The 479988-nt window shown below is 42.6% G+C and overlaps 24 protein-coding genes and 3 long non-coding RNA genes across 51 annotated transcripts; 11 read left to right on the top strand and 16 right to left on the bottom strand.

Moving 5' to 3' along the window:
* Positions 1–201: 201 nt before the first annotated feature.
* Positions 202–15654, bottom strand: LOC127601090 (metalloreductase STEAP4-like). The gene is made up of 9 exons (XM_052066101.1): positions 14248–15654; positions 14046–14153; positions 12795–12865; positions 11661–11745; positions 7424–7702; positions 5661–5755; positions 5417–5570; positions 5140–5310; positions 202–2853 (listed from the first exon to the last, which is right to left on the bottom strand). The coding sequence occupies exons 1-9, from the start codon at positions 14491–14493 to the stop codon at positions 2593–2595; spliced, it is 1470 nt and encodes a 489-aa protein (XP_051922061.1). The 5' UTR covers positions 14494–15654; the 3' UTR covers positions 202–2592.
* Positions 15655–16550: 896 nt separating this feature from the next.
* On the bottom strand, positions 16551–26523 carry LOC127601128 (uncharacterized). Its single transcript, XR_007962494.1, has 4 exons — positions 26471–26523; positions 19151–19295; positions 16707–16792; positions 16551–16610 (listed from the first exon to the last, which is right to left on the bottom strand). It is a non-coding gene; the product is annotated as an uncharacterized LOC127601128 (long non-coding RNA).
* A 16723-nt stretch (positions 26524–43246) lies between these two features.
* On the top strand, positions 43247–83406 carry LOC127601071 (G patch domain-containing protein 8). Its single transcript, XM_052066061.1, has 4 exons — positions 43247–43498; positions 72971–73108; positions 78474–78604; positions 79593–83406. The coding sequence occupies exons 1-4, from the start codon at positions 43346–43348 to the stop codon at positions 83203–83205; spliced, it is 4035 nt and encodes a 1344-aa protein (XP_051922021.1). The 5' UTR covers positions 43247–43345; the 3' UTR covers positions 83206–83406.
* On the bottom strand, positions 50341–279999 carry gra (granulito). Of its 2 annotated transcripts, XM_052066133.1 has the most exons (8): positions 279816–279999; positions 278154–278248; positions 277992–278050; positions 277585–277642; positions 277392–277498; positions 277247–277311; positions 276474–276611; positions 50341–50352 (listed from the first exon to the last, which is right to left on the bottom strand). In XM_052066133.1, exons 1-7 carry the CDS (start codon positions 279881–279883, stop codon positions 276494–276496), a joined length of 570 nt encoding a protein of 189 aa, XP_051922093.1. In that variant the 5' UTR covers positions 279884–279999; the 3' UTR covers positions 50341–50352; positions 276474–276493. The 2 variants fall into 2 exon arrangements, with proteins under 2 accessions (XP_051922093.1, XP_051922092.1); XM_052066132.1 differs by lacking the exon at positions 50341–50352 and having other exon boundaries at positions 276282–276611.
* stmn2a (stathmin 2a) lies at positions 71525–269753 on the bottom strand. Of its 7 annotated transcripts, none has more exons than XM_052066141.1 (6): positions 269592–269753; positions 265886–265981; positions 265633–265808; positions 265377–265568; positions 264666–264768; positions 71525–71543 (listed from the first exon to the last, which is right to left on the bottom strand). In XM_052066141.1, the coding sequence occupies exons 1-5, from the start codon at positions 269608–269610 to the stop codon at positions 264709–264711; spliced, it is 543 nt and encodes a 180-aa protein (XP_051922101.1). In that variant the 5' UTR covers positions 269611–269753; the 3' UTR covers positions 71525–71543; positions 264666–264708. The 7 variants fall into 7 exon arrangements, with proteins under 7 accessions (XP_051922101.1, XP_051922100.1, XP_051922098.1 ...); XM_052066140.1 differs by having other exon boundaries at positions 71529–71547; XM_052066138.1 differs by having other exon boundaries at positions 71531–71551.
* Positions 96333–121496, bottom strand: si:dkey-12j5.1 (uncharacterized). Its single transcript, XM_052066114.1, has 11 exons — positions 121323–121496; positions 121119–121228; positions 120879–121025; positions 120653–120805; positions 119485–119594; positions 119265–119388; positions 117400–117492; positions 116798–116866; positions 108479–108532; positions 101586–101738; positions 96333–96664 (listed from the first exon to the last, which is right to left on the bottom strand). The coding sequence occupies exons 1-11, from the start codon at positions 121387–121389 to the stop codon at positions 96491–96493; spliced, it is 1254 nt and encodes a 417-aa protein (XP_051922074.1). The 5' UTR covers positions 121390–121496; the 3' UTR covers positions 96333–96490.
* On the top strand, positions 121765–142908 carry mindy3 (MINDY lysine 48 deubiquitinase 3). 2 transcript variants are annotated; one of them, XM_052066102.1, is made up of 16 exons: positions 121765–121931; positions 122360–122679; positions 122973–123052; positions 123182–123242; positions 123313–123519; positions 124699–124750; positions 125515–125629; positions 125716–125789; positions 125924–126003; positions 126256–126326; positions 127230–127310; positions 135389–135461; positions 137338–137410; positions 139867–139954; positions 140688–140759; positions 142183–142908. In XM_052066102.1, exons 2-16 carry the CDS (start codon positions 122586–122588, stop codon positions 142330–142332), a joined length of 1371 nt encoding a protein of 456 aa, XP_051922062.1. In that variant the 5' UTR covers positions 121765–121931; positions 122360–122585; the 3' UTR covers positions 142333–142908. The 2 variants fall into 2 exon arrangements, with proteins under 2 accessions (XP_051922062.1, XP_051922063.1); XM_052066103.1 differs by lacking the exon at positions 124699–124750 and having other exon boundaries at positions 125541–125629.
* itga8 (integrin, alpha 8) lies at positions 144751–215425 on the top strand. 2 transcript variants are annotated; one of them, XM_052066062.1, is made up of 31 exons: positions 144751–145148; positions 145968–146098; positions 149753–149853; positions 151236–151359; positions 153030–153091; positions 153501–153546; positions 156602–156727; positions 158927–158971; positions 160327–160370; positions 162408–162464; positions 163412–163464; positions 163539–163744; positions 168850–169047; positions 174017–174062; positions 174164–174271; positions 177732–177787; positions 178730–178887; positions 178972–179103; positions 179555–179622; positions 180289–180436; positions 181772–181864; positions 184175–184254; positions 184577–184657; positions 185813–185918; positions 204953–205111; positions 205986–206102; positions 206176–206289; positions 206490–206591; positions 207197–207319; positions 207396–208609; positions 215196–215425. In XM_052066062.1, the coding sequence occupies exons 1-30, from the start codon at positions 144967–144969 to the stop codon at positions 207483–207485; spliced, it is 3156 nt and encodes a 1051-aa protein (XP_051922022.1). In that variant the 5' UTR covers positions 144751–144966; the 3' UTR covers positions 207486–208609; positions 215196–215425. The 2 variants fall into 2 exon arrangements, with proteins under 2 accessions (XP_051922022.1, XP_051922023.1); XM_052066063.1 differs by lacking the exons at positions 144751–145148; positions 145968–146098; positions 149753–149853; ... (1 more) ...; positions 153030–153091; positions 153501–153546 and adding an exon at positions 154439–154640.
* LOC127601124 (uncharacterized) lies at positions 195411–200616 on the top strand. The gene is made up of 4 exons (XR_007962490.1): positions 195411–195537; positions 197310–197533; positions 200213–200263; positions 200375–200616. It is a non-coding gene; the product is annotated as an uncharacterized LOC127601124 (long non-coding RNA).
* On the bottom strand, positions 216234–228154 carry LOC127601078 (ataxin-1-like). Of its 2 annotated transcripts, none has more exons than XM_052066075.1 (3): positions 227812–228154; positions 222008–224034; positions 216234–221454 (listed from the first exon to the last, which is right to left on the bottom strand). In XM_052066075.1, the coding sequence occupies exons 2-3, from the start codon at positions 223796–223798 to the stop codon at positions 220783–220785; spliced, it is 2463 nt and encodes an 820-aa protein (XP_051922035.1). In that variant the 5' UTR covers positions 223799–224034; positions 227812–228154; the 3' UTR covers positions 216234–220782. The 2 variants fall into 2 exon arrangements, with proteins under 2 accessions (XP_051922035.1, XP_051922036.1); XM_052066076.1 differs by lacking the exon at positions 227812–228154 and adding an exon at positions 226944–227349.
* On the bottom strand, positions 234867–238515 carry LOC127601103 (protein FAM8A1-like). Its single transcript, XM_052066119.1, has 5 exons — positions 238064–238515; positions 237803–237923; positions 237606–237729; positions 236675–236814; positions 234867–236489 (listed from the first exon to the last, which is right to left on the bottom strand). Exons 1-5 carry the CDS (start codon positions 238497–238499, stop codon positions 236345–236347), a joined length of 966 nt encoding a protein of 321 aa, XP_051922079.1. The 5' UTR covers positions 238500–238515; the 3' UTR covers positions 234867–236344.
* Positions 238233–241320, top strand: LOC127601125 (uncharacterized). The gene is made up of 2 exons (XR_007962491.1): positions 238233–238378; positions 240773–241320. It is a non-coding gene; the product is annotated as an uncharacterized LOC127601125 (long non-coding RNA).
* On the bottom strand, positions 239960–240808 carry fabp4b (fatty acid binding protein 4b). Its single transcript, XM_052066144.1, has 4 exons — positions 240643–240808; positions 240380–240555; positions 240207–240308; positions 239960–240104 (listed from the first exon to the last, which is right to left on the bottom strand). Exons 1-4 carry the CDS (start codon positions 240713–240715, stop codon positions 240051–240053), a joined length of 405 nt encoding a protein of 134 aa, XP_051922104.1. The 5' UTR covers positions 240716–240808; the 3' UTR covers positions 239960–240050.
* LOC127601107 (hairy/enhancer-of-split related with YRPW motif protein 1-like) lies at positions 256452–259936 on the top strand. Its single transcript, XM_052066122.1, has 5 exons — positions 256452–256611; positions 256697–256772; positions 256862–256945; positions 257769–257850; positions 258931–259936. The coding sequence occupies exons 1-5, from the start codon at positions 256526–256528 to the stop codon at positions 259497–259499; spliced, it is 897 nt and encodes a 298-aa protein (XP_051922082.1). The 5' UTR covers positions 256452–256525; the 3' UTR covers positions 259500–259936.
* On the bottom strand, positions 270682–275141 carry upp1 (uridine phosphorylase 1). Its single transcript, XM_052066120.1, has 7 exons — positions 274816–275141; positions 273220–273331; positions 272979–273137; positions 272786–272900; positions 271432–271641; positions 270929–271075; positions 270682–270836 (listed from the first exon to the last, which is right to left on the bottom strand). The coding sequence occupies exons 1-7, from the start codon at positions 274842–274844 to the stop codon at positions 270682–270684; spliced, it is 927 nt and encodes a 308-aa protein (XP_051922080.1). The 5' UTR covers positions 274845–275141.
* A 143-nt stretch (positions 280000–280142) lies between the features above and the next one.
* On the bottom strand, positions 280143–285599 carry rbm12bb (RNA binding motif protein 12Bb). Of its 2 annotated transcripts, none has more exons than XM_052066088.1 (2): positions 285471–285599; positions 280143–282319 (listed from the first exon to the last, which is right to left on the bottom strand). In XM_052066088.1, the coding sequence occupies exon 2, from the start codon at positions 282295–282297 to the stop codon at positions 280480–280482; it is 1818 nt and encodes a 605-aa protein (XP_051922048.1). In that variant the 5' UTR covers positions 282298–282319; positions 285471–285599; the 3' UTR covers positions 280143–280479. The 2 variants fall into 2 exon arrangements, with proteins under 2 accessions (XP_051922048.1, XP_051922047.1); XM_052066087.1 differs by lacking the exon at positions 285471–285599 and adding an exon at positions 283476–283750 and having other exon boundaries at positions 280143–283389.
* A 1909-nt stretch (positions 285600–287508) lies between these two features.
* Positions 287509–307604, top strand: setd2 (SET domain containing 2, histone lysine methyltransferase). 3 transcript variants are annotated; one of them, XM_052066056.1, is made up of 22 exons: positions 287509–288207; positions 289423–289545; positions 292925–292946; positions 293635–297509; positions 297578–297709; positions 297785–297913; positions 298008–298131; positions 298236–298313; positions 298399–298496; positions 298589–298721; positions 298888–299022; positions 299112–299240; positions 299326–300360; positions 300704–300752; positions 300836–301109; positions 301194–301932; positions 302792–302917; positions 303351–303487; positions 303610–303718; positions 305066–305140; positions 305243–305344; positions 306515–307604. In XM_052066056.1, exons 2-22 carry the CDS (start codon positions 289517–289519, stop codon positions 306674–306676), a joined length of 7692 nt encoding a protein of 2563 aa, XP_051922016.1. In that variant the 5' UTR covers positions 287509–288207; positions 289423–289516; the 3' UTR covers positions 306677–307604. The 3 variants fall into 3 exon arrangements, with proteins under 3 accessions (XP_051922016.1, XP_051922018.1, XP_051922015.1); XM_052066058.1 differs by lacking the exon at positions 289423–289545 and having other exon boundaries at positions 301194–301476; positions 301612–301932; XM_052066055.1 differs by lacking the exon at positions 289423–289545.
* Positions 307605–308881: 1277 nt separating this feature from the next.
* Positions 308882–321396, bottom strand: nradd (neurotrophin receptor associated death domain). Its single transcript, XM_052066118.1, has 6 exons — positions 321017–321396; positions 313972–314104; positions 313499–313852; positions 310923–311130; positions 310683–310825; positions 308882–310128 (listed from the first exon to the last, which is right to left on the bottom strand). The coding sequence occupies exons 1-6, from the start codon at positions 321053–321055 to the stop codon at positions 309815–309817; spliced, it is 1191 nt and encodes a 396-aa protein (XP_051922078.1). The 5' UTR covers positions 321056–321396; the 3' UTR covers positions 308882–309814.
* Positions 321397–326173: 4777 nt separating this feature from the next.
* On the bottom strand, positions 326174–365461 carry nbeal2 (neurobeachin-like 2). 3 transcript variants are annotated; one of them, XM_052066053.1, is made up of 56 exons: positions 365035–365461; positions 354849–354937; positions 354553–354714; positions 353954–354035; positions 353576–353688; positions 353253–353335; positions 352316–352401; positions 351914–352217; positions 351727–351833; positions 351417–351497; positions 350062–350145; positions 348833–348931; positions 348050–348684; positions 347830–347962; positions 347079–347198; positions 346657–346987; positions 346496–346578; positions 346300–346392; positions 345995–346166; positions 345441–345574; positions 344973–345132; positions 344717–344819; positions 344491–344641; positions 343722–343877; positions 343448–343607; positions 342842–342930; positions 342069–342743; positions 341789–341970; positions 340819–340975; positions 340309–340452; positions 339122–339448; positions 338097–338246; positions 337852–338009; positions 337489–337613; positions 337290–337404; positions 337031–337188; positions 336260–336393; positions 336072–336179; positions 335886–335981; positions 335617–335741; positions 334587–334727; positions 334378–334508; positions 334196–334305; positions 333997–334114; positions 333824–333921; positions 333602–333715; positions 332449–332535; positions 332234–332343; positions 331619–331791; positions 331294–331388; positions 331086–331202; positions 330092–330247; positions 329864–330012; positions 328619–328754; positions 327130–328326; positions 326174–326883 (listed from the first exon to the last, which is right to left on the bottom strand). In XM_052066053.1, the coding sequence occupies exons 1-55, from the start codon at positions 365110–365112 to the stop codon at positions 328216–328218; spliced, it is 8388 nt and encodes a 2795-aa protein (XP_051922013.1). In that variant the 5' UTR covers positions 365113–365461; the 3' UTR covers positions 326174–326883; positions 327130–328215. The 3 variants fall into 3 exon arrangements, with proteins under 3 accessions (XP_051922013.1, XP_051922012.1, XP_051922014.1); XM_052066052.1 differs by having other exon boundaries at positions 341789–341973; XM_052066054.1 differs by lacking the exon at positions 351417–351497 and having other exon boundaries at positions 341789–341973.
* A 2544-nt stretch (positions 365462–368005) lies between these two features.
* Positions 368006–374019, top strand: ccdc12 (coiled-coil domain containing 12). Its single transcript, XM_052066143.1, has 7 exons — positions 368006–368172; positions 370317–370393; positions 373019–373098; positions 373267–373328; positions 373406–373440; positions 373521–373597; positions 373681–374019. Exons 1-7 carry the CDS (start codon positions 368089–368091, stop codon positions 373758–373760), a joined length of 495 nt encoding a protein of 164 aa, XP_051922103.1. The 5' UTR covers positions 368006–368088; the 3' UTR covers positions 373761–374019.
* si:ch211-257p13.3 (kinesin-like protein KIFC3) lies at positions 374005–386322 on the bottom strand. Its single transcript, XM_052066072.1, has 20 exons — positions 386143–386322; positions 385920–386039; positions 385610–385706; positions 385371–385528; positions 385049–385295; positions 382924–383096; positions 382774–382839; positions 380834–380971; positions 380566–380763; positions 380293–380466; positions 379635–379782; positions 379437–379567; positions 377348–377459; positions 377064–377245; positions 376878–376982; positions 376655–376785; positions 376461–376581; positions 376216–376345; positions 375838–376067; positions 374005–375047 (listed from the first exon to the last, which is right to left on the bottom strand). The coding sequence occupies exons 2-20, from the start codon at positions 386016–386018 to the stop codon at positions 374922–374924; spliced, it is 2766 nt and encodes a 921-aa protein (XP_051922032.1). The 5' UTR covers positions 386019–386039; positions 386143–386322; the 3' UTR covers positions 374005–374921.
* A 1640-nt stretch (positions 386323–387962) lies between these two features.
* On the top strand, positions 387963–392872 carry cep72 (centrosomal protein 72). Of its 2 annotated transcripts, XM_052066115.1 has the most exons (12): positions 387963–388346; positions 388539–388666; positions 388746–388938; positions 389008–389068; positions 389695–389849; positions 390597–390709; positions 390805–390898; positions 390985–391142; positions 391762–391888; positions 391969–392060; positions 392507–392572; positions 392681–392872. In XM_052066115.1, the coding sequence occupies exons 1-11, from the start codon at positions 388271–388273 to the stop codon at positions 392546–392548; spliced, it is 1239 nt and encodes a 412-aa protein (XP_051922075.1). In that variant the 5' UTR covers positions 387963–388270; the 3' UTR covers positions 392549–392572; positions 392681–392872. The 2 variants fall into 2 exon arrangements, with proteins under 2 accessions (XP_051922075.1, XP_051922076.1); XM_052066116.1 differs by lacking the exon at positions 390985–391142 and having other exon boundaries at positions 390805–390858.
* Positions 392726–408780, bottom strand: LOC127601110 (tubulin polymerization-promoting protein). 4 transcript variants are annotated; one of them, XM_052066126.1, is made up of 5 exons: positions 408629–408780; positions 401076–401156; positions 400252–400587; positions 394556–394709; positions 392726–394488 (listed from the first exon to the last, which is right to left on the bottom strand). In XM_052066126.1, exons 2-5 carry the CDS (start codon positions 401087–401089, stop codon positions 394279–394281), a joined length of 714 nt encoding a protein of 237 aa, XP_051922086.1. In that variant the 5' UTR covers positions 401090–401156; positions 408629–408780; the 3' UTR covers positions 392726–394278. The 4 variants fall into 4 exon arrangements, with proteins under 4 accessions (XP_051922086.1, XP_051922088.1, XP_051922085.1 ...); XM_052066128.1 differs by lacking the exon at positions 408629–408780 and adding an exon at positions 408523–408547; XM_052066125.1 differs by lacking the exon at positions 408629–408780 and adding an exon at positions 401937–402500.
* Positions 408781–409900: 1120 nt separating this feature from the next.
* zdhhc11 (zinc finger DHHC-type containing 11) lies at positions 409901–417236 on the bottom strand. Of its 3 annotated transcripts, XM_052066110.1 has the most exons (11): positions 417138–417183; positions 416918–417053; positions 415374–415592; positions 414977–415155; positions 413789–413890; positions 413578–413702; positions 413319–413474; positions 411913–412096; positions 411767–411830; positions 411414–411489; positions 409901–411173 (listed from the first exon to the last, which is right to left on the bottom strand). In XM_052066110.1, exons 2-11 carry the CDS (start codon positions 416933–416935, stop codon positions 411031–411033), a joined length of 1266 nt encoding a protein of 421 aa, XP_051922070.1. In that variant the 5' UTR covers positions 416936–417053; positions 417138–417183; the 3' UTR covers positions 409901–411030. The 3 variants fall into 3 exon arrangements, with proteins under 3 accessions (XP_051922070.1, XP_051922069.1, XP_051922068.1); XM_052066109.1 differs by lacking the exon at positions 416918–417053 and having other exon boundaries at positions 409901–411170; positions 417138–417236; XM_052066108.1 differs by lacking the exon at positions 416918–417053 and having other exon boundaries at positions 417138–417236.
* Positions 417237–418288: 1052 nt separating this feature from the next.
* Positions 418289–423971, bottom strand: brd9 (bromodomain containing 9). Of its 3 annotated transcripts, none has more exons than XM_052066084.1 (17): positions 423821–423971; positions 422717–422931; positions 422510–422635; positions 422281–422410; positions 422136–422193; positions 421856–422000; positions 421625–421735; positions 421226–421386; positions 420982–421114; positions 420818–420893; positions 420211–420303; positions 420013–420145; positions 419800–419911; positions 419675–419731; positions 419506–419611; positions 418658–418828; positions 418289–418569 (listed from the first exon to the last, which is right to left on the bottom strand). In XM_052066084.1, exons 1-17 carry the CDS (start codon positions 423867–423869, stop codon positions 418487–418489), a joined length of 1959 nt encoding a protein of 652 aa, XP_051922044.1. In that variant the 5' UTR covers positions 423870–423971; the 3' UTR covers positions 418289–418486. The 3 variants fall into 3 exon arrangements, with proteins under 3 accessions (XP_051922044.1, XP_051922043.1, XP_051922045.1); XM_052066083.1 differs by having other exon boundaries at positions 420211–420306; XM_052066085.1 differs by having other exon boundaries at positions 420211–420306; positions 421226–421343; positions 421624–421735.
* Positions 423960–429200, top strand: trip13 (thyroid hormone receptor interactor 13). The gene is made up of 14 exons (XM_052066111.1): positions 423960–424091; positions 424334–424406; positions 424773–424932; positions 424999–425125; positions 425765–425820; positions 425990–426080; positions 426147–426219; positions 426304–426367; positions 426440–426526; positions 427739–427845; positions 427934–428087; positions 428152–428264; positions 428342–428411; positions 428501–429200. Exons 2-14 carry the CDS (start codon positions 424336–424338, stop codon positions 428594–428596), a joined length of 1269 nt encoding a protein of 422 aa, XP_051922071.1. The 5' UTR covers positions 423960–424091; positions 424334–424335; the 3' UTR covers positions 428597–429200.
* Positions 429201–434257: 5057 nt separating this feature from the next.
* On the top strand, positions 434258–466992 carry nkd2b (NKD inhibitor of WNT signaling pathway 2b). 2 transcript variants are annotated; one of them, XM_052066106.1, is made up of 10 exons: positions 434258–434556; positions 434638–434664; positions 434748–434839; positions 462060–462120; positions 462624–462736; positions 463559–463654; positions 463928–464063; positions 464782–464839; positions 464930–465057; positions 465654–466992. In XM_052066106.1, the coding sequence occupies exons 1-10, from the start codon at positions 434532–434534 to the stop codon at positions 466256–466258; spliced, it is 1341 nt and encodes a 446-aa protein (XP_051922066.1). In that variant the 5' UTR covers positions 434258–434531; the 3' UTR covers positions 466259–466992. The 2 variants fall into 2 exon arrangements, with proteins under 2 accessions (XP_051922066.1, XP_051922067.1); XM_052066107.1 differs by having other exon boundaries at positions 434259–434556; positions 464933–465057.
* Positions 466993–479988: the final 12996 nt, after the last annotated feature.

The raw sequence follows: 479988 nt of genomic DNA on the forward strand, positions 1-479988 counted from the left end.
AGCCAAAAGTCATAACAACAACGATAACGCCAAAATAGGACTAAATGTTGATTCTGCTGCCTTAAGGCACAACATGCTGTCAGCAACGGCTTTCTCCTTTAATGTATTCTAATAAATTCACTCAGGCCTCTTGTGATTCGAAAAATAGGTTTTAGTAAATTGTTAAGGACAAGACGGAAGGTGTTAAAAAAAGAATCAAGGTTGTTGTATTTTCTGTCTTTAATTTAATTCTTATACATTTCACAGATGAGTCCTAGGTGAATTCCTTATTACAGTACATAACGTGTGTCTTTACCCACAATGCAGCAGTTTATTTACTTTTTCCTAGCGGGCCCTAATCACGTTATGCGTATCAGAGTTGTTGTCTAGGTGTGTGAAATTTCAACACGAGTGGAAATTACAATATGTAAGCCAGCTTGTTTCACAGTTTCTCTGGGCATTATTAGATTCATCGCTTCCCAGGGCAATATTTGAATCTCGTTTACATCTCGGCACACACCCACACTCACACAAACATGGAGTGTAAAAAAAGCTTAAAATCAAGATCAATTCTCTGGTGAAATGAGGATAATACAAGAGTGGGAGAGGGTGGATGAAAGATTACAGATTGTGCGAGGAGATAATGTTATTAGATACTGGATAACAAAGTTTTTTCTTGCATGAGTGTTCTGCTTGGGGGCAAGCGAGAATCTGATAATGACAGATGCTCCGTTTCCTCCCTTGCCACCTCTGCTTCTGTTATCGGATTAAACTTCCCTTTCTTGTCACTCCTCACCTGCCCGCCAGTTGTCGCTGCTGATCGAAGCGCACTCACCGGACGCTTGATCAAACCGCCCGCTGATCCCACTCATCTGCCCTTATCAGCCCTTAGCAGAGCTTAATATAACAGTTCCTTGAAAGTAGATTCGCCTTATCAGTCCACTTGGGATGACGCGCGCGACAGCTGTAGGAATGCGGAATGTTATGCAAGTTCAAAATTCACTGACAACAATCCTACGTTTTGACATGATGTCATGAAATGGCGAGATTATAGAGACCAAATGTGACATTTAACCGGAAAATACAATATTTCAAATGTCTTTCAACTGGGTCCTGTTAATTTACACAATCATCTAGAGCAGAGTTGGGATTAAAATAATAATAATAAAAAAAGGGAGGTCAAATCACATAAAAAAATGAAAGAGAAAAAGATGTAATCAAACTCCAAATTTGCAGGGGTTGCCTAGAGTTTTAAGTTGTAATATCACCAATAACCACCAGATGGCAGACATCTGTTACACTGATTCCTATACTGCACAATATGATTATGCCCATTTTTTTCATATTTGGAATGATATGCAGGGCAAATATAGGACTTCAATAAGATTGAAGTTGATTTATGTGCAAAAATAAGTTCTTGCACTTAATGGTGGTTTGCTATTCAGCAGTTTTTGGGCCATTCTTGAATGGTGATTTTTTTTTTAATGTAAGAGAGCTCTTGGCACTTTATTTTTGTGTTAGTATAGTGGATCTCTTATACATGCATTAAAAAAGTATGAAAAAAATATATTAAAGGCACATGTTTTGCACATATGCACGTATTATGTCCTATTAAAAAAAGGCTTCTGTAATACATCAAGTTTGGAAGTACATGGTCCGACGTAGCGCTGATGAAAAATTGTGACCCCCCCCCTCCCCCCCAGCATTTAGTTTGCCCATCTTTGATCTATACAAACATGTCACCAAGAAGAATGCAGTACAATCGTCTCACCATATCTTAAGATTGATTCATTTGGAGGAGTATGGCATTGGCAAAGAACAGATTTTTTGGAGGTTTTTTTTTTTAACAGCAAGATGTGTAAATGGTTTTGTGGAAGATGGAACACACATGACTATTTGGCTTCCATCACAGTATCACAGTGAATAATGATGTGTTGCGCAGACAGATTTATAACGCGATAGCGAGAAGACGACAGGGACAGCACTTCGAAAACACTTCACTACGACGCTGATTCGTTTAACCACACAGGGTAATGTTTTTACGCTCTGTTCGCTAAACCTGGTTCTCCTCATTGCACCAATTTATACTGGGTGAAGTGTGTTTAATCAAAGCAGCTGAGGGAGAGCATCACACTGGGGCGACCACTTTATTCTAATTTTGTGTGTGCAGTGCCCTTGAGAGCGAGGACGATTTGGGCAATGAGAACGATGCTGCTTCGAGGCGGCTCCATTTTGAGGGTGGGGAATGGAAATGATTGCCTCTGTTTATCAAAAGAATATGTGTCGTCCGGGGATATCTTTCTATTTTTTGACACATTTGGTGAAAGAGGAATAACAAGCACTTAGAACCCCTCAAAGCTAAGAAAAAGAAAACTTCATATCCTCGATGCCCTGTACATTCGGCTGAATTTTGCTTTTAGAAGAGCCAAAGTTAGACTCCAAATGCTCCAAATGATCGGGTCATGTGCTTTGCCTACCCTGTAGACGCGTTACAATACCAGGAGAATGCGTGAGCAAAACGAATCAACATTACTCCTGAAGAAATTTCACTCAAGTGTGCTCCAGTACTGATCGCGCTGAGTTGACCTCAGGTGAACCCTAGAGGTCAGATGGTCACAGGTTTGTGGCCTTGTTCTCGCCCGTCTCCATGCTCGAGGCCCTCTCCCAGCCCTGTCGAATGCGGGTGAGAGTTCGATCCACGCATGGCAGCAAGAGCAGCATTTTGAGAACCAGCACCACGGACGGCACGATCAGACACAGCATGTAGCCTGGAGGGGTGTACCACTTGTACGTTGAAGCGCGGAGGAATTTATTCCAGCCGTAAATGTAACCGTGTGCCGTGCATATGAACAGGGTCAGGTGGCCAAGTTTGGACTGTAAAAAACAAAAACAAAAAAAATCACAATCATTTGCATTTAATTAGACAAACCCCGCCCCAAAAAATCTAGCTACAGTGTTCAGAAAAAGAACATTGATTCGACTTTTCTGTTCACACTGGGACCTTTTTTTTTTGGTTTATTAAACCATTCTGACTCAAGAGGGTAAAAACACAGGCATACATTTGTGCAAATAACATACTCTAATACACGGTGCATGTGTGGCTCATCAGATGTGTTTTTGTCGATGTATAAAACTACTCCCCTGCTGACTTCATGAATAGAAATTGTCACATTAAATTTTATGGTGAAAACATTCTCTTAAGGAATCGGGGGTTTTTTTCTTGTTTTTTTTTTCCACAGCTGTTACAGAATAATTGTTGTTGGCGCTCGAGTGTCCTCCTGTTGTTTGGTTATTGTTAATCACTTGGTACTGTATAGTGCATCTTGAATATGCTCCTGCACAGAAGCACACTTACTATACGGTGGCATCCTCCAATGATAATAATAAAGGAATTTATTTTTAATCGCAACCGAGAGCCGCAAAGTCTTGTGCATCATGAATATTAAAATCCAATGCATTCCCTGGTTGACAACTGTGCTCACAACCGATAATCTAGGCAAATAGATCTCGGTTGTGTCGTCTCTGTCCTCCTTACTCAAAGGATCAATTATCTTGACCTCCATCGCTGAATATCTTATCCGATCGGTCCATCGGTGCGCGCGACCTTTTCACACACGTGCCCGTGACCTGTACCGGCACATCTGCTCACGTGGGATGACATCTTCCCTCATAATTCAGTTTAATGAATAACTTAACATTTAAAATGCAGAGCTAAAAGCTACCAGTCATCCATTGTGTGTGCGTTTGTGTTTGGAAGTGACTTAACTCGTCACTTGGGAAAAAAGTGCCCATGACGCATTGCTTTTACAGCACTTTAATAACTCAGATAAAAACTTAATAAAACTGACTTAATTATGCTGTATCAAAAAAAGAATCCTAAAAAGAGATTTTACTGATAGGAAGCACAAGATAAGGGCAATGGTACTGGGGTGTTTAAAAAAACTAACTTTATTTTCAGTCGACAGGACATTCATTGTCTTTTAGACTGGAAAAAAAAACGATTAAGACTATCTTTGTTATCTTTATGTCTTGGTGATGCTTGTCGCTGTCGAAGATTAGATGCCTCATTAAGTACGTCAGTAATTCTGACAATGCCCTTATATCCTATGAGCATACTGTATTTTATGTTTCAGATGTTTTGTTCTGGCGATCTTTGTAATTTGGTGTTCAATCAGCCTGCCATGCATGTTTTTGAAATGTGGGAGGAAACCGGAGTACCCGGAGAAAACCCACGCAGGCCGGGGAGAATATGCAAACACCACACAGGGAGCCCGGAGCCGGGATCGAACCCACGACCTCTGCACTGAGAGGTTAACACGCTAACCACCGGGCGCCACACTACTACTACTACTACGACTACAATAATAACAATAATTGCAATCGAAGTGAACACCACACAACTCATTATCGGTAAAATGGAATGTTAAGAATAAAAATAAACATATAACAATAATACAGCATACTGAAGTTGGAACTTTTTCCCAAATATTTCAATGAGGTCCAAATAAAGGCAACCCCCCTCCCACCCCCCATGTTTATGGCCCATACTCAATTATGACCAGCTTTCGTCATGCTACCAAGTCTGATCACAAAAGGGCGTGGCCACAAGATAAGCTTGGTTAAATGGAAAATTCTATACACCAAGGAACATATTGTGAAAGGTGTGTTGAAAATACCGCCAGAGTTCTTAAGTTTGACATTTTTGTAGCCCGTGCTGTACCGTATATTAACCCTTTCATGTCATCAAAATAACTCCGCCACATGGTGACCAAGGTAAAGGTTCCCAACATTTCTGTTCAAATGAGTTGTGTCTATTATGCACGTCATTATACTTTGATGATTCTTATGCCTCAAGCCCATGCTGTATTTTTATTTAATGACCAGGCAACGAACCAGCCTGTGATGTCTTAAAAACCGCTTCACCACATGTAAACCCACCTCTCGGTCGCCGCTGTTTCTGTGATCATGAGTTGCCTTTATTATCCATTTAATTATAACGATATCGTGATTAGGCATTATTATAAAATGTTCCTATTGTCCATGTCAAATAAAAACATGCACACACATCACCATTTTGTGAGTTTAAAAAACCACCAATGTGGCCCTCTCACCCCACCCTATCCCACTTTTACCATCAAAGATGTGCAAGTGTGCTCTGACCTGAATGAAGCTGAACTCCCTCCAGCTGAGCGAGCCTCCCACAGAGGGCAGCGACGTCAGGCCGAGTAAGACATAAAGAAAGAAGCCCAGGATGCCCAGAACGTAGAAGGAGTCCGTTCCCCATGCTTCTGTATAATTAAAGTCAAAGGGGGTGGTTTTGTTGTTCTTCATCTAAAGGGAGCGAGAGATGGCGGACAAGAGCGTTGAGGAACATTTTTCTTGTACCATAAATGTACAGATCAGCTTGTACTGTGGCTAAAAATCCACTGCGCTGTACCTCGTCCACCACACGGGAGATGAGTTTATGTCTGACGGAGTAGCGAATGGGAATAATGAATGTATAGATGGCGTGGAGAAAAGCAAAGCCCAAAGCAACCAGTCCCATTTGCTTCCGACACAGCATCCAGCGGTCCAGCCAGTTCGGGAAACGCCTACACAATAAGAGAGAAGTAACTTTAAGCAGTGCACTTTGGACATTAGCAAGTAGCTTTTTTTTTCTTTCAAATGACTTGATACTCTACTTGTACTTGGTTCCTCTATAGAGCTGAAAGAAGGCGGCGATGACACCAGGCAGGTAACACAGCGACAACATGACAAGCGATACGATGGGAAACACCTGAAAGAGGGCGAGAAACTTTAGAAGCACATCATAAGGAACTCTCTGCCTGTCCACACGTATACAGTGTAACTGAGTAAGAATAAGGATTGTTATTCCTGCCCGTGGTTAAGAAAGTTATTCTTCAATGACATGTCATTGCACCTCCACTTGTCTAAACAAGGCATTGTGATGAATATTTTGTTTTTCAAATGTGAATTAAGCATCACTAAATCTGTTTTATCCACCTCAGTTGTCGGCCATTTTGTCACTTGCTGTCAACTGAAAATGGCATCACAGTTGCTCAGGGCTCAGGTGACAAACGATCGTGGCTCACCTGTTTTTTTTTTTTTTAAACTGGTCAGGCTGAGCCGTGATTGGTAATGATCATAGAACATTAATGTAAAGATAATTTTTGGGCTGATTGCTCCTTTAAATGTGAGCTTCACTCTGAGACACGAACAAGAGTGGAGGTCGTATTCTTGGGCCCAGTCATCAACCTACATGTTTATCCCAACTGCTGAGAAAGCAACAATACGCTGTAGTCATTTGGATTCTGCCAATACAGCCCAAACAGTAAACTGTATCGCCTGAAGGCAAAATGAGGTTTTGTCTGAGGGGATGTCATAAACAACTAGGCAACCCGAGTTATTTTCATGACATGCGTAAATCCGTCCCAGCATTTGGCACATCTATGTGCACGTGTTAGGCGGGCAGGCTTGAGGAAGGGCTGCGCCGCTGTGGAGGTGGTCAGAAACAATTTCAATCATGGTCAATCAAAGCAGCTCCTTACATTACCTTTAAATGCAATACACAAGTCTACTTTCTTACATGGCAGAAACACATCTGCACCACGGAGTGGACATTTAATGGCCCCCATCGTGTGTGTGCCCTCCCTTTGGGCTTGATTACCATTGTTCACATATTGATGAATCACATCTGACGTCACAGCTGACGTCAACGGCACATGTCCACGAAGCTCAGAATCTGCCTGCCTGCGCCCCAGCAAATTCATGATAATCACATTTGACCACTTGCGCCAATATTTAGATGTGCTTTGGACCGACTTTTTGCTACCAAATTGTCGCTCCACCGGGGACATCACCCAAAACGCAAGAGGTCTGCCAAAGCTGCAAACGCAAGTAGCAAGCCCAGCGCTCATATGAAAATCAGTTTACACCGGCATTTGTGCCACAGCGCAAGTATGCTGTCTACAAAACGGAGCCCTTAGCGTGTCAAAAAAACAAAAAGCAAAAAAAAAACAGTCCTTATAAGAAGGGAAGGTTAATGGTCCAATACCTCAAAGGGCTTTAGACCAGAAATAAACAAAAGTAATGTTGCTATGGTTAGCTTTTCAGCAAATGGTTCTGTCAACAAAGGTTAGCTATGGGGGAGGGCAAATGTGTCAACAAAGTCAGCCTTCACCATTCCCAACCAGTCTTTGTTTCCAGGAATAACAGCGAATCTGATCAAATCCACAACATTAACTGTTCTAACTTAAGGGATAAATTGTGGGATTTCCACATCAACGCTCAGGTTAGTATTGTCCAACTGATCTCATGCTCGTCTTCTAAAACAACATGAGCAGGACAATTTCAGTCCATTCGATGGACTGATATTACAGCGACTCTGAAACCCCCCGCTCCCAGAAACTCTACATTTTGCAAGCTCATACAGACATTTGCTCACCTTGTTGGCCAGGGACACCATAATCCTGTAGGAAATGTCCTTCCCCTGCTCTATGTAAGCATAGATGACGTCTCTGATGAGCAGATAGAAATAGAAGAAGGCGACGAGGCCGACGGCAACTCGGAGAGGCAGCCTCCACTCGGGGAACAGCCTCAGGGGGAAGTCTTCCAGCTCCTGGGCAGCTGAAAGTGACCCCCTGTCCAAAACGGTTAGGCCCATCTTGGTGGCAACCTCTGCTACAGACTGCTTTGCCTCTGCACTGTTGCCACACAGGTAGACCTGGACAGAAATTTGATGTCATATTTAAGAAAAAAAAAGGAAATCTTAGCTTGCAATGAAAAGAACAAACGTCCCGCTTCAAGAGTTGTTGAAATTAATAAATAGAATTACTCAGTTCTGTTTTTAAAGGATTTCTAATTGCCCAGAGAGCAGTTAATTCAGCCAACCTTGTGTATTTGTTGAGGATTTGTTAAGAGGGGTATGTTAGACTGACTGGTGTTATTAGCGACAAGTACTAAGCCAATTACTTCAGTTTGACAAACATGCAAATGTTAGTTTGTGTTTTAACACATTTAGAAAACAACACCATCTGACGATCAAAGCTATCTTGTTGTATCCCCGGTCAGACCATATTCATTAGGACACAGTGATTTCACCCAAAATGTCTCTTTGTCCAAAATTATTTCTACATCAGTTCAATAGAACCCGCTAGAAGATGAAGTAAGTTCCCAGGATTCGAGTGAAAGATTTTATTTGACTGATTGTATTTTCTGGGATACGAATCATTTTCCAAATGCCAAATCCGTCATAATGGCAACTTATTTTCATGACTATCTTCAAACCAACGTCTTAGCATCTTGTATCGTCGCGGGATACAACGTCAGTTAATTCGGGCTAATAGAGAAATAGATCCAAAAACTCCAAATGTAACTGCGAGCAGCATCTCATCTTAAAACAACCACTGCTCAGTCAGTAGAAATAGAATTGTTTTCATGTTGCCGTGAACCCGCCTGTTGTTCTGCGCTGTTGCTGATAATTAAAAGATTTCACAGATGAGTCACAAGCTGTTGTCTGCACCGTGACACCGCGATGCACTCTGGCATCAAGGACTTGTGTGCAAAAAATATGGAAATAATTGTGTGATGTTGTATATCCTGAAGCTGAAGAAGAAAATCTTGCAGGGGGTTAAAGCACACGATACGTACATACAGTCACACGTACTGTATGTATGTATACGTATCGTGTGCCGCACATGTCCTCATCGTATTGCTACATCTTGCCATGCTGTCATTATTTTGTTGTATCAAACTTGCTGACCCAAGATAAGGCGATGTGTGTGTGTGTGTGTGCGTGTGTGTGTGTGTATGTGTGTGTGTGTGTGTGTACTGGGGTCCAGCAATTGTGTAGGTAGAGGACACAGAGAGAAAAAGTTTGACAGGCAAGTCAACTGAGCAGTTTTCCCCCAGGTGTGTGTAAGTGGACCGGGCAGCCAGCCATGTCTTCTTACATTACTGAACCATAAGAGCAGGGGACAGCCGACAGACTAAATCTTCATCTGAATTTAAATGTGACACACACACACACACACGTGACAGCATTTATTAAGTTGTATCAATTGTGTCAGCGTCAAAAATAATTTTCTGGACAGATAGAGCCATCTCTGATTAAAATTTGCTGTTGACCAGTGTAATGTATCTTTGTTCATTGATCAATCTATGCTAAAAACTTGTAGTGACAGAAATATCAATTAAGTGATCTTTCAGTACATGCTACAAATTGCAGTTAACTGGTATATCTACTTGCTACCATTCATAAAACAGAAATAAAGGGAACCCCTGAGTATATCCCGATAAGCGTTGTGTTCAATTCAAACTAAATAAATCTGTGAGTAAATGAATCCGAGCTCATGATCATTTTAGTATGTGTACATTTTGTGACTTTTTTTGTTTGTTTGTTTGGCGGTGTGCTCTCAAATCATATTAAATATGTGCCATGGGAAATACTGATAAAGAAACTGGCTTTGGAACAGGAGTTCAAAGCAGATTTTTTCCAACATAAAATTATAGTCCAGGGGCCTGTGTGTGCCTTCCCAACTAGTGATGGATGATCTCACCAATGTTCTTCCTGCTAGGATATCAAGTCAGCTGTGGTCAAGTGATATGAATCACCGCGTGCGCCTCCAAGACACAGCTTTATTGTGTCCTTGAGCAAGACACTGAAACACCGAGCTGCTCCCTGGCTGCCACCTAAGCTGTCCCCCTGCTCCTGTTTGATTCACAACAGTGTGTGTGTTTGCCACATTGACTGCTGTGACGGCTTAAATGCGAAGACAATAAAGGAATGAGTGAAAATGCACCTGTGGTCATCGCAATAAAAAGCCTTCCTCACTTGTCCGCGTACTGTATCTACGAAGAGATAGGCAAGCTTGTTTTTCAGACGTTGTGGTACACGATGTGTCAATGCTATCTCAGTGCCACGTTTGAATTTGATGAAAACTTCTGGAAGAAGATGCCTCTAAAATCAAACCAGATGTAACACAAGTGACGTGTGACAATATCCCACGAGACCTGAGCATATCTCCACCTTTGAGTATCGAGTGTGTTTGGCTGCTTCTTTATTGATTTGTGTTTGCTTGTGATGGAAAAGTGTGATTATAACAAGAGAAACAGAAATTGAATTTACTGTGACTTTCATGTTTCTGCCCAGGCTGCTTGGTACAATATGGCAAAAGACACATTGGGCTTGATAGAAAAATGCAGGTGCGCTCATCATGAAAATTAGTGCATTTTAATTTTTGTCTAGTTTAGCGTGTTTGGTAATTTGGCAAGGTTCATTGCCCCCGGAGCACCTAATGATTTGGTGACTGAAAGTAGACTAGACCTTAGGCCAGCTCAGTGCAGTTTTCTGAACGTGATTTACGTGGATTTGTTCGAGGTACAGGCAGACAGATTCTGAGTTCTGTGCGGTGGATGCCTTGGTGTGTTTATCCATACATATGACAACAGCGCGCATCGCCAAACGTACTTTGCGCATTTTGATCTTCTGCTTGGGCTCCAGTAAGTCTATTTCTGTCAAAGACTGCGTGCGCGCATCTCCTCTGGCGAGGAAAGCCGTTTAACATTGGCCAGGAAAAAAGTCAGCTGTGCTCACTCCCACAATGGCGCACGTGTCCTTTTCTACCTGCACTCGTCTACGAAAAAGACAAGAAAACTCCAACCATGTGCAGTTAGACCACACTTTGCACTAGACTTGTGCTAGGCACAAAAACATTTGTTTTTATGTGAGGAGACTCACCTCTGGGGCACTTATCACTCACTGTATATCACAAAAACAATGATGATATGAGTATATTGTTTTATTAGTTTATTAGTTTGACTTTATTTTGCCTTTGTTAAATGCTGATCTCACTTTTCCAAGTGTGTGGTCATTTGGAATTTTAAAATGCTGCTTAAAACATTGCCTGGTCAGTCAATGACGGTTTTAGAATGGCAACAATAGGAGTCTGGAAGAGATTATTTCTTTTGTCATCCCAAAAATGGAATTGGAAATTATTTTGCACATTCCAGAATTGACTCGTCCACCGCTCAGTATAATTCCACATGTACTGGTGGAGGGATACTGCTGTTCACATTTTTTGAAAGAAAATGGAGCACTGCAGGGGTACCAGCACGTGTAACGATATTCATGGATGTGTGTGTGTGTGTGTGAGTGCGCGCGCATGCGGCTTGTTTGTGTTGCAGAGGATTTGAGGCAGATTCAGGTTTGGTCTCCAGAGGTTCCCACATGTTTGTGTTTCCCTTTGTAGCTGCGAAGCGGAAGCTGCAATAAACACTGGTCTTTCAACTTTGTAACATCATAAAGTGTGTTGACTTGTGTGTTTTTACAAGTTTTGCCCTTGTTTTCTCTCGCATTGATACGGAAAAATGGGAAAAAAATCAATAACGTGCACCAGCATGGACGGAATCAATAAGGCATTGCATCCATCCAGCGTTTTCTTCCTACTGGCGGATTTTTGGGCATGATGAAAACAGATTGCACTGAAACGCACCGACCATTTATTGTCATGTTCTAATATGTTTCAAGGACTCGCTGCTAACGAATCGAATGGAATTGACCTTCCGCTCCCTCCCCTTTACAAGACCTACTGCGCCACTGTGTTGCAGCATGCCGCGTCTTGTTTTCCGGCATTCATCTCATTCCTTTGAAACAGTTTTTTTTTCCCTCTCTCCCAACTCACCTGTTTTCCTGTCAGAAGACCATTCTGCAGAGCCCAGGCAGACAGCGTGTTAAGGCCTTTCACCACAGTTGCTCCAGGGACGAGTCTGGAGAACACACAGCAAAGGCTATAGCTGACATTTTTCAACATCCTTCTCAAAAAAGAGAAAAGACAGGGGGAGTGTGTGGGGAGTGGGGGGGGGGGGGGCAAACTAGAGGGCTCTGAACGTCACAAATCAATCCCTCCACTTTGACTACCGTTAAATCGAAACTCGGTTGGTTTCCTGATGAAGAATGCACTTAGGTTTCTTCAGGATTGCCTTTTTGGTTATTTGACATTCTAAATTGGCTTTCAAGACACTTCCGCCCTCAAATGTTTTGAAATGTTTTATTTTTCCTTCAAATGTACGCATTTGACTGAAATATTCAACATATTAAAAAAATGTAATTACAGATGATAGATACAGCTAGACTTATAACAAAGGATGATGGCTGCCACATTGAAAAAAATATGAAGGGGGAAAAATATTTCTTTTTTTCAGGGAAAGGTCACAATGTCAACACTTAAATGATATTTATACTAATATTACATGCACTGAAATAACTTTTTGTTGGTTTTGTTGCATCATCAACCACCAAGTACCGGTATGTTTCATAGTCACTATATCACAGTTCATTTATTACAGTTTGGGTGCCTCATTTTTCATTTTGCAGTGCAGTAGAGTGTAATAGTTACTCAACCGCATGTCTCCGTCGATGTAAACATTGCTAATTGAATATAGCCTGCCGTGGCTTGTTAGAACAATGTTTTATCCATAAAAATTGGTATCGAAAGAGCAGGGGGGTCCAAATTCGCTCCTCAAAGCCCGATGTCCTGCCTGTTTCCAACTCGCCCTGCTACAACACACCTGATTCAACTGATCAGGACCGTTAATCTGGCTCCTTCAGAGCTTGGTGATGAGTCCTTCAAATCAAGAGTGTGAGAGAGCAAGAGAGACAGTGGCAAGCGCTTGAGTTGTTGACTTTTATTCATTAAAATTCTAATTTTGCTCTCCTCACATATCGGCTTCATTTTTGACATATACAAATATAAAAAACAAAAACTTTCATACGCTTTTCAAAAATATTCAAGTGAGAGTCCGCATGAGTCTGTTACCTCTGCAAGTAGGCAGCGTTGGCTTCTGCGTACATGTCTTTCTTCAAATTATTACTGAGATCCACTAACACCTGCGAAAGAGAACATATCTCACCGTTTACATGTTACCAAACCTCGAGACGACTATTCATGTTTATTTCTTAGTTAATTAGCATTCGTCAAGCATAGACGCATTTGTCAGCTACATCTTGGTTTAGACAAAAGTGAGAACAAGACAAAAAACTTGAAATAATTAGCTTGGATGCCAACCCCTATCTTAGCCTTTAGTGATGTCAGTCTTTGCCTGAGTCGACACAGAGAACTGCATCATTTTCAAGATTAAAAGTACAACACACAGTGCTCAATATAAAGTCCTGAATGATTTAAAATCATGACATTTTCACAGCAGTATTTTACACGGTACCGGGTTTTAACTTAATCAGTCTGAAAATTCAGATTGATCCAAAATAATGCCCCTTTGTCCATCCATTCATGGCAGTGATGTTAGTGACTCAGTGTTAAATTAGATGAGAGATGAGATCTGGTTTTATAGTCTTGCAGGTATTATAATCTTATACTTCAATATGAGTAGGCCTAATATTTTTGGGCATCTATAGTCTCAATAATATTAAACTTTTCCATAAACGGAGTTAAAAAAAAAAGTGGAAAATGCACACTTAATGTTGGTTTATTGTTGGGCAGTTTTTGGCATTCTTGAATGGTACATTTTTAATAGAGCCCTTTGCACGGAAAAAAAACCATTATATCGATATTATGTTGTCTGCTTCAAACCCTTTTTTATGGGGTTAGTAGAGTGGATCTTTTATACATGTATCATCAAAAATAAAATATATTGAGAGCACCTATGGTGCTTAAACTCATCCATGATTCATGCTTGTCATTTTTTTTCCATATCTCAAGCAACCTTTTTTTTTCATACATCTGGTAAGAAAGCGTGTGGTCCTATGTGGGCCACCAGTAGCACGGATGAAAAATTCTGACCCCCTTCAAAATGTATGTAGACCATACCTGATAACATTTATTGAACCATTTATCGTGAGCCAATTGAAAAATCTCAACACACATCCAACAAACAAAAATTCTAAAAAAAAGGATATGCTAGATATATACATAAATGATGGATAGCTTGACACATAGTAAGCTGGTTGTATCCTGAACACAGGAAAGGCACCACAAATTGCACCTGCTAAGTCAATGTTATCAATATTATGTGCGGGGCATTATCACATAACACATCGGCCATCAAGTCACCTTTCCTTCCAAATAAGGTGCCAGCGTCTCCATGAATGTGTAATGTTCTCTGTGAACACAAATGAAGATGAGTCGCGCTGCCTTCGCTGCCTCCTCATGGCTCATCACCTGCGCGGCACAAACATTCACCGTGGTAAATCGCAAATTACTTGCACAATCATCCATTCTTGCTGATCGTAGCGAACCGCCTCATGTGTTTCACCTGAGCTCCTTGAGGCAAGGGGCCACAGCTGTGAGGTCTGCGGCTGCCGTACACCACCCTGCAGCCAGTCTGCAGCAAGCGCAGGCCCAGGGAGCGTCCCAAATCTCCTGTCCCAAAGATGCATAGTGGCTCCTGTTCCTGCTTCTGCTCCTGGGGCAGGGCCATCGCTGCTCCTCTTCGCCCGAGCGGATGCAGGGATACACTCTCTAGCTTGGCGTCTTCTGTTACACCACTTGCCACAGTCATGTTGAAGCAGTTTTCTGAAACTCTGTGTTTCCCCCCTGCCTTGTTATATATTGCAGTTCTGCAGCACGTAGACTTGCCTCACCCTCTTTATCTTGAGGTCTACCACAACATGCGACAAGCCAGTTGTGTATTATGACTTGGAGATAAAGGTTGAGCAAGGCGAGGTTGTTTATGACACCAATAATCAACATCTTCCATCACATGTTTTGGCATGCGTGTAAGATCATCGAGTATCTCGTTTAGCGTGACTCAACACTCCACCCTAAAATCCATGTGTGTAAAATTTGTTTTAATTGACACTTGAGCGACAGGACAGGGGTGGTTTTATTTGGCCAGACTTTGCACAGCAATCAGATGCAATGGGAATGTGATCATCAACTTCAGATTTATACACTTATCGGTACGTCTTTGCTTTCTAATGAGATTCAGAGCAAGATTTGCATCAATAGTTCGGCCACCGTAAAGATAAGAATTCAGAGAGCACGAAACCTCTGCCAAGGTTTACATTCACTGGTCTGTAATCTGCAAAATCAATGCGAATCGAAGCATTCTGACATCAAGAACAATGTAGTTGCAGTATGTATTAAATGTTCTATTGCTATATAAACAACTCATCCTGTGTCACCCAAAGCAATGAGATTTCACAGAAATAACGTATTTATCGTGCTGTAGTAAAAATAGATCTTTTTAAAATAAATTAAGAGGACATCCATCCAGCCATCAATCCATGGCTGGTGGAAGTCTTGCATTTGATTTCATTAGCGTGTAAGGGTACACGTAATGTTGTGGCTGTAAATGCATTATGGGTCCTTTTTCTTTAATATTGTTACTTGTGCTTTATGAAAATATAGCTCAGATTGAAATCAATTTCCCATTTGGCAAAAAGGGATTCTTCCGCTTGCCTTCTTCTCTTCCCTCTCGCTTCCATTCTCGACACTGCACCATGCTTGATATCTGGGCTCGCAGATTCATTATCATTTCAAAACTCACTCTTCCAGCCAAGCGGCCGGGAAAAGAATTTGCGCAAATTTAGTGCTCGTGTCCCCACGGCGAGCGCATTTGCATATTTGTGACACGACACAGATGCAACGGAGCAGAAATGAAGTGTGGCACATATGTAACTGCTTCGTGTGTACACATCACTTTACTCTGTGTGCATGTGTGTGTCCTAAAGTGGGCCAGAAGATCGGAGCCCAATAGTGTTGCATCACATCACCTTTCTCTACAATGCGCTTCTTCCATTCAGATCACAAATTGCATTTGCATACTTAGCTACATTTATGGAACGCACGCAGCACATCACTTCAGGAGCTTTTACACTGAAGTCCATAACTACAGCGTTAATGTTCTACCTGAGGGGGGACCGCATCGAAATGGGAAATCATTTAATGTTTAACCTTTTAGGCATTAATTCACTTGTCGCACTGTTTCAATAGAACTGATAGATAGGAGAGGCACTTGACTCATTTATGGCTCTTCCTTAGGGCCAACTTCCTTTTCTTTACTGAATCTTTCCTAAAAATCTCACTTGTGGGTTATTTTTTTTTTCATGCCACACTTCCTGCAAATGAAAACGCTTTCAATTTGCTGAGCAAACGCAATTGAAGTTGAAACACATGGCTCACAGCAATTCTCGTCTTGTCTCAGGGGTCATATGTAATTCTGAAAATTGTGCCCAGCAGTGTAGTGACTCGATAATTGGGGCTACTGCACTAAACTGAATTGATGGATGAATGATGTACGGATAGATAGACAGATAGCTAGCAACACAGCTAGCTTGCTTGCTAGCTAGCTGGCTGGCTAGTGAAAGAGAGAGATGGATACTCTCATTCAATCAAGTTTGAAATTAACTGACCAAATTACTTTACTTTCCCTGTATTGAGAGACTTTGTTAGGAATTAAAAAATTAACAATATTTGAATGTTCCTGTATTGGGCTAAAGCCGTCTTTTTCGAGGTTTGATGTGCTTGCTCCTGTGTCTCGGGGCACTAAAAACATTAAGTGGCCCATACAGTGGATGTGAATGGCTGCTATATGTGTGATTGAATGGCAACCAGTAGGTGTACACACCTCTACTCGAAAGTCAGCTGGGATACACTCTCTGGTTCACCAGTGAACTGAACAGGATAAGCAGAAGAAAATTAATGTGGGGAGGGGGTTAAATATTTACATTCCCCAGCAGGTTCAGATTGTTATCATGAGTGTCTGACAACCTTCTGGAAAGAGTCCCTGCAGAGAAAGTCGTGTATGTCAAACGTAACCGTTGTCTTGCTCCATATATCTCACAGGACACGTCTCCCTGTGGGAGGATAACAGTGCAAACACGAGTGAAAGGAGGAGTGAGCACTTTGGGGAAGACTGGAGTGCAGAATTTGATGGAACAAAAGGAAGGTTGTGAGGTGGTGTGTGTGTGTGTGTGTGTGTTTGCCCTTTTCTGGTTTGTAGTGACAAAAATAATGTTTCATAAGCGATACACGGGCCGTCAAGCTATAGAATAAAATGTTTATTTTTTAGTCCGGCGGGATCTTGAGAATTTTAGGTGGGGGGGGGGGGGATTCAACTGCTGACACATTCTCACAGACACAGATCGGAAGAGACTTAACCGAATGGTTAATAAGAACGCGAGCTCTGTCCTGGGCTGCCAAATGGACTCGAGGAGGTGATTGACAGAAGGATGCTAGCCAAGTCGACATTCATCTTGGACAGTATGACCCGCCCTTCGAATTACACAATAGAATCACTGAGTGGCTCCTTCGGTGCCTGACTTTTAACCCCTCGCGCAAGATGTGCCACTCCTGCCCACAACAGTAAGACTGCTTGATTGCAGTCAATAAATATATTACATACACACACACACATATGCACACCAGACAGCAGAATTTAGATTAGTAGCAATTTTAGCCTTTGAGGACAAATGTTTATCAAAGGACGAATATTCATTGGCAAGGAAAGACTTAACTTCTTACAACATGGCTGACAGTGACCACATCTGTTCTGTGTAAATACATTGAAACAGGAAGTGTTATAGTAGACTGCACTGTCTAGTGTTTTATCCCAACGTTTTTATTAGCAGGTCTGCTGTTTGACAAATGTTCGCTCATAATGTGCGATCAACTTCTCTGTCACTCAACGGGATGTGGACAAACTGGCATCACTATTTTTCTTATAGGATGCACACTCACGCCCGTCAGAATTTGCTTCATCCTCAAACTCTTCTTTTTGCATTTGCTTCATTTTATTTTCCTCGCTTTATTTCCTACAAGTCTGCTGACATGGGAGGGGGGAGGTTGGGGGGGGGGCGTGAGTGAGCTCCCAACGGGTCATTGCAGTGTCTCTTTAGAATTGTGTTGTTGATGTTGATCAATTAAGATTAAGAAAACCTTTATTAGTCTCGCAATGGAGAAATTCCAGATTCACAGCAGCAAAGTTATGAAAGGAAGAAGTAGAACAACAAAAAAAAATGTCAGCCATCTTTCAGAGGTGGGGCCCACCACATTAGCCAGCAGCCGCAAGCGTACTGCTCTACAGCTTTTACTGACATCCAATCATTGTCATTGCAGTCTTAAATCAGTGCTTTGTTTTTGACATGGGATAAATTCGGCAGACCACCCCGGGGCTGCCATGAGATTGGTAAATTGCCCGCCCTTGCCTCTCGAGGGGCCTGTGCTCTAATTGCACCCTGGTTCGGCAATCACTGCCTTATTTTATGTTTACATTATAAACATAAATTTGCCTTTCAGAATGTGACATCGTATCAGAATACTTTGATCGAAACAATCCGCGGATATTTAAAGTCAATCATGACAACAACTCTGCCCACCAAAATTCATTAAAATATCATGATTGGACTGCCTCGGGAGAGGATAATGGTAAAAAAAATTCCCAAGGCTGTGACATAGTAATTGCTCGGATTCTTTTCTCTGTTGCCAGGCTGAGTTCATAAGGCCAATGAAAAAAAAAACAGAATTTTGCTTTTGGACAAGGTTGTTTGAAAGGCCAATGAGTGACTCATCCCACTACGCCAATGGACAAAGAGTCTGTCGGAACAGGAAGTTGCCCAGACACACATGGAGAGCCCTGTGAGGATTATTCGACTGCATTTGTAGTGCTTTTCAATTTCAACAACTACTCCGTGCTAATTACAAAAGGCATGCTTTCTGCTACATACCAATAGTGTTTTTGAGATTTTCCAGTCAAAGTCAGTGCAGACATTTGTAGGAAATGTTGAATGTTAAAGCAATAGAGACCATGAAGTAGAGCGCTGAGACAGACGACCACTTCTTATAGCTTTTTTTTTTTTTACGCCTGCTTGTTACGGTGATCGGATTGAGGTTGATGCTATTAAGTGTGACTTAATAGGCTTCTATACTGAGAAAATGGATAAACAATAACCAGAAGACAAGCGTCAAGGATACATAGACTAGACTCTTTCTCTTTCTGTCGCTCACGCGCACGCACACGCACACGCACTGCTCTTCAAGACATGAATTCTCTGAGCGGTTTCACAAGAAACCCAGGGAGAGTTTTTAAACCAACTGAGTATTGTGTGCTTACCCGCAGACATCTTGCGACATTTAAAAGGAGCTTGCAGTAGGAGTGAATCGCATCGAACACATGCTCGTGCACCCATTTTGGAAATGTCAAAATGTGTTTGCACCTTTGGAAAAGTTCCTCCGCTGCTATGTCGAATCATCCCGTCGTAACTGAAGAAGACACCTAAGCGCAGCTAAACAGACAAAAAGTCTCCTTTGTGACCTTTACGAGCAACACCGCGGCGCAGGCTGAGAATTCCACGAGGATCTCTGCAAACATTAGATGAATATCCCATTAGCAGATATTCAGGCAGACACACACGGCATGTTTATTATAAAGCGCACACAACGAAAGAGGAGGACTTGATGAAAAAGTTTTCCTTTCTGCGCGACTCACCTCAACGGCGGATGAGGTGAATAAAACATGAGAGTTCAAGTGTTTTAGATCTGTATGTAAAGCCACGACTGGGTGTTTCATTGCATGTCACTTTTTTTTTAAAGGAAATTGTGTGTATGTGGTTGTAGGGTGGTGGGAGAGGGGGCTTCTTACATAATTTAACTATGTCTATTAATCACATACACTTTTTGTCACTCAGGAAAGGGGAAGTGAGGAAAGTAAAGTTGAAGGAGAAAAAGCCGATTGTGCAAGCCGTAGGGCAAAAAAGAGCAATGGATTTGGTGATGGAGGAATGCCGGCTCTTGTCAGAAATATCGTAGGATTATCTCGGAAATGTAGCCCGCTTTAATTGGCAGGGACCTGACATATTTGCTGGTTTACATCATTTCTCTCACAGGGCTTATAATGCATTTAGCTAGCCAGCATAAATATTTTTATATACATAAATAGATATAGTCCTGCATGGCAACAAGTGATTATACACACACACAGAGAAAAATGTGACCAGAGAAAAATGAAACCTGTATAATCAATGAATCATTGTTGACTGGGAGTTGTCTTTTGTCATCGTGGAAACATTTGAAAAAGAAGTATGAATTGAATACCTAGAAGTGGTATCTTTTGAAATGAGATTATCCTAGCGTGTGCTTTCATTTTCTTTACAGACACCTATGCAGCGCATCACCGCATCTTTGTATCCCCGCAGCCTCGTTCACTACTTCAACGGGATAAAACATGACTGAACGTTTGGAGCGGTGGATATTAACTGCGAGAAGTGAGAGGCAGGGAGGAGTTGAAAAAAGAGTTACCTGAAATAAACCTTGAGATTTTCCCTTCCGTCACCCAACTCAAATTGCGGCGATAATACAATTATCTCAGCCTAAGCCCGTAGCAGATTGTGGCGGTTGTGAAAATGGTTGACACAGTAAAACCTTGCAATTTGAGCTCACCTGAGGCTGCGCAATGCAGAATTTGACTATTAGACAGCTCTAGGAGCCGAGCGTTCAAAGCCAACATGGTGCATCATCATGTATCTGTTATGCTGCACACAAATGGAAGAAGATGCCAAAACAATTGAAGTTCATCCCAAAAGTAAATGCTTTTAATTCCAGGTTAAAAATCCCCCCCCCCCCCCCCCATGCATGTGATCAATGTTTTTGATAGCATTTTTAAAATTGTACGTTCTTTTAGTAATTTTAGAATGCGACATAACATTTAAATGCCTTGTTCTTTTTTTGTAAATATCTTCCAATTCTTTTTTTCCTTTAAGTGTTGTATTTTTGCAATTAAATGTTGCCTTTTGATGTTGTTATGTAACTATGTGAAGCACACCTTGTATTATACTGACGAATCAATCAGATGGTGGGAAAATGAGTAACGGCTAGCCAACCTCGTGAAGACCAATTTGTAGTCTTATTCATGAAAGAAACAGTCCCGTAGCCAAGATATTTGAAGTCGCCTTGGCCAGCATGACTGATTCTGAAAGGTTTGAATCAGATTTGATTCACAACAAAACACAGAGCCTCAAATCTGATTGGATGAAAAAAATATGACGTATTTCTGGAACCAATATGCAGACAAGAGAAAGACCCTGAAAATTGAGACGATGGACAGTTGGCTAAAAAATCATGCAAATGGAAAAGTATTCAAATGTGGGTGATACATGTAGGTCAAATCTTCTGACTGTATTTTGGCCAGCAAAGAAAGTCTGACTGCTTACCGTTGATGTACAACATTGGCTGTATGGTTTTAAAAATAAAAAGGGCTTTATGATTGCCATAATTCTACCATAGAACTGATTATTCTTATTAATGCCTCTGGGAAGAAATATTTTCTGCCCCAAAAAATTTAAATTGTAATTGGACCAGCGTAATGTGTTGTTGTGTTTGACTTTGTAGCTTTCACTGTCACATATAGTGGCCATGTGCTCTCCTCCGGAAGGAGGCCTTGATTGTCTGCTGGCCTGCTCTCACTTCCTTTCGCTCCCAGCTCACGACGTTATTTTTACCTCCGAATGAATGCAAATGAACAAAGGCATTTTGGCTGCTGTGCTGACAGATTACAGATTAAAATCTCACATGTATCCGTGTCATTCCGTATCATCGTTTCCTTGACAAACAGCTGTGCTCGGCAAACGGCGCGCGGCCACAGGGCTCAACTCCCTCTGCGGGGGTAATCGTCACCCAATTACGAGGCTGAATGGGCCGACAGGATTTTTCGCTCCGTCTTCTCAGCCGTACCTTCGCCGGAGTGAAAGCGCCGACGCTGGGAGAAAGCGCTGACGCAGAAGTGCAAGGCGAAAAGAACGAGAACCTCAAACTCATCACGGGTACTATACCTTTCTGTTGGGGGAGTGCAAAAGAGGGTGCACCTATTGACGGCAATTCGTCAAATTGGAATCGTCCATCCACTTATTTTCCTTTCATTCGAAAGTGAACAAGGCACAGGGGTAAATCTGCTAATGAGGATGGCATTTGATCTCATTAAAAGGCCCCTGTGGGATACAATGTCCCGACGTGGACCACAGATTGGTGAAAAATAATGACGTGCCTGTTAGATCAGCCGCATAGCAACGGCGTTGAACTGAGGCATTGACAACGCTGCCTATTTGGTGACATTTCACAATCGCCATAATTGCGATGTTTAACAACCTTGCCACGATTCCCGAACAAAGACGGGAAAATGCTATTTCTCTACACTGGTGAAAGGACACTTTGATTCGCTCCGTTTTCATCTATAAATGCTTCAAACAACAAAGTGTATGAAGAAAAACTGGTTGACATTGCATGACTGTCTGTGTCTTATGTGTTGTGTTGTATTATTTTGTCATTTTATGTTAACTGTTCTTTTGATGGCGGTGCGGGCACCCGCAGCGGCTCCTCTCTCTCGTGTGGTTGAGAGGAATGAAATGTCATCTGTGCCGTGTGTTGCACCTGTAGCACATTTGACAATAAAGTCGACTTGAACTTGAATTTGAACTATTTTATTTGTTTGCAAGTGAGCATTCTGGTTTATTGGTTCGATTTATTTTGGTTTGACTTGAGCAATAAGTTACGGTACTTTTACTCTGTTACATTAAACGGCATTCCATTCGCAAGCTTCATTTTGGTTTTTCGGAGAGACTTTGTCGATCCAACGGAACTCTAATAGCCGTTTGACTCCATTTGACCAATCAAATGGAGCCAGGGAGTCACATGACCGGACAGAAAGTCTACGCGACTTTAACACAGAAGCAGTTTTCAAAACATTTTTTTTTTCACTTCAAATTGACTCAAGTAATTTTACTTTTACATGAGTCACAGTTTTTTAAAGTAACACTACTTTTACTTTGGTAGGGTTTGTGGATGCTCCGCCAATCCCTGTCCAATACCGTCCTGTGATTGGCATACGACCAGGCCATTATTCCCTCAATATACTTTTACCAGAGCAGTTAATGACCATGAAAAGTCCCGTTATTTCTCCATAATTAGAAAATCCCGCAACTTGGACCCATTCCACATTTCTTTGTCTTGTGTCCCTCTGAAGAGAACACAAGGATACATCCTGTCAGAGCTGATAAGACGTGTGTCTGTAGGTTTGCAATAGGAAAGAGAATTATTCATTGTCTCCTACGCTAATCTCTCATGTCTAAAAAAAAAAAAAAAGGAATACACCGCTGTTTGCTATTCGTGGGATTCTATTATGTATTATGCGGCTTTCATTTCCAAACGTGTATGTGTGTGAGTGCAAACGGCAGCCGACATCCTCGCAATAGTAAGGTACAAATATTTAGCAGGTAAATTCATCATTTGTACATTATCTCACATTCATACAAAAATTTAATTGGCATGAAAATAAAGAGCCCAGTGCTGCTATTTCTCTCTCAGTCACACACACAGCGATACACGAGGCACATCCGTTACACAAAAGAGGGGCTGAGGTGACTTAAGGCATTCGGCTCAAATACTTTTCACTTGCACCTCATCCATCACCTTGGTGAACGTTCACATTCGTTTTCAACTGCTCCGAATTCTGATTTCAAATGTGGGAGGAGGTTAAGAGCAAGTTTAAGTGCGGCGAGCCTCGCTTTGACGTTGATTTCCATTGGCTGTTTATGCGTGTGTGTGTGTGCCATGTGTGTGTGTCAGCATGTTTGAAAGACTGATGGAAAACAAGTTCAATTAAGCTGTGCAAGGTTGCTCTGGAAGGAAAATGTATTTTTGTGACAATGCAAATAATTGATAGCTGATATCACATATTAGAAATTCATTGTGTGTGTGTGTGTGTGTGTGTGTGTGTGTGTGTGTGTGTGTGTGTGTGTGTGTGTGTGTGTGTGCGTGCAACATGACATGATGTTCTTTGAAAAAAAAAAAGCGATGCATGCACACGTGCATAGCTGGAATGAGTATGAAAATCACGCAGTCAATGGTGACGTGTGAACTATTGTGAACTACAGCACATGAATGTGTCATAGGTGTTGCACGACTTTAGATTTTTTTTTAAGATGACATTAATGTGATGAAAGTCGAGTCGACTAGTTGCTGAACGTGTCATTGATATTTTTTCTATTCAGGGGCTAAAGTGAGACTCATTTTCAGCCCGAGAGTTTCAGGGCAAGACCTGCCCACCTAAATTCACAAATTAATTTGAATATAGATACACAAAAAAGGTTTTCCCATCATGCTTTGCTGCCATTCCAAGAAACACTCGTGACTTTGTCATGCTATTTTTGTACGGACAGGCCGTAATATAGTTTATACCGTTGTTCCAGTTAGGTATGAATGTTTTGCGATTTTCTGTATAAATTATTGTTTTTTGGAGACACCTTTAGTCACAAAGGTGGCCATTTATAATCTGATGACCATTGCCTGCAACAGTACTAGTACATTTGAACGTCGCTGAGTTGGATACATAAATTGTATATGAACTTTATTTATTGTTTTCAAAAGCGTTCCATGGGCAAAGAGTAACTAATGGCCAGGCTGGGAATGATCCAGATTGACCAGATTACCCGATCCGGGCCTGGTCGCAACAGTCAATATTCACTGCCAATGTAAATCCAATTTATTTGCACTGTATTTATTTTGATGCAACATACACATGAGAAAACAAGAGCAGCAAAGTAGGCTGAATGAAGACTCGTGTGCCGTCATGTGGTGGTTAAAAGAAAGGCTCTCACTCCGGGTGCTAGCCACTGGGACAGCTACGTAACGTTTGAACAATTTGGCCAAGCGGAAAAGCTGAAGGTTTTGCAGTGCATGAATTTGCTGTGTTTGCACATAATCAAGGACTTTGTCATGCATGGCCAAAAAGATGTTCAAAAAGTTGTTCAAAATATTACACAAGTATGATTTTTTTTTTCTCCATACTTGTTCTCACTCACTGACCAAAATTGCTCATTCAGAAGTACAAGACAATTGAAATTTGTGAAGGTGATGGACTTATTTCATTCAAACACTATCTGCTGTTCCTCAAGCTAAAAACATGTAAAGAGAGACAAGTCATCGTCATGCTCTAAACATTATTTTGCAGTAGTAAAGTCAACCCCTCGACTGGTGGACTAATCATCTAGTCTGTGCAAGCCCGAGTGTTTAAGCGTTGCAAATATTTATGTGCCACTTAGCTCTTTTTTTTAACATACTGTAGGTTGTATCGATTTTTTGGAATCATTTTATTTCCATGAGCAGGAGGAATAGTCAATTGAATGCAGCCGGCCTTGTGAAGGGCAGAGGAATTGAATATCATGTTCAAATGTGCATCAATTGCACTTTATGAATGTGAGTGTAGGAGATGTTTGAATGAGCGTGTGTATGCGTGTTTCTTCCAGCGTTGGAAGGTTAATTGCTATGTGACCATACTGAGAGCAGTGACTTCTGACCTGTCGATGGTCGAAAGTGGCCTTGCAGAAAAAGAAAATGCATAATGACTTTGCATATATCCTTGCTGATACCCTTCAACTTTAGCAGAGTGAAGGATCCTTTGCTGTAGAGCTGGCGTGTAGAACATTTGAGAAGACTGGGGGTGGGGGGGGGGGGGATAAAATAGTACTTGACGAGTGTTTTGTGCATAATACATTTTACAGTTGATTGTGGAGATGAAGGTTGAACAAAACGAATTCGAAGATTGCTTGATAGGTCCTCATTAAGGTCACTGGTGAGATGGGGCCTTGAAATACGTCTCAATGTGTCATGTAAGTGTTGGCCAGTCATGAGTGTACTGTGAACACAAATCCCTTTGGCATTTTCCTAGTCATGTATCCTGCCAGGTCGCTTAAGAGATTCCAATAAAGAGCTGGAAGAATGAACCAAGAGTGTAATTAATCGATGACTTACTCTGCCATTTATTGGTATTCAAGTGCAGCGATGATGTGTGTTTGTGCAGAAACGTGACATTTAACTTCATTGATTCTAAAACATGCAAGACAGGATAAAGGAACACTTTAAATTGTCCCTAGGTGTGATTGTGAGTGCAAATGGTTGTTTGTCTATGTGTACCCTGCGATTGACTGGTAAACCGGTTCAGGGTGTACCCAGCCTACTGCCTGAAGACGGCTGGGATAGGCTCCATCCAGCACACGCCGCGACCCTTGTGAAGTATAAGCAGATTGGGAAAATGGATGGATGGACGGACGGACGGACGCTATATGAAGACATGAATAGAAGGTATTGTAAGTCTGCTGCTGTCCTATTTATGTCTCAATGTATCCAAACACAGTCGTCATGTCCTAAGGACAACCAGTGATTGTTAATATTAGTCATCCAAAATACTCCTTTACGTAGGTATGTGGCTGTACTTACGCGCGCCTTTCACAATGTCAGTGCCACAGAGGATTTGTGTGAAAGCTGTCATAGAACACGAGGATCTGAAAATAGACATTTCCCAAAGGGGGGGCGGGGGGGAGAAAGGGGAAGCAAGGGAAAGATGGTTGAGTAGGTTCACGTTTGAGAGACAAAACACCGCGATTCTGGGGCAATGATAAAGATTAATTATAGTTTAGAGCTGATGGTACACATGCACACAAGTACACAGGCATTCAGGCAAAAACACCTACGCACATTTAATACAATACTTTGAGGAGATGGTGAAAAGCCTCTTGCCGTCGTGTTGTAAAGGGGGAACATTGACATTCTTGACAACAGACATTCTTCACGGAAAAAAAAACAAGTTCTTTGAACCAAAGTATTTATCTGTAATATAACAAGTGTCGCATAGGACCAACATAGTTTCATTGTGTACTGTACACAGCATCCTTTTATGGCATTTAGTTTTTCCACAATGTACAATAGTTTACTTTATAAACAGCAGAGTGAGTAAATAACTGACACAAAAAATCCGTTGCTTGGGGCACCCAAAAATTTTTATATACACACACACACACACACACACACACACACACACACACCCCGGGAACAACATCGGACATCTCAGTCCAGAAATGTGCAGTGCTGGGAACAGCAAGGAGACTGCGCACAACCCTCAAGCTTCCTGGCCTGTGGTAGAGGACCCGAGCTGAATGAGGGACGGACACCACCCGAGGGGTGAGACGAGCTTCCTATTTGGCACCGCAAATCAAATTCCATGTGCGTTTTGCCACCGTGCGCTCATTTTTCAGACCTCGCTCGATTGTTTCGGGCTTGGCAGAGCACTAGAAATTGCAATTCTCTTCCAAGTTTCCCGGCAGTGCTGCTGAGGGATGCTGTTGAAAGATCAATCGTGGGCTACAAGAGCTGTAAATATGTCAGCGTAAACCACAGCATATCCGAGCAATCCCTCGATACCACACAAGCGTACTCGAGGGCAATGACAAGCCAACTATATTCAATGACGGACATGTTTTTTGATTAGCGGTATTTTTATCATTTGTATTTTTTTTTTTTAAAGCAAAATGCTTCATTCATCACCTCTTACAAGTGAACATGTTTTTTCCTTGTTGGAATCCAAAATGGGCTATTATGTTTCCTCTGTCATTTCTTTCATTTGTGCCGAAAATTTGTGGGTCGAAATAGGAGGAATACAGGATTAGGTGACATACAACGGGATGAAATGGAATGTCATGATGGGGAAAGAAAATATCGATTCTTCAATACTTTTAGCCTTTACTGATTTTCTGCAGGTTACCCTCTTCATTGTAGATGAATTGGAACCCATCCCTTCTGAAGTTTGGGTGAGAGGCAAAGCACACCTTGGACTGATCACTCGTAGAGCACCCAATGGGAGGAGCTTCCATTATGCTAAATTACTTGATTTTCTTTCTTTGAAGCCGTATATCTCAGAAACTACAGGGTCAGTTTGAACAAAAAAAAGGTATTGTTGGAATGGTAATTTAACAAAGAATCCAATACACGAAGACGATCGGTGCAGATTTTAGTAACTTGACCTTTTGACCTAGAATTTAACCTTGAAATTGACCTTGCTGCTCACTTGACCAGAACAAAATGTTTCCATGAAAAGTTGTCGCTTAAGTTCTCTAAAACAAATAAAAGTTGCATGGGTTTTTTTTTTCTTTGTTGTTTTGCAGCAACAAGGAGTCAAAGTATCTGTACCATCATATTTGCAATGAATATTCATTTGAGATTCATCAGAAGCTGATTATTCATAAGTACCACTGCATCTCTTCTGTATGCACTGTATCTCTGAATGTTTTGTTTTTCCTTTTGTTTCACCGTTCAGCATGGCAATGACCCGAAGGGTACATTCAAATACACCAAAAATGAATTTAAAAAAAAAAGAAATGTTTTGGAATGGAATTCATTTTCCATCTATCCATTTGCTGTTGGCCTTCTTCTCATTCGGATCGCAGGTGAACTGCAATCTCTCCCAAATGACATGGTTCTGTGGTCAATTTGGGCAAAATCTTGTGAGAAACGCAGCCACTGAAGGTTCATGACCGAAGGATGCTAATGTTATTTTGTCAAGCGTGTATGTAACAGTCACTTGCTATTCATTTTTGCACAAATGGTTCTGCTTCCAGTATATTTGTTGAGGTGCGAGAACAGTTACATCAACTTTAACGAGGAAAGTACTCCTGAGCGACAGATGGATCAAATTCTTCTCAAATTCCCCGGCCCACGTCTCGCCTTCCTCTTCCTGGCCCTGTGTCACCATTCCTAACGGAGCCTTTTCTAATCCCTCGCCAATTCCCTTGCGCTCACTTCACTTCTTCTGAATTCTCCTCTCTCTCTGTCAGCGTACAGCGGCTGCAGGGTCTGTGTGCGCGTGTGAGTGTGTCTGTGCATGAGCGCAGAGAGAGAGAGAGAGAGAGAGAGAGAGAGAGAGAGAGAAAAAGTAAGAGCAAGAAGAGAGACCTACAAGAGCTTTCCTTAATCCCAGGTAAGTGCAAAGCTTTTCTGTGGGAGAATTTCATTTCATCACCTCTCATCCTACACGCGGAGAAGCCGGATAGGAGTTTCCTAGTTATGAATCCAATAACTAGTGTTGTATGTGTGTGCCTATGTGTGTGCCTATGTGTGCGCGTGTGGATGAGAAAGAGAGAAGGAGTTTGGTGGGCTGTCTATGGGAGTGAAGCTTACTTGAATAAATTCAAACTGAAGGTTAAACGCAAAGGGACACAGAAAGGTGGGAACAGGTGCGATGTGTGATGTGCGTCTGTGCGCATCTGTGAAAGACAAAGTCAAGGTGGCTTCAAGTAGCACAATCACAATTATCGTCTATATCTATGCATAACAGGAGTGAGTGTATGAGCACGCTTGCTCCTTGACATGCATTTATTTACTATGCGTACACACACACACACACACTGCACTCCCAGATGCTGCATCTGGGTAGTATATAGTACATTGAGCCGAGGTCAGCCCTACATCATTTAAGGTCACCATGGCAACCAGATTAAATTAAAGGCCTGCTTGATAGCCTTAGCCATCTGCATTAAAAACACACCCCGGCACACGTCCGGCACATTTAATTAAAAAAAGACCGAAGACGTAATGTGTATTAAAGCAGCCTGCTTGTCCAAACAGTAAAAGCCAAAGTAAACGTCGAATGAAAGCAAGAGGAGAGCAGACTGACCAGAAAGCAGCTGTGAGGATGCAGTTGAGACTGATGCAATTAAAGGGGAAGCTGGAACTGGTCATTGCGCTTGTCTTCTGGCTCCGCAGTCTGCCGCCACTCAGAAGACGGGCACTATTGGAGTCTGGCCGGTGTCTAATTTACAGCCAATGTGACCCTTTGTTGACATTAAAACATGTTTGTGTGTGTAGCAAAATGGAAGCAAGCACGGAAAGGACAGAGCAGCTGCTGCTTATCCGCACACCATACAGAGAACAAGACTTCCAATCTCAAGGTGATGATGATGGGGATGATGCAGAGGGGATGTTCTCTCTACTTCTTTCAAGTGGGAACCGTCTAAATGGTTTAAAATCCTAATAAAAATGTTGGGGTGTTTTTTTGTTTTGGTTTTTGTGGTTAGCGCATCCTGCTTCCGAGGTCTGGGGTTCAAATCCATATTAGTGTGAATGTGTACTCTGTGATTGATTGGCAAACATCTCCGGTGTCTCCGACCGCTCGTCCAAAGTCAGCTGTGATTGTCTCCAGCCTACCCACATCCCTTAGTGTCACAATTTTGTCCCACCAGTCACCTGTGTCCTCTCCCCGTATTTTTCCACTCACCACACCGATCAAGGCAATGTTATTTCTATTGTGGAGATACAGGAAATGCAGAGGCAAGGAGACAAAGACGAGTCATGTCACTCTACTCTCCAAAACTGACTGTTCTCATCGCAAGCAGCAAGCCACTCCCTTTCAACCCTTACATGTCTCTCCTCCCAGAAAAAATGACAACTCCCGCTCGTCCCTTAAAGCTACAGGTTCCTGGTGGATGTCTTTGCCTTGTGGGTCACCACAGTATTACGTTTCTTGATAACAGAAGTTATCTTAGGGCACTTTAAACTTTGAGCAGGTCAAGAACCGCACTCCTGAATGCACATGAATGCAGTTGGTTAGAAGAGAACTAACTGAAAACTGCATTGTGCAAACACTTGGCAACAGAGGCAAGGAAAAAACTCCATCGAAGAAACAAACATTGTAGTTACAGTTTCTCATGGCGGGCCGTTATGAATTTTAAGAAACCATATCACTGTTTAACCATCTCCACATATTACAAAAGCAGCGAACAACAAATAGATTGGATAACTAGTTTTGACATCAGAAGTTGAGAGTAATGGATTGTTCAAACATTGTATTTATTACATTATATACGACAATTTGACATTTTGGTTCAGACTTTCGGGAACATCATGAAAGTGGACATGGTTGAATTTCTTTCGTGGGCCGCGTAAAATGATGTGGCGGGCCAGATCAGGCCCCTGGGCCTTGGCTTTGACACATGTGCACCAGAGCAATCTGCTGAGCCAAAAGTCATTCAAGACTATTTGTTCTGAAGCTAACTCACCGTGTGTGCATAATTGAGTATTTCCCTGGGGGCCGCCATCTTGAAATCATATGAACGCAGGATGCCTTTTCATTGGCCATCCGATGTTCAGATTCCAGCATTCACACGGTAAAATTTTGCACCTCGCGAGGTGAAGAATATCCACCATCGTTTCCAGACGCAGACAACAAACAGAACCGTGAAGTCACACAGAATACCAGGAATAGGGGAGAGATAGAAAGACAAAGAGAATCGGGTTAGTAACAGTTCATAAAGATGAGGATAAGGTGAGAAGGACAGAGAGGAGAGGAAGGCAAGCAGGGTGCATCAATGGAGATCCCTGGCCTCTGGCAGGCGAACTAAGAGATGAGCCAGGACAAGCCTGTAATCCCTCACTAGAAGCTTCATCATAAACGAAGGGGAAAGTTGTCAGTTCACTCTTGAATAGAAGGTTTGGCAGTCATCTTGCACCAACTGGAGAGACTTTTCACCAACTTACTTGGGCAGACCATTAGGAAAGAAGTTGCAAGAATCGAATCGAGTTTTTGGGCTCCGCCGCTGAACTCTGCCAGTCAGCCACACAAACCTTATTCCAAACCGCAGGAGTTCCACAATAGCAATCAAATTGTTCTTCGTGTTCTCATGAGACTCTTCGACATTGTCGGCCATCCAAGTTGCACAAATCGCATGACGATACGCTTTCGACTTTCTGGAAACATGTCTCAATACAATTTTTATTTTATTTTATTTTTTAACTTGTGTGACCGTTATTCCAATTTCTGAAGTTTCAATGGAACACACAATGGAATCAAACGTGCTATCCTCCCATCAACTTCCATTATTCAACATGATCCATAAAGTAGCCTGTCAGGACGACGATCATTTGATTGCCAAAGAACACCAAGGGTTTTTTTTTTGTTTTTGTTTTTTTGCGGAGAGCAAATCCAAAAGTCTTGTTTGTCTTACATGTTACCTTCAAGGCTCTTTGGACCGTGGACTCCACTTCAAGATAATTTTTTTCCCCTCTTATGTGACATTTGTGACCTTCAGACATGTTTGGATTGCTAAACACAATTTCAACTGCATCCGTGAGCCTGCCAGGCATCAGCGTGAATCCTTGCTGAGCGCTGAGGGGCCCGCAGCTAGGCCGGATAAGGGCTTCCCCGAAATGAGCTATGAGCGCACTGATAGCTCCCCCATACTTTCATCTGCCAACCCGCTGCACGCTTGTTTAGCATGAGGGTGGGTGGGGGACACCCTCTGCTCCCCCTAAAACCACATTTAATCTCAGACATCGCCGCTTTGAAGTACAACAGCTAAAGTTGGGCGTACTCTGGGGTGTTCTTGCTTGTTTGACTCAAATTAGCTGAACAAAGTGCATTGTCTCGTGTCCAATGGGACGGACCAAAGCAGGGTTCATCTATTATTTACTCAGCTCCGCCGCTATTTCACTAAATAGTCAAAGTCGCCATATCAAACCACCTGTCTGTAGTCACAAACAAGAAAAAAAAATTGTCATGTGATTTCTACCACCTCATCACGGCAGTGCCTTTTGATCTCAGGCATCACATTTTTAATGATGCCTTTACAAAGGCAAATAACCACGTGAGTGGAACACATGCATGTGTACGCACACATGAAAACACACCCACACACCCACACGGTACACGCGCTGAAAGAAAACGTACATAGAGTAAGCTGCATAACCAATTCGAAACGTGTCTGTTAAATACTGTTTTAATTAGACCGTCTTCTGTGCAACCTGATAAGTGTGAAATGTAAAAAAAAAAAAAACAAAAAAACACACAATACTAATTTGCATTGTTTCGGTGATGACAAAGTTCTATTTTCAACATGTATAATTGGAATATACTGTATAATAGTGCAATAATAATAAGTGTAAAGATGACATTTTAATTATCACTTATTTTGTTTAGAATGAGCATTTAATATCAAATACCAACTCACGGAGCAATTTATTGAAAAAAGCAGAGATGGGCCCCCGGGACGAAATGATGCGTCCGTCCGTCCGGTTGGAAAATGTCGTTGTGTTTTGCTTAATTGTTCGATATGATTAATATGCTGTTTTGTTTTGTTATTTGCTGTTGTGTTTCGCACCACTCCAGGGCCACATCTCTCCAGTTCTTGTGACTCCTCATCGCCACAACATACAATTTGACATGAAAAGGCAACACTACAGGGGGACATTGGCATGGAGGGTCTGCGCATACGACCCCATGATGCCGACGCTGCCTCGGCATCAAAAGGTTGAGCGCACACTGGAACACCATGTGGCCCGTAGACCGACATGATACTCCTTTTTATCTATCTGTCTTTTTCACAAGATGACATTTCACACGGTAGCCAACACTATATTCTTTTTCCACACTCAGTCTGTACCGACGCCACCAACACGCACAACCAAAAAGGAGCATAAATCTTCTTCCCTCTATTGGATGCTCATATGTTCTCCATATTTCTTACTCTCTTAAAATTATTTCTTCCCTTACACAAACACACCTCCGAGAAATTATGGCAACGGCAATTACAAAGAACCCCACTGGTAAATGTAAATTCTATTTACATTTAGATGACGGAATATTTCATTTCTTTCAATCCGCTGAGTAAAAACTAATATGCACGTGGCTGTGGCCGCACAGCATGTGGACATACGCCGCTGTTTTGTGATGTTTTTATATTGACTAAATACAACGTGTTCCCTCTGAAACACGCGCACACCCACACATACACTCGGCAATAAATCTCAATGTTCACCCATGGACGAAAGCACAGATGAGAGTGGTAAATCCTAATACCACTTCCCACATTCTGTTCTGCGCGTACACAAGTGGCTCAATACCCAGCTGATGTTGTCTTAGCATCTGTAATATCTCCGATTCGATATGTTGTGCTCATCATTGAAATTATACCCATAGGAAATGTGCAAATGGAATCAATCCATTTCAAGTTCAAACCGTCACCCTCATTCAGCGTTTTTGTGTACACGATAATCACACGAACATTTAAATACAGTACTCTTGACTATCATCCATCCAGGGTACAGATGCCACCCTGTTAAAAAATTATATATATATATATATATATATATATATTATATACAGTATATATACAGAACTTGTATATTTTGGGCCTAAACAGTAATTTAAGATGGCAAAATGTTAAAATATAAATTACTGACACTTATGGAAACAAACCAAGCAAGTTGTTTTTATTTAAATATTGAGGTTGGGGTTCCATAAAGAGGCAATCATTTTGGAAACGTTTATTTCTTTGTGGTGAAATACAGGAAGGCCAATTTTCACAACAACAAAACTTAAAACAGTTGACTTGCACAACTTCAAATGTTATCAAAGTTTGTTGCCTTGAAATCTGAATTCATTCAATGTCTTTATTTTTCTTTTACAGTGCAGCCAATTGTAAGGCATATACCGTGTTGACCAGGGGTGTCCAAACTCTTAGCTTGGGTTCTAGTAGGTGGTGGGAGTAAAAGAGCAGCTGATGATCTGCCTGGGTAAGTGTTATGTAACTCCAGAAGCCAGTTGAAACCTCTTGCTCAAACAAAGGTCCAGTTGCCACACAGTTCCCCAAATAAGATCCTCAACTCAACTCAACTGTATTTATAGAGCACTTTAAAAACAACCACCGTTGCATACAAGGTGCTGTACATGGAGCAAATATCATACATACAACAATACACAAATAAAAATAAGGCAGTCGAAAGCACAAAAACAGTCTAGCTAAGATCAAGTCTGAGTCATGCCGAGTCAAAAGCCAAGTTTTGAGAGGAGTTTTGAAAATAGACACCCAGGGGGCTTGCCGAATGTTCAGTGGGAGGTCATTCCAAAGAGAGGGACCAGCAACGGAAAAGACTCAATCCACTCCGAGCCTCCGCTTAGTTCTTGGTATGTCTAATAATGTCTGGTCCGCAAACCTGAGGCATCGGGCAGGTGTGTAGGGGCGGAGGAGCTCAGAGAGGTAAGGTGGCGCCAGGCCATTTTAATAAATAATAGGATCTTAAAGAGAACTCTAAAATGTATCGGGAGCCAGTGAAGGGATGGCAGAGTAGGAGCAATGTGCTCCCTCTTACAAGCACCAGTCAAGAGGCGAGCAGCAGCATTCTGGACCAACTGGAGACGCTTAATGGAGGATTGGCCGACTCCAAAGTAAAGTGCGTTACAGTAATCCAGCCGGGATGTGGCGAAGGCATGAATTATTGTTTCAAAGTGCTCATACGAGGTTTTACTTTAGCCAACTGCTCAAAGTGTGCTCATAGCCGTCAATCTGTCCCTGAAGTTGAAGTTTACTGTGAAGCGAAATTCTATTTAAACAGAGATGTTGAAACAAAACCATGTCATAGCTTAAGAGCCAAAGATGAGCGACCATAAATTTGCATTGATGTATCTTTCTTTGTTGCAAAAGAAAGCCCTGGCTTGGCATGGTGCATCCTTTACTACATGGCTGGGCGGGAACATGGAGAGTTCTAATCTCGCTCGTGAGTTACTGTTCTTCTTTGAGGTATATTTTAGTCACCCAATAACACAATGAATGGGTCCATCAATGGCACGCTGCTAAGTGTGGCGTGAAAAGAATTTTATGCTGCGAGTTTGAATGATTATGACCCATTTGACTCTAATTTGACAAGCCACCGGTCTACGGTACAGTCCGTCTCCCGCCCGAAGTCTGCCGAGACGGTCTCCATAATCACCATAATCCTAAACAGAACAAGCGGTTTGGAAAATAAATGGATGGACTCACATAGCGCTGTGCAAAAAGAGTATCTCTTCCTACGAATCTGACATTTATGTATTGGAATGCACGAGCGAAGTCCAGAAGACGTCAAGTGGTTGTCTGCAGCCATGCATGGCGAGTTTCGACAATGTGGGATCCCACGGGGGCTCTTTGAAGGGGATCAGGGACAAACATGTATCATCGCTCACACACTCATCCCACCTTCTGGATCCTAATGGTGAATGTGACTCTTAAGCACAGTGCCTACGAAAGCAATATGCAGCCCGGCTGCAATATTTCTGCAGCTTATAAGCAGATACAAGAAGGGAAGAGAGCCAGAGGCAGCAACTGGGGAAAACAGATACCACCGTGATTTTTGCCTTCTCTCTTTTTCTCTCCGTGTACCCCCCCACCCGCCGAGCCCGACCCCCACACCCTGACTCTCCTTTTTCTACATGGACTGTATTGCCTCATTTTGAGCGGTAATGAGTGCGGCAGGAGCAGGCAAGAGAGCAGTGAAGAGAGGCGGTACTTAAGGGAATTGGAGTGTTTAAAATGTAATCTAAAGGTTTCCTCTTGTGGATCACATGTGCAAACATCCACAACCAGCCTCAACTCTTTTTCATGTGTCGTCAATGATACGCAAGCAGTGTGTATGAGTCACCTGATCGGTGTCTTCTAAGGAACGGGAACGAAAATTCAAGTGAGCAGTCTTTTCTTTTTCATCAATCTGCAGGTTTTTTTTGTTTTTTTGTTTGCTCATGTTATTTGCATTGTTTAGGTTGCACTCATTACTACTGGGATGTTCACAGTGGCTCTCAGGCCCACAGAAAATACATCGCCTAGAAAGGCTGAAGTATATGAGGCATGAATTAGACATTAACTAAAGCAGAAAGGAGTATGAAGGGATTTTTTTTCCCCCAGGAGGAGGGAGTGTTCTTTAAAAAAAAATAAAGACATAGTAGCACTATGTACGTTAAAAAAAATAATAAATCAATTTCCTTCAGTTTTTGTAAAAACAGTAACCATGACCTCAAGGTTGGCATTAGAAGAATATCAAAAGAATGTAAACGACTTTCGATTCCATGGTTAACATGAACGTCTTTTTCAGCATATATTTATGACAAACTGATTCTAAACACTTTCTGGCTGTATACAGAAAATGTCCTTCCACTAACTTTAAAGGAAGAACATGATGACATTGTTCCACAAATTAATTTAAATCTCAGTACAATGCTGGTGAAATGCTTTGGTCGAAATCAAGCAAAACAACTTATTTCATCTTCTGTACAAAGCCCAGTTTCGAGAAACTGGATGTGTTTGCAAATAAACCACTGCGGCACAACGACAATTGACTTTGACTATGTTTACATGCAGCGCAATACTTGGGTTAAGGTCAAAATCCCACTTTTTGAAACATTCGGGGTATGACCTTTACAAGTGTGAGCTGACAGTTACTCCCGCATACAAGGTCGTTGGATTATCCCGATCGAAACAGACGACGTACAGATAATGTCGTGACAGCAAACGGATATTACTTCCGCTTCTTACTTTCTGTCATCAAGCAAACACATTATATTCACGTCTCTCACCTCATTTCTCGCTGCGTCCAAAAGTGTGCCGCCTTGTTACGTGTGGCTACGCGTGAGGTTTGCCATGTTTGTGTACCTCTCTGTGTACTTCTGGAGAGCTGTGCATCAGATGCACAGGCCTTATATCCACATAAATGTGTGTCTGTATCCAAACTGTGTCATTTTCACAATAGAGACCCAAAAATACCGCCGCAGAGAAATCAATGTGTTCAAGATTGCCTTGCGGTGGCGTGTAAGCAGGATCGCCCGGCACACAGTTATACAGTGCACTCCGCTTAATAGAACACCATTGGGCCGAAGCGCTTCTGTTCTACTAAGCGGGGTTTCTATTAACCAGAGACACTTTATTAGGTACACCTTCAGACACGTCGACGACCAAGTTATGCACGCAGAAAACCCCCTGCTGACGAGTTAGAAGAGATATTTCGACTGTGGACGTCCATATCTTTAATCAAACAACAAAACAACAACTTTAATCAACTTCAGTCAAACATCTCAAATCACGAGAAAAAAATCGTTACTTTTGTCTGGAAACAGGAGTCCGTAATTTTGCGGTTGACTTCCCTCTCAATGCGCTGGATAAGAGGGAAGTCCTGGAAACCGCGGGCGTACCTTCTGAGAATCCGGCAATGCATCGTATCGTCGGAGTATGTCCTTCTTATCCGCAGGTGATAGCCCTCGTCTCTTGAATGAAGTTGAAGCCATTGTGACGTGCGTGTGTCTATGTGTGGAGTGACGCGTGCTACCTGTTACTGTATACGGCTAGAACTACCGCGTTTTCTCGTGATAGTGGTACAGTATCGCGATAGCTACACTTCGAAAACCACTAGTTTACAATGTTCATTGCTTACGGCCTGTTCTATTAAGCGGAGATCTGTTCTACTAAGCGGAGTATCTTTATAGGAAATTGCATTAGGCAAATCTGTTCCAGAGCCTTTTGCTCTATTAAGCGGATTACTCTATTAACCGGTGTTCTATTAAGCGGAGTGCACTGTACTTCCTGTACTCCTAAAACCAAGATTCCTTGCGGATTGAGGATGCACAGAATACAAATCAATCTTTCTATATGCGGGTTAGAAAAGGGGTAACCCAGGCTTCTTATTCGGGGTTTTCAAAACCCCGAATAAGAATATATTTGGGGTTTTACACATTGACATGGCCTTTCCAAATGTGAATATTGCTGATATTAAGAGTTTTGAAAGGGTTATTGACTGCATGTAAGTGTAGTCTTTGTGTTACCATGACAACTCTTGAATGGGCAACATGTCTGCTGGAGAAACTACAGCAGTCCAGAAATACATGTTTGAACTGAAGAGACCACCAAACGAGTTGTCGAGCCCTGGTCGAAACAGACTGTTACTGAATGTTTCTTCATGGACTTTGAGTCACTTTGCCATTCTTTTGAATGTTTTCTTTGGTGCTAAACCAATCGGACGTGAAGTGGTCGGCACAGACGATGAGAACTTTGCCATCGGAAGCTGGGCCTGTTCCAAATGCAGACAAAATAAATGCACTCTGCTGTGACGTAATCAAGAGTGACGATCTGTGCTTCTGACACCCTTGCAGCTCTGCTTATGTTTTGGTTTCTGTGTGGTCCAGGGGTGCCCATTACGTCCATCGCGATCGACCGGTAGATCACGGAATGATTCCAAGTCGGTCGCGAGGGGTGTAGGGGAGAAAATAAACAGCCATTTGTGTGTCTGTGTGCATGTTAGTAATATATATTTTTGTGTTCACGCACACTACGCTCTAATCATCCCATCAGTCTCATTTTCACAAAAAAGTATTTAAAAAATACAATAAAGCAGGTAAATCTTTAACCTACGGTGGCAAGTTACTTGGGTCACCGTAAGTGGTTAGTGCTCAGCCGTCTGCAGTTGCAAGCTTGTGATTACAGCTGTTGCGCTATATCTTTTATCGCCCTCATTATTCTCATTCAGACTTTGTTTCGTGTGCAATTCACCAAAGGCACGGGCAAAGAATAGTAATCTCGAGGGCCGAGGGAAGCACTTTAAAATGGTACGTGTGAGCGACGATGGTTAATAGGCTGCAAAAGTGCGTCGCAAGCCTCCGTGTCAGGCTTTTGCCCATCATGGCGTGCGTGTGTATGTGCGCGCGCGGTAACGGGTCGATCGCATTGATTGAAAAGTCGATCTTCGGTCCAAAATGTTTGGGCACCCCTGTAGTAGTCTGACTGTCAACTGGGGGAAGAGAAAATAGGAGCGCTCAGCTCAGAAAACTTGATGGAACAGTCTGGTTAAAATCTGAAGACTTCTATGAAGCCAGTCACTCCGATATAGTTCTAAAAACACAACAAAAACGAAAAAGCGATTTTAAAAAAGTCCATTTTATTATGGAGAAAAGTGGAACATGTGTTTTACTAAATAAGAATTCTAAAGCAAAGCAGATTTGAATGACTCAACCTTGAATATCAAACCGACGCTGACCTTGGCATCCTTAATAATTGCAACGTATGAATGAGCCACTATTATGTAGAGAATTACAGCTTTCGCCCTGGAAACTAGTCATGAAGATCAACAATACTTTCATGATTACTTCAGCCAAGAAAAAAAAATAAGTCCATAACTCCACAAAATGGTAAGAAGCCCTCGATTATTTGTGCGTTAAACGTTTATGAACATTTTACAGGCGTCACGAAAGGCTGAGTTATTAAGAAAGTAAAAGTTGGAATGTTTTACAAAAGAATGAAAGAAACTTTATGGTAATAAATTAACGCACCGGAAAGCAGATTATTCATCCATCCATGTTGTTTTTTTACAGCATGAGCCTATCACAGCTGACCTTGGGTGACAGTGATGGCGAGAATGATGTAAAGATCAGATGCCAATGTCCCGAATGATGATCATTTCTCAGTGTGTCTCAGTGGTCTCACATCACACAGTACAACTCACGCCGTTAATAACCATGACCGTCACTCGACATTTGAGTACAAATGTCGACTGTTCAGTATACTGCCGATTCGTCCTTCATCTTTTCTCGTGTGCAGCTCGAGCGGGTGAAGGAATCGCCAGATGCGTCGAAAGACAAAATTGAGAGCCATCCCACACTCGCTGGCTTGCAGCCTTGCTTTGAATCACACTGCGTCTAGCTGGGCGGCCGCTTGCTCGAGCTGTAATGTCAGCTTCAAAGAGCCGAGACTTTGGAAAGCTGGCGACTTGGACCTGACTTGCCCTGACCTTGAGCACATGAAAGTCTCGGCAGAGAAGTACAAGGACTACGAGGTTACTCGGTGTAGTAAGTGGAACTCTCGAATGTGTTTCCCCCTGGAGCAAACGTCCATCTAGCCGACTATTTTCGAAAGCATTTACGATCGTGAGGAACATGATTGAACTGAAGCCTATCCAGTTAACTTTTGGGGAGAGGCAAGGCACACCCAGAACTGATCGACAGCCAATCACAGTGCACGTGGGCACAAACAGCCGCTCAGGCTCAGTATCACAGCCACAGTATGAATAGTTGAGAGAAGAGATGGGCAGCTAGCGGCCCACCCTTGGAGTGGCCCTTGATCAATTTTTGGAAAGTGAAAATGTTTACGATAGGCGAGCAGTCTTATGTTTTCATCACGGTCTTCATTTCTCGATGACAGACATTGCTGACTAGCGCCTCCAACCCCCCAAGACTGCTGCATGCATCGGAGAAGAAAAGGTCAAGAAAATGGTCTCTTTCAGGTCACGTCGGAAGCAGATGAGATGTTCACCAAATTCAAACGCAAACCAATGTGTTAAGTTTGCTTTGCGACGCCATCCGACGTTATGAAAGATTTCAATTCAAATCACCATCACAACAACGATCGAAGTTGCATTGATGATAAATTGTACCCCCGCAGCCCTGCTCGCTCCCAAGCATTTAAATTGCCCATATCCGGTTTCTTAATGAACCGAGCATTTATATATGACTTTGGAATGTGGGAGGAAGCTTCGAGATTTAAAATCTACATCCTAATCATGAGGCAGACATAATCACTATTCCACCAGAAAACGACGATTCGTTTCTACTTTGTAACGTGTCCGTTTTCTGTCTTAGAAGACAAGTGTGGCTCTGGTTTTGCAATTTGGCTCTGCGCTTTGAGAAATGACAGTCTTTGTGGGCATCTCGAGTCACTAAAAGATACATTAGCAGTCACAAATAACCGCTCACTGTGGGGGAAGGAGCATTATTCATCCATTTATTTCGAGGCGTATTTCACAGAAAATGGCAATTATCTTATAAGGGGGTGAAAAAAAAACCTTTTAAGCGAAAAGTTGTTGCCTACTGTCAATCAAGTCCATAAAAATAAGCAATAAAAAAAAATCTAATTTTCAGTTCATGCAGTTCTATTAGACTGGCTTCCTGAATCTGTGTTTGCAAAGCCATTAAATATTATGTCTGCAAAACAGTGTCAGATGCCGTCCGCTAACAAGTCACCCGGTTCGGACGCATGCAATCAGGCTCCGGTGTGACGTGCAGTACACCAACGCAATCTAATGATATTCACAATAATAACTTCATGAAAGATTTATCCTGAACCAAAAATAATATGCCGCTCATTATTTTTTTGTATTTATGATCAAGGTTAAGCAAAATATGAACATCAATTCATTCACCTTCCGAACCGCTTGACCCTCACTAGGGTCGCGGGGGGTGCTGGAGCCTATCCCAGCTGTCTTTGGGCAGTAGGCGGGGGACACCCTGAATTGGTTGCCAGCCAATCACAGGGCACACAGAGACGAACAACCATCCACGCTCACACTCACACCTAGGGACAATTTGGAGTGTTCAATTAGCCTGCCACGCATGTTTTTGGAATGTGGGAGGAAACCGGAGCACCCGGAGAAAACCCACGCAGGGCCGGGGAGAACATGCAAACTCCACACAGGGAGGCCGGAGCTGGAATCAAACCCGGTACCTCTGCACTGTGAAGCCGACGTGCTAACCACTGGACTACCGGGCCGCCCCCGACACGTTTTAGCAGTAAACTTTTTTTTAAGGCCTCCTCAAAAAAGGCAAAAGTCGGCCACATCCTTAGTTCGACATAAGAGTCTACCTGCTGAAATGAAATTATTAATAAATAAAATACAATTATTATTTTGTTCAGCTTTTCCTGTTTTCTGCAAAAACCTACTTTGGCCATTATTTTCTGAATTGGTGTAATTTCAGCAAACTAGAAAGAGGTTGTATAAATTGTACTCAAATTCTTGATTCTTGTGGTACATTGGCAGAACTGTTGCAGGTTGTGTGTATGGGGTGGGGGGAGGGGTTGCTTAAAACGTGTCTTTTAATAGCTTTAGTTTCAGCACTACGTTTGTGAACAGCTCCTCGAAAAAGCGACTTCTCCGACGCTCGTCTTGAAACTCAGCGTTATTGAATTCATGTCAGATGAATCAAGCAAATCCTAAACAAACCTACACGCACTACACACGCGCGCGCATGCACGGAGACACACTTGAGTGGAAAGCAATGCATCCTCACCGAGTGGAATTTCATCCATACGCACGTGCTGACACGGAATAGATCGGGGAGAGCGTGAGGGAGGAACGAGAGAGAGAGTGCTAGGATGAGGACAAGAGAGAGTGTGTGTATATTTCTTCCGTGGGAAAGAATTTGATCCACATCAGCTTGCCTTGATCGGCTAGAGCCTCGACCATAACTCCTGTGGATGGATTTACGCCTCCGCCACCTCGCACACCTCTGGATTTAATTCAAGGCACGGGGACATCTTAAATCTGGTGCCAATCAATAGAGAGCATCAAGAAGCGGAGGGGAAGGGTCGGGGGGAGGGAGAGTGTCACACCTCCTCCTCCTCCAACATCTTTGCGAGCGCGGAGTAGGCGCCGCAAAAGTGCACCAACCCAAGAGGAAGAAGGGATGAGGGGCACAGAGGTGGGGGTGAGATACAAAAAAATGCATTCATGCATTTCGTGCATTCATTCATCTCAGCCTGACCGAGGACGGCATGCCAAGCGCGGCACACTCCAGCGACTCCGCTTGCTTCCAAATAGCCCCCCCCCCCCCCAGCTCCTTCTTTCTTTCTTTCGCACATGTGAGCATATAGTTCTCATCAGTACTCTCCACGTGCACACTTGCGAGTGAGTAGCGGTGGGCTGAAGGAGAAGTGGTGGTGGTGGGGGGCGCGTGAGGAGCGAGCCTTGGTCCTTACCTGCGCCTACTGTGACGCACTCCGGGACGCCGCAAGGAGGCGACGCAAAGGCGGCCGCGCATGGGCCCCAATTCCCGCGAGTCCCCCGGGATGGCGTGCGGCGCCTGTTACTACCTGGTGATCAGCTCCACGCATCTCAGCAACGGACACTTTCGGCGCGTCAAGGGAGTTTTCAGGGGGCCGCTATGCACCACAGCGGCGTGCGAGTCACCGGTAAGTGCCCTCTGCCTCCCCGTTAATGTTCATGCAACCGTATACACAGTTGTGCGGGGAGATTTTTTTTGCCAATCTTTTCTTGCAGTAAAGTCGTAGAAAACTCTCACAGCCACAGGCAAGTGTATTTCGTGACATTGTTCATGAGCGAGCTGAACTGTTTTTATTATTGCTTTTATTATTATGATGGGGTAATAGGAATGTGAATGCCATAATTGGGTATTCAGGCAGAAAGTCATTGTCAACGCGTGTTAGTTTCCCCATCCAGGGGAATGGGAATTAAACAAATGGAATTGCATTAGAGTGTTTTCAGGAAGAGATGAGCTGCCCCGTTTTAAATAGCACTAATTATATGAGGTGTGTTACTAATAGGATGAGTGTAGCTCTGTGTGTATGGGGGGCAGCTTACTAAACTAACTCCATGACATTTTCCAAGTGTGGCTGTTTCTTTTCAGCCACCACAATGGCATTTAGTGTCAAACAAGCGAGTGTGTTTGTGTGTGTGAGAGAGAGAGAGTCCCGTCATCACACTTTCCCATGAGTTCCTAATGCGAGACAAGACAGTATTGAAACTTGGGAGAAGTTTGCTGGTATATATCCTAGTGTGTATGCGTGTGTGTCACTGAAGTCATTACCATTCTGTCATGTTTGGCCCGCTCTCCCTGGGTGATGGGCAATCAGACACAGGGAGCCTGGCAGAGACGTTGCAAAAAGTTGTCTTCAACAACACCTGGAAACTTTTTCACAGATTGAAATACACCCAATGTTTCCACTAGTGGGGCCATGTAGAACATATTATTGTCAAGAAAATATTTGCGTTGACTTCCCCATTAAGCATTCTGTGTTGGCATGTCTGGATCAAGTGTGCCGGCAAAGTTCTCCAGTCGATATTTTTCCATCTCATTACACCTCTTGGAAGATAAATTGGCCTTTTTGAAAATTGTGAGTTGGGTACCGTTTTGTAGACGCCTCTGACTGCTCGATGTAGCTTGCTGCTCCCCCGTGCATAATTTCCTCCTCGTCTCTCCCTCAAGGTCGATCATCGTTAATAAAGCAATATCGTTTTGGAAATTGTTTTTGTTGTTCATCTGCACACGCGGTTAATAAAGAAAAGACTTCCACGCCATCTCAAAAGAGTGTTGAGAATGAAATTTTGTGGCCGTGAAACTTGTGAATGTTCAGGTTAAGGATTATTCTTGATCTCGGACCTTGTGGACTCGGACTTGACCTGCCTCAGACCTTTGTGACTCAAACTTGATAAAAGGTGGACTTGACTACAGTCCTAATAAAAAAACATAATGACATTCAAGACCAGAACTGAATCAAACATTCTGCATTGCCCCCCCCCAAACAAAAATAAATATAATTGTCTGTTTTGATTGGCACCGTTGGGGGTTTTACTGTAAATAGCAATATATTTACTATCATGGTTGACTGCAATTGGCTGGCAACCAGTTCAGGGTGTACCCCGTGCCCACATGCCAACACGCACCCATGACCCTCTTCAAGATAAGCGGCTTGGAAAACGGAATGGATATTTTATACTGAAATTGTGACTCAGATCACCAGAATATTAGACCCATCTCTCATTCCGACTAATTTGGCACATTTATAAACGCATACACGGCAATATGCAGACTACCATTATTTCCAGTGAACTTTATGGTGCTTGGAAGAGAGACTCGACGCACGTTTAATCCGTCACATTATGCAACATCTTTCTTGACAATCTTACATATGTCGAAATGTCGCGCCTCAAATATTGAAGCATGACACGTTGTATTAATGCCGCGTTTCATCTGTCTGCCTTCACCTCTCGAGTCGCTCTTTTGATGTCTCATCCGTCTGTTGCTGCGCTCCCTTATCTCCGCCTCCGCGTTCTTCTGTTCGGCGCGCGCAAACAATCGCGCGACAACCAATCAAATGTTCATCGTTACGTCAGGTCATAAAACTTTTGAACTGTTTGGAAGATGGAATCCGCATGTCCCTAGCGCACTGTGGCTTCTTCTCATCTTCCAAAAACACGCATCTTTGGTTCTGGTGGACTCTGAATTGTCCATGGTTGGCAAACGGTTGTTTATCTGCATGTGCCCTGTGATTGGCTGCTAACCACTGGAGGGATTTCATCCGCCTCTCACCTAGTGTTCGCCGAGATAGATCATCCAGCTCACCTGTGATCTTGATCAAGATGTGCTAAAGAAAATGGATGTGTCACAACACACCGTATGGCATGCGGTCCATGCCAAGTAAGTGCCTTGCTCTTATGGCAATGCTGGGACATCCGCCTTGCTTTTCTCCCCATGCATTTTAATGAAACTTTAGATAAGCTTGTGTGCAGGAGGGGATTTTTTTTTTTAATGTGTTGCTTAATCTAGCACAAATCCACCAAAGGGATAACAATGCAATGGCACAATATATGAATGTTAGGTGAAAAAACAAAAAGAAAACATATGTTTTAGGAAATGGCATTAACATAATTGGTCCAGGATGTTTAAAAATATATATACTAATAATAATTGTGATCAATAAATGGTGTGCTAAGGTGTGGCACTTTCTTTTAATTTCTCATTCTAATAGGTTGAACCCATAAAGTGAAATTGTGCTGGATTAAGAAAAACATTTTTGGGGGGGGGCTCTCATGTAAAATTGATTGAACGCATAAAACATCTTATGCGTCTTTATCACAAAGTGCTTGTTTCCCTGCGGCTCTTTGGAAGAAAAACTATTGACAGCGACTCTAAGTTAAAGGTTGTCTGTAAAAGTTTTAGCGGCAAACGCAAAAATGTAAGCTCAATTAGGTGACCTTTTCTTTTTGTACACCAAGCCTTTTTCTGCAAAATGTTCACTTTCACTCTCGACAGATTGCAGGCAAATGACACACCCTCGTAAATGTGTTTAGTCATTTCAGTCTTGAATGATACTGCAGCAAGGAGGCTTTTTCAGATTCATGTTCGAGTAAAAGGAGAGAGTGAGTGGATAATTATGCACGTAATGTGGATTGTGCCACCTCTGATTTGTCATCGAACAACGCGCTGTTCATAATTTCCTGGCATGAGGATGCTTTACTTAATTTAACAGGAAGCACAAACAGGATGGAGGATTATCACAGAGTAATGAGGCATCAAGCACCTATTTAGACCGAGGTATCACTTTAGTGTTATTAAGTTGTGAGGCGGGAGAGGCCTTTGCCACATTTTGAATTCTGTCCGTGATGTGGCTTGGGGGAGATAAGGCCGTGTCCGCGTTGATAAAGATGAATCTACATGTGCAAAGCTTTGAAAGTTAGATAACAGCTGACTGAGCGGGTTTCAGGAAGGTCAGACAAATATACACACTTCCATATTTATCCGCATCCGTGTGGACACGGCCCAATTTATGTGCCTGTCAGAAGGATAAACAGTGTCGTGGTCAAGCCGTTCGAATGGGATCCTTTGTGTGCGTTTGCTGAAATATTGCACCTTGGCCAGATTTTGCTTTCCACAAGGATGACGAAATACTTTGTACATCTTAACATCGTAATCAATTAATTAATCAAACAGAGGATGGGGCGAGACTCCTGAGTTGGCATTAAATACACATTCTGATCTGAGACCGAGACAAATGTAGCCACCATACAAAAATGGCGCAAAAACTATCACCATGCCTTATTCTTTTGCATGAATAGCAACAGGTTAATGACACCGGTCAAAAGATTTTTTGACATATGAAAATATTTCAAACATCTGATGGACTTTCCAATCGGTGTCAAAAATACACTTAGCGTCACATGAAGCTATCAATGAATCAATATTTGCCGTGAACAAGTCTTCTGCATCTAGTGGGAGAGCAGTGAATTCATTAGTCTGCCTGTCACAACTCATTGCTGACACTGATAGATGGACAGAGATATATCCACCAATCCATTTTCGGAACCGCTTTATCCTCACAAAGGCCGAGGGGGAGGTGGGGGGGGGGCTGGAGCCTATCCCAGCCGTCTTCGGGCACTAGGCAGGGGACACCCTGAACCGGTTGCCAATCGCAGGGCACACAGAGATGAACAACTGACCGCGCTCACGCTCACACCTTGGGACGATTTGGAGTGTTCAGTCAGCCTGTCATGCATGTTTTTGGAATGCGAGATGAAACCAGAGTACCCGGAGAAAACCCACGCAGGCCCGGGGAGAACATGCAAACTCCACAAAGGGAGGCCGGGATCAAAACCGCGGCCTCTGCACCGTGAGGTCGACTTGCTAAGCACTGACCACTGGGCAGTCCAGAGATAAATTTATTTACCTCAAACAATATATCAACCAATTTACAATACACAAAACTGTATAATGGTTCAGCGGTTGGGGAAATTACTGGGCCAGAACATCGGGACTGTCGGACCTCACTTATGTGGATGAAAGGCTGGCTCAAACACATTCCTGCTCGATAGGTGCAAAGGGCAAGTAGACAATCCATCCTTTTTCGACAATACTTGCCTTTGTTAGGCTCACAGGTGAGCTTGAGTTGATCCTGCCTGCGGCACAATCTATCGGCCATCTATTTGGACAACAACAACAACAACATTCACAAAGAGAGTAATTGCTGGATCCGTGCGAGTGTTCAGGGCTAGCAAGGCCTTCTGCGCTGGCCTAAAAACGATCAAAAGCATTGAATTACATTTATAATCTAAATTCCAATATAAATTCCATGAAATTATAATTCACCAATTCACAACTAGTCTATTCTGTTCATTTTTGCAGCCTTTCTCAGGTACTTGTATGTACTACATTTTGTTATTTTATTTTTTTAACCAAATCAGATTGCTCGATGTGTTGCCATGTCAATCTAATTAGTCCACCGCCTTCAGAATCAGCAACGCTGCAGGTGATTTAGCTTAAACAATATGCGCAACGCAGCAGTTTCTTGAACCGGTCGGACTTCCAAATTCGTCTCACAACAATGTCAAAAGGAACATTTGTCCGTCTTCCGATCGATTGGTGAAATTAAGCCAAGATCGTCTGTAGCGTTCTGTGCACGTGAATACATTCATTAATCAGCATCTCGGATGTGCGTAGTGCATTTTGACTTCCATGGTGCTTTGCCATTTCTTAAATGAATATTGATGCTGAATTGATTCTAATGATGTCTGCGGCAGAATAACGGGCTGTTATATCGCAGAGGATTATCGGGGGTTTCTTTCATTGCGACATGATAGTGGCGGTATGAGTAAAGAGGTGTATTAAGTCTGTTAAATCCCCCACGAAATTAAGGCCCAGGTGAACAAACGCACGGCTCACCACTGGTAATGATGCACTCAATACATTTTGACAGAGAACTGTTCTCATCACCAAGGCTCCCACAGCTCTGTGTTCTGTCGTTACTGCTTTGATTGGAATGCTCAAACAAAGCAAATGGAAAAAAAAATCTACCTGAGACCTGTTTTTGCATGTTTTTCTTTTGAAGTTCCAACAAAAGCTGTTGTCATAGACATGAATGCCCCCAGAGGACTTCATTTTGAAATCGGCTCCCTTCCCTGCAAAAAAATAAAAAAATAAGTATTTCAGAAACAAAAACCCTGCATTAGTGGAGCATTCCACAGCGGGGATTTATCAGAAAGCGCCTGTCAGCTCATCAAGGATGGAGTCAGAAAAGTGAGAGTCAACAACTGCCCCCGATGTGACTGCTACCTTCTGTGCGCCGTCTCTGCGAATATCCCTGCGAATGTCCCTGCGGGATGCCTCGGTATGTCTACGTTCGACATTGCTCCTCATCGCCAATTAGCCGCCATGACGGGTCTCTTGGATGTGCTTTAACTGCTGTCCTCCTCATTACATGTGTGCGTAACAGTTACCGATGAGACGGTTTTCCAAATCTCATTGCCGCTTTTAATGCTTTTTATTGAGGGCAGGCAGTGAGACCAAAAAAATAAATAAAAACACAAGAGGACAGAGTCCCATCTCTGAATGAATTCATGAACATGGGCCTTTTGGAGACCCTCCCCCCACCCCCACCCAGTAGAATATTTTATATCCTTGTACATGCATACTAAGCTGAACATCCGCTTTGATGTATATTTAACTGCCGTTGCAAAAAAAAGATGAATCTGTGCCTGCTGTCAGAATGAGTGCCAATGCCCCAGTATGCGTGTGTGCATATGCGTGTGTGCATTTGCCACCTATGCGACTCCAAGGGGTGGCAGCGGTGGTGCTGAACAGCGTTTATGTAAATGAGATCGCGTTTAAACATATGCCCTCAACAATTATATTGAAACAACAATTTAGCCGTGTGAAAAAATAAAAATAAACCTCAGCATGTTGGAAGGAGCATCGTGCGCAGCGAGATAGGGAAGAACCAATTGGTTCGATACTTAAAAGCTCGTGGCTGTAAGCGTGAATCTTTGTTACATTGCAGTGCGACAAAGAAGTCATTATTAGGCTTCGCGGGTGGTACGTGTGCCGAGCAAGACCTCAAAAGTCACCCGATGCAATGTCTTCACACTGAAATAATTAAAGGTGGGCATTCCGTCAGTACTGACGTAAGTTCCGTCAGTCTGTCCCTGACAGACGCTCATTTTGCTGAGGATTGACGAATGACGGGAAAATTCTGAAAAATGACTTAAAAAGCACTGTCGGAGCCGCTTTTTGTCCCCATCTGTCAGTGAAATCATCACTAACCGGGGTCAAGTAAAGGCAGATCGCACAGTTCGTCACAGGCCGACGCCCATTTTGTTGACAACTGACTGAAACGTTTTAGGAGTTAAAACAGTTGCAGGCAGCCACCAGTGTGCTCCCATGTTGCACAGAGGAGTAAAAAGTCAAAATTGCAGGTCAAAATGATGTCATTAAACAACCACGATTTGCGAACTAGCGATCTTATATTGAATTGAGCTAACCTTGCAGAGATATCTGGAGATATTGGTTTGTTCAGAGGTGGACAAATTCTTCTCAATTTGAGGCTCTCAACTTTTTTTCCTTTCCATTTCTTTCGACAGCTTCCTGTCAGTTTTCCATTACAAGGGAAAAAAAAAAGAGTCCTTAACTTCAGAACTCAGAATTGATGCTCAAGCACCCCATGCACCATACAGACCCATCTGCAAACAGATATAACGACAACATTCAATTGATATCCCAAAAGGACTTTATTTTCCTTTTTTGGGATGTTTGATTACCGATTGAAGCCGTCGGGCCGTTGTATGTCTCACTCGTGCACAAATCGTATTGAATCGTGGTCAAATCCCCTGAAAAAAATATGCTTTCTGTAGTCGACGTTTGTCGCATTCAAATATTACACACACAACACACATTAAGAATTCTTTCCACCACAGTAAGACATAAATATTATTGAAACAGTCAAGTGATATCCACTACCCAGCATAATATTAAATAACTATCAGGAGCGCAACATTTTTTTTTCTTCGGCTGTGTAGAACGAATGAAATGCGGTCGATGTACACTATAGGATAACTAACGTCTCGTCAGTCAGCGTTGTCTACTGCCCCTGAGTTGTATTTAGCAGAGTGGCTGAGAAGTAGATTCTATTTTGCGGTTCGATTGATAAAGGGTTTATGGAAGGTTGAAATGTAATAAAAGCAGCCATCGAGTTGTTTCTTGAGCACTGGAAAGGTTGTTATGGATTCAAGGCTTCCAATGCTGCGCTGAATCACGAACACAAAGACGCACGCCCGCGCTCACACGCACACGTCAAAGTAAACCCATTTTAAAGTGGGCAGTGAGTGTGGCTGAATACTTAAGTGGAGTATGACTGGCTCATTCCTGCTGACCACTGCAAAGTGCTCCTGCTGATCACCACTTATGTCCTCCATCACACTCTATGTGACCATTTGTGTGTGTGTGTGTGTGGGTGGGTGTGTGTTTAGGGGAGAAATGGTGGATAATTGGGACGGATGGGCGAGCCGGGACAAAGCGAAAGAGGAGAGGGAGCGAATGAGACGCTCTGCATTGATTTTAAGCTCTCTCAAGCTCTTTATTGACATTTCATTTAGCTAATGAATTCATTAGCGCTTCATAGCATAATAACCTCCACTTGATAGCCGGGATGGTTCCCCCGAGGAAATATGCTATGTTTACGCTACGGCTCTTCACCATTTTCTTTTCCAAACTCAATCTGCACTTTTCTTTGATTTGATTTTCTCCCCAGTGGGCCCCGTTTCTTATCTTTGACTTCACACGTTTAACTCATGTATGTTTTCAAACTGCAAATAGAACCACCAGCGCAGGCGTCGCAACATGCCATTCAGGACAAGTGCTCTCCAGTTTGTGTTCTGTTTGGTGTGACCCTTCTTTATCTACTGGATCGCGATGTTTTGTTTCTTTTTTTTTAGTGACTGAACTAAGGGATGACTCACACGCGCATATGTGTTTGACCTTTGACCTGCTGTTTTTATTGCTGTGCACACACACACACACACACACACACACACACACACACACACACACACACACACACAAAAAGCCTGAACTTACGGGACTTGAAAGACCATTTGAGCCTTTTGATAAATAATTTCTCCAGTCATCAGGAGGGCAGAGCATGATAAAAAAGAACAAAAGCGAGGTGGCAGCACACAATATGTCATCACATTGGATGCGTGATGCTTAACCACAACGGTGACATTGTTCCTATGACTATCCTAGTCATTTTATCCATAAATACACTTTAAAATGAATGCGGTGTGGTTATTTTCTACCACCGTAATTATACCTTAAAATAACACAGTGGCATCGTGCAGGAGAGAATATAGTTTATTGTCAGCCCCGGGGGAAAATAAGTTTGAGTTTATAAGAAAGAAAAAAAAAAAGAGATAAAAGTTTTATGGGCACTCAAAAGGCACCTTCGCTCCAGGCCGTTGATTTCGGTCCTCTCCTCGGTCATTCGACTTTAGCCTTCAAGGCCTGCTGTGGTGCACCGAGAGAACATACATTATTCTTTTATTGTTGTTATTTTATTTTAATTTTGCTTTATTTCTCTCATATATTCCCCCCGCTACATGAATTAATGCTGCAAGAACACTTAAACGTCCCCGCTGGGAAGCATGAAGTCTTCATCAGAAATTCCTTCGACTTGCGTGATCATACACAATATTCTATAATGCAATCATTGTCCAGCTTTACAACTGTGGCACTTTACGACGACAGCCATGCTTCTTCACATTTGGAGATTTTTTTGGGGGGGGGGAGAAAATGATCATTTTCATCCAAAACGGATATTTAGCCAAACATGCTCGTACAGCTAGCTAGCATAAGTAGAGAAAATGAGTACAAAGTGGATAATGTGAGAATATGTGTTGTGACAAAGCAAGATTGTATGTACGCTGTACTACCATTTGGTTTTGTTTTTAAATTGAGCCACGATTAACATGGAGCAATTGTCAAGGAAGATGCACTTGGTCTCAGCTAATAGGTATATTTATAGCAATGCAAAGAGAGGACACGTGTCATGATCCGTTTTGTTGATTTGGTTTGAATTAGATTGAGTTTTGTTTCGTGTTTTCCCACGTGTCCCTATTTTTTTCTCATGTCTTGTCTTGAGCCACTTGTTCTTGTCAGCCCGGTCCCATCGGGAGCCACCGGATAGGGAGACTTGCTACGCCATTAACGAACGACTAAATTACAATCACAACTAACTTCAAGTTTAAAATTGTGTGCGGCCAAGAATTTTGCACCCTTACGCCACACCACTGGAGGAAAGAGTGGAAACAAGCACACCTGTACATGCACAGCAGATGTCCTACCTCTCACTTTGAGACAGATGTTTGCCTGTGTGGTCATTAGTGATCACAGCATCAGATAATTACCTGGAGTCACACCAGCACATACAAACACACTCTCTCTTATGCAAATAATGTGTGTTTGATAATTACCCGACGTTTGGACAACCATCTGGAACAGCAGCTCAGGTTCAAAGTGAATGACACGCCGAAGAAGCAAATCAAACACACACCCCAAAACAACTCACATTTACAGATGTGGATTGAAGAGATGGAGGATGCTTTACCGGCATTGAAATGATTTGTGTCACCAACTGTCTAGAAACTGGGGGCTACTTCTCAGATTGTTTGATACACACTGCTGCACACATTCATTCATTTTCCGCTTCATCCTCACTAGGGTCGCGGGGGGTGCTGGAGACTATCCCAGCTGTCTTCGGGCAGTAGGCGGGGGACACCCTGAACCGGTTGCAAGACAATCGCAGGGCACACAGAGATGTACAACCATCCACGCTCACACTCACACCTAGGGACAATTTGGAGTGTTCAATTAGCCTGCCATGCATGTTTTTGGAATGTGGCAGAAACCCGGACTACCCGGAGAAAGCCCACACAGGCCCGGGGAGAACATGCAAACTCCACACAGGGAGGCTGGAGCTGGAATTGAACCCGGTACCTCTGCACTGTGAAGCCGAGGTGCTAACCACTGGACTACCGGGCCGCCCCTGCCATAAAATATTTGCTCAAATAACATTGAATTTTATATATATTATTACGAATAATAGTAATAATAATGAGACCTGATTTTTTTTCACAAAAATTACACTAGCCAAAACATTTTTACGAAATTATTTCAGAGACGCAAGCAAACTTTTCTAGATCAATTTCATGCACCGATTCCGAATGAACACTCCACACAGGAAGGCCCGAGCCGGAATCAAACCCTGCACTGTTGCAGTGTGAGCCCAACGTGCTAACCAGTCGATCACCGATATTTATTTTATTTTTCAAGAATAAGGCACTCTGTAGGGCGGCCCGATAGTCCAGTGGTTAGCACGTCGGCTTCACAGTGCAGAGGTACCGGGTTCGATTCCAGCTGCGGCCTCCCTGTGTGGAGTTTGGATGTTCTCCCTGGGCCTGCGTGGCTTTTCTCTGGATGCTCCGGTTTCCTCCCACATTCCAAAAATATGCATGGCACGCTGATTGAACACTCTAAATTGTCCCTAGGTGTGAGTGTGAGTGCGAATGGTTGTTCGTCTCTGTGTGCCCTGCGATTGGCTGGCAACCGATTCAGGGTGTCCCCCGCCTACTGCCCGGAGACAGCTGGGATAAGCTCCAGCACCCCCCGCGACCCTAGTGAGGATCAAGCGGTTAGGAAGATGAATGAATAAATGAAAAAAGGCACTCTGTTACTAATGTGGTCCTTGTCTGGGGCACCATGTTGGTGACCCTCATCTTCCTCAAGCCTTTGGACTCCTAATGTGTGTGTGTGTGCATACATTAGCCATATATATATATATATATATATATATATATACACACACGGTGTTTGTTTTTTCTTCTTTCTACCCACATTCTTGCTGTAAATTTCCCCAGTGTGGGACAAATAAAGGATATCTAATTCTTTTTTTTCTTTCTTCCGTTTTGAGCGATAGAAATGCAATAATATTGATGATGATTATAAATATTTAATATTTATTTATTTTTTTGGGGGGGGGGATTATTGGTTCCTTTTTCTGCTTCTGTATCTGGATTCATGCATAAATATGTGTAAACCGTCTAGAAATGGATTTGGGGATACATTGATGCATTAGCTTGTAGCTTCCATTCACTTGTTGTACGTCTTTGGACCTGCGTGTTAGAATGCCGGCGTAGTTTGCTTTTCTGCGGCTGACATACAGCCTGGGTTAAGAGCAGCTCAGACAAATTAATTATCTCTCCTCTGGAGGAGGGATGATTCACTGCGGGTGGGAGACGCTGCAAACCAGCACCCTCTGGTTGAGCGCAAGCCAACAAATTACGCCCAGTCCAAGAGAGACCAAGGGGCTCCCTCTGAATAAAGCAACCTGGAATTCATCCTCGGTTTGATCTTTCGAGCCGCCTTGCACACAGACACGCGCTTTATGAAAATAACTGACTAAAAAGAGGATGTGCAGGCATTTTATAATTCACAGATCAAAGAGGTTGAAGACCTTCAATGCGCCTGGGTACGTCTCGCCAAGCAAAAGACTGATGACATAAGATCAAGACTTTCATGTGTTGCATTGCTTTGCCATCCAGCGAATGGCTTTGCTACGGAGCTTTCGCACTGCTGGATGGAGCATGACACTTACGCAGGATGCCCAGCTAAAAAGAAAGTGGAATGATTATTCAAATTAGGGCATGCACGTTCCAGATTGGCTTAGAGACTTAAGATAGTCGTTCCCTGAACAAAAATGTGTCTGGAGGTGTGAGTTGAAGAAAAAAAATGAGACGCTTGCATTTATCATAGTGGTACCAAAAAAAAAAAAAAAAAGTTAATTCTGTCATTTTGCAATTTGATGGCGTTATTTTATTTGAGTTTGTCTTGGTGCCCTGCGATTTACTGGTGACCAGGTTGCAACACGCCTCTCACCCAATGATCAGTTGGGAGTCTGTATAAGCTCCGTCATGAGGAAAAGTAGAAGAGATCAATGAAAATGTTTTTAAATTTGGATTTTTTTTTTTTTTTTTACTGATTATCATAGTCAAGTTCACCTCTTAACCTTGAGGTTTCTCCTCTGCCCACCGTCAGATCTCCCTGAGGGGAACCACCGTGATGTGGTGACAGGGTCACTGTCGTCATTGTCATCAATGAATGCCATGACAGAATAACATGTTAAAGAATTAAACTGTCTTTGCCACATATCGGCATTTCAATACACATTGTGCTGCTCCTTCTAGAGTGTGCGCCTTGGCCACCTGGGGGCAGTATAGTACAGACCTACAGATCTAAAGGGAAGTGTTCATGTGTCCTCAGTAAACTGGAGTTATATGCCTTTTCTTTGCACAGGATAAAGAATATGGGCCTGTGTGTATTGTCATATCGTCTGCACCCTTTGTGTTCAATGTAAGCAGTATCCATCAGTTCAAAGGATAGAACATCGCCACAACGATGCGATACATTAGCTCGTCTTTTTACACGTTTATCATGAGGGGAAGCAAATAGCCAGCCTGACGCCTCTTTATTAAAAAAATTGTCCATTATCTGCCCAATTGCAGCTTGTCATCAAGTCGGGTGAGTCGAGTTTACTGTCCCCATCCAACGGTCTAATCTCAAATGGAAGTCGGAGCAAAAAATATCACCTGAACGTGTGCATCACAAGGCAGCACTGTGCTCTTCGTCTTCTTGGCGATACATTGTTCAGATGTGTGAATGTACTTCAGGTTTGTGTCAAATGAGTGCATGTGCATATAAAAATTTGCCTATTTTCCATAAATTCTGTGCACGTTTAGTAATGTTCTGTTTTGGTCTACTAAAATGTGTACATAAAAGAGGCCAATTTCAAAATCGGTATCGTTAAAACGAGTGCAGTGTTTACTGTGCCCATAGAGTCAAATCATATTAATTGGACATAAAAGGAAAGTTCCTTCATTATGGGTTGTTCTCATACATCTTTGTTTATAAAGCACTTTCATATATTATAGCTTCATGCTACAGCATTATATCAGTAACAATCTCTACGAGGAATCAAAACGCAGATCCTAATAACTCATTCCGTTTGTCCCGGCCAGTCTTAACATGAGCCACAATGGTGCCAACAATCCGCCGCAATTATTATGAGCCACAGCAGGATTTTTTTTTGGTCTTTGTCCAGATTGAAATGCCAGTCGCTCAGCTTAGCGCTGTGCGCAGAAAGCGTTTGCTGTTCACCACGGGGAAAGCAGCCTCACAGTGGTCCGCGTGTCGCCCCCAGCCAACAGCCACCAAGACTTGGCTTCCTCCTTCACACTGTTTGCGTGTGTCACTTTGGCATGATAGTTTTTGCAGTGTATCGATGCATGCTGAGAGGAGGACTCTGAGGATTTGTCAGAACACCAAAATGGGAAAGCAGGTGTCAAAAAGACTGACAAATTGAAAGGGAAACCCCACACTTGAGAGTAATTGTGTGTGTGTGTGTGTGTGTGTGTGTGTGTGTGAGATCATTTCATGGGTATTCATTACTTCCTCCACTTTTCCTCTACCGTTAAGCCCACAGGCAAGCAGTAAACACATACTCTGGATCTGCTTCCCTTTGCTACTTATTTTTCCTCTCTGACATTCCTGCTGCTTCGCTCTTTTTTTTGGGGGGGGGGGGGGGCTCATGTTCGTTTGTGTGTGTGGGGGGGGATTCTTGGGAATGCATATGCAAAATCCCCCTGTGATCTAGAAAAAGCCACACGTCGGCACAAATGAGGAGCACTTCTTGGTCTGAGCCAAATTCACTTAATCCTACCGAGGTGTGACAACAAGGTTAGCGTGTTGGAAAAGCTAAAAAGAGCAACTAATCTGAGCATTGACAAATCACAAAACAAGCCAAATTCTTGCATGTGTTGTCTTTCAACGTGGGCATGTTTGTGTGCTCTTCCAAAATGAATTAAAAAAAATGTCAGTGTGTTATTTATGTAAATGAGTGTCATTGGCGAAGGAGGAGGCTGAATTCCCAGGCCTGATGAGTGGCTTAATGATTCATCAGCCTGGCTGAAGCAGGCATCAATAATAGATAACAGAGTGGGACATGCACGATTGCTCGCCCCTTGATTACAGTGCTCCACAACCGAACGCCCCACTTTTTCCCCTCTTCTCACCTCAGAATAAATAATAAAATGCCATACAAAAGCACCCCCCACCCTCCCTGTTACACACCCACATGCACTTCCCTCTCAATTCATTTCTATGTATTTTAATGTCATCTCACCTCTCACATCCTTAAAAAGAAAAAATCTCATCGGATCCTCATCTCCCGCCTCTGTTTCTTTACTCTTAATCCAGTCAAATTAAAAAGAGGGATGGATGGAGAGTCAGAGCGACGTGACGACAAATCACACTGACAATGGAGGAGCAAGCCACAAATGAATGCAAGTTATCTATACTGTGCCTATGTGCTCAGCATAAATACTATCTGTACATTCACATGTACATTTAACATTAACATGTGTACTGTCCGGCGGCCCAGTGGTTAGCGCGTCGACCTCACAGTGCCGAGGTACCAGGTTCAATTCCAGCTCCGGCCTCCCTGTGTGGAGTTTGCAATTTCTCCCCGGGCCTGCCTCGGTTTCCTCCCACATTCCAAAAACATTCAAGGCAGGCTGATTAAACACTCCAAATTGTCCCCAAGTGTGAGTACGCGGATGGTTGGCAACCGGTTCAGGGTGTCCCCCGCCGACTGCCCGAAGACAGATGGGATAGGCTCCAGCACCCCCCGCCCCCTCGACCCTAAGCGGATCGGAAAATGAATGAATCTTGAATGTGTACTGTCTGGAGGAAGTCAATGACCAACTGTTAAGGGCTTGAACAAAGTTTTCAAAAGCTGCGCTAAAAAAAAAAAGTTATTGAATGCATGAAAAGATATCATAAAGTATGCCAAATTCCTCGATTCATGAACCTCAACTGTCCTCACACACCCCTTCTCAATTAAGCACCACCCGCTTCTATTCCAAAAGTTCCTGAGTTGTCCGGATTTAGCTGAGCGTTAAGAATGCTGCCATGTAATCTCTAAATCGCATTAATCTTGTTTCCCAAATCTCCTTTGCCTCCAACACTGATTACCTTCATCCTCTTAACTTGTCTTTCTTTTCATTTGTGTCGTCACTCTTCGATGTCAGATTAGAGCCCCAATTTGATCACGTCACAAGACATGGATGCAATCCTCTCGGAGGCCATCAATCAGCAAGTGATCAGAGTGTGTGCGTGGGCATAAATTTGCAGATTGAAAGTTTTCAAGAGGGCCTTTTGTGTAAATATCAAGAGGGTGCACTCCATTTTTCGCAGGAGGTACTTAATACTGGAGATGACATTTCTTCAGAGTTGAAAGAAGACTGATGGAAGGGCGGCTGAATCGACAAGTGCTGTCAAGGCTTAAAGAGCACAGCAAGGAAAGAGAGAGACACCGAGCATGAGAATAGACCATTGTTGAGGAAGAGCGGGGGGTGGGGGGGGGGGGAGACCCCCCCCAAAAAACAAAGAAAGGTGAAGTGTGGACGGGCAAAAAATCTCAACAACCTTACCATCGAAAGGTTGCCGTTTTCAATAGACTGTAGTTGCCTGTCTTTCTCCTGTCTCAGATTTACCGTGGCGGGATCACCAAGGGAAAACAAGAACAAAAACAGGCTCCATGCAGAGCATAATTACAGGATACATGTTTTGTCTGAGGAAGACCAAGAGACAAGCTCACGGCTACATCCGTTACGCTCGCCGTCCTTTGTCTTCCTGTAATTGCTTTTATAGTGTTCGCCGTAATGTGCGCGGAGAAGAGCAAGGAAAAGCAAAAATTGCCTTTCAGAGAAACAAATACAAGTCCCTAAGGAGTGCAGTGAGCGAGTACAGTAGAGGGAGAAAATGACAAATAGCCCATAAAAAAAAAATAGAGCCATAGTTTGGGATCGTTGGGGTAAATGGAATATTTGCATTGCAGCGGTGTTAGAATAATTTGGGATTGTTCGTGACAGTTCATTTCGATTTTTGCTTTGTTAGTTCAGTTAATTTTAGCGAGCTCAAAGTAAGTTTTTAGTTTGTATTGACCTTTACTGTATTTTAGTTTAGTTTTTAAGAAAGTGTTGGGGTTTTTTTGTTGTAGTTATTTGGTTCATTGTTTAAAACGACAATAACATCGGGGGGGGGGGGGGTAAAAGTGCAGCCATCATGTTTGTTCACCTTATCCTGCACACTATGAGAAGTGGATTTTGGCCCCCAACAGAGCTGATCAATGATAGCGCGCACTGCATCTCAAAGGCACCTGTAGAGAAGAGATAAAACTGGATGTTCAGATGGACAGAAAAAAAATGGGGGGAGGGGGGAAATTCTCACCACTCACAAGAAAGGTTTCTTTGGTCTCACATTTTGATGGACAGGGAATTAAATGTTGCTCGTGATCTTATTGGTCAGAGCCTTGGGACTTATCATGGATTTACAATTTGTGCTTCAACCCAGCACAACAAAATAAAAAAAGGCCCTTATTTTGCCCCTTCTCTCGCTTGTAATCAACAGCACTGGGTCTTGTCAAATCCAATTCAAGTTTTTATTGTGGTTGTCGTTTGCAGTAGTGTCCAAGTATGCGGAGCCGTTTGTTCAACATTTCCTTATTTTGCTACAAGAGAGCACAAATGTTGACAAAAAACACACAAAGGGCTCAATTTTGTGTATCCATCGCAAAGTGAAGTCTGTACTGTATGCATGATTTGAGTTTTATTTTGTTTCTTTCATAGATGGCAGATAGGAAGGGGTGTTTGCGCCGTTGTGGGAGGGAAGCGATACGAGTTGGTTGCCATCCAATGGAAGGGGCTCCCCTCATTTGCTTTAAATTCAGCACAGAGACACTTATGATGATAAACAGATTAGAAAATGGTTGGATGGATATTATTACTAATAATACATTTTTTTATAAGCACCTTTCAAGACACCCAAGGACACTTTACAATAACAAAACACAATACGGGTTGAGCAGCGGCAGCCAAAACGCGCCAGCATTCACTCAACCCGAAAGTCAGAAAGAAACCACAAGGGAGTGAGAGGGGGAGAAAATAAAACACGCTAAAAGTACCCTCATCTTGAGGATAATTTCAGTGATTATTGAAATAATGCAGGAAAATGTCTTACATGAGTTGATTGTGTTCTCACTGGAAGTCAGTAATATAAAATACAGCCAAACCTCCATTTTCGAACATCTGTTGTCGACCAAATTGGATTTCAGCCAGAAAATTTGAGATTTTTTCGCTTCAAATTATGACCGAAAACCAGTTTGACCGAACTGAGTAAACCCGGATGCGCCACTCGACTACTTTGGGCTTCCTTGCATGAGGAAGTGATGCTTCCTCGTAAAACATTCATTGTGATTTACACAAATCTGTTTTTTTTTGGTTGTTGTCATTTCTGCATCGTGTATTTGCCCCTAATCATGGGCTCATAAACTAGTTTGGGATTTCGAACAAATCGCTTTTTGAACAGCCTTCTGGAACGGATTATTAGTCGAAAACCGAGGTATGACTGTGTATACACAATTTGTTTCACAAACGCAACTGACTTCTTTTGCAACTCCAATATCCATTGTCACAATTCTGTTTTTGGTTTGGTTTCCACCTGTTCTTGTCAGCCGGGTCCCTTGTGTTTACCAGTCAGCTCCCTCAACCCTTTGTGACTTGTCCAGGCATTCCTTGTCGACTCGTCAGTTTGCTTGCATTTAGTTCACTCGTCAGTCTTTGTCTGATCATTTGTTACCGTCACGTTGTTTTTATTTTTCCTGTCATAGGTTTGTCTATTTGAGTTTTTTCAGGACTGCGTTATGGATTGTGCCCCTCTAAGGGTTTTTGCTCAGCACATCTTGCCTCCGTGCTTTTTGCAGCCAGTACCAACACGGACTCATGACATCCATGGAATAATGCAGTCCTGATAAATGGTGAATTGTGATGCTAAATCACTCCACACAATGGAAATGCTGCACAAAACCTTAGAAAGCAAGGGCATATCAGGATCGTAACATACTGGAGGCTACGTTCAAAAACAGAGGCCCTCGAATAGAATTACTAGTGTACAAAAATGAATTCTTAGTTGTAGCGAATTTCCACGCACACTGTGCAATGTCCATTGGGAACTGAATATCCTATAACATGAAATCCAATATTCTTTCCAAATAACTGTGATGCAAAGTTTGAGGATCAAATCGGAGGAGGCGCACCCGGCAACAAAGGGCACATTGTGCATTAGCAAATATAATCTGCTCATAATTTATTCATTCAGTTTGTTTCATGCATGCTGCTCAACCTCAAAGGTCAGCGAGACGAACAATGTTTTTCTTTGTCAGGCAAGAAACAACAAAACAGAGGAGGAACGTATGAGCAACCAGGCGTGTGCGGCTGTTCCTCACTTTGCCTTCCTCTTCCTGCTGATGCCGCGACGACTCGGGTTCACGGGCATCGAAGCCATTTTCAGAATTCGTGACAAATGGAGACGGATTGTTGAGCAATATTCAGACTACATTTGTTTATCTGTGTCATGAAAAATCATCACAGCTAGCTCGTTGCTTTTCTCTGAGTTTACGATTATTGAGCATACGGCACGAAGAAACGCTGCGGCTGAATTTATGCAAGTGGAGCATTTATCACACTCGCCGAGCGTCAAATTATCATCGACTTTGGCGCAGCTGCATCATTCACCTCAGCCACTGAGAGCTGTGAGATGCTGATGGAGGGGGAAATGTCTGGGATTCTCCCCTCCCCCCATCATCCTGTTACTTTTTCACTTGCAGTCCCAACATTTATTTTTCTTCACTTGTCACACGAGACTTGAAATGTTCTCAAAATATTTTGTGTGGAAATGCCCCTGCAGTACCAGCAAATGGCACTGTGCTACCACACACACTATTAAAAATAAATAGTTCTCCCAGGACCTTCATGACCAGGCTTGAGCATATATAGTCACCCTTGTGGTCCTCTGGCACCTGCTGTTTATAAAATTGCTCTCGTTGATAAAGAGCATTTTTTCATGATACAATAAGATTTTAAAAATGTAAAAAAAATTAATAAATTACATTCTCTTTTATCAAAGACCCCCCTTAAGTGTTGATATCTGACGGGCATTTGTTTGGACTCTCATGAGAATTGTGCGCCTGGCTGATCCACAGAGAACGTCAGTCTCACCGCTTTCACCTCCCTCTACATAGCGCTCATGGAGCAGCAACTCAAAACAGACACGGAATGAAGTGGAGTGTTTGTATAAACTCCTGATTGTTCGGTGCAAAATGCATAAAACTTAAAATGGCGGCAGTGAAAATATGACACGGCTTGCACTATAGAACCGACGTTTCCTAAATACTCACAATCTGTGTCCCACCTTTTGAAAATGCTCGCCTTGTCATTCGACGACCACTCATGCTACCATAGAGAAAGTTTTGTACAAATGAAATCATTTTAGCATTGGTGTAAATTTGATAATATGTATCAAAATACATATGGTATAGGTCAAAGGTTTGCATTGTGGCGTATGACTCGAGGAGGAGGATATTATTTACACCCAATTATTTGAGCTTTTTTTTTTTCTAAGAAGTTGTGTCTTATAGTAGTAGCCTTTGGCATTTATCTTGGGATGGGGTGGTCATCCGAAATTTTGTGAAAAAAATGAGTTAATTTTCCCAAATAGCCAACGGAATTCTGAGCCGGTCTTGGGCGTCGTGGCTGACCAATAATTATATTTTTGCATTCCAAATATTATTAAAGTTAAATAGCCTTGACATTCTAGTGTGAGGATCATACAAAAAAAAAATCATCATCCGCTGTTATTGTCACACCCCTGTGCCACGAGCGACGAGACAACAATGTCAGCAATATCCCATTTGTCTTTCTGTACGTGTGGACCGTACAGTTTTGGTAACTCCAATGGTGTTTTGCACAAACGTGTAAAATAGGAGCAGGCAGAAGCACGCAGGCGAGACAAAGACATTGCCTGGTGAGGGCATGCAGATACTCACGCATCCGTCAAATAAATAACCTGAGGGTAGTGGCCATGAAGGCATAATAAAGGCAGTCAAGGGAGATGCATTAAGGTTGTAAATATCAGCTCATTATCGCGCTGCTGTCTCGTTTGGCACCGTGTACGTGTGTGCGGGTGACTTTGTCAAACGGAGATCTTTAGGTCATGACAGTAGCAAACGTGTCATTAGCGCCATAAGGCAAAGCACAAAGAAAAAAAAACAGGCAATAAACTTTTGCATGCGGAAATAAATGTGTGTGACAGAGACAAATAAATTAAGAGAGCAAACATATTTGCCAGCGCAAATGGAATTGTCCAGGCTGGGATGCTAATTATGGATTAAGATAATTAAACGCCTAATTGGGCTTGATAAACACAAATTGCATCCTGAATACATACGACAAGGCTCAGATGCAATTAGTAATCATCAGAATTCAACAAACGTCATCTAGTCTTCAGTTTTTGACGCCATTTGGCAGCAGCACAGGAATATACATTTTTGGATAACATTTTCATTGCAATCGACATATTGACAACATTTAAAAAACACACACACACTTCAGAATGTGGCACAGGGAAATCCGAAGCAAATGTAACTATCACATTTAAAAAATAAATAAATAAAAACTCACCGCCTGTCATGAACATGGTGGTGGAGGACCCCAAAAGGTAGGCAGGAGGGAGGAGCAAGGTAGACTTGACAAAATGTAAAACACTGAGAAAACTAACTCAAAAAAAAAGTCCTGAAAAAAAAAAACACAACAAAACAAACAAACGAAACCCCATGGAGGTGGTGGCAGCAGGGCACAAATTCTGCACAGAAACAGTGACAAAAACAATGAGCCAACACAAAGTGGAGTCCTTTTAACAGAAACCCTAATGACATGATGCCTAACAGGTGTGCTTCTGTCGGAGGAGCCCTAGACCGCCACCTGTTGGTCAAAAACAGATCCACCCTTCCCACACAAAACTAGCATATTCAAAAATTGCACTTTAATGTTGCCGTCCATCGGAGGTGAAAATGTGCTTGTTACATTATTTTCATCTTGCATTGGTCACACTTTTATTGCAAAGATTTTTTTCTTTTTCTTAACCCTTTCATGCACCCTGTAACATGATATAACACGATAAGATGTCCACTCTAGTAAGTGTTGTCCCTGAAAGGGTTAATGTCTATGTGGTATTGGGCTGTTTTTACCTTATGAACTCTGAGGTCTTCCAGCTCTGGCCTTTTACTCATTCATAAAGTCAGGACACGCTCCCAGCGTGGCATCATTCCAATATTACAGACTATTTGTGACACAATCCACCTCTGGGCAACGGAGGATATATATTTTTTTGTTTTCGAGAGAAGGCTCAAAATCTTTTTTTATTGAGCTTTTAATCACAAATTATTCATTAGATTTTCTTATTTGAACTTGTATTTTTATTTCATTTTTTAATTATTTATTGCATTTAATCTACATGATGTTACGTTTGGTCAGCTTTAGTAATGATAGTTTATACTGAGTAAATACTGTCGTTTTATTTTTTTCTGAATGATTTTACTTTCTTCAGCGTTTTACTTGAGGTAAGACCTGTGCTCTTGGAGCGTTTCTAGGCCGTGGCCGGCATCGTGCCTCATTGCAGCCTGAGCGGCCCGTACGTGGCTCTTGCTGCTGCACTGAGAGTTCCAGTGTTCTGTGACTGCATTTTGTGATATGTTCCTGATGCAGATGCCTTAAATAAGAATATCCCAAACATACGGCCCGTGGGCCGAAACCGGCCCCCAAGGAGGTTCGATTCGACTCGCGGGATCATTTAAAAGTGAAAAAAAGTGCATTAAAGACACATAATTAATATTTTAAATAAAATGCAATTTGTGGATTATCGGCTTGGGCGCACACTGTTTTGATCACAGTAGAAGACAACATTATTTTGATCGGGGAAGAAAACAACAGTCTCAGTATATCACCGAGATAGACCCAACGCAGCAAATGATATGAAAGCCCCAATCAATGCTTCTTGAGACCAAAACAAAGGAAATAGATGATATTTTGGTGATTCGTAGCACAGTATGATATACTGTTAATGGTTCGGCCCACTTGACATCTACCGAGTCCGTATGTGGCCCACAATGTGAAATGAGTTTGACACCCCTGCCTTAAAGTGTTCTTTCCTCATTTGGATGCTTGCCTGAATGCTCTGTACCATGCCTTAGGTCATAATGTCATCATTTTTAACCTGTGAGTATGTGTGTCTGTGTGTGCGTGCTCTTTTGTATGTCTGTGTCAAATGCCGCATGAAGCACTTTCATCTGTTCTGTTCTCTGAAAAGTGCATTATACAATACAATACAATACAATGCAATGCATCCTAATTTATATAGCAATTTCACAACGGCTGCAGCTGTAACAATGTGTACAGTGAACATAAAGTAAAATAATAAACACAACACATAACATAACAACTTCATAAAGTTTTATTGGTTGATTTTATTAATGTGTTTATTTATTAATGATATTTAAATGAATATGATTCCAGCTTTGCCAACAACAGTACCATTAGCACACAGTCAAGCAGGCATTCCGAAAGACTGAAAATGTAATGGTGGTCTGGGAGTAATTCTTAGTTAGGTATTCTTATTTTTTTCCAAATGGAACATTCGTTACAGTCTAGAGATGTGCCAAGTTGCCAGCGAAACATACGAGGTAAGAACTGCCTCGCGCTCGAGCCACTCACAAATACGGCACAGCTCAGCCTCTGGCTAGCGAACGAGACGGCCAACTTGTTAACACGTTTGAAGCATCACGGTTAGATTAATATCAGTGCGGCATAACAGAAAACGAGGGCATTTGCAAACGCAGCTTCCACGGGCATTTAATCAACCGCCCTCTCCAGGGTTCTTCAGACTGAGTAAAAGTCATGACAAATACCATTGGGGGTTTTCGAACATAATAATTGAGACTGATCAAACCGGTGTACTAATTTGCATCCTCGACTTGCTCAATGAAGAACAAATGATTAACTTTACTGAAGAGGAGATTTTAAACTCATTCATTCATTCATCTTCCGAGCCGCTTGATCCTCACTAGGGTCGCGGGGGGTGCTGGAGCCTATCCCAGCTGTCTTCGGGCAGTAGGCGGGGGACACCCTGAATCGGTTGCCAGCCAATCGCAGGGCACACAGAGACGAACAACCATCCACGCTCACACTCACACCTAGGGACAATTTAGAGTGTTCAATCAGCCTGCCATGCATATTTTTGGAATGTGGGAGGAAACCGGAGCACCCGGAGAAAACCCACGCAGGCCCGGGGAGAACATGCAAACTCCACACAGGGAGGCCGGAGCTGGAATTGAACCCGGTACCTCTGCACTGTGAAGCCGACGTGCTAACCACTGGACTACCGGGCCGCCAGATTTTAAACTGTTCTGCTTTAATTATTCATTTTTGTGCATGCATTACTTTGTTAATTTAGACATTCATGTTTTATTACTGCTCGTATTACTAGCAGTTTGCTGATGTTTGTTGCATATAAAATGTTATTAAATGTGTCTGTTCTTTTTTTATTTCTTTATTCAGGGTTTTTTTGTTTTGTTTTGTTTTTGGGGGGTGGGGAGTTGCGTGTGCGCATGTGACGTAACTACATTGTCAACGGTGATTGGCTGTCGCCAACTACGATGGACTGGGCTGATTTCCAATCAATTAAACTATCTATTTTACACATCAGCTTGTACGTAACTTGTAGGTGAAAGTGATGTCGTTTAATTTTCACCAAGTTAAATGTTCATGTCCAACTGTAATGTGTTTCAGTCAGTGCTGTTCTCATACTTTTGCAATCATTTAAGCAATAGCCGCATGTACAGCAATTGTCAAAGAAAACCTCCCTTAATTTATGTGCTGTATGTATTCTGTCCTCTTTTTCTCAGTACACAGAACAGAGAGAATCTGATAACAGCACTTTTGTTGCCATTGGACTTTTTTTTTTCTTCCCCTCACCCCATTGCTTCCTGGATTGATTATAATCATAATAATGCATACAGAGATCTGTTTTGTCCTTTTTTTGTTGTTGTTGTCGTTGTTGTTTTTGTTTTTTGGGGCAAGTTTGGATCAGAGCATAATTCAGATGCAATCATAATTAGAAAAAAGTACAAATTTAGCCATTACAGCATTCTTGTCATTTGAGATTCACCACCGCTGCCAAACTCGTGTGGAGAGACAGAAATTGTCACTTAAAGTGTTATTCAGTCTGCCATTAACCTTTTTATCTGAGCTCACAATCACTCATCAAATTGCAGCAGCAGCAGAAAACAAAAACAAAGCCTTTTTTTGTAACTGGAAAAAGTTGCAATGCAAAAAAGTAATAATAATAATAATAATGCTGGTATTTTTTTAACAAAAGCGAATGCATACACAAAGGTAATGAAGACATATGAAGGTGGTGAAAAGGAGGATGCATTCTCCACGGCACACTTACTGTCTCTTGCGGCATCTTTTTCATGAATATATTGTATATCATTATTGTGCAATGTGCACAGAGTCGAAAAAGCAGACGGGCCATATGTAAAACACTTTAAGCGTGACTTTCTTGGCTGCAACAGATTAAATTACATCCTGCCAGTTCTGCTTGATCTGTCTTCCTATTTGTGGCATGGCTGATGCCATAAGCAAACAAAGCGATGACCAGCCTGAAAATGAATTGAGATCATTCAGGGCCGTGGACATTAGTTGTGTTTTTTCTTCCTCCGGTCGGGTTGACGGATGTGTGAGACTGCATGCTCTGAATGTTGCATATGGCTGCTGGTGCATGACAGTAAAGGAGAACTCATGTTTAGCGTGTAAATTCAGGGCATCGAGTCGCAGCATGGCAAGTTGTGACTTTCAGCGCTGCCTTTTCTCGTGAACAGCTGCTCTCAATCTCATCACGGAGGCAGCACTCAAGAGAAAGGCCGTTCTGGGTGATTGGATCATTTCCTGGTCATGGCTTTAGGTCTGCAAGAAAGATCGATAAAACACACACACACATATACACACACACACACACACACGGGATCAATGTATATTACTTACCTTTCTGCAGTGATTCCTGTCAGCCTGCCCGCCCACTCTGACTCCAAATCGAATATGGACAGAAGTATTGAGACACCTTTATCATCTTAAACTTGTAAAAATGCAACTACCCTTAACTGAGCATAAACCAGAAAAACCATGTGAGTTTTCTCAGCCAATCAACGACAAAGGCTAATTGGATGTTTTGCAATGCTTTTGTAGGGTGCAGATTTTGAATTTGCATTAAACGACAACCCTATGGAGGTTTTATTAGTTTGGTGATTCACAACCACTCTTCACACACATTACAATATCTGTCAGAAAAAAAGTGGTATTGAATGTCTCTCATTAGTTGTCTTTTAGGTTTTCCTTATATCAGTTTTTTTCTCCATTTGCATCGTTGGGTCACAATGAAAGCTTTCTATCTTCACTTTTCCTGTAGAACACGTGACAGTTGTAGTTGTTTTTGTGGTCTATAAACAAAGTTGAGGTGAGCCTCTCAAAGACGGCCCTTGATAAGTCGATGTAAACACGGACCCCCATGCACTGTGAAACTGCAAATGCCTCATGAAATCAAAATATGGATTCTGTGATCGCTTCGCCGATACTTGGGAAGCTGGAGTAATTCAAAAGGCAACACGTTATTGAAAGTAGAGTCAAAATACTTCCAGCAGAGAGCGAGTCGACTTTGAAAGGAGTCTTCTCAATATTTGGTTGCATTATTGCTTCTTCCTTTGAGGTCTTGTGTCCCAATACATTTGTCCATCTGGCGTACCTGCAGATTGAATGAAAGACAAGAAAGTCATTTTGTTCATCTTTTTTAATTAAAATCACCTTCATATGCACATCAGGGATCATTAGTCTCAATGGTAATAATACAGTCATGTGGAGCTGTGATATAGACTGTCAGACTGGATGACCCGGCCTCGCTTCACAGAGAAGGCGTTCGACACAAGGAGAAAAGGGCAAATGGGGGGCTATAAAAGAGGGTAACGAGTATGGCAAGAGGATGGAGTTGGAAAAAGAAGTATAGAACGAAGCGACAAGCTCAAATTAAATTCCCATCATGTCAGTGTAGGACAGAATTCAATAGTGTTTATTGGCAGACCCCAGCCTGGGGGAAATTACATTCTGAAGCGGAGCATGGAATGAATACACACACACACACACACACACACACACATATTCATCTACTGTGCACAATCCTGCATATCTTCAGACCAGGGGGGGGGGGGGGGGGGGCAATCCAGTGGCAGATGTGAGCATGCAGACTAGTGATGTATCCCCTGGAGTCCACGTGCCACGACTGTCCTTGTTCTGCACACACATCTGTTGTGAGTTTGTTTCTCTGATACTTTTCTTCACACAAAAACATCAACCGGGACACGCATGCATATTCACACACAAAGGTCCAAGTGGTGCATTATGGATGATCCATACTGCTGTTATTTTTTACCCCGCTCTACGAGTGTCATTTTGATGTAACTGAGGTTTTTCTTGCATGAAGAAAATAAACACAAGAAATTATTCGACACAAAAATACACTTTTGTAAGAAATTAAGTCAAAATAGCGGGAGGAAAAAATGTGGGATTATGTAATACGTGATATTATGAGAATAAAGCATTGACATGATAATTAATAATAATAATAATAATACATCCATCCATCTTCTACCGCTTATCCGGGGCAGGGTCGCGGGGGCAACAGCTTTAGCAGGGAAGCCCAGACTTCCCTCCCCCTAGCTACTTCTTCCTGCTCTCCCCGGGGGATGCCGAGGCGTTCAAGTGACAAAAGTGTCTCTCCAGCGTGTCCTGGGTCTTCCTCTGGGTCTCCTCCCGGTGGGACATGCCCGGAACACCTCACCGGGGAGGCGTTCAGGAGGTATCCGAATCAGATGCCCAAGCCACCTCATCTGGCTCCTCTCGATGTGGAGGAGAAGCGGCTCGACTCTGAGCTCCTCCCGGATGACTGAGCTTCTCACCTTATCTCTAAGGGAGAGCCCGGACACCCTGCGGAGAAAAATCATTTCGGTCGCTTGTATCCGAGATCTCGTTCTTTCTGTTACGACCCATAGCTCGTGACCATAGATGAGGGTTAGAACGTAGATGGACCGGTAAATTGAGACTAACTAATAATAATACATTTTATTTATAAGCGCCTTTCAAGACACCCAAGGACACTTTAATTAAGTGGTAATCTCGGTCAGTTTAGTTTAGATTTGTGTACCAAAAAATGTGTTTTTCCTTGTCCTTATAACTTTCTTGATAGTAGGCTTACTGGTAATTCTTCATTTAATTCTTCATAGTAATTTAGGACTTTATTCATGTAACTTTTTCCTCCATATTTTCCTCTCAATTCATTAAAGTCTGTCGTTTCGAAAAACAGATATAGTTTGTCATTTATAGCACCGGGCCGAAGAGAGACAGACCTGCGAGCTGTGAGCCAATTGACCCCATCAGACGTGGCGGAAATGTGTGAGAAATACGGCCTTCCTGTGCGGAGTTTGCATGTTCTCCCCGTGCCTGCGTGGGCTTTCTTCGAGTACTCCAGTTTCCTCCAAAATACATGCATGGCAGGTTAATAAAACACTTTAAATTGTCCCTCAGTGTGATTGGAAAATGGATGGATGGATGGATGGATGGATGGATGGATGGATGGATGGATGGATGTGTAAGTGTGTGCTGCACCTCCGCCTTTTCTTGTGCTCACCTTTCTCTCGATTGTGCCATCCTCATCTGTGCCTCAGTATCCCTGATCGCCTCGTGTATTTAACCTCATGTTTTATTCTGTCTTGCTGCCAGTTCGTTATACATTTTCTTCACGTTTTCAACGGTGCGTCTTCTTGCCACTGACTTTTTGTCATCTTCAACCCCGTTTGATTATTGACCTTGTCTTTTTTGCTTGATGCTTCCGGATACCGTTGCCTTTGCTGACGGCCTACTCAGCCGGTTAATTAAACCGTGTGTTTTTGGAACTCTTTTGCCTTTGAGTCTTGCATTTGGGTCCGACCTCGCGTCCTGTTCCTGATAGTGCTTATCCTCATTAGGGCTGCTATTTTACCTGACTTTGGACAAGAGTGTTATCTTTGTGTGTTATACCGTATTCCACTTGATTTAAACTTTGATGGTATATGTAGCCACATCCATGATGATTTCAATTATACTCCATCTTTCTATCTATCTAAGTCACCTCCATCGTATGATGAGAGCTGCGATACAACTGGACTGATTTGCTCATACAGACAAACCATTCATGCCTACAGGCAATTCAGAGGCTGCAGAGAGCCGAGTATGCATGTTCTTGTCAACTCAAAAAGGTGCAAGGATGAGAATTCTAACTCCAACAGGACGGCTTGATGCTGATAGTTGAGGGTGCCATGCTCAACACTCCCCCCACTAGGTTGCTCAACTGGACTCGGTTCGGCAAAATGAAACCATCGTTCAAGGTTGTCAACGCGTATTCTAAAAAAAAAAAAAAGTATTTTCCTCTATTCTGTCCAGAAAGTCATGATTTCACTTTTTGTACAAAACAAGACGAATGGGGTGAAAAATGGCATCTAAGTCACAGCATAGTTGCCCGTCATAAATCCTGTCGACATTGCTTATTTAGATGCACAGTGTGGACTCCATCAGTACATAGAGTAGAAAAACAGAACATGAAGAAGTCAAACTTGTCTACAAATGTGCCGCACCAGTGGCTGAATGGACATCAGACATTTTGACATTGTGCCGTGGGACTTACTATGCAATATTGTGCAATATTTTGTCCTTTCCCGCATTGGAGGGTGTCACCAACTACAAGTCAGCCTACAAATGTATCCAATGAATTTGGTAACCTCAAGCCAATGCTCCAGCAACCTACTTTAATAGAACGCAGTTTAATGGCCATAGGCAGAGCACATGTCTGAGTTCTTAACAAGAATGTCTCCGGGATGCAGATTAGCTGTAAATGGCTCGCAATCTAAGCCTTTATGTTTTGTCGCTTTTTTTTTTTTGCCTCAGTCGCCTTTCGTCATCGTTCTCCCTTGTTCTATCTGACGTAGTGCGTGTGTGTGTGTGTGTGTATCCCACAGGAGCGTGCCGAGCGAGCATTGGGCTGCTCAGCGGAGGATCTGAAGTCACTTTTCTACTGCGAGCTGTGTGACAAGCAGTACCTGCGCCACCAAGAGTTTGACAACCACATCAACTCCTACGATCACGCACACAAACAGGTACATGACGAGCGGCTGGAAAACACAAACGGGAATTTCTTATGATCCCCCCTGTTGCGGAATTATGCGTTGATGTAAGGCTGCTTTTCATGCCGACTTGAAGAATGCTGCAATATAACCGCCCTACCGAGCACGAATACACAAGCTCATCACATTTCAATTTCAATCAGGAGAAACTAATAAGAAAGCGAGAGAGATGAGAAATGACAAAGGGCAATTAATATTTGATGTGAAGAGGAGGAATAGGCTGGTACTTAGACCCCAGCAGGAAGCACATGGCCTTGGGATGACATCTTATGAGTTCTGACGCGAAGGAGCGATGACATCAGTGATGAAGAGTGAGCCTCCAGGCAGAAATGTATATTGATGTGCATTAGAAGAGATGGCCATTTGCATTGGTGGGGGCGGGTCAAAACCGTGCCAATAACGGGAAGACAGAGTGAGGAGCGTTTGAGTTTCATTTTCAAATTTGCAAGCTCCATTTTTTTAGTGCTGAAAGTATGTATGAAGTCTCCTTAGACAGATGCACAAGGGCGAGTGTGAAAGGGAAATGTTGAAGCAGGGGTATTTATACCTTGTTCAAGGACAACCGCAACAATACTGTACTGCGAAATAATACATCTATTGAAGTCAATTGTATGTAGTTCCACAAAGTAAAAAAATTAAAGTGTCATTTCTTTCACATGGAGCCATCATCATATTTTTCATGAGCCCAATTCACGGAACTAAGACCTGCCGCACACAGAAAGACAATCGGGCTCTACTGATATTGCCCCGTCTCGACCAAGGATGTCAAAAATCAGACTATCTATAGGCTCCAGCACCCCTTGTGACGATGAAGCGGATCAGAAAATGGATGAATGGATGATTTGACCAAGCGACCAACCTCTCATTATTGATGCATGCAGTACTACTATAATATGAAATGGTAACTCTTACTAATAATAATTTAGAGATATATTACTGGGCGGCCCGGTAGTCCAGTGGTTAGCACGTCGGCTTCACAGTGCAGAGGTACCGGGTTCGATTCCAGCTCCGGCCTCCCTGTGTGGAGTTTGCATGTTCTCCCCGGGCCTGCGTGGGTTTTCTCCGAGTGCTCCGGTTTCCTCCCACATTCCAAAAATATGCATGGCAGGCTGATTGAACACTCTAAATTGTCCCTAGGTGTGAGTGTGAGTGCGAGTGGTTGTTCGTTTCTGTGTGCCCTGCGATTGGCTGGCAACTGATTCAGGGTGTCCCCCGCCTACTGCCCGGAGTCAGCTGGGATAGGCTCCAGCACCCCCCGCGACCCTGGTGAGGATCAAGCGGTTCGGAAGATGAATGAATGAATGAAAGATATATTACTTTGTATAAGAGCATTTTTGTTTTAGTTTTCCATTCGTATTTCCTTCCAAATAACAACCAGTCCACACACACACACACACACACTAATAAAACAAAAGCAAAACTATTAGTCATGACTCACGTATGATTGTATTATTCCAGTTTGGACAAGATGAGGTCAATGGCGCGTTAAGAAAAGGCCCGGCAGCAGGTTCCCTCCTGTGCTCCGCTTTCATTCCCATTTCCATACGCAAGCTCTGCTTTAGACTAACAAGCTGAAAGTCCCGCTCTCAGAACACTCGCGTTGGGCTTTGTGTTGTCATGCCGAGTGGTACAATAAACGTACAGACGTCTTAGCCGCGCACAAGCAATCTCCTAACCGAGCCAGCCCGCCTCACGCTTCCAGACGCCCACACCGGGCCATGAAATGAACATTAAATAAAACGGTTCCCGCACGGTCATTGTTCTTTGGAAATGAATTGAAGCAACTGCAGGCCAATGTTAATGCTTTGCTTTAGCCAGCGGCGAGCACATGAAACAAGCTGCGTGAGGCACTGAGCTGACAGTAGCCACTGGCGCTGGGAGAACACACACATACACAGTAGCATGCACGCTGGCTGCGGAGCAAGCAGACAGCAGATGAAATTCCAGCTGAGGACGGCTTCCCCGCAGGAGTATTGGCTTTGGAAAATGGAAGCTGATTGCATTCGCGACATCTCCTCACCCTTACCATCGATTCGGGGTTAAACCTGTCTGCAAAGAACCCGTCTCAGCGTTTAGCACTCATGGCTGAAATTGCTTCGTTACAACATAAATGCGTTCGTTTAAATAAAGAGCAATCAAGACATTTGCATGGAGACATCCGCCAAAATGAAGTGAGGCAACAAACGGCCCGAAGCTGCGCACATCTGAAGGAGTATCGATTTGTGTTGATTGAACTTGACAGCCCATGGCGAGACGGACACGTCGGGGAAAGCGAGGGGACATGATGTCAGAGACATATGACATAAGAGTCCTCTTCAAAGGAGGAAAGTGAGCACCTGTGATGTTGTTGCCGACACTAAATATAGCAATGGCATTCATTCTTATGAGAGAACAATAATCCGGCGGTGTGATTCCAGCACCAGGGAGCATCTTCACATATTCTTTCTGGCTCTCATCATCATGTTCTACGCCCGTCTTCCTCCCTTCATTCGCTCTGGTTCATGATGTTTGGACCCATGTTTGAATGCTTAATATTACTCAGAGATCTGCCATTAAAGACCCTCCAAATATGCAACTGGCCGTCTAATCAAACACGCACACAAGATGACTTCAAGTCCATCCTCAGGACACAAGTAGGATTTAATTGAAGATCTGAATATATTATTTTGATTGACACTGTTTGAGAGATATCGATTAACTCCACCAAACATGGTTAGCTTGTTAGTTAGCAGGCCCTGTGCTTATCTCCACAATCAATTTCCATGAAATTTCTTTGAGGGGTGGCAAAACAAACCAGGGAATGTACATACAGATCAAGATAAATTTGCAAACTGATTCACCCTTAACAAGAGTTTTAAAAAAAGGAAATGAAATATGATACTAAAAAAATGTTTCAAAGTACTATATGTAGGCTACATTTAAATATTACTGGTATGCAGTTCGGTGCTGTAACCTCCGTCCATCTCATGGACAGAGTGGATATAATATTATAAATTATCTTAACTGTGATACCCTGTCATCATTAAAAAAAAAGTTTTTTTACATTGTGTTAGTTCAAAAAGGCAATAAGATTAGAATATACTTCTTTTATAGCAACAGGCATTAATATATCAGCGTAAAAATTATTTGTGGTGTCTTTGTTTCTTTCCCCCCTTTAGGATTCCGTAAAACCCACACAAGCAATTTCCTCACAATTTTGATTGGGCGGCACATTTTAAATTTTATGATACATGTCTGAAAACAAATTATTTGGGGAGTTTCAGCCCTTCTATTTTATATGCAATGCTAGAGTATGAAAATGGCCCCACCCACTTGTTCATACTTAATTGTCATAATCCAGGAAGTAGCTTCTTAACTCATTCAGTACCAACCAATTCTGGACCAAGTCTAAAAAGACGTTTAAAAACGTCTTTGGGAGTGAACGAGTTAACAAATACACAACTTGTTGTTGCGGTCTATAGGAATAATTTTTGTATACAGCACTTGTATTGGGTCTCATGAGCTGGATGCTAATCCTGGTGCATTGATTTAAAAAAAAAAAAAAGCTCCACAACAAAGTGCTTCTGCATTAGTGTCCTCAGCGAGCTGATAGTGGGATGTTAAGCATCAAATGATAATGTAAAAAGACAAGCGCTTGTGTAAGACTCAGCACAGATTAACCTGACGTCTGCGCTAGTTTGAGGTGTGAAAGAGAGTGAGTGTATAAATAGATCCAATGTCTGAGGGGCTAATCTGATGTGTGTGCATGCAAGTGCCTGTGATACATTCTGGATGATAGGTGGGAATGAGTAACACCATGTGGGGAGGGGGGTGGTGGGGTAACCCACCTGACAGCATAACAATCATATTGCGAGTTATGCTGCGGAAAAAAATGCAATCATATGTCACGTAAACACTAAATTGTGACGGTTAACGCCAAGATTTCCACGTGTTTGGTTAGAGAGGGTCGGGAGGGATGTCTGTAGACAATGCCGCAGCTATTCCCCAATTCCCAAGTCCCTCCTTCGCCTTCAGATGCAGACAAGCAGACAAAGACCGGCACATAAACATGCTCATGCACACATGCCAAGCGTGGATAAAGGAGGGATTACAGTGTGTCAGAAAAGGAAATCGGAAAATAGTGCAGTGAATCCTTGAGATAATCGGCACAAATTCGGTGACAGACACATTTCACCTACGTAGTAAGCACGCACGCACACAAAGCACAGCTGGTTGTGATTTTTCACAGCACTGTGACGCATTCATGGGGTTGGGCCTTGAACCCATCGCGGTTGCTGTAAATACACGCAATCTCCTTGGCTGTTTTAATGCTTTGTGTACAATTCACACATTGACTGTGTACTTAATATGTCAAAACGAATGTCAAACTCATTTTTGTGGTGAGCCTGACGGGGGCACAAAGCCCAAGACAACACTCGCCTCTAAGAACGGTGTGATACACAAAGCCCTCCACAAACATTGAATAGGGCATACGTCTTGGACATTAGGGCATAAAGTCCATCAGACAGCATAAGTATAACAACAAGCAATTAGCAAAATCTCCCTGACAGAGATGCCAAATTTTTTAATAGATCATTTTGATAATGTGCTACGGTCAAGAAATAATGGCTGTTTTAACCACAAGGACAAAACCACAAGGAAAAAAACAGCCATGAAATAAATGCTAGTAGATCAGAAGTTGAAACTGTTATCCCCTTAAACCGAGGGCAACTTTGCCGAAAACGCCTGTGGAAAAGTGCACCCAAAGTAAACTTTTAGCTATTCTTGAACCATTTGGGGTATCAGCATAGTCACTTTTTGAAATATTCAAAATGTCACATTATGAATATTTCTCCCATAGAGTAAGAATTTGTGTAAGTGCTCCCGTCACTGAACTATGGATGTTTCACAATATCTGCCTTGAAAATGGATTTAGAATGTTGATTAGGACTTGGAAACACTACAGGATCAAAGCTTAAGTCTCCCCAAGCTTCGGTTCAAATTTGATAATTGTAACATGGTACCCGATCCCAGTCAAATCTCCAGAAACTCAGCTTTTAAAATATGTATAACATGTTCACACATGACAACGTGCATCAGGGATTTGGTTTGACATATGATGGCCTCCTCGTCTTGAAAAATTCACTTTTGGTGTTGAAACGTCGCATCATCATTCGTCACGTTTTTAATTTTTGGTTTGTGCTCATGCTGGGCATTGATCGAAAGACGCTTTCATCTATTCTGAATGTGGTTCATGTCTTGAGGAGAAACATCCAAAACTGCTAGATGCAATTTGAAAATCAAATAAGAGGCTTGAGGGGAGTCACTCAACCATTTTCTTAATATGTGTTTACTGCAGAGACTGAAGGAACTCAAGCAGAGGGAGTTTGCTCGCAACGTGGCCTCTAAGTCATGGAAAGACCAACGCAAACAGGAGAAAGCTCTCCGACGCCTGCACCAGCGTGCACGGCTGCAGCAGGAACGCCAGCGGTGAGTGTGTGGACGTGTAAAATAAGATCAGGACTCCACAGAGGTTAGTGTGCGTCACATCAATTCAATGTTTCTTCAATTTGATGGTTGCATGCACAGATGTGGGAGCACTCAGTCAACCTCGATGGGCCACAGGTGAAGTAAATATAACATGAGCATACTGGCTTTCTTGGAAAGGTGTTTTCGGGCCACGCTGCAATGAAAAAAAAGAATGATGTGAATCAAATATTATTGGGAATACGTTTTTAAAAGGAAAAAAATTGCAGGAAAAAGCCATCGTTTCACAAAGTAAGAGTGGGTATCGCTGTCAAATGGTGCAGCGTCACCATAAAGACATAAGGACCCCTTCCCCAAAAGATGTTTCCTTTACCCCTCTAGAAAAAAAAAACGTGTGCTAATATGTACCATATAAAATATCCCAACAGGTATTTGATGAGCATTCCAGAACTTTCTCTACTAACTCTTTTTTTGCCACCTGTCCAAGCTTTTTGGGGAAATTGTTTGAGCCATAACATTTTAAGTATTTGGTAAAAACAATAACATTTGTCAATTTGAACGTTAAATATCATGTCTTTGTAGTATATTCAATTACATACAGGTAGAACACCATTTGCAAATAATTGCCATCTGCTTTAATTTATCTTTAATGACAACATTACAACTTCATTAAATTAAACAATTACAGCATAACTCTGCATTACCGTAACCAGAAAATATGATCAAAGAGAGGCAGATATGTCTATACTTATTTAATAAGTGCAATATTTTGAGGGGAAAAACGGAAACGATTGTCTTCTCTTTGTTTGGTACGTAAGCACAATTTTAAAATCATCCAATCAAAATGCCGCGATCATGTTTGAAGATGATCAAAACTGCTCGCAATCGTGAAATTATTTAAATATCGCTTGACAAAATTGACACTCAGTGTTTGTCCAAAGTGATTGAATGCAAACAAACTGAATATGTTGTGCATTAACTGTCATTACAGTGGCCAAGGGAGGACTTTTGAGCTCCAGACTGCTGTGAGGCTTGTCAGCCAGCAGCAAGACAAAAGCACCGCGCACAAAGCCTGCAGCCCTGTGGACAAATTTGAAGCTTTCAAACACACACACAGGCCCCCAGCCAAACACGGTGGTACGTCTCCACTGAGTCACCAGCGAGAAAATCCATGCCAGCCTCTCTCCCAAACACCACTGCTCACTCCGACCGAGTCCCTGCTAATCACTCGTTCAGAGTCCGATAAAGGTCGTCCTGCAGTGAATCAGCAACCGCATGCGGGCTGCCAGCTGCCTCTGGAGGGCCGGGGGAGAGTCGGAGGCAGGCGTGGGGTGTCCTTCTGTTTCTCGCGAAGGGGGCCGCGGCTGGAGCCCTCCGCCTCAGTTTTCTCTGACCAGGAGGAGGAGGAGAAAGAGAGGCGGCAGCAAATGAGAAAGCGGATTCAGGGCCTTTTGGAAGACATTGAAAGGGAAATTGAGGGTGTTAGTCAAAGTAAAATGGGAGGAAAACGCACAAAGGACGCCGAAATAAGGGAGACCTTGAAAGATAATCAAAGCAGTGATTTAGCTCACTCAACGTCACATGATGAGCGAAAGCAGGCACCAGGAGGAGGTGTCGGTGCGCACATATCTGTTCTGTGTAAAGATGGTTCCGCCTGTGTTCCATGGCCTGTCGGTTTACTGAAGTTTACCAAGTGTGAGCCATGCATCTCTTATAGCTGCAACCCAAACTGCACAAAGCAACCCCAAACGGCAGAACAACTTGCACAGGATCAGCTATGTGATCTCCTGGATGAATTGAAACCAAGTGAGTCAGCTATTCTTACACCAGACACTCGTGACTGTTTAGAAAAAGGGATGAGTTCCGCGCACGAACCGAGAAAAGCGGAGAACGTCGAGGCAGAAGCACACCAGTTTGTCGAGAACAAAAACCTTTCGTCGTCAGGGGGCGGATCAGAAGGGCCGTCACGCATGCTAAGTATAGAGCATCATGTGCGGGCGCCCTCCTTTCCATTTGACCCCTCTCACAGTGACAGCTCTGACACAAACCCCCCAACTCCTCCGGGAGACAGATTAGCAGGCACAGGGGGGATCGAGGAGAGAGCCATCTCAGCCCTAAGCTGTAAATTAGAATCTGTCACCAAGCTTGGCACACGCAGGACATGCATCGGCTCGGCAAGGTGTGAGAGAGAGAGCGGGACCGCGTGCAAGAGTGCCAGAGATCCTCATCCGCAAGGAGGTATCTCGTGCAGAAAGCGTAAACACAGCGCAAAGAAGCCCAAGCTGGCAAAGAGAAAGACGGGGAGAAAGCGAAAGTCCGCAAATGGGCGCAAATCAGTAAGATGCAAAGTGAGGAGTGTTGTCTCTGCAGTCTCCAATGTGATCGCCAAAGGACGAGAGACTGGAGACAGTTGGCGAGACAAAAAGGGACAACGGGAGATGGAGGCAAGAGGGACGGTTTGGAGAGCTGGGAGCAGCTGCCTTCCAGAGAGAGCTGAGACCAAGCCAGTCTATGTCTCTTTCAGGAAGATGAGGCCTCACAGGAGTCTCTGCTCAGCATCGCAGTTCTTACTCGGCAGGGAGCAAGGGGAACCCTGCCGCGCCTTTTCCCAGTTTACCGGATGCATGCCTGACACAGAAGGGGAGCCAGAACCCCGGAGATCTCGTTGCTCCTTACACTCTTTCTCAACAGGATCTAACACAAAGCTGTTTTGGGAATCGGGTCACCATAGCAACCCCAGGAGTTTCATTGACTGCAGTTACCCTGACAACAGCTGTAGTGGCAGCCCGGCGAGAAAGAGAAAACTCCTCCACGGGGACAAGAGATTCATTCACAGTAACAGAAGTAGTTTAGGACGTTATGGGGAGACAGACAAAGGAAGAGAAAGCGGGAGGCACTTTGGTTCCAAAGGCCGAGGTTTGGTCTCGGACCAGTGGGAATTGACCGAGGACAATGGCAGGCTGAATTCTGGATGGAGATGGAGAAAGAAGGCGCTAGGATGGGGGTGGGGAAATCGGTACAGCAAAAGTCCAAGCAGCGGGGAGAGGACAAGCAGGAGAGCAAGCATGGAAGATGTAGATTGGGACAAGTTGACATTGGGAAGTAGTGACAGTTGGGAAGAAAGGGGGACACGCAGGTCCAGCTCAGGGTCCAGGACCGGTACCGACAGCAGGAGGAGCCCTAGCTGTGCATGGGGATCTGCAGGCACGGGACGCTCGAACTTTATGTGCGTGCCTAGCCCTGAATGGTGGACAAGTCGGCGGGTATACAGTCCGCCAAGGGAGTTCAAACCATACGAGTCCAGCAGATGCCACGGGCCACGTTCCTGCAGCCCATGCAGCAGCAACAGCAGCATCAGCAGTGTGCTCAGCTGGGAGTGGAGCAAGAGCAGCGCCTCCTCAGGTATGATGCGCGGGAGGCTCCCATCTGAGCTAAACCCACAAAGTGAAGTCACATCTCTTTCAGCCGACCTCACCTTCAGCGCTGGAGATGCTTCATCAGACCCCGCCGCACATATCTGTGACAGCAAGACGTCTCAGCAGGAAAGGACCAAGTCACTGTCCGACTGTGACCATGGACCTCTTGTTTCTACGACCACAAACAAAAGCATCCCATGCCAAAGTGATTCCGTATCACAGAAACCAATGCGGACATTGCAGCTCCCCCTCATTGGGAAGCTCCCTGCAATCCAGACAAAAGCCAGGAGGAGAAAAAAAGAGTTGGAAAGAATTCAGAAGGAGGGTGGTGATGAGGAGGTGAGTCAGAAGTTGGACAGTGAACATCCTTTGGGCTTGGCTGAGTCAAACCAAAGCAATACACCAAATCTATGCGCCGTGGAGATGAGGGGTGATGACAAGAAGACAGGCGCAGGGCCAGCTCGGCCAATCAGCTTTAGTGCAGAGGAGCTGGACAAGTATCGGCTCCTGCAGGAACAGGCCAGAGAGCACATGCAGAAAGTTCTGGAACAAAGTGAAGAGAGCACAGATGCGCCCGTGGGGACAAACCTCACATGCGCCGCGCAGAAAGATGACTGTGGGACTCCAGAGGAGACGTACATGCCTCGACCCTCAATCAAGGCTACACAGAATCCTCCCACAATGCCAACAGGTCCCAATCCGCAAGAAAGACTCCTACGGATGAACACACAAGAAGATTTTGCGCCGCCTTTGGCTTTGGGTGTCCCCAGCCTTCCTCCCCTTGCATCGACCCCTCCTTTCGCCAACCTCCATCATTTAATTTTACAGCACCCAGCTTTCTCCACAGTTCATTCCGCCGCCTCACACCCCTCTCCTGATGTCCAGCCAAGTCAGCTCGCTCACTCACTGACCCACCCCCTCCCGAGCCTACCTCATTACCTTCACCCTTCTCCCGTCCCTCTCTCATCCCTCTTTCCCTCCATCCTCCTCGCTCACCACACCGTCCCTTTCCTCCCTCCTCCACTTCCCCCGCCAATGTCCTCCTTCCACGCAAACCCTCTCACTCCTCTTTCCACTCTAGCCCCACAGCCTTCCAACAATCTGCTGCCTTTCATGGACAGAGTATGGCGAGTTCGGTTCCAGCAGAAGGCCTTGGAACAGTCGCAGAGCTGCAGCCATGTTCATTAATTTTTCATGGCAAGAGAGAGCACGCTATTGGAAATGTGCTGGTCAGGGATCAATTTGAGGTCCTCTCCCCACATACAGTGTGTTATTGACTGTGTTTCTCCATTAATCCCCTGCCGCGTGGCAGCCGACAGTGGCTCAACCGACTTTGATCATTTGCTTTCGCGATCATTCACCCTTATAATAAAGGGAAAGGTGCACCTGCTATTCAAAGACAAGCTGGGCTTGTGTCATCTTTCTTCTTTGTATGTGGCCCGCTACCTTTGATGTGTAACTTGCATGCCCCTGATAAGGAGGCGAGAGGAAATCACGTTGCTTCTTCTGCCTTGGTTCCATTTCACACAAGTGGTAAAAAGTATGACTTTCAAACCATCAGAATTGAAGTTGTAGCGCAAGCACTCTTTTTACTTGGACACATTTGAATTTAGCAGGATTGTGTCTTAAATTCGGGAAAGGATTTGGGGTAGCTCCCTGAAAAAGCTTCTCTTTGTTTTCGAGAATTAACAAAGGTATTGAAAATGTAATCCCCTACCTCAAAACTCTTTACAAAGTCATGAATTTGAAACTTCAAGACAATAACCTACTAAATTGTTGTAAGAACATGTTGAGCTAGAGCCGTACTTATACGAGCAGCTGAATTTCAGTAGGTGTCACCTGTATAGCTGTGTTTTCTCGACATTATTTAGTATTCTGTAAATATTCTAACAGAGTTTAAGTTACAAGAAGATAAAAACAACAACATAAAAGCCCATCCATACTTCACTGTCTACTTCAAAACATCAAATGACTTTGACAATGACACATTTCCCTACCCACATGTATTTATGAAAGTTGTTGCGGCAGCAGTCTGATCTGTGCTGAATTAAAACACACCTTGAATAAATAAAAATGCTCCCATGTTTTGTGTGTGTGTATGATGATGATGATGATGATGATAATGATGACTGTTATAGTAAGTAAAGTAGTTGAAGTAATTGTACTTTTCAACACCACATTGTTGTAATGTGTCGGATACTTAAGGACATCAACTAAAGTGGGTATTATTTATTTTCGAATGCAAGTTAAAATATCTTACAAAATAGGGAGAATATAACAGATAATATGATAGGTATTGCGTAACCAGTGGATCACCGTGTCACCGCTGGGTAAATATATGTCACCAAGCACTCATAAAGATGTCATTTTCAGCCATCACTTGACAGTGGTGGATCGAAAGTGCTGCCTCATCTTTGGTGGTTTAACACCATGGTCGGGCAGTTACATGAACAGTCAATTTAGAAACAATTTCAGGAATGTGCTAATGAGAAAGGATTGCCTTCGTTATTAATTTCACACATGATGGGTGGGCAGGCATGTTCGAGACCAGAGAATTGTTTACAAACTATTAAAAAGTCAATTTTCTGTAATATGTCCCTGTGAGGTAATTTAGGCACTTTCTCCTCATTGTGGCTCTGACTATTCCTGTGTGTGTGTGTGTGTGTGTGTGTGTGTGTGTGTGTGTGCGCGCACGTGCGCGTGCGCTGTGTGTGCGTGTGCGCGTGTAAATTTAGGGAGCAAGACAGAATCTTTATCTTTTTCTCCAAGACAGGAGATCAAACAGACTGAGAATTATGGAGCAGCAATAATTAGCAGCTGTTACAGCATCAAACCTCCTCATCTCCACCAGTCTTCTCTGTCCTTAGCCCCGAGTTTAATTCTCAGAATTCTATAATTTTTTTTCTCAAACCTCTCCATCTTCTAAGAGCAACTCCTGTGAGATGACACAACAGCCATCAGACGTACGCCAGGATTGACCTCCATCCTTTTTTCTTTTCCGCATAAAAGCACTTAGAAGAGGTAAACACAATCAAGCGAAGACATGAGTTGAGCTTGTTAATAAAGCGAGTGTCATCCACGGCGGAGCAACTGTGCTTCATAACAAAGAGCACACAAGAGAGCAACACTCTGGAGCCACGTAGAAATTAATCACAGCGTTTTCTGTCATTGACTGATTAAATCATTTCCGAAGCCTTGAGATTTGCCTGCTGGCGTGTTTAAGTGTGAGTGTATATTTACGCGTGTGTGTCTATGCGAGTACAAAACTTGATTTATGATGGAGAGCGAATGGTTTTCTCTCTCAATCTCTCCTGTGAATTAATGAGGTATAAAAACTAAGGCTGGCGCTCAGTCAAATATTCCAACAGGCACTGTGAGGTTGCTGCAGGATAGCTATTGGCAACAGCAATGCGATTTTGTTATGGATACCAAAAAAAAAAAGGAGGACAAAAAAAAAACCCTCATGGCTACTGAGGCGACTCATCGACCTAAATTGTGCCGTTACAAAAACAAGTCTTTCACCCTCTATTTTTGTTTGTGTTCCACCAAGCCGCCTCTTTGATTCAAGCAGGTCAGCGGTGCTGCATTCAGATCCCCCAGCTGTACTCCGTGTGCAGGAGAAAAGACACAAAAGGCGCAATTATGCTTTGTATTCTCAGATTCTACAAAAAGAGAAGCCATTATCACGATGACAGCATTCTGACAATGCGGCTAAAATGCTCCAGAGCTTCATGGAACATTGCGCTTTTCTGGTACATTACTTTTCTGTGGGTATGTATGTGTATGTGTGTGTGTGTGTATGTGTCTATGTGTGAGACACTTGACATTTACCTCAGTACGTGGTAGGGAAAGGCATATAATAACCGGTTGCTGTACTTCAATCTGCTTCACATCTTTTTAATACAAGCCTGCCAGTGTGAGGTGGAGAAGTTCCTTCCAAAGTATAACATGAAAGTTTAGTAGCCGGGTCAATATCATTATAAAGTGCCTTTGGTGTCTTCATCAGAATCACTCAGTCATCATAAAAATGTAGCAGAATAATGAAACTCGCCGGTCTCATTTGAAGCGGCCAAATATTTGCACACTCAACAGTACAATGACAAATCTGTTAAAATTCCATATTTTTTGGGGTGGGGGGTTGTTTTTAGTGCCATTCGTTGTCAATGGATGTTCAGGGTTTTGCATGCCAAACTATATTGTGTGTGATCAAATGACAGCATTTTTTTATATGATTTTATCGTCAACAACAAACTATTTGACAAAATGCCTCATTTCAATCATTTATATTAAATTTTAATTTTCACATTTTGCAGGTATCATAAAATTTGTCCATTCTGTTAATATGGTTTAACCACCCCTCAAACGGTCAAGTGAAGTCAAAAACATTTTTATGCACCCCGCCAGGTGTAAACATGACATTCTGATTAATATTGTGTTTCTGGACTATGAGTTAAACAGAAAAATCCACCCGTTTTTCCTCAGCTCAATGACAGGCCATTTTGCCTTTGACCGCCACTTGCTGTTGACTGAAAATGACATCACAGTGCCTACAGTGTCACAACCAAACCCAAGAAAACAGGTGACCGGTAAAATGCACTGTAACCTCAAAATTAGTAAAGCCTTTCATTCCTGCATTATAGGAAAACGTTATCCTACCTTTCCCCCAGATCGTTGCAAAACTTGGTGGCTGAATCCCCATTCTCCCACTCACAAAGTGAATTGAAAAGCTGATCCTTTTCAGAGCGCACAAATAATGGTTAAGAGTTATATGCACGAAGTATGCTGTTTGATACTTTGTTCACATCACCGCGCTAACTTTTGTGAGCTTTTGAGCTGCAGCTCAAAGAGTAAAACACTCTTGGGTCAAGAAGCACCGCTGCTGCGGCAACACAACACAAGTGGCTCCGGGATGTTTAAAAGTTTGACATTAAAAAGTCATTATTCAGAATACAAGACAGAAAAAACAAAAAAATAGCCTTGATGCTAAAGTACACTCGCATAGTTCTGGTTTCTTGGTTGTCTTTATATTGGTTTCTGCTTGCATAAGACTCTTATTTTGCAAACGGCAAGTTATAATTTACAATGGATTTAAGGATTATAGGAGGCCGGGGGCTCAATGATATGCTTAAATATTAGCAGTTACCCAAGGACATGACACTGTCAGCCTACTCCTTACACTCATCTGCACGTGTACACACATATACACGTAGACACACGATGCTTACTGTATGGCAGATAGATGGAGGTGTGTCGGCGTTTAATAATAGTAAGATGCAATGCTTGTATAGAAAAGCATGGCTAATTCCCCGGTTATGTTATCTCAGAGAGACAGATGTCTCTACCAAAGATTACAATGTGGATTCCCGCACACACAAACACACCGAAACTGCATGCCCAATGTCGATGCAGAAATCCATAAACACATTCTATCCTCAGAAAATAGAGTGCGCATAGCGCAACAAAATCATGACTTTTCACCAGGGTCAATTTAGAGACACAATTAGGACCTGAAGAACCCAAAAGAAAGTTTGTGTCCCTCCCCCAAAATTTTCATTTGTAACACATAACTGACTTTGACTTTGTGACATATTGATTGGAGGGAAAAAAATTATATATATATATATATATATATATATATATATATATATATATATATATATATATATTAGAGCTGTCAGTTTAGCGCGTTTTTATTGACATTAATTTAAATGAATTTTAACGGGATTCAATTTTTTCTCGCGAGATTAACGCGGCACACGTCACAAGCGGATGTTACGTTGCTCTATAAATACACCAGAACAAAACAACAAGCGCGCTGCAGAAGTCCACGCCCATGTCTGTTTTGCCAGCCATGGCAGCGCGAGACACAGAAAACGGATACTTAAAGAGTTTATGAATGGAAAGTTTACTTTTAAAAAGTTGCCAGGTTGCTCCACTGACAAGATCAAAGTTACCTGTTCTTCTCTCTCTGTGTATCATACAGGTATACGATGTATGGCACTGACGCGATTGTTACTTGTTTGGAACTATTTTGTGTGGAAGGTTACAGCGTTCCGTGTCCATATAAATAGAGCGGGTGGAGCTTCTCTGTGTTCGTCTGACAGTGACGGTGCGCAGAGGCGGTGACATGACAACGAAAGTTCAGCGGTGCAGTGGTAGCGACCTAGCGAAAATAAAACGTCTCCAGTGTTGTCATCGAACCAAGTGTAGTCATCTGAAATGAGGTAGACACAAAAACCGTAGAGAGACTTCCGCGCAAGAAGTACCAACATAATCAACATAGCCTGACTTTGTTAGGGGGAGTGAAACCCCCTTTCAGAATGGTTTGCCCCAGCAGCACGGGGGAATTGCTTGCGCTTGTTTGTACGGCCGGCAGTTTTGAATACAGCAGCACATAACGAACACTGGTGTCCGGGGTCTCGTTATTCTCCAAAAAACATACATAAACAGACTGCTGTGTTCAAAGCAAACTTGAGAAAAACGAACTATGCAACCATGGTTTAAATCCACTATAGGCTGAGTACTAGTTTACCTTAGATGTGCACTTTATAATGTTATATTGCTCTGTTTTGATTTCATTAAAAAAGCTGTTAAAGCAGCTGTTGTGTGACAAAATATTTTTTTTCACTGTTGTTGATGGACCGTAATATTGTGTGAGAGATTATGTGTGAATAACTGCTCCAAGTGAAAAATGTTCATGTGAAATTGAAAATCGAAATTGTTATTTCAGTAAATATTTGCATTTGGCACATAGAAAACTGATTCATGATTCCATGTTGATGAGAGCATTAAAATGGGGGGAAAATAGGACAAAAAATGTAAAAGGAAATTCAGAAACGATAAAACATATGTGAGTAATCACGATTAATTTTTTAGTTCATTTGAGTTAATTATGACAGTTGCATTTTTAATTAGATTAAATATTTTAATCGTTTGAGCCCTTGGTATTTCTCGAGTTTCTCATGTTCCTTCTTCCTGATGTTTCCATCACTTGGGACCGCTACATCCACTACAACGGCTTTCCTCTGCCCTTTATCTATGATCACGATATCTGGTTGGTTCGCCATTACCATCTTGTCAGTCTGGATCTGGAAGTCCCACAGGATCTTCGCTCTGTCATTCTCCACCACCTTCGGAGGTGTTTCCCATTATGACCTTGGGGTTTCCAGTCCATACTCCGCACAGATGTTTCGGTAGACTATGCCAGCCACCTGGTTATGGCGTTCCATGTAGGCTTTCCCTGCCAGCATCTTACACCCTGCAGTTATGTGTTGGATCGTCTCAGGTGCCTCTTTGCACAACCTACACCTTGGGTCTTGTCTGGTGTGGTATATCTGGGCCTCGATGGCTCTGGTGCTCAAGGCCTGCTCCTGAGCAGCCAGGATGAGTGCCTCTGTGCTGCCACTTCAGTTATGGTCCGGTGGTACATCCCGTGTAGGGGCTTGTCCTCCCATGATGGTCCCTCTTTCAGCGCCTCATCTACTGTTCCCCATTGTCTGAGACATTCTCTGAGTACGTCATCCGTTGGAGCCTTCTCCTCGATGTATTCATGGAGCTTGGATGTTTCATCCTGGACAGTGGCTCTCACACTCACTAGTCCCCGGCCTCCTTCCTTTCGGCTTGCGTACAGTCTCAGGGGGCTGCATTTGGGATGGAACCCTCCATGCATGGTTAGGAGCTTTCGGGTCTTAACGTCCGTGGTCTGAATCTCTTCCTTTGGCCACCTTATTATTCCTGCAGGGTATCTGATCACTGGCAGGGCATAGCTGTTTATTGCCCGGGTCATATATATATCTCATCTCATCTCATCTTCCGTACCGCTTGATCCTCACTAGGGTCGCGGGGGGTGCTGGAGCCCATCCCAGCCGTCTCCGGGCAGTAGGCGGGGGACACCCTGAATCGGTTGCCAGCCAATCGCAGGGCACACATAGACGAACAACCATCAACACTCACACTCACACCTATGGACAATTTAGAGTGTTCAATCAGCCTGCCACGCATGTTTTTTTGGAATGTGGGAGGAAACCGGAGCACCCGGAGAAAACCCACGCAGGCCCGGGGAGAACATGCAAACTCCACACAGGGAGGCCGGAACTGGAATCGAACCCGGAACCTCTGCACTGTGAAGCCGACGTGCTAACCACTGGACTACCGGGCCGCCCTCTTATATATATATATATATATATATATATATTATATAGTGGTCCCCAATAGGACCACTTTGAGACAAATCCAAATGCAATTTACTGATCACCTTAAGCTCCACAGTGCTGAAAGTACGAACCCATCTCGTCACTTAGCTGCAAGGACTGCAAATCTTTTCCGAGGTCGAACGCGCTGCATCCATTCAGCCGGCTAATCCATCCAGTGCAGGAAATGGTTTCTCAGCACATGCGAAAGGTCGCTTGATTAATGGAGTCCCACGGTAGCTGTCAGAAAAAGAAAAAAAATCCTTAGGTCACTAACCCATGGGTTCAATTATGTCATTAATGCAGTTTGAATGCATGGTCACGGCCGGAATATCACACCGATGACTGACGTGCACTTCCTGCCTGTCACTGGTCAAGCTAAGGGAACGAATGACCTCTTTTGTGTCGCTTTTGAGAACGCTGCCACTCAGAAGCAACCCAGCAGCGTCTTAGAAAGGCCGATGCCCCCTGCAGGTTAGTAAAGCTTGGCATTGAAAGGAAACAGTTCAAACTGATGTGGCCATTCTCTTCAGCCTTGGAGGAGAAATATTGTGGTTTATTGAATTTAAGTCCAAAGTTACGTAAATTATATCCCCCCCACCCCACACACACACAGTGTAAAACAGACCCCATAAAGCCACCGACCGTGAACATCCATCCATCCATAATCTGAAACACTTTATCCTCGCGAGGGTCGCAGGCGTACTGGAGCTTATCCCTGCCGTCTTCGGGCCGGAGAAGGGGTAGACCCTTAACTCGATGCCAGCCAGCGCAGGGCACACATAGACGAACAACCATCCGTACTCACACTCACACCTCGTGAATATTTCGAGTGCTCCATTATCCTGCCGTGAATGTTTTTGGAATGTGGGAGGAAACCAGAGTACCCCGAGAAAACCCACTTCCAGATTGGGTGTTTTGATGAGATTCGAGCTGGGAGATTGGAAGATGAGGAGAACCTTCAATCTTTTGGACAATCCTTTGGGTATGTTCTGTTCGCTGGATGCGCGCAGGATAAAAGAGGTTTCGGAAGTGGATCCTTTCAGTTATGAATCTCATAGTTTTGTGCAGATGGGTGTTCATGTGATGTTTGTGTGTTGTGTGACCTGAACCCAAAGGGGCACATTATACTGTTGCAGCCTGCATGGTGGGTGCTGAGGTGCTTAGTGTGAAAGTTGGTGTGCCCCATTTTGAGCCAACAAACTTGAAGAGCAAGTCGTTTCTGAAGTTTACTTTGGCGGCTGCCACTTTTATGTTCATTGAAAGAAAGGTTTCAATCAAGGGTCACTCCAAGGTAGGCTGGATTTGGGGCATTTTAAATTTAAGCCCACCGAGAGAGAGACGTTAAGTTCCTTTGCAGCCTTGGCATTGCGGGGATGGAATACACTTGAGACAGTATGTGCTGGGCTTGGATTTAGGCTGATTTAAGTCATTTGTTTAGTTTTGTACTGAAAGAGTGGGCAGGCATTCCGGGGACTTTGCAAACAATAACAAATCCATTTTCAATCGTTCGTCACCTTTAAAAAATATGCTACCTCTGCATATGCCAAGCTTTTGTCATTAAGATGCATTATGTTCCGAGAATGATGAGAAGAATCTTGCAGCCAATACTAAAGTAAAATGAAATCCGGGCTCCTCACCAACATTTAATGGGTTCTTCTTTGGCCCACCTCCTCACTTTTGCATCATCAACAAATGTCAATGAAACAAACATATAAGATACTTATAAAATTTAATTTTAAAAAAGTAAATGCCTTTTTTTTCATTGGTTGACCTAATTTCATTTCCAATAATCCAGGATTTTTTTCCCCCTCTGCTTATATCATTATAGATTTTTTTTAAACACTCACTTTGAGATGATAAGGTACTTGCTAATTATATCATACGAGGATATGCGATACGTGATATTATTGTACAGTACTTTTTACTCGGTAAAAAAAAAATCTCGGACATTTCCACTATATTTTCATGAAATAAGGGGGGAACAGTAGAGTTCAGTGGAAGCCTCCAGCATCACCATACTATCATCCACCTAGCAATCCAAGCATCAATATTTTATACTGCTTGCCCACATTTGGGTCAAAGTAACATGAGCTGACTAAGGGTGACAAAGATTGATTGATATCGACTGATTGTGAGAGGAGAGATTTTGTTCAAAGTCTATAAGGCTGTAGTTTTTATCTACAGAAGTCATGTAGGATGAATGATTTCAAATGTATCTATATATGTGGGAAGAATGATCGTGATACAATTCATTCAACATGCCTCCCACACACACACGCACACGCACACACAAAGATTGAGTATCATGAATCATCCTTTTCTGTATTGGAGTAACTGCAGACTGAAGCGACACGACGGCAAAGAAAACGTTGCCATTCGTAACAGATTATTGTGACAACACGAGACGGACTAAGATGGAAAGCTTGGGAAAGATTTTTAACAACCACCTGAGTCAACGTAATGTTCAACATCTGAATGCTAACGAGAACTTTCCTCATCACAGAAGTTGTATCCGACGACGCAAATCAACACCAATGTCACTTGTGCAACATGCGATACGGCTGTACAATGGCATGCTATAAGCATATGGAAATATTTCCCCAAAAATGAGACCAGTGGCACGGTCAATTAGAAAATATGCAAGGCCAGACTCAAATACCAGATCATCACAAGAGAAATAGAAACCCTGAAATGAAGAAATGCTTTGACATTTGCTAAAAGAAAGTCAGTTTTATTTGAACCCTTTCATGCACCAATAAGGATTAACCAGTAACCTGATAACACGATAAACTGTCCACTGTAACCACAGTCCCTTGAAAGGGTTAATCATTTCTTAAAAATGTGTTTCTATACCGGTCTGTCGAAATACATCATAGCTCATCATAATTGAGGACCGTTTGTCCTTTGATAAAATCAATGACATAATCAATTAGTTGACTCAAATGCCATATTATCATTGACTAACAGAAAATTGTATGTTGTTCAGACCCCTCATACACACACACACACATGCACGCACACCCATCTAAAACAATCACCGCCCCGTGCCAATTACAAGAACACGTGTCAAAAATAGCTCCCCGAAGACCATTCCAGTTGTATATATTTATTACATTTCTTTATTTTCTATCATTATTGTCATTGTTGGAACTCGTGTAATTATGTTATCCCATATTTAGTCTCAGTGTAACTACAAAACCTTGGTTGCAGAATGCAACCTTGCAAATACCTCATTTACCACGGGGGAAGTTGATAACGGGAGACTTGTCGGACCAGGAGAGCTCATCTTTTTAACGGCTTCTGATCAAAGTGACTGCTGCTTGTGAGAAGATAACATCAACCCCAGGACACCATGTGAGGGACATCCCAAGCTGTGTTCGCGGACCACCGACCTCCAGCAGGAGCCGTCTGACATCTCAGGAATGAACTGTGTTCTCATTGAAAGTCTTCTCTACTGAAACCGTTGCGAAATGTGCAAATACTCCCCACACCCATTAGAAGATCGTGTATCAGGGACATCCTTCCAATAAATGCAAACAGACAAACGCGGTTTCTTCAAACTGGCCCCGGAAACTGTAACGGTTTACATGGCAGAGCCAGGTGGAGAGCTGCTCCGAGATTGTGAACCGAGATGTGTTTTAGCGCGCTGTCTCTTGCAAGAAAGACAACCATGCCTGCCTCCTGAGTCTTCCTGTTCCTGCATGACTGTCCGTGTTTTATGTTATGTGTTGCGTTTATTATTTTACTTTGTTAACCGTTTTGTTAAGCACTTTGTTACAGCTGCCGCTGTTGTGAAAGAGCTATATAAATCTGCATGTATTGTATTGTATAAACCTAACAGTCATTTACTCTGCCCTTGGTTCCAAGAATTCGATTCCAGCAAAGACAAGGATAGAGGCGAGCTATGCTGTGTAGTGAGTGTCCTTTCCCCGTGATTGAATGTGCGTCCTTGTGTGAAAAGCGCGTTTTGCCCTCTCAGGGAGTTAAAAATAAAAATAAATAAAAACTCCGGTGGTGCTGATGCACAGGTGTGAGAATGGCCAAGGATTTGGAGATTACCCGAGGCTTTGTGCGTCCACCATGGCCCACTCACAATAGGTCAGCTCAGAATAACTAGAAAGGGCTGACCGACCATGTTCAGTCACCCCTGGAGTCATTAATCACACAACTGTGCAGATGAGGCGGCACGAGCACTTACACTTGCACACACACACACACACAAACACACACACCAGAGCTTGTTGTAATTATGCAGCCAAATGCTGGATGACAGCCTCGCTGCAGGTAGTCAGTCCTTTAAGCCTGCACTCCTGCTACATTATCATACACTACAAGCCTCACACACACACACAAACACACTCGCACACACACACACACAAACAAAAACATGGCATGAAAAAGGCCTTGACACTCTTAACAACACATCACATCACGTTAGGCGGTGATAAAATGCAGCTTGTATCACATATCCAAGACTCCAGAGATTTACTTGACATCCCCGCCGTGACAAAGCAGCGCAACCTTCGTATTCTGAAACAGGTTGCTCAGCTTGCAGCCAGATCACAATCAGGAGAAAGATGTCAGATAAAGTTTCCATTTGGCGGCGACGGAATTCTTCAAAAAGGAGTGAGCATCTGTGTTGGTGTGTGTGTGATACGCATGGTGAAAGGCTGTTGTGAATCTGCATTTGGCTTGGTCTAACACTTGCATGATGTGTAATTAAGATGAAGGTTTTCATCCTATCATCGCTTGCACCACAAGTCATCTTTCCACTTTTACATGGCCGACACGTCACAGTGGAAAACACACAATTTTGCCACAAATGGCCCAAAATTCTTCAACCACTTACTAAATTAAAAAGATTCACATACTTTTCCACCCTGCACTGTGACGTTCGTCTATGCTTGTTTGTGTGCGTCTTGTCTCTGTCAGATGTAGCAAAGCAGCCCCAGAAAGTAAAATGTCAGTCTATTGTTGTCTCTTAAAATAAGATCACATCACATTTTATGACCAATTGGGGCGGAAAGCAATGTAATACCAACGGTTCCCATACGTTTTGGGAATGGTGTACATATAAATTGCACATTAAAAGCGAGTGGTATTCAACTTTCAGGATGAAGTGAAAATGCACAGAAACAAAAGTCACAGAAAGGACAAGCATTGAAGTGGACTTTGATAAGATATTGGTTGATTCATGGATCAAACAGAAGTTATTTTCTTGGTCAGCTCAGTAAGTTGAAGCTGAAAAAATTAAGGAGTTGGATATGTGCATTCAAAAGTTTACAGAAGGTTAAATTAAGTTCATCTTTGATGGCTTGAGTGCATTTTAGGTTCTGCTTGAAATTGCACCCACCATCCCGATATCCTCAACTTTTTTGAGTACCGTACTGTATATTTAATATATGGCAAGCACGTCCGTAACTTAGCATGTTAAACCACTGCTGATTGGCATTCTTGACGACAAACGGTGAATCATATAAATCCGCTTGTGACCTCAACCACTTATTTCCTCTTTCATGACACAACTGTCACTTTGACATTAAAGCAGCACTGTCAGTGGAAGTATAGCCTGCTGCTACATTCTCCGACATTGAAGATTGCGGTCTGATACTTAGTTCGCTCTAAAAGTGGGGAGAATCTCATCCAAGATTCTCAAAATGACAGTGATGCTGTCATTTTGCTGCTTCAATGGAAAATCTGATAATCTGTTAAAAAAAAAACAACGAACAAGCATAGCATGCCATGGAGGTGAGAGACCCCAACGGGTGACCTGCATAAGACAATCTGCAGTAGTTTGGGTTAGTCAATGATGTGCATCAGACCAAGTGCAGAGGACACGAGCTTGGACCCTCACGTGGGAAACAAGACTTGTTTTTGTTGTTTGGGTATGTTTGGTAGCCTGTTGTAACCAGCTTATCAATGCAATAGGTCAAATGTGTGTGTTGCAGGTAGAATGTAGTATTGAATCCCGGCGTATCGATTCAGAGCATAACTCGAGATACCACAGTTGTGTTTTTGTTTTTGCAGACCACTTTGACAATTGGTTAAATGCTTTAAAATCCATTAGAAAAAAGGCTTTATGTGATCGCTGAAGAGGAAAACATACCAAGAAAGCATTTAACATACTGCTAAATTGACTGAGTCAGCCACAGATTTTAATCTACCGGTATTTGAATTCGGTTCTCCGATCAACAAGTGTGATGTTTGACCAATGGAAAGGCACTTATTGAATTGAAAAGACAAATGTGACATTATAGAGAGATACAAAACAAGGGCTCTTGTCAGTGTTCCATAGGTGTATCCTCTTTTGTCTCCTCCTCATCACTAACAGGTTCATAGTCGTCATCAACCCCCACTTCAGAATCCTCGCCCTCCAATTCTCCTCCGAGCTCGCCCAGCAGCTGCTCCACATGCTCCAACATCGGTTGGTCATCACAGCGTAGCTTGCTGTGCAGCTGCCAAGCACAAAAAAGGATGACATGAGCGTTCAGACAAGAAAACAAGAAAGTATCTCACACAGAGAGAAAGAGGGTCGAGTCATATAATATAAACATATTTTTGCACATCAGATTTAAGTGGCCTTCCACTATTTATTAACAAATGTCAAAACATGTCAAGACCCGTAGAAGTAAAAGCGATGACATAGTGTACGTACATATAAATGCACGCGCACACACACACACACACACACACACACACACACACACGCGCGCACGCATGCTCACACACTACTAAATACTACTACTACTACTATGACTACTTCGACTAAATAGCAAGCAAATAGTTTGTAAAGTGTGTCAATTGTGAAATTGTAACACTGGTGGTTTGTTGTTAATACATTACATTGCCATAAAAAGCCCATTTTTATTGTTGTTGTTGGGCTCACTTGTGTTGCAAATTCAGTATGTCATCAGAGTTGAAGGCAGAGTACAAAATGTGTCATTAGGTTTTCCTGTACAAGGATCAATTTATTTCCTTTGCTCAGCCTATGTTATCATCAAAGAATAGATATTTTATTGTATGGCGTCTTAGTATTTTTGAATAAGAAGTCAACCAGCGCCATGAATGAGGTTATTTGGTCTAATTGACCCAATTAAAAAGCTACGGGTGAGAAAAACACAAAACCAAAAACGGAGTTTCTGGGTTCTATAATATACTACTGAAATTTGCATTAGTGCTATTTACATTTGCATGCATTACACATTTAAGGATTCCACAGCTTTCAAGGGAACACACTCAAAAATATCTCTGGAGTGAGGTCAAAATCTTTGACCTTCCAGTCCCAAGCCTAGCTTTGAGAGCATATTAGCATACTGTACATACTTGACTGACCTTGAGCTAAAAATCCTGTCAGGTCGAATCCTGGTGGTGTAGTCTTTTTCCTTCCTAGAATTGCCACGCTAACACACTGGGCCACTGAATTTAACAGAGCAACTTTAAGATGTCAGCAAACAGTCACTTGGAGCGGAGAGAAGTGCGTGACTCTGGCGTTTTAAGTCTCCAAGTGCCGGTTTAGGACAGCTGAATTATCCTAGAGCAGCTTGCATGCTGTCAGCGAGGCTCGCAAAATGCGGGTAAACAGATTTTTCCCTTCATTTGGTAAATTAGCTTCTTTGGTGGAACACTCCGCTACACAGAGATTGGGGGTGGCGGGGGGTTTACAATCTTACTATTTCTAATGCATGTGGCCTGCAATGTACTTTTTAGAAAACTTTCATGATCATTATGTCACGGGGCATATTGAACAAGATACTTGTACACATCCACAAATGTAACAATTTCACGTCATGATGCAATGTTGCAAGAATGAGTACATGTCAATGAAAGTCCACCAGTGCTACACGTTAGATTAAACAAGAATTCAACCACAGGTGAATCGAATCCTCCCCAAAATTATTCCTGTATTTACTGAGAAATGTATAAAATGATGGCCGGATCCTCTGTAAGGTACATATTTAAATTGAACACTGGAGCCTCCAAGCGCATATGGCTATGTAAGAAACGATCAAATTTGCTATCTCAGTGAAATATTGCAGGCAAGTGCCCCCCCACCCCCCGCCCTCCCGAAAAAGTTCCCGATGCAGCCAGCAGATTTATCTCTGTAAAATACTCCGCTTGTGTGTAATTACTGAACTCAAAGGGGGAGCGGGGTGATAAAACTGCTTCCCCTGCCACTGAGGACAGGAAGCAGAGCGCGGTAATTCTCAGCGTGAAAATGCAGAGTAAGCAGAGCGGCTGCGGAGATTTACGCTAACGACTTTTTTTTTCTCCCTAGCAAGAGAAACAAAACTAAAGAGAAGTTGTAATAGCCCATAGTAAAAAGAGTACTATCGAGTTTTCAAGTGCAGGGTCACAAGGCCAGAAGAGAGGAGACGAGTGCGTGCGACTGCCTTGCTAAAGCGGCAGGCTCCAAGCAACATCCTGACACGGACTGTCAAGGGAACTCATTTGGAGCGTAACAGTGTGCGCTTGCGGTGTGTGTGTGTGTGTGTGTGTGTGTGTGTGTGTGTGTGTGTGTGTGTGTGTGTGTGTATGCACTTGTATTTAAGGGGATGCTTTCTCTACAGGTTGCAGCTTCTGAGGGGCAGAAAAAGAAGTGGGGTTGGGAGGTGTAGGACCCAGCTACAAAGTTGGACGCACTCCCCCTTCTCAACCTCCCCAGCACCCCTCCACACACACACACCGGGGAGACGAATAAAAACACATGGATTGTCACTCTCATACGCCTGGAGATGTCTATTCCCTCTGAGTAAAAGTTTGTGCTGTGCTCACAGTATCTAAGGCCCAATACAGTGAATAATTGCATCTTGCAGCCTTGGCTCTTACTCATATCATATCACACGTTGCATAAGGGACATCTTGTCAGAAGAATTGCCAGTGACAATATTCGATCACCTGCATGGACTCAGTGAGGAACCTACTGGGCATCGCATTTCAGGCTGAAAAGGGTCACTGTACTGGAGCAACCTTCCTACTCACACTACCTTGCTCCATGTGACTTTTTCTTTTGTTCTCCTTTTTCATAAGCTCAAGGTGGCAATAGAGGTAGCCCGTTCTGAAGACGTGCAAGACATAAAGATGGCTGTGACACCCCGCTTGCAACCTTTCAGACACACTTCCTATTTTATCTTAAATAAAAAATCTTAGACCTTGTATCCCTGTGTCCACTAACTCCAAAAGGTATAGCTAAGTTCGCGATGCATCTACGCAACCATTAGACATTTCTGCACATGATGATACTGAGGTCAGATCTCATTTCTCGCTCTTTCAGGACTCAAAGAGCCGCCACGAGAAGCGTTGTGTGCAAGAGTGTGTCATCACATCACTTTTTCAAGGTCTACTTTGCTCTACGTTTCTGGAACCTGAAGCACTCTTTCCTGACACCGAACCCACACATCCCAGGGGCCCTGTTGCCGGCGACATAAACTGAATTGTACGCACATCGGGACGTTTCTTAGTCGAGTAACAACATCGAAGATCTGACCGGACTGTCCCCCTGGAGGCCTATCATAACCATGTGACATAAAAAACATATACATATACACAATTCAAGTCCTTGCTCATAAGGGAGCAAAAAAAGCAAACTAAGGAATCTTTTCTCTGAAGCAACTACCGACTCTGTGCGGACGAGAGGCTGTTGTGGCAATACTGCTCAGATACTAATTCCTGGGAAAGGTAAGGTAAGGTAAAGGTAAGTAGGAAAAAAAAGGAGATGAAGAGTGATGTGATAAGTCGGAAACGAGTCCGTTTTTGTGCAGCTTCGTCTCCACCTTGAGGAAAATTTATTTCACCCTCATTAGGACAACGGCAACGCAACAAAATTTGGTCACAGAATTTGATAGGTATTGCAGTTAATAAGCAAATAATCCATTTCAGGCGTGTCACAGTCACCTTGGCAATGGCCCGAGTTATTTTCACATCATTCTCCATTAGTGTGCAAAACTTCCTTTTTCATGACATCGATTTTATGTCGTTTGTTAATGACTTCTATGCTCACACTTACCTTGCTGGCTTGCGTTTCATTGGTGCGTGCGCTCCAAATGACCTTCCTGTCAAGATCCCTCTTTTTATATTCCTTCTCATACACACCCCGTACCTACATTGAACTATTGTGACAAACTATTGCAGAGCGTTTTCCTGCATATTCCAAATAATGCATTCTTTTATTGATTCAGTCAGTGCAAATGCATTTTTGGCATCTATGGCTACCTTTGGGAGTGAATTATTATTTTTTTTTTTTTAGAAAAAGCCTTGTTTGGCAAGGCTGAAATAACGGCTGAAGAACAGGGTGTGAGAGCACATGCACATGCACATGCACGCGCGCGCACGCACACACACACACACACACACACACACACACACACACACACACACACACACACACACACACACACAAACATCAATCCTCCTGTCACATTTTTGGTGGAGAAAGCCATCAAATTTTCATGACATACATTGTTGGCCCACCTTGGCCCACCCCTTCCACAATCCTTGCTCATGAGATCCTCTCTCAACCACATCAACTCGTAAAGCCTTTGACCTCCATTTGCCCCATCCGTAGTTATCGTGCATACACACATATCTGCACACACACAGAAGTATAAATTCATGTATTCCATTGTCCTCAGTGAATTCATACCAGATCATATCTGAATCTTGGCTTCCTGACTGAGACTAAAATTGCATTTCACGTCGGGTTTACAACGGATTCGACGTGCGCCACCATTCACAGTCCATACCTCGATTGCTGCTTTCCACCCACACGTGCACACCGGTGCATGCACCTCATATTCAATCTGTTTCTTTCGTTGCCTCCTACGTCATTCTCCCTGCTCCTGTCCGCTTGTTGGTGTTTCTATTACTGTCCTTGACGCCCACTCTCTCCACCGTCATGCCATTTTTGGGTGGTAGAACCCCATATCTGAAAAATCTGTCTTTGTGTGTCTATGCGTACTGTCAACACAACTTATGAAGACGCAGTGGTACCTCAGCCTGGGTAGCTACTGAACTGTTCTGACTTGTTTGTCAAAGTTGCTTGATTGATTTGGCGCGATATAGTGGTTAACTTTTGCGAAGGCCTATTACACACTGCACTTGGGTTGGATGGCGTGCAGCACAGTGAAGTGACAGGGCGTAAGCTCGCCCGTATTTGACACCGGTTGCTAAGCGACTGAACGTAAGTAGCGCCTTGTCCCGCTGGTTTGGACATAATGGAAACTGCAGCTTGGCAATACGGATTTTTTGCTCTCACAAAAGAAGGCCATGCTGTTACTTATGAAAAGGGGAAGAGGAAACAAATTATATATGCACAAGTTGATGAGTCAAGTACACTGAATCCACCAAAAGTAGTTATTTGACACATTTCATCAATGTTACCTTCTTAGCATTTGTCAAATGCAATCGGGCCGCCTCCTTGAGCGCTGACCGCTCCTCTTGCTCCACCTCTGTGAGTGTTCCCCCCTCGCTTTCCTGCTGCTCTTTGGCTCTCTCTAACTGCAGGTAGCAAACCCAACCGGAGAGATACCACACCTGGGAGACACAAGGACAAGTATAAATATGTATTATTTATTTCAGAAAACAAGTGGAGGGTTCTAAATAGCATTCTTTGATTAACTTCTCCCGCTCCTTTTTGCGTAGTGATGCAAAAACACAATCCGATTACAATTGGATTCGTTTCGAAATTGTGCAAGAATTCCAAAACACAAGTTTTTGCTGATGCAACTTTCTTAGAGCCATAAACAAAAAGCGCAACAGCGATGAGATATTGGAAGAAAAATGCATTACAATGCAAATTAATTTTCCTCAGGACAATAGCTTGATCTGAAATGAAAATCAGAGGTGTTATTGGAAACATTATACTGACTTTGCCTGAGGCTAAATATGTTTTTAATCTATACCTTCCGATAATTAGTAGCAGTTCCCAATGCAGATGAGAAACTTGGCGTATTGGTATTACAATTTTATTGAGAGGTGTCTCAAGGTCACAAGTGCGATAAAAACAGCTTTTTGTCTGGATCATTCTACTTTTGAAAAAAAGCATTCTTGAAAATCTTGTTTCTACGTGAACTGCAAACAACTCTGAACAGAACTGAGCACATTTTAGCACCAGGGCTTGTGCTAACACCTCAAGCGGTATCCTGGCTGGCCCACTGATAACGCAGGTGAAATAACAAAATGTGCACATTTCAAGATGGTGTACTGTCAATGTGAAAGTGAAGGTCAAAGTACCACGTGCTCTTATTATGAGCATTTTCTATAGGAGCATTACAGCTCCGCAACAAACCTGCTTAAGGATGCTTACAAGGCATGGAACATTCCAATTGGCTCAGGCACTAAATGTCTGGAAAATAGCACATTTTCCTGTCGCTGTCAACTGCAGAAATATACTGAAAGTGGCAAATAATGAGAGCGGCATTTACTGTAGGCTATTCATGGACACACAATGCCGACAAATTGTTTGCACAATGCAATGTTGCATTAAAATGATGATTACCATGTTCACGTCTGAGGCAAGATAAGCTTTCACCTGCAATTTCCTCCCACAATCCCGCTTTAGCGTCGACGCAGTACTTTTCAATTAAAATGCTTCGAGATGTGTTGAATTATTCTCGTTTCAAAAAAGATAACCTCATTACCACAATGAAACACTTTTATAGTTATTTGATGCCATGGCCAGCTGCTCCCTTTTATACAATTACACTGAAACTTATTTCCTTCTCCAATTCCAGTTTGCTCCCACACTTACATATTCCAGTCCGTGCAATACCAATTTATTGACGTGAGGATGTCAATAAATTGACATCCACTTACTTCTAGCGTGACAATCATTCAGAATGAATAATTGTAATTCTAATTACTGAATGTTCTATGATCCTATAATATCCTGCTGCGTACAAGGGGCAAATCAGAGGCATGTTGCCGCAAGTCAAATTTAGAAAACCGAAACACTTGAATTGATTGGGGTCATCTCAAAAGAAAAAAAAAAGGATGAATTCTAATACTGTGTTATTTGTGCATAGCACACCGTCGACTATGTTTAAAAAGCTTGTGCTGCAGGTCAAGGTGTCTCTCCGGCTTCACTATACTTAAATGGTTCCCAGCAATTGATGAGGAATAATTAGGTCGCATACAAGATGTTTTCCTAGGTCACTTTGACAAGCTCAGGATGAGCCTTGGTTCCAGCCTCCAAAGTTTCTCGACGTCTTCCTCATCTACAAACACCAATTCCGATAATGTTGGGGGTGCTGTGCCAAGCGCAAGTAAAAACAGAATACAATGAGGTGTAACTCATTCTCAACCTATATAGTGAATCGAATTCACTAGAGACAATATACTTGCACATCTCCTGCCAATTTTCATTAGCCATGCATTTAAGGACTGACCATATCTATATTGCACTTCATTGAAACGTGTACATTACTGAATGTACAAACTGTGTACAAACTGAAACATTTATTTTGTGAATGCAAACACTTTGTTTTTCTTCTTTCTACCCACAATTTTGCTGCTGTAGACTGTAAATTTCCCCAGTGTGGGACAAATAAAGGATATCTTATTATTGCTTATTGACAAGCTGCTTACTGCTTGTCGGATTATTGACCTTGTGCTGCTCTTGCTCAAGTGTTTGTTTTCTCAACCTCTCGCTCTCGTCGTCCTCGTTCCCTTAGTTCCACGTTTTGTAAGTATAGTCATTGTTTAGTCAATTGAATCTTGGCTTTTGGATTATCGTGTGAATTGGACTATTGTCATTTCATTTGTTTTCTTGGTGTTCCACAACTTTATATTTTGCAAGTGCCTTTTGTTGAGTCCTCTTTTTTTTCCTGGATCCTTGTGACCGTGTTTTTTTGTTTTGGACTTTGGGTTTTTGATAAAAAACATTTTTATTGTCGCACTTTGTCTGTGTCTGCATTTCTGGGATCCTAAACATTATTCAATTTGTTTTGAACCGGAAACCATCAGGCTACAATAAGGTCAAATGCAACAGTTTTCAAAACGGCCTCAAAATTTAAGAAACAAAGAATTTTTGACCCGCGCTGGGAGTGCTTGTGTAATCACATCTCCGCAAAATTTAAAAAAGCTTTTCAAACTGTGACCTGTGCTATGCTAACAAAAAATCTGCAAAAATCAATCTGATGTCTCCGCGTCCAAAATATATACACAAGGTTCTCCAAGTCGGAAGCAGTAAACCGCTTCTGCAATAACCACACTCTCATTTCCATTTGGACTAATCAGGCAGAAACCTCCACTGCCAAGAATCAGTGAGGAAGAAGACACATATTACATTTTGTATACTTCAGCAAAATATGGGAGGCTGACAAAATGGAGTGAATAATAACATGTATAGCCCTGCACTGTATCGTGACACTATATTTACTTTGGGGAAATAGGATTATATCTGGAGATATTCTGCGATTACCACTGGAGTCTCTATCAGCCACAGCAAGGCCTCTGGTGACAACGTGGCAGAGTAAATTGTGTGTGCGTGTGTGAGTGTGTGTGTACATACACACACACACACACTTGAATTGATTGGGGTGTACATACACACACACACACACACACACACACACACACACAGTTGTTTTTTTTCTGGCATATTCGGAGGAAGAAACCTAATCACACATACCACACCATGGCTCCTGCGCCCTCTGAACATAAGTTCAACTCTGTCAACCTGGAGGTGTGCATGTGACTCCTGTCAGGCCAAAGATCAACGCCCACCTCTTTTTGAGCATCACATCACAAACGTTACTCAGTGAAGGCAAAGAGCAGAGGTGCAGGCTCCCTCCACCGCTTGGCTATCAAACGCCTCACGATGTGCCGTGCCGAATTCGGAATTGATGTTATATATGCTGAGGGGGAAGCTAACACCCTGCAGCCGCACTCACCAGAAGATCAGCAGCGCTGGATAAAAAGAGTTCCACCCCTCATGTATCATCAGGATTTCATTTCCAATCAAAGAAACATGTCCTGAGAAGAAAGACCCCCGAAGAAGCAACACATGCATTGCACAAGGCGAATTTAAAGGTCAAACACAGTCTGTTCTAAAAACAACTGGACCTGATTTGTTCAAATTTTTCCCACTTGAGTTCAACTGAACAGGACGCTTTTACGGTCGGGAACAGTTTAAAAACAAGGTAAATACGGTATACTACTAATGAACTTAAAGTCTTAAGGATATATCTTTTTACTTACTGATGCCTATCAATAGTTTTATACTGAGGAGCCAAGACCACATGTGGTCATGGCATGATTATTGCTTCTATGGTCATCAACACGAATTTTCTCGTGGCCATCATTAGTTTTTAGAGGGGGGGGGGGGGGCAAACTTATGAATCGTTAAGACTCTCGCTGGGAGGATGTGTCCCAAGTTATACCAGAGTCTCGACATTAGCGGTTCAATCTCAATCAGCAAATTTCAGTCCCATCTTCAGGACTTTTTTTTTTTCAGAATCAGTTGTATAGGTACTTATCGTTAAAAAAAGCTAAATGTGAATAATTTGAAGGAATAATGTTTAGCCATGGTATGGAACTTGCATAAAAACTTTACAGAAGGCCCTCTGTGAAATGTTTGCATGAGTGAAGATTAAAAAAAAATCTCAACCAGAAAAGATGAAGCCAGCCAAGCAAGCTGTTAATTAAGAACTTCATAGGCTCTCCTTTACCCTTCAACAACCCAAGACAGTGCACACACATAATTCAATTAAATAAATGACGCTTTTGTCAATCAAACTGCTTGCCATTTCAAAGCGGAAGCCCATCTTAACTCCCATATGGCACTGCTAAGGAAAGAACAATAGATTCATCAACTTAGCACCTTTGAAACAAGGTTTGGGAGGAACTGGAACGGGTGTTTGTGCTCCAGCTTTCAGAGAAGTAAAAGGGAAGATGAGTCAGTAGAAACAAACTTAACTACTGTACTTTAAGAAAAAGACAGGACATATACGACACGATGCATTCATTACGAAGAGAAAATGTAATATGACCGGTACAAACTCTGACTGAATAATTTCGGTTAAAATTGTTTCGTTCGTGGAGACTGACGAGTGTGCATTTGCAATTGGCCAAATGCCCACTCACAGGCAGTATCACCGCTAAATCTTGACAGTAAATTTTAAAGTTCAGCCCGTGATGACTGCTCTCAACCTGACAGATGAGGCCGTGTGTGTGTGCGTGTGTGTCTGTGTGTGTGTGTGTGTGTGTTTGTGTCCGTGTGTGTGTTTGCGTGCGTGTGCGAGGCTGAGGAGGGGTGGGGAGGTGGGAGAGACACTGTTGTGCTCTTTGGCACTCAGTGGCGCACCTTGGCTTTCTGCACTGCTCACCGGGGGGATGTTCAAGCGCTGAGGGACTACAGAGTTCCTATCTGTGCACAGAAAAAGTCTGCCATTCATGCACCTCTCTAATGAACATGCAGTTTCTACCTCACGGCAGAAACAAGAAATAAAATGACACGAAGAGAAGACACACACCAACGACAGTAGAACCAAAGCAACTTAGTTGAAAGTGTCCTCTCAGTGTTTGCTTGCAGACTGTTTCGATAAAACATGGCCATTTTTTTCAAATCAATCGAAACACCCCAAATGTGTGTGCATGTATCATGATTTTTTTTAACCTTTTTTTAGGTAAGTTTGAAATGTTTTAAAGCATCATACAGCACTTTCATTTGCATTCTCATATATGAAAAGTGCAATATACAAATCAAGTTTTGATTGATTATTATTATTATTATTATTATTATTATGATAAACAATGCATACCTATGGACACAACATTACACTTATGGACAATTTAGATTCTTCAATTTAGATAACATGTCTGTTCTAGGGGAGTGGGTGAAAACTGGAATACGGTGGAGAAAGTTTAGTTCAGCACATGGAGCACGTGCAACCACACGAGAAGTCTGCAGAACTCTAAGGCAGGAGTGCAAATTGTTAACTCAAAGTGCTGCTACTGTGAAACTCTAATAATTTTTTTTAGATTATTAATTACACTTCAGCAAATGACGTTCTTTTTCCAGGGATCATACTTTTTTTTGGGGGGGGGGGGGGGGGGAGATGGATATTCCAGCAGGTAATTCTGTCTACAAAGCACTCTGCTCAACTGCTTGCACAAGTGAGGGAAACAGCAGTCAATCCCAACAGCTGACCTGTGAAGTGAACTGCAATTTAGAATGGGCTGCAAAACACAAGTGGAGTAACTCCGTACACCATTGCCGCCACCGCTGCCAAAAGAGGTAATGTTTGCTCTGTGGGTGGTTAATCTGTGTACTTGACAGCCGACTGTTGGCGGGACGACCCATAAAACAATAAACTGGTTGAGTGCAGCGTGGAACAAGCTGAAAGAACAACCTGGGCTATTCTGTATCGGTTGGGCATTTCAAAATACTGATTTTCTTTGTGTCTCCTAATGCAGACTGTACTTGAGAAGATGGAGTGCAGCAGATCAAACAAATGGTTAAATCTTGAGTATTGGACTTGTAAGGTGTATGAATAACTCAGAGTGTGGAAAAAGTATGAACATAGAAGACAACTTATTTTGCAACTTTGTTGTCATCACCATTTCAACAAACACAAATTGCTGTTGCGGGAAGACGAGAATATTTGGGGACCAAAAAAATAAGACTCACAAATGAGAATTGTTGCCATGATTACAAGAAGCTCTATGAACTGAAAAACCACACGTATTGTTCGCACCATAAGTCGCACCTAAAAGCATTCAATTTTCTCAAAAGCCAACAGTACACCTTATAATCCGATGCTCCTTAAATGTGGATCAGTATTCTGCTTTCATGGGCGTGGTATTTTAAATGTTCTGTCAAGCGCTTTGTTACAGCGGTTCTTCAAGCGCTATATAAGTAAAGCTGTATTGTATTGTATTCCCTTTAGCATAGCTCCATCTAGTGGATGCATAATGCAACCACAGCCATTATTGTGGCTTCTATTTAAAGCGCCTTATAATGCAGTGCGCCCTATATTTTAAAACAGTTTTAAAATAGACCATTCATTGGAGGTATGCCTTGTACTCCGAGGCGCCTTATAGTGAGGAAAATACGGTACTGTAATACATTATTCCTCGGTGAAAGGTTTTGTAGCGCCAACTTAATTTTGGAGTAGTAATAGTGGATAACTAGGCAAGTCGGGCTGAGGTCGATTTTTTTTTTCATCCTATACTACAAACTCTCTTTCGTTTGAACAAAATGAGGACCACTTCTTTAGTTAAATGAAATATTATTCTGCAGAGAATAACTGGGCCTTTGCCGTAGTGCTTACCTGAACAACCTCATCGTCCTCTTCCAGAAGCCCTTCAAGTACTTCCACTGCCAACTAGAAAGAAGCACAAAGAAAGACAGAAATTAGACACCATTATCATGAAAAGTTGGAAAACGCTTTGCAAAGACAGGAAAAAACCCAAAACGACAACAACAACAAAATCCAGCAGAAGCACACACAGACCACTCAATCTCCTAGACAGACAGCTCAATCAAAAGGATCCAAGGATCTGATAAGCATCTAGCCAGCCCTGCATCCAATATACACAAGGCTGGAGATACAAAGACAAGACAACAGGGACGGCCATCGACAGACACGCTCAAGCAGTGCTTATTGCGCAGTCAATAGGCACTTTAGCCGCTCTACCCGATAGCATTTTTAATCTATTTAATGACATTTGGAGTCAATCCACTGTTTGTTTCCGCCCAGCTCGCCACTCAGCACTCTGATAAACCGAAATAGCAGTGTGAGCCGTAGTCCAAATTTCTCCCCACTTAGGTGTATTTTTCTAAATTGTTCTCTCTGGCGCCCTGGGGGGACGCTTTTGAGCTCTGAAAAGAGTCAAATGTTGGTTGACCTTTTGCTGTAGAGCGTCATTGTTTGGGTCGGTTGCTGTGAGAAGGTTCTACTGCGGAACACAGACCTTGACCTAGGTAGGCTGCGTTTGCTTTGCTCTCACTCTCTTCCCGCGGATCCTGTGCTTGTGCAGCGTGTGTGCGCGCTTGAGAGGCCCCGGGTGATGATTTATTGATTTTTGTCAACTTGAGGTTGGAGGCGACTGTTAGCCAATCACCCGCGGTGAAGGGCAAGAATAAAAGGTACGCGCCACTGGAGAGTGGACGTGCGCACGCAAAAACACTGCAGTTCCACTAAAGAGTCGGTCGGTACAATAAGCAAGCTCTTGTTATGGCCGCATTATTTGCTGGAGAGCTTCCGAATTCCACGGCACTTCTTTGCTCTTTTGAGTTCCCTTTTCATTAAGCCTGTGCGGCTCCGGAGGCAATAAAGAAAGAGGTGTGCTGCCAGGATCCACAGAGGGAGAGACGGGTTAATTGAGAATATCTCGTTAAGAGTGTGTAAATGCCCATTGCAGTTGAGTGATTGTTGGACTAATTATCAGATGGAAACCTGCGGTCTTTAATTAATTGATGTCTAATTAAAAAGAGCCAAACAAAAACACTGAATCCCAGAAGATGATGGATGGTTTCATGCCCAGCCTCAGAAATAGCCGTTTGACTGTCACAACACTGTGACAAACAATAATTCGAGGCAGGAAGGATTGAGCGAATTGGTGTGAACAGGCTTTTTTTTTTTTTTTTAAGAGCAACAAAAATAGAACAAGAGATATCTGGGAGCTACGATAAGTGAGCAGCGATAACCGTCATCGCCAAGTGCCGAGCTTCCTAACTACATTGGTCAACCCTGGGGGCCCTGTGATTAAAGATTCAGATCTTCTGAAGCCGCTTCACACTAAACAACAACAAGCAAGGAGATTAATATATCTGCAACGCGATGGGAAGGAGAGCGTGGCCGCATGCTGAGAAGATGGGACAAAAGGCTGCATCATAAACAACACAAAAGTGGTCAGTGAACAAGCGGCGCCCCAAAGATAAATGCACACACCTCAAAGTCACTATGTACACAGTGACCTCTTTCTTTCAAAACGTCACGAGTCGGGAGGAAGTCATTTTTAATAGCCATTGCGTGCACTTTGAGCAATCTGTAGGCAATTTGCTTTAACACAACCATTTTAGCGGCGGGCAGCAGCAGAGAGACGTGAAAGACAAATTGCTCCACAAGCGAGGGCAACCAATATCTATAACACGCAAACACTCGTGCACACAAAGAGTATCACTGAAGTAAATAAATCCGACGCTGACAGGTCGGGCTCATTAGAAATTATAAGTGGCATGCCATTGTGAGCTACGTTTCACAACACAAACGTTCAATGACAAAAAAAGAGTAAACAAGAGTGACAAGAGCAGGGGAGGGAAACCAGCCATCGGCTAATAAATATGCTGAAAGACACCTTAATAGCTGTCATGGGACCACCTGTCTGTCTGATTGACTGTCTTTACGTCCGCTTCCTGAGGTGAACTAGTGCCAGCCCGTGACTTCAATATGAAAAAAAAGACAAACGGATACAAAGGACCAGAGTTGAAAATGATAAGGCAGGGTTAACTACATCATTTTATCAGGATTAACAATGATCATTTTCAATGAATTGCAATCTATTTTTTCTATGAATAATTACCTGATCTGGCTGTCAAATATTTCCACATTATGAACAATATTCTCGCTAATATACTTATTTACCGTAGATATGGTGTTTCTTTATTTGACTTTTTACATGACATGACATAACTTCTTTTTACACTTGTGTAACATCTGCTGTTATTTTCAAGCCCTCATCACTCCTTGAAGTATTTTGTGGTAGTAATACACGCTGAAAAATCTCCAATATGTGCTATCCATGACCCCCCTCCTCTCCAAAAAACAAAATATATATTTTTTAAAGATTCTAAAGTATTGAATTTTTTTTTTTTAACGGGTGCCAAAGCGCAAGTATGCGGGAGTCCGTCATAAAAGATTTTATTTTATTTTTTTAATGTAGAATGAAAAAATATAATGCAAAGTAGCCAAGTAAAAAGACAATTTTGATCAAGTAAAGCCTCCGAGTGTGAATGGTCATTTGTCTCTATATGTTCACTGCGACTGATTGGCGACCAGTTCAGGGAGTTAACTGCCTTAGCCCGAAGTCAGATGGGATCGGCTCCAGCAACTTCACGCAACCCTGTTCAGGACAAGCGGTTTTGAAAATGGATGGATGGATAGTTGGAGCCTCCTAAAACCCAGACAATCAGCTCAAATGTGTGCTCCATGCAGTTGATTATCACATACAAAAATAATAATGATAATAATTAAAAAAGACATTTTAAAAAAAAACATGCTGAAAAATCGCACTAAAAAGCAGCCAAAACTATTTCTCTTACATATGACAAAAGCAGCAATCATGCTGCGCTCTTTTTTTCCCATTTATTTGAGCTACTTCTCTAGTAGGGTCCCATTAGTCTACAGTCCCTTAGTCAATCAGAATACAGAACAGAATGCAAAAACAAAAAGTGGAACAAAGAAATTCTGAGAGACAGCAAAGCCGTGAAAAATGAACCGTGCCTGGGATTCTTCTTCTCCTTTCGGCTTGTCCCTTTTCAGGGGTTGCCACAGCGAGTCATTAATTTCCATCTTTCCCTGTTCTCTGCATCCTCTACTCTAACTCAAACTACCTGCGTGTCTTCCCTCACTGCATCAATGAATCTCCTCTTTGGCCGTCCTCTCTGTCTCCTACCTGGTAGCTCCATCTCTGTTCCATCTCCATCTTGGATTACTGTACTTAAAAGCTGAATGTTAGACACAATTGGTTGAGTTCAAGGCTTGCACGGTGTGAAGGGTTTTGAAATACTTCAAGTGTTACTTTCTCATCCAAACGGCTGCACTCAGTTGTTGCGGGGTTGCTTCAACCCACTCAACTTCGAAAAGGAAAGTGTTCACCACAATTCTGAAAAGGTAAAGCCATGACAGATATTTGATTGCGAGCAATACACTTCAGGTTCAATGGAGCAGACGTTGCACACCAGTGCTGTTAAAAGTCATCCTCACTTTAACTTCACTTTATTCATAAATGCCATCAAACCTCGTCAGGCTAATATTGGCAATTCGGATATTTTACTCAATATAAGAGGCAAATTAACAGCATAGTTTTGTGCAATTGAATCACTTACGATAACTACTATTTGGAGAAAACCAAAGCTTATTTGGCTGGGATTATCGTACTTGTGTTGGCAAACCCTTCGTTTCCTCCAATTCCAACCCATACGCGAGTGGAGGGAATGTGCAGGGCCAAACTGGACCCAGCAGACAAAGAGCTCAACACAAACAGGTGTTTTTCAGCTCACACTGTTGCTCTTCCAAAATTGCACAGTTTAGACGTGCAGTATGGTTCTTTGGCAAATGGATAACATGCGAAAATTTCAAAGCCTTGGCGCGGTTCCGCAAGACCAAACAAAACACACGATGGGAGGAAAATATGGGCAAATGGTCGGTTACTGGCAAGATGCCAACTAAAAAAACTTTACATAGCACAAAGCGCAAGCACAAAACTTTCGGAGTGTTGTGGATGGCTCTACAGCAGGGGTGTCAAACTCATTTTACATTGTGGGCCACATATGGACTCGGTAGATGTCAAGTGGGCCGGACCATTACAATTATACCGTAATAGCTATAAATAACAAGATATCTTTTATTTGTCCCACACTGGGGAAATTTACAAATAACCAAAATATCATGTCTTTCCTTTGTTTTCATCGAAAGAAGCACAAGAACATTCAGAAAATGTTGAAATTCAATGAACATAGCTTTTACAAAACATTTGACAAAATGACTTGACTCTCTGTTTCAGTTCGCTGTCCTAATCTGCTTATAGGTCTGAAATACTCTAGTATAGTGTCAGAGATTTTCTCGGACAAAGTTAAAGAAACGACTCGGCACACAGGAAAATTGTCTTCAATATCGGCGGAAGCGGATCTCTGAGAGCAAACGACGGTTAGTTGCTTCGCGATCACACTCGAGCTCCCTTCCCGCCAATTCAGTCTTTTATTGTAACATACAAGGAAAACACTGCCCCCGATATTTGCATAACCCACTCCCGGTCCGGCCCCTCGGTAGTAATTGGTTATCCGTTTTAAACATTGAACCACCAGTACGTTGGTGCCTTTTCTGTCTGGTATACATTGAATTAACATGTTGCAGACTTTGCGGATGGCCAATGTCACCTGGGCGCGACGGGTGTTTTCAACTCGTCTTTTGTTGTTCAACCGCGGTTCCCGAATTATTCATTCCCCTTTTGTGACCGAGTTTCACCCTCTCCCCCATGTTCGCCCACCTGTATTGACGTGCTAATTGTGGCTGTTGTACATTCCATCCTGTAGACTTGGGCCCCCTGTCTCCTTATCTTAAGTTAACAGTCTCAAACTTGGGCCTTAAACTGGACAGTGATTTCAAACTCGATCGGCAAATTGGTGCCGTTGTTAAATCCAGCTTCTTTCACCTTAGACAGCTGGCCAAAATAAAACCTCTCTTCTCACATGAACACTTTGAGAAAGTAATTCATGCCGATTACTGCAATACCCTTTACTTTGGAGTCAGCCAGTCCTCCATTAAGCGCCTTCAGCTGGTCCAGAATGCCGCTGCTCGCCTCTTGACTGGTACTAGTAGGAGGGAGCACATAACTCCTACTCTGGCATCCCTTCACTGGCTCCCCATTCATTTTAGAGTTATTTTCAAGATCCTCCTCTTTGTTTTCAAATCTCTGAATAATCTCGCGCCACCTTACCTCTCTGAGCTCATCCGCTCCTACACTCCTGCCCGGCGCCTCAGGTCTGTGGACCAATCTTTGTTAGAAGTACCAAGAACTAAACTGAGGCTCAGAGCGGATCGAGCCTTTTCTGTTGCTGGTCCCTCTCTCTGGAATGACCTCCCACTGAACATTCGGCAAGCCTCCTCGCTGCCCATCTCTAAAGCCCTCCTCAAAACTCACTTGTATTCTTTGCCATTCGACTCAGCATGACTTAGATTTGTTCTTGGTTTTACTGTTTGGTGCTTTCTACCGCCTTTATTACCGATTTGTCTTACTCTTTATTGTGCATGTTAAATTGCTCCATGTACAGCACTTTGTATGCAGCGATGGCTGTTTGAAAGCGCTCTATAAATACTGTTGACTTGACTTGACTTCAACAGCCCTCCGGCTTTGTGCACAGGAATTTGGGGGTGCTGGATACGCACCCAAACGTTTAGATGTGCCCAGATTAAATGAAACTTTAAACATGATACAATTTTGCTCATAGATTCCTCTAACAAATAGTATTCCTCATCAGGCTAATATCTGCAAAAGCTTGTCGCTTCTCAGGACATTCAAGTTCAGCCGCCTTCATCATGCATCGTTTAACAAAGTCACCGTTGGAATATGGCTTTGATGCTAATGCTATTTCGCTAGCAATTTAGGTAGCTGGCTTTGACTGCCGTGGTGGGTCCATCTAGTGACAGACTGTGAGACTGCTGTTGTCTTCTTCTCTGATCAAAACAGTAGTTGACCCACGAATTGCAGATTATTAAAATATTCATTCCGTGTCTTTGATGTATTTTTTCACTTTTAAAATATCCCGTGGGCCTGATTCAACCTCCTTGGGGGCCGGCTCCGGCCCGCAGGCCGTATGTTTGGCACCTCTGCTCTTCAGTCTCCTGGTTGAGTGTGTGTGCGTTCTTATTCAATCAGGATTAGTCTCAGACTGCAAGAAGACGGACAATAACATAAGATTGCCGACGCCTTTAAACTCGTTTTCTGTCACGAGTTTCCAAATTGCGGGATCGATGAATAGCAAACACTGTGTGCAGGAGGTGTAAATGAATACAAATGGAGAAATGCTCACACAGCAAAACACTTCTGCTGTTATTTATGAAGCAGTCACAAGTGTCTGCAGCTGGTGACACCGACAGCCGGATGAAGACAAATGACCATGTCAGAAACTGTGGACTGAGACGCTGTCATTTCACAGATTCACCTGACAGCCCGTTCTCCCCTCCCACCGATGAGTCCGGTAATAACGGCAAATCTCTCAACAAGAGCGAGCACAAATTAATCAGCGAATCGGAACAGAAAATAGCCGAACCGCTCGTAGCGTGGCAGAAATCACAGAAAATGATTTCAAACACTAATGAGCGTGAGGTTCTGCACTGAACCGACAAGAAGCATTTAGCCGCAAAAAAAAAAAATCATGGTAATTAACATGGGAAGTTGATGGGTGATTAAGAGGGCAAGTGTGCCATTGCAAAGAAATCAGGGCAGCAACTTCTCTCATTTATGAACTGCACCGAGCGGGAATCACTGGAGCAGGGATCATCAACATGGCGCCGCGGGCACCAGGGAGCCCGTTAGTTGTCTGCACGCCTATTTTACAATATAGCTCACCGGTGATGGGACATTGTGATTTCCTAAGATTTATCACATTTGAAACTATACACACTTGAAAAGAGTTTTTAAAAGTGTTGCAAATTGATGCTAGTTACCTACCTATGTAAATAATTGTCGATAATTATTGTGAGATATTATCAACATCAGTGTCTTGACATATTTGAATATCATTGTTTAGGAGGATATAATCAGTTATGTTTTTCAGCAAATGTGTTACTATACGATGTAACAAATGAAAAAATGTAATGTCAGAAGTGTAAGTCACACTGAGAGCCCTTTGCATTGATCGCTACCCAAAAGTAGCAGTTCTCAGTTTACATAAATAAATATTTTAAGCTGGGCAAAATGAGGGTCGATATTGACTTTCTTGAATTTCCAACATGAAATACAGATTTTTTTTCAATAGAAAAATAATGTAAGTACAGCGTCGAACTTTGCGATCAAATACATTTATTAAATCTAAAAACAATTTTTAACTGCATTATATAAGATTTTAACATTTTTAGCAGTGGCACAAGTACAGTGAAGATGGAGATGCACCCTTTTAGAATACTAATTGTTCAAAAAGTAAAAAAAAAAAATGTTCAGAGTAAATCAGAAATACATACACGTGATTCACACGTCACATCACGTACAATAACATTGGAGTCTTACTGTATTCTGCACCGAGGGCTTAGAACATACCTGATGGTTGACCGAAGGTGAGTTTGTGTCTTTGTTCATTTGTTATTTAGTTATTTATGGCAAAATTGCACATCGTACCACCTCAGTAGCATTTGACGACAGCTTCGATTGTCCCGATTTTCCAATATACTCTGCACAAGGGTGGCATAGTGAAAGCATGCCAGCTGTTACGACGTACTTACATTAGACCTAAGTGTGGCGGTGATTCACTTCCAATAGATGGAACTGGGCTGAATAAAAGCTTACAGCGTATGGCAGTTGGCACACAATTTGCACCGCTGCCGACTACGAGTATCTGCCAGCTTGATGTGATGTTTTAGTGCGACTGACATATTGTAATTGATTGTTCGACCTTGGCGGAGGTCTTTGCTCGACTGAGTGCCACTCTCGTTTATCTAAGTTCTTTCTCTCCTCGAGCATTGCCCCACACCCAAATACCAGTCTTCAATTATTGACACTGGACTCTGAAGGGGATAAAGACCAGCCATGACCTTGCCACATTCCAAGCTATTCACTGGAAAGCAAAAGTGCTTCGCCGCCCTCTTCCCATGAAACCCAAACAGCGAGACAACAAGAGCTGAAATGTTTGAGCTAAGCACATATCTTTTTACCTCGTACTCCTCGCCCTCGATGAGAAGCTTGGAGGTGGTGATGCGGGACTCATACAGTGGGATCTGGTTCTATGGGGGGAAAAAAAGGATAATATTGCAATGTCTAACGCTGAGTAATTACACAACCACGGTTCCCGAACCGTTCTGATAATGGCTAGATCCAATTTCAAGGTACGGGACGTTCTGCGGCCACGTGGTTATTAATCAGAGTGAACATGACAGCAGTCCGAGTATGGATCAAGCTGCTGTGAAAGATAAGGGACACAATGACGGTGCCACAGTGAGATTGTTGTATCATGTCATAAGCGCATTCATTGGCTCTATTTATGTATGCAAATGAAGGTCACATATAGAATTTGTTCTATTTTTCACGTCTTTCTTCCTCACACACACTCACACAAAAACACACTGTTTAACAGAATGGCAGGTCCACATTTAAAGGTTATTCTCCTTTTTTTTCATTATCTTCTGCTTTTTATCCGTCCTGGTGTTTTGTGCTAGTGGCAAAGCGCTCTATGAAAGTCCTTCTCTAGGCTGCAGTGTTTTACAAATAAAAGTAAACCATTAGCCACGCTAATGATGATAGAGATGCTCCAACTCACCTGCACCTCATCTTCTAGGCTGGAGGACGCTTCAGTCTGTTTCTGGGCAGGCAGCCACAGCCTGACACTCTTCAACAAGTACTCTTTGCCTTCCTAAGGACACCACAATGTTGTGCAAAGAAGTAATAAAATAAAATAACCATGACAGTAAGGGATGATATACAAAGCATGCTAATGAGTCATTATATTAATACTGTATATGATTTGTTTTATGTACTGAATGGGTCGACCGTCTTCACTAAAATGTGCGGGGTGGATTTCTGGAGTGGTTTCGGATCCAGCAATCAAATATCTGCAGATGGGATTCTGTCAGTGGAGCTAGACTGCCCCCTACAGTTTAGCAACTGATACTTCGGGTGCAATTTCACAAAACGTTTTAAAAAAATGTGTTGACTTTTTGGGGAAGGAGCTTTTGTATTCCAACATCAACATCTCCCAGCAAGGCCTTAACCCAAAGAAAAATGTATGACTTCTGCCCTTGCAAAATGTATCTTAAAATTCCCACAAACACCAACATCTTTGAGTTGAACCAAACCCATTCTGCTTTCCAAATTCACCTACAATATGCTTCAATGTTCAGACGTTCCAATACTTTTATGTTTTGAAGTTCTTCCAACATAAATTACTGTTGTAGGTCCAAAAAATACAAGTCGTGTAAGTAGCATTGTAATTCATTCAATTAATGCCATATATCATGGCAGTAGAACTGGCAATAATAAGAGACATGCCTGGCAGCCCATCATTTTGAAAATCATGCCATTGTCATACAGTCATTAAACCTAAGTAGTTCATTTTACTGTTAAGATCTGCCCGAAGACGGCTGGGATAGGCTCCAGCACGCCCCGCCCTTGTGAGGATGAAGCGGTTCAGAAAATGGATGGATGGATGGATTTGGATGGAGGCCAAGATAACAAATGTTTCAGGGCAATAACTTTTTTGAAATTTATGTTTTACAGTAAGCACATTTTTTGAGGTTCTACATAATTTTATACAATGGATTTGATATTAGGCCGTGGATTCAGTGAACCACCACCGATTCAGAATGAAGACTGAATGAAGACTAAATTACTTTGCTGCACTGTATAGGCGTGAATGAATTTGCAATAAAATGAGATATCCTGGTGTAATTAATTGCACATGCAAAATCATCACTAAAACCATTTCAAGGCCTGGGTTCCACTTTCTTTCTTATTACTTATAATATGTGAAATTAAAATGTCAAAAAGAGAAAGGTGTGTAGAAATGTACGGATGGGTTGTGAAAGGTTGAGCAGAAGAACTTCATTCGGATTTAATTAAATGGAAACCCAAAATAATTTTCTCACTTCTTACAATGAAAAGACATTTCTTTGAAAGGTCAGCCTATGCCCTTTCACTTGATATGTGGACTGTCCCCAACTCACTTCGCACAGAACTTCTTTTAATTATTTAAAATGAAGCGGAAGTGAATTTGAGAGTGTTTTGCTTAATCCCGCTCTTAGGCTACGGAATGCCTACGCTGACCGTGTGACATGCACACTCGAACTAGTAGTGAATGTCCTTGTACTGAAAAACTCATCTCGTCGTCATTTAAAAATCTCTTTAAATTAAAATGAACGTTCTTGGGATATTTTGTCTTCATCCAGTCCAATCGCCCGCCCTGATTATCTCTCTCATTCTTAGACAATTACATGACTTCAAAGATCTGCCTGTTAATAAGCATTTCTACCCAAATGGCCTGCTGTGTGCGCACGCAAGTGATAATTTTAGAGTCTATCTGCTGATTAATGGCAGACGATTCAATTTGCTGAGAACAATTAACTCACTATATTCCTGCTTTAATCTGGTGATCATTTATCCCATGGGCGTATGCGTGTATGACCTGACCTGATTTTTCTCTGTACTGAACAAGTAGCTGGCCTTGAGCTGGAGGGCTTCTGGGTTGCCGGGGTCATATTGCAATGCTCTCTCGATGAACTCACTGCACTTGTTAGCAGCTCCCTCCTCCATGCTGCATACACATTTACAAATCTCAAGTCATTCAACAAAATAGAGACATGAAGAAAGATTATACATGTCCAAAAAGTCTCGTTATGTTCTTGGTTACCAGAGATCTGTTAGGTAAAGCTCAGCAATGGAACAGTAGGCCATGCTAACATCCTTCACCGTTGGGAGTTCAGGATCCTCATCTACAGGTGTTGCACCTCTGGCCTGGGCCTGTTTAGAAGACAAAGCCACACTAATTAGACGTTCCTTTGGTAACACTATAATGACATCTACATAGGATGCCACTCAAATCGTGGAAATATACTTTAGTTTATCCTTTCCTTTAGATCCTTTCACTATTCAATCCAAGACTGAAAGTGCTCTTGCTAGGCCCGTGCACCAACCCTCCCTACACTTCTGTAGAAATCTGTATTAATTTACGTAGTGCTGCTTTGATTTGCTTTACTATGTAAAAACGACATGCCTTTGAGTAGGTGCTGTGAAATTCTCTTATTATTATTGTTATATTGTTATTGATGAAAACTGCCATTTATCATACCATACTGAATGAAATGTAAACACATTTTAAAACTGAGTATCACAACCAACACGTAATTCTTTTAAGTACATTTAAGTCTGACATGACAACTAAGCCCATGTCAGAAAAAAACAAAAAGTAAAGCAATCCTTTCACATAAGAACAGCGCCGCCTAGCGGCAAGAAAGGAGAATACATCAGGGATTCAACTCGAATGGATGAACGACAACCGAGATGAATGATTGATGCTGAATGTTTAAATTATTCGATGTATTATGTATGAGATATATTAACTATGTTTGAGAGGTAGATGGAAAGATAGATGTGGTCAACAAAAGCAAATTAAGTGTGTCTGTCTACTTCTTGCTAAATTGTTTTCTTCCTTTCATTTTGCCAGAAAATCTGTACAAAAGCTGCAACTTTTCTACAAAGATGCAATGAATTTTTATTACACAAAATCCCTGCTTAAAATAAAACACACAATAGTTGTTACACTTAAATATTTGTATGCCCAAATTTTCCATGACTTCAGATTTCAAATTCACTTTGTTTGCTAACAAAACCTAACACGCGCACTGTTGAGGCAATAATACATTACATGGTTTTGACAGAACATCCCTGAGGGAACCCATAACTATGCTAACGTGATGTTGGGGGAGTTCAGCCCATGAAAAATATTGGTTGGACACCGCCAGATTGAATAGATTAATTTAGATTTAATATGGGACTTATTTCAATCAATGTGCACTCACAGTGGTCTGTGCTTGTTTGTCCAACGCAGACAACATGACTTGTATTCCTTTGGTGTAGTAGTCAACAGCTTCCTGGCCTGCGTGGAGCTGTCCCAGGTACATGTACTTACTGTGGCCAACATCCGGGCTCAGCTCCACAGCACGCAGAAAAACGTTAAGTCAGTCAAGGAAGCTACAGTCTGCAGTAGAAGGTATGCTGAAAGATAAAACCCACAGTAAAGGATATTTCTTTAGCTTTCTTTGTGTCGCCAAGCTCAGAGGAGATGTGTCCTAGCATGTCAAGAGCTTGCAGGTTGGTGGACTCCACGTCCACGGCACGTTGACAGTAGAGTCCAGCCATCTCAAAGTCAAAACTGTCCATGCATTCTTCAGTCTGTGCAACACAGGACGGAATGATAAAGTTAACACGAAGAAAAAATGTCACATTTAACAGGATGAGCTGCTGTCGATTGTTATGTAGAGTAACCTTTTCTAGTAGTTGCTCAACAGAGTACTTGGCAGCTGTTTTCTTCTTCGCCTTTTCGTGCATTCGCACTTGCATTCTCTCCTGAGGTGTCAAGCCCACTAGGCCGGCATCTAGAGTGTTATAATACATTAACAAGTAGCCTAAGCATGATCACTCGTTGGTATGGCATTATCCGGACATTGATCATTTTAATCACAGCCTTACCGTTGTTTGGGCGGTTGTCTTTCCTCCTAGATTTGGTTTTCTTTTTACTCTTACCCTGCCCTCCCATGATGAGGAAAACCGCACAGTACGATTCAACAATTTAGACTTCTCATAAGCCCCCACAACACATGGTAAGGGGAGTCCAAGAAAGAACGTTTACATGGTGCGCATGCGCTGAGCGACAGCTTCCTGGTAGCTACGGGGAATCACAGTGGACATATTAGATAAGTGGTTTGTGTGAGATACGAAATAAGATGCTTGTCGTTTAAATAATAACTAGTGGCAACTGCACAAATTCACAATTAATCATAAATTAAAATGTAACCAAATAAAACATGTTTCGAATGGCCGACTATTGTTGTGGGATGCATTGTTGAGACTACAGCGAGGGAGAGATTCACATTAACGACAAGAGTCTGGACCAATAGCACAACGTGTTGAGAACGCACCCCTGACGCGACTGGGAGCTTTTGGATTTCAACCAATGAACAAGCACGTTACATTTACGAACAGGCTTTCCTTACTCCGTTGTAAATACGAATGACAGAGGCGTTCATATTAATGACATTGCACAATCAATAGGAAACCTGACTCGACTTTGCATTTCAGGTAAGTGAGCTTTTGAGTGATGAGACTATTGATGAACAGTATACAACGATATCCCCTTCTTACTTCCAATACATTTATTTTCTAAGCAATACTAATGTTAGCTGATACTCGTTATAATGCTAATGCTAACATGCGTTATCATTACCCATCAAACACATTTGGTCTTAAAAATGTATCATACGCGTAGTAAATGCACAAGCATGAAACAAGGTAGTCACGCAATCGTGTTTCCCCTGTCAGCTGTCGTCATTTTTTTTCGCTATTCACCCCTTGTAACGATTAGCTAGCTTTCCAGATGTTAATGGCTTGCATGTGTTGTAAGTACATTACTAGTTGTGTACACTCCTTGTGGTTTTGTTTATTACATTATGAAGTTACTGCCAAAATAGGCTCCGGCTGAACAAGTTTGTTTTTTATGCTACCTGCAGGCTGATGGTGTCACATTAATGTGTTTCCTCGTACCAACCAGCGTCCTGCCAGCGCAGAGAGGAATACTGCCTTGTTCCACAGGTAGCTTGTGGCCAATGCCACAGGCTCTACCTGCCCAGGGAAGTGGACTATCATTCAGACGAAAGATCTGGCTAATCGGCCCGGACAAAAATCGTTTGGCCTGCATAGTGAGTGGCTGTACGTCAGCCTGCAGAGAAATTGGTCATGTCAGACTTAAACAAAGAGCTGGTGGATTTAGTGTGGGGGAGACCAACAAGCGGGGCAGTTTCAGCCTCCATCTTCCGCAGATGGACACAAGGTATGATGTTGATTGTTGATGAAGTGCATTTTGTGTTCGTTTGTACCTCACCACCTTCTCAGAAACTGAAGTGTACACAACACAGTTTTAAGTGAAATTGTTTTACATTATATTGTAGTACATAAACTAATTGTCGTATGTTTGTTAAATATATCATGTGATCGTATAAAAACAGCATTTCTTCTGTCGTCATTTTTTTTACATGCACATTGTGGGTTTGTCCGACTCCAAAAACTATAATTACTTAGTAAGTAATACCACCGAACTACGCATTTGTTTTATCTCAATCACAGGGTTTGTGTTCAGTGAGAATGAGCACACAGCACTGGAGCAGTTTGAAGGGGGGCCATGTGCTGTAATTGTACCTGTACAGGTATGATCCTTTTTAAACCCTTTGACATAATGTGTGCACTTCCTAAAATATGAAGTCGGGTGACTATGAGGTCATAGAAAACAGTGCTCATCAAGCAAATTGCAGTTGACATTTGTGTTCTCCTTGCAGGCTTTCCTTTTAAAGACTATTCTCTTTAATCGAGAGACTTCAAACTGGAGACACATGACAGGTACATCAAACCAAGATCTATTGCTATTCATGCTGCTTATTAAATTATGCGTAAATATGTGTGCTTTTAGAGGAGGAGCAGAAAACTATCCTGTGCTCAGCGCTGAGTGAAATCCTGGAGTCGGCCTGTTCCAGCACCTCCACAGGGTTCTGCCTTGTGTCATGGGCCAAGGGACAGAGCCCACAAAGCCACGCACATACGAAAGCACAGACCCAGTCGCAAGCACAGGACATGCCAGTGCCAGAGAGCAGCCAACCCCTCGAGGGACAGCAACCCAGTAAGTCTTAACGGTTGTTGTCTTACAATGCTGTGATTTTGAATAGTGACACTCAAACAGTGATGCTCACTGTGTCAAAAGAATCTTACTTTGAATGGCTGTCATTGAATATCATCTGTTGCTGTTTAATGCTCTAAAACCATAGTACAGTGCATACAAAAAGTTTGCACACTCTTTTGTTCAAATGCCCAGTTTTTTTTTTTACAAAAAAGAACTGAGACAAAGATAAATCTTAAACTTTTCCCACAATGACTTGTGGGTTTCAATTAATTTTTTTAAGTAAATGTTTTGTCTTTGTCAAGAAGCGCAGTAAAAATAAGTGTGCACACATTACCTAATCACATCATAAAAATGATGTAAAATGTGAGTCCACACACACCTGGCAGTTTTCAAAGTGCCTCTGATTAACCCCAAATAAATTCTGGCTGTTGTAGTGGACTTTTCCTCCAAATTTATTTCCAAAAGACGCGTTTTTGTCCGCAGGACGTCGCTTCCGCCGCAACTTGGCCGCACGTGGTGTCCAAATTCACATTAAGGCTGTCCAAATTTGCCACGCTTTATGGAGTCCACGGATGAGGGAGGAGCCTTTGAAGGCGTCGAAGGACCCAGCCTACGAATCGTCTTTCTAGAATTTGGAAACCTCATGAGGTCGAGTTGCGCCGAAAGTGATGTCATGCGGCCTTCGGACGCCGCCTCCTGTGAATTGAGACACAGCCTTTGTATTCTGGCAGAAGACTGAAGATTGTGTTTGAACAGCCACATCACACTTACAAGAGTGTTGTGCAAACACATTTTCCTAATTAATTTTATTTTCTCTCTTTAACTCATTCAGTGCCAGCCAATTCTGGACCAAGTCAGCATGACTTAGATTTGCTCTTGATTTTACTGCTTGGTGCTTTCTACCGCCTTTATTACTGTTTATTGTGTATGTTAAATCGCTCCATGTACAGCACTTTGTATGCAGCGATGGCTGTTTGAAAGTGCTCTATAAATACTGTTGACTTGACTTGACTTGAAGTCTGAAAAGACGTTTAAAAACATCTTTGGGAGTGAATGAGTTAAAAGATTTTTTTTTCAGTTGAGCTTTACAGGGCATTTTATATTTCATAAAAACTTGGCATTCGAGCAGAGTTGTGTAGACTTTTTGTATCCACTGCATGTCTGTTTTCTTGTACTTAGCTGCTTTGGCTGCTGAGGACCTTGGCTTTGAGCGATTTCACAGTGTTCTTCAGTAAGTGAGACTTTGTCTTCCTCTCCCAAATAATTTTTGCATCTTAAAAGAGACTTATTTCTTTTCACAAATCGAAGCAGTTCTCATGTGTCTTCCTAAAAATTCAGTGATATTCTTTGGTCAGAATACCCCATGGATAATGAATGAAAGCAGAATGAAACATCTTTTACCGTACTTATATGAATCGGCTTCTTTTGCCTTACCATGATGACCAGGCGCTGAGTTATTTTACTTTTGTGAGAAAAGTAATTCGGGGGACCCCAGCAAAAAATTACTTTGCATCATTTCATGCATAAGCAATATGCACCATATGCACTTTTTTAATACATCCTCACTTGACACAGATGCACTTACTCATTTAGTAATAGGGAGTTTCTTGGAGGAATGAGTACACCCATTTGTATTGTAAAAGTAAATAAGAATATGTATCACATTGAAATAACCGCTTGCCTCACATTTTTCAGAAAAAGTGCTTCCATGGATTGACTGATTCATTGACGAGTACTTCCCTTTATCATTCTTGCACACCCACACACAAATGCACTTCAACCTCGATGATTGCAAAGCTGTTTGCCACAGCAGTATTGACCTTAAATCACAGGGCATGCTGCCTGCGCAGTCCACAGTCAACAACAGACACTGCATGCCAATGAAGAAGTTTTTTTTTTTTAATATGTATCATCTGTTTTAAAGTAGTTTCATGGAAGGAAACACAACATATTCTTGGCGTTTAATGGATTTCAATCATGTTCCCCCTCCTGCAGGAAACGGGTTGTCATGTCTGTGTCAGATCTCCAGGCCGAAGTGCTTTCCCTCTTCCACACCTGGAGGGGGTGCTGTGGCGTTTTGCTTTTCCTCTACTCCGTCATCCTCACCAAGGTATGTTTATGAAACCAAAAGAGGCAAGAATGTAGACACTTGATGGATAATATAAAGAATGGAAGTCAAACTAAATGTCTCCACAGGGCATTGAGAACATTAGAAATGAGATCCAGGACACGATGGAACCCCTTATAGACCCAGTGCATGGCCATGGAAGGTATGGGAACACATTTTTCACACTTTGGCATTAAAAGAAAAGAAAAAAAAGATGCGCGATCGCGTGGCCATATCTGTTTATATTTTTATCATAACCGTGATTCTTTATTCATATCGTCCTTGTCCATTTTGCAGTCAGAGTCTGGTGAACCTCCTTATAACGGGCCATGCGGTCTCCAATGTCTGGGATGGAGATCGAGAGTGTTCTGGAATGAGTAAGCAAATATTTGATGCAGTTTTAGAAAGCATTACAACAAATATACGATGCAATCATTATTAATTTTCCAAGACGCACAATCATGCAACACAATTCAAACACAACAAAATAGTATTACTCCCACATCCCCGTATTTTCTTTGGTAATCTTATCCACCAGAGGGCAATAGTTTCAAGCTGATGTTGACGCTCTGCAATTCAGTTTTTTTTGTAATCGCTCTTTTTCTCTCCTTCTGCTTCTTCATGTTCAGAGCTACATGGTATTCATAAGCAAGCGTCAGTCGGCTTCCTCACGCTCATGGAGTCACTACACTACTGTAAGGTACAGTTACTGTAAACACACTGCCAAAACAAAATACACACTTCTGAATTGAATTGAGTGAGCTTAAAACACTGTTGACATCACTATGAATACAAATAAACACAACGACTGTACATTGTTACATGTTTACAGTACAGTTTGCTGTAACTGTTTAGAAAACACTTGGACGGCTCCAGTGTGAAAATACGTTTGTAAACATCTGCGGAAAACCACTACATAAACAGATTGCGTAACATTGTTCAAGATATTTTGTTAGCTGTGACAGCAAACTAACTTAGGTTATTTGCTATTGCCAACATAATCACCAAAAAAGAAATGATAATAAGATAATAAGATGATAACACGGTGATCCCAGACTGAATCAAAATAAGTTTCAAGAGGCTATCGTGTCAAGTTATTCAGATGCTCTTTAAAAATAATTTTAAAAAAGAAGGAAGAAGAAAACAAAAAGCTTTGGTGAGTCACTGTTGTTGCAGAGTTACACTCACCTGACCTCTGTTCAGGCAGGTTGGGTTCAGTTCCCACTCAGTGATGGCGTTTGAGTGCAAAAAGTATGAACTACTGTATGTCTCTATACAGTGTTTGCCCTGTGACTACAAGTACTGTAGATGTAGTCTGCCTTTCTCCCAGAGTCACCTGGATTAGGCTCCGGCTCCCCGTGGCTCCAGACAGGATGAAGCGGTATGGAAAATGGATGGATGTAAAAAGGCTATATTAATGAAATAGGGCCAGCACCCATCCCACCCATAACCTTTGTTTGAAATTGACATTTTGTACATCGGGTCAGAGAAATAATCAATTCCTGTGGTGTCTCAGTTACCGCACCTCCAACTCGAAATATATGGAATAAGAATTCAAATCAATATTCATTCTAAACACGTACTCTCTTCTGGTTTATTTCAGGTGGGGGCTTTCTTGAAATCGCCCAAGTTCCCTATTTGGATCATTGGCAGTGAAACTCACCTTTCTGTGTTTTTCACAAAGGTAAGTTCAATACACTGGTCCATAATTGTCTAAACACGTGTGACGCAGTGTTTAATAAAAGCCAGATTCCTCGACAGGTTAATAAAACCAAAATGTGGAACCCACTTTCGAGATTTAATAAAGGGAGGTCAGATATCAGTGAGAGGGAGGAAAAAAATGTGTGTAAGAGACATAGTCATATATGGCCAGTGCTGTTTCTTGGCTTTCCACCTCTGTTTTTTTCCCTTCTGAAAAGAAGTGTGGACCTACCCCAACAGCTGTAACAATTGCCTTTGTATGTAGAAATACATTCTCAACACGGCGCAAACATGCAACCGTGGCAAACATGTGAATGTCTCATCCTCATGCCTGGCGCCCATAAAAGCGTGAGTGATTGATTTAATAATTACTTGTGGCCGTACTGACCACAAAAGCATTCTCCTCTGAAGTGATTTTAATTTCAGACATGCAGGGATAAATCCGCAGTCTTTAGCGAAGCTCATACAAGACTTCGGGAGGCACTGGTTGTCAATGGCAGTCAAATAAACTCTTGTCTTCCAAAATGACGGACAGGCGGCGTATCTTTGCTTAGCTGTGAGAGGAAGGATTGGAACAACAGAAAGGAAGGAATTTCATTTTAGTGATTCAAAACTTGGAAAGACACTCAGTTGAGTTTGTTTGAATGAGATGGACCAGCGCTCGTATTTGTTTGGAGTGAGGTTTGCAGTCCATTTGTGGGAAGGGGATCATGGTCAGTGGATGAGAAGAATTATTAATAACAGTGGGTGAAGACTTCAGAAAGGCCACACAAATACCTCTGAAGTAGCAACATTTGATTTTTGCAGGTTAATGAGCCACTTCATTTCATTCTTAAGACCGGCAAATCATTGTTAGTGTATCCAGTGGATGATGTTTCTCGAAAATAATCCGAATGGCCGGCTGTATGCCTTTTCCATGCACACATACAGTAAGTTTGTGATGACTGTCACACGACATCATCACACACATTCTCCTGACAGGCGACAAGACAAATACTCTGGTTTCTATGTTCCTACAAGTTTTGATCGGTCCCACATGTGACAAGGAATTGAGGAAGTCGAAGCAAAAATTGTAATCGTACACTCTATTCAATGGCCTGATTACAATTAATGTATCGTTTATGACTCCCAACTCCCATTGCACGCGTGCTGATTGACCGTGAGCCGTCACAAATGAAAGCGGATGTGCAGCCCACATGTCATCCGCTCCACCTGAAGTTCGAACACTTAATCCTTTGCCCCCCTCGTGGGTAGTGCGGCAAAGGGCTTCATGATTGATCCATCGGTACCGTAATGGTTCATCGAGATTACTTTTGCGCAGCTTGCAGTAGATCAGTTCCCGCTCAGTGTGCTCTTCACATTACCCTGTGATTGAAGGGCAGTGATCAGACCAAGATGTTGCGAGCCCGAGCTCAGTTGAGAGGCTCCAGCGCTTGCTGTCATCCTAAACACGACAAGCGGTATAGGAGCTGGATGGCTGAATAGATAGATCGATGTTCCTTGAATTCCTTAACGGGTTAGTTGTGAAATGATCCTTCCCCATAACTGACATGTAAATGCACACAGTGCTACCTCGCCTGGTATGGAATGCCCTCATCCATACTGAGGTCCCCCGTGTTGTTTCGACTTCAATGACAGGACCAGGTGGCCTCAGATTTCATCTTGTGCAAATTTACTGTTTGTGTGTGTGTGTGTGTGCGTGCATAAGGGCAATCCAGCATTCACACCTCTCTCATTCCCTGGGCATGTAACATAAGATATTGTCGTGTTTTGTGTATTTATTTACCTTGCTGAATGACTTGGACCAAATTCTCTTTGCTCTTGTGGGGAGGAAAAAAGTACCAGTCATACAAAACGATTCCAGGCGATCGTCTTCATAACAGCGCCAGTCCCGTAATCCGCTGCTGATTAAAAGCTCAGATACATGCGTCCAAGTCGCGCGAATCATGTGCGGGCTCACTGATGACCAGCCGTCATTATGCGTGTTTCCCGATTGCCTCAGCTCTCCGCTGGTGTTAGTGACATATTCACAAACATATACAGTCACACTCTTCACTGAGTGCAGGGAACCTAATCCTGATTAGCGTTTGTGTGTGCATGTGTGTGTGGATCAAGTGGATGGCTTCCCGTGAGCGAAAGTGATTCCAATAATTCCCATCTGGATCTATTTGTACTGAAGCTGAATATATGCACATGCATGTTTTCTGACGTCCTGTCGATGTTCTGCCACCATGAACGTACTCAACCTCCGTGTGCCTAAAACCGCTCTGCTTGACAGTAAATCTGCTTTCGGCCTTCATTTGAAGTGTACTGCGATTTCCCAGCCATTGTGATACAAAATCCGTACTACCTGCTAATGTAGCTTTTAGTCCCAATATCGAGACATCCTAACAAAAGCAGAACATCCGATCTCTGCTTCTGATGTGTCAGTCGCTCCTTCTGTCTGCCATTGGGGACCGGTGTGTATTCCCCGGAGTTGTCACCAGTGTGTGACTATGGCTTTTTAGACCATCAGCCTAATAGCATTCATGTTTTTTTGTTTTTTTTTTAAATCGAATCCACCACCACAAAGGCCATTCCACCATCTCTGTACCCATACCTACGGTTCGTGTGTGCGTGTGTGCTTGCGAGAAATGTTTGCTAGCTCGTAACCGGATCTGTTTTTGAGATGCCAGGAAAAAAGAAAGAAGCTGAAGAGGATGGATGAGACAGCTTTTACATTTGATATATTGTGTTTCTCTCTCAAAGGATTCACGTTGCCCTTAGTTTGATCACCTTCTCGCGAAAAATTACAAGTCGCTGTAGATGTCACTTGTCCGAGTTAAATACTTCCACAAACCTCTTCAATATATCGGTCTCGAATGGGAACTGAAGAGGAAGGAAGAGATTGGGTCAGGAGGATATTCTTCAAGGAACAGCGTAGTGGTCACTCAGGAAAAGCATGTGTCTCTTTCTCATCGACTTTTACCCTCTTCGATGAGTGATGAGTATCGCCGTCTTTCTTCCCGAGGGAGTTACTGGTGTATATGGCTATGTACAGTAGTCGTGTCCTGGGTCGTGATTTAGTAGCAGAGAGAGGAGCCTCACCAGCACTCTGCGTCCTGAGATTACTCTTGTGACTATCCATACACACTACAAATTTTCTTCAAGGATTGCCGCAAGACAGAGAAAACATATGTGCAGAGTGCAAACAGAGTTGATGTCAAGTTCTTTCCCCTGTGTTGGCAGGAACCGCAAAAGGTTATTAAAGCCATGTCATCAGAAACAGACCATGTGCATGTGAACTGACCGGGTAGAGCGCTCTGTGTTTCACCGCATTAAGTAACAATGCCTCATGAAGGGGCTGAATAGTTTGGTTTTGTTCTCACCATTGCACTAAAAAAAAAATTAAATAAATTGCATTCAAATCTAATGATGTAAATGTTCAATAATACAATAAATCTAACCAGACACTAATTGTCTGGATTTACAGGAGTTGATTTGACATTCATTTGGGATCTCGCTTTGACGGAAAACTCATCCGCGGAGGGTAACCTTTTCAGTGGATCAACCCTGCGGTTATACATGTGATTTTTTTTTGGTTTTCTTTTTCTTTGGAGGGAGAGTTTATGCCTATGAACTTGCACAAAACGGCCATCGTGCCTGACCGCACCAAACCTCAGCCTGCCTCATGAGAGCTCAGTTATGTAAAAGGAATATCTCTGCATGTCGTTTTTTTTTCAGTTTTTGTGGCATTTTATGACACCAATACCAAAACAATATTCTGAATTGAAACGGATCGGTTCCCTTGAAAGCCTTTTGCACAATATCAGGAGGAAACTGAAGCACATTATATAATTTATTTGTATATTTTAGAAAAATTAATAAATAACATCCCTTAACTTGCATCAAATAGTAGGTGGCCCAGCATCCCTGAATATATTGTTCGACTTTGAGGTCACACTAGTGCCTCATACAATCATATCACGGCATTAAAAAGTGAAGAAACAATAGTCTCCTCTCAATATCATGTTTCAAGGAGATGCGAGATGAGCGCATTGTAGAAGCACAAAGTAGCCAAGCGGTGTACATTAGCAGTCATTAATAATCTTTGGCAGGTTCGACCAAAGGCCATTGTAGGAGGCTGAAAGGCTGTGTGTGTGCAGGCATTAGTCGTCCTTTCCCTGGTGCATTGTTCGGTTACGGGATCCATCAACATGCTGCAGAACCATTCTGTGATGTCACTTCTATTTTCACCCGTACGTGTACCCAAAAATCAACTCCAGTGAGATACGATGTCCTGAATCAAGTTAGTTGAGATGCATTCAGAACCCATCAATGGAACAGTCTATCTTGTTGTGATTTCTTTTTTTAGGAGGTCATGGCAGTTCGACGAGATCTTAGCTTTGTTGTCCTGAAACGGATCCCTTCAGACTTTCTGCTCCCTGGGCACTCAATGCCTCAGCCCATACAAAAAGCTCTTTGGGCGGACCGGAGGGAAATTACTCGCGTAGTTTCCTGCATATAAAGATAAGAGTCAAACGAGGAAAAAGGAAGCATGAGGGGACAAAGAGGAAGTAGTCCCAAATTTTCAAGTACCTTTGTGGTGCAGGTGGACTGGACTCAAGTGCACTTCTCATTCAAAAGACAAACCCCAGGTAGAGCGAGGGAGAAAATAAAATGTATGGTCTCTCGCTTTGACTTTTTGGTGCCCGTGTACACTCACATGTACCGGTAATCGAATGCGGGGTCGAAAACTTTTTTTTTTTTTTTTTTTTTTGGGGGGGGGAACCGTTTGACGTCAGCCTTGGTTTCCTAGGACATGCTTGATTTTTAGCTTGTGTTTTCTTAACTTTGTTCCTGTGTTGAGAAGCTTATTGTTGCTCGGCAAAGTGGGTCAAGCATTTCAGCCGAAACATGGGACCCTGGGGAATGGAATGTGTTCCTCAAGGCCACACACGAGCACACGTGGCCCTGTTGAGATGATGTCTTCTTTTCAGTGTCATTTGTCGAATCTCTGCATTCGCAACTGGAATATAGTTCTTCCCTTTTCTAGCAAATAAACCTTTGTGAACAGAGAATTTACAGTGTCGCACTCACGGTAACGTAATGTAATGGCATCAAGAAGCAAGACAGAAACACACACACACTCCCCGTGGAGTATGTTTGCTTCATGTTTCCCAACTCAGCAGCATCTTCCTCAGGCCTCTAATAAAAAACAGATCAAAGGCAACCGAACAGACCTGTCATCACATACACACACACACACACACACACGTCATTTTGCCCGCCATTATTTTACCTCGGGAGAACGTTATGAGAACTCGTGAACCCTGTAATGTCACCTACGGTACAGCCATGATAGTACTTTTTTTTTTTCCCCCTGATGATGACCACGTGTTCGGTGTTTCTTTTTTGTGGTAGGCAATGTCCCGGAAGACACGACACCGTAGATGAACTTGGTTTTATGCTCATTGCACCTCTTGGGTCTTGCAAAGACGCAAATTGTCTTTACTGATGAGGTTTACAGTTTATCAACCCAGTGCGTGTGACAAGAGCTACATTCCAGTGTTCAACCGGTGACTTTTCGAACAATAAAAATGACTTTTCTTACGATGATCAGTCACCTTTTATATTCCTTGTGGGACAGACACTTTTAGGTAATGACAAATCTACCAGCAGATTTATGAAGCCGCTAATGTTAACAAATCAGGGCAGGCTATAGTATGTGTGACAGATCACCGTGTCGACTGGTCTGTTTTCTTTATAAGTGAAGCCAAAGCAGCTGGGAGTCATCTCTGCTCAGTCTTCCTCCCGAGTGAACACTGAGCACTACAATAAGTGGACAGGGAAACCTCAGCAGCTTGCCTGGATCAAGTTTTAATAAAGGCCAAGTATAAATGAGATGACCAGGCCTCATTTGCCCTGCAACAACGTTGTGTGTTTGTGTAGTGTTTGTCATTAGAAATACACGACTTGGCAATTACGGAGGCGCCAAGTAAATGTCTGCATTTCTAACTGAGACTATATGTGACTGTTCTTTTAATTAACATTCTTTAACTACACTTATCTGAATGATTATTCAAGCTACTTGATATTTTGATTTTCTTGCCCTGTTGCCTTGTTTCTCATGTCAACATTGGATCGTATTGTGGACATAAAAAAGTGATTACAGCTTTGTTAAAATACATTTTTTAGAAGGCAAGGCAGCTATATTTATGTAGCGCGTTTCATCCGCACAATGAGATTCAGACATTTCAAGGCAAAATGCACATTTTAAAGACAAACGAATTGAAGACATTTTTAAAACGAAATGATTTAAAACCTGTATTCCAAACTGATGGGAGAAAGTTTGCAAAGGTACCAAATGTAGATTTCTCATCAGGGTTCGTTTAAGGTTGCAAATGTTCGCCAGATGTTGGCTAACAGATTTAACGGTTTGGGGTTTTTTTCTTATTGCCTGAACATGTTAAAAATGTACTTGTGCCCCTCACCCCAACACACACACACAAAGTGTCAGTGACCATGAAAACTGTTGGTGAATGTCTTCTTGCAACTTTGAAACCACAAATGAAAAATCTATATCCGCTACCCTTGCAAACACTAGCCAATGTTCGCCTTTCAGTGGGATACAAGCTTAAGACAATTAAAAGCAAAGTCGAGAATGAGAAAAAAAATTGTTGACTGAAATGAATACATTGCCAACATTTAAACACATTAACAGAAGACTTTAAAAGCACTTAAAGGTACGTTGAAATAAAATAGGTTTGTAAAATTACGGAAAGACCATTCTGCGAAATTAATTTTTAAAATTATCAATTATCAAGTATCAGGGCGGCGAGAAGCAAAGTTGATGTTGTTGGGGGTTTTTTTGTGTGTTTTTTTTGTTGTTTTTTAACCGGATTTAAAGCATATACACTCAGGGCTGACGTCTGTTAGCAGCATATTCCATTTATGTACAGCATAACAGGTAAATGCTGCTTCACCTTGTTTGCTTTGAACTCTGGGCTCCACTAATTAACCTGCAGACCTCACAGCACTACTGGATTTACTCAATCAGCATAGCTTTAATGTATTCAGGACACAAACCATTCAGTGATATATATTAGTAGCAGAATTGTATCTATTCTAAAGCATAAGTGAATCCAAACTTTTCAGTAAAATATGAATTAATGTGTAATTTAAATTAGGTGTATTTAAAATATTAGGGGTTTATGCTTTACGGACGAAATTGTGTTTTTGTCTGTCAACGTGGTGCACCTTTGCCCATGCTTTGAAAACCTCATTGTCTTATGAATTTTATTGAGAGAGTTATTTTTTGGTTCAGTGTCATGTTGGAAACTAAACATTCTTAAGGCTTTCGGCCAAAACTGACCGGTATTTAAAACTATTCATTCCTTCCTCCCAAGTGATTTATTGTGTACTCATTTTTTCCGTCAGAAAAAAAACAACCAACAGTCATGTGTTCTTTCTCGACATCTGATATCCATGTTTGGAAACATCAGAAAGCAGGAGTTTAAGGCAGGATTTGAGCGCTCTGCATTGAATATCTCTAAAAGAAACCTATCAAAATGAATGACTTTCCAAAAATGACAGTTCGCTATTTGCTTCCTGCTAATCTTATCGGGGTGAAATTCACCAACAAACATAGTGCAGAGTTTCTCATGAATCATGTTTATGTGTAGGACTTGATTACCTGATTGTGTGTTTGCAGTAAAAACAAGTCGGCAGACTTTATCAGAAAATCACTTAATAGCCTGGCAGACTCCAGTGATTACGCTGGCCCCTTGCACAGCCGTAGACACACACACATGCTCATGCTGCGTGACCAGTGCGCTGCTCACACGCACATGTACACACAAACACACACGCACACACACACACACAGCTGTTGCTACAGGTTGCTGGTTCACCAGACACTCAACATCCATTTTATTTATCTGCTTGCTTGGCTTAAATCTGAGCCAGCTACACGTCAAACATTCTTCTTGTTATGTAGTCTTTCATTTCATTGTTGTTTTTTCCTCAATGTTGTTTTTCTCAATATCTAATATGACAGTATCTTTGTCTTCTTGCCTATAGGAGCTGACCCTGGTTGGTCCAGAGTGTCCCTCAGAGCAGGCAAGGAGGGTCTTCCAGTCATTTGATCCTGAAGGTAATCAATTCTTGCGACGTATTTATTACATGACATCGCTCTCGGTGTGAGGAGACACGGTATAATTGACGCGAGTCAAGTATAACCGCCCTCCCCTTTGCTTCTTCCGGCTTCGGCTTTTCCAATATTTTTCCTCAACCAACAACCAGAATGACTTTTCTCTCATCTCCACTGTTGTTGTTTACAGTATGTCGGTGAGCTCAGCTCCTCTTACAGCTGAGTCAACCATCTCGCTCTTTTCCTCCTTGTCGCTTCCAGGTTACTGGGGGAAAGTACAAATAGTGTGATGCAATAGTAATAACACACAGAATGGGTTTGGGAAGAGTGTTTCCTGTGTAAGACAGTAGTGCGCAACCACCGGTCTGCAGGCCTTTGGTAAAAGGTTGGGGTGATGTAAGACGCGTCTGGAACCCAAAAATATACAGTATGTGTGTTTATTAGCAGATTGGGGTGAGGGGGGGGGGGGCTGAAGTTTTGCTTTCTGCTTTAGAGATGAGGAAAACAGGGTGAGATACAATACCAATGAATGTCCACAAACCTCAGATTAATTGCCATAGTGTACATGACAATATGCACAACACTGCAAAATTCCCGGGCAGCCACATCTTTGTTCTAATAATCAATATCGTAAATTGGAGGACAGTCATAATTGACAGGATTGCACAAACAAAAAGAAGTATGCTTGAACTTTGTATCACGGTTGTATCAAGTCACATTTTCAGCCGCCAATTCTGTGTTGACGCTATATTCCTGCCAGTCACAGCAGCCCAGTTTGCCTGAAACGTAGTGCAGCATTTTGCCCTTTTTTCTATCTCTCTCTCTCTTTTGAAATCTTGCCAAGAGTGGGGGCAAGGGGCTGCTGAGTCCTGAAGGCTCAAAGGCGTGGTCTACTGCAGATGCCAGGACGTTTCCTTCAGCCCTGTCATGTTCTTATGGGGTCCCTCACATTTGCTATGATCTAAACAATGTCTGACATGTTTTTCACATTCTGTCAAGCCTTTCTACGATGAAAGCGTGCCCGACCATGATGTCATTTCCATCCCGTTTTCTCCTCGGTCATAATTTACTTGCCATGGCATAAGTATAAATTTGACAATATGCATCTTACAATATATTCAGTCAATGCTGTCTCCCCCCCCCCCCCCCCCCCGCCCCCATCTGCTTGAACACAGACTGTACAATTTTATGGTTACAGATACCGATCGCATCTTCTCACTCACCTCCACCTAGGATCTGTGTCAGATTTAGATGGTCACCAATTCCACACATGCAAGAGGATGTACTCTGCGTAATCGCATACATTATATATGCAGAGCCGCACATCCTTAGCCATGCTTCAGCACACTTGAGTGCTGCGTTAATGTGCTGTAAATCTGCCCAAGTCAGCGCGGCTCCCACATGTTGTGGTGGTGGGGGGGGATATTACCCCTCCAATAGATATGAGGACGCAGCCACCCACTGTCTGTGTCGGTTGCTTGACTAATACTCTTTGCGCCGACCCCTCTGGGTTGTTTGAGAGAAACAGTCGGAGCAAACGGGGCATGCATTTAAACAAGAGCCCACGTTGGCTCGCATGTTCGTGTTTGAGTGAGTCACATTCCAAATTCAGACCGGCGCGCCTTCAAAAGCACATGTTAGCGTTTAAAGCGTCTCCTCACAGGTAAAGTGATCATCATGTCGATGGAATGTAGGTCAGAGAGAAAGGGCAAGGTGTATATGTGCGTGCTTGTTTTGACTCGCATCACAAGTTAATTCTCATCTGGTGCGTATGTGTGCGGTATGGGTGAAGGTCTCCCCCCCCCCTTTTTTTTTTTAAGCGACAATTGTGTTCTGGTCTGACTTGTTCATCCATCTCTCTTTGCGTGTCTCCCTCCAGATAACGGCTTCATCCCAGATTCTCTACTACAGGAAGTGATGAAAGCCCTTGACCTTGTCTCAGAGCCAGAATAGTAAGTGCTTGCATGTCTTGAGGCTGCTCGTTGCGGCAGCTTGTCTGTGTGGCACCTGTAGCTCTTCTAAAGTTGCCACTCCAAAGTCACGGCCAGGCCGGGGTCACCGGCCCAGCTCACGTTTCACTACCAGGCTTCTATAAAGTACCGTTAGACTGGACTCACTGTGAAAGCGCAAGACTTAAAAAATAAAAATAAATTGTCCGAATCCGAGGCTAAGAGGGAGAACATTAATGACAGGAAGAAAGCCTGTTAGAGAGAGGAAACTCTTAATAGCATCGCTTCAAACAGGAGTACGTTTTCCATCGAGGAGTGTTAAGCCCTGCACTGGGAGGACGGGTATAGTCGAGTGCTTGGACAACTGATGTGCTCTGCAGAGCCCCAGATGGCCAACACATCACAACATAACAGAGCACACCATGGGGGGTACTCGTTTCTCTCCGCTTGCCACACACAACACAAGTGTAGCAGCCCCAAATCCACCATATTGAATAAAAGTCAGCGAGATGGTGGCGCCGGTCTAGAAACAAAACACTTGGTACTTTTATTGCCAGAAGAACGAGGACATGCAGTTGTTTTCATACGCCTCACAGTGTCTGTATTGGTTTATTATTTCCTGCGATGGTTACTTCCTGGCCACTTGTAGTCTGTGTTCATGTCTTTGTGTTTAATCGTGTCTCATCAGTCTCCAAAGCGCATGTGTTCCTGTTTTGGGGCTTGGCTTCATTTTGGTCAGTTTGTACAGCGTGTTCCTGAAAATGAAAATCAGCATGTATTGTATTGTATTGTAAAATCAACCTTTTAATGCGCTAGCTCATTTTGACTTGGTTTAAGATACCAAATATGGTTTCTTGCCTTACTAAGGGCTCTATTAAACTGAGGGTGAATTCAAATCATCATTATGGATTCCACCTTTTTTGCAGTTGCAAAGTGGAATTTATTCTTGAGTCTCTGTGGTAAATATGATTCTCCGGCTGTTATTTAGGCATTTCTTGTGCTAAATGCTAAAGCTAGGCGCATACTGCATATTAAGCCTGTTTCAAGCCCTCGCGTTTGTCGAATCAATTTTTGTACAATGGAAACTTGAAGTGTCATAAATTAGGCATGCACAACAGTGATATCAATACCGTCAACACTCGTCTATCACAGAAGAAGAATCAATATGTGAAATCTAAAAGCAAGCAAGCACACAAGTCAAAGGAATGAAATTTTGCATTTGTCTGTAGACCCGCTGTTTTAGTTCCAGTTGAATTTCTTGGCTCAATTAGACATACAAGTACTTTGCTGCTTTACATTCCCGATTCTAACTTTCGGCGTGGCACCAGACTGCGTGCCAGAGTCGAAGCTTGAGGCAGAACAGGTTTAAGACGCAACCATCTATCAACTCGAGTCGGTATTTCTGGAGGTCTTTTATCGTATTTGATTTGCAACCTCCTTTGCAGGAGATTGTTTTTTGACACACTTGGCACTGAGCAGAAGACTGGTCTTTATTTTATTTTCCACTTATGATTTGTGCCGATTTGAGTCCGCAACTTATGAGCCTGATCCTGTCTCGCATTTTCCGCCAGTTCCTCTTTATTGGGTATTGTTGCGCGCAGCAAGCATACATTTCTGATTAGTCCTTCTCCACTTGTGTGCGCCGACTTCCGCACGACAAATTAGACAGCAGAAATTAGCACTGAAATGTTAGTCTCGGGTCCACTCAATTCTCAACCCTAATTATATGTTGCAACAATGGGTCTTTTCTTTAAAATGAGGCCACAATGGTTTTATAACATAACTTTATACAAGTTTTGAATGGTCGCACTTTGCCTGTGATGTCTTTTTTTACAAGCTGCTGTACGGCAGAATGTTCTGTTTTCTCCTCTCTATTACTGACAGAAATCTGCTCATATCATCAAAACCGCGCTGGTCCTTTCAAACATGTTCTGTTGAAATGAGCGTGACTTCCTCAGACTGCCGCCAGATGAAGGCACCCAGTGTCTGCATCGAAAACCGATTGACGCATGACTCGAAGTCCTAGACCGCTTCCAGAGAAAACATCATCTGATTGTGTTCGCGCACCTTACTCAAGGCTGGATAAGACACAAAGAAAAACTGCAGCGTGCTCCACGCAGAGAATTCCATGCGTCATCGTATCACATCCAGTTCGCTTTGAAAACGAACGTGTCATGTATGTCGTTCACACTTGCATGTCGTCTACTCTCTCTTTCTGCTGCCTTAAAAGGGCAATCGAACAAAAGTCTTCTTTTTTTTTATTTGCACGGTAATAATAATAATAAGCCTGATCTAACACACAGGAATGTCGGGAAAGTGGTATTTTTAGTTGCACCACAGTCTTTGTAAAAACACGTAGGCGCTCACCAAAACATGGCTTCACTCCGAGCTGACGTGATGTTTCCCAGTATTCTTAACAAACGAGTTTTACCCCCCACCCTCTCCTTTTTACCCTCCAGTGTCAATCTGGTGAAGAATAAGCTGGACCCAGAGAACTTGGGCATTATTCTTCTGGGCCCGTTCCTCTTGGAATTCTTTCCTGATCAGGTATGTGTACAAAGGTGGACGCACAAATTCCTTCCGTCCTCATTTGTTTATGCTTAGCGCAGTTTAAAAAAAAGGAAAAAGCGATCAATTTGAGGTCACCTTCACATTAGCATCGTTATCCGTGGCCAAGTGCTGTTCTAGCTAATCAAAGGCTTTTGCGCCAAAACATTCTTGCGGTGTCTCGTGTGAACTCTATGCGTGTTCACAATCACATGACGCAGCTCACCGAAGAGTTTAGAGAGAGTGGTTAAGCCTTCTATTTTTTTATGAGGCAGAGATAGAGGGAACTGTGTTAAAGTGATCAGGGCTTTAGGGACCCACCAGAGGAGCAACGCAGAGCTGCAAAGAAATTATGCCGCCATTAGCCAAGTGGACACACACACATGCAGACACACGTGGGATTGGGTCAAGGGTTTGGATTTCATACGGAGACATACAAATATGAGAAACTGGACGCGCGCTCAGACAACACACCCTATTAGCATCCTGCACCTTTAAGCCAAAGTCAGCACAAGTGTCATGGTCTTCGTGGTTTTGGCTGTTGGGTGGTAATCGGAGTTGCACTTCGCTTTAACGCATTCAAAACACACTTGAATGTAACAGGCAGGACTGCCAGGATTTGTAGTCAAAAAATGTTCCACTTCTGCGTCTTAACCTCCAGTTCTACCATTACGTTTTGGCCAGAGAGTCTCGCCAGCATGTTCTTCACTCTGTTTCCTGACTTGTGTTCCAGGATTCAGGAATCCCGGACTCGTTTCCCGTTTACCACTACAATGGACTCAAACAGTCCAACCACAACGAGAGGGTAAGACGGTGATGTGGCCTTCTTATATGTCCGTCTCTACCTACGTTGCATCTCTGTATTCCCTGTCAATCATTCATGCGCACAGAGACACACACACAAACACCGTTGGTGGTATCCTGCCCCTTCCAGGATAAACAGTAGCCATTGTGATCCTACTAGCTTGTTCAGTCAGCCAAAAAAAACCTCCAAGGGTTTGCCTCCCGTTCCTCATAGTCATTAGGACAGAGAGGTGAGTGTCAACAGCACGGCTGTGACAAATGCTCACCGACAGACAAGTTGAGGATGACAGATGGCTGTCAGCATGTGTAGCGCTTGTCTGTGGCTGCAGACTAGCCTGGTAGGCAATAATATCACTTTCTGCAGCTGTCAGCTCAGATGGGCCTTTGTTTTTTTTTTTTGTTTTTGTTTTTTTTTACTCTCCCATACACCGACCTGAAGTTGTAGGACGTGCACCACAAGTAGACAGAAACATGTGCATATATGCAGGCCAAGGCGCCTCTAAGATTGCAGTGGCAATTACATTTCCATAGATTCAAACGATTATGACAACAAAGTATTTTTTTTTTAAAGTATTATTGCCACCCGTGCAGCTGGTACAATTGTGTGTGTCTGCACATGTGGGTGTGTCTACTCTAAAATAGCATCAACACTTCGCATTTCAACCCAAACCACTTTAGGTGAAGTGCCTAGATTGAGATTGATGGCGCCGCTGTCCGTCGCTGGGGTCAGGAAAAAAATTTAATCATGCGATATTGTTTCCCACTGGGACTAGAGTTGTGTTTTTGTGTGTGCTGCACCAAGGTCACAGTTTTATTTGGAACATATCATTTGTTTGCATTATGCAAGCGAGGTACATGTATCGATTTATAAAATGTGAGAGACAGTACACCATGAGGAAAAACTCGGCATGTGTGTGCTTATTCTGCTTGTGTGGTGGACTTGAGATTATTAAAACAGCACATCACTCACATACCCATATCACCACCGCCAATCAACGATGCCGGTATTAGTATAGTTGCCAACACTTTATGTCTATAGTCTCATTCTTAAAAAGGCCCTAATACTATGACACTGATACCACTTTACCAATTTGACAGATACCTTTGAGGTAGCGAGACGAGGAAAATTCCAGGCATGTATTGACGAAACAGCTTTGACAACACTGCAAATGCATCTTATAGTCTGCAACAAAAAAAAAGAAAAGCAGACACCTCGTAAGTTATGGCAGAAGGAGTTTCTCTAGCTCCAATTATCGCTTAACTCTCTGGTGGAGTCAGATGCGCTTATGTCATAGTTAAAAGTGAATTGAAATTAAATTTAGACTTGTCTAGGTACCATAAAAGCCCGTTAAAAAAACGTACTCACTGTCTCAGTCCATGTATTAGATTGCGTGAGTAAATCTGGACTGACATATGTGCTTCAGGTAGAGTACGTGGAAGGGACCGCATTGGTGCTCGGGTTTGAAGACCCCATGGTACGGACCGATGACACTCCAGTGAAGCGCTGCCTCCAGACCAAGTGGCCCTACATCGAGCTGCTGTGGACCACCGAGCGCTCGCCGTCACTCAACTAGTCTGGTTTGTATGTACAACGGACCACTACTGCCTCCATCTCTCTCACTCACACACACGCAGCTCTGCTTAAGGGAGTTTATAGAGACTGGGACCACAACCACATACACGCAAACATTATGAATGAGAACTTTACAAATGCACCCAAAAAACTCCTGCAACTGTGTACGCCTGAGATAAAAAAAATTTCAGTCAAGATTCAACGCACCTTTAAATGATGCTACTGTCTGTTCAGCACGGCTTGCCATTTGTCACACAAGATGTTTATCATGTTAAAGTGTAGTGTGTCACACAAAGTCACACGCCGGAGCGCATATTCTAAGAGTTGTTCCGACAACTCAACGACTGTTTGAAGGAACGACCAAAGCCTTCCCACGTGAGAACACGCAGATGTTCACTCTCACTGCTAAACGTTTACAATGTTAGGACCAACGGAGGCACTCAAGCAACTGTGGAGGCTTCTTCAATGGCTTCAAGAACATGTACGACAATGTACCTCATGCACCACATTGAAACGTTGTATTTATTAACACGCTCACAGTTCAGATTGTGGAATAAACACTTTATTTGGCATCTTCCGCTTGTTGTTTAAATGTGTAGTCATCCCCGACCCAACATCAGGAAACATCACGTTTCCAGGCCCATCTGCATCCCTTCACCGCTAACTCGCGGCACATGTTTGCACTCTGCAGAGGCTCACAAGTCATTTTTCACTACATCTGCAGGATGGTGAGTTAAATGTCTGATAAAAATGGCGGAAGATGATGTGTTCTCACTTCGTACACTAAAATGAATATTTGTCTTGTGCAAACCCACTTAGGTACTCAGGTTCACATAGATGTCTCTGTGATGGAGTGAAGTTGTGAGCCGGTGTCATTTTGAATTCATGCTCGGAATGATGTGTTCATGAGCAGCTCGGAAATATGGGTACTGACTTGTTCAAAAGAAATGTAATTGTTTGCTCTTAAAATGTGTGTACGACTATGTGAGGTAAGTTACATGGGGGAGGAGGGGTAAATTCAGAGTTGCAAGTGCCCGATTTGCTCGCCCCTTTACGGCGCTTCTGACCCGTTGCACAACCCAATCTGCTCTCCCCTCACACACTAAGTCAAACACCGATAACGTTAATGCCTCATTGTTGCTAGATCAGATCAGACACAGAATTATGCCTCACCCGACCTTTCGAGAACTTTCTCATGCATCTTTTTCATCCTGGATTTACATGAGGACATAGAGCAGACCATTCACATCCATACATCTTGCATAAAAGCTACTTGAAGACAAGGTGAACTGTGCAATTAAATGATGAGGGCAGGGGTCAGGAAGTGAGAGATGGCAGGTGTTGGAAGCGTCTCCGTTTGACGGCTCAAGGTTTTGTTTTATTTGGGGGGTGGGGGTTCTTGACAGACACTAATGCTGTTTCATTTGTCTTTGCACTGCACTGTCAGACTGCCACTGGAGCTCATTTTGTTTTTAATGCGCCTGTATAGCTCGGTTAAGTAAAACAAACTGTCCAAAGTGGGGTTTCTCAGTCCATTATCATCATCTTTCGCTAAATGTGTTTAATACAAGAGGCTTGTCAGTTTGTGTTACAGCCAAATCCTCCAATATGATGCAAACCTGCTGGGCACAGTGTTAGGTAACCTTGCCCAAGGCACATACCAGTAATCTTACAGTTGAAATTTCTTGCAACACCATAACGAAATAATGCAGATCTCGTCTCAATTTAATCGGCAATTGGTAAATTATTCAGTGTGAGATCCGTTTTATTGAACACACATCTGCTGCAGTTACAAGAGGCCATTACTTGTCTTGTATGAATGAAAATAAGTGACTATGCAGTTTAATTGTATTTTCTGCCACCTAGTGGCAGAGCATTGAACCGCTCTGCCTGTCACGATATGTTAGTGGCATAAATAGATGAACGAAAATGTATTCTTTTCCGTAAATAATTACAAATTGTCTGACCAAATAAATGATACTGGATAATCATTTCCTGCTGCACACTTGATGATCTCTCACCGCACCAGGAAGTACCGCATTAGTTTGTGTAAGTGTACCTAGTGCCTTGCAAAACTACTCTCAATGTATTTATTTAGATTATTATTATTATGCAAGGGATGATTAAAAATGCAAGGAAGTGTTGTGCTAAAGCAATGGGGACCTTGGATTGCATGCACATCCAAGTTTTTTTCTAATTTGCCCCTCATGTATACTTTACAAGTTTCCCTTTGATTTTGTTTATTTTTCAAGCATTTATTAAAGCGATGGATTAATTCCCCCCCAACCACCCACCCACCCCCATGCGGAAAACGCGCCGTAAAAGGAGTGATGACGCACGGTTTGCGCGCTCACTTGTGGTCTGTTCCTGCTTGAATGACCGCGCGTGTGTGAGAGTAGGGGTGGTAAAAGTTTCGAGCAAGGGGGCGGGGGTGGGACTGTGTCGCATTGTGGAGGTTCCCAAGCACTAGACCTGCCGCTGGCTTGAAGGGGGTCAGAAGAAGGAGAAGATCCGGGGCAGGAGCGCGGTGATCCAGACGGACTGCAGCCGGCATTTGAAGCGACCTCACCTGCAACACGGTGGGACCTCCATCCGCCTGCCTCACATCGTTGAACCGGGGATTGTAAACGGCGGGATGGAGCGTTTACGGCGCATGGGAGTGTTAACACTCCGGCTATTCTCCCTCCTCTGGTGCGCGCCAAGTGGAGTTTGGAGCTTCAACCTTTACGCACAGCATCCAACGGTGTACCGCGGACCCAGTGGGAGTTATTTCGGTTATTCCGTTGACTTCTACCAGGCCAGCACCGACAGCAACAAGTGAGTGGCAACTTTGTCGACAGCAACATTCCGTAGACTTACACAATTAGTAGAATCATAATATAGTACTCATTTCACACTAATCTAATAGAGTGGTTATAAAGCTGCATTGCATCATCTTGACAGTTATTTATGGCTGTGTTCACGTGGCTGAATGGGTAAACCATTTTTTGTAGATATCAGATTATGCAATGGACAGTTGATATATACTCTAATGGGAAAAATATAGTTATGTGATGTTTTTTTTTTTACTTGTAGGATTTGATACACAAGCATCAAATGTTGACAGAATTTTTCCCTTTTCAATATAAATGGCGTTGACTTCCGTTTACCATCAACACTGATCAACATTACTTAAAACGTCATCCATCCATCCATTTTTCTGATCTGTTTATCCTCACAAGGGCCGCAGGCGTGCTGGAGCCTATCCCAGCCGAACTTGGGCAGTAGGCGGGGTACACTCTGAACTGGTTACTAGCCCATCATAGACGTCTAGTCCATGCAAACTGAAATTTAAACATAACCACCTTTTTTTTGTATCTATACACACACACATATATTCATTCATAGATTTGGAGAATTTTAGGTATCTAACCGACCCATTGATGATCAAAAATACTTATCAATGAATGAGATTATTTATTAGATAATCAATGCACCTCTAGTACATAACAAGCAATTATCTCCAAATATGCTGTGTAGCAGACTAATGTGACAGATGCATGAGTCATGTCTTCTGTTATCACGGAAACAAATCTTTTGGCCCATGCATTGCCTTTTCTTACCCTGCATTTCTTGAAAGATGCATTTGTGTCCCAGGTTCAGCGTGTTGGTAGGCGCTCCCAAGGCCAACACCTCCCAGCCTGGCATTGTGGAGGCCGGGTCCGTCTATGACTGCCCTTGGCCGGGCCTGCCTGACAGCTGCAGACAAATACCCTTTGACAATGCCAGTGAGTTCCCTCCTTTATTTTGTTCTGAAGTGAGAGCTGTCTCAATATATTTCATTCAATGAATCGTACACGGAAAGGAGATTGTACACATATGTCTCTTTTAAAGCTAAAGGTGACCTCACTTGTTTCATTTGGAACCAACGAGTTAATTGTATGTGAGCCGGCGCGTTGTTGTTTGCGTGGAAAAACAAGAGCGATAAGACCATGTGGCTTTTATCAAAAAGATGGCTGGCAGGTTTGCTGGTGCAAGACCGAATAGTTTGATATGCTAAGTATCCAATCAGCCTCTGCTCCATCTCTAATGTTGTGTGCGGTGGATGGAGGTTAAACTCCAGAACAAGTGAGAACAGCAGAAAGGCGGGGAGTGCAGGGGAGGGTGGGGGGGTGGGGGTAGCTTTGTATGCACATGGGAATTTAGTTCCCTTACGGAAGAAAGAAGGGGGATTGGGTGAGGTCTGCTTTTCATTACATCTTGAAAATGTATCCCTGTCTCCTTTGCCCTCCTCTTGTCTCCCCTTCTCTTCCATCAATCCGCCCCTCTCTCTTTCTCTCTTTGAGATGACTCAACATCCCCAAAATGAGAGGGCAAAAATGACTTTTCATGCATACTTGGCTTGGAGGAAATGGCTTTAAATCAGCATCTGAGCAGCATCACATTTGAAGTCTTTGTAACGAAAAACTACGACCGTGCACGGGAAAACAAAAGTGTTACATACGGTGTACACGGTATCTGTGTCTCTGTTGGAGGCCATCATTTGCTTTGTTGTTGATCACTGAGCAACTGGGGATGTCATTTTTCGCTCGACAGCAAGTGGCAAAATGGCCGCCTTCTGAGATGGATAAAAATGGGTGGATTTTACTGCTCAAGTCCCATAGAATACCGTGTTTGGACTAGTGGAACTTTTTTTTTTACTTGACTTCCCCTTTAAGACATTCGTAGAGGTCAACCGTGCACTCTGGATGTGAATTTGACTTTCATGCTTATTGTATTAATTCAGTGATTGAGATTAACAATCAATTAATTCAAAATATATGTACCGGTATATTATTTTTCAAAGTATGCGAGAATGCTCTGAACTCTTGCTTCCATACTAGAGTTCTATTGAGCACTATATTGCTAAGCTTCGCCGTCCCTCCAGTTTTCAGAGCATGACGGAGTTTAGATGGCAAACTAGTTGACTCTGAATCACCACTGCTGGTTGTTTTGTCCTGCCTGACACCAGGGCAGGGCACTGTCATGGTTGGCACGTCTGCTTTAGCATTCTAAGGTTTGAGGGAAATTTCCACCATCAACACTATTCATAATAATGGATGGCGTAATTATTATTCCTACCTTCTGCACAAAACCGTGCACAGGCAATAGCATTAGAGAGCAAGTAAGTGGTCAGATGGTTCATGGAAATTCCCTGATTGCATTTTATCGATGCATGTATAAGGGATGGTTTTATTCCGCTAATTCTGGGTAATTCTTCACAAAAAGTTGAGCACTTAGAGTTAAGTGTTGCTGGCTTAATTCCATGTTCTGAAAGCACAAGAGGCAGCAAGTGTGTGCTTGGACGTGTGCAGTAATCTAAACACCAGCGTATGTATCTCTTTGTACACAACTCTGTGATTGATGATCGAGGCCAAGGCGGATTTTTCTCGAGTTACAGCAGACCCCTTATTACAGGTACAAACCGGACAAGGGAAGAAGCACACATGTACACAATAAGCAGGGCGAGTGTGGCAAACATCTGTGTGTGCGCGTGTGTGCCTTGCTGGTTATAATCCACGCATCAATTTCACATGCGCCTGGTTAAGCGTACGTACCTGCATGCATGTTTGTGCGGTAGCGGTGACAAAAGGCAGACTTGTAGTCTCATGTGAGCATTGTGACGGATGGAGGACTGAAACTGAGTAATGGGACATGTACTGTATACTGTATGGACATAAGAATTGAGTGTTCAATTAGCCTGCCAGGCATGTTTTTGGAATGTGGGAGGAAACCGGAGTACCCCGAGAAAACCCACGCTGGCACGGGGAGAACATGCAAACTCCACACAGGGAGGCCGGAGCCGGAATCGAACCCTGCACCTCTGCACTGTGAGATTGACGCGTAAACCACTGGATCACCGGGCTGCCCCAGATAAGATGTACACAACCAATATTTATTTTCCGAAAAAGTGGCTTGAAGCTGACAAAATACAAGTAAAGACGCTGGTAAAGACACCAAGATAAAATGAGAGAAACAAAAGGCGCTGGCTTGCAAAAGTGAGGAAAAATGAAATTAGCTTGTCTGTAAAGGGCTAGAGAAACAATTCACGACAAATACAAACCAAGAATAACTTCCCAAAACCAAAATGACTCCTCACCAGAATGCAAAGAGCAAAAAACAAGGAACGGGAAAAAAACGGAGCAAGATCAGGAACCTCTCAAAAATTGCATCTGAACAATGGCTTGAGCAAAGTGAATTATCCGACATTCAGTTGTCAGCAGGAGAGTCTTTAAATAGTGGCTTGATTGTGATGCAAGAATGGCGCGCAGCTGACGGGAAACGCCCACCACTCAGCTGAAAATCAAAACAAAACGAACAGAAAATGACAGAGCTCAGGTCTTCCAAATCCAAGCATGACTCTATGGACTTCGCTTCTTGGCAATTCTGATGCATGTACAAATGATGGATGGATGGATTTTAGAACTGGGGTTGGAGGCATTCTTTTCAATTTGAATGGATTGTGTTTTAAACTACAATACCCCAAATATGTTGTTTGGGATGAAAGGGGGCAGGGTACCTCCTGGACAACTCACCAGCCAAGGGCTGGATGTCTAAATCCTTAACAATTCTGTTAAAAGGACTTAGGCAACAAGAGGTGCTGTTGATTCATTCCTAACTGGTTTCTGGTCTAGAGAGGACCAACATGACATCTGCTCTGGGATTGGACCTCGGCGATGGCTTGATTGCTTTGGGCAAGCATCCATGCGTTCAGTGCGACACTAGCATTGGAACGGCATTTCAAAACATTCAGAGACAGACTGATGACTGTTTCCCTTTTTTATTCAGTCTATTGGTAACATAGCATCAATGTCTCATTTAAGCCTGGAAGCGTGGAGAAAAAAAAAATCAGTGACAAATGAGAATGTTATGTTGATATCTGAGGGCAAATCAATCAGTGGGTCACTGGATGATGGATGGAGCATGTTCACCGCGGTCAGTCATTGTTGTGAAGCGGTCCGCACAGCATGTGCACATGCAAAGTGCGAGTTTGAGTGAACATGTGTTCAAGAAAGGTGTTTAACAACGAAATGGAGGGGGGGGGGGGCAGCTGCAATAATGTTGGAAAATATCCACAAAGAAACACAGTTACACTAATCCTAACACAATGTAGTTAAGTCAGCAGGGAGATGGTTGTAATCTTGTGTCTCCGAGGTGTTGTTATATTTTATGAGACCAGCGTTAGCTAGCTTTAAAAAAGGAACAATAGCATCCGGACAAACGTCTATTTCTGTGAAGCCAATTTTGTTTTGGTGTTTATTTATTGGTCTTTTTAAGACTTTGTTTTATCCATGACAAATGCTTTTCATCCTCGAAGACTCCAAGAATGGAGTCAGTGCCAAAGTTCATTTTGCTGGCATCGCTAATGATTTTGCTACATTTTTGCTCATTCTTCTGTTCAGATAACCGCATGATAAAGGTAAATGGCAGCAGAGAACCTTTGGAGTTTAAGTCCCATCAGTGGTTTGGAGCATCTGTCAGGACACACAAAGGCAAAGTGGTGGTAAGTTGTCCTTGGGAAATTGTAATAGAATGTTGATTGTCATTGTTGCAGAAAATGCAAAGCATTTTAGCAGCTCCAGGTTGAGTGGCACGCCACACTATGGCAAACATTGTGCAACGAGGAATATAATAGATGTCAGAGCTCTGCTGCAGTAAAAAGGAATCAAGATCCATGTCCTGTAATATGAGCATCGGTTTATAATGTGAAAATAATAACGAAATATATGACTATACAATTTACAGGCGGGGGTTAAAAGTAGAAAAAAAATGTGCAGTGGATTGGAATTGGAATTGGAATAAACCACTTCTGGTGGAGTAAAACATTACATATTTTGGTTGTGGTATATTAAAATATTTATGTGTATTACTTAGGCCGATGATATTGGGCTCGTATTAGGCCTTTTCAAAATAATAATCGGCTGGACGTTTGCCGATTAAACAAAGATCTTACTTTCTTCAGAAAGAAAGAAGTTTTTCTTTGTGAATGACATCATTGTCTCTATTTCCACAGACAGGTGCATGGGCGCTCAGTGTAAAAATTGGTGCATCTTCATTTTCATGCCAGGGCATGTCTACTTTACCATGTTTAGGAATTTGGCAGACCACCTTACATCTCACTGGGCATTTTCTATTACACGCCCCCGCCACACCTCACAATTTGGTGATAAAAAAGGAGACTAGAATTTAGAACAGGTGAAACCAGGTCTAAGTTGTGGCGCATGTGTTGTGATACGATTTCGGTGGATTTGATCCAGGTCCAGGCAGACGTATTCTGCACTCTTCTGATATGTGTCATGGATGTCATTGTTTTTTAATTCATAAAGGCGTGAATCGAAACGTTTGAATCTTCTTGCGGTTCTTAATGAACGTAGTTTGCGCAAGCCGATTTCCTGCACGGGCTCCAGCGAGTGAGTCCATTCTGCTTCCGCCATGTAGATCACACCTCTCACCTGTGCTGAATTTAAAGGAAATTCGAGGTGCCGCTTTGTTTGGCTGGGAATCAAGTCAGCTCTGTTCACTCCCACAACAGCGCAAACACCCATTTCTAACCGCACCCATCAATGAAAATACCCAAAGAAAGAAAACTCGCGTAACATTTGGCTGCACTTTGAAAAAAAGTGAGGAGAAAAGCATTTAGAAACAATCAAATGTTTTTCTGGACTGAAAAGGAACATTTTAGACATTGTATGACCATGCCATTACATTTTTTTATTCACCATGTTTTCAAATATATTTTTTGTCTTTATTATTTATCATTTGTTTGAAAATAAGTGTATGACAAACTCAGTAGAAAATATCCTCAAATTAATTGGAGGGTTTTCTGCTCCTCTACCTGCTTTTAGGTTGTTTTTTTAGAACGTAAACTTATGATGTGTTATGCAGGCGTGCGCTCCTCTCTACCACTGGCGCACAGTGAAGCTGAGTGGGGAAATGGATCCCGTGGGTACCTGTTACGTGGCCGTCCAGAACTTCAGTGCCTACGCAGAATACTCGCCATGTCGGACCAGTGAGTCACTTTACGATTCCTCCTCCGCTTCCTATTCACCTCGCCTTTTCTTCTTTTTTTTTTTGTCGACCTTCGCAGCTGTCCGTATGAACGTATGAATCCAAATGTAGTACATGGACTTAATGGCCACAACATAAGGTACACATGCAAAGATCGATACAAGATGCCTTGAGATAAATAATTTTGCGAGCCATGAAGTTAACAATACATTTTATAATGCATCTTCAAACTTGACCTTCTAAACAGCTACCATAAATCTAATGTTACTCAAGTGGGCTATTCAGAACTATTGAACCAATAGTCAGTTCAATATACGGCAGCTATGGTCGCACGAAGTTTCAATTAACTTTGGTTGTCGCAGAGGTATCCATTTTTCAATTGGTTGTTCGAAGTCAGTCTTTTGCAAATAACAAATACTGCCTAAAAACACTAAAAACACCACCATCCTGAAATACAGTAGTTCATCAAAATGAAAACATCAAAAATCTATTGTCATCCCGGCCGAATTGTTTTCCATGCAAGAGATTCTGTACAAACATAGGTACTTAAACAAGTTATAATCTGAGTCATTAATTTATTGTGTGTTAGTTTGCGTTCCTGTACAACTGCACTGCCTCATCTTATTCATTTCATTTTGATGATTAGAAATAGCTGTTATTAGGACACCGGGACTGTAAACTACAACCACACAATCGTAAATGCTTAATTAACACTTTCAAAAAAAAAATACTTAGTGCACATTATGGCAAACAGAACAGTTACCTGATACAATTCATGATGCATCTGATTTGATTGAGCAAGGCTACCTGATGAGGTATCCAGACAAAGATCTGATCTTACTTTCTCACGATGTCCCTCCCGGTTGCAGCCGAGCTCACTGGAGCTGCTACTTCACGTCTCACTTTCACGTCTTTCCCCTGCTGATAGTTTATCTGTGTCTTTTTTCTGTCAACTTAATGGGCTTGTAGGGATTTTCCTGCCTTGCACCCTAACCCTTCCGCCCTCAAAACCAGGCTCATGCTGCACATACCCCCTCCCTGCAGGGTGATATGAGCATGATAAGGACAAAGGCACATCATCAACAAAAGATCAAATGTGGCCTTTATTGTCGGCCTCTCCACAAACAAATCCGCTCCTACATTTACGCGCACCCTCCAGCCATCACACAGATATGCATGATGTCGTGTGCGCCAGTGCAAACAAAGCCCCACTTAACACAGTGAACCATGTCGTTCTCCAGGGAGACATAAAGCTGCGCTATAGTTTCCTCTTATATGTCCAAATTCTGCGCCTCCACTGACGCTCGAACGTGCACCCTCCCTACATCCCATAAATCACGTTGTATTTACACATTGCGTTGTTACACATCATCAAACTTCACCTCAGGGTGCCTCCAACATGGGGAACAATCCGTCCTTCTGATTTACATGCGCAGTTAGGCGATGTTATTCTAATAAAAACACACCTTCGAGCGTATTGTTTTTCTTCTTTTTTTTCTTTTTTATTATTGATTAAACTGTTTCATCTGATATAATATTCTCTCTCGTGTCAGATGAGCATTTGGCTCCAGAAAACAAACCTTTCCACTGATTAAAACAAATGACATGCTGCCTCTTTACGCTCTATTGTGTATGTGTGTGTGTGCGCGTGCGTGCTTGTGTGATTTGCAGATGACCCGGACCCAGAGGGGCAGGGGTTCTGCCAGGCTGGCTTCAGTGTGGATTTCACAAAGGTATGAATGAATGCAACACAAGCACATCACCGGCAAAGTCTCCCTCAACGCATCGCAACGCACCCCTTCTTAAAGTTTCAAGCGGACACCTCCCTTTTGAGATTTATCGTGAAAGTTGGGAGCCTGTTTATCTCCTGGGGAGCCTCTCGTCCCAAACACAATAGTCTAAATAAACACATATGCAGGCTTACACTGTAAAGTCAGCGGGACCTTTAACCTCCATCTCACGATCCAAAGTAGCCCTCCTGTACAGGAAGCTCTCACTCTGCAAAAGTTGTCGCCACGTATGACAGCAGGGTATGCACAAACATATGCACTCAGGACCACGTTTGTTGCTCACGCAAATAGTCACATGCTCTCGCAAGTTCCTGTCACGTGACTGACCACAAGTTAATTGTATTTATTCCAGGAAGGAAGGCTGGTGGTAGGAGGCCCTGGAAGCTTTTACTGGCAAGGTAAATGCAGTAACACACGATGCATATGCTAAAGTGATGGAATGGAATCTTTGAAGTCAAATGAGTTTGAATTCAACCAAACATCCATCCATAAAGTTCCCAAAAGGTGACTGGAATGTCAAAGACATTTAATGAGGGCCTGAAATGGGCTTGAACTCAAATCCATGAATTATCCATTCATCCACTTTCTATACTGCCAATCGTCATCAGTGTCACGGGTGAGCTGGAGCCGATCCCAGCGGAAGGCACAAAAACAAAGCATTACCACACATATTCACACCTACAGACAAAGGACTCAATTTTCATAACTGTGCGGCGTAACTCTGCCCAGAGGCGGTTTAGACCGCCTGTTGGTACTTTAGCAGACGACTGCAAGCCAGCGGATCTGCAAGAGGGAGGACTGCGCCACTGTGGCAGTCGTCACAGACAACTTCAACAATTACAGTAAATACTATGGCAAAGGTTTGCTCCATGAGCAGGTTGTTTTCCTCAGGAAAAAAATAAGAGCTGGACCTGCAACCCTGCAATCAACCGTGATTTTAAGGAGCTCTCCTGGATATTGACAGAATGGTTTTCATACGTGTCAAGGTAGTGAGCTCAACAGCCATTACCGCCACCTCCCCCAACACACACACACACTTGCCAGATAAGCAGTGTCATCACGAGATGACAGCGATTCTGACTTTTACTTCATGATCTTTCCCTTTACTCCTTCTACTTCACATCTGTAACAGTGTGACAGGAAGTGAGTGTTTGGGCTCCATAATGAGCTGATCTTGGGGGGGTAATGGAGCGTGGAGGGCCGGCCCCTCTGCTCCATGATAAAGCTCGTAGGAGAAGGAGGCTCTAAGAAGGAAAGGTGGTGGGGGCGGGGGGGGGGGGTTGATAGTGGTTCATTAAGGAGATGACAGTAACGTGTTGCAGAAGGCTGCGAGAGGGATGCGAGGTGAGGGCCGGGGTTAAGGATTTAGACAGCGCAGATGCATTTCCTGCTCGATGGATTGCTTTCAGGATGTGGAGTCCGAGCAGAATGCCGAAAGGCCATAGAAGGGGAGATCACCCGTACGAGTGGGCCAGTACTCCCACTATTCCAGGTGTGCTCTCCAGGGTCGGCCCCTTTCCTCTTCCTTCATTCTAAATTAGGGAAAACACAGTTCCGCAAATACACATTAATTTCTCATTTCCTCTTGGTGTCATCGGGTGGCGTATCGTTTCTTCAAAATGGAACAAAGGCAAGCTTGACTGCAGCGTCAAAGTTTAACATATTGGCACAAGGGGAACGATTCCATTGTCGATCTATCTCTTTAGTTAGCTGGCTACCTTCTTACATAGGATGACAAGACGATGTGTATGGATGCGTTGTATGCCGGGGCAGGAGGAATATTCGCCCCGTGACTCAAATGGAGAGAAAAAGAAAAAAAAGAGTGTTGCAGAAGCAAAAAAATAATAATAATAATCATAGTACGCCGAGTTTGTTTGTCCCTTAGTTTGTTGATAATGACGGGGGTCATAACATTTTTGTTTCCGTTACGATTAATGGGAATTTTTCTATCCTGGCTCGCGAGAAGAAAAACAAATTCCTCTGAAAAAAAAACAACCCAATATGCGATGTCGTACACTTACATTCCTGGGCAGTGAGAATGTTCCTTCAAGACTTAAATGGCAAAAAAGAGGAACTAAATAATTGAAACTAAATTGGGAGGGGTGCTCCACATTTGACAGGCTGGTTTGCAGTGTATGGAAGGGGTCTGGGGGGGGGGGGGGATCTAGAGAAATAAGAAAGTGTTTTTTTCTGGAAATGAATCAGTAAGTAGTAGGTTTTCAATCATACACATCTTAGAAGTCGAAGAAAAGTTTTGCATCATGGCATTTGTTTACAACAACCGAGAAAAGTCCAGTAGCCTCGATTCAACTTTTACAGATTTTGCAATTTTTGCAACATCCTACTAACTGGTTAACACATCCAGAACGATCCACCTGAACAACTTTGGTACAGATTTAAGAAAAAGGGCAGGAAAAGCTTTCTCGAAACCATGATACCATACGTGTGTGATTCGGGCTTGTTGTTTGTTAGTGGTGCCGTTGTTACTTAACATATAAAAGCCACCACAGACTACACTAATGGACTGCTCCCTCTCCCGTGCCCTCGTCTCGGCAAGGCCGGCTGCCTCCAGTTAAAATACTTCCTCTTAATGTTTATAAAAGCACTTTGCCCGGAGTTTATAGACTATTATATGAAACAATCACCATCAGCAGTGGAGCCATGTATACTCCCCGGACACTTCTTTAGGTACACTCCCATGATAACCAATACAAGGCCTGTTCCAAAAATTCTGTTGAAAATACTAACAACTCCGTTTTGATTGACACTACTGGGGAGGCATTCATTTAACAATTTGTTTATTATCTCGGCTGTAGTTTCTAGTGGGGAAGAAATTCACTGTATCATCCTGAGAACGACGTATTATAAGCACATGTCAGTCTGATACCGTGCAGTTCGGAGGTTGTGCCAATGAGTGTATGGTCAATTTGTCAGTTGGCGTAAGAAGTGCTCCATGACAAAATAATGTGCCATATTTAACGGTGAGTTTGATGTGTTGATGTGTTATTTTTGGGAGATAAAAGTCAGTCCAAGGAGGCCATGTTGAGCTGACAGGAGGGTTAAGAGCGCGCCATTTCCTCTGCCTGAGCCGGACCGCGCGCATACGTGCACAATAAAGAGGATTTATGGAAGGTTGAGTACAGCCGTAGATAAAATGCTTTGTTTGTTTAACCTGCTGCTCAATGGCAGAGCAAAGGTGTTGTTTGTATCTCTGCGAGCGTAAATCATAAACCCCCACAGATGTTTTCTTGAAAGTTTAAGGAACGTAAGGAATATGTTTCCTGTTTTTGGACTCGACTAATGATGGGTTTTAACTTCCCTCGGGGGTGACGCCGACGTGTCGCGATAGCTCGACGTACACGGTGCCAACTCGATGCGACATTCTCACCCTGCTTGTTTTATTATTCCATGTGCAGAATCTCGTACGACGTACATCTTTCTGTGTGTGTGCAGGGCAGGTGATGACAGCAGGCGTAGCGGAGATACTGAATGGCTACTCTTTGAAAGCTGTGCTGAGACGAGTTCCCGGAGAGAAACACACCACCGCCGCTGAAGACACACACGATGACAGTTACCTCGGTAATGCACAAACTCAAAATCGTCCCTTAAGAAGCGATTCCTGACCCCTGTGCCGTGGCACATTAGAGCTGAGCGATATTATTTGTTTCATCATTATTATTTGCTCGATTGGTTTAAAAATTATTCTTTGTTCAGGAAAAAATGTGTCTTTGTTCATTTATCTTTGCCCACAGTCACCATTCATGACGTAGGAGTGACCTCAATCACAAGAGTCGTCACCCAGACAATTTTTTTGCTAACGCTGTATGGCGGCTGTTAGCTTAACTCAACTCACTTCCTAAGTAGCAGCAGTTTGGCATTTTTTCTCGTACACTAATCATTAAAAAGACAATCACATCTTCTGTATTTCAATCAATCACTAATGTTCCCTTAATGGCCCACCTGCTTAATTCTAACATAAAATGGTTTGCACCATGAACATGCCAATGGTTAGCATCAATAATAGCAGTTTTAGAACCATACAAGCAATAGATATATGAACACAAACAGTGGCTCAACACATATTTGAATATCACCACTCGATATTTATTCTCTATGAAAAGCATTAACTCATGATGGACAAATGATTTTATTCTTTACATTTTATTTACCGGGATTTATGATACTCATTTTCTTTTAAATAAATAAACACAAACATAATTTTGGGGTTGTTTTAGGGGAAGGCTGGATCATATAAATGGCATTTCCATTCATTTCAATGGGGAAAGATGATTTGAGATGTGAGTGTTTGAGTTACAAGCATGGTCACGGAACAAAGAACGCTATCTAAAGTCAAAGTACGGTACCTTTTTTGACATCTTGGTTGAAAAGTGTGCCATAAGATTATTCGATTGTAAAAGATCTGCTTTGGCGCAATAATGGTTGGGACAATAATGCTTCACAATGCTCTTCACCCCAATTTTTTTTTTTTTTTGACAAGACAGTGCATCTTTCCCCCGCGGGATCAATTTATAGTGATTGGTTATAGTTATAAACTGTGGCTATCATCTCATATGATGGGATAGTGAATAATACCTACTCGAACTATAATTTCCAAAGAATTAGAAGGATATTGTCGGTGGCCCCCAACTTTCACCGTGTGGAATCCTCAAATTCTGACGACCATCAAACACATTGTCCACCCCTTGTCCCAGTAATCTTTTGTGGAATTTAGCCCTTTTTTTCTCTTCTCTGCAGCTTCTTGCCAACCTCCTCTCGGGATTATTTTATTTCTCCCTGCGGACTACATGACAATGTCTGCTGTAGTTTCCTTCTGAGGTCTTCCTCCATTTCTCATCCCTTGGGCTGCAGGAGGTGGACAACATGACTTTGGCCCTCTTTCACAAAGGCAATGGTGTTTAACAGTGGCCTTGCTTAGGCTGGGTTTCTTTTACCTCATTTCTTGCTCCAGAATGTCTGTGAGTATCGCTACCACCTTGCCATAGTGCCACCTAAATCTCCGCTATGTCAGTACAGTCTTCCATCCTAAAAGCATGCGGTCCATTGTCCCTTTTCAGCCACAAAACCTTCACAGCGGGTCCTCCATCAAGGTCTCATACGCAGAAAACAATGTCCAATGTCTTTTGAGGAGATTCCACCTCCTCCAGGCACCTTGAGTTGCAAGCTTGATTTATTTTGATTGTCTTCTTTCTTCCTCAAAGTTTCAGACTTCCACCATACATGCCCCACGGAGTTCTGAATCTGTCTGCCCGAGCCTCCATCAAATACACCCAAATTGCATTACGCCACCTGTGCACAGAGCTAGGAATGATTCTAGGTCGTCGAAAATCTTGTCTACCTTTTATGACCAAATTTGCAGATGCGCCGGGGGGCGCGGCAAGAACCTTATACCAAATTTACAAACAATGAAGATGTACCCGTTTCTAAGACAAAGGCAGGGGTGACGGTCCAACTAAACTCTTCATTTGGCATTGCGATGGCGGACCACTCTGTGAGTTACATTTATAACGGTTCTCCACTAAGTACATTCACTACGCTACTCGTGCCACCGATGAAGACACATTACTTACACCTATCAATATTTTTAACTAAAATGTATGCAGACAAAGCGTATTGACAATATGCTTTTAAACGTGTTTCTTTGTTTCTCAAAAATGACGTCGCCATCATTGTTTTCTGTTCGATGTCACAATGTCATTTTTAAATGTTTCCCGAATGTAGCCGACGTGTCTTAACGAGCAAATGATCTTTCTCTCCTAGGTTACTCTGTAGCAGTGGGGGAGTTCACTGGTGATTCGGAACAAGGTGAGAAACCAAGAACACATGCAGCACCAACAACTACAACTTGTCTCTTTGGCACTTGAGACGCTAACATCACTGTGGCGTGTGAACGGGTGACCCAAAGGGAGCGAGCGCACAGCTGGGTGACGACGTGCAACTCTGAACTTCCAGGCAATAATGAGAACTGTCTCTGAATGTCTGGGTCGCGACCCCCCGAGGGGGACACGTCTTTGGGAATTACTGATAACGGGATTTCCTGAGTTCCACTTTGACTGATTAGAATGATTAGTGTCAGACTCCGCAGACCTCTGCAGGTTTAGTGTTTCTTCTGGACTTGAACAAAAGGACTAATGAGCCTATGCTGGACAGATTTAGTAGGATTTCATCCGAAAGGAAAATGGTCGTATCATCTGGGTTTCTTAAAAAATGAAAATTTTGGTAGAAAAAACAATGACACTTGAAATAAATACTTCGCAAAAGTAAATGAAATGATCTCAGTGTATATAGATGCTACATGCAGACATTGCATAGTAAATTTCGCCGATTTAACCTCTGTTACATACTCAATTGCTGACCAAAACAGCAGCACCCCGATGATTTCAAGTGTACACTCTTACCTTGTGATATAACACGCACAGTGCATCTGCATAGTATTAAATGTCATCTTATGTTTCTGTGGAGACATGGGATCGCTCCAGAAGCTCATTATCGATTAAACATTGACAAAATTGCGTCTCTTATTCAGTATTACACCCAGGGACCGTCAATAAAGACCAAAAGAAAGTTGGATCGTTGACAAAATGTTGTGTTTTTTAGTGCTTATTTTATGGACATTTCCACCAATGTCATTGCCATTTTATACGTCCTATCTATTGGCGCCTCTTTGCTAATCATGATTTAGTGGGATTTTTTTATTTTATTTTTTTTAACTGAATGAGCTGGCTTTTATGAACCCCCAATTCCCCACTCAAAGGCCCTCCAGCACAACAGATGTTAAACAGTTTTAAAAGTTACATTTCGATGCAAGTGCTTTGGTGAGAAGCTCACTGTGGTCTTGCGAGTCTTTTTCACAACAACGAATTGATCGTAACAAAGTTTTAACGGGGCTGGGAAGTTTATGGCCTTGTGGTTATAGGGAAGAGCAGGATGACAAGAAAGCTGTCTGTGATCTCCCCGAGCTGGTAATTGCAGCGCAGTCGTCAGTCACTAGGACTACAGCCGATCATTCAACGTATTGTCAACTCTTCTTTTGTCACAGTCGGTGCACTGTTTAGAGTTGACATCATTTGACAAACCCCTGTCAAGCCCCGTCTTTGATTGTAAGTCTTTTTTTCCAAATGTGCGTTAATTCAGGCCCTGTTTGGGATTTTTTTTTTCAGAGCTCCTCGCCGGAGTACCGAGAGGAGCACAAAACTTTGGATACGTGAGTATGGACACAGGAATGCAAAATATACTTGAGGTTGGTGTGTTTTTGCAAGGATTTGGGAGGAAATCACACAATAAGTTGTGAACCTTTACAATCAAAGTGGCCCTGGTGCCTTTAAATGACCCTTGAACTCATGTGCAAACCCCCTAAGGGGTTGGGGGGAGCAGTGGGGTGGGGCGCAGTCCCACTGAAATGCGCTCCACGGACATGAAGTGCTGAAACATTTTATTTTGTAATTATCTCAGTGCTGTGAGCTTTCGTGCATGAGATGAGTGCAGTTTATTATTTCTTATTATTATTTGTAAAATTTCTTATAACAAATTAGTGTCATCTATTTAATACAGTATTATTGTATGGACCCCTACTAAATTCTCAATGTTGTAAATTGATAGAAATGAATAGAGGGTGTGTGAGAACTGTGCAGTACAATCTGGGGAAAACAATTACTTACAAGAAATGATATTTTATATAATATTGACATTTACAAGATGTAGTCATTATAATGTACGCATTGGGGAAAAAATGCACCCTCAACAGACTACAATATCAATATAACAGAGGAGAGTAAAACTTATTCAGAGGTCACGGGTTCAACTCCGGCTTTCCTGCGGGGAGTTTGCATGTTCTCCCTGTGCCTATGTGGCTTTTCACCGGGTACTCCGGTTTCCTCCCACATTCCAAAAACATGCATGGCAGATTAATGGAACACTCTAAATTGTCTAAAGGTGTAACTGTGAGTGGGAATTGTTGTTCGTTTATGTTTGGCCCGCGATTGGCCTGCAACCAGTTCGGGGTGTACCCCAAGTATTGGCCAAAGTCGGCTGGGATAGAATCCAGCACGCCCACAACAATCATGAGGATAAAGCCGTATAGATGGATGGAGTGCACCAAGGGTTAAGGGGGCACAAATACTTGACTCACCCTGGCGCCTGCAGCCCGTGCTACGCCACTGGTTCGACTCTGTGACAAACGAATGAGGAAACCGTTTCCAGATTTGACCACAGTCATTTCAGCGTGTTACAAGGCACCCTGCTCCTCCACCGCCTCCAACACTATCTTCATGACAACAACAACATGAGGAGTCTGTCTTTTTGTCAAGGCTGGGGGACAATACATGGATGATTGCGACATTTTCGACAAGAAGCACATTTCGCCATTTCCAAAGTTGGCATGTCAAATCGGAAAGTAGCACGAGCCTGGTCGTGAAGAAACCCCAGTCTTCGAGTGCCATTCGTACGGCCGCATTGCTCGCTCTGACGCTTTAACTGGTGGGAACTTGTCCCCGGGGCTGACTGCGTCCGTCCTCCCTAATGACACACTGCTTCCGCCGTATGTGGAGGGCGCTGACCCCGCGTCACCCCACCAACCCGCCTTCACCACCACGACCCCCCTCGCATTAACCTGCAATCACAGTGCATTCAGAGTACACACACACACACACACACACACACACACACACACACACTGCAACACTGTGTGTGTGTGAGGGCTGGGACAAAATGTTACATTGGTTTATAATGAGCATAAACGGGGATGCAGGATGGTTGTTTTCATGTCCCAGACAACCATCCCGTTGGGAAAAGTTAGCATTTAACGTTAAGAATCTGATATTTGTGTGTATCTTAATCTGTCTTTCTATTTGTAAATCAATCCCGGGTTAGTGTGTCTTTGCAACATCTGCGAGTGGGTCGAGCAGTATCCTCCCATGTGTGTGTATGTGTGTGTTAAGCCCCCCCCGGCTGTCCCCATGTGGTTGTTATTTTAGGTCTTATGAAGGAATTCTCAGCCTCCCCCTCCATCTCTCCCCACAAGCGGGGTTACTTTTGGGGGAAGGAGGGGGTGAGACCGGGGGTAGAAGGGGAACACGAAGGACTGTCATGGGGGAGGGCAGCATAAAAAAGGCATTTAGGCTTTGTGGTGTGCGTTGTAGTCTTTTTTTTTTTGGTGTGTGTATTGTTTTGGTTGTTTGGTTTGCTGTGCAGAAAAGGACAAAATGTGCTGAGTCATCAGGAGTGGTCCGTCTGCTTCTTTTAGGTTGTGATGATCAACTCCACCAACCTGACCTTCATCCAGAATTTCACGGGAGAACAGGTAGGGACAGCAGCATGTTCCAGTCATGATGAAGGCATCATGCATTTCCCAATGCAAAGTCATCTGGCTTTAAATTGCGCCGCTGGGTTGTAGATGTAAATTCGCCGTGGTTTTTGAACTGATGCGTATGAATAAACTTCAAAACGTCTGTTAAATTTACCAAGAACTTCCCACAGGATGTTGAGCTGGAAGAACTCATGAAGTATTCAAAGTGAACACTTTTCTCGTGAATTTCTGAGAATTATTGGTGAATATATCAATTCAAGTTATGCGGTTGATCAACGGAAATCAAGATGACCCAGTTATTGACCAAACCTTTAGTTTTCCAGATTCATTGAGTGGTGCACTAGAAATAAATAGATGTAACCCAAAAATATTATGCATGATTGTTTTTACTCAAATAAATATCCGTCCATCATATTTCCGCTGAGCTTGTTCATGTCATGGTTAATTGGAGCCAATTCCAGCTGACTGTCGGTACTCCCTGGAATAGTTGCCAATCAGTCGCCGGGCACATGTGGACAATACAACAATGCACACTCGTATTCACAATTGTGGATAATTTAGTCTTCATTTAACCTAACGTGCTTGTTATTGAAATGTCGTACCCCAGCTAAAAGCTATGCAAGCACGGGGAAAGCAAACCCCACAAATCTTGTTTAATTTCACATCTAAAGTTTTCAACTTTGAAAATTCCCAACAAGAGGCTTATCACTGTTTGGCATGACCAGGACGAGTTCTGGATTAGGTTGGTTTTTTTTTTCTTTTTTATGCAATTTATAACCTTGTCGTTGGGGGGGATCAAATTTAAAAAGCTTATTAGAAAGTAGGACCTTCATCTGAGATGTAGCCTACTTACCTGCCCCATCCTTTTCCCCATATTAAGATACCTAGATGTGACATACAGTACGTTCATGACGTATATTCTTCAATGCTCTGTCCTTCAGATGGCCTCTTATTTTGGCTACTCAGTGGCTGTAATCGACCTGAACGGAGATGGGTAGGTTGACCATCATATTTGCATGTATCACATGTACGTATTGTATTTGTCTTAAATCCAACTTGCCCATTCAGAATGGATGATGTTCTGGTCGGAGCACCCCTCTACATGGAGAGGGAAATGGAGAGCAAACCCAAAGAAGTGGGGAGGGTCTACTTGTACCTGCAAAAGGCCCCGCTTACCTTCTATAAACCCGTCGCCCTCACTGGCACGTACACTTTTGGCCGCTTCGGCACAGCGATTGCACCGCTGGGAGACATCAACAACGACGGATACAATGGTAAGAAACGATAGATAGGATATTAACCCCCTTTGATGTACCAATAATGATAACCTGATAATATAAGATGTCCACTATAATGTCCCTGAAAGGGTTAAGATGGGTGAAATTTATCTGAGTAACGCAAACAAATGCAGGAGGGAAAAATAACAACTCCTCCTCGCATAGTAATGCAGTCTTTGCCATTTTTGGCTTGAGGCTGATACAAAAGTGGCAGATAATAACAAAACGTGACCCTATTATTGTTAGCATGATTACGTTGACAATACAAAGAATCTTTAATCGCCAATTTCCTTGTGAGGTTTAGCGTTCGTGTGGGCTTGTATATGGGAGTTCACTTCAAGAGAAAATACTGATGATGTATTTAGTCAAACATATCCAATGGTGCCGGTTCTCACCAGAATGTAGGAGGCGTTAGTCCAAAACTAATCTGATGGGATTAGACAAAAATGGAGGAATGTGGGCTTTTTGAACAGAGATTTGTTTTCCACTCACCTACATGTTATGCCTTTGTCATTGATGATAACGCTGATCGGAACATTCTTTGGCAAGGTACACAGAGAGCAAGGTCTAACAAGACGTAGTTCATTCGTTAGTATGTGTACATCGGGCATCAATCCCCTGGGAACATATGTATTATATATATTATTTTTTTTATCATTGCGCTGTACCACACTGCTCTAGATGGAGGCACACAACTTTTCAGGGGTGTGAGGTTAGTCTCCAAGTGCCCAGTTCATGGCGCGGCTGTGCATTTGCCTATGTCAAGTCTCTAGTGCAGGAGTAGTGCGCCGCATTTAAAGGGAATGAAAGGAGCCATTTTGATTGGCCATGATTGAAGACGGCTGGGACGACTCCCACAGTGGCGCAGCCCTCCCTTTCGCTGATCTGCAGAGCCTGTCCTTGACTGCGAATTTATCAACATTGGCAGCGCAATGCAGGATTTCCGCCAATCAGGAAAATACAGCCCTCAGCATGTATTTTTACACCTGGGTGACAGGTAAAAATGTTAAATTGTTACTCAAAGCATTGCACTGCGATGCTTTTAATTCTCAAGTCATTAAAAAAAATCTAATAAATACACTTTTAAAAAATCCTTTTAATTTTTTAAAACCTTTTTTCAACAAGTACTTTGGTATTGGTGGATTTGTGTTCATATGATGGGTGGGGTATTTTGTTTTTATATTTTTGTGTATATTTCTTGTTTTTTTTTCATTTCTGTAAAATACTCTGTGTTGCATTTTAGTGTATGAAACGTGCTAACTAAATACAATTTAATGGATTCATACAGTGAATCCTCTATAATTGGTCAATTTCTTGTCCGTTTATGTATGTTTTTATTATTTAAATTTTAAATACCAATTGATTATTTTGACACACATCAGTTTGGAGTAACATATCGAAAGAGGACAACAGTTAAAACGATGTGCTCATCACATTCGGACAAAGTTGGCCTCCCCCACTGATGCTCGCTCACCCGTAGTTCCTGCAGTAATTCTCGTATTATCCCCCTCACGCTTGAATTATATTCCTATTTAGGTCTTACTTTGTCTCGATTAAACTGAAAATCTGTACAGGGTTATATTTAGAATATCTGTCTTTGTTTGGAATTGCAACAATAAACATAAAGTCGCTCCCCTCATTTCACCCCGCAGCCATTGTTTCAGTTTGGAGAGTTCTCCTAAGCTGAATGAATGGCTGTTTACAGTTTCAGAGTGGTACGCAGATTTAAATAGGTGCGAAAGGGATTGTGACCCCCCTGCTCTCTGCCAATTTTGGACAGAGGTAAATCTGATGACTTTTATTTTTGTCCTGCATATCCTGTACATTCTGGACTGTTTGGTCTCTGACAGAGGAAATCCCATCAAAAGCTCAAACATGAGTGCTCTTCGTCCAGTCAGGAAGTCACGCGATGAAAGGTCATCTGCACGAACACGTTTCGCCCGTGATCTCCAAGGTTAAAGCCTGGTTGTCTGAGCAAGTTATTTTTAACTTGCCACATGTGCCTGGAGATTGAAATCATCTGGGAGTGAATTCCTCTCCTGGAGCTGTGAGTTCATTTGTCATCTGTGTGTTTGGTTTTATCCTCACATTGATTGGACTCGCACACATGCGCACCAGCCTGGAACTGCGATGGCCACGGAGCGGAGTCCATCAATCCGAGTGATTTATGTTTTACTTATTATTATTATTACTTAGTCTGTTTACGTGCATGTCGCCCCCTTAAACTATCCGATCAATAACCGGTGGATCAATAGCGAAGCTTCCACTGGTGGGCAACGTAAATCACATCAAGCTGTCTGTCAGGACGTGACAGGCTCCCACGGGGCTCTAGAGGAAGCTCTTAGTGGTATGTGTGGACCATTTTTAAAATCTAATGAGTGCATGCCCGTGTCTCTGTGATTTCGTTATTTGGCATGACATCACGATCGTCATGGAGACGTCGCAATCTGGGTTGTCACTGACTCATTTTTGCACACGTCAAACTGTTTTAGTGTACAAAAACATACCTGTACCCCCCATTTTTCCATCTGCGCGTAATCACTGGCAGATGTCATCGCAATAAAGGGAACCGGCCACGTTTGCGTTCATCTTCACGTTTTGTTTAGAATCAGCTGTTTAAATCGGTTGACTGCAGCTGAGTTGACGGTCTTACGGAGCCATGTGTTTTTATTTTTAATCATTTCGATTAACTTCCTGTCAACATCGCTCATACTGACCAAGGTGATGACTGTGACATCATTGTAGCCGTGTTCTCTGAAAGGAGACATAGCAGGGCACCAAAAGTAAAATACTGTCCTCCCTTCTTATAGCTTCGCCACAATTTACGGTCTGTATTTGATTACATCTGTCCAAATGTTACCAATGCCCGGTACCTACTTGGCTTGTTGTGGCTCGATTGGAGCGATGCAACGGAAAGCAGCTGATATTCAGTTTTTGTGAGGATCTTCTGTCTATCACATCACTGATTATACCTAAAATGATAGTTCACTTTTGTAATTAAAATAAGAACAATTTAGAGTGTTTCATTAACCTGCCATCCATGTTTTCGGAATGTGGGAGGAAATCGGAGCACCCGGAGAAAACCCACGCAGGCACGGGTAGACATGTGAACTCCACACAGGAAGGCCGGCACCGGAATCGAACGCTGCCCGACCCTGAAGTATTTTTGTTTTAATCCATGGTGTTAGTGTTGATAAGATTTTGGTGATCCCTGCGCCTACTTACTGTCCCTACTTACTGTGTAAAGTTGGTAATACTTTTAAGAGGAGCTCCTGGACGTAGAAAGTATTCTTTTTATATGCTCCTTTTCTTTCAGTTATCCTGTCCATGTCGCAAAATTCACAAAGAAAAATTATTTTTGCTCCAAAGGTATTTAGGAATAAAATGTTGGAGCAGTGAAATACAGGTCACTTCAGATTTTGTGAGTGATACAAAATTGGCTTCATGTTTTAGAAAATGCTTATTGTTGGACAGCGACTTGATGCTAGTTACATCCACGAGGTCTCTTCAAAGTTGAAGAAATCGTGGCTAAAACAACATTGCATAAATTGTGTGACTGGCACTCATATGACATTTCTGGACAGCAATATGATCGTATTTACAAAATTGAAAAGATAGATGCAGTATATAGCTGGCTAAAAGTTTTAGGGCTGTAGCTGAACCAAGATCACAATCTTAATTTTGAAGAAAAAAAAAGTTCCATTCAAATGAATCATCATTCTGGAACAAAATGACAAAAATCAGGTGGGCACTGCACTAAATTGTCACGTTAAAGCCTGAAGGAGTCCTTCACGGTATTTTGTAGTTTTTTTTTTTTTTTGTGTTTGTTTTTTTGCACATGCTGTAGTTTTTAGACAACTACAGGCCCACAGCAACTCAGACATACAATATATACTCTACATACAGTGTATGCGGTACACACACATGGACGCATTTATCCACTCTCTTCCAGTGCACTTCATGTGGAATTACTTGTTTAGACTGACTTAGGCTGAGGGGGGTCCAGAGACAAACAGGATGTCTCGAGGTGTTTATGCATGACAAGTTGGAGTCGTTCTCTTGTGTAGGATCATGCAAATATCCACCAAACCTGACTGCATATAATGATCAGAATTTTTTTGATGATGGCTGGCGCCCGTGTGTATTTTTTCAACGATATGCGTGCAATCCGTCTGAAGAAGTCTGAGGTAATAGTTTGACCTTTTATGGAAATCTGCTTACCTGCTGTCCTGCCGAGATTTAGATGAGAAGATCAGTGGGGCTCTTATGTTTATCCGGAAGATATGGAGCAAGCGCCACAAGACGGTTGGCTAATCTTGAAGACTGAAACGGTTAACTGGACTTCCTGCAAAATTGAAACAATTCATTTTTATCATTCCACCCAGAGCTTAGATTGATATTATTGAGCACGGCAGTGAAAAAGGGTTCGGGATGATGCGGGAATAAATTGGCGCCCAGGCGGTGGGAAGAAGAAAACATAAAGTGATGCGGAAACAACAGGAACTTCCTGGACCCCGAACCAGTTGCCAGCCAATCCTAGGGCACACGTAGACGAAGAACCTTTCATGCTCACAATTACACCTCGGGACAATTTTGAGTGTCCTGTCAACCTACCATGCATGTTTTTGGAATGTGAGTAGGGGATATATGCTCGTATCATTTTAGTCGTATTTTATGCCAGAGCCTTAAACGCCGAAGTGTTTGAAAGGTCAAATACAATGTTCTTCCTTGCTCTGAGCTGTATGTGCGACATGCTTGTGGGATTAGTAGAGGCCGGACGCCATTTTTAGTAGTACAGTGACATAGTTGCGTCGTGGAAAAGTACTCGGGTTTTTGATTCCTATTAAATTCTTCCGAGACAGTTGGGATGAGATTTCAACATCCAAACTGGCTCGAATACTGGAATACCTGCAAAGACCTAAATCCGTCAGAATAATAAATAACTAACATGGCAATGAATTGAAAGGATGCTGAAGAGCTTACTGATATTGTCATGGGGGCAGGTAGACAAGGGTCACTTGGAAAGTTTTCCCCTGCTTTGCTCTCAAAGGGACCAGAACCGCGCTGATGTCTATACCATGTGCATGTGTGTCATCTCTCAGACGTGGCGGTGGGTTGTCCGTTTGGTGGAGAGGATGGCGGAGGACGAGTATTGATCTTTAACGGACACAGAGATGCAACGACGCAGGGCCTGACCCCGAGCCAGGAGCTGAAAGCGGCCTCCGCCCCCGCCGGCGCCCTTCCCGGTTACGGCTTCACCCTGCGAGGAGGTCAGGACCTGGACCGCAACCAGTACCCTGGTAAAGACACGAGAAGCCAGTCTGGCTCTGTTCGCTGCCTGTGTTTGTATCATCAAAATTCCTCCTTGAAGTTCCAAATGCTTCCCTTTTGCCTCGGTTTCCAGCTGCTCTTATTACATCCTCCCTCCTCTTCATTCCTGACCTCCACATTTCATCCGTCCTCCTTTTGCCATGTTCTCCTCCGTTGCCTCCCTCGGCTCGCTCTGCTAAAGTCATCATTTCCAAGGAGGGCCGCCAAGGAGCTGTGCCAATGGACTGAAGACATTCTTTAGTCTGAGTTCATGTAACAATTTACATCGATGTATCCATCTAGCGACCTACTTACCCACCCATCTCTCTATCTGTCTATCCATCTCTGTTTAACATGCTGGCTCGCTATCCATCCTTCACTCCCTCCATTGCTCTCGATATTCAACTATTCCTACTTTCAACCACCTAGCATTCTCCCTTACATCCATCGATGTATATATTGACCTATCAAGTTCTTTGGTTATCCGTCCTACACTTTGTCCGTCCATCCACCCATATCAGCCACCCTCCATCCATCATCCCTCCATCCATCCGTACCTCCATCCACCCCACCTTCCTCACTCCAAGCCAGGCATCCCTCCTTCCTGAGGCTCCGCCTTCCTCACTCCAGCTGTCTCTCCATCATTCCTTCGATCACTCCCTCACTCAACCCCCTTCCTCGCTCCATCCATCCATCCATCCATCCATCCATCCATCCATCCATCCATCCACCCATCCAAGCCTCTCCATCATCTCTCTGCCTTCCTCCCTCCACCTAACCTTTTTCACTCCATCCAACTCAATCCACACTCTCCTTTATTCCCTTTCTTCATCCCTTCCGAACTCTATTCATCCATCCATCCATCTATCCATCCATCCCTCCCTCCCTCCACCCCTCATTTGTCACTCCATCATCACTGTTCGATACCTCCTTCCACTGTTTTGTACATCACGAGCTGGCCATTCAGTTTTTATCTATTCCCTTCCATGGTCTATTCATCCCTCCCTTACACGCACTTTGCCTCCCTCACTTCACATAATGCATTTCCCCAATAAGGTTTAGCCATTAAAGCAGTACCTAATTGAATTACCGTTTTCCCCTTAAGTACAAACCTCTGCCATACACTTGAAATGAGAATTAGATGTCTTTAAGTATAAGGCAGTTTGTATGCACACCTGTTGACATCATCTCAATATAAGTCTTTAGAAACAAAGTATGGGCTGTAAAAATCACTGTTTTACGAGCTCATTTTCCTCCTAATTTGGAGCTACCCTGCGCTAAAGGTAACGCCGGAATTAACTTTACCTCTTATTTTCTTTACTTGCACCGCACGTTGCCCCTTTTTGTGCACATACTGCCATAGTGATGGAGATTTCTTCATTCTGCAATGGAGGTACACGCCTAAATGCACACAAGTCTGACTTTTGATTTGTTTCATTAGCGGTCTAGGGAGTGCGTTCCGGCTCCTGGTCAAACTAAGGCCTTGTGTAACTGCTAATTAGAAATCTTCCACTCAGAAAAACTGTGCAGTAAATGCAAATAGGAGGGTAGCAGGTTGAAACTTTGATGCAGGAGGAAGTTGGTTTGAGTCGCTGGGTGGCAAAATAGTGGTGCGACACCAATGTGTGTGCCCTTTAAGAGCACAAATGTGTCGCTTAAAGCTGTGCCGCCTGTCATTAAGGAGTCGGTAGACACATGCTAAGTCATTTGCGGGCCAGTAAAGTCACAATGTTCAAAGGACACGAAGATGTTTGATCAGCGTTAGAAGGAAACTAACTGGGAAGCCTGTGAGTCGTCATTAACGTTCAGTGTAAGTTTGAGCTGCTTTTATCGTCAAATGAGCGTGGTGGTGGTGGTGTTGGATACATTTGGGTTTTTTTTTATCGCAAAACTCGGGGGAATGGGAAACGTGAGCATAAAGTTGGCAATCGCGGTGCCAAAACGACAAACAAACAAAACTTACTTCACTGTGACTACCAGTGTTGGGAAAGTTCATTTTCTATGCAAGATAGTTCAAAGTTCAGTTCACAATTTTTTTAATTAACTAGTTCAAGTTGATGATTCAAATGTTTTAAGTCCAGTTAGTTCACCGCCCCAACAAAGAAACAACTTCAGGGTTCTTTTTTCTTCTTCGCGATCTTGCTGTGAGCTATTTTCTTGAAAATCCTGAAATTTCCTCCTCGTTGACACATATTCAGTCCGCATGAATAGCCAGCTGCAAATTTCACTCTATAGTCTCGAAAACATGTGGAAAACTTGTTGCTTGAATCCCCTTTTTTTAACATGAGTAACACGACTGTAGCCTTTAATGTGGAAGCACAAATCCAATCTGAGGTAGGAAATGAGCTGTCCCTGCAGGTGTGTCCCTCGATGCAAACTCCCCTCCGTCATCTTCAAGCATAGCGTGAAACACATAATTGAGAGAATTGAAAGATCAGATAACTATAAAAGTACGCAAGTTCTGCGGATACTTGCTCACGAGGAAAACATAAATATGTTTCGTTGCAAAGGCACACCTAGGGTGTGTTTCACTGAAGAGACTGAGATGATATTTCATTAAATGTGCTGGAGGCCACACAGGAATGCAGGGTGGGGGTCGGCCACTGAATCACGCTCGCGTTCCCTGCGGACGCCTTTTCGCTTCATCTCAGGGGTGAAAGGTGAGAAATGGACAACATTTACCTGCCAGTCACACAGGCGTGCTGCTTTAGCATTCAGTATTCATCAACGTGTGTGGTGCTTAACGTTTGTCATCAAGTCCGAATTTATTGCAAACTTCCCCCTGACTTGCAAAAATAGTGCAGATTGGGGGAAATACTCCAGGAATAATATTTGTCAGCTATTCATACCGGTATTATGTTGCAGATCATATAGGAAAGTCATCTCCCAATGCACTTGCGCAAATAAGTCACGGAATAGGCAAAAATCCCACACAGGCACCCAAGAATGAAGAAATCTCCTCAGAAAGCATCTTCTTTTCCATCCAGTGCCATTGACTTTTGACCTTGCCTCATCGCCGGCTGTTGGCCCCCCGCAGTCTCGCCGGCAGTCAGCGTGTCCCGCCAACGACAGCTTGACAGTCTGTCTAAACTGTGCGCGAAGGTCGTGTTTTCTTAGCAGTAGGTGGACACCGTCAATTGGAGAGGCTGGGTTACCAAGAGAGAGCCCCGTTAAAAACAGCGTGCACAGGCAGAAAAGCTAAGCCAACGTAAACCATTATTTTAAGATGAGACTTCCACTTAACCCTCAAATCAGAGAGTGATTTGAAGGAAAGATACCTGCCAATTGCACGGATGGAGTTTCCCACTTCCAGAGCTCAAATACAGCCAGAGGGACCCAAAAACTTGGGAGCAAGGTGGTTTCCTTCCATCTCTCACCATCTGGTGAAAAAGCACACCTTGCTCCTGATGGCTTTCACAGATTGCAGTCTATTAAAGGCTAAGTGCATGTGCCCCCCCCCAGCCCTCCACCTTTCATTCTGCTCCCTTCTCACCCGCCCCTTCGTCGTACACCTCCAAGTTCCCCACAAAAGCCACATCTCAAAGTCCTTTCTTGTCACAACCGCACATAGCGGCAACCGGCACCCTGGGGGGGACAAAGGACTGGGCCTAAATGTTTAATGTCGCGGTTTCAGGCAAAGGCAGAAACAGATGTGACTCTTTCCAATTCAGTTAGTTTCTTTCTTAAATACATAGGAAGGGACTCACTCCACAAAGGACAGCGACATGGGTACAATTAAACTGTACGGGCAAATTTTCGTAAAAAGTCCTTTGGGCTTGGTTAATATGTAGCATCGCTATAAACATAAACATGTCGAGTTTTCACTCTGGGTTTATTTTCATGGAGTGTTTCTTTTCAAAGTGAAATCACCAGCTAGTTATGCGTGCCTTTCACATTTGATACCTGGGAATCAATTCTGGTACTCAAGGGTACCAATTTTTGGTACTTTTGTGTATGTTGATGGTAATAAATGTTTAACACGAAGGTCTAAGAAAATCTATCTCAGATGTCGTTTTTCATTATGTGGGGCTCTATTCATGTGCCAGTACAGGTCAAGCACAAAGAGGATCTAGTTGTCCACATGAGTGGAGTTTGCTTTCTATTTTCACAGATGAGCGCAGTTCGAAATGGGGGTTTGCGCCATTATGAGCGTGAACACAGCCGACGAGCTTCTCGGCCAATGGAAGCGGCTCCTCTCATTCCCTTTAAATTAAAAAAAAGGAAGCGTAAGCAAATCTGCACGGGTGGATGATGTAAATTTGGCCAGGGGTGTCACAAATCACGACCGCGAAATGAGCACTTGGAGAGCACCTTCCAGCTCGATCGTTCAGCCATTTGTTAAAACACAAGTGATGAATGCACTATAGACCTAGACTGTAATTAGTTACCTCAGTCCATGTGCATCATTGGGTTTTCTTTCTCAGGCTCAAGTTATCTCAGTTTAGCTCTGTCTGGTTTTGGTGGCTTGAATCAATTCAGTGCCTGTTTTTGCAGCTGACAGATTGTTTTAATAAGTTTGTGTACGTGGGTATTTTTCATCAACATGTGTCCCCATAACCACAAGCATTAAATACCAGCGTTCTTCGAAACTGCGAGAGCCAATGAAATTCAACCCAAAATCCATGAAAACAACAAATAAATGCTGACACCGATGTCATGTTGCTCTCTTCTGCAAGTTGTTTTGTCAACACGGTACAATGTAGCCAAAATATAAATACACACATGAACATTTTGGGCGGGTGTCTGAATTTAGTCTGAGGTGGGTCATGGGTCAAAAAGCCAAAGTGGAGTGACAACCGCAACTCACACTGTGCCCTTGTGTGTGTGCATTAAACACGAGGAGTGTGTGTTGATAAAGATTGTAGGAGGGCTTAAAATCAATCCCATCTGTGCCCCCCCCTTTTGTAACCCTCTTATTTCCCGTCTCCTCTCTCTCACTCTCTCTCCCCCTCCATGCAGACTTGATCGTGGGGTCATTCGGTGCCGGAGAAGTGTCTGTGTACAGGTAATGAATAGTTTTAGACCTTGCCCTTGATTCTTCAAAAGTCAAGGAATACCTCTCAAAAAAACGCCTCCATGTTGTGGCATGTGAATGTTTTTCCATAGGGCTCAAGCCGTTGTGACTGTGGAGGCGGCAATGATCCTGACCCCCAGGACCCTGAATCCTGATGACAGACAGTGTCATCTGCTGCTCACTGATGCCATGGTGACCTGGTAGGATCTCCATGCACGTTCACACCGATATGGACCATTTACAGTTTCTGATATATGAGAAGAAGTGCAATGTAAGAGTACCCTGAAAACCCCGCACTGGGGAGATCTTAGAAAATGGGCCTATGGTCAGATTTAATGCTTTCTTGCACCCTGTAACCTGATAAAATGATAAAACCTCCACCGTAGTAACCGCCCTGAAAGGGTTAAACTTGTGATCAGCTGTGTGGCAGATGTGCTATTATTTCACAGTGCTGCCTTAACCTTAACTAAACTCGTTTTATATAATGCCTTCAGTCATTGCATGGAAAATGGTGTTGGGCTACACAAGCAAAATATTACCTCATTGTGGTCGTCAGCCATGTTTATTTTTTGTTTGTTTGTTTTCATTTGACTGAAAATCTTTGAGGTCGGCCTTCGTGAGTTCCAAGTGTCAATTCAGACTTCCTAATGGTCATTAAGTGCCGCAATCGTCCTATACTAAGCTACTGGAATACTGGACAGTACTCTCACGCTGATGACAACATGTCTGGTCAGCATCCGATGAGACATGATAGTGATTTTATCATAACATGAGGGTATTGACATACATTTTGAAGTGACGGAGTGATCGCAATGAAAAAGCAACATATGCAATCTAAAATGTTCAGTCTGGGTCTGTGCCTAATATCCTCACATTCCTCCAATCCGTTTTCCTGGAAAAGTACATTGAACCCCCCCTGTGCTTGAAGAAAGGAAAAAATTTAAATATTTTTTATCATGATTATTTTTCCATATGTGCTGGTCATTTCAAATGAAAAGGATAAAAGTCTTATCCAAAAATCGGACTGATGAGATCTGCTGCTGCCGTAACGAATCCCTGAAATCTTGATGCTTATGGAGAACCATGCCACACAGTGAAACACAGACACACTCGCAGCACACACGAAATAATTCACCTGTTTTTTTTTTTTACGCATCTGCCATCAGCCAGTATCCAGTGCAATACCAAACTATATTTCATATAACCTTTAGGGATTTGAATCATTTGAAACCGTATAATCCTATTTTCAATATTTTATTTTTCCCATGGGTCAGTTTGAACAGTTGAAATGAGGCCCGAGTCGAAAATTCTCCCGCTGCTTCGCCGACGTCTCGCATTGGTCTGAACATATTAGGGCTGGAAGTGGGGCTGTTTAGACAAGAGAAGTGTGCTGGGCTCGCTGCCATCACGGTGCCGCGGCGTGTGAGTGTTGGCGGCGGCCGAGACGGGAACAGAGATTTGAGCCTGATTGACAAAAAGCACTAAACTATCGAGCTGTGTCATAATAATACTCAGCTAATTCAAATAAACAGGCTCAACGTTGGTTCGGAGGTATGCAACCAGATATGCCATGGTGCGCGCGTGCACACACACACACACCACACACACACACAAGATCAAACAGCAGCACACAGAATTAAGTGACGCCATAGGGGAGCCGCTTGCGAGTCAAATGTTGAACTGTGATAGCAGGCCCAGTTTTTGTCCGACGTTGATGTCACACTTGAATGATATACAACTTTTCTACTCAAAGAGTTTTTCAGCAAGTAGAACACATGATTTCGCCCAGCCAATCAGCAATGAGAAATTCAGTGCAACATTTAAGGATTCTTCAGATTGTAAATTTATTCTCACAATACGAAATAGAGATGACCCAAAACTTTTGCTAACTGTAAAAGTCATATTTTGAAGAAGCGGTTTAGCATTCATTCAAGTGCTAAAATACAGCAACACCTGTCTTGAGAATGTCATGACTTGAATTGTCATGGAACTCCACCAAGCCTTAAAGGAAGAAATAAGGTCCATTAACTCATCGGAAAATCCTCCTGGATCCCCCGCACCCTGCCCACCACCTTTTTCAGCCACTCCCCTCAGGCAGACGCTACAGATCCATGCGCACCAAATCCAGTAGACACTTAAACAGCTTCTTCCCTCTAGCCATTAACTCCTTAAAATGGTACTACAAAAACTACTGGTATACTCTAAAATGGTTCAATGATTTTGTTGTTTACGATGATACTAGTGCAGCGTGTTATACCGGAGACAAATTCCTTGTGTGTTCTACATACTTGGCCAATAAAGATGATTCTGATTCTGATTTTGATTCTGATCGTAAGCCTCAAAACACAAGCGTTCTCTTCTATGTTGCATTATATGATTATATTACTGTCTGTGATTCGTGCACATAACAAAAAAATGTCTTTGTAAAAAAAAAAAGAAAAAAGAGTTCAGACAACTAATACATACAACATTAACTATTTATATTTATTCAAAACACAATGCCATTGATTCTGTCAGTGATAAGCCCCACCCACTTCCTCCAAGTAGGTTGTGGTCTCGCCATTGAAAATGCACAAACCGATCCCCCTTCTTCTCATTCTTTTTCCAATAAGCAAACAATGCATTCCACTTATTATTTGTTTAATCAATTTTGTGTTGTTGTTTATACATTTGGCTTTTTATGCCTCTCAGCACTCATCCCGTGGTGACCATGAGTGGCTGTTACTCACTGTTCCTCTAAAGGCAAAACAGATTGAGGCGAGTCAATGAATATTGGTCACACTATCTGAAAAAAAAAATGGCTTGTCTGATGTTTAACAGGAGAAGATAGGCCACGAATGATGGATTGAGGATGAACCTGTGGTGTAAAATGTCTGAAAAATTCTCCTTCAATAAATGTAATGAGGGTGGGGGGTGGGGGGTTACAGTCAGCATGTCTAATAAGAACAGTGTGTTTGGTGGTAAAGCACACATGTATTTTTGGGAACGATTCCATACACTCTGGAGTCACGACTAAGACGGCGCTAAGGCTGTTTGCTGCATAACCATATATATTATATGCCACACACACATTGTGTATTACTAGCATCACAGTGGAGCACACCCACCCTGAAACAAATAATATAAAACACATGCAACACTCACAAAACCACCTGGAGAAGTCCAAGTAAATGTGGGGGGGTTCTTTCTTTTTTGATTTTCTAAGTTTTACGAGAGACACTAAAGCATCTGCATCATACACAATTATTAGATTCGGGAAACCCAAGTCAATTTTACTGATTTTGGTGCCACACCAGACGAGCTCAATTATGTACATTGAAGTCATTAGCGTTGTTGAAGTGGAACCAAACAAACTGTGCCTCATGTTGCGTAGTTTTAATTCAGGAGTGTCCCCATGCTTCCTTAGATTATGGGAAATTAGCCGCCCCTAATGTGGGGCTCAGTTTAGTGTTTACTAGATTTAAAGAGGCGATAGCACAAATGCACAACCACATAGACGTATATTGATGAAGATATAAATAGAGGAAATGCACAATGTTACTCTCCCATGTTACACTTCTTGAGGAATTCACTGCTCCAAGAAATAAAATAACTGAAGTCCATAAAGATGTCCACATTGAACGCCATACGCAACATTAACTCTGATAACTTGTCTTGCAGCCTGAAGGTGGATGTATGTGCGGAAGTGAGCGGAGTGGGCATCCCCAGCTCTGTGGGTAAGCACATTTTGAGGCATTCAGACCATTCAGATGCGTATGACACCATTTTTTCTTGTAAGTACTGTATGTACACTCACGTGTTGTATTCCATCATAAATAGATCAAATTGATTTTGCTGTGTCCCCATTAAGTCTGTTATTTTTCGGCTCATTGGACAAATAAAAGCAGGGGTGTCAAACTCATTTCACATTGTGGGCCGCATATGGCCTCGGAGGATGTCAAGTCGGACGGACCTTTAAAATTATACCATACTCTGCTCTAAATAACCAAAATATCATGTCTTTCCTTTGTTTTTGGTATAGCGAAGCACAAGAACATCAGGAAAATGTTGACATTTCATCAGCATATCATTTACCTAACATTTCATAAAACTTCTTAGATTTCCTTAGACAAATGTGCAATTTACTTTCATCATTCACAGATATGCATTGCAACTGATCCCACTGATTGTATAAATGCACAAAACTTTAACAAGTAATTGGAATTGGAAAAATATAGTCATGCATTTTAAGATTAAACGAAATTCATAAAGAAATGATTTTTAAAACCATTTACACATGTGAATATAAAATCTAAATGTGACCCCTGCTTACACTTTACAAACTAAAGAGAAACGTTGTGCCCCCTAGCGGATAATACATGAATTGTGTCTTATTGAAAATATTAATTCCGTGTCTTTTATGCATTTTGTTTTTCATTTTTAAATTAACCTCGCGGGCCTGATCGAACCTCATCTGGGGCCGGTTCCAGCCAGCGGGCCGTATGTTTGACACCACTGATTTAAAGTGTTGGAATTACAGTAACTTGTGAACAAATCTATGAACTCTCTTGGACACATGAACTGTCTGAAAAGGGTTGTAAATCTCACTCCTTTTCCTCACGATGCCGCAGCCGTGTCGTATCATTTCCTTCCACCTATCTCTATTCCATCCTCCTCAGACCTGAAAGCAGAGCTGCATTTGGATTGGTTGAAAGGTGTCCGAGGGGGTGTAAAGCGAGTCCTCTTCTTGGATAGCCAGGAGCCTCAGGTCACTGGACTCCTAACGCTGGGCCACAGCCATCCGCGGGCTTGCCTAAGTTACACCATTTACTTGAGAGTGAGCAGACCATGCTACACACGCATACGCCACCTGATCTGCTTACGCTCAGTTCTGACTGTATGCCGGTTTCTTTCTTCACAGGAGGAAGATGAGTTCCGTGATAAATTGAGTCCCATCTCATTGGCTCTGAACTACAGTTTGGCTCCTCCCTCTCACGGCCAGATGCTCCCGCCGGTCCTCAACTACTACAGTAGCACCTTCCTGCAAGAGCATGTAAGTTTGAACACCACAGCACCTGAACATAAATGGGCCTGTTTGTCAAAAGAAAACGTAATATTCATCCAATACCTCGGATCCTAGGTCACTGGTTAAAATCCGGCTCGAAGGACCAAGTAGGAGGACCTTAAAACACAAAAAGAGACGAGCAGTCAAACAGAGTAGTAACAGCCTGTGTACGGTTACAGTCTTGTGAAAGCTCTGACAACAGTGGGCTCATCTCCTCTCTTTTTATTGTCTTAGGGAGTTTCTGAACACAGAAGCTTCTAAATGAATGTAACTCGAAGCTTCTTTAATTCTCCTCCAACAAATGTAATTAGTATTTAGCAGTATGATTTTTGGCAAGCAGTCCAGGGTGTACCCCAAAAGTCAAATGAAATAGCTCTAGCTTACCTGTAGCTCGGCTGGCTTAATTATTTTCTCACAACAATCCTCTGCTTCTTCTCAGGCCTACATTCTCCTGGACTGCGGTGATGACAATATTTGCATTCCAGACCTTCAGCTCACCGCCAGCATGTAAGACATCAACTAAAACACGTGGAACTCATCAGAAAGCACACGCAGCCATGCCCAAAATAAAAAAAAATCAGTTAGTCCCCAAACAATAAGAAAGGTTTTGCACATTGTAGTTCAGTCGACCATGTGGAGCATCAATGTGTCTCTCAATCAGCCTTCCCTCTGGAGTGCTTCCAGATGCACGCCATCTCCATGGCAACATGATACAAACATCCTGTCACCCACTACCGACTGACACATACATGCACACAAGCGGAGGTCAAGGACATTTAATTTCATCAATGCAGACACTCTAGGTTCAATTTGGGTCAAAAAGGGATTTGACCGACTTTCCAACTTTTTTTTTTTAAACAAAAACAACTCGAATTTGTGGACTTATAGTATTCTTTTAGCCAATCAGAAGCTTGATTAGCAACTGTCTGACTGTGCATTCTGACATTCGGGTTCATACATACAATAGATATACAAAACCCTCTTAAAGTGTATTTAATATGAAATGCAAGAACTGAGTAAGGCTACAATTTTGAACAACTTTAGAGAACAGAGACCTTCGTTTCGCAAAAATTCCTTTCATTTGGTATTCCGATTATTTATATGGGCACGGCCTTATCAAGTTATTAGGTTCATACCTTACTTAAATATGAACCCTCTCCCACTACCTCACAGGGACCGCTCTGAACTGGTGATCGGAGATGACAATTTGGTTATGTTGACCATCACTGCGGAGAACCGAGGCGAGGGAGCCTACGAAACGGAGCTCCATGTACTGATCCCGTCCGAGGCTGACTACATTGGTGTGGAGAGAAGAGTCGAGGTGAAATAAATCACACAAAGTTACACACGTACACAAACACGCATCCTAAATCAAAGTTCTTGCTGCTACCGTGGCACACGAGTTCTGAAACTGGAAGCTTCACAATGAAGCAATTGTCCCGTCATGCTTAAAACGTGCGTGCATGCAGTTACAGTGTGACATAATTTCCTGTTGTGTCGTGACCTTGTTTGTTTGGGCCGATTAAAGCGGCACTATCAGCTGTTTGCGCTTTGCTGGCAACGGCCCAGAAAGTTTCCTTTTTTGATGCCCAAGCTGCATTTGAGCCCCCCCCCCCCCCCACTAGAAATCAGCAGGCTCAATTGCCATGTGTGTACGTGTGTTTACCTCTGAATGCGTGTGTGCGCGTGCGCGTGTATGTGTCCACACTAACAAGAGTGTAATGGAGCTGCATAATAGATGGTGTTGTTACTGTCAGAGCGTTCATCACTTTCCACCTCTTCGTCCCTCCTACCCCCTTTTTGATGCTGTTTTCCTCCCTTGTTTGTTCGCCCAAGATGTATCAATTGGCCCAAAATGTCATTGACCAAAGATGACAAATATGCACTCACATTCGGGGAAAAAAATTTGTCACATGGAGCAAAAAATCTCACGTTCACAAAAAAAAAAGCAACACACACACACCTCAAGTGAGTGACTGAGTGAGTCGGTGATTTTATTTGTATTTTTTTAATGGATAAGATAAGTATTTTTGTTTGCACATCTGTGAATGAGAGAGATAGAGAGGAAGAGGTTTTTTTTTGTTCGTCGGTATTTCTCCTTCTTGCAGCGCGGGTGTAACACACTCTGGCTGAAGGAGCTACCAAGTGCTGTCAGGGCGGGCTGGAGAGAGTGGGAGGGACTGGCCATCATAGCTTTTAGCTTAGTTAGCATCCTTCTAATGTGTTCTTATGTGCCCATTAAAGGATTTTAGGTTCATTTTAGAAATTTGTGGTGTGAGGAAATGTTTTTGTTAGTGTATGTGAGAAGCTTTTGGTGAATAAGAGTTTATTTTTATATGTTGGGAGGGAAGGTGGGGGGTTAGTGGATATGATTTTTTTGGCATGAGTGAAACGTTTTTTAGGGAAGTGAATGAGGATTTTGGGAGTGGGGCGGTAGTGTGAGAATATTTTGGTCTATTCGATGGGTTTTTTTGAGCCTGGTTTTTGGTGCATGTGAGAATGTTTGGGGTGCATGTGAGAGGGAAATACTCTTTGTGGCCTTTGCAACACTTTGTACCCTTTTGACCACTCAACTAAATCACTCAACTCCTTTTTATGTACCGTGGTTTTGTTTTTTTCTTTTTCCACATGTGTCCCCCACCCCGCCTTCCTCCAGTCTCTGGCTCAGCTGAACTGCGAATACAAGATGGTGAATGACTCCAGGCTGGTCGTGTGTGACCTGGGCAACCCCATGGTGGCCCAAACCGAGGTGAACAGATGCACACTCCAAATCCATCAAGCTCTTTCCCTCCAACATCTTTTGTCACCTACCTCCTTAAAAATCCGGCCCTGCATCTCCTCAGCTTTAGCGTATACTGATTGATTGTTTGCGATGGTTACCAATCATCTCATTGACACCATTTCGCTCGCCTTGACTCCCGCTCACACACCGACGAGGGTGCTGCATACCTGAGAGTTTCAGTGTATGCAATAAGGATATACTTACCTCCTGGATGACTGACACATGCAGGAAGCCGAAACTTTGTAAAGTAACAGGTCGTCATTTCCTGCGATGAATATATGGACCTCATGTCACACGTGTGCATGTCAGGGCAAAGGTTATTAGTGAAGGTGTCAAGGCGATGTGACGCCCGGCATTGTTATAAATCAATTACGTGGTCATGTTACACCGCATTGGGAAGAAAGAGAGTATAATGAGGTATGCAAAAGGTGCACGTATATGTGAGTGGGTGGGGTTTCCCAGCTTCCCAGATGAGAGTTATTAACTCTCCCCTTTCCCCCCACTGGATGCTCAGGAATCCACGGGCTAGTGTCGAACATACTCGCATGCACCCCCGCGCATATGCTTGGTATATCTAGCCTATAAAGAGTTGTCATCACTGGAGTTCAACCATTCCTTCTGGGTTATATCACAGATGCAGCACGTCCCCGGGAAAGGCAGCTGAAGTCTGAATTAGTATGATGGAATGCAAATGTAATAACCAAAAAGTATTCATTAAAAGTAATTAGAAACACACATTGACCACATCATTGAGCACACTTGCACAATTTTATGGTATCCATATCGAGAAGTACATCCAAAGTTCGGCCTTTACTAGAATGTGGTATATAATTTATTATCAAAGTGCAAACTTCCAGCTCCTGTATTTTTTTTTTTTCGTTTGATCGGGCAAGTGTACAATGAATGGCCTACTTTAACCCTTTCAGGGACAGTGGTTACTACAGTGACCTATCGTGTTATCGGGTGCATGAAAGGGTTAAAACTGTTTTCATTTATAGGGCGCACCGCATTATAAGGCGCACAGAACAGAAGCTACAATAGCGGCTGCAGTTACATTATGCATCCACAAGAGGGAGGTACGCTAAAGGGAACACAATACAATACAATACAGATTTATTTGTAAAGAGCTTTTACAACCGCTGCCGCTGTAACAAAGTGCTTTACAGAACATTTAAAATTCTACCTCCAAGAAATTTGAATTGTGATCCCTATAGAAGGCGCATAGGATTATAAATATCGGCTTTTGAGAAAATCGAATGCTTTTAGGTGCGCCTTATAGTGCGGAAAATACGCGACTTTAGATGCCAGCATAACACCAATAAATCATTTGTTATTCCATTTTAAGGAATTTTGAGTGAAGTTGGTGAAACTAAAACCGACCTCCGCCGTCGGATAGAACACCTGCACGGTTGCGTTGTCTCTTCTTCTTGCATAACGTATTGAAATGTTTGAGAAAATCCAGAAGACGTGTTGGTCTACTTATCCTTTTATAGTTCACAGCAAAGCATTTTTCAGTCTCAACAAGTGGCAGGTTTATGATCTCATTAGCGGTTAGGTTTTGTGTCATCCCAGTGTAGTTTTCCTCCATCAGCATTTTAACAAGGATACGGTAATACCAACAAATGGGAGCTTTGCTGTGGATAAGATGCAGATACTGACATGACATTCAAGTTTTGCATTCTGAAGCATTTATCGAGCATTGAACGCATAGCTTCACAGCACTTAAAATGAGCTCCATGCTGGCAACAGATGCGCCGCTCCGAGGACTGAAACTGCAACAGTAACGATTTACCAGCCTCTTTTGGATCAGACCTCTGTGACACTTTGACCGGCTCGTACCCGTTTGCCCTCTTTGGATCTTCGGCGCCTGGTTCTTCTCCTGCAGCCTCACTAATGCGTTCCATATAGACGGCCTCAAATCTCGGTGCCCCCACGGGGATGCTTCTTTTAGTCTGCATGCTGTCATTTTCACAACCGTGTGTCAGGCCTGACGTCTAGTGCGGTGCTCACGTGCATGTGTGCAAGCACGCCGTCGAGTAGTTTTTTGCGATGGGCACTCGCTTGCATGTGGTTTACGTTAGGCGATGTCGGGGGATTCACAAGCATCTCAGTGTGCGTTTTGTCAACACTTCAAACTGGATCTTCGTCGCGCATAATAACGGAAGAATGACCTAGTTAATTGGTCCTTTCCTGTCTCAATAATGCACACCGCACTTCTTTCTTTTTAACTCTGGGAGGCCGATTTATTTATTTATTTATTTCATGTACTCTCCACAGCTGTCTGTTGGTTTGCGGTTTGCAGTCCAAAGGCTCGAAGATGCTGGACCAAAAATTAGCTTTGAGCTACAGATCCACAGGTGACATACATGCCGCCGTCACAATGCGCATGACGCACATACACGACCGAACAAAGAGATGCTTGTCGGAGATTGTGGATGAAGAAAATCTGATCACGCAATTGTCGCCATTCGTCACACTCACTATGGGACAGGTCCCATGCGGTATCATTTCACATAAATTAAACACAACAACAAAATAAAATGATCATCTGAGACATACCTGTCACTTATATTAGGTCGCAGTTTTACAGGATGGAGTGTTTGTGTTTTATTTCTTTAACAACCAACGTGAATATCATCACCCCATCCCCCACCCTCCCACCCATCCACCCCCCTGCAGTTCCAACAAAGACAGCCCTGATAGCAATCCAGTCAGCCTGAATCTGGCCATCGTCGCCAAATCCCAGATTGATTTACGAGGGTGAGTCCTTGCATGTTCTTCATCTCTGACGTAAAAACGATCTGCTTTTGTGCTTTTGGGGCTTGGGGCTTTTCTTTTTTTCCACCCTTTGTCACAGTGTAACGTGCATGATTAAATTAAAAAATGAATAAATACATCTGCTGTAATCATGTGCACATGGCTTCCTTCTGAGCCCTCGGCATGTGCACTGATCGACATCGACAATCATGCAAACTCTGAAAACTCGTGACTTTTTTTTGTTTTTTTGTCCTCATCAGTTGAAACAGAAAAGCAAAATGATAATCAATTTTGTCAGCTACCATCATGTCCCTGTTTCAAGTTTGGGAGTGCACAGGGCATTGTCACGACTGGTTATCACTCTTTTTGCTTTTGCTATTTTATACATACACACATACCTGTATATATACTGTATACACATATATATATATTCTGTATACTGTATGTATATATATATATATGTGTGTGTGTGTGTGTGTTCTGTGTATACTTCCACACAGAGTTAAAGGATCGTTGTCCGATCCACATTGAGCATTTTGGCAGCATTTTAAATGCAACTCGGAAAATCCTACTTAACATGTGCTCAGCTGTTTATATCTCTGTCACAGATTGGTCGTAATTTGTTGCGCTGACGTGAGATTTGACTATTTAAAAAGAAGGGAAAATGTTTCATGGTGATCCAGAATTAATTCTGATTTAAAATGAGCCAAATGTAAACGTTCCAGGTGCTGGTTTGACTTTCTAGGTGACAAATGGTCCTGGCAAAGTTCCGCACTTTCTAACTGTTCTTGTTTTGTCCCTCCATGAATGATCTTTAAATGTGTTACCTGCTCTGATTATATGTTCACTGTATGCGACATGTGACAGTGTGACTCAACTCTGGCTCCAGTGCACAGCAATTACATGACTACATGGGCAGCTTATCATGTTATCACGTTACAGGGTGCATGAAAGGGTTAAAAAATAAAATAAGTCAAACAACGGAAAGACAAAGACGATTGTGCCCGGAAAATCCTGTAAGAATCTCACTTGAGAGTTTCAGAAATAACCTGAAAGCAATATTACGCTCCAAAGGACAAACCTAATGCAATGGAATTGTGCTTTCTGAATGAACACTTTCTCCTTCACTGAGTCATGTGCGTGTCCTCGTCTCCACAGAGTGTCTCATCCCTCTCAGGTGGTGTTGCCATTTCCACGCTGGGAGCCCAAAGAGAAACCTGTCAAGGAAGATGATGTGGGTCCACAGGTGACACACATCTACGAGGTAAAGACCTGCAGCAACTTTGGCTGCAACGGTGGAAGTAATCCAATAAATGCAAATAATGTAACACAATGTAAACATGATCGGCGGTGCCGCAAAGGGCAGGTGTGGTGCAAGGGGGGTCGAGCATGATTTTTTTTTGGGGGGGGGAGAAGGAAAAATTGGGTCCAAAATAAGGTACAGACGACAGACAGAAAGAGGGTGAATGGCAGACACACTGGCGACAGTTTACAATGAGAGTGTGTGTGTGTGTGTGTGTGTGTGTGTGTGTGTGTGTGTGTGCGTGTGTGTGTGTGTGTGTGTGTGTGTTTGTACGGCTATACTTGTGAGGACCACTGTGATTATAAGACCAACGTAGTGAGGACATTTTTGACAAGTGAGGACATTTAGGCCAGTCCTCACAAGTTTTTCATTCTAAAGGCCTCTAGAGGGTTTATATAGGCATCTCTCAAAGTTTCAGAGAGGTCCTCACAAATATACCAAAAATGATTTTTTTGTGTGTATTTTCATTTAAATTCAATACACACACTTTTTACTCACTACCGCCACCTATTGATTTCTGAAATATTTTTGTTCCAACAAAACTGAAACTATAGAAAACAGTCTCATGGGCTTATTAGAAAGTAAAACAATGATGTATTTTTTATTATATCTAATATTTGTCTAAGTTTAACTTTTTTAACAAACATCTTGTTTTGAAATAGAACTTGTTATGCAAACCCAAATCTGGAATATGGCCTCAGACCCACCCGAAATTACACCTTAAATCAAACCACTAAATAAAAAACCTAAAATAATCTAGTGAAGTACACACTTATTCCATTTGTGTCATATTGAGGTTTTAGTTGTCATTTCATAGCTCCACATTTGTAATTTGAAGTGCACATTTCTAACATTAAGCAAAGCTCTCTGTGAGTATTTTTACTGAGTAATGTTTTATATTCTATTGTATACTACTGATGGAACTATTATTTACTATTATATTTAGGGCATCAGTCTCATCTTTTCCATAAGGACACAAGGACAGAGGTGGCAGAATAAATGTGCACTCAATTGTATTAGTATTACTTTTGAAAAATATGACATGTAAAAAAAAAGAGTCCTTGAATAAGAGTAAATATGTACATAGTGGGGCAGCCCGGTAGTCCAGTGGTTAGCACGTCGGCTTCACAGTGCAGAGGTACCGGGTTCGATTCCAGCTCCAGCCTCCCTGTGTGGAGTTTGCATGTTCTCCCGGGCGTGGGTTTTCTCCGGGTGCTCCGGTTCCCTCCCACATTCCAAAAACATGCGTAGCAGGCTGATTGAACACTCTAAATTGTCCCTAGGTGTGAGTGTGAGTGCAAATGGTTGAATGTTTCTGTGTGCCCTGCGATTGGCTGGCAACCGATTCAGGGTGTCCCCCGCCTACTGCCCGAAGACAGCTGGGATAGGCTCCAGCACCCCCGCGACCCTAGTGAGGATCAAGCGGCTCGAAAGATGAATGAATGAATGTACGTAGTGAAAGAATCACAAGTACTGAGTAATTGGTGAGGAACTTCTTATTTATATTTTCAAACTACCACATTAAATGGAAATAGGAAAGTGCAATTAAATTAAAAAAGTTAAAGCTGTAAGCATATTTACGCCCTCAGGCATGTCGGAGTTCTCATTGTAACATACATTCAGTCATTTTCCGATCCGTTTTATCCTCACAAGGGTCACGGGGGGTGCTGGAGCCTATCCCAGCCGTCTTCGGTCAGTAGGCAGGGGACACCCTGAACCGGTTGCCAGCCAATCGCAGGGCACACACAGACAAACAACCATCCGCGCTCACACTCACCACCGAGGGACAATTTGGATTGTTCAATTAGCCTGCCATGCATGTTTTTGGAATGTGGGATCTGGAGAGAACTCACACAGACCTGGGGAGAACATGCAAACTTCACACAGGGTGGCCGGAGCTGAAATTGAACCTGGTACCTCTGCACTGTGAGGTCAACACGCGGACCACTAGTTCACCAGGCCGCTCCCCAGAAAATCCATCCATCCATCCATCATCTACCGCTTATCCGGGGCCGGGTCGCGGGGGCAACAGCTTTAGCAGGGAAGCCCAGACTTCTCTCTCCCTAGCTACTTCTTCCAGCTCTCTCCGGGGGATCCCGAGTCGTTCCCAGGCAAGCTGGGTGACATAGTCTCTCCAGCGTGTCCTGGGTCTTCCTCTGGGTCTCCTCCCGGTGGGACATGACCGGAATACCTCACCCGTGAGGCGCTCAAGAGGCATCCGAATCAGATGCCCAAGCCACCTCATCTGGCTCCTCTCGATGTGGAGGAGAAGCGGCTCGACTCTGAACCCCTCCCGGATGACTGAGCTTCTCACCTTATCTCTAAGGGAGAGCCCGGACACCCTCCGGAGAAAACTCATTTCGGCCGCTTGTATCCGGGATCTCGTTCTTTCGGTCACGACCCATAGCTCGTGACCATAGGTGAGGGTTGGTACGTAGATCGACCGGTAAATTGAGAGCTTCGCCCTTTGGCTCAGCTCCTTCTTCACCACGACAGACCGATACAACGTCCGCATCACAGCAGACGCTGCACCGATCCGCCTGTCGATCTCCCGCTCTCTCCTACCCCCACTCGTGAACAAGACCCCAAGATACTTGAACTCCTCCACTTGGGGTAAGATCTCTTCCCCGACCCGGAGGGGGCACTCCACCCTTTTCCGACTGAGGACCATGGTTTCAGATTTGGAGGTGCTGATTCTCATCCCAACCGCTTCACACTCGGCTGTGAAACGCTCCAGTGAGTGTTGGAGAGCCCCGTTTGAAGGAGCCAACAGCACCACATCATCTGCAAAAAGCAGGGATGCAATACTGAGGCCCCCAAAACGGACCCCCTCAACGCTTCGGCTGCGCCTAGAAATTCTGTCCATAAAGGTTATGAACAGAATCAGCAACAAACGGCAGCCTTGGCGGAGTCCTACCCCCACTGGAAACGATTCTGACTTACTGCTGGCAATGCGAACCAAACTCTGACATCGGTGGTATAGTGACCGAACAGCCCGTATCAGGGGGTTCGGTACCCCATACCCACGAAGCACCCCCCACAGAACTCCCCGAGGGACACGGTCAAACGCCTTCTCCAAGTCCACAAAACACATGTAGACTGGTTGGGCGAATTCCCACATACCCTCAAGGACCCTGCTAAGGGTGTAGAGCTGGTCCACTGTTCCACGGCCGGGACGAAAACCACACTGCTCCTCCTCAATTGGCGGCTCGACTTCCTGACGGACCCTCCTCTCCAGCACCCCTGAATAGACCTTACCAGGGAGGCTGAGGAGTGTGATCCCTCTGTAGTTGGAACACACCCTCCGGTCCCCCTTTTTAAAAAGAGGGACTACCACCCCGGTCTGCCAATCCAGAGGCACTCTCCCTGTTGACCACGCGATGTTGCAGAGGCGTGTCAACCAGGACAGCCCCACAACATCCAGAGCCTTGAGGAACTCCGGGCGGATCTCATCCACCCCTGGGGCCTTGCCACCGAGGAGCTTTTTAACCACATCGGTGACTTCAACCACAGAGATAGGAGAGCCCACCTCAGAGTCCCCAGGCTCTGCTTCCTCCAAGGAAGGCGTGTTGGTGGAGTTGAGGAGGTCTTCGAAGTACTCTGCCCACCCGAGTCGAAGTCAGCAGCGCCCCATCCCCACTGTACACAGTGTTAGTGGTGCACTGCTTCCCCCTCCTGAGACGTCGGATGGTGGACCAGAATTTCCTCGAAGCCGTCCGGAAGTCCGCTTCCATGGCCTCACCGAACTCTTCCCACGCTCGGGTTTTTGCCTCGGCGACCACCGAAGTTGCGGTCCGCTTGGCCAGTCGATACCCGTCAGCTGCCTCTGGGGTCCCACAGGCCATAAAGGCTTGATAGGACTCCTTCTTCAGCTTGACGGCATCCCTTACTGCTGGTGTCCACCAGCGAGTACAGGGATTGCCGCCACGACAGGCACCAACCACCTTACGGCCACAACTCAGATTGGCCGCCTCAACAATAGAGGCACGGAACATGGTCCACTCGGACTCAATGTCCCCCGTCTCCCCCGGAACATGGGAAAAGCTCTGTCGGAGGTGGGAGTTGAAACTCCTTCTGACAGGGGATTCCGCCAGACGCTCCCAACAAACCCTCACTATACGTTTGGGTCTGCCAGGACGGACCGGCATCTTCCCCCACCATCGGAGCCTACTCACCACCAGGTGGTGATCAGTTGACAGCTCCGCCCCTCTCTTCACCCGAGTGTCCAGAACATGCGGCCGCAAATCCGATGATACAACTACAAAGTCGATCATCGAACTGCGGCCTAGGGTGTCCTGGTGCCAAGTGCACATATGGACACCCTTATGCTTTAACAAGGTGTTCGTTATGGACAATCCGTGACGAGCACAGAAGTCCAATAACAAAACACCACTCTGGTTTTGATCGGGGGGGCCGTTCCTCCCAATCACGCCCCTCCAGGTATCACTGTCATTCCCCACGTGAGCATTGAAGTCCCCCAGCAGAACAAGGGAGTCCCCAGCAGGAGTACTCTCCAGCACACCCTCCAAGGACTCCAAAAAGGGTGGGTATGCTGAGCTGCTGTTTGGTGCATATGCACAAACAACAGTCAGGACCCGTCCACCCACCCGAAGGCGGAGGGAGGCAACCCTCTCGTCTACCGGTGTGAACCCCAATGTACAGGCACTGAGCCGGGGGGCAATGAGTATGCCCACACCTGCTCTGTGCCTCTCACCGTGAGCAACTCCAGAGTGGAAGAGAGTCCAACCCCTCTCGAGAGAACTGGCACCAGAACCCAGGCTGTGTGTGGAGGCAAGTCCGACTATATCCAGTCGGAAATTCTCTGCCTCACACACCAGCTCGGGCTCCTTCCCTGCCAGAGAGGTGACATTCCATTTCCCAAGAGCTAGCTTCTGCAGCCGAGGATCTGTCCGCCAGGGTCCCCGCCTTTGGCTGCCGCCCAGCTCACATTGCACCCGACCCATTTGGCCCCTCTCATGGGTGGTGAGCCCATGGGAAGGGGGACCCACGTTGCCTCTTCAGGCTGTGCCCGGCCGGGCCCCATGGGTGTAGGCCCGGCCACCAGGCGCCTGCCAACGAGCCCCACCTCCGGGCCTGGCTCCAGAAGGGGGCCCCGGTGACCCGCGTCCGGGCAAGGGAAACCTAGATCCATTTATTGTATTCATCATTGGGGTCTTTGAGCCGTGCTTTGTCTGGCCCCTCACCTAGAACCTGTTTGCCATGGGTGACCCTGCCAGGGGCATAAAGCCCCAGACAACTTAGCTTCTAGGATCATTGGGACACACAAACCCCTCCACCACGGTAAGGTGACGACTCACGGAGGGCCCCAGAAAATCCAATTCATTTTATTCTGCTTTGGACATTGAAACTGGAAAATATGACTTGCATTCAATAAGTAAAGAATTCCAATTCCACGAAACCAAGAAACGATTAAATTCCATATTAGAGTTTGGAATTATGTTGCTTTAAAAACAATTGTAAATTTTTAAGTCAGTTTAAATATACTGTGTGTGCGGTTGTGTTTGTGAACATATATATAATTTTATTTGCTGTAATTATTTTAGGAGTATGTGACATTGGTGATCCTCGTTACTCAAATACTGTATGTAGATCTTGCTCAAAATTTATCATGCTCTCCTTCACATCAGACCTCAAAGTTCACAAAGGCTGTGGGAACTTTGATAATTGACTTAATCATTGGCCATGAAGGGGAGCGGCTGTTACCTGCTCCAAAAAGAAGTTTTTGCAGCACCCCTCCCCCCAGACATGAGTTTGTTTACATTTCATTTAGCAGAGCTGCGCAGAAGCCAGCCACAACGCTTTGCAAGAAAAAAATGAGTTAGGTACTGTATTGCAGAAGTGTCCCCAGCATATCCAATTTATTTAATTCAGCTTTGGACATTGAAACTGGAAAATATGACTTGCATTCAATAAGTAAATAATTGTTTCGTCTAAATTCCATATTAGAGTTTGGAATTATGTTGCTTTAAAAACAATTGTAATATTGTAAGTCAGTTTAAATATACTGTGTGTGCGCGGAGTATGTGACATTGGTGAGCCTAGTTACTCAAATACTGTATGTAGATGTTGCTCAAAATTTATCATGCTCGCCTTCACAGCAGACCTCAAAGTTCAAAAGGCTATGGCAATTTTGATAATTGACTTAGTCATTGGCCATGAAGAGGAGCGGCTGTTACCTGCTCCAAAACGAAGTTTTTGCTGCACCCATCCCCCCAGACATGAGTTTGTTTACATTTCAATTAGCAGAGCTGCGCAGAAGCCAGCCACAACGCTTTGCAAGAAAAAATGAGTTAGGTACTGTATTGCAGAAGTGTCCCCAGCATATCCAATTTGTTTCATTCTGCTTTGGACATTTCAACTGGATCATTATGATTTGCATCCAATAAGTAACAACAGTAAGTATTCTTTAGTAAGAAATCATGTTTGCGTTGCTCAATCAGTCTTGATAACAGAATTTCCTTATGTGGGACATGACTACGGTACACGTCCTTTATGAACATGCAAGTGTGTTAACAAAATACATGTGTAAGAACACAAGCAGTAAAATGCAAAAATATATGCCCCAACAACACAAATAACACAAAAACGGCAGTATACAGTACAGGTATATGAACAAAATACATTATAACAAGAGTAGTCACAAAATGAGGGCTCTTTGCTCCAAAATGAGACCTATAACAGCTGGTGGCTTTTCTTTCCAATCACTCACTATCTCGAACTTGACCTCCCCTCGATCACCACCCAAGACAGCGTTGCTCAGCTGATGTTGTGCAACAAATGTCTGAAGGCATCCACGGGACCCTTCAAAGTCCTCCATGCCCATAGCGCGATGGAACTCGCCTTCTCTCTGATTAGCCCTCCAGTTAGCGCAAATTGTTTTCAAATCTCTAAATGACCTTTTCAAATCTCTAAATTACCTCGTGCCACCTTACCTCGATGACCTCATCTGGTCTGCGGACCAGACATTATTAGAAGGACCAAGAACTAAACTGAGGCTCAGAGGGGATGGAGCCTTTTCTGTTGCTGGTCCCTCTCTCTGGAATGACCTCCCACTGAACATTCGGCAAGCCTCCTCGCTGCCCATCTTCAAAACGCGCCTCAAAACTCACTTGTATTCTTTGGCATTTGACTCACCATGACTTAGATTTGTTCTTGGTTTTGCTGTTCGGTGCTTTCTACCGTATTTATTACAGACTGCGTTACTGTTTGTTGTATATGTTAAATTGCTCCATGTAAAGCACTTTGTATGCAGCGATGGCTGTTTGAAAGTGCTCTATAAATAATGTTGAGTTGAGTTAGCATGATAGCAGGTCAAGCATTCCAGGAAACGTTCATTTACTCTACAGTCCGTCGAGCCACAAGCAACTTGCTTTGAGCATCCAATCGGATGCATTCCATGTTCTCTTCCACAGTCATTACCATTCCTTTGTTTGGATGCAACGATCGACAGGACGTAAATGTAAATGAATGGAATAGAAAGTCGTTCACGATTCCAGTAAACTCATGCTAATAGAGAGATTCTGCTGTTTTTGTGCCAAAGAGAGTAAAAAGTGGTGCAGACAGTTATTCCGCGGTATCGAACGGGACTTGCTTGAGTTTGCTCTAATTCGAGCTTCCGTATGGCTTCCAGGTTCCATTTATCGGAACGTTCGTCCGTTGTTATGAATCGATCACTAATGTAATATCCATCCATCCATATTCCACCGCTTATCCAAGGTCGGGTCACAGGGGCAGCAGCTTTAGCAGGGAAGCCCAGACTTCCCTCTCCCCAGCCACTTCTCCTAGCTCTTCCCGGGGATTCTGAAACGTTCCCAGGCCAGCTGAGTGACACAGTCTCTCCAGCGTGTCTTGGGTTATCCCCGGGGCCTCCTGCCGGTGGGACATGCCCGGAACACCTTTAAAACTCATTTCGGCCGCTTGTATCTGGGATCTCATTCTTTCGGTCACGACTCATTGCTCATGACAGTAGATGAGGGTTGGAACGTAGATCAACCGGTAAATTGACTGACCGATACAAAGCGCGCAGAGCAAGCAGCAGCCGCTTCACCGCTGCGCCTGTTGATCTCTCATTCCCTCCTGCCCTCACTTGCAAACAAGACCCCAAAATAAACTCCTCCACTTGGGACAAGATCTCCTCCCCGACCCGGAGAGAGAACTCCATCCTTTTCCGACTGATTTTCATCCCAACCACTTCATACTCAGCTGCGAAACGCTCAAGTGAGAGTTGAAGGGCCCTGCTTGAAAGAGCCAACAGTCCCACATCATCTGCAATAAGCAGAGATGTAATACTGAGGCCACCAAAATGGACCCCCATCAACACTTACACTGCGCCTAGAAATTGCCAATGTCCGTAAAGTTTATGAACAGAATCGATGACAAAGGGCAGCCTTGGCGGAGTCCAACCCTCACTGGAAACGATTCTGACTTACTGCCGGTAATGTGAACCAAATTCTGACATCTGTGGTGGAGGGACCAAAGTGCCCGCATCAGGGGATTCGGTACCTCATACTCCTGAAGCAATCATATAATGTAATATCGTACTCAAATGTGTAATGCATAGATTTTTATTCTGGGTGAGGGAATTTTCGTTTGACAGAACTCCATAGATGGCAATACTTACTGTAATTATGTTTCATTGAACAATTATAATATTTAAGTCTGGTTTAAAAAATATGAACAGGTATATACATTTGTGTTATTACAGTTGCTGAAACATATAGATGTTGCTTGAAATTTATCATGCTCCCCTCAAAACAGACCGCAGAGTAAAATAAAAGTTAAAGGCTGAGCAATTTTAGTTTATCGTTGGCCATGAAGGGGGGAGGGGCTGTTCCCAGCTCCAAACCCTCGCAGTTGCACTGTTTGAACCTAGTTTATTCAGCTCCCCTCCCCCACACTAGTTTGAGCACGTGATCAATTAGGAGCGCGGTTCATACAGCAGCAACAAAGCTTTGCAAGAAGAGTTGAGTGTTGCAGTCGTGTCCCCAGAAAATCTAATTCGTTTTATTCTGCTTTGGACATCGAAACTGTATAATACGAATTGCATCCAATAAGTAAATAATAATGATGTTTCATCACAATTCCATATTAGCATTTGGGAATAATGTTGCTTTCAGAACAATTACAATATTTTAAGTCGTTTTTAAAATATGTGTGTGTGTATATACTGTATATATATACAGTATGTATATACACACACATGTATATATGCTGTGCTCATTTTAGGAGTACATGACATTGGTGTAAACAAGATTTCATAAAATATGTTGATATTGCTTGACATTTACTATGCCCCACTTCAAAACGGACCTCAGAGGAAAAGTGAAGGAGTTTTGGTTATGAAGGGGCGGGGCTGTTTTCACACCCCAAAACGTCACAGTTACGTTGCAGGAAACGAGTTTCTACAGCTACCCTCCCCCACATCACACTCGGTGACCATCAATTAGGAAACGCGCGCTTTGCTACCTGCACAAAAGGAAGGCGTTGAGAAGAGTGAGCGTACGAGTCAGCATCATCGAGAAAACCCCAGAAAGTGACAAATACTTCAGAATTAAAGCAGGTAAGACACTCAAGTTTTGAATATTTTCTTACAAGTTAGTTATTCTAAGTAATTCGGGCAGGCTCAAAGGTTCGTGTTATATCAGCATTAGAGTGAAACCAACTATATGAATAACTCTACTATGCTGTACCTAAGGAGTTGTCACCAAGATAGAAAGTTTCCTCTCAAACAATAAACTTTCAATAGGCCGTCAGACACACAATACAGCGCCACAGAATAGGCCGTTGGTGTGGTAAAATCAAGTTTTAACCCCCCCCCCCCGCCGTCGTCTCGCCGTCGTCGCCATTTTAGTTGAGCAGAAAATTAGTTGCAAATGACCCAGCGTCTTTCGCCGCCGCCGCCATCTTAGTTGAGCAGAAAATTAGTTGCAAATGACCCAGCGTCTTTCGCCGCCGCCGCCATCTTAGTTGAGCAGAGAATTAGTTGCAAATGGAACCAGTGTTTTTCCATATACAGAAAGTAAATGCAAAAAGACGATGTAAAATACCAAGCAATTTACAGATAACAAAGTGGGTTGAACGAAATATTATACTGTGAACCATTATCAACACAAAAGTTAAAATAAAATAATAAATAAATAAAAAATAATAATAAAGGTTAAATGTGTGGATCACCAAAACCTATGCATTTTGGGCTGAAAAACCCCCCACTTATATGAGGAGAGATGCATATTTTCTATGTTTGTTAAGCTTTCTACTATTTTATGGGGACATTTTGATGATTTTTTTTGTGGCAACATACATTGTCACTGTCATCAACTTTTGCGATTTGTAACCACACTCGCTCATCGTTTATTGATCCCAAATATCCTTATTGGCAAAGCCGAATTAGTGGTGATTGAAACTTTGACTTTTCAAACGTCAAACCAGTTATTGGCCCAGGCTTATAAAAACACACTAGTGATGCATTCTCAGCATGAATCTTAACCTTATCATACTCATATCAACTTAGTGATTAGACGTTAATCGGCAAATTAGTGGATGAATGTTGATGTAATTCAAGGAGAAAAAAAATGCTCTGGCGTGCAGAGATTTAGTGAATATGCGTTCATTTTAGTCGCCACATACTAAGAGAAATTTCCTCTTCTGGGAATAGGATGAACGTGGAAGGAATTCAAACAAATTTGATTAAAAAGTACACATGATGCGTTCAAAGAATTAATGTGAATATTGTAATTATATACAGTAATTGCATCTTAATAGGTGTATGAAAAGATTGACCTGGGTACAGCTCACGTGGAAAATTGTTCTCTCCGCACTCTGTGTCGGCCATCATTGTTATTGGATTGCCAAATACTTGGAAATAAGCCTCTCTTTGTGACGCAGATGATTCGCCAAATGTGTAGTGGCAACTAGTACAGTATTAAATTTACATTTATTAAGTTTTTAATTTTCTGAAATATCGATTGCTGGTATTGGCAGCCTCCACGATAACCTTAAAATAATGCCGGTATCAGCCTGATACCATTATTTGGTTTCGGCACTTGCCTATCTTTGCCAAGCACTGGAAATGAGTGATATAGACATTTTTAAAAATTATAATAAGTCGACTTTTAATTGATTACCCGGTCAGTTTCAAATGCTTTATTTGCCCATATTAAACAAAATAAGTTATTTCTATAAGGTATTTCTGTTTTGCCATGTTAATGTGTTCGATTAATATTTTATCCCACAGAACTATCTTGTCATGTAAGCCTGAATTATCAGTACTATTCTCTAACATCATTAATTGCAATGGTATTTTCTGATCTTTTTTTTTTTTTTTAATAACAGATGGACAATCCCACTGAAGATGGTGATTATTCTGACTCAAGTCTTTTTGGATCAGATGAGGAATACAAACCAACTAAGACATCCTCTGAGTCGAGTGATGACGAGGAGATATTCCATCCAAAGGTAGAAAAATTGTTCTCTTATGATACATCCAGTGAAGACTCTACAAGTCATCAGACATATGAAGCAGAGGAGCACAGTCATGTCTGCAATTCGTAAAGAAGGTAACCCATTAACCTATGTAAAAACAAAAGATGAGCAAAGAAGATCCTTCTTTAACCATAAAAGCATTTACAAAAAGGGAAGGCAAACGAGTTTGGCACAGAAGTCATTATTGCTTCTACTGTGGCCAATCAAATTTAAAGATGGCAAGGCAATTGGAAAGGAAACATAAGGAATCACAAAATAAATTCTGTGGGGTGGTTTGTGAACACATAACAAAGGAACAAACTACACAATCAACTCTGAGACGGTCCAGTCTCCTACAAAAGGAAAGATGACAGAAGTACAAACGAGCACGAAAGCAACACATTCTACCCGTATGTAATCAACTCTTTTCACGCGTAGCAAGTCTACTCCTGTAGCGTTCACACGTCCCATTTTATATCGGTGCTGCCCCGCATACTAGCATTTACTCCAGAGTAAATGTTTAAACCACCTCCTGAGCAGGGTTACATTTGCTCCGTTTTAAGCTGTTTTCAGGGGCTACACTGGTGTAACTTTGTACGTGGCAATGCTCGACATGGGGGCAGTCGGCTTTTGGGGTGGGGTGGGGGGGCAGAACGGATGAATGGACATGTCAAGAGTTTTAATTTCTCCATATTTTGTTCCGGTCAGTTGTCACGCAGTATGAGGAACATATATAAATTATATTTAATCCTTGTGTATTTTTAGCCGTTATAAATCAAATGTTTCTTGGGGGAAATAATGCGGCGTAAATTCACTCTAGCACCTAAAGCACTATGAAATGACATACAACAAAAATTTCTACTGTACAATATTACACGATCGATTACAGCATTGTTTTGGGTATTTTTGTATTTAGATTCATGTTCTTACCATTTCATTTATCAAATGCATTGCCCACACTGGACAATGTAATCTATCAATATAAAAGTTGTTTTTCGAAACCCCTGCTATTCGCGTTCAATAGAGACCAGGCTCGTTCACTGGCTGCCACTGGAATGCACTTGAAGGGGGAAGATAATTTATGGATGATGGTTATTTTGAATCAGGAATCAGTATTTTATTTCTGCCAAATATTTGCATTGGTCTAACAAAATTTAATTATGTCGGTTGGTTCACACTGACTAGCATGAAATCATACAAGATGTTCTTGTAACATACCTTTCAAATGTTATATGTTGCCCAGTAAATCTTCTCTATTCTTAATGGAAGCACGAACTTGTATTTAATACATAATACAATGATTTGCATGTCATGTTCAACCTCTATTTAATTGGCTACACTACAGTGCACTCCGCTTAATAGAACACCATTGGGCCGAAGCGCTTCTGTTCTACTAAGCGGGGTTTCTATTAACCGGAGACACTTTATTAGGTACACCTTCAGACACGTCGACGACCAAGTTATGCACGCAGAAAAACCCCTGCTGACGAGTTAGAGATATTTCGACTGTGGACGTCCATATCTTTAATCAAACAACAAAACAACAACTTTAATCAACTTCAGTCAAACATCTCAAATCACGAGAAAAATTTCGTTACTTTTGTCTGGAAACAGGAGTCCGTAATTTTGCGGTTGACTTCCCTCTCAATGCGCTGGATAAGAGGGAAGTCCTGGAAACCGCGGGCGTACCTTCTGAGAATCCGGCAATGCATCGTATCGTCTGAGTATGTCCTTCTTATCCGCAGGTGATCGCCCTCGTCTCTTGAATGAAGTTGAAGCCATTGTGACGTGCGTGTGTCTATGTGTGGAGTGACGCGTGCTACCTTTTACTGTATACGGCTAGAACTACCGCGTTTTCTCGTGATAGTGGTACAGTATCGCGATAGCTACACTTCAAAAACCACTAGTTTACAATGTTCATTGCTTACGGCCTGTTCTATTAAGCGGAGATCTGTTCTACTAAGCGGAGTATCTTTATAGGAAATTGCATTAGGCAAATCGGTTCCAGAGCCTTTTGCTCTATTAAGCGGATTACTCTATTAACCGGTGTTCTATTAAGCGGAGTGCACTGTACTATGTTGGAATTGATGGCTGCAACACGTTCCAAACAAGCTGGGACAAGGTGGTTTTGGATGCAGTGCTCTCTGATAGGTCGAAGGTCATGGCCTTGAATGTTATCCGTTTTTGGCCTTACCGCTTACATGCACTGATTGGTCCAGATTCTCTGAACCTTTTGATATTATGGACCAAAGATGACGTAATCCCTCAATTCCTTGCAATTATACGTTGTGAAACTCTGTCCTTCAACGATTCAACTTGTGGTGACCCTCACCCAATCTTTGCTTGTGAATTCAGGGTAGCTACTTTTTGACCCAATCATGGCACCCACCCATTCACAGTTAGCCTGTTCACCGGTGGGATGTGACAAACAGGGGTTTGATGAGCATTTCTCAACATTATTTTTTTTGCTAGCTGTTCCATCTTTTATGGAACGCATTACAGCCATTAAATTCTAAGTTAAATATTATTGGAAAAAATTAAATGTACCAATTTGAACATTGAATGTTGTCTTGTCTTTGTAATGCTTCACTTAAATATAGGTTGGGCATGATTTGCAAATCATTGTATTCTGTTTTGATTGATGAGCATAATGTCCCAATTTCACTGGAATTGGGTTACTAAATGAATGCCTTGATGGCATATTTTTGTTCAACACTGATTTAGTAAAATGTGTCACTTTGTTCTCCTTTTCATGTGGTGGTATCGACCTTTAGCCCCAAAAAGGGAAAAGCATCTCTCCAAAAGAGGGAAGACTGAATTGGATGGTAAGCTTTGGATGAGGAACTATATCTCTTTTTTCATAATTTAACCAGTTAAAATGCATGCAACGTATTTGACAATGAGTGTCAAATCAGGGATGTCCCATTTCATTGCAGATTCGAGTCCAGGCGGGGACCCTGGCGGTCCGATCCTTGGCTGCAGAAGCTAGCTCTTGGGACATGGAATGTCACCTCTCTGGCAGGGAAGGAGCCCGAGCTGGTGTGTGAGGCAGAGAATTTCCGACTGGATATAGTCGGACTTGCCTCCACACACAGCCTGGGTTCTGGTACCAGTTCTCTCGAGAGGGGTTGGACTCTCTTCCACTCTGGAGTTGCTCACGGTGAGAGGCGCAGAGCAGGTGTGGACATACTCATTGCCCCCCGCCTCAGTACCTGTACATTGGGGTTCACACCGGTAGACGAGAGGGTTGCCTCCCTCCCCCTTCGGGTGGGTGGACGGGTCCTGACTGTTGTTTGTGCATATGCACCAAACAGCAGCTCAGCATACCCACCCTTTTTGGAGTCCTTGGAGGGTGTGCTGGAGAGTACTCCTGCTGGGGACTCCATTGTTCTGCTGGGGGACTTCAATACTCACGTGGGCAATGACAGTGATACCTGGAGGGGCGTGATTGGGAGGAACGGCCCCCCCGATCAAAACCCGAGTGGTGTTTTGTTATTGGACTTCTGTGCTCGTCACGGATTGTCCATAACGAACACCTTGTTCAAACATAAGGGTGTCCATATGTGCACTTGGCACCAGGACACCCTAGGCCGCAGTTCGATGATCGACTTTGTAGTTGTATCATCGGATTTGCGGCCGCATGTTCTGGACACTCGGGTGAAGAGAGGGGCGGAGCTGTCAACTGATCACCACCTGGTGGTGAGTAGGCTCCGATGGTGGGGGAAGATGCCGGTCCGTCCTGGCAGACCCAAACGTATAGTGAGGGTTTGTTGGGAGCGTCTGGCGGAATCCCCTGTCAGAAGGAGTTTCAACTCCCACCTCCGACAGAGCTTTTCCCATGTTCCGGGGGAGACGGGGGACATTGAGTCCGAGTGGACCATGTTCCGTGCCTCTATTGTTGAGGCGGCCAATCTGAGTTGTGGCCGTAAGTTGGTTGGTGCCTGTCGTGGCGGCAATCCCCGTACTCGCTGGTGCACACCAGCAGTAAGGGATGCCGTCAAGCTGAAGGAGTCCTATCGAGCCTTTATGGCCTGTGGGACCCCAGAGGCAGCTGACGGGTATCGACTGGCCAAGCGGACCGCGGCTTCGGTGGTCGCCGAGGCAAAAACCCGAGCGTGGGAAGAGTTCGGTGAGGCCATGCAAGCGGACTTCCGGACGGCTTCGAGGAAATTCTGGTCCACCATCCGACGTCTCAGGAGGGGGAAGCAGTGCACCACTAACACTGTGTACAGTGGGGATGGGGCGCTGCTGACTTCGACTCGGGACATTGTGAACCGGTGGGCAGAGTACTTCGAAGACCTCCTCAACTCCACCAACACGCCTTCCTTGGAGGAAGCAGAGCCCGGGGACTCTGAGGTGGGCTCTCCTATCTCTGTGGTTGAAGTCACCGATGTGGTTAAAAAGCTCCTCGGTGGCAAGGCCCCAGGGGTGGATGAGATCCGCCCGGAGTTCCTCAAGGCTCTGGATGTTGCGGGGCTGTCCTGGTTGACACGCCTCTGCAACATCGCGTGGACAACAGGGAGAGTGCCTCTGGATTGGCAGACCGGGGTGGTAGTCCCTCTTTTTAAAAAGGGGGACCGGAGGGTGTGTTCCAACTACAGAGGGATCACACTCCTCAGCCTCCCTGGTAAGGTCTATTCAGGGGTGCTGGAGAGGAGGGTCCGTCAGGAAGTCGAGCCTCAGATTGAGGAGGAGCAGTGTGGTTTTCGTCCCGGCCGTGGAACAGTGGACCAGCTCTACACCCTTAGCAGGGTCCTTGAGGGTATGTGGGAATTCGCCCAACCAGTCTACATGTGTTTTGTGGACTTGGAGAAGGCGTTTGACCGTGTCCCTCGGGGAGTTCTGTGGGGGGTGCTTCGTGGGTATGGGGTACCGAACCCCCTGATACGGGCTGTTCGGTCACTATACCACCGATGTCAGAGTTTGGTTCGCATTGCCAGCAGTAAGTCGGAATCGTTTCCAGTGGGGGTAGGACTCCGCCAAGGCTGCCCTTTGTCGCCGATTCTGTTCATAATCTTTATGGACATAATTTCTAGGCGCAGCCGAAGCGTTGAGGGGGTCAGTTTTGGGGGCCTCAGTATTACATCCCTGCTTTTTGCAGATGATGTGGTGCTGTTGGCTCCTTCAAACGGGGCTCTCCAACTCTCACTGGAGCGTTTCGCAGCCGAGTGTGAAGCGGTTGGGATGGAAATCAGCACCTCCAAATCTGAAACCATGGTCCTCGGTCGGAAAAGGGTGGAGTGCCCCCTCCGGGTCGGGGAGGAGATCTTACCCCAAGTGGAGGAGTTCAAGTATCTTGGGGTCTTGTTCACGAGTGGGGGTAGGAGGGAGCGGGAGATCGACAGGCGGATCGGTGCAGCGTCTGCTGTGATGCGGACGTTGTATCGGTCTGTCGTGGTGAAGAAGGAGCTGAGCCAAAGGGCAAAGCTCTCAATTTACCGGTCGATCTACGTCCCAACCCTCACCTATGGTCACGAGCTATGGGTCGTGACCGAAAGAACGAGATCCCGGATACAAGCGGCTGAAATGAGTTTTCTCCGCAGGGTGTCCGGGCTCTCCCTTAGAGATAAGGTGAGAAGCTCAGTCATCCGGGAGGGGCTCAGAGTCCAGCCGCTTCTCCTCCACATCGAGAGGAGCCAGATGAGGTGGCTTGGGCATCTGATTCGGATGCCTCCTGAGCGCCTCCCCGGTGAGGTGTACCGGTCATGTCCCACCGGGAGGAGACCCAGGACACGCTGGAGAGACTATGTCACCCAGCTTGCCTGGGAACGACTCGGGATCCCCCGGGGAGAGCTGGAAGAAGTAGCTAGGGAGAGGGAAGTCTGGGCTTCCCTGCTAAAGCTGTTGCCCCCGCGACCCGGCCCCGGGTAAGCGGTAGATGATGGATGAATGGAAAAAACCTTACACCCAAAGAGCAGGCAAAATCTAAATTGGAGAAAAAGACAAGTACTTTTATTTTTTTTACGTATGAAATCCACATTGTAAAGCTATCACAAGGTGGTCTTTGTGAGTATCATTAAATTGCAATTGTCATCATATTTAGGGTCTCCCAGAGCAAATTTGAGGAGACCATGGAATGAAGAAGAAAAGGCTGCTGTGGAAAAACACCTGGGGAGACTTATAAAAGGGTGTCAAGCAAGAACAATGCACTGACTGCAAAATGAAAGAGCCGCAGGCCTTGGCTCAAAGAACCTGTAAAGACGTAAAGAACTTCAAGAAAAGATCTGCTTCTCGAGTTCTTCATTTTTAAATTTAAATTTTCTTGCTGGAGTATTTTTTTTTCAATTCTTTTCTACTCTTCCTGAGCAGTGTTGTTAAAAATGTTCTACTTGAGGTGAGATTTAATGTTGACATGTACTTATAAAGTTTTACAATATATTTGATTTAGTTCCGTAAATTAATTGGCCAAAGCATGGGTCACTTTTATTGTAGTAGTAATTGTACAGCAATCAATCGGTTCAAGTTGTGATTGATATATAATGTATAAATGAGGAACTCTGCTTATCTTAAGTTGAAACTATCAAATTATTCATAAAACAGACTACTCACACTTTTTAAAATTAAAATACAAAATGTCTGCTGTGTAATTGCAGGTTAATAAGAGAGGAAAAACTCTGAAGGCCATACCAAAAGTTGATTTGTATGCTTAACTGCAACAAAACCAAAAAAGATAAGATATTTTAACCAAAGTCACAACAGGAGTGAGGACTTTGAATGTGCCCATTCAGAGTCCTCACTCCTGCTATGATTTCAGTTTCAAGTCTACTTTTTATTGCTCTGTTTTTTAAAGAAGTTGAAGTGGGGAAAGTAGTTGGGGTGACATCTAGTGTACAAATCTAAGACTAGTTCCTCTCTAAACCTATCAGAAAGGGTGGTCCTCACTCCCTATCTGGAGTTACCCGGACCTCACAAATATAGTCGTACAGGAATGCGTGTGTGTGTGCGTGTGTGTGTGTGTCCATGTGCTGTACATGTGATGTGTCTGGATTTTAAAGGGGCCACGGCTTCATTGAACTAGAGCGCTGCAGCGTCTGGACTTTCCTGCAGCTGATAATGATTTTCATTGGCGGTACTTTTCCCACTTGGCAGCTGCTTCTACTTAAAGAGGACAGTTTTTTTTTTCCTTGTTGCTCCTTCAGCCAGAATTCCTGCCCCGCAGCACCGGGATCATGTCCTGTTTGGATGACTTACCTCACTGTTAATGAACGCGTGTTTCTATGCGAGAATGTGTGAGCGAGTGTAAAAGATGGCTTTGTCGAATTGATGGTTCATTTAAGCTCCCGATTCATTCGCCCTCGTCCTGCTGCCAAACGAGGGCCGATTCTGTAGATTTGTCTTGTCTCTGTCTTCAATCCCCACTGAGTGAAGGTCTATTAGCGTTGCAGCGTGCAGCCAAAAAGCCAGGTGGCTCGTGTCATCACGCCACAGTTATGATAACCCAATTATAGCGCAGAGTCACTTGAGGCCCACAGCAATAAAACGACTAACTTGTCGACCACTTCTAACGTTTCCAGCTCCATAACTCGGGTCCCAGTAGTATTCGGGAGGCCGAGGTTGAGGTTGGCTGGCCTTCCCGCTTCCGTGACGAGAACCTGCTGTATGCGATGGAGATTAGAACCGATGGACCAATAAACTGTCGGACGAATGGCAGCCTCAATCCGCTTGGACTACAGGTAAGACTGAAGTATCCACATAAGGCGATTGTTTTGTTTAGAAACACATAGTGTACATATCGAAACAAATCACAGGAATGTGTGTAATATATTGGGTTTAAATTTCGCCAGTGTGGGACAAATAAAGTATATCTTAAAAACACACACAAGGCAGTGCCTTGAGGTACAAATGTCATTTGTTCCGCTACTACGCAAACATTCGTATCTCATATCATCTTTTCCCATGAAAATGAATTGAAATGCATTCATTCATTCATTCATTCATTCATTCATTCATTCATTCATCTTCCAAGCCGCTTTATCCTCACATGGGTCGCGGGGGGTGCTGGAGCCTATCCCAGCTCTCTTCGGGCAGTAGGCGGGGGACACCCTGAATCGGTTGCCAGCCAATCGCAGGGCACACAGAAACGAACAACCATTCGCACTCACACTCACACCTAGGGACAATTTCGAGTGTTCAATCAGCCTGCCACGCATGTTTTTGGAATGTGGGAGGAAACCGGAGCACCCGGAGAAAACCCACGCAGGCCCGGTGAGAACATGCAAGCTCCACACAGGGAGGCCGTAGCTGGAATCGAACCCGGTACCTCTGCACTGTGAAGCCGACGTGCTAACCACCGGACTACCGGGCCGCCCGAATTGAAATGCAATCGATTCTTTTGTAACGTGTGCGTGAAGGTGGTGAAGCTGTTCAAGTGTAAAAATAATTATTTAAAACAGAATTTGGTACTTGAGTGCTTCGTGTTTTGGGAGTTTTCGCCTTATAGCATATATCTTTTTGAACTGGTTTTGCACTAGTTCAGTTTTAGGCTCACATGTCACACTCCTGGTCCACGTCTTCTGAGAGCAACCCATTCATCTGTTTTTTTTCTAGATATCATCCATTCAAGATACTCCTGAACTTCTTGGCTTCTTGAGGAACACCAGCGCACCTCTTCGCCGCCACAAGCGAGCCGCCAGCACCGCCCAAAGTCATGGCGGTAAAATCCTGGTGAGAAACGCGATATCATCGTGCAACCTCTCCGGAACGTGAATCAAAATGTTGACAGGTGTCTCTTCTGCAGAACTGCACGAACATCTCCTGCCTGAGAATCACGTGCGTCGTGGGCCGATTGAATCGCGGCCAGAGCGCTGTCGTTAAAGTCCGCTCAAGACTGTGGGCACATACGTTCCTGCAGGTCAGTGTCTGGTTACACATCTTTGCTTCATTCACCTTTTGTTTATCGGGTGCGGCGAGGTTTGCCTTGGAACTAAATTAAAAAGCTTGAAGTCACATCCCTGACTTTTGGCATACAAAAGGTTGTGTCGGTTCAGCCAATTTTCTTCGGCACGCTTCATTCTGATTGTTACTCAAACAACTTGCATATTTGTCCCGCAGCGGCGTAATGACCCTTACGTTCTCAACTCTACTGTGACCTTCACGGTCCTGTCCATGCCTTATCGGGTCCAGCCCCCCACCCTGTCTCAACGCACCATATCGGTAAGATTCTGGGAGATTTTGATTTAGCTCAAATCTGGTTGGGAATCTGTTGAGGATCACTTCTTTGGAGGGTTGATGGTAGCTTTGAGTAGTAAGGTTCAGTTGTTGAATAAATACACATTTTTTAATTCAACGAATAATTGTTTTTAGTCAACATGGTGTCGATATCAATCAAAATAATTGGGACTATTATTTTTGGGGTAAATGGTCATTTCCAATAGTTGCCCTCTGATTTTCTGGGTGCACGCTGCCTCTCATCTAAAATAATCTGGGATATGCCCCAGCATACCCATGGCCTGAACCTCGTAACCTGCTAAAATGGCAAGCTGTCCACTGAAGTAACCGCTGTCCTGAAAGGGTTAATGATGACACGCACAATAAAAAGAAATAAAAAACGGATGCAAGACTTCGCATTTGCACATCAGTGGATGTCTGACAGCAACAATATTGATATCTGATGTTGATGGTGTCGATACTGCACTGTGTATACATCACAATATCAATATTTTACCCCTCCCTTGCTGTGAAGGTCAGCTGAGAAGTCAAAGGAGGTCATTATAGAAAATGATGATGAATGAATCTTGTGTTGAATGTGTGCCATGTAGATGGGGACACCTGTGTTATGGGGGACACCAGATGTGTCCTTTGCTGTTCCACTCTGGGTCATCATCCTGGCCATACTGCTTGGGTTGCTCGTGCTCGCCGTGCTAACGCTCGCGATGTGGAAGGTGCGTCCGTAATTAACTGTTTTCCCAACGTGGTCATCTTTTGACTTTTTTAAAGCCTTGCTGTTTTCCCTCTCAGTGCGGTTTCTTCGACCGGGCGAGGCCGCCAGCCGCGGACAACATCTCCGACCAAGAGCAGCTGACGTCAGATCAAACTGGGGATGCCTAAAAGATACATGGAAGAGATCCTTATCAGGGGAACGTGCACCTTCTGACTGAATTGTATTCAAACTGAGATCTGGAGTTGTTGGACCTGGCATTTCTCGGCCGTGGGTCTTCCGCTCTTTTGTCAATGAATGGGCCTGGGAGGGGTGTCTTGCTACAGTCTGCATCAGGCGAGGACCAAAGACGCTCAGCTTTGACAGCACGAAACCAAAGCACACTTCAGTGGAAGACATTTTTTTGGGTTTGTTTGTCAGACGTGACGAAGGACCACAAGACAACAGTGTGAAGAAAGTTCTTCACGTTCCCACCATAAACACACTTAGGTCGAATGGGGTAGAGAGATGGGATGGGGCACAGAGGGACTTAATCTGTGTGAATATGAACTTATACACTCGCTAGCCACAATATTAGGTACAACTGCACAATAAAACACCACCAAAAAGTGCTTATATTATTTATTTAACCTCGAAATGTACCGAAAATTATGATCCAAAACACTTTCATATCACTTCAGTCATCCTACGTTACCCTTTAAAATAAATGGCATTTTGAAAAGAAAAAAATACACTGAAAGTGAGCATGTACATGCACTTAATGGCAAAGATGACCTGTAACTTTCACGAACGACGCAGACTTAATTTAGCCCCTCCCCAACATACAAAAATATTATCTCAGTCGAGATGTATCACTTCCACATACTGGCTTGACACCAATTAGTACTTTATTTTGTTAGCCAGATAGATCTAAGATAGAGAACGACAACATGTAAAATCTTATTTTTTAAATTTGGATCAATGTATTGACAGGTAACTGGTGTCGGTACTGGTGTTGGATGGCATTTGATTGTGCAGATGTGCCTAATTTTGCGACCGCTGCTCGTTTGTGTGGACTTTTACCGACATGTGTGCAAGCATGTGCGCGGGTGTATGTGTGTTACGTCGGGGCTTCTCTTTATCCAATGTTTTGTTCTTAGTCACATGTGTCATACACATGCAGATGCGTTAACGTGGAGGCACAAAGCAAACATGTGTATTTATGAATGTACGTGCAATATTTGGAGATTGCGTGATACTGAAGATTGTTGACACTGGCATTATTTTATCAGAGCTTAATAGTGTATATGTATCAGTGTTGTGGCCAAGGACTTGAGAAATTTTCCGAGGCCAAGGGCATGGACCAAGGACTGACATTGAAACTGAGGCCTAGCCGAGGACATGTATAAAACAATGCTATCATACCACTTGGCAGGTCTTCATGATTTGCAACACCCCTCCATCAGAACCCCTTGCGCTCCCTAACGCTTGAATGAAGTGTTTTTATTCAAAGAGTAGAACAGTCGGGGTACGTGTTATTCATACTGAGAAAAACAAAAAAGCATATGATATACATTTATGAATTTCGTTTCTTAATATGAAGAAAATCAACACTCAACAGGCATGACATGGCACCGAAGACAAGTTGAAATGACTTTGCATAGAAATCAATCACTGAGTGCAGAAAAAGCGGTAATCTCTGCAGTGATCATTTTACAGTTTAACGGCAGCGAGTCCCAGGGACTCGCTGATCAGAAAAGTATGAGTCCCATTATGCATTGAGAGTCCCAAATTTTGAATTCTGAAATGGTCTACTTATTCAATTGCATAAGATAATAACACAAACAACAACATATACATACAATTATAAACAAATGCTGCAAAAATTTAAATAATTCAGTAGCAGTACTGAGGATTTCATTGTTAATGCGTCGTTTTCAAACATTTACCCTTGATACATTATACTTTTGAGTGTCAGAATTCTTGATTATGAATATCAGAACGACCATGTACAGTAAGGCGTTTTTAGCCGAAACCCCCCCCGATCATGTATTGTAGACACCCTACAATACATGATCGGAAAAAAAAGGACCACGTATAGTAAGGCGCTTTCAGCCGAAAAAAATTACCATGTATAGTAAGGCGTTTTGAGCCGAAAAAAAACCGACCATGTTTAGTAAGGCGTTTTTAGCCGAAAAAAAACTCCGACCATGTATAGTAAGGCGTTTTTAACTGAAAAAAAGACCATGTATAGTAAGGCATTTTGAACCAAAAAAAAGGACCACGTATAATAAAGCGCTTTTAGCCGAAAAAAATGACCATGTATACTCAGCCGTTTTTAGCCCAAAAAAACGACCATGTATATTAAGGCGTTTTTCGCTGGAAAAAAATGGCCATGTACTGTATATTAAGGCTTTTTTAGCCGAAAAAAATGACCATAATAGTAAGGCGTTTTTAGCCGAAAAAAACAACGATGTATAGTATGGCGATTTTGAACGAAAAAAACCCGACCCTGTATAGTAAGGCGTTTTTAGCCGAAGAAAACGACCATGTACATATAGCACAGCGTTTTTAGCCGAAAAAAAACCCAACCTTGTATAGTAAGGCGTTGTTAGCCGAAAAAACCGACCATGTATATAGTAAGGCATTTTTAGCCCCCAAAAAATGACCATGTATAGGAAGGCGTTTTTAGCCAAAAAAACCACCATGTATAGTAATGCATTTTTACCCCCAAAAAACGACCATGTAAGGCATTTTTAGCTGAAAAAAATGGTGCAAATGGATTTCTTGATTGGCTGTCAGCCGGGTGAGGGTGCCCCCTCTCCTCTGCCGATGGCCTGAAGACAGCTGGGGGAGGCTCCAGCACACACACCCGACCCCGACCCTTGTGAGGACAAGGGGATGAGAAAATGAATGAATGAATTTGAACCCTGGACCTCTGCGTTCGTACTCCAACGACCTAACCAGTGGGCCAAGAAGCCAGCCCAGCGCCACATTCATATGTATAAATGACAGCATAAAACACCTTTTAAAAATACCAACACAATAAAAGTCATGATACTCTTAATTCTCTCTGTGTTTTCATTTCTTGCTATTGTGCAGCTTTCTTGGCTTAGAAAGGGGATATGTATAAAAACGCCTTACTATACATGGTCATTTTTTGTTCATCTAAAAACGCCTTAATATACAGTACATGGTCGTTTTTTGGGGGGCTAAAAACGCCTTACTATACATGGTCTTTTTTTTCGGCTAAAAATGCCTTACTATACATTGTCGTTTTTTTAGGCTAAAAACGCCTTACTCTACATGGTCGTTTTATTTGGCTAAAAACGCCTTACTATACATGGTCATTTTTGGGGGGCTAAAAATGCCTTACTATACATGGTCGTTTTTTTAGGCTAAAACGCCTTACTATACATGGTCATTTTTTTCGGCCAAAAACGCCTTACTATACATGGTCGTTTTTGACGCTAAAAATTCCTTACTATACATGGTAGTTTTTGGGGGGTAAAAATGCCTTACTATATAAGGTAGGTTTTTTTCAGCTAAAAACGCCTTACTATACATGGTCGTTTTTTGGGGCTAAAAATGCCTTACTATACATGGTCGTTTTTTTTCGGCTAAAAACGCCTTACTATACATGGTCATTTTTTGTTCATCTAAAAACGCCTTAATATACAGTACATGGTCGTTTTTTGGGGGGCTAAAAACGCCTTACTATACATGGTCGTTTTTTTAGGCTAAAAATGCCTTACTATACATGGTCGTTTTTTTCAGCTAAAAACGCCTTACTATACATGGTCATTTTTTGTTCATCTAAAAACGCCTTAATATACAGTAGATGGTCGTTTTTGGGGGGGCTAAAAACGCCTTACTATACATGGTCGTTTTTAGGCTAAAAATGCCTTACTATACATGGTCGTTTTTTTCAGCTAAAAACGCCTTACTATACATGGTCATTTTTTGTTCATCTAAAAACGCCTTAATATACAGTAGATGGTCGTTTTTGGGGGGGCTAAAAACGCCTTACTATACATGGTCGTTTTTAGGCTAAAAATGCCTTACTATACATGGTCGTTTTTTTCAGCTAAAAACGCCTTACTATATATGGTCATTTTTTGTACATCTAAAAACGCCTTAATATACAGTACATGGTCGTTTTTGGGGGGTTTAAAAACGCCTTACTATACATGGTCTTTTTTTTCGGCTAAAAATGCCTTCCTATACATGGTCGTTTTTTTTCGGCTAAAAACGCCTTACTATTCATGGTCATTTTTTTTCGGCTAAAAACGCCTTGCTATATACATGGTCAATTTTGGGGGGCTAAAAATACCTTACTGTACATGGTCATTTTTTGGGCTAAAAATGCCTTACTATACATGGTCATTTTTGACGCGAAAAATTCCTTCCTATACATGGTCGTTTTTTGGGGGCTAAAAATGCCTTACTATACATGGTCGTTTTATTCGGCTAAAAACGCCTTACTATACATGGTCATTTTTTGGGGGCTAAAAATGCCTTACTATATACATGGTCGGTTTTTTCGGCTAAAAACGCCTTACTATACAAGGTTGGGTTTTTTTCGGCTAAAAACGCCTTACTATACATGGTCTTTTTTTTCGGCTAAAAATGCCTTACTATACATTGTCGTTTTTTTAGGCTAAAAACGCCTTACTCTACATGGTCGTTTTATTTGGCTAAAAACGCCTTACTATACATGGTCATTTTTGGGGGGCTAAAAATGCCTTACTATACATGGTCATTTTTTTCGGCCAAAAACGCCTTACTATACATGGTCGTTTTTGACGCTAAAAATTCCTTACTATACATGGTCGTTTTTGGGGGGTAAAAATGCCTTACTATATAAGGTAGGTTTTTTTCAGCTAAAAACGCCTTACTATACATGGTCGTTTTTTGGGGCTAAAAATGCCTTACTATACATGGTCGTTTTTTTTCGGCTAAAAACGCCTTACTATACATGGTCATTTTTTGTTCATCTAAAAACGCCTTAATATACAGTACATGGTCGTTTTTTGGGGGGCTAAAAACGCCTTACTATACATGGTCGTTTTTTTAGGCTAAAAATGCCTTACTATACATGGTCGTTTTTTTCAGCTAAAAACGCCTTACTATACATGGTCATTTTTTGTTCATCTAAAAACGCCTTAATATACAGTAGATGGTCGTTTTTGGGGGGGCTAAAAACGCCTTACTATACATGGTCGTTTTTAGGCTAAAAATGCCTTACTATACATGGTCGTTTTTTTCAGCTAAAAACGCCTTACTATATATGGTCATTTTTTGTACATCTAAAAACGCCTTAATATACAGTACATGGTCGTTTTTGGGGGGTTTAAAAACGCCTTACTATACATGGTCGTTTTTTTCGGCTAAAAACGCCTTACTATACATGGTCATTTTTTGTTCGTCTAAAAACACCTTACTCTACATGGTCATTTTATTCGGCTAAAAACGCCTTACTATACATGGTCTTTTTTTTCGGCTAAAAATGCCTTCCTATACATGGTCGTTTTTTTTCGGCTAAAAACGCCTTACTATTCATGGTCATTTTTTTTCGGCTAAAAACGCCTTGCTATATACATGGTCAATTTTGGGGGGCTAAAAATACCTTACTGTACATGGTCATTTTTTGGGCTAAAAATGCCTTACTATACATGGTCATTTTTGACGCGAAAAATTCCTTCCTATACATGGTCGTTTTTTGGGGGCTAAAAATGCCTTACTATACATGGTCGTTTTATTCGGCTAAAAACGCCTTACTATACATGGTCATTTTTTGGGGGCTAAAAATGCCTTACTATATACATGGTCGGTTTTTTCGGCTAAAAACGCCTTACTATACAAGGTTGGGTTTTTTTCGGCTAAAAACGCCTTACTATACATGGTCGTTTTTTGGGGGCTAAAAATGCCTTGCTCTACATGGTCGTTTTTTGGGGGCTAAAAATGCCTTACTATACATGGTCGTTTTTTTCGGGTAAAAATGCCTTACTATACATGGTCTGGTTTTTTTTCGGCTAAAAATGCCTTACTATACATGGTCATTTTTTGTTCATCTAAAAACGCCTTAATATACAGTACATGGTCGTTTTTTGGGGGGCTAAAAACGGCTTACTATACATGGTCGTCTTTTTCGGCCAAAAATGCCTTACTATACATGGTCGTTTTTGACGCTAAAAATTCCTTACTATACATGGTCGTTTTTTGGGGGTAAAAATGCCTTACTATACATGGTCGTTTTTTTCGGCTAAAAACGCCTGTCGTTTTTTTTCGGCCAAAAACGCCTTACAATACATGGTCGTTTTTTGGGGCTAAAAATGCCTTACTATACATGGTCGGGTTTTTTTCGGCTAAAAATGCCCTACTATACATGGTCGTTTTTTGTTCATCTAAAAACGCCTTAATATACAGTACATGGTCGTTTTTTGGGGCTAAAAATGCCTTACTATACATGGTCGTTTTTGACGCTAAAAATTCCTTACTATAAATGGTCGTTTTTTGGGGGTAAAAATGCCTTACTATACAAGGTAGGTTTTTTTTCGGCTAAAAACGCCTTACTATACATGGTCGTTTTTTTTCGCCTAAAAGCGCCTTACTATATATACATGTTCGGTTTTTTTTTCAGCTAAAACCGCCTTACTATACATCACTGGTGTGAAACTCATTTCACATACGGCCTCGGTAGATGTCAAGTGGGCCGGACTATTAAAATGATACCATACTTTGCTATAAACAACCAAAACAACGTGTCTTTCCTTTGTTTTGGTATAAAGAAGCACAAGAACATTTGGAAAATGTTTACATTTAATGAACGTATCTTTTACAAAACATTTCATGAAGCACCTTACATTTCCTTCAACAAATGTGCAATTTACTTTTATCATTCACATATATGCATTGCAACTGAACCCATTGATTGTACAAACTTTAAAAAGTAATTGGTATTGAAAAAATAGTTATGCAGCTTATGATTAAACAAGATTTATAAAGAAAGGAAGTTTTAAACCATTTACCCGTGCATATTAAATCTAAATGGAATCCCTGCCTACACCTTACAAACTAAGGAGAGTGCTATTAAATGTGTAAATGTGAGAATGCTGCTGATAGCGTCTGCTGTCATGGCTCTGTCTCAGTGACGGACTGAGGCTGCTTCTTCTCTGGCCAAAACAGTGTCCCTAGCGGATACTTGATGAATTGCACCTTATTAAAAAGATTAATTCTGTCTTTTATGCATTTTTTTCATTTTTAAATTATCCTGAGGACCTGATTGAACCTTGCGCGCGCGCGCGCGCGCGCTTGTGTGTGTGTGTGTGATGAATGGAATTCCGCATCGGTGTGCAATTGTAAAACAGGCTGTGTGTTGAAAAAATAAATCTGAAACTGCATTTAAGGGTGGCTCAAAGGGCTGGTCATATACGGGCTGGAGTTGTAAATTGATTTCTGGCCCAAATACTTCACTCCACAACTGCCCCGCATCTGGTTTGCCAGAGCCAAACCAGTGCCTCCTTTGCCAGTCCTGGGCCGTGTTCGGCCCACATGCATTATGCCGCTGCGACACACGGCCAGCTGTGCCAGCTTCATGCCGAATCCGGGCCAGATGCCTTTGCTGAATGGGTAGCAACCCGCATGCGCACTTAACATTATCTGTTGCATCCCCCACCCAAACACTGAAAAAGAAAAACAAAACGAAAGTAAATTAGAAGAAAGATTGGATTTTGTTTGATTTCTTTGTGATTTTTGCGGTCCTCTGGCCCACTTTATACCTGTGGACGAAGGATTAGGGGCTCTAATCCCTCGTTGTATCCGATGACCGGCAACCCGAGGCCAAGGCCGAGGACCAAGGACCGCTCGTCGGTCCTTGTTATATACACAGTATCATGAAGTATGAAGTGAGTCGTAGGTATAATAGATCTTAGTTTTTCTACACAACAAAAGCATTTGTCTTGTCCTGGGTTGTGCCGCACCAAATAATGTGAGGTATAAAATACGTTCCCAAAAAAATAACGTTTTCAGATCGCATACTGCCTTATTAACTCAAGTTTTTGCTTTTTCATTTTGGACCTCACCAACCATAACGCCCCTAGTGAAATAATACAACACTCCACATGGTAAACGGAGTCTGTTGACTGTTGTATGTGTTGTATGTCGAACACACGCGCGGAGACATTGTCACATTCTGCAGCTGCACCCAAAATTTCAAAATGAATCTCATTTCATGTTTGAGTCATTTATTGCGCTAGACCATAATGTGCAGTTAATTCAAAACAGCATACATCGCATGGTTATTTCCTCGCATGTGATTAAAGTATGTGGTGATATTTCAGATGTTACCATTGAATTTTGAGATTCATCTAAGTTCCAGTTATTATGTTTAGTTGCTCAGACGACAGAGAATAAATATGTCAAAAAATGTAGGATGTTATTCTCTCTATTCATTACTTTATTGGTTTTGCCTGTCAGTGTTTCATGACGACAAGTACACTTCAGAGGAAGTACTGTGGCACCCCCTAACGGTAAGAAAAGTAATTGACGAGCAAATCAGTATGAAGCAGAATTATGAGGATGAACAGTGCCCTCTAACGGCAACACGGTGGTGTTTGAATTTCGAAAAGATACCTTTTAAAAAGAATAAAGCTTGTCATATTTAACCTTTAGGAACTTGGTAGAGCCCGAGCACATGAAAGCATCAATCAGGCTTTTTTTTAAATTTAAATGAGCCAATGCTCTATGAATCACCAAATGTTAGGTACATATCTTCTCAGAAAAAAAAACAACTGTAACTGTGCGTGTGTGCGCCTGTGTGGGTGGGTGTGTCGAGAAAAAAGTAAACTTAGAAAGTAAATGATTTTCGAATGTAATATGAAATAGCCTCAACGACAGACAAGGGGAGGAAGCTGGATTTAAAAAGAAGTCCCTCTGAATTACATTAGAGTCTTTATTTCTTTGAATATATTTGATCAAATATGAAATCAAACATTGTAAGTAAAGATGTAACAGTTTCTGACTAGCAAACCTCAACACCATCAAAACAGGGGAACATTATTGATACATAATAAAGCGTAGGACGCCGGGTATCAAGGCTGAGAATTAGCCAAACAGACCTGTTACAAAATTGTTCTCCAAAGTCAGCCTACAGATGTTTTGGAAAGAAAGTGCACATACTGGGTGTGTTGATCTGGTGCAAATAGAAGCAAAATGCCTTCATTTTCTGTTAAATAAGTGATCGTGTAGATTGGATATTGAACATTTTATTCTTCTCTCCAACAAAGTTTTGGAAGACTTTCTTGACTATTTACAATTCAAAAGTTGGCCCCATATGTCAAAGTGCAATTCGGTACTCCACTATAGTCAACAATTATTATTGAAATCTGCCGTTAAATTGGCTCTTACTCTTGGGTCTTTTTATTTCAAAGAACTAATGGATTTTACATTCGCCATTAAGTGTAAATCTACCGGTCCAGTAATAAGCAAGTGGCTGAGGAAATGTTTGACAAAATTAACTACCTGTGCGAAATAGCATGTGGTTTCAAGAATTGGGCCAGGTCTATTTGCCGGCGAATTACCCTGACAACTGCAAGGCCTAAATTCTCAGATAAAAATACCGCAACTGCAATCATCGTGCTTGTTAAGACTAAATCCATTCGCATGTATCCTTCCTTTTCATTTGAGAGATGCCTCTGAGGAGTTTAAGGTGGTTCCACTTTTTTATGCTAAGCTAATCCACTGCTTGCTACACTGTCAGAAATAGAGGTCAAGTAGCAATCAGCTGGCTAATTACGAGACAGCTAGCTTACTATTGTACCTTTCCCATGACCTAAAACGTACAGGCATATTTCCAAATTATACAATGTAAGGGTCAATGGTACAAAAGCAATACCTGCAGATACTACATTTCATTCTGACAAGCTAATGTAGCCCTGAAAATACGATGTGGACCTTTTTTTCTGAGATTGTATGGCTTTGTATTTGCCATTGCGTGTGCAGCATCTTAACTTTTTTCCACAATATTTGTTCTGGTGTCAACACCACATCATATTGATTTATCCGTGCTGCGATGCCATTTTAGATTAGTGTCTGAAGAAACAAACTCAGTTGGAAAATTCCCGACATTGTCCAAACACACAGACTGCTTTCAACTACAAGGTGTGGTTTATCAAACATGACATCGTTTTGGATTTTGTGCGGTTTTAAGAGCATTTTTAGTCAAACAGACCGCAAGGTATTGGGGGCGGGGGGTCCATACATTACACAACATAAATACAGTATACTTATACGATATTGGTAAGCATAGCCACCAACCATATTTCTATTAGAATGCAAAACGAAAAAAAATGAAACCCGTACTTTGCTGACAAATTTTGAATAATTGCGTTATACACTGAAGTGAGCAACGTGAGATTTTGAATGGACAACAGTCGGTAGGCAGTGTTTAGCCTGAGCGGAACACAAACAGAACAGTCAGAATTTTTTTTTCTTTCTTTCTTTTTTTTTTTTTTCTCGAGGATTACAGGAAAACACCTACAGGAGTTAGAAAAGGACAATGACGTTCACGGTGAATGGGATGATCACGTATATAATTTTACACTGTGCAAGGTCAAGTCAACTCTTTGGAGCAGGGGGCCAAATTCAAAGAAGATGGTGTCACATTCATGTATTGAAGCAATAGCTGGACCACTTTGATGGCTGAATCAATGGAATGATTGAAGAAAGAACGCCGTGGCACATACAGTACATAGGCTACATAAGGGTTAGAATATCTATACACACACTGTACACATTGTAAGATACAATTCGCTGTACAAATCAACACCAGCTGGCTTTCAGTAACTTTTCTCTAAATAGTAGCTCTATCCGTCATCAAAAAATAAAGGTGAGATAGTTTGTCCAATGGGTGTTTACATTCCCTGCCTTACTATTCCATCATTACACAAGTCGGACATGATGATAAACAGTCAGTTGATTATCCTCACCGGGTGTTTGGGGACTGCCGTTGCCTTTGCCAACACCCGACACCCACCCGATGCTTCATCAAAGTGCTGCTGCTCATAACATACACAAACACAAGTGATCATCCGCATCCACTTATCGTCTCGGACACACATACATGCATACAGACACACACACACCCTTCCTGAGTATGAACTGTAAAATTTTGGCTCTATTCTTAAAAGGAAATGAAATAGCAAAACGACGGGCGCCACCGAGGCGCTGATGTAGCAGGTATGTACTTGAAGACAAGAACTTCATTGAGGAAAAGATTTTTTTTTACGACTACCCCAGCCTGTTTTTTCAATCAGGCCCACCTGATCAGGTTATGTCTCTCACAATATGCTCACCTGACTCATCAATCTCCCTCAGCTCTACTGAGCACTGCCGAGCTTTCAACTAACTACTTGAACAGAGGATATTGTGCTTATTACTCTGGCAGCTGTTTTCATAGACAGAAACTGTTGACCATCAGTACTCGCCCAAACACTTTGTTGGTAGAACAACTCACATTTTGGCCTAGAATTTCAAAAAATACCATTTCTTTTTGGAAATAATTTGAACAAATCAGGAGTTGTGCACCCTCCACAGTGCAGGACCCACAACATGCCTTTTTTTCCACTGAGCAGTACTTAGTTGGCTCATGACGTGATACGCTAATTGGGACATAAACCACTGCTGGTCACTTATCGGTTGAGTGGATTCATCATTGTTGGATCATAGCTTATAAGGACGCGTGGCTGGAACACGCACATGGATGTGAAAGTTAGCTTAGCTTTGCACTTGACACATCTGTTATCTGAGTAATGTCAGAAAAGTTCCAGACCTGGTGTCAGGCAGGATATTTTTCAAAACCAAAACTACATAGGAGTTTCTTCTTAGAAGGAACGCCCCCTGGTGGCATACTTCCTCAGCCATCTTTGCAATTTCTTCAAGGCCTCATGTCGGAAGTCTTCCGGATACCTCTGCAGTCAATGCGGCCGTCTCGATGTCCACGTCTTCCCTGCTAAGAGCCACGTTCTTCCCCATTGTTTACTTCAGATTGATGCGTTCAATGAGGTTTCCTCATCACGTTTTCCAGTACAATACTCTTTGGAAGTGGGAAAAACCAACCAACCTCACCTGCGAAGAGTACAGCTGAGTTGAGCACATACTATGCAGTGGAATTGCGGCATTGGATGCCGCGGGGTAGTGAGCCTGCAAAGGGACCTGGAAGCTGATGGCGAACGAGAGGATCGCTTACTCGCTGTGGAGCCAAATACTGTACTGTATTTCCCTCAGGAAACCGAAACGGAGCTAAAAGGGAGAGTGAATTTGATCAGGCTTCTGCGAGACTCCAAATGGAGATTGAGGTTTCTTCTTGTCTGCTGGATGCGTAATAAGGCAATTGTTTGCTGTTGGTTTGCCGGCTTCCGTTCATATTGCATTTTAGATCGATACCGTTTCAGAAATAGGGGTGCTGTGGGAGTCCAATAATGTCACTCAAGGAACAATCAAACCTACTTTACACAACAGGGCTAATGGACTCCAAGGTAAAGTTACAAACCGTAGTAATAGTACCCCGAAAGATACAATGATATACTTGTTCAGAGAGTACGTTGTTGCTATGGAGATATTCAGATTGGTCATATTTTGATTGTTTTCGCAGAAACGCTGCATGTAGCCAAGCCTGAAAACACCTATCTCGAGGCTGCCTGCTTTCTTTAGACTTGAACCACTACGGGAAGGTGCGATTGGGCGACTCCCGTCGCAACCATATTGCAGACGCATCAGTATCAAATTGTCGGGTGTTGAATTCATTGAAGGTGCAGCAAACAACACATCCCTGACTTCATAAGTCAGTATTGAGGACAAAAAGCAGTGGTCTACATTCATACCTGACCCCTGCGCACTTCATGTGCCTTACTGTTGACAAACACACAGTCACATACGCACAATCCGCGGCAGCCCATACTCGCCGTGGTGTTGAGACCGAATAAGGGTAACTGTAAAATGAACAGACGTCATGAGGTGGCAAAGATCTCTGCCGTGATTATTGCCCAATCAATATCACCATGAAATCTTTAAACGGTTGATCTCTGACTCCGAAATGTAGTTGCACTCCTAACGTCACACCGTCCAAAGACAAAATCTGACGGCTCGCCTTTTACACATAAACATCTGTTCTGTGCTTGTTTATGTGTGTTAGTCCAGGATGCGATGGCTGCAAAGGATGTGACAGCAGAAATCCAGCTCATCATGGATGACACACTTCAAGGTGCCTTACCAACACTCAAGCTCAACATTCACACTCCACTCATTTTTGCTTACAGCTTGATTGCACTGATTGCACCGTGTGTGCGACCACACACTGTACTTGGGTGAAGGTGGCTAAAAACTGGTGACGCCGTGTAAACTCTGCTACAGTGTTGTAGTCCGACGAGAGAGAACACAGAGTAGATGGAACACAGTACAAACACATTTCTTATAAGTTGCCTCCATAGTCTATCGTTTGATCAGGCATTTTTCTCTGCCGCTGCTCGAGTGGCCCTCTATGCTGATTTTGACCTCCTGAGAGATGACGGAGGGTTTGAGCAGAGTCAACGGAGGCTCCCCTTCCGCCCTTCCGGTCTGGTCCCGCTCGGGAGCGGACCATCGTCTCTTGCGAACAGTGGTTCTGTCTGGATCTCTGGACTGCGTTTTGCAAGGGGTGGGCTTATCCATTTTCTCTGATGCCTGTCTTTTATGTGCGGTCCCAGACATTGCCAGCACAGACTCTCCTCCGCAGATCCCGTCCAGCAAACCTGGATTTCGTTCCATTTCGGTTGGTACCTGCCGTCCTGACACAGATCCGGCTAGCCTTTCGATACCGGAAGCCTTCGTAAGAATACCGCTGTTAGTGCCCGTAGTGTTTGGCCTTGGACTGTTGCACACGGCGGAATCTGTGTTGCTGCCGGGGTCAGAGAGTCTTGTGGTCTTCAGCCTAGCCCCCAAAGACTGGCTGTCTGTTAAAGAATCATTCCTGAGACCCCGAAGGGTCAAGGACACGCAAACATCACCCACGCACAGTTTAGCGCAGGACAGCTCAAAGAGCTGCGTGGTGCGGTCAGGACAGCATGAGGACCAGCCCTGGCCAAATACGAAGAAGGGATATTCGACCAGCACCTCCACACACACCTGCAGAAACACACGTACGTAAACCTTAAGCGTTCTGCCAAAACTGAATGTTTTGCAGGGCATATCTACGAGGGACCGTATACCGCAGAAAGACTTCTTGCGCTGGTCTGGAAAACATAAAGATTACTTTCGCAGGATCAAACTACTTGTCGTACAAAAGGATCAGTGCGGACTTTGCGGTTGCAAAATTATTGAGAAACATTATTCTCTTGTCAGTGAATGTAGCAATTGTACCTTAAATGTGTGTATGCCTGGCGATTCGACCTTTCCTTCTCTGTTTTACTAACTGACTGGAAAGAAGTGCTAACATACTGAAAAATCAGATGATTTTACAACAGGAAGCTGATCTGCAAGGGTGGGGAACAAGCTTGCATATTACCTGAATGTTATTATCTCTAAAAACAATATACTGTAGATATTCACAGCCTATTAATATATGAGGAGTTTGTTTTCTACCATTTTTATTGCACCACCGGGACCAATGAATATTCTATAAAGTGGCATTCAATACGGACAGTAGTGAGACACCACGCAAGAAAAATGTTTCTCTCACCTGGGCTTTGAGCTCCCCCACAGAAAACTGTATGACCACAGCATTAGGACTCTGGCCACTATCGATTCGCTCAACTGTGCTGGAGTCAATCTTCAGCTCGCTGCTGATCTCTGCACTTTGGATGAAGTCCTCCGTTTTGAGATCCTCCACACGCTTCAACTCGCCATCAGCAAGCTGGATGATGGAGCCTCGCATAAAGAAAGGTGGGAGAGCCACAGGAGAGGAGGGAGACGAGATGGTGGGAGAAGCTTGGATGGAAGCGGGGACTGGAGGATTGACTGGGGCTGAGACTGGGATTGGGGACGGCGCTGCCACCACTGCAGGGACTGGGTTTGAAGGCAAGGCCGGAGGAGCTGGAACCGGGGCTACAGCGGGAGAGACTTGATTTCCATCCTGGCCTAGCGACTCACATTTGGACAGGGCGGTGGCAAGATAGGCGTGAGGCATGGCCGTGGATATTTGAGGAGTGGTGGTCGCAGTCAGGGAGCCGACAGCACGGCCGGTCTCCATTTCTGTGCCGTTATTGGCACTGCTGACTGGAATGAGCAGGGACTGACCACTTGGAATGACCAGGTGCTGTGGCAGTGCCGCGTGATAGCTGACCGCATGCTGGTTGGCGCTGGTGATATAGCCAATGATGGGTGTTTGTGCGGAAGAATAAAAACTGGCCGGCAGCTCGTCAGGGGGTAGGGTCGTCTGAATGACGGTATGGGGCGTGACAGACTTGGTCACCTCGGATGACGAGAGGGAGGAGAAGGAGGAAGATCTCGATATAGGTTTCCCTAAACAGATGCCTCCCTTCTCAGTCTGAACTAACGAAATCTTATTCGAACCATGTTCCTGATCCGGGCTGTGGTTTGGCTGGGCCACAAGTACTAAGGAAGTCTGAAGTCCTGTTGGGTTCTGGCCATATTCTGCGGGCACAAGGATGTGTCGGGTCTCATAGCTCTGAACCTGCTGATGATTGGTCGGTTGTGTGGGAGCTTTCATTTGTTTGACAACTTCTAGCTCACCGTTCAGCACGCCCTTAGCGTGCACCTCGGATTTCTTTCCGGCAGAACCATCCGCATACTGAACAACCAGCTGGGAGGGTGCGAGGGTAAGCGTTTGAGGGAGGACAGCAGCATGCGGGTGGAGTTGGAGGTGAGCTCCTGGCGTAGAGACGGCGGCTCCACTGACAGTTAAAGGTGTCCTGCTATCAAGTTGGATGTACTGGCTGGTGACTTGCGGAGAGCTTGGAAGGGAGACGGGAGCAAGTTCTGCGGGAGAGAGGCCAATTTGGAACTGCTGCTCTCCTTTGCTGCCGGGAGAGATTAAAGTAGTGGTGTAACCATCCAGGTGGGGGCGTTGTCCTATGGGGCTGCTATTGGCGGGAACTACATGAGAGGAGATGTAACCAGCATATGGGCCGGAGCTTATGAACTGAACATTGGGTCCAAGCTGAGCAAACTGGATGGTTCCTGTGGGCTGAGGAATGGCTGCGGGATGATAGACTGCGGGTAGCGAGGCCAGCGGCACTGCTGAAAGAGTGGTAGCTGAGGTTGGAATGGTGGGAGGAGAAGAGGAAGAAGTAGACGGGATGGGACATCTTGGGCTCTCCGAGTCTCTGGATTTGCATCGTTCACTGGCTACACTTGCCAGCCATGCTAGGTTCTCAGTGTGGGGAGCAGGTTTGTGATGGACCACTGGAGGAGTCGATGTTGTCACTGCCACTGGCCTGTGCTCCAGCGCCAGAATTTCTCGCTTTTTAGGCGGCAGGCATCCATTACTTCGCTCCTGATTGGATTTCATTGCGCCAGATTGGTTTTAGCTGTGTCTTGTTCAGACTTCTATTGGCGTCAGAGTCTCTCTCGCTCTCAGTGTTAATATCTGCCCTCTTTGCCAAGGCGCAAAGACTCTGGTAGTAGTCCCTAGCATACAGCGCCGGGTCTTAAGGTGGAATCGCCACAGCTCATGAAATGAGCTCGATAAACTTCATGCGGAATCATCCCCGATGTAAGCACTTCTTCCACAATGTTGGCGGGAATCTGATGACAGACGGACAAAAAGAATGGGTAAGTACACGTAGGACATACATACAGTGCAGAGGTGTCACGTCCAGGTCCAGAAAGTAAAAACCCTGCCACCGTTTGGTTTTAGCCACAGGTGCTTCTATCAACCGGCAGGTAAAGGAGCTCCAACTCCTAGTTGAGCAGAAGCACCCGTGGCTTCAGCCAAACTGGCATGGTTTTTACTTTCTGGACCTGGATTTGATACCTCTGACACAATGTGGTTACGCAGATGATCAATTCGCCCTGGCGTGTGTTCTATAATTACATTAGCCGTGCAAGGCTAGCTCAGTTTACACAGCTTATCTTTCCTAAACATGCTTGTTATAAGTATGTGTAAAGTTCTGAATGGACTGCAAAGAGTTATGCAACTAAATATTCCTAAAGTCCACGGTGCATTTTGTATTTGCACTGCTCAACTATCTCAATCTACTATCGGGTTCACACCCATCAGTATTGTACAGAAATATTCTGGTTATGCAACACTTGTTCGCTTGTTTTTCTATTGAAAACAGGCCTATGAAGACATATGTATTTGACAGTTATTGCAATCACGTGTTTCTCAAGTGTCTCTTACAGTGGAGAGCCAGTTCTTAAAAGGCAAACTTCATCGCGATTCACTTCTGAAGTGTGCCCACTTTCATGTTTGTAATGGTGTTCTGCGTCTTATAGCTCTGGAGTTATTCTTTTCATATTTCTTTGAGAGCCGTCTTTAAGCATTCGTTCAAATTTACAAATTGACCCAGATTATTAAATTGCCCCATCCAACAACATTTTCCATGAGAGAAATCAGTACAATGCTATTTTCGTCACTTTTATAATGGAAGAATGGAGTTTCCTGGGCAACAGTGTGTGCAAGTGAACATCCCTGCTCTGGCTGTGTCAAAGCATGAGTGTACTCAGGATAACAATAACGAGTAAGCATCTCGGAACATTTCTTTTTTTCAGATCTCCAAGGCCTTGAGTTGAGTCAGGGCAACTGTAAATACAAACATTTTAACTCCAGCCAGACTTAGTCAGCGGGAGCATAACAGGGACAGAACAAAATAAGATGACATTTACGCGAAGGACACTCCGTAAGTTGTAACAATGTTATTGCTTGTGAGTTTTGTTACAATGTTGCAGCCCTGAGAGACATGCTTTCGTCAGACTATGCTGTAAGTATCTGCGTCAACAAGCCCGTGGTCAATATTTGACTTCAGGGATAAATCAACATATCCTATAGCTGCATATTGCGGATCTCTGCACACACACACACACACAAACACACAAACTTGGGTCAGCCTTGTTCTATTTGTTTACTGTCGAACCTCAAACAACACCATGCACACATTTGCCTTTCATTGGCTCCTCTCCAGTGGAACCGCTACGGTCAAATACAATCTGTCAGGAAACAATAGTCGACCTTTGATTTGTTAGGGCTTTGAAACGGTTTTCCACTGGAAATCAAACACTCACAGCATCATCAGATTTATCGCTAACATGTAAAAAGAAGTTAACCACTGTACAACATAATAACAACAAAACCCGCCAGCTTAACATTGATAAAAAGTGTCAAAGTCAGTTTTCTTCCAGTGAATGTTCTTCATCTCTCAACATCCCGTGTTGAGGTTGCCACATTTATCTGAAAAAAAACTACAGCCTACAAAAAGGCAAAGAATATGCAAAACCGAAAAGGCATCAGGAGGCACAATGCGGTCTCGCGTGCTGTCACGCATGAAGGCAGCTTGAATTTTAGAAGCAGGTTTTGATCAAATCCCCATTGGAGGACTTTCCACTTGTTCCACTATACTTTCCTAGATGTTCTGTTCTTTTATGCAGGCTTATTTGTGGGTCAGTGAACGAGACACAACTAAATTGCTGACGAGCTCGAGGCACCGCAGAGATTGAGTGCATGGTACACACACACACACACATACAGGTGCATAACATTACATTTTGATGAGCTGCATCCTATTTTTCCCACTACATAGGAGGCTCATCACTCTCGGCAACCACAAGTGGTCAACATAAAATATATATAGAGTACTTCGAAATGGACCTTGGTCAGTTTCTGTTTGGACGTGCCTATTGCAAGATAAGACAAGGTCACAAGCTTGTCAAGGAACCAGCAAAAAAAACAAAACTCTTAGTAATGTATGTGATCCACAAAGCCTTATGAGCCACCGGATGTAACAAAGGAGGGCTGGAGAGAAAGAGTGAGGGGGAGGAAATGAAGAACGGCAATGGAGGATGACAGAGTGGTGTGGATGGTAGAAAAGGCAGGGAGAAGATTGGGAGTAAAGAAGAGGGAGAGAGAGAATGGTGTGAGAAAGACAGCGCAGCTCCTCCTGACCCACATTGAGCAGCGCCTGCAGCATCAGCCCCCCGCCTTGCGATGTCACCGCACTCACTCACACTAGACGGCGTGCAGCATCACTCTGTGGCAACAACCCCACCTCAGCAACACCTGGAATGACATCATCATCATCCCAACGCTACACCGCAAGCGAGAAAAGGCAAACAGACATCGAGCGACAACCTGACTTGACATCAAATAAGACCGAGAGGAAGGTGCTCTTCCCGAGACCAACACAGGACTCACGACTGCGCACATGGTCACACATAAACAACATCACTTGATTTTCCAGCCTATTATTAGATCAGTCACTAGCAAGCGCATGCCCCTGTGTTATGGAGAACAAAGGCGAGCTTTCAAGATACGAATGTCACAACGAGTCTAGACGGCATGGACGCTCTGGATCCAGCCCCGGACTGACTGTCCCCTCTGCTAAGATGGGTATGATAAAGGGATGACATCAGACACAAAGGGGCGGAGGGGCAGACGAGTCATTTTCATATGGTGACATAGAGTGATAGTCCCTGGGAGGAAAAAAAAACGCACGTACCACGCTGTGTACGTGTTGCCGTTGTGTGTCCAGGCGAAAGGCGGACGGACGCATGTCCTCTCTTACGCAGCAGTACAAACCTCCACCTGTCCTCGCATTGATCCTTCGCTGCAGTAGGAAGTGAGGCACTAAGGGGGTGATTTTGTAACGAGAGTGTCCCGGCCAAGATAGAATTCCTCCCACAAAAAAAAAAAAAAAAAGAGACCCTGGACTGACATTCGTGTAGGCAGTATTGCTGATATTCAGGTCGATAGAGCAGACATAGATTCACAGCCCTGTTCAGCAGTGGCTATATTTAGAAAACAAAAACATCATCATTGTCAATCTGAGCATGCATGAAACCGCAAGGGGGAATTACCGACAAAGGCATGCATGTGGGATTCTCTGCGTAAAAAATAGAACCGCGGCACCATACACAAGGCAGATCAATACGATGAAGTCTGATCTTTTATCTAAAAGAGACATTTTCCTGCCCCCCGTTTTCTCTGTGTGGAAAGAACGCGTGTGCGTGTCCCTTTAAGAGGCGGGCCGGGCCGTGTGCTTGACTACAGCCAAAGAACAACAGGCGATGGGCTGAGCGCTCAGTGTTTGTCTCCACAGTGACTCCAGAGTTCTGCATCAGTGCCGGACACACACGGAACACACACACACACACACACTCGGGCAAAATGACACGCAGGTTGTCTCTTCTTCCACAGCAAGCATCTCAACACCCGACTCTCCGTTTTTCGTTTCGAGCACGACGGTGTCGAGAGTAGCTGGACAGAAAATACTACGATGCCACAAATCGAAACGCAAAGAGACAAGCCTCCTCCTCCTCCTGCTGACACCCCCTCTTCTGCTGGTTCGAGTGCTAAGAATAGCTCACCAGTCTTTCCACAGCCGCCGCTTGCAGAACACGTGCAACGATTCCTCCCGTGTGCTTCAACGGGAGCGGATCCCGGAGACGTAGTTCCTCGGCAGCGTACTCGGCTTCCTTTGTGCGACAGCCCGTTCATGCCGCTCTTGTGAGGACCCTGTTGCCACTCCGTTGGGCCTGCAATCGGCCTGATGGCAGAGGAGGTCCCCCCCCCACCCCCACCTCCTCCTCCGCCGGCCCCCCCTTTCCTGTGCAAAAGCCCACGCCAGGTCTTGCGTGCGAGGCTTCTCCAACGTGTGTTATGCAAGGCCACCAGACCGCCAGCTCCCTCTCTCTCTCTCTGTCTCTCTCCCCATTTCTCACTGTGTCTCTCCCTCCCTCCTCTTTCTCCCTCAGTACTCCAACTGACGTGGCTCCTCCCCCTCCGCCAGCCCCATCAGCCATCAGGTATTCATTCAAAAAAAAAAAAAAAACACACTACTTGGCTCCTCGCCCAGACTACGCTCACGCAGGGAGGGTGGGAGGGTGGCACTGTGAAACAGACGGAATGGGGCGTGGGAGGGGGGGGGTTGGAGAGCCAGAGAGGGTTTGCATAGACAGACATGGGTGCGTGTGAATATAAAGAACTATTCACATGGGCATATTCATGCAAAGACATTGGCACATATGCACGTGCACAAAACTGATTGAGGATTACATTGCGGAGTGAGTGAGCAAAGCCCCTTTAATGCTCTGCCCTTGTTCATTTTCATATGCACACCCCCCCCCCCTCTCGAGGCAAATCTCCATCTGATCTGCCCTGCAATAATTGAGCTTCTCTTCAGATGGAAAAATGACTCAGAGTAACCAATAAACAGTCTTCCCCCCACTTTTTGCCCCCTGAGATATTTCCTCTCCATTCACACACACACACACACACACACATGGAGCAAACTGCACAAATAAACAGCCACGAAAAGCCACTTGGCCCTCTTGGGCCCACTTTCCCCTGCTGGGCACAGGGCAGGGAGCGAGCCAGGCTCCACTCTCGTGCCAGGACAGACTGCTATCTGCTTCTCTGCAGGCGCCACATGCAGGGTGGCCCCTCAAAAAGTGACAGCACGCTGTGGGGGGAGAGTAGGATCCAAGAAAATTGTGCACTTACAAGAGGACTAATAAATACGCTGCAAGGTCCTTTTGGTTATATGGGAAGGATTCCAATGGCTTCTTTGGGAGGAGCGGAGCAAAATGTGTTTAATATACAGTGTACTGTATTGTTTGTGAACAAACGTCCTTGTAAAGTAGTGTTTTAATAGTCTTTAATAGATGGAATATTTGGCAATTACGAGATTCACAAATAATTTCACCGTATTGTGGAAGAAAGTAAAGCGCACTATATATCCCAAACAGTTGTTTGAACTCTCCACTAATTTAGTAAATCCGTACAGGAATACCAAAATACATCCATTTAAAAGGAACCCAGAAGCTAAAGTATGATTTTAATTGACAAAGTCTAAGTACACTTTCTATCTCATATCTATTTTCTTTAGTTTGATAAAATGTAAAATGGAGTTTTTTTTTGTTGTTCACAAAAGTGCTTTTGCAATTGAGTTTTTTCCTCCTTAAATTGTGGAATCAGTCAAGCGAGCCGAAACAAACTTTCAAATGGAAATTCACAATGCCGTCATGCCTAAAGTTGCGCTGCACTGCGTGCGTTTGAGACTGAACCAAGATAGAACCGTCAAATGTGTCCGTTTGATCTAAGACTTTTCCACGTATGTGTTGCTTCATTTCTTCAACACAACCGAGACCTCCATGACCTACTTACAGCTCTGAAAGTTAGTGCGTGATAATTTCCATGCTGCCAGAGTGGTACTACAGTCATGCGATCGTGACAAAATGACAGTAGTAGAGTAGTAGCGCATATTTCAAGAAGCAGGGTATTGGGTACATCCACGTACAGTATCTCGATATATTAGACATTCCCGCGTGCGGTGGAATAAGGTCGCCAATCCAAGCCTAAAAATCGACAGGTTACCTTGAAAAGTTGGAGATGTCCACAATGAATGGAATCCAAGTATCATCACTGGCCTCGGGCTTTTCTGTTTCCTCACAGCGGCGTGTTCTTTGGAAGTGTGGCAGACATGTCCAGACATGTCGCACTGATGCACACACGAGCAAAAGAAAACGTGATGCAGAAACTGGATCCCAAGCTGATTTCGTGAGGGATATTTGTTTGTGAATGGGGCTTCTTGAGCTCACTTGATGCATTGCGTCATAACGTGGAGGTCAATGACAGCAAGCCTGCTGATGACAGAGCTTGAGAGAACCGTTAACTGGGCTATGTTGAGGTTTGTTGTTCATATGACGTCAGAGCGGTCTTCTGTTGACTTAATTTACTTCCACGCCATTGGAATAAAGGAGGTTATGCAAGCGGAAACAAAACGTCACCATAATGTTTGTTCCCTTTCTTTCTTTCGAACAAGGTGGACGTAGCAATGAAGACAAGGAGCGGAATTTGTTGATAAAAGGATTCCTGAATTTCTTTCTGTAAGGCAAGAGCAAAAGTTCCATTAACATTGATTTGAGAAATTCCTGAATTGTTGGTTTTGATATTTGAAAACGGCGATTTGGTGTGCCCACACAGTTTTTTGACGCATTATTGAGAATCCAATTTTTGAACTAGGCAGGTCAATGCAATATGCGATATTATTGGCTGCAACCAGGCACGACATGGGCCGTTGCAATATGATTGGCCGCTCCACACAGGTAGGACACCGCATCCATGCGGGTTTGGCAGTATCAAATTTAAAAGGAATATATCGTGAAGCACACCAACCCTAATCCACCATAACTCAAAATGTGATTCCTATTTGGACGAGTCACGTTATTTATCTGCGAGGCAGTCGCTCCTGCCTTCAGAGGGTGTGGATGCAGCAGCCAATCATATTTCTGCAGGCTGTCTCATGCCTAGAACTGATCATAACACTTTTTTAACAAGTGGTGGACGGGGGGAGCTTTTAATGGTGATGGAAAGTTTTAGCGGTTTTGAAACCATAACTCCTGGTAGTCGAGTGACTACACAGTGTAGAGGTACCGGGTTCAATTCCAGCTCCGGCCTTCCTGTGTGGAGTTTGCATGTTCTTGCGTGGGTTTTCTCCGGGTCCTCCGGTTTTTCCTACATTTCAAAAACATGCATGGCAGGCTGATTGAACAGTCCAAATTGAAATGGACGAATGCTGTCATACAATTCGTATATTTCGTATATTATAATTGAAGATAATGCACATTGTATTTTATCTATTCAGCGTATAATGGCTATTTGAACTACAGTAACTTCAAATGTTAGCATTTAAAATGTAAACTTGAGTTCAAACCTTCCATGAGCTGTCACTTTATCGTGGTGGAGGTATTTGAGTGACCCAATGATATTAGCATCTAAATTGTCTGGGGCTACAATGTCTCCCAGCTGGCTTTGGAATGCCTTAGGATCCCCCAGGAGGAGCTGGACGATGTGGCCGGGGAGAAGGAAGTCTGGGCTTCCTCGTTTAATCTGATGCCCCTGCGACCTGACCTCGGTTTAAGCGGAAGAGAATGAATGCGATGACTTAAGTTCAATTAAAGCTTGTTCTTATTCAATTCATTCATGAGTATAATTTTTTTTGTTCTTAATCATTCTTGACATGCAACAATAGAACTGAAGCTCGACTCTGTTTGATTGTATCCTACCAGAAGAGGTGGGGCACCCTGGGGAAATTGTTTGCATTAGTAAAATAGAGAATGGAGAATAGTGAGTGGGTGGCAGCATTATGGGAGCGTGTGCTAGCAGAGTAGGAGGTAAAATCACCCTGGCGCGCAGGTCCTGTCTGAGAGCAGACCTTCCTCCGGCTGTGGCTGGGCACCGGTTCGGAAGTAGCAGCACGAACGCCCCAACGCTATGCGGGGAGAATGTGAAAGTGCTTGCTGCCATGGCAACAAGGCCGCTCCACAGTCTCCAGTCCACATTAAGAAAGACTGCTCGCAACGTGGCCGCGGTTCAATGGTGAGGAGCATGACACGCTGAAAGAGACTATTGAGGAGCCTGTAGCCTTAGTTCATGGCCACAGTACAAAATCATCAATCCACAGGGAGGATGACCTCATTTTAGCGATTTGGAAATATTGCATCTCGACCCGATCACCATTGTGCCTCGGGTTAAGAAGATGGGCACTGGCGTTAGTGCTGCGAATTAAAGGAACAACATGAATCAACTGCTTTTATAATTCTACTCGATTAGAAAACAAAAAAATGATAGGATTAGAGAATGACCATCCCCTCGTGATGTCCTTAAATCACCTACTGTATTTTGGTCTATGTTGGTGGACCAGCCGGGGCACGTCAGGACAACGTACGTTAGCATGAACGCCAATGCTAGCATCCGTATTTTCAGGTGTGTACAGGGCGTCTTGAAAGTCTCGTCTTATAAATAAAATGTATTATTATTATTATTATTATTATTTAAGAAATCCAAAATTGTATTTTAGCAGACAGTGCTTGTCCTGTAGAGCACATTAATTAGCTTGACTTCTTTAAAGTCTGGCTATACCAATGTGACATGTCCTTCAAAGTAAAGTTTGCTAAATCTTAAGATATTACACAATTTGGCTACAAGGTGAGTTCATATTAAACTCTAATTGCCCCACGAGTATAAATAAAGTTTTCGGAATCTGAAACCGGGCAAGAATATGCAATATTGTATAGTCACATATTACCCAAAAATGTTCCAACTGACACCTATGCTAACTACACACAAAGTCTAACTCATTTAACTTTTGTTAGAAATTAGCTAATTTGTTGTTCGTTGATAAAGGATTTTGCCTTCACCACAGTGGTTAAAAAGCAAATCATAATTCACAAGAGGAAATGGAAAGAAACTATATTCATCACTGTTGCTTTGAATGTGTGTAATTAAAACTTCTGTTTTTAATGCTGAGAAGAAAAGTACCGGTCCTAAAAAAAAAAAAAAAGCATTTCAGTTTAGTGAATCACTTTAAAAGCTCCGGGCACATCATTTCTCCATTGCAGGAAATGGTTATGAACAAATGCACATAACACTGGCAGTTCATTGTTGTACTGGAGGATGTTTATCCTTTTATATCCGGAAAGACGTTTGGAATTTTTTCTTATTTTTTATTTTAAACAATCGGTCCCTGAGTAACTGAATGTTTGTTTTGGGAATATTTGATAGTTAAAACATATTTTCCAACACAGATGACAATGAACCACAATTAGTTTCTTGTGTTGATACTGAAAGCGAAAATCATCAGAACTAAACAGGTTTCTCTTCGGCTGAGTCTGAGTGCCAAGACTCCTTTTCATTCAGCTCAAAATAGAAAGTCACTGCTTACGCACGTCTCCACAACATAGTTTAAGCAGTGCCAGGCGGGAGTGATTTGTGGGGGGGAGTAACAGAATCACAGGGAACCAAAAGTATCTGGAAAATGCCAAACGCAACTAAGGGCGTAAATCATTGGCTTCATCTGCATGTGAAAAGCCCAGGCGCCTCTTGGAATAAAACCAATGTGACATTCTCAGCATGTTTGTATCAGATTGATTTACATGCTGCGTCACGTGATCTGACAGGTTGGGTTCATATAAGGAATCCAACCATCAGTTAAATGACCTCGGTGACCCCACTGAAACTTGCCCACTCCCCCTCCCTACTGCGGCAGATTCACTAACGCATAGCAGCAGCAGAGGGCAGCACTGAGTACAACTGAAACACTGGAGTGGACTACCGGTACTTTGACAAACACATTGCATTTTCAAATGGATAAAATGCAATAAGGGCAGTATGTGAAATAAAAACTGACACATACATCATAATTTTAAAGATTTCAATTGTAAAAAAAAATCCAATACATATCAAATGTCAAGCCTATTTTTCCTTGTGTACGCATGATTTATTTGCTGCAAATGCACATCGGACCAAGCAACGGTGTCCAAATCAGTCCTCCCTGGTTGTCAAGACAACCGTTTTGGTCCATATCATCATAATACTAAATAGAGAACTAAAAGCAGGAGAAGTCCAAAAGGTTATTGAATACCCACGCTCACATGGGAACCTCACGATTGTACATCACTCATGAAGAGTTTTGTGCTTGCCTCGTATTTATTTTTGTAACAGCAGCAGCGCTCAGCGAAAATGTGCTTATTCATGTCACGATAACACTTATTTATTCACTAGCCCAGAAATGAGTTCATTCATAATAGCTTGGCCAGGCGGTATGTTGGGAAAAGTACTGTCCTTGGCTGCTATCAATTCTGGTTAAGAAGCAAAGGTCCCAATTTCAATGACAACGTTGGTGATGGATTTAGAAGAACAAGTATGATTACTCCAACCATTTACTGCTCTGTGGATTTATCCGGTTACAGTTGCTATAACTGAGACGACATTATGACTTCAATTTACAAACACAAGGTCGACTCTCACAGCAGTTGACATAAATGATTGGTTGTAGCTAATGGAGAGCGATGGCACTTGCTTAACCCATGGAGAGATTTATTGCACAATGAGGTCATTTAACACAAAGGTTTGTCATAAATTGACCTTTCTCAGAAATTTCCTTTCTGCACATTGTCTCTCTCTGGATGGGGCCTACACGACATGTCAACGTACAAAATTCATGTGGAGCAGGACGCATGGCAATTTAATCAGCCCACCACTTGTTCCACTGCTCGCTGGAGTTATTTCACATCGAGGGGTTGTGTCAAAACAATGTCAGTGAAAGATGCAGTCATTGGCAAATGCGCGGCAGCACAAGACTATAAACCCTGACAATACTATGAAAAGTTTTTCAGCACATAGTTTTTTGATAAAAACAAGTCAACAGACTGCCAGACAAAACGTTTTAAAAGCTACACAACCAGAACTGGAGACAGATATGATTAAAAAAGCAATTGTTTATTTCGATTAAATAACATTTGTCCCAATTATGTTGCATCTGCTGAGCCAAAGAATTATCAGAGACGTTCCAAACACAATGTCGATGTTTATAGCCTGCTCTCGTCTCATGTGAAGTTTGTGGGATATTTTTTTTGGGGGGGGGGGGGGGGTCAAAAAAGTGTAAGCAGACCAGACCGCTGGGCTTCAGGTTGGAACGGCAAAAGTCAAGTATCCCCGAGGTCATGCAATGGTTATTAGAAAAAAAAATCCTCAAAAGTCACAATTCACTTCTGCCTTGGCCTCATTGCATTTACACAAAGTAAGCAGACTCACATTCAAAGCAGTAAGACTCCAGTGCCATATTGTCACTTAAAACAAAGAGTGTTTTATTTTACCTTTAACAATGGTTTACGTCTTTTGCCACTTGGCTTGTTTTTGTAAAGAAAGCTACAAATAGAAAAGCTTATGTGAATTATTTTCACTTTGTTATTCTTGGTCACGAAAGACTCACTTTTGTTACATTTAAATATTAGGAGTGGTTCACTTCCGTTAACACTTGCATGATCGTTGTGAAAATGTAGCTTAGAGCTTTGCCTGTATCCTTGATAAAGATTTTATGATGCAACAGTTTGGCCTTGGTACAAATGATTTCTATAAGTTCCTCAACCACACGTACGGCTGCATTCCTAAACTGATTGCGTATGACCTTCGAGCCGGAGTGTCGAACAGATTTTTGTCACAGGCCACATCAGTTATGGTTTCCTTGAAGGGCTGCTATGACTATGAACGCAAATAAATGTATGCTAGCCTCATATTACATATACACAACAAATTGATGAATTACTACTTTTGAAAGCAAAGGCCTTAAAAGTTGTTCAAATGTTGCACCTATTTATTAAAGGGGGAATTGATAAAAAACAAAATAAAATGCATGCAATATCGCAACATTTTTAAAAGTGAAAACAATATGTAAATTCTATATTTTAGTAAGAAAAATGAAGTAAATGGACACAATTTGCTTTCATGGGCCACGTAAAATCATATGGCAGGCCAGATCTGGCCCCCGGCCTTGAGTTTGGCACCATTGCCTGAGAGGCTACACTGTAGTCCAATTCAATCGCAAGAGTTTTTCAATTGCCTTCCAATAGCTTAGTCTGTCTCATAAAATCATGCGGATTGCCAGAACGTGGCAAGATGAGGAAGAGTCCAAGTTTCAAAACACAGATTGTGCCTTTGAAAAACAGAAGTACTTGAGCACCTGAAACAATAAACCAAGAGGCCCCATGTTTCAAATTATTATTTCACTGACACTGAGGCTAGCGTGCTACAAATAAATAGATTGCGAACTGAAATATAGCGCGAACAAACACTCACCCCAGATCTACAATAGTATTAAAAAAAAGGCAAATCTCACCCCCCGTCATATTTGAAAAAGAGACGTGAACTTGGCACAAAGACCCATGCAGCCGTTTGGTCAGACACAAACCAAGTGCAGGTTGCGGCTCAGCGATCCAAAAGACCGTCTCTGCCCTCATTATGGAGCCCTGGTGCACATGAACCAGAAATAAGTTCTGCTCATATTTAGTGTCAAACACTTGACGCGGTGCGCTCTGCAGGTGGCGGCGATGCTCGTCTGGGTCATCTGACCCTAGAGCGCTTGACAACAATGGTGCCAGCGACCATGTCGTACACAGTCCTGTTGTGCTGGAAGAACAGAAGCGTGACAAAAGCTGGGAAGAAGAAAGCGATTGAAAAGTTCTTGCTCAGGGCTCGCACAGTTGATCTGTCAGGATTGATAGGGGAGGAAAGGAGAAAAAAAAGCATCATTAGAGAGGTTTTGTCAGCAATTTATGTTTTAAGAGTAATGTTGTCGGATTAGTAAAAAAAAAATATATATATATATATCCAAATGTTTTGTGGGAGTTACAATTAATTTGTTTGATTTAAGGGCAGCATGGTTCCACTCACGCGGACAGAGACACGTCTGTTGCCGGCACCACGAGGACCCGGTTGGGCTGAACCAGAACTGATGAGTCACATGTCACAACTCGAAGTCCAATGAGGAATTTTCCAGGGGTTGCTCCTCCAGCTCCCCAAATACACACAATCTGCAGATACACGTCTGTGGTTGATTGCCTTGCAGCTCAGAGGGGGGAAAAACAGGGACTGACAAATAAGGCTGTCGACTTAGAACAAGTAAAAATATCATATTTACCAAACACTGCCTGTCCAAATTCATAGACTGCGTCCTTCGAAGGACCCTTTACATGCTGGGTCCTCCGAAGGCTCGTCCTCATGTAGCCTCTGTGAACTACATAAACAGTGGTAAATTTGAACAGGCCGACCATAGAGGAAGAGCAGCGCAGAAATGGGGCGGGGAAGTGTAGGCAATGAAAGCGCACTCCGATGTAGCCTTCACTCAGAACCATGGACACAAAGGCCAGATGTGAAAGCTAGATTCGAAGGGTGTGTGAATTTGGGCACCGGCGTGCGATCGTGTCGCACCGGACGTTCTGTCAAATTCGGCCTTTGGAGGATGTAAACTACAAATTTGGACACAGCCACCGTTTTATTCTTCAAATAATGTCAAAGAAATACAGTGGAACATTTAAAGATCGATGATCATGAGGTCAGACAATTTTGGAATTACAAAACATGACGCATGATGTCCTCTAAGCCATCACAGTAACAACCAAAAAAAGTTCTAGAGCTGTGTTACACACAAGTGTAACACAAATTTCCATTTCCTATAACATCATCCCCTGAAAAAAATGTTGATTGTTTTCAGGTCTTAATATTATGTGGTGTTCTTTTGTAAATTTACTAGCATGGCAATTGCTAATTACTCAAAACACTTCCTGTACTGTATCACCCCTCGTGTAAAAGTGACACCCCTTACCTCATAAAAGCACACTAATATTGGGTATACAAGAGCAAACAGCATCATTTTCTGCAACTCCTCCATTGACGTTTCCTCATCTATTTCGTCGATGATAAAATGCATTGCAAACTTGGACACATCCCTTAAAGAGAGAAAAAGCAAGAGAGGCTATTAGGGATTACAAACAAGCCTCAAGCATCACTGCATGAACGGACTTGATTCCACTCAGGTGCATAATACTGATGATAATGGTCGCTTTGATGAAAAACAGAATGAAGAAGTCCACAATTTCAGCAAGGAGTCTTTGGAGAGGTGAGGGGATGGTGTACTCTCGACCTGGAGATGGATCAGAAGCCTGGGTCAGCACAGAAGCTTTCGGGAATAGTGGGTAATGCTATTGCAGAACACTTAGAGGGTGACTGCATAGCTTAATGCCATTGCAGCATGTTGTAATGCATTGATTTTCTTCTATTTACCTGGCCTGCGCGCGTTTCCATTCTCCTGTGGCAGCTGCTGCGGCTGAGTGGGCACTGCAGCCCCGCCCGCGACTTCACCTCCTCGGCTACTCGGGGAGCCGGAGGCGGCCGCATTGAGCGACAAGGGAACACCGTAGTACTGAGCGTTGTGATCGAGACGCGCCGTCGACGTCCCGTTGACCGACTGGAAAACACACGGATAGGACATGGCTGCTGACGCCGCCAGCCAGCTCTGCCAAGTCACAAAGCCGGTGGAATATTGGCACATCCACGCCTGTAACTTCTCGCAATACTCCGCGGTGGTGCAACTTTCAGGTATATCTTTCTCGTCTTTGGGTGTCTCCTGTCGGTGTGAATCTTCTCCTACGCGGCGTTTAAGCGCATTAGAACCTTTCTTCTTATCGGAGTCCATGTTTGTGTTTTCCGTGTCCGCCATGTTGGACGAAGGTGACGCAACGCTACGTCACCATGAATATTACACGAGTCCGGAGTGTTTTTTTTTAAACTAGGATTTGACGGAGTAGTAACGTCAACCGTTTTTTAAAATGTACTTTTAAACCAATTGTGTTTTTCCACCACGTAGAGATTTAAGACAAACTCAATATTGACTAAAACGCACGCACGCACACGCGATGCCCCCCACGTTCTCACTCTTGAAAAGGAATGGTACAGGCCAAATTGGCCAACGAATTTGTACAAGGTAGACGAAAAATAAATTACTTTGTATATGTCTGAATTCTTTAATCTAAAATCTAATTCTCTCTCTTTCTCTCACTCGGGCGCGCGCGCTGTGTGCGTGTGCGTGTGTGTGTGTGTGTGTATTTTTATACACAGTGTATACGGCACAGTGCTTAACTGGTTAGCACGTCCACTTCCCAGGGTTCGATTCCTGGCTCCAGCCTTCCTGTGTAGAGTTTGAACGTTCTGCCCTTGCCTGCATGGGCTTTCTCCAGGTACTCTGGTTTCCTCCCACATTCCCAAAACATGCATGGTATGTTAATTGAACACTCGGAAGTGACCCTAACTGTGACTGGATGCTTGTCAATGTGTACCATGCCGTCTGCCCAATGACAGCTGAGACAAGCGGCTCAGATAATGGATGGATCTATCGATTAATAATAAAAAAAAAACCCAGATTGCATATTTCCCCAGTGTGGGACGAATAAAGGATATCTTATCTTATTTAAAAAACACTGAACCAGTCTTAGGGGTAAAGGATTTTTATTGACTAAAAAATGTATTTAGAAGCGATTATGTTCCCTTGTCATCAAGTCTGGCACACCAGGGGTCCACTGCCTCAAAGAGGCTTAATTAGGACAAGTGCACTTGCTTTATTTCCAGTCTGTGCATCCAAGACAATTGGACTAGCAAGTGAGGGGTCAACGCTTTGACCTGGAGGGATTTGGCCGCACCACCACCCAGTCACAAGAGTCGACACTGATATTAGGAAATGTTTCTTTGCTCGAACAAAAGGCCTTTGTCAAGATTTATTTTTATTAATCTGTCCATTCAGTTCTCAGACTTCAGAGCAACCTATGCGACTTACTCGTCAATGACACACGAAGTCCTCTTTAGTACAAAGTCTGAAGTCTTAAATATAGGTCAGATGTTGAACCCTAAATTCCTGTTAAGCACAAAAGAAGCCTTAACACTTAATTCTTAAAAAGATTGTTCACATGGTCATAGAATTAGTCTGTTATTTGCTGACCCAATTGTGCATGTTGTAATGTGACAATTTGTGGTTTTATTTTTAAAAATTGAAGCCCCCCAACCCCAGCGTTGTTGTGATTATATATATATATATATTTTTTTTTAAAGGTGGGAGAAGCAGAGGCTCCCTTGACTTTGAGGGAAACATTTTTGCCACAATTTAAAATAATCAGTCAAAGAAATGTGTAGAACTGACACTGAATTCTTTGATTTTATTGTAAATTTTCCATTTACAAAATGTACTTTGTAGTTCAACATACATTGATGCAAGAGTTACTTAAGCCTCCTTCTCATAGGTCCTCATTGCAACAACATCACCCATGATGCATTTCTGTGAAGACAAGATTCACATGGTTTTAAATTAACGAAAATGGGGGGCATTTTAAAGAAACAAAGCAAATGTTGCATTTTGCCATAGCCGTCAGCAACTTACAGCTGTCAGCTTGCCATCCTGAATCTCTCGTTCTAGTGTTGTAGACTTGCCATCCCACGTCTGTTTTTGCACAAGTTTGCCATTCTCAAAAGTGATGATGGTCTGCAGACGGAACTTGCTTTAATTGCATGCAAAATGACCGTTTTGAGAAAGTGCATTCATTAAAAACCCACCTTGGTGTTTCGATCATCTGCCGTGTTCTCGTCAAACTCCTCATTGAGTTTGAATTGAATTTCTTTGGTCTTGAAAGTGCTCTCAGACCTCATTGTGATCAGGCCCGCATCATTCAGGTTGATCACAAGATTGGGCTTAGCCATGTTGCCCACCTGCCGGGTAGCAAAGCCCACACCTCCGTGCCATACAAAATTTGCTTCAGTTAGCACCACTTTAGAGCAAACTCATTATCCAACTATGCCAAAGTGAAATGTATCCTTACCAATAGCCTTCATGTATTCATCAAAATTCTCACTGGCAGTAAGCTTCCAGGTTCCAACAAATTGCTCAACCATGGTGGAGTAAAAGTTGTGGCTCAGAGTCACAAAATATAATTCTCCCTTTGGGTGCAGGACGCAGACAAGAGGACAGACTGACACACGGTGGAAATGTCATATTTGAAGCCCAGTGGGGTGAGTGCTTGATGCGGAGCCGCCCAATCAGGAGCAGGTGCCGCCATTGCCATGGTGACAATAGGGTTAAGAGGCGTGTCTTCAAATCAAATTCTGGTGTGAGGGTCTGAAGGGGCCATGTGGCGTCTTTTGACTTATTTTCACAAAGTAGCACATTTACTTCATGTCAACACAAAAAGAGGCTTTCTTGATGATCGTTGAATAATCGCGATGGGCAAAGTATGGCCTGAGCACACATACAGCCCACTTTGTTTTTTAAACTAGCCCATTAAACCAGCATTTACAGTATTCCTGTCATTTTTTAAACGAATCCCATTATACAATTTGTTGCATATTAGTGACATAAAAATACATATATCTGTATAGTGATCAATGTTTCATTTATTTATTTTTTTATAAATAATTGATTGTAACTGAATTAAAAAAAACGAAAGCATGAGATTTATCCATCCAATACGAGTAAAATAAACTATACATTTTACATTTTAGATTCATATTTTCTTTTATCCTATTAATGAATGACCTGGCTATTTTTTCCATTTTACAAATAAAATCTAGGCCAAAAGTTTGCCCATGAGGATTGTAAAGTCCACTGCAAAATTATCGGTTTCTATGGGCATACTATTTATAGGTGCCTGTATATGTTTTGGTAAAAAAAAAAAAAATCTACAATCTGCTGATAAAATTACATCCAAATTCCAAATAAAAAGGATTGTCATTCACAGCATTTATTTGGAGGAATTGACAAAAAGTAATGGAAACAATTCACGGCCCTTTCAGATATGAAATAATGCAATGCAAAGGAAAGTTCTTATTCATCATTAAACACCATATGAGCCTACTTGTGGTGTATCTGTTCAGAGTTGAAGTCACACCTTAATGTGCCTTAGCATGAACCTCACCCGTCTTTCACATCGCTCTCGGATGACTGGATGCCACTCCTATACTGCAAACATTCAAACAAGCATGGTCTGCTTATCTGGTTGTCATCCATTCACAAATCCACTGACTTGGCCGTGTGGTATTGAGTGTTGTGCAAACAATACTCAGATTTGAGAGCCACTGTCAAAATTAGAATTAGTCATTTGGAGTTCCCTTGATTTCTTCCAGAGCTTTTTAGTAAACACACAAATTCAGTCAAGTGATTTCTGATTGCATTTTTAGATTCAATTAGAAAACCTTTGTTCGTCTCGCAATGGAGAATTTCCCAATTCACAGCAGCAAATTTATGAAAGGAAGAAGTAGAACAAAATATGGAAATATGGCTGGAAAGGCAGCCACTCTCGTGGCGCCATCTTGAAGTCAAAATAACACATAGGTCATATTTTTTCATACATCCATTTTTTTTACACCACTTATCCTCATTAGGGTGGCCCGGTGGTCGAGTGGTTAGCGCGTCGACTTCACAGTGCAGAGGTTTGATTCCAGCTCCGGCCTTCCTGTGTGGAGTTTGCATGTTCTCTGCAATTATTCACATTCACACCAATGGACCATTGGAGCCAAGATCTTGGATTTGTTAACCACGAGTCCATCATGCCGCTTGAACCAACTTTAAATTTTTGCACAAAATCCCTGCATGTTTTTCACAAATATTCTATATTCTATACAAATATCTATATATAAAATCTATTTTATTCATTCATTCATTCATCTTCCGAAACGCTTGATCCTCACTAGGGTCGCGGGGGTGCTGGAGCCTATCCCAGCTGTCTCCGGGCAGTAGGCGGGGGACACCCTGAATCGGTTGCCGGCCAATCACAGGGCACACAGAGACGAACAACCATCCACGCTCACACTCACACCTAGGGACAATTTAGAGTGTTCAATCAGCGTGCCGCGCATGTTTTTGGAATGTGGGAGGAAACCGGAGCACCCGGAGAAAACCCACGCAGGCCCGGGGAGAACATGCAAACTCCACACAGGGAGGCCGGAGCTGGAATTGAACCCGGTACCTCTGCACTGTGAAGCCAACGTGCTAACCACTGGACTACCGGGCCGCCCTAATGAGGATAAGTGGTGTAAAAAAAATGGATGTATGAAAAAATATATATATATATCTATTTTAAACTATCATTAAATTCAAAGTGAAATAACATATTTGTGCATTTTAAATGACACGAGGTTGCAGTATTTTATTTCAATCAGCAATGAAATTCAAAGGACTTCATGTTGCGTTATGAAATACTTTTCAGTTTTCCCCATCTTTCTGCAGGGGCTAGATCTTACCACTTGATGGCGTGAGAAAAGCGTGTGTCAGAACCTGACCGCGTGTCATGAGGTCCAATGCAAAAGCTGCATGAAATTCCTTCGCTTATGAAAGGATAACGCTCATGAGAATAATATATTTCACCTCTGTAATATAGTGTGAGGTCATGCAACTACTGTATATTATAGTAAAAAGCACCAATATGATGCAGTTTATTTCTACACCACTGCAGCCTGCACTAAAACACTCTGGCAGTGTCAATTAAAACGGTCACACAGGTTACAGGTATTTCACATTATACATGCATGTAGTGTAGTTTTCTTCCAACCAAGTATTTTGTTACACACAGAAAAATAGCCAACTTACTTGCTAAGTCTGGAATTAGCATCAGAATCAGCTCCCAGAGTGTGTCCTTGAGATGCAACCTTCCTTTAACTGTACAGCTTATCCTCACAAGAGTCACGGATGTCCTGGAATCTGTCCTCGCCGACTCTGGGCGAGAGGTTGTGTATACACCCAGGACTGGTCACCTGCCAATCACACCGTGCTCGAAATGGTGAGTTAAAATCATTTTGACGATCTAAAATGTGTTTTAAGATGAGATTTAAGGATGGACAGAGACAGGAAGGTTATTCTAAAAAGAGGCACCGGCAACAGAAAAAGCTCCATCCCCTCTCAGGCTGCATTGGGTCCTCGGTACCGCCACTAGCGTTTGGTCCACTTACCTGAGGTACCAGCTGGCACATAGAGGTGGAGGAACTCAGAGAAGTAAGGTGGGGCTAGACCATTAAAAAATTTTAGAGACAAATAAAATAATCTTGAAATGAACTCTAAAATGTACAGGGAGCCAGTGAATTTAGACCAGAATGGGAGTTAAATGCTCGGTGCTATGCGCTCCAGTAAGGAGGTGACCAGCAGCATTTTGGACCAACTGGAGTCACTTGAGAGAGGATTGATTGACACCAAAATAAATTCCAGGACAGTAATCCAGTTGTGATGTAAGTCCTCTTCCTAAGTGCTGTCGTGTTGTGCTAAGTGCTAACGCATGACATATTCATTAGCATCAACCGCTTATGTCATAACTATCGAGGCTGGGCTGGGCTGGATCTATGATGGAATGTGCATGTAGGCCTTCATCTGCATACACACAGATGACATCAAGTGAACATGAACGCTGTCTGGCAGCCGCAGAGAAGTACTTTCCTCCTGGTTTTCATCAACACTTCAAGCCCCATTGATGGCAGAACAGAGGCCATGGACAAAAGCTGCATATACTGTACAAACAGTGCTCTGAGCGGCAGCACACTGACTCATTCTTTAGTGTGTGTGAGAACGGAGGGGGACCCCTTTTAGCTCCTTTGTGTTGGTGTCTGTCAACAGTGTAGTTGCAGGCCGGGCCCATTGTGGCGGCCAGTGTTGCGTATTGACACAGGGCCTCGCTCAGCTTGTTCCCAGGGTCCAACCTGAGGACTCATGAATAATGGAGAGAAGATCCTCCAGGCCAAAAGGAAATTGAAAAGTTGGGCTCGGCTTCTTGTAGACATGAACGGCTTCTTTTGCATGCCGGTACGTAAGAATTGTGGTCATGCCGCCGATCGTGCTGCTGGAGGCCTTTGATGACGTGGCTTACGCAAATACAACTGGGAAAATTGATTGCTTAAATCAACATACTGTATGGCAGGCACCTGAGGTGATCTGGAGGTGCTCCAGGAATGCTGGAACACAGGAATTTTTTAGCCTGAGAGCAAGTCATTATTGATCATTTTCTGAAAACAAGAAAAAAATTAACGGAACAAATTCCCCAAAAATAAGCAGAGTATATTTTCCTCAATTCTATCCAATTAGCATGACTGACAATCTAGACAGAAGTATAGGGTGAAGACACTTTTCAGCACTCACGCTGGTATTTTTTTTGGTATATTGTTACAGAACGTTAACATTGCAAATAACTCATGAGCCAAGTCCACTGGAGGAAACGTCTTTCCTTCCGGATCATAAATTCACCCAGCAAGTGAAAATACTTTTGGGGCGCATTCCAAGATTCATGAAAGCTGTGATTCCAGCATTTTTCCATTGAACATTGATTCCTCAACCCTCCCCGTGTTTACTGTCAAACTAAATGTTTTTTAGATGTTTAGTTTGACCGTCAATTGAAATGAGAGTGGCAATGAACAGCTTGGATCCTCTTTTTGGAAGCATCTTTACTCATTATATCTGCCAAACTGCCACTTGTGAAGTGAGTTATTCACCTGCCACCATAGAGTAGAATCTCAAGTTTGGCCTAAGTAAAAAAAAAAAGAAAAAAGGAACTGGCAAGAAATTGGCCAATCAACAGCAGGCACATCTGTATATGTGACAGTAGGGACATCCCAAGGAGCAACCAGAGTTCTACCAACAGGGGGCATCCCTTTGAATCTCGCGACCAAGCAGATCTAAGCCGTATGCTGAAAGGCTCACACCCTGAGTGGTGTGCACCCCCCCCCCCCCTCACCCTGCTTTTAACTTTTTGTGACCACTACATTTGGGGAGAACCAGAGGGCAGCGTGGGCGCCGAGTGTGCTTGCGCGCGTGTTAGCGACCGAAAATGGTCAAAGTGGTGCTTCTTTGCTTGCGTGCGTGCTTTGAGCTTTTTCATGCCTCCAGCTTTGATCTTCCTCATCCTTTTATCCCTCCACGCTCCCCGCGCCTCTGGCTCCTGGTTCGCGGCACACCGACGGTGGCTGCAAGAGCAGAGTAAAGGCGGAGTGGGTGGGGTGTGAGGGGGGGGGGGCTTTTCACAGAGAAACTTCTTGTTCCGTCAATGAAGTAGACAAGCAGGGACCCCTGCCCAAGGCGTCATGCCACCGGGTGCAGATTGCAGTGGGCGGGGTGGATGGGGGCTGTTCTGAAGGGATGCACATACTGTACAGCTCTCTGATTCTCTTTTATGCGCTTAGATCCCCCACCAGTGGGCTGGAATTCTTGTGTGAAAAAAAACCCACCACAGTGCTAAGAGGGTGGCCTCATGACCTCCACATGGGAAAGTCCAGCGTTCAGCTGCTAGTTATATAAAGCCTGCCAGAGTCATGACAATCCCTGATGAATCACTCAAGCCTCTAATGTCTCTTAGCATATCACATGGAAACATTATTTTCTGCCTGCTCATTTAATACAGCGTGATGGGGGTTCTTTGTTTTTTTTGAACAGACAAAGCTTGAAATAGACCACGCTGAGACATCGCCGTGCAATGTGTCGATGGTCATGTGTTGTCATGTGACTATTGATGTCAGAGTGCATCCTTTATCTTCCCAGAGTATGATAATCCTCAGACGCATGCTCCCCCGCACCCCCACCTGCTGAGCTCAGACTGGAAAACACAGATGCGAAGGCACAGAGCATAACCCCTAATTGAAGATTAATTGGATAGCAGGGGCACTTACCTTTGTTTAGACATGTGGTAAGTGTTAGGCCGTGACAAGCAACTCAGCCATCTCAGCAGATGACTGCATTTAATATTTCATGACTCACTTTCAGACGAAGGATGTGTGGTGGGGCGGGGATGTATACAGAGGGGGGGGGGGGGGTTGTGTCCCTATTGCTGCCTTATGGAGTAATCAGTGCGCACTCAAGTTGATGACAGCAATCGAGCATGTCTGTGACACCCCTCTGTGTCCTGGCAAGTGCTGTCTAACCTTTCCTGTCACATCCAATCATCTGTGAGTGTGGATCAATGGAACAAGTGTAACATTCAAAAGTGTTTAATTTTTTACAAAGACAAGCCAAAAGTAGGGGAGAACTGTTGTCGTCTAGGTTTGTTCGACTTGTGATGTAGTGGCCAGCTTTGTTTCACTCACACTTCAAATTTGGCCCATGGAGGAATAATGCAAACAAAACGAATTTGTGCACGGGTCAAATTTGTGAAACCTTGATTGATGTGACCCCAAAAGATGAAGCTCCCCCCAAAATTAAGCGTGTTTCGCTGTTTCTATTTCACTCGTGCTTTTATTGTATTTGATGGTAGACATTCTATCATTCTCATTTTTGGTCAAATAATTACAAGTAAATACGATATGTAGCAGAGTACAGCCATAGGCAAGGCAACAAGTGTTATGACACTGTCATAAAGTGACACAAGTGTTATGATGTTGGTGCGTATTGTGATATACTGTTGTCATATTTTTGAGTGAAATATGATGACATCCATCACACATATAAGTGGACTGCAGGATATGCCTGGGCATCAGTGAAATCCACAAAATTTGCGTTGCACCACCTGCACCAAAACTTAGACCTGCTTTTACACGGTTTAATGTCTAACGTACTTTCTGTCACCAAATGAAGATGCTGCCCTTTTTATGTCCAGCACACAGGCGCCTGTCAGTATGAATATAGAGCCCTAATTCTCTTTCTTAAAAAAATAAGTTTCACAAAATTGCCACAAAAAACAAAGACAAAGCAAAACACAGGTAGACTGAACCTTTTTATGTTCATTTTTTTTTCATCATGTCCAGACACTCATTCTGTCATGTTCATAAGAGGCTATGGACCTCATATAGAGCACGTGGAACCATGCACAGAAATAAGAGTAGGTAGAATAGGCATAGGCAAACAGAAATGACGATGGGGTGAATGATGAACGATGCATGTTTGGGCTGCATTGAGTGAAGGAGTAAAAGGAGGTTGTGCTAACACGCTAACGGGCTTGCTGCAGCTCACTGGCAGTTTGACTGCAGCAGAGAGTAATGGGGCTGGCAGGGCGGAATCAATTACTGGCCACAACCGATTTTCCCACAGGATCGGAGCTTGGGAAAGCGGTGCTTTACTGCAGTGCAGACAGCTGGCACTGAACATCCAATGGGAAGGGAGCCGGGTTGCAAAGAAATGTTTTCATATCAACTTGTAACTCACCGTCGTTAGCTGTGTTTCTGTTGTTATGCTGAATTTTACTGATTCTTGTGCCTGAGTAGTTTTGCATCATTCACACCACAACTTGGCCTACAAGTACCCGAAATTAATAATTGTAGCCTTCATGCAAGTAGATTGATTCTATGACAGATTTCATACACACACAGAGTTCATAGTTCACAGAGCCAGGAAGCGTGAGCTTCTCCCTGCATGATGAAGATACATTTCAATTAAGGCCCACACGCTTCTCCACACACATAGGCACACACGCAACCCCATTGATATGCAAACAGTGTTTTTTTTTTCCTACGCCGACACAATGTGTGGCCTTAAAAGTAGCCGTCTCCACAGTCCCGCTTTCTGTACGGTGGATATCACGTGCTGTCTCCTGTTGCGCTTATTTGGAAAGCAACCTTGTGATCTGCCATCTCTCTTTTGTGGACTTGCTAAGTTAAGTGTTAATGGGGAGCATACTTGTAAACGCCATGGCAGTGTCATTGTGAGGGGCTACTGAAGGAGCGTGCACCATTGTGAAAAAGACTTTGGAATGGGTACAATGACCCAGTGAAAATGCATCCATGAAAAGGTTAAGATCAAGATTAGATTGTGGCAATGTTTCCCATTTACCGGTACGTGCACCTGCAATAACAATTGAGAATGCTGAACTACATGTATTAAACAGCAATAGCTGGTGTCTGGTGGTGAGAAATAATAAAGTACAGATACTTTGTTATCGCACTTCAGTTAATTGTTCCGGAATCTGTAGTTTATTTGAGTATTCATTTTTCTGATGACTTTTACTCTCCATCCATCCATCCATCCATTTTCCGATCCGCTTTATCCTCACAAGGGTTGCGGGGGGTGCTGGAGCCTATCCCAGCTGTCTTCGGGCAGCATGCTGGGGACATCCTAAACCGGTTGCCAGCCAATCGCAGGGCACACAGAGACAAACAACTATGCGCACTCACCTTCACCCCTCGGGACAATTTAGAGTGTTCAATCAGCTTGCCATGCATGTTTTTGGAATGTGGGAGGAAACCGGAGTACACGGAGAAAACCCACCCAGGCAAAAGATACATACAGTGCCTTCACAAAATGATATGTCTTCTTCTGAAATTCTTCCGCCGCTTTTTAATGTAATCATCAAACAAAGTCAAAGTCAAAGATAACCAAAGTAAACAAAAAATGCCGTTTTTAAAAGGTGATTTTATTTCATGCAAAGGAAATCTGGCCAAAAGCCCATTTATCACTAATAACTCTATTTTGTCTATTGTGATCGGGAAAATTAAATGAGTTGGTATTTTCAATTTTATCAAATTGTTTTGGAGAAGGCGGCCCGGTAGTCCAGTGGTTAACACGTCGGCGTCACAGTGCAGAGGTTCGATTCCAGCTCCGGCCTCCCTGTGTGGAGTTTGCATGTTCTCCACGGGCCTGCGTGTGAGAACATGCAAACGGGTGCTCCGGTTTCCTCCCACATTCCAAAAAAAACATGCATGGCAGGCTGATTGGATGCTCTAAATTGTCCCTAGGTGTGAGTGTGGGCGTGGATGGTTGTTGCGTCTCTGTGTGCCCTGCGATTGGCTGGCAACTGATTCAGGGTGTCCCCCGCATACTGCCCGAAGACGGCTGGGATAGGCTCCGGCACCCCCCGCGACCCTAGTGAGGATCAAGCGGTTCGGAAAATGAATGGATGGATGGATGGATGTTTTGGGGAAATAAATAACTTCTCTCAAAGCGGCCCTTTCTAGTCAGCAATACACCCCCCGCCCCCAACCACCACTCTTCTCATGGTGGGAGGCAGCAGACATAAGTTGTCCATTCAAAATTTTGTAAATAATGTCCAAAAACAGCGATCGATAAGACACCAACATCTATGTGGACATCTCTGCTCATGCCCACTTCAACCTCTGAAAATATCATAACTCACCGACACTGAGTCCCAGCAGGTACTTTGTCTTGTACCTGCTAAAAATGACAAAATTAAACACACATCATAATTTTAACTCTGGCCAAGGCAGTATTCTAGACCACAGTCCCCACTTTGCTCCATCAGTAAGTTTTCTTGCTGCCCTCAGTCAACCCCTGAATAAAATTCTTCTCTTTCCTGCGGCCAACAACCGCAGAAATAAACCTGCATTCTCCTCCATTGTTGTTCAATCTTGGTATAGTGGTTAGCGTAGCTGCCTTCTCGGCAGTTGATCCGGGGCCAATCCTTTTCTCAAATTTCCCCTCTGAAGACACATGTCCATTTACCGTTTTCAGCATTTATAAGGACATGGTGTCCCTTTTCAAATCTTGGCATTTCCAGGCTGCAAAATGGCTGAATAGAGACCATTTTTACTCAATAACTGAAGCATGTGTACAGCTCTTATAGGTAATCAAAAAATATTTCCAAACACCAGGTGCCCAACCGTTATCTCGAAAACTAAAACTATAACAGCACTGAGTTCCATCATAGTTGTTTTGGTTGTCACCCATTTCTAATTTTAACACATGGACATTCTCACTTTCTCACTCGAAAAAAAAAAAGCACTTCGATGTCCCTTTTCATGTTTGCATTTGCAGACTCTATAATGGTGAAAATGGAAGCATATTTCTTTTTTTCCAGAACTGTCGGGTCAAGTCCCTTTGGGGAATTAACGTTGCATTTTTAATAACATTTGAACTGGTGCCCAACCACTATCATGCACAACACGGATATATCTATCCTCCATGCTCACCAACAAACATTTTTAATCTTCACATGGAAACAAGAATGTTGTCTTTTTCCAAAAAGCGCACTTGGAAACTTAATTTACAATGTTTGCATTTCTTGTCTTCATAATGGTTAAACTGGGCCCTGTTTCCTCACGGTCAAGAACTGTGGCGTGCAAACACCTCCTTAAGGTAATCAACTTTGTTTTGTTTCAACATTCTAACCAACATACAAGTGGTCATCCAAATCAGTATAGGATGGTTTGATTGTTTATCTTGTGTGAGTAACTCAAAACTTTGTTATGGGCGCCTGACGCTGAGATGTCGGTGTCATTTTAACAATATGAGAAGCTGTCTTGAGAGGAGAATTTTTTTTTTTTTGCGAACAAAACAAAGAAACAAGGAAGTCAACACATCGTACCTATCCAAAAAGCACAATGAGAATTGATGACAACAAAGGCAGGAAAGTAAAGAATGAGAAGGAGGGGTGTGGGTGCGGGGAGTTGAGGGGGAGAGGGGTCCAACGATACGAATGGGTCTCAAGCCTGGTCTTTTCCCTGCCCGATATAGAGACTGGGTGCTTGCTGGAACCAGAGGGGGCAGCCAGGAAACTGTGCTTCATAGGATAACATTGTTGTATGGAAGCTGTCTGGGAGACATTTCCCTTTGTGGGACGAGCTATTTACAACCAGCATGGGTGGCATTTGCTTTTTCTTGCATAATGCGCCATAGCTCAAGAGTGTCTGTATAAGAATACCACACCTTTTGTGCATGCGGCTTCAGCGAGCCGCTCGGCCAACACTCACACACACTTGAGCAGTTGTTGAATGACAGGTATAAGATATCAGCATTACACGCACACAGGATGCAGGCACGGCTGTGAGCGCCGCTGCCGCCGACAGCCTCAACGGTTGACATAGTAAATCAATCCTGATGGGAGGGCGGGTAGCACGGAGGCCAAGGAGGGGGTGGGCTAGGGTGAGGGGGATGGGGGGCGGAGGCGCTGGGACTCAGCCGGGCCTCTGTCAGACACGCTCAGCCACTCGGCCAGCCAGAGAGAGGGGGACTGTCGACGGGTGGGAGAACACTCGCCGGGAAGCGCTCACACGGAGATTGAGTTACCACGGAATTAGATCAGGGCTGTGGGAAACAGCACCTCCTAAACACACTCGCACACTCACGACCGCACACACATAAACACACGCAGACGCACCGGCACACACTCCGGCCGCACTCTTTGCGCACTATAAAGGGTCACCAAGGGAAACCTGAGGGGAGATGGAGGAAGGCAGCTGGGCACACGCCAGTTTCAAACAAATGCTCTCTTATACCTCTTAGGTTCCTCGGTTTGAGGAGACGTTTCTATCGACGGAGTTCAGCCGTGGTCAACAGGCGCCGGTTGGCTTCTAAAAAAAAAAAAAGAGTAGATGATCACATAAATCAAGTGGAGATTGAGAAAAAGTTTGGATGCGGTGAGGTGAAATGTCAAGGATTCTGCGGGAAAAATCCTAATTACGTTTAATGGGCCAAAGGAATGTCAGCACTAATGTGAAGGACCTTGACAGTCAGGTGTGAGCGGAGTGGTTTGTGTCTGCATATAATGGATACCACATGACCCCCACATGTCCACCGGACCCAAACCGCTTTGGTACTATAATAGCATCAAAAACAATACTGAAGTCATCCCAAATATACTCAACATCGAGCCCTCTTTGGAAAAGTCATTGAAGGGGCTGTGGAGAGTTTTGACTGGGTTAAGAGCAAGGAAAGGGCAGACACTAATCGAGATCAACCTGTCTCCATTACTCGCTGACTGTTTAGGGTGAGAGGGGGTCTTCTATCCTTGGTAAACATGTGGACAAAAGTATTGGGACACCTGGCCCTGCACTGTATTACTGGCTGCAGCAATGTAACTGTGATTTAAGACCATTCAAAACAATAACAACAAAATGATGCAGCACACTTGTAAGTGGTTGCATTTTTTTAAAAACAGGATCCCCATAAAAAGTTAAACATCTCAAAATCAGAAAAGACTTATGGACTTCACTCGTGAGATTCTTGGGGCGTACCTGGTGCTTGTGTTGCTGACACCTGGGTTCAACCATTTGATTTAATATGCCGCTTTGGAAGACATTGCCTCTGCCCCGGTTCTAGTTCATGTTCCACACTAAACTTATTTCACTGAGAGTGTAGTGGTAAACTCGCCGGCTTTCGGTGCAGGCAGCGTGGGGTCAAACCCTGCTCAGTGACGTGTGAAAATAAAATTTCAAACTAAATGTACTTGCATGGCCCTTCGAGTTAGAAAAGAGCCTTCCCCAAACTGTTTTCACCATGTTGGAAACACAAATTTGTCCAAAATAAAGGAATTAAGAAAACTGAGGGGTGATTCACTAATGAGTTAATCAAACCATAAAGAATTTTGTGTCATATTTAATTTTGCTTGAAGCACAGTCGTATTGCAACCAACTGTTAATCATCCACAGATGGTGTGAGGAAATACAGTATATAAAAGGTCCAGGTTGTTCACGTTTTTTTGAAGGGAAAGTGTGTGCTGACAGGAGGGAAGTGGTGTGAACGGTCAGCCCTGCTCCCCTGACCACATCAACAGGTCGAATGAAGCTTGCACGTTGGATCTCTCACCGCCGCAACCTGGCTGACATTCTGGGCCGGCCAGCCTGCAGTTGCTCCCTCTCGTCTGCACTTGTCTGGAAAACAACTGACCCGGTGGACGGAGCAGGGAAACAGCTGCTCCTCTACAAGCTACTGCAATGGAAGACAGCAGGAGGGTCACCCAACACGTCCCCCCCCACCCCAACCCCCTCCCCGCTGATGGCCTTACCAGACTTGTCAGTGTAGGTTTAAGCGCTGACATTGTCTACGTCTTTCGCCGCAACAGAAGGGGGAATGGAATATGACTTTTCAATCAAGCGCGAGTATTTTATTGACCCGTCCGCATTTAGCTTCAATGTTTTATTCACGTATCGGGTTCAATATTGCGTATACATCAAAAGAACATTCTTAAATTGCAGGACTTGACAGGCAATTGCAAATTTGAGGATCATGAAAAAACGTTCAAAACCGGAGACAATACCATGAATGATTACGGATGCTGTGAATGGACAACTTTAATTCCTTGACATTCATTTGGAAACTCACCGATATCCAATGGGTTCTTCGATTTAAAGGCTTTTAAGGGCCAGGTAGTTTACTGTGTGCTGAAAGCAAGAGGGAATGAATGAACAGGTTGTATCGTTTTAAATGTGGGTGGGGCCAACTGCCATAAACTCATCGGGTAAAAAAGCCCAAAATAATTCTCAGAGAAATATAATTAGTTCGACATTTGTACATGTGCCACCCCAATTTCAGAGCAATTGCCTGTATAGTTCTTGCATAATCCCACTAATTAATTCACACACAAACACGCGCCTGCGTGGTTCTAATTAGCACATCACATCTGCGTATGTGAATGCCAGATTAGCTCTACCAAAGCAGTTTGGTGTTTACCAGATCTCGTTTGCCTTTTTGTTTGTTTGTTTTGCTTTGAAACGCTTGTTGATTTAGTCTATGGTCGATACTTGTTTTTCTATGAATCTGTTGGAAAACCCCTATGGGAACCTTTCACCAAAGTTCTCCAGAAACTCAAAAATGTACATTTTTTTTTCTTTTTTGAACTTCATAATTTTGGTGACCAGTGCACTTTGGCCATGGATGCATGGATGGATGGATGGATGTTATATCTTGACAGCAGGGTGACCCCTCAAGGTAGATGAATCTGCCTCACAGTTCAGAGGTTTAAATCTTGGCTCAAGCTCTCCTTTGTGGAGTCTACCTGTGCTTGATTGAGGTTTCACAGTTCTCTCTTTGGTTCTCCTACATCTCAAATTGTGCATGGCATGTCAAAAGAAGATGCCATTCCATGTTTGAATGCGTTTCAAAACATTGTGGCCAACATATGTTTGAACTAAGAGCCTACATGACGCAATTCAGGTCAGCACCCCACCATTGCCAACATATACACTCTTATGTATAAACATTAACTCAACATGTATCGGTTACACTTTAGAACACAGACGTGGAAAGCTACTGTGTTTTATATAGGGTGCCCTTTGACCCCTGCAGATTAGCAGGGTCAAAATGCTCTCACCTTCAGTAGACCACCCGTGTCCCCAAGCAGCGCTAGATGACTGACACGCTTTCATAGGTCGACGGTGTACATAAGTCAGCGTGTATGTTTGTTCACGTCGCTCATAAGCAAAACCTCCGTTCACACATATGTGAAGCTTGAGCCTCTAAAAACATTTCTCCTCCTCGTTCCCAGCCCGTAGCGGGCCAACGCGCTCTGATTTGTGGATGAATGATTCCCTGGGAAGCACAGTCAGTTGACCTGTTTGCTGTTTCCTAGGAGAGCTCGGCAACGCCGCCTTACTAATGTTGGGCCTCCCGACCGATTCAGAGCCGTGGCGGAATCACACAGCTGACGGCAAACAATGAACAACACACTCTGCTAATAGGCCGTGTGTCCTGCACAACAGCAAAGAGGGCGACCAGTGACGCGACCCCCCACCCCCCCCCCCCCCACACACACACACACCCGCAACGCTCGACAAGAGAAAGAGGGCTTCAAGCCAGGAGGAACTCTCAGTGGGAGCCTCGATCTTTCCACAGGGACTTTTATGAGCATGATTACATTATTTAACCGCAGCCTAGCTGTCTAATGTTTTGGTGATCTCATTTAGTTATGCGCTTGACAAATATGTGTATAGTATTGAATAGCACGCAAGTGGTCATAATAATGTGGCTGGCTGCTGACCTTTGAATATTGAAGAAAAACCGTAATATAAGGGCTAGTAATGACCCAATCTTTAAGCATTGTCTTAAGCGTCCAAACAGGTTAAATGTGATTTTCTGTTTGAAGTTTAAACTGCTGCCTCCAAAAATACTCATTAAGGTTCCAAACTGGAATTAAACTTAACATGACAGCTTTTGATGACCCCAACAATCAGCGTCTCAAAATATGAATTTGGTATATCAAAAAAATATATAGAAATGTTGTAAAATGTTAAATCCATCCATCTCAAATCTTTCTTAATCAGGACCAGAATAAAACATAATGTGATATTTTAATTTCTGACCCCATTCAAAAATCATTTAAAAATTAACTATAAATCGATAAAGATCTAAACATATAAAATGTTCATCGATTGAGGTTCATGACAATAATAATCAGTGATTTTGTAAATCACAATTTACAAAATTCATGTTTAAATTGCAATTTAATGAAAGACGGCATGAAACTTGACTTGGTATTATCGTTCCGGCCATGCATTCAGGCAAATTTCATCCAAATCATGATCATATCATGTATAAAGAAACATTTTTAAATATTCACAAAACAAATTTGCTTTTATAAATGACTGTATTCGATTGTACCAACACCATACATCTCACCAGAAAAAATGCAGATTAATATGTCAAAAACTTCTCATGAAATTGTACAAAACAAACCCACAAGCAAGACTTGCATGATAATATACATCATATAATGTATGTTGTAAAAATGTGCATACTATGCTTTTGTTGATTTAACTGTTTTTCTTTCAATAATTAAAGTGACCCCCCAAACTTTTGGTTTGCGTTGTACTTAATGCAAGAAATAAAAATAAATAAACAAAATAAACCAGCAGTATTAATACACAAGAATACATAATTTGACGTTAAAGGAACCTTCAATAGACAGGGTGACGTCATTGAGCAATTACTTAAATTTAATTGGCTAGAATTTTAATCAATCATTCCCATGTGACTTTGTGTGCAACGCCCCCTTCCCAGAAGCACGTGAGCTCAGTTAAAGTGACGCTGAGTGGAGTTGTTGTTATTTCTCCTCCAACGCCAACTGCGGTCAGGACATCATGAAGCGAAGCAACAACTACAGCTCCTCCGACAGCGACTTGGACGACAACATCGAAGTGGAGAAAGACAGCGGCGACGAAAATGGGTTCGTTCCGCTGTTTGTTCTTAAAGGACATTTTCAGACGATTATTTGCTTGTTTTGCTCAAACGTGATGATGATGTTGTCTCAGGCCGGCTGATTCTCACGGCTCAATGTCACCGTCCACTAGCACCACTCAAGTTCAAGCCAGAAAACGACGCAGAGGAGTGAGTAGTACTTTTTTACTGCAGTTTCTTCGCTTGCCACAGTGTTCTAAATTATCTATATATTTTTGTTTTCTTTGCTTTTTTTCTAGATAATTGAGAAAAGAAGACGTGACCGCATCAATAATAGTTTGTCTGAGCTGAGAAGACTGGTGCCAAGTGCGTTTGAGAAACAGGTAAAAATTACACTTGCGTGCCATGTCATTGTTAATAAAATTTAAAATAATGACAGTAATAAAAAAAATAAATAAAAACGTTGACTTGTTAGCATTTTAAGACTCTCAAGTCTCTCAAGTTAAGCATTGGCCATTTGCCAAAGGTTTCTCGATTTACGACGTAGTTTGCACGTAAGTCACAATTTGGGTCGTAGTCTAACCCACGTTAGCACAGTCGTAAAATAACAATTACATATTGTGTGTGTGTGTGTGTGTGTGTTTAAATGTAGCCTAACGAATTTGTGTTTTATGTTTATTTGTATAAACAATCATATGGAAAGCAGATCAAGCCAGTTTGGAACTGCTGTAAATGAAAAGTGGCCCCTTTTAAAGTGTTAATGCTGGGTTTCGATACAGTATTACGGTATCACACATACATTGACATAAGTTCACCTTATGCATATCCATTAATTCGAATTAACACAACAGGCATTTGTTTTCCATTGCAAACGGGAATCTATAGAGCTCTTTTTGTGCTTTATGATCAATAACATTGCCATTTTTCCTTAGATTATTTGGACAGCCTACTTTGATGGAATCATTAACAATGGACTATTATGCCATAAATATTCATTTTTGATGACTATTATCTTTTGATCTGATTGTGTGTCCGCTGTTTTTTTAATGTTGGGGGACTATTCATATTTTGCTTTTGCTAAATTGGTCATTGGGAGGCTACTTGAGCAAGATCCCAATCAGAGCTGAGTCGGGACCCATTTTGGGCTCTGATGTTTGAGTTTGGGAAATGCAAATGAAGTGTCTTTTCGCTTGCTTGGCTGCGCAGGGATCAGCGAAATTGGAAAAAGCTGAGATACTGCAAATGACTGTGGACCATTTGAAGATGCTGCATGCATCTGGAGGCAAAGGTATGAACAGTCACACATTGTCATATGACAGCTTGTTGCATGATCAAGTGAACTCCTCTTATCGCGGATCAAAACCTGCAATATAGAGAGGCCATATAAAATAAAAATAATCGTGGGAGGTAGGGACCATGCCGGCCTGCAAAATAGGGAAATTCAGTGCATAATTGATGCGCATTATAATTTTTTCAGTTTTTTTTTAAATTTAAACAAAGCTCAACCATGAATAAGCGTTTTCCGGTAAAAACAAAAAAAAGGACGGGTAGCAATTTTATTCCTAAAAAAATTCAAGCCATTGTAGCATTATGGACAGTTTGAACATGATCTTAAAACACAAGACATGTTTTACATAAATAATGATAACAGTGAAATGTATTTCACCTAAACGTTGAATATGTGACACCTAAATAAATGTTTAAAAATAAACACTTCTTAAAGATTAAATGCAAACGGGTTCAACTTAAAAGTTAAATGCAATGCACATATTGCTTGAGGGAGTCCTCCTCCCACTAGTGGTACTTACCCCAAACTTCAAGGATCAACGGCCAAGATCATGGATGGGCAACTGGCAGCTCGCCCTCCGAGTTGCCTCATAAATATAAAAACGCCCATCACCCCCATTTTTTAAAAAACTTTGTCAAAGTTTGTTTTTCAGTTTTGGGGAGTTTTGTTTGTTTTGTTTTGACAAATCCCCTAAAATCTTCAAACAACGCTGATAAAAAGGCAAAGTGTTTTCCACAAAGAATGCGGTGGAAAAAAATCCTGGCAAACCCGGGAAAACACAGGATTTTTGTCAGATATACCTGGTTAGGAAGTGCCCTATTGGTTCCCCTGGTGGCTCTGATGATAAAATGATGCCCCCCCCCACTTCCAGCTTTTAAGTTGCCCATGCCTGCCTAAGAGCTTCGTGTTTGTAAAGATTCAAACTACAGCTACTTGAACACGCATAGAGCAGTGATGCATAAAACAATACTCAGTGTGTATATTCACTCTGCTCTGTGGGATCAATTAATATTAGAGCAGGGGCTCACTGTGTAGTATGCAATGGTTATGTGTCTAATTTCGTTAGCGTCTCGCTTTCAGGTTACTTTGAGGCGCACGCCCTGGCAAAGGATTACCGCAGCTTGGGCTTCAGGGAGTGTTTGGCTGAGACAGCTCGCTTCCTCAGCATCATGGAGGGCCGGGACAGCGCAGACCCCCTCCGTGTACGTCTGGTGGCCCACCTGAGCAACTATGCGTCTCAGAGGGAGGTGCAGGCCGGACTGGAACACTTAGCCTGGGGCTCGGCCTACGGCGGCGCTCCCACTCCGATGCCCCACCCTCTCCTGCTGCCACCCCCCCAGGCTAGGACGCCGGCGTCCAGAGGAAACAGCCGCCCACCCTCCACGTCCTCCTCGGAGACCTCGGCGACGTCCAGACTCCTTCCCCCGACGGAGTCTCTCAGGGCGCCCCCCAATGGCTCGCTGCCCCTCAGTGTGCCAACGTCCAAGCTTTCGCCACCACTCCTGTCGTCGCTCTCTTCACTTTCGGCCTTCCCTCTTTCCTTCGGTGCTTTCCCGCTTGTGCCCCCGGCGGCCCTCGGCGCAGTCGGCCCCCCCTCCACCCTGCCCAAGCCTTATCGGCCATGGGGCACAGAGATTGGGGCCTTTTGAAGACAACAACTAGACTGAGGCGGCAACAGCTGAGCTGCGCCACGATCACATGGGCATTTGTTTTCCAAGCAATAGACAGGTGAACACAACTGGCCTGATTTGACTGTTTGTCAAGAATTTTATTGCTGATGGATGGTGTTAAATATTTGCTAAAATGAAAAACTGAGCGCTGGATGATTGTATTTTATAAATTCAAATAAACTAATTTAGATAGCGTTCACTCTGTGGCTTCAGGACTGAGACACATTAGTGGACTCAGTACTGAACCTTTTCAAGCTGTCAAGGAACAACATAATATATGTATTTAATATAGAGTGAGATAATGTGGTCTGCTCTTTTGTATCAGGACTATTTGGAAAGCTAACATGCTCACATTGGGACTCTTACTTTTTATATCTGTAATATTTTTGTATCAATAAATAAAAGTCAGAATTATCTTTTTTGGCCAAGTGTGTTGAAATACACAAGGAAGTTGTCTCCAGGAGTTGGACTCTACTCTAAATTTATGAACATTTAAGACACTGTATACACACGTAGGAAGATTATATGACATCAGAGTGCTAATGAAATGTGCACATTTTATGGACTTTTTTTTTATCCACTCATTAGATGCACATACAATACCCGGTAATCTTAAATTTTGTTTTGCCAGTGTAAGACTTGTGTTCTCAAACATGTTAATTATCGTGGTTCTAGTTTTGTATTTTAATAGTGGGCCCCTCTTATGAAGCATAATGTTAAATAGCATTTTTTCTTTTTTCCCCCTTTACTTATCTTATAACCTGTCAATGTTGCCTATAACTGCAATAATAATGATACAAAATGTTTCATCTTTTGCAACAGTGCTGGTCAAACTATTGAAAAGTTAAAGCCTGTAAAATATACAACATTTTCATATGGTAATAATAAAATCATTCAAGCTACCGGTATTTTGTTATTAATATCTGAATTATGATTTGACCAATGATAAAATAGTTTATTGCACTAATATGTGTATTCAAATCAGTTAAAGTATTTAAAAATGCATTTAATCTTGTAAAGGATAATTATCCAATTAAAAGGATGAAACAATGCTAAATTAATGGAAATATTCTGTGTGCGAGATTAGAAATCAGCACGTCGTATATAGCCCCTGGACCATACTTTGCCCACCTGTATTTTACAGTATCTCAAACAAGCATTATTATCTTTGGAAAGCGAAACTGTTGGAACAGGTCAAGCATGCAGGTGTACCTAATGAAGTGCCCAATCAGTGTGCGCAGGTGCACAGTCACCAAAAAACCCATAAAAGCTCATAAGAAAGTAATGAGGTTGCATTTATGGACCACAGCGACCATTCCTTCGCTTCGTGCCAGGTAAGTAACCAAATCCAAGAGTATTGTTACCCTTCTGAATAGCCAGGAAATCATTAAGAGCCAGAGGAAATCCTTTACAATGTTGCCCTGACCTCACTGTCTTGGGTTGGTCCAAAGCGGAGACAATAGTGTGAACAGGATGCGAACATTGGAGGGAAGCGGTCACGACTAAAGGTAACACACGCATGGCAGCTGCGCCTCTAAATCACCGCTCCAGTCCAAGAAGAGATTTTTAAAATCTTTTATTTGAATGTAATCTTAGGAGACAACTCATTGAGCTGAAGCAAATCTTAACAAATAGGTAATTCCGTTTGGTCACCAATTTGTTAACATTTTTAATGTTTTTAATCAGATATGTAAGTAAACTTTTATTATTATTATCATCATCAATATAACAAAAATATATGTACAATAGCAAGATATTTAATAATATTAATGAATTAAGTGTTAGGTTAAGTAACAGGTATAATTTTTTCCCAAACATCCTAAGTTTATATCACAGCACATGGTAAAAGCTGTACTGCACAAGCTTTTACACTGAAAAGGGGAAGTCAATTTTATTTACAATAATATGTTCTACTCAACACCACTAGTATCAAGATGGTATTCTGATTAATATTATGTTTGTACAATCTGAATTAATCAGCAAAATCCAACTGATTTCATCCATCACAGGGGGCGGCCATTTTGCCACTTTCTGTCAATTAGAAATGACCTCACAGTTGCTCAGATAACAACCACACATTGGCTCAGTTGTGAATGTCACATGACCAAACAGAAAAATCTGGTGCATTCGGTATACAATAAAAACTAAGAAATTAATCCTACTGTTCCTACTTACGGAGGGGAAGTATACTATACAATTCACACTTGGATTCACATCTACAATTTGGCCTTCACTCAACCTAAAAGGACGTTCTTGGAAAATGGGAGTAACCCAGACTACTAGCCATGCTAACCTCGATCACAACATGCTGCCTCCCAATCACGAAGTGGGCAAATATTGTTCCCCTTGTGTCATCAAATGGTTGCGCTGTATTAAGAAAGTATCGACTGTGAAATTGTCAATGAAGACTGGACATTTTTTTCCCCTTTAAAGCAGGGGTGCCCAAACGTTTTGGACCAAAGATCTACTTTTCGGTCAACTAACCTCACGGGATCTACCCTTACCGGCATGCGCGCACACAGACACACACACACGCACGCCATGATGAGAAACAGCCTGAAACTGAAGCATGAGCACTTTTGCAGCTTGTTAACTATCGTAGCTCACACGTACCGTTTTAAAGTGCTTCCATGGGCCCTCCTAGGTTCATATTCCTCGGTGAATTGTACACGAAGCAAACTCTGAATGAGAATAATGACGATAAAAGATAGAGCTCTTATCACAAGCTGCAATTGCAGACTGCTGAGTGCTAACAACTTCCGGTGACGTAATCACGCGCCGCCGTAAATTCAAGATTTACTTGTTTTATTTTATTTTTGAGGTCCAGTGGTTAGCACGTCGGCTTCACAGTGCAGAGGTACCGGGTTCGATTCCAGCTCCGGCCTCCCTGTGTTGAGTTTGCATGTTCTCCCCGGGCCTGCGTGGGTTTTCTCCGGGTGCTCCGGTTTCCTCCCACATTCCAAAACATGCGTGGCAGGCTGATTGAACACTCTAAATTGTCCCTGGGTGTGAGTGTGAGTGCGAATGGTTGTTCGTTTCTGTGTGCCCTGCGATTGGCTGGCAACCGATTCAGAGTGTCCCCTGCCTACTGCCCGAAGACAGCTGGGATAGGCTCCAGCACCCCCCGCAACCCTAGTGAGGATCGAGCGGCTCGGATGATGAGATGAGATTTTATTTTTGAAATATTTATTTTGTGAAAATGAGACTGATAGGATGATTAGGGTGCAGCGTACATTAACACTCTTCGGATCTACTTCGGACCTGTCTTAGATCTCCAGGTAGATCAGGATCGACGTAATGGGCACCCCTGCTTTAAAGTAATGATGCCTCACCATTTATCAAACTTTTTGTCCTCATTTGGGAAGTGGAGACATGACCATGGTTCATTTAGTCAAGATAAAGCTTCTGCCGCCTCCTACTGGTGGCTCACTGAACCAGATTTTCATGCAATTCACGGAAACGGAGGATGATGGGGGGGACTGAGGACAGGGGAGGGCCGTTACTTGAGGGGTCAAAGAAATAAATAGTAGTAGTAAAACTAGTTACTTATTTCTTCTTTCTACCTGAGCGATAGGCCATTAACAAGGTGTGAGTGCATTAAATCGGCACTTACAGGAAAAGAAAAACGAGAACTCTCCTTAAATACTGAGTCAAATAAAATGTATTATTGCACATGAATTTAAAAAATGCACCTAATGTTCACTTCAGGAGCTTGTTTTTAAAACGATTGTATGTTATTGTCTTCATTTCTTTTTCATTATTGCATTTTCATGTTTTATGCTCATTCATTATTGTGCTCTAGATATCAAGCTATGATGCGTCATGTACATCTGTCAATCACTTTACTTGTGAATAACTTGGTGGACAGCATTCCAAACGAAATAAGATTTAAATATGTCAAGTGGTTATAAAGCCAACCAGTTAAAATGACATAATGGGAATACTTTGTTGGAATGTTTAAAAACGTATACATTATTCCTATTTCGGGGTGCACATGATAGCTAGAGTATATTTAATTGGTGTTATGAGAGGACAGTTGAAAAAATATCTCTCCTGTAGAGGTACCCCAGATGCAAAACGTTTGAAAATATGATTTTATCGTTGAACAGAAGATCATACTCTTGTCCCTGCACAGAAACTCATGAGACGGTGCATGCCATGTTCACAGAACCCCAAATCTTTATTATGCAAAGCTTTGACAGAGAAATTTATGAAGGACGGGGAGGAAAAACACAAGCAGCAGAGGTTGCAGGCAGATATCAGCGGTGCTGTATATTAAAAAGAGACTAGCCGGTTTGCTGAATGTATACAATCGCATCCGGCATCCTAAATTCAAGGCCAAACACACCTCAACGCTGAGCTCCCGCAGCCAGGCAAGCGCACACCTTTTTTTTTTCATTTATGGAATCAATCTTACAGTCAGAGAATGTTCTCCGAGTGGAGATGCACGGTACCGATATGTCAGTACATTCCGGTGAAGGACTCAAGAAGGGAATCTGCATCTATTGAAACAGTTGCCGCCTTTTTAAAAAGACATTCTTGATCATAATAAAGCACTAATTAATAATCAGGCTCATTGAAAATTGACATTTTGTCGAATACATTCCAAGCGTGCGTGAGGAAGATACAAGTGGCTCCTGTTTGTTTCGGCTGCTTTGTCTACTCTATTACCTCAGGTACACCTTACATTCTTCACAAGACACAAAAACATCATCGTCATCGTCGTGACATCATCAGCATCATCATCACCAAGAATACATTGCAAACGTCAGTCTACATCCATCTCACAATTCACAAGAAAAGAGTGGTGGCATCCAAAAAAAAAAAAACATCGTACAGTGCAGTACACAGAAATCAATAGATAGCTTGCTAGTTTACCAGATTAGATAGATCGATAGATAGACAGATAGCCCCAACTAATATGTACAAAATAAGACCGATCCCTCCCTAAAATTAAGAAATCCTTGCAGCTCTCGAGTGACACTGATGTCCGTCTTCATCTGTGATACTGAAGTGACTGATTAAATTGCTGATTGTTGTGATGTTGTGGTGAGGTCCTCCACCTGTTGGGCGCTCCAGGTTTGCATGTCTGTTTGGGAGAGGGTCGGAGCAGGTTGAGGAAGGGGGGGAGCGGATGGATGGATAGATAGAATGAAGAAAGATGGAAATTGGGACGTTTGCGCGGCGTTCACGCTGTCATCACTTCCCTCATCTCTTTGTTTCTGCGCACCAATGCAGCGTGTCTCTCCTAGGAAATAGCATCACACACACAAACAACGGCTTATAATAATAATACATTTCATTTAGGGCGGCCCGGTAGTCGAGTGGTTAGCACGTCGACTTCACAGTGCAGAGGTACGGGTTCGATTCCAGCTCCCTTACCCTTTCACAAATTTTACTGTGTCATGAGTTATGTTTATATCTTTGTTGGCAAACAAATGAGTCTACATAATGTATGTTAAAATTCTGTGCCACATATCTGCTGATTATTCTTGCTGCTGTTCACATTTACGCCATACACGTACGATAGTACGGCATCTATTTATTTATGTGCGGCTTGCCATTCGCATTTGCCTATAAAGTATTTATTATTGATATGCGGTTGCAAAACAAACTGCTGCTCTGCTCCATCTCATGGCCTGAGGTTGTAAAATATATATTTTTAATATTTGATAGTGTTATTATTACAAATATGACTTTTAGAATATATTATTTATTTTTGTTTGATTTTTTTTTTTAAGTATATTACCGGTACCCAAGTAGTTTGTTGCTATCTTATAGTAGTTAGTTGCTATCTTATTATTATATCAATATGTATTTTACAATACATTGACCAAGACGAGAAGCACATGTCACCTTCTCCTGTAGACGCTCCAGCATGGCTGCCAGATGGGCGTCGCGGTTTTCCTTGATCTGCTCCATCTTCATTTGGAGCTTCTCCTCAGCCATCTTGCTGAAGTTATTGTTCTCCTCCAAGGCCTTGAACAGCACATTCCTCTCGTGCTCTCGCTTTTCAGCCAAAGCCCTCAGCACCTCTGTTTCTTGGGACTAAAAATAAACGAAACACAGAGTCATTTGTATTGTATGTCTTCTGGAATTTCGGAAAAGTCACCTTTCTCCGCTCTTCGGCTGCCTCCAGTTTCTTCTCAATGTCGTCCAAGGAGATGTCCTTCTTTGGGGGGGATGCCAGGTTGTGGACTACATCTGATACTGGAGACAGGGGCTTGAGAATTACCTCAAACGCCTGCCCGGAGGCTCGCTTGTTTATCGGCTTCACCTCAATGTCTGCTGCGGGTCACATTCACTTGGTCAGAATTATAGGAAGGGAGTGGGAGGGGCACATCTCTTGAAAATCAGTCCCTTACCTTCCAACTCATTCAGGACGGTGTTGCGTACTTCCGGGTAAAAGCAGGAGCAGATGAGTGAGAGGACTGAGAGTTCCTTCATCTTCTCCTTGTATGCTGCGGGAGGAACATCAACGCATCATCCAGGTTAGTCATCATTACAGTAAAACAACAATGTCATGATCCTGCAAAAGTGTACAGTAAAAATCCATAAGAGCCTTGTTAAAAATTAATTGCATGGTATTATACTTTTATGGACAGGGTTAAGCAAGCGTTTGGCTTTAATGCGGGAGCATAATGGAAACCCGGGCACTCACAAGTGAGGATGGGCGACTCGAGTACCAGGTATCGAAATCAGGCCGTTGGCAGCCTCCTTTTATTGTATTGATACGGCCAATACCAGTGCCTGAGAAAGCACTTTACTAAGTCGGTATGGTAAAAAAAAACATTCACCAGTAGTTTTTGTGATTTTTCTTGTGAAAAAATTTTGGGTGATCCGGTGGTTAGCGCGTCGACCTCACAGTGCGGGCCGGGTTCAATTACAGCTTCGGCCTCCCTGTGTGGAGTTTACATGTTTTCTCCGGGTACTCTGGTTTCCTCCCAAATTCCAAAGACATGCATGGCAGGTCAATGGAACACTCTAAATTTTCCCGAGGTGTGAGTGTGAGCGTGGATGGTTGTTCGTTTGTGTGGTGATTGGCTGGCAACCGGTTCAGGGTGTCCCCTACCTACTGCCTGAATATGGCTGGGAAAGGGTCGAGCACTCCCCGCGACCCTTGTGAGGATAAGCCGATCGGAAAATGGATGGGAATTTTGAACACGGCATGTGACAAGAAAACCCCAGGCGAATGGCTGGCGACCGTTTGGTGAACATTCGTTCAAGGACAGGTGAACGTCCTTGAACGAACCCTGGCGAACTCGAGACATAAACGCAACATTCGCTGCCTTCGAAATTGTTCACCGCTCAGTGGGATAGGGGCTTCACAATCTCATCCACATCATACAAAATATCTTCACTTGCTATGAGCTACTTCAGAAAACTGGTGGGGTTTTTTTGGGTGGGGGCAGGAGGGTTAGTCTCATTGAAATGTATAGAAATATGCTTGACATATGTCAAGTCGTTCAACTGTTTTTCATGCAAACACTTTTACGAAGTGCAAAGGCCAACATTTCATGGCATGATCACGTTGTTTGCGTCCAGCAGAGGCGTTCCTGGTTTTCCTGCTGCGCACCTTTCTGGCATCACAATTCTTGGGAATATATAAGGACCTCATGGACCAACGTCACGCTGTCGGATGATTTTGCCTTGCTCAAGTCATTGTTCATGTGTATTTCATCTAGACGCGCTCTTATTACTCTTGTTCCATTTTTGGTGTCGTCGTCCAGTGGGAGCTCCAAAGTGAGTTTGGAGGTTTCGTGCTGGAGACCTCTACCATACATACATTTGTACCGGGATCCATTCACTTTGCAAAAAATCCATTATTTTGAGGCATGGCAAAGCTCCCCCAACCTCCACCCCAAAGAAAAATAATAACAATCATCAATTCCAAAAGGGGTCACTGATGGTGTTGTGGTTCATTCACCTGGCTCGAGTGCAGCCAGTGTGGGTTCAATTTACACTCAATGACGGTGAGAATGTGAATGAAAATGGCTGTCTGTCTGTATATGTGCCCTGAGATTGAGTAGCAACCAGTTCAGGGTGTAGACATCCGAAGCCAGCTGGGATAAGATCTGGTTACTCTAAAGAGGCTAGAAAATTGATTGGATGGATTCCAAAAGACTCTTAATATGTTGTTCAATATCTCTCCGACAGTGCCAATCAAAGCACTGTGAAGGCAATTTTCGAAAACATCTCATTAGATCCCCTTGCGGTCGAGCAGTGGCGTGATAAGGAAGCTGGCTCCGTGTGTCAAGTAAATTCAGTTCCTGCATCCTGTGCACTTTAATCTGATGGGCTGGTCTGTCTTCACCTGCTGCTTTTGTAAGGTTGGACAGTATGTGATGAGGTTGCCAAAATACAAGTGCAGTCCTCGCTGCAGGCCTGGCTGGCTTCCCACCCCGAAAACTATGGCTTCTACTATTTGCGTTTCTTAATCTGGTTTGCTTGCATGTTGCACCTATAACAGTAACGCTATGTGCCAGAACTTGCTTACTTACGTGCATCAAAGCTGTATTTTTCAATACATGGCAAACTCCGTATTGCGCTAGCTTTTATAGGTCAAACATAAAAACAAACCAAAAAGAAAATATCTCGAAAGCCTGATATGTCAGAAAAAGAGGAAAGATATTTTTGGGAATTAACATCAAAAATACATTTAGAGAGACATAAATGTATCTCTGAATAGAAATTTACTGTTGACTAGTGTTATTTAAGTGAGAGAGAGCAAGAGTGGGGAACCATGTCCCAGGAGAGTATTTGATCCGCCCCGCCCACATATGCTCATAATACTGATACACATTTGTTTGATTGCTGCATCATGTTTTCCCATCAATGTAGTATGGCCCTCTGGAGAATTGGGGGGGGGAAAACTGAAATGGCCCCTGATAGGCAAAAAGATTGCTCCTGATGTTTGATCATTTTAACAGAGCCAGTCTACTAATTCTAAAAGAAAACGGCCTGTAATACAAAAGACCCCTTTGGGGCAACCATCCCACGCATTGCCCCTTAAGCACGGCACTTAACTCTGCTGGAAATATGACCACATTATGAACACAAGAAGATTAAAAAAAAGAAGATGAAGAGTCAATAATAATGCTCAGTTTTGATTGACACACAGTTATTCATTTGTCATGTAAAAATGAAAAAAGATAACAGGTGCACACCCACACTAACTTACTGTTAGATGCCTATCTGGTATAACGGCGCATTGAGTAATTAGCTCAATTTGTGTGTGTGTGTCCATTCAAATAATGAAAACAAAAGCAAAACCTGATCTATTATGAAGTAAAACCATTAAAGACAATAATACATTGCACTTTTCATGTAGAATTTAACCTTCCGAACAGTTGAACGTTGCTGCTACATGTTCAAGTGTGAAACAACACACATACGCGTAACAAAGGATGATGCATCACCTCAGCGCTTTAAAAAAAATATTTCCATTCAAAGTTGACTAATAATGGTTATTGTAGAGTGTATAAATACGCATATATATATTTATTTATTTAAGTTGCAAGTATCGGTAGCCTAGCAATGGCAAAGTGATAACGCCCTCTCAGGCCTCAATAGTGGGCAGCATCAGCATCTTGGGTGGGGTCCGTCTGCATTATGCTGCATATTGAGGCCGATGGAGTGCTGGAGCGCGGATAGCTCAGTAAAATTCTTGCTAAATGCACTATTGTGAACATCTTAGACGAACAGGAATAGGAGACGAATGAATAATTACACATTTGATCTCGACGCGGGTATAAAATGGCTAATTGGTTCCTGCTTGCGTTGCACGACCACCGAGCTATCACGTAATATCACCGGCATAGTCAAGAACAGAAATCCATCATCTGTTCTAATATCACCGTGTATGTTCGCGCATCTTTCATATATGATTCCAAAGTGGCGATTTGCTAAACAACATTACGCACAATCACCGGCCGGTAGACGACAAACACGCAAGGCCCTTTAGAGATCAATTCGGGAAAAAAAGCATCAATCACCAAACAACTCCGCATTATTTCTTCTCTCTCTCTCTCTTTCTCTTTCAACGTGTGATGGAAATGAGAGGAAGCTTACCGGTCGCTGTTTTGGCCATGGCTGCAGGGGTTTGTGCGGAGAGGATGTGCGTCTGATGCTTCTGTGCTGCGTTCAGGTGAAAGACGATAATGCTCAACCAAGGCACTGAGTCAGCGGCAGTGGGAAGGGGCGGATCGGGTGACGGCGAGGAGGCGGGCGCATGTCCTCCGGCAAACGCGCGCGCGTACACGCACATCCACAATGCACAGGTCGCACCCATTGAACCTATGACAGTAGGTAAATGCGACCATCCACAAAGAAATGCTCACACATGGCGGCAATGGATTCTATATAAAGCTGATTCAATTCCAGAAAAAGAAAACATTTGAGGTTTCATCGTCACCGGCCATAACATTCAGCACAATGTAGTTGAGGAAATATGTCCTTGCATCTCTAAAATGACCCCCCTCAAAGAAAAAAGCGGCATGTTTTTTCAGCCATTGACATGGCGTAGTCAATGAGAGCAAATAATTTTCAGCACCTTGTATTGGTCAATCGTTTGTAAAAAATAAAATAAAATTATAGAGATAGAAAAACATAACACTGAGGAAGGCGGCCCGGTGCTCGAGTGGTTAGCGTGTCGACCTCACAGTGCAGAGAGGTCGTGGTTTCAATCCCGAGTCCAGCCTTTCTGTGTGGAGTCTCCCGGGGCCTGCGTGGGTTTTCTCCAGGTACACCGGTTTCCTCCCACATTCCAAAAACATGCATGGCAGGCTGATTCAACACCCTAAAATTGTCCCGAGGTGTGAGTGCGAGCACGGATGGTTGTTTGTCTCTGTGTGCCCTGCGATTGGCTGTCAACCGGTTCCGGGTGTCCCCCGCCTACTGCCCGAGGACAGCTGGGATAGGATGTGAGGATAAAGCAGACCAGAAAATGAATGAATGAATGAATAACTACAGAGAATATTGGTGTTTCTTTATAAAAATGATACAAGTCAAATAAAAACAAGGCACTGCACAACAATACTGAAAAAAGCAATAATTCTCTTGATTCAAAGAACCATGACAAAAATAATTTAATCAAGTAAAATCTGCATCTACATTTCAATTTGAAATAATAAGATCGCAAAACGTGTGGTCAAAAAAGTGCTCATTTCTGAACTGCTTCCCATGCCTTGATCTGCTTCTTAATGTAATATCCCACAAGGATCTGAGGTCGCTGCTGGTAGCTGTGAAGGACATCATGAGAGATGGTCAGCTGGTCTCCCTTCAGGCGGTCCACTAACGTAGTGCAAACCACGGCCGCTTTCATGTTGGAAAAACAAACCCAAAAAAAGATCTGAAGTTCACACAAAAAAAGATGTCACTCGTGAAATTTTGCTGATGTCATTTCTCACCACGCAGGCCGCTCAGTTTGCACATGGCGGCAAAAGCAGCCGACTCCATTTCGATATTGCAGACTCCTGCTTCCCTGGCCTGGGTCAAGTATTTGTGCTTGTCCTCCTCTGTGTACAAGCAGAACGCTCCGTCCAGACGGCCTTGACCTACACGACACCACAAAATGCTTCGTATTGTGTTGCCACCAATCTGGTAAGAAAAAAACCCCTACTGTTATTTTTGTCCATGTTTGTTTTTTAGCCCTTTCGTGCACCCTGTTATCCGGATAACCTGATAAGCTGTCCACTCTAGTAACTGCTGTCCCTGAAAGGGTTAAAATAGGTATGTTGATTCACAACTCAAAAGCAATGTCTGATTTTCACTTGTTAATTTTCATTAACTTCTCATTTCATATTTTGTCAGATTCATTTTTTTTCCTGCGACAACTGCGGGTTATTCTTTCATTAACACGGGGATATCAACAATATTGTCCGCGTATAACACACATTCCAGTGCGGGAGACCTTCATAGAAATCCAGCGTGCACATGGTGTTGCCCATCACCGTGTTGAACTGGCCCAGCTCCTTACTGCACCGAAGCAACTCCTCGGCCAGGCCGTAGTCCAGGTCGGTGTCGCGGACCACTAACTCCCCCAAGATCAGCTGCTCAAATTTGGGCACCAATTTGGCATCCACAGACTGTTTGGTCACAACAACGGTTCCAGGCTCAAGCCCTGAAAATCAAACAAGGCATTCAAATTAAGACAATAATACTGAAAACTTAGGCTAAGTACCAAGATGTGGCAAAATCAAGTTTGCTAATGCCTACTCCAAATGTAACTTGTAGAAGAATTTTTTCGAGCTCCCGTTGAAGCAATTACGCATACATCAGATGAAAGAGACCTCCGTTTATCCGGTAACAAAGAACTAACTGTGTTTCACTTATTCTTTGGCTTTTTGGTGATTTCAACAAGACATTTTTGTCAATATAAGAGAAAGTGGATTTTTTTTTTTTTTGGAGAGGCTATTGAGAATGATCAATCGCCCAATTGCTGACTGCAGCCGTACATTTCAGCAAGCGAGACTCTGTGCTCAGCTTTCAAGCCACAGATACATTGCAATGCTATACTTAAGTGCCATTGTAAAACACAGTGTAGATAGTAAACCGGACATACTGTATTAGTACAATTTGCTGGTGCTGCAGCTCACACTGGCCACCGGTTTCAGACTTATGTTTAAAACCTGGAAATGCATTTATTTATTTTCGCTCATGTGCAGGGCTATAAAATGCAACTTTCAATTTTCCTCTACCTTAGTAAAGACTTTGTGATGAAGACTATTGTCTTTACCATCATAAAAATTGTGTTCGAATCCAACCAAATGAGGTTCACAATAATATTCGACTTTGAAGGTTCCAATGTACATGCTGACAGTCTTTGCATGAAACCTCATTTTTAGGCGCATATTCATAGTCACGCTGTATGTACCCTGTCATCTAATCTCTTTGAAATAAATCAAAACATTTCGACCGTCACAATCAAAGTGTAAGTGCTCCCTCTTGTGGCATTTAGTTGAAGTCCTGTCAATGTTCTCTCAATTACAAAAAAAACCCTATGCTGTCTTTAACCCTGCAGAACCCACGGGGTCTAAATTGCCCCCTATAAATTCTGCTACTCAATTCTTAAATCCCAAAGGGTCAAATTTGGCCCTAATCCTAAATTAGAATTAAAGCATTAAATATTTGAAAAAATATATTTTGGTGAATATATAGCAGTCATTTAAATTCATCATTTTCCAAAGAAAAGGGTTCTTGGGTTCTCCAGGATTAAATATGCTGTACTATCAAGAAGACGAATACTGTATTAATGACAATCTTACCTATACCACCTGATGTTCCAATGCGTATGATTATAACATCTGTGCAACATGCATGATGGAGGAGCTTTATTAGCTCATGCAACATTATTGATATGGACGGGATTCCAATTCCATGCTGCAAAACACACTAAATAATATCACAACACTTTTCATATGATTGTACTTTTGAATACTGTAGTTGGTTTCGACTTACACTAACAGAGAGCACTGGACCAACTTTGTACATGGCATAGCGGTCTGTTCCAGCACAAATATTAGGGTAGTTTGATTTGGGGTCTTGGATTCCAAGCTCTGCAGCAATGTATTCAATGAACTCTTTCATTCGCCGAGCACTGCCTCCAACACACACAAACTGAAGGAAAATACACAAGTATGATTCAAATGTGGACAGATGTTTTTATTTTGTTTGTTTTTTAATAATGAAAGATTCTTACTTTGACATCCCCAAACAGAGCAGGAAGGTTGTGTGTTCCTGTTCCCAGACTCAAGTGGTACAAGATGTCCTCTTTCAGCCCACGGAGGTGAGGGTTGTGCACGATTACAGGACTTGAAGGTGGTAAGTTAGGGAACATTGAGTTATTGCATGACAAATGTGCACTATTTAATGATCAGAGGAACACACCGACGATGTTGATTTTGAAGATTCATCCATCTCCCTCTGCAGATAGTCCTTATTAGGAATACAGGTAAATTGGAGCCGCCCCCAACAGACTTTGGGCAAGCGACCTGAGTTATAATACCAGTAGTTTGGGATTTCCTTTTGACAATTTTTTCCCAATCCAGTTCAATCACAGTGATTGTTATTTTATATTGTTTTTTAGGTTTTGCTTGTTCAAATTTTTCAACAGTGTTTTGTTTTACTTTAGTTTTCATTGGTGTTAGTATTAGTTTTCTTTTTTCTTTTGAATATGTGAAGTATTTGTTGAGCACAAAATGAAAGAAAATGACACCAAATATTGCGCAACAAAGTAAACTACAATCCTCAAATAATTGTTTGCCATTCCTTCTTCTGGAAAACCGGACAATAATAGGGAAAGAAATACATTTAAAATTCTCTTAACGGGGCGGCCCGGTAGTCCAGTGGTTAGCACGTCGGCTTCACAGTGCAGAGGTACCGGGTTCGATTCCAGCTCCGGCCTCCCTGTGTGGAGTTTGCATGTTCTCCCCGGGCCTGCGTGGGTTTTCTCCGGGTGCTCCGGTTTCCTCCCACATTCCAAAAACATGCATGGTAGGCTGATTGGACGCTCTCAATTGTCCCTAGGTGTGAATGTGAGCGTGGATAGTTGTTCGTCTCTGTGTGCCCTGCGATTGGCTGGCAACTGATCCAGGGTGTCCCCCGCCTACTGCCCGAAGACGGCTGGGATAGGCTCCAGCACCCCCCCCGCGACCCTAGTGAGGATTAAGCGGTCCAGAAAATGGATGGATGGATGGATGGATGGATTCTCTTAACGTTTATGCATTAAAAGAAATGTCGTTTTTTTCTATAACTGTAGTTCCTTTTATAAACAAAATGTAGTTTTAGTTAGCATATTCCTCAAAGCACTCTCATTTTATTTATTTTTTAACGAACATTTTTATTTAATTGTTGTTGTAGTTTTTTTTTTGTCATTAGCTGCAAGGGACTTGATGTGCACCTGGTTGCTAATCAATTAAAAGTGTATGAAGACTCCGAGATGTCCGAAGCCTCGAACCTCTGAATAGATCAAAATCTTTCAAAATGCTAAATTACTTGCCAATGATACATCCCATAAAAACAACAACATATAAAACAAATGTAATTGCTTAATTGAGGTTGTTTTTTTGTGCTTAATTAATAAAAGAAGGTGGCGCTTGCATTCCACAATCCGTGCCTCTCCTTAAGTATAGCGTGAGTTATTTTCTTTTAAGACTTAAGATATCGTAATACACGCTTTACATAGAAGTTTATGTTCTACTAAGGTTAACACTGTCACATGGCAATGCTCCTGAAAACGTTGAAAACATTGGTAGACAAATATTTGATTTAATAAAATAAAGAGGGGAAACCATACCTGCTCGTTTCCTTGTTCTTCGAGTCCATCCTCTGTGTCGGAAAAAATGACTAAATTACCAAAATCAAAACAAAACACAATGTTAAAATGATGGCTATTAACCGCTTGCATATACCCGAGCCCTTTCAGATCCACAGAGCTGTGTGAGAAGTTAGCAAAATTGAAGAGATTAAAAACGAACTTTCAAAGCAGAGGTGGACGCGATTCTTGGTTTCCCCCATTCAAAACGGGGTCACCCGAATGCACCATGAACCCGGATGCTCAACTCGGAAAGTTGGAGAAAGTTCGTAACCCCTGACCTGACCTCCACTTTCAACTGCGTCCCCCCCCCCCCCCCCCACGTTTCAGAGATAATTTTGAGTTAATGTATATAAAAAAAGCATCGTAAACCTGACCTAATTTTTTAGTTTTACACGTTAGTTTTGCTTGCTCACTTTCCTGTGAATCTTCAAAGACGGTGATGAAAGTTTTTTATCATCTTTTTTTTTGACACATCACTTTTGTAAACTTTCTTTAATTTTTGCTCCTTTAATCACTTTCATAAGGCAAAGGATAGATCAATGTTTCACAAAGCCAAGGCACAACACCAAACAAAAATTACATAAAGGTATATGTAATGTACTCATTGTTCATTTATTTTAAAATTGATTTACTGACAAATGTACTTACTCAGTACAGTATGAATGACAACAGGCGGAAACGTGTGCCACAAGTAGAGCCCTTAATTGTTCTTCCCGTCACTATGTCGTTGGCATAGATAGATGAACAAACATATGTTATTTGCAGTGGTAAGGATTTTCGGACCTGAGAGGAGAAATTGGGTACTATACCCAATATTGGGGTGATTGTTCTAATATTAGCAGTGGTAGAAGTAGACATGTCCGCTTTAATTTTGGTGACGACTGATCGCATTTTTCGGACACTAAACAAGCAATGTTTTTTTGTTTCTTGTCTCGTTTGTTTATTGAACATAAAACATATCCAGTAATAATTTGACAAAAAGTAAGCCAAGTAAAATAGTAAAAAGAGAAATCAGTGTTGCGCTTTTTCTATAGAGAGGAAAACATGTCCATAAAATCCTAAATATTATGGTGATTGTTTTAATGTTTTCAAAGGTTGAAGTGGGCAGGAACAGAGATGCTCGCACAAACTTTGGTAATGACTGATCCGTTTTTCAGACATTAAACGACATTAAGATTTTTCACCTTAAGTGTTTTACTCTTGATCTTGACAACCATTTTGTGGCTGAGCCTTGCGTGTATTTATGCAATAGCTGTCACATGAAAAGGCCCAGAGTACTTTACAAGACATGTCAAGATGGAAAAAGTAGAAAAATTACATTGAAAAACCATAAAGAGGTTGAATAAAATTCTTCATAAGTTAAAACGACTGAAAGCCCCCCCCCCCCCCCCCCCATTAAAAGCATCCATGTACCGGTACATTAGGCATCTCTCTTGACACGTGGATATTTCTCTCCAATGTTTTATTGAACACTGTAACAGAATACAGATTGGCAAACATCAACCATAATACAAATATATAACAATACAACTGGATGCAATTGAAAAATCTTTCTTGGAAAGAAAATATAAATAATAGACTACGAGAAATTACAACAAAGGTGCATCACTGATGGTGAAGTGGTACATTCAATTGACTGCATGGCTTCAGTTCCCACTCAGTGACGGTGGATTTGGCTGTCTGCCTCCATTATGTGCCGTGACTGGCGATCAGTCTCGGGTGTTGTCAGCCTTTTGCCGGACGTAGGCCGGGATGGGCCCCAGGACACCGTGACCCTGGACAAGATAAACTGTACTGAAAATGGATGGATAGATTACCATGGTCAAATATAAACACCACAATGCATAGAAAAGTTCGGCTAAGTATGGGTCAGTTAACAGGACTTTGACAAAATGCATTTGAGGGAAATTGCATTTCAAGGTATATAAATGTATTCGAAATGTAATTATATTCGAACCATTTTAAGGATCAGAAAGGGACTTGATAGTATTGCATTATTCAAAAAATAAAATAAAAATAAAATCGAGAGGGGCACATTTTTTTGTCTTATCTTTGAGATGAGAATGCTTATTTTCCAAATAAAGATGACACGTTTATTGCTTTACACAAGAGATGATGCTTCTGAAAACTGAAAATAGCCTCGAATGACCCTTGCTATTGTTCAAGAAAACTGTGTAATTGTTTTCAACACAATCCATTACTGCAGATTGAAATTGTTCTTTCAAATGTGAACAACCACTGCGGTTGATTTCAACAGTGAAATCAAAGAGTGAATCAAGATTGAACTTTGAACAGGTCAAAAGAGAGCACTTCTGTTAGCACAAAACTTTCAGGAAGCTGCTGGGAAACATTTTTTTAAACATGAAAAGCATACTAGAATATTGAAAAAAGTCACAAAAAAAGCACTCACACTTCATCTTCCTTTTTTCCATTATTCCAACTGCTTTTATTTACTGTCAGAAAACTTGGATCCCTCTGTTGAAACAATATCAACAAATACATATTCTATCCCGACAGAATGCTTCTAAACGGACACTTTTGTCAGGTGGACTTACTGCTTTGGGTAAGACTATCGGGTGGTCTGGTAAAAACTCTGGCCTCTTCTTGGCTGCAGAACAACTCGCAAGACCAATTAAAAAATCATGAGAGTAAGACAATCTCTCTGTAAAGACATATTAGGAAGGAGTCCAAAAAAAGTCAAACTGTCTCAGACAAATCAGCGAAACAAACAAACATTGCGGATGTTACTTTTTTTCTGGTCTTGGGGATTGACGATCTTGAAGAACTGCTCGACTGTAATATTTGTCTGCGAAATACACACGATTATGAAAACCATGTTTCATTAAACATCAGAACTAACATTTTAAAAATCAAGCTGCCCATCATTTGTCACTTGAATTTATTCAGAGGGGCTTTTCAAAAGGTTTATATGAGAGTTACCGGTAATTAATCAAGGTGCATAAATGGCGTTTTCGTAGGAAATTATATTTCAGCAAAACGCTTGATTTCAGTTACTGCTGCCAAGGGTGGCACAACTCGTGATGAAGTTCAGTTTCTCGAGTTTCCTGAGATTGTTTTTTTTTATCTTGAAAGGTGAACAAATCTAAGCATGACTGGCATTCCAGTGGATTGCGCTATCCTGAAACATTTCTTACCTTTTCATCCACAACGTCAATTAATGCCTGTGCACACGAAGCAGCATTTACTGTGGGTTCTAAATGAACAAAAATATTACATATACATTAAAAGGACTGGGTGATTAACTCTATATGTAGAACACACACACACCCCAAGCTCTTTACTGATGTGTGTTTTACCAGTTGAGCCACCACTGCCAAAGGGGCGGAGGCGGCGCAGGGGTCTTGCAGGCTCCAGATGCTTCTGGAGAGTTCGTTGCCTCGATAGCTCCATTCTGATGTCAGTAAGGTTCAAATGTGCTTTTAGACTTGTTCATGAGTGGTTATGTGGCATTTCTCAAAGCCTGACATTGATCCTTTGTGTATGCAGTTTGTTCAAAAGTAGGGATTAGTAGCATTTGTTGCTCGGAATTTGTGATTATTTGATTCAAACAAACACATTTATACATCCATATCTATGGATTGCTGTGAACTGGGGCTTATACCAGCTGACTTTGAGGAAAATGCGAGGTACGCCACGGCCTGGTCACCAGCCAGTCCCAGGGACTTGATCTTGTACTTGTTACTCAACATTCATGGGTACCAGCCCTTTGAAAAGTAAGTTTAGGTTTGAAATTTTATTTCAGATGTTTTTTGTTTTTTTTTAATCCTGTAGTTTTGTCCGGGACAAGGATTTTCACTTGACAAGAAAATTAAAAAAAAGACTGAAAATAAATTCACTGCAATCCTATTTTTAAAAGAAGACAAGGCAAATGCCTCAGCTTGATTTGAACGAGTATTGATTGACTTAACTCCCACTTACAGTTATTTACTGAAGGGCATAAATTTGATTATTCGTTTTCTGTGGGTGCACATTGACAAATCTCATTTGCAGTCATGATAGCAGGCACTTGTGGAAGTAGCTCTCAGAACAGTTTGATATGGAACATTGGTTGTGACAAAGGAACAAGGTTCTCGAACAAAACTGCGAGGTGATGTTTGTTAACCAGTGCGCTTTGCTGGACAAAATGTCGACCTTCTTGAAACAATGTAGCTCTTTAAACAATGTACACTTTGACGCAAATTTTCAAAAATAAGACCAACCAATTGGTATTTGCATTTTTACTAAACATCGTTAGCCTTCTCTATCGTTTAATTATGGGTTGACTGACATCCAAAGTTACTTTTTGAACTAACGTGTTTGCACAGCCTGTATCATTCGATTCTACAGCGTGACTTTCAACTCCACAATGAAAATCAGCATCGCTGAATACATAGTAACGTACATGGGAAAAAATTTTACATTTTGTCAGTTTTCAGTCTATGTCACCATTTCATATTTTCGGTGTGTTAAATACAAATATTGAGAATGCTAAACGATGGTCAAACCACAATGTTATTTTCTCAAAAAAATAACCGCTTATTTACAATGAGCAAAATTGTTTTGCAGCCACGTTTAGGAAAAGATGGAGCCGATACTCGGTTGCCACGTTAAACGGGATTGAACATCTTTGTAGGAAGCATTCTACAATTATTACTTTTACACCCCGCCAAACGTGAAAAAGTGTTAGCCGTCTGAACGGGGTCGTTCTTGTGCAAAGTGCGTGTCCGCGGATGAAAACCATCTTAACCTTTCACAAGTTTGCGTTTACTTACGAACCTGTTTACGCACTATTGATCACTTTTATTTTTAACAAGGAACAACAGTTTTACGGTCTTAATTGATGGCGTTGCTCTGGCCTTCAAATACTTTGGAGCAATTAAAAAAATGTTGACGTAAACCTTTCAGATGTTTTTCGTCAAGGATCCACATAAACTTGGTTCTGCATTTACATTTGATAAAATATGAATGTCTTAATTCACCTGTAGTTGGATCTCAGCCGCTCTTCAGTGTTTAATCGACATTCACCTCGCCCCACCCCGGACAGCATAAAAGTGGTCAAATAAACCCCATCAAATCCGGTATGGTTTCAAAATAAAAGCGATAAAATTCAAAGTAAAGCCTATTTGTCAACCAACAGTCTCGCGCTTTGTTCTGTATATAAATAAAGCGTACGTGTATTTTATGTAATTCAAACTGCTGCCTCTATTATGATTTTTAACATATACAAATCCCAATTAGCGGGGTGAGGCAAAGGACACATGCATGTTTAGAAAAAAAATATTGAAAAAAGTCAGGGGGAGAACAAGTGAATGAGAAGCAGTCTTTTTAATAAGCATCACAATAAGTGGTTGAATTGAATATCCCACGTACAGTAAACAATAGCATAATGGGACTTCCCCTGGATGCAGTCAAATGTTATGAAAATGAAAATGTAAATGCAAATTGCGCACTAGTGACTTAAGTGGCGTTCAAATAGACAATGAATAAAAAACCCAGTTACCATACAATAAAACACAGAGGGTGGGGACATCTAATGTCATAAGACAAAATAAAACTACAACTTCTCTCAAACTATCAATCACATTAGAGGATTTCAAACCAGACCACTTGAGCGTTCTGGCCATCAAAATCCCAAAGTCACTTTCAAAGAAGCAGGAGCTGAATCTTTCGAGCACCTATTGGCCTCCCACTGAGTTCCTCCACCGCTATAACTGCCTCCTGTCGAGTCTCAAAAACCACGGTGGCGGTACCCTTAAATGCGCCGCCTCTGTCATACTGCAATGAGATGGATCCCGGGATAATACGATATCCATGGCAAAAATCATAGATTTCTTCCATTTTTATTTGGAATGGTAAATTAACTAGCTTTACACATGTGGGCTCTGTAAAATCTTGCCTTGGTGGACCGCTACGAGCCCCGTTGCCCCTGTCAAATGAGTCGCCATAAGACTTATAGCCTGCATTCATTGGCGTATTACCAGGATGAGGGCTCCTGAAGTCAGAGTATTCGCCATCACCAGAACCCTGGTACTCAGTAAATCTTCGTGGTGGCCCGGCGATCAACTCCCGCATCTCAGCACGTGTAATGTATTTGAGAGAAATCTTTGCGCCGAGAAACCTTTGTCCATCGAGAGAGAGGGCCCTCATGGCAGTCGACTCGGAATGGAAGAGAACCAATGCCCTGCCGGTCCCTGCACCTGTATTGTCACGCAGCAAGTGCACGTCATCTTCTGAGAGATTCATCCCAAAGATGTCCAGGACCTCCACTTCACGCACATCTAAGGGCAGATTTTGCACAAGCAAGCATTTCTCAGGGTCAGAATGATCCACGGTGTTGAATGGAAGCCTCTCATTATTCCTTCTGGAGTTTCCAGAAGGGCCGACCTCCATTTTCTGAGACTCAAAGGCGGCTATCATTTTTTCTCTTGAGATTGGCCGGATATGAATCAATCGATTGAAAAAGGGTTTTGTCTCCTGCTCGGATGCCTCACGATACTCTCGAAGAGTCTTAAAGAGTACAAATGCAGACCTGCTTTTGCGGTCGTCAAAATTCATGAACAAAATCTGGTCATCATCCAGTCTCGCGTGGTGAAAAAGTCTTTTTATGTCCTCAGTTTCCACAGCAAAGGAGAGGTTTTCCACCAAAACACAGTACTCCTCACTGGACGGTGACCCTCTCTGGCCTACAGGTGACTGTGACCTCATACGGTATTGGAAATTCTTTTGACCATGTGAAGGCGATCCACGTCTTTCAAACTGGGCACCTCCCGGGTTAGCTCTCATGGGTTGCCTTGCGGTTGACCGATGCCAGTCGTATTCTGACGTGGGACAAATCTCCACATACCTAGAACCGATGTATCCCCTATCCCTTTTCAAGGCTTCCGATACTTCTGCAACGTTTGAAAATCTCACGAGACCCATCCCGTTGTTTTTTCCGGTGGCGTTTTTCAACAGGACGAGGTCAACGATACGCAAACCACTGAAAAATTCTGAAATCTCTCTTTCAGACACACTGAATGGCAGTCCTTTGAGGAAAACACACGGGGAGCCTTCATTTGAGTTTGAGGATCTCTTTTGGCGTGGTGGAGGACTGATGTCCGCTCTACTTGCTGACCTCTTGTTGGTGTCAGCCTCCACAGATCTTCGGGCATGCCTTGTGTTGTCTTCAACATTTCTCTTTTGCTCCATCTCTTGATTTATGGCACTTTTCTCAAATACACTCTGCATCTCTGCTTTGCTACTGAGCAGCAAAGTCACAGACCCGCCCCTAATTTGGCCCCCCGAGCGCGTCATTGCTCTTCTCGCATCTTCATCAGAAGCAAAAATAATGAAAGCTTCCTCCTGCTCGCCTCCTATTATGTGTACACCGCCATCTGGAATTTTGAGTCCAGTGAAGAATTTGCGAATATCCTGAGAACCGGCAGTGATCCTCAATCCCTGTAAACGGATGACGACTGCCATACTGAAGCACAAACAACAGCACCTGCAGACAGAAGGGTATAGAATAACATTATTCCCATCAAAGCCTTGGAGCTCTACACTCCTTTCCATTCCAACATGTCATTCACCACCACCTGATAAGCAACTCCATTTAAAACGGTAAGTCAGAAAATGTATTGAAGCCCACAGCTCAGAATGGCGACACCAAGCACGACAGCACTAAACTGATCAGCACTTGATTTTCAATTAAGTTGTCATATCATAGGTTTGGATTCATTGATTAGCCTCTGCTCTACCCACGAGTTTAATTCATTCCATGATCATGCTCGTAACTCAAATCACTCATATCTCAATGTCATCTTTCCGCATTGCAAAGAATGTAAATGTCAATTTCTTCTCGTGTTACTACCAAATCACCTGAGACGGCAATTCTGTAATGTGAAATAAAGTCACTTCCGTATCAAAACACCACTCTAAATTCAAAACATACACAAGACAAATCGTTAAACCCCCACCTAAGCATCTGGCACAATTTGCATTATAGGCTGAGAAACTAGTCAACGTGTCTATTCATCACACCACTGCGGTTGCCAATGACGTAGCTTGTAAACAGAATGTTCGAGATACCCTGTACGGTGAAGACATTTCAACGAAATGCAAGTCCTTAGGAACACCACTAATAAAGGAACCGTTTCCCCCAAATTCTCCCATCCAGATAGGTCAGTCATAACCATCACTGGCCCAAACCTTTATCAAACCAATACTGATTGATAAGCCACCCAGAAGCTGTCCATCACACTACCAAAGTATTTTTCCACAGTCCACAAAAACTGCATGTGGAGAAAGCGACATTCCTCCATCATGCATTTCGATGTGAAATGCACAAGTGGAAAATCGCAAAAGGTTCAACACTTTGAACCCAAATTTAGAGTGTTTTGATACACCACAGCAGGGAAAGAATTTCAGTCATACAAATCCAATTTACACTAAACACTGACAGCAAAACTTGTCCATTTTCCGTTACTTGCCTGCCAGCAAATAGTTTGAAAGAAAAACTAACAACCAATTGACAAAGCTTCATCATATGTGACAAAACTTGTCCATTTTCCGTTACTTGCCTGCCAGCAAATGGTTTGAAAGAAAAACTAACAACCAATTGACAAAGCTTCATCATATGTGACAGCCTTTGTCCATCACACAACAGTACACCAACAATATCCTATCCAGTGCCCGACACTACAAAATAAAATTCCAGTCAATGACCAATCACAACTAAACACCGTGGATGACCTTTTGTTCCCCAACGTAGCCGTGCACAAAAGAGGGTATTAAAAAGTGCACAAGAGAATGTGGCTGTCCTCCACTTAGGACAACCAGTGACCCACATTACAGCCACTATTCCTCAACTGCTGCAAAACACCATTAAGCAACACAGACCAATAAGTAATTATCTATATATATATTGCGCGTCGTCCCGCACGCGATCTGTCCTTCCGTCTGTCCCTTTTCAAAACGTACCTACTTCACCGCGCCGCTGCGCGCCGCTCAGGCAGTGGCTCACTACGATCGCTCGGGCATCTTAGCGAAAAAATGTTGTCTACCCACAAGCATTGCAATGAAATTGTTCGTTATTTAGTAGAGCTAAACATCTCTTTATTTTCGCGATAAGCAATGAAGATGAACAAAAAGTTGAACCAAGCAACAACACTTTTGTGGGCCTAAGGCCCACCTTACCAGCCTTCCGCAGGAACTAGCTGATGAGCCGCCCGGAGGGCGGCGAACCAGCTAGTGCTGTATATAAGTGACTCCCTCCCACTATGTGGTTCAAGAGATTAGATGTGTTATCGGACTAGGGCGATTTTTTTTCTGCATCAGTTGTGCATTTGCAATTGAGTCAATATGCTATTCTTTTATTCAAGGTGCTCTTTCCATGTAGTGTTTTTTTTTTAACAAAGGTTTTTTCTTATGTGTATCGGTATTACAATAAAATCCAGATGTAATTAAATATACATAAATGGTTAGGTTTTATAGGATAGGCTGCCGCTAAATTAAGGCAAATTAAAAAATATGAGACAGTTTCTCTAAATTAATTAAAATTGTGAACTAACACTTTGACAATGACTTGCAGTCTTGTAAGCATTTACCACAATTTAAAATTCTACCAGACAAGTGTGGTGTGAATTGAAGTCAATAGCGCATCAAATCAGATAATGACAACGCAAACCTGAGGATTTATCACATAACCTTTTCATGTTTAATGAAACAATATGTAAAAGACCATTCATGGCTGAGCTTGTGAAGGCAATTGCTCATAACCTGAGCCCTTGGGCACTTGTGATTTTGTTTTCTCTCGAGAGCAAGTGGCAAAATGGCTGCCTAACTGATATGGATGAAAACCGGTGGATTCTGCTGCTTAAATCATATTTTAAAAAACGCATTAAGAATCTGAATACCATGTTGAGACTACTGGTACCGCATAGAACTTATTGTAAAGAACAATTTGGACTTGACTTCCCCTTAAACACGTGCCTGTCTTTCTTCAAAAAGCCCAGATTTCAGACAATAATTTGTGAGTAAATAGAGACGAGATAATTATTTCAGTACATAGAGACACAGGCTTTTGGAAATTTTGTGTTCAGTGCTTTGCCATGATATTTTGCAATGGAGAACACACACTCAGGAAACGGTTGGGACACACTGGATATACACATCACTAACACACCACGCAATTGTATTCAAGGACGAAAGAATACCATATAATGTAAATTATGAGATTCAAACAACCATCTGGGGAAAACGACTAGCATCTGAACGGACATTCAATAAAGCCTTACATCCACGCTTGAAACCAGTCTCACCCTCTAAGTTACTGCAGGCCAAGTTGACGTCAGCTCCACAAGTCTGTCCGCCATTACAAACGTTACCCGTTGTGGCCATCCGCCCACGGTCAAACGACGCACATCCAGAAAGCAGTGTGCTTTATCCAATACCCATCCATCCCATATGTCGAAGACATTACTTGAGTTCGCCCAACGCAGTAGTGCTGCTGGATCGTCAGACAAAAAGACTTCGGAAAATGCTAACAAACGTTAGCCACAAACCTACCGAGGCCTCTCCCAATAATTCCTTCCAGATCCAAACAATGTGTTCAATATAACAGTGAAGCACCCACATTAACCAACAACACAACTTACAAAAGCGACAAGATGACTCTTGTGCAAGTATTTGCAACAATGCGAACAAAATTTGGCACGGCCTAGATTCGCCTGCGTCTTCGCAGTTCGCAGCAGTCGTTGCTCGTGTTCTTCGCTCATTAAAAAAAACACCACCAACTCGGAATAAGTATACATGGCGCCACCCGCTGGCTGCGAGTCGCAACATGCATACAGTTCTTGTATTTTCAGGACACAGTGGACAATTTATCGTGTTTATTTACATAGCATATTTACTTTAAAAGAGTAAGATTAGGTAAAATAAAATAACAACCATATTCAAAACAGCAGCAACACTATTTATCGTCTACATGATCAAGGTACGCAAGAGTATTGAGAAACAACAAGAATAAGGATAAGAATAAGAAAACCTTTATTCGTCTCACAATGGAGAAATTCCCAATTTACAGCAGCAGTTATGAAAGGAAGAAAGTAGAAGAACCAAAAGTATAGGAGCTGCTGTAAAGGCAGCCACTCTCGCAGCGCCATCTTTAAGTCATAATAACATAATAACAAAATAATACAACACAACGCATAAAACACAGAAGGTCATTCAATATTAACCACTTTTCTGCACACTCTTTGTTATTTTAACCAGTTATAGATGAAACTGGAGTGGATCAAAGTGTCCTTTCACCAGTGGATCAGGGACACACACGAAGTACAAACGCCATTTTGCCTTTTTACGTTGTCTTCAGACCAGATGGCACTTTTACACTAAATGTATGTTATGCTGATGTGTTTTTGTTACTTTTGGCAGGTGGGCATCAAGGTGTTCAACTGGTGAGCACATCCGCCTTACTGTGCAGATGTGCAGGTTTCGATTCTCATCCAGCGTTCCTGTGTGGAGTTTGCATGTTCTCCCTGTGTGGGTTTTCTCTAAGTACTCCGGTTTCACTCCCACATTCCAAAAACATGCATAGCACGTGATTGAAACATTGAATTGTCCCTCGGTGTGAGTGTGAGCGCAAAAGGTTGTTCGTTTATGTGTGCCTGGCAATTGACTGGCAACCATTTCAGGGTGTCCTCTGCTGACTGCCAAAAAACAGCTGGGATAGGTTCCAGCATGCCCATGAACCTCGTGAGGATACCGGTAAGCGGATTAGAAAATGGATGGATGGATACATTTAGTAGGCCCAGTTGATATTCAATATTCCATTTAATGCTTTATCATTTGCAATTTTGTATAAATCAACCTCTGTCCATTCTTATCGCCAAAAGTGATACAATTTGAGATTAGAAACATTCATGATTTTGCCTGCGTATAATGTATTCTCGGTCATGCTAGTCATTTTATTCTCAGGGCATCGACTATTTTAGCTGTCTTATAAGGCATTTGTTTTGCCTGTCACCTGAGCATTTTTTGATCAGTTTATGCACAAAGGCTAGATAGGATCAGCTCTAGACTGTTAGTGAGATTACCCAACTACTCTTTCAACATGGCTGTTGAAAAAGCTATTCTGTTGTGGACTCTCTCTGGTGCTTGTGGGTCATTGTCCTGTTGCATCCATCACCCAACCACCACTAATTCTTTTTTGAGCTGGTAATGAACCAATGTATGAAATTTTGATTTTCCTTAATTAAGTATAGTTTAAGAACCCTACCTAAGAGTCAGCCATCATTTTTATATTCGTGTTTTATTTACATTAATCCCAATGGAAAGTTTACATTTTTTACAATTCTCAGATTTTTAATATAATATTGTGCTTCAATACATTTTGTGTACTCTGAGCGTGTACATTTTTACGCGTGCATTGAAGCAAGCTAAATCAGTACAGTAGTTCTCTTTTGAACGTTTTTTCTCCCACATAAATCTTGGCATCTTTATGAGTATGTAATCTTATGTTATATTATTAATTATCATTTTATGTTTGAGCATCATATTATTTCATGTTAAGCATACCTAAATTATATTCTGTTTAATAATTGTTTAGACATGTTTGTATGTCGATAGGTTCTGATTGGCTGTTAAAGTAAGAGAAGCAGGAAGTGATTTTAGTGTGTTCTCGAACGTGCTGCGGTGCGGATGACTTTTCCCCTCCTTTTAATAAACTGCATTGAAGGATTCAATCTCTCCTTTTGTCGTTCGTGAAGAAGAGCTATCCACTAGAAACAACGAACCCCTCAATTTACAAGTACTTTTGCCGCCTCTCATGAACACCATAAGCGTATCAATTAAATTAAACGTGGACAAAACACACGTTTTGTTTGCTAATTTGTTTTCTCGTATCTCTTGCACGTATTTGATATGTCCCAGACACCTTGTTGGACCGGGGCCAGGGTGATTTACAGTTCAGTGTTGACTATAGGCCAGACCATGCCAGCTGTGTCCGTGCATCATGTGACGTCGCTGCAACAAGACACACCAAATACCGCAGAGGAAAATATAAACGTCTCGTTTGTTTCTAGTGGACCGAATCGTCGGATAAATTGAAGCATATCGTGGGGGATTGTTCTCGTTGCCGACACAATTATTGTGAAGAGAGACGACTCGCACTATCTTCAAGTTGGCTAAGTGTGAGCTAATGCTAGTTGGGTAGCACAACATTGACTGAGGCGCAGCGGAGCCACTCAGCAGCAGAGCGTCAGCCGACCATCACCTCTGACAACCCCGGGCGGATTTGACGTGGGAACGCATTGGGGCTTGATGTTCGCCGAAGGACACTGTCTTGGGAATTTCGAAGATGGAAGAGTCTCTTGACCTAAAACACTTTCTAAAGTGAGTATCCCCTAAAAGATGCAAGTGTTTACTTACGTTGTATGGATTCAAGCGAACCATACATGCAACTAAGCTAAAACAAAACCTCCCCCCTGCTAGCATGCTGGTGATGCCGGATGGACGGTTTCATGAAACCAGGGCGTACTACTATTCAGAACGCCTGCCAAACAAATTCCTGCAAATTATTCACCAAATAATGTTTTAAAATCAAACGAGATGAAGAACAAGGGTTGTAAACGATGACGTTAGCCTCCACGCTGCTAGTTACATGTTAGCCGCTAATGCTCACCCAAGATTAACCTTCTAGGCACAGAAAGACAATTGATGACTCCCCTCTTGGGCCAAGTCAAACACAAATACTTACATCGATTTTTCAAGCATAGCATGTAAGACTCATTGGGGTTAATTGAATCAAAACAGACGAATAAACCATGTCGATGCTAATATTAGCTTACAAAAGTTAGCTCTGTTGGGTTGGGCATTTCTGTGTAAATTATCATCAAAACGTAACTGTTATGATAAAATTGTGACGGGTTGTCCGTTAACCATAACCGTATATCATGTATCAACCACATATTTTACATCGGAATCAAGTGGAATCGATTGAATTGCCTTGTTGTACATTACACACTCGCTTTGAAAATGGACAGGAACTGGCTTTTAAAAGGCCATGTCGGGCTGCACTAGAGCTTCCCGCACAGGCCATGTTGAGCCTCCTTTGCAAATGCTTCCAATCAACCAATGTTTATTTACAGTATGTTATTGTTGTATGGCAATAACGAGTTATGTAACATTATACTTGACATTCATGGGGTGGTTCCTTAGCCTTACCAATTACAGTAGTGTCCCTACTTTTAATCTTTATGATTCCGTTTTTCAACAAATTGGCTTTTTTATGTGTTCATTTTTTCTTGGGATGCAAATCCACATATCAAATCCAAACTGAATAAAATCAAGCATACGAGACTGACAACATAGTCTGCCTGAAAGTATGCGACTGCTTTACTCTTTGTAGTCATTGATAACCATCTTGAGAGAAGGCTTCAGTGGAAGTCAGCCAAGCCAACGGTCAAAAGCATGTGCTCTCTACATGCATACGCTAACACTATTCAATAAGTGCCTCTGTTTGATAAGGCAAAACGCTTGTTGGACTTATTGTTGGCTATTATGGACACACACCACAGTTCATTGCAAACCTATCTTTCTTTTTGCCAGGTGTGGCGTCACTTTGGAGGGTTCGTTTCTCTGATTTGGATTATTCTTGGCCAAGCAACGTCCGCAGGCCCACTAATCCTAGACGAGTTTCTCAATGGACACTCTGCTCAAGTCAGAAATCAGGTATTAGATGGCAGACAACACAGAATTTACTGTGTATGAGGTGTTGAGGTTGAAAAAATGTCGAAGTAACTAGGGCAGGGTATTGTTAAGAATCTCATAATTCAATTTTGATATTTCAGGTTATGACTTGATTTGAGATTAATTGAATTACAGCATTAATACATAAATAGCGGTACATTTAGACTATTTTGCTGAAGGTCACTTGAAGGTGTTATGGTCTACAGTGGCCTTCCTTTTAATTGAGTCACCGCAAAGAACCTCATGGCCAAATGAAGTTTCTGCAAATATTCCGGAGCGGCTGCTTTCATTTGGTAATATATTAACTAAATTTTGATGTTTGGGAAGTGTTGGTGTAGAGGTCTAGTGAATAGCCAGTTTATAAAATATGTTATAGGTGTTCAGTTATGTTGAGATCTGTTGGTTACTGATATCAATGTCTAATTACTTTTACAATTGCGGGCATTCAATTTTCAATTTATCCAATCCTGCTCTTATTGAGTCTGGTTACTTACAAATAAGTTTTGGTGCGTAATTACGCACCTTGATGAGGCTTCGGGTACTTTTGAAATAAGTGTTGCGTATAAGACACCAAAACAAACAAAACATGCATTGAGTTAATTAAGCCTTTGAGATGAACTGACACCTTGCGTGACGTCAAGAACGTTGGCGGCTTGTTTTAAATAACTTTTTTAAAAAAGCATCAAGAAAAGCAACAGAAAAGAGGTATTTCACAAGAACTTTCTGAGCCTTTTTGATTTGCGTCTGGTAGGGCTGTGCACGAATCGGTTATGATTGAAACCGAGCAGCTAATTGGCTAACGCTGGATCAGAATTTTCCCACTCAAGTCAGAATGTGTCATAGCACAGTGTCATCACAAAAGAATCTTTGGATGGCAACGCTTGTGATGTGGGCACGAATATAGGGTGTGCACAACGACTTGTGTTGCATTGAATTTAACCCTTTCCTTCAAGGGAGTCCTTCAAGTCCAACAAATGTCCGAGCATCACAAAATTAATAAAAAACTGAAAATTAACTTTGAGCCATACATTTTTGTGTCGACCAGTTTTGTGGTCAATTCAACCGAGTTGGTCGAATTTTTTGCCAGCCCTTTAAGTGATTAAATGATTAAATGGTAAACAAATATGCAAATGCACATTACATATACAAGTCCAGGCACAAGTATCTGGGAATTTATCGTTCGAGATTTCACTGTGTTAGTGTTTGCTTCATATTCATGCTAATATGTTGAACTTTGTTCTTTCATGTCTTCCGTTTTTACGTTTTATGTAGTGTAGCCAACTTTCCAGAAATTGCAACACACTGGTAGCAGGTGAAGACAAAAGTCATCCGATTAAGATTGCTGCAACCTGGTTCTGAGTCATTTATGTTTTGACGCGATTAGTACATCTAATATTGGCAGTAAAAGGCTTGCATACGTTTAGCCTTTGACTGGTGTGAGTGTAGGCATTTTCTTGTAGCTACCGTACTTTCCTGCAAGTTTACCTTGAATGCTGCACTAGCGATTAGGGTGGGGGGGGGGTCCTTCAGGATCAAATGACCCAGATACCAAGCACACTTAGTGAGCTTGCACCAAGGAAAAGCACTTATGTACTTTTATCTGCCAAATGAGAATGAATGAAAAGTTCATGAATTGCAGTCTTTTTACATGTTGAATGGAAACATCTCTTTGCTAATTTCTCAGTTGTTACCAATGATGTTCAAGGTTGAGTAAGCAAAGTGTCTTTAACTGTCAAATCTAGACAGATAGAGCCATTGGGTTTTCATATTTTTCAGTTTTTTTTGCAGTTTATTTGCAGAAACTATTAGCCACTTCATGATTCGTTTTTATCTGCTTTTATGGGAATACCCACATCGTAGCACATTCCATGCACCCTTGGACCTCTCCACATTCCTAAATTATGCAAGTATTGGGCAGGCTGCTGCCAGTGGTGGGCAAGTCATTCCGTCAGCAGCTGTCATTATTTCAGGCCGGCCCACGTGGACCCAGTACATTCCTCGTCTGTGACAGCCACTTGGCTTCAAGAATGTATTAACTGCATCACACGCAGGCGCCGCACAAGCCGACATGCAGCTAGATCAAGAAAAAAAAATCATTTGTCTACTTGTGCTGTGCATGCGTGTTACGTCGTACAAGTATGTACCTACTCAATGCCAATTGGCAGTCGCCAACGACTCAGACGGACTGGGCCGGCCTGATATAATGATGGCCTGATGACAGGCGGATTGATGTGCCCATCACTGGCTGGTTCCATTGCTGTTGAGCCAGCAAGTCAGCTTGTGCTGGTTCAAAGGCATCACTGCGGGTAGATGTATAGATGTCATCAATAATGAACATTCCTCTTGCGAATAGGCTTTACACGATGGGGATTTTTGGTTTTGATCAGGGAGTTTAAATAAACCGATCCAATGACAAGATGGATCAATTCGTCTGTTTAAATAACTTATTTACTCTAGATACTTATGTACTGATTCAATCTGTCATGCCCAAAGCAGGTGATTAAAAAAAAACAACAACAAAAATGCAAGGAGTGTAATTTGATTTTAAGACGTTTATTGACAAACGAGCAGAACTTCATTTTTAGTCACAATGTAGGTGCAGTCATGACATGCTGTACCTAAAATTACAGCTAAATATTTGAGTTGGTATCTTTTAAAAATTATTTGAATAACTTGTGGATTTGTGAGTTCTTAGCAGAATGAAGTGAAGTGAGATGCCGACCTTGGATAATAGTCGTCTTATTCTGTGTTCATGGGACTTTTGCATGGCAAATATAACCCAAGTAAACATAAAATGCAAGTTGCCTCCCTTGTTAAATCATGAACTGTGGCTACTCAAATTTTTTTTGGAAAAGCCGAGTTCATTTTCACTGATCAACACCTAAGCCTGATGACCTGCAGACTAGTTCAATCAATAAATCACCTGACAAAATGAAGTCAGCCAAAATGTGTCAAAAAGCTGCAACAAAATGCCACGATTCAAAGGCATCCAAGAAAAGACGAGGAAGAAAGTAATTGACATCTTTCAGTCTGAAAATGTTTACAAAGCCATTCTTATAACTTTAAGGCTCTTGTGGAGTCTTTTCCCAAAAGCATGGAACGGTGGTACACAGGCGCACTACAAAAAATTACCCAAAGAGCACAACGACGACTCATCCAGGAGGTCACAAAGTCTGCTACAGAACCAAGTGTTCTGCCTCTGTACTAGAAGTGTTGTCTAGTGGACAACAATGTTTCTTATTCAAAAGTCTTGTTTTCATTTTTACAGTAATGTAGTGGCCCAAAACATTTTTGACATACATTGGACTAATAAAGGGTTCTTCTCTCTCTTATATCTCCATGCTGTTCCGACGTATCTCAGAGACGAAGGAAGTGGTGCCTCGGTAAGTCCATTCAATGAATTTGAATACGTGTTAGACCAATGCTTCTTAACTGTTGTCACCCTGGGACACGAAGTTTACTATCATTGCGATGTGACCGTTATGTGTTCTATCTCTGACTAGTGCTGTCACTGTCAGATATTTGTGGAATTGTTTTTTGCCCTCGATTAATTGACAATCTGATTAATCAGTTTTATTTTCCATGGAAGTGTAATACAAAACAAGCCCCCACCCCAATTACTGTTTGTTAACAATTCCTTGTTTATTTGATGTTGTTTAATGATTTAAAAAAAAAAACAACTCTCAACAGTCATGGTAACAACAGTCACACTAGAGGGATTGACACTATACTCACCAACCTGTTTGAAACCGACTCCTTTTCTGGTTCGGTCATTGTTTTCCAAAGTGAAAACTTTTTAAAGCTTTCAATTCCGCGGAGAGATTTGAAATCCGCGACAAATTCCACCATTGCCGATTCCTGCGGGGACAGTACCATATCTCAATGTAAAAAAATAGTTTCTCACAACTCTGCCACAATAGGTCAGTGGTGGGTCCCAGCCCACCAGTTGAGAATCACTGTGTCAGTTGAGCAAACCTGAAGAAATTCAAACCACAGCAACTTTTGATTGTGTAGTTCATTGTCCATTGCTGATTAGAGCAATTATAGGTTCTGTCTCTCTTTTGACTGTAGGTCAAAGTCGAGGGCCTTTCTAAGGCAGCTCTCATCAAAAGTTTGTCTCCTCGAGTCATGCTGTCCAACCATCTCTTGCCTAAAGGGACCAAGATGAAGGTCAACCTGGAGGATCAGAGTCGTCAGAAAGTGTCCTTCAGCTTCTCGCAGACCAAGAAGCCGCTGCAGAGCATTTTTGTTATCCCCTCAAGCCCCGAAAAGTCTGACACTGAACCTCACACTGCCTCATCACAGCCCACAATTGACAAAGGAAGGGCTTCTGACAGTAAAAATGAACAAAAGCAGCAGCCTTGTGCAGTGCCAATTTCAACGGAACCGGCATCTTCCCAAGTTCCAAACTTTGCTGCTAAGCTGAAAATTGATTTGGCTAAGATGCATTTCAAGAAGCAAATTCTCAGTGTGTCTGTTACTAGAGAAAACCTAACATCTGTTCTTCGGGATGAGACACCCACCCCTAATTTGCTAGTTTTGCAGAAATCGCCAAGTAACATTGAAACCAAATGTTCAACTTTGCAGCATAATAACCCTGTAACTGTCTTCCCGTCTGAGGATATTCACTGTCACTCATCTGAGAGACGGACAGTATCGAGTCTCGAGAAACCTGCTGCATCCTCAGGAAAAGAAGAGGAAAATTCCACGAATGAACAGGATACAAATGTGTACAAAAGGAAAACCAGGTCACAAACCGATAGACGAACAGAGTCCGACGATCCAGTCCCGATGATGTCTTCCAGACGCAAATCCGTCGACTCCAAAAGTAAAACAAATTTGGAAAACAGTCACAAAGCAGTAATAAAAAGGTCTTCCCCTCGATCATGTGGGGAGGAAAAGGAAAAAAGCTCATCAAAGCGGTCTGAGAATCACGAAAGGTCAACTAGTTATACAAAATCGGACCGTGATTCTAGGTACACCTCGTCGCGGTCACTGCGATCAGACAAAGATCGGAGAAGATCCAGATCAAGGTCTAGATCCAGGTCTAAATCTCGAAACTCTCGTACTAGTTCATCTCACCCAAGATCAGAGAGATCGAGGGGTGAGAGAGGGTCCCGCTCAGACAGGTCTTATTATCATGATTCCGATCGCAGATCATATAGGTGTTCTCCACGAAGAGACAGACGACGATCTCGTTCTCGCAACGACAGAACTCGGGACAGCTCGGACTCTGAAGATGACCATCGCAAGACGAGGACAAGGACAAGTGACTCCGGTCGATCATCCACCTACTCAAAGTCCTCGTCTTACTTAAAATCCGACAAAGGATCTAAATCTACGGATTTGCCACATTCGTCAGAGTTATTGAAAAGAAGTCAAACCTCATCTTCGACGTCGGAAAGGACTACTTCAAAGCGACTGTCAGACTCCGACCCCCAGCGCAAAACCTCTCCAGGCGTGGAAGCCAGGCATTATAAAACTAGCAGCAGTCATACATTAGACACTAACAGAAAATCAATCTCTTCCACTCAACATACGCGTGTGGATAGTGAAAAACATGAGCATGAAAATCGCCTGAAAAGCAGCGCGAATGACACCGAGTCTGATCAAAGGAAAAAATCACTGGCAGGCTCCGTTTTAGAGGAAGCTTGTATAGAAGAGAAAATGGATCAACTTGACTCTAAACAGAACGCCTGCTCCAGATCTTCAGAGGAAACCAGTGAACACGATAGACAATCAAAAGACATATTTCATGGCCCCAATGATGAACCAAAACATGAAGCGACTGTAAAATCATGTTTGCTCGGCGAAAAGGAAAAACACGGTGTAAATTGTATTGAAAAGCAAAATCAGGATGACCACCGGGATAGCCAGTTGACAGAGACGCATCATAACAGGTTAGATGGACCAAAATCAAGCCTCGAAGTGGAGAAGGAAATAGCACCAGCTGTCACCTCAAATGAGAGTATGCTGTATATAAATGCCACCCTTGAAAAGTTAAACCATATGAAGGATATTTTTTCTCCTCAAAATATACCACATGTGACTTCAAGTGCAACTGCTGTAAGTTTATTCGATAGTAGTGATGTTATAGTGCACAGCGTGGAGATGAAAGATGCCGAGTCTTCTCAAGTTTCAACGCCTGCGCCTAATGCAATTGATATAGCTGCCGCGCCTGATGCTCAGAGTTGTAAACCGACGGAAGTGGTATGTAATGTGATTGCCACTGAGCAGGCTAAAAACAACGCACCTCTACCATCAGAGCAGTTATCTGAAACTGAGAATCCGAAGACACTTGAACAAAGGGCGGACTATGCTAAACAGAGCAGTCCGACTAAAAAGTCTCGGTGGGATATCGTTGGGCAGAATGGCCCTGGCAGCCAAGAGTCACAGCATACACTTCTCGCCGAACAACCGAGAAAGGTGGTCTGTGTGAAAAAAATAGAATTTTCCATAAACCAAAGTCAGATAGAAATAATACAGAGCACGCATTCCATACCGGAGCAGGAGATGGAAAGGCCAAAGCAGGAAAATAGTTACGACTATGGCGAATGTTCACAGGGCATCACTGGCATTGACCATAATCAGAAAGCGAACTTAGTGCAGCCTCTGTGCAACAGTGATGCAACTCGTGTCAGCAGTGTTGCAAAAGTGGAGCGCTGGAATGGTAATGTTAAAGAAAAATCTGACGATAATGCCCACACGAATGAATCAAATAATACATTAGTCAGTCCGGAAGCTGGCGGAGGACAGAGCGAGGCCAGCGATAGTGACAATTCCGAGTACGACTCTGATTGTGATGAGGCAATAAAACGACTGCACTCTGTTGTGGTTGTGCCAAAGAATTCAACCGTAACAAGTGACTCACATGATGCCGGGCCTTTTTCGTGCAGTCCAGTTATTTCAGAAGCCCACGTTACAAATGATATGGCCAATGTGAGTGGTCATGAAGTCCAATACCAAGTCAACTCTCAACAAAGACTAGAGGGTGTTTCGTACCATGCTGGTGCTCTTTGCCAATCCCAGAGTAATATGATTGATAGCACGAGTCATTTAGAGGGTTCCTGCGCTACTGGTGTTTCACAGCCTTATGGGACTTTTCCGACCAATGTCCACCAAGGTGTCACTAATTTCACGCACGGCCTTGACGGTTCTGGACATTACGCCCAATTGCAAGGTCAGCATTACGTTAACAATAGCCGTGAAGTGATGTTCGCACATTACCAACATTCTGCCAGTGTTGACAGCATCAATGACTGCGGCGGATTCACCCCAAGCTGGAGCGTTTCACAGCCAGAACAGCCCAGTAGTACATATCAACAGCCGGACAGCAGTCATGGGCCACTGTTACCCCAATCTAAACTTTCAGAAACATTTCCTAGCGCACAACAGCACGGACACCACAGTGTCTCTTGGAACCACCAAACCTCAGACAAACAGATCAGCAAAACTCCCTACCTCCATCTTTATCAGGAGCTTGCAGGTGAAATCCACCCAGACTCACTCACGAATGACCATGACGATTATTGCCGGGCTAAACCGTCCATTCAAAGCAAAGCAACCGTCGACCACAGTGAACCACTGGGGCCGTCAGGTTTTGTACAAGGTCACGAAATAAGCAGCAACAGCAAGTGGTCCGCCGTGCCTGACCTACCGAGAGAGGAGATCTTCAAGACCCACAGAAGCAGGGGCCCTCCCAAGAAAAGACGGCCAGAGATCGAATCAGATTCGGACAACGAGGCTGAAGCTGGACCCGCTGCCAAGAAGGAGCGTCAAGGAGACGCTGAGAATGCGAAAGAAACTCAAGTCAAAGTTGATGTGTTTAGTCCATCACTCACTCTGCAGCACTTTCAAGACTCCAATCGATGGAAAGAGTTTGCCAAGACAAAGAAGATGCCACCATATTTTGACCTGATTGAAGAGAATCTATACCTAACGGAACGGTAAGATTTTCACAGATTCAAACGATGACATGTAGTTTCAGACTTTGAAATCTTTTGAATGTTTGTAGAAAGAAGAGCAAATCTCATCGGGATATCAAGAGGATGCAGTGTGAGTGCCCAGTGCTGCCTAAACAGGACCGGCTAAGGGGAATATTGGCGTGCGGGGAGGACTGTTTAAATAGGCTGCTGATGATTGAATGGTGAGTTGAGAGATACGCAGAACACATATCCGTTGTTCGAGGAAGCTCAGCACAATCTTATTTTTTTTACCATAGCTCATCACGCTGCCTGAATGGACACTATTGCTCAAATCGACGCTTTCAAATGAAGCAGCACGCCGACTTTGAAGTCATCCTCACCGAAGACAAGGGCTGGGGGCTCCGTGCAGCAAAGGACTTGCCTTCGTAAGGATTTCACTGAAGGGCTAGCGTTGACAGCTGCGCTGCGGAATGAATATCGGGGTGATCTTGACACGCGTGTGTTTTGATTCTATCATAGAAATACCTTTGTGCTAGAATACTGCGGGGAAGTGTTGGACCACAAAGAGTTCAAAACAAGAGTAAAAGAATATGCACGTAACAAGAACATCCACTACTATTTCATGGCTCTAAAGAATAACGAGGTAAGTCGATTCAGGGAGAAATGCAGTGCTCGCAAATATTTGTAATTATTACAGCTAATTAGACGATTATCTGAAATGCTTGACTTTGCATGATGTCTCTCCAGATCATCGATGCAACGCTGAAGGGTAATTGCTCTCGCTTTATGAACCATAGCTGTGAGCCCAACTGCGAGACCCAAAAGGTACATCGGCCAAAGGAAGTAGTTGGAATAACACCGCTCAGTTAACTTGCGCATTCGCTGACTGTTGATTTTCGTCTCATTTCAGTGGACAGTCAATGGCCAGCTTAGAGTCGGGTTCTTCACCACCAAGGCAGTCGGTGCAGGAACCGAACTGACATTTGATTACCAGTTTCAGAGATACGGGTATTTATTTTATTTATTTTATTTATTCATGTGTGAAATCATAACAGAATAGTTAAATGTTTCACGAATGCTTTAATTGTCCTCCGATTTAGGAAAGAAGCCCAGAAGTGCTTCTGTGGAGCTCCCAGCTGCAGAGGCTTCCTGGGGGGGGAGAACAGAGTCAGCGTCCGTGCAGCTGGAGGGAAGATGAAGAAAGACCGGACTCGAAAGAACGCTCTCACCACAGTCAGTTCACTTCACTTCTGGGAGCTGCTCAAAATCGCTTCTTTGTAATACTTTTGGTTTGTGTGTTGGGTTTACGATCGATGTTTTGGAGACATCAAAGTCATTGTTTGTTGTAATTCGGACAGCTGGAATACACTTTTCATCTCTTATGTCTGGTGCTCTTTAGGTTGATGAGGAATTGGAGGCGTTACTAGAGAATGGCGAAGGGCTCTACGATGGCAAACAAGTGGTGTCGCTCTGCAGGCTTATGGTTCGCGTGGAAAACATGGAACAGAAACTCACCTGTCTCAAGCTCATACACGTAAATCAACATTAAAACAATGTTAAAGCACAATGTGCGAACGACTTTAAATCGCATTTTTTAACAAATGTTTTTTTTGTGCCATGCAGGACACGCAGAATCCATCATGTTTGAAGCAGTTCTTAGATCATCACGGCTTGTCTTTGCTTTGGATCTTCATGGTTGAGATTTCTGAAGCAAAGGGCAACTGCGCTAATAACATCAAGCTACAATCCGAGGTGTGCTAAGTGCAGTCTTGCCATCCAGTCATTTGTAAGGTAATACGAGTGTCGGTATAAAAATGCACAATCCATTTGTCTCCAGATTATGAAGACCTTGGCTGTGCTACCCATCTCCACTAAGAACATGCTGGAAGAGAGTAAAGTCCTGACCTTCATTCAGCGATGGGCCCAAACAAAAGCACTCCCTCAGCCCACTGAGATGGACGGTTACTCAAGTGAGAACACTTCTCGTGCTCAGACGCCTCTCAACACCCCCGATGGTTCCTCCTCCAAATTGGGACCAGAATGTGACAGGGACACCTCCAAACCAGCTGTGGACCGCCGCCTTAAAATCATCAGTGAAAACAGTCTGGACAGTGCGCTCTCAGATGCCAGCAAAGCATCTGATGGCAAGGAGGAGGACGAGGAAGAAGATGATGAGGAAGAAGACGAGTCTGCTCAGAGTGTACTACCTGATGACAAACAACATAAGGCAGACGCAGTCAATGACGCCTCTCATCCAGTGAGAGACAGTCCAGATGAGGAGGTGAAAGACACCAAAGTGCAGAAACAGGAAGAGACAGAAATGGCTTCAGATACAGGGGAACAAATTAATGCCGAAGAGGTAAAAGAGCAAATTGAGTTGGAGGTTAAAGTGGACATCAATATCAAACCGGAGAAGGAACTTGAGGTATCTGACAAACCTAGTGGAGAAGAGCTGACAATCCAGGCACCAATAGAAATGCCCGAAGTAGAAGGTGACCAGCTTACAGTTGAGATTCAGGAACCAGAGATCGAGTCGGTTCAAATCAATCAGGCTCTAACTGAACAACAGCCTGTAGAGCAGGTGGTAGCCAAGACTGAAACACCGGAGGCTGAAAATCCTCCTATTGGCTCAGAGGCCCAGTTGGATGCACCTGCCCCTGTTGCTCCCCAAAGTTCTGACACCCCAGAGGTCAGTTTGCCCACTGAAGACACACCAGCACCTGCAGATACGCCAGCCATTGAAACGCCTTCTCAGGATGAAGAGGAAGGTGTTTCCGACGTGGAGAGTGAGCGGAGTCAAGAGCCCCAAGTCAGCGCTTTGGACATTGGCAGCATGGCAGCCAGGCTTTTGGAGAGTTGGAAGGATCTCAAGGTGAGCTCATAGTTTCACTGAAAGGCAGACAAACGAGTTAAGTTTGTATTATAACCCGGTAATGTTGCGATACACGCAGCTTTCTTTCATGCAGGGGGTGCAGGGTCAATTTCCTGTCAGTGTGCCAATAGCCAACCGCTGCCGGTTCCAAGCCTGGATTAAAAAAATAAAATAAAAATGGCGGACTGTGTCAGGAAGGGAATCGGATGTAAAAGTTGTCAACAAATGTTGTAATGATGCACTGTGCCCACTCCTGTTGGGACCAGATTGAACTCACAAGGATCAAATTGGGATGACCTGTCTTCTCATAAACCAGACATCAAATGATCTGATTGTTTTTCAGGAGGTTTACAGAATACCAAAGAAGAGTCAGGTAGAAAAGGAAGCCAATGGTAAGTACATTTTCCAGATCTTCAATCGCTTTGATAATTTTGGGTGAAATGTTATTGGGACCGACCGCATTGTCTCAAAACAGATCGCAGTCGAGATCGGGACACAACTTTGACCCCACGCAACACCTCAGGTAGTCGAGAGCGTGAAAGGGAGCGTGAAAAGGATCGCGACCGGGACAGAGACCATGACCGGGATTGGGAAAGGGACAGGGAGCGAGACAGGGATCGAGAGAGAGAAAGGGACCGAGACAGGGAGCGTGATCGAGACAAAACCCCACGCAGCACTGAGAGACGGAGGCGACGGTCCACATCACCACTCCCCTCCTATGAGCGGAGCAGTCGCCGCACCGAGGAACGGTATGACTTCCCACCATCCGGAGGGTTTGACCTTTGTGCTCTCTAGGATGTCGAGCGGTGTTATTTTTGTGTGGATCATTTCAGGTTCGACCCGTCAAAGACACCGAGGGGTGTTGGTGGCAAGGAACGCAACAAGTTGTCTACAGAGGAACGCAGGAAGCTGTTTGAGCAGGAGGTTGCTCAGCGGGAAGCCCAGAAACAGCAACAACAGCTGCAGCAGCAACAACAGCAGCAGCAGCAGCAACAGCTCCAAACTATGGCCTATGACCCTGCCTTGGCCTATGCCTCCACTTCTGGCTTCATCACCTACCCACCTGGATACCCCCTCCATACATTTGTGGATCCCACCAACCCCAACGCAGGCAAAGTACTACTACCCACCCCTACAGCTGACCCCACCATGACCTATGAACAGACTACTCCCCAAAGACTTGTCTCAGAGCTTGGGCTTCCCTCGCCATCATCCACTTCACAAGCCACTCCTGTTTCTAATATCTCTCAGCACATCACCACCGCCAACCTCACGCCTGCAGACACCCAGCAGTATGCCCAGCCCGCCGTCGCAGCCCAGGATTCGAGCGTGCCTGTCCTCTCCGTGCCCGCCCAGACGGCGCCTCAGATCCAGGGTCAGCAGGGCTACGCCACTCTGTGGGACCCCGCCACGCAGCAGGCAGTGACTGTGCAGACGCAGCCAGCGCAGCAGTACGCCACGGCCCCGGCGCAGGGCGCCACACAAACGGCAATCTACTACCAAGGCCAGCCGTGCCAAACTATCTACAGCATCCCCACCGCATACCCTCAGACCAACACGCCAGTCATACAGGTGGGCTAGTCATTATATTGCATCGGTACTGAATGTTTCATCCATCATGTCGTGTGTGTATTTAGGACTAGCATGACGTTACTACTCAAAGAACACTTGATGGGATCTAATTTCGGGAATTAGCAGGATTAGGCCTGGTTAGTACAGTGGCACAGTCATAGAATAAATTCAACTTGAAAATCATATTTGGAGGGGGTACTGATGGTGCTACGAGCGAGACAGCTCAACTTGGTGCTGGTCTTTCAATTCTGAAAAGTACACAGGATTTCTTATATTTATTTCTCATTTCCCGAAATAATTCATAAATGACTCTCATCAACTCATCAACCCTTAAGAGTGTTATTTGAAGGTTTTTGATGAAAAAAAACATTTTAAAAGAAATTATATGTACCGTTACAAATGGTTACACACACTGATGCCCACACTTGGTGTGGCCCTTGATTCATTTTTGTCAGTTAGACTCTACTGGACCTGCCCAGATTTGAGTTGTAATAACACTATTCACCACTAGGCGACACGTCTTACCTGTTGACAAACAGCGCCATGAAATGCAGCGCCAAAAGCAATTTATACTCAGTATGCTCACCAAATATAAAGGCAAACCCAGAAAGTTGCAAACGCTATCAGCACTGAAAAAAGTCCCACTGCAACAATCGCAAAAGTACACAAATAGCTTAGCGATTGCTTCTCACTGAAGCATTTACACTTTTCAAACACAGCAGGATTTAAGTCGACCAGCAACTTTAAAATCAGATTAATGAGTGAATCATTATTTACAAAGCCTCGAATATATTTGAGTAATTTCTTCCATGAAGTCCCACCACTAGATGTAGTTATTCTTTGTCATGTGCTTTTGCAGGCGTACTCCGACCCCTCAGCCAGCTATTTGCACGGCCAGACGGTGTATCCTGGCCATCAGCAGGGTGTGGTGGTGCAGCAGGGAGGCACAGTCACCACCATCGTTACCTCCCAAACTGTCCAGCAGGTAATAAGGTCACCTTAAATCACGATACGCTTCACAATCTTGTCAAAAAATATCTTTTTAGACTACCGTGCACTAGTTTTTGATTTATTTTTTTAATACATAATTGTAACTCGCGTTTAGATGTTTGCTTTTGTACGTTTTGTTTTTGTTGTAAAGTGTCCTTGAGTGTTTTGGAGTTCAAACTACCATTGTGTCATGACAACAAATGAGCACATGGGTCACGTTGCCTCAAATAATTTGAGCAAAAATTGTACTTTGCCGCATGCAACATTTAGTCACAAGGGGGTAGTGTCCATCTACATTTCACACGACCAAGAGCTGCGTGGAGGCATATGAGTTTTATGTATAATGGTTATCTGGTGATTCGCATTTTCCATGGCTGGCAAAGCAGATATGACAGATGGTAAATTAGAATACTGGTTCTCTTCTCCAGGAAATGATCGTACCCAACAATGTGATAGATCTGCCTCCCCCCTCTCCTCCGAAACCCAAAACTATCGTTCTACCTCCCAACTGGAAAGTGGCACGGGACCCTGAAGGGAAAATATACTATTACCATATTGGGACAAGGTGAGTAGGGATGTTTATCCAGAGGGCCCTTATATACATTTTAAAGTGTCATTGTTAATTTACCGTTGTAATGTGTGTGTGTGTGTGTGCCGCGCGCGTGTGTGTGAATGTTTCTCTTTCAGGCAAACTCAGTGGGATCCTCCAACCTGGGACGGAAGTAGCGACACCAATCTGGACCATGACTCAGAGATGGACCTGGGCACTCCCACCTATGATGAAAATCCTTCCAAGGTGAGCTTTTAAAAGATTATCTGGGTACTTATGATCTATGTAAAAGCTTAATTGTGTGTTTAAATTCCATCCTTCCATTATCTGAACCGCTGCATCCTCACAAGGGTTGCGGGCATTCTGAAGCCTATCGCAGCTGACTCCGGGCCGTAGGCGGGGTACACCCTGAACTGGTTGCCAGCCAATCGCAGGGCACACATACACTAGCAACCATTCACACTCACAATCAAACCTATGGACATTTTTAGCGAATTCACTTAACCTACCATGCATGTTTTTGGAATGTGGGAGGAAACCGGAGTACCCGGAGAAAACCCACGCAGGCATAGGGAAAAACATGCAAACTCCACACAGGAAGGCCAGAGCCCGAAATCGAACCCCACTGTGAGGCAGACGTGCTAACCACTCAACCACCGTGCTGCCAGTGTTTACCTTTGTTGGGGATACTTCCTGTTTGCCTTTGCCTTCCCTTCCCAGAAGGTTTGAGCTTGGATGAAAGGCCTAATTGTAGTGTTTGTTCTTTGGGGCCATTGAAGATGTTGCACTGGTGATTACCTTCAGCTGTGTTTTATGGAGGGGAACAAACGTCGTCATGACAGCATCTCCAGGCACTTAAATGAGCTCCTCCTCGCATATTTGTCTCTTGAAGACAAAGACGGTCTTGAAGCCTTGTCCCACCACTTATCTGAATGTCCCCTGGGCTCAGGGCCATTAAGTATGGGTGAGATTTGCTCTTCTTGTCTTCACCACCTCATTTGTTTCCCCTTCTTCACTTCTATCCCCGTTGGGATGATGGAAAGCATCTGGATGAGCCAAAAACTCCATTGCCCCCTCCCACCCCCCTTTCCGCCCCTTTTGTGGCACTTACTTAAATGTCCCTTTTTGGTCAACTGGCTAGTCTTAGGGGCGAAACTAAACCGAGATGCATATTTTCATGAAGAAAGGCCACCAGGTCACACAGATTTGATTTCACAGCACTTGAATCTGTGACACATGCTCATCCTATTATAAACGACTCCACTGTCCCAGCTCTGCGTGTGCACGTTTTTTAATCAGTGCACTTGGCACCTCAGCTGTTCTTGTCTTCAGTGCGGTGGTCAGATGCTGTTTGATGCCCCGGCTGACCTCCATGGCAACTGTTCGGGCCACCAGCTGCCATGTTCGATTGGGGCACAGTTGTGCTCCTTCGGGATTTTAATTCCTTTGGCCCCAACAGTTTTACTTTTTAACCTTTCCTACCGCAGCTGAGAAAATTCCTGATGGAAGTTCAAATGACATTTTTAAAGGCATCACATTAACCTGAATATTAAATGAATGCTGTTGCTTTTTCTTTTTTTTTTTTTTTTTAAGTTCTCAACCAAAACAGCTGAAGCAGACACTTCAAGTGAATTGGCCAAAAAAAGTAAAGAGACATTCCGCAAAGAGGTAGGCATCGCCCCATATGAGCTCACCTTTGTTGGACATGAAGTTTTTAACGTCTGTGTGTGTGTGTGCGTGTGCGTGTGTGTGTGTGTTTTTCTTCCTCAGATGTCCCAGTTTATTGTGCAATGTTTAAATCCTTATCGAAAACCAGACTGCAAACACGGCCGCATCAGCAACACTGAAGACTTCAAACACCTGGCAAGAAAGGTAACAGTTATGGACCGTCTATTCTCCAAAAAGAACTAAAGGTCACAAATTTGTTTTAATGACACCACCTTTGCTAATCCGCAACAAGCTTTACAGCTTGCAAATGAGTTGAAATGTTACGTATTCTTTCCAATATTTCCCCTGTTGTTCAAGTCTCCTTTTAATTAATATACACGACATTGTGAATGGTGTGTGCCACATCCAGTCTCTTGTCCGAACTAGGAGGAGGCCACTGTCTTCCTCTTGGTCAGTGCAGAAGAACCTATCAAAGTACGACACATGAATTGCTACACTCGGCAGCCAGAACAACAAAAATTCTGACGTGCCAAACTTTCATCGTCGTGGTCGGAAGGCGTCCCAGAACCCTCAAAATTTGAGATGTGACACCTGTATTTGCCCAAACGTTGGCAATAGTTAGTGTTTAAGTTTATGCATGTACCACACACACAAACTGGAAAATAAATGAATAAAAACTCCAAAGCTCTTGTTTTATAATCAGCAGTCAAAAGTTTGGACATGTGTTCTCATTCAGATGAATGCGTCAAGGTGTCATTAGTACTTTAAAGGTGCAAATTATTTCTTTCATGATATGAAACAGTTTCCAGATGTCAGAATGACTCTCATGAAAAATAACCCAAAGTCACAAATTGTAGTACCCTTTGCACACACATTTTTGCCTCGCTGAGATGACCCTGCTGTGAGCTATTGCGCAACACGCACACTATACAGTAAAGGCCAATGACGAACTGGGATGGAGACCTTGTGCGCGTAAAGGTATAGTAAATCAAATAATTTTTACATGCGGAGGCAGCACTTGATAGGCTCCACTGTGCATATGCGGCGCGCGGACACATCACCCACCCGGCGCCACCGTAGCTATGCTTATGTCCTAGCGTACTGGCTTTCTCTTATTTTTAACAGGGTGCACGCTGGGTGTGGTTCATGATTCCTAGATACCAAGATTCCGAAGGATACTGGCACATTCGAAAGCTTCACTCATTCGGGACTCTGTTTTACTGTCTTAGACTGAACCTCAATTAGTGTCAATTTGGCTTTTAAATATCATCTCTTATTTACTTCACGGAGTCCAATTTAGATTGCAGAACTGCCCGGCCCTATGCTGTAACCGTCATGTCCCGCCCACTAATGCATTGCCCTTGCTCCCGCCAGCTAACCCACGGCGTCATGAACAAAGAACTGAAGGCGTGCACCAACCCGGAGGACCTGGACTGCAACGAGAACGTCAAGCACAAGACCAAGGAGTACATCAAGAAGTACATGCAGAGGTTCGGCGCCGTCTACAGGCCCAAGGAGGACACGGAAGTCTACTGAGCGCACACGTTTGCCTTTTCCCACCCGTGACCTCCCATTTGCGCTTTATTTACGATGAGACGTTGAATCCCGGGGACAGACAGGGGTGCTACATGCAATCTCCGTGAACTATTTTAGTTCATTTGATTTGTGGTTTTAAACGGCTGTGAATGAAGAACGAGCCAACTTTGTTTCTTTGACACTTTCCACTGTCGAAAATGGATCAATGAACAGTTTGCTTCATTTTCTGGTGCTGCTTTTTAACCGCGGAGGTCCAAGCTTCCACTCGTCGAAACGCCTGCAGGACTTTAGCGAGCCGCTTCCGAGCGTCGTTCGCCTCGAGGTCCCCAGTGTGTGCTGGTCATCCATATTTTGTCATGCATTGTCTTTTTATCTGTTCCGTCAGTCACAATGTCAGGAGCATGGTTTGATTACCATCTACCGCGCCCCCTCCTCATCCTCTCCCACCCTCATTTCTTCCTCGACCTGGACTCATGCAGAAGAGTGTAGCATTGCGGTTTTAATGTATCCACTTTAGTTTTTAATTAATGTTGACACGAGGAACTCACGCCTTTTTATTCGTTCGCCACAACTGCCCCCTTTAAGTCCCATCAAGCATCAAGCTATTGCATTAATTGTTGATATTATTAAAAAGTAGTTTTGGGAATGTTTAAATTAATAAGAAACTTTGTAAAATTATCATTTCATGGTTCTCAAGTGTAAATATGTTATTATTACTAAATGTGTATGCAGGAGCCACAAGTGACCAGCTCGACCGTTACATCATCCTTGCCGCCTCATGTTACGTGGGGGGGCGGATTTTTTTTCAGATTTTTTTTTTGTAATGTACAAAGTAATTTTCACCATACTCAGCTGTAAGTATTGTGCAAGCACATTGTCATACCGAGTGTACAAACATTTTAAAAGATAATAAACAGTTTCTTTTCTACACCTTTGCTCTGACTTTTCCTTGTGGAGTGGGAAACTCTTTCAGGTGTCAGACCAAAACTGCATGGAGTAGTTTTGAATTTTTATCATCGTGGGCCTGTTAGGCTGAACCCTTTGAAGAGGGATATCGCAATAATTACGCTTTCTAACACTGACATCAGCATCCGGTGTCAAATTCCAGGGGAGAGAAATTATCAACTAATGGGCAGTGTAAAAAAGAAATCTGGCTCAGAGGCTTTTGAAGTCCTTTTAAATATATGAGTGAGTAAGGGGACAATGTTCAGACCTTACCCTTTAAGCCATATTGCGTGTGTAATGGTGTGTGACGCTGGCCTTGGCCAGGCAGGCACATTACAAGAGAAAGAAAAAAAATCATTAGCAGATTGGAGTTGTGAGAAAAGAACTTTGCTCCACTCAACTTTCATTACAGCTTTTCCCCCTCAGGGCTCTCTTTGGAGAGGAAAGGTTCTCATTGCACTTAAATCCCTTAATATGGGACAGCGCAGTCCAAATACGTCTGGATTGAAACCAACCCTCCCTCCCCCCATCCCTCCTCACTGTGTAATCCATCAAGTCGGCGTGAGTGACAAAGAGCCCACGATTGTCGACTGCAGGCCAACTTGACAATCGCATTCACATTTCCAAGAAGGTCAGCAGAACATATGAAGAAGAGAGCAGCCCAAAAGACAGCAACAAACAATGTGAAATATTCAGTCGAGGCACCACTTAAAACCCTGGAGAACCCACGGGGTCCAATTTAGCCCCTATAAATTCTGCTATTCAAATGCTACCCTTAAATCCCAAAGGGTCAAATTTGGCCCTAATCCTAAATTAGGATCAAACCATTAAATATTTAAAAAAAACACATATTTTGGTGTTCAGTGAACTTATAGCAGTCATTTAATGTATAATTCATCATTTTCCAAAGAAGAAAAGGGTTCTTGGGTTCTCCAGGGTCAAACATTATTGGGCCTGCTGACTCATCTGCTGGTGTACCCGTTTTGCATGCAGATCATTTCAGAGTTCTAGCAACAACGGGAGGGATACATATTTGGTAACTTCATGTCAGAGATCTTATCCAAACAAGACAGAAATAGACCTTGAATTTTTAAAGGTCTTTAAAGACACTTTTAACACTTTTAGGGACAGCGGTTACGACAGTGGACAGCTTTATCACGTTATCAGGTTCCAGGGTGCATGAAAGGGTTAAAGACATACAAACCCATTCATAAATATTATATTATATATTAAGCGAGAACAAGATCATTGAATAATATATTCCGTTTTCATTACAAATGATTTATTCATTGAATGACAAAAAAAATAAAAGGACAAAGACAAAAAAAAAATAAAAATACCATACATGACTGGCATTAGAAAATGGAACGAAACCATCTGAAGACATCACAAAGTGTCGTAGCACGGAAAGGTTCAAACTTGAAATGGTCGTAAAATAAATACAGGAAGTGAAAAGGGAAGATGTTCAGTCGTAATCCCTTTCGTCAGTTCTCATCATCTGAAACTCGCCGTGTGTTACTGCTAGAAAACATTTTGAATATTTACAATCACGGCGAGGAAGAGCTCTAAGTAGTGTTACTCTCAGCCATTAAACTGCCTCATTCTTGAAATTTGCTGTTTTTGAAATACCAATGCAGAACAAAACAATAGAACATGTCACACGCCGATACGGACATTTTAAGTGTTTTATGTCAACAATGATCTCCTTTATGCATGCAATCTAGTATTCAGTCTTTCTCTATTGTCATGTGTTCAAACAAGAGGCCTTTTGGGAGAAATTCTCATATTAACTATGAATCTCTTTGTAGGCATGGATGACTTAAAAATGGGCTCCTGTGTCGGCCTTATACATGGAAAGAAAATAAAAAAGAACAATGTCCAGAATATTACAAATGAATGAATAGTCCACATTGACGGTTGCAATTGTAGATACATTATGTAGCCTGTGGAGGTTATTATAGATGAAAATGAAAGGAAATTGTTCTGATTAAGGCACTTGTGGAAATCCTTCAGTAAAATGGCACTTTGTGGGTGTAATACTTTTTTTCTGTTGATTAGAAAGAATCTGAAATTTTCAGGACCACCAAACAACCACTGGCATGCTCGATAGTCTGAGTGGCGTGAGTGGGCCTGTGTGTGCGTGTGTGTGTGTGTGTGGGGGGGTGTGGTTGGGTGGGTGGCGGGGGCACCGCATCAAACTACCGAGACACCCTGCGTGGGGCAGTTTATAGCCGAGACCACGTCGGACCTCTCGATGCGAGCCAGCGCCGAACACAGCAGTCCCAGAGTGGAGCCTTCTTTCAGAGCCCAGTTGGAGAGCAGGGTGTGCGCGGGGGCCTCGCCATGCCCAAACAGGTCCAGCTGTTCGGTTTCATACCCCAGCGCCTGACCCAGTTGCCGCCAGCCGCCGCCCGCTCCTTCCTGCAGGAGGCGCTCGATTTCTTCCTGTCTGGCGGGCGCCAGGTTGATGTACAGACGGGTGTCCTGCTTGCTGTCCCTTTTTGTACCTATGGGGGGTGGAGGGGATAAGAAATCGAAGGCCTTACTCGAATGATTTTTTTCAGACCCAGACTTGACATGCAACAGAAGAAAAACATTGGTCGTGTTGTTTTTCAGATAATAAATTTGCAGAGACAACTCTGGCCACAAACGCTATTCATCTGTTCTGACTGCGCTGGGTTGGATAATGGAAGCATTTTAAATGACCTCATTCACGGTCATGCGAGGCAATGGGTAAATATGAAGGTTTCCGAGTTGGTGCTGCTAGAAATTAGGATTCTTTGGTTTCATTCAAGTTTGTTTTTGTAAACAAAGACAGTTCAAAAGTCTCCCAGACACCTCGTATTGTAAACAGGCGCTGTCGTATTTTTTCCAAAAGCATTTTAACAGGTAAAAGTTAGACTTTTGGAAAAAAAAAAATTAAAAAAATTAACCTGTTCAGGGACATGAGTTACTACAGTGGACATCTTATCATGTTATTAGGTTACAGGGTGCATGAAAGACTTAAATAAATGGTTTTGAATCCTCGCTATAATACGCACTGGTCGGTGTCTTACCGCACCTTTGCAGGGCTGATTGTCTTGCAGACTTTGCGAGTCGAGAAAAACTCCACTGTCACTTTGTAGCTTCTCTCCCTCTGGAGACGCTCCCAACTCGGCAGCGCGCATCTTTGACAGGGCCTTCTTCTGTTTACACGATCGCCAGCTGCGACGAAGAGAGAAAACAATGTCAGCAAAACTAGCCTGTTCTCTAGAATCCTTCTTATGCCCATACAAGGACGCGAGCCCCGATGAAGACTTACCACTTGTAAGCCACGTAGACGAGCAGGCCGAGGACCACCGCGGCCAGCACGGACACGTAAACCAGGATGTTGTTGCTGCTTTTCTCACCCTGGGGGGTGAACTTGGGGGTCCCTGGAGCAAAACTTTCTGCGCCTGGCGTCACATCTTCTATACCGGACTTGCTCAGAGAGTCGCGGGAACCATCGGAGAGAATGTGCAGCTTTTTATCTGACGAGAGAAGTGCCGTTATTGCATATCCAGAAAGGAACTTGTGAATTGTGTGTGGCAATCTGAAGCACTGGCCTATTTTCCAACTTCAATGATATTTGTGCCATAAAATGTGATTAATTCATTCCCATCAGCCCTCATCTTGTAATGTTTTTCTTCGCTGGACTGCTTTCAGTCGCGGATATGAATGGTAAAGGTTGTGTTTTTATATTTTTTTTATTTTAGCCTCCTTGTGTTGCCATGTCAAACAAATCGAACCACAGCTGTCAGAATCAGGAGTGCTGGCCGACGTAACTAAAATCATACTTCATGCCTTGGCAAATGAGAATGATTAGTTACGTGACTACGCTCGTAACTGAAAACACTCATATCGCAAATCATCTTTCCCTTGTGAAATGGAACGGTAATGTCATTCATGCATTTCAGCCCTTCAAAAAACACCTTCTAAATGTTTTAATATGAAAAATAGAATGCTACAGCACTGTAATGTTATACTTGATAAAAATCACGTCGGGAAAATGACACGACAATGAAATAAAACTTGAAGCATTAAACAATGAATGCATCATGATTTCCTGCTTCGATGCCCATCAATGAGCTCCTTCTGGTGTGTGTACCTTGGCCACCAGGGGGCAGTATAATACAGATATGCATCATACTTAAAGAAGAATTTCGCAACTGCGCGATTCAATAAGTCGCAGTAATATTAATCATGTTTTATAAAGGATAAAGAGTGTATGCCTTTGAGTACTATTATGTCTGTCTACAATCTGAGCTTTATTGTTTGTCTATCAGGTTTCCCAAAACGCTCGTAAGTTGGGTCACTTTAAAACAAAATGTTAGCAGTCAGGCTGTTTCTTAAACCAGATCAGATTTCATATTTATCCTCACAGGACCAGCGCGGTGGCTCTCAATTTTATGTCTCCTGATTGGTTAGTCAGAGCGAAACTACCGGTAAATACAGGAAAATTTCACCTGGCTAAACCCATCTGGCGCGATCAGCGCACAAAACTAAATTTCACAATGAGCATCTGTGGTGAGTATGATGCATTATATTTCATTGTTTCATGTGTTTTGTCAAGTTATTGGATAAATATTGCCCTGTGACTGTACGGGGTAATCTGCTAAATCTCTACTGAAGGCGCAGGTACCAAATGCACAACCCATCACTGAGTGATTGTATCAGGCCTTGAGCTCCCCTGAGGTTTGAAATCTTCCATTCCCTCATTTTCCCAGCCTTTGTCTCCCTCCTGTGGTTTGACTATTTTAGGCTCAAAAGCCACCAGCAACTTTGGTGACCCTTCGCAGGTCAAAGAGTCACGACATGTGGACAGATGACCTGACTCCCAGAGAGCCGGTGCAGTAATTTGGAAGGCAGGAGACGAGTCCAACGGCTCGTCTCCAATTTGGTCCTTGGAGCAGTTAACCTCCAAGCGCTTAACTACAGTGCTTTTTTTCTTCTCTGGTGCTGCTTCCCGGTTGGTAAGTTCTGCAGTTCTGCTGAGGTGTGGATTCAGATGTTGACCACATGTCCGTGTTTTTCCCTCGAAAGCCCTCCCACTACTTTCAGATTCTTTTTATCTCTCAGAGGCCATTTATGTGACATTTGTTTCATGTGATCGAAACTGTCGTTTTGGCCGTTCCTTCACACAACATCAGCGCTTTGGAACGTACATGAGAAAACTGTTTTCAAAGTGGAAGTTTTCAAAAAAAACACATCATGACCATTTCTGACTGAAAACGGAGGACACACATGAGTAACAACAGCCCAATAGCACACAAATGAGCTTGGTAGATGAAAAGCTAGCTTGCCAGCTAGTGTCGAAACACCTGGTGAGCTAGCTAGCTAGCTAACTCGATAGATATTAGCAGTAGATAGATAGATAGATAGATAGATAGATAGATAGATAGATAGATAGATAGATAGATAGATAGATAGATAGATAGATAGATAGATAGATAGATAGATAGATAGATAGATAGATAGATAGATAGATAGATAGATAGATAGATAGATAGATAGATAGATAGATAGATAGATAGATAGATAGATAGATAGATAGATAGATAGATAGATAGATAGATAGATAGAATGGATTAATTGTTAGTTTGCCCCACAGTTGCCCATTCATATTTATAATGGAAAGAAATGAATAAAGGTTGGTGTGTATTACATCTTTGTTTAATTAAATGGTAAATTACACACAGTCTCGCTGCTTTGCTTTAATGTCCCACTATCGTATTTCTGAAACGACATGGTGGACAGGAGTGTAGCGCTTAGTTGCCGTTCCTCCTAGGTCATTGTGGTGTAAACACGCCTTCAGTTTTCTTCTTTCTTTTCTCCCTCTATATTTTCCTCACAACTTACCCATGCAGAGTGTGTCCGAGTTAGGCATGCAGGCCCGGATCTCCACCTCGCTCTCCGTGCACTGGGTGCAGCTCTGGCACGGTTTGGTGTTAGCGTGCTCTTCAGAGAAGGTTCCCGGGCCACAGAGCCGGCACTGTGTGTCTCCTTTGGGACCGCACTCCTGCGCCGCCCCCTCGCCACGCTTGCATTTGGAACAAGGCGCGCACAGGCCATATGCTCGAAAGTAGAAGAAGCCGCTGTCGCATTCGCATTGTGTGTCTTCGACGGCGGAGCACGCCGCAAAAGTGGGGACGCCGTACGGGCACTTTGAGCACGGGAGGCAACGGCCGAGGTCTTCGGAGGAGGAGAACGTTCCTGCGAGAAAGATGACACAGGCCGTCTGTTAGTCTGACATGCGCCTCTTGCACAGACAAAGGCAGCAATTAGACAAGTCTTCGGTATTAGTGGGGTAACACTAGAAGATAATTGCATACCCTGTGGGCATGGCGTGCATTTGGTATCTTCTTTACCGCACTCCACCATCACTCCAAAGCCAGCGGGACAAACACTGCAACACTCGCCAGATTCAGTCAACTGTCCGCTGGCGCAAGCATCACCAGAGACAGCCTGGGAGGAAACGCGACAAAATTCAATATTAGGGCTTTCAAGGAGGTTACGGTGTAAGCCACATTTTTTTTGTTTTGATTTAACATTTAACAAATAAAACAACAGGTCCGTTTAACAACAACTTAAAATGTAATTGCAAGATATTTAAAGTAAGAGAATTTACAAAGTCATGGTAGTCTGAAGCAAAGTAATTATGTAGCCCGTATGCACGGTTCTGCTTTTCATATCACTGTCTGAAAAGCAAATGTGAATTCCATCACATTGATTTTGTGCATCCCATTTTGAGACCACCTTACTTACAAAACAAAACAATAAATCGATTGCCCGAACTGTTTTTCTTTATTTTTCTCAAGGTCCCCTTAGGGCAGCTGCACCTCACATTAAAAGTGAAACAAAGGACACTGTGATTTACACAAGGAAGGGTTCAGAAGTGAAACTTGCACAGAATTTTTTTTTTTTAAATCAAGTGTCGCCAACTGATATTCATCTGTTCCCTCCTGTTAAATCATTGTTCATCAATAATGTAAGAAATGACGCATAAGAATGCATACATGTCAGTGAAAAACTCTCACTGCCTGACAGAAAATGCATTATACGTTGTCAATTTCAAAAGTGGAGATGTTCGATACCACTTTTTTTTTTAGATCGATACCAGTACACTGACAAATAACTGTGTCAGATTGATTTTTGCCTTAAGTATCAGTGGCTGATACCGGCAGCCTCTATGAGTACCCAATACTGTGACTTAAAATAACGCCGGTATCGTCCCAAAATTCATACCTGTGTTTTTAACTGGCCTGTCCCTATTGAAAAACGTTTCCATCGAGATCAGTGATAACTGGCATGTGGGTTTAGAAATTATGTTTTAATTAAAGTCCCGTTGTTGCTCATCATTTTGAATGTTGATATGTTGTTGTTTTTTTGGCCTTGCCCCACATTTGCGAAATGACACGCTCATGGGCAATTATAAAAAAAGAACAAAACAGGACAGTGTGTGACTGGAATGGGGTCTTTTAAAAAAAAAATACTCTTATTTAATCTTTTCATCTACCACGGTTTTGGCCCCATTAAAGTGCTCAGGGGCCTTATCTACAAGTGGGTAATGGAGAGCCCAGCGTGAGTTATGACATGAGGGATAGATCAGACATTCCTAACAGATTGTGCAGCGGGGTTTGGCGCCTGAGAGCAGAGGCTGGCTTTAATCAGATGGCTGTGGAGCGCTGCGAAGAATAAGAGGGGCAAGCGAGGGAAAAGGAGGACGGAAGAAGAGCTCCGACACCTCCGGATCACGGAGAACGAATGACAAAGGCTGGACTTTGTGTGATTTCTCCGGAGAAAGACGTGGGAGGGGGGGACATTTCAAGGGGGACATGACCAGCCTAAGGCGAGGGTGTCGGTTGCATGCGGCTGCCCAGCATGCAAGTGTCTGTCTCGAGGGAGAGCGAGACCTTTGAAGTCCCCAAGAGCCCTGCAGGTGTGTGGATGAGGCTCACTATTTCACTACTCCCCTTCGGCAGGCATCTTAAACGCGCACACATTTAAAGGCAGATTGGTCCGCCGTGCCCCTGAGGGGGTCTGACGAGAGCTAACAGATGTCTAACAACTAACCTAAAGGGAGAAAAGTCACAGCCAAACAACCCGCTGATATCTCTCTTTAACTCAGAGGTCTGAAGAAACGCCAAGGACGTGTGTGAACCTGCAGCGCATCGAACCGAAAGGCCCCTTTTCAAATACACGCCGTCAACCCAAAAGGCTCCAAAGCTGATATGACTGCAGAAAGCGTTTAGAATTGGGGGCTTGCCCTGGATCCAAAAACAACACCCGGGCTGAGTGCGGGCCTTTCAGAGGAGCTTGATGATATCTGAGCACCAGCCTGCCACAAAACCCAGATCAGACGAATTATGGCGTGTGGGGGATGGTGTGGGGAGCCAACGGCATCCGGTACAAACTAGTCAGATGTTTGGATTTGCCGGACCAGGGCGGCATTTGGAGCACAGAAAACAGATTGAACTCCTCTTAAATCTCGACTTCTATTTTTATTTGGAGATCTGTTCGTGGATCTCACATCACCTGAGTGAGTTTGAATCCAGAATCAGGCCAGAGCTGTCAAAGCGGCCTATCAGTGCCCACGCAAGCGCGCAATGAAATGAGGCGTCCATCTACAGTGGGAGCACTCATCTGCGCGGCAGACTGGCGACTGAGCCATTATCCACTTTCTGAATGGAATCACGGCTTATGTTTACCAGCAGAATTTTGAGCAGATGACTTGTTAATTTGCAGACGAGACATTATGGGCAATTTCAAGTTGGGTAGAATGAGAATGCAATACAGTCGGGTGTTTGTTTTTGTTGTTTTTTTAAACGACAAGTTTGAATTGGGGGAGTAAAGGAACTTTTTTTATTTCACTTGTACTTGAGAGGAAGACCGAGTGAATGGTTCAGTTTTAGGTATTTCATATTGAATATAGAATCATGATTCATTGTGAATTAATGTACATGTCTCAAACGACAAGTGACCCGACGTGCACGTTTTTCAAAAACTGAATCGTCGCTCAATCGGCAGATTTCTTTTCTTGAGTTGCGAGCAGTAAATGGTGCCCGAAAACTTCACAGCAAGCCGCCGATAGGAAGCAATTCCTAAAAAAGTGGCCAAACGCTTGCTTCAAGCTGTTCATTGCCACTCATTGCCCAGTTCAAGTTTAAACTTTACACTTTTTCTATTTCAACTGCTCTCATACATTATGAAAATCTGCCTGCTTAATGTGAACAAAATGAAAATGCAATTGACAGGTTAGCGAAACCGTCATACAGTAGATGTTTCTGTGGTTATAACCCTTTAAGAAATAGATATTTGAACACAACTGGTGAAGCAACCACATGAGGACAGAAAATATTACTACTCACACGCGTATGTTCTTTATCCTCTGTCAGAAACAACTACTGAAGTGCACTGTGACAGTCTTCAGGATTTGCTATGAATTTCTTTAGGCAGACCCCTGGTGGCCAAGGCATGGTGTTACTTTTTCCTCATATTAAAATGCTTTCCATCCATCCATCCATTTTCCGATCCGCTTTATCCTCACAAAGGCCGTGGGGGTTGCTGGAGCCTAACGCAACCGTCTTCGGGCAGTAGGTGGGGGACACCCTGAACCGGTTGCCAGCCAATCGCAGGACACACAGAGACAATCATCCACGCTCACTCTCACACCTAGGGACAATTTTTTTATTTTATTTTTTGGAATGTGGGAGTACCCGGAGAAAACCCACGCAGGCCCAGGGAGAACATGCTAACTCCACACAGGAAGGCCGAAACCGGGATCGAATCCACAACCTCTGCACAGTGAGGTCAACGCGCTAACCACTGGACCACCGGGCCACCGCATATTAAAATACATTTAGTTAAATTGTAATACTGTATATTCAAATTACATTTAGAAACACTCTGCTATTTCCAACTATGCTGCACCGCTTGGTGCTATGGTGTAAACAAATAAAGATCGATTGCAAAGGTTACAAAGAGAATATGGGCGTCATGATTAATTCATTGCACCTCCTTCAAGTGTGCACAACTTGACCAGAGAGGGGCAGCTTCTTCAAGTGACCCTGCAGAAATATGAGGAGTTTTACACAGAGGATAACTGTCTACATGTGTTGCTGCATTGTTTGTGTTCAAGTTGCTTGAAGTGTTGTAACACTGCCACGTGTATGCAACTTGTTAGCCCATCCTAGCTGTTTCCTATTATGCCTTAGCATTAAATTAATGGACTTAAAGGCAGTTATGTGGTTGCTTCTAATGCACAATGTGTAATTACCCTTGTTTTACGTTTAGTTTGACACTAAACAGCTCAGTCTTGTGAGTCAGTCAGTTGTGAAGGGTTACATCATGTCGGGAAATTGTACTCACTCGGGCAACTTTTACTACATCCTCCTCACTTGTTACATTCAGAGAGGTTGACATGTGTCATGTTTGCGTCTCATTGTGTATTTTTCCATTTGTGTCCCAGGAATTTATGCCAGAAGCGATGAAAATCCTCTTAAACCCACCCACCTCCAATGTCACACGTTGTCTGTTCTGGTCGCCAAGCACCAATTTATTCATATTTTTCATGAATCCGTTCCAGAGATTAACTGTCGCCAACATAAATCCTTTTTTGCATTCAAGAGATGTGAGCTTTTCCATCACTCCAAATTGACAATCCTTTCCTAAAAAAGATCCAAATCAAGCACTGAACTGCCATTAAACGTCCTGCCGTGACTTTGAGTGCACATTTCAAGGAGGCTTTAAGTGGTTGTACACGCACTCAAGCACAGTGGAGCTTATCTGCTTCCTTAAGGGCGACAGAGTCAGATTTGAAAAAGAAGCAAAAAAAAGGGGGGGTGCAGTTGTTTTTTTCCATTAGGGTATGAAAAAGTTGCAATTGGAAGGGAGTCTCCACTGGGAATAGACGGACCACCGAGGAGTGGGGCTTTCAATGTGGGGGCTTTCTACTGCACGGCTGCCGGAGTCCCTCAGTCAACACACACGCACACATGCTCACGCGCAGCCAAGCTAACATTTTCTGTGTGCTTTGAAGTGAGTCAAAGCTCTCTTTTTAAGCACATGTGATGGCCTCACAGCAGTTAACTTAATCTGCGTGAAAATAAACACACAAAAGGATGCACTCACACTTGCCTTCGCGTGAGCACACTGACCCGTGAACCCCAATGTCAGCCCGCGGATGCAAACGAGACAGGCCATCTTTCAGCACAAAAAGCATGCCTGGGCTTGGCGAGGGGTTAAGGTTGGGGGTTCGGGGGGGGGGGGGGGGTAACATTGCAGACCACCCCTCCTCAATGCTGATTACTGTCATTAGTATATATCGGGAGTATGCGGGACATATTAAACGATGCTTGCTTGTGCGAAACTATGATTGTAAGTCAAACAGGAGTGACATGTCATCTCGCATTAAAGAGTTGGTGAAGTGCTTGAAATTTACAATCCAGCCCTTCCCCCTCGTGGAGAATTCTGCTCATTGTACGTACTGTGATAACACACTAACTAACGAACCAAACCCCCACCACACACACACACGCGCACACACACACACTTTATATGGGCCACAATGTGGGAGAAAATAAGGATAATTGCTCAACTCCGGATATCCAGACCCCAGCGATGCTGAGCGTGAGGCCCCATTTTCACAGCAAGATGCCCAAAGTAACAATGAGAGGACTCGATTAAAAGTGCGGGCTGTTTACACCACTTTGTTTGTAATTGAAAAAAACTATTGTAAGTTTGTTGACATGACCAGTGTGTTTGCAGTGAAAACCGGAGAGAGTATGCGGTTCAGATAGTGGGTGGAAAATTTGAAAGTTACTCCTTGTACTGTATTTATGGTCTCGTGCTGGGTGGGCAAAGTAGGGGCCTAGGTCAGTGATTCCCAACCAGTGTGCTGGGGCACACTAGTGTGCCGTTAGAGCTTTTAAACTGTGCCGTGGAAAATGATCAAACATCACTAAATTAGTCAGAATTTTTTTTATTTAGTATAACAAATAGTGTATCCTTGCCCATCTGCCTAGAACAGAATCTTATGATGACAGACAGAACAAATATAAAGATATTCTACTAGATGGCAGAAAATATACCATTGACACGTGTTAACCACTTTTTATGACATTTCTTTGAGGGGGGATTTTTAGAACTAAAAGTATGTGCCATGGCTCAATAGGTTGGGAATCACTGGCCTTCAGGGCCACATGTGGCCTGCCTCATTCTATTATCAAGAGTGATTTTGGCATTTATTTTCCTTTTTTAAAATTAATTAAAGGTATTTATTGTTTTTATTTACCATATTTATCTCAGTGAATGTTGACCTACTGTTAATAATGAATTTAAAATGTTCATCAACTAAACAATTTTACACATACAGCACATTAAACACATTTGTATTTTGTGAAACATTTCAGTAATTTGGTTTAAGTGCTAACAAATTTTTAGTGCTGCTTTTGAGCGTGTTGGGGTCTGCGCATGTGCAAGAATCCCGCAACTTAGTGAAAAATGGCCTAAAAAAATGAAACATTTTAAACATTTACGGCATTAGTCTGCTGTTAGGCGTAGTCGACAGATTTACCCAGTCGACACTCAGGAAAAGCGACATCGCCCACTATTGGCCTGGCAGGCACACAACAGTAAGAATCTTCAAAAAAGATGCCTCTGAGAAGGCACTAAGCCCTGTTCTGAAAACAACTGCGTACATAATTAAATGTCGACTATATACATATATCGCTTTGATCTGATAAAGTGTTTTCACTGAGGGGGCAATTTCAGACAAGACTGAAAGGCCATTTGGGCTGGCAGATTTCTGTGACTGTAGGACTCCGTTATCCATTATAATTGATTTTCATAACAACAATAGTAACACGTGATGTCACGTTGCAACTTCACTTAACCGTCATAAATCATTCTGATGACTTGAAAGAGTAGAACGAATTTACAAGCTGCTTTATTTCAGCTGTTGCCAATTATGATGGCTGATGGTGGAAAATAAAGTGTCATGTTGCGTTCTTATTTTTCACATAAGCGGCTCGGGTAATGGATGGACAGATGAATACATTAGTCCCTGCCAAAAAGAGAGAAAAGGTTTTCCATAATGAAAACTTCCCAGCAGGCTGTTAGTAGTGTGTGTGTGTGTGTGTGTGTGTGTGTGTGTGTGTGTGATTACAGGAAGTGTGCCACAAAGGAGAGAAACTATTAAGTCCCATTAACGGTGACTGCTTTTGTCACTTAATGTAAAAATACATTGTGAATTAAACTTTGAGTTACTTATTTTGCTGTATTATTACTAACTTTCAAAATTATACCATAGTTGGTTTGATAAACCGTAAAACGGGAGCGGGTTGTATTACTGTCAATTGTAATGACTTTTTTTCTTACTTTGAGTAGAATAACCACGCAGACGAGAAGTGGTCCCATCCTAGGATTTTTCGTGTGATGAACGATGGAAGGAAAAAGGTCACAACCAGAAGAATCTCATCCAAAAATGTTTAAAAAAGGACGTAAAGTTGTCAAAAAAAGATCGTCTGCTTTGCTCGGCAAAGCCCAAAAATTCGCTCATAGTCCAACAAAACTCTCGTCTTGTCTTTTCAGACAGACAGGGATGCGTTCAGAGTCCCTCGGTCATTACTGCACCGTCCGTTTTGGAGCGATTGGCACAAAGTTTCTTTTGTTTAAACTTGCAGGATGCGCCGGCCGTGTTAGTGTGTGAGTGTGCTCCGCTGCTGCTCCACAGCACAGGCGAGAAAAGTTGCGGCGAGCTGGGCTTAAACATTTACCTCCTCCCATGTCATCGGACCTCACACGGGCCTCCTGATTGGCTGCATCCCTGAAGGGGCGTGGTATCTCCTACGACTGGCTTGCGCGAAATCTTTTTTTTTTTTTTTTTTGCCGTCAGACTCTGCATCGATATATTCTTTATTTACCCTAATACGCTGATCTAGATATTTGTTCTTCCTGTGAACAAGCCTAAAAATGTAAATAGCTCATGATCCAAAGCATACGACATCACATGTCAACGACAATAAATGCCCCGTGTATACTGGATAGCTATTCACACAAAGGGAAAAGTTCATGATTCAAAGTATACCACATCATTCGTCAAAGATAATAACGCATTACATATTTGTATTGTTTTGTATTGTGTATATGAAAGGAACAGTTTTGGAGCCAAAGTACACCACATCATGTTTCAAAGACAATAACTACAATACATTAGCGAGTTATGTATCTATGAAAGCAAGGGTTCATGATCCAAGGCATACTACATCAAGTGTCAAAGTATCTATTTCGTCATGCCTGGTTATCACAAATCATCTGCTGAAATCGAAGTAGTCAGCAGTAGACGACATGTGATTTAAAAATATGAATATTTGTTACTTTATGGGCTGTGTCGCTACAGATCCATGTGCACCAAATCCAGTAGACACTTAAACAGCTTCTTCCCTCTAGCCATTAACTCCTTAAACAGTCACTGACGTAGTCACTCTTCTTGTACTACAAAATGGTACTACAAAACTACTGGTTACTCTAAAATGGTTCAATGATTTTGTTGTTTACGATGATACTAGTGCAGCGCGTTATACCGGAGACAAATTCCTTGTGTGTTCTACATACTTGGCCAATAAAGATGATTCTGATTCTGATTCTGATGTCGACATTGTAAAAGTGGAGTGAGATTAAGCGTCATTAAAGCTTCAGGATAGTCGTTGCTGGCCTGTGATCACTTGTTATCAGTAACAAAAGAGGAGCACGCGAATGAAACGGCATCCCCCTCCGGAAGATGTCCATGTTTGATCTCTGCAATTGAAAAGATTAGCAAACCAACGCGGGCAACTCAATGGCACACCTTGTAAAGTGAAGTGAAATGCATGGCAGGGGGCCTCGGACATCAGAGACAAACAAATGGGGAGAGCCCTCAGACACAATACTACTTGCACTTCAAAGCTGCAGGCCGGGAGAACATTGCAACTCTGATAAAACGCCAACCATGTTTTGGGAGTCACACGGAATTCTTTTTTTGGCCCCTTGTGCATACGAGAGCCTGTGAAATTGTCGTCATGTCCAATTATGCTCCAAATAAACTGATAAGAGTCTCAGGTGCTGCAGAAATCATATTCATACACAAGTTTTTGAAATACTTTTATTGTCAAGGATGAAATGTAAAAAATATTCAGCACTATTCACTTTAGGTTCTAACATGGTGGTTGTCGAATTTTTCACACCAAATACCACCCAAAAAAATACCCGGCTGTCCAAGTACCATTATCATTAAAATACAGTAGTGAGTAGCCTATTCTAAAAATACTTGACCAGTTTCTCAGAATGTTGTAAATGCTGACATTTGAAAACGATTTATAGAAGTAAAATGTTGCATCTCGGTATTTAGCCAACTACCAATTGTTGTGAAAAATCATTGATATGATTGGTATCTTCACATAAATGAATAGCATGAATTAGTCTTTTGAACATATCTGTTATTTTAATATCGTGTATCAAACTGTTAGCCATTATGCACAGTTCAGTGATTCTTTTGTGTGTCACTAGCGGGAGCCCACATTCCGCACTTTGATACACATAATTGAGAGTTTTTCACATTTCTAGCCCCGCGTTCACCTACTATTTTTTTACTCTAAAAAGTTATTTTTAAGTTATTGTCACGGTAGCAATAAAAATAGAAATGCAATTACTAAAAATTGTTTCAAAGGTCAATGTAGATTTTCAGTCATCAATGTCATGTCATTCAAAAATGTTGACTTGAAGCAACTTTGTTTTGTTCTTGTTTTTCAAAGCCATTCAAAAATGAAACAATTTGCTTTTTAGAAATGATGTCTTTTACAACTAGGAGCTTTGTAATACACTTTACGAAATTTGTTTAAAAACTAGGAGAACTGTTGTGGAGGCTGCCACCGCATACCCGAAAGTACCTACCGAAGCTATTTCATGTTGTCTGCTTTTAAATTCTTTTTAAACAATCTAAAATCATTAAAAATAAATAAAAATAAACCAAGACAAATTTGGGGGTAGATATTCTTTCATTTTATTTTAGGCCGTTTTTAAAAATGTCTTTTTTTAATGTGAGTACAGTATTCTTTCTTTCATATTATAGGACTATGGATATGTTAATTGTGGTACTCTATTTGGGCCATGTGCATAAAAATCATCATTTTATCATATGAATTTTGAGATTCTCCACTGAGAAGAATATGGTTTCTTTTTTTGTATTAGTGTGTAGAGGCTTTGTTCTTGACACGGATCATTTTATTTTAATTTATTTATGATAGGACTGTGCTCGAAATATTTCACTAGCTTTGATTGCAGGGTTGTAAATTATTGGGCTATTTATGATATCTTGTTGTCTACACTGTTGTGTTTGGTACATTTTCTTGTAACCACTCAATTATTATATTTCATTGTATGTATAACTGATAATAATCTATGTAGTTCTTAAAATTTTGCCTGTATTCTTTTATATTGGATTTGTTGTTGCGCCATTTATTTAAAAACAAAAATTCACTGAATTTTGTACATTTCCTTCCGCGAAAGTAGTCTTACCATTAAAATCATGTTGAATACATTTGAGAACATGAGGCAAATTAAAAGCTTCTGTGTAACTAGAAGATGGGCGAAAAGAATAAATCCTTGCTCGACATCGTGATAGGCAGTGGAAGTAGACTACGACGGTGGTCTGGGTCTCAGGGACGAGGAAGTCGTTGGCGGAGGCGCAATCTGGAGATTGTGGTTATTTGCAGGACTTGAACAGAACCAAAATTGCAGCATTTCACAGTGTGTACCCCCTCGGCATGCCATCTGGAGGGGCTGTGGAGGAGTCGGGGGGGGGGGGCGTCTCAAGACTCGGAGACGGGGCCAGTAAGTGAGTGCAAGGTGTCAAACCCTCCCACCATTGTCAAAGGCCACATCAGAACGACCGTAGCCCCCTTCACCCTCCTCTTCCACTTCCCGTATTCACTGTTTTGTGGTTTGTATTTGACTGTGGGGGGGAGGGGTTCAGGTTGGTTTGATCACGCCGTTCCCCCTCCCACCTCCACATCTCCACTCAATTGTACCCCGGAGGTGTTTACGGGGAGGCCGACAGGATGTTCAAACCACCAGGAGATCAAAGTGTCCTCCAGAAGTAAAATGCGATGTTACTCACTCGTGACCTTTTCAACTGCGGCGGGACTAACATCACAGACGCATGCAAGGCCCGGATTAGGCCACAGGAGGATCTGTGCGGCAGCTTCATCCCTTCACACGGGAATCATCGTCTCGGCCTTCGCTGATAAGAGAAGAGGGGCGGGAAATGGGCTCAGAACTCGATCTGTAGGTCATGTTAGACTTTGTACAGTTGAGTCTCTTACGTTGACTGTCATTGAATTAAAAGTCAAAGGATGAAATGTATATGTCCAATGTCACATTTGCAGATTCATAGGTGGCTGCAGCCACCTATGAATCTTTTAAAGGAAATTGAAAATTTAAAGGAATTTTAAAAAATTTTAAAGGATTTTTTTTCCTTTAAATTTTTAAATTAAAAACGATTAACAGGAAAGTTTGAAGACAAATGTGTTATGAGATATTGTGCATGTGATAGGTAGCATTTTGCACATTATTTATGAACCCAAATGTGTAAAATGTTAAATGTTCTACTCTACAACCCTATTTGCCAACTTTGTAGTGTCATACAAAACAATACAATACATGCTGATTTATATAGCGCTTTCACAACACAGTTTGCACCTGTATTATTTTGGAAAATAACAAATAGGAAAACCGAAAGAGTTTTATTTTCTGTTTCATTTTGCACGTTTGTTTAATTTATTACAAATGGGTTCTAAATTCGGAGCTATTTGTTTGTGTTTTACTTGGGACGTTTGCAGAGTGACTGCTCTGTCTTTGGTCAGAAATAATTGAAAGGGCGTTCTTTAAAATGATCAGTCATTGGTTTAATACTACATTTTATGCATCAAAAGTACTTGTGGTATCGGTTACTTGGTATCGGTGAGTACCGGTAGGTAAAAGGTTTGCACTCGTACTGATATTAGTCGGTCTAAAAAAAAAGTTTTATTGAACATCCGGAGTAAAAACGATAAAATTGTCTGTAATGGCAAATGACAAAAAGCCTGAGACATTTTGTGGCATCTCATTTTTCCTAATTGACACAAATGTATAAAAAAAAGTTAACCATTTTAAATGACAACATAAAATAAAGCTCAACCTCATGTTTTGTATTGACCGCACTTATGTGGGTGATGGACAAAAATATTAGGACAGGCCTGGATTCCTACTGCGTTGACTCAATTTAAAACTGACATTCTTCTTTTATTTTATATTGCGAGCCCCCCAGAGCACCCCCCCCCAAAAGTCAATCCTTCGATTCCCGCTGAATGGTGGCCTTACAGAATTTGTACATTTGTGTGCAACTTCAGAAGAATATTTTGGTTTGTCGAATTGCAAACAGGAAGTTCCACTGTTTGACTCTGCTCAGAAGATATAAATACAGTGTAATAAGATTTAAGAAAAAGTCAGTTGGACTCTTAGTAAAGTACAGTCAAATGTATTTTCAACAACAACAACAACACAAAGGCTGAATAATAGAAATCAAGTCCATATTGAAGGCAGTGCTGGCATGAAGCATTAAGTTAAAATCACACAACGCCAGAAACGTTATATACAGTGTATTTACAATAAGAATTTTGAGCATGAATGCATAGCAAGGTGAAGTGTTGCATTCATATTTTGGAGCACAATATTCAAAAGGCGAATTGCATTTTTACATTTCTTGATATAACATACCCCTTTTGTTTTTGTTTTTAACAGACTGAACAAGTGTGGGGATGGAGGAGCTTTTTCCAAATGCTGATCGACTGTTATTTTGTTTTTCTCACATTGATCCAAACAGTTGGCTGGTATGTCATGACACTGCATAACAACTACCATGTTCCAACCGCAGCGGAAGAATTCCTCTGAAGCTCACATTCGGGCTTCAGATGTTTTCTAAACAGTGCAATAGCAGCCAATGCTTGACTTCACATCATTAAACCCATTCTCTGCACATGTGAGTCATGTGTGTGTCTCAATACCAGAGGCAGATGGTGATCTCGGACCGATGAGCTAAAAAGGCACATTTTGGGTTGAATGCACGACAGGCGACTCACTCAGAGGTATTCAAACCTAAAATCCAGTGTATTCTTTTCAAGTCAACCTCATTTGACCTTCTCTAAACTTTTGAATATGATGTTGACTGTTCACTCTTTGATGACTTACCCATTACTGAGTACCGATAACTCTGGTATGTTTGATGTATAAAATTTCATTTAACAAGCAAAAAAAAAAAAAAAAAACTAAACAAAAACCTTTCTTTCAGATGTAGATGATGATTCGCCGATGGGTCAAACTCCTGCAGTACATGGCTAACTATTGCTGAGGAGGACTTGATGTCTCTTTTTTTTCTTTTTTAAGAATCGATACTCGGTATCTGCAGCCTCCATGAGTACGCACTACCTTAAAATAAGGCCGGTACTCGCCGATCCCTACTTTTGAATATACACAACATCAGACCACAGACAACTTGCTTTGTCCCACAGCCAATTTAAGACAACATCTTTACATTAAAACTAAATTTTATATGAGGTTATAATTACATAGAATACATTCTATGAGTAGAAAGGCATCTAGCGCAGTCTTCTCACACTAAGCGGCTACACTTTTCTTCAGAGAAAATCCCGTTTGAAGCCAGTCAGCTGTTGCCGTGGTCTTATGATGTCAAAATGCGAACAATATGAAGTTTACCAATTCGAATGGGACCAGGAAATAGACAGGTCCGATCATTGATTGAAACACCTGTTGTGAATTTTGCCATTCGGCTCATTGAAAAGAAAGACAAAGCAACAGTGAACAGACATATGAATTCAAAAGTTTAAAGAAGTTTCAATGAAGTCATCCTGAAATGTCACCTTTTTCGGAGTAGTGCATATGTAGTTGAGGGGGGCGAAATAGTTCCATCACACGAGCCACAATGTGCAAGACGACCATCAATCAACAATATCGACGACGAAGAGGATGTACGGCACTTTCTTGACCATTGAAGCACTTTTTGTGCTTTAAATGTAACAGCGCTACAGTTTTAAAGACAACAGGGTTCCTTGCTAGGGCACTATGGTGGACATCGGGTGGTATTCACCAGTATTGCATGAAGCAGCTCTCAAAAGGGTTTCAAGTTTGCAGGAGTTTTAAGAAGCATTGGCACAGCAACTGGGGAAAAAAAGTGGTGTGTACATGTTTGTGGGTGTGTGAGTGTGTGTCTGTCCTTCCTGAAATGTTTGTACAGCAGTTTCAAGCTAAAACGCCAAGCTTTTCTGCCTCTTCAAAACAAGGCCACTCTTTGGAATGATGCTGATTAAAAACAGACAGTAGTCCACAATCAAATATAAAACTCTTCCCGAATTTAAAAAAAAAAAAAAAAGACAAAAAAAAAGTGCTGAGTGTTCCGTTGGTCTGAGAAGTTCCCAGGCTTGTGAAAAGAAAGCCATAAGAAGTCTGTGGTCAGAGAGCATCCCTGCGAGCGCTCGTCAGAGTCGCTCTCATTTGCCGGCGTTCTCGTTGGCGGGGTTGTATTCGGTCTCGCCGGCGGACACCAGAGAGATGCGGCGAGTGGATCCCCAAATGCGACGGGAGAATTGTCCTGAGCGAACCTGACACCAGGAGACATCGTTAGACTGGCCTGAAGCACTGACTTGCATTTCCAACCTAAATTCAAATAGTTCTTCCAAGAATTGATATTTGTTTATTCCCAACATCATGAAATGACACGGCGGGCTAAATTTGTAGTTTGACACCAGTCAGTGTCACACCATTATCATGTGGAGAAAAAAAAAGCTTAGTTTTTTCTTTTTCATTCACTCATTCATTTTGCATGTGCGTGACCGAGACGACTTCCCTTCACAGCTCCCACGTCTCACAAGCGCTTCATGTCCTGGTTCTCACCTCCTCCGGCTTTCCCGCCCCCACCACTATCAACTTCCCGTCTTCCAGGCCCACCAGGATGTGGCTGTTCTCTTTCGTGACAAAGACGCTCCGCACGGGGACTTTCAAGGCCAAGGGTGGGATCGCGGCATTCAGGCTGTTACAAAGAAAACAACCAAAAAAAAACAACATTCTCTTATAAGTCTTCCTAAGAAACTTTTAAAGACATTATGTCGGGAGATGCTGCAGATGGATAACTAGATAAAGTGCCAAGTAATTGACACCCACCCCAAAACGTTTGCAGATGCAATTTATTTTCCCACAAAACGCGCTTTGGCCTGAACAAAAGGATGCTCAACATCACCTCAACATAGTTGCTTGTCACCAATGGATTAGATCAAACAGGAATTCGGTACATTTTTCATTGAATCATGGTTGATAAGCTCCCCAAAAAGACACATTTGAGAATGTCAAACCTCTAAGATATGGGGTTCATTGCATATCAAATATTTATCATTACTATAACCAATGAAACGCATCGAAAGGTTTTCAACAAATGTAAAATAGATGATACTTGAGATGTGACATGCTTTGGATGATGAGCTGTTCCTTTCTTTGTCTGATGAATAGGCAGATAGAAACAGATGATGTGGTATGCTGGATCAGGAAATATTTGTTCCTTATGGGAATCGAATTGAGGGCCATTCAGTCACAGAGGTCTCACATTATGCAATGGCCATAACCAACACACAAAAAATTATACACTGGAGCAGTGGGCAATTTTCCAGTACCTGCATTTGGGGTGTGCGGTGGGTACTGCAAAGACAGTAAAAATGTCCATGCATGGAAATGGAAATGAAACTTGACGTGGGGGGGAGAACACTGCAACATTGCAGATTCATCCGAAGCATCGAAATGTAAATGTTTTTTTTTTGAGCCAATAAATCAATCACTACACTGTCGAGGCACACATGGAAAATCCAGGTGGAATCCATTAAGACACAAAAGGACTGAGGGAGTTTGCTTTCAATTATAGGGAAGTATGTTTATTCCATTCATCATTCATGTTGATTACAGTCCGAAACAATTTACATTTTTAAATATATGACACTAATTCTAATCACCAAAGGTAAAATCTGTTTTCACGCTGAAATATATATTGTGCTGTAGGTATTAGTCAGAGTGATGGGGTGAACAAGTCTCATGAATTCTAGTCGAAGGCCAACTTTGATTGAGTTCATAAAGTAGAGGTTTAGCGGTATCTACCTGCACAGCTGGCGGACGTGGAGTCTGCCTTGCATGGTGCCCAGCATGATGTATTCAGACACCAGGTGGAGAGCGCACACTTGCTCCTCCATGTTGAAGGAAGACAACAGGAAGCCATTGACCGAATAAACATGGATGGAGTCCGTCCCCTGTCACGAATGAGCACCATTTGAGAAAAGTAGTTGACTGTAAACAAAAAGTCATCATCTGCCTGCTGTGTTCACGTACCTTCATATCATTGGATGGCTTACCCCTCGAAGTCTGAACCACCACGTGGCCCTCCATGCCCACCTGCAGCTGGGAGATGAGGGAGGGCTCACCTGGGGGCCTCAAGGTCCTCAGGTACTGGCCTCGTCTGACCGTGTGCACGATCACGGTCCCGTCCTACAAGTCAACAACCAAGAGAATTAACATGTTATTCACAGTTAGAAAAATGACATATACAAATATTTCTTGTCACCAACCAACCGACTATTTACATAATTTACTTTCCTATTTTATCACCTACTTAAAACCTACATACCTACAAATGTTCTTGTCTCCTTTCTACTTTCCATACTGTACCGAGCCACATACCATCCTAGCTAGCTGCTTGCTGGCTACATACCGACGTATCATCTACCAAACCCTCTGTACCAACCAAACTACCTTCTACCTTAAACTACCAATCTACCTACTACTATCTAAACTACTGTCTAACCTACCTCGCTACAAGCACTTAGTTAGCTATTACCTAGCTATCACCTAACGACCAACCACTTACATACTTTCGTACATACTAACCGACCTACCTGTGAACTGCTAATGCTAATTCCCATCTTCTCTATCTAACTTACTCACTACCTACGGTAGCAATTTACCCATTTTAGCTGGCTAACTACCTATTTACAATTGACTTAACAATCAACTATCTACCGATTTACTTATTCACCAACCCATCTATATACCAACCTACCTACTTAACACCTCACCCAACTAACTATATTTACCATCTGTAAGTTCCCATAAAAGTACTAAAATGTGCAAATGGTGGTTGATAACAGTACAGGAACAAAATGACAACCTATGCCTCATTAACAAATTGTTTTATTCAGTGAGTAGTACAAATGTGTACATTTTTACGTTACCTTTTTTACACAATCCAAGTAATGTTTCTGAGTCATACCCTACTGTATGTATTGCATATAAAAATGTGTGTGTTTTGTATTCGCGATTTAGAGACCTTTGAGCCTGAAACAGCCATGTCCAGTTCTGTGCTGATGGCCACACAGGTAACCTCTTGGTCGTGTCCGCAAAGCACCTGAATGGGTCGAGGAGACAGCGTGCTGGAGAAGCCACCCTAAAATGGGAAAAGAATACTCGGTGAAGTTCACAGGATCCTTATCTCACCCGGATGCACCAACATGCCTGACCCTCTTTTTTGTTTCTACCTGCTGTAGAACCTGCCACACGATACAGGATGTGTCCCTTGAGCCTGAGATGAGGTAGATGCCACACAGATCCAGAGCCAAGCACGTGACAACATCTTTGGGGAAACACAGAATTCAAATTAAAAATCCTAAATTTGATTCACACGGTTGGAGGGGTATTCATTCAACAACTTGTATAGAAGTTCACCGAACCGCTGAATTTAAAATTGAAAACATCTGCACATTATACTGTACATGTTGTTATATTAATTTTTTATTTTATTTTTTGTCAAAACAGTACTTGTGTAAGTGTGCCTAATGCAGTGTCCACTAAGTTCGCGCTTACCAATGTGCCGGCAGATCCTGCCCACCAGCTTGCCTTTGCCCAGCTGGGTGACCCGCAGACTGCAGTCCCAGTGTCCTCCGCTAAACAGCAGACGTCCATCATTCGACACCACCAAAACCTGAGCATTGATCTCCACGCCGGGTGAGAAAGGTCCGCCAAGGAAACGTTGGGTCCTGAAAATTAACAGACCGAGTGCATGTGAGCTGTAGCCTGAAAGTGATTATAAAGAGCGCATTAAAAGCGTCACTCGAAGAAAATGACATCTCCAAATGGCTCTAAACCACATTGTTTGAGTTTTTTGGGGAATGTGTATTTGTTATTCATGTTCAAGGTCAATTTAAAAGGACGGGCCCTGAAACATCCCAGATGTTTTCTTGCAGAAAAAAAGCACACAGATGTTCTCTATTTTGTTGATGGTCTTAAAATGTAGTAAAAAAGATGAAGATTAGATTATTTACTTTATGTTATGTTATTTATGAGGCTTGTGTGTGATATGTAATAATCATCTCAGATTATTTGACATTGGTGAGATGATTAAAATATCTGGGCATTTTTCTTATCTCTGACCCAAGCATTACATAATTTACAGCACAAGTGTAAAAAAAATGCAATCACTTGGGATTATTAATGGTTGGGTCCTTGGTGAAGGTGAAGTAGTTGGCGATGTTCTTGTCATATGGCAGCCAGCTATGTGTCCCTATCAAGCCACTGGAGCTCACTGTCACCTGGAAGTACAAAAGGAAGCTGATTAAAAAAATGAAAGGTGTTTTTGTTTTGTTTTTTATCCTGGTGAGCTCTCTCCGCGGTGAAGGTGTTGAGCAAAACTGTACCAGTATATCGGAGCCATGGATGATGGAGGACCGATTCTGGTTCTTTGGTACGACCGCCTGGACTAGGGGAATGCCATCACTCACCACCTGAGATTAGACAAACCAGTACAGGTCACGATACGCTATATAATAATAATAATAAAAAAAAAATAATAATAATAATAATAATATGATGGGTTCGTTTCTGGCTCTGGCCTTCCTGTATGGAGTTTTTCATGTTCTCCACGTGCCTGAGTGGGTCTTCTTTGGGTACTCCGGTTTCCTCCCACATTCCAAAAACATGCATGGCAGGTTAATGGAAGACTCTAAATTGTCCCCAGGTGTGATTGTGAGCGCGAATGGTTGTTCGTTTCTGTGTGCCCTGCGATTGGCTGGCAACCGATTCAGGGTGTCCCCCACCTACTGCCCGAAGACAGCTGGGATAGGCTCCAACACGCCCCGCAACCTTTTTGAGGATAAATGAATTAGAAAATGGATGGATGGATGGATAATAATAAAAATAATAATATCAATAATCCATGCATCCATCCATTTTCTGAACCGCTTTGTCCTCACAAGTGTCGCGGGGGGTGCTGAAGCCTATCCCAGCTGTCTTCGGGCAGGAGGCAGGAGACACCCTGAAGCGGTTGCCAGCCAATCACAGGGCACACACAAACAAACAATGATCCACGCTCACACTCACAACTAGGGACAATTTTAAGAGTGTTCAATCAGCCTGTCATGCATGTTTTTGGAATGTGGGAGGAAACTGGAGTACCCGGAGAAAACCCACACAGGCCCCGGGAGACTCTGGATCGAAACCAGGACCTCTGCACTGTGAGGTTGACGCGCTAACCACTGGACCACCGGGCCGCCCTAATAGTGACAATATTAGTAGTAATTTAATGGTTTCTACAGGAACATCAGGGATAAAGCATCTTAACAAATAAATGAATGTCTGGAAAAGGGGGAAACGAAAGGAAGCCAAATCTGAAGCTCTGAGCTGAACGTGTTCATAGTCAAACACCCACTACACTTGCAATATGATCAAGTAACAGCCTATTGCTACAGCCCGATTCAGTTATTGAAGAATCGAGCGTGTCATCATGAGAAAGCAGCCCGATGACGGTCAGTATAACAAACCTGGACATATGTGTTGATGCAGTAAGCTCACCTCCACAAATGGGCGCAGCTTATCGAGGTGATCAAAGATGTTGACTGGCAGAGTGTCCATGCGGGACTGCCGCCTCGAAGCATTTGCAGTTGACATACGAGGTGGGTGAGGCTCCTGTTTGCAGATGATAATGTGACTGCAGCTTTTCAGGGAGCACACGAGATACGAACAAATAGTCCAAAAAGTAAAGGGAGAAGTTATGAGCTCATTTGAAAGTTGCACCTTCAACAGTTGGCAGGGCGTTTGTCCAAAGTTACTAATGATGCCTTCGAGTGCCTTGCGCTCTGTTTCATCTGCAATGGCGTCCAGATCTACTGCACCTGGAGAAAAAAAAAAACATGAAATGATAAGCTCGATTTCTTTTCTTTTCCCGATGACGAAAAATCGTGTCGTACCTTCATAGGTGCAGTAGTAGAAGACGTTGAGGGCTTTCACTGCCTCTTCGCCTCGCTGCTTGTAGCCGAAGATCAGGTCGATCCACTCGTGTAGATGACACGACACATACTCGCTTTCCTGAAGTCAAATCAAGTGATGTCAACGTGAAGAGTTGTTTGGAAGGAGCTGTGGGAAGAGCGTCGCACGCCAACTCCTCACCAGAGCTTTCCTGTGCTTTCTGATGAAGTCTTCCCTCGACGTGGCCCAGCGGGGCAGCAGAACGTCCTCCACCGGATCCTGAGATAACTGCAAGGTTCCCAGGTCGAATCCTGCGACAAGAGGTGAGGTACGTCGTGCTTGGTGTCATGCATCAGTGCGGCGCACATCAACCCGAAACGCACCATTCATGTTCTGCAGGATTTCTGGGAAGTAGAAGAACTCCGGGATGAGCTCCTTGACATCAGCTGGGCTTTCTATGCGAGCTTGCCAGGCTGCTGCCACCGAGTGGAACTGTCGGTCCGCACAGTCGAACCTAAACATAGTTGATCACGTGTCCGTTTAGGATGGGACCTGCCCGCCGCGGCTTGCTACACCTTGATGTCGTTCCCACCTGCCGCTCTGCAGCTGGATGTGCAGCGTGGTAAACGGCTCCATGCGGATCATGTAGTGCATGACTCCTGCTGCGTTGGAGTAGTGTGTGCCATAGTGGAATTTGTCGATGGTGCCCGTCGAGTCCTCAAAGCTTTCATATCTGGTGGAAAACAATGAGTTAGCTAAAGACAGCATCGTGCTGCAAGTTGCTGGGCGGTGCCTTGACAAATGCCCGCCCCCCAAAAAATGACGTTGATTAGTTTTCAAGATGTGATGAACGACGCATCGGCCAATTATTCCCTGCTATTGTTTTAAGTCCACAATCGAAAACACACTCGATTTGGGTGTTCCTCACCATAAAAAAAAGTGAATCCGAGACTAATATCTTGTTCTTGTCAGTTGACGAGCGGTTTTTAGCAGGGGATATGAAGTCTCTTTTCCTCACTGAGACGACAGCTGAAGTTGAATAACGAACTGCGAACGGATTTGTCATGATCTGTGTTTTTGCTGATATGGTTTTGATTCGATTTGCTCATTTCATGTTTTCCTTGTGTCCATTTTTTTTCTTCAGTTTACTGGCTTAAATAATTAGACACCTTTTATGTGCAGCATTGGAATGCTTAACTGCAAGCGTTCTTAGTACTGTTAAAAAGAAGATTCATTTCATCCAAACAGTGAGTGTTACACATAATTTGTGCTTGATATGTCATAAAAACAGAACAGCGTCTTTTTATGATGACCAATTTTATGCATTTTTTAGTCGTTCGGTTATTGCTGGAGTACATTTACACTATTGTGAGTTTGAATACCATTTTTATGATATGCTAATTGCAACCCTCAAAAGCGAACTCAACTTAGACTCGGTTCATGTGTATTTCATATTGCGTCGTGGCTATTTTAATTTTTTTTTATTGTGCAGTACGTCAAACAAAACCTTGTTCTGAAAAAACAGTCCTCACAGATAAAATACTACTGCTCCATTTTGCTAAATACTTTTTTTGGTTTGTACACCACTGTTTGTCACAAAAAGAGCTTGAAGGCCAACTTGCTTCTCTTTGACCGCCTGCGCATGGCGAGGGTTGACCACACCAACAGGTTTGGACAAGTCTCGGAAAACTGTCGGGTCTTCCAGATCCAGAACGGGGGAAGTGTAGTCGCAGAGTATCCAGGGGAACTGAATAAAGACAACACGAACGTTATTTGTGGCCTGTGTGTGTGTGTGTGTGTGTGTGTGTGTGTGTGTGTGTGCGTGCGTGCGTGTGTGTGTGTGCGCGCACTGCCTCCACTCTCTTGTCTCTCCTCTCATGTGTGGTCTTACCACAGGATATTGCGATAGGTCATTGTAAGTGCGCCCAGCGATGGTGTTGAGTTGCATCAAATATTCAAAATTTGATATTTCCCTGCAGACCCATTTCTGTGCAACACATGAGAAACAGATCAGCACGAGACGGGACATTTAGCGAATAATAATCCTACATGAGAGACTAAAATTGGCTATAAACACCTGTGTGAGGCCCGATGCTTTCAGCAGCTCTTGAGGTGATCGGGATCCAAAGTAAAAAAGGTTGGGAGGGCGCAGGCCCAGAATCCTTGAATACACTTTATTACGTAACTAAGGAGAGGAAAGATAAAGAGTCCGTTCTGAGATCTTGAATTGGCCAAAAGTGTCAAATGCTGTGAACTCGACATCACCTTCTTCTTGAAGTTGATGAAGTAGTGAGCCTGGTCGATGAAGAAAAGCTCCAGTGCAGAACGACGCAGGTTGTAGCGCCTCAAATGAACCTCTCGGAGCTGAGACAGAGGTCGCTTGAAGTCGAAACCGATCCCTGCAGCGATGGACAATAGTCATGCCCATACTTAGACTTAAATACCGCTTACGACATTCTCACATGGCCACAACATTATATACACCGACCACATCTAACGGCATCCAATGAAAATGCAGAATCCAACATTCTGGAAGTAATTATTCTTTTTTTTGCAAACACTATGTTCCTTACTGTAGTTTTACAATGATGCTGCATTGTATCGTGGTAAGTGCTCCTCGTTATATTTTGTCCTCATTGTTGCTAAATGAAGTCAATATATTTGGAAAAAAAAAACTCACTTTTTTGATGCAGTGCAGTTCTACATCGCGACAAACAACGACCACAACGATAAACCTATTGAACGCTTTTGCCATACTTCATCGGAAGCATTGCTCAAGTTTTTTTTCCTAATTATTTGTTGAGTGTTACTGCTTAATAATCCACCGTTGAAATCGTAGGTTTCAAGAAAGAAGGGGTAGCTAAATTAGTGGATTCGGTTTTCAAACAACAGACACCCCCACCCCCCCACCTCCGCTCTTTGGGAACTTTTATACTATCACAAAAGTAAGTATCATAAACACACACACACACACACACACACACACACACACACAGTACAGGTATATGTGTATTCAATGCAATGTATATTGCTCACCCTCCTCCGTTTCCTCTTTCTCAATGGTGCCGTCGTAGAAGTAAAGGTGGTGCGTGGTGACCTCCAGGCGGCCGGGAACCTTGGCTACGATGGTGATGAGTTCGCAGTCTTCGGATAAAACCAGCTTTTCTTTTTGGCTCTCATCTTCGGCCTCCACACTAAATGCAAAAGTGAGAATGGAATATTTGAATTGGATATACTGTTTGCCAGCCCTTTGTAAAAGTGTTCTTATCAAGAGCTGAATGTGAAGTGAACTCACTTGTTATCTAAAAAAACAAGATCCTCATCTCCTAACTGGTCGTCCTCCATGTCGCTCACTTTGGCTTGTTTAGCAACAGCCAAAGGGAGAGGCTCGGAACGTGGACTGTCCACTCCTGGAAAAAGAATGACATTGTTGTATTTGGAATTATTTTTTTGTTAAACTGGCCAAATGCATCATGGTCCACTGTGTTACGCACCCATGTTGTCCCTCTGGGCACTGGCCTCTGTGTGGGGATCATAATGGTGGTTGGGAACAAGTTTGAGGCGCATTTTTGAATATGTCTCTGCACTGGACAGGATCCACTTGACCTGAGGCTGATTTCTGCAGAACGTATAGAAAAAAAAATGAAGCATGTGTTTCTCTGTCTCGGAAAATAACCAGGAAGGCAGTGAGAGTGGAAAAGAGCTGAAGGCCAGCCGGGCTGCGAAAAGTGAGCAGGAGAGTGCTTTGAGGCACAAACAGATTCCAGGGGGAAGTGGCAAAGCAGACTGTCAGAAGGAATGTAAAGCATGTTTGGGTAAAGCGAATAAAAATAACAGTGGCTGAGAGGAAGTCGTACTTCTTGGCCCACACTGCTCTTTCGCTGGTCAACAGCCTCCGCAGAGCCTTCCAGTGCTGCCACACCACCCCCTGCTGGTTGGAGCTCTGCTTCTGCCAACTGACGTAGCGCCCGTTCTCACTTCGAACGCGCTTCAGGTAGGGGTCGACGATCAATTCCTGTGACCGTGCACATCATTGTCGGATAAGCGGAGAGGTCGAGTGTTGCCGTTACCCACGGGAGGGAGCGCTGCACGCTACTCCCACCTGAAACTTTGCTTTACTGTCCGATCTGTCTTTGTCTCGTTTGAAGGCCGTACTCATGAGGTCATCGAAACAGGAATTCCAGAAATAGGACATAATGTCATGACTCCGCCCAAACGTGTCCAACTCATACTGCTCCATGGTGGGCCGAACCTGCGCACAGAAAAAAATATACTATCACAGCACCCAAGCCTGAGATCTTTGAACTTGTTGATCATGGGCACGTTAAAACACCCAACAATAAAATTGAAAAACCATCACTTTAAAACTAACTTCTCAACACGGATAATGTTACACAGGTAAACATTTAACATTCTGTTTATTTTGGTGGTTGCAGTTTGTAGTGGGGCAGAAATGTTTAACGTAATATTTGCTACCTTTTTTTTCAATGTATTAATTTGTTCCAGTAGCACTGGATAAAGTGGTAGCGCAATTGTACTGTATTTGCAACGACTTATTTAAAATATCCTGTTAGTGAACACAAAAATATTTGCATATATGCTTGTGACTTTGAAACAGAACAGTAAAACGTAGTTATTGTCATACACAACAAAGTACATGCAGGAAAAGTGATTCGGATTGCACGACTGTCTGTGTCTAATGTGTTGCGTTGTGTTATTTTGATATTGCCTTTCCAACAGCTCCTATATTTTGTTCTTCTACTTCTTCCTTTCATAACTTTGCTGCTGTGAATTGGGAATTTGTCCATTGCGAGACTAATAAAGGATTTCTTATCTTATCTTTTTTTGATGGCTATAATAGGGAAAAAGCTCAAATGTGGAGATTTTGTCATTTAATGCACTGGATTTATTATACACACTGAGGGGGATTTGTAACTTCATGTTGTTTTGTGTCACGCCCTGTATGACTTGCAAGGAGAGATTTCAAACTGACATCGGGTTGAAATATATTAACTCCATTGGTGCGAGTTCAAAACTGTTTTCATAACCTTGTTTTGGAAAGATATTGATTTGTATGATGAGTAGCCAACTTTCATTGAATCTCGTCAAACAATAACAGCCGCTGACCTGCTGCTGGTAAAAGCTTTGCCATTCCAGCGTGTGGCAGTAGGCCTTTAGATCTTGGGCAAATGTGGTGCTGCCATTGGTGATGGGTAGACTAGGGAGCAGCTGTTGGACCGTAATTGGGTCTGCATGCTGGTCCAGGAGGGCTCGCACCACCGGGACCACCTGGGAGAACATCTCCGCATGCTCAGTGTTGTTGATGTCCGTCACGTCCTTGTGTGGCCACAGGGGGGCGCCAATGCGGCCTAGCAGGAAGCAGACCTCCTCCCAGCTGAGACACAGCACAGTCTGAAGTAGGCTGTGCAGCTTCACGAAGGCCATCACACACACCTGAGGAGGCAGGAGGACTTTTTAAGTGGCGTCAATTGAAATCGCTAAACTTGTGAGTCTCTGTTTTTGGGCATTCTATGCAGCACATTGTGAGTCAGTAAAACGTGCTATCTCAACAGATAAGTAACAATAACTAACTCATACATCAAGAAAAGTTGCTTTCATTAAATAATTGGAACTTCATGTCTTTAAATCCTGTGAACATTTCTCAGTATGGCGCAATTTACACCACTTTAAACTACACTTACAAATTTTAATACTTTTTTGCTGTAGTTTTTCGGGAGTGTAAAACAAAACTGCTTTCTATGTTTTTATTTTATGAGATAGTAGAATGTGAACTCGTATCTGCAATGTTTCAGATATACAGTACTGTATTTATCAGAAGGATAAATACATGTGGAGCACGACATGAGTTATGATTTAGCATGACCTTATCACAGGAAGAAAGAAAATACACATCTAAAAAAATACAAACAATGCAGTTACATCACACAGACTTATTTTAAATTAAACAGCAAACACATCTACTGGTTCACAGCACGATTCATTTGATGGATTTTGATAAATGGCTTTGTGGGGGTTGCTCTACTCCGCAAATGAGTATTTCAACCAACAAATCATGTGATCGGAAGCCTTGTGGTTGCTTCAGTTATGATCGCTAAGTCCCACGGTGCTACAGCAACGGCAGTCACAACTCAGAGAGGAGCAACCCTTTCATACCCAACACTCCTCACGAGATGAATGACTCAAATGTCTTTGAAGTGAAACCCCTATAAGGTCTGGTATTTGTAATATGCCTCTGTCTGTGTGAACCCTTCAACGTAAGTCAAATATTGCAGGCGATAAAAGGGACAACCAACCTGTGACTGCTGCTGTTGGATATAGCCGGTGATGATGCGTAGGCCGATCTGGGACATCTCCTTCAGTTCTGTGCTTCCAGGGTTACCGGGGGTGCTGTGCCAGGCCTGCAACTTGTCCAGTAGGTTCACAACCCCTTCAAAGATCTGTGATAAAGCGAATATCAACAAAGGATTCGCAGTGAAAGCGTAGACCTCATTTCAAACCAGAAAAACTTGAACCTGATCTTAACTAGAATTTTAACAATGATGCAACCGATTCATCTCAATGACGGTATTTTAGGGAGGCTTGAATGGAAGCAAATACACTAGTGAGTCACCAGCCCGGCATGACGCTGCCTAAGAAATGCATGTAAAATAATAATGGCATTTAAGAAATGCATGTAAAATAATAATGGCATTCAAACTGATAAATTCTCACCGCACACTGTCAACGGTATCAAGTTTCAAGCATTTGGACTGAGTGTGAGAAAAAAAATCCAAACGATGTGTGAGGCAGGCCGTCGGATGCACCTTTTCACTCCACAGTGTATGATTGTCGGTTCCCTCGGCGAACAGGAAGTCCTGCAGCAACCTAAGGAGCCTCACCAGGCTGGGACAAAACGGCAGGAATACACCCTGGGCGTCCCTCAGATCAGACAAAGACGATTCCAGCATCATCTCCAGCAGACTGTTACACACAGTGGCACAGCACCACGTAATGTCATAAAACTTAGAGCGTAAAAACACAATGTAAAACGAAAAAGCTGTCACGGCTCCTCAGGATATCATGACAAAAACATGTATTGATAATGTTTGTATTATATTTTTGTCAAGTCGTGTAGTGTCAAGTTAGTGAAGTGCATTTACTGCCTCCCAAGATATTGTCGCTGCCACAGTGATGTCACCACACATGTAATGATGTCATCGATGTCAGCCGCAATGAGCGTGTGAATGTACACACTAATGTTGTGACTTACGTCTAAAAGGGACAAGCGAAAAAAATAAAAATAAAACATTCTCATGTCCGGCTTCTGCTGTGCCAAATTATCTGGAAAACAGCATAAAAGTGGCTTGACTTTAAACCAGACAATTTGGTCCAAATGACTGGCCACCCCAGCAAATCTTTTGATGCAAGGTTTATTCCTGTTCAAAGGCATCATTGTAATGTATTGTGAGTCCTGATTGAATCCTGATTCAGATGAAAAGTGCTTGTGCATAAATTTTGATTTGGTGGCTTTATAAAGAAATGGCATTCAATCAGTTCAAGAATTGCAAATGCATGGCAGAGGACCACAAAGCCGATAACAAGGTCAGCTAAAAACTTTTAACAGAACTGAACTGCATTCCCTTTCGAATTACAGGGAAGAAAATGGAACTTCAAAATTGAGGATAGCAATTCCAATTTTGACCGGTCTTACGATCTCAAGTAGCGTCACGTGTCGGAAACAAGTCTCTATCCTCCTGGTGGGCTATAATCAAAAGGCTTGTGAGACAAGATCACCTCCGTTTGATGTCATCGGGCGGGCGGACCAGTTGGCAGGAGGAACCCAGTTTAGTGAGAACAGAAAACACCTGGCCCCTCTCTCTCCAGACCACATCCTCGGGCCCGTCCGCCGCACTGCCGCTCCAAAGCACCGAGAAGATAATGTTGGTGAGCAGGTTGCAGAGCTCCTCTTCTGGCGTCTGCTAAAAGTCAACCAACACTCAGACACAAAGCCTCACAGAAAACACCAGAAAGCTTTCTGAGATAAAACTCAAGATATGACCGTCATTATCCAAACCTGTGGATTTGAAGTGTTGGAGATGGTGTCTCCGGTGGGAGGGTCTGTCCCGTAACTGGCGTGGTCCAAAACATTGGATAGACTGGAGCTTTTTCTGGGTCGCTGCGGCGGAAAGGCTTTGCTGTACTCCAGAGGGGATGGTGTGTTTGTGAGGCTACTTGTTGGGGTGACCGGCTCTCCAATGTTGCCTAGTTCCAAATCAAAAGGTGGCGACGTTCCGTACGGGGAGAAAGGCTGGTAATCGCTCCCTTCGTCATCGACGCGAGACGAGGGAATATCCACCACGATGGAATTGGAGAGGGAGGACGAGTGACTCTCTTGGTCTGTAGAATCGAATGACTTCAGCTGGCCTCCCACGCGACCGGGCGGCGATTGGGATAAATCGGAAAATCCCTCGGAGGCATCTCGTTGGACGCCGTCCTCCTCTTCCTCGTCGTCGTCCTCCTCCTGCGAGGTGCCGTAGTTGAGGAAGATGCCCGTACGTGCATCCTCGATGAGCAGACTCGGGTCTCGACGCAACGGAGGCCGGAAGTTGGCCTCGGTGGATCCCGAGAGGCTGGCGGCGAACGATTCGTAGGACTCCTTCACATAAAGTTTGGTGAGAACATCCTGCCAACCGGGCTGTTTGGCCAGCTGCTTCACGTAGTCCTCGCTGAGATAGATGAGGTGAAAGAGCTGTTTGCAGAACCACAGGAGATGTGAGGATAATTTGCGCCGATAGCGAAAATTGCTTTGATGAAGATGAGGCTAGAGTGGCAGAAGGTCAGACTGACCTTGCGACAAACATCCAGGCGGACTGCCAGGTCAGCCCGGTGGGACAGGCACACCACAGCTAGGAGGTCTCTGAAGTTCGGACTCGTGTCTGAGGGGGCAAGCAGATGCGGTCGTTGGAAACGATTCCGTATTTACCACTCACCGTTCTAATGTGATGTTGGGGCTTAACTCATTCAGTACCAGCCAATTCTAGACTAAGTCTGAAAAAAAACGTTTAAAAACGTCTTTGGGAGTGAATGAGTTAATTGGCGATACTGCGTTGACGAATTTCAATCCCTTTCATTTTACTTGGATAAAAAAAAATGACCAGAGCAACTAAATTCACCTAAAGAATTACATAACAGTCAAAGGATTGGACGCATTGGAAACCTTTTGACTGGTTGTGTTGTTCTAGTCACAAAAATATGTAACTTGTCATGGTTTGGAAAAAAACAAAAGAAGCAACAAGGAAGCATAAGAGGATGAGTAAAAAAGGCAAGACTTTGATCATTGTTTTTAGTTATCATTGGATTGCTGTCAGTTCTTGTTCATCGAAGCGATTGATGCCATTGTCTTATACTTCCCATTTATGATTGTAAAGGCCTCTCTTGTTTGAATTGAAATACCTGTCGCAAGGACCTGCTCGTACAGACATCGCACAGTCGTCATGGTCACGGGAAGGTCTTCAAGGAAAAACACCAGGCCAAGGTAGCCAAAGTCCTTAAGTTTTAGGCGCTGCTTGTTGCGCTCAGACACACGCTCGCTCTTCAGGATTTTGTATAAAACCTGCAGACACAATGCATCATGCCGGATGGTGTTGACGGAGATTGTTTTAAAGAGAGAGAAGGCAGGAGTGAGAAGAGACAGACAGAAAGAAAGAAAGCACAAAACTACTCTGACCCTGAAGACCATCTCTCTGGCTCGGTCCCCAAAGCTCGGGTTGAGAAGGAGACTATAAAGTTGTTCCACTCCCCACTCCAGAAGCACAGCCTGCACCTGTTCACGAGGGGGGCTGCTCCGGAAAAGCTCATAAAGCACCTCCAGGGCCTTTACCACCTGAACAAAAACACCCAAGAAAGAGGTGTTCGGTTGAATTCGGGAGGGACATGTTAAGTGCCCCCCACCCAAAAAAAAAAAAAAAATTCTATTCATATAATATGCAAATGAGAATGGCACAAAGAAGAGTACTGAACACCACGTCCAGTCCGCCTACTGCATAAACCAGAATTTTGCCATTAGGATTCATTCATTATTCCTCCTTGAAAAAAATGTGCCCCACATCAATGGAAAACAATATCATAGAACTGCAATTTTATACTGTTTTACACCAGAATCTACTCACTAACAAACACACAACCCAAAGTGTTATGTGCTGTATGTGCAATCAGGAATTGTTCCCCCTCTACATTATATGAATTGCAACACAGCTTGTCAAACCAAGGACCGAAACTGCCATAGCAGAAACAAAAAAGCAATCCTGACTGCACTTTTCTTCAGATCTGCACCTAAATGAAATTCATTCTCCCATTGTCCATGCCCCGCCACGGGGTAGAAATGATGTCATCACCAAATACTGCCCCGGAATCTATCATGCAGGTCAATGTGAATCGGGATCATTTTGCCGGCAACGTATCACGAAAAATCCCCCGAAACCACAAGGGATCAGTACCTGCTGCTCATCTCCCGCACTCAGAATGTAAGCGAGGACACTATGGAGCTCCTCAGCCGTCGGAGATCTGAGGAAGTCTTTCAGCAGCGCAAACAAACTCGTCTGAATCATCTGCTTCTCATCACTGAGACAGCCGCCATTTTTCTCCGTGCTGCATATGAAACATGAAGGAAATGTATTTCACGACACATTCCGTCTTCTCCGCAGAATCAAAATCCAAATTCACCTGTAGTACGTGCGAATGGTATCCAGAATGTACTGAACTCCATATTTCCTCTTCAGGCGCTGTTTCCCTTTGTGGATCACAGATGAGATGTACTGGACGTGATCTTGGAAAAGGAACATTAGCGTTCGCTCAGTACGACATTTGGAAACCAACTTTTACAAAAGAAAGAAATTCACAACATATCAAGTGTGATAGCCTCAGCTTCCTACGGTATGTTATGCTTAAACCATCTAATGCCGCCAAGCTTGTGCCTCACCGTGACAAACAGCAAAATGGCTTCTGGTCCAGATGCGGAAATCAAAGAGCAGGTGCTGGTAGAACTGCTGCAGAAGTGGACCATTCCCCTCGTTGAGGACCTGGTCGAGTAGCAGCCGGCATGCAATCAAAACATTCATGTCCATCATAGTTTCTGGAACCTGCAGAGAGGAGAAATGTGTACGTTGCTGTCCATCTGGCTTCATAATGCCCAGGCCCTAACGTTTGACATTAAAACTCATTCAGTACCAGCCAATTCGAGACCAAGTCTGAAAAGACGTATAAAAACGTCTTTGGGAGTGAATGAGTTAAAACCGGACATCCACGTTAAATCAAGTCAGTGCAAATCATTTGGCAAATTCATGAACGTCAAAGAATACCAAAGGACATGATATGACCACGTTTATCGTTAGACAGCACCTTTGCAATGAAAAAAATGTCTGTTCATACTGAAATGAGTATTTATTACTTTGCTGAGCATGGCTCCGATGATGCTCGGCCCGTGGCACTGCAGCAGGCTTTCCTGATTGACAGGATGACGACGGATCATGTTCTTCATCATCAGCAAGAAGGCAGCGAGGCTGTTCCTCTCCAGTCTGGCTTCTAGAAGGAAAGACAAACAAACGCAAACTTACTGACAACCGCAACGCAACAAAACAGAGGATGATCAACGTTATTTTACACCAACGGTTACTAATGTCACGTCGTGATATCTTTTTGAATTTTGTTGCGATTAAGGGCTATACAAATAAACTTGACTTGAATTGTGACTGAGGACCTCTGGGTGGGAATATCAAGTCTTCCGCAAACTTTGTGAATGTTAAGCATATACTGTATTTTCGCTCAGTACAATGTGTGACCGTTGTTTAGTCAAGTTAAAGAAAATCATTCCTGGAAACAGAATTTAAAAAGTGAAAAAATATATAAACTGTGATTTCATGATGCAATCATTTTGAAGCCTACGTTAACCATACAGCAGTTCAACACCAACTGTCAAATGAAATCAATGAAACAGAATCCGACCTGAAGACTTAAGTGGCAGCAGCATTGCGGCCGGGCTTCGTGACGACGATGTCAATTCTGGTCCCAGCAGTTCTGAGATCTCCTGAGCGCCGTTGTACACCTGCTCTTCCTCGCAAACTTGCTCCAGGAGGGGCAGCAAAACCCCGATGCCCCCAACCACACTGACGGCATCCTGCAGGGGAAACACATCCAGAGACGCACATGGATTCTGCGCAGGGATGGAAACTCCCAAAGAAGAAAAGATCTAGATATTCACAGCAACTTAGTTCAACATATTTACGTAACCAAAATACAGTAAATCTAACCTTCACGTCCCAGTTGATGACTCTGTGTCCCGTTAGCCGGCCGTCATATTGATGATTAGGAGACAAATCCAGACATATTTGACTCTTGAATGCCTGAAGCAGACACGTGAGCAAATGCATGGCAATCAATTATAAAATGTAAAAAAAATGTACTCTGATCTGATTTTCACACTTGGCTGCTTTTTCAGTCGCTTACCTGGGGAGTGTAGTAGAGCACAAGCTTGCCGTTGAGATCAGATAACTCTCCATCCGCCTTGAACAAGGGCACGTGATTTGGGCCTGCGATAGACAGCGACGCTACATTTCAACACGGGTACGGGTACAACTGCCAATTTGTATGCGAGCAGTGCGGCTTACCTGCAGCGTACAGCGCTCTTGTTTGGCTCGGCTGCAGAGGCTCATGGCAAATAAAGGCGGTGCCCAGGAGTCCATCCAGAGAAGAGGGCGTTCCCCACTCTGTGTCCTGCAGCCCCGCTGGGATGGACTGCACCGTGGAGTCATTCAGAGAGCCCCAGCGGCCCCCTGCAAAGTTGGCTGGAAAGGACTGGGAGCGGATTAGAGAGTGGGCGTTGGTGGGAAAGGCAAATTCCGGGGACTGGCCCGAAGACAAGGATGTGTGTAGATTAGGCGAGGTTGTGGTGGTAGTTGTTCGGTTTCCTGCAGAGCCGATGCAGCAGGAAGTAAAAGGCTTCAAGGCAAACAAATGGAAAACAGATTTTTTTTCTTGCTTTCAACTCTGTAGGTAGGTAACAACCAAAGAAACAAATGTAACTTATTACCTCACTCAAGGATGGAAAGCGAATCTGAGCTGTTTTGGACAACTCTCCGTCAATGAAGATGTTGACCAGGTTCTGACCAAAAGGACGACGGCCTTGAATGTGGACTATGGCGACTGAATGCTGAAAATATAATCAAGAAAGCATTTGTGTTATTTACCGTATGTACTGGATGTAACGGCGCAGAGAAATGGTTTGGCATTGAGAACGGAAAGTAAATATGAACACCCACAAGACGAAATTCCTTGCTAATTCAGGTCTATTTCAATGATTGTGTTTAACAATTATGCTTAAAGGGTAGGGGTGTGCATTTGACTAAATTGTTCTTGATCAACAAGACTAAAATTAAACATTCATGATTAACTCATTCACTCCCAAAGACGTTTTGAAACGTCTTTTCAGACTTGGTCCAGAATTGGCTGGTACGCATTTCCAGCAACGAAAAGAATGTCTTGAAAAGTTTTCCACCACTGTTTCCATTCTATTGTACTGAGCAGAATAGTGCCGCATGGAGTTGTGACGCAAAGCTCAACCTCCGCCAAGTCACGTTCTACTTTCGACCACAGACTAAATCAACAGCTCCGCCGTTGGTTGTGGACACGCCTTTCCAACGGACAATTAATTGATTACCGTACCCATCCTAACTGTTAGGTCAAACATCCAGACTAGAAGGCCTTGAAAAAAATGGCGTGTGACATTTTCCCTGATGCACTGCGTTGATATTTGGGAAAGGCTGAGTCCTCACTGCACTCACCCAGCGTGAGTCAGCTAGTGGGAGTTCTGGCAATGCGACGGCCATGTAATCTTTCTTCGTGCAAACAGCCACGACCAGCACGCCCTCCATTGTGAAAAAGGCTTCCAGTCCTGTTCCACTAGCTGTGAAGAAACTTTATACAAGACAAGAGCTTTAAAACCAAAACATTCAGTAGGCTATGACGCAAAAGTCATTTCTTATGCCGGCCTTGCCCTTATACCTGTAAAGCTGCTTCCTGCGAGGTCCTTTTCCCATGTCCTGTTGACTTGCTGTGACCAAGGTGGCGGAAGGTTTGTTGAAGTCTAGCGGAGGGGAATGTGGGAAGTCCATATTGAGGCGGAGCCAAGCATGAAAGGCAAAGCTGCTGCCTGACCATCTCTGGACTGTGGGCACCATGATACCCGCCATAGGGGGTGTGAGATCAAAGTACTGCAGGGCGCTGTCACGACCTTCTCGCGCCGCCATTGCCGAGAGAACTTGGATGATGCGGGTGCAGAACGGATGCGCGCCCTTATCCTGATCCAAGCTGAGCAGTTTGAGGAGGCTCCTCAGCTCCTCAGGCTTCAGGCAAAGTGAGCCCAGGTCCTGCAGGAGCCCCAGCATGGCATCGACGCACTGCCTGTCCAAGTGCTGCGGTTGTGAGAGCACCTGCAGGAGAGCTCCCACCATGCCTGCCTCCACAGCCACAGTCCGACAAGATAGGGAGCCACCGCATACAGTCGCAAGCCACTGTGCCACCAGCAGCTGGAGCTCCCTATGGGCGTGCAGCTCAGGAAGCCATTGCAGGAGCAACAGCAGCGGCTGGTCATTACTAATGCCTAAGTGATGTGCGTGGGCATACTCGCCCTCCACCGCCTGGAAAGGAACAAACACAGAAGTGGCTGGTAATGAGGGTGAGAATGGGATGCTGTGACATGATGCCATTTAAAAAGGTCGTTTGTGAGAGAAAATGGACGGCTCTCTGGAGGCAGTGAGCGGATAATGAGAGTAAAATGCTTTTCACCATGTTCATCAACTCCTGCAGCAGTCTTTTGGTGGGCTGACCTTGACTCTTGAGCACGTCAAAGAGCTGCGAGTAGCCAATCCGCTCCTTGAAAGTTTCCTGTGGGACGAGACCGAAATAGCGAGTCGAAAGCTACTCCGCAGAGAATGCAAAATTAGCACGCTTCCATTAGGCCGATTGGAACACAATGAAATTTCTGACATGAATGCTGAACAGTCTTCCTGAGGAGTATTCCACCAAAGACATTATAGTAATAGGCAATGTGTGAATATATTAGGGATGAACAATTTTGAAAAATAATTACATTGAGATGTTTGTGGGGGTTTTCCCTCTACATTGTAATTGCAATGAAACATGCAATTCTTTTTTTCCAAGGCCCTTTTTTCTTGTCCATTTTCAACAAACACAATAAATTTATATTCCAACAAAAAATATCTGATATATTATACATCAATGTTTTGCTCTTATAGGGCAGGCTTATATAAAAATCAAGGCAAATGAACCACAAATTAATATGAAACACAGTTTATTTATCCTCTTCAATTAGAGTTGCCTGACTGAACAAATTCAGATGCAGCCTTGTAGGTATTCACTACAACAACTTCACAAAATTCTATCATGCAAAAGCGATCGAAATATAATTCAGTAAATCATGAATCAGATGACAATAATGTGCACAAATCTGCGACTTGATCTTGTTTGTGCATCTTGTGTGGAGCTCATGCTTCGTGAAACATTGACTTGTACAATTATAGACTGCACTTCTCAAGCACTGAACTTATTTACATGAGATAGGAATAAACGATATAGTGCACATTGGTCGGAAATGAAAATTGCATTCTACTACATTGTGATGTAGATTTGAATTTGATTAACTCTTCAGCCCTAAAATACGAATATGTAAGTACTGCCTTTATGCAATGGTGAACAGTGTTATCCCGAGAGCCTGAAGTATTTCAAATATCATTCTGACGTAGCAAAATGAGGTCGGACATGAGAGACAACGCAGTGCTTCGAACAACAACAACACTAATCACCATTTAAATCAATTAAATAATACTTCTTAGGTAGTGTTACTCACAACGTTATTATCTTGTTTGAAGACAGAGTTTGAAGTTAAAATTCTTCCAGGATTTTAATGCATTACACCAGTGCTTACAATGTTATCCTACTTCAAAGATTAATGATGCTCGGTCAGACTAAAGGTGATCCCATGATGATATTTTTACCTTGGCAGTGGGAGAGTTACTCATGATGGCTGTAAGAACTCCTAAAGCATGCACTGTGATGCTGTCCGAGACTCGCTCCAGGACCTACAGTACCATGGGGGGAAATGAGACGTCATCAAGCCGGTGCAACAAGTCAAAATGTGCAGCGTCCACCAGGAAAGAAAGGATGGGGCTGAAGTAGAAGCGGGAATGAAGGAGCGCAGCTATTTGTCCACACCAAGATTATATGTGAGGCAACCAGGGTAAAGAAAGAGAGACAATTAAGAGAGGCGACAGCCAATCCCAAGACACTAAAGAGATCTTTTTTTAATGCTGCCACCACACCAGTAGCCAAGGAGGTAAGAAGAGTCATGCATCAACCACCATCTCATGCACTATGTAAAAACGAGTCCAGTGGAATCAACAGGGAATTCAGCCTCTATCTAGGAACATGACTTACTGTATGATAGAGTCTCTCTTTGCATTAAAAGTTACATCACAGTGATTTATTGTTGTTGTTACACCCCCCCGCCCCCACCCCAAATAAATTGGTCAAAAGCGTATTTCACTTTGTCAAAGTAAGAATCTCATTGATTTGAGTCAAGGGGCCTCATAGGTCAGATCTGCAATCACATGCTCCTTATATGACATAGTTCTAAGTCAGACTTTAGCCAATCATTTTATTGTGCTTTCTATTGATTTCAAAGGAAAACAAAGAGTCACCAGCAGTTCATCTCTTGCTTCCTCCCACATTCCAAAAGCATGTATGCTAAGTTGACTGAAGACTTTAAATTGTCTACCAACCAGCGTGAATGATCGTTTGCCTATATGTGGCCGATGACTAACTGGGGGGGGTTGCACTTATCAAAGTCAGTGAGATCCGAATGAAGACAAACAAGATGATGATGGGTGGATCTAGAGTAAAATGTTGAAAACCGATAAATGTTCCTCTACAGTTCTACTGCTGGTCATAGTTTTCCATCAATCCCCTACAAACTGTCGGGGATCATTGCGCAAGATGTCAGAACCAAGTGCCCACGTATTTGGAATTCTGTCAGCACTCGGGCAGTTTTTCAAATTCTGCATTATTTGTCCTTTTCGCCGCTTGAAAATGCAAAAGATGTTTCTTCATTTTCAGTGTCCAACTTTACTGCATGAAGGTGACAATTTGTTCTCAGGACATAGGTGTAAAGATAAGGTCGCCGTCTCACCCCAAGTCACAGTTATCATATCATGCTACCTGCTTCATAAGCCTGCCTTCCTGCCCTAATGTTTCCTGTTTAGACAACTGATAGCTGTGAACACGTGAAGGCTGAGTTTCCTGCTTACAGATCAATATCAACACCAAAGGTTTGTTTGGGGGTTGGGGGGAGTACCTGGTCCACTCTGACCTCTGTGAGTGAACTTGTAGTGAGGTCACACTCACTCTTCGGCCTAAGCCTGTTGCTCTGAAAGAGCTACAGGACATACACAGAATACAATTTCAAAAATGCAGACAGTTTGACGTCAAGTACTGCAGGTCTTAAGAAAATCGTCATATTGCGCTGACGCGCGCTGCTCTAGGGAGTCGGCAAACAAACGAGGAATTGCATTTGAGGAATATGAGGAAAACAAATGAGGAGATCTGTGCGGACTAGAAATGAATCAAAAGCTGACGGCCACATTCGAGATGGCCTAGCCGCCAACCTTGCTGTTCTGTATGAGCCTGAGGATGTGCTCAAAGCAGTTGTTGTTCAGGAAGACAGCCTGCAGGGCGGGCCGATCCGAACACTGCAGGATCTCGGGTACCGCGTCTACAAAAGAGAGCGAAGCGTAACATGAGCTTCATTGTCACGTCAGTCATTTGACCTCCGTGCGGATTCAGTCGTCTTACTCAGCATCAGGCTCTGGAGCAAGATCAGCCGCTCCTCGGAGTTCTGCCTGTCTTGCTCTTCACTGCTCAGCGGACGGTTCCAGTTCAGGAGCTGGAAGAAACTCTGCAGTATGGTCTTGATGTCCACTTGCCGCTCTGAGGGGCTGCTAAAATGCAGCAGGTGGATCATTGCGGTAAGGCACTGCAAGGTCAGCCGAGGGAGGGATGTGTCTTTTGAGTGAGGGGAGGCCCGGCAACACCAAGCTCGCAGCACGGAGAAGAGGTCCTCGACAGCGAGAGAGTTGACGGCGAGTAGACCATTTGGCTGCAAAGATGCATCATATACGAGATGATCCACGGTAATCACATTCCCAGACAATCATAACCTCTGATTATGAGGACACAGCGAATATGGCGACAGACCTTGCCCCCACTAATGATAGCTCCCTGGAGATGAACCAGCCTGAGTGTGAGAAGCTCTGGGATCTTCTCACTGTCATGCAGACTTTCTGTAAATTTGAAATCATGCAGTACGTAGGTCAAATGGAGATGTTGAATAAACTTCACGCAGTACAAGAAAAAAAAGAAAAAAGAAACAAATCAAACTGACGACAACGAACACAAAGCCCATTACTGAGAAACTGTATTCCAAAGTGACAATAAATTTGAAAAAATGACTCCGAACTTTTGATGACACTTAACATCCGACACGAGAGCTATGAAAAGTGTGCCGTGTATAACTGCACTCAACTGCGGAAGATGAAGGGACGTTTCTAACATTGTTTGCACTTACGGAGTTGAGAGGACCGAAACGGCTCTCACTATGATGCTGTGCCATCTGACACCGCTACAAACTACAAGTGCAATAACAAATGCAAAATGTTGACCTTTGCCAAGGCCGAACATTCCTAATTTGAATAAGTACCAAATGATACATCCATGCCCTATATATCCCTGAAGCCTGTGATAAAGATAAAAGCCTTATTTATTCAGATATTCCCTCCGAGGCTGAGGTGATGAATAGCTCTCTAGCATGGCCGATCCAAACTCAGCATTGTTATCTTTTGATCGCCCGCCTTTTTAACACAGCACTTGTATTGGACCACATTACATTGACCTCTTGTGTTTATTGAGTGCATATTATCGAATGATAGTATTAGCAGCTTTAATGACCTTTGAAAGTCACACTTTGTTAATGAATGACTCTGGGCTCCAGGTTGGAGCCGACACATTGTAAAAGTTGAGTAAGAAAAGCCTCGGGCATTAAAAAAAAAAGAAAAATCATTTACAGTATACTGTATGTACAGAACAGGTTTATGTCATCTCTATTGCCTCTACAAGTGTGAGGAAGATTCCTCACCGTGGAACAGAACGGTCAGCTCCTCTGGCAGTGGCAGCGGAGAGAATTTGTACTTGTTCCTCTCCAGCAAGCTCACCTCCTCCCTGCATCACACACGCACACACGCACGCACACAAGGCCGGAGTGAGGCCCTCCTACTCATACCTACAAAATACGACTCCACTGAGGCGTGACGTCAAGAGGCACTCAGACGAGATGTTAATCATCCGCCTACCATTGACTAAAATATTTAAAGTCCGATATGGTGAAGTTGGTGGAGTTTTCGCGTCAATAAATTCCACCCTCAGACTTATACATACGGGACATACTGGACACATACTCACCCCGCCAGCCGTCTCCTCCACGTCTGATAAGGGTCGAAGACACTCTCCCACAGCACCAGTCCATAATAGACGACGGACCGCAAAGTGGACTGCTCCCCTTCTCCATTCTTTATCTGATGTACAACAAGAATGCAGTGACACAAATGGGCACACCACCCTTGGTGTTTGTACACCCGTTTCACTCATAGCTCTCGTCAACAACCTCGTCAACATCATCACGTTAAACTAGCTCCGCAGCTGAAGTATATTTTGCTGGGTATCCGCTAATTTGAAATGAAAGCGAAATGTCATGATTATTCACTAGTTGAACATTCACAATCTCATGCACCTTTGTCAGAAACCATGAACAGCTTCACGTTCAGTTTAGAAACGCCGTACCTGGTGCAGACAAAAATTCACAAGCTTTATGGATTCAAAAACGAAACCGGGGGTCTTCTCTGGGTCGATGTTCTCCATGTTTCTAGAAGTAGAGAGAAATTGCAGTACTGTATTAGGAAACCGAACCTCAACAAGATGGCCATCTATGGTAAAGACGACAGTGTACGCGCAGAATGAAAGGGAGAACTTCCTGACGAAGGCTTGCAGCCTCTTTGCACAATTCGTGTCGCAATGTCAGGAGAAACAAAATAACTGCAATTTGCCGGCTTCCCTTAAGTCAATAATGAATTAGATCAGCCCCCCCCCCCACCCTGAACACTTAGACCTGCTATGATCCTGTATTTCAATGGTTACAGTGGTAATTGGAGGACTCAGTATTTATTTTAGGTGGTACTTGGCATAAACATCTTTAGAATGATTGAATTACATTCATTTTATTTATTGATGATAGACACAAAAGTGCCTATATTAGTGCTCTGCAGCATGCAGAAAGCCTAATCAGTACTTGTGTGGTTAGTTTCCATGATGACCGCGATCTAGTATACTTCATTTCATGCTTTTATTTATAGAACAACCCCATCATTGAGTACTAGACTAACCTGCAGACGATTATGAAGAACTTGATGAGGAGGAGGGGGTGCGGGGTGTTGCTGTGGTCATGGCTGTCTGAGAGGTGCGGCGCACTTTGCCAAAGCTGTGTGCTGAGGAACACCAGGACCTCATTGGGGAGCAAGGGCACCTCGGAGGTGCACTCCTCCAGCCTGGAGGAGCAGTGTTTAAGTGTAAAATAAACACATCAAAACACAGTCTGTCCAAAAAGGCCAAAGTTCATTCTGTTTTGGAGAATGGTGGATGGAACAATGATAAAACTTGGAACAAAGATAGATCTTCTTACCTCCGAGGCTCAAGCGAGTTCACATCTATGAGCCTTTCAAAGGAGGCCACAAATGCTTCCAGCCACTGCTGCAAATAGCCCACATCTTTCTAGAGGGGGAGGGAGAGAAGTTCAAGTTAATACCTCAAAGTACAAACTAATGACTACTTGCACAGTGTATTAAAAGCAAAAACATTAGCTGTAAGAAAAGTTTCTATGCTTCATTTTTAACGACGCTCAGTTTCGAACGACACTGTCATGAAGATATTGATTGAACAGCTGGGCCCCATTTTCATGCCCAGAGCAAGTTTAGCTCAAAATGCAGTTGAATTGTGCGCACGGGGAGAGTTTTCTTTCTTTTGGCATTTTCGTTGACGGGCGCAGTTAGAAATGAGTGTTTGTGCTGTTGTGGGACTGAACACAGCCGAATTGATTCCCAGCCAAAAGAAAAGGCTTGCTTCATTCCGTTTAAATTCAGTGCATGAGCGGCGTCCGGTCTACATGGCAGAAGCAAAATGGCCTCGGTGGAGTCTGTGCAGGAGATTGGTGCACGCAAATTATATTCATTAAGAACTGCAAGATATCCACTTGCGGATCGCATATCAATATTAGAACATATATTTAACTTACCCTTAAAAATACCTTGAGATGTAATATTTAGCTTGGCTATAAATTTTAACTTTGAAGTATTGCAATAGGTGCCTTTTGAAGCGTTTACCTTTGTGTACCACTCCTTAATTGATTACAAGAGCGGAAATACTGACACACAGTAAGTGTTGCAAGTGATAACAGTGACATCAGCTAAACAGGCCCAGTCACGCCAGTGATCATGAAATTATAGCACAGTGAAAGTGCAGACAAGGTTGTCCACCCGTCTAAAATAAACTTGACTAAGGAAAGTGGCACATTGCGCCTCCTGTCAGCCTTATGACCTGATTTTTGAAACAGGATGTTGCGAAGAGATTAAACTAAAACAGAGGAAAAGCATGAGGCATCTTTTTTTTAAACTAGGATGTTCAACCAAACAAGGTGCTGTACACAATAAGCCATAAAAAAAGATGTGCAATAATTCACAGCAATAGCGGAGTAACTTTTCCAGTATGCAACATAAAGATCATTTAAATCAATAGCGGAGAAAAAAAATAAGAGGGGTAACATTAACCTATCACAACATCATTATAACATCAGGTTTTGAAATGTGAAAAATGTTGGATTATTTCAGAGTGAGGCACACAAGACGAGCACAGTTTATGCAAAATGTGTCCTGGCTGGTCTACAAATATTCCATAGGCATTACAGCAGGACTCTGGCTACCACGACAAAGTCAAAAGCATTCTCCTCCTTAGTACAAGCCCATGTACCATCCAAATGACTTCAATCTATTATTTCAAGCTACATTTTGCTGCTTAAATGCACCAAACAACTTATTTACACTGAAAATTGCTTTAATAAATGTTTGCGAACCACATCCTTCCTGTCTTCAACCCTCACACCACCTTCTGCATCTCAAGATCGGAATGGCTTACAGGTCACGGTTGTGGGTCAAACCTTTCAACAGACTTCTTGATAATGATTTGCAAGCCCCGACATTCCCATAAGAACCGAGGAGATTTTAGCAAAACAATGACACGCAAGACATCCAGAAACGTTCCTTGATGTGTTGGCGCGCTTCATGATAGTCGAAATAGCAGATTGATATGAGCTGAGCATGCAGAAAGCCTCGTATAGTGAGGGAGCATCTCTTGGAGGGCTAACATGACTTCTTTCGGACTGACTCACAAAAATTGTACAGTGTCAATAATGTATGGAACAATGGAGCTTCTCTTTAGATGACAAACACATTTTTAGAGTTGTGACAAGTTTGGCACTCTGACACCAAGCGTCATTGCAATGTGACTGCAGAAATATGTGGCACGGTTCCACAGAGAAGTTATGCAGGAATAATACACTAACCACTGCAACCATGTCTGTTCTACCGCTTGCATTCCGCCAAAGTTTACATTACCAGCTGACGCGGGCTTATGAGCCAGTCCATCGTTCATTTTATGAGTATGCGCATGGGAGGCCAGAATCCCGCGACTCAGTGTTGCATGCGGCGGTGCCGGTCCGTAGCTGTGCCGCTCACTTCTACACAGCAAGGACTCCAACTAGCTTGTTTCTCATGTCCCAACATCAAGTGATCAACCAGGAAATGACATGCTACTTTAACTCAAACTTGTTTCCTCCGTACACGGCAAACCCCTTCCTCTTCTGAGCGTGGTGAGAAAAAAAAGTCTCGCATCACAAACGTGACTGTGGAAGCGTATTTATGTTAATTAAATATAACACATGAGCATGTATTTAAAACTGAGTTCACTGATGTATGTTTTTTTTCAGAATGTAGCTAAATTAGCATGCAGACACACCTGTTTCAAGTGATAATAATTTAGGCATGCATAATATCATTTACAGTGATCCCTCGCTATTTTGCGGTTCGTTTATTGCGGCTTCAGTGCATCGCGGATTTTTTCAAACATATTTAATATACACATACTGTATATATATATATATATATATATATATATATATATATATATATATATATATATATATATATATATATATATATATATATATATATATATATGCCTGCTGTCAGGCAATTGAATACACAGACCTGAAAACCTGGACTCACCCCCACTCACCCATTTTTAATATGCTTATATGTATATTTTATAATTTATATTTATGTACACTATATACGTTTTGTTCTTCTACTTCTCCCTTTCATAATTTCTGCTGTAAATTGGGAATTTCTCCATTGTGAGACAAATAAAGGTTTTCTTATCTAATCTTATCTTATTCCCCCAGAAGACTATTTTTGAAGTCACTATTGTTGGACCTGAGGGAGGGCATGGTTATTTCTTACTTTTGTATCAAATTTGTAGGGAGAGAATTATTGATTTTTTTTTTTAAACAGCGCCTTGATACTTCTGTCCACATTCGTGATGTGTTTATGTGTCTCGACCTAGTTGGGGCTGTACATTCAGTACTTCTAGCTGACGGTGTTACATTTCTACCGAATTCAAAAATCTGATTACACAAAGGAAACATGTGCTGATAAGAAGTAAAAGCAGGGAAAGTACCTTGTGGAATTGTTATCGAGTTCTTAAATAATAACCCTAGGCGACATCACTTTTTCAAAAAGATCAACACGTTGCTCCTAATATCTCCAACTGGCCATATGATGTGTCGGCATAAAAAGGCCACATCAAAACCGCTAACGGGGCAACTCTTGCATGTCCAATGAGATGTGTCAACTCCAGACATGTAACTGCTCTGTCTGCAGCTGCTGCTTGACATTCAGCTTAGCTCCGTCTCCCTGCTTCATTGGCAGCAAAGAGCACTTTGATTGTCCGGCTGGTTGGCTCTCGTGCTGGCAAAGGGTGCAGAAACCGCAAGAGTCATGTGAGCTCTGCTTGTTTTTCTGATCCACTGTTTCCAAACCTTTATTGAGCCACTATTACATAAGAAAACTCTCATGGCACACCACAATTAAAAAAAAATGCGCAACAAATGTGGATGCTAAAATAACCATGATCCTGACTAAGTTCACTCACAAAACAACATATTCTGCGTGGTATTTGGGCCTGTTTTTATGAAACCCATATTGAACCTTATTGTTACGTCTACCCTCTTGTGAGAGAAAAATATACTTTTTCTGCCTGTCACCATGTGTCAATGGCATAGATAGATACACAAAGATACATTTGTAATGAATAAATAGTCATATTTAAATAAATAAAGGAAATTAAGACGGCGCTCATCTCACAGTAGCCTGGTGCGGAATCACTGGTGTGTCCAATATGCAGCAACAACAACGGGAAATATCTGTCGGTGTGAGGCAAATGTAACTGGTTCCCTCATTACAAATGTTGGAGCTGAACAGAGCCAGGATGTCATGTCGGTCACTTTAATTAGTCCCTTGCAACCGCTTAGGCCAATAATCACCAGATAATTAGCAGCTATTTCTCAGGCTGGAACCTTATTTATAAGCCCAGAATGTTACACAGCCACTACTACAAATATGTTTTCTTTTTCTTAATTTCCGTTTGGAAAGATGTCATAAGGAAGATTGACCTTTGTGCGTGCCCAGAAAATGACCTGAAAAATTAATCCATGACAATATTACTTAAAAAACGAATCAGCTCATCATCTATTTCCTCGGGTGGATATTGTGTTCATTGGTTGCGTTATTATAAATCCCACTTGAAATCTGCGCAGCCGTGGTCTCTTTGCAGCAGCTAATCATACTGTGTCCTGCCTCCTCGAGTGTAAGTTATAACAATGTCTAAACTACTCGCTGTGCTAGTCAATGTTTTATTGTGGATCAGCATGGTTTAGCTGAGACATATGTTTCAATCCATTTCTGAAAGGGTTAAAGCACCGCAGCACAAATGCTAATCAGCGTAGCATTAAGCTTGCCGGGGTGTATCTTTAGACACTTGTTTGGCTGGTTTAAATCCACAAAACGGCCGTCTATTTGTTTTGTGTTTACTTTTACAGGAAAGTTAGAACTGGGAGTGACATTCAAAAGTTTGAAGCCTCTTCTCTCTGTTGAATTGTTAAATAGCTGCCAAAGTTAACTGCCACCATACAGCGCTCGTATCTCTGTGCTTGCAAGGTGAAGCGTGACACATTTTTTTCCCCTATTCTTTTAAATGATCTTTGGCAGTACGGTTAATAAGGTTATCATGGCGACAGTTTAACCCCAGAAGCAAATCTGGAGAAAGTTATGACATGATCAATAAAATCTCACTAAATTTGACACCACACATGAGTGGAAAAAAAAGAAGTACAAATAGAGAACTTGTTCGCCAGCCTGGGCAGCAAAACAAATAAGTTTAAAAAATGTGAACACTATCAATAAGTAACATAGTAATGTGGCCTGGCAACATAAATGTAGTTAAAAGTATACAATACATATTGGCTGCAGGCATAAGACATGAATGTGCCTTCTTTCAGAGTGCGCATTATGTCCATGCAGGAAATCGTTTTTATTTTGCTTGATGCGTCTCTTATGGTCGTCAACTTACCCAAGTGTGTCTCTGCTAAACATTCATGAACTTTAAAAAACAAATTTAGGACTGGAAAGGTCCGCTGACAAACTTGTAGTGCTGGTCACATGCTCTGCTCAAGCTTACAGTATGATGTGACAATGGCACATTACAGCAAAAACGATGCAAAACTGAACTGCAGGTTCAGTATTAAGACAATGCATTATTGTATGTCCATTTTACATCATCCATGAACTTAAGTTGATCTTAAAAAGACTTTCCAGGGGTGTGTGATGTGTTGCACAATCAGGAAGCCAAGTTACTTCATCACACGCAAGCCAGAGCAACTGACAGAAAAATATACAGGATGAAGGGTGTTCCGATCACTTGTTTAGATTAAGAACGCAGTCTTTTCTTTTCATTATTACCAGTTTGACTTGAAGCATTACAACAACAGTGGGATCTGCTGTGATCTGTCTGGGTGTGTTTGTTGTATCTAAAACAGGGTTCCAGGTCAAAAGTCATGTTTGCTGTCAAACAAAAGGCCTTTGAATGGAACTCGGGAGCCATCTATGTTTACTTACATGATTCAAAAGTTGACACCCCCCCCCCCCCCCACACACACAGAAAAAATATATATATACAGTGTGTATATATATATTTTTTTATTGTGGCATTGGAGCAGCATATGATCAGTCAAAAACTATGTCCGAGTGAAACTCCAGCATCATTCGCACACACCAAAAAAAAAACAAAAAAAATTGTTTAATCACCAAACTGATACTATTTAGAGCGCAATAAATAAATAAAAGTCTCAATTTGGATAAGCAGAAGATTTCACACCCTCATTGACGGATGTTGTTTCCTCAAATAGACATTTATTTACTCAACTGCAAAGAGTATGAGATGTTTATTTGAAGGGGGCGCCTATGTGAGAGGTTGAGCAAATGCTTGTGCTCGGGTGGAGCCAGAAACTCGGGTGTCTGTTAATTGGTCGACGGACAATTGTGACTCCCGTGTTACATTGGGAATGGAATGTGCAACGGTCTCAAATAATCACTTTGGGTTTGTGTGACATTTCATTCTTGGTTCATATCAATAAAACACAGTTTTCTGTCGATTGACAATGACATCGCAGTACTTAAGGGCTCAGCTTGTGAACGTCACATGACCAAACCGAGTAAAGAGATGAGCCGAGACAGTTATTAACTGAGCTATGAGAGATTATGATGTCATTTTCCATCAACAGCAAGTGACTGTACTGTGCAAGGTAAAATGCTTGCCCCCTGAGATGGATTAAAAGAGGTGGGGGTTTTTTTTCATTCCACAAACGCAACATTGATCAAAATCCAATGTTTAGACTGGTGGGGGGGGGGGGGTTCAAAATATAATCAAAACCACTATTTTTAACTTGACTGCTCTTTTAAGAACAATAAAGAATAATTTTTAAATGGCTTCTGAAAGCACACGTATAAAATAATGTTAAACTCCGTTTCAAATGAATTTAACATACTTTCAAAAGCATAGGCATACCAGTGGCCATGCCGTCTGCAATCCAGAGGCTGAGCCGCACTGTATTTGTGTGCAAATGAACAGAACATGAGGCAGGTTAAGTGTTAAACTGCTATTTGTGGGGCATATGGACTGAGTCCTGCCATGAATTGAAAAAAAAACTGCGGTTAATTGACAACCCTCCATAGTGGTTAATCATGACAAATAGATGCCGCAAGATGGCAAAGCACTACAAAAAGCTTCTCAACTCACTTCGACATAGTTCCTTAGCAACAAGATACCACAGGATGGTGCAAAAGCAATACTTTTATATTAGACAGCACTTTTTCTTGAGCGCAATAGCAGCTAACAGGTGAATCTGTGAGTAGCGAACCGCGAATATGCGGGAAAATAATTAGTGTTAAATTCAGTCCAAATTTAATAGAGATTAGTAACGAGAAAAATGTCCTTGCGTACGACAAGATGTCCTTGTCAAGTGAGCAACACTTCAGATAGAGCTGCTGCGATAAGACAAGAGGAGCCGCTGCCCCACTTAAATAAAATGGAGCAAAAAGTCTCATCTTGTTTTCCTCTGTCCTCAGGCACTGAAGCAGATTGCCAACATATGAAATCGTAATATCATCCACAGCCAATGTGTCGTTCCTCATCAAGAAAAGACATGTCTTGAAAGCAAAATAGTTGTACTTTTATCGGCATCACCAAGAAACATGACAATGTAGTCGCACTCATAAATGTCAAAAACAATCTTGAATGGTAAACAATAATAAAAACAGCATAAAGGTACGTTTGATAAATGTCGCATTCTATGTATTGTTTCCCTACTCAAATTTTAACATGAGCAGACACAATGAACATGATTTATCAATGTAGACAGCATTACATTTTTGGCAGGCATCCATTTGACTTCAACATCAACAGATATTGAGATACAAAAGATAATCTAATTCAGCTTTACAAAGAGAACTGATGCTGTTGGCTATAGCACACAAACATGCCACAAAATTGTCAACTCTTTTGAACAGTTCCGGATCTAGTTGTGGATGTAATTATTTCCTGTTGTATGTGCCGATGAATGTGGAAGTTTGTCTGTCAAGACTTGAGGTTGAACATTGGCTCACACACAACTTTTTGAATGATGTCTCTGAAAGGACAACTTTTGTGCTCAAAATAGACAGATGAAACAGGGCAATCAATTAGATTAAAAAAAAATAGTAGAAATGTTTCTGTAAAAAAAAAGTGTAAATGAATTAAGTTTAATAGTGGTAAGAAAATATTGATAATTCACAGTCATTTAGAATAAATACATTACAATAAATCATTGTAAATAATAAAGTAAATAATTTATTAAACAATAACTTCATTTAAATATAATGTAGATATAAAAGTATTCATTTAACTTTTTTTATTTCACTTCTTTTAATTTGTATTTGTGTATTTATTGTTCTCGGCAAATATTTTTCTACGAAGGGGATTTTTGGGGGATATGTGTTGTAATTTAAATTCATGATTATTTGTCATGTGTTTTTGTGATTTGGTTTCATGACTGAAGAAAAATACATTTGAAAAAAAATATGTAATGCTAATATCAAATCATTTGATTAATACTAAAAACGTACATTAAAAAAATTTCAAAATGCTTCTATATGTGTGAAAATGAAGCATTTCTTCAAAAATGAGTCAAAAGAAGAATGGAAACAGAATTAATACATTTTAACTCACCAATTTTACCGGGGGTTATTGCTAAATTAATGCAACCAAAATAACAGACTTCTTGATCATGCAAATGCCCGGTGGGTCAGATTAAAGAACGGCCTGGGCCACTGATCTCGACAGTGGCCACAAGTAAATTCATTCTTCCTGACTCTACACACTCATATTTCTCTCTGAATTTAGCCGGTAACAAACACAGAGTTAATAAATGTGTACATTCATAAATGCTCCTAAAGCCATGGTTTCTTGATACATTTTTAACTGACAGATTCCAAAGAGACAATGAGGGGAGAAATTAAACAAGGATTATTATTTTGGCTGTGGTTTGCAGTGGCGTCGTCAGGCGAGCCGTTGCTCATATTTTGCCTGTCTTATGTAACTAATAAGACAAACATTATGACATTGTGATGCAGTGCAGTTCTACCACTACTGTAAATTCCAACCACAATTATCCATCTGTCTATTTTCCATAGTGCGGAGCCCAATTAATGTCATGGGGGAGATGCAGACTCTCCCAGCTGAGGTGGGATAAACCTGAGACTGGTTACCAGTCAATTGCAGGGCACACATACGGTAGACAAACAACTATTCATACTCAAATTCACACCGATTTGTGTGGATAATTTAGAGCAGTGATAGTGTTCACAAATCAGCCCTTGACATACAGGAGAATGAGGAGAAAATAATTTGTAAAGTGACAGCCAAAACTGTCAGTTTGATAAATGTTTTTTTTTTCACCAAAAAAGGTTATTGTGAGGAAAAAAAGAAATGTTAAACCTAATGTATCTTTATTCATTTATAAAGACAAATGTGTTGACTGAGGTTTATTTGCATCTTTGCAAATCTAAGAAAAGCTCTGTAGAGCGACAAATTATTATTAGTATTACTAGTAGTTGTCATAGTAAGAGGTGTTGCACACATTGGGGAAATAGGTGTTCCAACAACCCCCCACTTTTTCGACACCCACACTTTTCATACTTCCCCCTCTTCCCCGTCATGTTTTTAAAGGTAATTAAAGAGTTGTTGACACAGCAAATGTTTTTTTTCTTTTTTAAATCAGGTGGGCCATAAAAGGTCACCTCCGACTTTGACCTTCTGCACTACTGTATTTCATTGTTGGTCATGATGATGACATTTCAAGAACTAAGGAGTTTTGAGGTGGTACTTGGTGTAAAAAGTCTGAGAACTACTGATTTTGACTCCTCACTGAACAGACCATGCATGTTTTTCGAATGTGGGAGAAAGTACTCGGAGACATCCCACACAAGCACAGTGAAAACTTTCAAATTCCAAATAAGAAAGTCGTAGCGCAGATTCAAACCCCAAACCTCGCAACTGTGAGGCATATGTACAAACCATTAGCACACCACACTACCTGAATCATAAACCTATGGCTAAATGATTACTTCTGTGAGTGTTAGTACGAACTTATTGCCCTTGTAAAGATTATACGGTGTATGTATGGTGTGCCTAATCAACTAACTTTACTTGATATATTTATTTGCCTGAATAATAAAACATTTGCTATTTGAATACAGTACCTTAAACTACAGACACGTGACTTTGGGGGGCGTGGTTACAAGAAGCAGGAAGTAGCCGGTTGCGGGTTACACCTGCGTTACAGGTCAGGTACGAGACGAAACAAGCACTGGGTCAACCTGCCACCAGAATCCAACTCGAGTACTGCTTTCGACTGCTTCAACGTCTCACCAAAACAGTACACTGATGTCATTTATTGAATTTATAAATGAGGAAGCTAACGTGCAAACAGAGGAGTTACTTCCGCTTATAACCGTCTATGTCACGAACACGCAGTAAAAGCAAGCGCACCTGAGGTGCAAAAGTAATGTGTTTTTTTTAATATAATATCAAATATACGAATTCAAGTGGATCAACAAAAAAAAACCGACGACGACAACAGGTGTCCCCGTCAGGTGTAACGTCCTCACCTTTGTGTAGTATAACATCCACAGTTCGTACAGCTTCTCCTTCGTTGCCATCGTTCCTCCAAGCTCCTGGTTGCTCATTAACTCCCGTTTGCGTTTAATTAAAAACTCCAGGGAGAGACCAACATGGTCTACAACGAGCCCGGAGCTGCTTTAAGTTGTTTCCAACACACGGCAGCAGGACGCGGCGCGCTCCTGCCGTCAACCATTCCTGCCACATTAGCCCTTAATTCATTAATCCGCGTCAGTGCTGTAGGCGGGCGGGTCGCTGTAAAAACTTCTCACGAGTTCTTCTCAAACACGCGGCGTGGAAGGACGTGGTCACGGTGAGATTAACGTCGAACTAGGAAGAGAAATTGCATGGAAATAATGCGTGGAGAGGAACACCCATGAGAAGCGAGCGCCTCGCACAGTAGCTGCTTCCGAGTGGGGAAGGAGGGGGGGGGGAGAAAGAGAGAGAGGAGAGAGCGAGAGAGAGAGAGAGAGAGAGAGAGAGAGAGAGAGAGAGAGAGAGAGGGAGAGAGAGAGAGAGAGAGAGATTGATCCCACGGAAGCTCAAGGAAACGATCCTGTGGTGCGGTCGCTCACAGGTACGTCATTACTTCCCAGTTCCCCACAACTGCTGTTGTATGGAACTGGGAAGTAATGAAGTACAAATACTTCGTAACTGCACGGAAGTATATTTTTCAGGTAATCCAATCGCGTTTACATGGCCTAATATTTTTAGGTTCGAAAATCCCTCTCTCTGGAATGACCTCCCACTGAACTTTCGGCAAGCCTCCTCGCTGCCCATCTTTAAAGCCCTCCTCAAAACTCACTTGTATTCTTTGGCGTTCGACTCAGCATGACTTAGATTTGTTCTTGGTTTTACTGCTTGGTGCTTTCTACCGTCTTAATTACCGATTCGTCTTACTGTTTATGTACAGCACTTTGTATGCAGCGATGGCTGTTTGAAAGTGCTCTATAAATACTGTTGACTTGACTTGACTTGAAAATGGGCAAGCCAGGGTTAATAGGGGTTTTAAAAACCTGAATAAGTTCATATTCTGTTTTTTTGTTCGCTTTGACATACGAATCCAGTACTGCCAATATTATTTTTCCTATTATTGACTGCATGTAAACGTAGTCAGTCAAGTTTCCCCATTATGTGTTTCCATTAATCTAGCACCCTTTTAGGCAAATGTAGTCGTTTTAAATACACAGCATGTAAACATCAATGGGAAGTGACATAAACATCTTGAAGCTTCTTATTTGAAGAATTGTTCTTTAATGTTAACCTCCAAACGGTTGCATGTTGCCACTTAGTACTGCAATCAAGTATTTTTATTACATTCCGCAAGGTTGTTCACATAGAGATGCGCATGCGCAAGCACGCGCACACGTGCACGCACACACATCACACGCTCAAACATCCACACGCACACGCACACACAATAAGATTTTATTAGTCACCTCATACTTATTTACTACACCTTGCAAAGAGAATGACTCACAGAAGAACTGTGTTAACTGTGTTTGTTCCAGTATAGATTTCAATGCAAAACAACACAGGACATGTGAGACAGATTAACCATCCTTATAGTCACTGGTGACCCTCTTTATTTTATCATATAAATTAATAATAAACTCTATTTGTTGATGAAGCTTGCAGTTTGCACACTTAATGCTGAAAACGCAGCACATTGTTGTTACTTTGGTGGCTAATAAATAAGACAGGATACAGGTGTTACATTGATAAATAATTGAACAGATACCAAGGAAAACAACCACATTTGCAAATAGATTACATTGTTTGCCATCTTTCACTTTAGCCCCACCTAAATTTGAGTGATTACACACTATTACCTGAACTGCGAACTGATGGTGGGAAAGCGCCTCTCTCTCTGTCCTACATCTGACTCATGGTTGCATTATGGTATGCAAAGAGTTGAATCAATTAAAACATCAATAAGTCCATCTATATACATGCAGTTCCTTAAGCACCTTCTGTTCACCAAAGCTTAAATTTTGTAACATGACTACAAAAACTCACTCACTCACTCACTCACTCACTCACTCACTCACTCACTCACTCACTCACTCACTCACTCACTCACTCACTCACTCATTCACTCACTCACTCATTCACTCACTCACTCACTCACACACACACAACCCGATTTTAATGATTCCCATGAAATATTGTTCCATGTCACTGGATCCCTTGATGTGCGCTATATGAATCTTAACCATGGTATTATTATTACAGTATTATTATTATTGCCCGGCTATACTGTCGGGAAAAAATGCTAAATATTTAAGGGTCCAATACTTATCAGGCGTGTCACTTTGAACAGGGCTCTCCAGGGTACACCTATGTACATATTGGGAGGCAATTTGTACAGTTTGTTGGCAAATAGGCTATCATTGGGTGTCGCCTACCTTAGGGTACATATTTGTCAGCAAATCTGCATCTCAGGGTACATATTTGGCTGCCAAGGGTAAATAATTCTACTACCACACCTAATCAGTTGTAAATTGTAGTTCCATCATTCGTATCACTTAGTGGTTAATTGCATCTGTTCTCCTCCATTGCAGAAGAAACTCAACGAACTACGGGTAAATTTCCCCAGTGTGGGACAAATAAAGGATATCTTATCTTTATCTTATTATCTTAACATCAACACATTTGAACGATAAAGGTTCCTACAACAATCCAGATTTTTTTTACTTGAATTTGAATTAATTTTTTTTTTGAAAATGCATTCGATAAAAACACCATGGACTTCTTGCTTGAAACTGAGTGTGAAATAGTTAAACTTTTTTTAAACTACCATTTACCATTCCTAAAACAAATTATTAATCAAGTGCAATCCAACATGCATACTGGACATACAAAAATACAACAATTGTACATAAAATTATACATATAGTATTTGTGTTGTTAAAATTATTTTTTAAAAACGACTCCAACAAGAGCAGGCATATGCAATCGATTTCTCTTCAGTTGATTACACTAACCTAACGTAGGATTTGTAATGGAATCAAGAACTACAGAGAAGCGTGGAGCGTCTAAACATGGAAAAAAATATCGGGTCACTACAGGAACAAGCCCTGAAGCGAAAGGAGAGATTGAAAGCGTTGAGGGATAAACAACTCCACGTAAGTACAGATACAAGTCGGGCAGACACAAAGTAGAGTTAATGATCAAAAACAGTCAATACTAAGTTAAAATGTATGGCTAGCTATGTTAGCATGTAACTCGCTGGTGTATGACTGCTAACGGTTCTTAACCTTATTTCTGGACTTTTCTGTCGCATTCCACGGACAAGAATAATATTTATAAAACGATATCATGAAACAGGACTGTGAACTAGCGGCAATATTGTATTTTACATTGGTTTTGTCGTCGCTTTGCGACGGAGCGTTTATCAAACGGTGACGTCACCGAGTAGTATGGACTACTCTTCGGAAGGTAGTCTTCGGAAAGACTAAATAAGTTGTTTTAAAGCGGATTAGCGCGTACTTTTAAGGCGACAAAACAGAACTGCACTTTATTTTGACCTCAATTCATACTTCTCAGTACTTACAGCATTATGCGTGTCCCAATTTGTACCAGAGACCATGTGAGTGTGAATGGTTGTTTGTCAACGTATATGTGCCCATAGATTGGCCTGCTCTCTCCTAAAGCCATCTGAGGCTGGCTCCAGATAACCTGTTTCACCAAAAAGGGCACGTTCTGTCGAAAACGATGTCATTCAAGGGCCAAACTGTCACCTTCAGAAAAAACATTTACTGTGTAGTCAATTTTGGTGAGTACAAACAAATGCCAGTTCTTTTGAACTAAAAAATGATAAGAAAAGTTTAATACTTAGCCTTGTATTCACACTGGAACTGTAAAAATGGGCGCATCTTTATTTCCGTGCCGTTGCGAGCCTCGTTTTGCCTTTTTGAGAGTTTTGCAGACCACTCTGCGTCATGGTTGGCCTCCTAGTCTACAAAGGGCACCTGGCAATTTGGTGGCTCAAAGAACCACATCTCACTATTGCCACAGGTAGTGTTATGTCATTTTGGTAGATTTGATGGAGGTGCAGGCAGACCGATTTTGGGTTGCACTGATATGTGTGGTGGATGCCCTTGTATTTAATTATGTAATATGATAACGGGGGACTCCCTGAACCGGTTGCCAGCCAATCGCAGGGCACACGGAGACAAACAGCTATCCGCGCTCACACTCACACTTATGGACAATTGAGAGTGTTCAATCGGCCTGCCATGCATGTTTTTGGAATGTGGTAGCAAACCGCACTACCCGGAAAAAAACCCACCCAGGCATGGGGAGAACATGCAAACTCCCCACAGGATCCAACCCACAACCTCCGCACTGTGAGGTCGACTAACCACTGGCCCACGAGCCACCCCTAAATATTATATATATAAAATTCATTTTTTAATGCATTAATTTTTTCACCAATGCATTTGAATGGCTGGCAGTTACACGTGGATTTTCACTATTTACGAGGCGGCCTGGTCACCATCTATTGGCCGTAATTGTACTCGTACTTCATCTGAACGACTGGTATCTTTCCGTCTCCCGTCCATTGTGAGCAAAGTTTGTAATAGTGAAGCTCGTTCACTGTACACGTGACATGCCACTAGGGCGGTACAATATGGAAGTAAACTGACTTGCAAGCCAAGTTTGATGTTGACATTCCTTGCTTCCCTTTTGTACTCCCCTTCAAGAATGAGTCAGAGCTATGAATTGTTGTAACATGTGGACAGGAAGCGTCTTCAGGAAAATGCAGATTGGGTGGGATTTGATATCCTTTGTTACAGTTTTTCTTTTTCCAGGATTTGTGCTACCTTGTTATTTGTGTACTTTGTCGCAACTTGTGATTGGGATCGATTGAAATGCTGCTGCAAACGTGGTTCAGTTTGTTAGCTTTGTTGACTCTTCTCGTAGTGAATCCCCAAATATCTACTTTATGTCTATAAATCTGTATTTCTATAATTTTTGAAACGATCTCCTCCACAACATTCTTTGGAAATCACAACGTTCCCTAATGATGAATATTGATTTTTTTTTTTACCTTTTCAAAAAACAAAAAAAAATACTACATTAAATAGCATAATGGAGAAAGTCATCATACCACCCAAATTGACCTGGCAAATAAACACAAACAACAACAAAATATTGGTAGCAATACTCTAATAATGCACTTTAAACATCAATATAAACCTTACAGACAGGGTTCAAAACACGTTTTGCTATGTTCATCCAGGAGACTCTTGTTTTATTCCAACAGGGGCGAGAGCAGGAAGATGGGGAGCCAGAGCATAAAAAAGCCTCATTGGAAGAGGAAACACCGGAGAAGAGACACAAGTGAGTTTGCCGCTTCAATTCAAGTTTGTGTCTGTGAAGGTCTTGATCTATTATTTGTTTCTTGGCCGCGCCGCACGGCCGTGAAACCGATGTGAAGGAACGGCGTGACGATTATCTGCAAGTCATCTCGACACTAATTATTGGTGACACATCGAAACGCTGTTTACTCTGGCTACTGCCACAAACTCGTGTTATGAGCTGCTCAAATATCTTGCAGCTTCGTGTCTTGCAGGACAGGAAAGATGGCCGCCTGTGCATACCAAATTACATTTTCCATTGTTTATACTTAATGACTGCAAGTTGATGACAACAAGGGAATGCCTTTGTGTTTCCACCGGTGCAACTGAACACATTTCTCTTAAGCAAAAGCAATTATTGCCTGATAACGAATGACAGTAATCAGGGCAGAAAATAAAAAGATATCTCTCCAATTGTTTTATGCAATTCAAGACACCCATTTTTTTGACTCAGTGTGTATTGTAGCACGTGCTAAAAATTTCATGAGGCATCACTTTGACAAAGTACAGGTTGAAGAGCCACATGGTCAACATCTTTGTTGCACAATGATGAATTACAATACACTACACATGCACAGAACATTTGTTGATATGCCGAGCATGTAGATGCAATTAAAGACAAATGCCAATATGCTAACATATCCTACATTAACAATTTAATGATATGGAGAGGTCTAAAATATATTGACAGTGTACCTAATACAACACAACAAAGAGTAAGATTTCAAAAAGCAACGCGTACCGGGTTAGATGGAAATGTGCAAACGCACGGACGGGCAAGCCTACAGCAAGGAGACTATGACGACAAGAACTGTCACTGTTCTAAGAAGAGTAGTGTTTCTTTTTGTCTGGAATAAATATTTAGGCCATTATAGTTTGATGGTGATATGAATCCTGCCTTTTTGAAGTTAATTCTTAAAACATTTTACCGAACTTGTGACTGTGTTGTTTAATGGTCACTGTAAAGGTCAGACTTTGTACCAATATTTGTTCAAGTGCCACATTGAAGCCTGTACACAATCCATTCCAAGATTCCTGGTCAGTTTCCATTTTGTTCATCGGTTAAATGAGCAGCCTGGACAGAGACGGCCGCAAAAAGCTCAACTTGTGACTTGTGTGCCCATTTCTTTTTATTTTGGCAGAAAAATCTGGGCCGAAGTTGCAATTTTTCTTCATGTTTTACAGATACATCATATTTCATGAACAAACTCCCTTTTCAACACGAATTGTATATTTTTTATTTGGTTCTCTGTATTTTCAAAGATGTTTGACTTTAACCTTTTCATGCACCCCCGTAACCTAATAACACGATAAGCTGTCTACTGTGGTAACCGCAGTGATGCCCTGAGATACGAATGACCTGACTTGGAATGTTTGGAGATACGGGTTGTCATGAAACGGGTTTTTTCCCCCTTTGACTGGTAAGCCATAATTTGAGATTCAGTACGTCCGTGGCAGTGAACTCGACTCACTTCGCACTCAGCAGCAGGCTTCAAGCTGTTTATTGCCTCTCCTAGTCATAGTTTACTCTCAAATTAAACATCAAATAAAGAGAATTATAAGATTTGTATTTAAAGTAATCACATTGTGCTGTCCGCAGTCGGATTAGTTTAATGTTAATAAACAATACAAAATTCCACAGTTTTTATTTATTTCATTTCTGGTTGGGGGGGGGGTGTCTGGAACAGATTCATGGTATTTCCAATAATTTTAATGGTGAACAGAAATGAGTTAGCTACTTTCGATGCTGACTGAGCTGAAGTTTCAGTACAAAATTTGAAGCACATTTTCCATCTAAATTTGTGTATTTTCCAAATGTGTTTGATCAGTTATCATGCATGTTGGTGAAATGGATGCTTTCACTCACATTGCCTCTTCATCAGAGACTTTAAGCTGCATGGAGTCAAGGAAGAGTGGCAGACAGACATCCTTGCCTATAGCCATACAAGGCATGCGTCTGTTGGTTGCAAAGTGGGGCAGAGTGGGGGGGGGGGATGTTGATTAATGTGTCAGCTAGAGCCGTCGCTAGCTTGCTCACAAGCTCAGAGAACTCTCTTCTTGTTGCACACATGGCCAGACAGCGCTATACCTTCATAGCTCCCCGGACCCTGTGTGGTCGTTGAGCTGAGTCTGCCAAGAATTCCTCTATGAAGAGGCATGATGAAAGTAATTACAACGTCAAGGTCGGCATTCCTCGGCCGGTTGTTGTCTGTGCCCAGCAGCAGGTGGGATGCGTTAAGTAGACGGGTTCACAGGGAGGGGAAAAAGAGGTGACTTTATCCCCAAGGCTCGAGTCAATCAACAGGCGGCGATACAGGGATGCAGATGGTCTCCCTCTTTTTATTTATTTATTTTTAAGTTCATCTAAAGCACACACTACCCCCTACTGGAAGCTCCGTGGCTACACTTTGTGTGTCGAAGTCCAACTTTGGCAAGCTCTATTGAGTCCAGACATTTTTTGTTTTTTTTCTACAATAGACAAATTCACGGCACATCACCCTTGAAGTCTGTATTCGAATATCATTTTGATCTCATCTGCATTTGCGCTCAAATTTACTTAAAGCTGCTCATTGGAATTGATTTGTCTCACATTTTGGCTTCTGCTCAGGGAGCTGAAACTGAGAAATTACACTCCAGAGGATGACGAGCTAAAGGAGAGGCAGGTCCCCAAAGCCAAACCAGCAGCAGGTTGGTTGCGGAATCTTCATTTTTCTTCATTATAAATAGGACAAAAAAAAGGATAGGATATTCTTACACTATGTCCACATGTTGTACTGTATATACATAACATTATCAAATGATCACATTTATAATTATTTGGGATTTAAGAGAGATTTTTTGTTTGTTTGTTTCCAGTGGAGGATAAAGTTGAAGACCAGTTAAAGGCAGCCAATCCAGAGCCTATCATTGAAGAAGTGGTGCGTTTTCATTTCTGATTCTGAAGCACACAATGTTTTTTTTTTTAAAAATACTGTGTTAAATTTGATTTTCCCAGGATTTGGCTAACCTAGCCCCAAGGAAACCAGACTGGTAAGAAGGCCATTGTGGTTACTTTCATTTTGGTGTGAATTAATGGTTCTCTCTGACTGACAGTGTGGTTTTGGATCTAGGGATCTCAAGCGGGATGTGGCAAAGAAACTGGAGAAGCTGTCAAGGAGAACACAAAGGGCCATTGCTGAACTCATTCGTTCGTACTTTTCTTTTCTTTTGCCCCTCATTTATCTTCAATGTCTTCCGAAATATTAATATTGATCTGGTTCTGGTGTCCAGGCGATCGTTTGCGAGGCAGCGAGGTGGAGCTGGCCGGTGTGGTGGGAGCGGTACAAGCAGAACAGGAAGACTCAGACTGATTCGGAGATATGAGAAAAAAGCCACACTGGAAATGTGAACAGCAGGGCAGGTATCCAATTCTGGGAATAGCTTATCACAGGTGTGTGCTGGAAACCTTGTCCAGTCTTGCCTTGTGCTTTTTTTTTTCTGTATCATACGAATCCAATGGTACAATCTGTATATGTGGTTGAATTATAAACAACCAGGCTAAACCTTTCATATTTTCTGTCGTATGGTTATGTTTTAAATCGAAGTAAAGTACAATTTATGTTTTTGAAATCCCTGTGTTTTATTGGGTCATCCAGCATCCACGCACTTTTGAAATACTTATATATCAAGTTTATTAGGAAAACTATCGCTCTAATGAATAATTGACCACTATGGCTCATTACACTGATGCTTTGCTACAAGTGAATCAAATTTGAGTTTTGATTCAGAGGGTGATACACTGGAACAATGATGAAAACACAACTGAAACTTTTTCCTTTTTTTTTGGTATGACATTCACTCGTGATATCTATTGGCAGCACCTCAGTAGTCTGGTCTGAAATAACAGCAACCTATTTTTAACCCATAAAGTGCTTTTACTGTCCACATAGGCCCATACTTTCTCCTCAGGCGCATATTGCACTACTCACTACAATACAAGGCCACCTGCACCTACTTGACTGCTGTTGCCCTTGTTAAATGGCAAATAAAATAAAATAAGGCTCTAAAGAGAAGCAAAGCGTTACTCCCGTCAGACAGCACAGAAACTATCATACTGTCAATATGTGAATTAAGTGCCGATGCGTAACTACTACATTGGAAAAATGTCAATCAAAACATCACAAGATGGCGTGTTGTGTTTGTGGGAGTTGTAAACCCAAATGCTACTGCTGCTCTAAATGCTGATGATTGGTGAGAAGATCCAGATTTTTTTTATTTCTCCTAAAGGAAAGGGAAACAAGAGTGGCTCAAGGAAGCATAGAATCGGACGTGGTGGAAGCAGAAGTTGCTTTGGCACGTGGTGTGAAAGTACGTAATCGGTGACGTCGAGGGGTGCTCACTTGTTTGCCTGTGTCAATGTCTGACCTGGACAGATTTAGTTAGCCCTTGAGCAGGATAGCTGTTTGGTTGCTATTGTAAGGTAACAAATAATGAGTTGAAACTGTTTTGTGTGGCTACGGGAAGTTGCTGGTTCAGTCACACTGGCCGCCGCCAGATTCGATCTTCCTGGCTGCAGGGCCCAGCTCCACTTTGCACACCCTCTGGGCAAACTTCAGAGAGCAGAGTGTCTCACCAACATTGCGCTCCAGAGCAGACACCTTTGGAAAAGAAGGCAAAATCAGCAACATCACTTTTTTTCAATGCAACATTGTTTTTTTTTTAAAATGAACTTGATACAAATATTTTTACAATTAAGTAGATAACTGTACAAAACATTTCAATTGTGTTCAACATTGAATATTTCCCAAATTCACCAGCAGATTTACCAGAAATGTTCCACCCCTTTGCAACTCTCGCAATAAGCCGTGAATCAATGACGTTTGAAGAAACATCTGTGACCTTTGTTGGCCTTGCATGTCCCACTACAATGTGAACATATTCCAACAATTCATTCATCCGTTTTCTATAGCGCTTGTGCTCATTAGTCACAAGTAGGGATGAACGATTTTGAAAAATAATTGTGATTTAATATGTAAAATATTATTTTCAAGGTCTTCTTCCCGTGTATTTTTTAAAATCAATAAGTTATACATTAAAAAATAAAGCAGATCAAGTGAAATGAAGCAGAGGTTTGTTTTTTCCAAATTTGAGCCTTTGCAATTATAAAATGACACACTTCTCCAATGACTGAAGACAAGGTACACATTTCATTGCTCATTCATACTGACATTCCACTGCATGTACAATTTAGAGTTGTTAATGCACTTAACATGCTTGTTTTGGGAAAGTGGGAGAAAACCGGAGAGGACCAATGTGAAATCCACATTGAGATGTGACATTTGAAGCAGGGATCTTTTGACTGTAGGGCAAATGCGTTAACCACTATGCCCGTCCTGGTACCTCACACAAAAACCTTTTTGGAAAATTCCAAATCAGTTGTAGTCCTACCTGCACCACCATGGCCGTCTTGCTGCCTTTACCCAGCGAGTCCTGCAACAAGTATGTCAGGCGAGAGTTCCTGAAAGGGATGTGCATCTGTCGCGCTCTCAGGGCCTGAATGACGTCCCCCAGGGCCAACAGAGAGCGGTTTATATTCTGGGCCTCCTTCAGCCTCTCGCCCTCTGCGCCAGACTTCCATACCCTTTCCGATCCTGCCAGGTCAACCAGGTTCAACTTACCTAGGGGCAAGAAAAAGAAAATGTCAGCTGTGCTGAAATTACCTTCGAAATGTCATCTGTCCCTATTAGGGGAAAAAGTCGAATCATATTAATTATACAGCAGGTCTTTTCACATAGATGTTGAAATATTGATGCCTGTGCGACTGACCGGTAGTTTTGGAGCCGGTGGCGAGGTCTGTGCCCTGTACGGTGATGCAGAGCAGAGCATGAGAGCGAGAGCTGTGCTCGTTCATTTGAGTGCCGAACGTGATCCTGTTCCTGCGGGCCATGGCTAAAATCTGAAGACAGACAATAATGTGAAAGTCCAAACTTAAGTACGTTGTGGGCCATAGAAAAAATTAGCTTGACACCCATGCGATCATACTGAAGAGTAGCAGTATAATCGTCTGTCACCTTCTTGATATGCTGAAAGCTCTTAACCTCGATGACCCTGAGGCCCGGCACGTGCAGCTGTCCTGTTCCATCGGGGTTCATTTTGATGTCCAGTTTCTCGCCATCCTTACTCAATAGATCTCTGAGAGTCAAAATATGTCATTAACAGGCATTCATAATGCCATCAGCGTGCTTCGCCCGGGATCTAGCTGTACCTTAGCACCTCGTTGTAGATCTCCACAGAGCTAACAGTGACAGTATAAGACCACATGTCCTTCCGCTCCTCTATTTCATGAAAGAGATGCTTCAGGGCCCTCTGGTTGATGCCGGGATTCTCCACACTGCCCTAAATAGCAAAACAAAGATAGCTTGCATTTGGTTTGATTAATGATACATTCGTATTGGTTCTATAGAAAAAAAAACATGCAACTTCATGACCTCCATTGTGTATGTTTTCCCGGAACCAGTCTGTCCATATGCAAATATGCAAACATGGTAGCCATCGATGCACGAGATCACAAGAGGCTCAATTTCTTGAAAGACCTGAAAGATGGCAAAATGCAAGTTATATTACAGCTTTGCAGATAATTCCTTTCCCTTGTCTTTGTTGTTGATTTGCGCTACCTCTTCTTGGCCAGAGTGAGGATGGAAGACCTTGTCCAGCTCAAAGGTGCGACCTTTCCCTTTATTCAGCACGCTCAGAGAGGACTCGTTGTCGGGGTCTGTGGTAACCACCACCGATTGGCCCTCCTCGTGCTGGTCTTCTTTCAGCACAGGCTTTACGCGACACAGCACACGGATGTTGCCTGGGCGACGGGACGTACACAGAAGTTGTTACAACTGCTGATAGATGACAATATTTGTCTCGAGGTATCAGGAAAATAATTATGCTTTGCCCGAGTGCATACCTTTTAGTTCCACAAGCTGCTCATGCAACTTCCTGCGCAGTGCAACCTCCTTCCTGTATTTCTCCAGAAGGTCTTTGTTGGCCTCTGACATCTCAGAGATTGCTGCTGAAACCTGCCGAACGAAAATGATGATGACATTATTTTTGTGTGTCTAGGACACATTGTGATATCAAGTGGTGGTGTGTTCTGTATTTGGTACCTGGACCTTCTGTGACGATATACGCAAATTAATCCACCTCTTAATATCAGGTGATCATGTCACAATTTTAGAAACCATCAATATTAAAAAAACAACAACACAACAGCAGGCAACTTGAACATGATTTGGTGCGATTCTGAATCAATCTTTACACTTTAAATACATCACACTCACCAGAAATCCCAATTATTTCGTGTATTAATACATTATGTGCCAATCATTAGATGTGCTTTACTAGATCACCTTGAGTGGAGCAAGTTTTGCTCAGTCCAACCAATCAGACATTATTGGGTTTCAAGAAACTTAATATACAGCAATCCCTCGTTTATCGTGGTTAACAGGGACCAAAACCACCCGCGATAAACGAAAATCCGGGAAGTAGCGTCCAATTAACATAAACAGGTAAAAAAAAAATATTTTTTTAAAAAAGTCAGCAGAAGCTGCAAAACAACAGCGAGTCACATACAGTAGAGCAGGCATGTCCAAAGTCCGGCCCAGGGGCCAAATCCGGCCCGCGGTCGAATTTCATCCGGCCCTCGGCCCCTGTCATAAAATCAGTGCCGTCTGGCCCGCAGGTTGGGCGCAATGGAACACGTGTTGCATTGACTGCCAGTCTTTGCTAGACGTACCAAGAACTAAACTGAGGCTCAGAGGGGATCGAGCCTTTTCTGTTGCTGGTCCATCTCTCTGGAATGACCTCCCACTGAACATTCGGCAAGCCTCCTCGCTGCCCATCTTTAAAGCCCTCCTCAAAACTCACTTGTATTCTTTGGCGTTTGACTCAGCATGACTTAGATTTGCTCTTGATTTTACTGCTTGGTGCTTTCTACCGCCTTATTACTTATTACTTATTACTGATTCGTCTTACTGTTTATTGTATATGTTAAATCGCTCCATGTACAGCACTTTGTATGCAGCGATGGCTGTTTGAAAGTGCTCTATAAATACTGTTTACTTGACTTGACTTGACTTGACTGAGGTCTCGTAGACTGGTGAGTGATGTTTCATAGAGTACTGCTTTCCTCTAGTGGCTAAATGAGTAATAGCATTCACTAAATTAGTAATAGCATTTAGACACTAGAGGGCATCACTCACGAGTTAACAAGACATCACTCCGTGTTTATATTGACTGATATGTCATATTTCAAATGATCCTTGCAGTTGTGGATATGTGTATTGCTTGTTCATTTCCCTGTTGTTCGAGTCAAAGGTTTTGTGACTATTGAAAAGTCATGGTGATACATCTTATGTTTCAAATCAATCAATTTGCACTCAGGAGACTTCTGTTTAAGAAAAAGTCAAGTGAATAAGCAGTTGCATGTGATATACCTGTTTCAAATGAACCAAAAGAAATTCTTAAGATTGTTGAAATTAAAATAAAAATGGAAATGTGAAACAGACTGGCTTACTAAAATTTGTTGAACAATATTGTTGTTCAATGTAAAGAATGTCAGCCAAGGTCGGCCCCCCGACATTTTACCACATAAAATCTGGCCCCCTTGGCAAAAAGTTTGGACACCCCTGCAGTAGAGTAACATATACAGTACTGTACTCCATGTATATGTAAAAAAAAAATGTTTTTAATATGTTTGAAAAAATCCGCGATGCACTGAACACGCAAGTTGAAGTTACATTGACCAGCACTGCTGATTCTGAAGTCCCGAGGCAGATTAGATTGACATAGCAACAGATAAGGCTGAAATCTGATTGGACAAAAACAATCCGAACATACACTTAATAGAAGCATTGCAGCCAAAAGAAAAGATATGAAATAAAGAGAGCAGACAGTTGTGAATAATTGATACATTTTCAAAGAATACATCTGAATTAAATGGAATTTTGGTTTAAATAATTCAGGTCGTAAATATATTGTCATGCGATGCTAGTTACCTGTTTCTTTGCCTCTTTGATCGCACTACCGTAAAACTCAGAGAAGTTACGAACTTGGCTCCGCAGGCTGGCATAGTCTGTTTTCATGCAGCGCAGAGTCGGGGGGAGCGCAGTCAGACGCTTCTGTAAACCTGTCGGGGGGGAAATTTTTGTTTAACTGACATGAAACATTAAATTTGTGCATGTGATATGACTGACCAAAGAACTGGTGCTGCAGGTCCTGAAAGTGTTCTGCTGAGCAGTTTGCAGCCGCCCTCACTGCCTCCTCCTTCCTCTCCTCCAAGTGGCCAATCTCCTTCAACAGCTCCTCTCTCAGCTGTCCAATTTCCCGCTCATAAGATGCAATCTATGAAAAGGGGAAAACATATTTTCACCAGTCAGGTTGAAGGTGGAGTTTGCAATATCCCCCCACAAAAAAACCCAAACACTTTTTGTCTTATTTGATAAAACTGTCATTATGACCTGACAGCAACATATAACATTGTCCTTAGCAACTGTGATGTCGTTTTCAGTCGACAACAAGTGGTAAAATGGCTGCTGCCTAAAATAGGTGGATTTTGCTGCTTAATTAATACTCCACAAGTGCAATATTAATCATAATAGCATGTTTAGACCAGTAGGGCCATACAAAGCATATTGTTGTTCAGAAAGTTTTTGTCTTGACTTCCCCTTCATGGGAAAAAATCTGATGAAGATGATGTATTGGGGTTTATTTCCTCTTAAGTAGATGTACCTAATAAAGTGTTCGAGATGCAGGTCAACATAACACCCCATTATTGTTTCTATTTATTTCATTTTGTTTTATAATACCACATGATACACTTTCTGGGGGCAAGATGGGAATGAAGATATGCACCTTGTGCTGCAGATTACAGCTGTATTCATCCGACTTTCGGATTTGCTCCTCCAGCTGTTTACAACGCTCATTTTGGTTGGACAACTTCTCGGACAGCAGCTCATTCCTCTGCATGGATTTGGCTAGTTGCTTTATGGTGGCCGGGGACTCCACCTCAACAGTCTGGTTGATATACTGGCAGAAACATTAAGGTGTACAGTATTTCAAAACTGCTCTTGTCAAGCATCGATGTCAAATATTTCCACATGATAGACTTCCGAAGCAATTCTGTACCTTAACCACAGGCTCCTTGCCCCTCTCTCTGTCCAACTCCAGCTGAAGCTCCCTCACTCTGTCCTCTCGCCTTCTCAGCTCCTCCCCTCTCCTCCACTCGCTCTGCTGGCTTTGCTGCTCCAGCTGCGACAGCCGCTCAGCGCGCTGCTGCAGGGTGACCTCCAGCTGCTGAACCCGGCTTCGCAGACTCTCGTTTTCCTAAGAAAGACAATAGGAATCTTCAAAAAAATGTGCCATGGAAATAAATGGGAGTCACGGCACATCTCACGTTGATCAGCATGGTGCTGGACTGTGAGGGGATGGTGGTAAGCTGCTGCAGGAGGCCTTGGGTGACAGTCAGGCTCTGCTTGAGAGTCTCGTTCTCCGCCGAAAGACACAACACGCGTTTTTCTGAATCGGTGGCGCCCTGAGGAAATAAGGCAGAGTGGATAAAAGTATTGGGACAGCTGGTAATTTCATTTATTCTAGAGGATGTGAAAATGGAACATCTGGAATTGATCCCCTTTTGATTTTTGAAGTGTGTCAGCCCATTCTCTCTGATCAACAGTAGGGGATGGACTACAATGCCTTTAAGATTAAGATTAAGATATCCTTTATTTGTCCCGCAATGGGGAAATTACAATCAGAATTCAGAAAGGAAAACGCTGGGTGGGGAGAGGGGAAAAAAAAACACGCTCGAACTATCCTCTTCCGACGATAATTTAAGTCCAGGATAAAAAAAAAAGACCCTAGCACATAAATAAGCATATGACAGTTACAACAAGTCACAAGACATAACATATAATAAGGGGGGACGATGAATGGGAAGGGGTGGGGGGGTGAGGGGGGTAACCGCGACGCGGCCGAAATGACTAGCTGCACGGTCATCGTTGCGCTCCGCATAGCGAACCACGTCACGGGGGAAAAAGAATCGGAGCGATGAAGATGGTGATAACAAGGATGTGTATGCGCGTGTGCTTGTCCAGTTGTGTATGTGTATGCGTGTACAGGTCATAGCTGCTTCGTCGAGGTCTGCTCATCATGAAGACAGTCCCGGCTTATCAGTCCATGGCCGAGAAGGAGGGGGGTGGAGGTGGGGGCCTTGAGTCCTTGGTCTCTATCTCCTCACTGGCGCCAATCAGTCAGATCCGAAAATTCTTTCCGCAGTGCGGATTGCAACTTCTCCATTGTGTTGCCGACCGCGCGGAGTCGCTCCAAAAAACGCAACAATATTGCGGCTGAGCTCAGTCACCGCTTGAGTCTGAGTGTTGGACATTCGCGCCAAGCCATCCAGAGTGACCGGCAGCTCCTTCACTTCCAATAGAGCCGCTCCCGTTGGTTGAATTTTGCGATAGAACAGAAAGCTGCCAACACCAAACAGCAGCATACCTGTTATCAAAAGGACAATAATGTAGATGTCTTCCACATCCTCCACGTACAGTACTGTCAGGCACACCGGTTTCCACTTTCTCCATGGATCCAGGGCGTATCCGGCAGCAAGTGTCCCCGGAGGGCAAGGCTCTTTTCGTAGAAAAAATGTTGTTGATTACATCGACAGACCAGCCAACTAATTCCATGGTTAGTTCTTCGGATGAAAAATACGGTAGGAGGCTAGGAAAAAAGTTAGACAAAGACAGCACAAGGACTAAGTGGCGAGCACGGAAAGGGTGGGGTGAGGGCAGGAGGAGCAGTGCAAAAAGCGTCCGCCTTCGTCGAGAGCCAAGCAGAAAGACTCTTGCTTTGTCGGGAAACGAACATATTCATTGTGATGACTTTTAGTGGGCATTTCAGGAAGGAGATGATCCCAGAAAAAAAACCCTCTGTCGCTGCTCCCAAAATGTTTGCCAATCGCAAACTTTCAAGTTCCGGTGCACTCCTCCCATCACGCGCACAGCATGGGAACATATTCATTCGTTCATCTTCCGAACCGCTTCATCATCCAACAAAATTGGAAACAACAGATTGTCCAAACTGTCTTTGTAAGGGGAGAGGACACTTTAAGATTCAAGTCCAGCCTGACGCTGGATTGATTAAGAGCTGTGTTTGATACTTGAATGTAATGTCATGCAGTGTTTCCACAACTTTATTGAGAGATTGCACATAATTTACACAACCAAAATATGAATTTTCAGATGAATTTCGGCAACTGTCTCTATATTTACTGTATATATTAGAGGTACTATCTGTTTTTTTTCCCCATTTACTGTGACTTCACTCAAAAGGACTTACAGTGGCAGTTTTGAGTCTGCACAGCTCCTCCTCACGTTCTTCAATTCCACTTTTAAGCTCGTCGATCTGTGCAAGAAAAGTCGATTGATATTTTGGGGGGAATTGAGACACATCCTCATCTTACGTTGTTGAATGCTGCTGTATATCTACCTGCTGCTGAAAAGCCAGTATACGTGAGTGTCGGTCTCGATCCTTCTGTTCAAGCTGTGAGCGTAGAAGACGCAGCTCTCCTCTGAGCTTGCTACGTTCCCCTTGCAGACCGCACAGAGACTCCACCAGGCTGTGAACTCCCGCTTGAGCTCCGGCGTCGTGGCCGCTCTGGCCTGAAAGTACACAATTAGTCTATTTAATAGCAGTGGAATGAGCCCTGATTATATTCTGTCACATCTTACACATATTCATATTAGGTCAACCAGAAATAGTAGTCCTTTAATTCTCTTATAACCTGCTTTGTAATTGGTGAATTTTCATCAACTCTTAACCAAATTGGGTAACTGCAATTGCTCGCTGGCCAAAGTGTACCTCCCTCTCGCCCGAAGTAAAAAATGTTCACACGTGAGCCTAAAGAGGACACTTTCCATAGAAATTGGATGGATATATTATAGCATCCATCCATCCATTTTCTGAACCGCTTTATCCCCATAAGGGTCGCGGGGTCTCATCCGTCTTCGGGCAGTAGGTGGGGGGCACCCTGAACCGGTTGCCAGCCAATCACAGGGCACACAAAGACGAACAGCAATCCACGCTCACACTCATGCCTGGGGAGAATTTTGAGTATTCAATCAGCCTGCAATGCATGTTTTTCGAATGTGGGAGGAAACCAGAGTACCTGGAGAAAACTCACACAGGCACAGGGAGAACATGCAAACTCTACACAGGAAGGCCGAAGCTGGAATCGAACCTGGTACCTCTGCACTGTGAGGTCGATACGCTAACCACTGGAACACCGCGCCGCCATATTATAGCATATCTTATACAGTATAATAATAATAAATGACTTAAACTGCATACATAGAATTGATTAATAATAAACTCCAATATTATATACACTGTAGCGCTTTTACACCGCCTTTCCTCTAAACGGCCCTATGAAACCAATTTCTCTTATTTGTTTTACTTGAACACACGTGGAATATTAATGAACATTAAGCATGCACTTAAAGCCTTTTCAGACTCCAGCATGTAGCGAGTCAGTGATGCTAACATTATTGCTGCTGCTGTCTTTGGAATCTCTAGGGTCACCGAGCTCCTCACATGTAGTCTCACTCAAAAGCAGGAACTACCGTGGCCATAAACAGCTTAATAAGAGTAGAAGAAGCATGCCCTGCAGCATCTTAATAACCACACCAGCAAGACTGGCCAGACAGGCTATGTCACCTCTGATCTTCAATGCGGGCCTTGCAAACGTTATTTTTATTAGTTCTTGATAAACAGAAACAGACATTTTAATCCAGAATGTATTTTTGTATGAAGGCACAGGCACATTTCATAAGGCCTTGCATGTTGCGTTACAGGCAAAACAAAGCAAACAGCTTTACAACACCAGGAGCTATTTTTAGTCCGACACAAGTACACGTGCCAACTTGCATGCGCCAGACTTGTAAATGTGTGTGCAGATGGAAAAAAACCCCTCAGATATTATTCATAAACGCCTCCAAACCTCTTGTGCCTTAACCTGAGAATCTCAACAAGGAATGTCGAATCCTTGTCCTGTGACCTGCAAGCGTTAATATTCATGAGATGGCCATCACACACTTTCGTCTCCGTGGTGCTATCACTTCCAGAATCATGCACATGTGAAAATACTCAAAACACGCGCACGACCGTAGAGCTTAGAATTAGTTCTGCCTTTCTGCACCAAGGTCAAACAGCCATCTGCTCCATGCTGATAGGCACTCACAGCCAGTAAGGCATGTATGTACACAACAGTCTAGTCTCTGTTACGTCACTAATAGGTGGTCTTTGAACCAAAGTCAATTTTGCCAGTTTTGCACTCCACCAATACATTTTTGTCCTCATTAGTGTCATTAGCTTGAGCCTATCCCAGCTAACTTTGGAGACCGTCGCCTGTCGAGAGTCACACTCACAATTCACACCGATGAAAAATTTATAGTCTTGAATGAGCTTCAGCAGCTCATCTTTCAAAAGCTGATGTCATGATGACCCGCAAAGCAATGCACTTAATGGCTCACAGACCCTCCATATAGACATGTAAATGTCCAATTATGCGCCATAGTCTTCCTTCCTCCTTTTAATGCTCGACCTTTTCCCTCACCGTCACTCTGCGGGCTCAGCTGCTGGCTGACGGCTTCCTCCAGGTTACAAATGATGCTCTTCTTGTCCTTGAGGCGCTGACGGTAGGAGGTCCGCAGTGCCTTCATCTGTTGGCGGTGCTGAACCCGGTGCCTCTTGAGCTGGACGCGGTACTTCTCAGCCTGCTGCTGCAGCTGCTGGAAATGGGAGTATTGCTCCAGGAAGCTCAGCAGGTGGGACATGACGGCCATCAAGGGGGACTCTCCCAACTGAGCACAAGTTTATTTGTTGCATTTTTCTTTTTTGGTGTATGAAAAATGTGCTTATTTGTGTTAAAATATTACCTTTCCTGCTGCCTCCAGTTGCCCCTGCGAGTTCCTTGTCTTGTCAGACTCTTGTTTAAAAGATAAAAATGCTGCCAGAGGAGTGCAAGCAGGGATGTCGAAGCCATCTTGTTCATCTTCATCACTCAAGGACGTGTCATCACTGTCACTACTACTGCCTGGATGGCCACAAATCAGATTAACAGAGAGTTAACATCAGACTGCATTCACATTCATCACTATTTCTTTTGAACACTTACTTGAGTCACTAAGCCTAGCACAGGCCTTCTTTCTCATTTTGGGGGTGTGGCCATTATTCTCTCTTCTCCCTGTTTCCATGGAAACAGGTCTTGGCTCCTGAGCACAGCAAGATAAATGAGGGTCAGGTGGTACGGATCACAATATTTACACATTCCACCTAGAGCTGTGTGGAATCACTGTTTATATCCAAGAAAGAGACCCCATTTTGACCGTCGGGTTTTTGCTATGACTTATGCACAGTCCTCCCGCAAAATGTTATTATTTGACGAAGGGACGCCCCGAGGATGAATATGATGTTACTCGACGTACATCTGTGGAGGCTCCACATGATGCCTCCAAGGCTTCCTCCTCCTCCTTCTTGAAGACAGTGTAGAAGATGTAGATTAAAAGGGAGTAGAAGGCGTACATCTCCACACTGTGCAACAGACCCTGTGAATTGAAATCAAATCATGCAGCAGAGGACATTTCTAGCCACGGTAAAAATTTTAACAGTCACCACATTCCATCGTGCGGAACACTCCATCTGCTTTACCTTAACAGATATTGTCTTCTCCTTTGTGGCAATAATTTGTCATTGCTGTCATTTGTATTCCCCTTTTCACACTTTATCGATGACACATCTTTGTCATGCAGCTCCTTTTTAATGCCAGCAACAGCATCCCAGTGCTGTGGAGTCCATCTGACTGTTTACTCCTCCCCTTTCTCCTCCTCCTCTGCACTCTTGGCCCATTTACAGGCTGCAGCTGCAGTGAGCATGCTCAGTGCAGAGCCTCAGTCAGCTGCGATGGAGGCTTGAGGGATGATTCAAGTGCTCAAAGCTAAAATGATTAACTCTTTCAAACAACCTGCTATTCAAGGCTTGATTTTTTTTTTTTTTTTTTTACTTTTGGGGAGCAAGTTTGTAAATCACATAGTGGTGCTTATTTTGAAGAGCAACTTTCTAATATTGTAGATCTATTATTATTATTTTATGCGAGTTAATTCCAGGGACCCAAAGCATGGGTTTTTACTAAACAATGAAAATAGATCAATATAATGAATGAACAATCTTTATTACGGTACATTTTGTTTGTACTTTTTTTCTATTTACATTGTGTAGAGCAGCTTATTTTGAGCCTTGTATATGTTTACTTGCTATCATACCATAGCTAAAATACTGCAAATTCAAGTTGAACACTACTTTAATTCTAAACACATATCAGGTATAAGAAATCACTCAAATGACCAAGTGAGTCAATGTATAACAAACATAAATACACACAGGGTATAAAGGGAATGACAAACAGATAAAAATGATCTATGGAGATAAATGTAACAAGATGAATAATAGATCAAGTTTAATCCTGACGATTATTCAAATTGAGCAGATTAAACTTTCAACGAAATGCCATTCACAACAACTGCAGGGGAAACGTGTCCACCGCTGAGCACTGTATTGCCAATTTCAGTTATTTCCAATGGGAAAAATAAAACACGAGGATGACAGAATCTGAGACAGACTTATGTTTGACCTCAGAGGGTCTACTTGTATTGTTGAGTATATTAATCCACCTTTTATTCCCCTTTAAAACTATTGAACTACAACCACACCAGAAAGTCTCTGAGAGCATGATTTAATATACAATGTCTATGGTGTTTCTATGTGTCTATGATGCAAACAGACACACCATGAGGGAACAGGACAAGGACATCAGGCCTGTGCAGAACAGTATGTGTATTTGCTGAGAGTCTGTCACAGCAGCAGGGAGGTGCCACTAATGAGAATAAATGCTGTGTTGAGGTCTTCACTGAGTCAAAGAAAGTGGAACGCAAGCAGTGATGGAGCCAGAACCTCTCTGCAACTTTCCGGAGCGAGGCGAGGCGTGTGCTTGAGGCAGGCAAAAGAGCATCAGTCCTGCAGAGTCCAAACAGGAAGAAGCCAACTGAGGGAGCTCTGTGTCTCTACAGAAGCAACAGCAAAGAGAGTGAAAACTTTGCATCCACTCTCATTTATGTCATAGGCATTAACAATTACATAGGCTATACTTGATACATAATTTGTTCAAATGGACTACATATCTTAAATAAACAATTTAAGATATGTAGTCCAGAGAAAAGAGCTGAGGAAAGTTAATTAATTAGAAGAAAAAATAATTTGTGATTTTAACAAAAAGGTCATGTGTTTGGAAAAAACGAAATCTAGAACATAGCATAAAAATCGGATAATATTTTCGATAATCCTGTGGTTCAAGCAAAATGTGATCAAACAAGGCGAATTGAGCGAAACAGTGGCACGTTTGTTTTGGCACGTGACACACCCAGACGTCAACAGTGCGCAGGCGCAGAATTGATGCGTTCATATTTCTAGTAAATTCACATGGCTGCGTATTTTGCGTAACCGCGAGTTGAAAGGAAATAATGTTTTGGCTGCTAACTTTCGGCTGCTCAAGTAACATTTAAGTATTAATATATTGTCAGTTTTTACTAGAGTTGTGGACACACGTTCGTTGAACAACATTTACAATTTGACGTTGACCACTTCCTCGAGTAGTCTCATATGCTGAGACTTTTATATTTCGCTGTAATGTAGTAATTTCGAAAATAATACTCCATTTTAACTTGAATTGAATGGAAGAGTAGCCTTTTCAGTTAACTTGGAAGCAGCAAGTTTTCGGATAAAAATGGCGCCGTTGACTTTGGTGGCCTTAACTGAAGAATGGATAATGAACAAATTGGGATTAAGTCATCAACGCCTTGGTAATATTTCTTGATATTTAACATAATAATAAACATTAATATGTAATGAAGATTTCAAAGTCAGTCTATGAAAAATGTTGCCTTGTTAAATATGGCTTTTCGAACAAAATTGCTGTTAATCTGTCAGAAGGCTGTAAACGATTAAATTGAGTTACTCTGGAGAAAAAAAATCCTTCTCTATTTTCTAAACAGGGGATGTTCGTTCACTGAGTCTCCCTGGTACATACAATCAGAAAATCGGATACCTGGGAAATGGACTGGCCAACTTTGAACGTCTGAAATCTCTGAATCTTTCGCATAATTCAATAGTCTCTGTTGAGGTAGGCTTGAGTGTTTCAGATACGGGGGGTTATTAATGCCGTTGAATTGCTATGTTTAATGTTCCTTGCTATACCTCAGGGTCTGCAACATTTGAAACATTTACAGTTCCTAAATCTCTACTATAATTGCATACCTTCCCTGGAAGAGGTAAAGGTCCTCTTTGAGTTGCCGGTTTTGAGAGAACTTGATCTGAGACTCAATCCTCTGGGCAAGACTGACCCGAATTACCGACTTTACGTCGTGCATGCTATGGCCAGCCTGCGCAAGTTAGGTAAGGAATTAGCCGGACTGCTAATACCAGATACGTTTTGAGTATTTCTATGGACTTCTTTGCTTTCAGACGGATGTCTGGTCAAAGATGCTGAGCGCAAGTCGGCCAAAAGGCAGTATACACAGCAAAGGTACAATGCAATCTCTAAAGTAAAAAGGCAATTTCTGGTGTTTGTGGTGGCCCTTCAGGGTCAGCCAGTCCACCCATATCTACATTTGCAACATAAATGCAAATCTTCCTATCTGACAGATGTGTCAAATCCAGATCCAGAAAATAAGACCTGCCTCGGTTTATATTAGACACAAGAGCTCGTTTGCCTGCCGGTTGAGTAGAAGGATCTGTGCTTTCAAGCCGTTGTAATATTAACACAGCTGTCGTACTTTCTGTTCTTTTATTATTGTCGAATTATTGCTGCTTTTGGCCTGTTATACTGAACAGCCAAGGCAAAATCTTTCTTTACCGTTTCGGAGGTCAATAAGATGAAAAACATTGCTGAAGATTATGAGGACCCATGATAGCAAACTTAAAAAATTGTGTTTTCTATTTACAGCATTAAAAGCCTCGTGCCAAACAGGTACACACCATGTACACCTGACATGCGTTGTGTTGCAAAAATAAAATAAAATAAATGCACGCCATGCATGGGATTTAAAGTGTTAGGGCCAAAAGTGCGATTTTTTTCATGGGGCACCTAAATTCCTGACAGCACTCCAGTTACCGCTTTCATTAATCATCTTATTTGCTTATGTTTTTCAGAAATCGTAATAACCGACAAGCCTTATTGGAGCGCCTCAGCAGGAAGCTCTCTCTGTTGAATGACACTGATGGTGTTGAGTTGAACCACAATGGCACCAATCACAGAAACGTCAGCTACTCAAATGCAGAATTACAGTCTTCTCATCAACAGCAGGGTGAGATAGAATTCTTCTCGTTTTTTCCCATTTATATTTGACGTCTTTCTGAGAGAAATGATACAGTTTCACACATCTCTTTAGTTCCAGGTGATTAAAGATTTATTTAGAAAGGCCAGCCCCCACCTTTTCCTGTTTTTGTTGCTGCGTATTGTTGAGTCCTTCATGCCAATATCATTGAGGATTCACAATCCGATCATTTTAAGAGTCATGTGTTTTATATTTTATTTCAAAGTTGAATAGAATCTATGAAACAAAATGTTCTTCTATTAATTCTGTTGAATTTAATTATGCAATTCTAGCACTAGGTGGCAACAGAGGGCTGCTATAAAACCGTTTTCAAAGGTCCAGCGTGACATGAGTGATTGTAGTATAGCATGCATTTGTTTGTTTGGGGCGTTAGGTCAGTCCAGTATTGACATTAGACTTCCAAATTCGTAACTGGAGACTAAAAAAAAAAAGGCAGCTGGTTGTTGGAGAGATCGTAGTCTACTTCCTGAGTGAGATCACTATTCAGCAAGGCACAGAACCGATGGTTCATACTGGAGATAAATGAATCATTGTTTACAATTCCATTTGTAAATAAATAGATAATAGTTAGCCCTATCATCTATCAAGTGCATTCAAATCCCCCCATTTTATAAGTAACTGAAATTCAGTACATTTTGACCCAAATCCTGGAAGTAATCGTTGAACAAGTATTGGTAGTAAATGTGTTATGTTGTGTTGTGTTGTAACCTTTTGAAGCTCAAGAACACCAATATCCCAGTTCTCACCATTCTGGCTCAAACCCCGTTTTGTATCCTTCATGGGTGACTGAAGTTGCGGGCACACCGACACAAGCAGAAAACAAGCAGCAGGTACAATATCAGCGAGATTAGCGTCTGTGAAGCTTTTCTGTGACTGCTTGGTGCCACATTCATGTGCCATCAGCTAATCTGACTACTCCTTCCAGGAAAGTTACAGGAAGCCCTTGGGAGAACTGCTCGACCTCTTGGACAAACATTGGGTGGGAGAGAGAACCCTGCAACTTAACACCAACTTCCTGAGTGTGTTCGCTTTGGGGATTTTATCTAATTGCAGGAATTTGAGATTTAAAAAAAATCTTCACATTCTTTCCCTTTTCTGAATCCAGCTCAGATTGTCCAGATTCTCTCTGTGATGGAAAACCGTATCTATAATCAGGATGCTGAGATAAAGACCTTAAAGGAGGAAGTGGGAGCGTTGTGTCTTTTTGCAGCTACGCAAGAACGACAACACAAAGCTGATGTGAACAAATTCACCGCTGATCTGGTGATAATACACACAGATGAGTTGGCAAAATGTTGAGAATTTACATTGTTGAAAACGTTTCATGGGAATTTATGCAAATAACATAACGCATGGGCAGATTTAAATTGCAAGATGATTTAGCACGCACTTTGCAAACACAACATGCCACTTAGTCAAGGGCCTCTGAGGACTCAACCCCTGAATCCAGTTTGCACCGTTCACTTCACAGATAATTTCTAGAAAACCTCTGATACCACATTTGATTACATCTCTTACTAATAGTTTGTCATATAAATTACTTTATTCAAAGTAATTCATGGGGACATTCAAATTAAACGGACAGTAGCTACAGTACAAGAAAGCAAGTCATGTGCTGCACAGACTTTATAGCACTTATTCACTTGTTACACTTGTCCCATTTTATCCTTACATCATCATGAACAGTATTATGCCCCCAAGATCACCAGTAGAATAAAATGTCAAATTATTTTCTAATATAGTAGCATATAAATTACAATATCGGTATGCAGTATGACAATGAAAGCAGTTATTCAAAGTGACGGGAAAAGGCAGAAATAAAATCAGAAAAAATATCATATGATAGGACAACTTGAGCGAGTATTTGTCCCATCTAACCCAGGGAGAGCTCAACGTGCAGCTGAGGGTTGCCTTGGAGGAGAACGTCGCCCTCCGTAAAGAGTTGCTCACATCAGAACGCATGTATCGCCAGTATATGACAGAGCACCCGCCCATTTCTCACAATATTGGTGAGTGGCGACTCCACTTCATATTTTTTTCAGGAAATGTTATGGCGATAAACTGACATATGTTATATTTGCATGAACAGAGGCTCAGAGAAGGGTGGAGGAGGTGAAGGAGGAGTTGGAAGAGCTGAGGAGAAGAGTGAAGCAGGCTCAGAGCGCCAATGAACCTCCTCAGGTATCCTCCTCCATTTTAGCTTTGGTAATAAAATGACATGACTTCATACATACTCATTTTGTTTGTGTGACTTGTTCGGTCACTCACTACGGGTCTGACTGGAAATGTGCAGGAATTTGATTAAGGAGATTCCGGCAGGTATGAAGCAGCAATTGCAGGTGCTGTTTGAGTGCGAATTAAATTTGGAGTTTTGCTTTATTTTCTTCTCCGATATGTTTGTTTTGAGATGCTAGAATCGTTGAGCTATTCGTTATTTGGAAAAAATGTCGAAGGCAGTGTTTATTTGAAGTTAACTGAGAAAGATAATTTATTAAAGGATGTTTGTGTATAAGTGTTTCAGACCGCTGTCATTTTAACAAATGATTTGGGAGGGAAATGTTTGGGACAACTGGATCAGCATCAAGGTTGTGTCTCTTCTTAACCTTAGTTGTTTTTCACTTTTGTAGGTCAGAGCCGATGGGAGTCTCAACAACACTGCAGCACAATGAATGCATCAAGATTGCGGCTGTGCTGTGAGTGTTTTTTTTTTAAATACACATTACCTCTGACTTGAGGTATCAGGCACGCATGCGCTCACACTGAGCCGAATAGAACAACTCTGTTTTTTTTTTTTTTCATAGGCCCAAACAAGCCGTAACATGACACTTTCACTTTCACAGCAGAGGTGGTTGGTGGGCCTTCTTTTTTTATTTTCAATAATGCACTACAAATCATGAACACACAATTAAGAGGTCTAAAGAACAAGTACATAGATCCACTGCATGCACCGGAGACACAATAGCACATTAAAATGTTACGGGGGGAAAAAAGAATACACACATATCTTTCCTCCACATTAAAGGTGCACAGTATTTGGCATTAAGCACAGGGAGCTTACTCCAGCAGACAAAATAATCACACTGATAGTTGATATAGTTTTGTGGCTGCGACTGCAGGCAAGTGTGACAACAAACTTTTTGTTAAAAAAATCTTTTACAAAAGTATACTGTTTGGATTTTTTTTCCCTTTTACATCAGACAGTATTTAAGGATATAACTGGCATTCCCTGCTTGACTTCAGTTAAATTTGTGCCTCGGATGACAGTACCACACGTTAAAGGTTCTCCGGATAACAAATATAACAGCATTTGGTGGCAGCCAACTTTGTACATGTACATATTCTATAGATTTCAAGCAATAACACCGTTTCATCATCACTTTTCATTACTTACGATTTCTAAGCAAGAAAACAACTGTCCAGTAGTCTGTCCTTACAGCAGGCACAGTAGATCAAATACAACATAATCCTTCTATCATTTCTGTGCTTCCCAATCAAATGTAATATACATAATAACATGCACAAGGTACAGAAACACAGGAAGGAATATTAAGCCAGTGTCAGAAATCAAACAAGTGGCTACAGTTAGATTATACACAATTGAAACACAAATATATCGGAGGTTCTGTGCATGAACGGGGGGAATAATATCCAATGTCAAATGTTAAAAATACAATCTTGCACGACTGTACTCCCGCCCGCTCAATTGGCAGGATTTACCTGTTTAAAATTAGATGCAAAATTGTTTTAATGGTGTGATGGGAGAGAAAATAGGGGCATCCAATGAACTATATTTGGGAGGTGCTGAGCTAAAGGCATATTCATAAAATGTCAGACCTTATAAAACAAAGAATATGAACAGCAGAGTTTATCCACACTTGGCAATTGGGGATAGTAGACACAAGTCAGAATATTTAATACACATGTACAAAGGTGTGCCAATTATCTGGAACACTGTGCCAATTAAAATCTTCAAGTGGATGTAGAAAGTTTTTTTTTCCTGCAAAAAAGTGCAATGTTATTACATTAAAAACCCTTGTACCTTTTTTGTTGTTGTTTCTGTTGGCTTCCATTGTTCGTTGTGCTTGATATTCTAAGGCCCGATCAAAACAACAAAATTTCGTTATCATCATCGTCATCATCATTGGCGTTCTCCTCTTGGCAGGAACTCACTATTAGATAGGAATGTACCAGCTGGTGAAGACTTTGTAAAAATAGATGTAAACAATTTTCCAGTTCTCAAACTCTCACAAAGAGAGGAACTCTCTCCGCAACCACATGCACACACAACATGACTGGGTGGGAAAATATATGACAACCTGTTTTGATTTGTTTGTTTGTTTTAAGTACTCTTTTGAAAGAAAGTGATCCATGCTGTCGACCCATGTTTTCTCTGCACCGCTCACATGGGTTTGGCTATGGGGGGTTTGGTGACCTTCTTTTCATAGGACCCTTGATGCTTGTATCCTGAGACGTATCCCGAAGTGTCGACCAGGTCTACTCGTCCCGCTTTACCCTTCCCGCGTCCCGTGTTGTCAAAACGCTCCTTGTGCGACCCGGTGAACTTGGTGGTGTCTGTCAGTCGGTTAACGGTTGGGGAAGCAACGGCTCTCTGCAAGGGAGTTTGCTGGATATTAAAAAAAGTCAGTTGAGGATTTGGTTTTTACAAGAACTCTTACCGTGACCCCGGAGATCACGGGCGTCTTCCCCTCAATCAGCTTAAATACTTCAGCCTCGGCCTCCTCGCCAGTCTTCTCTTTGTACTTCTTCCTGGCGAGCTCTCCTAGAGCAATCTTGAACTCGTCATATGTGATGGTGCGACAGGATTTCTTCCTGAAACAGATGATTTGGTACAGGGAAGCTCAGCCAACTCTAAAACAAAAAGACATAAGTGTCATTTGAAACTCAGGTGACAGTTTTACCCTTAAAATAAATGTCTAGCAGATTATTTGACTTTGAAAAAATACACCAGAGGTGTAGTGTATCTGTAACCTGTAATATAAACATACATTGCATATCTCATAACTATCAGATATGCAATGTTTGTTCGCGTGAACTTTTTAGTAGTCTTTCAGCAGGACAACAACATACATATGCGTTGAATATGCTCTTTAATTTCTGATGACAACCAAGGATAAAACTTAATACATACAGAGAGTTGATGTATCACATCCATGTTAGGGATGTGAATCTCAGCACTGAAGACGATTCGATACACATCACGATCCACTGCCAGCGATGCGATACTTAAACAATACATGGAATTTTCTGGCGATACGATTCACCGTCGTCACGATGCGATACGATTCGATACACATTAAGTTCAAATCAATGCGATCCGATACGATACAATGCAATTTGTTGCGATATTGTGCAATTAAACATGATGCAAATAAGGAAAGAAAAAAGCTTTTAAAAAGATGGAATTCAGTATGGTATTACAAAAAGGATACCACTTTATTCCTTATAAAGAGTAGAACTTGTAAAACAACTTATTTAAGCCCTTTCACAATTGGGTTTTGTGCAAAGAAAATGTAAACAATTTGGCACCTGAGACTCACAGCTGTTGCTATAGTGTAAACACAAACAGACTATTCTCACTGAGTGTCTTATATGAAATATAATAAGATATATATATGTATATGAATCTCTAGCGCAAGATGCCCACCCATCCACTGTAAGTGCAACTCTTTGCGCACTGTTCAGCGACACAGTAATCTCACTTCTCACTTTGTTGTACACATCGGGAATATGTTTGTAAGTGAACACAGACCTGTCTGGTATTTTATACCTGGGTTCCAAAACGTGCACGAGCTGTCTGAAACCCTCGTTGTCCACCACGCTAAGGCTGGAGGTCTTTGCATATGAAATAAGCAGTGATCTTAGTTATAGCCATTGCGCGGTCACAGTGAGTTGCAAGGGGACTCCCAAAATAAGAGGCAATTTTTTTCTGATCCTGACCTGGTTTACCAAGAGTTTCTCCGGTGTCCGACGAGGAACTGGGCGTGGAAGCGGGGGAGCGGGAGGGAAACTTGTCGGTGATCTGGTGCCATCGGTTTAAGTGGGTCTGCATATTTGTGGTGCTGCCGTTGTATGGGTTCTTAGTGCGACATTCCTTGCAAATTACGGAGGTTTTATCAAGCTTTCCGTCTTTCCTTTCGAAGCCGAAGTATTTACAAACATAGGATTTGAATGTTGCGGGTGCATTAAATATAATAGATTCCTCGCTGCTGCTTGCGCTAACTTCCATGTTTCGCTAGTTGTGTACCGTCCGTATTCAACACAAAACGCAAAACAATGATGGTGCGGTGCATTCATTGCGCCTAGGAAAGAGCAAATAGGTGACGTTTAACATGAATAAAACGGTTGCTAGAATCGGATTTTACCGATACCCACCAAATGCATCGTGATGAATCGCGATTTCACCCGTCAAAACGGTTGCTAGAATCGGATTTTACCGATTATGTTCCACACCCCTAATACCCATCAATGCATCGTGATGAATCGCGATTTCACCGATACCCATCAATGCATCGTGATGAATCGCGATTTCACCCGTCAATCGCATCGTACCCAGTGAATGAGCCGATGCACTCGGATCGCGGTCGTGTGCATCGATGTATCGATTAATATCGATTATTTTCCACACCCCTAATCCATGTGGGTCCTTGAAACGAAGCACTACTTTCATATTAGCCAGGGCTTTGGTGCCATCTAGTGGCATCTGTGTGTGTTACATAAAGAGTCCCAAAATATACCAACATTCTGCCAATAGGTTAGTTTTTTTCTCCCAGTGAATAGCTGAGGATAAGTTTCACAAAGTGAGCGGCTTCATGAAAAGAGCACCGCGATTAGGAGGGGGTTCACTGTCTTATTTTATTATTAAGTGATAAATGCATAGTAACAATATCGCGCATGCAGTCTGAAGGACAAACACATTATGGTGGGATAATGTGAGGCGCTTATGAACTTGATTGTCAAATCATATTACCAGATAGCTCCAATTTCATCCCTGTGCTGACCTCAGTCTTTTGTGGGAATCCTTTATATGCATGATACATTAAGATTCCTATGATATGCTGTAATGATTAGTTTTATATTCCTGACTTTGTTTCTTTCTTTGGAAATTTGGCACGACATCAGCATGCGTGTGCCATTTGTGACGAACGAAGCTTTAACTTGTGATGGACTGCTTCATGTGGAACCAAATGCATTGACATTTATAAGGTCAACTTGTGACAGCTGGCAATAAGTCAGATCTTTCTCACTCATGCTCCATCTGAGAGTACTTCACTTGCCTTGTTGGCCACGTCCCCCTTTGACTTCCACATAGTAACAAACACAAACATTCATCGCTGTGGAGATAGATCAACCAAACAACAGCACATGAAGCTCTGCCGTCTCCCGAGGCAACCTGCCGTCATAGCAACAAGGCACGGTAAACAGGGGTGTTAAGGTTTATCATTATTTCTTCTCCCCCCATTGACCTGCTCTGTTTAGGCATATTGAATATTTTTGCGCTCCATGCTCGGAATCATTCCCATGCTGTCTAATGTCAGACGGGAAGCTGAACTTCCACTGCCGTTTCTGTCTGGGGAAGACAAATACCGTATGTGTCCCCATCAGACTGAGTGCATACTGTAAAACCTCAGATATCCAAATCGTTAATATTTGTAAATAAATAATAATACAAATCAGCGCTTAAGGAGGTGACAGAAGAAGGATAAAGTTTGCACAGGGAATGGAACATTATTTCACCTTGGAAAACTGCCGCTGAACTGTTATAATTTACATACTTGAACCATCTGCTTGCTGGACCACGAACCAAAGACGGAAGACTGTGTTTAATCCACAGCTTCCAATAATGTTCACTAATAGGGAACCACGGCATGGAAAATAAAGCCACCATGCCAGTAATTAATTTGTCTACGCCGGATTTCTACAGCCGTCACAGTTTATGTTGAGGCCTCTGGGATCTCAACACTCTAAACCTTAGGAAATCACTCAGCCATACCGTGTTTAGCCAGTGCTCATTAATCTGAATGTACTTGTGCATGCAACGGGCCTTGACACTGAATAAAGAGAAATGCATGGATGCCTTAAACTGCTCAGTCATGCCTGGAGCTAGTCAGTTCATGAACGCCAGCAACCCCCCATCTGGGCCCTACATCACTTGACACAGATGCTACTGTACTGACCTCAAAGCTTTTGGACACACGTCTGTTCTGTTATCATGATAATGTGGCATTCACTGAATTGCCAACCTTGGATATTTTTCCTGCCCCATTCCTTTTCTGTGGTGTCGAAAGACCCAGTTTCCATGGCTTTGCTAATGTGAACTGAACAATTAGCTCATGATAACAAGCTACACCTCATTGGAAGTGCTTTTTCAGATTAGATGGAGAATTATTGAATCTGGTACAAAACAATGCTTTCAGCACGTCATTTTCTTAGCCAACACTTTTCTTGAATAAGTAAGCTCGTCATCAACCAAGAACTCACTCCGTCGCTCTATTTACAGTTTATATTTGATATTGTGTTGCTATCCATGAAAGTTAATACAATTAATGAGCCTAACTTGACAAAGTTAGGAGCAGAAAGTACAGATGTTGTTTTTAAATGTAGGGGTTAAAAAAATAAATGCATTAAAAAGCACAGATACCTGGAAAATCTCCTGTAAAGTGAGTATTACTTTACTAATATAAGCAAGCATAGTAGAAGATTCTGACGACGGCCTAAGAAGCATAAGTGAAAATTATTGCAACTCGTCTGCTTCTCAGCGCAACATAGCCAAGTCAACAATAGAATGTAATGTACATGGAAACAGAAAAGTAATTTCTGTTATGCCCAGTGGGAAATTTTGATTTTAGAAATTGTATGTTGAAGTGAACAATTTGATGTAGACATTTTAGTCTGAATTTTAATATATTGGAAGCCGAGCAGCATCCTGGATCCAATAACGGTCGACCGTAGTTCCACTGTATGTAGGGATTGTCCTATTGCAGTTTAACGCTTGCAAGAGTATCGCTCGGTACGTAAGAGCGACAGAGTGTTTAAACCACAACTTTTGTTTTTTTTTGCAGTGCTGAGCATCAATATTATACAACCTAATTGCAAAGGATCCGTTTATTGCCTCTTGCTCATGCCACAAATCCAAAATTCTGCAAACTGCTGACTATAGTCCAGATTGCCATGGCAACCGTCACAATTAACACAAGTCTGGCCGTGTAAGCACAAAATCCACTAAATCAACGTGACCATTCCTATTCCGTGGCCTTTTCCACTCCTGCCGCAACACAGGATGAAGAGTTACTTCCAAACACCCTCTCCTGTTTCCTTACTCACATCGTTTATCTTGGTTATTGTCGTTTGATTTGACGGTACATATTTGCAGGAACAAGTTGTGATACGTCCAACTATCTAGCACACTTTGCTCGGTCAGTAAATAAAACATTTCCCTCTTTAGTGCAATTTAGGTCACAGTTTATTATTAGAGTCTAGTGCACTTGAATCAAGCATCAAAGGATGAGCCAATCTGGCCCGGGGAGGTTCAGGAGGAGCCATTCATCCAGATCTTTTGTTCTGGTTTCTTATAGCAGCTTGGCTTAGTGACATGTTCAAAACCCAACCAAACGTATCTCATTTCTTTCAGTTTACAGTTAGACGTCAAACCGTGGACCAGTTTGCTCTATTAGGCTGTTGCATGTTTTATCACATCGAAATGTGTTTTTCATCCCCCCTTCAATGTTCCTGTAATTATAACCCAGGCAATGTTATTGCCACTTCATTGGACTTTGGGGCATGCGTGAGAGTTCAGTGACTAAGTCTTAAGTCATCGCTGCTTCTGCTAGCAATATCGAAGCAGTCCTGTCATGGCACATCTGTGGTGAACCGCATTCATCCAAATACATCAGTCCCTGAGTCACGTCTGGATCGACTGCTTCTGATGTGACTTAGAAGCATCTCTTATGTTTCGGGATGGCCCAGACTGATGCCAGGTATCAGTATTGGGTGGATAACAGCCTTATTTTAATGTACTGGGTACTTAAGGAAGGCTGCCGATACTTGCCACCGATATTTAAGGAAAACAAATCTGACATAGAGTAAATCCTCCTCGGCAGCAGTAGGCACAATTGTGTGGCGGTTTCACACATTGGCGAATCAAAATCTGCATCAGAAACAAAGGTGTTCAGAATTTTTGTCATTGTGTTAAATAAAAATGTATGTATCACAAGTACCAGATGTATCGGTATACCGAATATTCGGTATTCGGTGAGTACTCAAAGAAAGAAACCCCATACTGGTATCGGTCTGGAAAAACGTGGCATTGAACAGCCTTAGTTATGTTTATGGTAGAAAAAGTCTGCTTTCTTACTTGACTTTGGAGAAGACAATGTCGACGTCGGTGAGGGTGACAGCCTTGCCGTCGATCACGCCGCAGTCCTTGCAGAGCTTGGACCAATTCTTCCCATGCATGTCCTTGCCGGTAGCGCGCGTGTCCCCATGAATGGCGAATCGCCGAAACGATTCCTCTAAAGCTGTCAACTCCACAGGTGTGGATGAGCCCACACCTCCTTCGCTGGTCCCATTTGAGTCAGTAGAGAGCCTTTTGGAGCTACGGTCTCTTGAGTGTTCACTATGTGCCCTCAGTTGGGCCGAGCTGAAGGTGGTATTCTTGGCTGTCTGGACCTTAAAGTCATCTAGTCTGTCTCTGAGAAGAAGAAAAATGTTCGTCTGACCATCAGTGTGGGGTATGACAAGTAAACTGACAATAAGATCATACAAATGCAGTGACTGAAGGTTTTTTTTTGGTTTGTTTTCTCATACACAATCCAGGAGGTATACAACATGCTGGAAGGCAGGTACTACACATTACAACACATGATTTTGTTTGTTTGTGCAAGTAGCCCCAGAAAAATCAGCCCGGACGGATCCAAGTAGTTTAAACCTGTTCTAGAAGACGAACAGACAAACTCTTCTGAAGACAAACAAACAAAAAAAAGATTTTGGCCAATGTGCTAGTGATCCCTGTCAGTGAAGTGATGCAAGCAGGATTTGATTCAACCAAATTAAAGTGCACTGTGATTGGACTCGTGTATTTGTTGTGGTCTTATGGTATTTTTCAGGGATGAATGTCCTATTGGATTAGAAGCATAGACTGACGTGACCGCTAATGAACATGTAGCTTCTCAAACTTACTTCTGGTCTGCCATGCTTGTGCAGGAATTAGATTCCCTCTGTGCAGTGCTTGGATGAGCTGACTTGTGTTTTCTCTTTGTGCTGTGAAAAAGATGAAAATGGAGGTGGATAGTGTGAGATGAAGTGCCCACACATAAATGTAATAGATAGAAAGACAGTAACAGTAGGTCTTTTCTCTCATGCGTTTCCAGTAGTAAACATCATTGCCCTCATGCCATGAACAGAGTATCGAGCCAAATTCATGCATACATCTATCATGTAGACATGTTTTTAGCGCTATCCTTTCAAAGGTTGCTCGACAGATCTTATTGCAAAGACTGAAGACACAGCACGACTCATAAATTAATGGGATGGTCCAAACCAAAAAATATCACCCACCTACATTGTGACCAAAATGGTCATACTGGGTTGGGATATTTCTTTAAATCATGATGTGGTGATTTCTAAAGTAATTTTAGGTAGCTGATAAGATCCTTGACCATATAAGGTACTTGTTTGAATAGGGAGAATAGAGCACAGTACACCATAACATATTGTATCAGTCCTTAGATACCATACAAATATGCACCTAGTTGCCGTGTTAAAACATCTTAGCTTTCACGCAATAGGGTGTAGAAAAATAGTGACGAACAAACTGAGGAAAATTGAACATGACAGACTGACTACAAATATTCACAAAATGTCTCTACACACTGAGAGTAGCAGCACATTCACCTCGATCTCACCTCCCACTTGAAAAAAAAAACATTGCATCTAAAATCTGTAACATAAAAAGCAGAAAAATGATATACTGTACCTAAAAATGCAATACAGTAAAATGCCATCCGTCCCAAACTCAATCCATTGGTCCTCTATGCTCACCTTTGAGCGTTTCCCATAATTAACGAGGCATCCTTAAAGAGTGTGTGTAGCTCTGGCGAAGAAGACACCAAGAGTAACTACCACTTTAAATCGATACTGTACGAAATGTTCAGGCGCTTGCGAGAAGTCAGAACCGCTTTTGTTCACGTGACTCATGAAGCTCTAACTTAACCCCCCGCCTCCAACAAGACAACATGTGAAGTTCTGCCTATTGTCTCCATCAGCAGCCTATGGACTCTCAACACTCAACCTTGCATCGACCTTAATGGGTACCAAAGCGAAGAGTGACACAGCATTAAAAGAAAATATAAACGGCTGAATGATGTGTCTTTCAGGGATGCAAACACTGGGAGCCCTTTGTCTAATTCGAGGGCCCTCTCTGCACGACCCTCGCACATTTATTCACACACACATGGCGACATCGTAGACTCTCACTATTGACGCAAGGCACTTTGTCATCGAGGACTCGGGCCAACACCAGAGTTGATTCTAGACAAAATCCTATTCTTTATTTTACCCCTCTGACATGTATATTATGTTCATCTCTCGTCGTTCCATTTTCCACCTTTTGAATGAGTGCTTTTGTTGAACTAACAGTACATTGGTATGTGATTTTACAAGTGTGTTTTGGTTACTTGACATCGACAGATCATTTTCCACGCTGATATATTTTGAGCCTCGATTCCCCAAAGAACGTGTAGAATTTTAGCCTTTTCATAAACACAAACAGCATTGTTGCTTTTCCCAGATAACTTTTTTAAAGGGGACTCCCATTAAAGGAATCTTGAACTTCGTCAAATGAAAGTCAATTCTTCTTTATGTCGGTTTGTAGTAAAAGACAAGCAAATGATACAATTTAGCTCCAGTTTTAGTTCCATGTTTTAAACGCAACTATTTTGTACATGCTTTTCAGACTAAATAGGCTTAATTTTTTTATTTCTATGAAGATATGTTTTATTTTTATGTATTTCAAATTTGGATTATCTTTACATGATCAAAATTACGCCTTTCAAATCTTAATCACGATTCTCAGTCACAGTAATGTATCAAAAGATTAATATGTCAGTTGCCTAAATTATCAATGATTCGTTGATTAAATGTGTATGGCAAGTTAATAATCATAATACCTTGTTTTAACCCTACAAATGTGCTACATTGAAAGAATTTACCCGCTTGGAACGTTTTATATCAATGAAACTCAAGACTAATAGTTGATATTTCTTTACGATAAATTGTTTCACTTGTGATTTATGCTAGCAACAAATACTCCAAACATGAATCCCCTTATAGGCTTTATCTTCCCCAAATATGAGATCGCTGAATCAATAGGCAGAATCCTCCCTTCTCCTCCGATTTATAGTCAGTAGTATCGAGTGTCCAAGTCAAGAAGACAACACACCTCCTCGCACCATGTGCTGACCAATGCAGAGAAGTAATAAAAATATTACAATGACAGCTCAGATGTTAAGGTAACTGTATAAGTGTTGTAGCTTTAATATGGACACAAGCATCATTTTGTTCTTTTTCCAACCCTTCTAAGCTAGGCGGAGCTCTCTGTGAGCGTATAACAGCATGCTTGCATCCATTCGCCTTGTGGCAACATGCTCCACGCATGAGTGCTTCAACCATAAGTTGACCAAATTTTTAACTGCATCTATTTGGAGCTACAGTACGCCATCACGGTTGGAAACATTCTATTCATGCTCAGGATAGGAGATCAGCCTGCGCAAGGTGCGAGCTGCCAAAAAATGCGGTTGTTTGGCAGATGGTGTAACACACAAAATGATGACATTGTTGACGGTGATGGGGGCGTGGAGGGAAGAGAGTGTTAATGTTACACGACATCATGTCAGCGTATCACAGCGAACTCCCATCTGTGCTATATCCCAATCCTTGCTTGGCAGAGGCTTTTGATTGGGACCGATCCGTCATGAAGTAGGGATCATCGCCTTTGCAGTTAAACCCCGCTCGCATTCACCACACGATTCCAGGATGCTGATTGATGTCAATGTTTTATTTTTATTTTTTCAAATGTAAACAAGATTGAAATTCTCAGTTTCAGGGTCAACACTCTTAACTTTGGAAGTGTGAAGCGTAGCTTTGATAACAGGTGACTGTACGTGTGGTGATGCTCGAGTTACTTTTTTGGATAACTGTGTGGAAATTCCAATAAGGAAGCAGGTTTCTTCTTTTCGACCATGCATCACAAAAACTGCCGAATGAGAAAATGCCATAAAGTTAATCCTTTCATACTCACTGACCTGAGCTCACGTGAGATTTGAATAACTAAGAAAATCCTTGCGACTGGAAGCAAAATTTCCCCCCAAATTTGGCGGAGTCACAAGTTTCATGGTGTCCTGTTTGAATTTGACAATTGGTCTCCAACCAAAATACGGCTGAACAATTAATTGACTTTGAATGTAGTAGAGCACTATTTTATACATATATCTATATATAGATAGATAGATAGATAGAAAGAGAGATTGTTGTTTTTTTAGTGAATCCTTAAAAGACAGCAAATCAAAGTGTTTTGCAAATTCACAACTCAAATACTGAAGTAGATCAATAAAATGTCTTTCATATTAATCCAAAATTCATTTGCCTTTATTTTAGCGGAAGCTTGTAGACGTCCTCATTAAGTGTATCACACCAAAACGTTTATGTAAATTAAATGATATTGTTTCGTCAAGTACACATTAATGTATTGCTTGGTTGTTGAAGTAATTGTAATTTTGAGAGGGGGGCAAAAAAACCCTACAAAATAAAAAACAAACTCGTTCAACCCTAAATCAAAAGGCCTCCCGAGTTCAATGTCAATGCTATGCTAAGGAGTTTATTAAGCAATAGATTGCTAGATCTTTAGTAAAAAGAAAAAAGTTTGGAGAGAGACAAAATGCATTAATTTTTTTAGATGACATGAGCAAAGCTTCAAGATTGTACTACCTCATGACACTGGAATCAGCTCGGGGAGATACTGACTGTATTTGGTTTTCGTCACTGTCCCCCTCCCGCCCTCTTAAAAGAAACATCAGAATGATATCATCACTGTGTAAAACAGACCCGTGGTCACCACTACCATACACTCCCTTTCAGAGCAGTCGCCTCCGTGCGACTGCTCTGAATCACACATATTGGCGTGCACCGAGCTGTAGAGTAACAAGATGCTTCGAGCCAGCCGCAGCGGTTATTGTTGGCAGCAGCATTGAGCTCAATACAGACTGTGTGAAGAAAGCGTGACGCCATAGATGTCAACGGGAAAGGCCAAGTAGTAATTCTTTGGCTATAGCAGGGATGGCCAATTTAAATTCTGAAGAGGACCAGAGTTTATCATCAATGCTACTGGGGGAGCCAGATGGGACCACACACACTTCCTAACTAGATGCATGACAAAAATGCAATTGTAAATATGGACTAAATAAGCGCGTATGTGCAAAATGCGTGTTTACTATATTTCAATTTTGATCATACTTTTCTCAATGCATGTTTAAATGAGCCATTATCCCAACATGACACGAAGGGTTTTAAGCAACAACCAGTGCAAAGGGCTCCACTGCATAAAAAATACTATTCAAGGATGGCACAGAGCTGCTGAACAAAAACCCAACACTAAGCGCAAGAACTCATTTTGTACTTTTTTTTCCGCCCACAAAAATAAAATGACTCAACATTTTTAATCATTTCGGTAAAATGTGTTTCCGTCCTGTCATTCCAAATCTGCAAAATTGTATTCACATTGGAATATTTGTATGATGAGTGAAGAATAAATGGATAGGGAGAGGCATCAGCTGACTTTGGAGTGTACATTATTCTTCTTTGACTACCATATTATAATTATTGATGAATTAGCAATGTTGTCCTGAGCAGCTAGTACAACTATACAATGGCTGCATTGCAACATCATGATAAATTGTATTTCTGGATCTATTTATAATCTGCCATAACTGATACCCTTCTGCGGTCGCATCACAAAGAGGGGGCTCTTTTGTGGAGTCAGTACTTTAAATACCTAGAGGCCTCAAGTGTCAGGTTTACGATGCAACTTCAGAAATGTACTTTCACTAGAAACATTGTTTGCGTTCAATGTCAGAGGGGCTTTACTTTTGAGGTTCCTTGTAACTCTGATTGATGAGAACACGTGTTCTTCATTTATTACAACAGAAGATGGGCCAGTGGCCCACAAACTTTTTAAAATGTACTGTATGTATGAATTATTAATATTCATATTTAAACAAGGGCGCCCCGGTAGTCCAGTGGTTAGCACGTCGGCTTCACAGTGCAGAGGTACCGGGTTCGATTCCAGCTCCGGCCTCCCTGTGTGGAGTTTGCATGTTCTCCCCGGGCCTGCGTGGGTTTTCTCCGGGTGCTCCGGTTTCCTCCCACATTCCAAAAATATGCATGGCAGGCTGATTGAACACTCCAAATTGTCCCTAGGTGTGAGTGTGAGCGTGGATGGTTGTTCGTCTATGTGTGCCCTGCGATTGGCTGGCAACCGATTCAGGGTGTCCCCCGCCTACTGCCCGGAGACGGCTGGGATGGGCTCCAGCACCCCCCGCGACCCTAGTGAGGATCAAGCGGTACGGAAGATGAATGAATGAATGAATGAATATTTAAACAAACCACATAAAAATGCATTAAACATGGGATATATATTTTGCCCCAAAAAATGGGCAAATTGGAGGTGGCGGGGGGGATGGGAAAAATCCAAAATATGAAAAAAAAACGGTAATATGCTAATCTGCGAGTTCCTAACTGCGAATGTGCGGGGATCAACGTTTTGAGTTGTATTGTCACCGATTACCACTAGATGGCAGACAATTCCTAGTTGTGCTTTCAGCAGGTCTTATACTGCCCCATAGTGCAACGTGAGTAGGCCTCATACTTTTTGGTGTATCTGGAATGATACGCAGGACAAAGATATTACAGAGAGTTGATTTTTGTGAGAAAAAAATATATATACAAAATTTGTTCTTGCACGCAACGTTGCTTTCTTGTTCAGCAGTTTTGTGCTGTCATTGAATAGTATATGAGAGCCCTTTTGCTTTAGTTTGTTGTTTGCTTCACACTCTTTGTTGTTGGGTTAGGATAATGAATCTTTTATATATGCAAGAAAAATGTATTATAAAAAATTAAATAGCCCATTTTTTGCACATATGCACGTAATTATCCATATTTTTAAAAGCATTTTTGTTATACATCTGGTGCTGAAGTGTTGCTCCAGCATTTAAATTGCCTATACTTGTCCCAAATGTCAAAAAATAAAAATTCAAAAAGTGCAACATCAATCTTTTGTCTTTTTCTTCTGAAAAGGATGCAGTCATATGCAACAGTCATAGTTTGAACAGTTGGAATGGTGTTATTAAAAAAACACCATTACTTTTCCTGCATCTAAAGAGCCTTTCTTGTCTCTTACCTTTGTTCTATTCGGCATATTATGTGATTGCCCCTACATTTGATCATGAGCATTTCTATGGCTAGGTTTGAGCAAACGTCAAATAAAATGTGGCAAGCCACTTTTAAAATGACGTGATGGGCTTAAGTTTGACATATATACGAGTCTTCTTTTGACTGTTTTTGGAACGTGGGAGGAATCTGGAGAGAAGCAGTGTGAGAACCTGCAAACTACACACAGGAAGGCCAAGAGTCAAACATGGAACCGCTTTACTGTGATGCAGATGTGCTAGCTAACCCACCGTGCTGCTCAATGAATATATTGTTATCATAGTTAATAATCCATGCATGCATATGCATGCATGCATGTGTAACAAGGGCTACGTCTGTTTTATAATTGCTGGAGGTAATAAAACACTCTGGGGCAGACAATGGGTTTCTACTTGGACCAGTAAGGGGACACGAGGTTCGATTGACTGGAGCCAATGATGTCACCATTGAGGGGGTGGCATGGGCAAAGAAACAAGACAACAGTTGTAAAAACAATTAACTTTTATATCAAACATAAACACAGGACAACAAAATTATTATCACGACAAACACAGTGAAAAAAAACAGTAAATAAATCCAATTTAGTCTCAACCTCTTAGTTGACCTTTCCCTCAAGCAAAATAATTGGTGATCATCTTTCTCAATTTTTAACGACGCTACTCTTTTAGTCAATATAGATTTTGGTTATGTCCACTCCCCATTGCCTCATGCCATAATCCGGGTTACACATGCATGGAGTGTCAGGAACCTGATTAATGGAGCAATGCATCCTGTCTTGCATGCATAATTATGTAACAGGCCTACACATTAGCCTGACATGAATTACTGCAGCTATAGGCCTGCTGCGATGTCAGTCAGTCTCGTCGACCAATCAAAGCGCTCGCACGGCTGCGTTTGGAAGATAAACACAGGCGAAGACACTCGATTTGTTGACGTTACACAGACATGGCTGCGGCTGCAGCTGTTGCCCGAGACAAGTGTTACATAAAGCCGCAAATGCCACATTCACATAGACGTGCCTCAATAGTGCTCGTACAACGTCCAAATAATTGCACTCATCAGCTCCAGTTAGCTGCATGCGGACCTTTAAAAAACAATATCACATATGAGGAAGCGTTGACGCAAAGGAATGCAAAAAAAAGCGCACCTTCTAGAATCGGATGCGTTGATATAAGCAAACAGTTGATGACTGCTTCTAATATTATTTCAGCACGCCTGAGCAATTAAAAAAAAGATTAAATAAAATCAATCACCTGGTGACGTAATCCCCCACCTCGTTGTCAGTTAAAAATCATCGTTAAAAGAATCGCCTCCGTCCGTCTCTCCTCTCCTGTCGGCTGCCCGCGCTCGAGTCGAGCGATGATGGCTCGCCCCCCCCCCTCTCCCCCTCGGGGATGCTGGAGAGAGAGAAGTCCACTGATTGGCTGCCTTAGCGCCGCGACGAGTTCCTCTCCTCTCGCTCGGCCGCGGTGCTGTGCGTATAGGGTCGACAAACAAGCACTCAACCAAAGCATCTTGTTTGCCCGTAGAGGCACAATGATTGGCTACTTGATTCACAAATATTTGTCATCCTTTAAATCCAATGTGCATATTTGTCATCCTTTAAATCCAATGTGCTTTAGTGAGATGTGTTGGTCTGTTTTTATTTTTTATTTTTTATGGGGGGGGGGGTATAATCCCGCTGGACGTGGAGAGACAATTAGCTCTTTCGAGATTCTTGGGGAAGATGTAGCATACAGGCTGCCCTCAGAACCGGATTCTCCTTTAAGGCTGTTTCACAACCTGTGAGCCTAATGGCTGAACTTGAATGGACATTATGTAACTTTGTAGCCCTTGCTGTAGCACCGTCATAACAAAGCCCTCACAAAAAAGACTTATCACCTAAGTGCATGTGCCGTTGTAGAACCCCCGTCAGCCATGCATCAAGTAGATATCAACTTTACTTTATAATTCTGACAATCAGCCATTCACACCCATGGAAAATGTACAAGCCCAGGGAGAAGTTCTCACACGGAGGCCCCCCAATTACTTGCAGTTACCTGCCAAGGTTAGCAGTTTTGCTTGCAAGTCCACAAGGGGCAATGTTGAAGATGAGAAGAAACATTCAACTTGAATTTTCTGGTTAAATAATGAACTCAATTTTAAGCATTTCTCCCCACAGCAATTATGTTTCATATTTATTATGCACAGTGCAGGCATGGATTAATGTATGCTGACTGAAACCTGGGGGCTCACACTCAGGCGGAGGCAGAATAAATTTACTTTAATGTAAATTTGATGAAACAGTGTCAGTGTTTGTATTGACTGTATTTGATCCAGGACGGCTACAAATGTGATCGATTGAATTGGCATTTTCGCAATGTGTGACTTATGACCATCTATGTAAATGTTGATGGTGCTGTTATTTTGTCATTTTGTACCCTATATATTGCACAACTCTAGAATTTACTCTAGACTCTAGAACTCTAGAAATTAATTGGCAATAAATTGTTCATATCATATGAAAAGGTATATAACTTTAAAAAAAATAAAACATCTTTCCCAGAATTGAAGGTGCAATATTACAAGAATCAAATTGCACTTCATAAATCCACTAACATAATACTTTCTTCTCTAACCTTTGACAGATCATATTACAACTTAAAGTTGAATAACGTGATGCTCTTAACATTACAACTTTACACAAATGACAAAACCTTTTTGAGATTACAAGTTTATTTACTTCACAAAATACACATTTATTCTCACTCTTTCTCCCCAAAAATTGTAATATTAATTTTGGGGACAATTAGGAAAACGCATGTGGCAGACCCCACAAGGCACTGGGTGTATATGTATGCCTCTACTTTTTGGCCTGCCTTTTATGTGCCCGTTTGCTCTTTTTAACCACATTTTAACACCCCTAATTTATTGCACCGTGTAGTGCTTATCTGGTCATATGTATCATAATAACGTGTATTCCAATTTGGGCCATGGGTGCTCTATTTGTTGGATGTGCCCCCTGAGCACATGTTATGTTTAACTGGCATTCGACCCTTGGTAAAATGTCTCCTCTAAATTTTGAGAATGTCTGTCCCAGACACTTCCAGTTGGAAAGTAAGTAAGGGATCACGAAAATGATTGCTCTTGATTCTTTACTATGACATGAAACAACACTAACACAATTATCAATATGTAATAATCATCAAACACAGAAATTATGCTCATTCTTCTTCCACTAGAATGTGCTCCACCATACCTCTCAAGACACGGATCTATTTGACCATACAAGGTCGTTTCTTTCGCCGGCAGATAAAATTACATGATTTAAGCGTTACTGCCATGTACTTGGAACAGGTTTTGTTTGGAAAATAAATAAAAGCTCTCCAAATGCCAAAAAAAATCTACTTGACCAAGATTAATGGCACAGACGCCAACATTGAAGATGGACCGCCATACAAGTCCATAACATGAAAAATTAGTTGACATAATTCAACATTTAAAAAAAAAAGACAATGTGAGGTTAAGTAATGATGAAAAAGGAGGGTCCTCTTCAGAAACGCTTCATGACTGGTATCAAACTGAAGATGTCCTCATTTACACCAACGGCTCCATGGTAACTCATTTTAACAAGGTGTCCCTGAGCGAACGTATAATCCCAATGCACTGCCGACTGTTACGTGTCATCCGGAGTCATCACTAAGCTTCCAAGGGGATCCTGCACCTCTGGAACGCTCTCCAGTGATTTGATGCCTTCATTCTGCAAGTTATCACCGGCATCAGCCTTCCAGCTTCTCGAGGTGCTCATCTCGCTTTCTGCTTTTTTTTTTAAAAAAACATTTTGAATGTGAAATGACACAATTAGTCATGATGGCACTGATAGTTTGACAACCAAAGTAGTATAAATTGAAATCTGGATTAAAAACACATCAGTAAAACATCTGGATTAAGAGCGCAAAATTTATGTGTGAGAAAATCTAGGGGAATGTTCTCGGAAGACTGTCTACCCAAAATAGGAAGAAAAAAAATAAAGAGGAAGTGCAGATGAGAAATACTCACGCTCTTTCTCTGCAGAATTCTGTGTTTCGTGATGGAAGCTGTTTTTCATTGTTGATTGCTTCTTGGTGTTTTCCATCTAGGTCAAAACAAGAACAGAATGTCAGAGTACATGGTAATTGTCCTAGAATTCAGTCCATTGAGACCGCCGGTAGTAATCTTTGTCTCATTGTGCTTTTTAGGGACAGTAAACACGATTTTAGAGTATTAAAGAGACGGCAAGAATAGTCGAGTAAGTGACGCTTATTCTGGGACGAGAAAAAAAAATCACTAACCACTTTGGACAGGCCGCAAGAGTGAAAGCTTGTGGAAAAAGTATTCAACTTTATGGCAATTATAATCTAAGCATACTTTACCTCAGTGTACATGGGCTCTGACAGTCGATTGGAAAGTGGTCCTTTATCATCAAGCTTGCGGGTACTGTTGAAACAAACGCACCATTCAGAGATCCTTGGCACAGTTTGTATTGGCACAACAGGACCAGTAGTGACTTGATGTTTACCTTGCACCATGAATCTGTGTGGGCTCACAATCCATAGAGTTCAATGGAGTCTTTGGAATTGTCACCTGTGGAACCTTGTTTCTTATTGGCAGGTCCTGTGAATTTCCCACTTTAGTGTCTCCACTTTTGGCTTCTTTTTGACGCTGCAGCTTTATGTACTCATACGTGCTTAGTCCTTTACACACTGTGATAATACCCATTCGAAAAGATTAATGGACATCAAATGGGAAATAGATTTTTTTTTTTAACCTCGCAAAAAAAATTGCATGCTATGATTTTGTTGTTAATACCACCTGCATTATAAAGAGGCACCAGTTAGTAATTGTAGTAGTGTGCAGTGGAACCTACAGAGACAACGATCCATAATGGAATCAGACATGTCTGTTGTTTACATTGACCTGGAATGCTTTGACGTCATAACTGGTACAATCTGAGTGGAATAAATCTGACTTCCCACCTCCCTGGTAGTCATAGCACTTTCACCATTAGCAAAGTTAGCAAGTTAGCATTCACTTGTTTGCTATAACAGGCATGGATACAACAACTTTTAAGTACACAGTCCCCTCTAATTTGGAGTGTGAAGGAGTGTATTACTAGCCAGCCGTTTTACGACTAAAATTTCACCCTATGACATATTAACTTTTTTATGATGTAATCGCTGAAAGTCAATTGCATAAGACATCTTTAATGCGAGCTAATACAAAGGTGGTTATGGTGAATGTTTTAAAATGTGTGGATAGACACACTTATGAGTACGCTGCCCCCTACTGGTTCGGAGTATGACAAGCTAGCTTGTTTAGCAACAAAATCTTGACCTTGAAAAGGCTATTGGGTGAGGGCAAAAACATTCACACTATCAAATGAGTTGAAAAGGGGAAAAGACCATCATATTCCTTAAATTTTGCGACATACGGTGTTTTTGAATTCTCACGATATAATTGTTTACAAAAGTGGAGTCTCAAAGCAGGTTAAGCTCATGCTAATAAAGTAAGCATCTGCTTGTTTATATAATGGGGGTGGACACACCCACTTTTAGGGTGCTGCCCCCTATTGATTTGCAATGTGACGAGCACCACAACTGATAGATACTTCGACTGCACAAAAAAAACATGTTCACAAAAAAAAATCATTCTATTTTAAGTTTCATGATATAGTTGCTTATAAAAATCATTAACAGGTAAGCAAGGGGTATCTCATCCTAAAGCCAATAATAAGGATGTTAGCCTTGACCAACAATAACATTTAGTATGCTACCACCTATGGTTTGAAGTGTGCCTTCTTTATTGGGGTGTCGAATAAAAGTACTTTCTCCTAGGATATATTATCGCAAGACAAATTTACTCGAGTTTTCAATTGAGAAAGTATATGTCATTGTGACCGCTGATTTAAAGAGCTGTTTGACTTACATAGGTAGAAATGGAAACAGAGCAGGTGCCACAGAAGCAGCAAGCACGTCAGACTCAGCATGGCACTAACAAAGGCCACTATGAGGAGACCAGCTGAACTAGTTTTCACAGGGGCTGATGGTAAAAACACCAGCCAGGTGTCGTTTGCCAGCAAACCTGTAGAAAGGTGGACATACATGCACACACGTTTGAATGAAGAAATTACCTGAACAAACAATCAATCCATTTGTGGCCTCTATCCAATCGTGTGATGACTTACTGTGGAATTGCGGGTTGGACCGTAGGACGTTTGGATCAAGATAGTGTTGGATAAATACAAATAAGATAACAGTGACAAGTAAGCCCGCGCCGACTGCTGCAGAGGTCACGGCTGCAAAGAAGTACCTGAAAGCAATACAGTTGAACTTGTGTTGAACGTATAATTTTATTTCTGGAAATTACAGACCCCAAAACAGTAGCCCTGGCCTTACCTGTAGTTTCTGCCACCCACACAGTTGTTCAGCCATTTGCAGTGGTGATCAAAATCCGACACACACTTGTTGCAAATACTACAGTGTTTCACTTTGGGGCCACTGAGGGAAGGGAACATTTTAGAACCATTAAACACTTTAAATAACAGAATAAGGGGGCATCAAATAAAACCCATTACGGTAGATAAAATCAACCAAATTTACTTTACTAGGTTGATTAACTACATGAAATTAGTAGAGAACAGCTAGGCAGCACATTTAATAAATTGAGGCAATCCGTCTGTCCATACATAAATACATGTATATGTAGTCACATGCCAGCATGCATTGTTGCTTTTATTTTGTCATTTATTTGGATAATTTTTGTTCTTGAGGGACATAATGCCTGGCTTTAAGAGTCAAAATTTCGGCATGTCAAGTTGCCTCTGAGACTTCTCCTATTTCACCCGACTCATGATTTTCCTTTGAACTTCATTGTCTCAAGATGTTATGCTGTGTGTAAGTGTATATTGGTCAAGCTCCCACACTTTTATAAATCGACTACAAGCAAACTATGCGAATGCAAACAGCTAAATATGTGAGCTTACTGACAGGGTGGACTACGACAGAGTGGATGTTTTTGGTTATGTTAACATTTATTAAACACGTGGTGGACCTTTATAAGCAACATGATCCGATTAGCAAGCTGATTTGTACTGGTTGACAAATACATGATCATTTCTGAACTTTTTTTTTTTTTCATGTCAAGTGATATGACTCCACAGAGTGGATGTTATGCTAATGTTAAGCTTGACTACCGGTACATCCAAATACACACATAATGGCAATTACAAAATATCGGTGTATTTATTTTCTAACCATCCACTGTTTTAAGCTCTCAGTGAAGACAAAATAGTGGTCAAAATGTGACTGAAAACATCAGCGTGTTTCTTAAAGGGACAGTTACCCCATAATGACAGGGGGAACAGCAATTTCAAATTCAAAATTTTCAGCATTTTCAGCATACCATTGAAAATGGGATATACATGATAACTTGTTTTATCAAATAACTTGCTATAGGCAATCAAAACATTTAGATTGGATTTAATATAATCTAACCATTTACTACACACTGTAGTGAGCACAGTGTGTGTAAAACATGACAAAATCACACATATTAAAAATTTCGGGAAAGGCTAGCATACATACACCTTTACTTCACACAGGTAACAGTGCAAGTCTTGAATAACATGAAGCTGCACTGTGCGGTCAAAAAGTGGCATCGGGCCAGTGTACGTCTTTTTGGCCCTCACGCTGTCATCGGCTGGATCTATGGTGACCGCGGCGACATGGCTGAGCAAGTGCACAAGAAAGGCCAAACCTGTAAACTAGATGCCGCTAGAGTGAAGGAAAAGTGCTCCAATAAGACAACAACGGCACTGTTTCTACCCCATTTAGTTTTCATAGAATCGGACACAAGCAGAATTCAAGTCTGTAACAGAAGCTTATAGAAAGCCTTCCACACAAGAAAAACCTTGTTTGGCTGTGAATGCTAATTTGCGAAAGGGCACGCCATCTGAGCGTCTGATGAGAGAGTTAAGGATACAGTGTAGAGCACGTGGTTCCAAGGCAGAGGTAGGAGGGGGATGAACATGCCAAAGGCGACCACGGCGAGGTAGTTGTACAACAGCCAGGCAATGACTTGGAAGACCTGAGGGGGCCACGTCCAACCGTTCACGCGCGGGGTCTTGGACGAGACCAGTTCGTTTCGGCTGCTGCCTTGCATGGGAGCCGTGCGTCTCAACTTCCCACTGAGGACATTCATCTACACGACATAAGATACAAATCATTAGACGGTGATCTCCTCTCTTGAGTAATCAAGTTACCAAATGACATGACCAAGACCTTGAAAGTAACATTTGCTTTTGAAACCCAGAGAAATTCAACCAAACACAAAATGGACTTCAAGTTAAATAACACAATTTCAAGCAAAAAACAAAACCTTTTTGCCAGTGAAAATTTTAGATTTTTGGCAGGGAATGTAGTACAATGAAACATACACATTAACCTTTAAACTGCCTAATTTTACAAATTAAATGTCACATTTTGAATAATGGCAATTGTAGTGTAATATTTTAAATATACTGAATAAGTTCCTTTGTATGTCATTTATTTTGGTAAACTACAATGCCATGTGATTAATGTACGGTAATCATAAAATATCCCCTGTACTGTAATTGAAACTTCATTACGTGGTCTGTTTGTTGTTCTTGATTTCTTATATATATATATATATATATATATATATATATTTCTTATATATATAATTTACACACAGTATTTATCATATATATTTACATGTAAAAAATTATTTAAAGAAAGACAGAAAAGAAATAAAAAGTAAATAATAGTAATAATAATCTCAATTATACTGTATAATGAAATCATCTAAAATGCTTTAACCTTTGCAAATTTTTGACAATGTAATACATAACTTAAAAAAACATTTTTTTTATTCTACTTCAGTATTTTTTCGTTATGTTGAAACGATTTTAATTTAAAAAAAAGACAAATATGCTCCAAAAAACATCGATCAGAAAGTCATTTACTACGAAAGTGTGACTGATTATTAATAAAAGAGCGGACATCAATTTTAGTTTGGGAGGCCCATGATGCTTCACTGTTTGACATGTGCTGTACACAAAAGTGCCTTGCCTATCTGTATTCTCTTTTTGGTAACCAGGAATCAAATGTCTCCTGCAAAAGACAAATGGTGGAAGGTCTTAAAGTCAATCGTGGTTATAGAGCTTAAAAAGAAAATAAGAAAGTAAGAAAGAATAAAAATATTTCACAACGAAGCTACATCCTTTTTTAGGTCATCTGACTCACATGTTTTGCTCAGGGCCCTTCATGCTGACACAAGGTGTTTTTTATGTGCGTGTGTTTCAACCAATAATTGAGTGTTATCAAGCATTTTCAGACGTAGCAACCTAAATCAGTCTGATCACCATTTTTGCAGCATCAAATGACAAACAAAACACGTTGCGAGTGTGTCTTGAATACACACAAATTAACTTTATGCCTTGGGATACGCACAAAAGTCATGCGAGTGAATGTTTTTGCCCTTCAAATGCATTGAGAATTACTTACTTTGGTTGCGACGTTCATATCAACTTCCGAGTCATCGATTTAAGATAAAAACAATGCACACGGCGATTGCCAGCGAGTGATTCATTTTTGACCGCGCCAAACCTCACGTCACGCTACACGGCGCCGCTAACTAAGGCTACAAAAAAAACGTGAAAACGGGTGAGATAAAAACGCCTTTGCTGACGTCGTCGTCTCGGTGTACGCGAAGATGTTGCCTTACTTTTAAGTTGAAGAAACAGTTTGCTCGACGGCGCTCGCCTGCGCCATGGCAACTGTTGCGCATGCGCATTCTACCCTAATCGCCTCCCCGCTCGTGTCGCGTACATTGTCCTTCACAGTCACTGGCCACGATGTACTGATAATCAGTCCCCACAACAATCGGATTTAACAAAGATAATCATGATCAATTTTGATTCACACTGTTTTTATTGAGGCTGTAGTTTGCAGAGGTGGAGAAATGCATCACACTGAAATGTTTATGATATTTCTGAGTGAACGAGGCCACCCAAATACACCTGTACTGTACTTGAAACAACCTCTAATTAGGGTGATGCAATATAGCTCACTACTGTAATATTACCGTAGATCACATTTCAAATGATACAACTTTAATAACAAATTGTTCAACTAGAAATTAATAAAAAAGAATTGCATAAAATATGCAAGGATGATGATATACATAATTTAGGATATGAATTCATGTCTGTATTGTATTGTCAAATCATTAACTGTGCAGTACATAATATTCTTAACTTTGGTTTTAAATCTCTCACTGTATCGTGGGAATTTGAAAAACGTTTTTAAAATTAATGAATACGGTGTTTCCTGGAATAAAAGTGGACCCATAATCTGAAATAATTTGATACAATTTGAGATTTCATAAAACTGTGTAATAGTGACATACAAAATTTTGTCAACAAACTAGAAAAACTGTCAACACAATAATGATCCATTGTGACTGATGGCCTCAAAGGTATTTCTTAACATTTGTTATTGTGGTTGTCATTTGAGTACTGCATTTTACTGAGAAATTTTGTTTTTTAACTCTTTTTTTGTAGCTAAATAGTAGAAACTCTCAGTATAATGCCCCACATCATTAAAAAAAGCCTCAGCCTTTAACAACTAGAAATACATGAACGCAGACCACCAAGATACCGTACCACACGGGATTCTTGAATTGTTTATCATGCTATGTAGTTGTTCAACAAACTGTTCTGCTCAGGTCTGTTTTTTAAAATGATGTATGGATTTCTACTTTCCAAAATAAAGCCTGGTTCTCACTTTCCTTTCGTGTTTTGCCTATTGAAAGGTTTCCTCAATTTTTAATGATTATGAGACACTGTATGAAACCGCACACTGTATGAAACTGTATTTACAAACACGAGTGCAGGCATTTATTTTTACTGTTGCAATAATACAAAAAACAACAACAACAACATCCAATAAAAACAGTCTGTACAAATAACATTCATTGTTTCAAAGTCACAGGCTTGTATCGTGGCCACAGTACTGGACGGTCCAACGTCACAGCTTCAGGTGTCGATGCAGATGAAGAACGGAATAATGAGGTCAGTTATTGGCTGGGCTCTCTGACTCCGGAGACTGCAGGAACTCGTAGGGATCGTGAACCATTTCGGACTGTGACGGGCTCCCTGTTGATCACATAAATCAATTTACCGGTAGTTGAAAGTCGAGGCAATACATCTCATTGTCAAGACTTAAAATTGACAGCATGGCTACCCAAGTGGTGCTGATCCCTCTCGGAGGCGTTGGAGAGGGACGACAGGTTGGACGAAGGCCTGGAGCCGACTCTGTCCACCTGAGCCTCCTGAAACTCCTGCAGAAGCTTGTCAGCTTCATCAAAGTGCTGCTGGCCCTCCTCGTTTCCTGGTTCTTTCTTCACACCTTTGCCTGGAATATGGATGGCGGGAAATTAAGTGAGAAGTGCTCTTCTGGCAAAATGATACACAAACATGACCACACCGTTCCACCATAGTCTTGCACATGAGCATGACTTCAGACTTTTATGATAGTTTCTGTCCTCACAGCATCCAGTGACTGTTATCATCACGGACCAGATCCGACAAGCAGGTAAGAGTTCCTGTCCATGGTGAAGTAATTACCCACACATTTCCGTTTCAATGTTCGCCTAATTCACCTATTGGCATTTTATTTTGTGGAACCTATTCTTAGCTATTAGCTGAAAAATTCACCTATTTACATTTTTGTGCCCCTTCTAAAACACCATGAGAAGAAAAGTCAGTGAACCCAATTTATGGACAAATAATTGCCCAAATTGAGGTGCCCTAAGTCATTACGCGTAAGTCACATTATCTGCGACTGTATGCTGGCGTAACATGATCCCTCCCGGCATGTTGTGAAGAGGTTGTTTTTGAACAGCTCGATTTATGTGGTTGCTTTTCAGTTTGCAGCTACAAGTCGAGCTGCAAATGAAGAACACGAGGGATTTCTGTGCATTTTATTTCTCAGCACCTGGTAAGTTAAATGAGTAGGATTCACTACATTTACATGAGCTGGATAAGTAAGTGCAATTGTAGACGCCGCTGCAGGAAATGTGGACAATATACCTAATGTGTTGAGCATGGATATATCGAGAGACATGTCAGGATAATTCTTCAGGGACATGAAGTCCAACACTGAACTGCTCTCTCCAAGACCAGTGCCATCCACCATCTAAACACAAAAACAATAAGTTGAGTCAAAGCGTGGATGTCGTTTGGCTTAAATGCAACCCACCTGCATGTCGCAGAGGCCGGTCTTGGTTTCGTCGGGTTTCAGCATCATGTTCCTCTTCTGAGAAATACGTATTAACGGTCACGATTGACGTATATCAAGATCAAAAAATATAGCGAGCCACATACCTGCCGGATGTGATTGGCAGCTTTCGTGTGATCGCCTCCTGTCATCTTATCCAGAAGTCCATCGACCCATCGCTTGGTGACATTTCCACAGCCCTGGACAAAGTCCAGTATGCTAAGAATGTGGGGGGAGGAAATAGTGCACAAGCTGAAATTGGTGACTTTTATCACTAAATGTCAGTATTCTTCAATAGTGGAGACACTCCATTCCTCTACCTCAGAGCACACTGTACCCCGGTTTCATCCCCATATGCTGAGCACAACAAGTCCGACTCATCGGGTAGCAGGTCTGGAAAGACTGAGTTCTTCTGAAGGGTCTGAATGTTGTAGGCACTACTCAGGAAAGTCACTGCAATACAAGGACAGCATTTCTAAGCTGTAAGGAAATTCAAGAGCGAGCATTTTAATACAAACCTTTGTGTCTTCTGTCGTCTTTGAAGCCTAGCGTCGTTAATCCAGGAAGAAGCTTATTTGACAGTGAACTCAAATCCACTTTGTGGGTCTCTTCTTCTGCAAAAGTGAAAACAAGTGTGGGTGTTATCTTCATTTGACATTGTGAAAATACAGTGTTGTAAAAAAATCATTTCATACTAAAATCTCTTATTTTCCCCTCAAATGATGCGTCAAAGGTTCGTGTTAATTTTCTCTTTCACTTTTTCAAGATGAAGAATGACATCCACGAGCAATTAAAAATCTTTTGTTGTGTTAGACATCTGTGCTTACGTAGTCAAACAAGTGTGCAATGCAATTTCAATGAAATTCAGTACAAATACACCAACAGATTTGGATGTTGGGGGGGGGGGGGGCAAAGGCAAAAGGAATCGGTGTGGTTCCATAAAATCTAGAAGCATTTTGAACATGTTGTTGGAATTTTTTTCATTCTTTTATTTTTTTAACATAAGCCTACGTTTGTCGAGAACATGTACGTTTTGCAGTAACTGAGATATTGATGATGTCAATTTTTTGGAATCGAACTGAGCAACAAGATGTTGGAGGGAGAAAACAGACAATGGTATCAAACCTTCTGCATCGGGATCGAGCTGATTGACGACAGTGTACACAAGAGACGTGTCGGACTCTTTCTGCAAGTAGCCTATCTGAAAGCAATGAGCACACCGAATCAGTGTAAATAGTGCTGATACACTGGAAGCATGTTCATATTGATTGACCACTGAAAGTACAAACCTTTGAGTTCGGCATATATCTGTTGATCCGATCTCGGGCTTCATCAGCCGAATGTTCCACCAGGGCTAGTACGTGTTCCTCTGCAGTGCTGTCAGTCAGGCTGCAGGCGTTCCCCTCTGGCTCAAAAAGGTAGCTGAAATAAATAGAAGCCACGAGATGACAGTGTTTGTTAGTTTGCCGAAATAAATTCTTCCTCCAGCAGACTAAATATGAAGTTTAAAAAAAAATAATAACGTCAACTTACTTCATGTCTTTCACAGGTTGTTTCTTTGACTTTTTGGCTGATTCCACTGGCATAGGAATTATCTCCGCTGGAGGTAGATCAGCCGCGAGTTCTTCGTCTCCCAAAATGGCTGCCATGTCTTGCATAAAAGACATGCTGCGCTTCAAAACCAACAGGCGATCCTGACAACAAAAATTAGAAACATTTAACATCATATCCATTTCCATCTGAAATAAACATTTTCATGTATAGAGTAAAATACTCCCAAGAACAGTTGCGGATGAAATTTTAGGATGATCTACAATGCACCTTAAAATGTACATCTTAACTTGATGTGACCTCCTCCGTACTTTTGAATGCACACAACCAAATGTTCGGTTGACTAAAACTATACCAAGACTATACCATGAAGCTCCTTACCTTGCTCATCATCTTAAACCCAGTATGCAGAAGTTTCTTTGCTGCCTTATAGTAGACCGTCTCTGGGCGGTTGTAAACCATGGCGTTGTCACACATCAGCTTAAAGTCTGCCTATAGAATACAACGGATTGAGACAGGCAGAAGGTAAAAACTTCATTCCAATGTGTTTGGTTTTTTTTAAATCCAAGTGAGAATTTTGACCAGTGGCTCTTCTGTAAAGCCTTATCCCACCTTGAATTCTGTCACTGTGTTGTACTCATTGTTTGTAATCTTGTCTTTCATGGTGCTGAAGTCCATTGGGTGTTTGATGATCATTGAGTAATTGGGAGCAATCGCATCAGTTACTGGGAAGGCAAAGAAACCATGGGCATCTTTTCTGTGAAGACAAGACACCAAGGTTAGGGCTATCGTGCTGAGACCAATTTCTGATTGACATTGGCTGAAGCGAGCCAACTTGGACTATGTCTCTAAATTGTAGTCGAAACGGAAAGAGTTTCTTCGGTGCACTCACCTCTGTAGCTGGCGCAGGAAGTGCTCAAGTAATAGCTGCCGAGGAGTGGACTCATTCTCTGAATTGGGGGGAAAAAATTAAAATGTAAGCAAAATCATGACACATTTTGATCTTGATTATGGCAATAACATAAGGTGGTCCTTGCCATGCTGTGTCCGACATGCTCGCATGGGCCTTTCTCCTTGGTGCTCCACTTCGACCTTCACACTGGGGTGAAATTCCTCAAATTCGGCCTCACTCTCAAACTTCTCCTTCTTCCTTTTCTTCTCTTCTGGCTGATTGATAACGTCATTTGTGTGATGATCACACTCAAAACTCAACAGAAATTCAGAATAGACGTGTCACCTTTAAAGGGTTAAATTAGTATTCCTCACCTCTACTTTGATATTCAAAGTTTTTGATATAGTAAACGGTTCGACAGGCACACCGGTGCTAACCGCAGTGGCAGGTGTTGCTTCCGATTCATTTTGCTCTCGCTCTCTTTTCTTCCTCTTTTCCTCCTGTCAGATGATAGACAAGATACTATTGAAACAAAAAAAAAGTTTCAATTTGATATGTGGGCCTCATTTCGTAAAACTGACCTTCCGTCGTTTTCTTTCTTCATCGTCCACATATTTGTCCTTATCCTTTTCAGACTTTTTCTTTTTCTTCTTCTTTTTCTCTTTGTGGCGCTCATGGTCTGATCTGTCGTCATAGTAGCTGGAGTCATGGCCCGAACCTGAGAGTTCCGTCACTTCACTACCTCCGACTTTGAGCACAATCTTTAGCGGCTTCTCCAATGCCTTGTCCTCATAGTCTGAAATTAACATTTAGAAAACATTTTCACTTGCTGAGCCAGTGGAAATGTATTTTATGATGTTTAATCTCTTGTTGAAATTTTACGTAAAAAGAATGTATGCCTTTTCAATGCAATTGAAATCAAAATACTCTGTGGATTTGTTTTCTTATGTCATGCTAGAAAACTGTGCCAACAAATCATACACCCTACTCATTGTGGCTGCCTCTAGCAAGTCACCAATATTTCTTATGAAATATCATAAATTGTGATAAACGTTTCTGTATTGGTGTCACAGAACATATTTTAAATGTTAACTATAAGTTTTCCTTTATTATTATTTTACTTGGAGTCTCTCAGCCACGTCTTTAGCAATGAAAGAGATAGTTTTTTTTCCTCCCAGGAACTGTCAGAAGTTCAGCCCGGAGAATATCAAAACATATTTAACGCTCGCCTCTTCTTGCATTATAGGCTAAACAAACGCTGTGCAATCATTTTGTAGAACGCTTCGCAGATGTGCTGCTTAATAGTCTGGCTCACATAAAAGGAGAAAACTTGGGACCTTGTAATTAGAAAATATTTGGTCCAGTAGTACAGCTAGCTATATGCTTACTCGGATATGTGCATTTCTTTTCTTAAAGGTTAATAAACAATGTATCAATATGAACCATGAGTTTGAAATAAATTAACTGTTGGTGGGCATGTTGGCGCATGTTAATATTTATTTAACAAACATTCAGTAGATATTAATATTCAGTAGATATTAATTGCCTCCTCAAGTATCTCTGAATGAAAACAAACCAGATTCGCTGCCGTTGCCAGCAAATGAGTCTAGCACAAAGATTGCAGCAACAACAACAACGGAGAAACTATCGTTAACTGACAAAATGCCGCGATTGCATTCAATTACCATCCACTGTTCTCCACTCCGGTTTATGTTTCTTGTGTTTCTTCCCCATTTCGCAATATTTACATTCAAAACGTAGATTTATTCAGTCTGTGTGGCAGGCGTTAGCATTGGCGTTAGCATGAACACAGAGGCTAACCGGAAACGACGCCATACGAACGTGTTTGGTATTTCCGTTTCCAAAAGCAGCGCGCTGAATTCGAGTCTTTGGACATCACCGGGCTGTCTAAATTTCAATATAGCGTCAGTGTCACTTCTGTGAAAGTACATTTGGGTAGGTATAATTTTAACATTAAGTTTGCTTATGTTTTGTTTCATGTCTACACCGACATTTTGCTGTCGTGCAAACTTACCTAGCTAGCTTCTCTAATGTCGAGCCAACCGGAATGTACCATTTGTCAAACTTGAAGCACTTTAGATAGTTAAGAATGTTGTTCATTTGTCTCATTCGGAGCAAATGAACAGTCAAGAAACCACAGAGTTTTCCCCTTCATAATGTTGTTCTCCTGTCACCAGGAATGGAAAGTGACGATATGGATGAGAAAAACCCAAAAACGATCGATTTGGAGGTCCACGTTAAATCCCAAAGGTGGGTTATAAATTAGGTTACATCCTATTACATTCGTTGTTTCTTTTACACGCTCACAAATAGTAGGTGTATGTTTTTTTTAACCAAACGTCGAGCCAACACGTTTATTTCTGCTTCAATTAATTTAGTGGCATTGCGAATTTGTGAGGCAAATAAAGGTTTTTCTTCTCATATTAATACCGTTACTCCTGCATGTCACCATACCATGATTATTCTTAATACACTTAAGGTTGTACTCACTACTCTGTTTCCTTGTTAAAATCCGCGTTTAAATGTTTTTCCCAATCTTTATTGAACCATGGTGTGTGTCTGTTATCCAATATGTTGATAGCTTTTCCCCCCTTGTGTATCTTGTTGGTATTGTAGCACAGCCAAAGTGTCAGAGGTGAAGATGCATGTCCAGGCTCTGCTAAGTCGCCACAGCATGGTGTTTGGAAACTACAAGTGGACAGAATTTGATGAAACCTTCCTGCACACTCATGTGGAATCTGTGGCTGTAGTTGACCGGGAAGAGAGGTCATCACAGGTAGGTTATTTGAGCTTGGTGGTTATGTGTGGTGATCTTTTGTCATTCTTGCCTCTCTACGTTCAGCCCCTTGATTTGACGAGCTGCACGATTTCCTTCCACATCTTCACCCTGAATGAGGATGGGCCGAGCACATTTAGTTTCGAGGATGATGAGGAGCTCTCAGCGGCGAACCACTGGTTACTTCCAGCAGGTGTGGGCAATGTATCATTAATGACTGTGGTATACATCCAATATTTGCAGTCTGTTGAAATATATATGAATTTGTTATAATAGGGATGCTTGATACCCCCGTTTTAAGACCAAGTATACATACTTACATTTGAGTGTTTTTAGAAAAACAACTTGTCATAACTGACAATGAATTATCCAAATGCATGTAGCCCGTAAGCCAAGCCATTTCAGTTATGTGGTGTCTCAGTCTGAACACCAGGGAGCACCATGTCAAAGGAGTTTGTTATTTGAAGAAGTTGAGTGTCGGACTTCAGGCTCCTGTGTTGCATTTCGGAGTTCCCTCACACAGACGAGCGCCATCCTGCCACTGATGGCAGACTATTGACTGAATGACTCTGCCCCCGCCCTACCTTTCATGTCAGTATTTATACAAAACAGCTTTTCCAAACCATGGAAAGGGTCCCCTAAGGACAAAGTACAGATTGTCACATCTTTTAATTTCCCGATTCTCTGCTGATATCTATGAGACAATGCAGCTTTAATTTAAAACTACATCCCCTCTGTTTTCACTTTTTAAAACTACAAACCTTGGCACTGTATTCAATGCTTAAAATTATGCATATAAGTATTCATTTTCTCCTTTTTTCTCCCCTCATAGCTGATTTCCATGGTATTTGGGAAAGTCTGGTGTTTGACAGTGGGGTCAAAACTCAGGTAAACCACATGAATTTTCCTCAGCGTTAATTAAGTAATCTGGTCTGCCAATGAAATCAGATGTCAAATCACAAGGCTGTGAACACGCTGTAGTTATTATGCCATCATTACATAGAAATTCAAGTGCGAACAAAGTACTGAAGTTCAAATTACTCTGGTTCTCTTCCAGCTACTGGACTATGTCACAACAACAATTTACTTCTCGGACAAAAACGTCGACAGCAACTTGATTTCGTGGAATCGTGTTGTGCTGCTCCACGGTAACAATTTAATTCACAATTTGTTGCGTCGCAGTTATCAAGACTTCTCTGTGTTCACACATCCAGGGCCCCCAGGCACCGGGAAAACATCTTTGTGCAAAGCTCTTGCCCAGAAGCTGTCAATCAGACTGTCAAGTCGGTGAGAAGACCTTCATTTACCGTAATTAAAACCACCTCAGCTTCAAAGGCACCTGCTGTTTTTACTCCTGCCTTCTCCATGCAGGTACACATATGGACAGTTTATTGAGATAAACAGCCACAGCTTGTTCTCAAAGTGGTTCTCTGAGGTAAATGAGCTCTTTTTAGGTTTCTGTGGAAGGGGACCCTCCTTGGTTGCTAACCACGTGTCTTTGTTGCAGAGCGGCAAACTGGTCACAAAGATGTTCCAGAAGATTCAGCAGCTTATTGATGATAAAAACGCTCTCGTGTTTGTTCTGATTGATGAGGTAAAGAAAACACAAATCGAGTTGTCAAAGGTTGTGATGTCAGCACAAGAACATAAAGTGTATAACATGTTTTCATGCTGATTTATGGGTTTAATTGGAAGCGTAGGTTGGTGAAAATTTCAAGCAATTTCAGCGTGATTTTTGCTTAGAAAAAGTACCGGTAAGTGCGGTCGAAAGTCGTCATCAAATGATTTACAGTCATTTGAGCGTGACTCAGTTGGGTGACCATGCAATTCGATGACTTAACATTCAAAAGTTAAAGTTTGACCAACTATTTTGGTAAAATATGCCAAATAAATGCTTTGAGCCATCAGCGCACCCAACTACGCTAATTCAGCCAACATCAGATGATTAACTCTATGTGTGTTTCACTTTTTTCTTGTGCTTTTAGCAAAAGGAAATTGTTTTGTTTCAATAGTTTTCTGGAGTTTTTGTTTCCATTCCTGTTGGGTTGCTATGATTCGCAGTCAGAGATGATATTGACCGACTTTTTCCAAGACAGGACTTTAATTTTGACTTTTCCTTTGACTATTTTGCATTTTTGTCAATCTGTTGGGTTAGACTTTGGAGGTCCCACTGTATTTGTCCACTGCTTTCGGGAATCATTGTATAGATATTGTGAAAAGCTAGTTTGTTTGTTTTTTAATCACATCATTGATGCATCATTGATCTGACCTCAACCACTAAAATGAACACCCTCCATCCATCTGTTTTCTCTATCACTTGTCCTCATTAGGGTGTCCAGCCAACTTTGAGCGAGAGGCAGGGCACACCCCAGATTTGTAGCCAACCAGGGTCAGGGCTCATAAAAACAAAGAAATATTCACACCTCTGGACAAACTAGTCGACTGTGAATCTACACAATTAATGTTTTGGAAATGTGAAAGGACGCTGGAGTGCTCCGAGAAAACATTTGCAAGCATTGGGAGAACATTTAAAAAACTCCACAAAGGATGACATCAGCCAAGATTTGAATCCAGGAATTCTCGGCTGTGAGGCAGGCATGCTCACCACTATCGGACTATGAAAGTGAACTCACCAGTTCAGGAAAAAAAACATTGTGGACTTGATGTGTAGTACACAATCAGCTTACTGTGCATCAAACCCCGCCCCCCCCAAAAACATATGACCCTTTTTATACATACAGGTCACAGGAGACTGTATTTTCTCCAAAATCCAAAGGTGCTGTTTGTCTTGTGTCACTGATGGTAGGTGGAGAGTCTGACAGCAGCAAGGAATGCCTGCCAGGCGGGAACGGAACCGTCTGACGCCATCCGCGTGGTCAATGCTGTCCTCACTCAGCTAGACCAAATCAAACAGTTGGAAAACTTTACCACCATTTTTCTTTTTTTCGCCCTTCCAACGATGTTGTTCTTTATTATGTTAACTTTCCGGTTCTTATTTTAGACACTCCAACGTGGTGATCTTGACTACCTCCAACGTGACCGAAAAGATCGACTTGGCCTTTGTAGACAGAGCGGACATTAAGCAGTACATCGGACCACCGTCTGAGAAGGGCATCTACAACATTTTTCTTTCCTGCCTTGAGGAGCTTATGAAGGTATGAGGAGTCTCTCCAAAATGAAAGTGAGTGCGTGATGATAATGGTTCCTTGATGTGTGCAGTGTCAAATCATTTACCCGCGGCAGCCGCTCTTCACCATCTTTGAGCTGGAGACCATGGGCTTTGCGATGAGCCATGTATCTGAACACAGTCTGACCCTGAGGAACATTGCCCTGTGAGTATATTATCCCATGATGCATCAGCAGCTTTTCATGGGCTCTTCTTTGGAACATTTAATTTGGTTCTTTCCAGAAAAAGCAAAGGTCTGAGTGGAAGAGCACTGAGGAAATTACCCTTTCTAGCTCATGCACTCTTTGTGAAGGTAAGCGTTGGATTGAAACCCGGAAAAAAAACCCCAAACAATAAAAATAAGAATTGTGTTTTTTCTTAATCATCCCGTTTTCCCTGCAGACACCCAGCGTGACTCTGAAAAGTTTTCTAAAGGCCATGGACCAGGCAGTGGATAAGCAGAAGGAGGAAAAAGTTAACCTAACAAATGGTGTCTGACGCATTTGTAGGCTACAAGCTTCAGTTGTTTATTTATGAGGCATCATCAGGTAACTTGGTGCTGAATGTTTACACTAATTGATTCAGCCACAGAAAATTATTGTTCGAAGAAATACTGTCCGTATGTTTGTTAGTGCAACAGCCGAAACCATTTTTCTTGCATACAGAAATGTTTAAAATGACCAAGTCGGAATATGTTGTCTGACGCAAACATATGCTAACATCGTAGTAAAGTCAATATTTGTATGAAAAACACATAACCCATAAGTGAAAATCAGGACGGCGGTAACGGTGTGTTCCTTCTTGTGCCACATGCCATCTTACACAGCTGCGGTTCATAACTTTGAACTGCATATGTTGGCACTGTTAAGGAAAGCACTAAACTGTTTTTCCATTGCATGCTTTTAACTGTGATTTTGACTCCACCCGGTTAATTTGTTCAGTCTCATCTGGGGGAAAAAAAAGAACTTTCAACAGATTTATTTGTGTTACTTTTTTAAAAAGGACATTTGATCCATATTTATGCCAACAAATAATAATTGAACTGTTTAAAAGCTGTTGTACAGAAAAGAAATAAACCATTTCTTTGCGTTTGCGCACACCAGCGGCAGTGAAATGTTTTTGCCACCAGATGGCGCCTCGATGCTGTTTGCAAGTTTCCATAGCTGCTTGTAATGTTTCCTCTTGAATGCTAGTTGTTACTGATTAGGACTAATAGGGCACTGTTGAAAGTTACCAAGTGTTGTATAACATTTTCAGTCGGGACTTTTGCAGACTTGCTCGAGCAAATTGTCAGAATGAGTTCAGTGTCATTCCGGACTTGTCTGGCGCTTGCTGCCTCCTTGAACCGAACACAACTGTCACAGGGCTCCTGATACGCATCAGTCATAAGCAGTGTTTATATGAAGCGATCAGTGGTGGCATTGTTCATCGGAGCATGTCTCACATTCTGTGAATACTCTGCCTCTTTGCATGTCAGCTGCAGAGTACTGACAATGGGCCCTTTGTTTTTTGGCTGACAGCATTTTTTTTCTTCGCAAAACTTCAAAGGTTTCCGCAGAATGCCAAAGGAAAGTTCATCCTTAATCCCCACACAATGACACCAGTGTCACCTTAAAAAACAACTTTGCTCGGGTTGCCACACTAAAACAATTGACACGGTGCATTACGATCCAGAGTCTGTCATTAGGCTCAAAAGGAGGCTTTTGTACTCTAATCAGACACATCTCAAAGTGGGATTAAAAAAAAAAAAAAGAACTCTTGGATCAGATTCCCATCCACGCTCAAAAGTCCCGCATGTCACAAGGACACATGCTTGTTAAGTGAGCAAAGCTGAGGAGATGGGAGAAACACTACTGGAATAGCTTCAGTAAATCAAACCATAATTGCTCAGTCTGCAAGTTGTGATCTTCTGAAAGTAGCTGTCAAAGGGTCATCAAGTGAGAGGAAGAAGACAAGTCAAAAGCCTCCTTGTTATTGTTTCAAACCTTTTTTTTTAACTCGCAATTCCAATGACGGAGAAGCCCAAACAAAACAAACCGTCCGGTGTTTCAAGTGTAAGTCGCTGAAAGCAATGGAATACCAGGACATGTGCCAATGGTGATTAATTTACAAACATTATAAGGCATGCCCGGCGGGAACATGCATGCAAAAAAACAATGGAAAACACCACTCATTTGTTTTTTTTGGATACCAAAGCAGAATGTGTTGTCGTATTCGTAAACCTGACAGCAGTGTTTTTCCGAGCCTATAAATACAAACATCTGAAAAACGAGTTTTATGTTGAACATTAACAGGGCCGTAAGAGAAACCTTGACATATGCTATTAAAACGATCCCCGATCACGCGGACCTATAAAAATGCTGTAATTTGTATGCCAGACCATTTGTTGGCAAAATCACTTTGAGCAGTCGCGCCAAGTGATTGTACTGAACCAATCTGTCTTCAGTGTTCTTGCGTTGCTTTCCATCGATGTACTTGCGCGTACATGACTCCGGTATTTTGCCTAAAGATGGCGGCGATAATGATATTGTTTTTAAAAATTCTTTCAAATACTTGGGTTTTGTGGTGCTGAAAGTACCATAGTCATGGAAGCAAACAAACAAAACGAGACAGTGATGAATTTTTTTTGGGGGGGGATAAAAAATTGGTCTGTTTTTAAAAACGTCAGCATTAATGTTGCAGTCTAAAAGATCAAACTTGTACTTTGTTGTGAATCTTTTTATTAAACAGGGATTGCCGATTGCTGGCCTGACTTGGTTACGTAAGTTAGCGTGAGGATTTCTTCTCCATACAAAAAACGTAAATGTGGTTACAGATGAGTTAAACAAACACTCCGAACAAACATTGCCTATCGTTCTGTTTCATGCCATAGATATGGAGGCCATAGCTTGGCTGAACTTGCTGTTGACACTCACGATTTGTGATTGCAAACAGTGAACAGGTTTAACATTTAAATTGTCGGAGAAATATTTTTTATTGATAATTGGTCCAGATAATCTTTTAGAAACATCAGCGAATCAGGCCTTAGTTGACTTTGATCGGAGGGGAGAGCTCAAATTTGGCCCTATCACTATGTGTGTACTTATTATACTTGTACTTATTGTGCTTTAGTTGATGTTGCATAATCATCGGACATTGAAGTGTATCATATTGCTCTGATGGTGTCCTCTACGTCCTTGATGTGCTCTGACATTTTATCCGAATTTCCTGCTTCCTTTCCCAGGCTGCTCTCTCCTTGCATTCTGACATTTTCCCGCGTGTTTGTGATCCCTTCAAGGAAAGTGTCTGATGTAGCGGAGGGAAAAGCGGCACGCGAGGAGGATGCAGCCTGCATCCTGTGAGCCGGGCTACGTGAAGCAGAGGCAATAATTAGGCGAGCGAGCATGAGTGAAGGCTGACATCAATGAGTTATGCAAATGCCTACACTCATTCGAGCAGCAGCGGCACATGTGAAGGTCCTCTGTATGAGAGTTTTCATTGACATCGTCTAGTAAGAGTCTCACGCACGGCAAATGGAATAGAGCTGCACATTGAGCTGCACTGTTACGATAATAAAGGAGGATACGCATCAGTCCATGGCTCATAATGTCATGACTCGTGAGACATTAGGCCAAAGCACTTAAAGCCGAGGTTTTTAAAATGGAGTCCTGCTCTGTAAAATACTTGGCAGTGAATGACAGTTTGTCGTATCATAAAAACAAAACAACAACAAAAAAAGTGCTTGCAGCATTTCTAGTTATTCGACACGGTTTCCTGCAAGTCATGAATTGACCTGCAATGTGAAGCACGATTGGCTTTGGGGTTTGCCTTCAACCAGAAGCCTTCAAACTTTCTTGTCATACAGCAAAAAATATGAAAAACATTCCACTTATATTGTTTGTTTCTTAGTGGAGGTCGAACACGCTAGCTGCTGTTATGGGGGGGGGGGGAGTAGTATTGAGCAGTCGCTCAATATTGTGACGAAATTACAAAATTAGCAAATTTCCTTCAAATTTCCTTCAAATTTCTAATCTCACCTCTCGCTCTTTTTTTTCCAGCAGCCTTGCTGGTAGTGAAAGTACTGACTATCAACTAGTTAAGATGGGTAACAATGAATTGAATTTAATTTAGTTTCTTTAACAGTAAATTGAATATTTAGGTTTAAATTACTGTACTCACAAAATAAACATTTGCGTGTACAACGGTCCCAGGCATCCACGAACCGAAACAAATGAATTGCTAAATCAGAATAACAGGACATATTTGTATGATAAACACTTTTATGCCATAAATAGAAAAACCTCAAATGGAAAAAAAAAAAACAATTCGAGCGGGAACTGAATGTGCCACGTGCCGATGATGTATTCTCACGTGGCTGAGCAAACTCGTTTATTGATGTTTGTAATCCAGAAATGTTGTTCACTCAGGACCACCTGCAACCAACTCATTTGGAATATACTTTGCAGGAGTGTAGTGTGTACAAAATACACATTAATGAGTTAGGAATTCGGAGGGGGAAAAAAACGATGGCCCTTACATAGTCATAACATTAGGGCGCGTATGTTCTGCAGCCAGACTCTATTTTAACACCTGCCAACAGAAACAAACCATAAAAGTGGGGAGCAGCTTTTGAAGTGAGGAGCGCTCAAAGTACAGCGAGTTCTTCCAGGTTCTCCTCTACAAACAGCAGTTTATCTTTAGCACATGTGCTGCACGCTCCTTAACCTCTCAAATTGTTCTAATACACCAAAATCAATCGCAGAGGGGGGAAAAAAGAATTCTACAGTTTCAAAGACCATTTAGTGTTGTCCGTAACAGTGAGAAATAACATGACCAAATACATGAATGGGAAGATCCAGTGGATAGACTATAAAAAGTTGATACACCCCTGTTTAAATGTCATCTTTCGAGAAATTAAAACAATGAGACCGGGGCGGGGGGGGGGGGGGGGTCATTTCAAAGCTACAGTATTTCCGCCAATGATGTGACCTATAACCTATATAACTGCAAATGTACATTCTGAAGAGGGCAATGTATACACATCTTCTATAAGGGGATGTAACTGTGTTCAGAATTAACCATTCACATTCTCGTGTGAAATGGGAGACAACACTGGTTGGTTTAATTTGCCCCAAATAAAGTTCAGATGTTCTTGGAGGGGCAGCACGGTAGATGAGGGGTGAGCATGTTCGCCTCACAGTGAAGAGGTGAAGGGTTTGATTCCGCCTCTGGCTTTCCTGAGTGGAGTTTACATGTTCTCTTCAACTGCAGCCCCAGATACTTGTATGTGGATACCACCACCCGCATATCTGATACCTTGATGGTAATGAATTGCAGAATGGGGGGCGTCCAACGGAAATCAAGCACAGGCTCCTTTGTTTTAGCGGTGTTAAGTGGGAGTTAGGTCTCTTGCTGTGTCATCAGAGAACTTCTGCATGTGACATGTACGTATCTGAGTTGCACTTGGAAATCTGACTTGTCCAGCGTGAAAAGGATGGGCAAAAGCACTGTACCTTGTGGTGCACCGATACAGGAGATCACACTGCGGCCTGTCGGTCAAATAGTCAGACATTCAGTGCACAAGATTGGGGTCCACAGCCATGCTGTTAAGTTTCTCCTGGAGAAAGCTGGGATGGATTGTGCATGGCGGCGCGGGCTCCTCTCTGACCTGAGGAAAGAAATTTACTCTGATGTATGTTGCACATGTAGCACATTTGACAATAAAGTTGACTTGAACTTGAATTTGAACTTGCATGTCTTCCTCGAGCTTGTTTTCTCCAGGTATGCGAGCTTCTTCCTTTTTCGGGCAGTGTGTGTCCAAGCTTTTATTTAATTCTTTGTGTTGTTACTATTCAATAATGGCGCAGATAGATGAACAAAAATAACGTTATATATTGTAAATAAACGATTAGGTGAAATTGGCACAGTGTCACTGAATTGATGTATTTCATGCTTTCTTTCCCATCATTCATGTGTAAAATTCTACTTATGCCTCCTAAATATCTGTAAATGTATTTAAGCTAATTCATGCTTTGATTAAACGAGTTTGGTTTTAAATCCAGATATTGTGCTTTGCAAAATTTTGGGAATTCATTTTGTCCGCCATTAACTGCTTTTGTTTTTAAGACTTCACCGGAAGCATGTAGTTGTGACGTCAAACTTGACACCGAGCACGTCTGGTGAGCTTGTTTCACTTGCCAGCTGCCTCACTTCCAGTCGAACTGAGGTGAAATGAGAGGAGAGTCGTGCCGCTAAAAGGTCTCCCACCATCACTTTGGACGACTTGTCTGTGTTATTCGTGGACGCTCTGTACTTCCTCCATGAACGAGACATTTAATTGTCGGACTTTGGATAAAGTTGGAGTTCGGCTGCAGCACAATGTGACCACGCTGAGCTGAGACACTTCGGATTTACTCGGTACCGTTTTATTGATCCACAGACGCGGCATTCAAGAATGGGAAAACTACAATCCAAACACGGTAGGACACACTTTCAATGCGCATCATTTCAAGCTTTTCGAACATGAACTCAAAACGATGTCTGTTTTGCATGATCCAAAGCGTGCAAGCGCAGAGAGAACCCAGAAGGTTAGTCTCCTGGACAATTGCATGAAGACTATTTTGACGTTATATTCTTCTTCACGCTGATTGTTTTTCTCTGATTGTGTCAGGGGACAGTTTTGTTGTGAATGCTTTCCTCCGGAGAGGCATGGACGAATCTGAGCGCTATGGAGGGATGGATCACAAGATGAAGAACGTGCAGGTATAGCAAACATTCAACTTCTATCCAATATGGTGTTTTTGTTCACTAGAAATTAAGACAATGAGTCGGTCTTTATGGTCTGTAAGGTATTTACATTTTTATGTACCACTGAATGGGTACGTGTTAATCAAATGCATGCTGTGTGCAGTTAATTCACAAATTGAAATATATAGTTTGTCCATGCAAATGTGTACTTTACATAATTTACCTTAGCCATTTTATTCATACTATTTCTAAATATTTAACAAGATGCACACACCGGTAAATCCGGTTTGACATTTATTCCATAAATGCCCCAAAGCACCGTGCTCTATCTATCTATCTATCTATCTATCTATCTATCTATCTATCTATCTATCTATCTATCTATCTATCTATCTATCTATCTATCTATCTATCTATCTATCTATCTATCTATCTATCTATCTATCTATCTATCTATCTACAGTATATTATTTAAAAAAAACAAGTTTAAATCATTTTACAATGGGCCAATCTCTCGAATCTAAACAAGTCACACATTAGCTAATAGTCCACATTTTTATATTTTCATGCTTGCATCTAGTAGGTTTCCAAAAGGTTAAAGTAGGTTTTCCCATACGTGTCCAAATTGGGCGGCCAATTATTTTGTATGAGGTCAGCCATCCTTAGAATAAAAGATACTTAGTAAAAGACAACATTTGCTTTGGTTCATGTTTGTAGTAAACCCATGTCCTCTATGTTCTTTGTATCCTCTATGTAATGGCATGTATACGTACAGTATATGAATATGTTTATCTACTTGAGTGAAACCAATTTGTGAGTTTAAAATGGAAAGTTTTGGAAGCTCTTCATTAAAGAATGCCAGCAGCATGCATGAGAGTGTGGTACGTGTGTGTGGGAGGTGCATTTGCTGATGGGATGAGTGTGTCAGGCACTTCAAAGTTGTCTGCTCGGAGCTTTAACAACACCCTGTAAGAGGAGATGAGCACTTCTTGTCTTTTAAGGAGAAGGCAAAGTGCTTTGACGAGCATGCGTGAAGACCGTGCAAAGTCTCTTGTTGTTTCTTTTTGACACGTCTGGCCCCCGACACAACAGTGCTGCGATTATCGCACCCCCCCCCCCCCAACCCTCACCATCACCAGATAGGATAAGAAAGCCACATGTACTGCACACAGTGCATGGAAAGGTAGCGTCTTCTTCCAAGTGAGGTGTGTAAAGTTTTCTCTTGTGGCTGTCGGCATCGTAACTTTGGACTCCCTTCCTCCATGCCTCCCATTTTATAGAGTAGCTCCCAATCAGCAGCATCACGGGACAACACTTATATTCCTTTTGAGGTGGACACAGTTTGTGTGACATTTTACATGGAGGGCAAGTACAGTAGGTGAGGTGGGTGGTTTGTAATCATGCAAGTAGTGCAGATTAAATCAGGTTATTATCCGCCCACTGGTTGCAAATTAAAGGGGCGCTGCAGTTCACACTCGCCCCGGAGGGAAACCACCAAAGGTGCAAGACTTTTATTACTAGGTGCTTCCCACCCGCACCTCGATCACACTCATGACTCTGATTTATCTGCTGTCATTAATCACTTCCATTGGGCCCAGAACAAAATAGCTCTCCATATTTCACCAAACACTTTAATAGGAACATTTGAGAAGACATGTCTGAGAATGCAATCATATATATATGTGACCACACATAGTATAGTGTCAGTGCTTAAGTCAGAATAACCCTTTTTCCATGCGTTTTCATCCACTCCTTGCAACCACATCTGCATATTCAGCCTCTTTTCCATCTTTATGCATGCCAGCTGTCGCCCGAATCTGGCAAAAAGGGGTCTATCAGAAAGTTTCTCACATGCTTGTGTTGTCTATGAAATATGGACTGAAAATGAGTATGTGTCGTATGGTGGAGGAAAAATGAGTCTGCCTGCTCATACGTTACGTGAATGTTTTAAATGAGGCTGCAGTTGGAGTTTATTGCTAAAAAGAAGTCCTCAGGGGTTAGAGTCTACGACTGCTGTTGCGCAGCAAGTGTGAGGCCACATATTTTCAATTTTAAGACCTGTACCAGAATTAGATTGTGTCATGTTTTGAAATGTAATAATTAGGTTAGATGTCTGTGGCTTTAGTTTCAGTTCAAGGGCAAAACATAAGCAGCAGTAATATTCGAGGTGTTGGTCAAATTTTGCGTTTATTGCTTTTTGAAGTTACTGTAAAAAAAACATGCTGGTTAAGTGCAAAATGTTTTCTATATGTAATAATTATTGCTTTGGTAATTCATAATTTGGGATGTCAAGTATGGTGTAGCCGCTACACTGTAGCACTACCTTTGCCTGATTTAGGTAGCGTCGATTCAGTTTTTACTTACGGAATTATGAAGTGTTGTCTGTCTCTATATGTGCCCTGTGACTGACTGGCGGCCAGTTCAAGGGGTGGTCAGCTGCGAAGTCTCAAGCTCACCCGCGACACGAAGAGTATAAGCACTATAGAAAATGGATGGATTTTTCGATGATTGTATTTATTGATTCAGTATAGGACTTTCCCATTAGAAATAATGCAAATTATACAATGAAACTCCTCTAAAACAAAATCATGTTTGCAGCAAGAAATTTTTCACAACAGGGGGCTTTTCACTGCAGCAAATGTTATCTCAGACGTAAACACGAACAGACGCAAAAAACATATCGTGTACTTTTTATTTTTATTTCAATAGTGCATAAGTATGAGCATACAGAAATTTGACACTTCATATAGCCAGCGAAGAACGAAAAAAGGAATGATATTGCGAAATTTATGACCAGCATTTACTTTCACTTACATAAATTTCTTGCATGTCTTTTATTTTGCTTTCTCCATCTTTAATTTTTACCTTCATCCTGTCTTCAAGCGTGAAAGCTTTTCTTTTCTTAATTCCTTGGTATGCAAAGGTCCGTTTTGTCGCCATATTAGCAATGCAACCTTCGTGCTGCGTCTGAAACAAATACTTCCTGTACTACTGTGCATGTGTAAACCAGTGTGGTGGTTGCTGTTGCCATTTCCGGATTAAGCAGGAGAGGTCGTTGTGGAATGCTGAGTTTGGAATAGACTTTTGCGGAAGGCTTGTTTTCGTTGTAGTGAATCTCGTTGCGAGGCAAGAGCAGAGAAAAAGATTTCATACAACTGAACAGGGGGAACAGAAAAGTGGGAATGGCTTTCATGCATGAAACTGTTTTCACAAGAGGGGGTATTTTCGCCCATGTGGGTTTCATTGTAGAGGAGTTTCACTGTAATATCTGTGTCTTTGAATGTGCGTGGCTTGAAAATGTGGGCCCTGATTAGTGAGTGGCGTGGCAGTCAGCGAAGGACCTCGTACAGTTGTTGTTGTGAGCTCAGGTTAAGCGACTGGCTAACCGTTAACAAGATTGTGCACTGTTGAGTGCTTGTGTGTCCGTTGTGCTTATGACTTCTTGATTTAGTTTTTGTTTGTTCACCAAAGCGATTAAAGGCGTACCGGTTCCTGTGTCAATCCTTTGACAATTTATCATGAGTTAGCATCACATGTGCGGTAAATATGGTTTTCATATTTAGTATGTAGTGTCTCAACATCTGGCCCTCACTAGGTGGTTTGGTCTTAAACTACAGGGACAGATAGCATTACTTGTGACTTTATAGAAGGGAGCAGATTGACCAAACTCGCTGTTTAACTGCCCCCCACCCCCTTCCTCCTCATTGTCAAACGGGGGAGTAGGATTCCTGAGCTGTCTGGCTGCAACTTCAAAGTGCAGTGCTGAGAGTTGTAAAAGGGCTCTGATATCAAGTGGAACCTCCAAACCCTCACCCCTCACCCCTCAATCCCCCTGCCCATTGCTTGCGGAAGGTGGGGAGGAGGTCTGGCGGGGGGCAGGGGATGATGTACTGCCGGGAAAAGAAGCGCAAACATGGCCTGTGCCCAACACAAGTCTGTGTAAACCTCTAAAATCTTCCTGATAACGCTTTAATTTTGATCCGGAAATCTGCAGAGGCTTTGCTTTAGAAAGAAATAACAGCAGATCAGACGTGTTTAAATATTGATTTTTCGGCAAAGCATGACTCCACTCGGCGGCTGGCTGGTTGCCTTCGGCGGTGTAATCCCACTTTGAGTGCAGGAGTGGACAGCAGCACGCTCGTGCCTAAAACACCATCACTTCAACTGAGACCAATACATGTATTTTAGTTCCTAAAAATCAGCACGTCTGGATTTACTGAATGCTTCAAATTTCCTTACCTAGTCTGGAGAAGTGTGTTCATGAGTTCACAAGAGCCCAGTGAGGGTTCGCTGTGTGTTTCACCACTGGAAATATCAACAAGGTCCAAACCTTGTCGCGCACAAGCAAAGCGGTTCAAACAGGCTCGCTGGGATGCCCAAATAATGACAGGCTAATTTGGCCTTTCAGCACCGCCTTTTGTCTCAAGCCTCGCCACAGACTTGCTTGTGGGGAGCCACTGTGTCAACACGTCACATTCCATGACGGAAAGAAGAAAAAAAAACTTCAGTGTTCCACTTTAAAAAGATTAATTTGAATACACTTGGAGTAGAAAAAGGGTTTAGCTGAGATCAGATTGTAAATGCTCAGTGATATAAATGTCAGTGGCAAAAATAAGATTAAAAGCAACAATAACGATTCAGCTCTCTTTTATTCAGGCCCATTACTATTCTTTATGGAGGAAACTTGATCTGGAATGCTGCTGTGTTTTGTCTGGCTTCGCAATGTTTTTCCATAGGAAATCATTTGTTCGGTACTTTTGCCGTCAAACCTTTACTCAACGCACACGCAATGATTTGGGTCTCATTTTGTCTTCCCTAACTCTCATCCAAGTCCAACGATAATCACTGTCAATACTAAGGCCTAAAAACAATTGAACACTTGGTTTTAAGTTAAATGAGGGTCATGCCGCAGATGCATCTCCTTTCATTTTTAGCATTGTTAATTGTCACGAAAAAAATACTTGTACGCTTATTTTCATATGACGTCTGGTGTACTGTCTTTATAGCCCCTGTGAAGTAAATTAATAAATGTATTTCTTAATACGTTAAAATGTTTAAAGGTAATTGCTGCAAACATGTGAAAAGATGGAGATAGAGAAGTAACAACTCTTTTTCACCATATCTGTGTTCCTGATTATTATTTTTCAGGGGGCCGGGGGCGTGGCTAACACAGCTTCTCAGTGATGTAATTGGGTGGATGCTCAAGCAAGGGATGTGTAGACCTGAGAAATTTGCCGGATGAAGTAGCATCAATTTTTCAAGTTAAAGAAGTTGTATATGATTGATAGAGGACAGTTGAGCGGAGTGTGGCTTCAGCGCATTTAGCCCACAGTGTCGAGAGCGAAGACCATAGCTTGATTTTCAAGCCTCATTCTATATACTTACAGATTTTTTTTTTTTTTTTACCGTTCAAACTTGGCTGCGGAAAGCCACAAAAAGCCAAAGAGAAAGCAAAACACTGCGATGCTTTTGAAGGTATTATAATAAAGCAAGATTAGAATATGATTGAGATTATTATAAAAGTTTCCCATCAGTCGGTCGCCTTTAAAAGTTACAGTACCTAACCTGAGGTTGTAATCAGTACAATCTCATTCAACAGACATTACTCCTGCCCATCTGGATGTAAGAGATATTTTCTTTGGCAACGCATCATGACTTTGTACTCTGGCTCACTCATGATTCGGAGTGACCAAACACGGAACCCCCCCCCCCACCACCACCACCACCTGAGATGTGAAAATGGCAGAGGCGACATAAAGGTGCGCTGGTATATGTAGCTCTTTTTAAACAGTCTTGAAGGCATTTGGAGGGTCTGTTTTTTTTCCGCCACCCCCTCCCCCCACTCCCCTCCCGAAAATGGCTTCACAAGAAGGCGAGCTCTGAGCCTTCATCTCTGAATGAAAAGCATGTGGCTGGCATCCAGAACAGCGGGGTCTTTCAGCACAGCCCCGGCAGACATCTGTTCCTGGTTTGTACTGAAAAATCCTGGAGCGGCAAGAGGGGCTGTGGTAGGAAGGGGGTGGAAGGTTGCCGTGGAAGAGGAAAAGAGGAGGAGTAGGGATTTAAGGGTGTTTTTTTTTTCTTTGGGCGAGATATTTGAGGTGTTTTTGAGGCATCAGTGGGGGGAAGGGGGCAGGATGGCGGGCAACATCTGCCCAGGCTTTGGGAGGAAGACACTTTCTTTACCAGCGGTTCGGTTCACAAACTCTTAATGATACTAAAATAAACCACTTTTTGGCATGCTCCTGTTGTGGTACCAACCTTGGGGAGAGAGGAGCTCCACACACTTGCAGCCCATTGATCGGTGTACAACAAGAATGCTTATTTTGTCAAATGAGGCGAGGAGGGTAAAACTGAAAATATTGGATGACACCCACCACTATTTCTCCTGTTGTGAAACCTCAGGTACAAGGGTAGATCGATTGATTGATTATTATAGATTTGATTGTTAAGAGCACGAGGCTGAGTAGTAGGGCTACAACTAACGATTTTTTAATCATATGCGTTTTGTCAATGAATTGGATTTAAGAAAAAAATGGAAATTTCAAATTGGCAGTGAAGAAAATGCACGAGTGTGGATTATGGTTGAGTTGCTGATTGGACATGGACAAAAATCATTTTCTTTCAAATGGCTTATTTTGCAGAAACACAAACATAATCAGTCTGCTTTAATGGAGGACTATGGAACTATGGAAGAGAATTTACTCTTGTGAGGCTGAAATTTTATGTTGAACAAGGTTTCTAAATGATTAATCCCTTTTCAAAAATCATTAGTGATTAATATGATAAATTATTATCATATTATATATGATAGATTAGTCGTTGATTAATCATTGCACCTATAATTAGCTGGATAAGCTTGAAGTAACAATGTGAGATTTCCCAAAAATGACAATCTCTCAAAATGCTGACCCTAGTTGGAATGACCACTTCAACCTGAGTACTGAGTGTCTGGAAAAAAAAGCCTTTTTGGGAATCATGTTGTGTGATATCGGCTGTAGAAAATCAGGGTTAAAAAAAACATGACGGCAAATGTATAACTTCAATTTAACAGTAATTCGTACCTGTTCTGAGAAAGGTGCATCTTAAATCCTTGATGTACACTTTTGCCACTACAGGTCATCCATTATTATTTCAGCAATTTCTTTCTTTTAGATCATAATTAGTTTTGCAGCTCGATTCCGTCTTCGGCCTTCCTGCGTGGAGTGTGCATTTTCTCCCCGTGCCTGCGTGGGTTTTCTCCGGGTACTCCAGTTTCCTCCTACAGTCTCAAAAACATGCGCGGCATGTTTTTGGAAAACAGTAAATCACAGGTGTCAAACTCAAGGCCCGGGGGCCAGATCTGGCCCGCCACATCATTTTATGTCGCCTGTAAAAGCAAACCAAACATGGTCACTTCCATGATGCTTGTTAAAATCGCTACGAAAATTTAAAATTCTCATATTTAATAAATTAGAGACATATTGTAAGCATTTTCTTGTGCACAAACCACTCATTACAGTAACTTAAACTATAGTTGAACAAAACGTTATTATTGACTTTTTTATATGGTTTCAGTCATAACGGCCCTCCAAGGGAAACGGTAATGTGGCCCGCAACAAAAATGAGTTTGACGCCCCGCTCTAAATTGTCCCTAGGTGTGTGTGTGAGCGCGAATGGTTGTCTATCTATGTGTGTCCTGCGATTGGCTGGCAACCAGTTCAGGGTGTCCCCTGCCTACTGCCCGAAGACAGCTGGGATAGGCTCCAGCACCCCTCACGACCCATGTGAGGATAAAGCGGATCAGAAAATGTATGGATGGATCATTATTTTTGGAGCCGGTGAAAGGGCTTGGTTCTTGACGTGCAATTAGCCTGCCACTGCAATTCACTGCGCAAAGTCTTCCCGTGCCACCTGAGTGGAGTTCATTGTCTTTTTTGCGGAGCATAATTTCCAGTCAGCGAACAAAGTGTTTTGAGCCGTGTTTATCCCAAAGTTCTTCCACGTGGGTGATGTGGCTCTGACTTCGCCTTCCTGGAAATTATGTCAAACTAATAATGTGGTATTAATGTGTTCGTATCTGAGCATATTTCCAGGCCATATAGTATCAATGCATCCTTGATGGTGAGCACAAATGCCTTCAACTTCAACTCCAAAGGATCTCAGTTTGATTCTTGACATGGTCCTGGACTTGAGTGGAAAAGTATCACCTGTCATGACTTTTCCTTTAAAAACAGACTTGGCAGTGTCGACTTCATCTGCTGGTTACACCAAGTCAGTTATTGTAATCCCACCTTCACACCAAATCCACCCCAAATCAGTGTTTATATTGCGAACCACACCGCGACGAGCTGAAATTCCACGAACCTCTTGGGACAAACGTGTCTTTTCATCTCTCTCCCTTTCCTTCATTTAATAGTCAACCAATATGTGCATCACTTGACACTTCTGCGTCTGTTTATCTTGTCCGATGTTGATTGCCACTTGCTGAATACAAACCACGCAGTCGGTGTAAACATCATCACCAGCGCGGCTTCCACACTCATCACAAGCACGAGTTGCTTATTTAGCCGCTCTTTCATGTCCCTGGCGTTCACATAAGCATCACCGCGACGCCTCTGAGTCAGAGGGTGCGTCTCACCCATGGAAAGAGCCGGTGCTGAGCATTACATGTCCATGAGGGTATTTTGGAATACTTTCAACACAGCTCCATTGTACCACTCTGGAAGACACAAATATCGTGCTTTGACACTTAGACTTGCTCTCTGCAGAGCGATGACCTCCGCCCAGGCTGAAAAATCTTAAACGTGTCCGTCTGACTTGTTCTTGTTTTTTTGAGAAATTATAAAATCGTATTGTTTCATCCAATGATCAACATGTTGAATCAGGTTGGTCCCAATACAAGTAGACTTTGACGATACAAGTAGTTTATTTTATTTGTTTTATACCGATCCTGAAACCTCTTGCTTAACAAAGATCACATCACTACAATGTGCAATCTTTGCATTATCATCAAGGGCAATTGTGATAATACATTGGTGGTGGTGCCTTGAGATATGCGATTTGTTCCATGGCCAAGCTTGTAACTCAAAATCTTGTATCTCAAATAATCTTTTCCCATTGGAAAGAATGGAAATGCCACTAATCCGTTCCACCCTTCCCCTGCACCCTCCCCAAAAAAGTAAAAAAGATTGATATTCTTACAGGGCACAAGTGTCAAACTCCGGTCCTCAAGGACCATTATCCTGCATGTTTTGTATCTCTCCTTCCTGCTGTTAATTTACAATTTAGCCACAAATCCACAAATGTCTTGTATGCGTAATCAAAAGGGGCTGTTTTATAAAACAATCAAGACAGTTGGGGCAAATTGACTTAAGTAGCGGCTTGGTCCCTTTTCATAATCCACATTGAGTTGCTTTGGACCCAAATGTTTATGGTGTGATACATAAGTGTCCTACAGTCAAGTTTGATTCATCATGAGGCAAAAAACAAATAAAAACGCACTAAAAGGCATTCCTCATCTTGCATGTCTACATCGCATGAACATTTCCATCTATTGAGTACTAATTCCAAAAAATCGATGTGCCTTGCAACAAGCATGAAAGGATCTCATCAACGTCAAGTTTTCCGACAGCGCAAAGGGAATATTTTTAGACAAGAGGCACACTTTCATTATTATCAGTGATGTTTTCTTCATGGAATGAAGTTGTCGCCTTCTCTTTGTGCCGTCAGTGGCACTTTGAAGTCACTCGCGTCTTGTCGCTTCTTTTCATGGTGTCTATGCCGTTTGCTGCTTCCGGACATCAGGGTACATCCATGTGTTGCCTCACGACGCAGAATGATAAGACATCAGCGTTTGATTATACACTATATGAAGTTGAGACACCGAAAGGAGCTATAAATAAATACATTTTAAAAAAGATGAAGTATTGTAGCCCTTCATCAAAATTGTCATTACCACACCAGGATAGTGGAATATTCTACTACCAGGCATATTTATTGTGCTATCAGGCATATCCATTTACAATATTACAGAGTGATATGTTTCTCATTGAAAAAGAAACATTTCCCCCTTAAATTTATAGGGTTTTTGGGGGTATTTTTTGGAGGGGGGGGGGTGTTAATCCATTAATCTGTGTCTGTGGAACAGATTAATGGCCTTTCCATTCATTTCAATGGGGAAACATTGTTTGAGATATGACTGTTTTGAGTCATGATCATGGTCACTGAACAAATGAAACTCGGCTCTAAAGGCACCACTCCATACTGAACGAATGTTAATATGTCGTAATTTACTTAGTTCTGTAGCTTCTGACATCCGGTGGAAGAGTTAATTGTTCTGCTTGCTACGATAGGTTGCTGGCAAACGCTATTTATAAAATGATCATTTTTGGACCAGTTCTGTGTAATTGGATGGTTTTCGGCTGCAAACCTCATGATCTTATATTTTAGCCGTGGGTGTTTCAATGCACTGCATGTTTGCACTGTGGTTGAGAGAGGAAAGTCATTTCATCTGTGCTGTACAGTATGTTGCACATAGAACATATTTGACAATAAAGCTTGATTTGACTTGATCTCTCTCGGCACACGAATATGCTGTGGGCAGCGGTTGGCAGATCACTGGTGTAGACGACCACAATTCATACTATTGGGAATTCTGGATTTGGTCATGCTTTTGTGGTTGAAAGCACAATTTTAATCTGAAAAGATTTGAGAGGTGGGAAATCTCTCTTGTAGATATGTTGGATAGGGTTTTGTTTGTTTGTTGTTTATTGAACATATTAAATATACAATACGGCAACACATTGGCAAGAAATGAAGGCAAGCAAGGCATAATAAAGGAAAAGAAAATAGTCATCATCACAAATTATATATTCAAAGGAGTAGGAAGAAGTAAACAAAATCTAGTCTTACCCCTTGTTATATAATATATGAATTGATTATTTATCAATACAGGTTTGAGGTCAGGGTTCGTGTTCTTCCACACCAAACTCATCCAACCATGCCTTTTTATGGTCCTCACTTAGTGTGCAAGATTCACCCCGAACACATCATCAGTCTATATGGTGTCTTTAAATGCATACGATGTGACTGTTTGGACTGGACGTCGATGGCAGCGGGTAGCCCTCATTTTCCCAGCATGCTTTTGGTGACTACGGGTTAGCGGACGCTGCTCTTGCTAGCTGCCAAGGGAAAGAAAATACCTGAAGCTGGAGCCCGCTGCTTAATGCTGACATTTTTGGCAAAAGTGTTTGAATCCAAGTCTGTGTTTGATCTTGTTGCGTCTGCCGGCCAAGTAAAACACAGTGAGACTCAAAGGTTATTACATTTTAGTGTGTAAGGTATGTTTCCACATAAGCCCCCGTCCCCCGCCCCCTTCTTTAGAAACTTGCTGCTCTTTTCCAAGTGGACTTCATTTCGCAATCCTTGGATTAGCCAAGGGTATATTCTTTTTTTCACGAATGGGTGGTGTCGATGTTATTATGGTCATTTCTAATTGCGCACACGCCGTCTGCAGTGATGTCTGTGCATGCGATGAGCTCACTGACAACGAAGGCCGCTTGAAACATTCCCACATGTTGTCTGTTTAAATATTTGTAAATGGAGGCTTCTTATTTATTTTTAGAAGGTCTTGGACCCCTTTATTGGATTAAAAAAATCTACAAATGAGTGTGATGGAAACTGGAGAGATTATCAGAGGTCAAACTGCAATCTGACATACTGTATATTTCACAATGGATTCTTGTGGCGGTGGGGTCAGGGGTACTAAAAGAGCACGTTACATTGTTCGTCCTAAAGCTTGCGTTTGACGTTTTCTGTTGCTTGTCAAGGACATAAATTGCAGTGCCATTACAGCAGCATTTAGTATTTACTTTTTTTCAGCTTGTCATGTAACTCTTCACATTGTGATGCAATGCGCATCCAGTTCGTTCCCTTTGGAATGTTACAACCACTTTACTTTGTTATTCTTGGATTTAGAAGAAAAAAAAAGAGAGGAAAAAAAACCTCAGACAGTTCACCGAATGCTTCGAAACTTCATCCTTGGTCCACATTCCTGAAGCTGACAGACACCCTGCTAGGTTGGAAGAATGAAACCACACACGCCACAAACCCCTCGACTTCCTGTCAACTTAACTCAGAAAATGTAAAAAGACAAGTGGAGGGCACACGGCCCTACTGTCATTTTTTTTCTCCTCACTATGAGCCCTTGAACACTGATGTCCATCCTCCTGCCCTCTATTTTCATACATGATGCCATAAGACTGATGAAAGGAAAGATCCCCACTTTTGAAATCCTGGAGGAGTTAGTAATGCTCTCTTGCTCGGAGCCCACCCCCCTCTTTGGGACCCCAAGCTTCCACATGTGTAGGTATCGCTTTTACTCAGCTCATAAAATGCCACAGTCCCATCTGAAAGTGGTTAGCTGTCGAAACACTCGAGCGGCTTCAAAGCTTGGAAACGGGCTGCTGCAGACAGTGCAGGCCTGGCCCGCTTTCTGCACATCACATTGAATCTTTCCAAACGGGGGTGTTTGGGAGGGTAGAAGGAGGGGCGGCAAACTTGCTTTTGTAACACAAACCTGTTCCCGTCATCCAAACCCTCAGTACACTTCATTAAGAGGAAGTGTTTTTTTTTTTTTACCCTATACAAAGGATTTGAATGAGGAGGACTTTGCTCTCATGTTCAGAAGTAGAACACAAGAGGTTCTGATGAGATATTAAAAGACCAGAAAACGTCTGTGTTCTGTTAGTGCATGTATATGGAGATGATGAAACCGCGCTGAATGAAGTCTCTGTTCTCATTTCCTCTGAAGCCCCCCACCCAGCCCCCATTTCTTTCCTGAGGCCCGTCCACTTCAAAAGCTGACCTAGCCCTGTGCGCCGTGTAACTTGTTTACCTAAAGGCTCATTTTAAATAAACAGCAGTTCTCCACGAGGGATGCCTGGCCCCTCACTGAGAGCCTTTCACGGACACTATTTTCTTCACAGAAGGTGCTCCACAAGGAAAGTGCACTCTTAAAAAAAAAAAAAAGTTGTACCAGTACAAATTCCACTTCATGTACAGTCGAACTTAAACATTATTGGCATGCTTTCCAGTCACCTTTTGTCCAATTATTGGATGGTCTATTATACTTGTTAGTCATTAGTTCTTTTCGGGGCAAATGGTGAATAGAAATAATTTGGATTGTTTGGGCAGAAGTAGTCTTCCGGAAACCATCAGGGTGATGTAATTGTGATCACGTCTACTTCTGGGTTTGGATCTCAGCTCCAGTTTTCCCGTGTGGAGTTTAGGGCAAGTTGCATGGTAGAACCGCCACACACTGAGCGATGCAGCGGAACTCCACGCAACGCTCGCGCAATGTGCAGGGTCCTGTCACGATTTTAGGAGTGGCCAATTCATAATTTGAGTTGCAGTTGCACAATTTCTATACTGTACATGCCCCTAGATTGGCTGGCAACTAGTTCAGGTTGCACCCTGCCTCTCATGCAAAGTCAGCTAGGATAGGCAATCTGTTGGAGGACTTCTTTTCAAATCACACTAACGAGGAATAATAATTGTGCAAGTATCTTGCGGAACTGTGTGAGGTGAAGGTCTAGGGCGGGGGTCGGCAACCTGCGGCTCTTTAGCGCCGCCCTAGTGGCCCCCTGGAGCTTTTTCAAAAATGTTTGAAAATGGAAAAAGATGGGAGAGGGAAATTGATATTAATGTGGTTTCTCTAGGAGGCCAAACATGACACAAACTTGCTTAACGTTTTCCAATGTTGTTAAAATGCGTAGAATAAATTTTAAATTTCAACATTTCTGTCAACGAAGATTTGCGTCACAGCCTGCGACATACGTTTCTATGAGCAGGGTGGGGTAGCAGACAGGTGGCATTTCATGTACAATTCACCGAGGTTAATGGCAGAGAATGGGGAATCTGGTGGGCAGAGAGGAGCATTTTAAAACGGTACACATGAGCAACGATGGTTAACACGCTGCAAAAGTGCATCCGATGCCTCGGGATGAGTGTGTAAGTGTGTGCGTATGGGCGCGTGCGGTAACTGGTCAATCTTGTGAGGCTGGTTGATCGAAAAGTAGGTCTTTGGTCAAAAAAGGTTGGGCACCCCTCCACTACAGGATGCACTGCAGGGAAAAAAAAGCATTTAATCATGAAGGCTCATTGTGTATTTGTAGCCAACGTAGTCATTTTGATTGAAGGCTAATGTAGCTAATATAGCTACATACCGCATGTGTTTCCTTCATTATACGGCTTTTATTTTTTTGCGGTCCCAGACAAATTTGTTTTTTTTTTTTTTTGGTCCAATATGGCTCGTTCAACATTTTGGGTTGCCGACCCCTGGTCTAGGGCAAAACTGTCTGAGAACGTAGTCTGAGTAAGGGCTTTCTCTATACCCTATAACCAGCACCTACTTCTGCAAGTTGATGGGGGCTCAGCCGATCCTATCGTTTCAAGAATGCCAGTGTATCAGAATATCTTGACTCCCCCACTCAGTGTCATGCTCTTGGCTTTGAGGACTCCTCCATCATGGTACAACCTGATTATCTCATAGCTTTTAAGCCCCTCTCGCACATCACCACCTCCTGCTTCTTTTCCAGGCTTTCAAGAGCTTTTATCAATACTCAAGAGCGTCTCACTTTGTGCTTTCAAGTGGACTGCCTCCAGACTTTCTGCATAACCAGACTCGCTCGGTTTTGTGGGTTGAGCAAGTGAGATGAGATAAGAGCATGCCAGCCAAACTGGCTCGCCGACCCGAAGCGCAGCCGCGTAGACTTGGTTTGCAATAATTGAGGCTTTGAAAAGCAGCAGCTCCCCGCGCGCTCCGCTGCAAAAGCTGAGAAGGAGGCGGAGCCGCGCCGAGCTGCCCTCTGCACCATCGCCTTTTCATCTCCGCTTTTGCCATGGATGAATTGCGTTCCTGAATTTCACACTGGGGAAGCGTGTTTGGTGCACACACAGCTTGCCTGTCAGGTCACAAAAGTGCACACACAGCCAGCAGAGGCACACCAAATTGGTGAGGTGGCGCGTTGAAAATGTAGGCTTGCATTTTGTACGTGGGCTTTCAAGTTCAAAGTCATTTATCCTCATGTGCTCTCTGTTCGCCCCCCCTGCACCCTCACCGATAATTTAGTTTGAGAATAATTCATCAGAAATTTGGTTGAGGTGGATGACTTTGGCGCATCAGTAATTGACCTGCACATTACTTCTCATTCTTTCATCTTAGCTGTCTGTGATTCCCAAGCACTGTGCCACAAGAGATCGAACGAGATCCAGAGGTGTGCCACATGAAAATCGTGTACAGTGAAACTCCTCTCTAACCCAACCTACATGGGCAAAAATACCCCCTAGTGTGAAAAAAATGTCATGCATGAAAGTCATTCCCACATTTCTGCTCTCCCTACGACGAAAAATACCCCTGTTCCGTTATATGAAATATTTTTCTCAGCTCTTGCCTCGCAATGAAATTTACTTCAACGAAAATAAGCCGTCCACAAAAATCTAATCCAACCTCAGCACTCCACAGCGACCTCTGCTGCTTCGTTTGGAAATGGCAACAGCAACCACCACACTGGTTTACACATTCACAGTAGTCCAGGAAGTATTTGTTGTTGTTAGTTTCAGATGCAGCACGAACGTTGCATTGCTAAAATGGCTACGAAACGGACCTTTGCAGATCAAGGACTTAAGGAAAGAAAAGCATTTGCGCTTGAAGACGGGATAAAAGTAATAAAAATAAAAGCTGGGGGAAGCAAAGTAAAAGACATTATGCAAGAAATTGATGTAAGTGAAAGTGAATGCTGATCGTAAATTTTGCAATTTCTTTCCCGTTTTTTTCTTTCTACACTGGCGTTATGAAATGTCAAATAAGTGTATGCTCATATTTATGCACTACGTATTTGAATAAAAATAAAGAGTACACACATACTGTACGTTTTGTGTGTGTGTTTACATCTGAGATAAATTTTGCTACATTGAAAAGCCCCCTGTTGTGAAAAATTTCTTGCTGCAAACATGATTTCGTGGTAGAGGAGTTTCACTGTATTAATGAATTTGAATGAATTTGTGTTCATATTGTATTTAATTGAAAGATGTTTGTTGTTTTTTTTTTCCTCTTACTCCTTTCTTCTTTCTACATACATTCTTGCTGCTGGAGGCTGTAAATTTCCCCAGTGTGGGACGAATAAAGGATATCTTATCTTATGACACACATCTTTCTTGATGAATGTCAGCAACGTACAGTGACTGGCAGAACAAATACACATTCTTCCACTTGATGGCGAAAGGTACAAATAACTTCCGTATCCCCCTGTTCCCTTTCATACAACAGAGGAGTAACTTGGGGGTCCACTAAACGGGTCCACATTTCACCCTGAGTCAATATAGTTGTCTGTAAATTGTTTTGGTGGCATGCCATGAGATTCGAACGCAAAGTAGCAGTCTTGGCTCACTGAATCCTGGAAAACATTGCCTTATATTTATGGGATAAAACATAAAAATTGCAGTCTGAGGACTTTTGGAGATTATGCTTATTTATAAAATTAAAGCATTCCTTCACATCATCTAAACGCGGCAGACTCTCCACTATGTCCTGCGCCCGCGAATCATGAAGAATACACTTGGCGTTGACCCTGATACGACCTCTTGTCTACTTCCAGCCTTGTGCGCAACTTCGCAGCTTGGAATCAAGCCTGTTCTTGCAGGGTCAAGAATTCTTGTGGTGTTTCGCTAAACTGGCAGTCGTTGCCGACTGTCAGGGGAGTTACTCAACAAGTCCAAGTGAGACCAGAGACAAAACAGGTGCGGGAAACCACTTGAAGTGTGTTAAGAAGATTTTTGCCCAAAACTTGTTGGCAGGATTCATTCAAGAGTTTGGAGTCCCAGACATCACATGGGGGATTTTTTTTTTTTTAGATCGTGGCCACAATATAAATACAGCACATGCGCAAAATACTAATTTGTGGTGATGAAGTAGCTGGGATTCCAATCTGGACAGTTGCGTAAGCAAGTTGAGAGCCCGTCCTCTAGAAACGGCAAGGTACGGGTTGCAGACAAACCTACACAATGGACAGGAATACTACAGTTGTTGTTCTTCAGTTATCAGACACTTAGATAAGATAAGATAAGATAAGATAAGATATCCTTTATTTAATAGGTTGTCTACTTTGGTTATTTCTTGCATCCTGAGCCTTGTGGCCTCTTTTTGACGGTTGAATGTGGTCATGGCACCAAGCTGCAGGACATCCGTTTACCCGGTGCACCTCCCACATGGAGTGTTCATGCTACATTACTTGCTGATTGGTCACGGCTACATGAGCGCCTCTCATCATCGGCGGTCATTTGGATCCGCACCTCTCTTTGTAAACTTTAACCGTTGGGAGCAGTGACAAGTGGACTGTGGAGCTGCGATTCTGACCGTGAAGCCGCTCTTATCCCGCTGGAAGGCATGCTCTGGACGGAAAGCTTGCGGGAAGCTTATCCAGCAGCTCGCAAGCCGTTAAAAGCGGGAGTGCCACAACCCCCCCACACCCCAAAAAAAAGTCATTGTGGATTTCATGGACAAGCATCTCAAGTGTATGCGCTGTTGCTGCTCTTCTGCATGCAGCTGTCCTTCCCTTCGTGGTTTGTTTACATTTCTCAGTCACCCGCAGGAGCACTGTAACGCCCGTGGCCCCAGCGGCAGCCCCCCCCCACCCCCACCCCAAACCACAGAGCCTCACCCCTGTGACGTGCCGGACTTGCTTTTCATCGCCGAGGCTGGAATCCCACGCAGCTTAACAAAACAAGCGGGGAAAACAGTGGTGTCGGCGCTTATCTCGCAGGTGAGAGCAATTACAACTGACATCTCCGTTCCAAGACAGACAGCTGGGAACCTGACACGTACAACCGCAAGTGTCTTTACGGGTGAGAGTGATCGTGTTGAAACGTAGCAGAGGCTGATGAGGGTGCTTACAAATCCTTGGTGACTACCGCTGACAGACAACAGCGCTCTGAGCATCCCACAGATGCAGTGTTGTTTATGTAAAAACATTTTGTGGCACAGCAACCACTTTGGTGCTGTGAAAACTAGAACACAATGAACCCCCATCTACTTGTGGTTTCCCCGTTCGCTTTTCTTTTTGTGGAATCTAAATGCAGGTATTTGCTAAAAAAAACAACAACAACAAAAACTTGTCCATTCACAACTATTGCCGTATATTTCTGCTATTTGCAAAAGATGCCACCAAAACGGCAGCTAAAAAAAGAGTAGCCATCGGCAATTCTTACACAATGAGAAGACGACATTTACAGCCGCATCCTCACACCTCCGATGTCTTTTTTTCAAAATAAAATCAGCAGTAAGGAACTCATTTTCAAGATTAATGTTGAAATGATTTATGTAGGGTATAAATTAATTATATACAGTATATTGTAAACTTGTTGGGTGGGGCATAAATAACTCGCAATGGACACTATACTCTTTTATAGTACTGTTTTTTTTTTAATATCTCGATCCATTTTCAACAATAGTAATTCACCATTCAGTCATCTTAAAATTTTATAAAAGCACGTCGGCTTCACAGTGCAGAGGTACCGGGTTCGATTCCAGCTCCGGCCTCCCTGTGTGGAGTTTGCATGTTCTCCCCGGGCCTGCGTGGGTTTTCTCCGGGTGCTCCGGTTTCCTCCCACATTCCAAAAATATGCATGACAGGCTGATTGAACACTCTAAATTGTCCCTAGGTGTGAGTGTGAGCGTGGATGGTTGTTCGTCTCTGTGTGCCCTAAAATTGGCTGGCAACCGATTCAGGGTGTCCCCCGCCTACTGCCCGGAGACAGCTGGGATAGGCTCCAGCACCCCCCCGCGACCCTAGTGAGGATCAAGCGGTACGGAAGATGAATGAATGAATGAATGAATAAAATCGCCACGTCACACTTCTTTCCAGGGAGAGCTCATAAGGGTATAGCGTAACGGCCAATGGAAATATCGGACACGCCGCGCATGCCTTCTTTGCTGTTTGTATGGCGATGAGATCAAAGACTCAGGAAAGCACCGTAAAGATTATGAGATTATTTATGCACATATCATTTTGCAATTGATTCACAGCCCTGGGCGTCACGGTGCGGTAGTGGTTAGTTCTGAGGTTCGGGGTAACAATCTCCAGAATTCCTTGCATGTTCTCCCTGTGCTTGTGTGGGTTTTGCGCAGGCACTCTGGCTTCCTCCCACATTCCAATAACATGCATGTTAAGTTCATTGAGCACTCTGAATTGCCTGTGAGTGTTTGCCTACAGCACGGGTGTCAAACTCAAGGCCCAGGGGCCAAATCTGGCCCGCCACATCATTTTATGTGGCCCGCGAAAGCAAATCAAACATGTCAACTTCCATGATGCTTGCTAAAATCTGGAGCAAAATTTCACAATCTCAAATGTAAATAGATAAGCATTTTCTTCCTACCAAACCCGTCATGACAGTAACGTAAACAATAGTTAAATAAACCGTTATCCTTGACTTCTTTATATAGTTTCAAGCGTAACGGCCTTCCAAGGGCAACGGTAACTGCAATGTGGCCCACAAAAAAAATGAGTTTGACCTGCAATCCAATTACATTTCAAAAATTTGTTTGACGACAAGAACATGAGGAAAATGTTGAAATGTACCTATATTTCATTTACCGCCTACATTTTACAAACTAAAGAGCAAACAGTGTCCACCTAGTGGATAATACATGAATAGCATCTTATTAAAACGTTAATTCCGTGTCTTTTATGCATTTTTTTTAAGCATCCCGCGGGCCTGATCGAACCCCCTCGGGGGCCGGTTCCGGGCTGCGGGCTGTATGTTTGACACCACCACTGGCTTATAGGGTCGATGAAAGGGTTAAATGCTCATGGTCAGCGTCCGCTTTTGCTAGTTTTTCTTCTTTTTCTTCTCCTTCTTCTCCCTCTCCTCTTTTTATTATTTATTTTTTTAGTTTCCCATCAATTGTCAGCAAAATGGGCATCCTTTAGTGATGGAATGCCCACCTCTGCTGGCAGGCATCCTCATATCAGGGTTTCATAGGTCAGCGTTCCCAGCCGCCCTTTGAGGTGAGATTGCTCGTTTGGGGATTTATTTTCAAAGCTGTTTCACCCGCTGAGCCCTGGAATTTGCATCACATCCTCCCTTTTTTTCCCGTGAGTGGCAGACAACTTAATTGAAGAGGAGTTTCCTCTAAACCCTTCAAAACAAGACAAGTGAGTCTCCGCAGGACTTTTATAAGAGGTGGAGTCCCTTCAGGCCCTCGTGGGATTTGTGTCCACGCCAGCTCAGCCTCAACCTGGCAGTCGGAGGTCTTCTGTGTTGTTTGAAGGGCCTGTGGAATGTGGAACAAATCTGTTCAGCTTTATCGACCTGGATGCGGTCCCCATTGGCTGAACTTAAGAGCCAGAGGCCTGCGCGGGAGCTTACAGAATTTCACATGGAGGTCACAAACAGAGGCACATCCTGTTTGAGGCCAAGCGCCTGTTCTGTTTGTTGCCTGGCACCTCTTTCTTTCACGAGGTGCATGTGCTCACAGGGTGTCCTGTTTGTCTTCCTGATGGTTTCTTTGTACATTCTTTCGGAAAACGCATTCTTTGATGAGTGAACAAAGTTATCAAAAGTGCGACAGAGTAATGTATGGAGAGAACCGTTGAGACTAAAAACATTTTTTAATGTCCTGCTCTTGTAATATGTTCATACAAATGTTCCAAAAGGGCAATTTTAGTTGAAGGTAAAGGCGGTAAATCTGTGCGCAAATTGAGCAAGGAAATGAAATTATTACTGGGGAAACTGCAAAAGCGCATTGTGAGCTTGGCATCATTGAAATTCATAGGGCGGCATGATACACCCACATGTAAACGGTATATCTGAATTAAAAAAAAAACTGACTGTAAATCTAAACCACAGTGAATGAATAGACCATGAAATATAGTGTGAATATGCTCCTTTTGAGGCGGCCCGGTGGTCCAGCGGTTAGCGTGTTGACCTCACAGTGCAGAGGTCCCGGGTTCAATTCCAGCTCCGGCCGCCCTGTGTGGAGTTTGCGTGGGTTTTCTCCGGGTACTCCGGTTTCCTCCCACATTCCAAAAACATGCATGGCAGGCTGATTGAACACTCTAAATTGTCCCTAGTGTGTGTGAGCGTGAAGGGCTGTTTGTCTCTGTGTGCCCTGCGATTGGCGATTGGCAACCGGTTCAGGGTGTCCCCCACATACTGCCTGAAAATGGCTGGGATGGGCTCCAGCACCCCTTACAACCCTTGTGAGGATAAGTGGATTGGAAAATGAATGAATGCTCCATTAAAGGTGTGTCAATCATAAACCAAGAAAAATAATTGGGCATGCAGCCAGTGGAGTATTGTAAAAGTTACCTTATTTAAATCAATGGGGTCAAGAAACCAGGCCCATTAAACGAGACTTAATCTTTGTCATCCCTCACATACTTACACACATACTGGCAGATTTTGATTTTTTTGTCCCCCCCAATATTTTTCAACGTCTTTTTCATGCTTTGTTTTTATTGTTTTTTTTCCAGATTTTTTTTTAAATCTCCGTTTTTCAGAGAAAATACACAGTGGATCTTTATCAGTGTCAGAGATTTGTTTTGTTTTTTTTTTTTGAAGAAGAAGAAGAATTTTGTGGGCTTGGACAAATGGGGGTGCAGATCTCTCCGCAAAAGGCCATTCGATAGGTTTTTCCATATATGGCGTGCAAAACAATTCAAGGACTGTTCGATTTGAAAGTGGACTGATTTGATTCTGTTTGACTGAGTAGGAATACGATTCAATATGGTACGGTTCAGTTGAAGAAGCATATGATGCAATGAAATTCATCCCCAAAATATTTGAGCTTCTGGAACACATTATAACATTATAACTCTTATTGCACTATACCGTACACAACTTTTAAGTGACTTAGCCCAGTGAGGACAAATCAGCTACAATTTTAAGTGCAACGACTTTCCTTTTGTTCATCAAATACATAACACAGTGAACTGCTATTTCACACCTAACACGACTCGGTGGAATGAGACGCCTGGATTTTGAGTCGCGGCAGTGACCGCCGCTTGTGTGACAGCTGAGAAAAGGTCCTCCATTACATCACGTTGCTATCAACCCTGGCTTTAATGAAACAGAGCTGATTACACCATCGTTGACAGACGCGCGCGCGGTGGCCAGCTAGCAGTGCTAATCTTTGTTCATGCCGTCCAGGCAGGTCAAATCAAAGTGAAAGGATAATCAGGTTGGGGCAAGGGAGGGGTGGCGGCGGTATTAGAAGATCTCTCCATTGTAGAGGAGCAGGTGACTTTTAGTGGTTTAGGTGCACTTATGTCATTGGCTAAGCATTCTCAACAAAAGCCCCCACCCAACACCCCCCAAACACACACGCACACGCACAGCTGTTGTTATACAAGCACCAAAGAGGCTTCACCCCCCTGTGATTCATGTCCTGCCAAGGGAGAGGTCCTGCCTCCTGTTTGACCTCAAACAGAGTCCCGCTGGCCTATGAGAGTCATATCTTGGCCACATGGAGCTTGGCCAGATGACAGCACGGTGTTCTGTTCTCATCTCGATGCCATTCAGGGAAAGACATGTCACGGCAAACTGACGCATTGATAAAATTCCCCATTAAATTCCCGTCCGTCTATTTCAAATTCCATAACTGACCTGCGTGTTGACTGACACTTCAAAGCAGCTTACGCACACTCGCCACGCATTCCTTTTTATTTTAATACGGTGAAATCTCCGAAGCTGAATGCCCGCGGAACTTCACAACGCTCAAAGTGCTGGCATGTATGATGTCAGACAGAACAGTAGTGTAAGAATTTGTCATTAAAGGTAAAACCTGAGGTCCTTATTCTTTAGATGTATTGATTACCAGTAAGGCAGCACGGTGATGACTGGTTAGCATGTCCGACTCACAGTGCATAGGTCATGCGTTCGAATCTGGCCCTGACCTTCCTGTGTGGAAGACGAACAACCATCCGTGCTCACATCCACACAATTTAGAGTGTTCAATCAGCCTGCCATGCATGTTTTTGGAATGTGGGAGGAAACCGGAGTACCCGGAGAAAACCCACGCAGGCCCCCGGAGAACATGCAAGCTCCACACAGGAAGGCCGGAGCTTGGATCGAACCCGTTACTTCTGCACTGTGTAGTCAAAGCGCTAACCACTGGCCCACGGGGTTGCCATCACTGAATTATGAGGTTGAAAAAAAAATTATAACCAAAATCGTCAGGCAGGTAAACAATTCAGAGAAATTGAATTACTGGGTTTCCAAACAGAACCCGATAGATTCTCATTCCTACTGTTGAACCATTTGAAAGGCTTGTACGGATCTTTTGAACTCCAGTTTCCAACGAGAAAATTCTCCTCGGCATCCGAAGCAAGCAACGTCACGGATTGCATTCAGGCTTTGAGGTTCAGTGCGACTGCCATTCAATACTCGCTGAGGCCAGTGCTCTGTGTTGACTCACCCACCATAATTACACTGACGAGAGCTCGAGGCTGAACCACCAAGAACGCGGGCCCGCATGTCTGCCATCTATTCATTGTTCTTTTACCGTCTTGCAAGAGCGTTTTGCAACCCTCTACCCCCCCCCCCCCCCCCCCCCCCCCCCCCAATCATCTTTGCCTCTACTGGCTCTCATCAGTTTAAACACTTACATCTGGTTTTGAGTCAAGGCCGGGTTGGTTTCTCCCGGAGTGGAGGTCTTTTTATTCCTCATTGGCCTCACGCGCTCTCCAGTTTCATCTCCCGGTGACGACTACGCCGAATGTTTACAAAGCGGTGTTCCTTTCTTTACGCCGACAATACCGGAGCCATGTTTCCGTTAGCAATTAGCCCCCCCCCCCCCCGATCACACACGATGGGTTCGCTGAAGGGCTTCAAGGATTTCCCTTGGCGCCCTTCCTCAAGGTGTCAGGTGACTTAAAGTATGGGTCACCTTCGACACTTTTGAGGAAATGAGTGAGATCTTTTTCGGGTAAGGGGAAGATGAGCTGCACTGTCCAAGTTGTGTGGATCTTATTGCATAATTTCAGAAAACCGCATTGACTGGAAAATATGAGGAAGCCTTTGAAGATATCCTGTTGTTGTTTTTTTTTTTCTTCCCCAGCATACAGTATGTTTGCACTTGCATACATCTGCATGCTGCTGTAATTCATACCCCTAAGGCCAGAGGAACTGTTTCGGCAATCTTTCGTCCAAGTATCGACTGTTTTTGTGTGTGTGTGCGTGTGTCTGCACATCAAAACGTGTTCTGCACAGCATGCGTTTTGAAGGAAGACTACGGGTATGCGTTTTAAGCGGTGGAGCTGGGTAAGGGGGTGGGATGTAAGAACAAAGATGTGTACTGTTTTGCAGTGGGATGATGGGTGGGACGCCGGGAGAAAAGGGGGATGCCTGATATCACCTTGGTGAGGGGGTGGGGGGGGGGCAATGAATACTTCCCCCGGGTAGCCTTAAGCCACATGAAAGTCTGCTAGCCGAAGCTGTGGGGAAGCTTGGCAGAGGCGCCGCCGCAGCAAGCGCGAACAAACATCACACGCTTTTCAGGCGCTTATGCCACGGCACTTGGAAGACACTTGCTTACAAGTTAGTCCTGTCGGTCCTTGTCATTTGCGCGCACGCTGCTTGTCATCTCACTCAAAATATGCGTGGATCGTAGCTTGCAGGTGGAAAACAAGAAAGCCCCAGACTTGTTTGCGTCGCCCCCACCGAGCTGATGGAGGAATAAATGGCAGCGGCGAGATGCCACAAGGCGGTTCATGACACATGTGGCTGGCAGATTTGGAGGCCGACACCCTGGGCGATGTGGTTGGCGATGCCATGTGTGTAGATGGTAAACTGCAGACTGCGGTCAGACGCGGGTCTGCTCTGTCATGAGCACCCTCCGCGGATGTAACGAGGAGCTGCCGGGGTGCAGGACTTTGCGAAGGGCCTCAATCAGTGAGACGTTACATCTCCTCACACCCTCAATTTTAATTGGCTTTATTGTTTGTTTCGTGGCAATCCACCTCTCAAGGGTACAAGCGTTTGATGCTTCAGCGCGTGTGTCTTTGAGCTGCAGAACAATTCACTTTTCCATCTCGTGCCACCTTTCGTTCGGGCATTCATTTACCCGACAAATTAGTAAGAACTGAAAGCTTTTTCTCATGTCAAAATAGTCCCGTGTGCACACCGACCTGTAAAAAAAGAGGAAACGTGCAATAGCATCATGCATGGCCAAAAGCGAACGTCACTATAAAAACACAACAGCCCTGTCAAGAAGAAGCTCCTCCATTCAATTCAACATAGGTCCTTTTTTCAGGTCCATAGTTTTCAGGTGAATTCCATCCATCCTTTATCTGCAAATAGCAAATCACAAATACGGAAGGAAACATTTTAATCTGAATGCCAGGCACAGTTACCAAAAAAAAAAAACATGACATGCATATGTACCAATTTTAACTTCACACCCTCGAAATGATGCATTTTAAATGAATGAATGCAATGTAATGTTTGTAATTGTTTATAATGCTAGCGAGTAACTCCGCCGGACATTCTAACAGCGTTTTAAATGGACTTTTCTATTTATTTTCAAACATTTGTGTTTTAAGGCCTGAAAAAGGGATGCTGTTGTGTCAAATGGCCCCAAGGGGAATTGAGAGGTTAAAAAAGCCACAAGATGCGTCGCTTGGGTGTTTGACCGGCTGTTTAGGTTGAAGTGTGTACAGTGTGCAGTGATTAAAGACTTGTTTGGGGCTCGGGGAGCAGTACCAGTCATCTCAACATCACAGGGTGTGGAGGAACCCGCCCCCCCTCCTCCCCCTCTCCCCAAACCTCCTCCAGTTCTTCGGCGGGGGTCCCATTAAAATATTAGATAGTTCCTATCTATCCAACTGTTAGGTAAACCACATCCTCTTGCGGTATCTGGTCCTCTCCCATCTTTGTTCTTCTTATCATCCCCTTTTCCTCCTTTGTGCATTCACTTTGTACTTCCTGCCTCTCTCTCCCGTTTTGCGTTCCCGCTCAACCTCCCCCAAGGCTTCACTCCCAATCTTTTGCTCTTTTCTCCCCAAAAATCTCACGGGGCCAATTTGCAGCGGCCATTCAAAAACCTTGACCCTGAGACGCGATTGCTTCGCTAACCCCCCCCAACAGTGGTGAAGGTCGGGGCTACATTAGAGCCTGGAGGACTCGTCCTGTGAAGTGGGGAGTAATCACGGTCTCTGCGATTCTTAAATAGAACCACAGGCCCTGCTATTGTCATTACTCTGAGAAAGAGAGGAAGGGGGAGGAAGGGAGACGGCGAGGAAGGGTGGTCGTGGTGGGGCTCGGGGGTAGGGGGGGGGTCCTTCACCTAAACGCATGCAGATGTTGAGACTCGCATGCAGTACATGCAGTTCTTTTGTTTTGTTTTTCCCCGAGCATCTATCTGTTTTTTATTTGCCTCCTTGCGGTGGGCCTCCTTCAGATTTGATTTCAAAGCAGCTCAGAGGAGCGAACATGACGTAAATAAGATGAATCATTTGTTGTTTGAATTCTTGCCTCTTGTGCTGCATTTAATTGTCATTGTTTCCACAATCCCGGCGTCGTTAAATTGTGCGCGTGCGTGCGCTTGTGTGCATTAACACATGTGGCGAGGTTCTGTTTTGTGTAGGAAGCGGATTATTCCCATATGGCAGCACTCCTTCCTTGTGCCCCTTCCACCTCTTTTGTCTCGCGCTTAATTGAAACGACAAAATAAAGGAATAACGAAATATCCATATGGCTATTGTCCTCCGTTTCAAAGAAAATACACGAGTTGCTCTGAATTTTGAACAGGCTTTGTAACCAAACTTCCTCTAACTTTGAGCTTCTTTCATTCATCAAGCTCTCCTCGCTTTTTTAAAATTAATTTATATTTTTGGGTGAGAACTAAGCGAGCGCTCACAAGATGAATCGCAGAAATGCATCCTAATTTCAGCTTTGTTTTTGGGGGTTGTTGTTTGTTTCGTTTTTTTAAATGGATGCAAGTGTCCGTTTGAAGGCTTGGGGGTAATCTTATTCTTCTTGGCTATGCTTGCTTGTATCCCAGGCAGTGAAACTCAATCAGCGTGGCGCACGTTTCAAAGTGTTTGGCCGCACCATCCGTGTAGGCCGATTATTTTTATTTATTTTTTTTTCTCACACATCTGACTAGGAAATGTTTTTGCCTGAAATGTTTATTTTCTCTGTGTCTGGGGTCTGAACTGTAGATTCACTTAGTTCTCTGATCTTCCTCTTCTCCCAGGAGTTTCCAAATGGGCATATGAAAACCGGACACCTCGCAGATCAACACTGCCCCCTTGAGGGTAAGTTGGAAAGGACTCGCTGGATAAAATCCAAGTGAATTTAAACATTTTTTTTACAATTCCAGGCCGGACTATTATATACTGATAGGTAAAGGAGAATTAGGGGCATGCTGGAAGGGGGAAAATTACACTACGTATTCAAGATGTCATTTGTTCGAATCTGGTTCTAACAGTATTACGGCTTCCTTACACATTTCAAAAGACATGCATGTTAGGTACAATGAAGTCTCAAACGTCCGATGGTGTGCAACTAATGAGGACGCTATTGAAATGCAATAGATGTAGAAATATTATTATGTCACCATTCATTCAGATCATTTCATGACTAAAATTTCATGTTGACTCTAGTATTTGAGTTGTGAAAAGTCCACTTTTTTTTTTTGCAACCCAGCTGTATATATTGAAAAAAGATTTTCAATGCTTTCTGGCAACATATACTTTCTTCCATTTACAAAAAAAAAAAGACTGTAAAATGTGTCTTGTATGTGTGTCTCTTACGACAGTGGCTCTCCCTCCTGAGAAGGCGGAGGGATGCGAGAACCACCTTCAGTACCTTCACGCTGAGGACAGGGAGCGAGAAATGAAAGCGAGCGGGAAAAAACAAATCAATCTGGACGTAAGTCTTCATTGCGACAGTTAACATATCTGATGGTCACTATTTTATTGGGGGTGGGTGGGGTGGGCAATAGGAATGCAAAGAGAAGAAGGTTCAAATCAAACCAACGTGGGCTAATGCCACAGCCTTATTTGAGCACCACTTCTGTGTTTCTCCAGTTAAAACTCTTGACAGGAAGAATCAATAGAATTGTGGGTGCCTGGACATACAGTACGTCCGTACAGTATACCGCTCCAGAACAAATTACAATTTAGGATTGGCTTCCGTCTTTAAAATGCTTTGGTGATCAGTCCTGATCGCACGTGCGAAAATTAGAGAGACATTAAGGACTGCTTCACCTGAGAGACCCATCGCTCATAAATGTACGCTGCCTTTTTCACACAGCTTCTCACCAGGCCTACACGTAAGCAGATGTTGCACATTTTTTGTCTATGATTAAATCGCAGCTAGTATCAGAAGTTGGTGGCTCAAGAAAGAGTTTGTTTTGAGGTTTTCCATTCAGCCATTTGCACTTGGTAACATGTAAGAATGGAAACACGAAGATGTTTTTGGAATGAACGTCTCTAATGTCAAATGAATACAAAAGAGCGCTAACCATGCTGGGGGCAATGCCCCCCCCCCCCCCCCCCCCAAGTTGTAGATATTTTGCTGCCCTCTTGTGGCATATGGTGTATCATTATAAAGCTGTTTACCCAAACGTGTGCGTATTGCAATTCAGTATGAACGAACACCTCTCGGACAACATCATGAAAAACCAATGAGCATAAATGATGTGCATCCTTATTAGAAATAAGTCATTATCATAATCTGATGTATGTGCAGGACTTGGAGTGTGATGTTTCTGTGGAGGATGACAACCGCCAGGAATGGATATTCACACTTTACGACTTTGACAACAGTGGCAAAGTGACAAAGGAGGTGTGTGTGTGTGCGTGTGTGTGTGTGTGTGTGTGTGTGTGTGTGTGTGTGTGTGTGTGTGTGTGCGTGTGCGTGTGCGTGTGCGTGTGCGTGTGCGTGTGCGTGTGTGTGTGTGTGTGTGTGTGTGTGTGTGTGTGTGCGTGTGTGTGTGTTTTCAAGTCAGGATAGGCATGTTTACATCTGAAGAAAATGTGTATGCATCTACCGGATTTATCACAGTGACCAATATGTGGACCATTAGCCGAAACGTCTGTATTTCTGCTGTTATTATAGGATATGTCCAGCTTGATGCACACCATCTATGATGTAGTTGACGCCTCGGTCAATCACTCCTGCCATCATAAAAACAAGACGCTGCGTGTCAAGCTGACTGTCACTCCGGAGCCGAAATGCCACAAAAGAGAAACGGGTTGGGCAAATATTTGTCATCCTGGAATAGGATATTGTCAAAGTGTACTAGCATAAAATTGTCTGAATTATTATTACTTATTGTTTGTTGTTTTGGAGTCACTAATGGTGTAGTAGTTTACTTGACTGATTTGGGTGCATGCAGCAAAGCTTCAGTTCAGATTCAGGTGCAACTAAGTCGAGGCCCGGGGGCCAAATCTGGCCCGCCACATAATTTTATATGGCCCGCGAAAGCAGTCAACTACCATGATCCTTTCTAAAATGTCTACCAAAATTAATTTTTACATGTAATAAATAATATATTCTAAGCATTTTCTTGTTACCAAATCCCTCATGATAGTAACTTGAACAATAGTTGAATCTACAGTTATTCTTGACGTCTTCTATGGTTTCTGTCATAACGGCCCTCCAAGTGAAACGGGAACTAAAATGTGGCCTGCGCCTAAAATGAGTTTGACACCCCTGAGTTATAATGTGCAAGTGTGATTGTCTGTAGAGGTGCCATAATCAATTTATCGGCAGCTAATTGATTCTCAAATTAATTGCTATATATATTAGTGCTGTCAAGCGATAAAAAAGTGTCATTAATTAATTAGGGTCTGTGCTTAATTAATCTAATTAATCTATATTGTAATCTCATCTAAAAATGTTGCTCCACTTCCGACCTTGTTTTCACTTTCCTGTGATTTGTTCTGACCTGTTTCACGTTGGTTCTTCAGATCGCTGTCACCAAGAGGAAGGTCGTTCAGCTGACAAGCGCATGTCGGCCTACATCAGGTCACTATGCTGAGAATTGCACATGGCACATACAAAAGTCATATTTCACATGCTCTTATTCACTTCCTGTAATACAATTTTGATTTGAAGCAGCAGGGTCCAAAGCAATGAGCCCCCAGCCACTGAAGGCCAGCATTATTGTGTGGATGAGAACACAGAAAGGAGGAATCACTACCTGGATTTGGCTGGCATAGAGAACTACACCTCCAGATTTGAAGGTGAAGGTGCATCACAAGCATATTTTTTATTTGAGCAGAGTAAGCTTGACTGCATTGCGGTGTTCCCCCACATAATCACGGATTCACTTATTGTATTTTAACCTATTTGTTGAAAGAAAAAAAACACCTTTTATGAAAGTGTTGCTTTGACACAATCTTCTTAATTCTTAAAAAAAATCAAAGGAAATATGAAACTGTAATAAATAAACCAAAATCATTCAACCCACATATTCCCATTATTTTCAGGGGTTGCCCAAAACATTTTGCCATAAATCAAATGGGAAGGGCCGAGTCCTTGACAAATGATGTTGACAGACTTCACTAAGATGCTGGTTCTTTAATTTTGAATTTTTGCGTAGTCCTACAAACCAAAACAAAACAATTAAAACACAGAACCTCCTGTGTTTCTCTTTTGAACTTGGCAGAAGTCATGAAAATACGATTCTAAATTCAAAGCTTGCCTTTCAGCATTCGCACAATACATTTTTTGAACACATGCTGGAATGCATCACTCCCAGCATTAGCACAATGACGCATTGTGTTTAAGTGGCGGTGAAAAACGATCTTGCCCCCTCAAGCTCCGACCTGTCTTTCAGGAACGAGCCCTCCCCAGGAGAGTCACGGTCGAAGCTCCCAGAGCCAAAGTCGCTCTCGCTCCCACGAGCCAGAAGCACAACTCCTTCACCAGCGGCGCTCGCAGGTCATCGGCGACAGCTACAACCCCGCAGAGCTTCGGGGAAAAGGAGCACAGTTCGTGAAATCCCCCAAGGGAACCAACAAAGGAGGAAATGGCGGCAGCGGTGGGGGCAAATCCACTAAATGTCACGCTTCCCACCCTCCCCTGCAAAGCATGCTGCACAGTGGCGGCGCAGCCACCCACGGGGGTCAAGATGTATACCACTTACCGCACCAGGTCCAAGCCTCCGGCCACCATCAGCACCCTCTACAATACAGTCACAGCAAACGAGTCAGAGCCAAAGCCCGTGAGGCGCTCTCCCCGACCAAAACGCCTCTCTCCGCACAGCCTCACCCCCAGGGGCCACCCACTCTGCCCTCTGTGCTGCCAGGCCTGGAGAGAGAGCAGGTGTCCGGGCCCCCCGGCAGCCCCGGTTTTGTGGTTCCTGTGGTCCAGCGCCATGAGCACCACCATCACCATGAACACCACCACCACCACCACTACCACCATTACCACCAAACATGACCACCTCCGCTTACTTCTAGTGTCCAGGACCAAGCACCACTCCCAGTCGAGGATCTTCGTATTCACCTCATGCAAGCTATACAGATTATATCCTGACATGTATGGAGGAGTTTTCGATTGTGATGCTCAGCTATAATGGACCTGAAAGTTTTTTGAAGTTCTTGTGTCTCCTAAAATGCTGTGTGGCACAGCTTTTTTTTTTTTTAATCTTTGCTCGGGCTGCTGAACCTATTTTCAGTAATGGGAGCACACACACACACACACACACACACACAACCATACACACACAAGAAAGTAAAAAACCAGGAGAACTTTGGTACCTGTTGTCCCCTCCTGATGCTGTTTGTTGATGGTCGTCGTCCCTGGAAGCAAAACGAGCCATTCTGTGGGAGACCTCTCCCAAAAAAACAAAACAAAAAAAGAAACCTAAAAAAAAAAAAAAGGATCTCAGGTGTAAAGGTGCTGCTTTTTCACAGAGGCCTCTTCGTCTGTGGATTTAGGGGGGTTGGAGTTGAAATATGTGGGGAGGGGGTTTGTAAAATCACCACTGCCAGTTTTTATGCAAAAAAAATAAATCTTACTATATGTACTGTATTAAAAAAATATATATATATAAACACATTTTACTGTACAATTATGATAACTATATATGCATACGTCATTATGAATATAATTATGCATATGTGTATTTTTTTCTTATATATATTATAATAAACATTATAGAGTTCATTTTAGTCATTGGTATAGTGGTTCACTTGCCTGGCTTCCATGCACGTAGCACAGATTCTGTGTTCCCTCTCTGTGGCGATTAAATGTGAGTGTGAATGGTTTTCTGTCTCTATATATGCCTTATAATTATGATTATTTATTTTTCCCATCTTTCTCAGTCAGCTTATCATGTCGTCTTTTACATTTTGTTGCACTGCACCAAGCAGGTTGGCCAGGTCTACTTGAAATTTTGTTACCAAATCATCAAGAGGTTATGCTTTATTCTTTGTTTTTAAATGAAGTATGAAATGTTTTTTCAGACCCAAAGTTACAAACTGGGGTTGACACCTATCAGAATAAAACTGAATTGATAGACTTTGTATTATTGTACTGTTAAAATGATCAAATTACGTCCAGATATTTGCGTCTGAAAGACTTTTGTAGTAGTCGCTGATAGTGTAGCGGTACAGCATGGTATCGGTTCCCACTCATTGATGGTGTGTATGTGGTTGTGAATGGTTGTTTGTCTCTATATGTGACTTGCGGCTGACTGGCGACCAGTTCAGGGTGTCATCCGCCTTCCACCCTAAATCAGTTGGGATGGGCTTTAGCAACTTTTGCCCGCGACCCTGTTCAGGATGGTCTGTGTTGGAAATGGATGGATATATGGATAGACGTTTTGTTGTGTAATTTTGTGCCGTTTTACAGTTGGACAACACAAAAATATCATCTGACATTCTCACTGTCACAACTATTTTTGAGATGTAAAAACTACATAGATGTACAGTAATAACATGGGATATTGAACGTTTCACCATTTAACAGCAACATAGCAATAAATTCAGACAATTCCGAATAAAAAAAATAAGAAAAACTAATCATCACATGTTGTGGCAATCAACAGATTCATAATGACCTTTGTGAACCGCGCAGCTAATTGCTAATTTTCTCGTTAGCTGCTAGGCACTGTTAATGCTAATTTGGTATCTTAACTGTGGGTTCTCTTTTTTTGTTTGTTTTTTTTGAGGACAGAAACGCCAATAAGAAATTGAAGCAACTTGAATTACAGCAGAAAGTCTGATAGAACCAAAGGGTGTTTATTTCATATAATATTGTGATTGCGCTGTTACTAATTTTGGAGCTGGACGATTTTTTTCTTAGTGATACTAGTCACCCACTAGATGGCAGCAACGCTACTGGTTTTCTTGTTGCTGATGGGCCCAAATTCACAGTTCAAGCTTTGTTTTTGTTTTAACAAAAGACTGAAGCAGCAAGTAAAGTAAAGACCACTAAGTTTCAATGCCATATAAAAGAATTTAAGATGACATTCTATGTATCTGTATTTTTAAGGTCAACAATTATATACAGTAAGTATTTGATTTTACTAGGCCACTCTCTTGGTCACAGTTAATTCATAATTAAAAGGGAAATTTTCAGAATTGTTTTTACTTTCCTATGTCCCAATGAGACAACATTGAGAAAACTTTCACGTGCCCATAGTTGTTTTCCCATTTTGACCAAAATAATGACCACTGATTGATATCATATCTGCTAAGTAAACGGAAAATGCAGCATGGTGTCTAGTTGGCCATTGTATCAACGTGTCTTTTGTTAATTGCTGGCAACTTGCAAGAGCGGGAGAAAAAAGAAATCAGCATTCCCTGCTCCGGTGGTGAGGGATTTAGGGAAGGACTGAATCCGAGCCCCGGCTGGGACAAACAATGGCAGCTATGAAAGGCGAGGGGAGGGTCCATCTAATGCAAATATCCACTTTGTGCACCCCCAGAGGACCTGTTACTCTCAACTCTGACATCCACCACCAAGCAACAAGTGCGCATTGCAGTTTAGTCTGAGTTCTGCTATGTCTTTCTTTTTTTTAAACACCGCTTTTTCACCTTTTGTTTGCTGAAGAGGTTCTGTCAAAGTGTGTAAAGGTGCAACTTGTGGGAATGTCTACTGTGGACCTTGGATACAGCATCACTGAAATACACCTGCTGTAAGAGAAAGAACAGAGGTAAGAATACATCTTAAAATTGACACATCGTATTTAAGTGCAATTTCCTGAATCTTTGGCCTGTGATGTCAGCACTTGCAATATTTTCAGCATTACAATTGTATGCTGCACAACTTTTTTCCCCCCCTTCCTCTACGTGCAGCTTATTTAGCGCAGCTTAGCTTGTCTCAGGGAAACGTGATTATCCTCTGAGCATTCAAGACATGCATGAGAAAGGCTTTGCAACATAATAGATCAGTGGGAGCCTGTCTACTTGTATGGGACTGGGACAAATGGTGGGGAATCTCCCTTGAATGTTGATGCTGCTGGGTGTCCATGTGAGGGAAATTTGACCAGCCTCATAATGGGATATTGCACTTCTATTGTTTGCATGCGAGTCTGTTTTCAGCACTGAAGTATGAGCTCCATTTAGGCTCATTCTCGCATCCCTGCAGTGTTCCACCATGCAGCAAACCAGTAATAGTGTATTGCTACTGTAAAAATCCCAGCACAGATCCCCCCCCCGCCCCCTCACCACCACCACCACCACCACCACCACTGCATACACGCTGACTGCCCTCCCCAACTGAAACTTCAAAGTGGGCTCAACATGAGGCCTTTATGTGAACAATTGCACTATTCTACCCTGCACCCCGCAATCCTGACCCCCACCCCCCAACCCCCATTCCCATTTCCACTTGATTAAGCCCCGAGCTGAGCGGCCCCGCTTGAATGTGGAGGGAAAATGGTTCCCTAATTCTGACTCTCAAGTGCAACACAAAAGAGGAAGAGTGTTTGCACTGCTCTAATTTGGGACCGGTTCAATAAGTTGGAAAGAGTTTGCTCTGTTGACGAAAGGGGTCAAATATTTTTTTCTTTTTTTTAAGAACACAATAAAACTGATTAGGAAAACTTATTAAAAATGTGCATTTCCCTCACGGGATGACTCAAATACAAATGATTTAAAAGAAGCATCTGTTCAGCCCTTTTTTCTACCGATTATCCTCACTCAGGTTGTGGAGTCCAAAAAAAAATCCATTGGGAAATAATGGAAGTTGACATAATATTGGCATGCCTGGAGGGCAAAAAAAAAAAAGATCAGTGAAAGACCGAAAATGTCTGAAATTTTGGATCATTTACATTCAACAAGGATGATGAACTGAAATTTGTACCCCAACAGCACACAGGTCTACATTGACCGGCAAGGTATCAATCAATGTGAGCTAATTTATTATAACCTAGTATCTGTAGTTGAGGTTGCTAAGCAATGAGAGCTGCTGGATGAAGGCTGCTTCAATAATTCTTCCCCTCTCTTCAGGCATCTCACACTCCATCCTTCTTTTCGGTCGAGCAACCCCCAACCAAAGTCAAGCCAAATTTATTCTTATTGCTCTTCATCACAAAAGTCTCAAAGGGCTTCACATGCCCACAGTTGATTAATATTAACGATATCACCATCTCTTAAAACCCAGGAGGGCAAGGAAAAACGAAGAAAGCCCTCCTCTCAGAAACGCAGAATGTTACACTGATTGCATTTTATAGTAATATATTGTGTTAGTAATATGTTATTATACATCCACTTTTTACTGTATTTTTAACAGCATTGTAGCATTTTATTAAATGTGACGGCATTTAGAAATGCTTCACTGATTTTTATATACCAATACACACCACCACACAAGGTTTGTGTGTGTGTGTGTGTGTGTGTGTGTGTGTGTGTGTGTGCGGGCGGGGGGGGGGGGTCATTTGAAAATATCCTCATTTTGAAAGAAACAATGTAAACGCTTCCTGATGTATTGAATGTCATCTTCATTTACAATCTTCAGTTACATTTTATTGACAAACTCCAAGCATATAATGCAGGAAGTGTCAATCTATGAATATGAGGGGAAGGTCAACCAGTTGACTGGCGGGACACGATTTGCTGTATGTGTATGTTACCAGAGGAGGGCAGTATGCTTGTTCGACCCTAAAACAATGCACTCCCAGCAGGTTCTTCTATTTTTAAAATGTTTTGGAGAGACAGAAGCTTCGATCTTTGTCCCCTGCCCTCAGCCTCAATCGGACAGACGCCACATCATTTCACTCCTTTATCTTGTCGGCATCTTCAAACAGGATGCAATTATGACTGTGACGACAACTGAAAAGCAGATGCGGCACGGGGCCAGTTTTAAGCAAAACAAAAACAGGCCCTCACAATTGCAGTGATGTGCTGACGGTGTGCGTGATGCATCCAATGTGAGGTGTTTACAGCACGTCGTTGGCTCAAATCACTGCATTGAGAACCATTTTTGTTCATAAAGACGAACCATGTACCTCTGGAGTTTGCAATCTGATTTTAACCCTCAAAACGGTGACATCACGTCATGCTCAAGATTTAATATCGGTCTTTGCAATGTAGTGCCGATGGACATGCGCAAAACGGGACAGTTTTTGGATTGAGGAGCTCCTCGTTGACAAATTTTCTCTGAGTGACGGGCCCTGCCCCCATGGGAGTGGTGTAATTAGAGCAGTGGAAACAGGAAACACCTCGCCCTCCCTATCTTTCTCCCCACCAATCCCTCCTGCGCTTCCCCCTCTTTTTCTCTCTGGTCGACTTTTTTTTTTTTGGCCTGTATCAAGTATAGTTACTAATGGAAGAGTATTGTATTTTGGAATTTGCGTGGTGGAGTTTGGACACGGATGCAGGGAAGGAAGGCAGGAGCGCTCACAAAAACTTTGCTTCAAAGGAAGCAAAGGACAAACACAGTACAAGGTATCAAAGCGTACTCTGTTAACAGACGTCCAAAAATGAGACACAAATTAACAAACCAGATCTGGGAAAAATGAACCAATCCTGAATGATACAGCAAACACAATGAACCACGACAGAGCGAAACCAGGACATGACACGTGTGACTGAAGGAGCTGATCGCAACACACAAGGGGCTGAGTTGACAAGCAAAGGTGAAAGCGCAAAACGGAACGAGCAAGACCAGAAAAGAACGTCAAGAAAAGGGGCAGTCTAAAAACGCCTCATGTGAAAAAGCTTAACGTGGCTTCATGTCAGCAAGCTATGATCGTCAACAAAATTCACATGCACATCTCGACTTCTGCCTACTTCAACCTCAGAAACTGTCAAAACAATCATATCAGAACTCATTTTTGTTGCCGGCCCCTTTGGAGTTACGTCTCCCCTCGGAGGGCAGTTACGACACTGAAACTAAACATATGTTTAATCATCAAATCGTATAATTACTTGTACACAACAATTTGATGGATTTACTAGTCAACTATTTATTGTTTGCTCAATTATTGTTCAAATAGGGTAACACATTTCTTGCGAAATCGCAACGTTTTTGCACACAACAATTTGACATTTCGGTACAGATTTTAGCGAGTATCATTGAAGTTGACACACATCACTTGCTTTCGCGGGCCACACAAAATGATATGGCGGGCCAGATCTGGCCCCCGGGCTTTGAGTTTGACACCGGTGCAATAGCGATTCATTCACTATAGAGAAAAAAGCCGTGCACACTCAAGCATAATGTCGCTTCATGAGGAAAACGCTTCATGTCTTTAAAGTGCGAACTATTGAGGGGACTGTTTTGATTTTTTCCGAGATTTGCACTTTCATTTGGGTGGCACTTGGTTGTCGTTTTCGAACAAGAAGCCACAAAATCAATAATACGGTGGTGGTTGCTTTGATATTGTAAGTTGAGGGGTTCGTTGTCTTTTTTTAATGGATGGTTCTACTTTACGAACAGCAAAAGGAGAGATGGAATCTTTTGAATGTAGTTTTATTGAAAGGAAAAAAAAAAAAGAAATGGAAGTCCGCACCGCAGCACGACCCAGAACACACTCTTCGCAACGAAAACCACTTCCTGCTTTACCTTGCTTCAACAGCCAATCAGAAACTATCAACATAAAAACATGTCTAAGCAATTATTAAACAACAGAATGAAAATGTAGGTAATCTTCACATGAAATAATATGATGCTGAAACATAAAATGATAATAATACAACATGCTTACAATATTTTCAGAGGTTGAAGTGGACGTACGCGGTGGTGTGCATTTCGGTTGTCATTTTCTGACTTTAAGGTACGTTAAGCTTTTTTTTACAAGCACAGTCAGCGTTTTCGGTTGTGCCTGAAGAAAAAACACCACGAGATGAAACCAAATACAAATCAAAACAACCAAAACGGCCCACGACAGAATCGCTTAATATATGCAAATTTAATCAACTTGGATTCAAGATGTGCACAGCAGGTGCGAGAGGCTAAAACCACAAAACCATTCCAAGATCCTTTTATTACACTGTTGGAATTTGGAGCCCCTCTTCTTGTATCGCAGCGCCTCGACTTGAGCCCGCCAGTGATTCATGTGTGGTGAATGTTTAAATGCCAGCGTGGTAACTCGGTCCAGCGTGAGGGATGCGGGTGTGGAGCTTCTAATTTCTGCTCCTTCCCACCAAGATTAAAGACCCACAGTAGACCAGGTGTACGGTCCAGACCAAAGATGAGACGTCTATCTCTTCCTGCCTTCTTCTCATATGCACGGCTGGTTTACGGCGCTCCGCCTCCTGCAAACTTGACAGAGCTGTGTGAGGTGCAGTTTTTACTGCTTTCTGGAGTCTTTGCTTGAAATTTGTCCAACGGAGGCTTAGAGGGGATGGTTGGGTGACATAGTTTGGAAGATAAAATTGTTATTAAGGCAGCTCTTTAAACAACATTTGAAATCCTGAAAATGCAAAATTTGATAAGGTGAGAAATAAGTTCCCCCCCAGCTCCTCCCCATTTTTTTGGACAAAAATGTACACATTTTCATCCAACCTTGCAAAGATGCTTGAAACCTGTTGATTGGTGATGCTAGGCCATGATGCTAGGCCATAGTTAAGGTAAGCCATTTTCAACTAAAAAGAAAAAAAGTTTGAAGTGTAAGTTTCAAGCAGAACTCGTTCGCTACCATCAACAGGATTAGGGAGCAGGAACGAGTCTGAGCTCTAATTTTAATAAATACAACTTGCAGCTGAGTACTCATCTCAGAATCGGCGAAACAATGATAAAAATGGACTTATATTGTGAAAAATAGGTTTTGTACAAGTGCTTGTACTTCAACTGCTTCTGTAGAAAAGTGTTTCATGAGATCACCAAGGACTGGGCTGACCTGCAATTTTGTGCAAGTATGTGTGAGCTTTTCTTTTTGGCCATGTCATGTGTATCAAAAACCTGGATAATTCGGATAGGAAAAATATTTCCATTCATTTTATTTTTTTAGATTGTTGTCTAAACGTAACCCTAATAGTTTCCTGTTTCAACCAAACAGGTGAGGAGATTGGATCAGTTTGGTATGATGCTCATTCGGCTGGAATTTTGTTTGTAAACAATCCCAAAATGTTTTCATGCCACGTTCCACTTTTCAAAACGTTTGTCAGTTATCATGGCGGACTACGCTGAAGTGGGGGAGAAAAAAAATTGTCATTTGAGTGTTCCAATATCGTGGCATGACAAGAGTGGATTCCAATCATAGGAAAAAAACAAACAAACAAACAAACAAATGACATTCTTGATGCTTGTATCCTGACCATATCAGTACACAGCAATGTTGGCCAGCAAAGTGATGATGTCACCCGAGTTACTTTAGCCAACTTGGCTATGTGCTCTCCTAAATACAGTACATTGGTCCATTGAGCCGAACCGTCCTGCGGCGAGTTGAGCGAGTGCCGCTCAACCCTCCTTAAGCACATCTTACCGTCAGCTCAGGTATGCAAGTGTTTTAACACGGACGGAGCGAGACGTCAGCAATTTTTATTGATTCAGGAGTGGCTCACACCTTTCCTTACCGCTGTGGAATGCACACCTGGAGTTGTTTGCCGAGCGGCTCTAGAAGAACAATGCGGGGCATCAAAAAGAACTGCGCTCTTGTCAGCTGCTGCGTGTGCGCGAGATGTTCAGTGGCAAACCTTTTGTACATTAATTGCAACGTTTGGCTTTTGTATTCTCTGCGGATTTCAAAATGGCACCCGTGAATGGCAAATGCATAGATGTGATGGAATCTCTGATATCGACACAAGGGCGTCGCATTACCCTCCATGCAATATAGTTTGACGTTCAGCTCGTTGACACGGCAGTTGAGCTGCACCACTCTGGCCTCCAATCACACGGGACACGCAGGAGGAGATGGGCGCAGATAAAACGACTGGGTTACGCCCCAACGAGGAATTGGGATGCCTGGAGGGGGTGGGGGCATGTGGCGGCGGCGGCGGCAAGGGGGCTGGGAGTCACTTTTTCTGTCTGGCTTGCCCTAATTTTGCGATTTGCCTTTGATGGAACACGTCAGGTTGCTGCAGGACTCGGGGGCAGCTCTCCTCCGCCGGTTCGACAGCCGTCGGCCTCGCACAGCCCAGAAAGTCCCACGCTAAGACTGCAGAAGTGCGGTCGGAAGGTGAGTGCTTCTCCTCAAAACTGTGACTTCCCCGACTCCTGCTTTGTTTCCATTCTGTCTGTATATTTAGTAATCGAGAAGATCACTTGCATTCCTGGAGATAAAGAGAGGATCCTGTTTTGTGTTTTAAATTGTTTGTGATGTGGATTCGTAGAACAAAAACGGTCAACCATTCCTGACCGTTCTGCATTCTGATGACCTGTCACATGAGTCATTGTTTACAGATTTGGTGACGCTGGTTTTTACAAAGGGGGATCAAAGCAACACTTTTCGACTTCACGGCACCCCATGAGGGATAAGCGGCAGGAAGTCTGTCACTCAGTTAGTCGTGATCCAAAATTCTTGTTAATTCAAGCGGGCGCACTCGGGCAAGTCTACGCAAGGACGGTCAACTATCGCACGAAATATTGAAGCCTTTTTGAGGAACTCCCTAGTTACACTGCACTATGTCAACTGCAGGTGAACTCTGTCAGCCCCAGTTTGCACTTGGAAGAGTGTGGGAGCCGCCTCTGTAACTCGACCTGGCCACCTGTGCTCGCGTGCTCAGAGAAAACACCGGCTTTTGTGTTGGGGTGAGACATCAGCACAGCGGGGTGGGGGGCTAAGGTACATTATGGGGGTCGGGGAGGGAGGGCAGTGACAGGTGGCATCCTCCTCCCTCTTCAACGCGATCTCAGGGTTGTTCACGCGACAGCTGCGTCCCAATCATTGCCGCGAGAGACCCCCGAATTTTGATTCAAAGTATCCTCACATGTGCGCCGGAGCCGAATGGGTGCACGTGTGTTTGCGTAGCTGTTTGCATTTGTGTGGTGACATCATGGCTCGGAACAGAGGGGGGAACGGTTCACAGAGGATGTTAAAGCGAGTGGTAGTTAGGCCAGCGCAGAAGCTGCAGACGATGAGAGGGCGTACGTCTACGCGGTGATGGAATATGAGATCCAACGGATGGGTGGAAGGCAGCGATGAATGATGCTGTTAGAGCCTCCCCCCCCAAAAAACGTGACCTGTAAGTAGAGATATATAGCTTGCATGGTTCTGTTCATTTTTGCTTCTTGGTTATAGAAGGTGACGAGGCACCTTGGAATGCTGTATTTTGGATGTAATGTACCTAAAGTGTGTGTGTGTGTGTGGGGGGGGGGGGTTTCTTGAGCTCCTCTCAAGAGAAGATGATGTTTTCATGACTACTGTTGATGGGTGGCCTGTGTGCCGCTATGAGGTCGGTTCGAAGTGAGATAGGACCAAGGTGTCACATTCCACGGTTTGGCGTGTGTGTGTGTGTGTGGTGCATAGTCCTTAATTGCAAATGACCACCCACTCATTTAAAGCTAACAGTGCAAAGTTTTACTCATGACTCATTTCTTGGTCTTGTTTTTAAACCATTCCAGCAGGCATCCTTCATTTTTTTTATGCTGTTTCCGTCAGATGCCTGTGAAGATTCTCAATCATCCAGGCCGTTTCCTTCTCGGGGCACTGAGAAGTGAATTGTCGAAAGTGATCCAATAAAAAGGCTAGCTTTACAAAGATAGTTTGAGAGTTATGAATGGAACAATGTGTTACTTGTTGTACTTCTAGCGGTGACGTGCACTGTGTCACAGTTGACTGAGGCAAGCGAATGTAGCAACTTTTTGCTATTTGAATGACAGTGGGATGTGATTATCTTGGAGCTCGTTCACAAGTCGGAGCAACACTGACAGATCTTTAACCCCAAATAGTTACTCTGCTCAATCAGTGTGTGTGTTTGTCGGGTAAGATGTGAGCATGAAAAACCACGCAAGCGCTGCTCTTGTGACATCTGGCTGATATGTTCCCATGATAGTTTTATCAGATGGCATGCCACCCAAGAGAGGGTACATATCGCTTCTTCACATCACATAAATCGTCCTTACCAGAAGCTGGCGTAAATGTGGCTATTTTTACATCATGTGGCCCTGCGTTGGAAAAACAACAGGAAAAGTTTCATTTCTGTACTTGCACAAACAATATTAACAGAGAGCCGATCTTCAACTGGCTGTCGTCTTTGAATCAAAACGTACTGGTAATTATGGTGTCCAGCGCCACGGTCTACAGAAACTTTTATTTTGGGAGTGATAAATCTTTTTGAATTTAAATACAGCTTTAAGTCCCCGGTGGATGCATATGAGACAAAAGACAAAAAAAAAACCCCAAAACTTTTATGGCCACAAAGAAGACTGCATATTTACGGCACGCTATAATGCAGAGTGCTTCAGTTTTGGCAACTTATGAGAGAGAGCGAGAGAGACTACAGTATATAGATATTAAGTGACGAGTTTTCATGAATGGAAACTTACAAATGTGCAAATCTGCGCCTCTCACTGTGGGCAACTCCGGAGCGGAAGCAAGTCCAACACCTCTTGAGAGAACCGGTACCAGAGCCCAGCTTGTGTGTGGCGGTAAGTCCAACTATGCCCAGTTGGAACCTCTACGCCTCGTACACCAGCTAGAGCGCCTTCCCTGCAAGAGAGGGGATACATCTTTCAGTTGTTTTTATTTAATACTTTTCCAGACGAGTTGCTGAAGAATGTCACAAACGTAACTTCCCACTATGCGGCCATGCAGACACGCCTGCATTTTCGCTTGCTCGCACAAAATTATACCTTGGGACTCAACGCAACCACCGAGGGCATCCTTGATGCGACATGATTGCATCTCTCGCTCGGGCCCCAAAATGAGAATGCACGTTGACTTCCACTTGAACCCCTCCTCCTCCTCCTCCTTTTTTTTTTCCTTTTGCTGCGCATGTGCAGCAATTCCAACATAATTAGATAAGTGCGGATTTAAAAAGGAGGCTGCAGAGAAAACGAGCGGGGGATGAAAGTGTAAAAGCCCGCCCTTGCTGACAGCGTAGCCACTGCAAATGGGCCGGCTAGTACAAATTACAGGTTGACTGTGTCAGAAGACGAGTGTGTATTTGTAGAATGTGTATGCGAGGTATGTTTGCTTCTGTTTATGGATGGAGGTTTAAACGTATGTTTGCGTGATGCAATGTGCTCTTTGTTACCACAGAAGGAGACGGTGTGCTGTCGTCGATGTTATTATGCGTCTCGCTTTAATACGGCCCCCCGCAGGAGGAAGCAAGGCCTCTCTCTAAATAGAAATCCATTTGATTTCTTATCCTCACTACCTTCTTTGTCCAAGCAACACAGCTTAATTTTTTTTGATTTTTTTTTTTTTTAACACAGCATTTCAACGGCATTGCTTATTGAGTATTTGGACTGGGTTTATTTATTTATTTAGTTTTTGGTGATGATAGCTTTACACAAAAATAATAAAGTTTTACAGAGGATGATTATTACCGTATTGGCCCGAATATAAGACGGCCCTGATTATAAGACGACCCCCTCAAGTTTGAAAAAAAAGACTTTTTGAACACCAAATTATTTTTTATACAGAAAATAATTACAGTACATCTGAAACAAATGATTATCACAATATATTTGAGAAAAAAAGCATGTTATTTTTCCTCATTCAAATCTTAATATCCGAACATTTAAATACGTAAACTAAAGTGCAATCACATTCGTAAATGAATGGCTTCTGGTTTTTGAAATGTAAATGACATCATAACTTCTCCTCAGGTGCTGGTTAACCTGGCCGATCTTCGACCCACTTTTCTCCAGATTGTCGCTACGTTTCTCCATTTTCTGTTATCTCTTCTAATATTTTCTTCTCTTTTCTTTCTGACCACTATTTTTATTTTTCTTCTTCGTGCTACCGCTGCTTTTATTCTTCGTGACAGGGGTTCACTTTGGCCTGGAGAGTCAAGTTCAGCATTCGCTTCAATGATATCTGGCGCCATCTTGCGTAACGAATGGGTATAATGTCGAGACCCCTAATATAAGACGATCCCCCACTTTTTCAATGCAAAAAACACCGTCTTATATTCGGGCCAATACGGTACAGTGCACTCCGCTTAATAGAACACCATTGGGCCGAAGCGCTTCTGTTCTACTAAGCGGAGTTTCTATTAACCGGAGACACTTTATTAGGTCCACCTTCAGACACGTCGACGACCAAGTTATGCACGCAGAAAAACCCCTGCTGACGAGTTAGAAGAGATATTTCGACTGTGGACGTCCATATCTTTAATCAAACAACAAAACAACAACTTCAGTCAAACATCTCAAATCACGAGAAAAATTTCGTTACTTTTGTCTGGAAACAGGAGTCCGTAATTTTGCGGTTGACTTCCCTCTCAATGCGCTGGATAAGAGGGAAGTCCTGGAAACCGCGGGCGTACCTTCTGAGAATCCGGCAATGCATCGTATCGTCTGAGTATGTCCTTCTTATCCGCAGGTGATAGCCCTCGTCTCTTGAATGAAGTTGAAGCCATTGTGACGTGCGTGTGTCTATGTGTGGAGTGACGCGTGCTACCTGTTACTGTATACGGCTGGAACTACCGTGTTTTCTCGCGATAGTGGTACAGTATCGCGATAGCTACACTTCGAAAACCACTAGTTTACAATGTTCATTGCTTACGGCCTGTTCTATTAAGCGGAGATCTGTTCTACTAAGCGGAGTATCTTTATAGGAAATTGCATTAGGCAAATCCGTTCCAGAGCCTTTTGCTCTATTAAGCGGA

Source organism: Hippocampus zosterae, chromosome 5 (genome assembly GCF_025434085.1).
Source record: "Hippocampus zosterae strain Florida chromosome 5, ASM2543408v3, whole genome shotgun sequence".
NCBI lineage: Eukaryota > Metazoa > Chordata > Actinopteri > Syngnathiformes > Syngnathidae > Hippocampus > Hippocampus zosterae.

Coding starts and splice junctions, on each gene's coding strand:
- LOC127601090 (XM_052066101.1), bottom strand. CDS start 14,493: ATGACTGTGGCAAGTGGTGTAACAGAAGACGCCAAGCTAGAGAGTGTA. Junction 12,866..14,045: donor CACCTTATTTGGAAGGAAAG/GTGACTTGATGG, acceptor TCTCTTTCGCAG/GTGTTAGTGGATCTCAGTAA. Junction 2,854..5,139: donor GGGAGTTCAGCTTCATTCAG/GTCAGAGCACAC, acceptor TGTTTTTTACAG/TCCAAACTTGGCCACCTGAC.
- LOC127601071 (XM_052066061.1), top strand. CDS start 43,346: ATGGGCCCCAATTCCCGCGAGTCCCCCGGGATGGCGTGCGGCGCCTGT. Junction 43,499..72,970: donor CAGCGGCGTGCGAGTCACCG/GTAAGTGCCCTC, acceptor TGTATCCCACAG/GAGCGTGCCGAGCGAGCATT. Junction 73,109..78,473: donor ACGATCACGCACACAAACAG/GTACATGACGAG, acceptor TGTTTACTGCAG/AGACTGAAGGAACTCAAGCA.
- si:dkey-12j5.1 (XM_052066114.1), bottom strand. CDS start 121,389: ATGGGAGGGCAGGGTAAGAGTAAAAAGAAAACCAAATCTAGGAGGAAA. Junction 119,389..119,484: donor CTTTACCTAACAGATCTCTG/GTAACCAAGAAC, acceptor ATGTGTATGCAG/CATGGAGGAGGGAGCTGCTA. Junction 116,867..117,399: donor GCCTAGAAGATGAGGTGCAG/GTGAGTTGGAGC, acceptor TTCCCCCCATAG/AACCAGATCCCACTGTATGA.
- mindy3 (XM_052066102.1), top strand. CDS start 122,586: ATGTCAGACTTAAACAAAGAGCTGGTGGATTTAGTGTGGGGGAGACCA. Junction 135,462..137,337: donor CCAGTCATTTGATCCTGAAG/GTAATCAATTCT, acceptor GTCTCCCTCCAG/ATAACGGCTTCATCCCAGAT. Junction 137,411..139,866: donor CTTGTCTCAGAGCCAGAATA/GTAAGTGCTTGC, acceptor TTTACCCTCCAG/TGTCAATCTGGTGAAGAATA.
- itga8 (XM_052066062.1), top strand. CDS start 144,967: ATGGAGCGTTTACGGCGCATGGGAGTGTTAACACTCCGGCTATTCTCC. Junction 181,865..184,174: donor CCATGGTGGCCCAAACCGAG/GTGAACAGATGC, acceptor TACTCTCCACAG/CTGTCTGTTGGTTTGCGGTT. Junction 207,320..207,395: donor TAACGCTCGCGATGTGGAAG/GTGCGTCCGTAA, acceptor TTTCCCTCTCAG/TGCGGTTTCTTCGACCGGGC.
- LOC127601078 (XM_052066075.1), bottom strand. CDS start 223,798: ATGAAATCCAATCAGGAGCGAAGTAATGGATGCCTGCCGCCTAAAAAG. Junction 221,455..222,007: donor TGGGGGAGCTCAAAGCCCAG/GTGAGAGAAACA, acceptor GTGTTTCTGCAG/GTGTGTGTGGAGGTGCTGGT.
- LOC127601103 (XM_052066119.1), bottom strand. CDS start 238,499: ATGGCGGACACGGAAAACACAAACATGGACTCCGATAAGAAGAAAGGT. Junction 237,924..238,063: donor TGGAAACGCGCGCAGGCCAG/GTAAATAGAAGA, acceptor ATCCATCTCCAG/GTCGAGAGTACACCATCCCC. Junction 237,730..237,802: donor ATGCACCTGAGTGGAATCAA/GTCCGTTCATGC, acceptor TCTCTCTTTAAG/GGATGTGTCCAAGTTTGCAA.
- fabp4b (XM_052066144.1), bottom strand. CDS start 240,715: ATGGTTGAGCAATTTGTTGGAACCTGGAAGCTTACTGCCAGTGAGAAT. Junction 240,309..240,379: donor CAGATGATCGAAACACCAAG/GTGGGTTTTTAA, acceptor TTCCGTCTGCAG/ACCATCATCACTTTTGAGAA. Junction 240,105..240,206: donor AGGATGGCAAGCTGACAGCT/GTAAGTTGCTGA, acceptor TTGTCTTCACAG/AAATGCATCATGGGTGATGT.
- LOC127601107 (XM_052066122.1), top strand. CDS start 256,526: ATGAAGCGAAGCAACAACTACAGCTCCTCCGACAGCGACTTGGACGAC. Junction 256,612..256,696: donor GACAGCGGCGACGAAAATGG/GTTCGTTCCGCT, acceptor ATGTTGTCTCAG/GCCGGCTGATTCTCACGGCT. Junction 256,946..257,768: donor CAAGTGCGTTTGAGAAACAG/GTAAAAATTACA, acceptor TTGGCTGCGCAG/GGATCAGCGAAATTGGAAAA.
- stmn2a (XM_052066141.1), bottom strand. Junction 265,569..265,632: donor CAGCCGAAGAGCGGAGAAAG/GTGACTTTTCCG, acceptor GTTTATTTTTAG/TCCCAAGAAACAGAGGTGCT. Junction 264,769..265,376: donor TGGAGCGTCTACAGGAGAAG/GTGACATGTGCT, acceptor GCTATTTCCTAG/GAGAGACACGCTGCATTGGT.
- upp1 (XM_052066120.1), bottom strand. CDS start 274,844: ATGGACTCGAAGAACAAGGAAACGAGCAG. Junction 271,642..272,785: donor TGGAACATCAGGTGGTATAG/GTAAGATTGTCA, acceptor TTTGATTTTCAG/GGCTTGAGCCTGGAACCGTT. Junction 270,837..270,928: donor CAAACTGAGCGGCCTGCGTG/GTGAGAAATGAC, acceptor CCAACATGAAAG/CGGCCGTGGTTTGCACTACG.
- gra (XM_052066133.1), bottom strand. CDS start 279,883: ATGCTGTCCGGGGTGGGGCGAGGTGAATGTCGATTAAACACTGAAGAG. Junction 277,643..277,991: donor TTGACGTTGTGGATGAAAAG/GTAAGAAATGTT, acceptor TGTATTTCGCAG/ACAAATATTACAGTCGAGCA. Junction 277,312..277,391: donor CGATAGTCTTACCCAAAGCA/GTAAGTCCACCT, acceptor TTGTTTCAACAG/AGGGATCCAAGTTTTCTGAC.
- rbm12bb (XM_052066087.1), bottom strand. CDS start 282,387: ATGGAAAGGAGTGTAGAGCTCCAAGGCTTTGATGGGAATAATGTTATT.
- setd2 (XM_052066055.1), top strand. CDS start 288,173: ATGGAAGAGTCTCTTGACCTAAAACACTTTCTAAA. Junction 297,914..298,007: donor GCAGCAAAGGACTTGCCTTC/GTAAGGATTTCA, acceptor ATTCTATCATAG/AAATACCTTTGTGCTAGAAT. Junction 298,497..298,588: donor TACCAGTTTCAGAGATACGG/GTATTTATTTTA, acceptor CCTCCGATTTAG/GAAAGAAGCCCAGAAGTGCT.
- nradd (XM_052066118.1), bottom strand. CDS start 321,055: ATGGGACCACTTCTCGTCTGCGTGGTTATTCTACTCAAA. Junction 311,131..313,498: donor CTCGGACACACTCTGCATGG/GTAAGTTGTGAG, acceptor TTCTCTCGTCAG/ATAAAAAGCTGCACATTCTC. Junction 310,129..310,682: donor AGACAATCAGCCCTGCAAAG/GTGCGGTAAGAC, acceptor CACCCCCCATAG/GTACAAAAAGGGACAGCAAG.
- nbeal2 (XM_052066052.1), bottom strand. CDS start 365,112: ATGAGCAACCAGGAGCTTGGAGGAACGATGGCAACGAAGGAGAAGCTG. Junction 350,146..351,416: donor CAGAGGTCAGAGTGGACCAG/GTACTCCCCCCA, acceptor ATGGTACTGTAG/GTCCTGGAGCGAGTCTCGGA. Junction 338,247..339,121: donor AAAGCTTTTACCAGCAGCAG/GTCAGCGGCTGT, acceptor TTCTGTGCGCAG/GTTCGGCCCACCATGGAGCA.
- ccdc12 (XM_052066143.1), top strand. CDS start 368,089: ATGGAAAAAAATATCGGGTCACTACAGGAACAAGCCCTGAAGCGAAAG. Junction 373,099..373,266: donor CAAAGCCAAACCAGCAGCAG/GTTGGTTGCGGA, acceptor GTTTGTTTCCAG/TGGAGGATAAAGTTGAAGAC. Junction 373,329..373,405: donor AGCCTATCATTGAAGAAGTG/GTGCGTTTTCAT, acceptor TGATTTTCCCAG/GATTTGGCTAACCTAGCCCC.
- si:ch211-257p13.3 (XM_052066072.1), bottom strand. CDS start 386,018: ATGTACGCCTTCTACTCCCTTTTAATCTACATCTTCTACACTGTCTTC. Junction 379,568..379,634: donor CCTGCAGCACCAGTTCTTTG/GTCAGTCATATC, acceptor CCCCCCCGACAG/GTTTACAGAAGCGTCTGACT. Junction 377,460..379,436: donor TCAAAGAGGCAAAGAAACAG/GTAACTAGCATC, acceptor TTCGTTCGGCAG/GTTTCAGCAGCAATCTCTGA.
- cep72 (XM_052066115.1), top strand. CDS start 388,271: ATGGCGCCGTTGACTTTGGTGGCCTTAACTGAAGAATGGATAATGAAC. Junction 388,347..388,538: donor ATTAAGTCATCAACGCCTTG/GTAATATTTCTT, acceptor TTTTCTAAACAG/GGGATGTTCGTTCACTGAGT. Junction 389,069..389,694: donor AGGCAGTATACACAGCAAAG/GTACAATGCAAT, acceptor TATGTTTTTCAG/AAATCGTAATAACCGACAAG.
- LOC127601110 (XM_052066125.1), bottom strand. Junction 400,588..401,075: donor ACAAGCATGGCAGACCAGAA/GTAAGTTTGAGA, acceptor TCTTCTTCTCAG/AGACAGACTAGATGACTTTA. Junction 394,710..400,251: donor ATTGTCTTCTCCAAAGTCAA/GTAAGAAAGCAG, acceptor CATCTGTTTCAG/GAAGAAATCCTGTCGCACCA.
- zdhhc11 (XM_052066108.1), bottom strand. CDS start 417,206: ATGCGCATGCGCAACAGTTGCCATGGCGCAGGCGAGCGCCGTCGAGCA. Junction 413,703..413,788: donor GTGGGTGGCAGAAACTACAG/GTAAGGCCAGGG, acceptor TATTGCTTTCAG/GTACTTCTTTGCAGCCGTGA. Junction 411,831..411,912: donor ACACAGATTCATGGTGCAAG/GTAAACATCAAG, acceptor TTGTTTCAACAG/TACCCGCAAGCTTGATGATA.
- brd9 (XM_052066083.1), bottom strand. CDS start 423,869: ATGGGGAAGAAACACAAGAAACATAAACCGGAGTGGAGAACAGTGGAT. Junction 421,387..421,624: donor GGTTTAAGATGATGAGCAAG/GTAAGGAGCTTC, acceptor TTTTGTTGTCAG/GATCGCCTGTTGGTTTTGAA. Junction 418,570..418,657: donor GAGGGATCAGCACCACTTGG/GTAGCCATGCTG, acceptor TGTGATCAACAG/GGAGCCCGTCACAGTCCGAA.
- trip13 (XM_052066111.1), top strand. CDS start 424,336: ATGGAAAGTGACGATATGGATGAGAAAAACCCAAAAACGATCGATTTG. Junction 424,407..424,772: donor GTCCACGTTAAATCCCAAAG/GTGGGTTATAAA, acceptor TTGGTATTGTAG/CACAGCCAAAGTGTCAGAGG. Junction 428,088..428,151: donor GCCTTGAGGAGCTTATGAAG/GTATGAGGAGTC, acceptor TGATGTGTGCAG/TGTCAAATCATTTACCCGCG.
- nkd2b (XM_052066106.1), top strand. CDS start 434,532: ATGGGAAAACTACAATCCAAACACG. Junction 434,557..434,637: donor AAAACTACAATCCAAACACG/GTAGGACACACT, acceptor CATGATCCAAAG/CGTGCAAGCGCAGAGAGAAC. Junction 434,840..462,059: donor ACAAGATGAAGAACGTGCAG/GTATAGCAAACA, acceptor CTCTTCTCCCAG/GAGTTTCCAAATGGGCATAT.